The following is a 497083-nucleotide window of genomic DNA, read 5'->3' on the forward strand; positions in this document are numbered from 1 at the left end:
GGTTTGCTCTCTTGTTAAATGGTCTAAATGACTTTTCATGAAGATCATATCCCAGTAGAGGCAGGCTGCATATCAATAAAAAGACTTATACTCTCAGGATGCTTCTCCCCTTGATTCCAGTATAAATACTTAGCTATGAGTTCCTATCAATTGCAGCCAAATTAGCAGTATTAATTGTATGATTTCCAATGTCTTAATAATGTCAATTTTCATAATTTTGGTTTCAGTATTGAAGATCTGATGTGTATCACTACAAATAAAAATGAAATGTCCATTGTTGGTTTTCAGAGACATTTTCTAAGTAATGGTAGTTAAAATATTAAGTGAAAATAATATCTTATACATGAAAAGTACCAAAAAGTGTTACATAGAGATATTGATACTAACATATATTCAGTACTCCAGTAACTCATGGGATTCATATGATCTAAAGATTATTATGAAACTGCATTCTCGTTATGGCTTTTAATGAATGTTTTACATACTTTTACAAATTAAGTAGAGCACAAAGATTATTGAGAATTTTGACAATTTATGTAAAGGATATCATTTTACTACATAGGTTGTTATAAAATAATATCAACCTTAAGATAGATAGTAATGAAATAGATAGATTATGATAGATAGATGACAGTACAGACATAATAGATGTATTGGTCTTATGACCATATAAAATGGTCTTTTACTTCAAAAGCCTCCTTTTCTCTTCATTTCCTGTGTGACATTAGCAATTTTCTCAACTTTCCTGAGCCTTAGTATAGTCTTCTGTAAAACTAACATAATAATTTCTTACTGTTTTTATACATGTACTATCAAAATCTTGTTCATATCACCAGGTATTTGGTAAGATGCACAAAACTAACAACTGATTAGTTATTGTCAATGTATTTTTTCATAATATCATAATATCATATATCAAAACTAGTCAACAACAGCAACATGCCTATGCCAGCCTATGCCCAGATGAAATGATGAGATCTAACAATGAAAAGATAAACTGGCTACTTTAAAGAAGTTTGTGCTAACCTTGCATTATAAACTTACCTTACAGCAGATGGCAATTTGAGACAGTGTTACTCCTGGGAGTCACACCATGTATCTGTATGATTGATGGGGAAAGCCACAGTAACACTGAACAAACAGTGACCAACATCTACAGAATTACAGTCCTTGGGAAAGAAAATAATGAACAAGGTTGTTTTCATAGCTTGCTGTATCCTTTCTATGACACAAAAGAAATTTGAATAACAGACATTATTCTCTCCAGGAAATAGTAGCTATACTCTTCTATGTCCTCCCTAACTGAGGAATTCTAAAAATTTAATACTTTATTGTATGAGAATTTCATACATGCATGTAAAAACTTGTAATCAAATATATTTCCAATTCCTCTCTTATGCCCCCACCACTTTTCTCTCCCAAATTTGTACAGTTTTTGTAAAAGTCCACTGAGTCCCACTAATTCTACTACCTATATTGACATACCCATACAGGAATATCCATGCTCAGATTGTGGCTAGCTTGATCTTGTCCAGGTCTTGTGCATGCACTCATAGATGCTTTCAGCTCATGTATGCAAGGGTGTTGTCATATCTAAAGAAGTACAGATACCTACTACCTCTGGCTCTTATAATATCTCTCTTCTATGATGATCCAATCCTTTCTGGGAAGGGGTATAATATAACCATCCCATTTAGAAATAAGCACTCTATTGTCTTTTATTCTGGTAGTAGTATTCCATGTTGTGTCTTCAAAGGTCATTAGTGCTAGGTACACTCCCATACTCATAATGTAGCTCATATCATGGGCTTTAAGTACACTCTGAGCTCCCATGAGAGGGAATGTCTGGAGAGGCCTAAGTAGCTGAAAGTGCTGGAGAATTAAAAAGCCTATTCCAGATACATTAAAAACTCATACTTCTGTTTCTCTAGAAGTACATATGGTATCAAAATCTGTATTAGTCAATGTTCTCTAGAGTCACAGAACTTACAAAATTAATCTCTCCATGAATTATGCCTATATAAGATCCAGGTCAGCTATAGGGCATTTTCTTGTTAGTGACTGATAGGAGAGGGCCCAGCCCATTGTAAGTGGTGCTTTCCCTAGGTTGATGGTCCTAGACTCTATAAGAAAGCAGGCTGAGCAAGCAATGATGAGGCAGCCAGTAAAGAGCACTTTGCCGTCTTTGTTGAAGAACAGGTGGCAATAGAACAATATGGGTGTGGAATGTTATCTGGGTCCTCAATTCTTTTCTAACAATCAAAATAGCTGTCTTTATGCCAATATTGTGTTGTTTTTACAACTATAGCTATAACTTGAAGTCAAGAATGGTGATACATATAGTGGTATTTTCTCTTGTTCAGGACTGTTTTGACGATCCTAGGTATCTCATATTTTCATATAAATCTTGATATTATGATTTTGATTCCTGTCAATGTTTATACTGGGATTTTAGAGGATATGGAATTTGAACTGCAAATTGCTTTTGGTAGGATAAACACTTTTACAATATTAATCCTACCAATCCATGAGCAGGAAGGTTTTTCATCTTCTAGTATATTCTTCAATTTCTTTCTTCTGTCTCTTAAACTTTTTATTGGACAAACCTTTCACATCCTTGGTTAGATTTGTCACAAGATAAATCATTCATGCTGTGGTGAATGAGATTGTTTTTCCTAATTTCCTTTTCATTACAATTATTTGTTTGTAAATAAGAAAGCTACTGAAAGCTTCCGAACTTGGTGCTAATTTTGTATTCTGGTACTTGGTTGAATGTATTTTTTCCCCCAGCAACAGGAGTTTTCTAATGGAGTCTTTTAGAGTCATCTACAAATAAAGATAGTTTAACTACTTCTTTTCCTATATGTATCCTTTTTATTTTCTTATCTTCTTTTATTACTCTAGTTATGACTTCAAATGCTATACTGAATAGGAGTGGAGAGAGTGGACACCCTTGTCATGTTTCATTTTAGCGAAAATACTTCAAGTTTTTCTCTGTTTAGGATTATGTTGTCAATGAGCTTACTGTATACTGCCTTTGTTGCTTTCGTAGTGAAACACTGTTAGATTTTGTCAAAAGACTACATATTTTTTATTTTTTTATTCATTAATGGACAGCCTTTTTATTTTTTAGTTAATTTTTATTTAAATTTAAAACAATCTCATTTTACATACCAATCCCAGTTCTCTCTCCCTCCCTAACTCCCATTTTCCCCACCAATCACTCCCCCCATGCATCCACTCCTCAAGGAGGGTGAGGCCTCCCATGGGGGGGTCATCAAAGTCTGTTACATCATTTGGGGCAGAACCTAGTTGCCCCCCCTCCTCTACCATGTATCTAGGCTGAGCCCATTCCCTCCAAGCCCATTCGTGTACTAGGGGTAAATACTGGTTTCACTGCCAGAGACCCCATAGACTGTCCAGTGCCCCCAGCTGACACCCATGTTCAGGAGGCCTAGTTTGGTCTTATGCAGGTTCCCCAGCTGTCAGTCTGGAGTCTGTGAGCTCCCACTTGCTCAGGCCAGCTGTTTCTATGGGTTTCCCCAACATGGTCTTGACCCCTTATCACTCCTCCTTGTCTATAACTAGACTACAGGCCCAGTGCTTAGTTGTGAGTCTCTGTTTCAGCTTCCATCAGCTACTGGGTAAAGGCCCTATGATGGCATTTAAGACAGTAATCAATCTCATTATAGAGGAAGGGCCTTTAAGGCAGCCTCTCCACTATTGCTTAGATTCTTAGTTGAGGTCAACCTTATGGATCTCTGGACATTTCCCTAGTGCCAGATTTCTCTGTAAACCTATAATGGCTCTCCCTATTAAGGTATCTCTTTTCTTGCTCTCCTTCTCTATTCTTCCCACAACTCCATCTTCCTGATCCTACATGTTCTCCTCCGCCCTCCCCTTCTTCCCTCCTCTTTCTTCTACCTCCCTTCCCCTTCCCCATGTGCTCCCAATTTACTCAGGAGAACTTGTCCCTTTCCCCTTCTCAGAGGTCCATATATGTCTCTCTTAGGTTTTTCCTTGTTTCCTAGCTTTTCTGAGGTTGTGAATTGTAGGCTTCTTATCCTTTGACTACATCTATAGAGATGATGTTCTTGAGTCTATTTATGTAGTACATTACATTCAATGATTTGTATATGTGGAATCCTCCCTTCATTTCTGTGATGATGCAAGCTTGATCTAGGTGGATGATTGTTTTGTTGTGCTCTTGAATTCATTTTCCAAGCATTTTATTGAGAATTTTTGTGTCTATGGAGAGAGATGTGCCTATAATTGTTTTTTTTTTCCCTTGAGTCTTTATCTGTGTTGGTATCAGGGTAATGCTGCCTTTACAAAAAAGAATTAGAAAATATTTCTTCCATGATCATTAGATTTGTCAACTAGACAGCAGACATAGGGATATCTTAACTGAAAAAAGGTTCCCCAGCTGTTGGCTCATAGTCCCTGAGATTGCACAAGCTCAGGTTACCTGGCTCTGTGGGTTTCCCTGTCTTGATCCTGACTGCCCCCTTTCATATGTTAATCCCTCTTTTCACTGGAAGTCAGCCAGGTGCTTTGCTGTGGATCTCTGCATCTGCTTCCTTATCGAGGTTCTATGATGACAACTAGGGTAGTCACCAATCTGATTAGAGGACAAGGCCAGTTCAGGCACCCTCTCCATTATTGCTTGGAATCTCAGCTGGGGTCATCTTTGTGGATTTCTGGGAATTTCCCTAGCACCATGTTTCTCCCTAACCTCATAATAGCACCCTCTATCAAGAGATCACTTCCATTACTCTCCTTCTCTGTCCCTCCACCAACTTGCACCTCCTATTCCCTCATGTTCTCATCCTCCATCCCCTCTCCTCTACACTCTCCTCTAACCCCCTGCCCACAGTTTACCCAAGAGATCTCATCTATTTCCCCCTCCTAGGGAAGTTCATGAGTCTCTCTTAGGGTCTTTCTTGTTACCTAGCTTCTCTGGAGCTGTTGATTGTAGCCTGGTTATCCTGTTGCTTTACATCTAATATCCACTCATGAGTGAGTATATACCATGTCTGTCTTTCTGAGTGTGGGTTATGTCACCCAGGATGATTATTTTCTTGTTCTATCCATTGTCTGTAAATTTCATGATGTCATTGTTTTTTACAGGTGAATAGTACTCCATTGTGTAAATGTACCGCATTTTCTTTATCCATTATTCTTTTGAGGGACATCTAGATTGTGTCTAGGTTCTGGCTATTATGAATAATGCTGCTATGAACAAAGCTGAGCAAGTGTCCTGGTGGTATGGTTGAGCATCCTTTGAGTATATGCCCAAGAGTAGTATTGCTGGGTCTTGAGATAAATTGAGTCCTAGTTTTCTGGGAAACCATGGGGGCCTTTTTCATGGGCCATTTTCATTCAAACCACAACAGAGTCCCAATTCACTGTGAGTGGTGTCATCCTGGGCAGGTGGTTTTGAGCTGTATAAGAAATAAGGTTGAGCAAGTCATGGAGAGGAAGACAGTAAGCAGCATCCTTCACATCCTCTACATCATCTCCTGCCTCCAGGTTCCCACCTTGAATTTCTTCTCTAATGTCCGCTGATGATAGACTGAATTTGGAATTGTAAATTGAAATAAATCCTTTGCTCAGAGCTGCTTTTGTTCATAGTGTTTTATCACAGCAATAGAAACTCTAACTAAGACATCTTCTTTTCCAGATTACAGAATAATTTGAGCAATATTGGTATTCACTCTTCCTTGAGAGTCAGGTGTTTTATTTCACTTGTTGTGGTCAACTAGCCTGGTATTTTTTTTCCTGTAACCTCATGACTGTGTTTATCCTTCTCTTCAGGTTGAAGTATTCTTTATAGTATCTTTTGTAGCTCTGGCTTAGTGGCCATAAATTCCTTTAGTATGTTTTTATCATGGAAACTTCTCGTTTCTCTTTCAGTTTGAATTAACCTTTTTGCTGAACATAAAAGTCTTGGTTAACAGTTGTGGTTCTGAGAGGAATACACCTTTCCAGGTCCTTTTGGCTTTCGATTTCTCAGTGGGCCTGCCTGTAAATGATTTGACATTTGTCTTCCTTACAGATCTCAGCACCTTTTCTGATTTTTTTTATTGTTTTGTTTTGTTCTGTTTTACTTTACCTTATGTGTGTGAGTACTTTGCCTGCATGTGTGCCTGTGCACAATATTTATTCCTGGTGCCATGTGGGAGTCAGAAGAGGTTGACTAATCCTCTAGGACTGGAGTTAGCAAGGTTTGTGAGCTACCATGTGGTTGATAGGAATTGAACCAAAGTCTTACAGAAAACCAGCCAGTGTTCTCAACTGTGAGTCATCCCTTCAGACCCTCAATAACCTTATTTATTCTTTTTTTAATGTTTTATCTATAATATGTCATGGTGGATTCTTTTCTGGTCCTGTCTAATTGTTTTGGTGTGGGCCTCGAGTACCATGATAAGCATCTTTTTTTCTAGGTTTAGAATTTTTCTGTGATTTCTTAAAGACCTTTGGCATTCTTTTGCTTTGATGCCCACAACTTAAAGGTTAGATCTTTCTGTGTGTCTCAAAACTCTCCCATGTATTGATCATATATCTACTTTTAAGTATCTCCTTTACTGAGTTAGTTTCTATATCTTGATTTAGTTCCTATACCTTGTCTTTTATCCCTGAGTCTCTGTTTTTGAATGATTCCCCTTGCAAGGCTTTCCACGGAGGTTTTTGTACTTACTGTTTTGTTTTGTTTTGATTTTGATTTTGATTCTAGCATTGTTTCAGTTTAATATTTCCTGGACAACTCCATCTATTGGGTTGTCTTCTTGATCTCATTCATCCCTTTGGTTTTGGTCTTCTTTGAGCTATTGGGACATAATTGTAATCATTCTTTTGAATACTTTCTCTTGAAGATCTTCTGGGTAATTACAATCTGTCTTCATTAGTATATGGAGTTATCAATTGAGGGTTAATCATATTGATAAATGTTCCATAGGCCTAGTCTAATCACAGTCCAAAAGCTTTGTTCCTAATATCACCACCTTGTGTAACTGATTTCTACTTAGGGAAACACACATAACAAATACATAAAAAATGCTAAGATGATATATCCCACACATAACACATACATTAAAAATGCTGAGATGATATATTCAAAATTAAACAGAGCAGTTATCCATAGAGTTGAGTAATGATAACCTATCAAAGAAGAGGAAATGTGCACATGAGATGATTTGCTGCATATTACTGCCCATTTTTATATTATTTCTAAATTTCAAAAAGACAGTCACTAATCCAAAAAATTAAATGACCAGCCAAAATGTAGAAAACTGGTACAAAAGAAAGACAATACCAGTACTGTATTCCTAAAATGTGCTTAATTTTATTTAAGCTTCTTCATTGACTAGCTTATACATAAGCAGCATGAAACCAGAGTACCCCTTTCCTGGGCTCTATAGCCTGAACTGGCTGTCTCCTGTAACCAGGCAAGGCTTCCAGTGGAGGATTGGGACACCAAACCAGCCACAAAACCTTTGACCTGCAATTTTACCTGCCTACAAGATGTGCTGAGGTAAAGGCAGCATAATATTTGTGGGAGTGGACAACCAGTGATTGGTCCAGCTTCAGACCCATATAACGAGTGTGAGGCCATCCTTGACACCACCTGAAGCACCAGGACACAGAGGCTGGATAGCCCAAAACCTAAAATAGAACCAAACATGACTGGGAAAAAAAAGAAAGTCAATGAAATGATTCCAAAGATTCCTAATGATATTCTGCTATATTCATGAAATGATTGCTAGCCCAACTGTCATTAGAGAGGCTTTACCCAGAAACAGGTGGAAGAGATGCGGAGACCCACAGTCAAACATTAGGCCAAACTAAGGGAATCCTGCAGAAGCAGAGCAGGAAGGATTGTAGGAGTCAGACGGGTCAAGGACCACACAATGAAACTCACAGAATCACCAAACCTGAACTAATAGGGGCCACAGAATCTGAACAGACAACCACAGAGCCTGCAAGGGACTGGCCTAGGCACTCTGCTTATATGTTACAGTCGTGTTGCTTGGTCTTCTTGTGGGACTCTTAACAGTGGGAGCAGAGGCTATCCCTGACACTTTTGCTGGCTTTTGGAACACTATTCTTCATACTGCATTGCCTTGTTTAGCCTTAATATTAGGAAGGGTTGCACAGTCTTACTGCAACTTGATATGCCACATTCTTCTTTTACTCATGGGAGACCTACCCTTTCCTAAACAGAAACATGTCATGTTTTGTTGATATTCATGGGACACCTGTCCTTTTTTTGAATAGAAATGGAAGAGGAATGGATGGTGGTGTAGAGAAGATTTGGAGAAGAGGGGCTGGGAGGAGAGGAAAGAGGGGAAACTGTGGTCCTGCAGAAAGAAAGAATGAAAGAAAGAGAGAGAGAAAGAGAGAGAGAGGAAGGAAGGAAGAAAGAAGGAAGGAAGGAAAGAAAGAAACAAAGAAAGAAAGAAACAAAGGAAGAAAGAAACAAAGAAAGAAAGAAACAAAGAAAGAAAGAAACAAAGAAAGAAAGGAGAGGGACAGAGGGATGGAGGGAGGGAAAGACATTTTTAAGAAATGCAAAACCAGAAGAAAAATGAGATTATTTTCCCCCATTTTTATCCAGAGAATATTTGCTAAAAGAGGGATGGGAACTGTTGAAAATGTATTACCTTCATTTATTGGTTACCAATAGCCAGCAAAACTGAGGATTTCAAAGAAAGGAAGGCAAACAGCACTATTAGCATCAAAAACAACGACTGAGAGTAAGCGATGTCACTTGCAGAATGAGTAAACAGATGTACAGCCACTTTAACCATAATTTCCACATAATAGGAAAAAAGAGATATGTGAAAGGGAAGTCTTCCTGCTGAGACCAAAAGCAAAGGACCACAGAGCAGAAACACAGACTATTGTTGAAGTAACAATCAAGATGGTGGGTGACAGAAACAGAAAGAAGATGGGAACAGCCAAGAAAACCTACTTGCATTTAGTGTCTGAAGATTTCTTTCAAACAACAGTTCAAGGCCAGCACCTCCTGTGTTCCCACCTTTAAAATATAGTGAATAGGGACAGCATTTAGAAACATTCACAATGGTCCAGCATTTGACATTCCATCTTAAGCTTTTCTACAATACAATCTCTAACAAAGCTAGGCTGTTCTTAACCTCCAGTAACAGAGTTGTATGCCTGTATATCTATGTGCCAACATTTGTATGTGGTATGTACTCAAGCTGACTTCAAGTGAGACCGAAAGTCCTTATGAGATTATCTAAAATGAAAAACCATGACATTGGGGCCTGTGGTGTTTCCACAAGCTCCAGAGTGTGTCCATGATGAGATCCAATGTGATTTCCTTACTGAAAAGCAGAAAATCACTGTGAAAGTATTGAAGGCACAAGCCCAGAGTCAGAAAGCAAAACAAAATGTGAAGAATGTTTTTAAGTTGCTATGAATTGATGTACTGTGTCTCTTCAACAGATACTTGCCTAAATTTAAAATCAAGAAAAAGCAAATTAATAAGGTAGAAAGAGAAGGATATAAGAATAAATGAACTCAGGGATGGTTTAACTAAAAGAGGCTGGTGAGAAAAAATAATGGCTTTAATGAGAACCAACAAGAGCAAATATCATTTGGTTATCAACCTGTCCAGGCTTAAGAAAACAGAACACAAACTATACCTTTGTGGAGCTTGGGAAATAGGACACATACATTACAATAAAGGTTGTGATCTGGTCCAATTGCCTTGAGGTGTGCCAGACCAAAGAAAATGTGTTACGATATACCACACTGTGTCAATATTAAGGCTATTGGGCAAGCCTGCACATTCAGCTTAACTTTACAAAATAGGACAGGAAGGATTGCAGAGAGGCACCTATGCTCATGTATCAATGAGATGATTTTACAATGCAGAAGAAAGTGAGAAGAACTGATGCATGTTTTGTGGTCTAAGTTAGGAGTAAGATGAAGCATTGTTTCCAGATGACTGAGTCCTCCCATGACACAGAATGATAGTGATTCTCTCTCTCTCTCTCTCTCTCTCTCTCTCTCTCTCTCTCTCTCTCTCTCTCTCTCTCTCTCTCTCTCTCTATCTCTCTGTCTTCTTCCCTCCCCCCTTCACTCCCTCCCTCTTTCACTCCCTCCCTTTCTCCCTTCCTCCCTCTCCTTCCTCTCTGTCCCTCCACCCCTCCATCTTTCCCTTTTTCTCTCTCATTTTTCTTACACAGATCCTAATTCAACCATGAAAACTGCACTTTCGTGGCACTGCCTCTCTCTAATGAGTTCCCTATCACACTGGGGTTCAGGACTGCATCATATAAATCTGAAGAAAACACATGCATTCCCTCTATAACAAGCAGCTTTGTTAAACTGCTTGCTGGGTCACAGATTTACATATTAATGAAAGTCTTGTTGGAAGAGACATGTGTTTTATTTTTCAGTTATTTCATACTGCTCTTTTAAATTTTGAATTCAGTATAGTTAATAACCTTTTGGCCGCTCATTCCTAACCCTCAGCTTTACAAATATTAATGTTCCTCCAGATTTCTTGCTTTTTACCCTGTCTTATCTTATTCATTGCTTAAAAAATTATATCTATATACATATATATGTATATGGTCTGTTGTTAACTAGTTGCATATAAAAAGCTAGGAAGTCTATTTCACAATCTACATAAGAAAATTGGACATGGTAATTTATACCTAGTTTTCATAGAAAGTAATATTTTAGAAAGTACAGATTTAGAACTGGCTAATAATAAAATTAGATAACTTAGTGTACTTGGATACCTTTTATATTAAGGCTAGTCACCTTTCTTGATAGGGTGGAAGCATGTTACCTATTTTGCAGAACAGCTGTCAAATACTTAAGTTTTAAAAAATGTGCTGCTGAAAGTCTGCTTTGCCCACAAAAGTCACCATATTTATATCTTTTATTATTCTCTATTCTAGTACCTTAATTTGAAAGCAGGTGGCTCATGTTTTAAAATTAAAAAAATACCAAAAATAGATCAAAATGCAAATGTTGGAGGATCCTAAAAGGGGGAATTTTTATCAGCCAATTCAGCTAGAGCCTGCAAGTCCTGCTCTGCAGACCATGCTGCAGGAATCAAGATATATGGAAAGGTATCCTTTTGTTGCCACTCATTACAGAAATTGCCAAGGTTAGTTTCCTATCAGCACTGGCTGTAACAAATGCAGAGAAACAGGAAAATCATTTTTCATGGCAACATCATCCCCATAGACCTCAGACCTTATTTGAGACAACCTACAGATTCTAAAGCTAGAATTCAAGGACTTCAGCTCTTGGGTCACTGAACATATTTGAAATTCATTCATCTGGAAGGTAGTACAATGATAATAGTATCTGTAGTCTGGAATCATTATGAATTAAGCTTTTGCACAATTGCACCGCTCCTGGGTCAAAGAAGAAATAAAAAAGAAATTAAATACTTCCTAGAATTTAATGAGAATAAAGACACAACATACTCAAACTTATGGGACACGTTAAAAGCAGCGCTAAGAGGAAAGTTCATAGCACTAAGTGCACACATGAAGAAAATGGAGAATAGTCACACTAGAGAAGTAAAAGCACAACTGAAGGCTCTAGAACAAAAGGAAGCAAACTCACCCAAGAGGAGCAGACACCAGGAAATAATTAAATTGAGGGCTGAAATCAATAAAGTACAAACTAGGAAAATGATACAAAGAATCAATGTAACAAAGAGTTGGTTCTTTGAGAAAAATCAACAAGATAGACAAATCTATATCCAAACTTACCAAACGGCAGAGTGTGAACATGCAAATTAACAAAATGAGAAATGAAAAGGGAGACATAACAGCAGACAGTGAGGAAATCCAGAGAATCATTGGATCATATTTTGAAAAGCTATACTCCACAAAATTTGAAATTTTAAAGGAAATGGACAATTTTCTGAATAGATATCACTTACCAAAATTGAATCAAGGACAGATAAGCAATTGAAATAGACCTATAACACCTAAGGAAATAGAAGCAGTCATCAAAAGTCTCCCAACCAAAAAAAGCCCAAGGCCAGATGGCTTCAGTGCAGAATTTTACTGGAAATTCAAAGAACAGGTTATATCAATTATCCTCAAAGTATTCCATGTAATAGAAGCAGAAGGGTCTTTGCCAAACTCTTTTTACGAGGCTTCAATAACATTGATACTCAAGCCACACAAAGACTCAACTAAGAAAGAGAACTTCAGGCCAATATCCCTCATGAACATTGATGCAAAAATACTCAATAAAATACTAGCAAAACAGCCAGGCGGTGGTGGCGCACGCCTTTAATTCCAGCACTTGGGAGGCAGAGGCAGGCGGATCTCTGTGAGTCCAAGGCCTGGCTGGACCGACAGCCTCCAAAACAATACAGAGAAACCCTGTCTTATAAAAACCAAAAAAAAAAAAAAAATACTAGCAAAACAAATCCAAGAACACATTAGAAAACTCATCCACCATAATCAAGTAGGCTTCATTCCAGGGATGCAGGTATGGTTCAACATATGAAAATCCATCAATGTAATCCACCATATAAACAAGATGAGAAACAAAAATCACATGATCATCTCACTAGATGCTGAAAGAGCCTTTGACAAAATCCAACACCCATTCATAACAAAGCCTTGGAGAGATCTGGGATAACAGGAACATACCTAAACATAATAAAAGCTATATACAGCAAACCAACAGCCAACATCAAACTGAATGGAGAGAAACTCAAGTCAATTCCTCTAAAATCTGGAACAAGGCAAGGCTTCCCCCTCTCCCCATACCTCTTCAATATTGTACTTGAAGTTCTAGCTAGAGCAATAAAACAACAAAAGGAGATCAAGGGGATACAACTTGGAAAGGAAAAGGTAAAACTTTCATTATTTGCAGATGATATGATAGTTTACATAAGTGACCCAAAAAACTCTACCAGGGAACTCTTACAACTGATAAACACCTTCAGCAAAGTGGCAGGATACAAGAACAACTCAAGAAAATCAGTAGCCCTATTATATACAGACGATAGAAGGGCTTTTGACACGGTGTCTTACTGCAGTGTATACTTGAGTACATGTAAAATAGCTGACTCAATACAAGCTTTCATTTCCTCTCCTTGCAACTATTCCAGGTAGGGGTTATTTTTATTTGATTTGATTCATCTTTTATATCAAGGCACAAAGTCATAAAAACAAAGGGAACAGAAGAATAGAGAGAAACAAGTTCCATTTGCAAACCAGAAGGCAAATGCCAAATGGTAACTGCCACATGAAGACAATAGGCAAATCTGGTATTGTGGCAACCAATAAGCAACCCTACTTGAGTATATAACTGCTCTCCTCCCAATGTATGGATGGCAACAAAGCCAGTGTGGGAAAATGTGGAGAAATGTTGAAGAATGGTTAGTCCTACCATAGCGCCAACAGATGAGTTGGGTGATTCTCCCCATTAAACATTTAGTTCTTACCTTCTTAGACTGTACACTCAACAGAGGTTGCAAATTCAGCCTATATCCCTCAGACAAGAGATCAGGAAATTCTTTAGTCTAATGTATACCTTGAAATGTGGAGAGTAAGATAAAACAACAAAAGCTCCTTAAAATAAATAGAAACTATGCAAATAGAAAAGATCTTTAAAATCATACTGTATTTGCTTTGAAAACACAATAGCAGATGTTTGATGGGTGTGGTGGCCTGCCTGTAATGCCAGTCTCAGAAGGCAGAGATGATTGATCCCAGAGCTCCTGTGTGTACAGGGCTTCATTGAGAGAACCTGCCCCAGTGAATCAAGTTGAATGTCAGGGCCCACAGAAATGGCTCCCTTCCATTTTGACTTTAGGTCAGAGAGTCCAAACCTATCCATGCTCTTTCAAGGTTAAAGGCCTAGGACCTAAAGGTCTAAGGTGTGGCTACTGAAGGATGTTTGGCCTAGGCTGTTGTCACAGGATTTCTTACATAGATAACAGAATACTTGATCTAAGGTTTAGTTACTAGATATCTTAATCCTCAAAACCAGATAACAGAAGGTTTGATCTAAGGTGTGGTTACTGGATGCTTTGAGAATTACGGAAGTAATTCCTTCTGTTTGTGTATCGTGGTAAAGAAGTCTTTTGCCTTTTCCCTCCTTTTGGTTGGGGTGTATAAGAATTTTGAAGAATAAACTTAAGGTGGCTTCTAGTATTCACTAGATATCCTCCAGACTCTATCTTCTGTATCTAGTTTCTTTCCTCAATCCACACTCCTCCTCTCAGGTACAGACAGGATAGATTGAGTAGACCTGTTGAAGAGCCATGAAAGGTGGTTCCCCAACAGGACCTCTCTCTCTCTCTCTCTCTCTCTCTCTCTCTCTCTCTCTCTCTCTCTCTCTCTCTCTCTCTCTCTCTCTCTCTCTCTCTCGCTCTCTCTCTCTCTGTGTGTGTGTGTGTATGTGTACAGATGTGCATAAACAACCACACATATACAATGCACACATACATAAACACATGCCTCTCTGTCTCTCTGTCTCTCACACATACACATAAAAGAAATTACAATAAATGGCAATGCAGCCTGGTCTACAGAGTGAGTTCCAGGACAGCCTCCAAAACAATACAGAGAAACCCTGACTCGAAAAATCAAATAAATAAATAAATAAATAAATAAATAAATGGCAATGAATTTCTGGGCATATGTGACTCTATGTGCGTGTGTGAGAAAGAGACTGATATTGAGAGAAAGAGAGAAATAGAGAGAGAGAAAAGGGGAGAGAAGGAGAGAGGGAGAGAGAGAACATTTTCCTATGGGTTTATGCACACATGTGTGCTAATGATTTCCCACTTTGGCAGTGGCAACATGTATATTCTGTTTGTTTCATTCCTGTTTGTTACATTCACTTTTCCTGACTCAGTGTTAATATTTGGATGTTTTTATCTATGTGATACACATACACAGTGTACTATTTTCGTGTGTTTGTCTGTATCATGAATTAATGGGTAAAGTGACTCAGAAAATGGGCTGTCTGTTATCAATACATAACATAGTGCCTGGCTTAACAACAGGCACTCAAAAACTGAGGAAGGATTGAATTGGATGCTAATGTGAAATGCTGGCATACTAATTTGATTTGCTCCCAGAACAGGTAACCCTGAAGCCCACTATCAGCTTTCTGAACCCCCTGCTAACACAACTTCACCAGAGAGGAAAAACACAGAAAAAAAAATGTTTTGGTAGAGCAGAAATAAAAGGATAAAATTAGCCTTCATTAAATAATTCCATTGAACAATAAAATGTACTTACTTAAAAGAAAAACAAGTTTTCAAAGTAACTATGAAATTGTGTCAAATTTGCTAAGTTGAATAACATATGACTATGGCTAAGCTTTAATTTAATATTTTTAAATGAATAGTGGTTATATCTGAACTCATTTCCTTTTCACTTCTATGGTTTTGTGATTTCTATTATGAAGCATTATGTTATTTAGAAAATTTTAAAAAACAATATTTGTATAAAATAGTATGACTTAAAATTAATATTGAAACAAACTTAATTTTTGAAGCAGATGACCCAACCTATATATGAAATGCATTTTGAATTGTCAATGGTGTAGAGTTCTCAACTTTATTTATTCATCATAATTACTGGCTAGTGTGACTCGTCCGATATCTATAGATCCAAAGTTAGTAGAAGAGAAGCCCAGGCTTGCAATCAAGCTTCTTGTCTTTCAAGCTCCTTGCTTAAGTATCCAGTAAAGCCTGGTAGTCACTATTTATGTAACACATGAAGTCTCACTCATGAGCTGTGTCTTAGTTCACAAGCTAGGGCTCTGCTTAATGCTTCCATTTAGTGACTTTGTTAACATGTGATAGGTAGGGAAGTAATCAATCATAAGCCTTGTGAGAAGGAGGGTGAAGAAAACAAAATAAAGATTAAAACATCTCAGGGTGACTGCTGAACATGCTTTTATCCAGATCTGAGGTATGTATTAAACTGAAGACAATGAATAAAATAGGATTTATTGGGCTTACTTCAAATTTATCTTGCTTTTCTGCATTTTTAACTGCTAAGGAGTTATTTCTTAAAGGATTACCTCCATTAAAAACTACCCTCTTATCCCTCTCACCAGAAATTCTTTCCAAAGCCTTTAAGAGCTAATTTTACATCTTAAAGCTAGTTAATCAAATAGATATTCAAGTTTATCTGCCTTTGCTAAGAGTTGACACTGAAATAAGGGCTTATAGGACATGCTTTTCGCTATTAACCATGCCTTCTAGCCATTTATCGTCTTTTTTCTTGACTTAAAGGCTAAAGTTCTGTTAGTGTGCCATGTTACTTTTGTTCACTACATAGCACTTAAACAGTACATTTATGTTAATATAGTGGACCATTTCTGTAAATGGTATGAAGACTATCAATTTGCACTCTTCACAGTTATTAATTTCAGGGTGTCCATTGTATCCTTTTCTTTTCTTTTTCACATTGTTTCCAATTTTTTATTTTTATTTTAAATTAGAAACAAGGTTGTTTTACATGTCAATCCCAGTTCCCTCTCCTTCCTCTCCTCCCCTGCCACCCACCAGCCCCCTATTCCATCTCCTTTCTGCTCCCAGGGAGGGTGAGGCCTTCCATGGGGGATCTTCAAAGTCTGTCATATCATTTAGATCAGGGCCTAGACCCTCACCGGTGTGTGTAGGCTGAGAGAGTATCTTTCTATGTGGAGTGGGCTCCCAAAGTCCATTTGTATACTAGGGATAAATACTGATCCACTAGTAGAGGCCCCATAGATTGCCCAAACCTCCTAAATGACACACACATTCAGGGGGTCTGGAACAGTCCTATGCTGGTTTCCCAACTATCAGTCTGGGGTCCATGAGCAACCCCTTATTCAGGTCAACTGTTTCTGTGGGTCACTGCAGCCTGGTCTTGACCCCTTTGCTCATCACTCCTCCTTCTCTGCAACTGGATTCCAGGAGTTTTACTCAGTGTTTAGCTGTGGGTATCTGCCTCTGCTTCTGTCAGCTGCTGGATGAGGGCTCAAGGATGGCATAAAAGGTAGTCATCAATCTCATTATTGGAGAAGGGACTTAAGGTAGCCTCTCCACTATTGCTTAGATTGTTAGTTGGGGTCATCCTTGTAGATCTCTGTACATTTCCCTAGTGCCACATTTCTCTTCAAACCTATAATGGCTCCCTCTATTATGGTATCTCTTTTCTTGCTTCCTCTAATCTTCTCCTGACTCAATCTTCCTGCTCCCTCATGTTCTTCTCTTTCCTCCTCTTCTCCCCTTGTCTTTCTCCTAACTCCCTCCCCCCTCCCCATATGTTCCCAATTTTCTCAGTAGATCTTGTCCCTTTCCCCTTCTCTGGAAAACCATGTATTGTAAAGAGAGGTCGATATACTCGTTGCGCGGACCATGCCCATTTGTGTGTATTCACAGGTACTTAGAGCATACAAGGGATAAAAAGAGCCAGAGTGAGGAGATTCTCTCTCTTTGGGTTCCAGTTTTGGCCTGGAGAGCAGCATGTGGACCTTTGGTTCTCAGCTTTCTTGTAAATGATTTTTTTCTCAATAAAGTATCATAGAACATCCCTATTTTATGTATCTTAATATTTCCGCATTATCTGGTATCAGCAAGTAAGTTTACACAGCTTCCTGGTCCTCTGCTTCCATCCCTGGTCAGGTGCCGACCACCAGCCTACATGCATGGCCTATGGCCAGGTGTGTCTCGGCACCCACAGAGGCCCTTCTAAGTAACCAAGGTTTCCCAACTCAGTCCCATTCTCCTGCTAGGCGTGGTTTTCTTCTGCCAAACCAGGTTCCATTCCTTTTGCTCATCCAGCCACGCCAAAGACAGTGCATCTCCACAGCCCTCCTGTCTACCCAGAAATTAACACTTCCACTGCACTAGCCCAGCGGGCCCTGGTCCCCAGGGAGCATGCAGAACAGGCACCTGAGTAGCTGCTAAATCCCTTGGCTTTCCCTAGCAGCAAGTTGTGACTATATCAGCTGTTGCCAGCTGAAACAAGCTTCCCAAAAGTCATGCAGCCTTCACATTCTGTCCCTCCCATAAAGTTTGCAGCACTCCATACTTGCAGATTCACACGGGGCTCTTTCCCTTCCTGGTAATAAAAATCCTACTAGCTAAATTTCTGTAAAACCTACTTAGGATTTTTCAGATTCCACTGAGAAAGTACAGAGCACCTACAGAGGAGCTGTGTTTAGCAGCACACCTGTGCTACCTGCTGGCCAACCATAGTTATTGCAGGTAAAAATCCTTTCCCCAACCGAAGATCATTGGAGCTGAGTTTTGCCTTCTGGTAGTTCAAGCTACTGACAAGATTACCTACTTTATACTATGGCAGATAATCTAATGATGCAGAATGTAGGGACCTCTGCATCATGAATGACATTGTGGGAGAGGAGTATAACATTGCCCCAAATATATTTATGTCAAATGCTAACAATTAGCTTCGTAATTCACATAATGTCCTGGAAAGAAGGGCTTGATCATAGGGCAGAAAGCAGGGAAGTTGTGCAAACTATTGGTAAATTAGAGACAAAAATCCAAAATCTTCATGTCAATGGGGAAATGTCTAACAAAGTAGATACCTTGGAACTTATAAATATAACAACTTTCAAGAGAGAATTGATGCCATGCCCACTGCCCTTATGGCCAAAATGGAATCAATTCAGTAGGACATTATCAAGTTGTCAGAAACAACTCGTTCCATGTATGATGACTCAACTAATAAATCTCAAAAACTGGAAAACCAGATTGTCAAACTTACTGAAACAATTCATTCAGTATATGAGGATAATGACCAATTAGCAGATAGAACACTCTTCTTAGAAGGCAACTTACATGCCATTCAGATAATATCTAAGGATGAGAATATTAAATGCTTGGAATCACATATAAATGATGATTCCAAGAAACAGACTGTGGGGACACCAGACCTTGAACAGAGACCAACTTCCCCATCAGCCTGGGAGTAGGCAGCTGTAAGACAATGTTTACTAAAAACATGATTACTAAAAACAATACAATGCCTGGGGCAATAAGTTCCTGAAAAGGGCTGGCCCATGGGAACTGCCCTGACCTTGACCTTTTCCAAAGATGAACCACCTCTTCTGACACACCCAAGTCAGTTTTCTGGTGTCAGAGGAGAACCAGCCAGGGGTAAGGAGACAGCAGAAGCTTTTCTGGAGGGACGCCTTTCTTGGGAAGTTTTCTTGAGCCTATTTGGGGCCTGCTTAAAGTTTTCTTTACATCGTTGAACAAGTCTCTGTGTTGTCAATCCCAGACACCCTCCGCACATTCTTGGACACAGGCTTTGCAGCAGGCGAGGCAATTGGAGGTTCCACCAAGATCTTGAAAGCGAGGTAAGTGGACGGGGTTAAGAACAGACATTACCTGAGAGTTAAAGGTTGGGAAAAAATTTTTCAATCAAATGGACCCAAAAAACAAGCAGGGGTACCAATGCTAATATCTAACAAACTAGACTTTAAAATAAAATCAATCAAAAGAGATGAAGGAGCTCATTACATACTCATCACAGGTGAAACCCACCAAGATGAAGTGTCTATCCTGAACATCTATGCCCCAAATACAAAGGCATCCACATTCGTTAAAGAAACATTATTAGAACTTAAGTCTCATCTAAAGCCCCACACAGTTATAGTGGGAGATTTCAAAACACCACTCTCACCACTAGACAGGAATACCAGACAGAAGCTCAACAAAGAAGCAAAGGGTCTAATAGAAGTAATGACCCAACTGGGATTAACAGATACCTATAGAACATTTCATCCACATAAAAAAGAATATACCTTCTTCTCACCACCATATGGAACCTTCTCAAAAATCGACCACATACTTGGCAACATATCAAACCTCAGCAGCTACAAAAAAATTGGAATAACTCCATGCATCTTATCAGACCACCATAGTTTAAAATTAGAATTCAACAACAACACAAATTTCAGAAAACCTACAAACTCATGGAAATTGAATAATGCTCAACTGCACCATCCCTGGGTCAAAGAGGAAATAAAAAAAGAAATTAAAGACTTCCTCGAATTCAATGAGAATGAAGACACAACATACCCAAACCTATGGGACACTTTGAAGGCAGTGCTACGGGGGAAGTTCATAGCACTAAGTGCTCACATGAAGAAACAGGAGAACAGTTATACCAGAGAATTAACATCACAGCTGAAAGCTCTAGAACACAAAGAAGCAAACTCCCCCAGGAGGAGTAGATGCCAGGAAATAATCAAATTGAGGGCTGAAATCAATAAAGTAGAAACCAGGAAAACAATACAAAGAATCAATGCAACGAAGAGTTGGTTCTTTGAGAAAATCAACAAGATAGACAAACCTTTGTCCAAACTTACCAAACAGCAGAGAGTGAACACGCAAATTAACAAAATCAGTAATGAAAAGGGGGACATAACAACAGACTCTGAGGAAATCCAGAGAATCATTAGGTCATACTTTGAAAACCTGTACTCCACAAAATTCGAAAATTTAAAGGAAATGGATGACTTCCTGGACAGCTATCATTTGCCAAAACTAAATCAAGAACAGATAAGCAATTTAAATAGACCTATAAAACCTATGGAAATAGAAGCAGTCATCAAAAGTCTCAGTGCAGAATTCTACCAGAAATTCAAAGAACAGCTTATACCAATTCTTCTCAAAGTGTTCCACACAATAGAAGCAGAAGGGTCTTTGCCAAACTCTTTCTATGAGGCTTCAATAACCTTGATCCCCAAGCCACACAAAGATACAACTAAGAAAGAGAACTTCAGACCAATATCCCTCATGAACATTGATGCAAAAATACTCAATAAAATACTGGCAAATCGGATCCAAGAACACATCAAAACAATCATTCACCATGATCAAGTAGGTTTCATCCCAGGGATACAGGGATGGTTCAACATACGAAAATCCATCAACGTAATCCACCATATAAACAAGCTGAAAAACAAAAATTATATGATCATCTCACTAGATGCTGAAAAAGCCTTTGACAAAATCCAACACCCCTTCATGATAAAGGTCTTGGAGAGATCTGGGATAACAGGGACATACTTAAACATAATAAAAGCTATATACAGTAAACCAACAGCCAACATCAAACTAAATGGACAGAAACTCAACGCAATTCCTCTAAAATCAGGAACAAAACAAGGCTGCCCACTCTCTCCATACCTTTTCAACATGGTAATTGAAGTTCTAGCCATTGCGATATGACAACAAAGGGGGATCAAGGGGATACAAATTGGGAAGGAAGTGGTCAAACTTTCACTGTTTGCAGATGATATGATAGTTTACATCAATGACCCAAAGAACTCTACCAGGGAACTCTTACAGCTGATTAACACCTTTAGCAAAGTGGCAGGCTACAAGATCAACTCAAGAAAATCAGTAGCCCTACTATATACAGATGATAAAAGGGCTGAAAAAGAAATCAGAGAAACATCACCCTTTACAATTGCCACAAACAACATTAAATACCTTGGGGTAATGCTAACCAAACAAGTGAAAGACCTGTATCGTAAGAACTTTGAATCTTTAAAGAAACAAATTAAAGAAGCCCTCAGAAAATGGAAAGATCCCCCATGCTCTTGGATAGGTAGGATCAATGTAGTAAAAATGGCAATCCTGCCAAAAGCAATCTACAGATTCAATGCAATCCCCATTAAAATCCCAGCACAATTCTTCACAGACCTTGAAAGAACAATAATCAATTTTGTATGGAAAAACAAAAGACCCAGGATAGCCAAAACAACCCTGTTCAACAAGGCAACGTCTGGAGGCATCATCATCCCTGACCTCAAGCTCTATTATAGAGCTATAGTCCTGAAAACAGCTTGGTATTGGCACAAAAATAGACAGGTAGGCCAATGGAATCGAATTGAAAACCTGGGTATTAACCCACACACGTACGAACATCTGATCTTTGACAAAGAAGGTAAAAATAAACAATGGAATAAAGAAAGCATCTTCAACAAATGGTGCTGGCATAACTGGAGACTGGCATGTAGAAGAATGTGGATCGATCCATGTTTATCGCCATGCACAAAACTTAAGTCCAAATGGATCAAAGACCTCAACATAAATCCAGCCACACTGAACCTCTTAGAAGAGAAAGTGGGTGGTACCCTTGAACGAATTGGTACAGGAGACAGCTTCCTGAACATAACACCAGTAGCACAGACAGTGAGATCAACAATTAATAAATGGGACCTACTGAAACTGAGAAGCTTCTGTAAGGCAAAGGACACAGTCAGCAAGACAAAAAGGCAGGCCACAGAATGGGGAAAAATATTCACTAATCCCATGTCTGACAGAGGGTTGATCTCCAAAATTTACAAAGAACTCAAGAAGCAAGTCTCCAAAACATCAAAGGACCCAATTAAAAAGTCGGCTGCAGAACTAAATAGAGAGTTTTCAATAGAGGAGTCTAAAATGGCTGAGAGGCACTTGAGAAAGTGCTCAACATCCTTAGCCATCCGGGAAATGCAAATCAAAACAACTCTGAGATACCATCTCACTCCTGTCAGAATGGCTAAAATCAAAAACACCAATGACAATTTATGCAGGAGAGGATGTGGTGAAAGGGGGACACTCCTCCATTGCTGGTGGGAGTGCCAACTGGTTCAGCCACTTTGGAAATCAGTATGGAGATTCCTCAGAAAAATGGGAATAAATCTACCACAAGACCCAGCAACTCCACTCTTAGGCATATATCCAAAAGATGCCCATTCATACAACAAAGATGTTTGTTCCACTATGTTCATAGCAGCTTTATTTGTAATAGCCAGAACTTGGAAGCAACCTAGATGTCCCTCAACCAAAGAGTGAATAGAGAAAATGTGGTACATTTACACAATGAAGTACTATTCAGCAGAAAAAAACAATGGAATCATGAGATTCGCAGGCAAATGGATGACACTAGAAGAAACCATCCTGAGTGAGGTAACCCAGTCACAAAAAGAGAAACATGGCATGTACTCTCTCATATATGGATTTTAGACATAGATCTGAGGAGTGCCAGCCTACAATCCTATGGCCAGAGAGTCTGGGAAACAGAAACTTCATTTAGTGGCTGATCAAAGAAGAGGCAGACTCCCTAGGTTAAGTACTGAGCTGAACTCAAGAAAGCCAGTAACAGAGAGGGAGGACTGATGATCAAAGGGATTAAGACTGGGCTGGTTTAACCCCCAGAAACAGCTGACCAGACAAAGGTTAACTCTTGAACCCCAGGCATCAGCCTGGGAATCCAGCATGGGACTGATCAAGACCCCCTGAATCTGGGTGTCAGTGAGGAGGCCTAGGTAATCTATTGAGCCTTGGGCAGCAGATCAGTACCCATCCCAAGTATACACACCGACTTTGGACTCCCATAGAACAATGTGAGGTGCACTCTCACCCTGATCTCTCGGGGAAGGGTCTAGGCCCTGCCCTATATGAAATGACAGACTATGGACAACCCCAACGGAGGGCCTCACCCTCCCTGGGGGAATGAGGGGGATAACGGGGGGGGGTTGGGAGGAGGTCACGGGAGGAGGGGAGGGAAAGGGAGAGGGACCTGGAACTGACTTGTGAAGCAACCTTGTTTCTTATCTAAATCTAACCTGGAAAATAAAAAAAAAAAAGAAATGATGGGGAATAGTTCCGGGAAGCTTCAATCATTACAGTATCAATTAAAAATGTTACTTAAAGTGAAAGACCCCTACCCAGGACCCCCTAGGAAAAGAAAAGCAAGGCCAGGCTTTGAATGATTTTCAGAAGTTTTTGGCAAATACTTAATGGATATGTCCTTTTTAAAGGGCATCTACAAATAATCTAGGTAGTGATCCCAATTCACCTAGACAGTTAACCAAGGAGGGTAGACAAATCCTTCTACTGTTATGGTCCAGCTTCAACAGTTAAAATAAATTTTTGAAAATAAAAAAGGGGGAGTAATGTCCCCAGTCGCCACATGACTCATCAAATAATATACTCCTCATTTAAAAATTTTAAAATTTGAATGCCAGTGAGCAATCTGCTTCAGACAGATTCTGGCATGATGGAACTTGAGCAACTATTGCTCAGGTCAAATGGAGACATCTATGCACTAGACAGTGGAGAAGACCCTAATTTGGGGTCGAGGGCATGTTTGTGTTTTCTTGCAGGAAAAGAATAAAGCTTCAGCAGCTGTCAGACCATTTAGTGAGATGCATGGAGCAGAGAAAAACTGGACCTGAGACCATGGGAGCCTACCTAAGCCAGTTTGAGTGAGATCTTCTAAATCAGTGTTCCTGACCCTTGATGTCATCGAATCTACAACCCGAGAAAGAAGGAAAACAGTCGGTTCGAGATTTCCAGTTTCTCAACAGGCCTGCTGAATTAACCTCCTGGACCCGTGAGTTTTCATCCGGAAGCCAACAGAGAACTGGAAAGACTAACTGTCTGCCCTTGACACACCTTGAAACAACAGAATTCATTTTGCCAGTTTTTCCCTTTGGGGGAAAAAAGGACCCATTTAAAACATTTGGACATTGGTATGGACTGTGATGAGTGGCAAAAGCCTCTTTTCAGTATTTGAACAGGACATGGTCACTTGAAATATCAGACTTGGTGGTTCCTGTTTCTGGAATCGTGCCTATGCCAATGTATTTTTCTGGAGAAATGCAACTTGTCCTAATTCGACAAAAAGGAGACTTTGACCCAAGTCTCATATTCAGCTGAGGCTACTGACATTAAATCAACAAACTGCATCACCACAGGAACAAGTTGGTGCTCTGTGGATAGTGCAACAAGCCTCTTGTTCATATTTTTTATAATGCTACATGTGTAACATCAATGATTGTACCTAATGTATCTGTGCAAGTGCACTTTCTAAGTGCTTTCCTGAGTAGATCTTGGAACCATTGTAAACTTTATTATTATTTTGACCATCAAATTGTAACATGAGGGTTACCCTTGTAACAGAGGAAGGCTCTACACAACTTCAGACCAATTAACTGATATGGTGCACCTTATACACTCTGGTCAGAGCCTCAGACAAGAGCTTCAATCAATATTAGAACTTCAGTCAAGAACTTCAATCAAGCATCTCCTGCCAAACAAAGACTAGGTGGAAATGCTGTAGCCCGTTGACGCGTGACTTTCACTATGCTAACGTTTTCTTGCTATAGGATCCCATGAGGTTATTATTGTCCCATTTCAGCAGGAAGTAATTCTAAGAATTCTATGTCCATTTTCCCGACTGTTGACATTACACCTGTTAGAGTTAGTTTTCCATTATTAAAGGTTGGGACTGGAAGGAGGTGTTCAGACTTGGACATGTCTTTCAGTTAAGTTTAGGGTTCAGATGGGATAGATATGCTTAGGATAGGATTCAGGTAGATTATAATTTGTTTATCATCTCTTATGTAGATATGCTTTATATATGTTTGAGTCATTTTGTAAAATGACATGATTTAGTTTTGTTTTAAGTCTAAATATTTTCTTTAGACTAGAAGGGGAACTATAGGGAGAGGTCTATGTACCCGTAGCACTGATCATGCCCCTTTGGGTGTGTTCACAGGTGTGTAGAACGTATGGGGAATAAAAACAGCTAGGTGGAGGGAACTCTCTCTCTCTCTTTGGGTTTTGGTTTGAGCCTGGAGAGCAGTGTGTGGACCTTTGGTTCTCGGCTTTCTTGGCATATCAAGTAAGTGATTTCTCTCTCAATAAAATATCATAGGACATCCCTATTTTGTGTATCTGAATATTTCCGCATTAATGTATGTCTGTCCTAGGGTCCTCCTTGTTTCCTAGCTTTTCTAGTGGTATGTAACATAGGCTGGTAATCCTTTGTTCTACGTCTAAAATCCATAAATGAGTGAGTATATACCATGTTCATCTTTTTGTAACTGGGTTACCTCACTCAGGATGGTTTCTTCTAGGTCCATCCATTTGCCTGTAAATTTCAAGATTCCATTGTTTTTTTTCCACTAAGTAGTACTCCATTGTGTAAATGGACCACATTTTCTTCATCCATTCTTCAGTTGAGTCTAGGTTGTTTTCAGGTTCTGGCTATTACAAAAAATACTGCTATGAACATAGTTGAACAGATGTCCTTTTTATATTAATGTGCATCCTTTGGGTATATGCCTAAGAGAGGAATTGCTGGGTCTTGTGGCAGACTAATTACCATTTTCCTGAGGAACTTCCATACTGATTTCCAAAGTGTCTGTATGAGTTTGTACTCCCACCAGCAGTGGAGTAGTGTTCCCCATCCTCTACATCCTCTCCAGCATAAACTATCATTGGTGTTTTTGATTTTAGCCATTCTGACTGGAAGAAGATGGTATCTCAGAGTTGTTTTGATTTACATTTCCCTGATGACTAAGGATGTTGAACTCTTTCTTACATGTCTTTCAATCATAACAGATTCCTCTATTGAGAATTCTCTATTTGGTTCTGTGCCCCACTTTCTAATTGGTCTTTTACTTTTGCTGCTCTTGATATTCTTTATTCTGTATGTTTGGGGTTTTGATTATTATGTGGCAAGGGGACTTTTTTGTAGTCCACTCTATTTGGTGTTCTGTAAGCTTCTTGTACTTTCATTGCATATCTTTAAGTTGGGAAAGCTTTTTGTATGATTATGTTGAATTTGTTTTCTGCACCTTTGAGTTGGGTTTCTTCACCTTCTTCTATACCTATTATTCTTAGGTTTGGTCTTTTGATGTCCCATATTTCCTGGATATTTTGTGTTAGGTATTTGTTGGATTTTCTTCGGTTGATGAATATATTCCTCCTTGTCTATCTTCAACACCTGAGATTCTCTCTTCCATCCCTTGTATTCTGTTGGTTATGCTTGTATCTGTAGTCCCTCATCCTTTACCCAGCTTTTCTATTTCCAGCATTCTCTCAGTTTGTATTTTCTTTATTGTCTCTTCTTCAGTTTTCATGTTTCCTTGATCTGTTTGATTGTTTTTTCTTGGTTTTTCTTTAAGAGATATGTTAATTTCTTGTGTTTTTTGGTTTGTTCTTTTTTTACATTTCTTTAAGAGATTTTCTCATATCCTCTTTGAGGACCTCTATCATTTTCATTTCATCTGCATTGGGATGTTCAGGTCTTGCAGGTGTAGAGTCCCTAGACTCTGGTGGTGTCATCTTGGTTATTCTGTTGTTGAATGTGTTTTTATATTGTCTTCTTTCCATCCTTCTTCCAGTGGGTACAGGTGGAGTTTCTTCCTCTCCTGGTGGGTACAGGTCCAAGGTTCACTTCCAATGGGTACAAGCAGGTGTAATACTCTGATGGGTCTCCTCTTCCCATGGGTGTAGGCAGGACTAGTACCAGGTCGCTGGCAGTCTTTGGGTGGGCTGGACAGCCAGAATGGGTTCCCCTCCCCATTGTGCAGTCTCCAGACCTCAGGAGTCTCCAAACAGGGCACCAGAAGGCAGGTCAGAAACAGGCCCAAGTTAACTTCCTCCTGTGGGTGGAGGCAGGACAAGGACGCTGACAGTCATTGAGTGGGCTGTACCGCCAGGCACAGAAAGGCTTCCATTGTATCTTTTAGATGTTGTTAAACAGTACATAATGTACAACAAAATCTTTAACCCAATTCCAAAGCCTATGACATGAATATTAAGTCAGTGGTATATTCCCTTTAAAAATACATCAATCTTATCATGTAAAAAGATAATTCTGTCAGTAAAAACACCCACACTGCAGGCTGTAAACCACGGTTTAGAATATAAGAATACAGGTATCAAATCTGCTTCCCATACTTGGAGAAAACCCTCAACTCTCTGAACCTGAGAGAGAAGAACAGTGCAGGGGAATCAGTCATCTAGGTATCTCCTCATGTTGCATGTACTGACAAAACAGAAACCCCAAATAACAATAATAATTGCACTGTCATTTCACAGCACTTTTCAATGGGTTTATATCCATAAAACTAAAAAATAATTGAATTCTTAACTATGGTCATTACAGAATCCAATAAAACCCTAAGGCCTATCATCAGAAAACTAAACAGAAAACATTAGAAGACTAACAGAGTATTTCTTCAAAGCAACCACAAAATTCATTATAATTAAATATTGGTAGTACTGGATATCCAGAATAATCCTCAATGCTATGAGAAATGCACTCACTACTTCCTTGTTTGCTCAGCTTCATTTCTCCATTCATATACAGTTCAGGATTTCCTACCTAGGGAATGACCTTGCCCACACTGGATTGGGTCTTCCCACAGCAATTAACTTAATTAGGACAATTCCTCACTAATATGCGCACAGACCAAGTCAATGTAGATAGTCCCTCATTGAAATTCTCTTCACAGGCAGGAATGTTGCTATCAGGAAAAACAATAATGATTCCACTGAACCAGAAGTTAGAACTGCTATCTCACCATGCTGCCTCTGAGTCAACAGGGGAAAAGAGCATGACAATGTTGGGTGTCAGGACCATAGCAAATAATGATGGGAGAAATGGACTACTATGTCAAAAGAATTGTAGATTTAGAAAGACATCTCTCAAGATTAGCATACTCCATATTTGGATCCAGTCTGTGAAATTATAACAATTCAATTCAGGCAGGATTATGAATGGCTCAGACCCTGTAGGAACAAAACCTGGGGATCATTGCACAAAATAAGATCTTAGAATAACTGAGGTGCTTGCAGAAGGCAAGTGAAATACAAAATGGGTACTCAGAAAAGCTTTGTGATGGGATTTAGGTGTCAACGTAGCTGCATTCAGATAAACCTAGAGAGCTAGAAATGCGTTATTTATGGTTGTGTCCCTGAGAATGTTTCCCAGGTGGATTGGCTTGTGAGTTAGTAGACATGGTGAGATAGATCACCCACAGCATGGGCAGATGTCATCCAATCATCTGGGGACACAGAGAAAATAAAAGAGAGAAATGATTTATTTTCTCTCTCCTGGAGCTGGGCCCCATTATTCCTCTTGTCTTTGGGCAATAGATCCTAAATTCTCTGACCTCAGGATTCCGGATCTTATGTTATCAGTCCCCTCAAATTTCAGCCTTTTTGTTTCAAACTGAGAATAAAACTATCAACTTCCCTGGGCCTATATCTTATAAACTGATGGTTTCTGGCTTGGGACTAGCTTGTGGTAGGACTGATCAGCTTCCATAATCCTGTGAGTCAAATGCCCTATTAAATTCCCTTGCATCTATCCATCCATCCAGATTCTCTTTTGACTTAAAATAGGGTTATATCCTGAGAAAACAAATAAGTTTGAAGCATCATAATTCAAACACACTTTTAATATACTTACTGTACTGATGAGCACAGCTTAGGAACACTGTACAACAGATGGCTGTTGTTTACTTTCGTGGTCATGTGGTCCACTAAGATCTAGAGATAGCTGCCATGACCTGCATATCAGGAGAGTATTGTACTGTATATTACAGTTCAGAAAATATATTAAAAAATCTAAATTTTTAGTACTGTTTCTACTGAAGAGTTATTTATTATGTCATCACCCTCATGAAGTTGAAAATCATCAATCAAACCACAGCAAGTTGAGTCTGTGTGTATACCCAACTAATTCTATATTTTAAAATGACTCTGATTAGATCAAGATTATTCCTGTAGTGATTTAAATGACAAATTTCTTGTGTATTTGAACACTTGAGTCCCAGTGGTTGTGCTGTCTGAGGTTTTGGAACCTTTAAGTAGTACAGCCTTGCTGGAGGAAGTATATCACTTGGATAGGGTTTTAAGAGTTTATAGTCTCAGGCCACATCTTTCTCACATTCTGCCAACTTCCAGCTCTTACTACCTGTTGCCACGCCCTTCCCCCAATGTGAACTCTCCTCTAGAACTGTAACCCAAAATAAACTCTTCTATCAGTTGCCTTGCTCAGGGCATTTCATCACAGCATCAGGTAACTGATAAAATTCTCAAAAACAATCAGTACCATACAGGCAGGGATTTTTATCCATTGTGTCTACTCCAGTTCTTTTGGCGGCTACGTGGTATCAGGTATTCAGCAAATATTGAGTGAATTTTGTACATAAAAAATTGCATGTTTCACACAGAATACTCAACATATAGTATGGTGACAAATTTATGTTTTATATAAATACGTTAGCAAATTTTAAAAATTAAAGGAACTACAGAAAACAATAGATCAAAAAGAAAAGGAATTCCTGGCAGGAACAATTACTCCCATGTAAGTGTTTGTGTGCAGCAGAAACATTGTTAATTAAACTGGCATTTTCACAGTATAGAAGTAAACAAAGCATTATAAGTGAAAGTTATTACTTTACATATGGTAAGTCACACAACTGTAATAGTGAGGAGGAAAAAATGAGATTCAGAGGAACACACTATATGACTCTGTGTATGTAAAGTTTCATAAACCAGTTCACTGATTCTTTTATGCTATTCTTGAGATGTTTACCTCTGAAAAAGGTGAAAAGTTTAGGGATTGGAAGGACAAAAACACTAATGCTGGCAATGTTTTGTGTGGCCCCGGTCGTGGTTCTCTAATAATTCATTGTGCATGTAGCCTTGCATTAATCAACTTTGTTTTCACTATGGTAACCACCTCAACATATCAGTGCTCAAACAATGACTGCTTTTCTGTTCCTTGCTTCTATTACATGAGAGGTTTGTTCTCCTGAGTTAATTTGGCCTCAGCTCGGTCATTCTTCATTCCAGAAATCTTCTCTTCTGGGACTCAAGCTAGAAAAATAGTAACTGTTGGAGACATGCTTTCCACTTTAGCAGGGTTCAGAAATTCAAAGATGACAAAGCAAAGTGAGCAGCTAGCTGCACAATTTTCTGGTCCAAGCTACTGCATAGCTTGTCCAAAACCTAGTTTGATTTTCGTGTTATTTGATCTAGTCATTTCACATGCCTCAAGTGACACTCAAACTTCTCCAACACATACGTTGTGCAACACATTTTGTGCTTGTCACCTTCAACGGGAGCAAACCCTCAGTCATTTTAACCTTCACCATTTTCTCCAGATGAGCATGTATTTTACAGATACAATTAAGGTCCTAAATCAATCGCTTTTGAATTCTAAAGGGATGTTGACTTGCCCGAGAACTTTCCTGAGATCAGAAAGACTCTCTAGGATAACCTTGAAGATAAATACTAGTCATTCTGAGAAAGCATGGCAATGTCACATGATGAGAAAGTCGCAGCAGAACACTGATTATGAAAGATATCCCTGTCTAACAATAAAAATGATAGGGGAACCTCAGATACACAACTTCAAGGAACTTAATTCTGCCAGCAATCTCATGAGATTAGGAATCTGCTCCAGAAATCAACTGATTTCAGTCTTGCAGAGAAGTAAAACTATTCTGTGTTTCAACACCTAGCCCCTGTATATTGTCCTTGCTGGAGGTGTTGGCAGTGGTAGCTGCTAAATTGGTAATAACATGCCACCTAACGTGCCACTTCTGGTCCTTTTCAAATTGCCTAGGTATTGGATCTTGAAGTTCAGTTTGTATTACCCGACCTGACATGCCTATTGACTGACAAATGCCATTCCTGAGACTCTAAGTATAAGCAAGAGTGTGATACCACTGCTGTTCATCTGGAGACCATAGACTATACACTGAGTCACTGTTTTATCACTGTCATAGTTCCCATTTCTTTCCCCTCCAGGGCTGTAAATAGAACCCTGTCTTGTTTTTCATAAACAAGCACTCTACCACTGTATCCCATCCCAACTATTACTCCTAGGTTCTTTAAATGCCCCCAGCAACAAACTATAATATGGCAAGAGCGTATACATCTGATAGAAGCCAAGGCTTATTTTCTTTCATAGTAAGGGTTTTCACAAGAGAGGGAGAGATCTCATTAAGTGATATTTATTAGTCTTAATACCTGATTTTCATTAAGCTGCCTCATCCTTATTATGCCTAGGGCTCTTGAGCATGTTGCTCATTTCATGCAGGCACAGGCACATTGCTTCTTCCCAGGTTGTAAAGTGCATCCCCATTTGTGGGAACACCAGACCTTGTTCAGAGACCCATTTCCCCATCAGCCTGGGAGTAGGCAACTGTAAGACAATGTTTACTAAAAATATGTTTACTAAAAACAATACAATGCCCGGGGCAATAAGTTCCTGAAAAGGGCTGGCCCACGGGAACCACCCTGACCTCGAACTTTTCCAAAGACTATCTGCCTCTACAGACCCACTCATCTCCACCTCTGGTGTCAGGGTATATAATAACCAGCCAGAATAGGAATAAAGAAGAGCCTTCTTGAGGAGCCTTCGGGTCTATGTGTTGTCAATCCCCGACACCCTCCACAAGTTCTTGGACACAGGCTGCACAGCAGATGTGGCAATTGGAGGTTCCACCGAGATATGAAAGTGAGGTAAGTGGACAGGGTCTTCCCTTTTGCCAGCCAGGGACAGATGGGGGAAAATAGGAAAAAGCGATGGGAAATAGTCCCTGGAAGTTTAAATTACAGTATCACGTAAAAAAGTTAACTTGAAGAACAGGGGACTACAACCATGGAAGGCTTTTTAAAATGGATTGAATGAGCGAGTCCATGGTTCATTACTGGGGAAGGCTTAAATGTCCCAGATTGGGAGGATGTTTGCTATGATATTCAGAGAGCCCGGTGTTGGTGGCACACACCTTTAATCCAAACATTCGGGAGGCAGAGGTAGGAAGGAATGAGGCCATCCTGGTCTATAGATCCAGTTCCAGGACAGCCTCCAAAAGGATAGAGAGAAACCCAGTCTCAAAAAAAAAAAAAACAAAAAACAAAAACAAAAAACAAAAAAAAAGATAAAATAAGAAATAAAATAAAAAATCTCCAATCTTTCGCCTGATCCACTGAGGTCAGGAAAGTAAAGGGGAACTGAGAGATCTAAAAGGCTAGCCAGTAAGTAAGGCTATGCAGATGTATTAAAAAGGGGTACCAAGCTAGGGGTATCGGATTAAACCTCCAGGCCTTTCACTGACAAAGGTCAGGAAAGTAAGGGGACCCTGAGAGATTGCCCTCAGTTGGGGGGCGGATTGAATTAAATCTCCAGGCCTTTGCCTGACAAAGGTCGGGAAAGTAAGAGGACCCTGAGAGATGGCCCTCAGTTGGAGGGTGGATTGGATTAAATCTCTAGTAAGAAAGAAAAATTGAGAGGTTGCCCTCAGTTGGAGGGTGGATTACATTAAATCTCCAGGCCTTCGCCTGACAAATGTCAGGAAAGTAAGGGGACCCTGAGAGATTGCCCTCAGTTGGAGGGGGGATTGGATTAAATCTCTAGGCCTTAACATGAAACTAAGGTCGGGAAAGAGGGGAATCCAGAGATTGCCCTCAGTTGGAGGGTGGGTTGTGTAAATCTTAAGGCTTTTTGCCTGAGGGAACATCCTGGGTTGAAAGGTGGATTGAAAATGGGTGAATAGCCAGGCATTGGCGGCACACGCCTTTAATACCAGTGGCATACGACTTTAATCCCAACAAACCTTTATGAGGGAACATCCTGGGTTGAAGGATGGAGTGAAAATGGGTGAATAGCCGGGCATTGGCAGCACACGCCTTTAATCCCAGTACTCGGAGACACAGGGAGGCAGATCTCTTGAGTTCAATGCCAGCCTGGTCTACAGGGTGAGTTCCAGGACAGCCTCCAAATAATACAGAGAAACCCTGTCTCGAAAAAAAAAAAATTGGTAACAGTAAAGAGGTACTGGTATTAAGTAAAGAAAAAGCAAAGGTATATAGAATGGAAAATTTTGTTTGCATTTAAGGTCAATTTTGTGAGTCATCTCTAAAAACTTTTGGCCAAAAGCCTGGCCTCTCCACCTTGCATCTACAGAGTTACAAGGAGTAGGTACGGCTGTACCCTATGACTGTAGCTCAAATGGAGGAATGATGAGGGGCATATAGGGCTTTTTAACCTTTTTAGTTCAAGGATTGGCTGGAGTTGCTCTTTTACATAGATTTTAATTAAGGAAGCCTCAATTCAATAGACTAATCTTGACCTAGGGAAAAAGGATGACTGAAAGATGCATGTATGTTCTGAATGTATGGTGTGGCCACACCGGTATATATGAAATGTGATTGTGAATGCATGAGTGTAAACTGCTCATATGATGAAAAGGATACTTAAATCCCTTCAAAAATAGTTAAAAAGCTACCTAGATTGCTTTAAATATAGCCAAAAGGAGCATCCAGCCAGTCTGTTAATGTTTTAACAGAAAAGTTAAGATACAAATGAGGCCTTGTCAGTTAGTGAGAGCTCTACAGGTTAGATTGGGAAAGACTGCTCACAGACTTCAAATAATTTTCAAAAATTATTTGGACACAGTATAGTTTACAATCTTTGAGTGATTTTCAGAAGTTTTTTGGGAAATATTTAATGGATATGTACTTTTTAAAGAGCATCTACTAATAATCTAGATAGTGACCCCAATTCAACTAGATAGTTAACCAAGGAGGGTAGACAAATCCTTCTACTGTTATGGTCCAGCTTCAACAGTTCAAACAAAATTTAGAAAATAAAAAAGGGGGGAGTAATGTCCCCAGCCCCCACATGACTCATCAAATAATACACTCCTCATTTAAAAATTTTTAAAATGTGAATGCCAGTGAGCAATCTGCTTCAGACAGATTCTGGCATGATGGAACTTGAGCAACTATTGCTCAGGTCAAATGGAGACATCCATATACTAGAAAGTGGAGAAGACCCTAATTTGGGGTCGAGGGCATGTTTGTGTTTTCTTGCAGGAAAAGAATAAAGCTTCGGCAGCTGTCAGACCATTTGGTGAGATGCATGGAGCAGAGAAAAACTGGACCTGAGACCATGGGAGCCTACCTAAGCCAGTTTGAGTGAGATCTTCTAAATCAGTGTTCCTGACCCTTGATGTCATGGAATCTACAGCCCGAGAAAGAAGGAAAACAGTCGGTTCAGAGATTTCCAGTTTCTCAACAGGCCTGCTGCATCAACTTCCCGGACCCATGAGTTTTCATCCGGAAGCCAACAGAGAACTGGAAAGACTAACTGTCTGCCTTGACACACCTTGAAACAACAGAATTCATTTTGCCAGCTTTTCTCTTTGGGGGAAAAAAGGACCCATTTAAAACATTTGGACATTGGTATGGACTGTGATGAGTGGCAAAAGCCTCTTTTCAGTATTTGAACAGGACATGGTCACTTGAAATATCAGACTTGGTGGTTTCTGTTTTTGGAATCGAGCCTATGCCAGTATATTTTTCTGGAGAAATGCAACTTGTCCTAATGTGACAAAAAACAGACTTTGACCCAAGTCACCTATTCAGCTGAGGCTACTGACATTAAATCAAAAGACTGCATCACCACAGAAACAAATTCTTGCTCTGTGAATAGTGCAACAAGCCTCTTGTTCATATTTTTTATAATGCTACATGTGTAACATCAATGATTGTACCTAATGTATCTGTGCAAGTGCACTTTCTAAACGCTTTCCTGAGCAGATCTTGGAACGATTGTATACTTTATCAAATTGTAAATGTAAATCACATGCGGGATACCCTTGTAACAGAATTCAAATCACGTGCAGGTTACGCTTGTAACAGATGAAGGCTGGTAGAATGTTATGGCCGAGATCTGGTGATGGGTATGGTGATTGAGAGGCACTATGTCAATGGGGGTCCTGGAATTGGTGGCAGTGGCGGTAGGCATTCTGGCTTTATGCCGAGCTCAAATGTGCCTTGTGCCAGAGGCAAGAGATCTGTAACCAAGTACTGCTTAGCTTAGCCCATGGCAATCCGATATTCATGAAGTTTGGTTACAGTTGATTTAAGGATGAGGTTCTTCCGTTGACAGGCAACCTGTGGGGAAGACCCCTCCCACCTAAGACAGGGGTTCAAAGTCCCCCGAAGACGGGCAAGGGAGTGCCTCATTAGAAAATAAAAAAGGGGAATTATGGGAACATCAGAACTTGTTCAGAGACCCACTTCCCCATCAGCCTGGGAGTAGGCAGCTGTAAGACAATGTTTACTAAAAACATGCTTACTAAAAACAATACAATGCCCGGGGCAATAAGTTCCTGAAAAGGGCTGGCCCACGGGAACCACCCTGACCTCGAACTTTTCCAAAGACTATCTGCCTCTTCAGACCCACTCATCTCCACCTCTGGTGTCAGGGTATATAATAACCAGCCAGAATAGGAATAAAGAAGAGCCTTCTTGAGGAGCCTTCGGGTCTATGTGTTGTCAATCCCCGCACATTCTCGGATACAGGCTGTGCAGTGGATGCGACACCCATTTTCCTACTGTGTCCATTTTGGTGGCATGATTTAGAAGCAATAAGAATGTCCTCTCCATCATGGATACTTGAAATTGTTAAAATGCTGTATCCCATACTCAAAGAGGTCAATCTATATGTCCTAAATTGATAGTAAGGGTTAAGTCCATAATACCCTTGTTGCTGCTACCTAAATAAAATTCATTCATTTTTAAAGAAAAAAATTACATCCACTCATAATAACATCATGTCATTCATTTGTTTAGTATTGAGTTTAATAGCTGCACCAATACACCATGGTTCTAAAAGACACTATATACACCAAGAACACATACTTAGGTTTTTATGTTTGACATTCCTATTCAAACACAAAAAATAATCACCTTGTATTGTTACTTCTACAAAGGACTTTCTTTTTCTTGACAGAAGTGCCTCTTTTGATGCTGGCAGCTGTGTAGCAACCACGGAGTGGCAAGAACTATGTTACTTAATGAATATTCATATCAAAGTGATGTTTATAACATTTTTCATGTCAGTGCTCTTTAACCCTTCTTCAGCACACACTTTGAGAAGTACAAAGAACTCTTGAAATACTGGAGGAAATCTCTCCAATCTCTATAGTAAGTTTTAAAATACATTTTATACTGTAGATCCTTATATCAGAGACAAATAAGAAGTAGGTATTTGTGGGGGTAGAAAAATCCACATCAGGAAATTCAAGATTAAAATAGTACAGGAGAGAGGGCTGACATGCAAGAGGCATACCAATTTGCAGAGGAACATTCACAACAGACTACAAGCTCCTCCAGCAGCGGAAAGGGTTTTTATCCTTCTGTTTATTGGGATATTTCCTGATTTTTGAATATTTAATGCAGTATAGACACCTGGGATACTCATTGAATAAATAGATAACTGAACAAACCCATTAATTGTGTGATGCCAAAGATTGATTCGAGACTTTCCCAGTCATATAAAACAAACACAGCAATGACTCTATGATCCTGGAATCAACAATCTGCAGTGTGGAATTGCTTGGGACTCCCAAACAGTGTATCAAGTTCTCAACATAAAAGTGAAAATACAAAATCTTGATAGTCAGATGGCTACAAAATGCTCCACACACACACACACACACACACACACACACACACACACACACACGTTTGCATTCATGCCTGCACACAAATTTTATTAAGAGTGGCCCAGAGGCTCTGGTCTGGCTAATCCAAGAATGGTTGTCTCCCTGAATTGCCTAGAATCCAGTTGTTCAGGCCACAAGACTGGATGCTTCAGTTGGTCTTTGGTCTATGTAGAAGTCCTAAAGTAGATTCTAATGTCAGTGAAGGAGTGCTTTAGCAACAGGATAGATGAACTTGCTATCCAGATTGAGAACAAGCAGGCAAAAAGCAAAACATTCTAATTTCCATGTTTTATGTGGGCTGCCACCAGGTGTGGCCAGGACTTTAGGGTGGGTCTCTCAACATTAAATGATACAGATTTTGGACAGGCCTTCTCAATGATCCAATTTATAAATATCCCTCATGGGTGTGCTCAACTGCTTGGGTTTTAGTTGATTCCAGATGTAGTCAAGTTAACAAACAAGATTGACCATCACACAATGCCAAAGTGAAGATGGAGACTACTAAAGTTCAAAAGTCACAGATAATAGTAAGCTGTGGATGTTGAAGTCTTTAACATAAAGCAAGAAACACATATAGTATACTCAAGTAAAATAAGTTTTATGAAACAATAGCTAGTCTTTATAATTTCATAGTTTTAGTATTTCCAATCTAATTGCTAGTTAAAATGTAATGTTTCAAGGTCCGTTTGTTTGAAAACCATTGGGTTTCCTCACTAGATGGATGTGAGTGTATTCCACTACAAGGGAACAGAATGAATATTCTGCCAGCACAGCCACAACTCTCTTCCTGTCTAAAGGACTCAGTAGTGTAAGAGTTCCTATTGACCTTCAGTGCTGAGACAGTTATGATCTGGATCCCTTTCCCACTCCAGAATATTCCATGTGGTAGAATAAGCAATGAATTCCCTCTCTATGGCAAGCCAAGATATAGAAGAGGGACGTGTCATAGACCTCTTCTTCTCTATACTTTGTGTTTGTGACTTTATCATCATTCTACCTACAAAGAGAAGGTAAAATGAAACTATTTCTGAGAATATCTTGAATTCAATCTATACTTGAATTTTTCTGAGTTTTCCAGCATATTATCGAGACACGGACATACTTAACAAACCTTGGGTTCTTCGTTTACATGAAAACATGATGGTTTATTCAGAACAGTCCAGTCAAGATCACTCACTGTGTCATTCCCAGGTGCCCTTGTACTCTTGCTAGGGACTGTGACATAAGTAGTTCAAGTCTCATGAAATTTACCTTGCTTAGAAAAACTTAAGTAATTAAATATAAACAGTCAATAACAAAAGCTATGAAGGAAAAACACCAGCATCTTGGATGGGAAAACATTAGACAAGGAAGGCATTCTCAGTCATGCCATCGATGTAAAGTGATACAGAGGGACTTCTTTTCTGGGCTTTGGCCACACATTGCTGTGCCCAGGTCATGAGGATCCCCAAAGAGACCAGGGAGACAGACCCACTGATACAAATGAATGAGGTATATTGATTATTCTATCCTACCCAGGGAGGGACCCCAGCTAGCAAGCTGACACAGTAGCCTCCAGAAGGAGTGAAGTTCCCTGTCTACTGCTAGGTAAAGAAAAGTTACAGGATTACATCAGTAGGTACAGGTTGGCTTCTGATTGGTTGACACTTGGGGAACAATCCAGAAATTTTTCAAAGTCATGTTTTTCATGTGTAAAACCTGTGTACCCATTTTTCTCATAGGTTGATGTGAGAAGGAAACATTCTGTGGTTTCTATGGCTTACAGGTGGCCTATTGTACCAATATTTTTCAGAATTGAATTTCCGGGAGACTACAGGGGAGATTTTTTTGTGGTCAAACAGTACACAGGACCCAAGTATCTAAGAGACTGGGGGTAGGGGGGGTTGGAGTTCCTTTGTGTTCAGTTTCGCTTCTAGGTCTGTTGCATACAACATAGTCTCTAGGAGCTAAGGCTGGGGGAAGGGTTGATCTGGAGTTTCAACTCTTCAATGTAAGTGGATATGTGACCCAGAAAAGAAGTATTGGTATCAGAAGACAAGTGGGTGTGTCTTGATACCACTGATGAATCTGGAATGTGCTGCTATGAGGTAAGATGGAAATCATCTGAAGTTACTTGATTCTCTCAATTAGAGAACAGGAAATTGCTCAAGTGATATGATCTTAATGTATTGTTGTTTGTTTGTTTGTTTTTAGTTTTTTCAAGACAGGGTATTCCTTTGGAACTCACTCTGTAGACCAGGCTGGCCTAGAACTCACAGAGATCCAAATACCTCTACCTCCCAAGTGCTGGGATTAAAGGCGCGTGCCACCAACACCCAGCAAGATTAATGTATTTTTGAAATGGTCTTGTGTGCAAGCTATATGAAGAATGGATGAGTTAGGTACATTGCTAGTTGCAAGGAGATTCCTTCAGAGACTGATTGGTTGCCAGGTTAAATAGATACTTTCATCTTCAATAGAGTTGGATTTTTTCTCAGAAAAAAAAATGAAGAAAAACAAATGAACCAACAAAATTTGTTTAGACTATTTTCACAAGAAACCACAAAGAAGTGAACTGAAAATTGTGTTGATACCAAATACACTCGGAGGGTGGTGGTGGTGCACGCCTTTAACCCCAGCACTCTGGAAGCAGGGGAAGGCGGATGTCAGTGAGTCCAAGGCTAGCCTGATCTACAAAGCTACACAGAGAAACCCTGTCTTGAAAAACAAAAACAAAACAAAGCAAACACGTTCTGAGTCAGGGAGATTGTACACTAGGAAAAGACACTTACAGCCACCCCTGGAGACTGTTGTTGAGTCCCAAGTACCACATGAGGAGGGAAGTGGCAGCTTCCTCAGTGGTCCTTGACCTCCACAAGCATACCATGGCATTTATGTGCATGCGCACATTTAACCCTTGAGACACCCTTACAACTGGCATGTCCCACTCATCCCCAGGCACCAGTCTCTCTAGTGTTCAGGATGGGTGTAGGTCCACCCAGGGCCCAGGTGTGATAACCAGCTGACATCTAAAAGACAATAGGAGATTTGAGCTCCTGGAATTGAGCTGAGGCCTGTATTGGAAACACCATATTTGGGCCCCGACAACATATCCAAAGGAGAAAATTACACTTTAAGGACAGAGTGGGAGAAGTATAAGCTAAGTGAAAGCCTAATGTGGGTTACAAAACTCTCACATTTATAATTAATGCCATGTCCTATTCCGGGCATCATTTGTTAAAATAAGATATTCAAACAAGGTAACACCTTAGAATACCTGCTTTAGGGTTTTTCAGTTGCAGGTTGCTGAGCCCTGGCTATTGAAAATAATGATATAAGACTCAACTAAGGAAATTAAATCAGAAACAGCAATAATTACCTGGTTTCACACTAGGATTCCCTGGGGATCTTTAAAAGCTAGATGCCTAAGTTCCCCGGAGTGATTCTCATTTAACTGGGTTGAGGTAGACCCTTCCATAGGTATTTCGATAAAGTTCCTTGGAGGATTCTAATGAGTCACCAGTACCGAGAGTCCTAAGTTTGGAAGTACAGCTGAGGAATTCACATCAATAAGCCTATTTCATTAGTGACATTAATAGAGAGAAGGGGTTAAGAAACTCTATCACTAAGAAGTTTAACATGGATAAATAAGTAATTTAACACAAGAAAACAAAGGCCCATTTTCTTTTGTGGGATCAGTTTTATAATGTTATTCTTGTTAAAGAATCATTTAGTCATTTAAAAAATTTTGTTTACTTTCATCCAATGGCTGATAGAAGCACAGGCAGACTCCCACAGCTAAGCACTAGGCTGAACTCAAGGAACCCAGTGACAGAGAGGGAGGACGGATGAGCAAAGGGGTTAAGACTGGGCTGGTTTGCCGGGTGGTGGTGGCACACGCCTTTAATCCCAGAACTCGGGAGGCAGAGGCAGGCAGATCTTTGTGAGTTCAAGGCCGGGCTGGACTGACAGCCTCCAAAACAATACAGAGAAACCCTGTCTCATAAAAACAAAAAAAAAAACAAAAAAAAAAAAAAAAGACTGGGCTGGTTTAACCCCCAGAAACAGCTGACCTGACAAGGGTTAGCTCTTGAATCCCAGACTGATGGCTGGGAATCCAGCATGGGACTGATCAAGACTCCCTGAATCTGGGTGTCAGTGAGGAGGCCTAGGCAATCTTTGGGGCCTTGGGTAATAGATCAGTATTTATCCCTGGCATACAAATGGATTTTGGGTGCCCATCCAACAATGAGAGATGCACTCTCACCCTGGATGAAATGACAGACTATGGACACACCCATGGAGGGCCTCACCCTCCCTGGGGAAATGAGGGGATAATGGGGGGGGGGGCTGGAGGGAGGGTATGGGAGGAGGGGAGGGAAAGGGAGAGGGACCTGGGATTGACATGTGAAGCAAACTTGTTTCTAATTTAAATTGAAATTTAAAAATAAAAATTTAAAAAAACCCTTTGTTTACATGTATGGGTGTTTTGTCTGCATGTTTGTCTGTGAATGAGATAAAGTCAGCACATCTCCTGGGATGGATTGGAGTTTAAACTCCTTGTGGGTCTTTATGCAGATCTGGTAGTCTACCCTGTGTTCTTCAGGAAGAGCAGCCAGTGCTGCAAACTCCTGAGCCATCTCTCCAGCTCCATACAGCAACCATTTAAAGATTATTGTACTTCTGTTGTGGACAACGAAAAGGGATTAGCAGCTCCTGCTTGAATGACAGAAAAAAAAAAAAAAAACTGAGGATGTGGGTATCAGTTCTGCCTTTACAAAGGAGACATATGATGGTTTACAAAGCAAACTGCATTGCAAAAGTAGTCAGAAGATAACAATCCCGTCATTTCGCCAAGAAAATATTTATGTATGGACATATAGATTTATGTATATTTGTATGTGATTATATATAAACTGGTTACTAGATACTCACCAGTAATGGGTTTGGGAGTATCACACGACAGAAGTTAATTGTTCTTTAGTTTGAACCATAAGATTTTCAGAACAGGACTTAAGTCGAAGTAAACTTTTCTCCAGAAACACAATGGTGGGTGAAAAGGCATTTGTTGGCCTGGATTTTTCAGTCCATTGGGGATCATTTTGGACTCAGAACCAAGATCTTGTGTTGTTAGGTTTTCACTTTGTCCCACTTACACATTCTTTGTAACCTATCTACAGTTAGAACAGAGAGCTTGATGAGTTTCAAGTGTCAGGAAAGGGAACTGAACCCCTGAACCACGCCACCATAATTCAGTCGAGGGGGTGGACATCCAATAGAGGAGCAGAGACACAGTTGTAAGTGGGTGTGTCTGCTTCAAGAGTAGGTGAAACTAAAAAAGGCGGATCGGCAAAAGGAAAGAGCAAGAACTGAAAGAATCACGGGATTAACAGTGTGGTCTTAGGGAAAAGGTGTGTAAAGGGGTTAGAGAAGCGGAACAGAAGTGCCCTGCCCTAGTCCAATGAGATTCTCAGAGCGCCTCCACCCGAAAGGGGTGGGATAACCAGCCTGGACTACAAAACCCAGCAGCCTCCGGGACTCGGAGCCAGATCGCCCGCACCGCGCAACGCCTGCTGGGGGCCTGCCGCCTCGGCCAAGATGTCGCTGATCGAGAAAAGAAAGCTTGAGTCGGGGCACGGCGGCGCAGGAGGGGAGGGAGCCGAGAAGGAAGATGGCGGGGAGCAGGAGGCAGCCCAGCCGGGACCCCGGAGGACTAAGTGCGAGCGAGACCAGCTGTACTACGCGTGCTACTCCGACGTGTCGATCCACGAGGAGATGATCGCCGACCGCGTCCGCACCGACGCCTACCGCCTGGGCATCCTGCGGAACTGGGCCGCGCTGCGAGGTAAGACGGTGCTGGACGTGGGAGCGGGCACCGGCATTCTGAGCATCTTCTGCGCCCAGGCCGGTGCCCGGCGCGTGTACGCCGTGGAGGCCAGCGCCATCTGGCAACAGGCCCGGGAGGTAGTGCGGCTCAACGGGTTGGAAGACCGCGTGCACGTCCTGCCAGGCCCGGTGGAGACGGTGGAGCTGCCGGAGAAGGTGGACGCCATCGTGAGCGAATGGATGGGCTACGGACTTCTGCACGAGTCCATGCTGAGCTCCGTGCTCCACGCGCGGACCAAATGGCTGAAGGAGGGCGGTCTCCTCCTGCCGGCTTCCGCGGAGCTCTTCGTGGCCCCGATTAGCGACCAGATGCTGGAATGGCGTCTGGGTTTCTGGAGCCAGGTGAAGCAGCAGTACGGCGTTGACATGAGCTGCCTGGAAAGCTTCGCCACGCGCTGCCTCATGAGCCACTCGGAGATCGTGGTGCATGGTCTGTCCGGCGAGGACGTGCTGGCCCGGCCGCAGCGCTTTGCCCATCTCGAGTTGGCCCGCGCCGGCCTGGAGCAGGAGCTGGAGACCGGTGTAGGCGGGCGCTTCCGCTGCAGCTGCTATGGCTCGGCTCCTCTGCATGGTTTTGCCATCTGGTTCCAGGTGACCTTCCCTGGAGGGGACTCGGAGAAACCTCTGGTGCTGTCCACCTCGCCTTTTCACCCGAGCACCCACTGGAAGCAGGCGCTCCTCTACCTGAATGAGCCGGTGCCTGTGGAACAAGATACGGACATTTCCGGAGAGATCACTCTGCTGCCCTCCCGGGACAACCCCAGACATCTGCGTGTCCTCTTGCGCTACAAAGTGGGGGACCAGGAGGAAAAGACCAAAGACTTTGCCATGGAGGACTGAGCTGAGCGTTGTCTTTTCTCCCACCCACCTTCTTCGGAAGGTCCGAAGAGGAAGGGAGAGTGACTTCAGTCTTCAGTTGAGGACATTCTTCTGGCAATGTTTATTTAAAATGTGAGCCTCCCTGACCAAGGACCGGTGCAGTGTGCTTATTATTGGGCGTTTAAGTCTGGAAAGCATGTAGTAGCAAACTTGTATTTCTGTTTTTGGTTTCACTGCGGGGGTGGGTGGGGGCATTAAAATGTGAGTTTACCAAAGATCCGTGCACTAATCTGACACCTCATCTCTATTGTCAATATGAAACTGGGAAGAAGGGCAAAATAATTCGTTTAGACTTCAGACATTTCAAATGAATTTTAGAGTATTTTATTTTGGGTTTCTGAATTCTCTCAAGTCCTAGGTGACTGTAGGATGTGGTACCTAGGCTTCCTTATGTTCCAGAGAAAACTCGTCCCGTTAGTGGGGAACTGGAGCACTCGAGAAGGACTTTATTCTCATTACTCTTAGTCCACGGGGTGCTAAATTTGTACACACAATAATCTTAGTGAAATGACTAATTGTACAGCCCATCTAGGCAACTCTAAAGTAATAGAAGAAGTTTGGAAGCAACATAGTATGGATTTGAATATCCTTATTTTTACTTTTAAGACTGAGCCAAGAAAATTTCATATATGTTTTATAAGATATTTTATGATTCTTGTAAAACCGGCTGACAGAGAAGATTGCTGAACACAACCAACAGTGTATTTACCTCATGTGGGTATTTAAACTCATTTGGGAGTAACATAAGTGGCCTACTTACAAGCTCCTTTCTTCAGTTCGTTTTAGTTCAGCCAAACGGAAACATTGTGAATTTGGGGAAATCACTTATAATGAAGTGTGAGTCATGTTATCACATTTATTTCACTGACGTTTCTTCCCTCATTTCTGTGGCAAATAAAATGGCATTCTCACTTTTTATAGTTGAGGTCTTAAGACGTTTTGTGTACCATCTATGAGTTTATTATAATGCTGTTCCCATCTTAATAGTGTCAGTTTTTTTTATTTTTTTATTTTGGTTTTTACGAGACAGGGTTTCTCTCACAGAGATCCGCCTGCCTCTGCCTCCCGAGTTCTGGGATTAAAGGCGTGCACCACCAACGCCCGGCTTAATGTCAGTTCTTAAATGTTATAGCTCTTGCAGAGCACAGCTGGAAGACAATTTGGGAGGTTTAACAGAAAGCAGTTCTGAAAACTGATCTTGAGTACTCTTGAATTTTAGTTTTTGTAACCTTGCCTTTGTTTTTTGGCTTTTTCGTTCATTGTATATTAAATTGCTAAAATATTAAAGCTAATTTCCTGAGCTCTATTTTGAAGAGAAATATACAACTATAAAACCAGTTTTTCAAAACAGTCAAGCACTCCAGTAAAATCTCAAAACTTTTGAGGTCAGATACTTAACATCTTTTATAAATGCTTGGTCTGGAGATTTAAGAAGTGGTTCCTTTGGGATCATCTATGTTTTTAATCAAGCTTTCACCTGGAGTGATTACTGGTGATTTTGACCTTTCTATAACAATCCCCTTAGTATTCAAAAGTGTTCTGTGGACTCCCTTTTCTTTACATATTTTGTAATACAAGTGCTATATTGGCGGGGGAGGGAGAAAAAAAGGACAAAAAGGAAAATCCAGTTAAAAATTGGGAGGGTGTGCCGGGCGGTGGTGGTGCACGCCTTTAATCCCAGCACTCGGGAGGCAGAGGCAGGCGGATCTCTGTGAGTTCGAGGCCGGGCTGGACCTATAGCCTCCAAAACAATACAGAGAAACCCTGTCTCGTAAAAACCAAAAAAAAAAAAAAAAAAAAGGGAGGGTGTGAAAAGAGACTAGATTTTCCTGATTGGGCAAAGTAAGTTTCAAACTTCTAGTTACATTTTCTCAAAGATGAATTAGACAAATGGGGGAGCTGAATCAGGCACTAAAGTTGGGAACCATGGTGTAGTGCTTAAGGCCTGGTCCCTGGAGCCAGAAAACCCAAACACTTTCGTGTCTTCAAGCATACCAGCACCCCCCCCCCCCACACACACACACTCGTTTTCCTTTCAAAACCCTCATGCAAACTGGAGATAATAATAGTACCTACTTCACAGACAAGTGGGGATATGAGTAATTAACATAGGTAACCTAGAAGTAAGCTTTCAGTGCCATGGTCCTGGATTTGCGTAAAAGGCACAGCTAGAGCAGTCTGAGGCTGCATACAAAATGTGTTACCGAATAAATACTGATTTTTGTTTTCTTTTTCTTTTGCAGGCACCTTTTGACAGTAGCATCATGGCTACACATGAAGAGCATTGTATGCTCCTGAGTACCAAAGGATCCAAAGAGTGCCACAGCCTTTAGGATGAGCACACTTGGGAGGGATGAAAGTCTGAGGAGTGTGGACACCCAGGCACTGTCTGATGTGTTATGTGGATTGGGACTGGTAATGTGGAGCTCCAGGCTCCAGGCCTAGATTGCCAGACCCAAGAGAGAGCATTATGGTAAAGTTCACCTCCCTCACAACTTACATTCATTTAAAGCTATAGAAACTTCCATTTTTTCCCCCATTAAATTACTGAGCCAATGAACAGAGTTGTTAAAAATACAGTCTAATAGTCATTGTGATAGGTATTTGGGGTTGTAAATGTGAACTCTGCCCTCCAATAGATCACTACCACTAGAGAAAGCCATGATTTAGGTGGTTTTAGTGTCAGAAAGGATAAATTATTTTACATGTTAAGCAAAAAGATTCTATAGAAATTGATTTGCCTAAATATATATATATATATAATTATTTTTGTTTTGTTTTGTGAGATGGAATCACTAGAGGAACACTGTCCTGGAACTCACAATGTAGCTGAGAATGACCATGGACTCTTGATGTTCCTGCCTCCACCTTCCAGATACTGGAGTTAACAGCCCTGTACCACTGTGCCCAACACACACCTAATTCTTGGCAGTTAGATCTTGAGCACAGCTCTTTTACTTCTTAACTCTAAAGAAAAAATCACTGTCATTGATCTTGTGTATTTCAGTAGAGAACAGACCACAACAGACCACCATAATGGTAACAAAGGTTTAATTATTTGATGATAAAGGAAAAATTTAGTTCTAGGAAGTCTCACAGGTGACTCCAGACCTTCCTGGAAGAACCATCTGCAGTCCTTGAGTTTGACACAGTAGTCACTCATTGGGACAACCCCTGTTTTTATTTCTCTAACAGTTAATCAAAGGTGACACTCTGGGATCCCCAGCAAAGACAAGTGAACTCCTTGTCACGTTGGCTGAGGGGCATCTGCCAGCTCTGAAGGAGATAGAGAAAATGGCATAAGGAGTTGGAGAAGGTAGATAAGAAAGTTGCCTGCTGCTAACAGCTGCCAGCCCTGCCATTATCCCCACAGTTTACACTACCCAGTACCTGGGATAGATGGCACCCAGGGAGCATTTGCAAACACAGGCCCCACTCCCCCTATATACTCATCTTTGTATGTTTCTCCTGTAATTTTATTATCAGCAACTACATAGTGTTTAAGCACTATAATGAGTATATCCCCCTCTCAAAATCTAGGATACAATGGGGACAATAAAATGACATAAGTTGTTTGTGTTCATCCATAAGCCTGGAAATCCTTTCCAGTTCTTAGTTCTGCTGATCCAACTTGGAAAAGCAGAGCTCATCCTTTAAGCCTCTCCAAGACTTGAAAAATCCTCTTCCTATCAACAGGTAGATTGTGAACACCTAGAAGACGTTACCATCTGATGTTCTCAATTTAGACAGTGCTCTCCAAAATACTGGTCTGTTGCATAACAGAGAGATGTTAAATAGTCGATCTTCCTTGGCTACTAAAACAAAAAAAAATTCTAAGACAAATTTATATTCAGCTCTGTGTGTGTGTGTATGTGTGACTGTTTTGTGTGCGTGTATGTCTGTTGGTGTGTGCATATGGGTTTGTGTGTGCGTGTGTCTTCCACAGCTTTGTACATGATTTCATTTCCATGCTCCAGTTTGTGATTTATCCTTTCACTTATAATAAATATTACATGTTTTGTTGGAATTTATGTAACCTGCTCTATTCTTTGGGGTTTTTAAATACTTTAAATTTGGAGGACTGCAGTCACTGGTTGGATACTTGACTAAATAGCCCAGGCAAGCCCCTGAATTTGATACCCAGCACGGCAGAAAACATTCTGCAGTAACTGGAGAAGTACTGAAGATGAAAAGGTTTCAGATAAAGGACCAGCAGAGTAAGCATGACACCTTTGTTTCCAATAAAATGTGAAATTGCCCGAGGTTTTCCATTTGGATCAGTAGCTGCTTTGGTACCATCCTTCTAGCCAGTTTTACAGATGTTGACACTTTAAAGAATCACATTTTCTAAAGATGTGAAAAATGTTCAGCTGGTTTTCCTAAGCCTAGACCAGACCTGATAAATCTTATACATCAGACTAACGAAGATACAGATTTCTAAGCACTTTGCAAAATGCACCAAAATAGTTCCATGAGAAGAAAGGAGGTGGTACAATTAGACTACATCTCAAAATACATGTATTTGTGGGAAAAGCTATTGGGAGGATTTAATTTAATTCAACACTAAAAGGATTTTATATCAGATATGACCAGTAACATAATTGTAAACTTTTGCAACATTTTATAATTAAATTCCTCATCATAGACACTGTAAGGGACCCAGAATCTGCTTTGCAGAAGACCCAGAATCAGTTCCTTTTACCCATTTTGTTTCACAGCTGTCTGTTCCAATTCCAGGAGATCTACAACTATGAAACGAGATATTAAAACCTATTGAACTTGGTCACTGAGTATATTAACAAAACCACAAATCCAAATGCCCAAAGATGGGGGAAGGTTTAATATGCATTTCTAAGACGAGAATGTGGCCAAAGAGACCCACTGGAAAGAATCTGTGAATCTAGCGTGTGGGGACTTCCTATAAGGCTTGATACATTCAGCTGCAAGGGTGCCTTTGTTCAGTGGCTGTCACCTCTGAACATCAAATTATTAAAGATGGTAATTGTGGTTTGAAAAAAAGTGGCCACAAAGGGAGTAGCACTATTAGTAGTGTTGTTGGGGTAGGTGTAGTATTGTTGGAGGAAGTGTGTCACTGTGGAGGGAGGCTTTGAGGTCTCATATGTGCTTAAGCCACACCCAGTGAGACAGTTCACTTCCTGTTGTCTTTCAATCAAGATGGAGAGTTCTCAAGCACCTTGTCTACCTGCACACTGCCATACTCCCAGCCTCCATGCTTCCCATTGTGATGATAATGAAGTAAACCTCTGAAAGTGAAAGCTACCACCTCAATCATATTTTCCTTTATAAGAGTTGCCATGGTCATGGTGTCTCTTCACAGCAATAGAAGCCCTAAGACAGATGATCATACTTGAATCAAAGAGTTTCCACTTTATCTGCTGATGCTTCTAATGATTGACCAATGAATTTTAATGTATTTATTTTTAAATAAACATACATTGTACCAAAATATTCTGAATTTTTATCCATTTTCAGAAATTAAAGTAGCTTGAAATTACATTTGGTTTCTGGAGCTTTTCAAGGCCAACTTTCTTCTTGAAGGGAAGTAGAGTGGAAAGCCAGATACAGGTGTCTATAATTTCATACACTTCTGTGTGAATTCATACACTTCATTGTTTTCCAAAAAAGTGAGCAAGGAAGGAGGAGTACAAGTTCTGAGTGATATATCATGGAAGAAAATAGTTCAGTATAGATACCTGAATTCCAGAGGTAGTTACATAGATGGGGTCAGTGACAATAACAATTTTCCAGTGACATAAAATCATCTTGGGGCCAGAGAAACTTAAAGTTAAGATTAGTATCCTCGCTACACACCTTCCCCTCAGTCACTGTTACCTTAGGGTTGTTCTGAAAATATCTGCCAAGGTGTTATCTTTATTTTTCCTTTGAGATAAGATTTCATTGCACTATGTAGTCCAAGCTGGCCTACAAGTTGTAAGCCCTCATTTTAAGCTTATTTTCTAGGACTGTTTGAGGACCCCTGTATATCAGAAGTACTCAATTTTCTCTTGTCAATGAAATCTTTCAAGTTCCATGTGCAAATTGATAATGGGGTATGCAGACTAGTGTAATGACTAAAACATTCATGGTGACTATAATATTGGCATAGTAATTATATAACTATAAGAACAAGTTATAGATATTTCTACTTCAAGTTATACATGTTGATGGAGAAAGGTTTAAGATCAACAAATGGTTTAAAACTTTATATATGCACTAACATTAAATTTTCCATTAAAATTTTTTATAAAAGTACCAAGCTGACTATTTAAATGGGAACTTTTTAGTCTACCATAAAGTCTATCTTTTAGTGAAAGAGAGAATTTTAAAATGAGGATTTAGGAAATCCTAAGATTAAATACACAGTCCATGATTAATTGAGAATTTTCTCTCATCAGAATAATTAGAGAAAAACAAGGAGAGAATGACAGCAATTAGAACAAAGGGATTTGAATACAAGATGGAATTAGAAATCACCAGGATACGTGCTGTTTATAATAGAATTAAATTATCAGCTGTCTTTCCTTGGATCTTCAGTCAAGGTGATTTCATAGTTCGGGCAGTTTGGTAAGTTAAGGTCGAATATAAATTCATTCCATGATACTGGGTCCAAGAAAAACACAGCACAGCTGTCAACTGGTAAATCCTTTTACAGATAAAATGACTAAATTCTGCTAAACAAAGTAAAATTGGCCACATAAATATATGATAACTCATCCATCCCTGTAAACAGTACTTTCAAGATGGTAAAGTGACATTATCCAGAGATGATATATGTGCTATCATTGTTAGTTGGGCACCACTTTTTAAGCTTTGGTTTTCACTATTTTATACCACATCTTGGCTGTGTTAAATATTATTGTGTGTTTAATTTTTAATATGTTTTGGATGTATGTATAGCGTGTATGTGTGCATGTATGCATGTTCACATTTCTGTTCATGTGTTTGTGGAGGCCCAAAACTGATGTTAAGCGTCTTCTTCAGTAACACTCCATTTTATTTTATTTAGGCAGAGCTTTCTCCCTGAACCCTAAACTAGCAGCTCAAACTGTTTCAGCTAGCCAGCTTGCTCCAAGGATCCCTCATCTCCCTTATAGACAGTTGTCATACATTCCCAGCTTTTACATGGGCTCTGAGCATACAAACACAGGTCCTCACACTTGTACAACATTATCCACTGAACAATTTTATTCACTGAACCATCTCCCAGAACCTCATAGGATTTTTAAAACTGCAGTAATAAAGTAAAAAATATTTAAAAGTTACAATAAAAAATGAATAAGCCTACATTCTGTACAATTCAGAATTTGTCTTCTAATGTATATGTGCGTTTGTGTGTGTGTGTGTGTGTGTATTGTTTACTACTATATGTATATATGTTTCAGGTAAAGGTATTTATACTAAATATTGCAAGACATAAATACATATACATATAGATTATCCTTCCTGAAAGCAATATGGCGACTGATAATATGCATATTCAATTAAGTTTCTGTCCGTAGATAATATTATACTTACCTTCCTCTTTCAATCTTTTCCTAGAGGATTTTATGGAATCCTATAATTAATTTTTTGTTTTTTGTTTTGTTTTGAGCCTAGCTCTCACTATGTAGCTAGCCTAGAAATACATACAGCAAGCTAGTACTGAACTCATAGCTATCCACCTGCCTCTGCCTCCACAAGTGCTGAGATTGACTTCATGCATCACTGAAACCAATTTTGTCTATAATGTTATTAGTGTACCACTTAGAGGGCTGATGACTCCCAAGTTTGTATTATAATCTTGACATTCATACTATGATAATAAGATGTCAATTGTCATCATCATTTGATTATACTAGGGATTTCAGCCTTGACATAAAGAAGCCACGTATATAGAGTATAGTTGTATATATCATATCATTATAAATCTGTATATGTAATTATAGATAAAATGTTACAATATACATAATATCTCTAAATGGCTTATTTTTGAATTTTATAAAACCATGTGCTACCATATTCTCCAACTCTAGATTTACTTACCACTTCACTGTTTCTTTTTTTCAAGTAGCAACAACTTTTATCTCTTGAAATGTGTTCATTTCTTTACTTTGCCCTTGACTCACTTCAAGCACAGAGAACACAGTCCTCTTTTGCATTCAAGAAATTAGTGAACACATGTTGCTGTTAACTCATTCATTAGATAGGGTTACTAATGCTGTGAAGAAACACCATGACCAAGTCCACTCATAAAAAAGCATTTATCTGGGGGCTTGTTTAAAGAATAAGAGGATTAGTTCATTATCATTATGGCAGGAAGCATGGCAGCAGACAGACAGAGAGAGAGAGAGAGAGAGAGAGAGAGAGAGAGAGAGAGAGAGAGAGAGAGAGAGAATAGAATAGGCTTTTGAAACCTCAAAACCTACCCCCAGTGGTGTACCCTTCAACAAACATACCTTTTCCAAAAAAGCCACATCTCATCACCCTTGCCATCAGTCCACCAACCAGGAACCACACATTTACATATATAAGACTATAGGAGTCATTCTTATTGAAACCAGCACACCTCACACACTGCTGTTACCCTATCATTAAGCTAGCTTTTGCTAAGGATTTGCTCACATTCAGCTTCCAAGAATTTGGGCATTTGGCTTTCTAAAAAGATCAGTATTTATCCCCAGCATACAAATGGACTTTGGGTGCCCATCCAACAATGAGAGATGCACTCTCACCCTGGACTCTTGGGGGGTGGGAGGGTCTAGGCCCAGCCCTAGATGAAATAACAGACTATGGACACCCCCATGGAGGGCCTTACCATCCCTTGGGAAATCCGGGGGTATTGGGAGGGGTTGGTGGGAGGGCATGGAGGAGGGGAGGGAAAGGGAGAGGGACCTGGGATTGACATGTGAAGCAGCCTTGTTTCCAATTTAAATTTAAACTTAAAAACAAACAAACTAAAAAAGAGTGAAGGATATGAGTAGCATAGACACTGAGATCAACAATTAACAAATGGGACCTCCTGAAACTAAGAAGCTTCTGTAAGGCAAAGGGCACAGTCAACAAGACAAAAAGGCAGGCCACAGAATGGGAAAAGATATTCACTAACCCCACATCTGACAGAGGGCTAATCTCCAAAATTTACAAAGAACTCAAGACGCAAGTCTCCAAAACACCAAAGGATCCAATTAAAAGGTGGGGTACAGAACTAAATAGAGAATTCTCAATAGAGGAGACTAAAATGGCCAAGAGACACTTAAGAAAGTGCTCAAAATCCTTAGCCATCAGGGAAATGCAAATCAAAACAACTCTGAGATTCCATCTTACTCCTGTCAGAATGGCTAAAATCAAAAACACCGAAGACAATTTATGCTGGAGAGGATGTGGGGAGAGGGGAACACTCCTCCACTGCTGGTGGGAGTGCCAACTCATACAGCCACCTTGGAAATCAGTATGGAGATTCCTCAGGAAAATGGGAATCAACCTACCACAAGACCCAGCAATTCCACTCTTAGGCATGTATCCAAAAGAAGCAAATTCATACAACAAGGACATCTGCTCTCCTATGTCCATAGCAGCATTATTTGTAATAGCCAGAACCTGGAAGCAACCTAGATGCTCCTCAAATGAAGAGTAGATAGAGAAAATGTGGTACATTTACACAATGGAGTACTATTCATCAGGAAAAAAAAACCAAAAAACATTGAAATTTGCAGGCAAATGGACGGAACAGCACTAGAAGAAACCATCATGAGTGAGGTAACCCAGCCACAAAAAGACAAACATTGTATGTACTCACTCATATGGATTTTTGACATGGATCATGGGAGTGTCAGCCTACAATCCCACTGCCAGAGAGTCTGGGAAACAGAATCTTCATCCAGTGACTGATGGAAGCAGAGGCAGACACCCACAGCTAAACACTTAACTGAACCCCTGGAATCCAGTGTCAGAAAGGGAGGACTGATGAGCAAAGAGGTTAAGACTGGGCTGGTTTAACCCACAAAAACTGCTGACCTAAACAAGGGGGAGCTCTTGAACCCCAGAGTGATGACTGGGAGGCCAGCATGGGACTGATCCAGACCCCCCTGAATGTGTGTGTGTCAGTGAGGAGGCCTAGGCAATCTATGGGGCCTTGGGTAGTAGATCAGTATTTATCCCTGGAATGCAAATGGGTCTTGGGTGCCCATCCCTCAATGAGGGATGCTCTCTCAGCCTGGACTCTTGGGGGAGGGCCTAGGCCCTGACCTGAAAGAAATGACAGACTCTGGAGATCCACCATGTAGGACCCCACCCTCCCTGGGGAACAGAGTGGGGGACTGGGAAGCCTGGTGGGGAGGTGGGGGAGGAGGGGAGAGAGAGGGAGCAGGGATTGACATGTGAAGCAAGCTTGTTTCTAATTTAAATTTAAAAAAAAGAATGAAGGGTTAAAAAAAAAAGCTCCAGGATGTCATATTTCCTTTGAGGACACACAAGAGAGTTTGTTTCCCAGTGTCATTGCTGTGGTTTGAAGGAGAATGACATCCATAGGCTCATATGTTTGAACACATCTTCCCCAGCTGGTGGAACTGTTTGGGAAGGGATAGAAGTTGTGAATTTGTTCGAGGAGGTATGTCACTGTGGGTGGGCTTTGAGGTTTCAGAAGAAACATTTCCAATGTGTGTTTTGCTTCTGTCTGTCGATCAGGATATAAACTCTAGCCTATACTACTCTAGCTCCATGCCTGCCTCCCTGCTGCATACTCCCACTATAATTATGATAGATTCTTACTCCTCTGGAAGTCTAAGTCCCAACTGCATGCTCCTTCAATAAGCTACTGTGAACTAGAAAAGTAGCGGAGATGGTCCTTTACCTGTATTTTATCAAGCAGCTTTTTTTGTAGTTAGGATCACTACACAGGTATCTTACTTCTTACGATGAGTCAGGAAAAAGCTAAACCAATGACATCTTACTATATTTCTGAGCCTCTTATGTTTTTACTATTGTACATCCTAGGACATTGAACATCTTTTCTTATATTCACTGATCATTCATGTTCCTTTTCTACAGATATATATTCCCATTGCATTTTTACCTAGAAGGGGCCCTTTGTTTTACTAGTGCTATACGATCTTCATTTAATTTTAATATTTTACTACGATGTTTTTGGCCATTCAGAAATAACGCATTTTTATTATTCACAATGCATTTATATGCTTATTTTTAAAAACTTCTTTTCGGATTAGAAAACCATTTCCCATAAACCCCTATCCCTAACTGAGAACCTATTGACAGTTGATGGCTTCTGTGAGGGGGAGGTCAAGGACCCCTGGGAAGTCAATCATGTTCCAGTAGATGGCCCAACACCCAGGGATATGAGGGTAACTCAAACTGGATTCACTGGGATACTAAAAGGAGAGTGTGGTTGGGTATAAGGTTTGAATTGCATATCAGTTAGGGCTGGGCACCCCACTTCCTCTTGGCACATTGACCAGCTGTGACCTTCTACAATTATCTCCATCTATTGCCAAAAAGGCTTCGTTTGGAGGTAGGAGTTATTTGTGATTATAAGGTTAAATATTAAGAATACAGTGAGAGATTATACCTGTCACATGCTGCATATGACAAAGTCAGGGAGAGGGCAATGAGACAGCTCAGCAGGTACAAGCATTGACTTTGCAAAACTGACTATCAGAATTTGATCCCTGAAACCACAGAGGAAAGAGAAAACAATTCCCAAAAGCTGACCTTGGACCTCCGTATACACTTGGCATTCTTGGCATTTATCCTCTTACCCCAAGGCTCACCCCAGTCTCCCCCTGACATACCACATACACACACACAGACACCACACATACATGTACCATGCACCCACATACCACACTCATATACCACACACACACACAACACAAACACATACAACAATAATTTTTACAAAGAATTTTCAAAGGAATTATGTATGCTGGGCTGCGGGAATGGCTCAGTAGGTGAAGTGCTCACTGCTCCAGCATAAGGAGGAGTGCTTATTCCTGGAACCTTGTATAAAACTGGACATGGTCTTAAAGACTACTTCTGGCCATAGATGTATATGGAAGTTTCCTTCAATCTGATTATAATCAAGAATGAATTATCCAAATAAAAGGAGAGAGGCAATTATATAAAAAGTCACTTAGCTTATATTTTATTTTTAATGATATTATTTATATATAATTATTATTTATCTATATTTAATAATTTATATTACATTTTTATTACCAGTTGCTTTGTTTATGATACTAGACTGAAATGTTTTCATCAGTGCAGAGAAGCACTTATGAGCAAATCCAGTAGGAAAGTTGCATCCTTGAGTTCAATTCACATAATGAGCCAATCAGAAGAGTTTACATAACAACTGACCAATTTAACCCTATTAGTCAAATATGCAACATGCATAAAAAGTGCTCATATACACACTTCTAAGAAACGCTTGAGAAAGGCCCTGACAATGTCATCTGTAGAGCAACTGTGACTCAATTCCTAAAAATTATGATGATATCATCTCAATAAATGTCATGCAATTCTCTGTTTCTTTTTTGTGTATGTGCTGCTTCCCCTTGCTGCATGTTACCTTGCGTGCTAAGTTTTTCCTTGCCTTTTATGGAAGTCCTTCACAGTCTCGAACTCCCCTTTATTCCCTCTAGTCCCAGGCCTTGTGTGTTCCTATCTCCTTTGGTCTTATCATCTGTTCAAGGAACAGCACATTTCTTTTTAAATTTTTTTCATTTATTTTACATAAGGACCACAGTTTCCCTTCCCTCTTCTCACCCGGTTCCCTTCCCTCCCCTTCTCTCCCTCCTCTTCTGTCTCCATTCAGAAAAGGGCAGGCTTCCCACTGGAGTCAACACAGCATTCCACATCAGAACCCCTTCCCATGTATTAAGGTTGATCACGGCAACCCAGCCTTGGTTTTCAAAAGCCGGCCCAAGGGCCAGGGCCAGGTCCTGAACCCACTGTTAGGAGCCCCACAAAAAGACCAAGCTGTACAACTGTCACAAGGATGCAAAAGGCCTAGGTGGGTCCCATGCAGTCTCCCTAGCTGTTGGTCCAGATGAGCTAGGGTTCCTCTGTCGTGACCTTGACCCCCTGGTTCATACAGTCTCTTTCCCTCAGGCTTGGCTGTGGATCTCTGCATCTGCTTCTGTCAGTTACTGGACAAAGGGAAGAACACATTTCTTATTCATCAGTGCCTCCCCCATTTTCGCTGGCATGAAATATTCGATTGTTTTTATTCCGAAGCATTTTCCGTGTTTCTTCGTGTTCCTCACAAGGGAAGAGAGTGTTTTTGTAACTTTAGTCAGATTTCCTGGCTGAGTTAGTCACCTTCTGTTCACAGGAGAAAAACTGAGATAATCAACTTACCAAGAGGAAGGATTTATTTTGACTCAAGGTGGAGAATTTGGTCAGTGGCTATTTGGGCCTCTTGCTTTGGGTGCATTGCTATATCATGGTTGCAGCTCATGGCAAAGCAAATCTGCTCACCTCGTGACTGGGATGTGAAAAAAAGAAAAAGGAAGGGTCTGATGTTCCACCTTCCCTATCAAGAGCATGCTCCCAGTGACCTAAACGCCTCCCTGTAGGTCTTGCTGCTTAAGAGCTCTACAGTGGGGCTGGAGAAATGGTTCAGCAATTAATAGCACTTGCTACTCTGGCAGAGGACTCTGGTTCAACTCCCAGAACCTACAAGGCAGCTCACAACTGTCTATAACCCCACTCCCAGGAGATCTGACACCCTCTTCTGGCCTCAGCAGACTCACAGTGCACAGATTTACATGCAGGCAAGAGTCCCACACACATAAATAAATTTAAAAGAAAACAATTTCTACAGTCTCCTAACAGCTGAGGAGCAGCACTGTATCATATAGATCTTTAGGACAAATCTAAGGGACAAGCTATAGCACTATCTAACCTGATGTTATTGAAGACCTTAGGTGAATTTGGCACTCACTTATTGACCAATTAATTCTATTAGCAAAAGGAAACACGGTGTTGCAAGTCTGTCATTTCAGTACTTGGTAGGTACAGGCAGAAAGATTAGAAGATCACCATCATGTTCAGATACATAGGGAGTTAAAGGCCAGCCTGGGCTACATGAGACTCTGTCTCAAAGGAAATCAAAATACTGTATCCCACGCTAAAGGTGGTTTATTGATAATTTAACAACAACAATGTTGAAGTAGAATTCTGTCTGGTAAAGTAATAAAATACCTATCTGTAAAGTGAAATTGAACATGTTATTGTTTCTCAGAAATATCACAACCAATTTACAGAAGGTTTTATAGGAAAGAAATTCATCTAAAACAACAATGCATATTTCAAGTTTTATGAAATTTTAACACTTCAGCACAGCATTTGTGATAGCACACATCTAATCTGCATGTGAATTGGGACATTGCTATCAGTGTAATTGTTTTCAGAAACTTTAAAATAAAGTATTTTTAATTAAACATTTGTGTCATAATATATTACCTAAAAGGCACTTTATCTCAGAAAAATTAGGCAATATTTTAACTAGATCTTGACAAAATGCATTAAATCTATTTTTAAAAAATGTTTTATTGCCTGCAAGTTTCAGCATGAAGTAATTTTAAAATAGCCAAGTTATAACCCCTGAAAATTGGAGCTTATAATGGGAATAGTGACAGACCTTTAACTTTGAAAAGGGTGACTATGCTGCTGTATAATTTTTGCTGGTTCCTCTGCAGTCACTGAGCAGCTCCACTACGGTGCTACACATGGGATTTCAGAAATAATACTGACAGAGACATGCTGAAACATCTTCCTATGTTTCTACATTTCCAGAAAATTCATTTTGTGCTGTGCAAACTCTTTTTCTCTCTCAAACAGTGTGGTGGAGAGCATGCATGGAGGTCCTTCCTTCCCTCTTTCCCTCCTTCCTACCTGCTTTTCCTCTATCCCGTCCTCCTTCCTTTCTTTCTCCTTCTGTTGCTGCACTCCCACTTGTCCTATGCGCTCCCTTAACTGTTTTTTCCACAGTGCTTTCCTGTCTGAACAGATCCCTGTTTTGCCCCTTTGCTCAAGCCAGAAAACCAAATGTCAGTCTTAATTCCCAGCATTACTTCTTCCTTCACAGAGGCTCCACTGTAAATACTGAGAGCTTTTCTGCCAAAATGTATTTTGGAATCACCGAGCTTCTTCATCATCTTTGCTATCACTTTAGTCCACACCGCCATGACCTCTGGTCAAGCCCATCACAAAAGCTTCCTAGATTGAAGCAAAAACTCTGCCTTCATTTCCTCATACATGAGGTCTTACTCTTTCTATTTGTGTCCCCATCAGTCCTCATCAACTCAGCACTTCCTAGAACACTGAAGCCATGATGGTCTTCCAGAGTCGCCTAGAATACAGCTTTCTCTTTGGGTGCCCTGTGTTTTCACTTAATACACTCCAACTCTTTCATTAGGACCAAGTTTCAGTGTTAGTTTTGCAAAGATTGCTCTATCCACCCAAGAGCACACACCTCCTCCATGTCTGTACATTCTAAGAACACTGTTCTGTTAATTCATATGCTTTAATAGCAAATATTTCACTTGCTTTTTTTCCCCTCTTACAAAACTCTGGGTGTGATTCACAAGGAGAGAAACCATGTTTATTTTCTTCACAATGTATTTCTTTTTGTCTAGCAAGGTGATGAACCCTTACTTATTACAAGCATGATTACATGAGACAATGATTAATAATTGCCATATTTGCTGAGTATTTGGTGTGTGCCAACTACCATTGTATCTGCTTCTGGTCTAAATCCTTTAATCTTTAATCTTTACTCTCTGGGGACAGGTGATTTCATTCATATGTTTTTTCAGGGAGAAACCTTAACTGGAGAGTGTCTCTAAGCTTAGATGCCTGACCTGACTTAGAGGATGGCCTTGCACAGAGCTCCCTCTCCCTGCAGACACTGTTTGACTGGGCACAGAGGTCCCACCCTTCCCTCCCATCCACATGCTAATTAGGTGCTGTGTTAGGATCAATCAGCCCTTCCTGCCCATAGCCCTAAGGACCCTTAGGTAACCTACTCCTGGAACCATAATATGAGCGTCTCCCTGAAACTGACTTATGGAAGTTCTTTCCAACATGCTCAGGGTCCTCCAAACCCTGCTCCCTGCTTCTTTTCCCTTTGCCTGCATGGGCCGGTGAGCAATGACCCACAAGGAAAAGGAGACCACATTTTGTTTGAGTCCAAGAGACTCCTACAAGAAAAGACCAACAGTCATATATGTAATAAGCAAGAATGTTTTTAATCCAACACATTGGGGTGGCAAATGGTGACCCTTCAAAGAAGGTCACAAACTCCTTTTAAGTGGAGTTTGGGGAATTCCAGGGAGGAGCGATTAATCTGGGTCTGAATGGTGGAGGAAAGATTTGTCTGGGTGCTGATTGATGAGAGGCCCTAGTCCTTAGGACTTTTCCAGCACCAGGGAAAGGAAATGTACTCTTAGCTAGCAGAAGGCTGGAGGCGGGGGTGTGCCTGCTGAGCCAGCACAGGAGCTATGGGGTGCCTGCTGAGCTAGCAGAAGGTGGGGGGTACCTGGTGATTGGTGACCCCCAAGTGTGGTTTCCTGAGAACTGCTTGCTCAGTTGTCCCTTTCTACCAAACGGAAACTCAGGCCTGGTCTCTCTCAGCACTGCTAGGGAAGGCTGTCTGATCCGCTCCCCTCATGCCCTCTCATTCCCCCCTTGAATAGTGGGCCATCTCAAATTCTGGAATGTATTGCCCGAATCTACAGGCTTGTATTGTTGTCTCAGAACCATCAGCTGGACCATGGAGAACCACTCCTTTACTAACCTGATTAGGGCGTGTATACAGGGTTAAAGCATTCTCATACCAACGTATACATCAGGAAACCAGGTCCCCAGAGGGGCTGCACGGGAAGTCTGCTTTAGAATCTTTTCTGAGTTAGCACTGATGACCTTTGATGTGAGATTAAAGAGTAGGTGGGGGTAGGTCCATAGTGACCTGACTGGAAAGCTCCAGTAGGCATGTGCTAAGGAAGCAGGGGGACCGGCTCATCACTTAGCTGGATCCGTGACCTTTGGATTTTCAGTTTTAGAGGGTCCTGTGGTTGCGCAGTGGTATGGGAACTCATCTTTGGGGGCCTCAGTTAGATCCAGCAGACTTGCCCAGTTTGTACCTGAGATGAGGAGTGCAGATTGAAAGACTGCAGGTAAAGATGCTAAGAAAAGACAGAGACACAGAATGCAGTCAGGAGGGCAGTGAATACTAGACACCTCAAGTTTATTCTTTTTCTTTCTCTTCCTTTTTTTAAAATTTAAGTTAGAAACAACTTTGTTTCACATGTCAATCCCAGCACCCTCTCCCTCCTCTCTTCCCCATGCCTCCCTACCAGGACCCACAGTTCTCCATCCAATCCTCACTCTGTTCCCCAGGGAGGGTGAGGCCCTCTATGGTGGATCTCCAGAGTCTGTCATTTCATCCAGGGCAGGGCCTAGGCCCTCCCACAAGAGTCCAGGCTGAGAGGGCATCCCTTATTGTGGGATGGGCACTCAAAGTCTTTTTTTATGCCAGGGATAAATACTATCCAAGGCCCCATAGATTACCTAGGTTACCTCATTGACACCCACATTCAGGGGGTCTGGGTCAGTCCTATGCTTTCCACACAGCCATCAATCTGGGGTTCAAGAGTTCCCCTTGTTAAGGTCAACTGTTTCTGTGGGTTAAACCAGCAGGGTCTTAGCTCCATTGCCCATCAGTTCTCCCTTTCTGACACAATGGCTCTTTAAAATCCAAGGTCGACTCCCTTTGGGGCATAGTCCATGGGCTTCATGTGTGGGAACGGTCAATCCAAGTGAGGACCCTGTCCACTTTGATAGCCATGGGCATTGTCAGGATGACAATGTAAGGTTCCTTCCAACAGGCTCCAAGGTCTTGTGTGTGTGTGTGTGTGTGTGTGTGTGTGTGTGTGTGTGTGTGTGTGTCTTGATGATCATTAGATCTCCTGGCAGGAACCCATGGGGCATTGGAGGCAGTCCTCTCTTATAGACTGTACATGGGCGAGGCTAAAGTTGTTTCCGCACATGAGAAGAACTTGTAGAAAGGAGGGAAATCTTTGGTTATCAAATTCAGTTAGTAGTTCTGCCCTCAGGTTAGGCAGAATGGGTGGTGGCCTGACATACATGATCTCAAATGGGGTCAAGCCTAGGATATAGAGAGCTTTCCCTTGACTCAGCGTTTCAGCCTATAAAGGCCAGGGTATAGGGGACAACATATTCTCTCTGTACTGCAACCACTTCAAGGTGACACTGTGGTATTGTTGTCAGGACCCAGGAAGGCTGAAAAACCAGTTAAAGACTGGACAATGGGGCATTCATCAGAAGCATATGATTTTCTGACCCAGCTCTAGAGACAAGGAGCAATCACATTGGCTGGACATCAGCTCTCAGCAAGTCCAAGACCCGTAGACATTTAGAATAGGTTGTAGCCATCAGCCGATGTTTGAATGTGTCTGTCAGCCAAGTGAAAATCTGTTGAGACAGACATAGACTAGAGAAAGAAGTCAAGATTTAACTTTTTGATCCACAGTCTTAGTAATCGAGGGAGAGGAGGAGTCCCAAGACCAGGAGAGAGATATACAATTCTCAGGAATAGACAGGTAAGGAAACTAAAGCTGTACTTACCTGGAGTCCCTTTGACTTGTGAGAAGTGGATTCAAGTTGTATGACTCTCAATTCTCTGAAGCCTATATGAATCTTTGAATATTGGCAAAAGCTATAGTTTTGAATTAGAAGCATATATATTTTTCTGTTGTTCAGAGAGTCAGGTATATTTAGAGGACAACCAAAAGAAAACTAAAATCTTGAGCTTGTGATTGAAACAATAGTCATTATTAGCTTATCAGAACTATAGTAATATTAAACTTTGAACTTTGAAACCTTAATATACAACATCATAGTAGGAGAAAGAAATCTGAAACACTTTTTATATTTTAAATATTCTATTTTTACCTTTGTAACTTGCATTTATATATTTTTTCTCTTCTTTTTTTTAATTTAAGTTAGAAACGAGTTTGTTTCACATGTCAATCATATTTATATCTTAAATCATTTTCTGAGACCCTCAGAATTTATTTAAAGTTTTATATCCTGATTGTTATACACACACACACACACACACACACACACACACACACACACACACATATATATATAATCTTAGACCTTTTTATATCTTAGTCACAGACTATTGTATCCTCAGACCTTACATAAATGCTACATTACGTTTTAAATTACTTTCTCGGACCCATAAATCATTTACTCAAACGTATATGACTTATTTAAACTTTTGTATCTTAAAAGTTTTTATGTATTTTTTCATCTAATAATTTATCAGAGACATAAGCAGTTATTACTGAGAACAATCATTTTAAATTATGTCCCTTTAGTAGGAGGTTGCATCTGAAATCTGGTATTGAAATAAACTCTTTTCAGACCCAGTAGTAGCTTTAGGGAAGTGAGGCCTGTTCGCCACTTAAAAAAAGAACTGAGAACCTGGCACTAGGAAAATTCCTAGGAATCCACAAGGATGACCTCAACTAAGAATCTAAGCAATAGCAGAGCAGGTACCTTAAATGCCCTTACCCTATAATGAGACTGATTACTACCTTAAATACCATCATAGAGCCTTCATCCCATAGCTGATGGAAGTAGAAGCAGAGATTCCCAGCTAAGCACTAGGCCAAACTACTAGATTCCAGTGGTAAAGGGGCAGGAGTGATGAGCAAAGGGGTCAAGACCATGTTCGGGAAATCCATAGTAACAGCTGACCTGAGCAAGTGGGAGCTCATGGACTCCAGACTGACAATTGGGGGACCTGCATAATACCAAACTAAGGCCCCTGAATGTGGGTGTCAGTTGTATAGTTTGGACAGTCTATGGGACCTCTGACAGTGGAACCAGTATTTATCCCTAGTGCATGATCTGGCTTTTTAGAGCCCATTCCCTATGGATGGATACCTTGCTCAGCCTAAATACAGTGAGGAGAGCCTTGGTCATGCCCCAAATGATGTGACAAACTTTGATGATTCCCCCCATGGGAGGTCTCATCTCTCTGGAGTGGATGGGGGTGGGGTAGGATAGGGAGATGGTGAGGAGAATGGGAAGACAGGAGGGAGAGGGAACTGTTTTAAAGCTAAAACTGTTTTTAAAATTAAGAAAAATTAACAAAAGAAAGAACTGCAAATGCAACTGAAGCTTCCCAAAAGGAATTGGCTTCCTGCTTCTCTCAAAGCCGAAGTCCGTTTCCTCAAAGATCCAAGAATGCAGAGCAAGCAGCTTTCACATCTTCTAAGAATGACAGATGAGTTCAAACCCACACAGCAGACAACCATTCCAGTCTCCCAATGTCTCCATAGCATTGGATACATCAGGACAGTATCAGTCTTTAGCTGCCAGGCCCATAGGTGAAAGATTCTCCTGTGAAGGAGGAACACAGGGAAGACTGATCTTACTTTGTCTAGGCAAAGGGGACAATCAATTTTCTAGTGTCCTGCTTGTCCATAGTCTGGGCCGGCTCCTGGTAGCAGGTGTTACATTGGGGTACCTTTGCCCAATGTTCAGTGCGTGTAGAGTCATTGCATTGTTTCATATCTTCTTTGGAAACCTTGGGAGTCATTGCTAGGAGCTGGGAGCCTCCTTCTGTTATGGTAAACTTTTTATTAGGCATTTTAAATGGAATATTCTGTGGATCTCTGGAGCATTTGAGGACTGTCTTTAGGTATGTCTGAACAGACAAATTTATTGTTTATTTTAAGCCTAACTTTAAAAAAATATACAGAGGACTAAATAAGGCTTATACCTGTAAATAGTATATTAGTACATTAGCATGACTACAATTAAAGAACTTGATCAACTATCACTAGCCATTAACTTGTGTTCCTTAATAGCCTACAATAAATTAGCAGCTTTTATAAGACTAGGACTTTACATTCTATTTTTGTCAGGTTTAGCCTTAAAAATAATGATTTTGAATTGAAGCTCTTCTAGTAATAAAATACTTTTTAATCGTAGATAATGAACTCAGTAAAGAAACTAAAATAGCCATTTTGTGGGTGAAAATGGAATGTTTGTTCCAACCTAAGTCTGTCTCCCAAGAATGTAAGGAATAGTGACATGAGAAAGATCCCCCATGGCCCAGTGGGAAAGGAGGAAAGGGGGTTGTGAATTGGGGTGTGGCTCATGAGTGGGGATCAAGAGAGTCCAGAGGCCACACTGCCCCTGACAAGCCATGAGGGGCACCTGCCCAAATGCCCAACCCTGGTAAAGGGACCCGAAACTTGAATACAGAATATATATCTTACTTATCAAACATATGTTTTTATTTATCTAAATTCTCAAGAAACTTAGTGTTGAAGACTTAGTAAAGACAAAAATGTCTAGGTGTAAATCTGAGTCAGCTTTTGTTAATCTGAAAAGACCTTTATAACCTTAAGTTTTTATCACCATATGGAGTCTATTCTACACCAGAGTTTAATCACATACACACATGATATCAGAAATTTAACCTTACATTTTTATCATCATACAACAGTCCATTCAGTGCTGCTGTTGAAGGCTGGGGATGCCTGCTGAGCCAGCAAAGGGGCTATGGGGTGCCTGCTGATTGGTTGCCCGTGAGTTGTGGCTTCCTGAGAACTGCTTGTTTTGCTGTCCCATTCTAGTAAACATAGACTCAGGCCTAGTCTCTGTCAGGGCTATTAGGGGAGCCTGTCTGGTCTGCTCCCCACCCCACCCAGCCCTCTCAATTTCACTTGTGATGAGATGTGTCTGAGTAACTAATGAACGGTATCTGAAATAAGTTTTCAAGCAATGATTAAATGAAAGTGGATCAGTGAGCTGATCACTGAGGAAGCAAATGTACCCTTGGCTGAAATTCACCATGCAGTCCAATTTAAACATTGTTTGTTTATTGAGATGGAGTCTACCCTTGAACTCATGATGCTCCTGCTTTTATGTCACATAAATACTCATTTGTAAATGAGTTGTTAAGTAGGCTTAAAAGTACATAAAAACTACAACAGAAGTGCTGTATTCCTGCATTGGACTTTTGACTCTAAACATTAGCACCCCTGTGATGCTCCAAATGACGCTGTAACGATAAACGGCACACTTACTGAAAGTAAAACTAAGTATTTATTGTAGAAATTACTCACAAGATACCAAAAAAGTAACCCAGATGAGCCCAGTAGTTTCCCGCTGCAGAACTGGAAGCCGAAATCCGGGAAAAGAGACCAAGACTTCCTTTGTGCAGTCTTTTATGCCTCCCCCCCCCCCCCCCCGTAACGCCCCCTAGCCATGCCCAAAAGTGGGCCTGGCTAGTGACGTAGTTCACCACCTACTTACGTATACGTCTTTACGTCCATCCGTATACATCTTTAGTCATGCTTAAAGTGGGTGTGATTAGCGGTGTGGTAAACCGCTCTTTTATTACCTCATCTGTATGCGCCTCTAGTAAGTCACATGGTTAATGGCGGCATACAGGCTTCCTCCTACACCCCTGCCTTGTAAGACAGCTGTCCCTCATGAAAACAGCATTTATCTTCACAACCTTGATTCCCACACAAGGCAGCACTTTGCCCTTCTCTCAGAAGCTGAATCCCAGGTTCTGAAAGCACAGGACTGAAGATGGTAATATTCTCCTCTGCCTCTCTGAGCATCAGCAAGGAGAAAGTTGTGTTGGTTTGGAGCTAAAATTCTTCACTGATATCTTGAGAATCACGAGTGTTGGTATTTCAGGTATCCACAACGAAGAGTCAGGAATATAAACCTCTGGGATTATCTCTTAATGTGCAATCCAAGGGACAGAAATATATTTCCTCCTAGAAGGAGGAAGTGATTTTATTTGGCAGCAAGAGGTATGGATAGATATTTTCTAAAACAAAACAAAACTGAATTCACTGAGAAAGCACAGCACAATTGTCTAGTAAAGTGTGAAAAATCAGGTCATAGGTTTCTCTTGGAACATGTTTGATTACATTCCCAGATATAATGTGGGCTCTGATCTTAATCCAGGAAATAATTTGATCCAAGAGGGTTAGTCAAGTGCCCTAACCATATTGAGGATTTTATCAAGAAGTAATTACTATCATCACCTGCACGTTGATTTTTACTAATTTTGTTTTAACTGGATAATACCTGATTGTATCTCTGCATTCTTAATATTGTCTATTGTGAGTATCTGTATACCACAAGTAATAACACTAAATATTTCACTTCTGAATAGTGCAAAGCTCTTTTTAAAGAAATTATTATTATAACCTCTGTTAGAAGAAATTAATAATTTCAATAAAAAATAAGCTAAAGCACGGGAATAAAGAAATACTATGGAGTTGGGATGGACATGCATACCTTTAATCCCAGAACTTGAAAAGCAGAGATCAGAGGATCTTTGTGCCTTTTTTGAGGCCACCCTGGTCTGCCTAGCAAACTTCAGGTCAGCCAGGGCTGCACAGAGGGACCCTGTTCAAGAAAAGGATCCCTGGAACTAGATTAACAAGCAGTGACCAGACACCGGGTATGGATACTGGGAAGTGAACCCTGATCCCCTGCTGGAGCAATAAGCACTTTTAACTGCTGAGCCATTCCTCTAGCCTGCCCTATGGGTGATTTTGGAAATATGAAGTGACTATTTTTGAAGACTACTGTTGGTCACAGCAGTTAATGAAGTACTGATTAAGTACTGGAGTGTGTTTCTAAAGCACAAGGATTGCTGGGACCTGGATGATATCATATAAGCGAGTGTTACTCTGTTCTTATAAATGTGAATCATGAATGTCCATTTGGGCTTATAGTTGCATGGTGTTTTGGTTTTCCTTTTAATTTATCACTTACATTTCATTTACATTACAGTGTGTGTGTGTGTGTGTGTGTGTGTGTGTGTGTGTGTGTGTGTGTATTGCCCTGTGTGTGTTGGGGGGTACCACTGTGGAAGCCAGAACAGAATAATGAGATCCCCTTGAGCTGGAGTTATAAGCTTTTGTGATCCTTCCCCTGTGGATGCAATACTGTGGAGCCATTAAACAATGAAAATTCTTCCAGGTTTAGTAGGAAGGTACCTGGGATAGGTTTGGAACAACTAGGAAAAAGGGCATTCTTTTATGTTATAGACTTTAAAGGTAGGGGCATCAGAGCATAGAGAGAGAAGTCTATGAGCTTAACTGCTTAGAGACTATACTGGATAAAATATTAGACTGAACTTAAGGGAGTCAGTCCTATTATCTCTCCCTACCTTGGGGCTGTTCCCCAAATGTAGGAGTTTAGGGAATGTACTGGGTATGCTATTAGGTCTGGCTGCTGCCCTCGGCTGTGAGCAGAGCACCAGGGACCATAGAGGCTTTCATAGCATTGGTGTGCTTCCAGTTTCGATGACTCCCACCCTGGCCCTGGTACTTAAGACTCTCTCTGAACCTCTTTCCTCTTCAGATTTCCCAGTCTTGGATCCCAGATTTTCCAGAGCTTCAGGATACAGTGAAATGGTAAGAGTAAATACTAATATTTTTCCTGCCATTATCTAAGGTATTTTGACCCAAAATAATAGTGATAATAATAATATGCTTGTATCTATCAATTAATTTCTTATACTATATTTTTGAAATCTATTTGTAATACTACCAAATTTATATTATAAATAGGAAACTACAAAACAAGTAAAGTATTTTGGAGGTCACAGAAATGCAATTCTATTTCTCATTGCTTTGTCTCTTAATTTACTTCCATAGACGGAATTGAGCACAGTCATCATAGATTAAAAATCTGCTGTGTAGTATGTATGTATAAAGTATCTAGAATTTTCTTAGGATGAGAAAAAATCACTCAATGGCCCTTTGAATCAATGATCCAAAATTTGGTTTCACTCATTGGGCCAATTTTTTCTAGAATTGAAAATGTCAGGGCATGCTTTCCTAAACAGTTTTGTTTTGTTTTGCTGGTCCTTTCGTAGTTTTGCTAATGCAATTAAGACTGACTTATAGTTTACTAATTTTCCATGTAACACGTGGAATTGTTTATATTTCCTTTCTAATTCAAGCAAACCCAGCAACACAAAAAATTAGCAATTTAAACTGCATGCTTTACTCTTCACCATGAAAAGGAAAATTATCACCTGTCTTTCCTGTGGGAAGCATCGTTCCTATACCATTTGATAAGTAGTTTTGTTTGCATTTCTGAACAAAACCTCCTGGAAAGAGGCTGTGTCTGCAAAGACCTTTTATCTATTAGAATTTCAGCACCATGGAGAGATTGGAATGCTGTACATCCAAAGGTTGGTTAGCTTATCTTGGGCTAGGTGTAGTTATCTAGAACTGCTGTTCTTTGCTCATTTCTATGTCAAAACATCCCATGCCTAATAGATTAAAAACCTTTTGGAATCTATTAACTTATCAACTTACTTGCTTACACCAAAGCAAAGACTCAGACAGCATCTTGGAGCTATAGAAAAGCTTACCCCACCTCTATGTACTTGCCTCTCTGGTATACCTGCCAATATATTTTAAACTTGCCTGGATCTTTTACTTTCTTTGTTCTCAAAAACTATAAAAACTTCATGAGACTTCTTCCATGTAGGAAAATGGAATTTGGGGTGACCTAAGTCTGTATTTCCAGGCCATGGTCACTCAGAATGGCTCCAGGATAAGCTATCTCTTATTCCTTTTATGAGGGAAGCTGTATTCTTTTTCTCAATGACACATGTACAATTAATAGTGGGAAATTGCAGATTGATGAATATTCTTTCATTTCTGTACTTCCCTCATTATTGCAACTTCGTAGATGTAGTAAGTGCTCGATAAATATCAATTAATTAGAAGTTATTTAATTCTAACATTTCTAAATTACATAAGAATTATATAAGAGGCAAGAATTTGGATGAATGAGTGGGCAATCAAACCACTTAATGAGCCAACAGAGAACTGGAGAGCTGGTTAAGTGGGCAAATGCCTGTCTGCCAAGCTTGGGAACTTGACTCTGATGCTCAGCATTCACAAAATTGCTAGGTGTAGCTGGTAAGGAGCAGGAGCCAAATCAATGACACCATATTCAGCAAAAGACCTGGTCTCAAAAATTAAAGTGGAAGACACCCCACTCATTCAAGTGATTTTAAGGGCAAGATTATTAAAGAAAAATCAAACCAACTGGTTCATTTTAGAGACAGCAGACTTGCAATATCAGAAAGGGCTGTTCGTTTGAGTTGATCAATAATACAAACTTTACTACCCAAAGCTAACGCTTCTCAGGAGTCCAAAATATCAAAATAATTGACTGAATAACCAGTTAGATAGTGATACTGAAGACAAAGGATGACAACCTAAGGACAGCCTAGAGAGATGTTCTCCAAATCATTCCAGTGATGCCATACATTGAATCCAGTAAAGATCTAAAATTGAGATCAAAACTCAAGACAAAGAAAAAATGATACAGCACCAATTATTTATTTTGAATATCTGTGCTACCCCAAAGTGCTGTTTATGTAAAACTGAGGTAATCATATTTAAGTCTTGAGAAATCTTTGTTTTCATGTGCTAAGTACACATTTGTACACACACAATTTTAATATAAAGGTTGTTGGTAAGGTTACTCAGTGGTTTTTTAATGGAAATTATGTTTTCACTGAGTGCTAAATGTACTTTGAATGATATAATGATATAATATTGAATATAGCAGTCATACTTTCATTGTTTTCTCCAGTTTCACAACATGACCATCAGGACAGCAGAGGCATCTGGCTTACTAATGATAACTACACATGCTATTCCCTAACTAAATGAATGCATGAATGAATAAAAAAAGGGAACTATTTTGTTATTCGGGATTATGGTATTCAACTTTATAAATAAAGTCCTTATTTAATTCCATTTATCTAATGTCTTAATATAATTTGTTACAAAAACTATTAGGTGTACATAGTTTTAATAACTGTTGATAGAATACCAAGTTTTCATTCTAAATGGAAACACAAACTTACATTCTTCATAGGAAATGTAAGTTTCCCTATTTTCATATATTTCCCATAAGAGTCAGAAATACTGATATTTTTATTAATTTATGGGAGGAAGAATATTTGCAGTGTCTTATTATGAATTTCATAATTATAGTAAATCAAATAGCATTACTCTGTTTTCATAGTGTTGGCATTTATCTTGTCAATTGTCAGTAAAATTTAGCTTATCCTGATATGTTTTGAGAAACATGGAAGCATTCACTGAGACTAAATTGGGGTCTTCTGTTCCTTCTCATTCTGCTACAGTACTTAGATGATCACCCTCATGCTTTATTTGAGTCTACCATATGTCATTCTCCAAATATTTTCTTTTACAATTTAGATAGATTTAAATTCAAATAGTTAAGAATCAACAGATTTCACTGAAAATGTAGCATTTTAATTTATCTTAAAACATGACTGACCTAGCAGAACTGGCCTAGATTTCTTCATGACAGCAGTCAAGTGGAAATAAACAGAAGGCATCTCCATCTGTAGGCCAGACCTCCTTTATAAGGTATATATCACATTCCCAACAGTTAACTGACATTAGAAACTGCTTATCCAGTCATCTTCTATTGCAAACAAAAAGTTACTTTCCCCTGAATGGGAAAGTTTTCTTTCTAGGACATAAACATTAAACACTAAATCCCACAAGCTGCAAGTCTAATGAAAGACTGCTTTAGCCATTCTTTAACTTGCTCCTTGACACCATCCTAAAATGGGAAACATTACTGAAGATTTTGCAAACTGCTTCAGTAAATTCGTAAACCACTGAATGACTGCCCTTAGAATAATAATTCACTGAAAACTGTAGAATTTAATTTCAATTTTGCTCAGTTTGTACCGTTCCTAAAGATATTGTATAAAGTTTGTGGTAGATATTTGAAATTGTCCCCTAGTATCAAATGTCTTCCCTATATTGGAATTTTGGTGAGGAATGAATTATAAAGTCTCATTTATTCCTGCATCATTCATGAAAACACTGTCACTTAATTATTGATATGCATATTATACAATGGTTCACTAATATCTTTTTTTGTTTTGTTTTTTTCGAAACAGAGTTTCTCTGTGACTTTAGAGGCTGTCCTGGAACTAGCTCTTGTAGACCAGGCTGGTGGTTCACTAATATCTTAATATAACATTGTGATAACAGAGATACTTTTTAACCTTAAGATAGGTTCATTTCAAGGATAAAATACATGCATAACATGTTGATATTCAATGAAATGAACAAAATAAGGGAATTAGGTCAAGCCAGACAAAATCCGAATATAGAAGGGGGAGATAGGCAGAAAGTCCCATCCCTTGCTGAGGAATATTGGTAATTGAGAGCTAGCAGGAGAAGTAGTTATTTTTTTTCATGGAGTAACCACTGATAGCTTGACCATACACTTAGGTGTTTAGAGGCACTGATCCAATAGGCACGTACCAAAAGTTCATAGGTAGCACAACTAGACTCAATGGACTTAAGAAAAAAAAGCTCAAAGTCGTTAAATAGGGTGGTTATGGGAATGGAGAGTGTATCTAGCAGGAGATGGAGAAAGGGTAATACAATAAAACTAAAATGTATGAAATTCTCAAAGAATTAATAAAAATATAAAAATACAATTTGTAGATGTGATTGTTGTATGAATGCTTGACTGGTGTTCATCATTACTAAGCTTAGCTACATTCTCCCTTTTCTTGCCCCTGAGCTTACAAATCATCAAGTCACACACTTTTAAAATTGTTTTAGCAAGGCATAATAGTGCATGCCTTTAATTCCAGCACTCTAAGAGATAGAGACAGTGAATACTCTGTGATTTTGAGATGAGCCTAGTCTACACAGAGATTTTTTTAGGCCAGCCAGGGCTACAAACTGCAACTCTGTTTCAGAAATAAAAATAAAAGAAAGCATGAAGTTGAATTCATTTTGAACATTTTGGTAATTCTCACATTATTTTCAAATAGATTGACACTTGTTAGATAATAAGATTTTTTTAACTGTCCTGGTTAGTTTTAACTGTTTACTAGATACAACCTAAGGATTTTCATGAAGACAATCTCAATTTAGAAATTTCTAGATCAGATTGACCTCTGCGTATGGCTACATGTGTGTTAATGTGTATGACTAGATTGTTAATTGATGTAGGAGGACCCATGCCAACGTTAACAGACCATTCATTAGCTGTGTAAGACAACTAGCTAAACATAAGCCTGTCTGCCAGCCAATCCTCTGTGGATCCTGCTACATTTCTTTGACTATGAAGTGAGTTCCATACTTAGAGGTAATGCTTGTAGAAGTTCCTGCCTTGGTTTCCCTCAGTGATGGACTGTAACTTGTAACTGTAAGCCAAATAAACCCTTTCTCCCCAACGTTGCTTTTGATCAGTGTATTTGTCACAGCAACGGAAATGAAAATAGAATTCACATGATCACATTTATAAAGGGACATGGGTGGCATATTAGTCTGGGCCTTCTAAAGAAAGAGAATTGATTTAATAAATACACACACACCATTATTAAAGGGGATTTACTAGAATGGCTTATAGATTCTGGGGTCTGAGCAATCTAACAATGCTGTCTCCCAACAGAAAAGATCAGTGGTAGCTGTTCAGTCCACTGAACTGGACGACCCAACAGTTCAAATTTGATGGTAAGGTCCCAAAGGATTCCTAAAAACTACTGGTCCTCAGTCTGTGTTGGAATCCCGAGGAAGTTTGTTCAGAGATCAGCAAGGGAAAGTCTCAGAAGCAGAATAATAGTAACTGAATAAATGAGCTTTCCAGTGAGAGTGAGGGAAGGCAGGCAAAAAACAAAAGCTTCCTTCTCCCATGGTCTTCATGGTCTGCTACAAGAAGATGTGGCCCAGTGTTAGGGTAGGTCTCGCCACCTCAAATGATCTAGTCAAGAAACCCCTCACATGTGAGCCCAGCTGCTCCGTGTTCCAGTGGGTTCCAGATGTAGTCAAATCAAGAACTGAGTTTGACCATCATAGAAGTGATGATGTTAATGTGATATGTGATGCTCTGAATGTGAATTCAGTACATTGTTGAATTAATTTTATTTGTATTTTGTTGTAAATTCTTACATCCTTGTCAATAAGGAATATTGATACTTGGCTTTCTTTTCATTTTTTATTCCTTTTTTAAAAATTTTTGGCTTAGGGGATATGATCCTTTGTTGTGGTGTCCATACCTGTGAGACGGGGTAAGTAGATTTAAAGTTGACTAGTTTCAATACTTTCAGGGATTCTGAGGATAAGGATTGTCCTTGATTGTCTGATATTTGTCCCTCCTGTTATAAGGTCCCATAAAGTTTGGTCAAGAATGTAAGAATCCAATGAAATAATTGCTGGTGTGTTGCCTCTGGATCTGTTGATCTGGTGCATTCAATGCACTCCATTTACTGTCTATAGGAATTGATTAGTCCTGGGCCAGCAAGATATTCAATGTTGAAGCAACAGAAACTCAGAACGTGGAGCATAATTACTAAGTTTTGGATACCAATTCTTCCCAATAGCCATCTAAACGGAGGGCAGATTCTCCAGCACCTTGATTGGGCTTTTGTGAGATGCAGAGCAGAGAATGCAGCAGGCAATTTCAAGACAGAGGTTCAATGCAATAGCGAGAGGATAACAGGCATTTTTCAAGCTGTGGCAAAAGGAAAGTACACATGCCAGACACCCCTTGGTTATACGTACATAGGCTTTTTATTATGTCTTCCACATGGTTTCAGGGAAATACTGGTTTTACAGAATTAACTGCAAATGGTATTTTCCTTTGTAATACTGAAGGAAATTTGCAAATAATTTTTATTGCTTCTACAAATGTTGGTAGTACAAATGGTACTTTCCTTTTTAATTTTGAAGGGACGTTTGAGAATGATTTGTATTGCTTCTACAAATGTTGGTAAAACTTACCATTGTAGTTATCAAAGTACAGACTTTTCTAAAATGTATTTTTATTTTGCCCCTTAAATAAGTTATTTTGACAAGTGATTAAATATTCTAGGTCTATTTAGATTTTCCTTTGTCATTTGGTCTCAGTAGACTGCTTCTAGACATTTGTCCATTTTTCATGGGTTATAAAATATTTTGAGGTACAACTATGCAAATTTTCATTTTCCTCTCTTAGTTACTTTTTTCATTTAGAATTGATGTTTGAAGCTTCATTACCAACTTCAGAATTTTAGTATTCTCTCTTTTTTCTTAGCCCATCTAGTTAAAAGTCTATATTTCATTGCTATTTTGTTTCGATTGATTTTATTTTTTTCTAAACTTTATTTCTTTCTTCTCTGCTCTAAACTATTATTTTCTGCCTTGTATTAGCTTTGGTGTAATTTGAAAGTTTTCATGTGAGAACTTTCTTGTTCTTTGAATGTATTCCTATTTATGAAAATTTCTACTGTGTCTACATTTTTAGTATGTAATATTTTCATTTTTACTCATCTGTGAGCATTTTCTCAATGATCTTTTGTTTTCTTCTCACTATGTCTAGTTTCCACGGAATTGTGACTGTTTTAGCTTTGTTTCTGTTTCCAGAGTGTCAGTTAGATGTCAGAGTGTAGATTCCCAATATTTGATAGCCAGGTCCATTTTCTCAACCTGAGGTCTTGCAGCCCCTAATCAAGCTGCTAAGAAAATAAATGCATGCTCAACTGCCTAACACAGAGATGAGTGGCTGTGACTACTGTACAGACCTAAATCAATGACTTAACAGTTTCAACATTTGTTAAGTTCTGCTCTCTAATGATGAAGTAGAATAAGGTAGAAAAGACCAGTTATGAGATACTGATTTATTGATTTTTTTGGTGATTTACTTAAAGCACTGTTGTACTATCCTGTTTGTCAAGCATGGCTTCACTTGCTACCTGGAACAGAATGACTTGGAGAAACAGCTGAAACAGTTGATCATTGCCCTTAACAACCTGCTGACTGCCACCTGCTTATGTAAAATCTTGCTAGCTTGCCCACCCCACCTTGTGGTTTTAAAGTATAAAATGAGAATGCAAACTAGTAGCAATATTAAAGCCTTTCAGGAACTGTCCTCGGGTGACATCTCTTCTCTCCTACTCTCATTGGTGTCAGAGTACTTACTCTAGAAGGATTACAACAGAAGATTCCAAGAACAATGCCAAGACGGCACCATGTTGTTACATTCTCTCCAGATGATAGAACAATCTGTGTCTTCCCGTGGAAAAGGACAGATGAGAAAACAGCCACATTTTGTGTGAAACTTCCTTTACAACAGCTCTGATACCATCCACAAGAAGAAGCTCTCATAATCATATCACTTTACAAAGGCCTTATCTCAAATCTCATCACATTGGCTGCTATTTCAACACATGAATTACAGAGGAACATCTTTCAACGATGACACCCTGTATACCTGTTCTTTCTCTTTTATCTCCTAATCCCACTTTTGGATATCACCAAGTTCACTTAAGTAGATTTTATTGGTAATTTACTGTCTGCCCATTTGCTCTATGCTGCAACTTTTGAGAGTTAAGCTTTTCCTCTCAGAGGGTTGAACCTTAATTGTGCCCAGAACTCTAGGCTATTCTCCCTACCCTAGTTCTAGTGCTATTGTGTCTAAAATAAAACTCCAGTTTCTGCATCACACGTGGAAATCCACATTCTAGTTCATTCTTTACTCCTTCTCCAGACTTTTCACTCTTGAAATTCCGTTTATGTGTTAAACTTTCAGTTTCCTTTTAGTAGAATACAAATTCCTCAACTTCATGAGTTTTTATTTTACTTTGACTTGTTAATATTGGATGTTGATCGTACAGCCACTTTGGAAAGCACTATGGAGATTCCTCAGGAAAATGGGAATCAATCTACCACAAGACCCAGCAATTCCACTCTTAGGCATATATCCAAAGGAGGCAAATTCATACAACAAGGGCATCTGCTCCACTATGTTCATAGCAGCATTATTTGTAATAGCCAGAACCTGGAAGCAACCTAGATGCCCCTCAACTGAAGAGTGGATAGAGAAAATGTGGTACATTTACACAATGGAGTATTACTCAGCAGAAAAAAAAACAATGGAATCTTGAAATTCGCAGATAAATGGATAGCACTGGAAGAAACCATCCTGAGTGAGGTAAGCCAGTCACAAAAAGACAAACATGGTATGTACTCACTCATATATGGATTTTAAACATGGATCAGGAGAGTGCCAGTCTGCACTTCCACTGACAGAGAGTCTGGGAAACAGGAAAGAACCTAAAAGCTATACATAGTACCCAAGAGAAGAGAAATGAGGCAAGATCCTCTGAACAGATGGGGAACACGGCGAGGGGTGGGGGGGAGGGGGACCTGGGAAATAGAGAGGGGGAGAAGTGGAAGAGAGAGTAGGACGTGGAGGAACAGGAAGGTCGACTGGGGGGTAGTATAGGGGGGAAGAGGGAATCATAGGTTAGAAGACAGATCAGGCACCATTGTGACCTCTAGTGATCTAAATGGACGACACCAATTGGCAAGCCAGGCAATAGTGTAGAGACCACCTCAAATGCCTATTCCTGATAGTGAACTTGATGTCTATAACCATCCTGGAGCCTTCATCCAGTGACTGATGGAAGCAGAGGCAAACACCCACAGTTAAATACTGAACAGAACCCAAGGAACCCAGCGACACAGAGAGAGGAGCGAAGAGCAAATTGGCAAAGAATGGGCTGGCAAAACCAGCAGAGACAGCTGATCCGAACAGGGGAGAGCTCTTGGACCCCAGACAGACAGCTGGGAGGCCAGCATGGGACCGATCCAGACCCCCTGAATGTGAGAGTCAATGAGGAGGCCTGGGCTACCTATGGGGTCCTGAGCAGCAGATCAGTGTTTATCCCTCGAATACTAACAGACATCGTGTGTCCATAACACAAAGAGGGTTGCTCTCTCTTCCTGGACTCTTAGGGAAGTGCCTGGAACCTAACCTGAATGAAATGATAGACTCTAGATATCCCCTATGCGGAAGGAATTGGCAGTAGGGTAGGAGGATGCAGGGGATGGATGGGGGGGTTGCGGGAGGAGGGAAGGGAGAGGGAACTGGGATTGACATGTAAAACAAGCTATTTAAAATTTAAAAAGTAAATAAAAAAAGAAAAAAAAGATTGGATGTTGAATAAACTTTCACTAGATAAATACTCACTAGTTTGTACAGACGCCTAAACTCTCTCTCTCTCTCTCTCTCTCTCTCTCTCTCTCTCTCTCTCTCTCTCTCTCTCTTTCTCTCCCCCACTCTCTCACTCCTCTGTGTCCGACATATTTATTGATCAAATTTTAAGTTGACAATCTTTTGGAAATTCTACAATATCCAAGAGAAACAGAAACCTATTTTCAAAATTTCTTCTAACCAAGAACTATTCTACAAGTATTTACTAACCAAATAAAAAACAATAATATGTGTGGGGTTTGTTATTATTATTTAATTTAGGACAGGCCTACTCAACATTGGCACTATTTGGCATGCATTATTCTAGGTATTCTCTTTTGCTTAACAAAAATGAAAATGGGCTCTCATCATAGAGCAGGCTGGCCACAGACTCCAGAGATTTACCTGCCTCTGCCTCCTGAGTGTTGGAATTATAAGTGTGGCTGCCATACTTGGCTTAGTCTAGATATTTCTGTACTGCAGAGAACTGTGTGAGTATATCACAGGCTACTCAGCAAAGTTTCTCATTTCTACACACTTAATCCAAGCTGCAGTTCATCAATTCAGTTTACAATCATCAGTGTCTCTAGACATTGCCAGATGTCAGGAGTGGTGTAGAGAAAATGAAATGCACCCAGTTTGAGAGAATGAGTGCACACAAAGGTCTCAATTACTTATAAATTAGTAGGAAAATATATTCCAACAAAATTAAAAAAGAGTACACAGTAAGGAAAATTAAGTAAACTAGTCTCCAAAATATTCATATTGTCAAATGAGATATTCGCTGTGTAGAACAAAGCCAACAAAATATATGATGTTCCAAAAAACATACCACAGTTCATACCAATTTGTTTCATATTACTGTTACACCATATAGTTCATATTAACGGTGACACTGCCTTCCTTAAGTTCATAGAAGAAGCTTATATATCCCCTTAATAAAATTAAAATAAATCTGTAAAAATATATTTGAGGTGGTTCATTTTGTTACTGGAAAACTATTTTCTCTGGTTATTGGTAATCTGGTATTTTTATTCCTTAGTCAAACATTTATTTATTGTCACACAACAACTGTTTGTGTGTATAGGTGGCTGATCTTTTCCAGAAGGTTAATTCCAAAATGATTTCAGCAATCTAAGTTTGCACAGGAATTGTCACCATATTGTCTAATTTCTCTTCCTATTTTGAGTAAGTCTTTTAAATTGCAGAGGTATTATACTCTAGGAAATGACTTGAGTTTTGTGCAATAACAGCTTTTCATTTGTATTATGAGTCTTAACATCCATTTAGAGTATCAACTCTCATAGTTCCAAATATGCTATTATGAGCCATTTGGAATTGTAAAAGCATTCATAAGTGAATGCATCCTAGAATAGTTCAAATTGGTTGGCTCTATGAGACTCATTGAAAAATTAAAACAAATAATATTAAAATGCATATGCACTTTGGTTAAATGGAATGAGTATATTTTGGGTCATTCAAATATATTTTTCATTATATCATGTGAGCCTTAAAAATTTGTTTTTGCATTTCATTACAAGCAGAAAAATACTTCTTTGGAAACACACAGTGCCAGGAACTGTGGAAACATTCTCCAATGAATAGAGAATGTCACTTTTCTACATCCATGATGAGTGAAGAATCTGATACTTATAGCCATTTGAGTTTCATGAATCTTATTTACTACATTAAAACAAACTATACAAATTAATAAGATTTGTAACTCTCTATTCAACATATATTGAGTTTGTAATCAACTCACAATACATCCATTGAAAATTGAATAATAAACATCATATGTTTCAGCTCCTTATATTTTAGACCTTAAAACAGAAAAAAATGCCAAAAACTCTTGCACTGTAAAATAAAAAATTTTCTATCCATCTCTACTTCCATAATTCCATCCAGCTCACACTGGAGTCCAAATGTGTAGACATTACTCTACTTCTTTGCCACATCTAGATCTTGTGGGGTTATCAGGTCATTCACAAATTTTACTGCTGAGCATAGGAATCTTTGCCAAGAATATTAGCTTCCAAAGTAGATACATGAGCAGCTATCACTATTTGAGTTCACACCAGACCTTAGCATGCTAGTACAAATGGAAAATACAACTCTTCTGGATCCAGTGTGTACACTAATTATCCTCAAAATGATAAAAATTCATCTATAACTGTTGATCTCTCCAATGTGAGCAAAGTGTAATGGGATTTGTTTTAAATATGCACTCAGAAGATGAAACTTTCAAGGATCATGCCTATGGTTTGTTGATTTCACACTTGGAGTTATGCTTATAATTACAGAAGTCCCTGGCACACAGTACATTCTTAGTTTCTGAATTCACTCTCAAAGGAGAATTAGTACATTAATCAATGAGCCTTTATATGTTTAAGGCAAACTCAAGACTTCTGAAGAACTTACAAAAGAACGATAAGACTAAAAGAAGTTTGGAGAGCTTTATTTCTTTATTTTATTTTTGTTTGTAGATCAAACATGTACCAACTAGTCTTCAGAAATGATAAGATGAATAACAGACAAGCTATCTATATTTGACTGATTGTAGGAGAGACTAGAGATTGAATACATACATCAGGTGATTCTGAGAGAATGTTAATGACATGTAAGTGGAAACATGACCTTCTCCTACTTAACACAGCTAAAACACCTACTAAGCAAATATCTTCTTGAATTCTTTAGAATCCTTACTGAAGCTCTATACCTACCTCAATACATACAAGAACTCAGGAATGTTAGACTACCTCTCAGTCAGGTAGTACTTCTATCTATTTATAATATTTTCATACATTTTATTCAGGGATTACTTATATTCATTTATATTTAAACAACCAGATACAATCAATAAGAAAATTGTGTATGTGTGCTATTGACAATATTAAGTGATAAAAAAATACGAATTACACTGTAAACAAGCAACTAAACAAATCACAACACTGAAGTTTGTTCAGTGGAAATGACTTTCTTTACCTTGTATCTGCTTGAATGGACACTACAGAGTGTCATTCCCTGTTCTTTTCCTAGTTTTGAACATATCATAGAAGCTAATTGGAACAATAAAATTCAATGTATATTCTTCCTCTCTGTCCATCCCTTAAGCACTGTTGGACTGTAATAAATGTGAATCTCCAATTTAGTGGAGAAAGGAAAACCTTGAATTTATAGTTATGCCTTCTCCACTGTTCAGAAAGGCATTCCAGAATCTAAAGAAGATGTTAATATCCAATGTATGCCAATAAAGAAACCATCGTGTTTTCAATGAGTATAGGGCACAACAGTCAATTGACAAAATGATCTTTTTTGTCTTGTTAGTTCGTTACTTATGGATATCATTCTTGGTTGTGCAAAGCATGCCTTAAGCCTGGAAGTAATGGGATGGAACAAAGAGTCCAAGAAGGAAATTCAGAAAGACTTGTGTGGGACATATCATCCAATGCTAAAGCTTTTATGCAATTTTTTCTATAGATGATGAGAAATCATTGCAGAAATTTTTATTAGGGAAATAGCAAGAAAGCTTGCATTTTTACAATACAATTTTACTTTCAGTGTGGAAGATGAATTGGAATGAACCTAGAAATAGGTACATAAATACATATTTCATACGAAAGAATAAATGGATTAATTTAAATTGTAATTTCATTTCTCATTCTCTTCCTCTACTGCCTTAGGTAATTTGCCTTATCATTTATTGCAAAACAGTGTATTCTAGAATATACAAAATAGTCTACATAGTTAGGAATAATGACAACATTTATTAAGTCTACTGTGTGTTCCTGTCATCTAATCTTCACAACAGACTACATTGTGAGAATCACTCCCATCCCCCTTTTATATAACAGAGATCACTACAAATTATACAGTCATTTGGTGACCTATCTAGAATTCCAGCTGTCCTAGGCCAGTTGGAGTCAGTGCTGTGACTTCTGGCAGACTCCAGCAGTGGTAGACCCTGAAGACATTTTTATCCCACTCTATAAATTCAATATAGAAAAATGGGAGAGTGTCTGGATTATGAAGAGAAGAAAGGCTAGGTCAAAACAGAAAGCTGGTGAAGGCTTTCTTGAGATTATAATTAATGAATCTCAAAGGATGAATTCATTTTTTGAAGCATTCATTCATTCACCCAATATTTTTCTAATTCCTAAGGAATAAGGCACAGTGTCAAGAGAATGAACGCTGTTTTGTTCTGTTTGAAACACATCTTGCACCATGTAGAATTGATAAGTAAAACAGTTATGAGATTAAATAACATTAGGAAAAGTAAAATGCATGGCTCCATATGTCTTCAAAATGAGTCTAGGAAGGTAAAGTTTAAACCATAGCTAATGGCTAACTAAAAGTTATCCAAGTAAGTGAGGCTATGTGGTATAAGTCAGATCCTGGCAGAGAGACAGATGGGCACAAAAACTGAAACTCACTGAGTCTGACCAAGACAAGAGGTAGGAAGCAGAATTAACCATGTGATGGACAGGAATAACCAATGAGAAGTTTAAAGTCATTGCCTGGGCTGTTGGAACCAGTTGAAGATATTCAAAGTCTTAGTTAGGATTTTAAAAGTTCACTATGGCTGTTGGGCCAGAATAGAAGTGGTTAAACAGTTGGATAATGAATAGAATTTTAAATATATTTCGGAAATATAACTATTACGATTTGATAATTAATTGCATATCAGTATTGATAAAGTAAAAGGCAACTAATGTCAGTTTATCTCTTCCTAGGTTGTGTGAATGAGTAAATGGTTATATCAAATCAAACTAGGAATTTTTGGTTAGGGAGGGCCTAGAGACCTTATAAATACTATGGCTATTGACCTTGGTTGCTCACCAACTACATGCTAAAGATACCACTAACTTCTGTTGCAGAACACTCTCTACTGACTTAGGAGTTTTCCTCTGTGTTGACTATCTTTCATTGTGGTAGAAGGTGCTATGCAGGCTGCTTGTGGAGAAAAGGAAACAACAGTTTTACATAGCAGTGGACCCTGCTTATTACAACACTGAATGTCTAGGCAGGATGTACCCATTAGTACTGAGGCAGTCAGTTGTTACTGGTCAGATTTGAGGCCTGCTCCATAGGAGTTCATGACTGGAGAGGTCTTGGGACCTAGAGGTTAGTCTACTATCATTTCTGTTAAATGCCTTATAAATATACATGTTTATCACCATAGATTAGTGCAGTTCTCAGGGTTTTTTGAGTTTCTTGTGTGTGTGTGTGTGTATGTGTGTGTGTGTGTGTGTGTGTGTGATGGGCCCTGATAAATTCAAGAGTAATAACTGGCCAAAGTAATGAATATAAATGCCTACTCAGCCCTAAATTTGACATCTGTATCACACCCTCTAAGGCCCAGAGAACATGGTAAAAGAGGAAGCAGGAAAAAAATGTGACAACTAATGGATAAGAAGTGCAACAAAACAGTGTCTTCCGGACATGATGTGACCATGACACTCACGAATGCACACAGGCATGGCTACCTACACAAGACCAGCTTCAAATTTGGTCTATCAGCATTATCCCATTCTATAAATTCAATATATAAAAATGGGAGAGTGTCTGGATTATGAAAGGGGTTCATAAAACCCAAATCCTCAGGAACATTTTTCAGTTAATGATTAGTAGGGAAAAGGATGTTGTTTTCATCAGCGATATAGTCATGGATTAGTCATCGATGCTCCAGTAATTAATGTCCTATCCATGTTCATAGAGCAAGCTTATTAAATTCTGTGGGTACCACAAACACACAAACAAGCACAAACCAACCCAAACTAGCAAACAAACAAAAAAGCCAAGAAAGTAAAAGGGAGACATGTTTGGAAGAAGGGTTTCAGAGGGAAACGGAAGAATGGAGAAAGGAAAATGGTGGTGGCGAAAATGGTCAAAATCCATTAAATAGATACTGTGGAATAATGCTTTTGTACTCTGTGAAGATTTGTCACTAGGATTGGTTTAATAAAGAAGCTGACTAGCCAATAGCTGAACAGGATAAGATTAGTTGGAGAGCCAAAATGAGACTGATGAGAAGAAGAAGAGATGGACATGCCTATGAGAAAAGGTACCAAGCCACGTGGCAAAGCATAGGTAAGAAATATGGGTTAATTTTAATGTAATAGTTATCTAGTAAAAAGCCTGAACTATCAGCTGGCCATTTTCAATTAATATTAACTTTCTGAGTGATTATTTGAGAGCTGCTGCCAGCACAGGGAAACTCCACCTACACATATATACATGGAATTGTCAAAATATAAGATAAATAAATAAAAAGGAAACAAACCAAACAAAATAGAAGTAGGGAGATGGAGATGGTCCAAGTGGGAGTGAAAGTTTGGAGAACCACAGCACATCTGGAACACATGTCATCTGAGGTATTCACAGGAAACCTAAAGTGTTCAAGATGGGGATTATGATGGAGTTACAAAAGACATCTGTAATAAAGGTGTAGATTAGATAGTCTATGAGAAATGAGATAAAAGAAGTCATGCAATTGCTTAGCAAAGGAGTGCAAGAGGACGAGGAAAGAGAAAGAGAGAGAGAGAGAGAGAGAGAGAGAGAGAGAGAGACAGACAGACAGACAGACAGACAGACAGACAGACAGACAGAGGGAGGGAGCACTTTTAATAGAGCTAAAGGACACTTCAGAGTTGCCACAGTATGAAGAAAGGAAACAAGGAAACAAAAGCGTTTCCTAGAGAGGTACAAATTAAAACCAAGCAAGACATTTGTACAGATGTTTGAGGTGGAACAGGTTGTTTACACTTGATCTTAGCCAAAAGGCTAAGCTGTGATGGAAGGGGTTGTTTACATGTCATTTGCTGACAGGAGAAAACGTAGAGCAAAAAATAAAACATGTTGAGTTTAGCCCCCAGGACAATATTAGCTCCAGTACAATGTTAAGGGTGGGTTGTACCAGGAAGGCAAAACCTCTTTGCAAAAATCTTGTTGAGAAGAATGTAAGATATTAACTGAGATGAGATAGTGGGTCAAGGGAAGTTGTTTATTCTATACAGGTTTTGTTTGTATGTTTTTATTCTTGTTGTACAGTGGAAGGTTCTGAGTCATGTTTCAATGGTCTGGGATGGTTCAACAAGCAGAGAAGGATGAGCTTGTATGTCAAATCCTGCTCACTACACCAAGAGAAAGGCGAGTATTTTAAGGAATGAGATCAAAGAGAAAAAAAAAGAAATCACAAAGATCAAACTTGGTTTGGAAGGTGAGAACATGACCAGAAAACATAAGGCTGCAGTAATGTGGATAAATCTTTCCCCCAGAGTAATTTTTTCCTCAGAATTTCAAATAAATCTTTGGTCATTTGTAGAGCCATTAATTCTTTCCTGTGAGGTTTGTGTCTCTTAATGTGGCTAATAGCCCAAATATTTATTTAGCATGGATAGCAGTTCAGCATTACATATGTTAAATGTGCCCAGTGAAAGTGTGATCTCATGCTTGCATTTCCCAGATGTCCAACATCATCTTCACACAGAAGCAAGAGTGTATCTCTAAAAATAGCTCTAGATTCTCAGCTCTTGAAAATGAAATTAACACAGGTTGCTACATGTCTTTACTGAAATCCAATGCTTGATATGCCATAGGAGTGAAATAAAATTCCTCACTGGAAAATTAATGATCAAAAGATACTGCTGGAGAGATCTTGGTTTCCCATCCCCCTTTTTTATACTGTGAAATAGGTGCAGGGTAGTAGAGCTGAAATAGGAACATTCAAAAGCATATGCTACGAAGAACACAACAATACATGCAGACAGGCAGTTTAGTACCTAAAACATTCTTAATGCTGTTTTCTCTTACTTCTGCCCAAGCAAACTGAAGAGTTATGGTACCCACACATGGCTGCATGGATGAAAGAACAGATAATTAATAATGGTAACCATTCTCTGAAACAATTAGGAGGAGTACATCTGATGTGTATCTAAGTTACTTTTATATTGCAGTGCAGAGACACCATGATCAAGGCACTTATAAAAGAAAGCATTTAACTGGAGGCTTGCTAACACTTTCAAAGGGTTAGTCCTTAACCATCACGGTAGGGACAATGGCAGTGGGCAGGTAAGCATTGCACTGGAGAAGTAACCAAGAGATTATACTTGTTGCCAATTTACAAGTTGGAGCCAAAGAAATAGAGATACTAGGCCTGATGTGGGCCTTTGAAACCTCAAAGCCAATCCATAGTGACACAGCTCCCCCAACAAGGCCATAATTCCTAATCCTTCCCCAAACAGGCCATCAACTAGGGACCAACTTTTGAATACGTGAGCCTACAAAGGGCATTCTCATTCAAAGCACCACAGCATTCATGACCTAGATGGAGGTTAATGTATTTCCCAAATCTAAAATTGTGTGGATGGTTCTATACCCATGCATTTATGAACAGCACTTTCTGATCTCAGTAGGTTATGAAATAAGAGCATGATGCTGATAAGGGGACATGATCAGGATGGTCTGTGAGGAGTTGCAGAGAAGTGAGGGGGGTGGTATAATCACCTTACATACATCGTTTACATGAATGAAATTCTTTAAGAGTGAATTTGAAAATTATAAATATACAAAGAAAAAAAGTAGTCTGACACATAATAAAAGACAAGCACACACATTTTAAAGAACAACCAAAATAATAATTTGTAAGATTAGAATATACAAATGAGTGCATTTCAATATTAAAATATCTTGGCAAGATGAGAGGGGAAGCAAAGTCTGTACAAGTAGCTGCTGATAAAGGAACAGTTGAATGAAGTACAGTGAGGACTGGCATATGACGATGCAGCATGAATTCAAACCTGTGGCTGAAACAGTCCCAGGTACTATTATGCAAATGAGATTAAGAGAATTATAGATAATTATTAAGAAATTATTTAGTCATACAACACGCTATCTCAAACAGCAAGCTAGACAGTATCTGAGAAGCAGTACTTGAACTTCACCTCTAACTTTCTTAAATATGTGCACCCACATGCTCCTACAGATGCACCCATGTGCTCCCACACATGTACACACACATGTTCGTGAACACACATCTGAGATAAGTAAATAGGTTATGGAAACTATGATTGTGAAAGACTGAATGCCATGCACATGTAAATTTAAGATGGAGCAGGCTCTCAGCTCCTAATCCTGTGCAGCTGAATAAAGCATGCAACAGTCTTTCCTCCAGGCTGCTATCGATTGACCAGCCTCTCCACAGTAGTTCCAAAGGTCACATAGTCAAAAAGGTCACAAAGGGTACAAAATAAGAATTTGAATAAAGTCACCCTTTGGAAAAAGAACAGGAAAATTGGGAGAAGGGTTAAAATAAAAAAATCTCAGTAGGCTATAAAATCCTCAAGAGATGGATCGATTTTGTTGAGCTCATTTTGAGACTTCATTCATATATTGTAAAATATTTTTAAGAGACAAAGACATTGCCAATTAATAAAAACAGACCATTTTCACACTGATTTTTTTACTAAATTAATATTTTATACTTGTATTGAATGTCAATCTTGACCTGATGATGCTTTGACTTTGAACAGAACAAAAGAAGGTCAAAACCACCCTTCACATGAAAGTTTTATATTCTGACAGCACAAAGGAGTGAAATACTTTCTCATCTGAAATAGCAGTTGTCTGGGAGGTTCTTTTATTCTTTCATCAGCACATAGTAAATTGAGTCTTTTCAACAGTAATGCAATTGGGAACGTTAAAGATAATTAAGAAACATAAAATATGTCAGTCTTCTCAAACATAGTTGGAATATGAGTTTTAATCTCCTTCATGAACATTAGCATAAGTTTAGGTCTATACTTTCATAACTTAAAAATGCCTATCATCTGATTTTATATATATTTATATCAAGAAAATATCTAATAACTATGTATAGAAAAATAGAATGCTTGGGCTTTTATAAGTATTTTATAAATATTTAATAAGAGCTGTACTAGGAATATATTGCTGATACATGAGCAGAAATATTTTAATGGCTGAACTAACATAGCAAAACATTCAAAAAAGAGACAAAGGAAATTCTATAATAAATCTTAGACTTGAGTAGTTGTGGTAGAAATGTAAGAATTTAGCTTTCTCCTGAATGCCTTAGAGGCCACAAACACCACAGAGGGACATGTGTGTCTGTCAGTGCCCACAGGGTGTCTGGCAGCTAAATTGATTGTAGCACAGCATGATTTGTACCAGAACCTGCAACATCTCCTGGGGCAACCTTAGAATCCATGAGATTTTTTTTAAAAAAGAAAGAAAAGTAAAAACTCACCCCAGTTTAGATACCCTTGATAGAGCTTTATGGTAGCTATGATGCTTGTGTCAAATCCAGTTCAAAAGGAAATGTTTGCATGAAAGGTGGTGCAGGCTAAAGCTCTCTGCACATTGCCACCTTATTTCTAATTCACACTCATATTATACTTTTCTCATCTACCCTGCACTCAAACCCACATTTCATAACAATCTAGTCTGTTCTTGAGAGACTTTCCCACTTTAGAGGTGTTGAACATTAGAAACACATTTAATTCCTCTTAAAGGCACTGGGTAGCTTCAAGATATAGAGTAGCAAGCAGGGAATACTGGTCCATCTTCATTAGGGTCCCACACAGTGGACTTCGTTATCAGAATGCTTACTTAGCCCCAAAACTCTCCTAAGTATCCAGCATCATTTCACATATGAGAACTCTAAGATCTCAGGGATCCTATATAACACACAAAACAGGATCCCTGCTGCCACTCCCCTTAACTGTAAATACACACAGTGCTCTAAAATAAAAGGAAATGTAAAGCTAACTCTCACCAGGAAAGCTGATCAAAATTAAAGTGCATTAGAAATATCTAAAACTAACCCAACATTGTCCTTTAAATATATAGTTAAGCATCTCCAACATAAAAGGATTTCATGTACATTAATATAAATAGCTAAAATATGCAACAGAATATTTTTTGATGATACATGCAGAGAATGAAGTTCAGCTACCAAGGTTAAAAGAACAAAGCAGTTTTCCTCCAAGTCAGACGAGAAGAAAACATGACTCTTCTTTGTGGTACTCCATACAAGACGGGCAGGGACATTCTCTGGTTCATGAGAACTCTGCTCTCTCAGAAGGGGATATCTTTTTTTAAGAAGACATGAAATTAGGAGGGCATATGCTGTAGATATTACAGGAGAGTTTGGGGGAAGTGGAAGGTAGATAATATTTCATTGTATACATGTATGAAACTCCCAATAATATGTGGATTTGAATTGCAAGGGTCTGGGAGATGGCTTAGTTGATGAAGTGCTTGTCACACAAGCATGAGAATCCTAGTCCAGTCACTAGAACGCACACCAAAAGCCAGCTGAGAACATGAACTCGATCCCCAGAACTCATCTTTAAAACCAAAACCAGTCAACTGACCAAAAACAAAGCAAGACAAAGAAAATCTGACTGTGGTAACCTCTGCTTATAATGCCAGCACTGAAGAGTTAGAGGCAGCCAGATTTTCGAGTCCCAGTGTTCAGCTAGCCTAGTTTAGTTCATTAGTTCCAGGTGAATGAGAGACTCTGTTTTATAATATGTTAGAAAGAGCTTGAATAATAACACTAGACCTCCAAATCCCCAAACACCTGTGTGTGCACATAAACACACACACACACACACACACAATTTAACTTGAGAAAACATCTTAGCATTTGCTACCCTCTAAACTTGATTAGACATCCAAGATTTAAGTCCAACTTTGCTCATAACTAGGTATGAGACTTTGGGAGAAGACGGGTGCTTCTTCAATGTCCAGAGACTCAGCTTAAAATTTTATAACCTAAGAAATTCATATTAGACAATGTTAAAGGTTCTTTGTCCATTTTAACTTTATCTGTTCCCTTTCTTAAACTAAATGTAATTGCTATTTAATTAGGTTGACAAATGCATTTTAAGTATATATGAAATGTTAAATCTAAATGCTAACTCTTGAACTGTAAAGACAAAAGCTACAAAGTGCATTTTATACATCTATCCAAATACCTGTTTAATAAGCACTATATTAATAATACAAAAAAGTGTTAAGGTGAGAATGAGAAGTAATTAATTGTAGAACATAGAGAAAATTATTTCACTGGAAGCATTTTTGTGTTATACCTTGAAGGATGGAGTGTTTCCTGTGGATTGAGGTAGAGAAAAATGTTCTTCTGTCACTTCAAATTCTTTGACTTCATAAAATGGTAACAGAATTCTTGACCATTAAATACTAACTGAAGAAACACTGCTACTACCAGAAACAAGGAAACTCTTGAAACATACCTTAGTGTTAAAAGCTGAAATTCTGAAGTCCTGAAGTCCTTGGCTCACTGTTGTCAGTTACTATCGTCAAAAAGGAGGGCGTTTAACATCTTAGCATCTTTTATTTTCCATTTGTATTTCATGAGGACTTTGAACAACAAGAAGTGCGTGCTGGTGTTTTTTTCTTGTCAGCTTGACTGAACCTAGTGTCATCTGGAAAGAGGGTATCTCAGTTCAGGAATTATCTGTTAGACTGGCATGTGGTCATTCTGTAAGAGACTGTCTTCATTGATCATCTGTGTTGTAAGGTCCTGCACACTCAGGTGGCACTATCCCTAGGTAGGTAGGTCTGGATATAAGAAAGTTAGCTAAGCATGAGCCAAATAGAAAGCCAGTGGGCAGCCTTCCCCCATGGCTTCTGTTATGGTTTTTATCCTGAGTTCCTGCTGTTACTTCCTTCAGTGATGGACTGATACCTGAAAGTGTAAGCTGAAATAAATCCTTTCCTTGTCCAAGTTGCTCTTGGTCAGAGTATTTTGTCAAAGTAACAGAAAACAATCTAAGACAGGATATAAAGCTAACTCGAACTGTATAGTATAAATTAGGAATGCTATTGAGCTGCTCCTGAACAGGAAGAAATCTGGGTTGGAAGGACAGAATCTGACTGCATTCTGTAAATTGTTCATCATGGCTCCATTCTTTCAATCTAAGTCTTTGTATTTGGTGGAAATTTCAGCTAACTCTCAGGTAACAGCTTCTGTCCTTTTTCCTCCTATTGCACTTCAGAATCTTCTTCCCAGTTCCATTTAAAAAATGACAAGCTGGTGACTTCAGCCATCTGCTCTCCATTAGAACAGTCACCTGAGAGCTGGAAGAAAAGAAATATCACCATACCTGTTTTCCTTATGACCGCTGTAGACCAGGAGAGAACATGGCATGAGAACCTATGTCTGCAACCTATGTCTCTCTTATCTGTTAGAAAGACTTTCTAGTTCCCAATCTGCAGAAATTTTGCTAATAGCGGATTATTGGACATAATAGGATCACTACATAATCAGATTACATATTTAAATCCTCAATTAAATATTCAAAAACTTATCAGATACATTTTTGTTGCTGTGACAAAATATGTGATAAGTGATTTGAGGAAGGAAAGATTTATTTGGCTCATGACTTGAGTGTACAGTTCATTATGGCAAAGACGTTACAGCATCAGGAACAAGAGGCAGTCGGTTCTATTGCATCTGCAGTCAGGAAGCAGAGAGATCTATGCCGGTATTCATGTCACTGTCTCCCTTGGATTCAATCAGAACTCCAGCCCAAAGAGTGGGACCAGCTACATCCATGCTGCATCTTCTGATCTTTGCTAACCAAACACCAAAATTCCCTTACAGAAATACCCAGAAGCTTGTCTTGTAGGTGACTTCACATCTTGTCAAGTTGAGAACATTAACTTCACCAATAGTATTTTGATTTATGATTATCATCTTTATTGGAATGACATCAGCAGAAGTCATGGAGGTTATGATTCTCAGAAGAATAGAAGAAATTAATGGATGAACAAAATAATATTTGTTGTTTAGACCTGCTCTTAGAACATCTCATTTTCAAAATTATTTTGGAACAAGAACAGAAAATGTAGTCAAATTTAAAAATGCTAACTGGAAAGAAAGCAATGACAATTAAAACAAACTCACAAAACATGTGAACAATCACCCATTTATATCTATTTTATAATGTGGCAGTTAAAAGAAATGTATCCCTTTATTTTTTTCTTTGGTGCTGTAAATGCAGGAGTCATTGGTTTAATCAGGTAAAATTCAGAAGTCTTTCACTAGGCTGATCCTCACTGATGGGAAAGATGAAAAACAACAAATACACTTTATTTTATTACATTACTAATTATGGAGTTTGTATTTGCTACATTTTTTCTCACCATTGTTAACAAAAACCTGACAGACAACTAAGAAAGGGAAGGTTTACTTGGACAAGTGTTGTCAAAGGACCTTTGTCCACGTTGGTGTTGAAGGTGAGGCAGTGGGAGCTGGTTAGGCCAGGGAGAACATGACTTAGAACATGACTTAGACACTCTTCACACCTTGGAGACCAGGAAGTTGAGAAAACACCTCAGAACCAGACATAGGTGTCATCCATACTCACCCCCAGTGACCTACTTCTGCTAGTTAGGCCAGAAGCTCAAAGGTTCCAGAACCCCCCCCCAATGGCATTACTACCTGGGAAATATGTCAAAGACTAATAAGAGACATTTGATATTCAAATAATAATGCCCAGATACAATTTACAAAATTTGACATGGGATAACTTTTATGGGGTGCAGATTTTCTTAGATAAAGGTATTTGTTGATTTAGATTCATTTTTTTGCTTCTTCCTCCTAGAGTACTCTGGTCAAGTGATTGCACTCAGAGGAAGAAGAGGACTTACAGAGCTTACTGTGGACTAGGAAGGGTACAATGGGCTGCAAGTGAAATACTAGCTCAGCTTACACCTTGACTCACATTCCTGGCCACATATCTGTGATTTACTATGTAGCTTGGTTGTGGATGGTACTCTCCTTGAGTATCTCAGTAACACTACAGTGTAAGCCCTGTGGCAGGAGGAGTCTTTGCTTAGAGTATAGCTTTGCACAATATACGTAGTAAACATTTTGAACAGTGAATGGATAATCAGAAAAGAGAACGCTCCTGAATTTTAGTTCGTTTTCTCTGCCTATTTGTTACTTTGTGAACAAACTATTTAATTCTCTTAGCATGTGAAGTTTGCCCTCCATATGCCCCTTAGTTTTTGGCATGGCCTAAATGACCTTTGATATATTTCCATTTGTTTGCATTCTTCAGAAATTAACTTATGGATTCTTTATTACTTTAATCATGACTGTAACAAAATATCTGACATAAAGTAATTTAAGACAGTACAGGTTTATTTTAGAATTGGAAGAAATAGCCCATCATGGAATGAAAAATATGGTGACAAGAGAATGAGTCAGCTGCTTGTATCACATGCCCAATCACATGGCAAAAAGAGATGCGTACTGGTTCTTAGCTTGTTCTATCTTTTTATTCAGTCCTGCATCTCAGCCCAAGGAATGGTGCTCCCATACCCAGGGTGGGTCTTTAACTTCAAGCAGAACTCCATAGAAATATCATCACAGATACACTCAAAGGTCTGTCTCTTGGGTGATTCTAATTACTATCAAGTTGACAATTAAGACTAGCCATCAGAATTCTTGTAGACCCTAATTTAGTATTCATGTAGCGCAACATAGTATTCTTCCTCATAATGCCCTTGTAGATTTGGTATATTTATTTTATGTGTCTCAATTTCAATCTCTCAAACTCCTTGCTTGCACTTAAGAGGAATTTCTGCTTAGCTATATATCTTCTGTCCCCACCTAGCTTGAGACTGTCAGCAGATCTACCTTGCTGCGTAATTCTGGAAGTCCCATTCTGTCTCATTTGACCCTGTCTAAAATTCCTTCGCATAGTCAGAGTGTACCTTTGTGGATCTTTGTTCTACCTAAAAACCAACCTATTATAGATTTAAATCTGATAAGCTCACTATGAATGTTGCAAGGTCGTAAAAGCTTGCAATCCTAAAAATAGCAAACATTTATTGAGCTTTTATTATGTGCCAGACACTGTGCTAAGCATTCCATGTATTGCATCACTTAACTTTTGTGAAATGTTGTACATAGGTTTGGTTGCTTTAGTCTTATAATTCAGACAAAGAAGGTAAGAACAGAGGGACCAAAACATTTGCCCAGGATTGTCTAACCAACATGTAGCACAGTGAAGACTGATGGTTGAGTTTTTCATCAAGGCCTGTGTTCTGAAGGAGCACACCAAACTCCATTAACTACTCTTGTCCACAAAAGATTTTTAGCAGTTTCACAATTCATTTATTAAATACTTGAACTGGGAAAATTCAGAGGCAAGCAATCTTTTAAATTACAATATAGAACAGAAAAGAGGATGTTTGCCACTCAGAAATGTCTTTGATTTGGTGAATTCCCGGGAGATCACTGTGATTCCAAACAGATAAATGGGTTCCAATGATGCAGAAATATTTTTTGTTCCCTTCACAGCAAAATCATCTTGTCTTTACTCATTTTTCATGCTATATTGCATTCATATTCCAGTGGTGAGAAAAGACAACTCAAAAGTATTCCTTTAAATTCCCCTCTCAGAAATTAAGCTGTCATGTGATGTGTATTTTTTCTGGCAGTAGTTGCACTTGCAATTAGTAGCTTAAATGAACACAATAGCATCTCACTGCTCAGTAATGTACCAGACCACAGTGAAACTAGCAATTCCCCCTTCAAGTCATTCACTAGCCTCATGATATTCTAATTACCAATATAGTCCAGGGGTAGGGAATCATTTTGTTATATTTTCTCTCCATTGCAATCTTAAAAACAAAGCAAAATAAAACATTGTTCAGCATTGATAAGCTATGAAATATATTAGAAAACAATAATTTCTATGATTTTATTTCAAAATGTGTTTTAGATACTTCATGCTGAACAAGTCACCCTCTGAGTCCTTAAAAATGCAGAGGTGGGGCTGGAGAAAGGGCTCAGCTCTTAAGAGCACTAGTTTTAGGGGACCTGTTTTCAATTTCCAGCACCCACAGAACAGCTCCCAAACCATCTATAACTCCTGTCTTATCATGGGTGTTGCCCACTTACAGTACACAGACATACATGTAGACAAAACACTCACGCACTTTAAAAACATAAATAAGTAATTAAAAATGCAGATAGAAGCCCAGCTTGGAGTTTGCCTGTAGCAGGTTCATAAATCTCCAAACTGAGAAAGGCTTCAAAATCTACACAGATTTGTGACCCTGTCTGCATTTGTGTGTATGCAGCACTTAATGTCTCTGGCTTCATAAGTGGCTTCTCATTCTTAAGTCAGGAAAAAGGAGAGAAGATGGTCAGTAGAAAGCAGACGGTATAAGAACAGATTATGGCTGCCTCAGGAACTACAGCTCCTGCAATTTACAGCTAAATTTCCTTCATATCAAATCACTCAAGCATTGTTGCTAAGTCTATACACACTCTCGCTGTCTCTCTCAGCAAATAGGGCTTTCACGCTTCTTTCAGAGTAGCAACTACTTTTGTCAACAACCAAAGCAGCTCACTGCTGTGAAAATAACTTGGAGTAAAAACCAACCAACCAAATAAAAAAAAAACATATTTGCTCCTCAGAATTGAAGTGGAAAGCAAAATACCTGGGGATATAGTATTCAAAGACAGATGGTAAGGAGGTTTGCAAAAAATATTAATAATAATGCTGTAACTCTTATTGGAAATAGAGTCCCAGAGTTGAAATTCCTTCAGATTGGAGGCCATTCTGGCATCTTTTGACAATGAATACCTGTTGACTGCATCTTCTGGGTGCTATTGAGCCTTGACAGTTTTTCATTGATTCAAGAAACCCATGAAAAGAAGGGGGCTCAATATAACTTTTATTTTGTGATCAAACGTGCTAATGTTTCTGAAGCCTCCTGTTTCTTAGTTCCTATACACAATTTGTGATTTACCATATGATGCAAATCACAGACTTGGATGGTTGATTGAAAGGTCCTCTTGCTGAAGAGAGAGGCTGAATGTAACATACCACTCTGCTCCTATTTTGAGCAGAAATGCCCTAGAAACCCATAAAACTAGGTGTCTGAAAATTGAACATTAATGTGTTAAATGGCAAAAATAAGTTGTTTTCATGAATTTTCAGTTAAAATAACTAGATCTGTAAAGTGACTGTGAAGCTGAGATGAAATTAGATGTCCTTGGTTATTTATTATAATTAAGAGGATCTTAAATTGAGGGCTGTGAGGCTATTAAGATATCCCTTATGTACTGTTTGAATGGTCACATGACTTGCTACAATAACTGCATGCATCTCAGTAGTCACTAGCTCTACAAAATGTAGATTTAAACTCCTTACAAAGGACTATGGAATCGGTCTGTTAGTAAGTGTTTTCCGTGCAAACACAAGGACCGGAGGCTGATCCTCAGAACCCATATAAACTTACAGGGTTTGTAATTCCAGAGCTGGGAAAGTAGAGACAGGAGAGGCTTTCTGGCAGAAAGTCTAGCCTGGTTGGTCAGCTCAAAGCCAAGAAAAGCTCTTATGGTAAAAGAGATGGACAGTATTCTTGAGAATGACACTTGAGCTTGTCTTCTAGCCTTCTCATGTTGGTATGCACTGTGCTCACATATGGGGAAGGGCAACAAAGGTCTTTACATTGGTAGGATTTTGAGTTCTAGTTTATCAAGTTGACTACACCCTTATCATTTATGGACCTAAAAATCTAATATACACAAACAGCCTCACTTAGTGCAAAGTATAGTAACTTATAGATTAGCAGGAAAAAATTTCCTCAAAAATTCATTTTAATTTCATCTATTCTATTAAATAATCGCATTGTTGGTTCCAAAAATGACTTCAGAAAAGCAATCGTGAAATGAAACATATTAGAGGTACTACAGTAGGTATATTTTAATACTCAGAACACATTTTCCTAAGAATTAGTACCATCAAACTAATTAGAGTTACTTACACTGCAGTATCTGTTTAAGAAATAAAGTTGCAGGGGTGTTAAGTTAATGCACAGTGTTTCACTGGGAAACATGTTCTGGTTGCTCCTGGGGAAACATCTGTTCTTTCTGATAATCTGACCTTAGCAGTAATTTAACCCAAAGTTTCCTTCCAAAGCATTTCTCACTTTGCATAAGGGTTCAATCCCTGTAAGAAAGGTAATTTATTTGAACTTATTTACATTTATAAATTCCATCAGTTAAGATTCAATAAGAGAAACTGGCATACATATTGTAAAAGCAGTAATAGACAGATAAAACTAGATAACTAGATACATGAATAGATAATGACAGATAGATATTAGATAGGGATAGATAGATAGACAGTTTTATTTCAGGGATGTAATCTTAAACAATATGCATGCTTAAGTTAGTTAAGAAGATTCTCTAAAGCTCTTATCCCTGTATCTAATGATGTATTTTCATGTAAAGCAATAATTTTTTTCTTTGCATTGGTGAAAACAACTCTGCATCTAGAGTGAGTGGTTATTTTAGTAAGAAATAAATGATACCCCTATTATAATGGGAATGGGTGTATGTAAATAATATGACATGATACTCTGTGGGAACAGTGCCCTATCAAGAATCCTATAGCTCTGTGTTGGCCATGGAATCTGTTCTTCGCTTTACTCAGTGACACATAGCAAGACCAGCCTTGAAAAGAAGTCCACAAAGCCAAGTTCATATAGTACCTACATTTTTACCACCCAGGTCACTTGCTTGCAAGTGCTCTAGGTAACAACAGGAATGGCTGGAGAATGAGTTAATTCTGCCATCAGGATAGTTTCTTGTTTGTCCTGTGATGATGAAAACCATTCCCCACTGAGATCATCCTTTGTTGAGCATTCACAAAGGACACCAAGTTTCAACTTCTCCTTGTCTATAAAATTCAGCCATTTACAAAGTTCCCAGGTCTCCTGACAACTCCGTTAACTAATATATCCCTCTGACAACACTAACCTTCCAACCAAAGTAGAAGCCCCAGTTCATAAATTGCTGTAGACTCGCATATGTTAGCTTTTCATGAAGGGAAAATGAACAACCATTGGTAATGCTGCAGTTCCAACTGCTGGGAGGACTCCCTATCACCTGCAGTCCTCCAAGATCCTTCAAGTGGGATGGCGATAATGCAGTTAGGAAACCATATGTGAAACAAGTGCAAGATCTTTTCTTCTTCCATCAGATGGTGACTCAGAACTCCCTCCGAGACTACAGATACACACAGTAAAAAAAGATAAGGAGTGCTGAAAGGAGGAAAAGTGAATATCTTCCCTAGGGAAGAGCACACCAGCTGGTTACCCAAAATCAAATGGTCAGCCCTGAAAATACACATATAAATAGTATTACATAGACTGAGTAGGAATTTTATTTATGCATCCAGGAAGGGGGTGGCCAAGAATTTAAAAGAGTGCAAGGAGGTAAAGTTTGGGGAGAAGAAAGGGAAAGAGGAAATGATGTAATTATATTATAATCTCAAAGCATAAAATGAGTTTAAAGACAAAGGAAGATTATAGGATGGAGAATGAAAAATAGTGTTTTGGTCATTTCCTCATATATTTTACTTTGTTTTCAGTACCTAAATATTATCATATATATATATATATGTATTGTTTTCACTTGATAATGGCCTAATGTTATGTACATCCAACTTTGTACTTGGTGGCTGAGGGTCTTAAGTAGTTCATGATAGGCAATTCAGAAGTTCAGTGTATATGATAATCTGATGGTCAGTAATCAAGGGTTATCATAGATTACACACCTGAGAAAGCCAGAAATTTTTCATTCTTCTGGGTTTTATTTTTGTTTGCTTGCTTTGTTTTCATCTTTAAAGAGTTATTAGGCTGTTGCATTCACGAACTCACATGCATGAAGTCTATACAAGATCAACCTACTCAAAATTTCAGCAAGGGTGCAAGAGGGGTTCACGAGGATCCCCACCTAACTGAAAAGCTTTTGGCAGTTGGGTGGATGCTCCGTAGCCATGTACAAGTGGACAGGCAGCACTGATTAAACTAATGGAATATGAAAAAAACAATAAAGATGTACTGAGAGAATGGGAAACTTGGAGAATGGAAGTGGGAATAGATATGATCATATTTCATTTCATGCACTTATTAAATTCTCAATAAATTCAAAGTAATATTAGTAAATTAAAAATGAAAATAGGCGATTACCATAAAAATTAGTCACAGATACAGGATAATATGGGCTTATTCTAGCATCCTAGAGATAAATACTGTGGGAGGGTTTGAATAGCATCCCTACTTCCCACTGACATTTCTACTGTATCACTTAGGGTGTGTGATCTAAGCAACAGAGAGCTGCCATAGCAGGCTGAACCTGTAACAGAGTGTTCTCCTGTTATGAAAAAGACTTGAAATTGGCAGGTTTTTTTTCAGATCATCCAAGAGTCATAGAGATGCACTCAAATCAAGTATATGTCTTTCCTAATCCAAATGGTTTCACTAAGTGTTGTGCAACTTTCTTAGTGGCCTTACACAATTGTGTTTCCTTCACTTTTAATGGGCAGCTGGCTCCTCTATCTCAAGCCACCACACTGAGCTCCCATGAATTTTTGTGGAATTTGTTCCCTGGCCTCTGACATGAAAATATTTTACCAACCTATTTAGATAATGGCTATTTTTTACTTATTATGCCAAATAAATATTTATGAGGCACCAATGTCTTCTTTTTTATTTTTTATTTTAATTTTAAATAGCTTGTTTTACATGTCAATCCCAGTTCCCTCTCCCTCCCCTCCTCCCACACTCCCCCATTCCCCCAGCCTCCCACCCTATTGCCAATTCCTTCCACATAGGGGATATCTAGCATCTGTCATTTCACTCAGGGTAGGGTCCAGGCACTCCCCTAAGAGTCCAGGCTGAGAGAGCATCCCTTTTTGTGCTACAGGCACACGATGACTGTTTGTATTCCAGGGATAGACACTGATCCACTGCTCAGGGCCCCATAGGTTGCCCAGGCCTTCTCACTGACACTCACATTCAGGGGGGTCCAGATTAGTCCCATGCTGGCCTCCCCACTGTCAGTCTGGGGTCCAAGAGCTCTCCCTTGTTCAGATCAGCTTTCTGAGCCTTCATCCAGTGACTGATGGAAGCAGAGGCAAACACCCACAATTAAGCACTGAACTGAACCCAAGGAACCCAGTGACAGAGAGAGAGGAGTGATGATCAATGTCTTCTTAAGGGGGACTAGATTTCCTTTTACTTGAAGTGGGTGGGATTACTTGGTATGTAAACTAGTTTGAAGCCAGGCATTGGAGAAGATTTGTGATCTGCCTGAGGAATCCTGCTAGCTACACCTAGAACTTATCTGATTGTAATGATTAACTATTTTAGTTGAATATCCCTTTATTTAGTTTGAGAGACACTGAAGTAAAGTGTACCACAGCAAAGATCTCTAATTTGATCAGTGCAACTGTTCCTGAATCTGCTTCTGTGTCCCTGTTATGACCATCCTTTTTTTTTTTTTTTTTTTTTTTTTTTGAGATTGAGTGCTCCTTGTTCTCTGGGATTCCCACTGCCTTTCAGGATACAATTGTAAGTAATGGTTGCTGTCATATATTTTTTAACATATAGAGAAGTCCACAAATCCATTCATAATTTATTTCTTACAAGTTGGTAGAGCATCCTCTATGTACCTCTGTGGTACACAGGATACATTAAATGAGAAAACTGCCAGTCAGCCTAACACATTGGGTGTCCTTTTAGAGATTTCTAACAACTTCTAGCACTTTTGGCTTTGTAATATTTTGAATCTATTTATCAACCAGCCCTACAAAACCAATTAGAGCCATTTCTAGCTATTGTGCTTAAAATATTAAATTTGCAGTCTTTAATTAGTTGGCCTCTGGAAGTATATGTGGTCTAATATAAGTATTCCTTCCACTCCATTCTCATATCCATAAGATGCTTTTCACAGTCTCCAAGTTTCTTCAAAATAAATAGGTCAATCATATGTCTTCATGAATACTCTATCTATTGCAAGTCAAAATTTATATCTTTCCTTTTGTACTTGCTACGTCTTGAGTCTGGTTACAGATCTAGGTAGACTACTATAAGAGCCAACTGTGGAGTCTGGAGACTCAGAGCAATGCTTTGAAAGGTAGCTGTATATCATCACTATTTCTTTGGAAAAAGATAAGTGACATAACCAAAATGGAGTGGAGAGCTTACTTTAATTGACAAAGAAAGTCAGGAAGTTTTTTTTATATTGACTCATCATGATTCATCACATACCTCATGGCAATTTTCATGACTTCTTTCCTTCTCAAGAATGTTAGAATCATGGAAAGAAACTATAGTGTTAGGGAATTTAATTCATAGAGTATCTGACTTATCTGTAGCATTTTCTTTATGTTTGTTCTTTGGGAAATCATGGCCCAACAGTGACAGGTAAATGAATTTCTCTCCGAACAGTCATGAAGTTTTCAAATTTTTTATGCAGACCTTAAGGTGAGAATTTAAGTCACTAAGCTTGTTTTCTTGATTCATATATTTTAGTATAGTTAGAAGCAGCCAAAAAAACCCTATTGTTTCCACTAACCTATTTTGAGATTTTGGATACTTACTCATGCCTTGCCTTCTAAATACACTTGATTGCATATGTCATATATTGAGCAACTAAGCTTTTCATGAATGCCATGGATTGCCAGTGTCCCGTTTGACATGGAATACATTATCACCAATACCTTTAAGCTTTATCACAGAAGAAAACCAATTTCAATAGCCCAGAACCAATAAAAATAACTCATTCTTGAGATTTTCCACCTCAGAATTTACCCCCATTTCATTATCAAAATGTGGTTATTCATCAGAATTTAATAGGAGAAATAAAACCACCAGGAGATACACAGATACTGTATTCTTTGATGAGGTGAATATTTGATTGGCAATTTAAAATAGGAAAGATTTATCTTGGCTAATAGCTTCAAAGATTTCTGTCCAAGAATGACTGGATTCATTGCTTTGATCCTACAGTGAGTCAGGGAGTGGAACATGTATCTCATGACAACAAAGAAGCAAAGAAAGGGACACATGAGGGTCTAGGCCAACATCCCCATGGGAGACACAATGACCAAAATCATCTGAACAATCTGGTTTCCTTTCACAGTTTCACCACTCCCAAACAGCATATTTCAATTTGAAGCCATCTATAGGTAACATTGTTAATTACATCAGAGTCAATCAAGTTTTAGCATAGTAGATAGTTAACAGATAACTTACACATAGATAAGTGTATAGATAGATGATAGATGCATGGATAGATAGATTATAAGGATTTGATCCCATTCAATTGTGAGAGTTGCAGTTGTTTAAGTAGACTCTATGAGACTTCATTCTTCATATTTGAGGATTGGTCCTAAGGTCTACAGGGAAAACAGTATCACAGAGAATATGGATTCAAAGTGTGGAAGGATAAGAAGTTGAAACTCATAAAATAAATTGAAATATAAAAAAGTGAGCCAGAGTTCATGGTATCAGAACTGCCTGAATTTCTCGTTGCTTCTGACTGACTGAAGAACACCCTGTAGAAGTCAGAACCCTCTTCAAGGAGTCAGGCCTCAGTCCACCCAGGATTCCGGGAAGCTTCAGAAAGATCCAGGAAGAGACGCATCCGTGGCAAGCCCTCTCTCTTGCACATGTCAGAACCATCCATTTGCAGATGAGTGATGGGCATGTACCCAAGCATGGTTGTATTTTCACTTCTGTCCTCTAGTTCTCAAAGAAGCAGCCATCCTTCTTTTGGTTAACTAACAATCAAAAACAAAGGGAAAAAAAGGATTCAGTGAAATGTAATTAACCTGATTATTTTTTGTCATCTTTAAAAAACCCCATATACCTGAGTACTAGGGTAGAAATTTTTGGAAGGTGTCTGGCTATGTTATCCAGGCTGGCCCTTAACTTGCCATGTTTGTGACTGGTCTAGCCTCTAACTAGCTGTTAAAAAGACTTTTGACAATTGAGAGAAAGTTTTTTGAGGCTAAAAGGACTGGAGAGCAAATGACAAATGTCTTTACTAGTGAGCATAGGCTAAATAAAGGGTGTCTGTGAACCAAAACACAAATTAATTCACCATGTTACACTACATTGACTTTTAATTCCCCCTATTGATATCTCAACTAAAATGATACTACATGTTTATTTCCCACAGATTCTTTTAAAGATTTTCCCTCATAGAAAGCAGTTGTAGGTGAGCTTTGTGAATTCTCTAGTTAAAAAGTCAGACTTCATTCTTTTTTATTATTATATTTGATTGCATTTTTTTAGAAAAAAGCTTGCTTCACATGTCAATCCCAGCTCCATCTCCTCCCCTTCTCCTGCACCCCCATACCATCACCCCAGCCCCCCACCCTATCCCACTTCCTTCCATATAGGGGATATCCAGAGTCTGTCATTTCGTTCAGGGCAGGGTCCAGGCCCTTCCCCAAGTGTCCAGGTGGAGAGAGCATCCCTCTTTGTGGTATGGACACACAAAGTCCATTTGTATGCCAGGGATAGATACTGATCTACTGCCCAGGGCCCCATAGACTGTCCAGGCGTCTTCACTGACACCCACATTCAGAGGGACTGGATCAGTATGATGCTGGCATCCCAGCTGTCGGTCTGGAGTCCAAGAGCTCCCTCTTGTTCAGGTCAGCTGTTTCTGCTGGTTTCACCAGCCCATTCTTTACCCTTTTGCTCATCACTCCTTCCTCTCTGTCACTGAGTTCCAGGGGCTCGGTTCAGTGTTTAGCTGTGGGTGTTTGTCTCTGCTTCCATCAGTCACTGGATGAAGGTTCTAGAATGGCATATAAGGTAGTCATCAAACTCATCAGGGATGGACATTTAAGGTAGTCTCTATACCATTGATTAGTTTGCCAGTTGGTATCATCCTTGTAGATCACTAGAGATCTCACTGGTGCCAGATCTCTCTTCAAACCTATAATGACTCCCTCTATTATGGTATTTTTCATCTTGCTCTCCCCTATTCTTCCCCCAAGTCAACCTTCTTGCTCCCCCATGACCTCCTATCTCCTCCTCTTCTCCCCCCTCTCTTTTTCACAGCTCCCACTCCCCTTCTCCCCTGCTCCCAATCTGCTCAGAAGATCTTGCCTCATTCCCTTCTCTTAGCTCCCACTCCCATATCTCTCTTAGGTTCTTTCCTGTTCCACAGACTTTCTGTCAGTGGTTTATAGGTTGGCACTCCCATGATCCATGTCTAAAATCCATAAATGAGTGAGTACATACCATGTTTGTCTTTTTCTGTCTGGGTTACCTCACTCAGGATGGTTTTTTCTAGTGCTGTCCATTTGCCTGCAAATTTCAAGATTCCATTGTTTTTTCCTCACTGACTAGTACTCCATTGTGTAAATGAACCATATTTTCTCTATCCACTCTTCAGTTGAGGGGCATCTAGGTTGCTTCCAGGTTCTGGCTATTACAAATAATGCTGCCATGAACATAGTGGAACAGATGTTCTTGTTGTATGAATTTGCATCTTTTGGATATATGCCTAAGAGTGGAACAAACTGCTGGGTCTTGTGGTAGACTGATTCCCATTTTCCTGAGGAATCTCCATACTGATTTCCAAAGTGGCTGTATAAGTCAGCACTCCCACCAGCAGTGGAGAATGTTCCCCTCTCTCCACATCCTCTTCAGCATAAATTGTCCTTGGTGTTTTTGATTTTAGCCATTCTGACAGAAGTAAGATGGCATCTCAAGAGTTGTTTTGATTTGCATTTCCCTGATGGCTAAGGATGTTGAGCACTTTCTCAAGTGTCTCTCAGCCATTTTAGACTCCTCTATTGAGAATTCTGTATTTAGTTCTGTACCCCACCTTTTAATTGGATTCTTTGGTGTCTTGGAGACTTGCTTCTTGAATTCTTTGTAAATTTTGGAGATCAGCCCTCCGTCAGATGTGGGTTTAGAGAATATCTTTTCCCATTCTGTGGGCTATTTGCAGATGTTATGATAGTTTACATAAGTGACACGAAAAACTCTGCAAGGAAACTCCTATAACTGATAAACACCTTCAGCATAGTGGTAGGATACAAAGTTAACTCAAAAAAGTCAGTTGCCCGATTATATACATATGATAAATGGGCTGAGAAAGAAATCAGAGAAACATCACCCTTTACAATAGCCACAAGCAGCATTAAATATCTGGAGATAATACTAACCAAACAAGTGAAAGACCTGTATAGCAAGAATGTTGAGCCTCTAAAGAAAGAAATTAAAGAACATACCAGAAAATGGAAAGATCTCCTGTGCTCTTGGATTGGTAGGATCAACATAATAAAAGTGGCAATCTTGCCAAAAGCAATCTACAGATTCAATGCAATCCCCATCAAAATAATGGCACAATTCTTCACAGACCTTGAAAGAACAATAATCAACTTTAGATGGAAAAACAAAAGACCCAAGATAGCCAAAACAACCCTGTACAATGAAGGAACTTCTGGAGTCATCACCATCCCTTACTTCAAGCTCTGTAATAGAGCTGTAGTCCTGAAAACAGCTTGGTATTGGCACAAAAATAGACAGGTAGACAAATGGAATCTAATTGAAAACCCTTATTTTAATCCACACAGCTATGAACAATAGATTTTTGACAAAGAAGCTAAAATTATACAATGGAAAAAAGAAAGCATCTTCTTTTTTTGGTGCTGGTATAATTGGTTATTGGCTTGTAGAAGAATGCAGATAGATCCATGTCTGTCACCATGCACAAAACTTAAGTCCTAATGGATCAAAGACCTCAACATAAATCCAGCCACACTGAAACTCTTAGAAGAGAAAGTGGAAGGTACTCTTGAATGAATTAGTACAGAAGACCACTTCCTGAACATAACAGCAGTATCACAACACTGACATTGACAATTTACAAATGAGACCTCCTGAAACTAAGAAGCTTCTCGTAATTCAAATGATACACTCCTTTGTTCTTATGAGATATTCCTAAATAAATACTTCTTCACTTAAAAGACAGTGATAGTCTTAAGTACACATCATTTCTGGAACTTTTCTAAATATACCATTTTGTAAAACATTATATCAATACTTAAAAGATATTAATCATGCAATATAGTACCTTTACAGAACTTGGTGGTACAGCCTATGTGTGGAACATCAAGGCCTTGGGTTCAATTCTCAGAACTACAATAAGAGAGAGAGAGAGAGGATAGAGGAAAGAAGAAAGTTATTTTTCTTTAATTATTATTTATTTTCATTTCTAATATAAATTAAATAAATTAGGTGTATGCTGCTAATATGTTTAAAAACAACATTAATGAAAAAGAGGCTATTAGAAAATGTTAAAAATCTTAAGTCATTTTAATATTTGGTAGGCAAGCATGATTGACACTGTCTCACTTATTAATTTTTCACTTAAGAGTGACATATGCTCAGATTGAGAGTCAGTGGCTTCAAGTAGTAACAACTGCCTTGACCACAGTCATACTTCTTCATCTTTTCATCCAAACCAGACCTGAAAGGACTCAGTTTGAGCATTGTTTATGGGCCAGTCAAGGCATTTTTGAAGACTGTATGATAGACTAACTTCTCAGTTGTGCCTTCTTTCCTTTTTATAGATATCTGCCCCCAAGAACTAATCTCTGTCTCAGATGTTTGCCTGAGTTGACATTTACATTGATAAGTTAACAAACCAGACCAGTAGTAGGTTTGCTGCTAACGTGGCAGGAGTCAGGGTTGAGAGTGAAGCTGCAGAGTTAAGTTGTGAGGTACAAGGCTGAGCTAGGACAAGAGTAAGAAAGAAGTGGATAGAAAAGGCAGATAATATAGGGCGTTGGAAGTTGGTCACCCATCAATCTCCTGGCAATGACAGCCCATCACTAGACTCACATGGACCCCTGGTAAAGGCAGGAGTGAAATTGTTCCACTCACTGGTAATAAGCGGAACTGATGTAACCATGAAGAGAGATGTACGAGAGGGTATAACACAGCAGATGTTTTAGAAATAAGGGATAACTTCAAGGAAAATGGAATTACTTGGTAATTGATGGTGAAAGCTGATACTTTGAGAAAAGTAATAAAAGGCTAGGAGTAGTTAATCAGCAACTTTATAGTAAATATCAAAGTATAATGTCCACTTTGGCAATATAAACAGATTCATATACCTCAGAACCTGATGTCAAAAAAATGCTAAAAGCAACACACCAAATTTAACACGCTTAGTGCCAGGACTTCAAAGTAAGTTGAATTCTTTTTAAGATTTACTTGTGTGTGTGTGTGTGTGTGTGTGTGTGTGTGTTTGATGAACACACTATGCAAGGAATAACAATGATTATGCTTGTATCTTTTCACAATTTTAGAATTTTTAGATAACAATTTATTAACTATATTTAGTACATTTAACAACAGCATTTTTAAAATATAAAACCCGCCTACTTTGGTTGAGGTGAATGCAAGGTCTTTTAGTCCCATCTTAATTGCTGCCAGAAACTGTTATATCTTATGTCACACAGCCAACATATGCATATATCCCACATATATGGGTTACATAATGAATGCAAATTAGGGCAGCTGCAGCAGAATTCAAGAGGTTTCAGAAGCAGGATGAGAAAGAGTCGGCATCAATAAGAGTAACCAGACCAGTGCTGAGAAGGAGCTGCTGCTGGAGCTTCTGATGTCGGGTTTGAGAGAGAAGCTACTGAGCTCAGCTGTGAGGTAAACTGAACTAGGTCTAACGCAGGAAACAGAATGCCAGGCTCATATACAGAGGCACAAACAGGCAGACACATTTGTGGTGAACTAGGCTTGTCAACAGCAGAGGAACAAGAACAGTTGAGTCCTCCTCAGTCCTTGATGTGCACACCGGTTTTCAGATAATAGATTGGGGTGGGGATTTTTAGGTGTTCAAGCTTTGTGGGACCCAGGAAGGGGTGTTACATCCTGTCCTTGGTCTGGTGTGTTGGTCTGTTCCTGATGTTAGTGTCAAGAATTAAACTCTGGAAGAATAGCTCTCTTAAACACTAAGGCATCAATCCAGTTTCAAAAGTTGAATTCTTGACCCAATAAAATCTGCTCAGGTGGGGCTGACAAGATTGATAGGCTAGGATCAAAGCAGATCCCTGATAGGCAGATGAACAGGGAAGAGATACTGGGCAGATTAATGTGCTTCTCATTTAAAACCGTAAAATGGGTAAATTTCTGGTTCTTCCTCTCTAAGATAAAGTCTTGGAAGGCTCTTCAAGTAACTGTTTTGGGGAGACTTTCAAGTTTCCCATTGCAAGCCTCCTATGGTAGTATAGAACCAGCTTCCTCATCTTTGTCTTGGTTAGCCAATCTTGTGCAATAGCCCAGGACAAATAATACTGAAGGTGAAAGGGAATTCAACCCATTTCAAGACATATACAAAATCTGGTCATTTATGCTGCCTTGGACACCAGCATTGGGTCTTCTCACCTGGGAAGTCTCTTCTCTCTCTCTCTCTCTCTCTCTCTCTCTCTCTCTCTCTCTCTCTCTCTCTCTCTCTCTCTCTCTTCCTCTGTGTGTGTGTGTGTGTGTGTGTGTTTTCTGTTGTATGTCCTTTAACTTACACAAACTTGTTGCTGAGTGTTAAGATCTTTGCATTGCCTGAGGAGAATCTGTGCCTACAATCCTAGATGACATCATCCTGATGCTATCAACAACCAAGGCACCATTGTGTTCACTTTTTCTTTTAAGACACAAATGAATATTCAGCCAACCCAGAGGGGCATCAGTGACAGACCAGAGTATGATTTCAACAAAGTCCAATTCTCAGGATGACCACCTTGTGGAAGCTGTAACATGGAGTCCTGCTTTTAAGCAATATTTTATTGCTTATATACTCTAGATTATCTGCAGCTAAGGAGGAAGCAGTATCTGGAATCCCAGGGGAGAGTTTCCTCAACTGACCATCATAAATCGTTCTCTGACCTCCACACACTTTCTATATCTTTGGTGCACAAACCACACACACACACACACACACACACACACACACACAATATAATTAAACAAAAAGATAGAAAATATGAAACACACGGTATCCATGGAATCTTCTGAATCTGCATAAATTGTTCTCTCCTCTCTATCCAAAGCAACATGAGACATCATTCTATCTATAGATACGTTCAGGCATCCAGAGTAAGCATTGGAGCTAAAATCACAACACGACCCTGGCTAGGAAAGGGTTAAACCAGAAAATGAAATATCGGATACCATTAACACCCGAAGCAAGGATACTGTGATGTTACCGGGTCAAGAGGGACAGAAGACAGGGCTACATAAGGAAGTATATGCTGATTTTTGTTGGACATGGAATGTAAATTCTGCTATGACAAAACAAGGGAGGCAGCAGCCAGCCAGGCACAGAAGCAGACACAGTTCTGTTCAATGAAGGTTGCTATAATGGAAGAACCTCAAGGCAATGATTGAGCCTCTAGGAGGATTGGAGAGCATTTGGAAGAAATAGCAGGGTATGTGGAGATCGAAACATGATGAAGCCTTAAAGGGAAGAAGCTTTATGAAGAGAGGTAGGGGGAAAGGGAAGGAGGGAGCCGCCTTGAGAGGGATGGTAGGAAAGGCCAGAGGAGCCCATTCAGAGCAAGCTCCTCAACAGTCCCTCTGAAGAGTTTCAGGTAAAGCCCAAGAAGAAAGGAAAGGCCTGACATACTGCGACCTTTCAGGGATGGTGGGAAGTTCCATATTACAGAATTTAGTTCAGCAAAGAATATGTAACAAAGAGCATGGAGGAATTGGCGCCAGTTAGGATCATAGTCAAGGCCACAGGACAGACAGCTTTGTAACTCACTGTGACAGCATGTACTGCCATGAGGTATTGTCTGATGTACATCATGAGATATGGCCTAAAGGTACAAGCTTGTGGGAAAAGTGAACACATTTAGGAGTGGTCCATACTACATCAGAACAAGGTTAGAACCGTTATGGCAGAAAGCAGAAGGAAGCGAAGTACTCAATGAGGGAGCAAACAGGAGGAAATGCATCACATAAAGCCTAGTCTGCCCGCCATCCGAGACATTCCATTTACTCAGGCAACAAGGACAGATCTGGTGGTGGTAAGGCCACTGGCATCATATGTAGCTCACTGGATGTGTTCTCTGCAAGTCAGGGCTGAAAGAAATGTCACAGAAGGCTGACCTCAATAGCAATACAAAGAAAGAATCTTAAAATGATAAATTTGAAGTATTTGGGTTTCCTAGGCTGAATGCTGACAGCAGCTCTCACTCTGATAATTGCCATTATACACTAGATAGACATTTGGCTGATTAAATTATTCGAAAATTTATTTACATGCTATCAAGTGTATGCAACCTGTGGTCTGCCATATGCAACAAGGACAGCCCAACACAAAACTGTAAACGTAAGATATTGTAACTTTTTTTGTAAGTTCTTGGTTCGTCTTTTTTGTTTTGTTTTGTTTTGTTTGTTGGCTGATTTTGGAATTCAGTTGCATGGTTCTTGAGTATGAGCTTTGTAGATAATGATGTCATGTTGTTCTGTCTGAAGTTTGGACATACCTAATTAATGAACATCTGCACGTTCAATTGCTAATGTCCCATTTTCCCACAGCTAATGGCAGAGAATCAGTCAGAAGCTTGCCAAGGTGGTTTTGATCCGTAAAGTTAGACTGTACTATCAGCTTAACATTTTGAGTTGTTGAAAACTCTTAATCTATTAAATTAACTGAGAAACATGTAAAGATTAGGCCATGTATGATGGTGCATGTTTTTAATCCCACCACTCAGGAGTAAAGACAGACAGAACTCACAGGAGTTCCAGATCAGCCAGGGCTATATAGTGAAACTATTTCTCAAAAATAATATAAATAAATAAATACATAATATAAAAAGCAAAATTACACTGAATTATTGACTTGATACATTACAATACTGATATGTATTAGCTTTAAGTACACACAACTAACATTTCTTTTGCAATGTGGTACTTTACATGTTTTATAATATTTCTTTGAAGGACATTGTTTGTATATAAACAATACGCACCTTGCTTATATTAATTCATAGCCCAAAACTTCTGCATATTTAAAAGGCTTTCCATTTATATTTGAAAATCCATTTGAATCTAAAATAATTTATATTTTCAATAAAACATGGTATTTAAATCCCTTCATTTGCTGACCTAATAGTGAAACTCATTGTAGACAATAAAAACACTTCTTAATAATTCTTCCAATTCAAAATAGACCCCATCCAAATATTCCCCAAAGTATGAAACAACAAAGGCAATAGATAAAAATTACTCAATAATGATGTCTGAAATTTTAGCTTAAAACTTTTTTGCAGTTGCTCAAATATTAATAACCCAAGTTCTGATCTTTTTAAACTTGTCTATCTACTTAAGCCTTTAAAAACAAAAGAAGGCTGAACAGAGATTTAGCCACACATTATAAGGCATAATCCCAGCGAGGCAGGAGAAAAAACAAGGCTGTCACATGATGTACAACTGTTACCTCTATGCACTTTGAGAAACTATATCCTAGCTGATCATGGTGCGCAAGGATGCTACATTTTGTGATACATGCTTTTTTAATTTTTTTATCAGTTATTCAAACAGTAACAGACATTAACAGAAAGTATTTAACAAGTAGATCAGAGCAGTGGCTCCCAGAGATTTGACAACACACTGCAAAATATAAGTGAGTAAAAAGCTGGGACTATTATATTATCATGGGACCGTTTTCAAAGGCTGACAACAAACATCAGATATTTAATTAGAAAGTGATTTTTTGGTTGTTTTTTTCAAAGTATGATAGGGAGCAAGAAATGGCTCAAACTCCTCAATGTTATTGAAACTTGGATGAGTATCCTACTCTTGTTAAAGAAAATGTACAATCATGAGAACATCATTTTCCTTACAGATGCTAGGATAGTACTTACATCAACTGGAATTATTTTTCATTACTGTAATCAACATGTGACTCATATTTTAATTTCCACAATGTGTATTTTAAAAGTAATTATCTAATAAATCTGGCAAGAAATAGGACACACCAAGTTTTGATTTTTATGCTTAGTGTTTAGTAAGTAAACACCCATTATTATTATTTTATCAAATATTGTTGTTACATATTTATGTTTTCTCAAATGAGCAGGTATAGTGCTCCTACAGAAATGCTTTACTCATTTGTAGGCAAAATAGGCTTTTGTAGACTTGGAATTTAACTGACTTTTGTAATACAAAGGCTCTGGAAAACCACATTTCCTATTTCAAGCCACCAATTTATACCATCTGGGGCAAACGTATACATTTGGAATTGTCTATATTAGGCTTCTGTTTGGAAAGTGACTCAGGTTACATTATGTTCTCATTTCTTTCCTTTCTTTACTTATTAGATAAACCAAGAGACCAAGTGTTAAGGGGTCAACCAGACTGTGTAGGCAGGTACTAGGGTATTCCTTTCCTGATAGAACATACTAAATGATTCCGTTTTCATATACAGAGCAAGATGGAGCCCCAAGGGTTGTTAAATAAAACCTAACCTACAGTTAGACATATTCCTAAGTCTACCCTGTCTGTCATAAGGGGAGGAGCTTGGGCCAAAGATCATGCAAGGAAGAACATTGATGGCTATTTCAGTGGTTTGGTGAAAGCTATAATTAATTGTGGCTGTGGTGGCAGAAATGGGGAACTGGAGGGAAATCTTGGGATTTTCTTTCAGAAGACAATTCAAATTTAGGCTGTCATTGTAGCATCTCTGACTTCATTTTCACAGTTGTAAGAGGAACACATTGCAATTGCCACTTGTAGTAACTATTAGGTAAGTGGACCCTTGCACACAGTATAGCAATAAGGCCACACTCAAGCTGTCTCCAACAAGGCCAAACCTACTTCAACAATCACATCTCCTTGCCACTCCTTTGGGGGACCATTTTCTTTCAAGCCAGCACATCCCACTCTCCGGCTGCTAAAGGTTAGTAGTCATATCATAATGCAAAAATGCATTCAGTTCAACCTCAGAAGTCCTCATAGTCCATAACAGTCTCAAACTTATTTAAAAGTCTAAAGTTCAAAGTCTCTTCTGAGATTCCTGTTATCTTCTAACTGTAATCTTGTAAAATAAAAATCAAAAGGCAGATCAGATGCTTCTAACATATAGTGGCACAGGATACACATTACCATTTCAAAACATAGGGAAGGGAGCACAGTGAGGAAATACTGGACCAAAGCGAGACGGAAAACTAGCTGGGCAAACTCCCAACCCTGCATCTCCATGTCTGACGTCACACACTCTCCAAATCTCCAACTCCTTTCAGTTTTGCTGATTGCAGCACACTTCTTCATTTTCGGCTGGTTCCACTGCCTGTTAGCAGCTTTCCTCAGCAGGTATCTCACAACTCTGGCATCTCTAACATCCTGGGGTCTCCAGGCTTCAACTTCACAGCTTCACACAATGGCCTCTTTAGACCTCCATGCAGAGTCACCCCTGACATATGCCTAGCCTCAGCATGTTTCCTTAGTCATAATTTCATAACCCCTTTCTTTTATCCTTAACCCTAAAGTCAGAACAACACGGCTGAAGCTACTGAGCTCTGCTGCTTGCTTTGGCTGAAACATGGCCCCCTCATTGAATTAAATCTTCACCAGCTTTCTGTTTTCAGTGGATTCCTTCACTGCCTAAGCTTGGCTGTCCTGAAACTGGGTGTGTAGACCAGGCTGACTCAAACTCAGAGATCCATCAATCTCTGGAGTGTTGGGATTAAAGGTATGCACCACAACAACCTGACTCTAAGCTTTTCTTTAATTCCTTTTGATAAGTTGGAAACTTAGGTAGGTGGGATCTTGCCCCCAAGGTCACCGCTCCCTTTATTACATTGTTCAAATACATACAAAAAGAGCAAATGAAAATAAGATACCCCAACCAAGTGCAACATTTCTTGGTGACCTAAAAGGAGGCTTTCCGATTATGACTAAGGTATGGTGTGTGCTCACTAGAAAACAGAGTTTGGCACTTGAAGGTTGTGTCTGCACAATCGCATAAAGTCTGACTGAACTGACATTTCTCAAGAGAGAAAAGAAGTGGAAATCTGTGATATCAACTACAGCAAGAAAATCTCTATCTATCTATCTATTGATCTATCTATCATCTCTCTTTCCTGTCTCTCTGTCTCTGTCTATATCTCTGTCTCTCTCTGTCTCTGTTTCTCTCTCCATCTGTCTGTCTTCTCTGTCTCTCTGTCTCTCTCTCTCTCTCTCTCTCTCTCTGTCTGTCTGTCTGTCTGTCTCTCTCTCTGTCTGTCTCTGTCTCTGTCTCCCCAAGACTCATGTCTTTGAACTTAAAGTGTGAGTCACAAATGAAGGACAATAAGGGTTAGATATTGCTGTGTTGATTGTCTAGTCAGCCCAGGAAGATTAAAATGGAGTTAAAAATGTTTTGTACTCAAGGCTCCTTCACTGCTAGCATGTCTGTAACTGCGTCTCCTGTGGGGCTCAATTGTGCTTGTTGAATCTCTTTCTTCTTTCAACACAGCATGCATTCTGAATTGTTTTATTAGTGTCCTGTTGTATAATCAGAATTCAGAAAATAATAAACTGATGAGTATTTAGATTTTAAGAAGCCATTTACTGATAAAAAACACTGCTTATAGAAAATGGTAAGTACCTAATTCCTCACTTCTTAGCCCAAATTATATACATAATTACTTTTTGTGTATCTTCCACTTTTCAAAGGACCTACAATGATGAGTCAAACACAGTGTGAACATTGTTTTGAAAATTACTTGTATGCCTTTAAAAAGCTTAGTGAGTTTTATATCCACACACTTAAAGAATTATAGGATTTGAAAGTATGAGTAGTCTTAGAGAACAACCATCCCAGAGCATTTTTCAGAAGGAATAGAGAGGCTCCTTCAGCTAAAAATGGTAGCATTCAATGAACCATAAACTCAGAGATTTGCAGATGGTCATGGACAGATTGAGTGAGGTGTAACTTCATAATTCAATGCAGGACAGGACAAGGCAGGGCAGGGCAAAACAGGGCAGGTGACTAAGTGCAGGAGAGCCTTGTTGTATCAAATATGAAGGTATAAAAATGGTATTGCATAATGCTACCACTCTCTGATGTTGACAATGTATACAGTGATCTCTCAGTGTAGACCATTTGGCCACTTCTCCTTGTCTATACCTCTAATCAGAAACGGAAAGGACATTAGAGGCTTTTGATCCTCATTTAGTGTCTAAATGGGATGAGCTGCAGCTTTTCTCTGCATATTTTTCTAATTGTTGTTGTTTTAAGAGGGTTTTATTATGTATCCCTAGCTAATCTGAAACTCACTGTGTAGACCAACCTGGTGAGGAACTTGTAGCAATCCTCTTGCCTCTGACTCTCATGGTTCAGGATTGCAAACTTGGGCTACCACATCCATCTAACTCAAAGACATTCTTGTCACAGGAGCCTAAACAGCCAAGGGGCTTCTGGATGACTCAGAAGAGAGAAGGAACAGAGAACAGAAGACAGCCCTCTGCTAGAACTGCAGTCTTTGAGTGTGAAAGGCTATTGCCTTGTTCCCCAGGAAATCCATTGTTCAGTAGACCTTGAGTATTTGTGCGAAAGGGTTGTAGACAGCCCTATAGATACCAAAGATTCAGATGCTGAAGTTCCTTATATAACATGATATGGTACTTACTTAAGGCCCTGTGAACACCCTTGCATATATTTTATATAATCTCTCAATTCCTGATAATTGTTAATACAATGTAAATCGCATATTGTGCTGTTCAGTTGACAATAATATTAAAACAGCCCACATACTCAATGTAAATATATTTTTTCTAAGTATTTCTTGCAATATAATTGGTTGGCTCTATGGACAGCCAACTAAGCATAACTCTAAAGGAGTGAATGCTTTAACTTCTGTTAGCAAGGCCAGCAACATCCTCAGTTTTGACAATAGCTAACCACTCACTAGCAGGAGTCAAAATCATCATGTACATGTGTTTTTACATCAAGATCACAATATGCTTACATATTCTAGAACCAACTAGTAGTCAACATTTATTTGGTGCCTACAAGGAGTAAAGCACAAGGACTGTAGCTTGTGAAATGCATGTTGTTACCCCAATTCACAGATAAAGGCAGAGGAGAACCAAAGACATAACCCAGAAGAATTAGGGTCCTGTCAGTGGCAGGATTTAAAGATGGGCATATCTGTCTTCAGTGCTTGTGCTTTAGCTGTCTTCTCTGCACTCACAGCCTCCCAGAATTTTGCCCTTAACATAAGCTGGATAAATCTGCTCAAATGCAGCCCATATTATGAGAAAGAAGGGTAATAGAAATCTGGTCAATGACCACAGCCACTATGGTTAATAACATATTGTACAATTCTACAATCCACCACATAGGTATAATTCCAATGAGTTGTCTATAGGCAATGGTGAAATAAACAATGAACAAGGCTACAGAAGTGACTCATTATTATGTTTCATAGGCGAATACTTTCTGAATAGTGTTTTGGATGCACATGTGTATGTGTGCATGCATATCTGCATATTTATATGTACACCAGTACATGTGTGTGCAGGCGATCATGCACTATACATATGGAAGTCAGAGGTCAACATTGACTATTGTGCCTTAGGCATGACCCATCTTATTCCTTTATTTTGTCATGGTGATTGGAAAGGAGTCTGGGCTGGCTGGACAGCAAACCCAAAGAAATCTGTCTCTGTCCCTCCAGTATTTGGATTAAAAAGTCTATGTCACCATATCTGGCTTTTTGAGTTCTAGGGGATCGATTTGTGAACTTGAGACCTCATTCTTGCATCACAAGTACTGTACTAACTAAACTACCCCTTTAATTCATTTTTTAAATTCAGAATTTAGAATCTAGAATTAAATCACTACAAAAAGCTATTATTAGTTTTTCCTTTCATTACCATATGACTTTACTAAAGAGTAAGAGCTAGACAGAAATTAATTTAAGAGAATTTGGAGAGTAAGAAGAATGCATTGTACTGCAATGTGTATAAGAAAATCTAACCACTCAAATCAATCCCTAATTCTGAGTGTAATTATCTCTATCATTTTCTTCATGGGTGTGGTATTTGTATACACATGCTCACATGACTGAGCATACGTTTCTGTGCAGCTTTGCTTCTATTAGTATGAACATGGGAATGAAGGCCCAAGGTTGACGCTGGAACCAGCTTGCTCCGAACTAAATGAAGTGGCACTTCTCTGTTCAAATCAGGGCTCACTGTTCCAACTAATCTGGCCAGTCGGCTTGCTCCAGGAAGCCGTGTCTCTGTCTTCTGAGCACTCGGTCAGTTACAGGTAAGTCTTCTTCCAGCATTTATGTATTTCAGTCTGCACATTCACCATTAAATCACCTCTCAGCTCCCAAAATATCATCATTTTTACTATCAGTCGTGAAGACACGACATGGCATAACTCAGGTGGGAGATGATTGATCTGGTTGACTGTGATTTTATTCAAATTGGGGAATGACGTCTGAGAAGCTGTATATTTCAAGCTACATTTATCCAACTAAAAGTTCTCAAATAACCTAGTGTAACTATGTGAGCGCAGCAGCTCAGGGCTGATATGGTGACCTTTTGCACCAGGAAGGCAGGGTTGTTTGTTGCTTACTTCGTAGCCTTCCATCTTTGGGTCCCAAATTCAAGATGGTTGCTCCAGCTCCTGATTTCATGCCTGCATTAACGGGAAGAGCAGGGATGGGGAAAGAAGATTCCTTCCCTAGAGAACATTTCCTGGGAGGTTTATAGGCATTTTTAACAGCCTGGGAAACATGCTCAGTGAGATTCTGTTGGGAGGACAGAGAAGAACATGTGATGGGGGCACCTATGACAGAGGCGGAGTGCACTTAGGGATCTGGATCTTAATGGCACAAGTTGAAAATCACTCTGTCAGAAGCTATTTCAAGTTGTAAAAAATATTACCAGTTTTATGAGGCATACTCATTTGCTACTGAGCAGGACACATTCCTGGCATGCACCCCAAATGAAAAATGTTACAATACAAGGCAGGACCAGAGCAGCTAGACGACTCTCATGCATCTTTGCAAAACAGCTATGGCATCAGCCTCCACCTGTCAGGAAGCAGTTACAACTGAAAATCTGTTAAGATCAATCGCCTCAAATAAGATTTCTATAAGAAAAAGATTTGTTTATGTTTTATTTTTGTGTGGGGGTGTTTTGTCTGCATGTATGTCTGAGCACCATGGAGGCCAGAAGAAGGCGTTGGATCCTCTGGGACAGGAGCTGCAGTCCATTCTTAGCCACAAAGTGGGTACTGGGAGCTGACCTCTGGTATTCTGAAAGAATGTTGGTGCTCTTAATTATAAAGACATTTCTTCAGCTTCAAGATTGCCAAAAAATTCAGTATGCTCCTTTTTAAAAAAGAAAAATTGTAGCAAATGTAATTCTAGTATTATAATTAAATGTAATGCTTGCTGACTAGATATTTAATGCATTTATAGAGTCATACATGCACCACGTGGTTTTTAACGATACAAAGTGATGTGTCATGGAAGTAAGTAGACTGTTATTGGTTTGCCTGATATGAAATAACGTTTTTACACTCATTTACCATTTAAAAAATAAATTTAAAAAATAAACTTTGAACCTTATTCTGACAATATAATTTGGAAATCCGGAAATCCGTGTGTGTTTGTTTGTGTGTGTGTGTGTGTGTGTGTGTGTGTGTGATATGTATTTGTGTGTGTGCCAAGAAAAGCTACCCAAGGATGATTCTCAAGAAGCTTACATTTATGTCTTGAAATTGTGTACTGTCAGGGCCCATAGAAATGGCTCCTTCCATATTGAGTTAAGGTAAGAAAGTTCAAAATTACCCTTGCTCTTTCAGTGTTAAAGGACTGAGACCCAAAGGTCTAAGGGGTGGCTACTGAATGATATTTGGCCTAAGGTGTGGATGTCTTACCTAGATAACAGAATTCTTGGTCTAAGGTTACTAGATGGCTTGATCCTCAAGGTCAGATACCAGGAAGTTTGACCTCAGGTGTGGTTACTAAATGTATCATGGTAAGGAAATCTTTTGCCTTTCCTCCCCTCTAGATTGTGTTATATAAGAATTTTGAGCAATAAACTTAAAGAGAATCCCGGTATTCACTAGGATGCCTTCCGGACTCTATTCTGTGCCTCTGTCTTTTCTTCAGTATCTATAATCTTCTGCCTACCATTTCTTAATTCACACGCTTCTCTCCAAGCACCTACCAGACAAATAAGCTGGGTGGGACCCGGAGGTTGTTGTCTCCCTGACTCGGAATACTTCAGTGTACTGTTCTTTTCTATATAATTCTATCTAAATACTTAATAAACTCAGTGATTTTTCTTCCTCTGTCTTATCCTGAAAACCATTTCAGTAGCATATTCCAGGATCCAGCTTTATTTGAGTGGCGGTCCCTAAGGAGAAAGGGGAGTCCTCAAGCTTTCGGTGGCTGCCTTAGATTGTGTCTACTCATACCTTCTATGGGAACTTCTCCAGGATTTCTCTGCAGCAATGTGGAAAGGTTTCACTGGACTACCACTTTACTGCTTAGCCTTACTCTACTGGCTGTGTTTCTTTCATCTCTCTATTCCTTTGTTTTCTGGCCAGAGACCCATGAGCTATTTAATGAACATCTCACTGTTAACTAGGGGGAAACCTATAGAGATTTCTATAAACCATTTCTGGACTGAATGGAATAAGAAAGGGTTTACTCAGGAGGAATCAAGTGGAGAGTTGATGCTGTGAACGTCCTAAGCCATTCTCTTGCCTGGGACAAAAGCCTAAGAGTTACCAGAGACCCTGTTGAGAACTGCCTCTGCCACCAAGGCATTACATTTAACCCATCTAGTAAATGTATGAGTTTCGCATTATCAAAATTGTGAATTATCTACTCAACTTTGGTGGGATTGAAGTCAGATATCATGGATATTAAGTGAGAAACTTGGAGGTCATGATAAGGCTGTCTGCCTCTGGAGAATTATGTTTCCTATAGGAAGTCTCAAGAGCAGTTCTAGAATATTTTAAGGCCATTATAGTCCTTACACTATGCACGTGCTCTGTGAAAGGAAGATAAGGTAAGGTGTGGTTCCAAGCCTGAAACTGTCACACCCACCTCTAAACTATTTTAATCACTTGTGATAAATATCTTCATTCCCGCACCTTTAAGCATATTGTGATGTCTAATTAATTTAATCTAAAACTCTAGCAAAGGGTGAAAATTACTTTGATTTTCTTCTTTGCAGTAGTAATCTATGGCAGAAGAAGAACTCACACCACTAATGGAAATAATTCCAGAAATGAGACTTTACTGAGTTTAGAATAATACCTATTGATATTCTGTTAAATTAGAGTATACTTTTGTTTTCAATTTCAGTGACACATTTTCAATATTTATTTTCATTATTTTAAAATGTTTGTGTGTAGGTATGTGCACATGAGTGCAGGTGCCCATAGAGGCAACAACATTAGGTTTTAGATTCCCCTGGCACTAGAGCTACAGGTGAGAGCCACCCAATTTGGATACTGATGTTTTGGTGTCTATCTGCTATTTCTACCTGTTCTTTTACTTTTCCTTGATATATACTCAATGAACTCACTCATTCAAAATTTAAAGTGAGGTAATTGTTGCTTGTTCCCCAGTACACACTAAACAGAAGACAGGAACCTCGGTTTTTCCTGGGTTTAAAACCCTAGACTCATTCCCAGGTAACCCTGTAAAGACTAATAATAAAGCAAGAAATCACACCCAAGTTCCCTTGGTTTGAACTTGTACCTAATTGCGGAACAAGGAATAGAGTTGTAATTTGCTGAATTTTCAAACATATCCTTCTATGATACTGTCGAAAAAAGAGGGGGGGTTCTTTTTGCTCAGACAGACACGTCATGTGCATACCACACCTCTCCCACAGGAGCCAAGGCATGAGAGATAACTTATAAATCGAATCGTTTTCCCCATGAAACAGTTTTTCTTTATATTCATGTCTATTGTAAGAATGTTGTAAAAATGTTGCTTCATCATGCCTTATTCACTTTTGAAGTGTTCCAGGAAGTTTGTGTATATTCATATCACAATGAAAATTAAACTTTGTTGTTTTAGACAGGACCTCAACAGAACACCAGGCTACCTTGGACTCTCAATCTTGCTACCTCAGTTTCCTAAGTGCTGAGATTTTAGAGATGAGCCTCTGTGCTTAACTATATTATCCTCACAGACCTGTTTTTTTTTTTCAGCCTAAGTGATGTTATCAATTATCTATCTCACATGATCTTTTTTTAATTCACCAGCAAACCAGAGGAAAGCTGGTGGTGTATGAACATGATGATGCATATTTTAAAATTTATTCCCAATTCAACCGCACTCCTGCTCCTTTTTTGGTAGTAATCATATTTATATGTATTTTATAACTGGCTTAAAAATCCATTGTAGCTGATGATGGTGGGACAAATTAAAAACTAAAAAGAGAAAAATAACAAAATGAGATCTCCACAAAAAAGGCATCTTTTAAAAAACATCTTATATTTTTTAATGATTTATTTATTTATGTTTTGTGTTCATTGGTATTTTACCTACATGTATGTTTTGTGAGAGCATCAGATTGTCTGGAACAGGAGTTACAGATAGCTGTGAGCTGCCATGTAGATGCTGGAAATTGAATCTAGGTCCTCAAGAAGAGCCAGCTCTCCACCCCACCCCAAGATATTAATAAACTCAGTAATATAAGCCAACATCACAATTTAAAAAAAACACACTATTCTCCATTCTTTGTAATTTACCTATACGTGTGTGTGTGTGTGTGTGTGTGTGTACATCTTCTTGAACCTTTCAGAAATACATACTTTTCCCTAAAGCCTAAATCCTGCCCTCTGGATGGCTATATGACATAAACACAAGGCTCAAAGTTGATTATGCCTTAAAAAACCATATGAATGAAAAGTGATTTTTCTCTAAATTTCCGACAATTTTTTTTCTCAATATATGTTTTTATTTAAATTAGAAACATGAATGCTTTACATGTCAATCCCAGCTCTCTCTCCAACCCTTCCTCCCTTGTCCCTCCACCATTCCTCCCCCCCCCCAGCCCACACCCAATCCCTACATCATTCCCCAGGGAGGGTGAGGTCTTCCTTGGGGGGGATCTCCAGAATCTGTCATTTCATCCAGGGCAGGACCTAGGCCCTTCCCCATGTGTCCAGGTTGAGAGAGCATCCCTTCATGTGGAATGAGCTCCTAAAGTTCATTCATACGCCATGGTAAACACTGATCTACTACCCAAGGCCCCAGAGATTTCTGAGGCCTCCTCACTGACACTACATGCATGAGGTCTGGATCAGTCCCCTGTTGGCCTCTCAGCCATCAACTGTGGGTTCAAGGGCTCCCCCTTATCCGGTCAGCTGTCTTTGTGGGCTTTACCAGCACTGTCTTGACCCCTTTGCTCGTCATTCCTCCATCTCTGTCACTGGGTTCCAGGAATTTAGTTCAGTGTTTAGCTGTGGGTATCTGTATCTGCTTCCATCAGTCTCTGGATGCAGGTTCTAGGATGGCATATAAGGTAATCATCAACCTTATCATCAGATAGGTGCTATTAATGTAGTCTCTCCACTGTTGCTTAGTTTGCCAGTTGGCGTTATCCTTGAAGGTTTCTGGAAATCTCACTAGTGTCAGCTCTCTTCTCAAACCTGTAATGACTCCATCTATTATGGTATCTCTCATCCTGCTCTCCTCTATTCTTCCCTCAAGTCAACCTCCTATTCCCCCATGCCTTCTTCTCCCCTCCTCTTATCCCCCTCTCCTTTTCTTGGTTGCCTCTCCCCTCCCCCGATGTTCCCAATCTGCTCAAGACATCTTGCCTCATTCCACTTCCGACAATTTTAACACAAGTTCCTTAGTGTCTATCCTCACTGGCTTCTTTGCCCATGCCAGTGAGCACAAGTTAGGCTTCTGTGCTCTTGGTATCCTCAGTCCGCATCCATCCTTTCTCCCTCCATGGCTCCAGCTCTCTTTCTGCCTTCAGGCTTTGCCCAGTGCCTCCCTCCCTCCCTCCCTCTTGTGACATATACACTGAACCCTCATTTCATTTTTCAGCCAACCCTAAATACATCACTGCAAATCCCTCATATCCTGTCCTGCTTTTTCTCACATATATATTTCTTTTGGAAATGTAATAGATCATCTGCTTATTATGTTTGTGGTTTCATCCTTTGCTTCCCAGCCTGAGTATGAGCTGCCTTAATGGAATCCATTTTACTCATCAGTAGGCTTCAAGTTCCTAAAATAGCTCATATATGATGCGTTCAATTCAGATTTGATTAAATTAGTGACAGCTTTGTATACTTTGAGCAGCTGAATGAAAGTGAAAATATTAGGGCTTTCATAAGACTATTTTTATTGTCATGTAATTTTAAAAGAATATTTGGCTTAAAACAGTTTTTCTGTAAACAAATTTTGTGAGAAATCTCAGCATCATCTCACTTTCCTTACATCTAATGTCTCTTTACTTTGATTCTTTAGGAATATTAATTTGGGTAAATTTGTAAAATGTGCTATGTGACTCATGATAATTAATTTTATATGCACATTTATAAACATATTTCCATGTGTTTAATTCATAGCTATTACGAAATGTTATCTAATGTACTGGAAGGTGTCAAAAACCAGAATTCAAGTTGTTGGTCCAAGGTTTTATAGAGGTACAGCTGTAATTCACTGGTTTAGCTTTCTCAGTCCCTTGTCCTCAGCTGTAACAGGAATAATGAGAATTTCACTTGGAGCTTTATTTGACCTAAATTATCTTCTTGATACGTTTCAAACTCTTCCCTCAGAAATTCATGGAGCATGGATGTATAGGTTTATTTAATTTTCAAATGTATGCCAAACATGCTCTAACATAATCTTTAATTACAACCACTCTAAAGTTTGCCTATATTTTCCTGAGAATGGCTAGCCATCGCCAGCTCCTCTGAATTTTCCGTTTCCCTCTGAACTTCTTCCATGACTTATCTTCCAAACCTAGAACAGCTAACTCCTTGTCCCACCTGCTTCAGTGAAGCCACTCCCATCTTAGAGCATGAATGGTATTCGTGTTTGGTGAGTTTTACCCTTACATTGTGTGATGCTCTTATAGAGCCACCCTCAAGGAAAATGTGAGTTCTTTAGTATAGAAATTATATCAGATTCTTCTGAATCTATTTTCCAGATACAGTGTTTGCATAGTAGATGACCTAAAATGTTTGTTAAGAAAATTAATAAATGTCAGGATTAATGGAAGGTTTGGTAGCATAATGTGTCAAGTAAACCATAGCAAATAATTGCTAAGCATCTTTTTTAAAATACCAAATAGCACATTTAATCCTCACAACGGTCCCACAGGATTCTCCATTTTGTTCCCATTATTTCTGGTTCACAGCTGAGAAAATATGGCTGAAGAAGGTTAATCCTGCTGTACCTTTGCAAAGTCTTATGCCAAGTGCTTGAACTCTGCACTTTTACATTTGTCTGTGTATTATACATTTTACAATACCTTTAATATCAAATATGAAAGTATATCTATAAACATACTCATAGCATATTAAATATGTACATATATCACTTCCTGACTTTTTATTCTGAAATACTTCTGAGGCTCTGACCTGCATAGAAGTCTGCCAGTGTCAATTTACAAGGGCATTTTGCATACATATTTTATTTAATGCTGATAAAGTCTAATAATTACTGAGTGATTTCAAAAAACTCAGCCAGAATGAGATGTTCAAAAAGCTTTTAGCATCTCCTCACTGGATCTTAGGGTAGTTTTCAGGGAGCTGGTATTTACTAGTCTAGGAATAAATTCCTAGGAGAGGTTATGGCAGCTTTTAGTTAATGCATATATTCTAGAAACTGGGCCTCAGTGAGCATGGTTACAAATTAACTGTATTATGAGGCAAATGCCTTCTTTATTTCTGTGTTAAAAAATATGATCTCAAAGTCCTTGGCCTTCATTCTAACTAATCTTTTAGGGAATAAAACTTATATGCCACCTAATTCTAACATATAGAAATTTATGTATAACTTAAAAATCAGAGAGTCTGTCCATTATCCAAGAATATGAAGGCTAGATTTCCTCCTATCTTAACTTTCATTTAAATTAATCTCAACCTCAAAGATAGGCTAAAAATATAAAAATATGAAGCATAGTTTAAGCTTTCATTGCCCCAATTTTATTGTGATTAAGTAGGAGTCATTCAGATGGATGCTGACTCAGGCAGTGTGGGACGGGCCCAGCAACCTGCTTTGTAACAGACCATCAAGGTCCTTCTGATGCAGGAAGCTTATGGCTGCTTTTGATTCATCAAACTCAACTCCCAATTTTACCATTAAGAAAGGAAAGGTAAATTCACACAGTGAGAAAGTTTCTAACACAGGCTGGGGTTCATATTTCCTTGTTCAATTCTACTTTTACAGCATCAAGTTGGAATTTCTGGGGAAAAAAATCCTCAAAATATGTCTATCTCTTTTTCTGTCTGTCTTATAAATTTTAAGCTAAATGTGTTCTTATGTTATTCTGTTATTTTTCTATTGGAAGTAAAATGTTATACTTCTAAATATTTTTTTATTATTTACTTTTTCACAGTAAGGTTTCTCTGTGTAGCCCTGGTTGCTCTGAAACTCACTATACAGGCAAGGCTGGCCTCAAATTCACAGAGATCTGCTTACCTCTGTACCTGGAGTTCTGGGATTAAAGTCCTGTGCCACGGCCACACAGCTTACTTTGAAGTATCTTAAGGAGTCTTGAACATTTGCCTACCAGTTCTTAAAATAAGGGTTATTGTGAGATCCTAGCAGCAATACAGGTAGGTCTCTGTGTGTGTGTGTGTGTGTGTGTGTGTGTGTGTGTGTGTGTGTGAGAGAGAGAGAGAGAGAGAGAGAGAGAGAGAGACAGAGACAGAGACAGAGACAGAGAAAGACAGAGAGAGGGGGGAGGGAGAGAGAGAGGTGATATCATAATTGAATGCCTAGCATTCTTTCTGTATTGCAGACTCAGCCTTCATGATAATAGGAGCAGATATAATTTCAGGATAATGAACTGGATTATTCCAAAGTCTCATTTTCAGTAGCTATCAAGAAAACTGAAGTTTGTAAATGCAGAAGGCAGTGGGAGTATGTGAGGAGGACAGGTAAAAAATATAAAAGATGATTCAGTTTTTATCCACATTGCCAATATGTATAGCTCCCAATCTTCTGGTCAGAAACTGTGTAAGAGCCTAATTAACTTTCTGCCACAAAGGACAAAAATAATTTTCAATTCAGTTTTCATTTAAAGAAACATTGGTTACTGTTATTATCAACAAATTGCCACTTCTTTCCACTACAAATGACTTCTAATTTTATTTTGTTTTCATCATTATTTCCTATATTTTAATATTTTCTTCTTTTGTCTCAACAAAAGGTTTTTAAATTTTAAGAAGATATAATTTCTTATTTCTTGTTGTTGTTTTGATTCTTTTGTTTTGTTTTTTGCTTTATTTGAGACAGGGTCTCACTATGCATCCATGGCTAATCTGGAATTTTCTATGTAGGTCAGACTGGACTCAAAAATCTCAGTGATCTTCCCTTTTCTGCCTCCTGAGTGCTGGGAATTAAAGTATGCCCCACCATAACCAGTCAATATTGTTTTTGTAAAGATGGAATTGAAATGAAGCACAACGAATTAAGATGGCAAATATGGAAAGCATGAGAGAGTGAGCAGGGCCTGCCCGTTTTGTCTGTGGCTTAACTGGTGACGGGAAGTATGAGTTATCCAATCCTCCATATCTACTGTGCTTATGCTTAGACCTTAGTTTTCTAGTCCCCAGTCTGTTCTTCTGCCACATTGTTTTGCTGCCGGTACTTTCCCAGGAAAATCCAACTAGTTTTAATACTAATCTAAGTGTAAAACTTTATTAAGAAGCCATATTGCCTGCTTTTAAAAGTGAAAAAGCACATGATGTACTCTAAGAGCAGATACAGGGCAAATAGGGTTATTTATGGCTTTAAGTCATTCTGTCCTCAATACAAATCACTAAGAACTGAGTGGGAAGTGTTCAATCATGCTAGAGTGAGACATATTAATGTGACAATTTTAGGTCATTAACGGAAAATTATATCCATATCCCCAGACCTTGATTTAAGTGGTCTAAGATAATTTGTCTCTTTGCTATCTGCTTCTTTTGCCTTCAGTTCTTGTTACAGGTTTTTGTTGTTAAGATGCTTACAAGTGTTCATTACAAGAGCCATGGTTATGTGTTATGAGCCACAGCCATAAAAAACTATTTAGATAACCCAAAATACGTCCTCTCAGTTACATTCCTGACTTTCCTCTCCTTAGATCTTGGCTAGAATGAAGCCTTATATTCTTTTGTGTGTTTCATAGGTAACTATTTATTCTTGGAGATATGCTGCTTGAATCACCCAGTCTATTCAGCATTGTCCAAGATCCCCAAGAAGGATCATGTATCTTTCCCCTTGGAGCTGCTTTGTTTCTTGTGGGCTTCTTATTAAGCTCCTGTGGCAATATGCCATTGTCTATTCCTAAGTTTGTTTTCCTAAACGTACTGTAAGCCAAGCAAGAGACTGTCACAGAAATCTTACTTCCACTACAGTCTCTAATACTGAGTAGACATGAAATTCACGTCTGGGGAAGAAGAATAACAACAGGGGAAGCAAACAGGAAATAAATTCTGTGAGATCATAGGAATCTAACCATTATGTTATTTTCTGTGGGATTTCAGAGTTCAGAGAACTGACAATTGGGTGTCATGCTGGCTTATTGAAGTAAGAAGGCTTCATAATGCCTCTGCTTTCCTTCCTCTTTGCCCTACAAATGGAGGCAGGATTTAAGAGACTTAGTCATTTTCCCAGCAGTGGGAACCTTATTGCAAAAGGAGAAGGCGGCCCACTAGGAAGTAAAGGCCACTTGGCATGAATCGGCCTTACTCACCAGCAGCCAGCAGCCAGCTCCCACCCACTGCTTCCATTCAGGTTGAAGGATGGAGCCCTGGAGATGCACCAAAAGCAATGAGAGTGGTGACTGGAGAATGGTGAACCCCAAACTCAACTCAGAAGCAAGAAGTCAAGAAAGGAATGAACAGATATCTAGATAAAGTACACCTCAAACCAAATGGTACCCCACAATCCCAGATTTCTCCTCTGCACCTGTTTTATCCCTATCTGGGAAAGTTTATGTCATGGATACTCCCTCTGCAGTGGTTTACTGAAGTGGAGCTGGTCCATAGTTGCATTCTGCTCTATATTTACATGACATCTCATAAAGACATGATGATGCTTCCCATTCTCGTCTGGATCACCAGCCAGGTAGAGTTATTTGTGTACTTTTACCCCATTTTGGTTATGAAATGAGTCTGTAGGCTTCACTGTTGTAATGTTTCTTCCTTAAAAGTAACTTCTAATCACAGTGATATTGCACATCACTGGTGATTGCCTAACTCTCTTTCCAAGGTGCTTTGTGAGCACTGTGCTTGAGTTTGGTGTTTACTTCAGTACCCAGGAATGTCCCAAAAATGACTGTGAGATCCACCAATGTTCACTGAATAGAATTGCTATTAGGATGAGATTGATGGGAGGATCTCCTAAGTAGATGATGAAAGTTTCTCGGCCATCATTGTCTTCTCAATTTTATAAAGTTGCTTTTTTTGTTGCTGTTGTCGTAGAGTAACTAAAAATATGAGAATTTCATTTGAAGAAACATTTCTTCACAGCTGCTGAGTTTTGATAATGAATGTTTTCACCCAATATACCAAATGAATGATGTGATCTCATCTTTTAAAGAAATAGGTTAATGGCCTTAGGCAGGCCATCGAGACATAATGAAGCAATTCCCACAGCCTTACCTGTTTTGTACAGATCATAGCATAATCCAAATCTGCTGGTGGTATGCTTGTCTTACATACTCAGGAAAAAAAACTGTTGAAAAAATGAGTACAACAAAGAAAGAATTTAAGGAGGGAGCAAAGTGGGCAGTGGAATCTCAGTGTATCCTGTTTTCAACAAATTAACTGGCTGAATTAAAATGCCTAGTGTCATATATTAATTAAGAGATGATTGCTACTACCTTGTTATGCATGAGAAAGGCTAAACAAAAATAAGAACACTGTAAAAACACATATGGTGTTTAGAGTAGAAGTGACTGATGAAATACTTGACTAAAACCCATCTTTTTAAGTTAGTGTGCTTTCTCTTAAAAGAAACCCAAAGCTGTATTTTGTGAAATCACAAATTTTATTATTTCTGAAATTTTATATACAGTGCCATATATTAAAAAGCACATGCTTGCTGGGGTTCAGGTTCCTTGCATCAACCACCAAATGGCTTATGCCATTAGCTTAGTCTTCGTGTTCCAGCATCAGGACCCTATAAGTATGTGAAGTTTGTTTTATACATATACTACTTATGTCGTCAGCCCCCAAGAGAAACTAAATGAAACTTTTTTCTAAACTTATAGCATTAAAACAGAGCTTTCTGGGCACATCTACAATCTAGCAAGGAGATGATGGCACACCCTAATGATGGAGCCAGATCAAGAGTTTAGAGCTTGTTTGAGGTTTAAATGTCAAAATATTTAAGCATTTAAATCTCCAGGTAAAGGAACATCAAAATCTGCCAAAATGAGACTGCTAATGGCTCTGTAATAAACATGACCTTGAGCATTTGGGGTAAGGTGGGCAAGAGCAAAAAGCTTGATAACTGCAAGTGGGTATTCTTATTGGACACAAGCAGCAACTGTAGGAAGACTTTATGGCATAGTCTGTAATTATTCAAATGGATCTTGCCCCTAGTCACCCTCTACATTTTTCTGTCCACTCCCACATGATATGTTTAAATTCTTATCCCCACCTTGATGGTTTAATGCTATTTGGAGGTGGAGAATTAAGGAGGTAACTAGGTCACAAGAGTGGAGCCCTTATTAATGAGACTAGTTCATTTATTAAAGGAACTAAATCACTAGTCCTCCTTTTACCATGTGATGATTCAAAGAGTCAGGTGTCTAAACAACCAGGTGGTCTCTAACTAGAACCCAGTTAATCTGGCACTCCGTCTTCTTTGTCCTCCAGACCAGTGAAAAGCATTTTTATTATTATTATAAACCATTAACTCTGTGGAATTTCTTTTGCAGCCACCAGAAATCCCGGACATCCCTGATTTGAATGTTTCTAAGTCCAAGTCTTCATTTAATAGGTGGGAGTTAGTTCCCATTACCTGCAAGGCTTCAGAAGAATCCAAGAATGTCAAAAACTTATTCATACCAGGAATGAACATTTATCTTAATCCCACCTCATATTCGGTACTATATAGTAGTTATAAAAAGACTTGTGTCTTCTTGGATCAGGTAAGTTGCAAATCTGCCACCACTAGCACTTTGATGCACTGGAGTTACAAGTATTCACACAACCCTGCCAACTCTCTAAAAGTGATTTTCGGAAGCTACCAACCTAGAAAAATGAGATCTAACAGGATTACAAATAAATGGATATTTCAATTGAAGAAGAATGAGGGGTGCATGGAAACCATCCAGAAAGCTGAAACTAGACAGCTAAAATATCAAACTGTTCACCTATAAAAGAAGAAAGAAAAGTAAAGTTGAAAGGTTAAATAAAAACAGAAAATCATTCTGTCCAAAGAAAGCTAAATATATAGATGCATGTGTACTTGCTAAAGGCCAAAAGTAAAGTGCGTCCTATATTATTTTCCACAGTATCAATGAAATACCTGAAGTAAGTTTCTCATTGTCTCTTTTACATACAAAATATATTCAGAAAAGCAAGTTTAATACATTCATGCATTAGTTCATTGGCGCTCATTTTGGATTTGTCACATCCATGTGAAGTTCTGCTTAGGAGAGACACAACAAAATACCACTGCTGACAGCCAGATCTCTTCCACCTCTACCCCCATTGAAGGCCAGGAGGAAACAAGACTGAAAGAGAACTGAATTAGGTGCTGGAAGTTCTCTGAGGAATCAGATGTGCTCCCCAGAGTCCAGACCTACAAGTATGCTAAGTCTGTGCAAAGGTCAGGCACGTGGTGGAGAGAAAACAGCTTTGGAAAACCAGTTTCCATGACATGAAACCATCCCATCTCCCCAGCAGATCTATGTGGGGCTGTTGTAGGCTTCATGAAGTGGTGAAATGTCTATAACTCACAAGAGACTTCTCAACAGAACCCAGAATCCTGGGAATGGTGCATGAATCCAAACGGAGAGAGGGGTTAGCCGTGGAAGCTAACATTTCAAAGATCCCAACGCATCTCTGGAGGGAGTTCTCTTATTTCTGTATAAATGTTTTCTTTTTGCTGGAGAGACATCCCAAAGCATCAGCTGATGGTGAGACTGAGATCTCACAAGGGACTGCTTTGGCCTGATTGAAAAGGGCAGTGGGCAGTGATAGCTGTCAGCAGTCGAGGGTCCAGGCAGTTGCCAATAAGAAGTGAGAAGACCACTGTGGATGTTTTATCAGTCCTGCTGAAGACAGGCACTTTAAGAAAAGACAGGACTCTGGGGCCAGAGAGGGAAGGTTGGTTGGTGGGTTGGTGGGTGGGTGGGTAGTACTTCTACAACATCAATGTTTTTTGAACCTGGAGGAGACAGGTTAGAGGCAGAGCTAGCATTGGCTGCAGGCTCGCCAGCAGCTTTATCCCCCAAGGGTGAGATTCCTTTTTTTTTTTTTTTTTGAAATTTCAGGGTCAAAGAACAAAGAGAAAGACACAGAAAGTAAAAAGTCCAGACCCCAGCTCTGAGAAGAACAGAGTGGGGATTCCCTGTCTTCTCTGGTGTCTCGGTGTTTGGAATTCCAGCCTCCTTCCTGTCCAGGCCTCAACTTAGTGGCCTTCTTGCTGCATAACCTCTCTACCAATCCCAAGTCCCAACTATGGCTGAAAAAACTGAAAAAACAATTTTAGTTCCCTGCCTTCATTAAGGAGCATGCATCTAGTGACCTGATGCTCACTGGTACCCATTTCTAACCTGCTGTTTTACACTGAGCAGACATCTGCAGCGCCTTCTCCTCCTAGCCCCAGGAGCTTGAGCAAGCGCCTACTTGTCAGTTCCTTGAACAACAGACAGGTTGCTTACCAAATCTAATCACATGTGACTCAAGACACCAGTTCACCGGCCCGGCCCTTGCGTGCCCATTTTTGTTTGTTTGTTTGTTTGTTGGGGTTTTTGTTTTTTGTTGTTGTTGTTTTTTTTTTGAGACAGGGTTTCTCTGTATTGTTTTGGTGACTGTCCTGCAGCTCGCTCTGTAATTCAGGCTGGCCTAGAACTCACAGAGATCAGCCTGCCTCCACCTCCCGAGTGCTGGGATTAAAGGTGCACCACCAATGCCCCACATGCTGCTTTCTCGTGTGGCTTATTTCCTTTACAGTACAGGAAGAGCCCAGCTTTACGGGCTGTCGTTGAGATGGTTGTGAATTTGTGAGTGTTTCCCCTATTGCAATGCCCTCTTCTAATTAAATCTCTCTCTATTTCTTCCTGTAAATTGGATTGGTTTGCAAGTAACATTAGCAAGTAGCTGGGGGGGGGATTCCTAGGGAGTGTCTGAGACCCCTTAGCAGGACCAAAGCTTTGCGGCCAGGTGACTTTTTTCTGTCATCAGGGAAAACCAAGGCCATCTGTGATGCAGAGCTCCTACTTGAACTCCACCTTTCGAAAGTGGGATGAATTTCACAGCAAGGGGGTCGGGAGCTCTGGCTAGGCAAACTAATTGCAAGTTAAGAAATACTGTGCTCTCAGTTAGCTAGAAGGGGGGTGTGCTTGGGAACCCCGTAGGGAAGTAACGAAGGAGCAAGGGGAGGGGACAGTAGTAGGGGTTAGAGAGGGAGCCAGTAGAAACCGCGCTTCTGTGGATCAACAAAGGTGGGAAATAAGGATGTGGGTGGTCTCCTTGTTCAAGTACCCCAGGGTCCCTACACAGCAGCAGCGGTGGCCAGAGCAGCAGCAGCAGAATCAGCGAGCGGGACGGAGTTAGGACCGCTCGGAGCGCCCAGGTCTCGAGGTAGTATAAGGTTTTTGCAATCCTTCCACTCGCTGGCAGTTGCAGAAGATCTGCTTTTTAAGTGAGAAGAACACACCACCCCTCCGAGGGCTGCAGCTTCCCGGGGCTGTTTCGTCGCTCGTCGCTTTGCCGGTCCCTGGCGCTCACTCTCTAATTCGTCCGCGTCCTAAGTTTGCCCAGAGCTGGCTGTGGGCTGGGAGCAGGGTCCCGGCCGGGCGCCGCGGGCGGGGGCTGGGAAGCCGGGAACCGCAATCCAGAAGCATCTTGGGGCCATGTATATTTCATCAAACGGACTTTGGGTGCGTCGCGTCTCGCAGTCATCAACGCTATGTGCAGTGACATTTCTGACTTGAGTGGAGGAATGCGCGAAGGAAACCGGGGCGAAATTGCTTCGAGAGGATCTTCTTGGCGCCAAGGCTAATTGTCCTGATTTATGTCGCTTCTGACAAAAAAGAGGAAAAAAAAAGACCCAACATCTTCATCTGAAATAAAATGAAAGCGGTGCCAAGCGGGATAGAACCGCCCGGCCGCTGGTTCTGATCCCCCGGGATCGGGGAAAAAAAATCGTTCTGCGGCTTAAAAGAAAAGAAAGAAGAAAGGAATAGAAATAGAGAAGAGAGAGAGAAAACCCACAGTAAAAGTTTAAGGCGAGAAGTGGCGACGGCGGTGGTGGCGCGAGGAGGCTGCGAGAGGAGACGGCTGATGAGACCTCAGAAGGCGGCTATTTGGTTCCTAACCCCACTGTATTTTTGGAGGGAGAGGCACCTTTCTCATCCTCCCTTCCTCTCCGCCCACCCTTCTCCCTCCCCCTCATCTACCTGTCAAAGTCACTGATCTTTTGCATTTTGGAAGAGGACGTCAACGGGAAGGAATTCCCCCTGTCCAGGTCCGGGCACCGAGAGGGGGCGACGCGCGACGAGGCTGCCCCAGGGGCGCCAAGCCAAGGTAACTGGGACGGGAGGCGCCGGGCGCCGTGGGGTCTGGGGCTGCGGACTCCGCCTCCCCGTGGCCCGCAGGGTGCTTGTAGGGAGGGATTAGGACCCCGGGGCTGCGGTGGTGGTCACTCGGGTTCACACCCGATGCGTTCCCATTCCACCCGCGCCCCGTGCGCCGCCAGCGAGTCCCCGCAGCCGCGGTCGCCGCCCCACGCGGGACCAAGCTGGGCAGGGCCGCCGCCCCGCGCCGACGGCTCAGCTCCCGCCCGGCACAGGGCCAGCGGGGGGGCCCGGGTAAGTGCGGCTGACTCCCTTCTCCTCCAGCGACCCGTGCCTCTCTGGGTGGCCCCTCTCCATCAGTTCTCTCCCTCCTGCCATCCCTCCCTCTGCCAACCCCCGGTGCCCGCCGAGGGCGGGAGGGGAGATCCGGGTGGGCGAGGAACTTTGGAAAGCGCCTTAAGGAGGCAGCGCGGAGCCTGTGCGCACTCCGGAGCCCGCACCGCTCACACCCACACTAGATCCCTGGCGTGCGCCCCGTACCGGGTCGCTGGCTGTTGCATCCGGAGCCCGCATCCACCCACCCGCAACGCGCTGCGCTCTCAGTCTCCCACACACACACACCTGACCACACGCATCGCACAGGCTTTTTTAAAAAAAAAAATAATTTAATTTTCCTTTTCTCAGTTTTCTCATCAGGGAAAATAAATAAATAAAAACTTGCCTTGTTGCTCGCCCTATGGAGAGCTTTTGAAGTCCCCTCTTTTAATCTCCTTTATTGGTGCGAGATTAAAGCGTTACTACCACACATTGTACAGCTGGGGAAAGAGCGTGGAACGAGGGAAAGACAGCTTTGGAAAGCTGGTGGGAGCCTTTCCTCCCCTACTGGTTTTGCATTATCAGTTGATGGATTCAGCTGGGGACATGGAGTTTCTCTCAGCTATGGATCTGTGGATATCTATATATAATACAAATAATACCGAATATTATTGGGCCCAAAATAACCAATTAAGTGATTCATAGGAGAGAAAACTTGGATTAAAAAAAAGAAACTGCGCCCTCTGCTGTTTATTTTTGTAACCTCATCCTGGGACTCTCTCCCCCCCACCCCCCACCCCCCACCCCCATCTCCTAAAGAGTAGCCGTCATTTTGCAGGGCCTGGAAGGAAAATCCTTGGTGGGGAGAAGGATTTTAAAGCAACTTTATTTGAAAAAGCGGCAGGCAGAGTTCCTCCAGTTGTAGGTTTGTACACCACAGGTCCTCTCTTTAGTGCCCCTTTCTTTACAAAGGAATAAGCAAGCAACTTTCCAGCACAACACTTTGTCACCCTTCGCAGTGGAAAATTCTGAGCAAGACTCAGAACTCCACTAAACATATGGTAATTCTGGCAGCAGCTTTGCTCTGGAAATCAGGATTCGTTTTATGACTGAAAATACTAAAAGTTTTCCTGTCTTAACAGGAGAAAAAAAAAGAAAGCAAAGATGTTTCCCTCAAAATCATTTGTTCAAATATGCATAGTGATTAAGCTTGCTAGAAAGTTTTGCATTGATGTTTGATGAGGACAAGGATTTCCTGATTTCTGTGGCTTTGGAGAGTAAAGTACCCCTAACCTGCAAGGAGGTCTCCAAGTGTTTTGTACTTTCTCTCTGAATGCCTTCCCCATTAGCTTTTCTCTTTGGCAGAGGGAAGTCAGCTCAATAATTGTCCAAGAATATTTTTAAGCATAGGAAATTTTCAATCTTTCATTAAAACCTGGATCCTTGAAAGGGGAACCAGGGTGCAAAGAAGAAACACATCAGACATTTCACATGCCGCGCTGTCCCGCTTGCACATATAAGGGAGATGTTTTCCCTGCTAGACACTATGACGTATGCTTCATCACTAAATACCAACATGAAGACATTTGGCTTTTAGTTTGTTGGCATTTCCTATAGTTATATTTAAGAGTAAACTCCATCGTTATTTTAAAAGGAACTGTTTATTTGGACATAAAACTATGTACCCTTTAAGATTTTTGTCAGTTGGACATGTGGGTTCAAATGGTTCAGACTAGCTTTGGTTTGTATTTTGTTTTGTTTTTAGAAGGCAGCTAATGCATGTTGAAGTTTCTTTCATGTGTTTACCACGGGAAGCCAATATCTGCTTTTGCTTCTGTCTTTTTGTTGTTGTTGCAAAACATTAGACAGTATCTTTAAACAATTAAACCACTGTGCATTTAGCTGGTAGATAGTGTGAATAAGCATTTGAACAGAGTTTGTGAATAACAAAAGTACCAAGTGACTGGTGAGAAAATAAAATTTCCTACAACTTAGGAAAACAAGTATATGTTAGTATTTAAATGTGTACTTGTGTGTGTGTGTGTGTGAATTATGTTGTGTTATAAGGAAGTAAGTGATTTAACATACTTTCAGAAAGTAATTTTAATTTTAGACTCTGGAGTTCTGTTTCAAACTTCAAGTGGGTGTAGAATTTTTCAGCTGTGTGTGGAACTTTGTATTTCTGAGCTTCCATATATTAGAAGGAAGGCTCTATCGTTCATATGACAGTTGAATGCCAGGTTTCTTATAGCCTTTCATATTACCCCTATACAAACATCCTGGAAAATATGTACTGACTCCCATCATTTTTATCCCTTGATATAAATAGAAATATTTAAAATACCAATATGTGATGATTTGGTTTTATTAAGACTCCCATGATTGTTCTTTATAATACTCAAAGTCACTTGTGAGTAAGACATGCCAAAATTTTCGCATTACAATTAGATTACAGTTAGATTCTTTATGTTTTCAAGATTGTTAACAAAAAGATAGTAACCTCTGTTCCTCATGAAGAAACCAAAAGATTCTCTTTTCACAATACATGGACATGGGCAAAGACAATTGAATATGCGTGAACTAGTGATCTCACTGTGACTGTGTTCACAGCTGCTAATCTTGACAGGTTATGGAACTTCTATATTGTTCCCCCTTTATTTTCTTTGGTCAATGAAATGTGATTATCTTCAATTTTCCTTCCATTCATATCCATTCAGAAACACGTAGCTTTATAAAAGTCTTAATGTCTACACAGAATGAGTCAATAGCTGTCTATTTCAGGTGCCCTGATGAGATGTGCATTTATGGAATATTTAGCCTATTACCACACCCCCACTTCCTAGTGGGATTATATAATGAAAAGAATGCTAAAATTCAGAGAGAATTGGTAGATTTACCGACAATATTTTCCTCTCAGTTGATACATGGGTAATTCTTTGAGACTAAAATGGCTTATCCTTTTAATCATTATTAGTTTTGCATAATATTTTGGAGCCATTTTTTCTCTTTTTCTAATGAGGGAAAGGGTTTTTAAAATCTCTCCTGCAAAGTTAATCCAAGGTGGAAGGTAATTAACTATTGAATGCTGGAAAATGTATGTTCCTTGGATACAAAGCCATTTTGTAGCCTATATTAGCCCTCATCAATAATACCTATCAACCTGAAATCATGTAATTTTGTGTTTTTTTTCATTGACTATGCTCATTCTTATGCCAAAGAACCATGGGCTTGTAACATATTAATAGGGGAAATTTTAAACAGAAAGGATTTCTTCCTGCTTCAGCTCCTAGGTAGAGATGGTACCAATCCTCAACTGAATTCCCAGGAGGGGAAAATGCAGCCTTAGAGCTGGAGCTGCCCAGAGCTCTTCTGAAGTTGCCCTCATCTGGGTGATCCAGACGCTTGAGACAAATTCACAGTAGGTAGTTCAGTTTTGTGCTGAGAGGAAGGGATGCACTTAGGATACTAAGTCCCCAAATATGTCATTGGCTGCCCATCCCCTAATCAGTTTGTCTAGCCATTTGTAGTCACCCGGCCTAGCTTTTAAGAAGATACTGATATTTTTAGCCTGGTTCAGAGGTGAGCCAGCTAGAAACCAGCAGCATTAAGTGTTGGAGGTGGTGGTATAAATAATATTCTCTTTGTACAATATTTATTTTCTTTGAAAATCCCATAATTATACCTTTACCACAAATCCTTGGTTCTTATAAGGCCTCTTTGTTACTGAAGTTCATAGATTTAATTTCCTCTGATATGAAGTAGAAATTTATTTGATAGCCTGTATGATAGTAGGAAGTAAGGAAACGTTGATATGAAGGGTCCAAAGATGGGGTGCTACAGACTTCCAAGTTAGAGGAAAAATATAATTATGTTCACGAGTGGCTTACAACTGTACTCTGATTTGCATTACACTATGGTCAATACCTTTTTCCATGTCAATAGGAGCTCATTAAATGTAAATTCTGCAGACCAACTGAGCCACACCATATTAGTGCTTGCCAAAGCTTGATATTTTTAATACATTAATAATATGTCTGTAATGTAATGGAAAACTATTAATCACAACTGGTTAGGTGCCAGAAATTTAAGCTGTAATTGGCTGCTTCTTGTCAAGAGTGTCTGTCGCACAGTCCTGCAACTGCCTCATATTCAAATATCTTGCACCCCTCTGCATTTTCTCCTGTCAACTATCTAACTTCGATCAATGATGTAGTCCATAATTCTGTGTAATGGCCATTATTACAGTCTAGTAGACTTTAATGAGAAGCTGCTGCATTGGAAGTGCTGTCGTCAGGACACGGTGACAGTTACATGCCTTTCTTTCCTTAGTGCCCACAGCTTCATGTAGAAATACACAGATGAGGTCATTGCAATAACATAGGCCTGAGGACAGAGTGATAAAGAATAGATGGTTGAGGGAATAGTATTGGCTAAAAGAGGTGAAGAGTGATCTAAAGGGTCATTAAAGCCTATATACTTGAAATGTTCTTGTAAAAACTAACCAAATATTCACTCAATTCAAACTCATAGTCATTGGTTCCCAGTCTTTAAGGTTATCTTGCTCCTGACTTAGGAACTTCTGGGTTTTGAAACTAAAAAAGTGATGTTAATAATTTTGGAACTAGTAAATGTTTATACTACCTTACTTCTAATTGTCTTTTTCTTCACTTTCCAAAGTGTCTCTTTCATCTATAAGGATGTAGTAACCATAGGTGAAAAATGAGTTAGGAAATACACATTTCTTTCTTAACATCTTTTCAGATTATTAATCATCAGCTTGTTGGGTGTTTCTGAATATGAAACCTTAATGAATCTAAAAACAGAAAAAAAAGTAGAAAAACTTGATTAGCCACAACACATGCTTCTGCAATGTTTAATTTTTTTCTTTTTAGCTTAGGATTTCCAAATGCATGCCACTGAACAGTGTCAAAGTCACAAAGAAGCAAATTTAAGTCTGTAGTTTACATATGTTTAGACATATTGCTAATTACTACTTCATGGGAACTCAAATATTCAACACTATTCCTAATAGAAAATATCACAAATTGCAGCTGTATGATAACATTTCATGAATTGAATATAATGAAAATTGCACTTGCATCCATAAAGCAATTATTATACATTACTTTGCTATGGAAACACAATTCAACCATCTGTTGGCATTTCATAGTCTCTGTGACTTAGTTCATTTTAAGATGGTGCATTATTTAAATATAGTGCATTCCCTTTATAAGATTGCTTGAAGATAGCGAACTTCCTTATTTAAACTGTTTAATATGAATCGAAGAGTCTATAATGGAATTTTCAAAGCTGTAGGTTTTTTTATTTTGTTCTTTTAAAACTAGGAAAATAGTATCACCTGGTTTCAAATGTTTACATTTACTAAGATTTCGAAAGTTGAAAAGTTGCTAGTGGAACTCATCAGTGACTTTCATTTGTGAATTATATTACCAGTTTACCCAAAGTACATTGAAATGAAAATTTTTATTTTCTCTTAGAATTAGAGCCGTTACTCTGCTTCATGGCTTGTGAGCTCACCCTCAGCTATTTTTATATGTGCATTTTAAACTGTGTGTTTTACTGTGGAGCTTTCACTTTAAAAGCAGCATATAATATCCACCTTTGGGACAAATTCTCTCCTGTTACAGAAAGTAACTGGAAATGCAGATGTGATGGCTATAAAAAAGATGTAAGAAAATAGAAGATTCTTAGGAAAGGAATATTTGCCCCTTTGGTTTTATTTTTTGAGTGTTTTCTGAGAGCCTAATTATCTTTTTCAGTAAATGCAACTAACAAAAGATGTTAAATTCTTCTAGTATAATTCAGAGACAGGCTTGTACCAAATAATACCAGTTTTCATTCACCTGCCCCTAACAAAAGCTAACACATGTACAAGGAATTTGGAGAATTTTAGGGTCTCTTTGCTAAAAGAAGAAAGGCACACAAGTAATTGTCATTGTTATAAAGGCTCTCTTTATTCTCATTGTTCTCTTGGAGATTTTTAAGCTAGCTGTAAGAGCTGTTTAAATCCAGAAGCTTGCTCTCAGTAGTTAAGATGGAAATAAAATTTTTGAAGCAAAAAAAAAAAACACCTTGTTAACTCTCCTAGAACATATTCATCTACCTTTGCTATGGAAGAGTCAAATTCTTCATACCAAAACCCTCCCCAATATGGATGGGTACCCTCATCATCCTAGCAAGGCATCTAGCTGAAGCTTATCTATATCACACCAGTTTACTTTATATCACACTGAGCCTTCGAAATGTCAACGCACCGTACATTTCCTAATGCATTGATTCCAGGGCAATAACTCTTACTCTTATTGTTTCCACAAAGGTGTTGGTGCCAGAAGAAAAAAGAAAATGATTGCTGGGAAACAGACACAGGACTGTAGACACTCATTCTTGTGCTCCAGATACTGATCCCTCATCGCATCTGAGCAGCCCCAGTGACCCTGAACACTGAGGATCACTCAGGATTATCGGATGTACAATGGGAGAGTCATCACTTTTCTAAATTATTATCGGCTCTTGGACATCGTTCATAAAAGTCTAATAGAAATGGTCTATGAGGAGGAAAGGCTGCAAGCTATTGATGCCTAACACAGAAGCACATTAGGCTTCCACCAAAGTCCTCAACATACCTGACCGCACAGTATTTCAATCTATCACATTCAGTTTGGGAATCGGCTTTGAGACCTCAGCATATTTTTGAAAATATACAGACCTACCTACATAAAGACACACACACACACACACACACACACACACACACACACACACAATACTCATGTATATGTAAAGGAGACAGTGACTGCAAATAAGACACGAAGATTGCCAAGATTTTAGAGATGTATTTGTCAAGATTCCTGTCGATTCATGCCCTGTGGGTTACAGTGTCCTCTGTGATGCAGCCCTACCCTTTAGTGTGGGGACATTACGATGTATGTAAAACTCAGATTTACACAGAAGAAGGGAAAGTTTGGGATTATATGGCCTGCCAGCCGGAATCCACGGACATGACAAAATATCTGAAAGTGAAACTGGACCCTCCGGATATTACCTGTGGAGACCCTCCAGAGTCGTTCTGTGCAATGGTGAGGCAGTGCTTTCGAGTAGAGTACTTCACATAAATGCCATTAAATCTCATTGACAAACCAATGTGGTGAGTGGGAAGGCTCAGTGTGGCAGAGCCACATCTGCAGGTGTCAGAGGCTGCCTTCATTCTCAGTGGAGGCTTGTGCTTTCTGGGGTTACAACATATATGGCGTGATTGATGTATGGGAGCTTCCTGCTTGCCAACAAGCCAAAAGTTTCAGTGAGACAGGTGGAGTGTGTATATATTGCAAATCAAAAAGCCAAACTGATGGTTCAATTTTAGAATAGAAACTGAAACGTTGGGGTCAGCCGGGTTATGTTTATGATGAAAATCCGTTAGTAAACCAATGTTATGAATGCAAAGGTTTGCCAGGAGGTGGTGGCACACGCCTTTAACCCCCGCACTCAGGAGGCAGAGGCAGGCGGATCTCTGTGAGTTCGAGGCCAGCCTGGTCTACAAAGGTACACAGAGAAAACCTGTCTCAAAAAATAAAATATAAAAAGAATGCAAAGGTTTATTCTTACACATAGATGAAGGCAGGCCCAAATCCCATAGTTCAAGATTAGATGAGGTCACCTGTTTCCTTTACCAGACAACATTTCTGGTAGGGGTTCCTCAGGTAAGGGGCCAGCAAGAAGAAAAGAAGAAGGAAGGACAGTAGACTTTCTTGGGTATTTTTCCAGTGGTCTTATTTACCAACTCATGCATACCCTTACTACCAAGGGTTACATTTCTGTGGGAATTTTGAAAATGGGTGTTGAAATGCTCTAAACACATTTGCTGAAATCAATGACCTGGGGGCATGTAAGTTTAGACAATAATAAGAGGAGTTGTAGCATTTGTTATTCTTGGAGTGTATTTATGGGCTTTTCCAGGTGGAACACACTCTAGAAGAAAGGCAGTATTGGAGGAACATGTTGCATTTCTAACGAAAATCATAGCAGAAAATATACCTGTAAAGTGTTATTAAAGAGATGGGCGCTTAATATGGCGTCAGTTAATGGGGTAAGGAATTGAGACAGTGTGTCCATTTGCTTTATGTTGTTGGTTTTTATTGGAGGCAGTCTTTCTTTGATATAAGAACCATGACCCCATTTTAATCCACATAACAGATATAACCATGTGGCAGATTTTAATAGTATCTTACCTGACTTTATTATCTTGAACTTGGCCTGGCATTTTCAGGCTCGTGAAACTATTAATCAAAGTAGCATCTGCTCACGGTCCCCAGTGAGTTAAATTAACATAAGATTGTCTCAGATGGAGCACTATAGGAAAGGTTTTGTAGCAGGAAACAATTTTGAGCAATAAAAAGTGTTTTCACCTAAAAGCTAAGGGCTTGCCATTTTTCAGAAGTGCCTTTGGGGACTGCTTTGAATTATAGTCTAAACCTGATTTTGTGGAGAGTGAGAAAAAGATCTTGGCTATTAGGTGTCACTATGACTAAAGTGCCCTAAATGACTAAATATTTCAAAGAGAGGGCCCCGTCTCTCTGGGTAACAGGTATGTGCTTCAGAAAGAAGTTGCATTTTGGAAACCACAGACTTCCAGTGGAGTTTATTCAAACGTATCAGTAAAACTCCAATAAATCTGTAAAAGAGCAGGGACATTTGTCGGCTTTATATGAAGTCTTTGGTAATTTCTTATGAAAGGTCAAATTTAAAATTTCATTGCAAATGTGGTGTGAAATTACTGTTTGGTTATAGGTTATACAAGCTCCCAGAGCCTGAATTCTGCACCAGATCTCCTCATCGAGAGACACTAGCCCTATCTATTGGGATCTGTAATATGCTGAACAATATACCTCTTCTGGAATTGCTTAATAATTTGCAGATCTAAGTGAAATATTTAATTTCCTTTGCCAGGGTGCAGTTTCTACTCACATAGGTCCTGTAGGATATGTTCAAGGCATGATTCATGTGTGCTGCTTCCTTGAACTCTCCTTTGGCCAGAGAACACTTGCCCTGCCCAACATGTAAAGAATGCTCATGTTCAGCATACCTATTTCTCCCAATAGAAGTAGGAAAGGGCACATTTACAGAACTTTCTAGGCTAGCTTTTCACAGGGACATGGTCTCAGGTCCTTAAGTAACTTAATTCCTATCAAGCCAGTGGCTAAATGATGGTAAACGTGCCAAGAGAAAAGAGAATTAACAGAGTTGGCCCGAAGTATAACTGCGCTGCACATATGTGTTCCCAGGAACCCCACCCAGGCTGCACTGCAGTGCAGTGCAGGTACTCAGAAGCAGTTTAAGTCAGACCAGGTAGACTCAAACATGTCACTGCGCAGTGTGTAAGATTTCTGATTTACCTATCAGTCATTAATTTGTATTCCTTAATGTGCATATGATTGGCATAGCAGATTTAATAATCTCCTTTAAATGTGAACTTTGGGACTATTAGTATGCATATTATATGCCAACTCAATGATAATGGTTCAAATACAGAAGAACTTCCCTTCTGTGGTTGTGGATTTTTTGTAAAGTGCCTTAGTGTAAGAGTTCTTAACACGGGCTGAAAAAGCATCTCAGGATGCTGTCATATCAGGTCTGTTGAGGAGCTTCTTAGCCCAAAGTCTAATGGGAATCCATAAAGTCACTTATGCTAGGACTTATGGGACCTACACTCCCTGACACTCGCTTCCATTTCAGCTCCTCCAGAGTCATTATGGCCTATTACATCACTGGAGCTGCCAAATAGACACAACCACTACTTAGCCCCTATATGTAAATGTTTTCTGTGAAGTGGCCGTGCCTCCTCAGCTAGTAACACTCTTATTAGTAATGGCTCCAGGGTTTCCGAACACAAGAAATAAATTCAGTCACAGAAATATTCAGTAGTTCCCGGGGTTAATGTTGTTAATATAAAGTGGGAGGTTCATTGGTATTGCTCTGAAAATCCGTGGTGCTGCCTTCTGTATTTTCTCTGTCAGTATATGCCCGTGACCACCCATGAATATTGCATTGATTTTAATGCTAAGTGAATTCGGAGGGGAAAAACAGCTTATGATTCCACTTAATAATAGATCTCTGTTTACTAAGCTGGATGTCCTATCTGTCGAATTTTCTAGGTCAAATAATTTTAAATGGTTAGATATTAATTGTATAAACACAAACAATCGTTAACTAGAAAAAACATGTCTATGATAGTGCAATAGAAACTACATATGAATATAGAGCATATATGTGTGTGAATAGCATGTATGAATTGTGTGAATTATATATTTTGAAAATTATTTATTTTGTTTTTAATTTAATACATTTCTTTTTGAATTGACAGTGTGTAAGACTGAGCATTGTTTTAGTCAATGGGGGAGAAACCTGCAAGGCACAAGGTTGACTGCTTTTGCTCTTACAGCGGAGGCAACACATGTGTGTCGATCCTGTCCTTTCCGACATAATGCAAGCTTCAGTTAGCATGCCTCTGTCACATGACACAGGTCATCTAGTGACAATGATTTGATTTGTGTAAGGAGCAGATAGGATGATCTGATCCCTGTGTAAGGCTTCAGTGACATCACAGAGCTGTGACTCGGTCTTTGTGTTTAGATAAACATAGCCGTCATGTCCCCCAGGCAACACCCCAGTGGCTTAAAAATGGAAAAATTATCTGCAATTATCTCCAGCATGCAGCCAATTTTCTGTATAACTTAGACAGAAGCATTGAAAAGAAGCCTCCAGATGAAAGATGTCATGTACGTTTGTACAATTTATGGGACAGAAGTGCTGATGGCTGTGGAAATGGGAGCCCTCGAGTGCTGCCATGGATTTCAGAGCCAATCAAAACTAAATGAGAAAACAAAGATTATTAAAAAGTCTTTTGTGCATATAATTTTGGCACAGCATTATGAGGTGGACATTAAATGTTTGCCATGGAGACTTTCAGCATCATTAATGCAGCATGCCTGTAATTACAAATACACTCGTATGACTAAGAAACGGAGAAAATAAAGTCCTCTGAGGTGTATTTAGCAAAACCCTCATTATGTTTACTGGAATAATTAAAAGAAAGGGCATAATTTTTCTAAATAAAATGTCAGACCTTGAGATGGAAATGGATTTTCTAGAGAAAATTTACTAATGTGTGCCTGTGCTCTCAATAGGCATTCATTCAAGGACCTTACCAGGTTTGCTAATGATCATTCTGTAGTGTGTGCTTCCTATTAAGAAGAAAATAGTTACTGTAAGCATTGTGGATAGAACATATTTCATTAGAGTCAAATGAAATTTATAAAAGTAATACGAAACTTTTATACTCTGATTTCAAAGGAACCTGTGGGGCAAGCAGTTGCTAATGTACAGGGCTGCACTTAGCTTATATTTCTGATTTGAAAGAATCTTGGGTTCCCATCTGGTGATATCAGGTGGCCTTTGGGGAATTAATTTGATAAACTCAATTACATTTTTTTCAGTCACAGGGATTAATATCAATTTTCCAAGAACTAGAAGTGACATTGACTTAGATAATAATTGAATGGTTTAAAAAATGTACTCTGTTCATATGAATCATAATTTGATAAGCATATGAAGTTTTTATAACAGTGACATCTTTCCTTTGAACTGATTTACCTCTAAAATTATAGCAGAATGAAGTTTTAAGAAAACTATTTTTATAAACACTTCTTCATTATTAATTCATTATTTATACTTATTTCTCAGAGACTAATTTACATTGCCATGATTAAGTTGCACAAAGACCAGCCTTTCCGATTTACCACTTCATCAAGGAACCTCTTGTTGAGAAGCTCACAGCAGCTTTTTATCTAGGGTATCAAGTCTAAAAAAAATCTACCCTCTTCATAACTCTGGCTAAGTATAGTCTATCAGTACCTCCCCTCAGGTCCTTACTGCATCTCTGACAGGTCCTAAGCTTAACAATCTGATGGGAAAAGAACTTCTACACTGAGTTGAAGATGCATTGGTTTGGTATAGCTGGCATTGGTTTATAGATATGGAGGAGGTCATGAGAAGGAGATGGCAACAATTATGACCAGGGTAGCAAAATCGATCTAATCCCACGTTATTTATTGTTACCCGATTGCATTTCCTTTTCAGAAGAATTAAGTACACTTATTTATTTATTTATTTATTTATTATTAATGTTATTAGTAGGGTACACATGGATACACAATGGAGGTCTGAGGTCAACATTTGAAGGTTGTTTTACATTCATGGGTTCCTGAGATTAAACAAAGGTCTTCAGGCTTACTTAGCAAATGGTTTTACCCATTGAACCACTGAACCTTCTGACCAGAACTATGTTAGTATTTTATAGGTGCATAAGTGCTCATGTCTTTGTTGTGTTAATGCTTCACCCATATTATTCCAGGTCACCTAGTGCAGAGTGAAGTACAAATAGAGCATGCAAACCCTAGCGGTAGTGGTGAGAATTACACCAAAAGGAAGTAGTCTAACCCAAAGCAGTATGGAGTCAGGGAAAGAGAAGACAGAGAAAAAGAGCAGTCAGGATTGAAAACCAGAATATAATTTTACGGCATGTCAAAGAACCACGTAGAAAAATGATTGGGTAGCTAAATGCCTAATGTTTATCTCTATCAGAAAAGCAATAGAAGTAAGACTGACTGGAACAGTTAGGTACCTGTAGCATTTCAGTTATGGTCTGGTGATGGGGTATATGACAAGAGGATTTCTCATATCCTCCAGGACACATGGGGAATGAAAAGTCATTCTGTACCACTCCACATGTGTGCAGAGGGCTAAGGGTGTAGCTCAGTGATAGAGTACTTTCCTAGAGTTTACCACCAGCACCACTTAAAACTAAAATAAATAATTATTAGTTATCATAGGTAATTTGGAGAAATACTAATAATGTATCAAACAACACTGAAAATGCTTTTGCTCATCAGAACAGTATGATTTAACTTAAAAGACATATCTCTCACATCTCAAGACTTAAGGGTTTAAAAAAAAGTGTCTGTACGTTATTGAGTTGAAATCAAATGGAAGAGTCATTTTCTTATGTCCTCAGGGATGGGACGGTCACTCACTAGAACCAATCTGCATATCAGTCATGAGAAGGAAGGAGTCCTGGGGATCAGACAAGTCCTTGACTCTGAACTTGTCTCTCTTTTGTTGGACTTCATGATTCCACAGAAGTAGAAGTAATGACCTTGTATACATGGTCAAGAAAGAAGTCAGGAGGCCTCTTTCCAAACAAAATGCTGGAGACAAATAAACTACATGATGTATAATGTGGTTCTGCAGCTTTAAACTGACCCACAATGATAACTACATTTTATTTTAGAATTCAGTGAATATACATTATCCATATCACAGCCAGAACACAAATTTTACAGTATAGGATTTACCCTTTCTGTGCTATACTATCTCTTATCCTGAATCTGAACTTCATGTTACGTGTGGTATTGGTCTTTGATTAGGGATTTAAACAGTTATAAAAATATTTTATATATATATTTATATATATCATTGCATAACTTCTTATTTTTAACTCACTATATTTTACATATACAATTGTGTGATACTTTTACTCTGGATTTTTTTACTTATTCTTCCATATATGGGAATTTAGGTGGTTTGGTTCTTGTACCTGAAGACACTTGACAGATGTTGCTAAATTGTCCACCAGAAAGTTATTTAAGGACAATATTCAATATCATCAGCATATACAGATCCTTATAAATATTTGAAAATGTTCTTAAATTCTCTTATATGAGACCTTAGCAGATAAAAGAGAGACAATTAGCCAAGAAATAAGAGTCAAATTACCCACATTCTTTCCATTCTTTCAACTAGAATTAAAATGTTTAAAATTTCACATGAGATAAGGACATATTTCGAAGTGCAAGTGGCATTTTATTAAGCATGCATTTATTGCATTTATTTTCTTATTGTGAAAGTTGGTGCTTGAGTTTCATTTGCATGGCATTATTTCTAACGACAGTATTTTGTTGCTTGTTATTCTGCCTTTTTTCCCTATAGAAGCCACCAGGTTAAAAAGACATATACATATACGTGAATGTGATCCTCTCCACACAATCTTCCGTTTTGTTAATCAGTTCCAAGTACAAGTATCCTTCTTGCCTGAAGGCAGGATCTTGCTTTAGGGTTTTTCCCATGCCTTTCAGTCTGGAAGCATGCTGAATTTCTGCCCTGATTTTTTTAAATTTAAAATTGTTTATTTATTTTAAATCAACCACAGTTTCCTCTCCCTCCTCTCCTTTAGTTCCCTCTCTCCGTCTCCTTTCCACCTGTCCCCCCCACTCTACTCCTCAGAAAGGGTAGGGCCTCCTGTAGGGAGTCAAAAAAACCTCTGCCCTGGATTTTGATGACAGGTTTCCACAGTCCTGGGCTAGCAAAGATCCATCTGAGGGTCCACATATGTGTTTTCCATGTTCATATGTAAAAACTTCACAAAGTTGATATTTTCCTTAAGCACAGAGTTTATTTTCTCTTAGAATCTGTATTGTTGAAAACAGCTACAAACAACAACATATTCTTTGTATAAAACTGCTGTTGTGAAATTTGCTTAGGTTTTAATTTGACAGACCAATGGGAATACAGATTTTTTCTCAAGTGACATTTTTTTAAATTTATAGAACTTGTTTCACAAGCATCATATTTGAAAACCAGTTACTGAGATTGGCAGGTGGTCGGTTTCTTGTTGTGCCGGGAATAGACAGATTCACATAGTGTCTCTTGCATGGAAGTTAAAGGTGTGAGCTGAGAAAGGAACTAGAATTGGTTTTTGCTCTTTGACCTACTTTGAAGCTGACTTCTAAAATATTAAATGAAGAGCTGAGCTGGGTATTGCTCCAGCACAAAGAAAAAGCCCTTTTGTTCCAGAAGGTCGATGTCCGTGGAGCAGTCCAGGGGCTGACATTATCATCAGGTCATGTCTGCCAATGATTTTCCACCATCATGTGTAACTTTTTGTTCCTTTGCTGTTGATCTTGTTCCTTCCTGGAAATGATAAAATAAAGAAATCAAACTCACTTCCAAGCATGTTCTAGAAACTAATCTTCTGTTTCAGCTTTCTTGTGGTTCCTCTGTGTTGGTTTGTATGAGGCAGGAATTAATACATAAGTAGAAAAATTTAATAAGTGTGAGAAGTATGAAGACAGCTAAGAAGACAGGAGACCAGCCTAGAGAAAGAATTCTGTATTGTGAAGACAGATATTTCAGTGTGTGTATATGTGCCAGATAACATGGATGTGGAATGTGCCAAGCTAAAAGTTGTCTGGCAGACATGGAGAGTTGAGGTCTGTAGGTCACATGAAATTTACAATAGTGTTCCTCATTCTTTTTGTAAGTGAATTCAAGAGTTGCAAACTCCTTGGTGTGCCAGGTAGATTAAGGCCGTTAAAACTGTGAACAATGTGAAGTCTCTTTTGAATAGAAAAGAACACAGTGAAGTCTATTCATGTTACAGAAAAAGATACATACATAATATAGAGAAAATGAACTGATGGCCAATATGTTAATCCAAGGTTATTTACATATGTTTAGACTATGTCAGATAGATTATTATTGTAAAGTTCTTGCAGATTCTTTTATATGAGGTGTTAGGGACTGTTTCCATTAATATGAATATTATTTGGATCACAATAATGCTGGGTGTAGCCATCATAGGGGTTGGTGCTATTTGAATGGCATATGCAGTGTGATATGTACAGTAGAGCTGATTGTATGCTTATGGAACTGAGTTTGTGCTACATATTACAAAATTGACCTGTAGCTGATATTGATGTGATAAAGAACTTATTGGTGCCCTGCTTTGTATTAAACACTTGACATGGTTTGTTCCTATAATGTTCAATCTTATCATTATCCTTGTGTACCAGGTAAAGTAATTGAAGCATGAAGCTAAGAATTTTTCCATCTGGGCAGTAGGAATGCAATAAATGCAGGCACACTGGCACCTATGCCCCCCTCTTAAACAATTCTATTCCCTCTTAATTTTATTTGTAGTGTATTCGAGAAAACAATGGCGAACACCATTTTAAAAATTATATTTGTAATGTGAACTGTGAGTTACAATGCTATGATTTTGTTATTTAGAAAACCTTTTATCTGAAATAAACTCATAAAATTGGACTCTATAAGCAGTGCACAGAATATTGGAAATGCATATAATGTGATAAGAGTCTTCATTCCGGGATAAGGGAGCCAATCAACAGTGTTTGTTTCTGCTCTTTCTTTCCTTACCATGAAAAGGTTAAAAGGTTAAAAGGTTAAAAAATTGGAAATACGCTGTTAGAAAACACAGACCTGAATACATATTGTATTCACACTGTCTCACTCCAGAATAATAAGTAAGCAATTGTTGACTTGTTAGCATCATCATATCATTGTGGGTGAGGTGTTGAGGAAAGTAGTTGGCCTGATGCTTCTGTTTGTTTTACAGTCTCGATAAAAACTGATGTCCTAGAGCAGACTGCCTACATGGTTTGGATGTCTACTAGGCATTTAAAATCTAACAGATTTATTATAGCAGTCTTGGTTTTTTATTCTCCCCAAATCGATTTTGCTCTCATTTGTTCCATGTCTGTAAATGGTAGCTTATATTCATCTATCTATTGCTCAGAGTAAAGTCTCAAAATTCCCTTCAGTTCCTCTGTAATAACACATACCTGTGAAAGCTTCAAGCTATGTTGTAAATCTGACCATTTTTTCACCATCCCTAGGGTCAGGAACTAGTCTCAATCAGCTCTCTATCTAAGATATACCCTATAGTGTCTCTTAATTGGCCTCCCTGTTTTCAACTCTTGTTCTATTAACAAAATTACATGCATTTTGTAATATACCATGCTATGTAATATAATATACAAATGCTTATTTTTATTTATATTTGACTTTTCATATCTGAAGGTTGTATATATAAATAATCAACCACATTGGGATAAAAAACATTTCAAAGGTCTTATTTGTCTTAAATACATACAGATATTTTTCATATCATTATTCCCCAAATACTAATGTGGAACAACTGTCTACATAGTATTCACATGGTGGCTAGTCTAAAATGATTTAAATATACAAAGGACTGTGAATAGTTACATCCAACACTACACCTTTTCATATATTCTGGTATACACAAGGAATCCTGGAACTAGTTCCCATGGATTTAGAAGGATGGCTGCAACTTTAAAATGCTATCTCTTTGATCGCTTCCTTATTCAACTTTATCCTATAACATTGTGCTCATTCAAAATGAAATCCAAACTCTTCCCACTGCCTGGAAGACACGATGTAACCATGTAGGACTTTGACCTCTACAGTGCTATTCCTTCCTCACTAGATTTTTTTGGCACCAACCTCTCAGGTTCCTCTTAACAGTTTATCCCTGCCTCTCTGACGGGGATGGAAGCTGGGAACACCCTACACCGCAGACTACACCTTGAGATCTTACTCAGCATAAATGGTTTAAGAACATAGGGTCTCCAAAGATGATATTCTCCCATCTTAGAATTAATCAGGTTGCCACCTGCTCAGTTTTCAAGATCCTCGGAGATACTATGTGTCCATGGATTCTTCATTCTAAGCAGCTTCTCATAGCTGGTTCTCTCCGTCAATTCCGGTCACTTCTTTTAAAATCCACACCTAACATTATTCTCACCCCTTGCCAGTTCCCAAGCATGCTTGTTTTTTGCATCATATTCCTTGCAGGGTGAAGTTAAAAACATTTGCTAGTCAGGACAGTAAAGTCAGTCAGAAAGGTCATTAGAGGCTATACTGTATTTTTTACCTTCCGATTGATGTCAATTTTCTACTGCTTATTATGCCATGTATTGACCACTTTGTTCCTGTGTTTTTCCTTTCCAGTGTGTTCATTTCCAAGGGCAGAAATTGTGTTTCATAGATATCTATGGTGGCTTTTTTATAATTTGGGGGGGGTGTTTTGAGACAGGGTTTCTCTGTGGCTTTTGAGGCTGTCCTGAACTAGCTCTTGTAGACCAAGCTGGTCTCGAACTCAGGGAGATCTGCCTGCCTCTGCCTCCTGAGTGCTGGGACTAAAGGCATGTGCCACCACCACCTGGAATGTTTCATATATATCTATGGTGGCTTTAATAAATATTTCTTGAGGGAATGAAGCAACTTAAAACATAGGTTTGGTAATTTAACCATATCTAAGATTATTATCCCATACGCACCTACTCATTCAAACATAATTAGCTGTGCTGCAAGTCGTTAAAATTTGAAGGAACTTAGTACAAAAAATCATGAACATTTTATTTTTAAATTAAAAATACCAAACAATAGAACCAGTATGTGTCTAAACACTACTTAGAATTAGCAACGATAACGTGTTCTGGTTTTTTTCTGTATTAAAAATATAGAAATGTTAGAGTTAGAATCTTTACCCCTAACCCTGATGCATTCCTTACCTCCTTCATCCAGAGAAAACCCCTGTCTCGATTTGGTAGTTCTTCCTCATCTATGATTTTATACCTTTTGTCTTCATTTTTGTATTTTGTTTGTTTTGTTTTTTGAAACAGGGTTTCTTTGTGTAGTCTTAGCTGTCCTAGGACTCACTCTGTAGATCAGGCTTTCCTCAAACTCTGATATTCACTTGCCTCTGCCAAAGTGCTGGAAATAAGGCAAGTGCCACCACTGCCCAACTGATTTTCTGGTTTTTGTACACAGTTTGTATATTTACAAATACATAATTTATATTTAAAAACAATATTTAGTTTTAATATTAGATCTGGAAAATCTATTTAGTGATTTTGTTTTTGTCATTCAACATTATGTTTTAAATTATACATGGTATCTATATAATCTAGTTTGTTCATATAAACATCTATTATTACCATATTAATGTGGCAATATTCATTATTAACATTAACACTTACGTAGAAGAGTATGTGTGCATATACATGTGTGTACACATACTACAAATTAATAACATGCGTATACATATTTTTTACAAATATACTTCTCACTAGGAGTTAAAGAAATTTACTCTTTAAATTCTTAGTTCCCTCTATCTGTTACAAGCTGCTCCATATTCACAAACAGGCCCTCACCAGTCTTTTGGTGCCTGATGGAAATACTTTAGTTTTGTTTGCCTTTCCTAGAGTACATACCCTGCCCAGTGTGTTGGGTTGGAGAATATGTGTGTTTTATCACATGTGGTACCCTGTCGTGTATTCCTTAACAAAATATCCTAAGCTTTGTTCTGCACTATTTACTTATACTCTTCTTACCATTCAATATATTAGAAAATTATTTCTCTTATTTCCTTGACTGTGAGGGCACTCATAGCCAGGGTTTATGAACTGTCATGGAAAGTACAATCGACCCAGAATTCTTGATAAAATTATATGGACCATGGCTATTGATTTTTATGTGTTTAAATTATTTAACAGTAAATCACAGTATGAGCATCACTGCTAAATATTCATCAGGGTATTCCAACAGGCAAGAAGGGTGATATCTGGGCTAAAAATCTAGACTAACCACATGCAGACTTGAACTGAATCTTCATATAGGAAAACAAAAGAGTGCCCCCTTGTATCTGGCCATCCAACTAGAAAGGGGTGTCCTGACCTATATATGCTTCTTAGATTTAAAATTCAAAATTAATTGACAATTTAAATTTAAAAGTATGGCTTCAAATAACGTTTAGTGGTTAGCCATACATAATTATTTTTCCACATTCACTGTCTTCGTTACTGGAGTCTAACAATAGCTTTAGAGTGCTTTTAACTGGAAGTCCCACTGCTTACTTTGCAAGATGATATATAAACATTGCCTCATCCATCACTGGAACGACTTGTCTCCTAGATGAAAATCTGAGGGTGATGTGTAACTGTAATAAATTTAGACAGCTAGGGAAAGGTTCCATTTTCAATTAAAACCACAGCCAGGAAGTTTCTGTTTAGCCTGACAGGGAGGTAGACCAGCATGCATTTTTTATATTTTCTGGTTTGTTTTGGGAAAGAAGGATTGGAAATATGATGAAAGCATTGCTTTTTTTTAAATCTTTCTCTGTGCTCACTTAAAAATGTCAATTTCTTTTCTGTACATGTTGAGTTTTGACTCTTTGGAAATAAGTTTCATGAATAGGGGAGAACATGAGAGCATGCATCCACACCTTCAAGGATATTTTATTTGAATTCAAATTGCCATGAAGGTTTAAATTAAAGTTTAATGAAGTCATTCCTTCCTTCCTTCCTTCCTTTCTTCCCTTTGTTCTGAGGAGTAAGTGTATGCTTAGGAGGTGTGTCTGGGAATCTAGTGCATAATAATTGCCTTTATCATTGTGATGACCACTACTTTTGTTCAAAGGTTTGGGTTATTCGAAGTCTCCATCTCTGCTTTGGAGGTGTCTTCTGTGTGTTTTCCTGTAGCTCCCCTTTTTATAAACTGCCTGGCTTTCCCTGATGTTGCTAATGGCATTTAATAACTAACTGCTTATGAGGTTCAGGCTCCAAGCCAGGATTTTAAAATCAGAATAATTTCAGAACTGTGGTTTTAAAGTAAATGAAATGTATTCTAAATAATACAGTATTAAAATAATCATTCATGGACGCAGTGGCATTTGCACTGAGATTATAATGGTTTCATGTGTTAGCAACTGCACTAGGCATGCCTACAAATATCACTATTTCTAAATACAAGAATGCTATCAAAATAAACTACTGTGCAAATAAATAAAAGCTCATTTTTGTTAATGGCAGTTTGGGATGAACTCAGAAGCTTAGCAAGTCTGAGAAATTCCAGATGGTAAATGGAAATTCTTGGTCTCAAATTGCTTATTTTTGGAGACCATATTATTCATCTTCTCTCTTTTGTCCAAAGCATCCACAGATCTCTACCAACATCCCCGTCAAACACTGTTGATTGAAATCTTGGCTCTGTAAATTCTAATTAGCACAATTTTATTTGTTTTTATTGTTCTTATTTAAACAGAATGCATTCAATTGGAGATACTACCACATTGTACTACCAAAATGAAAAGAGGTGCTGTTTCCTTAAAAACTACACCTTGTACAATGGCTTAAAAAGGGAAATAGTGTAAACCCCAGATCCCACCTGCAGCTCAGATGGGTAGCCTTGGGTTGGACACAACGTATCCAACTGTGCCTAACTGTCCTTTGCATTATGATGACTTCTCTGTTAAGACTACATCTTTGTCAGGACTTACACTGCCTTTTGGAATGATTATCACAGAAGAAGAAAATTCTCTGACAGGCTATACAGAAATTTTACTGTTACAACATTGGGTGACAAGTAATAATTGTTCATAATTTTCCTCACTGAACACCTGCTATATGCAATGTATTGAGCTAGAGCAATAACAGAGGAGAAATGTAAATACCTAGGAGAGTATATAAACACAATATCGAGGGACATGGGGAAGGATAGGTTATTCTATTCACCTTGAGGGAAGTCTGCATGTTGTCAAATACCAAATTTGCTCAGAAGTGCTTTTGATTTTTCACTTTTATTCTTAAATCTATTAGCATGTACAATTCTATAATTGAAATTTCCACAATAAAATAGCTTTGCCCTGGAATAGATATATATATCCACTATCTCCTGTTGCTTCGTGAACTATACTCTCCCAGCAATTTAATAGCAAGTTTCTTATGAAACTTCCTTGTTGTAGTAGGTAATTTTCCTCAGCAATGTATCCACTACCACCTCATGTTGTAATTCTCTGTTTCTAGTCTGCCTCCCAGAGCAGATTATAATGTCCATGAGGACAATAACAATGGAGTATTTCCCTGTTGTGTTCCTAGACACTAGTACAGTGACTGGGATATAGGGGAACCTTGATACGTGATGAATTCTACCAGCTTGCTTCCCAAAACTAATGCGTTACCAAGTTGTATTCTTTCATTTTTAGCCGTTGAATCTTTTCCTGTTATCTTGTTATTTTTTGATATAAAAGACTTAAAAAGACTCTCACGGAAGGGGATTCAGGAAGTGTGTGTGTGTGTGTGTGTGTGTGTGTGTGTGTGTGTGTGTGTTATGTCCTACTTTGAACAACATGATGTGAATGTTCCCAATCATACCTATGTTGGACATTTGTTCCATATTGTGACAATATTTAAAGATGGTAAGTACTTTTTTATTACTTTTATAAATAAACCTTTATTGAGACAAAACCATACACATTTACTTAGATATTGTCTATGGTTATTTTCACGCAATAATGGCAGTGGTGAGTAGTGAGAGAGACACATGGATTTTGGTTAACATTATCTACTATGTGAATTTTTTTACTTTTTTCTTTCATTTAAATTAGAAACAAGCTTGCTTGACATGTCAATCACAGCCCTCGCTCTCCCCTCCTCCCTCACTCCTCACCAACCCCACCAACCTCCCACCTCATTTCCCCTCCGCTCCCCAGGGAGGGTGAGGCCCTCCATGGGGAATCTTCAAAGTTTGTCATATTATCCTGGGCAGGGCCTAGGCCCTCCCCCGTGTGTCTAGGCGAGACAACATTCCTCCATATGGAATGGGCTCCCAAAGTCCATTTGTACACCAGGGCTAAATACTGGTCTACTATCCAAGGCCCCCAAAATTGCCAAGGCCTCCTCACTGACACCCACGTTCAGGGTGTCTGGGTCAGTCCCATGCTGGCCTCTCAGTCACCAGTCTGGGGTCAAAGGGCTCCCCCTTGTTCAGGTCAGCTGCCTCTGTGGGTTTCACCAGCCAGGTCTTGACTTCTTTGGTCATCACTCTCTGCAACTGGTTTTCAGGAGTTCAGTTCAGTTTTAGCTGTGGGTGTCTGCCTCTGCTTCCATCAGCCTGGATGAAGGCTCTAGGATGGCCTACAGGTAGTCATCAATCTCATTATTGGGGAAGGGCATTTAAGGTAGCCTCTCCACTATTGGTTAGTTGGTGTCATCCTTGTAGATATCTGAAAATCTCCCTAATGCCAGATCTCTTCTCAAACCTATAGTGGCTCCTTGACTCAAACTTCCTGCTCCCCCATGTCTTCTCTCCCTCTCTTTCTCCACTGTTCCTCTCCCCTCCTCTAACCCCATGCTCCCAATCCCCTCAGGAGATCTCATCCCATTCCCTTCTTCTGGGGTACCATGCATATCTCTCTTATGGTCCTCCCTGTTTCCCAGCTTCTCTGGCAGTGGGATTATAGGTTGGCAATCCCCTGCTCCATGTCTAAAACCCATATATGAGTGAGTACATACCATGCTTGTCTTTTTGTGTCTGAGTTACCTCACTCAAGATGGTTTCTTCTAGTGTCATCCATTGCCTGTGAATTTCAAGATTCAATTGTTTTCTTTTTTCCACTGAGTAGTACTCCGTTGTGTAAATGCACCACATTTTCTCTATCTACTCTTCAATTGAGGGGCATCTAGGTTGCTTCCAGGTTCTGGTTATTACAAATAATGCTACTATGAACATAGTTGAACAGATGTCTGTATTGTATGAATGTGCATCTTTTGGGTATATGCATGAGAGTGGGATTGCTGGATCTTGTGGTAGACTGAATTCCATTTTCCTGAGGAATCTCCATACTGATCTCCAAAGTGGCTGTATGAGTTGGCACTCCCACCAACAGTGGAGGAGTGTTCCCCTTTCTCCACATTCTCTCCAGCATAAACTGTCATTGGTGTTTTTGATTTTAGCCATTCTGACAGGAGTGAGATGGTATCTCAAATTTGTTTTGATTTGCATTTCCCTGATGGCTAAGGATGTTGAGCACTTTCTTAAGTGTCTCTCGGCCATTTTAGAATCCTCTGTTGAGAATTCTCTATTTAGTTCTGTACCCCAGTTTTTAATTGGTTCCTTTGGTGTTTTGGAGACTTGCTTCTTGAGTTCTTTGTCAGTTTTGGAAATCAGCCCTCTGTCAGTTGTGGGGTTGGTGAATATCTTTTCCCATTCTGTGGGCTGCCTTTTTGTCTTGCTGACTGTGTCCTTTGCCTTATAGAAGCTTCTCAGTCTCAGGAGGTCCCATTTATTAATTGTCGATCTTAGTGCCTGTGCTACTGGTGTTATGTTTAGGAAGCAGTATCCTGTACCAATTTGTTCAAGGGGACTTCCCACTTTCTCTTCTAAGAGGTTTAGTGTGGCTGGATTTATGTTAAGGTCTTTGATCCATTTGAACTTAAGGGTTGTGCATGGTGATAGATATGGATCTATCTGCAGTCTTCTACATGCCAGCATCCAGTTATGCCAGCACTATTTGTTGAAGATGCTCTCTTTTTTCCATTGTATAGTTTTAGCTTCTTTGTCAAAGATCAGGTGTTTATAAGTATGTGGGTTAATATCAGGGTCTTCAATTAGATTCCATTGGTTTAACTGTCTATTTTTGTTCCAATACCAAGCTGGTTTCATTGCTATAGCTCTATAGTGGAGCTTGAAGTTAGGGATGGTAATGCCTCTGGAAGTTCCTTTATTGTATCCTGGGTCTTTTGTTTTTCATATAAAGTTGAGAGTTGTCTTTTAAAGGTCAGTGAAGAATTGTGCTGGGATTTTGATAGGAATTGCATTGAATCTGTAGATTGCTTTTGGTAAGACTGCCATTTTTACTATGTTGATCCTACCTATCCAAGAGCATGGGAGATCTTTCCATTTTTTGGTATCTTCTTTAATTTCTTTCTTTAAAGATTCAAAGTTTTTGGCATACAGGTCTTGCACCTGTGTACTTTTTTCTCTTTGTACTTCTTTTTATTATTATTATTACTATTATTTATTTTTTTATTTAGGTTAGAAGCAATCTTGTTTCACATGTCAATCCCAGCTCCCTCTCCCTCCCCCACCTTCACGGGGTCTGAGTCAGTCCCATGTACCTGTGTACTTTTAAGAGGCAGGGAATGGAGGGGAGTCTTCAGACCATTATGACCTTGCCCTTGAAAGTAGTGAAGTATTTTCTCATGGAATTTTGATTGATGTAATTAAATAAAACTAAGCCCTGAGGTATATCATGATGCTAACAGAATGATGGTGGATATACTTACACTCCTCCATTAATTGCATCTTCTCTAATTTAATGATGCTCCCATCACAGGTTAGTCCTGATCTGCTTGTATTTATGAAGTCCTTTGTTTTTTTGGACCTCTATCCTGGGCATGGTAGGAAATAGTGATGACAGATCAGGCTCTGCCTTCAAGATCTTCAGTAAAGGAAGCCTTTATAAAGATGAGGAAAGAAGCCGTAAAGCTATAGGAAGACAGAAAGTTGCATTTGTTGCAGGCTTTAGGGGACTAATGGCAGATTCATGAAGATCTTTGAGCTGGACCTTGAGGAAAAGTTAGTGCTCTCAAACATGGAAGACACCACAGAACATTCCAGTTCAAGGAAGCTGCAAAGACTATTTCTCTTTCTGCATATGTTCAACAAGAACAATGTTATGACCTTGTCATCCATAAATTAATCTAAATCCTAATCTATCACCCTCAGGCTTTCCAGTATATAAATGTGGTAGCATTATTTCTCAGGCTTGGCATATTCTCCCACTTTAATATCTATCAACTCTTACCCACAACAATGTAAATGAAGATACTATCTAAACTGCAAAGCTCTATATAAGTATGGGAAATGCTGTATAAAGTTAGATTGCTGTAACTTTTATGTTCCTTTAATTTTATTTTATTTAATTTCATGTGTGCATGTTTGTTTGGGTCATATCTGCTACTTATATGCCACTTATTTTATCCTGTCCAATTATTTTCCTATGCCCCCTACTTCTCCCATCCAACACCATCCTCTTCACACTCTAAGTCCATTTAGCATTGTCCATAGGTGTATGGGTGTGGAGAGCATGAGTAGCTCCTTAGGACCTGTATCCCTAAAGAAAGTTAACTCTCCTTTCCCCAGCAGTCATTGATTGGCTATAGATAGGAGTGAGACTTCATGAAACTCTCCCCCTGCTCATGCTCATTTTTAGGTTGTTTTGATCTTGTGCAAGTCTAGTATATGCTGTCCCAGTCACTATGAGTTCATGTATGTAGCTGTGTCATAATATCTGGACAGCATTGTTTTGATACAAATATCTACCCCTTTTGGCTTTTACAATCTTTCTGACTCCTTTTCTATAATGATTACTGAGCTTTATGGGGAGGGTTTGTAATATAGACATACCATTTAAATTGAACACCCCAGCCTCTTGTTTCCTGCATGGTGACCCACATTATGTCTCTGTATTAATTACTATCTACTGCAAAAGTAAGTTTCTACAATGAAGGTCGAAAGATACACAAATCTATGAATATATATGCCAATTTAGCAGAATAATAATAATAGGTTCTATTCTAAGGCCTATTATTACCAAGCCATTAGTTTTGACTTGGTTAATGGAACCAAACATGGTTTATGTCTTGTAATGTAAGTTTTAAATGTTATTACAAAGTGGTTGCCTACTTCTGTAACATCCATGCCATTATTGCACCAGTAGTGATATCTTGCCAGACTAGTCATTATTATAGATTATAGAGTTCCCAGCTAGATAATATTGTTGATGAGTTTACTCTACATAACTTACATAGAACCTTCTAGCTCTATGAATTCTAGCCAGCAGGGATGAAAGTTTTTGGTTAGTACAAGTTTGATATTTTCTTTTATGACCTATGACTCAGGTGTGGAATGTGTTCAGCAATAGGGCTTTACTATCAAGTTCTGGAAGAAGGTAACACAGAGCAATAACAATAGCCTATCATGTTTGAGGGGGTAGTCTTTGGTACCTCATCATCATCAAGGGAAGCCAAGGAATCTTGAAGAAAAAAAAACAAAGACAAAATACTGCTTGCTGGTTTGCTGCCTGGCTCACAATCAGCTACCTACCTTATACAACTGAGGTCCACCTGCTTAAGGATGGCACTGCCTACAGTGGCATGGGCCAACTTACAACAATTAATATCCAAGGAAATGCTCCACAGATATGTCCATTAGCCAGTCTGACTTAGTTCCTCAGCCGAGATTTCCTTAGATAATTCAGTAGAGTTGACAGTTGATTAACTATATTATGTTGTTATTTGTGGACTCAGGAATCACAAACCACAGGTTTATTACAGGAAACAGAAAGATTCTATTCAGTACACAGTTATTGAAGTGGAGCCTCTAGCTTTGGGCAAAGTAACTATACACTTTATGTTTCTTTTGCTTGATTGTTTTGTGGTAATTGTCTGATAATTAATGTTTAAATGCAAAATTCCTTCAGATAACCATACATAATAAATTATTGGTTTGACCAAGCCTTTGTCTACCAAAAGTTTTACTACAGAAATGAGACTTATGAGACTTACATAATTATGATTATATAACAATGCACAAATAACTGAGCAAATAAAGTCATTAGCAATGTCATTAAATATGGTGAGTATAAGTATCAAGTACTTAGAAATAGGAACAGTTTACATGCTCAAAACAAGCAACAGAATTAAGATATAAACAAACTGACCTCACCTAGAACCACAACCTTGGCAGAGTGTCCTCTATAACCCTAGCCTCATTTCCCTCTTTCTCCAAGAATATTGATACATAATGAAATGACACAAGATTATTGGTTTTTCTATTGTTTTCTAATAAGAAGCAGTTATAATATTACTTAAAAGCCTTTTTACTTGGTTTGACCCATTGTGTTTGTACTGATTAGTTTTGGTCAACTTGGTACAATTGTGCCTAGATATATCTAGGAAAAGAGAATCTTAATTGAGGAATTGCCTTCACCAGATAACCTGTGGGCATGTCTTTGGAGACATTTTCTTCATTGCTGATTGATATAAGAGGGAACATTCCACTGTGGATAGTGCCATCCCAGGGCAAGCAGCCCTGAGCTGTATAAGAAAGATAGCTGAGCAACCCAGAGGAAGCAAGCCAGTAAGTCACTTTCTTTTGTGGTCTCCTCTTCACTTCCTCCAGGTTCCTGCCTTGAGTTCCTGACTTTGCTTCCCTTGATTATAGACTGTAACCTATAAGCTAAAATAAACCCTGTGCTTCCCAGCTTGATTTTGGTGAATGTCTGTCATAGCAAGATAAAAGTAACTAGGACTCTATTCAAAACCAAAACTTCATAACTTTAAGTCTGCCTTCAGTAATGGACTATAACTAAGAACTTTACTCTAGAAGAATCTAACCATTACTTATAGGACATAAGTATCATTTGTGCCTAGTCTATTAAATAGCTTGGAAAATACACAATTCATTGTTGTCATCCTTAGCATTATTAAATTCTAAAACTAAAAGTGATATGTTTAAACTAATAATTTGTATTTGAATAAACACAATTTTGAAATGCTTTCATTCACCTTGACTCATTAATCCTAGCATATAGAAGTGGAAAATACCCTATTTTTTTAAAAAATAGAAAAACCAAGAGTTAAGAAGATAAATGGTTTATTCTAAGTTGAAATAACTGCTAAAGGGTGTTGTTGGATTGCCACATGTACTTTAGCTTATACTTAACCTTTATTGAGTATATTGTACCAGGCACTAAATGCCTGCCCACCATGATTAACTAAATCTTTGGATGAAAGCTTGTGTAGATTTCAGGAGGATGTAAATATATTACCACTGAGTTTGCAATTTCCTTCAAAGCCATTCTTTGTTCTTTTCATGCGCACATTGTTTGTTAGCTAAGAAAGCACTTGGCAAAAGAACATTGCAGTCATTATCGATGCTTCTTACCTTGGGTTGTCATAAAGCTTATGAAAGGCTTCCACAGAAATAATGCTAGAACAGACTCCTCGGGGTACCACAGGGTCAGAAGCATTGGGCTATTGACAAATGGATACCCGAAAAGAACTTTGAGATCTCTAGAGGTAAAGTGCTATGTAATTTTACAGTGTAACTAATGGGAACTTTACTGTGCAACCAGGAGATGATTCATGCAGCCATACTTGAAATGAACAAGGCAGTTCTCAAATGTGACTCTACTGTACATCCTCTCATCCTTACTCTTTTTATTATGCAATAGGATGTCATTGGCAATGTCCTCAATTCATTTTACAATAACCCAGGAAAGAAAAGACCTTAGCCCAAGATTCAAATAAAAATGTCAGGAATCTGTAAATTCATGTTTATAATTAAATAGTTATTAACCTATATAATAAGATACTACATCCATAAGATTATTTTTCTGATAGCTAAATCCAATTTCTTTCTAATATGTTAGGCAGTAATATTTCTCTCTAAGTAGGAATTTCCAGTAACTTGTGACTGGTGATATGTTTCTATCTCATGAGCTTCTCCACTCGTCCCCTCAAAAAAAATTCACCTACTTTGAGGAAACATTTAATAACAACAAAATAAACCAAGTGGTGAATCAGTTGGTTTTTATGCTCAAGTCATATATTAGTTGATTATTCCCACCAGTTTTGTTCCACCATTGCCCTACTACATCTTGCAGGCAGAACCAGTTCTTAAGTAATGATAATTTGAGGAGCCTTCTGGATGAAGAGGAGGGCAGGATCATTTTATAGTGTTTTCGCAAGCCTGCTTATCTTGTCCTTTTCTGCTCAGAATGTATTTATCTGCTTCTCAGCCACAGAAGGCTGATTTACAGAAACAATAAAGCAACAGAATCTAGAAAAACATCTGGAATTACTGATTTATTTGGAGATCTCCTGAGAGTCTGAAAATTTGGTTGAATTGGTAACCAAATTACATTATATACCATGATTGCTTTTGATAGGCTAAAATGTGTAAAAATCAACTCCATATATAAACTAGCCTTTTACTCATTTCTTTTTCATAAGCTGCATTTGTACATACATTTATTGGAATGGTAAAAATAAAACCAGTCATTTCATCCAAATTCTGTTTGTTTGAGTTTGTAGACTTTACAAAGCATGGAAGGTCACTGTAGAGCCTCTTGAGATGTGATGTAAGCTGTCCTTTTCATAATGGAATCCTATGAGGTGCACATTCTGGTCAAGTCTTGACTCTTGAGAGAAGGCAAGATTATAATGAGCATGACTCTAATGACATACTGGTTCTGACTGAGCTGGTGTTTGTTCTAGAGAAAATGAAAAGAGCCTAACAGAGTTTAATACAAAAAATGAAGCTTTGTTTGCTACTTCCTCTTCTCCTAGTCTAGAGAAGTGAGTTCCACTCTCCTCATTCCTTATACAGGAGTAGAGAAAACCTTAATAATGAAGGTCTTCCCAGGATTATTTAATGCTATTGCTCTATCTAAAAAGTCTCCATCTTATAGGTACTCATAAGAAAGTGAGTGAGCAGTCAATAATGAAATTTAAAATGCTATGGTGTATATTTTAATCCGAGAAACATGTTTCTGCTTTCTATATTCTCTGATGACCCCTCACCCATCCAACCAATTATGCAACTGGAGAAGCAGAACTAGTAATAAATAGACATATATTAAGGGTTTCATTGCAAGTAATCTGCTTATAATATTGTGGGACTGACAAGACTCATCCAAATTTGATGACAGGCCATCAGAAAGTGTACATATGATGATTCAAAGTTGTTCATGGCTAGAATTTCCCCCTATCCATGGAAGCCTCAGTTATGCTCTTAAAGTCTTCAAGCTAACAGAACCAAACATTGCAAAACCTGAAATAATGTCAGTTACTTAAAGTCAACTGACAAAGGACTTGAATCATCTCTACAAGATGCTGTCATAGACAAACGTAGATTAGTGTTGACAGCTGCTTTGTAGGAATACTATAATAACTATTTTCAAAGTAGATTACTTATGCTACTTTTTCTTCAGTGTGTGTGTGTGTGTGTGTGTGTGTGTGTGTGTGTGTGTGTTCATGGATGTGTTTTGCTGTGTGTTGTCCAGAAAACAACATGGGGCATCTTCTTCAATCTCTCCACTTCATCCCTGGACATAGGATCTCTTACCAAGCAAGCCCTGAGAGCACCAACACAGCTAGATTAACTGACCAGCAAGCTCAGGGGTCCTCTTGTCTCTATATCACTAGTGTTAGAATTACAGGCATATGCCAACATCCCCTGGTTTTCACATGAGTCCTTGGCTTTGAAAGAAAGAACTTTGCTGAATGAGCCATTTTCCCCATTCAGTTAACTATTTAGGATTCTTACTTAAAACACCCTTTGGACCTTAAGGAAATGAAGTTAGATCAAAAGTTTATTCAAGTTTAAGAAAGATAACTGAAATACCTCTTTTTTCCCCCTTGGGTCACATCCTTGTCCTGTAATTCAAGCAAGAGAGAAACTGTAGTACCCATTCGATATTTATTTAACAATTTAATTTCTTTAATCAGGTTATGATAATTTACTAAGTTTGAGGAACAAGATTCAGAATTGATTAACTGTCATTGTAAATTATAAATCAACTAATAACAAGGAAAAATATTATTGGTGACACTAATAAAAATTATTATATAAGTGGCAGATTCATTATTAGTAAGTTTAATAGGTAGAGGCAAATAGCATAATTATTGATGCTTATTGTTTAAAACATTTGAAAATTAAACAATTAAATGGATTATTTGGTTTTATTTAAATGTTTATGGTCAAGTTCTGAAAACACATTATAATTTATATTTATCACTGCTGACCTCATACTCAAATACAGTCAGCCATTTTTCATATTACAGAATATTTTCCAACTTCAGTTTCCTGCATTGAAGCCTTTTAATCAGAATGGGAGACCATGGCAATACATTCTCTGTGTCTTAATATGGAGATCATCTTTACTCATAGCTTGCACAGATACTTAGTGCTTCAAACCATGTTAATAAGACAAAATGCCCCTGTATTGAACCTGGACCTTAGTGTGATGTGAAACTCACTCAGCTAGTTTATTATATTTAGTTGATATGATATAAATATTTTAAATGGTATTTTCTATATTTTGAACCAATGCAACACTGTGCCTCTTTATTGCTCTAATATACAAATGCCCCAGTTCTCAATCTTTGCAAAGGCACAATATTTTTCCTCCTGTCATGTGTATTTGCATATATATACACATAATAGTTTGGAGTCTGCACCTCCTAGCAAATAGCTTTTGGTCTTCTCTCTACCCTTGCTGCAGCTTTGGAAGCCAGTGGCAGAAGGTACTAAGAAAGAGAGGCTTCAGACTGGGGAATCAGGATAAAAACACTGGGTTCCTTTTTTGGTCCCCTAGGTGGCAATGGTCTGCCATTGTGTGTCCCATCAGGGACTTAACAGGCTTCCTGGCTGCCCTGTGCCAAGTGAACTGCAGGGATTCTTCCAACGTCGCCATTCTCAAGGCAGGCAGGCGCTGTGCACCCGCTGGGTTTATTGCTGGAAACTCCAATTTCCTGCCCTTTGTAGGCAGAACTGCTCATCCACTCACTAAGAATTCACAGTATGCCTTGAACTGAAGTGACAGTTGTTAATCATGGACCAGTCATTGTCATCACCAATTTTCTAATCTCAGATCTACATTGACACACAGAAATAGTTTTAACCACAGTCTGCAGCTTTGCTTTTGCTTTTGTTTGGTTGTGGCTTTTAGTTGGTGGGGGAGGGGGGAGTGACAATTGATAGATCTGTCTTTCTTTTGAATGAAATATTAACCTACCCATTTTCCTGTTTGAGTTAGAGGACATTGGTGTCCACTAGACTGCACATGCCAACCATTCTACTCTTTGCTTGTTTTTATCAGGAGTAAGATATTGGCATTTTTGTTCTCCTTTTGCATTTAAGAACACTGAAGCTCAGAGAGATAGAATGGTTCAAATGTACAGTGTTTAAAAAGATACTGAAGTATCCATGTGAAAATCCAAAACTTACCATCCTGAGGGAACTCTTGGAAACTCTACAGTAACACTTCGATAGCTTGTTTCCATCGAACACAGGGTGTCAGGAGATACTGTAAAACCTTCATGTGATTATTCATAATGACCTCAAATTGGGTACAGTTATTGCATTCTACTATCTAGATGAGGAGATTGAAGCAAACACATACACACACAAATACAAACAAACGTACACACACACATACACACACACAAACACATGCTTAAAAAAAGTTATGGAATCTGTCCAAAGTCATATAATTAAAAGCATTCTTGGCAATGTGTTTCAGAATCTTCACATTTAACCTGTATGCCATAATGTGTGAAGTCAAGTTTCAAAACTTAAGATTTTAAAATTGTCTTCACACTGTCACTAGTAACAAAAAGCAAGTGTGGTTTGGTTAAAGCATTCTTAGAAGGCAGCAGACATTGCCTGTGCCTTTAAAAGCTGTCTGAAAAGGAAGTGAAAATTTGGGGAAATCAAGCTGCTTGAGAGTTTGCCTTAATTATAGATTGCTTGCTCAGGTGTCATGGTTTTCCAGCTTTCATCTCCTCTCCCCTCAATCTTGTAGCCTCTAGGGGCAGAGGGCACAGACAGACCTTTCAGACTTAAGATTCACCTTCAGGTGTCTGGGTGATGATGTCACTGGGTTCTTTTGGCAGGGGGGTCCAAAGTGGAATTCCAGTGAACATAAATTCATTGAGTTTTACCAAAAAAGAAAGCAACCTGGTGTTTTAAAACACTCGATGCTTAATACCATCTTCGATATAAGAAAATAGTTTTCCTAGTAAACTCAAGAATGGAGGATTTGGGAGTGTCCTTCTGCCCTGAACTTGACTCAGAAGAGTAGCTACCATTTCTAGAGAAATCACACCACTCAGGACAGATGGCTTTTCTGTTTTAAATTGGTATGAGATTGGTACAGGAGAGGCCAGTAATGAATTAACCAGCCCACAAGAACAGCATAATGGCTCTCGAGTAGGGACTGGAATTACAGTTCACTCCCAAGTCATTATGTGATGTGAGTCTAAGAATCATATAGCATTATTTCAGGGACTAATTGAGATACACACAGGCAAGGTATTGCCCTTTTTTTCTCTTTTCTTTGCTCAGTACACCTTAATATGTTCTCCCAGTTCATTGTTTCAGTGCTCTTTTCCATTTTGAGTTCTTTCTTCTCTTTGTGCTCTATTTTTGCCCACTCACAGTTAGATGCTCTTTAACCTAGAAAGCAGAAAGCCTGGCGCATCTTTAAAAATACCATTTTAAGGTCCATGTTGAAACGGGTGGTTTTTTTTCTCATTTTCAGTGATAGGTAAATTGAACAAATCCATGTATTTCTTTCCACTTGAAGCAGAGCAGGGACAAAGGGTTGTGTTAAAGTTCCTCTAAAAACAAGTTTTAAGCCTGAGAAGAATCTCTGGGACTTCCCTGACAATCTGAATTCTAAAACCAGCTTGCTTCAACAAGGTCCTTCATACTGGACATCGTGCAAGAGAAGTTTTACAGCTCTCTGTTCTTACAAAAGACAAAACTCAGCTGGAGAAGAGTGAGATGTCTTTAGAAGCTTAGATGGAGCAATAAAATGAGGTGAGGACAAAAAAGAATGTCACTTTTTGTTTTCTTAGCCATAATGTAGAGACAGATAAGCAAAACTTTAAGCATCACAAGGTTTCATGAAGAAAGGACCATGTGAGAATGTCTTCTCTCTCCTGGAAGAGAGATTTGAATTTCATTTTCTAAATGAATTTAAATTCCATCTGGATCTCCTGGTATTGATGAATGAGTACACTGTACTAGTCAAAATCACTACTGGGAGTGGGTTAATATGGCACACAAAGGATTGTAAGCTCTATCCCACAGCAGTCAGTACTGCTGGCATTAAGCTTCAGCTATCAACATCATCCAACCACTACTTCCGAGTTTTATTTCAATCATTTGTGGGGTAGAAGCAAACAGCCTGAATGATGACTATGAATGGTATAGCTCACAAAACATTTTCTTTCTGTTCTTTATAAACACTCTATGAGGTATTTATTATCACCAATGTGTAAGTGGAAGCAAGAGTCAAGGAAGGTCAGTAGCCTTCCCAGGGATACACTACAGATGCCTGAACCCAGTTCTATATTCTTTCTACTGTGAAATGCAGCATTTTGGTAGATGCTCACCAAATACTTCAAGGTGCTCAAACAGCAACATATGCTTGCTCACCTGAATATTATATTCTTTTCTTCCTCCTTCTTCCCTGCTCCCCCTTTACTTTTGTACCCTTAGGGAGTCTGTAGAGTTGTTTTTATTGATAACACTTTTCCTAGCCAATTTCCTGCAAAGATTGAGTTTTATGTCCTTCCAAAACTGTGTAAATTACATCTATTCAAATACAGTGGCATTTGTACACAACTTTTGTGTTTTCTGATTTGGTTATGCAGTTTACCGGTTAGAGCAAGGGCTTATATTTCTAGATCTACATAAGAACCTTCTAGAGTGTTTTAATAATTGTCAATATTTGGGACCTCCCTTTAGGGGTGATGTTCTCATGACTTTTTGTAATCACCCAAGTAATTTCAAAGTGCTCAAAATCAACAAATTAGTTCATTAATTCACGAGGGACAAGAATAATTCAGCCATATTTTCAGAACTTTGATTAACCTATAAAATGTAATAAGTGATTAATAAATCATTGGTAATTGAATTAATGATTTTTAAAAATACCAATTTTAACATTGAAGTAAAGTTATACTGGAGAGATTGCTCAGCCATTAAAGGCTAGGCTTACAACCAAAGCAATAAAATACCAATTTTGCCATATATATTTGCAACCAAATATTTTACTCATTTATCTGATCAATATGTAGTCAGTGAATGTATAAATGGCATTAGTTATAATACTAATTTAATTCTTGATTTACACAACCAACCTTTGTTTGCCTACTAGACCTTGACATAGCTGTCTTTCTGTAACAATTTATAAGAAGACACCAAATTCAAGAAAAAAACATTTTATTGAGAGGAAACATGTTTAATTTACATGTACAATAAGAAAGAGATATCTTTGCGTGTTTATCTGGGATGTGAAGGACTTTTGCTTCCTGGTATATTATATCATGTTCAAATTCAGTATCAGAAAACGAGAGGCATTATAGACTACAACACCCTGTGAAGACATCCTGGTGCCAGCACACAACAGTCTATGGCCTTGGGCAACTTCACAGGAGAGATCGATTCTTTCTCTAGGTAGCTGCCAAGGTATTACTGGATTTCTCAGCTCCCTAAGAATAGTGAGCTGGGTTTTTAGGACTGTCAAATATCCAGGTGGATTTTTTTTGGTGCCAACTTAAATAGTTTTATTTAGACATTCCATTTTCCACCTTATTAGACATTGCATTTTCCATTTAGGATACAATGCTCATAAAGTGCAATGTTTTTATTCTCTGTGCACATGTTCCAGGTGGATTTTTAATGGCATTCAATTCTCAGGGTCATCCTTTCAAAATACTGGGAGACACTTTGGTATAATTAATGCCACCAAGACATTGTTTTCCCTTTGCTTTCTGTTTTTTGTTTGTTTGTTTGTTTTTGTTTCTCCTAACAAAGTTACACAAGCTTTAAGACAGGTGTCAGGAAAGGCTGTTACAAATTTGCAACAAAAGGTCAGTCTCTCATAATGTTGGAATGTTGAGGGCAAGAGGAAAACGTTTACATAAGACTGGTGATGGAAATTCTACAGGGCAACATATTTCATGTAGCATAGGCACAGCAGGAAATACAGTGATTTTTAAGGTTTGTATGGTAACAACTTATTCATTGGCAGGTTGAATATATCTCTGCATGAGATCCTAAGAGATTTTAGTGTTCACCAGTACAGGTTCTTGCTGGGGGCTCTCTGAAATTAAATCCAGTCACTTCGTACAAGTCAATAGCTACTTACTTGTCGGGGGCCTCTTATTTTATAGTGGAAGAAAGTTGAACAAGACAAGGTTCCTACCTTCAAGTAACTTACTGTTCTGTAAAAGTCCTGCAGCCTGTGACTAGAGTAGAAAATATTGGGGAGAAAGTTAAGTGTTCTAATTTCTTTGAATATTCTTTCTCCCCTCCATTAATTGCAGTCAAAAGCCCATTTGATAAAGAAAGTTTGGGAAAATATGTGTACATTATTTGTCCCTGGAATTAGTAAAAATTACTGTCTATTTTCATAGACATGAAGAAAAAATTCCGATTTTTTGAATAAGAGATGCTTAGGTGAGATTCATTGCATTAACCCTTATGAATAAGTCAGCTGTATCGATTACCAGCTAAGGAATTCAAGGATAGCCAAGGCCCATTTGTTTAGTAAAGCACAAATATTAACATCAGTGTTAAGTGCATGCTTTGGCAAGAATGAATTGCAGATGCACTCACGATGGGCTTCAGGATGCTGTGTTGCTTTTCTGAAATGGAGTGCCTTGAAAACTGACAAGTTAAACGCATTGTTGTACCACATTAGGGAATTCACTGGTCCAGGTAAACAGAATATAATTCTTCATAAGCCATAGTTTCAAAGATCTTCTTAAAATTCCTTTAATTTACCTTATCTCTTTTGCCCCTAGAATTTTTCCCAATCATCTTTTGCTATTTCATTCACTCCTTCTAATCTTTCATTCCATCCTTTCTGACAGCTGCCAGTGTGTTTCCTTTCATCTCTCATTAACAGCATAAGGCAAGAATTCTGAACCTCGGCACAATGGATGGTCCAGGCTGAATAACCCTTGTAGAGAGTTGTCTTTTACATCACAGGCTGTGGAACAGGGGCCTTAACCTCTCCCAGTAAGAAGCCAGTAGCCCAGATATCCAGTTTTGGCAAAGAAACAATGTCTGCAGATACTGCCAAATATCTCCTGTTGAGAAAACCTGACTCAGTTGAGACATTCATCTCAGTCAGCTTCCTCAATACTGTTCATCAAGCTTCCCTCTCTTCACAGGTTCCATGGAAACCATTTTAAAACATCACTTCAGTGAAATCCGTATGTCACTCTTATGCCCACAGATGTTCAGTGACTACTTCACCTTAATATTCCAAACCCCTTACTGACTTCACCTTGTCTTTTCTGTGTTTTTTTTTCCTTTTTTTTAAAAGTCAGAACTAACACTCATAAGCTAACAAAACAGTGCAGAAGAGGCTTTGAAAACAATTTGTTCCACTTTTCTACTCTCATCTAATAGAATGCTTTTAGTTTATCTCTAGCGGTTTCTCTATGAATCTAGTACATTCATCATTTATTTGGCCAACTAAAGCACAGAAATGTTTATACTTATTTATTTGACCTACCAACACGAGGTAATATCTAGACAGTATTGATCCTTGTTCTGTGATATTATAACACAATTTTATATTTTGCCTTTCTGCCTCTTACTCTTCCAGTTTTTTGTGTCTAGGTGATCCTTAGTCCCTTGAGGAAATATTTCAAAAATATGTTATCGTTGGTCAATTGTCTTTCCAGATGACAGTTCTGCACCCTGAAGTATGGGACTAGAGACTTAAGAGATAATCTTTAAGCCTTCCTCCCTAGTAAGTTAAAAACTTTCCCTTTTACCCTTTCCTCTATATCCATTTCCTCTCAATCTTGTGTTTTATGTGTAGTATGTTGAGGTTTTCATTCTGCTTTACAAATACAACCAAGTCCTATGAGCTCCATATTGTTAGTTAAAGCATATTACACCAGATCTTTATTATTACAACTCTGTAAACTTTTTTCAGTGCCAGGTCTAGGAGAGAGCTGTAATTCTGTTCCCAGGTCCAAGGCCATTATCCTTGTAGGAGCTGAAGGAGAGTCATCAAGGTCAGTGTCAGAGAAAGTCTTCTGTCTTCAATAACTGTTATTGGCTGTGAAACATCGTATGGTATTTGACACCGATTCACACATAGTCTGCAACTTCCTGGGAGCATCTGTCTTGCTCTACTTGACTATGTTTCTTCTTTATAAGTTCACATGCATCCTGTCAATATCTTTCCTAAAATTTCACCTCTCCCTCAACACAGTACTTCTCTTCATTGTTCTGGATAGGACCCACAGTTTTCTGGATACTCTATCTTTGTAATTCTGGTTTCATCTTCATTTTCCTGAGGCACAGATTCAAGTAGCTAACAAAGTATAATGGAAATGAACTTTTCACAGGTCCTTTTATAATAAAACCTGTCTCTATTACACCCCCACCTTGATTGACAGTTTGTCCTAGAATTCTGTTAAAAAATGTTTTTTATCACATTTCAAAAGGCGCAATTAGACTTGATACTGCTGAGAAAAATGTATGCCTTTTTTTCTTTTCTAGGTGATAATTTTTAGTCTTTTGTATTAGGTTTTACTAAGTCAGGTCATGATGACATACAACCCCTTAATCTTAGTGGTTTGCAATGTATTAGTTCTAGGCTGACCATATCTTGGTCAAGTTGTGTCTTTTGAAGCCTTTGTCTAGACTAACAGGGTAGCTTGTCCTGGGAATGTTTAAGTCTTAAAAAGAGAAAGGAATATGGGGAACCAGTACACAACAACACTTAAAGCTCCTAGGATATTGAATATACCAGTCACATGTTCTGACTTAACACAAATGAATTAGGAAATAGTCCCTTCTAGTCTCTTCTTCAAGTTCTATCATCTATACCTTCCTCCCCTCCCACAAAAACCCAAGCAGGGCCTCTGAGAGACCAGCCTTGTGGAGAGGAACATTGAATCACCAGAATCAACAATACAGTACATTATATTCTTTTTTGTTTGTTTGTTTTTGTTTTTCAAGACAGGGTTTCTCTGTGGCTTTGGAGGCTGTCCTGGAACTAGCTCTTGTAAACCAGGCTGGTCTCAAGCTCACTGAGATCTGCCTGATTCTGCCTCCTAAGTGCTGGGATTAAAGGCTTGTGTCACCACCACCCAGAACAGCACACCACAGTCTATATATACTTAAGGACTTTTTCCCCTTACTCTTGGTATTTTGAACATTTCTGATGTTGTATACAGACAGTTCTTTAATCCATTCAGTATTCTGGATACTCCCAAAATCTTCTTATAGGAAAGATTTTCCTTATTAGCTTTCAAGTAACTTCTTCCTGTTCTTCATTCTTTCTAAAAGGCAAAACATCTGAATTGTTTTTATATGTCTGCTCTATGCTTTATTTTTAATATACTTAATTGTTTCATTGTATATTTTTACAGGCATATATACTTGAATAGAATTGTAAAGTTTAACAATATACTTTTTCTCAAAATATTTTGCTTATTTTTAAGAATATAAAATGACTTTAAGCTTCTCTGAGTAGAGCAATTGTCTTATTTTCTTCTGTGCTTATGCCTGAGCTCAGAGCTTTACACATATCAGGCAAATGATAACTTTTTATACTGGAGACTGGACCCAGGACTCATACAAGCTCTTAACCACAGAGACACACACCCAGCCTAAGAAGTTGGACTTACTTGAAAGCTATTTTCTGCTTTTCAGTTATCTCTGTTTCCCTCAAGATGAACTTTTCTGTCTGTTTATCCTGGTTCTCCTCACAAGAGTTTCTGACTAGAATGAGGGTGTGGTATGGTAGTATTGTGGGTATTCAGTTTGTATCTAATTAGTGGATTCAATTCTTAGCACTGCTTTAAAAGATCCTGCCTCTTGGACTGAGTCTGAAGATCACTGGTAGAGCACAGGTTTAGCATACAAAAGGCCTTGATTCAGTCCTCAGTCAGAAAGAAAGGAAAAGGGGGGAAGGAAGAAAATAAAATATGTGTGTGTGCCCGAGTGTGTTTATAGGTACTACATATGTACAGGAGCTAGTGGGAGCCTGAAGAGGGAGGGTATTGATGCCCCAGAGATGGAGTTAAAGTTGGTGATGAACTGCCATGTTCATGCCAAAATCCAAACTCTGGTCCTCTATAAGAGCAGTAAACACTCTCACCTCATGACCCATCTCTCCAGTCCCCAGAAGCTACTAAGAGGTACTCTGAGGGGACAGTTGAGCTTTGCTTTAGAAAGTAACATGTCATGTGATGGCTGTCTGAACTTCATGAACACAAAGGCTACACTCTGAAACTCTTGTTATATTCACGAGAGTCTCAGTTTTGCAAAGTACCAGCTACATGATAGAGAGTGCTTTATGTTTTCCTGTCTGAAGACATACTTGTGGATTGATACCCACCTGTGGCAACAACCTAGGAACTGCAATAAAATCTATGCCTCTCTTCCTAGATCCCATTAGGAAATGAAAATGTATTTGCATTTCTATAAGGTTGTAAATTTCACATAGCTTGTGTTTCCTATTGGAAGAGAAGTCCCATACAACCCTTTATTTAGTAAGCATAATAATCAAGTTGGTCTAGCTTCTCTATGCTCCTTTAAAATGCTATTGTGAATGTTAAATCACTTGATGAAAGACCCTAGAGCTCAGATTTCTAAACCTTTTTAATTGAAAATTAAAGGTAGTTTGAAGGTTCAGTAAACATACATAAACAGAAATACATTTTTAACTGGAGTACAACTCACAAAAGTACCTTACCCTAGGATTTTATATGTATCTCTATATTCCCATTTCAGATTTTAAATTCTGTTCAAGTCTTACTCCATTGATCTTGTGATTTAGTGATAATTTTATAGTATAAAAGGTGTTGCAGCGCCTGGTCTTGAGAAGGGAATAAGAATGTGCTCTGGGTTTTCAAATAAATGTCACCAACCCCTTTTGCCAAAGGCATTAACTTTACTTTTTACCATTACTTTTTAAAACTAAGAGCCTATGTATGGGTATTTAGCATAAATCTTAGCAGAATTTGTTGTCTCCAAAAAGGAAACACCACAAAAACCACAAAAACTAAACTGCAGAATTGATCCAGTAATTGTTTATTGTAATAATAAGTCTGTGTTGTCTGTTGTTCTCATTTAGATATTGCATGGTCAGTATCATCTGCTTTTTATGGCATTAAATTTAAGACATATTTCAAAGACCCTTCATCAAATAATTTAACCTTAAAAACTCAACCTCATTGACCCTGTATTCAGAGATCTCTCTAAAGATGGCTGTAGACATCATGACAAAAATCCAATGAGACAGCTGATGGTCAGCTGTGCCAAAAGTCTCCCCATGGAAACAAGCCACTGGGTATCTGTGTGAAGAACTTTATAGATTAGGCTAATTGATCCAATAAGATTGACCCTATATGTGGGTGGCACAGTTCCGCGGGTTCAGGTCCTGGACTGGATAAATAGGAGAAAGTGAACTGGGTATTAGTATTCATTTTTCCTTGTTTCCTGACTAAAGGCTTTGACTGCCATGCTATCCCCATCATGATGAGCTGTACCTTAAACTGGGAGATGAGTTTTCTCCTTCAGGCTGTTCTATTAAGTAGTTTTTCATAGCTCCAAGGGAAGCATCAAATATGCTAAATACTTGATGGAAAATAGAGTCTGCCTCACTTTCATAAAGATAGTTGGGCACTCATTCCATTGAGCCTAGAAGAGAAAAACATTTAAAATCAACAATGACTAAAAACACAAATAAACAAACAAACAAAAACCCAAGGCATACACAATTTTTAAGTACAAGAAAAAGAATTCTGTATTCAAAACTGCTTTTTTGTTTCAGAACTAGACACAATGGCAATGACTTCTAAATAAAAAATACATTTCGTGAAATAACCTGTGACTGAAAAGTAACTCTGAGCACACCCGTGGTTAATATCAATTGATTATGTGTTGCATAAACAAGATTTGTTTACAACTATTGTCTGAAGGATTGAGTACCTTTCATGGAGCTAGAAAGTTGCATAAAGTGCAGTTTTAAATGGATTCTGTCATGCTAACTGAAAAATGTCTTAAGTGTTAGGGTATGTGAAAGAGAAAGTAAAATACTCTCAGTAACATTATTTTTTCATGCATTAGGGATGGGGAAAAAGATGGGTTTTCATAGTTAGTCTTAGTCCTTGCAAAAAGATATTGTTGAATCCCTTTCATAGCCACATAAATAACTACAGATTATGCTTCCATATAACTCCATTAACTAAGCAAAGGAAAAATAGCAATATTTTTGTTTTAAATGTCAGTTTCCTCCTTGCTGCTCTCTGTACTCTCTTTATTGTCTACACTAACTTTGGGCTCCATTACTTGGTAACCCCTTCCTCTAATTTTTTGTGACACACAGTGCTTAAACCCCCAAGAAATGTGAGGTGAGGCAGAGAGAATTCCTGCAGACTGACTTGCTATATGCAGAACACTCATTTACATTATTCATTAGATAAGAGCACTGATTTGCATCTCATTCTGGTTTTCCTCTCTAGGTGAAAAAGTGCCAGAGAATTCTCCACATTCCTCCAATGCTTTATGCTAGTAATAATTATTAAGGGAGTTAGATTGACTGTTGTCTTAGATTTCGTCCAGTACATTTTCAGTTTCTCCAAATATAAACAAGCAAATAAACAAAAAATCCAAAAGTCTAGACATTGTAAATTCCTAAACCAATGTATATTTCCTTCTTTGTGTTTAAGATATTTGAAGCTTTAACATTTGATGATAGATCTGAATGCATAAATATATTTTATTGAAATGCAAAATGAGACATTTATGATCTATATCTAACATTAGGAACTGGAAGGGGGAGGAAGTGGGAAAAACAAGTATAGTCCCAAGTACAGCATTTACAAGTCCCTAAATCTCATTTGAGAGCGATTCCTAGCAGCAGAAGTTTGCTGCAGTTTAGAAGGTACCACCGTAATAAACCCTTGTTGATGGCCATATTCAAGTGTTGATAGATTACTCTGCATCTTTATTAATTGCCTTGCAGATTAAGATTATTTCTTGTGATCTGTAGCCTATAAAAATACAATTGTTTGTGGTCTACTGTATGGGGAACTTTGCACTGCCCCCTAGAGTTCCCGTGATGAGTATGAAATAACAATTAAATACTTAGTTTATTTTATGCTCTATAGTTTCAATTTTCCACGATCCTATCAGCATCTAAGCATTTAGCATTTCCAGGTCCACAGGGATTTATTAAATGTCTTCTATCAGGTGTCTGGGTTTTTGAGAAGTAAGCTACACACAAGAATCTGATCCATAAGTACACATTCAGTTGGAACCATTGCCTGTTCACAAAAGCAAGCAGGTAGCAGTGTAGATGGTGCCCTTCTTTATCTTTGTCAGGAGAGATGGGGGCAGAGAAATCAGAGATTGCTCACTTTTGGGTGCTACCCATTTACTTTTTAAATACGTAACGGCATTCTGTTGAAGCCACCATTCCAAACTGAAAGGATTCCAATGACACAGAGGGCATTTCACCCAGAATCGTACTTTCTGGTATGCTGGGATGGTTTGTTCTTAAGAAAGATTTCCTTTAACTTCCGCACTGCTTTCATCATCCCAGTTCACAGAGGAGTGAACTGGTTCTTTTCCTCTACTTTGTCCTGAAGCCCCAAGCCTTTAATTTGGTGGTGGAGAGACCCATAGTAGAGATTTATTACATGTCATCTTTCACCCAAATGCTGCTTGCAGTTACTGTTTCCTGTAACTAACAGTTTTGCAAAATGACTGTTTCTTTCTTTTCCTGGCTGAATCTGGCACACTGAGGTGTTTAAGGTCTCTTGGCATTCCCACGGGAACACCATTTTGAAATAGTCCTCATTTGCATTGGACTGCAATTGGAATCTCTACCAAGATTTCACTGTTGGCAAGTGATCAGATCAAATTCAAACTCTGTTTTTTCCTGCAAGGGTTATGTGTCTGCAAGGGTAATCTTTTTTTTTCCTTTACTTTAAACACTCATACATTTTCACTGAATAAAGTTGTCTTTTACTTACCTCAATGAGGTCAAGCAGTGTTCTTTCAAAGTAACACATATGAGCAATAAAAATTTTGGTCAGTTTATGCTTATTGTGCTAGTATTGGATAATTATGTCATTGGAAGACCATCAATCTGCTTTTGTTAATGTCACAGTGGTTTCTAGAACCATGCTTCATAAAAATACAACTGATGGAAGACATATTGTGACTTTAGGATCCTAAATAAATTGAGGCGATTGCATTTAAAATTCTTATATATATATATATATGTCACAGTTAACTCGATCAAAGACAACTAGGATATCTACTCATACTTTTTACACTCCCCTCTCTCTCCCAAAACTATTACTGATCATCCTAGCAAATGCTATCACTATTCAGTATCACAATTCAATAAACAAGTCAGTTACAAGTCCAGTAGCCTATCCCTTTCTTTCATACCCATGACCATATTATTATTGTTGCATAAAAAGACTGTAACTGTCATAAAGTCAAAAGGATATACAGAATGGTAGGAATCAGCATAGCCTCCATTAGCAAATACAGTCACCCACTGCTTGTCTTCTGTGGGCAACTCTTACCATCCTTTCCACATGATGGAGTTCAGGATACCCAAAACATTGTCTTCTCTCTTAAAGTCTTGTGTGTTCCCATCCAAATAAGACCAGGTACTGCTGGGACCATTTGCATCCAGACCTTCAGCATGATTCTTCTTAATCTTTCAAGAGTTGTGAAAAAAATCTAATTATCTGTCTCTCAATACCCAACATGCAATGGAGGGAAGTACAGAACAACTACATTCTCATTCAAAAAGTGAGGGTCATGGTTAAACCACACTTTTGAAATCCAGTTGTTGACCGTTCTTTATTAAATGCTCACGACTACTCCCTAGAGCATGCTTTTCCTCACCAGTGAACTCCCCTTCCTTTCCTGGTCTTCATACTTCCTGGCTTCTTTTCCACAAGTGCCACAGGTTTGCAGTTGGGTAGTTTTTTCATTCTGCTTCATGTCCAAAGTAGTTCATGTAATCAGAGGCCTCACAGTCTTCATTGCATGATTTACCTTTCAGCACAAGTTCATGAAATTCCTTTAGAAAGATTGGGACTTCCTATGTTTCTATTTATAAGTCTACTCTAATAGACAAAAGACACCCCATAGATATTTTTAGTGTGAGCCTTCTCTCTATCATAGGCTTCCTGTGTGCTGCTGTGGGCATCAACCCTTAAGAAGCTTAGTTGCTTATTGATTTAAAAGGCAGGCTCTTAAATCCTGACGGCTCTGTGTGTGTCTGAAGGGTTTATGAGGTGCCACCTTAAATCTTTCTGATGCTTTAGTGGTGGGTTTTACAGTCACACTCTTGTCTTCATCCTAACATTGAGACAGTTTCCTAACAAGTCCCGCATTTGAATTTTGCATTGTGGCTCCTTCTGCCTTTGAGGCTTTTCTGTTTCAGCACACTGAACATGTAATGAATGCTGGTTTTATTCTTTGTTTTGTTTTTCCAAATCCATCAAGAACTTTTAAAGTTCCTTTACAGTTTGACTAAAAACTGAACAACTCTAATTTTTCCATCTATCTTTCTGTGACGTGTGTTAAGGGAAACGGTTGGCCCTTTTGGTATTCTGCTTGAGAACAGTACTTTCACAAAATTTACTAGTTTGAGGCTAGGGAAATGATGGCTCAGCTGGTAAGAGCATATACTTCTTTTGCTGAAGATATTAACTCTGTGCTCTTAACACTCAAGGATGTCCCCTTTTGGCATCCATGGACACCAGCATGCACATGCATGTAACACCCCTGCCCCAATAAACACAACTGAAAATATCTCCACCAGCATATGTTAAGTTTTTCACATCAGTGTCACCAGGGAAATTCTTAAATATTTTGTCTCTATATAGCAATGTCAAGTTCAAGACTGTAATCCTTCTAAAGGCTCCAGAGATGAATCCTTTCTTGAAGTTCCTAGCATCTGCTGGTTTCCTGGTAATCCTCAGAATTCTTTGATTTGCAGCTTTGTCCCTTCAATGTCAGACTTTCTTATCACATGGGCTTTTTCCCTCTGAGTGTCTCTGTTTCTTTGTGTCCTTTCCTCTTCTTGTAATCACACAGACAGATTATAATTACAATTTGCCCTAATCCAGTCCATTTTATTAACTAATTACATCAACAGAAAATTTATTTTTAAAAGGGGTTTCATTATGAGATTTGGGCAGATGTGAATTTTTGTGTGCCATTATTCATGTCAGTCCAAGGTCAGGTGCCCATAACTGAACCCTGAAGATTTGCACACCATAGCTTGTGTACAGCTAGTACTGTCTCAATCACACCAACTGTTAAAGGGAAGAGAATTTGACTGAAATTACAGATAGGACATTTCCAGCATCTTATTTAGGGAACATGGAGCATTGCGGTCATCTTTGAAAAATGCAGCTTACCCATATCTTTATCTAGTTCATGATCAAAATTAAATTGACTTAACTTTGAAAATATATCTGAAATCTGTTCACTTTCCTTGTCACCTAGACATGCAAAATGACACCATTTTTCATGTGAACAATTGCACTTGATATTTCTACATCTGCCTTTGAGTTAAAAGATATTTATATTTTATGTATATGAGTGTCTTTTCCTACATGATGTAAGTGCATTATATGTATTTCCAGTAACTATGGAGGCTATAAAGGGTGTCAGAGCCCCTGGAACTGGAGTTATCCACAGCTGTGAGTCATCATAGGGGAACTAGCATTTGAATCTAGGTCTTCTGGAAGAGTAGACAGTGTTATTTTATTTTTTAAAGTTTTTATTCATTTTACATACCAGCCACAGTTCCCCCTCCCTCCCTTCCTCCCATTCTCCCTCCTCCCCCCCAACACCCTCACCTACTCCTCAAAGTGATTAAGGCCTCCCATGGGGAGTCAACTAATTCTGGAATATCAAGTTGAGTCAGGTACAATTCCCTCCCATCTGCATCAAGACTGAGCAAGGTATTCCACTATAGGGAATGGGTTCTAAAAAGGCAGTTCATGCACCAGGGATAAATCCTGGTTCCACTGCCAGGGGCCTCACATACAGACCAAGTCACACAACTGTCACTCACATTCAGAGGGCCTAGTTAGGTCCCATGCAGGATCCCCAGCTGTCAGTCAGTCCAGACTCCATGAGTTCCCACTAGCTTGGGTCAGCTGTCTCTATGGATTTCCCCATCATGATATTGACCCATAGTCAGTATTCTGAATCTTTCCAACCCCTTTTGTTTGACTATTCTAACACATTCATCACCACACTGAAAGGAGAAAACAGTTAAAACTATGAATTGAATTGGTTATTACCATTCCTCTGGTTGAATCTCTTTGGGGATTTCCAGTTGCTTATAAAATGAAATACAGATATGTTCCAATGTCCTTAATGGCAACTGCATTATCTCTCTCTAGCTCTTTCCTTTTGTCTTATTTTAAGAAAGTCTATCCTTCCTTACACTTGACTTCTTTGGCCATTCAAATCTCCTAATAGTTCCTGAACCAAGAACATTTGTTACTTAAAGACATTGTCTTTTGCCTAGAAAATTATTTTCTTGCTTCTCCATGAATTCTACACTTGGTATACTCCAGGCTTCATCTTAAATATTACTTCTGTATTTAATAATAATAATAATAATGACTCTTTTGAATTAGTTAAAAATAAACACAAGATCCTGGTTTACCTCCAGCTAATGTTAAGCTAGATTCAGCTGAACAAGATTACAGGATTCCTGAATCAAATATTAACATGTCTCCGAAAGAACGAACGAATGAATGAATGGATGGATGGATGGATGGATGGATGGATGCAGCTCATCTTCAATAACTGGTTTCCATGAAGGAGTGCTACTTCCCTTTGTCGGCCGGTCCTTGTAATTTTACCTCTAAACAAGCCACATGCACCGATGAGAGAGAGGGGGCAGAGCATAGCTTCCACCAGGGCTGCACAAGGACAAGGAAGAGTTAACACCGTGTCTGAGTTACTAAATATCTCCAGCAATGTAGTGAGAGTCAGGGAGACCAGATACTGTCATTTCTTCATCTTTTTTTCACTGCCTCAGGTGTTGGCGAGGACACACGATTCAGAAGCAAGGGCAGACTGACTTTGTTTTACCCTTTAAAGAGAAAAGATGGACAGGATTGGAGCAGAAAAGAATGAAAAGAGAGTAAGGGAAAGAAAAGCCATTAATATTTCATATTACGCCTAAAATGCTTGATTATAGCTCTGGCTAGGAGGAAAAATTTCCTGGAGAATATTAGATTTTTATTGCATGTCCAGACAAAGGGCTGATTTATAAATGCTCTGATTGTTTACCTCTGTGCATAATAGGGACTGGTAGAAGCATTTTTTCAAAAGCACTTGCCACTTAGCATTCATGACAATATCTTATGTGATAATTCCTACTTACAAAAGTATAGGTTCATTTTCTTTTTCAACAGACCTGTAGTCCGGATTGGTGTGAGTCTGGCATTAGATATGAATGAACTTCAGTGACTTAGTGTGTTAGTTACTTTTCTCATCTCTGTGATCAAATACACAGCAAAAGCAATTTTGGCTCACAGTTTAGAGGTAGACCGTCCACCACAGTGGTGAGGGCAGGGAGGCAGGAGTGGCTTGGTTCACCAACCAAAACACAAAGAAAAGAAATCCCAATGCCCAGTTCACTTTCTCTCTGTTTTTTCCTTATTCAATCTGGGACTCCTGCCCATGGGACAGTACTGCTGACATTCAGGATGACTTTCTTTCTCAGAAACATGCTCATAGACATACCTAAAAGTATGCCCTCTGACGTTTCTTAATTCATTCTTGCTGGAAATTGACATTAACCATCAGAAGAATAAGATCAGTGAAAGAGTATCTGCTTAGCACTTGCAGAGTCATGAGTTCAATCCCCAGTACTACTAAAACATAAATTTAAAAAACCATTTAGGGCCTGGGATACTGTTCAATTAATAAAGTGCTTGTATTAAAGCATGAAGACCCGAGTTCATTTCCTAGGACCCCTACAAAAACGTCAGGTGTGGTGGTAAGCTCTTATAATTTCAGTACGGGGGAGGATTCCTGGAGCTCACTGACCAGTTGGTCTTAAATAATTATAATGTTATAGTCCAGTGAGAGATTTTGCTTCAAAGGAGGTTCCTGCGGATCAAACCCAAGATTGTGCTTTTGCCTCCACAAGTATCTGAACACACTTGCAAACCCACAACCCACGTGTAACTACATACACACATGTACCTACATGCACATGAACACAAACATGCACAGTACATAAATAAGAAATGGAGCATTATAAGTAGGATTGTCTTTATTAGACTGGTTATGAAAGTCAGGCAACTGTTAGCTGGCAACAGCATCAGGATGATAGATCCAAGGTTGATAATTTGATGCCTTATCCCAGTCATGACCAGGGTGTAGCATATCTTTCTTGTCACTGACATGTTTATTCCGTTTATTCCTTGGCCCCAGATGCTGCAGCCTTCATACTATACATAAGTTGCATTATGGTCACTCACTTGGGAGCGTGAATAAATAAATTTTAAAATGTCCTCATTGCTAGCTTTGAAATCCAGAGTTTTAAAAGTGCATGTGCAATTAATTTTGCTGTAGAATTTTAAATTAACAACAAGAGAATGCCTTGCTGTTTATAAATGTTCAGGTGTGAGCCTAAAGAAAACAGAAACCATTTTTGTTGAAATCGCATGAATAATATTGGAGTAAGACTGTCTCAGTGGGAGACAAAAACATTACATTTGTGTCTCTGGGTAATCTATCTTTTGGTTAATGGACCGAGAACCCTCCAGACAGTTCACAAATCCACATAACAGAGCAGATTTTTGCATTAGGATTCCTGACGTTGCTGAAAAACGCAAAAAATCAGATTCAGCCAGAGTTCCCTATTGATTACAAACGTGAGGATCAAGAGGAAAATATTCCACCCAAGGCAGCCTTCATTTAAATTTAAAATTGTCCTTCCTGGTGATCTCATTTTGAATAGTGGCATAGAAATCAATTGAATTTGCAAGAGTATTAACTTTATCTCATTTGAGGGGTTTCCTGTCAATATATGAAAGAGTGGGTGTTGGTTTCTGGTCATATTTGGGAGCATTGAAAGGGGGAAGTTTAAAAAAAAACATTTTTAGAGGAGCATAATCAACCGGTATTCTTTTAAAACCATGAATCAAAATATCCAGCCCTGTCAAATTATTCTTTACTCTTCACTCACTTTTGTTCTCTAGCCTTTGAGCATAGTAGATTATAGTATAAGTGGGCTAATAATGTTTCGCTTTGTTTTGTTTTTTAAAATAATCTACACTCAGAAGTATTCTAAGTACACAGTTAGTTAGTTGGTCAATGTCTAGGGCATCAGAAGTTTTTAGCTTAAATCATATGGTTTTAGCTTAAATACACCTAACAATAAGGTGTTCTACATGTTCTGAGAAAGAAGGAATAAACATGTACACCCAGCAAGTCAAAGGTTAAAAATGACTTTGGCTTGTTTCAGCATGGCTTCCACAAACAGGTACCAATGCTTACAACAGCATTATTCAAAAAAAGTTAAATGTTGGGACAGTCAAAAAAAGTTCACCTAAAGATGAGTGAACAAATGTGATGTGTACTTGGAATGTGCCATGATTTATCCTTAAATGGAATGAAATTCAGATACAGATTTACAACATATCCAAGTCTTTTTTATGTGTAAATATTTTAATATGGGTTTAAATATAGGATGTAACAAAGAAGAGGAAATCTTTAAATTCTAGAATACACTGATAGCAAAATGGCAAAGCCAGTAAAGAAAATTTCGGCCAATGCTACCAGTGTGAGTTTGATCCCTCACATTTATATGTGGAAGAAACTGCAGATTGATACAGTCAATTCTTTGACTTTTACATGTGTTCTATGCAACAAGCATGTACTCTTGTGTGCATATATTCATGCACATACACACACACACATAGTCATACTCTCTCTCACACACATACTAAATATTATAGGAGATATAAAATGCTAAAATTAATATCTGAAATTATATATTTTGAATAATCCTTAAAAATCATGAAATATTTCTCAAAAAACTGTGCACTACTCCCTCACATCAAAGGAATATATAAAATAGAGCACAGAATAAAGGAGGAGAAATGAGAATACTGACTGGTGTCATCATTCAGATATGTAATAAACATTCTAGAAAAAAATCAATGAATATGGAGAAAAGATCAGAATATTAAATCACAAGGAATGTTGCAGAATTCAATTCATCTGAAGTGAATAAAAATAGAAAACTTGAAAGTAATTGCAATTATTCCATGAAGTACCAGGGATCTCATCTTGATAGCCTATATCCTTGAAGGTGCTATTAAAATTGGTGTTAGTATCACACAGAACAATCACTGCTCCTAGGCTATGGTGACCATGAGTTCTGTGTCCACCAGAGAAAGATAGAGAGCAGCGCTCAAAAGATGTGGTCAGTATTCAGTGAGTTTTGGATGTGAGGTACTCAGGGATTCTCAGCATGTTACTGTGTGTTTGAGAATAGTTTTACTTGAAAGTCGTTTTATGTGGTATAGTTTATATGTATTTAGGGCACTATCAGAGTGGAAAATGCAAGTAAAAGTTAATAGTGCTTTTTGACTGCAGCTCAATATGTTGCATGTGAATGGTGTTGCTGACATGACTGTCACTGAGTAAAGCATGCTACACAAACTAAAAAGGCACAGACCTCAAATCAACAGTTGTTTCCAAATCAGTACTATGAAGTCAAAAATCCTCATTATTCATTTATATTCTACAAATTATAAAAAATCATCCTGTTATACCTAAAGGAATATTCAAAATTCAAAGACACATAACTCTTTCTAAAATGATATGTAGCATTCCTTAGTATTTTAGTTGCTCTTCCACACAAGTTGAAGCCATACTTGTGTTTGTAGATGATTATATTGTACAGACATTTGCAGAAGTAGTAAAACAAAATCAGAGTCCGTATTAAAGAATTAATCTCAGTGTGTCAAAAATGTTACAGCAATGCTTGCCATGCTGGATTTATAGAGTAATAAGAACTATTTTATAGTTCTTGATTTAGAAGGTTTATTTATTTATTATTTATTTTTAAGTTTAAATTTAGATTAGAAACACGGTTGTTTCACAAGTCAGTTCCAGGTCCCTCTCCCTTTCCCTCCCCTTCTCCCATGTCCTCCCCCCAACCCCATCCCATTATCCCCTCATTTCCCCAGAGAGGGTGAGGCCCTCCATGGGGGTGTCTATATCTGTCATTTCATCCAGGGCACGGCCTAGACCCTCCCCCAAGAGTTCAGGGTGAGAGTGCATCTCACATTGTTGGATGGGAGTCCAAAGTCCATGTGTATACTTGGACATATCCAAGTCTTAAAAGGTATCATGCTATGCCAATTTTGCTGGCCACTAAATAGCTAATGTGTGACGCCACTTGTGTGAACTCTACAGTTATCAAATGCGTAAGGTTGGAAAGACAAGTGGTAGCTTTCAGTTGTAGAAAGGGTAGATTAAGGTGGTATTTTTAATTTTTACATTTATTTATGTAGTGTGTGTGTGGAAGGTGTACATGTGTGTGTGTTTGCACATGTGAGGTCAGAGAATGAATTGCAGGAGTTGCTTCTTTACTTCCCCCACATGGTTTCCATCCAGGTATTGAACTCAGGTCATCTAATTTGGTAGCAAACATCTTTATCATCACTAAGCCATCACTCTTGCACAGAGAGTTATTGTTAAGTCAGTATAGAGTTCAGTTTAGAAAAGTAAAAGCTTTAAAATGAAATTTAGAGAGAGGTTTTTTTGGTAATGACTATGTGATTGCACCATGTACTTAACTCCACTAAGCTATATACTTAAAACTTTTGTGTTATATACAATTTACCACAAAGACAAGCAATACAAAATAAGAGCAACAAAAGCAAAATGTCTTGGAAGAAGCCATGAATCCTGGAGCATTTTTGTGAATTATGTTGTACTTTGTACATCTGATTTCTCCTGTGTGCTAGTGGCTTCCCCTGAATATAACCATCTAGGATGGACACACATGCCCAGCGCTCTTCTTATGAGAAACTGAGTAGACTCTTTTCATAATCTTTATCTCAACAGCTGACAAGAGTGTTCTCATAACCTGATGGCCCCAGAAGCCCAATTGTTGATCTGAACTGTCAGAGTTTGAACATTTTTGCTATTGTTTTGTTACCAATATAGTTCCTACTTTCCTCTTTCCAAGTCACCAAACCCTAGAGACACATGTATTATATATTTTCTTGGGATCTTCTTCTCTTTTCATATATTTTCTAAGTTTTGAACCTATCCTTCTCCATCTTGTTAAAAACTGTAAGATACAATGCTTTCCCTGTGCAGGTGCAGTAGATTTTGCTACAATTACCATTCCATATGTGTGCATACCTTGGGCATGCTTGGAAATCATCAGCCATGCCATGGGATTTGATTCTAATGTTCATTTTAATTCAATTGTCTCACATTATACAATAAAACCTGACTGATTCTGAGTAATGATAGAAGTCAGACAACTACTTTTCTGGAAAAAAATGAGAATCATTGGCTAATGTTGGAAATAATTAAATTTTCTTTCTTTGAAATTCTATGTATTTTATAAACAATGTAAACAGAGACAAATAGGTAAAATGAGACAAGCTACAGAAGAAATATAATTCAAAATACACTAGTATGAAAATGAACTAAATGCCTTTGTAGACATACCTTTTGAGTATTGGGTAAATTCTGAGAGCAAAAATGCCTTGATGGGAAACTTATAGCCTCTCCTTGAAATGATAGAACTTTCTCCCAATATGCTTTTCTGTCTTCTTACCCCCCTTGAAAGACTATCACAATGTATTCATTCTTGACTCTGCAATCTTTCTCACTGCTCTCATTTGTGGTAGTCTTCCTAACATGATTTTCTGTTTCATCTAACTGCTGTCTGTTCTTTAACTTCAACCTTTTTATGGTCATCAAACCTGGACTCCTAGCTGCCACCTGAGCATTTCCACATCATAAATTTATATGTTAGTGATTTCATCAGAGCCTGACCCTTTCACCATGTTGCCTACTCTTCAGATGACTTACAAGCTCTCCTCCGGAGCTCCTCTTACCGCACTAGTAGCAATATAGTAACTAATATTATTGAATTTGATACCTTCCCTCTCTCTCTTTTTTCTCTTCTCTCTCTCTTTTCTTTTTTCCATACTCATTCGTCTTCATTTTGAATAATTATAAAAACAAATTCAATTGTTTCACTTTCCAAAAATTCTAAAGCCTCAATCTTGTTTTTCTAATCAAAACAGCAATCTGCAACCCTTTATGTTCAGTGTCTGAAATTCTAGCTCAGGATTGTGCCTCCCCATGGACCTGTTGGTTTCCTTACTGGTCACTCCGTGTATGCCAAGTGGCTTCAGGTTTTTAATTGACCTTGCAAGATGGTATCTGTGTCCTCAAATATACTTTCTCCTCTGCCCAGAACTTCTCTTCTCCTGATCAGTCCCCATCACTCTGCATAACTCAGCCTCTATGTTGCTTGTTCCCCACTTTCCAGGCCACAGTATTGCAGTGACAGCCTAGGCTTGGGACCTTGACCTTACTATGGGACAGTCAACGATGCTTTTGGATGGCTATGTCAGGTGATGACAATTACAAATAATGCTCCATATTGAAATATCATCATTTCTTCTACTTGTAGCAGTACTTTTCTTTGTCTTTACTGGATTTTTCTTTATCATTACTGCATTACATCTTTAATTAGTATCTCCTCACAGAAATAAAAAAATACATTGTTTCCCCTTTCCTTTTAAAACCATTTCCAATTGAATCGACCACCTGAATGCATACTTTTTTCTTTCTTTTCATTCTTTGTTTCCATTGAAACTTTCTTGAAGACAATTCAAGTTAAGGTCTGCATAGGTAAATTGACAGCACTCCCTGTGGGGTAAAACAAACAAACAAATGTTATAAGAAGCAGGAGCACAGTAGACCAGTAGCACACCTTTTCAGTATCTTTAAACTTTCTAGAAGAATGTGTCGATTTTCTGCTAACTTTGACCTCTCTTGATATCATTACTTTTATTTCCCATAACCCCAAGAAAAAATAGATAAGTATACTTCCTGATCTATTTTGGGTTGGTTGATCATCAATACGACAACATGCTTGGTTTCTACTATAATTTATTTAAATCTCTCTTCAAGGTTCAGCTAGAATATGGCTACACAAGCAATTATAGATTGACTGGGAAAATAAACTATTTTAAGCATGGTTTGTGGGAGGGAGAAATTTGGTATCCAAAATTGAAATAGCTGTCTTATCTTGAGACATAACCCTTCTGTGGACTTCTAACATTCAAATTTTTGAAGCTTTGTTGTATATTTAAGAAAATTTAAATGGGTTACCCAAATGGGTTTAGGGGATAATGAGAATGAAATGAAAAATAAAATGTAAGCATTTTACTTAGGGCTTTCTGGATTTGGATTCCCCTGACACTGTGTGTGTGTGTGTGTGTGTGTGTGTGTGTGTGTGTGTGTGTGTGTGTACATGCTGAAGCCAGAAGATTAGGATTGCCTTAAAGGATGTCTAGTTAATTTTGCATTTTACATAAATAATAAGTATTGCCATTTAAAAATTTTAAGTACAAAATTACCCATTATTTGAACCTCAAATTTAAACATGCTAAATCTGACCAACAGACAGGGAGCACTAGCATATCTCACATGATACAGGAAATGATGTGGTGTTAGGCAGCCTGCTAGCCCTCTGCTTATGCTTACCCCTAGATGTTGCCCTCTGCAGTACAATCTGCACAGTCACAGAGACTCACCATCACACCAAATCTACAGAAAATATGTGGTAGATGGGACATCAATGCTTAATAGCACAATGAAAGGATGCCTTTGAATTCAATCAATGTTTATAACCACTGACTATTAAATATAGAAAGGACTTCAGACATCATCTTGGCCATGCTGTGTCTGAAGCCATGAGGTCCCTGAAACTCAGAGTCGAGCAGGTTTGTTTAGATTGCGGTCAGAGGCAACATTGGACTTTGAGCCCCTGACTCCAGTCCACCTGACCGTTCCCCAGAGATTCTCTGTCTCTGCTTCCTATTGAATCTCCATGTGGCCATGCATCTAAGATCATGTGGATGTGTGGATGTAAATGACAATTTGGTCATCTCTATTAAAGCACTCATTGAAACTGGGTCACTTGATGTGATTATCCCATAGTAATGACTATATTTCCAGGTCTTCATCATGCTCAGATTTCTCACCATTTATATATATAGTAAATATATGTATATTTTATTATAAATAAATATTTATAAATAAGTATTTATAAATAAATATTTAACTTTTTACGCTTGTCACTTTCAGTTCCCTCTCCTTCCCCTCCTCCCCCACCCCCAATCCTCCCAACCCCTCACCCTCACTCCATCCCCCCTTTGCTCCCCAAGTGGGGCAAGGGCCTCCATGAGGGATTTTCAGAGTCTGTCACATCATCCTGGGAAGGGCCCAGGTTCTTCCCCATGTGTCCAGGCTAAGACAGTATCCCTCCACGTGGTATGGGTTCCCAGAGTCCTTCTGTATGCCAAGAATAAATACTGCTCCATTCTCCAAGGACCCACAGATTGCCAAGGCCTCCTCTCTGTCACCCAGGTTCGTTTCTTACCATTTTTATAAGACAATATCCATAGTAGATTCTAATATGACTGTCATGATTCAAATTATTTTCCTGTATTTTCAATAATGTAGTTGAATTTAAATTGTTTTTCTTCTTTAAAAGTCTGAAGGTTGTGATGTTCATTGAACAAGTGGGAATTTGAACATTGACTTTGACAGCAACATTGAAGGATAATTAATTCTTTAGGTGTGTTAAAGGCATGTGATTACACTTATGGACACATGCTAATATACTTATGAATGAAATTCTTGAATTTGATTCAAAATTATATATCGTAGATACATGATATTTATATTATCATATCTGCTTTTGTTTATACTTAAACATTTCTAGAACAAACAGTTAAAGCTGAATTCTAATCTCCAAACGTGAGTCTGTTTATACAAAGCTTTAAAAAAGTTATTTTATAAGACATAAAAGATTTTAATATTCATATTTAAAGGATAAAAGCTGGTTTTGGCCGGGCGGTGGTGGCGCATGCCTTTAATCCCAGCACTCGGGAGGCAGAGGCAGGCGGATTTCTGTGAGCTCGAGGCCGGGTTGGACCGACAGCCTCCAAAACAATACAGAGAAACCCTGTCTCGTAATCCCCCCCCCCAAAAAAGCTGGTTTTGCCACATCTTTTCCTCATCTATGTGAGAGTCGGTGTGCAACAGGAGGAACTTCAAAGCTGTGATACAGTGTCTGGTAGAAGCAGTTTTCTGTTCCTTGTTGACTATGCAAATCTTGGCTAGATAATATCTTTGGGCCTTAGTTTTCTCATTACATAAAATGAGAACATCACATTATGTGGCTGCATAGAGATTCTGCTCTAAAATTACTTAATTTGCCATCACACTTGGGTGTTAAAGCTCCACTGTAAAATTGTCTCTGTATGTATTTGGTCTTGTATGTTGTCCCATTATAGGAGCAATGAGCTGCAGTCTGGGAACAGCTGTTTTGACTTAAAGATACTGCAAATAAAACTCCGCAATACTGTTTGCTTCCTGTAGAGTTCACACACATGAATTTATTATTTAATCGCCTCAAATTGGTTGATATAATTTACTGATATTGTCTACTAAGCAATGGACTACAGAAATTATCCCTTTGAAACATTAGCATTGTTTGATGTGATGCCAGAAATAAATTATTTTCATATTCAGAGAGTATTTTGGTACTTATTTTTCTAAACTTATTTTTATAGTAGTATATCTAGCTTTACCATTTTATATGTCACTAGCCTTTTAAATTAATTATTGCACATTTCTCATCTAATGGAAAAATTGTCTTCATTCACACTTCTGTAGTTTGGCACATATAATGTAGGTTGTAGTTATGTTATTTTGAAAATTAAATGGAACTTTGGAATATGTGAAACACTATCCCAACTCACAACAGGCCTGTGTGTTTGTAACTTCTACCTGAGGATTAGATTTCTTTGCAGCTCTGTAATCATTGCAAAACATTTCCTTATGAAAACTAAGCAAATGGGCACTACTTCATAGTAATACTAAACTGACAGAATTATCTCAATGTCAAATCAAAATTCATCCATTCAACAAATGTTTAATGAATGTCTCCTAGGTGTATTAATTTTGAAAGGGGATTTTATAGTAACAAAGTCTTAGAAGAAATTTCCAGAGGACACGGATTTACAATTTTAAGTTGATTTATTCATCAGAAAATATTACTAAGTGTCACTTACTTATTCAGACACATAGGCCTCCTTTTGCATAAATACTTCAGAATTACCATAATTAATTCAGAGTCCCCACTCTGGCCCTCATAATGGGAAGTGACTATTTTAGTGGAAGCCATAATGGAATAGTGTCTTTAAGAAAATTTTTATTAACTGTGTCTCAAAACCGATCTCTGTATACTCAGGATCATTGTAATTCTTCTTTCTTTTAATCAATAACCTTCTGGGCATGAATTTGTTTCTTCTCTATGTAATGATTATCATGGTTTAGATATGGAATGTCTATCACAGGCTCATGTATTTGAACTAGTGAGTTGCAATATTTTTAAATGTTGTGTGTATTTTCAGAGGTGAGATCTAGCTTCACAAAGCAGTTTGCTGGCATTACACATTACAACCTGACCATGGTACAGGTCTAGGTTTTTTGGCTGTTTTTGTTTTGTTTTGTTTTGTTTTGTTTTTTTGCTTTTTGGCTTTCCAGGATGTGAGTAAGCCATGCTGCAAACTTCTGCCACCACAGATGGTACTACCTGCCATCCTGCCTTCCCTACCATGATATTGAATTGCCACCTCTCAAAACACGAGCCCAAATAAATATTTTGTCCCTTAAGTTGTTTCTGTTAGCTATTACATCACCATAATAAGAAGAGTAAAAATGCAGAAAAAATTGTACTTGGCGTGGCTTTGCAACTGTGATAAAACTGACCATGTGGTATACAGCCAGCTCTAGGGAATCTGTTGCTCTCCTCTGGCTTGTGTGGGCGCTTACACTCATGTACACTCATCCCCACTCCTGCCTCACACATATACACATAATTTTAAAAGTAAAATAAAAATCAAAGAAATAATTAAAAGACCGTGTTAAGAATGGTTTAGAGGGGTCTTATCAGAAACTGGGCCAAAGGCCATTTCTGTTGGATTTCTGCAAAGACTGCCTACATTCTGCCATCCATGGTCCTGAAATTTTAAGTGAGGATGAATTAAAAGCTAATGACCTTATTTGCTGCGTAGAGGAAATTTCAAGAGAGCATAGCAGTTAACCTGTGGTGTGATTAGTGCTCAATGCTTTTAGCTAGGATGACAGTGACAGAAATCAGGAATTGGGACAGAAGAATATGAAAAATGTGTAGTTTCCTGAGGATAGGAGCACTGACTGATAAGGCAGACAAACAAGACTGATGAGGACCAAACAGCACCTTCAATTGTTGAAGAGAAGCTAGAAATTTGCATCACAACAATAGGAAAAGTGCTTTGTGGGCAGGTCCTCCCCATTGACAATTACAGGGACTAAAACAGAAAAATGATGTGAAAATATTCATTTGAAAGAAGCATACCTGATAAGATAGAGCCTCCAGAGTGCCCAGCAGGAAAACTACCATCTACATAAGTGTTTTCCAGTTCAGCACAAATGCATACAAAGGATGCTATAGATGTGCTCCAAGTTGTTCAAGTGACATTAGGAGACTGTATTTTGAAAGATTAAAGAGTTATTGAGTCATACAGGATGCACCAAGACTCCAGAAATCCCCTTAGTCCAAACAATGGGTAGCAGGCTCAGATTCTCAGCATGGAGCTACTAAGTGCATGAAATTGCAAAGATGAAGATTAAGATGTAGTGGAGATACCATGATGTTGGAGATTCCAAGAAGGTGGGATTTCCACCAGAGTCGGGAGTGGAGGTGGAAACTGTAGACATTCATTGGAGCTGACCTGAGAGAGGGGGGGGAGGGAAGGAGAGAGAGAGAGAGAATCCACATATGCTGCTGGCAACTGAGATTTGGGAATGGGGTTACTCAAGTATGTTGGAGGTCCTATAATGTTAGCAAAAACTCCAGGTGCTGGATACAAAGCTACATGAATTGATGTTTGTCCTTCTGAGCCCCAGTCTTTCTTTGGTAAAGTCTTTCCCTATTCTTTTCTTTCAGAATGGGAAGATTTAGTCTGTGCCATATAACTGGAAATAAGTACTTTGCCTTTTTAAAATATTACAAGAGATCATCAATCTTAGAAGAGACTTTAGGCTTTTGACTTTTGAAACTACTGGGACGGTCAAAGACACTATTGAAGTTGGATGGGCACATTTTAGTTTATGAAATGGCCATAGACTTGTGGAGGCTCGAGTAGAATATTATTATTTAAATGTGAACCGCTGCCCACAGGTTCATGTGTTTGAACATTTTCTGCCCAGCTGTTGTTGCTATTTTGCATGGTAATAGAAATTCAGGAGATGGAACTGATTGGTGGAAGTAGATAGTTAGCGATTGGCTTTATGGACTATAGCCTGGCCCCAGTTCCCACATGAACTCCATTCCTGGTCCATCTAGATGTGAACAAGCCATGCTGCTGCTGCAAGATCTCATGACTCCTTACTCAAGTTGCTTTTGTCAAGTAACAGAAGTTTTCTTCTCTCTCTTTCTCTCTCTCTCTCTCTCCCTTCCTCCCTCCCTCCCTCTCTCCCTCTCTCTCCCTTCCTCCCTCCCTCCTTCTCTCTCTCCTCTCTCTCCCTTCCTTCCTTCCTCCCTCTCTCTCTCTCTCTCTCTCTCTCTCTCTATTTCTACCAAAGTCTTTCAAAATTAAATTCTGTTTGATTTCATAAAGACAAAGAACTTTCTGCCAGCTATTTATAGGTAATGGACCTAGCATGCAATATATCCTATGTCTTCTTTAGCCAATCTTTAGCCATGTTTCAATAACCTTGTCACATTCTTAACTATGTAATTTTTGCCTCTTTTTATCATGTAACTTCTGAATGATGTACCCCCATTCACCCATTCCTCTGTTGAATATTATTTTTTGAAAACATCCATTCTGTGTTAGGTAAATAAGGAAATGTGATGAAAATGCTCCAGCAGCCCCCACCACACAACACATCATGCTTCTATTTAATATGGTTTGATGTATTATTAACTAATTATATGCATTATGGTTGGGTCAGACAACCCTACTTTAGTATCTTACTTTCTTGTTGAGTCTCTGAGTTTATTGATCAGGATTCCCATCAAGTTATAGGAGGACATCAGGTTGCAGAAACAGTTTTGATCAAGTTATTGCCTCTTCCTGGTCAGTACTTTGGTGATTTTTAATACTCTGCAGTGAAAAATACTTCAGTAAAACATACTTAAAAGCACTGGTTTCTTTGTTGGCATACCTCTCTAATTCTTCATATAACCTGCCCATGAGAAGAGGACTTCATACTTCATTTCCAATTTCAACAACCAACTACCTTTCTTCCATGGGTCTTCCTGGCTATAATTTTTTGTTGTTATTGTTGTTGTTGTTGTTTTTGAGACAGGGTTTCTCTGTGGCTCTGGAGAATGTTCTGGAACTAGCTCTTGTAGACCAGGCTGGTCTTGAACTCTCAGCTGTTATCTTTCTCCTGCCTCTGCTTCCCGAGTGCTGGGATTAAAGGTGTGCGCCACCACCACCCGGCTTCTGGATATCATCTAATTTTTTTTTTAGTTTTTCAAGAGAGGGTTTCTTGTGTAGCCCTGGAATTAGCTCTGCATACCAGGCTGACCTCAAACTCACAAAGATCCTCCTGCCTCTGCCTCTTGAATATTGGAATTAAAGGAGTGTGCCACCACAGCCTGTCTCTAAACTGACTCTTGTTCACCCACTAACAAATGTCCATCAAATGCTCGTGGGTGACAGCACTGACAACATATAAGATGAGTCAGATTATTTTTCTTAAGAAGTCTCACTCATTTGCTTCTGACAAGTAGCTCTTTTTTGTTGTCATCTTTCTCTTGACTCACATACGTATACTAAACACAATAATTCTATTTGTCTCTTTTAAGGGAAAGAGGTTAATTTGGGGCAGTACAAATCATTCTACTATTATTTTGTTTTCTATAATAAAACCAGTGATTCATGTGTTCATTATATTGTTATGATGAATATGTGCGTTTGCTCATTCTTTTAAAAGCATTATTTAGCTTTCTTTACTCTTCACTCATTTCTTCAGATGCTGATGGGCTAGGCTTTCCTCTGAGAGTACCCATCACTTTTCTTCATGGACACATGGAGCTTCACCTTTCTTCTACATGTAACCAGGTTTCTTTCTAGGACATTCCTTCTAGACTCTACAAATATATCTCTGGACTGCATTCTGAATTGTTCTTCAACTTTCTGTCAGCTCAGTCTTCTAATCTAAATTCCACCCTTGTGTGGACTCATCTAGAAGTCCTCCTTTTCTCAGCAGTCTTCCTCAGGTCCTTCTTGTCCAGCATTAAGGGAAGAGGCAGTTTCCTCTTGGACAAAGGCAGACAAGGACTGCCTGGCCTTGGATTTTCATTTTCCTTAATCTTGTTTTTGTGCAATTGCAGGTTGATTTTCTTAATTCATATTTTGTAATCAATAGTTTGTTATTTCTGTGTTCTGTTTTCTTTGTTCTGCCTTTCCATGCAAATTTTTCTTAATCTCTCTCTCTCTCTCTCTCTCTCTCTCTCTCTCTCTCTCTCTCTCTCTCTCTCTGTGAAGTCCATCCTCAGAGAGAGGTATTTAATCAATTTTAGTTCTTTTATTACTCTAGTTAGCCGTTATCACCCCTCCCCCCTTTCAAATCTCATTTCTGATCTTTACAGACCATGTAATTTGGTCTTGGTGCTTGGCCCACATATACCTTGCTTTGTTATCTGGAAAATATCTATAACAACAACAACGATAATACCATCCTTTTGTGAAATTGACATTGGTCTGAACATATAAAATGCATAAGCAGTGCATAGTAAGTACCTAAGGAACATTGTTACTACCAACAATGCTACTACTACTGTGTCTTCTATCTCATTAGATCCCTTAACTTTAGTATTATTTAATTTCAATTTTTTGATCATGTGTTTGATCATGTTACCCTCCTCCCCAACTCCTCCCAGATCAATATCCTGCTTGCCTATCCACATAACTTTGTGTACTTCTCCCTGCTTCCTCCTCCTCCTCCGTCCTTTTCTCCTTCTCTTCCTCTCCCTGCTACTTCTACACATCAAGCCCAATTTGTTCTGTCCATGTACTTTTGAATGTGTGGTCTTCCACTAGAGTGTGGTCAATTTATGGGCCATACCCTTAAAGAATCTTTCTCTGTCTGTCTGTCTGTCTGTCTCTGTCTCAGTCTCTCTGTGTGTCTCTGTCTCTGTCTCACTCCGAATTGAGTACTTTTCAGAATAACTACACTCTTTAAAAAAAATAACAGTTCAGGTGTTAATATAGTACTTTCATCTTCTTACTGCTTTTGTTCCTATTACCTATATTTTAATTCTACTTTTTAAAAACATAATATTAAATGTGGGATGGAATTAAATTTAATAAGAATGTTTTCCAATCATTTTTCCAGCTCCTATTCTTGGATCTCCTACACTTCCATATTTATTTACTTATTTACATTTAAAAATTATTTGATTAAATTTGGTCTTAGACATTTTTGCACGTGTGCACAATGCATACTGAATATTGCCCCTACCCCGCCCCCCACAATCCATGCCTACTTTTCTCCTTCCCACAAATCTCTATCTCCAATGCCTGTCTATTCATGTTGTTTTATGATCCATCAGGATGAACCAGGGACATCTGTGTGACAGTGGGTTTGCAGCTATGCATTGGGGCCTGGAGGACTCAGTAGTGGGGGCACAGTTAAAGACAGAGATTTTTCCTGTCCCAGGACCTCTTGGTAGCCAATAGTACAGAGATTAAGGGTGGCCTGAAGCCCTTCCTGCTTCATTGTATGTTTGTTGGTAGAAGTCCTATGTGGGTTCAATGCAGCTAACCAGAGTAGTTATGTGTTAATTATTGTGATGGTTGTTTTTAGCCTAAAGAATGGTGTTCACAGCTTTTTTTCTAATTTCCTCTGCCACACTGTACCCTAGGCCTTGGAGGGGCTGGCATAAGTTTTTAGATATGACTGGGCTCACTAAATTCCCCTGACTGATCTCAGATTTCTGGCCGCAAATGAGCATCCTGACTCAGCTCCTAAAAATCTGGAGTTATAGGCATGTGTCACCTCCATTGTCAGTTTCTAGTTTCCCCTATATATTTAATCTATAATTCCCACAGACAGAATTTCAGTAAAATGTAAGTGAAATTTTACTAGGTGTTTCCTATGATATCTGAACTTACTGTTGTTAAGAACAGTGTACTACAATGTTTTTTATTTCACTTTTTATTTCATGTTAATTTACATGCACCCACATATGTACGTGTACTCATTCTTTCTTCCACTCTCACTAAACTCCACTCTCACTAAACTCATTTAGTGTTTTTTTTTTAACTTCTATGTTTAGTTTTTGGTTTTGCAGTTTGACTTTGCTTTATACTTTGTACCTGTTAATACATATTTTTATTTAGTTATAGAAATTTTTTCTCTTTTTTGTTATTGTTATACACACATGTGCACGAACATACATATATGTGTATATATACATACATACACACAAACACACACACACACACACACACATATATATATATATATACACACAAACACATACATATAAAACTTGCTCAATCCATTTAGTGGTATTACTTGTATGTATATGGCTTCAGGGCTGACCAGTTGTGAGACTCCTTCTCCTAGAAGTGACAAGGAAGCTTCATCAATGATACCTCAACTATATGGCTTCCTTAACAAGACCTATACAAATGTGACACCAATACATATGCTAACATGGTTTTAAAAAATTTCATCCATTCTATTTGCTCTATGCTTTGGATTCTTTTTTTAATATACTTGAGAGTTTCAACTGACGTATCTGAATTGCTTTGTGTATATTTTAAAAATGTATGTCTTCATTGTATTTTAGGTGTGACTTCAGTGTCACATGTCAATGTATTAATTGATGTCATTGAGTATAACTAATTGAAAGTTCATTCCAATAATTATGCTGTAGTCTCTTTATTTTTTAATTAGTGAATATTAGTTGATCTGCAGGTTGTAGTTTACTGTTGTTTAATAGTGTATATTAATTGTACAAATTAATGGGCTTCATAAAATTTTAGACTCTATTTTTTTTTCTGTAAACTGTGTGTCACACTAATGCTTTTTATTTTGCATGGTGATTCTCCCCAGAGAAATTTCTTTTTTTTTTTAATTTTATTTTCCAGTTTAAATTTAGATAAGAAACAAGGTTGCTTCACAAGTCAGTTCCAGGTCCCTCTCCCATTCCCTCCCTTCCTCCCGTGCCCTCCCCCCCCCGTTATCCCCTCATTTCTCCAGGGAGGGTGAGGCCCTCCATGGGGGTGTGCATAGTGTGTTTAGACTCTATTTTAATATCTGTAATTTATAATATAGTCTTCTCAGTTACTTGTTTGTATTTTACAATTTGTTATAAACCCTTTTATTATTGTTCCCTATGTATCTTTCAACATTCTCAGCATTTTTATGTTGAAATTGTAACATTTCATTTTATCTGGAATGCATTTATTGCCCAATCATAAGTCTGGAGAAGGGGTAGAATTTTCAGCATAAATTTTTATCACTATTTTTGGGGTTTTGGTTTTAAGACTATTATAGAGTAAATGTTATCACAAATTATTTGCCCATACTTCCACTGAGTGTGGATAGGTGTCTCCTCTTGAGAGAAAGACTTCAGTGGAAATGATGCTTCCTTATCTCCTAATTCAGTCGCCTAAGAGCCCTAAACCATCCTGTGATTGGTCTGATTGTCACACTTATGGCATATGACATATGACATATGACAAGGCCAGATACTCCATGAAGACAGAGTAGGGATCTAACTGATCCCAGATTTGCACCATTCCTCTAAGCCTCAGTGGTTCTCAACCTGTGGGTTATGACCCCCTTTAGGGTCACATTTCAGATGTTTACATTATGATTCATAACATTAGCAAAATTACAGTTAGGGAGTAGCAACTAAATAATTTTGTGGCTGGGGTCACCACAAGAGGAACTGTATTAAAGGATGACAGCATTAGGAAGGTCTAAGGAATCGGGTAAGTGGGTGACACTCTCTGACCCTTTGTATACAGCCCAGCCACCATCTGAATATCATTCATTGACAGCAATTGAAGCAAAAGAACCACCCAGCTCTTATTTGCTCAAGTACTTTACTCAAAGACACAATGATCTAATCATTGCTTTAAGTGACTGTCATTGTAGAGTGCTTTACTATACAGCAACAGAAAATCCTGAATATTTTCCTGCACCCACAATCATAACATACACCCTTCCTAGCTGCTGGTTTTGAGATCCTCCAAATCATAAATCTGTCTTCAGGTGATACTACAAACAGTGTAGCCTAGAGTCCCTGAGTGAAAAATAGCACAACCCAGTCGTGGCTTCTATGTAGCACTGACACTATTATCCTTTGCCCTGCCAAAGGCAATAAGAATCACTCTAGTGAGAACCTGTGGGATTCCTGGAGGTAAATTCCACGAAGTTTGGAGCTCCACTAAGATTTGGTCTCCCACGAGTGTCTCCATTTCAAACTAGTCAATACTGAGTGCCCAGCCATTCACCAAGAACCATATTTACATCCTCAGACTGATTTGGGCCTTCAGAAGCTTCTCTTTTAGTAAGTAAAGTCCAGCCATTCTCTTTGGATGTGTCTGCTTCTCTAAATTTAAGGAAGGTTATTTACCCTGGGTGCTAGGTGGCTTTTCATTGGAGCAACCAAAGGGGATAGACTGATTCCAGCTCACAGTCTCAGAGGCTTGTTTTGTCATAATGATAAAAAGAGCTTTTCTGAATTGACCTACCTGTTTTCCCTTACTCCCTGAACTTCCTCATTCCATTGCCCCACAACACCACTGAGAGCATATCAGAGTTTTAAGTATTCCACATCTTTTTCAACATTTAACATTGTTCATTTTTCTCCTTTGCTGTTCTAGGGTTTATATTTGTCTTTAATTTTCTTTTCCCTGGCATATAGTGAAGTCAAGCATCTTTTCAGGCTTACTGTCTATTTGAACATACCACTTTTTTATGATAAATTTTTAATCAAGCCCATCTTCCTAGGACATCTGAGAATTCTCTATAGACCATACTGATAGCATTCATCTTTGAATATCTCCAAATATGCCATAGCATCCTTCTCCTAATGTAGCTTTCAGCTCCTTCTGCCTAGGTGCTTGTTTAATGGAAGAAGCATATATAACAGGTAAGGTGTTCAACTTTGGTATCATAAGCTGCAAAGGCTATTCCTAGAGAATCAAGTATGCACATCTTAATTTTTAAGAACTAAAATGGTAATAAATATTTATTGATAGTTGTATGAGCTACATGCAAAGAGGGGTTTTAGGTGAATCAGAAACTGCATTTTCTCAGGAAACGTCTAGATTCTGTGACAGCCTAGATTGAGTGCTGTTTTTTAATGACCCTCCTTTAATGTAGAAATTCAGTGTCTATTCTTTCAGCTTCTTGTGCAATTGAATAGGCTAAAACTGATATATGGTACTCTAAGGATATGAACATGGAGACTACTTTGAAATTTGGTCTTGAGAAATGTCTGCCTAGTAATTTTCCAGGAGAATAAAAAGATTCTTCAGTGACATTTTTTAAAGTAGTATGAAACATGTTTAGGTAATGAAAACACTCAATTTACTTTGTTCCTAAGTCCTCACATAACTATCCAGTCTCAAGTGCCACTGAGTGCTTCGTTTAGAATTTCTTTCCTTGTCCATTGTGACACCCTGAGATGCCACTTGGCTTCAGACGCTTCCCCGGTCTTTCTGTATCTGTGAAAGTTCCTCTTTGGAATCATGTACTTTATCCAGTAGGTATTCAGGTTGGAAAACAATGACTTCCAGATGTCACACAACCTCCTCCCCAAGGAAGAAAGCGGACTTAAATGCTGACAGCCCAAAGCTGCAAGTGTTTGGGCTAGTGAGAAGGCTCAGTGGGTAAAGATACGGACTGCCAAGCCTGAAGTGGGTAAAGATGCGGACTGCCAAGCCTGAAGTGGGTAAAGATGCGGACTGCCAAGCCTGAAGACCTGAGTTTCAACCCCAGGATCCACAGCCTTGTCTTGAGATAGGACCTCCCTTTGTAACCTAGGCTAGTCTCAAACTCACATTCCTCTTTCCTCATTCCCTCAGGTGTGGGAGTACAGATATGTACTGCGAAGCCTGCCTATCATTAAAGGCCTAATGGGGAAACTTGCATTCTCATCTCTTTTCTCTATCTTTAGATCGTTGATTTGAGATGCATACAGGTGATCAGTGTCATGTTATACTCATCTCTTTTTGAAATAAAGAGTCATTTCTGTCTATCAGAGCCTTTGCCCTCAAATTCATCTGACAAATCTTATGTTAACCATGTTCACAGATTCTCAGGCTTTTGCTGTACCCACCCAAACTACTACTACCTAGCCTGCCCATATGGCATAACATTTACTTCTTGATTTCCATCACTTGAAGGAAATATATTTATTTAAAAAATAGAGGCTGTCCCCTCTTCTTAGTGTCCTCGAAAAATAAAGTTCATGTTTTATACACATAATACTCATTGTTTTATAAGATTCCAAACACCTTTGATACTTTCTCATCTTTTTGGTTGTTTTCATCCTTTGCTTCATTTGTTCTTTATGCACTAACTGTGGAGACCCTCAGGACATTGGTCCTGAATCCTTGCTCTGGTAGTCTGCCTTATTTATCCCCATTTGAAAATCTACCCACTGTTTTGATTACACCTTTGGTAATTGCCCTATCCACTTTTGGACAGTCATAAATTACGACTTTGGTGGGTTTGCTCACTGAGTGTTTTCACAATATCACCGTCTCTGCCAAGCGCCTTAAGTATGGTGACATGCTTCAGAGTGTATCCTTGAGGAAGACAGAAGACAAGGAGAGGATGATGTGGCTCTTCTGTCAGACAGCAATGTAATAAGTCCCTGTGCAGCAGCATCCTTGAGGGGTGATAATGTTCACAGGTTAGAAAACTCATCTTCAGTCAGCTACTGTTTTGGGACACTTGGCTGAATGACACTCGTTCATTCCCTGCCTTATCCCAGACACAGCTCTTGTCATGTGACAATGATTATGTCCTGCTTTTCATAATGATAGAGCCACACAAACACCTTTGATTTCAGGTTGGCCAGCTAAAACCATCCTTTAGGAATATTCCTATGAATGCCCTTTCCTGCGTAATAAAGTCAATTGTCTGCATACAAAGAGAGGCTGCCTTTAGGGGGAGGAAATCAAGGCATTTAAGTGTGGGATGGGAAGTAGAGGATACGGAAAGAGAGACCCCAAAACAGGTGGTGTCACTAGATCAGGCAATTAATGTCTGAGGCCAACTCCATCACTGTTCTTCCCATCAACAAGACCCTCCCCTTTGATTAAGTTGGTTCAAGGTCAGTGGTTCTGATTTCAATCAACTTCAATTGAGGGATATAATTTAAATATACCCCCAAGGAGTTATTACAAGAGTTGAGTGCTGGACAAGAAGAGCACTACAGAAATGAACACCACGTCGAACAAAGTCTGTGGTGACATGCAAATAATATGCAAATCTTATAAATGATGTGGAAATGCAAATGGTGAGGGCATCTGTGGAGTGGGAAAGGAGACTGAACTTTGTAAGGATGCAGTAAAACCTTTGTAAGGTAAGATCATGCAGAGGGCATTGAGGATTGTCACTGAGACAAAAATAAAATACTGTTATTTTAGCAAGATGACCTTCACACTATAATCTTTTTCCTTCTTTCTTTCTTTTCTTTTTCTTTCTTTCTCTTTTTTGATTGGGTTACTTTGAAAATTGACCTGGAAGGGATAAAAGTGAAGAAAAAAAACTAAAGAATGCCTTCATTTGTCCACTAAGAAATGACAAAATCCCAAGTTAAAGTCATGGTCCTGGAGATAGAAGACCGAGGGAGGCAGCTTTAGGAGAGAATGCAATAGCAAAATAGGCAGGGGAGCTCCAGTCACCCTTGGATGAGGGATATCATTTCCCTGAGATGGAATGTAGATGGAGGGTGTATCTGAAGGAAAGTGGCATACTTTTCAAGAGTGTCACTTTCTTAAGCTATCTTGATGTCATTGCTAGATGGATCTTAATAAGATACCATTTTTAATGTGGTTCTTCATCTATGAAAAGATTAGTAGGGAAGATGGGTTTAGATTAGTGTTTCTTTAAGAATTCAAGTGATTTCTTCTTTTTTAAAAAAAGAATTGATTATATGTCACTGCCAAGGAATCTGCCCACAGGTTCAAATTCCAACCTTTCTTGCTGATTTTTAAGCCTCTTTCCATTTTGATTTGGCCTCCCTGTACCTCTCTAATCTTGTTTACAGATGATTCCCACGCTACACCCTCGGCTCTAGACAAGGCAGTTCCTCCAATGATCCTGTAGAGGCTGAGTTCATTAACTCACCTGACATTCCTTTCTCCTTTCCCTCTCTTCATCCTCCAGGGAACCTCCCTTCCTTTGGCATCACCTCTTTATGTATAGCTTGCTGTGAACTGTAGACTTCATTCATCCTCTCTGAGTATCCACCAGCACTAAACTTCTACAGAATGCAATCTATTTTCCATAGCTCTATAATGTAGGGCTCTGATAATCTCTAATGTTAGTTTACTTTTCTGTTGAAGTTATTGCCCCATAGATGTCTTTGGTGAGTGGAATAGTGGTGGTTGAACTCTGGAAGCATCATATAGGCCAGTTACATGTAGTCTTCCTCTCTACTTGGATCCTCCCCAAAGTCCTGCTTTATCCAGGGTAAATTTCATTGATGCATCCTTTAAAAAGGAGTTTGAATTTTATCTGGTCTGTGAATCTTAGCTCCAGAATGAATTAGTTCCTCTTCCTCTCTTCTTCCTGCTCTCTGTTGCCTTTCTATCCTCTTCTTTGTTCATACATATGTATGTGTGTGTGTGTGTGTTTACATTTATCATGCATTTGCATATTTGGGCATACCAAGTCATGACATTTCTTAAAGTATAAAAATATGCACCTCCGGTGATACTTATAAGGAGGTGAACAGGTCATTTTAATATTCCTAAGTTCCCACCATACCCCGTGTAATTATTAGTCAGTTCTTGAAAAGATTTTGTGGAGAAGAGGCGCTCACATCTGCATCCGTAGAGTTCCATTAGCAGGAGGAGCAGGGCAAGCTCATAAGGGAATATGCCCGTCACCTGACAGAAGCAGGTGATGAGATCTCTCACCAGATTAAAAGGTAAGGGCAGCAACTCATTAGGAAACACAGAGATGTCTGCTTAATTACTTGAAAAATGTCTGAGCCAGTACATTTTATGACACCTGGAGGGTATAAACATGCCCATAAATTTAATTAATTTTCTTTCTTCATTCATTGCACCTGTATGGCCTAAAGGAAAAGAAGTCTAATGAAAGTACAATCAGCACTTTATGCTGGACTTCCACAATTCATTGGTGGCAATATTCAGAAAATGAAATACCAAATTTCTCACCAGTTTGTGGGAAGAAATGTGTTTGGAGCGGTGTAGCCCAGAAGTGGAATTATTCCCATGTCAAACTCTGATCAATGATCCTTCAGCTTTATTTCCAGAAAGAGCTTAAATCTCTTTATAGATATATTAAAATATATTTAATACTCATAAATCTCCAAGGAGAACTCAGAACTAGATATTATTGTTTTCCTGGAGGAGAGCACTATATGGGAACTCAAAGGCCTATGGGAACCAGTCAAATCCATGGAGCAAGAAACTTATTTGCAGCAACACAACCACAGATTTTTGCCACAAATCTTTCCACCAACAATATTACGGTTTTTTAAAATAAACTATAATCACAATGATCACATGTGCTTGCATATCCATTGAAACACTGCTATATCATTTAGTGAGGGCTTGCTATTTTCCAGGGACTGTGCCTATGCTTTATTCATTTTACCTTGAATCCCAATTACAGCACTCTTAAGCAAGTAATGTTTCGTTTGCAATGATTCCTAGTGAGATTAAAGGTTTTACTCAAGGTCACATAGCCAGGTCATTGGCTCTAATAACTCTGCTCATTTAATTTTGTTACATGCACAAAAATGTCAGTCTGCTTTTCTACTTGCTAGATTAGTGTTGCCAAACATATGAAAACCACAAGACAAAACTTGTTTTCTTAGAGGAATCTTGACATTATTGAGTTTTATATAGTGAATTATTCATGGAGGCTTCTCCAGAACCCAAATTATACTCCAGCTGTGCACAAGACCATTTCACCTAAAGTATTTCTGTTTGGTCCACTTGATTCGACGGTAATCCAGGCACAACATTCTTATGCTTTGTGACTTAAGAAATAAAAGGAAAGAGAGCATCACACAATAAATACCTACAGTATGCCCTTGGTGTCCAGCCTTGGGACAAGCTTTATAGTAATAGAAGTGATCATTTAGAAGTCAGACATGTTATGGGACAATGCCTACTGGGAACACCTCTGGACAACAATGCCCATTCTCTTGGAATTTCCCTTTAAAGAAGCAGGGGTGGCTGCCATGATTCCTGCTGAACATATTCCAAGGAGAATCGAAAATGAAATGAAATATTTTCACTTTCACTGTTAAATTCCTCGTTCTGATAGCCAACACAAAAGGAGTTCAGCAGCATTTCTGGGGGTTCTTTTTCTCCTAATGTTGAATCAGGACACCATTTTTCCTTAATGTTACAGGTCTTCTGTGTATATATTATGATTTCTGGTTTTGTGCTTATAAGGGATTCCTGTGTATGAAAACACTTGTCTCTGTGTCTATGTATATTTCTTGTACTTTTTCTTTGGCTATTTTTCTGCTTTCTATTTTGTGATTTGTTTGGTTTTGTTTTATCTAATTTTTAATTAATATTCCTTAGATGCGTATTTGTTTTCTAGGGAAGAGACAGAAAGGGGGTACATTGGGATTGGAATGGAGATGGGGAAGCACTGAGAGAAATCCAGGACAGGAAACCATAATCAGGATATATTGTTTGAAAAAAATCTATTTTCAATAAAAAAATCCTCATTCTGTCATGAGATATGGTAGTTAGTGCTGTTTTCAATTTTAATCTCTTGTAAACTCATTGAATTCTAACGTTTAGTGAGCTCGTAAACTAATCTGAATCGATCTGATTTTGTACTGTCAAGCCCAGCATACTTGTTTCAATTTTTGCATCATGGCTTCAGCATCTGGAAGCCATGAAAAGCGAAGCCCATCTAAAGAGACTGTCACAAGAAATACTGTATAAGGACACATTATTAAGGCTTGATTAACCATTGGCTTTACAGATCCTGTCATGCTACCTCTGCTTCTGCATTCTCCGTATGTGGGGGCAGCCACCGGGGCAGAAGGCAGCTCCTTAACACTACTCGGGGGGTAGCTTTTCCCAAAATACATTTTTTCTCTTGGTACCTATGTCTTTACGCCTTGCTGCTCCCCCACCCCCACCCCGACTGTTTTTTTCTGAGGCTAGATACAGAATTAACTGCGAGTAGTTCCTCAGTGATATTTTGAAACTAATTAGATCTAACTAACAATTCGTGTGATAGACTCAAGATACCTTTCTTCCTCTGAAGCATCATACGTGTATCTGTAGGGCTCTAAGGCGGTGCTGTCCTCGTCATTATTCTTTGAGCAAGCTTGTAAACAACTGCCTTTGAAAACGCAACATTTTTTAAAAAAGCCAGCCTGTGATTTTTTTTTTTATGGCAGTCAGAACAAGTGGGAATTGAGGTACCAAATTCATTCACATTTTTTGCATGTGTTCTTAACTTTGATTTAGATTAACATATGCGTGTATTTCTCACCATTTAAAATACATCCTTTATATGTAGTAGCAGCTCTTGTGAATATAGATGACATGAAAGTGGAGAGAAGGGTCTGTAGTGAACCTGCTTGCTGAGTTCTGGCTCTGGTACTTGGTTCAGGGCTGTACACTCATAGGCAATGCTTTTCAATTCCCTTTGCCTCCATTTCATCACTTTCCAGAGACATATTTCCTAAACAGTTGTGAGCATTAAATAATCTGAAGGAATTAGAACAATGCTGGACAAACGGTAACTCCCTGATAAGTCTTTATTCTTAATATACTATGCATTTAGTGATTTTTAATAGCATTTTTAAAATTCACAACTTGGTATGGCACATGCATTGTTTTTTTGTTTGTTTGTTTTTTTGTTTTTTGTTTTGGTTTTACGAGACAGGGTTTCTCTGTATTGTTTTGGAGGCTGTCGGTCCAGCCTGGCCTCGAACTCACAGAGATCCGCCTGCCTCTGCCTCCCGAGTGCTGGGATTAAAGCGTGCACCACCACCGCCCGGCGGCACATGCATTGTTAAAAATAGAAAAATATGGGAAACTAGTTCAAATGGTTTCCTTAATTTCACCACTAAGAGGCAATTTATATTACATTTTGAGGTATTTCACTTCGATCATTGTTAAAACTCAAATACCTCCACTCTTGGTCAAAGGAGCCTTGAACAAATTGCTTAACTTCTTCAAGCTTTAGTCAGTGTGTCTATAACATGGACTTAATTACAGCACTTACGTCACAGGACTGTTGCAAAGACTGAGATATCCCTTTTAACTTCCTAGCCCAGCAGTTGGCATATATATTTAGGTTAGGCCACGTGAAAGTACCAATGCTCCGTATATTTCAGGAAAAGATGATGCAAGATTCGATGGTATAGAGGGAGCTGGCTTGGGTCCTCAGTCCTAAAAAGCCTAAAAGACGAAACTGACATTCCCTAACAATAGCAAAAGTAAAGTGTCAGCATATTCCAAGGAAGGTAGGTTATCACTATCAGGAAGCAGAGGAATAGGAATGCCTCTTAGAGAGTGTCATTTGGACCTGGCTCTGAGACACACCTTGCAAAAGGGCTGCCTAGGTTCAGGCAATATTTAAAGAAATGAAAATGCAATAGACAAACAGAGAATGTATTTGGTTATAACATAGGGTACATGGAGACAGGAGTGAAGTCAAAGTCCGTATAGGTTACTATTGCTGGAGTTTCTGTGTTCTTGTCTTCTTGCAGAAAAGGAGTCAGTTGAGGAACACAGGCAGTGTAAGCAGAAGTTTATTTAACACAGCAGAGTAAGCACTCCCAAAGTAACTGAAATGCACTGTCCCAAAGAGGACTGGTGTGGGAAAAGCCATAGCATAGTGAGTTTTATATTGTGGATTTGATAGGGACTTTTATGAATTGTGGGCCATATTTATGGGGTAACATGACCTATTTTTCTTCTGAAATCATGAAGTGGATATCTTTTTAAGGTACTCCCTCCCATAATTCTCTAGAAAGGAGGGTCAAAACCACAATGTAAATGATATAGCAAAGCTGAGGTCTTTGGCTGATGCAGAACCTTTGTTAGTGCATATGTGGGAAAATGTCTTATTATCTACAGCTTAAAGTATATAATGTCATACAGGAGTATCCTGACCACCAGGAGATATAGCTGCCAAGTTAATCTGCATTTTTGTTGGTTACATCATATTTACTGTCTTTAAGAGACAGCTGTAGGTCTAGGGACTAATATCCTATCTGTCTGTGAATTAAGATGTTCTGCTGCTCAAGGAAGAGGTTCCTGTAGCTTATTGGTCTATACAAAAAGCCCTGTCTTTTCAGGGCTTTCTTTGCTCGAATCCAGTACTCATATCTACCTTTGAACTAAATGACACCACTCAGCACAGTACGGGTCTTTGGTGATTCTCAACCCAGTGCATACTAAGAGATATGGGATCTGCTCAGTAAGCAAAGAGTCTGGGGCATCTGTCACTAAGTGAGAGAAATTATTAGTGCTATTCTTTGAGAAGCTGAGTTGAGTGAGTACCAATGCCTCAGTAGAAGCTATCAGTGAAACTCCTAATAATAGTCCCCTTCAATACAGCCTCATCTCCAATCCTCCAGCCCCTCCCTTACAGACTCCTCCTTGATCTAATGTTTAACTTCTCTTATTTCCTTGAATGTGTTAATCTTTTAAAATTGAAAATAAGTTGTTTTTCATACAATATATTTTTGTCAAGGTTTCCTCTTCCAGTCTCTCCCCAGATCCTCCCCATATTCCCACCCATCCAATTGCAGACCTTCTTTCTCTCTTTAAAAAGTAAACAGACAACAAACAGACAAAACAGAATAGAACAAAACAAACAAATGGGGGAGAGGGTGCAGAACAAAAAAGCAGGAAACACACACAGAACCTATAGAGACACAAAAGAGGAAATCATAACATATAAGAAAAGACCAGTAAAGAAAAAATTCACAGACAAAGCAATATCACACACACACTCACACACACACACACACACACACACACACACAATACAAAACCATTATTGCATTCACTGTGTGTTGGCTGTCTGCTGCTGGGTGCAGAGCAGTAGCCCTTAAGAGTGATTTATGCACCTAAACAGTCTCTGCTGGAGAAAACTAATGTTTCCTTGCCAAGTGGTTGTCAGTTGCAAACCGCTTCTTAGTTGTCCATGGGAGACCATATCCACTTCTCTCAGTGATGGGATCCCATTTGGCTGGTACCTATGCAGGCCCTGTGCATGTCGCCACCATCTCCATGAGTTCATATGTGCTTCGATGCTGTCGTGTATACAAAGCCTTGTTTCCTTGGTGTCTTTCATCCCTACTGGCTCTTAAATCTTTCTGCCTTCTCTTCTGAAAAGTTCCCTGAACCCAGGGGAGAAAGGTTTGATGGAGACATCTCATTTAGGACTGAAAATTCCAAAATCTTTCACCCTCTGTGCATTGTCCAGTTGTGGGTCCTCATATCTGTTCCCATCTACTCTGGTGGAAGCTTATCTGATGTCTGAGCAAGACACTGATTTATGAGGATAGCAGTATAGCAGAATGTCATTAGAAGTTATTCTGTTGCTACATCTCTTTGGCAGAGCAATGCTATTTGGTTTTCCCTGGGTCCATGCCCTATCTAGTCCCAGGTTCTTGGCACCCAGATCTGAGTTCCATCTCATGGAATGAGCTTTAAATGCTATTTGTTACTCCTACAACTTTTGTGCTATTATTGTACCAGTTTATCATGTACATAGATCAGAGGGTTTATAGCTGGGTTGGTGCACAGTGTTCAGTAGAGGTGAAGTCTCTAATTATGCATCAGCTTGACTTCTCCAGTTCAATGAGATATTTAGGTGTCTTCAGCAACAGAGTCTCACCTTCAGTTTGTGAAAAGCAACCAATAGCCTTGGCAATAACTTAGATGTTTGAAGTTTCCTTGGTGCCTCTTTGGCCAACAACTAAATTAGATGTAAGCCATTTGTGGCACTGGAAGTTTCATGGGGTGGCAAGAGATGATTAGTTGTGGCTTTGTTTCCCTGTTACTTGGTGAATCTATTTATATTTCTTCATATATATAAAGAAGCTTCTACCATAGTAGGGTTCCTGATGATCCTTCAGATGACCCTGTCCTTCCCAACACTCACTTTCTTCATCTTATCTGTTAAATATTCCTGTTCCAGTCTCTCTGCTTTGTCTCTCTGTAACTAATATTCTACTCACCTTTCCTAAAAAAATCCTTCCTTTCCCTACTGGTCCTTTACTTTATAACCTCTCTGGTTGTGCAGATTATTCTTCCAAATTTGTTAATGTAAACCTTCATAGATACTGTTGCATCTGACCCCAAATCTCCTATTTGTGTACCTCCTCTCACTGATTTGATCACATTTTACTGGAGACCCGTGACTTACTTTTATTTGACAATTTTTAAATTGCGTCATTCTTGGAACTTCTATTGTACCATATAATTCCACATGCTTAATTTTGCACATGTAACCCAAATTTATGTTACCCTATACCTAACTCTTGAGTACTACATACTATAAGCTTTGTCATAGTGAGTACTACATACCTTGTTTATAGTAAGAATTGAGGCCTAGGGATTTTGATTTACATGAGGACCTAAATTTGATCCTGAGTACTAACGTAGAAGCAGAAGCAGAAGCAGCAGCGGCAGCGGCGGCAGAAGAAGAAGAAGAAGAAGAAGAAGAAGAAGAAGAAGAAGAAGAAGAAGAAGAAGAAGAAGAAGAAGAAGAAGAAGAGGAAGAGGAAGAGGAAGAGGAAGAGGAAGAGGAAGAGGAAGAGGAAGAGGAAGAGGAAGAGGAAGAAGAAATGCATACTGAGGCACTGGAGAGACAGAGACAGGCAGATTCCTTGGGATTCACTATGCAGTCGCAGCCATTCTAGCCTACTTGATAACTTCATGTCCAGTGAGGGATTCTGTCTCAAAAGAAAAGTTCAATGTCTCACAAATATATGTAACAGGATCCAGTTCTCTCTTCTGGCCTCCATACATGCATAGACACATGCACTCATATATGTATGTGTGCACAAATCCTCAAACACATAAGCACAATTAAATCATCCCCTCCACCTAAGGTGGACAACATTTGAGAAATGACAGCAAAAGTTGTCCTTCCAATTCCGTATGTACACACACATACACACACACACACACACACACACACACACACACACACACACACACTGAAAGAGAACGAGTGCGTTTATACATGTAAATATTCATTTATACATATACTCATACACAAAATAAAACAGTGAAAGCAAGATTTGGGCAATATTGATAGCAGAAACCTGTGCATGTAGCTTGATTCTTCCATCAGGTACTAGAAAGGCTTAGTGTAGATAATGCTTATAGGGTATCAACAGGACCTAACTTCTAAGGGCCATGCTTGAATTAAATGTGACAGACAGATAAATTCCTAGGACAGTATTTGGAATATAGCTAAAACATTATAAATACTCATTAAAATATTGTTGTCAATTGTCACATAATAGTATTCCAGTTGGTTGTAAAGTTATGAACCACTTATTAGGCTTGGAACTTGTGCCAGGTATTGACAGATGCATAAAAAACCGCCTGTGGAATGAAGATGTTGGTGTGAAAAAAACGCTTTAGCAATGAGAGCCCATGAAACTCAAATACTTACTTAAAGAGTGGGCAAAGAAGATGGGGCAGTCTCAGGATATTGACCGAATCCATGAAAAAGAAGGGTGAGTGGTAGCTTTTAGATTAGGGACAGATGTGGTGAAGATATAGGATTAATTCAGTGTCACCTAGGAGCATCCAAAGTTGCAGGTCTAATAGAAACATCATCATTCTGTTTCAGGGCTTAATAAAATAATATTAGCTTGCATTTTATTTAAGTTTTTCATTTTATTTGTTTATTGTATATGTATGTGTGTCAGCACGTTTGTGTGGAGGGTGAGTTGAGTGAGTTAAGAATGTCTGGGAGAAAGCATGGTCATCACATACTATTCCATGGGGCGTAATGCTCATAAAAGAAAGAGAAAAGAAAGATGATAAAGAGTATGATAAGGAGAATTACAGAGGAGTAAGTTGTGTCCATGGAAAAGATTTTAGGGCACATGAAGGCTGGGGCCCGGAAACGCCCTAGTATTTCAAGAAAAAGAGAAGGATATATATATATATATATGTATATACATATACATATATATATTTAATAATATTTTAAATTAAAGTAAAATATTATAATGACCCCATTTTTGTTGCATCAGAGATGACTTTTTATTTCATTAATTTGGAAAAATCAATCTAAAATTATGTCAGATTGAGGTATGGACCTTAGACTGGGTAAGAAGAGATTTTATAAAGTTCTGTACAAAGATTTGTGACAGTAACTATCAACAGTTTGGGGAATAAATGATATTATCTCCTTATTAGGAATTTTTGAAACTGTTAGTCTGCAATGCTATTATAAGAAGTTTTCATTAGAGAAAGAGGTCATATATTTGATTTGCTAACCCCTCTGGGTCAAATGACTTGTCATATTTGGAGGCAATATAACTTACCCTAAGAAACTATAACGTGTATCAGTCTCTTTTCTGTCACTATGAGGAAATACCTCAGCAAATTAACTTAATTCAGAAGCTCTGGTCTTCGTCACCTGGCGCTGCCACTGTGGGCTTGTGCTAACGCAGCCCCTCATGGTGGGGAGCACGTAGTGACCGCTCTCCTCATGACAGAAAAGAAACAGATCAAGAGAGAAGGGACCTTAGACAAGATAGATTCACATTTGGCAGGTCTCCAGTGACCAACTTCTGCCAGCTACTGTCTCTAGTGCTTGCTTTACCTTACTTGCCACTGATGCCATCAGCTGATGAATTCATCAATGCATTAACCCACTGGTTAATTAAGATCCCTAATCACGCAATGATTTCCTTAGAGCCTTTAAGCTTGCAACTAAACCTTTTAACACATGAACCTCTGGTGGATATTTCAGATTAAATAATAATACACCTGTTTTGCAAGAAAATGTTAAGGGTCATAAAGAACACCTGAATGAATGAGTGAATGAATGAATCAGTATGTCACTTCAATCTTATTGGCATTGTGCAAGGAAACAATCATGTATATACCCTGATAGGAAGGATGATAGGTTTATCTGAAAATCTGAGTTTGAGGATACAAAATCATAAGCCAAAGTGCACATTCTGGGAGTTTCCTTTACTGAAAGGGATTGCAGTAAAAATATTTGCCCATGGAGATCTAAGAAACACATTTAAAGAAAATGGATGCTTCTCTGACATTTGAGTGCACTGATCACTGCACTGTAAGACTGATGATTTATGACATAATCTGACTTGTAGTGAACCCCAGTTTTTCTGTACATTCTGTCTATTTTCCCTTGTCTATATCCCCAATACACAAGTCCCCAAGAGGATTGTAGAGTATGCACCCCCTTGAAGAAGCTATTTGGAAAGACTCTGTGCTTAGATTTTTCTTGGTCTCCAAAGATTTTGCTAAATGGATTTGATTCAGTATTCCTACATGGGATGCTGCTGTTCAAAGTGGTCCCTCCTGGATTACTGTCTGCTTTTATTCTGAGCCATTGCATGGTATTTAACAGAAGCGGTAGGACTTCAGTGTATTCATTTATTTGTGTAAGGCAAATAAAAAAATTAGATTACATCTGAATTCTTATTTTATTACCGAGGCCAAATCTATAGTGCTTAAAGATATGAACTTTGGTGGACTGGGGCTTGTGGCTCCTTCTGTACAGTGCTTGCCTTAATAAGCACACAGATCTAATTTTGAGCCCCAGAACCCACAAAGCAGTGCCAGATATGGTACATTTGAGATCTCAATGCTTCAGAGATGTAGATGGGAGGACCTGTGGGATTCTGGCCAGCCAGTCTATCCTAAGTGATGATCTGTAACCAAATAAAGACCCTGCCTCAAAAAAGTAGTGCATATTTCTAAGAATGACACCAGTGGCTGTCTTCTGGATTCTACATGTACACATGTGCAAGCATAAATACAAAATGAACAAACATATGAACATACACATATACATACATACACACACATTCTCTCTCTCTCTCTCTCTCTCTCTCTCTCTCACACACACACACACACACACACACACACACACATATAAGGTATGGATACTTATATAAGAGAACCTAGTTTGAAATCTACCCTGCAGACAGTTGGCATCCCCACTATTTCCTTTATAAGGCTAGAGTGAATAGCAAATGACACAAAGCACATTTGTTACTTAATCTGATAGGTAGCATATAAAACTTAATAAATGTCAGTGATTTCTAATCATTGCTGCTGTTCTTAGTAAACACACAGATAACACAGCTCCAAGGAAATAAAAGTTAGTCTTAAGGGAAAGCATGAATGTACCACTCCATCAGAACATAAGAATTAGGTGGGCTGGATGGTGGTGGCACATGCCTTTAATTCCAGTACTTGGGAGGGAGAGGCAGAGGAAGGTCGACTTCAGTGAGTTTGAGGCCAGGCTGATCTACAAAGTGAGTTGCAGGACAGCCAGGTTTGTCTCACAGAGTAGCCCTGTCTCAAAAATCAAATCAAAACAAAACAAAAACAAAAACAAAAAAAGAAATAGGTGGAATGGGAGTGGAAGAATCAGCAATTTCCTTCTGGTGCTCAGAGACCAAGGATTAAAAACTTGACTTTTGAAAGATGCTTTCTGGGACTGACAGATATCACAATTCAGATGTCCCTTTAATAGGTCAAGGTGGGCAGGAAGCACCTATTCATAGAACAAAGGAAACTGGGGTGCACTTTAAAACCAGTCTTGCCTATCTTCAGTGATGGATGCTATTTGAAAATACATAAAACATCTCTGCAAATTTTCTGTGTAGTTAAGACAACATGAATTGGCAGTTCAAATGTTGCTTTGGGATTAGACAGATTTTGTTTTGAATCCCAGATAGGTCACTTCACAGCTATGAGCACATAAGCAAGATATAAAACCTTTTGCAAACCATATCTTCTTCCTTTTGTGGGAATTAATTTAGAGGCTGAAAGCCAATTAACAGAGAGCATGGCACGAGCTACCTAATCGATACACGTTATATTTGCTATATATGAGAACATGACCTTGGAGTGTATCCAGGCAAATGAAAACTTTATAACAAGAAAATTCTCATGTGAGTGAAGATGAAGTAGAGAACTTGGTTTTCAACCCTCAATTACACTATTAGTATAGAAACTGTTTAAAAATATTTTCTGTAGACTTTTTGCAAATAACTAGCATCTTAATTGTTGAAATGACCACTAAAAACTAAAGTCCAGAAACTCAAGAAATGGGTGGATCAGAACTCTGGAAGCACAAGGTCTGTGCATCCAGCAGGCATCCAGAAATTAATTTGCTGTGGAAACCTTGTTTTAGTGTTCTGAATAGGCAGCTGTCAATCATCTGTACTGATAGACAAATACAACAGGACTCAGAAAGCTTAAAGCATTTTGCCAAAACTTTCCCAGCTCATGAGAGGAGACAGGATCTGGATTCTGATCTACTCTCTTTAAAGAAACTTGGCCTCCAATGTCATTTGTGTAGTATACAGAAATGCCACATCATTTTGACTGTTGTACAAAAACAACAGCGGAACTCCCACCATGCACTGGTGCAGTCTTGTGCATCTTAATTTGACTGAATTTATCCCAGATGTTAGAAGCTAAATGTGAAACACTGCTTCGCGTCTTTGTGTCCCTCCCTGCCATTCACACTCAGCCATTCACACAGTCAGAAAGAAAATGCTGCTACATCTGAGATAAATGCTGTGTTCCTGTTACTTTCCCACTGTGTAAGAGAAGAATTTGGGGATTAATGTGACAGAAGTTTTATTTCTCAGGAATAAAACATGTGTAGATTCACACGCCTCCAGGGCAACTGTGTGCAGGTGCAAAGCTTAGCACCCAGCAGGTACCTTCGTGGCAGTTTCCTATCCAACTTCAATTTGCGATAGTCTACTTTCCTTAGAACCTCAGGAGGTTTCCTCAAGCTACATCAGCCTGGGGTGACAGACTGATAGGATGGTAGTAACAAGCAATAACTCTTTGATTGCCCACCCCTTACTTAGTGAGCTCAACCCATCCTTATGGAAAGATTTCCTCCGCTATTCCAGGGGGATTTCTTCACAAACAGAATCTTCCCAGATTCAACAACTATTCTTTCTGGCACATACTAATTTCCACACTGTGGACTTAGGAGACTTTTGATTTGTTCTCTACTCTAGGTGCCTCCAAACAAATAAATAAGTAAACATATAAACAAACAAACAGATAAATAAGCAAATAAATGAATAAATGAAAGTCCCCAGGAAACTACATGATCCACCAATATCTTTCAGTGTTTTTCGGAATTTTTGCAACATTAACTCCTTTTCCATATGCTTCAGATTGTGATAGAAGATCAATTTCCCTACCTGAACACAGTTGTGGGTCGGTATAGTAGTTTGACGGTGGAAGGCAACCTTGGCGGGTTGGAGTCAAGGGGCATCACAAAGTCAAACCATGCAACAGAACTAGTATGGGAGGTTTACTGGGGGGAGGTGCAGAGGTGGCCTCTGAGGGAGAGTGGAAGGAAAAGGGAATCCGGTTATATCCCCCTTTATAAGAGGATATGACACATGTACATAGGGAGAGAGCTCTACTTAGTGGTTACAGTGTCACATATTGGCTTCTGCTCATGATGACATGACATGTCTTTCTAGATCCCTGAGAGCAGGCCAGTGTAAATGCGTGAAAGCTAACAGTCAGTGTAAGGGTATAGATAGAGTCAGGCCCCCTCATCCAAGGTCTGTGTCTCAATCTTTCTGGTTGAAGTGTAACCTCGGACAACTCTTAATCTCTTTTTCCTCATTGATGAGTTTCTGACCTGTAAACTGGGATTAATAAAAGTATTGCCTTTATGGAGTTGAACCTAGTTAAGAATGAGGCTTGATGGTACACACTTTAATTCCAGCACTCAAGAGGCAGAAGTTTGCAGATCTGTCTTGTGTGAGTTGGAGGCCAACCTAGTCTGTGAAGTGAGCCAGGGATACACTATAAAGAGAAACCTCCATCTCGAAAAACCCAAAAGAAAAAAAAGTGAGGCTTGGCCATTGTTGGTACTATACGGAAATCCAGAACACTCCAACTTAGGTCTTCAGGAGAACATAGAGAGGTTACTCTTCTACTCTTTGGATTTGGATTTGCAGTTACTGTCCCTGGCACTCACCATGAGCTAGATGTGTGGTGTGGTGTGGTGTGTGTGTGTGTGTGTGTGTGTGTGTGTGTGTGTGTGTGTGTGTTACTAGAACTATTTGGGTATTTAACGACATAGCCAGCTCCTCAGCCCTACCCTTAAATCACATTTGTTGCCTTAATGATTCCTTTCTTGGAATTCACTCTTGCCACTCATTCCTATTGTAACTGGCTTACCATTATCCCAGAGCATCCAAAACACCAAGCTGTCTAATGTTGGAATTCCTGGTTAAGTTGAATTTTGGCTCTAGCTGGAAAAAAGCATTCAGACCCCTGCTCCACCTCTCTTCCTCTCTCTCCTCCTCCTTCCTTCTCTCCCTCTTTCTTTCCTACACACACATTCCAAATTCATATTTCATTACCTGAAACACCATTACCATTGCCAATACAATTACTGTTATATCAACTTAGACATTTTTTATTTCTTATTAACTCTTATTCCAAGGTATTTTTGCTACTGAAGCTTCAACAAAGCCTTACTGTAAGTTGTGGGTATTTTACAGGAAACTTCCCAATCTTTCCATAACATTCCTTGTTTCTTTTTTGGTTAGTGAAACTGGAATTTCAGGAGTGTTTCCTAGTGAAAATACTCATGTTGTCTGTTTATTAAAGAATATCTACTTCTGTCAGCTCCTCACAGTGAATTGTCTGTGCTCTTTCTACACTCACTCAGCCACTACAAAAGCACCAGCAAATCCTCATGAACCTGCTCTTTTATCATCTTGAAGAGATTTACTTTATTTTCCTAGATGTACAATAAATCACTAGGATTCTTTTAGAAAGGGAAAAATTGAAAGAATGCCCCCAAGATAGAAACAAATGCATTATCTTTTAACTCATAACTCATGTAGACTGAAATATCTATTTGTTACTCTTCTCTGTTTCTTGATTTCTCTCAATATTGAAAAGGTTCTCCCAATTCCCTTGTTACATGGCAGGGAGTTTTGAACTTAGAATGTCGGACCCAACTAAAATGTTGAGCAATCTAAAATCCACACATATATTCAGTTTTGGTCTAATTCATGGGGAGATTCCCAGTCTAGGTTAAAGGAAGCACCTCTCATGTTTATAACAGTCAAAGGTTCCCTCCTGGTTATGCATGGCAGTCAGTCACTTCCATGTTATGTTATCTCAGAGACTTGAGGTCAGCACATCTTTTAAGAAGCTGAGAAATGATGCTATCAGTCAGTAATACTGACTGGATGTTGTCTGCGTGGCAACCTCTGGACTATGTAATGTAGAATAACTTTACAAATACAAGTTGTTATTTCATTCTTACAAATAAGAACACTGAGATTGGGGAAATTAAATATAGCACCAATGTGGATTCATGTCTAGAATTAATAGTATTTTGCCACTCTGATAAGACTATAAAACCTAGATCAATAACACACACACACACACACACACACACACACACACCAGTGTCAGCCTTTCAGGAACCTTAGCCTGCATCTTGCAAAAACCAGTATTGTGGTTGTAAATATCAAGGCAAGATTGTAATGAATGAAGCTGTATCCAGTGGTTCTCCTACTGAGGGTGGTATCACTGCTCCTCCTACCTCTGTTGCTCTGGTTATGATTAAGGACATTGGCATAGCTCAAACAGGCAATGGGTAAGAATGTCTTGAGTATGCATGAAGTAGAACTCCAGAGTGACTTCACTATAGATACCTGTCAAGGAAGCATAACCAGAGGTTCAGCCTAGCATATAAATGAACAGGTTGGAACTGCTCATATCAAACATATACTTGAGCTACTAAAAATATTGGCAATTCAGACTGTCATAAGGGAAGAGACTCTGTGGATGGTAACCTTACGAACTGATGGACTGAAGGACTTTTATTTCTTTGTTTACTACATACATGTCCTTAGTTGACCTGGCATTAGCCTTTAAACACTACATTACATACATTTGCTGTCATTTTCACATTGAGAATGGTTTCACTGAAACAGACAAAATACAATGCAAAGCCCCATGAGAAAACTTTGTCGCTGTCCTTTCAGGCTCTCATTTACATCACAAGAATTTATGATGTGTTTAGTGTTTCTTCACGTTGTTTTTACACATTTTAACTGAAAATTTCTAAGGGAAATTTGCCATGGAAAAGATACAATTTGGAAAGAGACTTAGGGGCAGCGGTACTGATGTGTCACACTGCCCTATGGGAACTTACTAAGTCGAACTCAGGAATATCTTATTCTCCCTTTCCACATCTAAAAAGTTTGCTATGTCATGACAGTTTGCAGAAACTTTGGGGAATGTTTGTTTGGCTTAAAATATTCTTCCCGGAGTCCCAAGTGATTCCTTTACTCAAGTCACATTGTTGAGTTTTTCTACATTTACTGTGAGTTCTATTGGTAATGATGATGATCCTGTGGGAGGGAACAGAAAAAAATATATGGTGGTTTCTCTCCTGAAAAAAAAATGAAAAAACAAGAAACAAATGCATCTGCCCCCACAGTTGCTCTGCTCTGTAGACCCATGGGTATATACTAATGACTCTAAAAATAGATTTTATTCCCCTAGGTACAATATTCGATGCTCTCTAGTATTTCTTTTACTTTTAAGGATGGAGAAGAATGATCCTAGAATCCATCACTGAGAAAAAGAACCAAATCTAAATTAAGGACACTAAGTGTGACGTCAGTAAGTGAAAGGCTGGCGCTCTCCCTAAACTTGGGAGTGCTTCATTGTTTGCTGCACTATTTTTGTGCTTATTGTATTAATTTTACAAGTACTAAAAATAACCTTGAAATCATATCTCTAAGACAAGGGACATCACAAGATATTTTTGGTCCCGGAATTCTTGAATATAACTATGACGGGTTGAAGGAAAAGGCACCTGTAGATTCTTGTCGGTCTTGCAGCTGAATGGCATCATTAGACCGTTTGTATTCCTAGAAGAACTTGTTCTCAAAGGGCTCTAGAGAAGAGCCAGAAGTGATTGTACTGGCCATCTAGAAAGTGAACCCAAGAAAGAGTCTTTAGAATTAATCCTGGTTGATCAATAAAGTACAGTTAGATTATTTATTATCAATGTATTATTTAACCAAATATCTTAAAATTCAGAGTCCTCATGGTCTCCTTTTTACTGTTAGCCTTAGGTCTTTCTTCTTTTTGCTTTTATCATTACTGTTATTTAAATTATGTTTGTGGTAGAAAGGGTAGTCCTTTTTTACCATCATGAATAATGACAGGCTATGGGAGACTAGGCTAAAAGGATAGAATGAAATTATAATATGAATGTGATGGGAAAACTGTCTTTATCTATATCTTCATTAAACTAATTAGTAAGTCTCAAAACTAGACTGCAAACCCATCAAGTATTTCTATTGTATCTTTGGAGAATACATACTTTGAAGATTTTATTTCATATTTGTGTCTCTCTTGTGTTTGTGTGTGTGTGTGTGTGTGTGTGTGTGTGTGTGATATGAGTGGGTGTATGCAGATACCAGAAGAGGGTATCAGGTTCCTGACTATTGGAGTTACAGGCAGTTGTAAGTAGTCACACCATAGGAATTCATACTTTGAATAGTAGTTGGTATTGTTTTGTTTCCCAGAGGACAAGGATTGTGAAGGCTTGTGTATCAGAAACTCTAAATAGTAGTCTAGTGTTATGTGACCTCAATTTAAGTAAAAATTCCAGCATTAATGCCATTTTGTCTTTTTTGCCTTAAGTCAAGATGAATGCAATAAAGAATTCAATGTGTAACCTTCCTTTCTTAGCAACTAAAATGTTTCAAGAACAGGTCTATATTTACTATAATAGTATTTATTCAAGCAAAGGTGAATACAAATCTAGAATAATAAGTCATAAAGGACACTTAACAGAGGATAGAGTTCTTTGTAGGTGAAAATAGCTAAAAAAATATTGACTCTCCCTTATGCTTAGAGAAAGCAGAGAATGACAGTTGCTGTAGCAGGTACTCTTCTGGTTTATATAGAAGTAGAAAACAGAAGTTCTCCATATTGTGCCTTCTATATTTTCTTCATTTTCTTTTAATAAATATTCCTTGTGTATATTTACCCATTGATTAGTACCACCATGTACTTACATTGCTAACAGCATAAGTAGAGGAGTTGCTCTGAAAATACAATCTCCTTTTAAATGCATCATCATTCTGAAGTGACCTCGTAAATTTTGTTGCTGATTTCAGATCATAAATGGTATATTTATTTATATTAAACTCTGCCTGCTATTAATCTTGAGGTTATTACATTTATATAGTTAAGAGAGTGATGAGCCGAATTTAATTTTCATTCTGCTCTAGAATTCTTGTATCCTGCAATCACCATTGATTGCCTAGTTACTGGTTAGAATCAATAAAAGGAGTAGATGTAAAATTGTCTGATCTCATGTTCTATAATACGAGTCTAGTCAAAATGGAGGATTCAGCTCCATAAACATTATCTGGTAATGATAATGTGGATAGTTCATACTACAATGAGAAAAATAAAGCTGGAAACTTAAATTTTAGACTGTATGTAAGATAGGTTTTATTTCCAAATATGATAGAATGATTTTACTTTTTCATGGATAATCATATAATTTTATTAATGTTTGTCATATTAATTGCCCTTCCTTTCAGAGCCCATGAATATTGGTTTACATTTGTTTCAAGCTTGTCTCTGATATGACTAATGTATTGCCTGAAGTGTATCAATAAGAGAGCATAGACCTGTGCTGAGAGTAACAGTTTACAGCTTCAGCTCTACATAAGTTAGAAAAGCCTTGGAGATGAAAAAATAAAAAATATTACCAGCTAAAACTAAGCATAGTGGTAAAGATCTGTAACCACAGCACTCAGGAAGCTAACTCATAAAGATCTAGAGCTGAAGGCAAGCCTTGGCTACACAGACACACACACACACACACACACACACACACACACAGATACACACATAGAGATATATTACTAGACAATTAGAAACTAAGTCAACTATATTTAAGCATTTGTACTACTTGTAAAATAATTTTATTGAACTTAAATATTTCCAAAATGATGGTGCTTCCTAGGGAGTTCTGGTAAGCATTAGCATCTCACTGGAGTACATTTCAGATATTTTGGATCATTCAAGGATGCTCACACTTTTTTAGGTCCTTAACTAAGGACCCTTGATTGTGACTCTAATAAGGAAATGCAATGTGTACAGTTTCAAAACCTATCCAGAAGTGGCTTGATTAGAAAAATCCATCTTAACAATTGACAAATTGTATCCTCTACTGAGAAAGAAATGTGCTCAGGGCATTTTAGAAAACATTCATGATAGTGTCAAGTTCTTTTAATAAATTCCCTGACAACCATGGTCTTTTAGCATCACTTATATCTGGTAGCCATATTTCCTTTGTAGATACAGAAATTAGCAGTGTGCTTAGGAATGGAATCTCATCTGTAGATTTCAACTATAGGATATTTGTCTGTTGACTTTTACACATATTTATCAGTCACTGGTTTTTAATATTTTACCTTATAATGTTTTCTCCTACATCTTAGATTTGTCTCACGGAAATCCACATGGATTCCTCCTCTCACATGGCTGTCCCCTCTAGTTCCTGCTTTAAAGCAATGACAGGGCAGGATATTTGCTTCTAAGCATGAAGTATATTAAAAGGAAGGGAGGACAGAGAGTGACAAGCACTCATTTTGCCTGTGTTGTTCTGTGACTTCATACTTTTGGGGCAGACACTTTGTCCACTGGATATTTTGTGTTACAGAAAGAATAACTTGTATATCTAAAAGTACGGTGAAATAAGAACTTCCCATTGTTGAAATGGTCAAGGAAACTTTTACACCTGTTTCCACATCCCTGTGATCAATGGTTCAATAACTTATGTCTAATGCTGAATGAGTGCTTCTGTACTAATCACTGTCAACAATTATGAATGTGGCCCCCCGTTTGACCTGCACAGCTATTTCATGAGGTGGGAAACATTCCAGAGTTCTTGTGCAGATAAGAAAACTGTTACACAGACAGGAAAATTAATGTACCTGAGAAATGAAAGAAACTTAAGAGTTCTCTTCCACCATGTCTTAATGGACTCTAACTCTCATACAAGTGCAAGTTTAGCTGATGCCATGAGCAAAACTGACACTCCAAAATTCCTATCATGCATTGGAGAAAGGACAGTTATTAAATGGACAGGTGCCATTACACCTATGGTTTCCCACTTCTCAGTATTAGAACTTCTCATGCAGTACCAAGCTCACATATGGGACAAACAGAGCACAAAGGAAGACATGGAGTTCTGGGCAAGCCTCCAGCTGAGGACCAGGCATAAGCAGAAATGAAAACGACCTTTGGGAAATAACATCAGCTAACTTTTGTGGAGCACTTTGTGTGTGCTAGATTCGATGCAAGGCAATGCCTTGTTTAATTTAAGCTTCTTATAATTATTGTAAGTTTGCCAGTGAGCAGCTGGGGTTTAAAAGGTTAGGTAATTTTCCCAGGGTTGCATAGCTGCAAATGGCAACAGCAGAATTCAAACTCTGCTGAATTCTCAGGGCTTGCTTTAGGCCTTCTGGTTTCAGTTCTAATCTGGGAGGAGCTTTGAAATCATTGTTCCTGTCATTAGAAGAACAATCTGGACAAAATGAACATCAGTGGCTTTCACTGAGCCTTTCAGGGAGGAGATTAGAGGGCAAAACCCCAAGCCAACTTCTGCAGAGACAGAAACACAGAGAAGCAGTCAATATCTATATACATGGAGACCATGCTGCTGGGTGTGGACCTGGTAGAAACACATCAGGACAGATTTTTGATGATTTATTGGTCATCAAGTATTGAACATGTGAGAAAAATTCTGAGGAACAACAGCTTCAAAGGACACACACACACACACACACACACACACAGACACACCGGACTCAAGGCACACTGCATCCAAAGCTTAAAAAACCATTAACAGGCATAATATTGGAAACACCCAGAAGAGGATAGATCTTACTCACAGAGAAACATATAAATTAGAGTGTGCTTTTGATTAGGATCAAACATGAAAAAATCATAGAATGGAATATTCAAAGTGTTGAGTAAAAATACAACCAGACTAGAATTCAACATTCATCAATACTATGCTTTAAAATATGCAATTTCTCTAGGTAGAAGGAAAATGATGAGAGTAGAAATGTGGATATGCATACAGGAATGACATCAAAGCAAAAAAGTAAAAGAAGGTATACTGGCTAGTTTTATGTCAGCTTGACAGAAGCTAGAGTTATCAGAGAGGAAGGGACCTTAGTTGACAAAATGCTTCCACAAATTCCAGCTGTAAGGCATTTTCTTAATTAGTGATCCATGGAGAAGGGTCCAGCCCATTGTGGTTAGTGACATCCCTGGGATGGTGGTCTTTGAGATTTATAAGAAAGCAGGATCAGCAAGCCATGGAGAATAAGACAGTAAGCAGCACCCCTCCATGGTCTTTGCATCAGCTTCTGCCTCCAGGTTCCTGTCCTGTATGAGCTTCTACCCTCACTGCTTTTGAACTACCCTTTCCTCCCCAAGTTGCTTTTGGTTATGGTGTTTCATCACAGCAAAAGTAACCCTAACTAAGATAGAAGGTAAATATTTAAAAAAAATATTTTTCTTATCCCTGTCTTCTACGGGACACAGTTTAAGGCCACAGTGGTAGCTGTATACAAGGTGACTGTAGGACATGGATCAGTGAAGTAACTGACAGCGGTGTCAACAGGGACAGAAGTGAGCGAAGAGGAACACTGCGATAAGACTCCCAGATGGTGTATGAAGCTGGGAAGTCTTTTTAAAAGATAGACTCAGGTCACTTTAACATGTGCATCCTAAAGTCCATAATCATTAAGTTCATTTAAATTATGCATAATCAATATGCTGAAAGGATAGAACATACGATCATACAAAAATTTTTCATTAATGACAGAAAGCAGAAAAGATTGGGCAAAAGGAAGGAGGGTCAGGCAGGAGCAGAGGTCATCACAGAAGTACTTGCTCTAAACTTTATTTTCACAGAAACTCAGGATTAAAACAAATCAAACACAACATGTAGGGGGAAACTTAGGACTTTGCCATTAGCCACGAGACACTCTAGAGGTGCATATGGATGTGGTAACGAAAGGGTGGAACCGGGCCGCTAACCACACCCACTTTGGAAATGACTAGAGACAGGGCGGTGAACTATGCCACTAGCCAGGCCCACTTTTTGGCGTGGCTAGAGCCGTGTACCGAGGTAGGAATAAAAGCATGGGACTGATCAAGACCCCCTGAATGTGTGTGTCAGTGAGGAAGCCTAGGCAATCTATGGAGCCTTGAGTAGTATTTATCCCTGGCATACAAATGGACTTTGGGTGCCCATCCTACAATGAGGGATGCTCTCTCAGCCTGGACTCTTGAAGGGCCTACGTCCTGCCCTAGATGAAATGACAGACTATGACACCCCCTATGGAGGGTCTTACCCTTCATGGGGAAAGGAGTGGGATTGGGGGAGGGAAGGATGAGGGCTTTGGTGGGAGGGTGTGGAAGGAGGGGAGAGAGGGAGAGGGAGCTGGGATTAACATGTGAAGCAACCTTGTTTCTAATTTAAATTTAAAAATAAAAAAGAGACAAAAACAAAAAGAGTTTGGCCTTACTGGATGTGAGGGTACCCTGAAGTTGTTAGATGTTTTTGTGATACTGCTTCAGCCCAAACATGTATGTCTTCTGCTTCTGCTTCTTTTGTACTTGGGATTGAACTCAGGGCCTTGCTTGTCTTAGGCAATGACTCTTTCAATAAGCAAATAGCCCCAACTTTTATGACTCTCTTTTGAGGTGAATTCTCATTGAGTTTCTCAGGAAGGCTTCAGTTCTATAATTTGCTAGTTTTGTGCACCAAGCGTTTTGGCAAAAGATCCTGTGCTTTCAGTGCTTTTCATTAATAATCAGACAATGTATTTGCTTTTCATTGGTCCACTTGATATCTTCTAATCAGTTAGTGAAAATAGATGAGTAAATTTTACAAAATAGAAACATGCTACATAATGGAAACTGATGATTTTAAGCAATTACAAAATTTATTGTAACATCTCTAACTTTCCCAATGATTTTGAGATGACTTAATGGGCCATCATCCCTATCGTATGTGTCCTGACTTTCTCCTTTTGGCAGATGACAAATTAAAAAAACGTTCCTTTAAAGTCACTTAGGATTTGATTTTCTTTTAGTGTTTAGTGTTAAGTTAATTGAATCAGATGATTTTTCTTACAGCTTTCCTATCTTGCTCATAATTTACTTAAACGTTTTTTTTAGGAATAATTACTGAAATTTCTGCATTTAAAAATTTTCCTTATTTTGTGACAAAACAGACATTTTCCAAGTGAATGAGTGAATATTTTGAGGTAAGAGCATCTCAGGGAAATTTTCAGGCAATGAGAGGGACCTTCTATTGTCATGAGCTCAAATATCTTGGGAAACCTTGAATCATTTGTGATTGACAGTTCAAAAGTACAATGATCTGTTGTGTCTAGCCATGTCATGCCAGAGAATACTAAATCAATAGTAATGCTATCAGAACCAGAAATCAAATGCAAAATAGTTCCCTTGGCTTCCTGCATAATGACATTTGCTCTTTTGATAAATTACTAATGGGTTCTTGGACAAGAGGCCTCCTGGAAAAGATGAATCTGGGTATAAATGGAAAGGAGGAAGCCATGATGTTTACAGAACATAATAACAAAGTCTCCAATTAATGTTAGATGCAAACTATGTCAAAATGTAACTGAATCTCACTTGTAAAAGGACATTATTAGAGGACAGAAACAAACTTTCATCCATGTCCCTGGAATCATGAAAATTTGTTTGGTCCACTCAACATCAACTCTGATATTTCCTAAGTAAGTCAACTCAGACAAAGCCCAGGATGCAATGGTCCAAGCCAAATGAACTGGTAAATACTGTATTGTACCTAATGTCCCTTGAACATCCACACTATTTGCTCAAGAAATGTTGAAAGACATAACTACTGTACCACATCAAAATAAATGGCACTGCTCACTTGATTTGGGGGTTAGGATGATGCCATGAATGTATCTTCATGGAGAGAAAACATGGTGGTAGTCCTTGTAATGATGCCCATTGGCTTGTAAGTAAAATTTTGATTATGTCTATATATCTATGAACACATTTTTCATTATCTTAGTTACTGTGAAAAGACATCATTACCAAGGCAACTGATAAAAAAGAGCATTTATTGGGGGTTTGCTTACAGTTTTAGGTGCTGAAACCTTGACCATCATGGTGGGAAGTAGGGCAGGAGGCAGGTAGACATGGTAAACAGAGTAACAGAGCTTATGTGTATCTGATCTACAAGCAAGAGATAGAGAGAGACTGGTTTGGGGTGGGTTTTTGAAACTTCAAAGTCTACCCCCCAGTAACACACCTTCTCCAACAAGGCCACCCCTCCTAATCCTTCCTAAACAGTTTTACCAACTGGGAGCCATACATATTATATGAGCCTATGGGGGCCAGCCTCATTCAAAGGACCACAGAGATTGATATGCATATGCATGTATGTCAAAAGAAACCTTCTTTGAAGAATTTGCAAATGCTAAGATTTAAAGATACTACAAATTAGTGGTGAGAAGAGTACTCTGACATGGTTGGAGTAAATAGAACAACAAATTCTAATTAGACCCTGTAGAGTTATTTACCTATTACCAGAATGCCAGATAAAATCATGTGAGCTACAGTGAATAAAACAGCAAGTCAGCCCATGTACCTCTGTTTGTAGGCTACAATGTGAATGCACCTAAAGTTCAAGTTTCTTTCTGATTCTAAAACCCCTCTATACCAGTGGTCCCCAAACTTCCTAATGCTGTGACACTTTAATACAGTTCCTCATGTCGTGGTGACCCCCAACCATAAAATTATATCATTGATACTTCATAACTGCAATTTTGCTACTGTTGTGAATTGTGAATATTTGATATGCAGAATATCTGATGTACAAACCCTGTGGTGGGTGTGATGCACAGGTAGAGAACCACTGCTCTATACCCAAAAAGTAGTTGTACTTTCTATTAAAGGTGAACAGAAAAGGGATATATTGATTTCTTCCTTTTTTTTTTTTTTGCCTTTTGCCTTTTACTTTTTCCTCAGTCCTGACAGGGGAACCCACAGAGACAGTTGACCTAAGGTCCTGAGTGTTCAAGGACTCTGAACTGACAGTTAGGGAGCCAGCATGGGACCCATCTAGGCCCTCTGCATGTGTGTGACAGTTGTGTAGCTTGGTCTGTTTGTGGAGCTCCTAGCAGTGGGATCAGGACTTGTCCCTGGCAGTTGAGCTATCTTTTGGGAATCTATTTCCCATGCTAGGCTGCCTCACTCAGGCTTGGTACACAGGAGTGGGGGGGTGGCTTGGTCCTGCCTCAACTTGGTGTGTCATGCTTTGTTGACACCCATGGGAGGTCTGCCCCTCTCTGAATGGAGAGGAGAAGGAGTAGATGAGAGTGTTAGAAGGGATGCAAGGAGATTGGGGACTAGAGGAGAGAAGGGAGGAGAAACTGGGGTCAGGCTGTAAAATAAATGAAAAATTTCAATTAATTAAAAAAAGAAGTTCAGTAAAAAAGAAGTGAACAGAAAAAATGGTTAGTTTGCTGCAAATTCCAAAAGACCATTTCGCTATGCTCCTTGCCTGCTTCTCCTCCTCAGAGATGGCCTCAGAGTTGCTACAGTGAGAATATTTTGCTTCAAATCACCTTTGTTTTCCCGAGTTCCAAATGAAAAGAGGGGGTGGATTTTATATTGAAGGATTAAATGCAGCCAGGGAATGAAATAATGAAAAACCTTATTTGAGAAGAAATAACTCTTTGGAATAGGAGGCTACTATGTGTCAATATGTCATAGACAGAGAAAGTGAGCCTTTGATTACTTGAGGTAAGGTTGCCAGAGGGCCTTTGATTTAAATTTCTAAGGCTTGATCACTGCATCAAGGGATATCTACTTTTATTCTTTTGAAAAATTATACAAAATATTTTTTGCCCACATTTATAGTCGATATGCCACTTCCCTACATGTAGCCTTTGTAGCTATTACTGTGCAGGTTTGATTTGTGTAATGTCAGTAGCTGAATTGAATTTTGGCATTCCTGAAAAACAGAACTAAATTTTGGGAAAGAGACCTTGAAAGTTGGCTTTAGAAATGTTTAAAGCTTGAAAATGAGTATGAATAAGCTAAACAAGCAAGAATAAGGACTTTTTGACTGAAGAATGGCATAACCATAAAATGGAATCCTAGTTACCTGGTTATAAGATCACAATCAAGATGGATTGGGTGAAAACTACTTAAAACAAAGAGTTCTCAGAATTAAGTACATCAGTACATTATTTCCATGTCCCCACACAAAGAAGATGTTTGGAAGAATTGTATACCAAAGGAGGGTAATGATCAGTTTGCCTCATTGGCCTCACTGGATTTGGAAGCCCAAAGAGATACACTACTGAGGATGTCTTTAAGGCAATCCAAAAAGATTTAGCAGAGGAGAAAAGACATCCTGACAGGAAGGGAGGGACTGACATGTCAAGCAAGCTTGTTTCTAATTTAAATAAATAAAAAGAGTGGATGGATGTCCCAATGGCTGAGACCCCAGACAGGATAAACCATGGAGCGGTTACCTGAGAGCCAGCACTGCCTGCAAATCCTCACATCTGCTTCCCAGTCTTCTCAGACCTGAGCCTAATGCTCCTGGAACCATGGACTCTCAAGTGGCTTTCTAGCTATAATTGTCTCTTACCTTTTCAAACTACAAAACAAAGTAAACCTCTTTACTTCGGTTGGTTTTGTCAGGTGTGTTGTCATAGCACCTGACAGTAATGAGTGAGGCAGTAATGAACACAGTTGGTGATAATGCTTTTGGAGAAGGGAAATGTTATGAAGGGATTGAGGAGAGATTTGTTTTTCTCTATATGACCTTTTCTACTCAAATCATTGCAACACAAGGCTAGATAAGAGACCACATGAAAGAGCCATTGAAGTCCTTTGAATGTGTTACATACATCTTATTTTCTACCTAAACCATACATTTTGATCAGTGAAGTATAAGGAGGATACATAACTAGTTATTAAGTTTTGGCTTTATTTTGATATAAAATCATTTATATTTGCTAACAAGCTTAGAGAGATAAACCAATCATTTATCAACTGGTCATCTTTGAACTTATGTATATAATGACTAAAAGATTAAAAACAGTTTGGCACAAAAGTAAATTTGCAAATTAACTTTCTATTGCAACTTCAGCTCAGGTAATTAACCTCATGTATGAGTTACTTACTGTCTATAAAGGCAGAAACCAACAATGAAAAACTTGAACACTCTCTCCATTTGTTTATCCTGTGGAGACAAAGTCTAATCCAGATAGAGCAAACTTAAAAGTTTGGGCGATTCTCTCATCCTTGTGTTGCTGGAACTTCAAAGCCCATGATTTAGGAATATGTGAAAGCTTGACAATTTGGTTTCCCAAGTGAACACCCACCCAGCAGTGGGTCACATGATGTGTCTTGTATTGTATTCCCACATCTGCTGCTCTATACAAACCAGTGCTGCCGTCTTGGAAATAATAGGGTCCCTTTCAGTCTTTAATGCAGACTGCCATTGTGTAAGCTTGAGTTGGAACGTGGAGTTTCTCCACTCTCTTTTCAGTTTCTCACACGGAATAAGCAATCCATTATTTTGGTGGTTCTGGATTTTGTGATATTTCTGAGACTTCTTACTTTGTCCCTTCTCCTTTGAGTCAAGGTGCTCTCTTTCTGTCTCTCTGTCCCACTCTCTGTCTTGAGCTTTCTTACATGTCCCTCAGCTTTCCTGAGTCAGGTAAAGAGCTAGGGGACGGCACAAAGGCCTTAGTTAAACAGCACATGCTGGGCAGCGCACCACCTCACCCTGGAAAATGCAGCTGTCACTTGGAGTCAGAAAGAAATAGCGTGCAATTCATGTCTCCCAAGTCCTGAAAAGGGAATTGCATGTGGTGTCAGCTCAGTTCACTGATAAGATTTTATCCTTTTTTCCTGCTGATCCTGATAGAGCTGCAGCCAGGTGGGCAGTAAATAAAGAAGATTTATTATGGGCTGGATTTGTTAGCTAACAGTGCTTTCTCAGAACTGTATCAAAAAAGACCCAGAAGTGTTCGTCTTTCAAATCCGGGGAGCTCAGTAATGAATAGTATGTTAGGGGGAGGGGAAGCAGAGGAATTCACCTCCGCAATTCCTTTTAAACAGTGAACATTTGCTACACAATCAGCCTGATCTGAACAGACACCTAAAAATCCAGGGGTTGATAAACTATCATCATAGTACCTGCATCTTATGCCTCAGGAACTTTAAGCAAACCCAAGGCTGTACTTGTGGATTAATTGAGCATGCATAATTTACCACTGCAGTTTACATGAGTGTAAGTATTTTTCTCATTCTGGTAAATAGGCATTTTCAGCTCTAGGAGGAAAGTCAGAATATTGCTGCACAGTGAAATGAGCCATCAGCCTATTTGGTTATTATGAGAGAGAGAAAGGGAGAGAAAAAATCCCCATATTTACCACCACTGCTCAATTTTTAAATTGAAATGATTTTTCAAATTTAATTTGCTTTTTGCCATCTGTATGCATTTATTTTCATTAACACTTATTGTGTTGATTTTTACAATTGTGTGTAGTCAACACTGTTTTTGTTCTAATTTAAATGATTAGTGGAATATTAATCTAGGCAAATACTTTCATTGTGGTTGTTTTATGTAGAAAGAGCTGAGGAGCACATGGGAATAACTGTTATAGAAGATGCCATGTTTCAAATACTTGTCACATGTTAACACCAATGTGCTTTGGATAAATTAGATATTAGTATGAAGTCCCTATTTTCCCATCTATAAACAGGGAATCATAATTCTATCCCATAACAGTTCTACTTTACATCTCATACACTTTAGAAGTATAAGAAAATAAAATCTAATTTAGAGGTGGGCAATACTAAGTGAACAATAAACGATTTGCATTTTGTAACTTTTATTAGGACAAAATTTATTTTATATGTCTTAGCAACAAATTCTAAGCATTTAAGTTAATAGTTCAGCATATTTATTGTTATATGCAAAGGCACTCAGTTGGCCTCTGAGCCCAGAGCATCTGGAAATACTATTTCCATCTGTTTTTCCTGTGACTCTTTGGCATGTACACATTCGTGTGTAGGGAGGTAACCTATGAGTGCTATTAGATTTGTCAACTCTCTCATCTTGTAATCTATCACAGTTCTATTCTCTTTGTTTAAGGAAAAACTAAAGCCCTTCTGGGAAATGAAAGCATAAAATGTAATTGTTTATAAGAAGCATAGTATTTCAAATTTATTAATCCCTGTTTCACAAATGGGGAAACATATATAAACTTCTATTAATACAGTAAATATAATATTAAGAGGCTAAGTTAAAATTTGATTTTCTTATCTATTCCATTTCCTATATTACAATTTAAAAGTATTTTTATTTTTGCTGGAATTTGATTGCAGTAAATTCTGATATCTCAGGTTCCTATTTCCAAAACATTGTGTAATATTATAAATACATTTAAATATAGTGAATTGGTTACTCTCCGGTGTTTGGTAAATTTTATCAGATCACTTATCTCTTTGTAACAGAGGTAAACGTATCTCTACAGTGAGTTTAATGTCTTCATATCACACAGCACCCAGGGGTAAACTGTAAAATCCATCCAGTGCTTCTTTTGGTGAGAATTATAGCTTTCAACCAGGCACAGGGTGGGCCCCAGAAAGGCATGTCACATTCCTTGTCACTTCTCTCTGGCTTTATTGATGTGCTTGTCACCCTAGAAACCTAGTGAATTCAGAAACGAGGCTGGCTTCCTGCTCACCTATTTATTCACTGAGGTCCATTTCAGAGGAGTATGGAGTGGCATTGGTAAAGAAAGCCAAACGGTGATTCTTCATAAGAGCAAGCCTGTGACTGAGGCTTCCCATCTGCACATGAGTTAGCTCATTTCCTGAATACCAAGTAGGAGATTCCGAGCCATTACTCATGCCTCGGTAGCATTCCGAATCCTGAGAGAGAAACAATTACCACTTCATTTGCTGATCTCTTGTTCTCTCCCCATCATTTTCAGTCAAAAGTGATGTCACAAAGCCACCCACCAGTGATACAGAAGCAAGTAAAGTGGATCATTAGATGACCCACACAGAATTTTGAGTCAGAGAGGCCAGAATCCTTCACAGCTCGAAAACTCCCAGAAATCCCAAATACTCGTTCTTCTTCTGTGGAGTGGGATAAGTGCTACTCCCCTCTGATTGCCTGAAAGGTTGTATGAGACACTTCGTGATCTTCTATACTAGTTAGTGCCCTTCTAAATTGCTCTACACTAGAAACATGAACTGTATCTTCTCATTTCTGCCTAGAAATTGTGAGTTTGAATTCATAATCAGCAGTTCTTCCCGAAGTTATGGAGTGTCAAGGTTACAATGGAAGCCTTTGCCATGAGAGGATCTTCCTACTGACAAACAACTCTTCTCACAAGAGAAGCAAGTGAGTGAGGGTCACCCCTGGGGCTCCACTGGGCCTCCAGATCTCAAGAAGCATTTCTGTTCTCTGCTCAGTGTCAATGTGTCTAACACAACTGTCTCAAGTATGGCACAAACAAGGAGATCACAGATATTCATCAGGGGAGGTCATGAGTGAAAACGTGGCACTATCTAGATATTTCCTTATTTCATTCAGTTTTATAATATCCACCAAATGAGGGTTGCCAATCATAGTTGTCTCTTGTAACTAATGTGGACTATTTTCTTCTTCAGGTATACTATTATCTCCACCCTCCCATCTCAGAGACAGGGCTCTCATGTCTTCAAACTCACTATGTAGCCTATTCTGGCTTTGAACTTTTGATTCTCTTGCCTTTACCTCCCGAGTACTGTGACCACATTACTTTGCTACAGTGTGACTTTCCAAGTAAAGAGAAACATTGTATTGTGTAATGTGAAGATAGTACCTTGTCTTTGTGTATTAAGAAGTTAAGGGCAATAAGAGTTTCCAAGTCCTCTTGGAACTCACAGACTTTGTCTGTGATTTGACTTTGTTAATAATAGTTGTTGAGTATTGACTATAGAGTCAGAAAGTTGAGTATTCATTCATGATTACTTCAGTCATGGTTAATGACTGTGTATTATGCTAAGTGAGGACTGACTTTAGAATACCGTGCTTTCTTTCATTGTCAAGTTTCAGAACAGATGGAGAAGCCGGTTTTTGTTTTTGAAAGTCTGGGATTCTCATCTGTGGCTATAGGTTTGTCAGTGTAACATATATGGAAAGTAAAAGAGTTAATCTCCCCCATGGAACCGGGGATTGTATAATCATATGTAATCCTTCACTATGGATACCCTCGCTACTTGTCCTCAAGCCCAGGACTTAAAGCAAATGTTGTCAAACTTTTGACCATGAAGTTGAGTTCATTAAACGTATTACAATTACTACATCAGCAATTTTATCAACATGTTATTATTCAGTTATCTAATTCTTATTACATCCTGTATCTAAGAGTAGTTTATTATTTTAATGGGGCCACCTTGAAAAAGCTCCTGTATTCAAGAGGAAATCCATGCTGTATGTCAGCACATGAAAGACTTTGTATAACACAGAGAAATTGGACTTACTTTACATTGTTTGACCTAGAATTTTACAAATTTATCTAGAGCTACGTGATAAAAATCATGACCCTCCCTCACTGGGAACTAATAGTTCATGAGATACACTTTGAGAAATGTTTCTTCCTATGACATATATTCCTATGGAATTTTCTTCATATATCCAATTTTCAATCATAAGTGCCCTGTGTTTCTATAGAAGAACAAGCCCAAGAGATATTCTTTCATGGGTCAATTCATTCCAATAGACTTTTCTTACTGTGATAAGCTCTGGTGATGGTGAGATATGAGAAGTGCTTTTTTAAAATTGTATATGAATTCAAGAAATCCACTTCTCCATAGTCTTTGAGTAAATGTTCATTGGCTCAGTTTAAACTTTGAGATCTATGCTCAGATTGTTGCTTGCTCCATAGGCTTAATTAGCAATTATTTTTAACATAGGGAATTTTCAAATCAATAGCATGTTGAGTATGTTGGCTTTGAAAGTAATATAGAAAACAGAAACTTCTTCTGATTAAAAACACCTGGATTGTATGGGCGCTTTAAGTACCAAATTGAGAATGGTTATTAGTGCTAGCAGGGATGGAGGTGGTAGTGACCAGAGCAGGATACACAAATGAGATGTGGAATCTTCTCAAGAATGTACCCTCTGAAGGGCAGGGTGACTTCTATTCACAATCCCAGGATTTAGAAGACTGAAACAGTCAATTTGCCATAAGTTTGTGAGCACCTTGGGCTAAATAGTGAGTTCTAGTTTAGCCTATGCTTCAGAGTAAGATCTTGTCTCCATAAACAAATAAAAGTAAGTAAAAACTGAAAAATGAAAGGAAAGGAGGAAAGATCAAAAGAAAGAGGGAAAAAGAAGAAGCAAGCAAGGAAAAAGGCAAATAGACACTGGAAAGTAGAAAGAAAAAAGAGAATTGGAACTGTCAAGTTACAGTAACTTTGTAAGACTTATTTGAATCTAACATCCTGGGTCCTCTAGATATGTGAGACTCCAAGCAAGAGGCCAGCAGGTGTTAAGATTCTTGAATCAACCTTTAGGTGGATGAGTGCTGCTCTGAAAGGTAGAGACACTGATCACATTACCAAGACAACTTCCAGGAAGTTGGTGAAATGCACATCTTAGTCCTGAATAGGAGATCTAGGTAACATCACCTTACAACCTTCTACTCCAACTGGTAGTTTTTTATTAATTAAAATGAAAATGAAGTGCTCATGTTAAGAAACATACCTACATAAGTGGTTATATTTATGTGGATCTTCATATTTTAATGTGTGCAGTCATTCAAGATATACATGAGTGTGTGTGTGTGTGTGTGTGTGTGTGTTTTAAAACAATACAAAGAAGAGATTTTACACAATCTTGCTTAAAATCACATAAAATCACCAGGAAAAGAATGTGTTCAACATGATAGATCTTTGTAGTAGATGGTTTTATCTTGGGAAGTGCAAAACTTATAAACAATTATTTTAATGGGAGTGTTACTAAAATATTTCTCAAAAATCTGCATTCTAATGAAAAATGAAATTGTGCAGAATAGAACATTCCATTGGTAGACAAATGTTCCCATTGGTTTGAATCCTCAAATAAAATGTGGAAACGCATTTCATCATGACCCCTCCTACAACCTCTTCTTTCTCCATGTGTATTCCACACAATGTAAGTCTTCTCTTCAGATTTTAGTCTTTCTATCAGACTCTCCATGTGCAAACCTCCTCAGGCTTTAATCAGAGAAAGAATTTTAGATTCCCTGCAGGCAGACACCTTCACCTACCTCTGAGTTTTTATCCTATGTGCTGTATATAGATGCATTTTTCTATACTCAGATTTACTATTTACCTATATTATTCTTCTAAATGAGAAATGAACTTGACTTGTCTGGCTGTGATTCCTGCATTAATTATATTTGGCTTTGCATTAGTAGCCCCTAACTTGCAAACCACAATCTTAGTAACTGATTTCTAGACTTGCACAAAAGACTCTTTAAGCTCCTGGCTCATGGATCCACTCCAATTTTGACCAGCCATCATTAATGATATATTTATATTTGGCTATCAATATGACCACCTAGAAAAGCCTTTCTTTGAAGCTGGTGTGTGTGGAAGGACACATAGGTAGCTCAAGTGCAAACAAAACAGCCATGCATACTGTCACAGTAACTATAGTGGAAAGATTTATCAGATATACCTTAATCTTTTTTTCTAGAGCATGTATGTTTTGCTTATAAACTTTTCCCAATCAAGAAAGAAAATGTTTTATGACAAAGCATTTTGAAACATATTGTTTCAGTTTCAAGCAAAATTACCAAACAAAAGATGGTCTCATTCAGTTTCTGTCCATTAAAAACATAGTCTGAATAGTATGAGAAAGTAATTGTTTTACTATTAAACGAGGATGATGCTGAATATCACTATCTGTGATACTCATGAACCATACTTCAGACTTAAGAGCAATCCAGTCCTTTTGTTTATAGTCACCAATATAAAGGTCTGGCCTCTGTGATGTGAAGTTTATTGATGAGATGTAACAGATAGCATCTGGAATTATTGAACTCAGGAGCCCAAAGCAGAAATAGCTGAGAGGGATGATTGGAAATGATCAGAATTAACTTCCTTGCAATGCACTTTAACCAGAGTCTGCAGGCTCTCCTCAACTTGCACAGCATCTCAGGGAAGCATTGCCCTTTGACTCCTCATTTTAGTTTCATTAATGGGAGTATTTGTGACTAATGCCACCTGCCCTTCCTCAGAAGTCCAGCACTGATCTAGATCATATACTTTTCTCAGGCTTGTAATGTCATGTCTGATGCTCTCTAAGTGTTCCTTTCTTATTCTACTGCATTGTCCTTTCTGTTTCACACTGACATTGATCTGTGTTGTTCCTCTCTGCAAACAAAGGAACAAACACCCCACACTGCATAAACATTTATGTCACACTTCCCTCTTGAAATTAGTATTCTTTTAAGCCGGTTAACACATTTGTACCTTCTCTGACACCCTTAACTATGACAACTATGAGACAAAATAGTATACAGTGAACAAACACATCACTTGGAACAGATTAGATTAATTACTTTTCAGGACAGTGCTTCGATTAATTATTTTGTTTGTGTGGTATGTTTGTTAAGTGGTTGCCTGATTGCTGCCTGGAAGACTGATTACTTGTTACATTTACCTTGTGGTTTCTGTGGGGAAAACATCTTTTTAAGGATTCATCACTTCTGAAAGCCCAGGGGGTTTGGTTGACATGAGAATGCTGTGGGTAGAGCTGTAAAATGGAGAACTGGCTGTGGGAAATGAGTACTTTAAATAAACACCTACAGTGGTGGCTAGAGTAGCCATCGCATCTGTTTAACATCAGGAGGAACAATCGATGATAAAACTGAGTTAATGTGAACTGAACAATTTGAGCACCCAGCATAGCATTCAGGTTGTAAGGCCGAGGTGAACAAGTACCTGGATTGCCTCAGTATACAACAAGGTAAAAATAAACAAGCCTGTAGTGATTTTTTTGTTTTTAACCTTTTTGCTGCTTGGTACTCACTTCCGGGTGGCAGTCAGCCAAGGAAGAACTGAGGCGGTTTCTGCTCTCCCAGCATGCTCTGTGAAGGGGCGTTAAGAGTTGCAGGGTCCTTCCGATGTTCTCACAGGACAGCCTGTTAAGGGTTGCGTCACACATGAAGACATACAATATATCTGTTGTGTCCAAGAGCTCACTGTCAGTGGTGGGGAAAGGCTTATGCTGTTAGGAATCTTGTAAATTTAAATGAAAAACACTTTCAAAGGAAGTAAATGAGTTATGGGTTAAAAATAGAAATGCCTTTTGTGTAAGGCTACACCAAAGTACTCAAGGATAGGCCACAAAATCTGACTGCTTAAGCCAAATTGTGTGCTAATGTTTACCAAGGACTCTGAATGCATGTGGTTATATTGGAGGAATAATGTGGGGACTCAAGGAAGCATCATAGATCACCAGAGAAAAATATTATACCTCTGCCTGGAAGAGAAAGACCAAAGATTATTTCTGTGTCCCCAGACATTTGACCCATTGTGATTTAGGCCCATTAATCATAGTCATAAATGACAACTGTTACAGCAGATATTTAGAAATAGGCCAGCGGAGACAGTGGGCCTTTTAATATAATGGATTAAGCTAACAGCATTTTAACTAATATTCTTCCCAACCAACACAAGAAAATAACCCAAAAGATAAAACACTGAAACTCAAATAAATTGCCTTTTTTTAGTTGGTCTTCTCTGTCTAGACAGAGACGTCAGAAAGAAAAACCATTTACAAATACGGAATCACAAAATACTCTTCAGTATTTAAAATAACTTTGAATTTATATTATTAAATATGAACGACCACCTTGCTATCACAATAGGTGTATTGCCCAGGAGAAAACAGCCCAGATCATTGGCACTGGAACCGTGAAAAATGAGAGAATGACAGAGATGTGACATTTGTTTCTGAGATAGCTTCTTTTCTATGGTTGTGCAAAGAGCAGAAATAGAAGAAAATGCATTAGCCTAGCTGAAAAAATATTTAGGGCCTTTTTGATTAAATTCTTTTCCTGTGTGACTGGAAAGCTAGAACTAGACTGGAGAGAATTCTCTAAGTGGCTTCCTTTCTCATTAACAGTGCTTTTGTCTTGTTGAGGCCACTGATCTGAGTTGAACACCAATGTGAAGTTCTAGTAACTCAAGTTTTTAAGCAGTTACCCCAGACACCCCTCCTTCAGGGGAGCTGAGTTAAAAGTAGTGTGACAATAAAGTTGCATATGAAACAAGTTTTCTGTGGTTTGAAAGTTCAAGGTCAGCATATTTAGAATCAACATAGAACCTGTTTAAATTAACTCAGTTTATCAAATATCCCTTGTTCTTTCCATATATGATTGCATCATTTTGGAGTAAAACCAAGTCTATAAAAATGGGCAGTTTTTGATGAAGATAAATAGGCCATAACTCTGCTCCTAAAATATAACTAATTTTAGAGAAAATAAAAGTATATGTCTGAGAAGTCATTGGCTTATTCATAAGCTCTTATTGTCTCACTTTTAAAAGCAGCATAACTAAATGTCTCTGTGACATGTGACTTAAAGTTAATGAAACTGGTTTTCATGTGTTGTTAATTAAGATCTTTTCATTACCTTATTATCACACCTCAAACATCTAAAGGTCCTGTATTTCATAACACAATGCAGCTGTCCCTCATAAATGAAAAGGCACTGTTGATCTATTGTCACTCCCAAACCAAACATAGATTAAGTACCTTTTCTTTTCTATTTGCCTATCATCAGTCTCATCAGGTAAACAAAGATGTGACTTGGGTGAGTGGTTCTGGGAATATTCTAGAGCCACAAGTTGCTAAGTAATCTCATTTGTTGTAATTCAAAGAATAAATGTATTTTCTCTGTGTGTTGACTCTTACTAGACTCTACATCCAAGCTTTTATTTTTATTTATTTGTGTAAAGGAAAGGCATAGTGCCTCCAAAACCTCCAAAGACATTAGGATTTTGTGAGAGAATCTGTAAAGGGACAAATAATAACACTAAGAACACCTGAAACTAGGGGAGGTCAACCATTCATCTAATACTTGCAAGACTTAGAGTTCAATACCTAGAAATCCTCACACACACATCCACACCCACCCACACAACCACACATACCCACCATACACTAATCACACACCACACACTTACACATACTGCACTACATACACACATAGACATACACACCACACAACCACACATACACACCATACACTAATCACACACTTACATATACACACACATACACTTACCACTACCACCATCCTCACACCAAACACACATACAAATACTAAATAATAAACAAACAAGCAAACAATAAATTAGAAAAGATAAATTAGAAAATTAGAAACTAAGGTGTCTGAGGTAGGTTAGAACCCTGTATCAGGGCCACTGAGCCAGAAGTCAGAAAGGCTGAGGGAATATCCAGGCTGGAAATAGCTGCATTGGCTGACATCAACAGAGAGGCTCCTGTTCAAGTATTTCCTTAAGCATAGAGAGGGAGGAGAGAATGAATAGAGGTGAGAGAGGAAGGCTGTCCAGAGTGGCCCTTGGACAGGCTGTGCAAACCATCCTTGTGGCTTTTCCTTGCAAAAAACCTGGAGGATAAATGAAGGGTTTAATCAAGAGAATGGCTTCTGTCTAATTAGTGTCATGTTCTAACAGAAGTAATCAGACACACTTTATGCCTTCTCCATACCTGTCAACATGTCTAAACTGTTATTTTCTTCATTGTCTACTCTGAGCTAGCTTCCATCTCTGACAGATTTGACTTTGAAATGTTTCGGCTCATCTGAAAGACCCAGATATTTGCCTCTTTGGTTTAACTTCTATTTTCCTTTTGGAATTACCTGTTAGACATGTATTTTCCTCGCTGAATTAGAAAGGTAAATCTGACTTGAGATGAAATTGTACATTAGTTAAAGTGAGGTAAAACACTATCCAGGTAGCACCTGCTGCTTGGATCAAAGAGGTAGGATAGAAGCAAGTTTAGGTTATAGTTCACCACATCAAAACTAGAATGGATTTTGTAAATTCACTTTGAGAACACGACTGAAGTCCACTGTATTAGTTAGCTTCCCATCACCGTGATAAAACACCAAAGCAATTTGCGGAGGAAACAATTTGTTTGCTTTAAGATTTCAGATCATAGAGATGGAGGAGTGATGAGCAAAGGGGTCAAGACCATGATGGTGAAACCCACGAAGACAGCTGACTGGATAAGAGGGAGCTCTTGAATCCCAGACTGATGCCTGAGAGGCCAACAGGGGACTGATCCAGACTCCATGAATATAGTCTCAGTGAGGAGGCCACAGAAACCACTGGGGCCTTGGGTAGTAGATCAGTGTTTATCATGGTTTATGAATGATCTTTGGGAGCCCATTCCAAATAGAGGGATGCTCTCTCAGCCTGTGTCACGACCACCTCGACCAGCAAGGAAGATGCGACTCAGGAATCCTTCTCACAAGCAGTTTATTCAGGACCTTGAACAAATCTTCTGACCCCAGGGAGTGCCCGCCCACAGCTTAAAAAGGCCCTTGGGCGGCCAACCCCGGTAAGCCATGTGGCGACAGGAGATAGGTCCACATACGAGGAAGCAAGCCTGATATCCAGCCTTGACCAAATAAGGAGTTGTTTATCACAGAGAGCACTTGCTGTCAGGCTAGCAAAAGGTGGAAGCCAACGCCATCTTAAGGGTTTGGCACTTCGCAGCTCTCTACAGTTCCCCCTTTTTTGTTTAAAATGCAACAGGCAAGAGTAGAGGTCTGATCTCTGACAATGACGGACATTGTACTGATTTTTGTTTGGCATCATCCACCCAACAAACATCAGATCCGTCCGATACCCTTTTTTCCAGAGGCGGGACTCTTGGGTGCCAACCCGCATGCAATCAGACATGCTCTTCTCTGGGTCACTATTAGCTGACTCAGAGTGCAGTGCTCTGCCTCGCATCCTGAGCGTATTTAATTAGTTCTTAAGGTGGCTAACCATGCCTGTGGGGGACTGTCCTGCTTCAATATCGGTAAAGGCCTGAATGACCATGGCTGCATTGCCTCTTTGTGTGACTCTAATCTTACATAGAAACCACAAGCAAAACAGGGAGACCAACACCAAGAGACCTGTTAATGCTCCTATACCCGCCCACTCCTTAAGATGGTTCATTGCAGTAGTCAGCCAGGACGATAATCCCGATGCAAAGTAAAGGTCCACTCTGGTGGAATTCACATGGACCACTGCCAGCCTCAACTCCTTCAAAGTATCTTCAAATTTAAGTGACCAATTCTGTAAAAGAAAACTGGACAAATACTTGGACAAATTTGTAGCTTTTGTAAAATTGGCATACTGAACAGGAACACATATAATCCTTGCATTTTCCACTCGCAGCCTCCAGGTGCCAAGATTGCCACTCACTTCTCCTTAATTTGGCAGTGATTTTCCAAGCCTTAATGGCTATCTGATCCACCTGTTCAAACACCTGTCCTGGATATCCTGTCTGCATGTTTGCAAATCTACCTTTTCATTGCTGGAAGGGGGCACTGTTCATACCATGGGGATCATGACAATAGTTTGGAGTTCCTCCTCATTCTCCTCGGAGTCCGTAGACTCTGAGTCTTCTAGAGCTGAGTACATCTTTCTTTTCTGTTTTCCTCCCTTTTCACCCTTTGCCTGCTCTGATCTCTCCTCTTGTAATTGTTCTAAAGCATTTCTCCCCTTTTTAACTGCCTCAGTACACTTCTGATCCTCAAGGGAACTTTTTCAAGTGTACTTTAGCAGTTGTTCCTTCCTGAGCAATCAAAAATACTGAAAAACACAATAGTATACAGTATCCAGACCTTTTGTGTATTTTCCATATTGTTTCTCAGTCCCATGTAAAATCAAGATCTCTCCCTAACTTCCAAAAATCTTAGATTCTTAGAACGAAGCAGCTCATTCAGAGCCAAAAAATTGGGTGCAACTGAGAAGCGCCCATAGCCAAACTAACAATGTTTTTACTTTCTGTTTGCTGCTAGCCAAACTAACAATGTTTCTTTTAAGCTTCTAATGTTTCTTTTTAGCTTTTACTTTGGGTTCCCTGCTAGCCAAGCTAACAATGTTTTTACTTTTGGTTCGCTGCTCCACGAACCATTTGTCCTGCTCTCTCTTTACCTTCAGAGAGGAGCAAACCACCTGCTCTTGTCCCAGTCCTTTTTTTGCCCCGTTCTTGTCGTGGTCCCTGTTTTAGTCTAAGATTTTTGATGGCAGCAACTCGTTGGGTGCCAGAAAAATTGGGCGGGATGTGGAATTACCCATGTTTTAATAACAAACAGTGAAAAGAAAACCCAAAAAATACCCTTTGTTTCACTTTTACTCCGTCCGCTTTGACGCGGCTCTACTACTTTCCTTTTTGTCCCGTCCGCTTTGACGCGGCCCTGCTGCTTTGCTTTCCCGTCCGCTTTGACGCGGCTCTGCTGAACGTTCTCCCCTTCTCTATGGGTGAGAACAATAATCCCGCTCTTTTCGCGGATCCCCGCCTTACCTGGGGACTTACCGGTGCGCCCCCTGACCGCTGTGAGTTCTGAATTCCTTTCTTCGTACGAGCGTCCCCGTACGGGCCACCAATTGTCACGACCACCTCGACCAGCAAGGAAGACGCGACTCAGGAATCCTTCTCACAAGCAGTTTATTCAGGACCTTGAACAAATCTTCTGACCCCAGGGAGTGCCCGCCCACAGCTTAAAAAGGCCCTTGGGCGGCCAACCCCGGTAAGCCATGTGGCGACAGGAGATAGGTCCACATACGAGGAAGCAAGCCTGATATCCAGCCTTGACCAAATAAGGAGTTGTTTATCACAGAGAGCACTTGCTGTCAGGTTAGCAAAAGGTGGAAGCCAGCGCCATCTTAAGGGTGCGGCACTTCGCAGCTCTCTACAAGCCTGGACACATGGGGAAGGCCCTAGGTCCTCCCCTATATGAAATGACAGACTTTAGAGATCCCCCCAAGGAGGGCCTCACCCTCTCTGGGGAATGATGTGGTGATTGGGTGGGGGTTTGGGGGGGCTGGGAGAGGGACAAGGGAGGAGGGGTGTGAGAGGGAGCTGGGATTTACATGTGAAGCATTCATATTTCTAATTTAAATAAAAATAAAAAAAAAGATTTCAGGTCATAGTCCATCACTGAGGCAAGCCAGGCCAGGAACTTCAAGCAAAGCCACAGAGGAACATTGTGTGTTCACCAGCTCTCAGGTTCACACTCAACTAACTGTCCAATACATCACAGGATTACCTGCCTAGGGATGGTACTGCTCACAGTGTACTGGGCCAATCTGCATTAATTAGTAATCAAGATAATAAGAATTTCCATAAAATATTGAAAGACCCCAAGCGGGGGACTTTCACGGGAGGGAGACCCGAACCCAAGGAACAACAAGACCACGAGCTTGGATGCAACAGCAAGAGGCTTTATTTACATACGGGTACCCGGGCGTCTCAGTCTTGGGGGGGGCTGAGCGCGCCGAGCTGGGGACTCAGGGGTTCTTTTATAGCAAAAAGCGCAGTACAGAAGCAAGAAGCCTAGTTACAGGTCCCTGATTGGGCAATTTAAATGAGGCTGGGGCTCAGAATCGAGGGCAATTGAGGTTTTGCTTGGAACTCAAGTCTCGGCCTTGGCCCTATCTGAGGAACAATAGGTTTCTGTGTGGCTATGCAGACAGTAGACACCTGTGTCCCTGCCTGGACAGAGTTCCCTTCTGATAGTAGTGGCTATTCAGCCATGAAGACCTTGAGCTGAGCTCCCTTCTGATAAAAAATGACTATTCAGCTGAGCTGTGGGGGAAACGGAATTTTCCATAAGCCTCAGCTGCCTCCGTGTAGGCTGGGCCGGGGTCTTTCAATATGCCCAGAAGCCAATCCTCGTCTGAGACCCCCTCCTTACTGAGCTCTAGGCTGTGTCAAATGGACAGTTAAAGCTAGCTGAGACAGTGCCTGTGTCAAATATTCCCTTCGTATTTAAATATGACAAATAAATGGGCAATCTATCTTAACCATATAATGTTTATTTAAATCTACCTCTCAAGGTTTCAGAGGTTGAGAATGTGTTTCAGCTTTTAGAAGTACATATATGATGTATTGTATAAGTATTTGTTAGTGTCAGTGTGTGTAAGAGGTACATGAATATGCATGTGTATGGAGGTGAGAGCTAGACATCAGGTATGTTTCTTTTTATCCTTCTCTATGGTTAATTATTCATTTTATTGTTGACAGGGTCTCTTGTTGAAACTGAGGCTCAACAGTTAGGATAGGAAGACTAAACAGAAAGCTTCAGTGATCTGCCTATGTCCCTCACCCCCTCCACATCCTGCCATTGCTGGAGTTATAGAGACCAGCCACCATTCCTAGATTATTACGTGGATTTGGGGGATTGAATCTCAGGCCCTCATGCTTGCCCGATAGACATTTTCATGGCATTCATCTCACCGGCCCTTGCCTCATTTTAATTTAAGACAATCAAAGGATCAAAAGCTGATAATGTAATCACGTTTCATGATTATTGAATGACTTGAATTGTCGCATAGCTTTCCTAGTCACTTGGCTTGGAATCCATTGAGAATGTATCCAAAACTACCAGCTTACCTTTGCCCAAGCAATTTGATCCCTGTGGGTCAACCTGACCAAAGGCTGGGTCCAATGGAAGGAGGTTTCGAGCCCTCTTTGCACGGACCTGGATTGGAAAAGGCTTTGCATGGGTTAGCTGTGTATGCAAGACAGGCAGGGGACCAAAGTTTCTTTTGCCCGTGATTGTAGCAGTGAGCAAGTATCTTAGATACCCACCTCAATCAGTGCACTGCCTTTCCACGCTTTCTCTCTTTTTCAATAGCCTCGGGCCTAGAGTGACCCAGGAAACCTTCATTCAGTATCATTTTACTACTTAGAACATTGTCAGTGATAGCACTACCCTTGCCTCACTTAATTTTTTTGAACAAATGAGATTAACATTACGGAAACTAGACTCTTAGGTTAATCCCTTACTCTACCGCGACCCTGGCAGTATCAGCCCATGCAGATAGGATCATCTACATTGAGCTTATAGGATGAATTCCATTAAGTGGAATGCTCTTGCTGGGATTATATGTTCTTTTACTTAATGTTTTGCCCAGGGTTATTCTTAATAAGCATTTTAATGGTTCTAAAAAGTTCTTGTTTCACTTTAATAGAGGTTGAGGGGGAGAAAAAATCACATGGTATTGCTGAGGAAACTGTCATTACATTTATACAATGCAGGGTATCTCTCTGAATTAACAAGATGTACTATGAGCCAGACAAAAACTGAAAGAAAAAATATTAAAAGAAAACCTTGCTGCATAACAGGCTGAGTATAATGCATTTTGTTGAAAAGAAAAGAAACAAATGGAAAACCATTATAGATATTCCAAGGCTTGTTCATGTTTTATGTTTAAGTGTGTTTGAGTGTATATGCACAACATCAGAGCAGGTACAGAGAGACTGGAAAACAGTGTTGGGTTCCGTTAAGTTGAAGTTATGGGCAGTTCTGAGCTATGCAATGTGCTTATTGGAAACCAGATTTAGGTCCTCTGGAAGAGCCAAGCAGACTCAAACACTAAGCATCTCTCCTGCACCAACTTAGACCTTTTCCAGGGTCCTGCACATTCATCCAGGCGTGGCTTATACGTATGACAAACACTCTGAAAGGAACTTTAGTGTGACAAACACTTGTCTGTGTATGTGTTTTCTCTTTAAGGATACTACTGTCTTAACTAAGAAAATGAAGTATGGAAATAGAATAACCACTTGATTTTCTAATTATAAAAATAGCCACACAATCTGTTGCATGTCTCCATAGGATCTGAGTGATCACCATGCAGAAAATCTTTTTAAAAGGAGGGTTTGAGCATCCTCTCAGTGGGTGCACTTTGACAGCCCAGGCTCAGAAGGAATAGACTTTGGTATTGAAGTATGCCTAGAATATAGCATATTTTTGTAATTTATTTTAACTCTTGGAAGAAGGAAAATTAGGACTAAAGATAATACAACATATTTCATGTGTAAAGTCCATAAGGAAAACAGAAAGCAAACCAAGTAATATAATACTTGAAAGGCAGCCTAATTTGATGGATTTGAAAGCACTTAAAGGAAAGATTGATCTAAAACAAATGGACCTTTGAAATGGCTGAGTGGAAATCAGAAAACCATTAAGATTGCAAGCACTGGTTTCTATACATTTCAATAATTTCATTTATTTATTTTATTTAAAAAGCATACTTTTGTCTTATGTAGCAATATATTTGCACTAAATTTGATGTTCTGAATTTTGTGTGTGTGTGCATTACTAAGTATACTATGATTTAATAGTGTCTTGAGCACAAAAAAAGAGAAAATTTCAAGTCATATATGTAAAATCATATAACAAAATAGATAAAATAAAAATCCTCCCCAAAGTTCAAAACTGTAAATCATTTCTCTAAAGTGAACCAATGCAGCATATGATTAATCATACCTAGTTCCAATTGTGTGGAGCAATATTACATCAATTTCATTGTTTCAACATCCTCCTTCCTCTTTTTTCCATGTTATTTTCTTAGTAGTTGTTTTATTCATCCAACGTTCTAAGACATTCTGAAACTTACATCTTTAAGTTCTTCCCATCTGCTTTCCTAACCATTACACCCTGTGTAGCAAGCTGGTCACTGGAAAAAGTCCAGTGCTGTAAATAATATGAATACATTACCAAGACTTGCTGAATGGATCATTAGTAGTAGGAAACAGGCTATGGAAGGAATTAAATGTGGATAGGTTAGAGTTAATAGCCCCCATAACAGCCAGAATCAGACTCAGAAAATACCGTAGAAGTTAGTTAGTTCAACTCTGAACTTGCTTTGGATAGCTTTCAAAACCTAGTGGAACTCATTTCTAGATTGTTTCCCTCAAGCTATACTCTGTTTTTACTCTCCAAAATATTATTCTACTTGCCATGAATAATTTGCACTTTGTACTTTTGTTTTACCATCATCATATGTTTTTTCCATGAGATAGGAATCTAAATTTGCCTATTTACTTCATTCACACATTAACTAATTCTCTCTAGAGTGTGAGAGGTGTGTGTTATGGCCATCAAAGGTCTAGGCTACAGAGATTTTTTTTTAATTAGGTATCTATTTTCATCTTTCACTGAGCTTCTAGATATTTATAGTTTTCTTTATATCTGGAGTCATAAATGCAAGTAAGCATCTTATCACTTTAGTATCATCTTGTTGATTCAAACTACAGAATAATGCAAATTTGCTATTTAGTTCAGAAACTCGCTATAAATATGGAGCTAGGTGAAAGGGACACCACAGAACTATGATTGTTCAGCCATTTCATTCTCTCCTTTTAAATGCAAATTATAGGTTATGTATAAAAGGACTCTGGGATGAACAAGGAGATGTGCACTGTAGATTAGCATGTTGTCTCTGCCTCCAATATAGTAAACAATCATTGAAAAGTGAAAATACTCAATTTGTCCCCTTAAATTGTAGTTTTCTATGGTCACATCATATAAAAACCAGTTGGCTCCCTGGTCTTCTCAGATTTGCAGACACTCTATTTGAACTGACCCTGGTAAGTGATTTCTGCTAATACGGACCATAAAGAGGCCAGTTCCCTTTTTTGGTGCCTATTTTCTGAGGCTTCTTTGTATTTTTGCTTCATACTTATCTCAGAAGCTAAATGAGACAATAGCCTGCCTGCCTTCTTCACCAGGGAAAAGGCCCATCCTCCCTCCAATGCCAGGTGTAACAGGAACAATGGCTATTACAATTTGAAGTTCCCTTTCAACATCGATGATGAGGCAGTAGCAAATTCAGCTGGAACCATGATGTGTGGCAGGGTTGGCCTGTGGCTTTTGACCAAGGTCTTTTACCAGAACATATTCCTTCTAATAAGTTTAGGACTGCAAGTCCTTGTTTGACACCCCTACCTATGAGCAGCTTCACCACGAAATATCATTATTACAATACTGATATTAAGTACCACAAAGAATCAATTATTCCCTACACACACACACACACACACACACACACACTGGTTTTACCTGTAACCATTTCTGCTTTCCCTGTTGACAAAACTGACAAGTGGAAGCCACTTATTCAAAGATAATCCTTTGCACAGAGAAAGAAGATCCTAAATAGTAATAAATACAGTGCTTGATTCTTGAGTTAAGGAAAATCAAGGAAGAGTACTAGGGAACTCATTGGTGACTTAGAACCTCAAGCCAGACAATTATATTTAAAGGGTCGCACAGTTAAGATGGGTCAGAGACCAAAGAAGTAGAAGTGATCTTAGTTATTTCTAATTCATTTATTTATGTTATTAATCCTTTAATTCATTGATCCAACAAATATTTTCTAGACTCCTGCCATGTGACAGACACTTATTTAGTCCATGAAATTAAGAAGATGAGCAATACAGATTAAGTCTCTGCCCTCAGTAAACTGACAATCTAACAGGAAACACAGCCATAAGATAGATATAAAATGATTATTTAATCATACATGTGATAAATGTTACATATGCATTTAAGGTTTTCTTTTTTCCGTTTCTTTTCTTTCTCATTTAAGATTTTCTTAAAGTAATCGGATGACTCTCAGGAGTCTGCATGATAGCAAGAAGTGAAGATGGTAATATCAGAAGGAAAAGGCTGGCAGTTAAAATTAGTCTGAACAGAAGCTCAAATAAATACTAAAATTAGTAAAATATTCCGTTGTTGATTTTAGATGTCATACTTATTATCACTCATCTAAGTCATGTAATAACAACTGGATAACAATGTATCACTTATAATCCAACATTCAAAAATGTTAGGTAAGCACAAGCTTTTACTTAGTCTGCTGCCAGAACAGAGTGAACTGCATACAAATTTCATCCTAGGCATTTAACTACGTGGAGGAGAAATGGGCATACAGTAAAAATGCTGCCAAACAAGAATATAAGGTGAAGCTAACGGAAGTCAGTGTATCCAAGTGCTATTTACACATTTAAAGTTAAAGATTATAAGCCGGGCAGTGGTGGCACACACCTTTAATCCCAACACTCGGGAGGCAGAGGCAGGCAGATCTCTGTGAGTTCGAGTCCAGGCTGGACAGACAGGCTCCAAAACAATACAGAGAAACCCTGTCTTGTAAAAAAAAAAAAAAAGGTTAAAGATTATAATTAATGGATTGACTTATTCTGAAGAATGTATTTCCAGAAGGGATCTAAAACTCTATTTTCTTTTTACTATTTATTTTTAAATTTAAATTAGAAACAAGGTTGCTTCACAAGTCAGTACCAGGTCCCTCTCCATTTCCCTCCCCTCCTCCCGTGCCCTCCCCCCCAACCCCCGCAATATTCCCTCATTTCCCCAGGGAGGGTGAGGCCCTCCATGGGGGTGTTCATAGTCTGTCATTTAATCCAGGGCAGGGCCTAGACCCTCCCACAAGAGTTCAGGGTGAGAGTGCATCTCACATTGTTGGATGGGAGTCCAAAGTCCATTTGTATACACGGGATAAATACTGATCTACTGCCCAAGGCTCAACAGATTGCCTAGGCCTCCTCACTGACACCCACATTCAGGGTGTCTTGACCAGTCCCATGCTGGATTCCCAGGCATCAGCCTGGGATTCAAGAGCTAACCCTTGTCAGGTCAGCTGTTTCTGAGGGATAAACCGGCCCAGTCTTAATCCCTTTGGTCATCAGTCCTCCCTCTCTATTACTGGCTTTCTTGAGTTCTGCTCAGTGCTTAGCCGTGGAGTCTGCCTCTCCTTCCATCAGCCACTGAATGAAGGTTCTGTTTCCCAGACTCTCTGGCCATGGGGTTGTAGGCCGGGATTCCCCAGATCTATGTCTAAAATCCATATATGAGAGAGTACATGCCATGTTTCTCTTTTTGTGACTGGGTTACCTTGCTCAGGATGGTTTCTTCTAGTGCCGTCCATTTGCCTGCAAATCTCAGGATTCCATTGGTTTTTCTGCTGAATAGTACTTCATTGTGTAAATATACCATATTTTCTCCATCCACTCTTCTGTTGGGGGGCATCTAGGTTGCTTCCAAGTTCTGGCTATTACAAATAATGCTGCTATGAACATAGTGGAACAGACATCCTCGTTGTATGAATGGGCATCTTTTGGATATATGCCTAAGAGTGTAGTTGCTGGGTCTTGTGGTAGGTTTATTCCCATTTTTCTGAGGAATCTCCATACTGATTTCCAAAGTGGCTGTACAAGTTGGCACTCCCACCAGCAATGGAGGAGTGTACCCCTTTTACCACATCCTCTCCAGCATAAATTGTCATTGGTGTTTTTGATTTTAGCCATTCTGACAAGAGTGAGATGGTATCTCAGAGTTGTTTTGACTTGCATTTCCCAAATGGCTAAGGATGTTGAGAACTTTCTCAAGTGCCTCTCAGCCATTTTAGACTCCTCTATTGAAAATTCTCTATTTAGTTCTGCAGCCCACTTTTTAACTGGATCCTTCGGTGTTTTGGAGACTTGCTTCTTGAGTTCTTTGTAAATTTTGGAGATCAACCCTCTGTCAGATTTGGGGTAAGTGAATATTTTCCCATTCTGTGGGTTGCCTTCTTGTCTTGCTGACTGTGTCCTTTGCCTTACAGAAGCTTCTCAGTTTCAGGAGGTCCCATTTATTAATTGTGGATCTCACTGTCTGTGCTACAGGTGTTATGTTCAGGAAGCTATCTCCTGTACCAAGTCATTCAAGGGTACCACCCACTTTCTCTTCTAAGAGGTTCAGTGTGGCTGGATTTATGTTGAGGTCTTTGATCCATTTGGACTTAAGTTTTGTGCATGGTGATAAACATGGATTGATCCGCATTCTTCTACATGCCAGTCTCCAATTATGCCAGCACCATTTGTTGAAGATGCTTTCTTTTTCCATTGTATATTTTTAGCCTTTTTGTCAAAGATCAGATGTTCATACATGTGTAGGTTAATATCAGGGTTTTCAATTCGATTCCATTGGTCTACCTGTCTATTTTTGTGCCAATACCAAGCTGTTTTCAGGACTATAGCTCTATAATAGAGCTTGAAGTCAGGGATGGTGATGCCTCCGGACATTGCCTTGTTGAACAGGGTTGTTTTGGCTATCCTGGTCTTTTGTTTTTCCATACAAAATTGATTATTGTTCTTTCAAGGTCTGTGAAGAATTTTTCTGGGATTTTAATGGGGATTGCATTGAATCTGTAGATTGCTTTTGGCAGGTTTGCCATTTTTACTACATTGATCCTACCTATCCAAGAGCATGGGAGATCTTTCCATTTTCTGAGGGCTTCTTCAATTTCTTTCTTTAAAGACTCAAATTTCTTGAGATACAGGTCTTTCACTTGTTTGGTTAGCGTTACCCCAAGGTATTTTATGTTGTTTGTGGCAATTGTAAAGGGTGATGTTTCCCTGATTTCTTTCACAGCCCTTTTATCATCGGTATATAGTAGGGCTACTGATTTTCTTGAGTTGATCTTGTAGCGTGCCACTTTGCTGAAGGTGTAATCAGCTGCAAGAGTTCCCTGGTCTGGTAGAGATCTTTGGGTCATTTTTGTAAACTATCATATCATCTGCAAATAGTGAAAGGCTGACCTCTTCCTTCCCAATTTGTATCCCCTTGATCCCCTTTTGTTGTCCTATGGCTCTGGCTAGAACTTCAAGTACAATGTTGAAAAGGTATGGAGAGAGTGGATAGCCATGTCTTGTTCCTGATTTTCGAGGATTTGCGTTGAGTTTCTGTCCATTTAGCTTGATGTTGGCTGTTCTAAAACTCTATTTTCAAAAGCTTCTATACATGTTTTAATATATTTAGTAAGTCAACTGAAATCTGAATGTTTTTGAAATATTCACAGCAAATGAAATCAGGGTGGGAGGGAGACAGGGCAGACCACTGGAAGGCCAGAATGGAACATCATGGTAGGTTTGACATGACATGGCTGTTTCAGAGAGGAAAAGCCACCAAGGCAGGTATTTGAAATACAAAAGAACAAGGTGTATGTGGAGAACAAATAGAGGTCATTTGGTTAAAATGGATATTTCATTTATTGTAAAGAAAAGGCATTAAGAGCAGTGTGGGTTTTGAATGCCCAACTATGGGGTTTAGATTTTGTTAGTGACAGTGAAAGCGTGGAGGCAAGTGAGTACTAGGTCAAAGTAGAAGCCAGTCTGGTCACACAATGGTGACAGTAAGTTACTGAAAGTAGCTGCTAGTAATTGAGAAAACAAATACATGTAGTTGACAATTGCAGTCACTTATGTTGTTGAATTGTGACAATGGTGTTTCGCTCCTATTGAATAAAATGAAAGTTATGCCTTCTTTTAACCACCAAATGCAGGAAAGGGAGTTGGACAAAGAGTGTCATTTGTGGTCTATTGATTGCTGTGTGTGTGTGGTCAACCACTTTAAAACATTGTTTTGTTTACTGGTGCACAACTTTAATTATAACAATGAATGCTTATCATTAGAACCACTGCCATAGTAAGAACTGAAGTGAGAAACTTGAAGGATCAAGTGGCAAAGGAATGAATTCATTCTGTACCATAAATATGGGGCAGTGTTGGATGCTTATACATGTATGGGTCACAGTGCAAATAATACTGCTGAAAGATGAGGAGAGCCATAGACTCAATATTGTCTTTGTTGTGAGGGGAAACGGGAGTGCATAGAATCCCAAGACTGTCAAACATGTCAAATTCCCATGTGCTCACCTAGAATGTGGACTGCACTGTAGCAGCTCTTTAGAGAAAGGATGCGTGAATAGGAATGGATGTGGAGGGGCACACCCTCCCCTCAGCCTTCTCTCCCTCTCTCCTTTTCCCCTCCCCTCCCCCTTTCTCCCACTCCTTCCCTTCTTCCTCTCTTCCATGACTTCTAAAGTCTTAAGCTAGGCAAGCTGAAATCCTAAGGCTTGTGCTAATTTTCAGGATACATTTTGTACTCTTTCCATTTAGGCATTAATCAGGAAGTTGGTCTTTTAGAAGTGTGAATCATGAATAGTGAATATGAAGCATTTTAAGAATGTAACAGGAAAGATATTAGCACTTTGGGGACAGCTGCTTAGTGGAGGGAAAGAGCTAATGAATACTCTAAGTTATCCAGCTCCTTTCATCCATGGTAATTAGCCTTAACAAGGCAAGTTTAGAAAAAAATCTTTCCAAGTCTTGTACAGTGTAACTTCCCACTTAGCATTTCTTGTCTCTTTACAAGCCATATAACCTGAGGCAATCCAAGATACTCCCCGTGGGAAAGATGTATTTGAAAGCTATGCTTACGGCACTTGCCTTTATTAATTTTATGAAAAAAAAGCCCCACAACTTTAATATTCATTTTTATGTTTTGATAGCCAAGAAGTTGGTGTTTGGATTTAAATTTTGTTATACTTTATGAATATAAAGTATAAGATCACAAAATAGTGACCCATATGTATTTTAATTAAGTTCAATTAAGTGTTCTCAAGTAAATTTAAAAAATACGTAATTTATGTTAGAGGAAAAAACATCATAATTCATTGCAACATCCAAAAGTATTACAGACTGCCTTGAAATTGATAGCTGTCAGTAGGTGACAAAAAGAGCCTCTGAGATCTCTTAGAATTTGGTTAAACATATTCATGTTACTGTCTTTCATTACTGCCTGTAGAGCTCTCTCTGTCTGTCTCTCTGTCTCTCTCTGTCTGTCTGTCTTGCACACACACAGTCTTCCCTTTTTCAGAATTTTTAACCACTTCCTCCTCCACCAATACAGCTTTTCACTCTGTTGCACATTTCTAAGTGGTCACTCCTTAAGATGACAGTGAGGGAGAGTTTTTATTGATCATTTTATCTCCCATGTAATTTATTGGAGGTTGACACACTCCCTGCCATTTTCCCCCTTTGGAAATTTAAAGCAAAGAAAGCATTTCTTAAAATATGCTTAACTGATATCAACATTTTATGTGTTTCCATCGGGTTGACATGCATTTGAACCACTTTCTTTCTCTTTGCTTTTCTCTTTGGACTGGATGTTGGACTCCACCTGTGATTAGCCAGGGTTAACTCAGAAGCTGACCCCAGTGAGTTTTAATCAAACATGCACCATGCAGACAGGATGTTTGCTAGGACTTGGGTACAGTAAGGAATTTTGCCCGTTTGTCTTCAACACCTGATGCTGAACCACTTGTTTACATCTTTAGTCCCTGTTCTATCTTCTAGTGCTTTTTGTGGCAGACAACATCACATATTGACCAGTAAGAACCTGGTGTGGTGATCCTGTCCTGTTTTCCTCATGGCCCCAATATTCTAACGCAGTAGGTTCTCTTGACTTCCCTCAAGAATTCTACAACAGTGAAAATAGAAAAATTCACAATAAATATATGGTAGAGTAAGGAAGGAAATCCAGAAACTATCACACACCAAGTACTTTGGCACACTTTTATAATAAATTAAACCCTCTTGGTACTTTTTCAAGAAAGAAAGGATTTCCATTTATAAAATTTGACCATGACACCACTTCATCTCTGATTCTGTGAGTCAGGCAATGGATACAATGGTGGAAGTGGGAATACTCATCAAAAGGAAATAAAAAATAGTCAACTATGATTAGTAGGATTATTGTAGGTACTAAAAAATTTCCATCCAGAATTAAGATTTGCAAGTTCACAAAGCCTAGACGAGGAGGTCAATGTTACCTTGAGATTTCTGAAAAGCAATGAGTGCTTTCTTTTGGCTAATTTTTTAAAATTATGTGTTTACTTACTCTAAGTCAGATAGTGTTCTGATACATATTAAATATATGAACTAAGAATTATGGGTCCAAACACATGCCAATATAACACTTGAATTACATTCCTTTTTGGTTAGAAGTGTATGAAATGGTTTATTTAAGAAATGTAAGGAATTAAGCAGATCTCTAAGAGCATAGCAAGGATGTGGGCAGAGCACCCTACTGGCACTGTGATTGGGTGTTGCTACTTAGTTTAGCATCTAGTGCTGACTAACATATTTGAGAAGCATAATTTTGAATTTAAGAATTGAAGTCTTTTTAAATTCTCTGTTCTCACCTTACTTAAAATTCATCATTCCACAGCATTGTCCTCACAGTTCCAATCTCACATGGATCCCATCCCTGGGCATCATCTGCATTGCCTTCTTCCTTTTATGAGACTCTGGAACCACCTGCCTCATTCATCTTCTTTTTCCTAAACAACTCCTAAAACTTCTGGATTGTGTGAGCAGAAATAGAGACAGGGAGAAACACTTTCTTTAATAGCAATATGAACAGAACAGGCTAGACTTTCTTTATTCTCCTTATTTTAGAGCCACTGTTCCAAGTGGGTGACTTTGATGAAGTCATTTAGCCTTCTGACATGGTTTCTTATTCATAAGATGATGAGAAAAATCACAAAGAAAAATCAAATGGAGATGGTGTGTGGGTTGCCTGCCATCTGTCAAGGGCTGTTTCACTACTTTTACTTACTATGTTGGCATTTTAGCCCATGGGAGGACTTTTTGGTCTCCCTCCTCCTCTCCCTGAGTAAGTCTAGTGAAAACCATTGTTTTACCTTGTTTCAAATTATGGGTCTAATTTACAGCTTTCTTTCACTTTATGTTAAACATTAATCGTCTTTCTTCTTGTGTTTAAAACATCAAAAGATTAACGAGTTAAAAGGCTATTGATTCTACCATTAGAAATTACAGTGTCACTAGATCACAGAACATGATTGCAGTAGAGAAAAGCTCAGAAACTCTCCCTCGGTTGTATTAACAAGTAAGCATAGACATGTAAAATGTCTACACTGAGCCTCCATTTTCTCCTTTAAAAAAGAGGTGAGACCCTACCTATTTTGAATACTGTTTTGGATTTTAGTAAGATGACACATTTTAAACATCATGGATACATCACCTGGTTGTCACAAGACTTTCAACAAATTTAATCATTACTATAGGAAGAAAGAGATACGTGTGGGCTGTGTCAGTAACAGGGAGTGACTCAGGGAGAGGGAATGGATCACATGTGCCTGCTCACATTGTGTTTGTCCACTGTAGAGATGGCTGCACAGTTAAAGCACTTGCCCACAAGCAAGAGAACAGGAATTCAAGTCTCCAGACGCCATATAAAGACCTGGGGTGTGACAAGTGCCTAGTAATTACAGCTTGAAAAGGAGAAAATAGAATACCCTGAGCAAATGGCTGCCAGCCCACCCATATTGGAGAGCCAGGCCTTCACTGAGACTAAGGTTAGTGAGGCTTTGAAGAAAACTCATGGCATCAACTATGGGCCTTCTCATTGCACATGCTTACACATGGGAACATTCATAAGCAGCCCCTCACACACACATACACACCATACATGTATACACATGAAAAAGAAGAGTCTAAGAAGTCAAATTATCAATAATGAATAAAGACTCCATGCAAACACATAAATCCATTCACACCAGAAGCTGATATCAACTCTAGGTTGTTCATTAGTCTCCTATTTACTCTTCACTTTCATTTTACTGCTCAAGTCTTCCAACTGTGACTTCCAAATGTCTTTCAAACCTACATAAATTGTTCAATTCCCACTACACTTCTCCATTCCCAGCGCTTCTCTCCAGCCACAATCCCTCCAGCAATTCTCTTTCCCTAGAGACATTTACTGTCTTGCCCTGAGGTGTTTGAACACATTGTACACTTAGCATAGAGCACTGTCCCACTGACTGGCTTTCCTTCGCTCTCGGAGTCCATGCCAAGCACATGTGTGTTAAGCCTCAGCCTCTTTTCCTGGCCTTGCATCATCTGTCTTAATCTTACATTACCCATTTCTCTCTGTCCAGAGAGACCCCCAGTTTTCATCAATTCCTGCATCACCTGGAGTCTTCCTGCATCCAGCCTGCACACTTGGTACTTCTGTCCTCTTTCTAAAACCAACCTCCGCCCTGTTTTTTTTTTCTTGTATTGAATGTCATCCCTCATCAAAGTGAGTTTTGTTATTGCAGACATCTTCCTTCTTTTCTCATATCATCACTTCTCTCCTTAAATATATCATTTATGCAAGAGGCAAAATATATAAGCCCTCAAAAGGAAGTAAAAATCCCAAACTTCCCTTCCCTTCACATCTCCCCAGCACTCTGTTTCTCAGTAGCCATAATAAAATCCTGGAGGGAATTGACTATGCCTACTTTCTCTGCTACTTTTGTTTCAAACCTCTTTCTCACAAATTTTATTTTGACTTTCTTCCCAATCTTTAAGAAAACAATTCTTGCCAAACCCAAATGCAACGGTGAAAATTAAGACTTCATCTTTTTGTTGATAGACACACTGCACAATGTTGTATTATTTTTCATTGCTGGAATTCTCTTCACATATGCTTTTGTTGCCTCCTGCCTTCTTTCCAGTGACTCATTTTCTGCTGTCTTTTACTGACAACACTGTATTGTTTTCTCTATATATGTCTAGCAATCCAGTCTCCTGGCTTTAACTGAACTATTTGTTGCTAATTCTGTCTGGCTTCTTACTACTGAATGCTAGAGTCACTGCCTACTTCGTATTGCTCAGTATGTATAAATCATCTCAAGACTAAGTTAACTAAAAGTGAAAGAATTCTCATCTCCTACCCTGTCATTGCATTCACTGACATTCTCATGTCAATCTTATTTTGGAGTCTGTGTGTGCGTGTGTGTGTGTGTGTGTGTGTGTGTGTGTGTGTGTGTGTGCGTGCGTGCGTGCGTGCATGCATGTGTGTGTGTGTGTGTGTGTGTGTGTGTGTGTGTGTGTGTGTAGGCTAGGCAAATGTTCTGTTGTTGAACTACGGCCCTCACCCTGATCTTTATTATATTCAAAATAGTGGCTTGTCATCTCCTATTTATCTCATCCAACATATTATAAAAACCCAGGCCTTCCCATGCTTTGTAGATTCCCATGGGAGGCCTTACTCCATCAGAGTGGAGACTGAAGAAGAGGGGATGGCGGGGAGGGGTACAGGAGGGAAGTGAAGGAAGGGACCGGAGTAGGAGGAGAGGAGGGAGGGGAAACTGGGGTTGATATCTAAAATTTAAAAAATAATGGAAAACAAGCAAACAAAAATCCAGGCACCCAAGATACTGTAATCTCCCATTTGAGTGTGTTCAAAAAGAACAAGTTTCATTTCTTCTCTTGTTTCCTATAGACTTTCCTCGATTCTCTGCTGTTTCCCACCATTTCCATGAAACTTTGCTTTAGCAAACTTTTAGAGTACCTACATCTCACCCGTGGCATTTCCATTTCTACTTGCTTTGCTATATTTTCCCCCATTGTAGCATTTACTGCTCTTTGATACAGTAAATGTCCATTTGTTTGTTTATTGGACACAATTACCTGCACGACAGGACAGGTGGCTCTAGACTAGCACAGGCACCACAGGCCTCTCTGCCAGCACTTATCTTTACATGGAACATGCTTAAGAAAATGTGTGCTGTGTTAACGAATGAATGAGTGAGCCCCCTAGTTGGCCATGGACAGCTTAGACAGGGTCGTCACTCACAGCACGGCAGCTCAAGTGTAGTAACTTAGAGGAAGATATGCTTGTGCCCGATGTGTATTTTACTTATGTTTGTTTTTAGAATACATTTTTTCAGACTTACTTCTTGGCCTTTCTTTCACATTCAAGCCTTGCCTTTAGGAATCACACACTTAATCAAACACATGGCCTTTGCAGCTCTGACATGGCTGCATCCTGATGGTCTCACAATGGTGGCCTTAGCAGTTGTTTTGCTTTTCATATAGCTGGCTCAGGCATTTCTATTGATGCTCCAAATGCCATTGAAAAGCCACTGAATATTACACAAAGTATGCCAGTGTGAGAAATACCATCAACTGCCATTTCATTTCAAACTGGGCTTCTGCACAGCAGACTGTTCCAAATTTATGAAAAGTGAATCCAAGTCACCTTAAGCAGAAAGACAGATGCAAAGCACTGACTGACGTTTTAAAAACAGAAAGCAATGTGTTCAGCATTGGGAACCCCATGTCATCCTAGTGTCTTCTGGGCATTTTCTGAGTTATCACTTGGGTTGAGATTCTGATAGTATTGTCAAAATTGTGTTGCAATTTCTGAAAAAATAAAAAGCATTGAAAATTCATTTTAGTCATGGTTGATCTAGGGTGCTTCCTCTCCTCTCCTCTTCTTTCCTCCTCTCCACTCCCCTCTCCTCTCCTCCCCTCTCTCTCATTGGCTGATGATTGAACCCAGGGCCTTACCATAAAGCTGTATCCCCAGGCTTATTTATTCATTAATTACTGTGATTTCAGAATTTAAGCTTTGGGAAATAGGAATAATAATGTTTTATGGTGGTTGAAACAAGCAATCACATTTACCATTCACTATGCACTTACTAGCATTTCTGTTGTTATTAATGGTTCTATTATACTGCAATTAGAGCTATTCTTTGTTGGCCCTTAATTGGGGGGCTGGATTCATCTGTAGGACATAAGCATCCTATTCACTTTGTAAATGTGATTCTATGTACTATGATGCTGTGTGTGTGAATTACTTCCCAAAACTCAAATGCTTTCTACTTTCTCCTAGTGGAAGCCTGGCATATTTCTTTGTACTAAAATTTGATTTTTGTTAGTGATAGTACATTACAGAAAGAAGAACACAAGTTATCATGGTGCAGTGTTTAACACATACTATTATTAAGTTTACAGTACTGGGATTGAATATAGAGTCTTGAGCATGGCAGGCAAGAGTTCTACCACTGAGTTAACTCCCAGGCCTTAACATTATATGGATTTTAGGAAACAACATTTATATTTCTCAAACACCATTTGTCCACAATAATGTCTCTTTATGCAATATTCCTGATCTTAAGGAAATTAGATTACATACATCAGCAATAAAGGAATTGGTAAACTTTCAGCAGCAAATACAAATGTGCCCAACACAGATATGGGAAAAACAGGTCACTTGTCCCAAAAAGTAGGCAAAAATATTTAGACACAAACTGCAAGGCTAAGTAAATTTAATTTCAACAGCTATGTCAAAAAATCTGTTGAAATTTTGAGCTTCCTAGTATGAAAAGTCAATCTAAAATTCTATTAGAGACTATGATTTTTAGATTCCAGGTAATATAACCAGTTCCAAATACATCTTAATGTGGGTCAATAAATGCAGCCTCAGCAAATATATATTCTTCAAGCACTTATTTGTTTGTTTGTTTATGACTTCTATGTTTTTATTTCTCACTTGGTTCCAGATCCAGCTAATGAATAATTAACATTCTATATTCAGAGGTTGTACATTAACCAACAAAAGCATGTTGCTAAGTGGCAGACATGGAACACTTCAAATAAATCCAACGAGCATATGGATAAGCAGTCTAAACAACTGAACGCCAAAGTGATGCACTGTTTCAGAAGTTGTTTTTCTTTTTCTGTCATTGCTACTTAAATAAAAGGAGAGGATAGAGACAGTCTTGTATGTAAGTTACCACACAGAGAAGGGTTGCTGGTGTTCAGGTTTTGTTAGATAGATATATCCTCATCTTTAGACCCAAACCCATGCTAATCTATGACAAGAATAAGACAAGGCATAGAGCACTGCACATAACAGTCCCAATCGTGTTTATCTCATGAATATATATTAGTGACTGTAGAATCTAGGGCATGCACTGTCTTTTAAGTACATTGAAAACACTGACATTAATGAAAAGAGGGAATTATGAGGAGGCAAGACCTTGTTCTGTCAAGTTTAGTACCTCTTCTAAAAAACAATGATTTAGAATTTTAAGATAAAAGAGTCTCTTCCAGTTAAATTTTTCTTCTATCCAAACAGCAATGTAAGGAACATTTAAAAGTCAAATGGAAGTCAGCTTTGCCAAAGTATTTTTGGGCTTTCTCAGGACTATGTAACAAATACTTACTGAGCACTGTCTCAAATCAGTGTCCTGCTTTCCAAATGACTCAGTTACAACAGTACTGAGTAGTTTTGAATAACGTCATTAACAATATAACTATAATAACATTGTTGAATGAATTACAGGGGGCTCACTCAGTCCTTTTAGCTAGTATTTCTTTCTCTTTGTGTCAAAGTGTTTAAGAACACAGAATAATAAGCAGCATTTCTCCTCTGAGTTTATCTTATAAATTAGGGATTCTTTGCATGTAAGCAATGACTTTTCAGCTCTCTACTGGGCTGATTCAAGCCTCAGAATCTTTCGCAGTTAACAAATGAGCATTTTAGGAAAAAAATCCACTAAGAAAACGATACTCAAATTATACCTCCAGGGCATTTTGTTCCAGTGCGTTCCCTCAGGTATGTAGAGATGGATCATGAAAGAGTTCCCTTGGGACTCTCCCTTGGGAAGGTTATTATTTATGTGCTTCAGCCTAGCTGGAGAGAATTGTTGAAAACCCTCAGATACAGCTACCAACCTTCAATGAATGAACCCAGGCTCGTATACACATGTATACACAGCTGAGTAACTATAATGTAATATGAATCTGAGGGAAAGTAATTGAGGGACAGTTCTGAGGTCTGATAGTGTTCAGTAAGTCATCTGGTGGGGGCTTTAAAATCATGTGTAGTTTATAAATTTGGTTTCCAGGGCTGATGTGTTAAGAAAGCAGGCTTTTATCATGGTGTAACAGTCAAGTACAAAAGCTTAGGTAGTTTAAAGCAATAAAGCCAGAAGCACTTAGAAGCCCTATTAATGTTGTCCATCCCACAAACTAATCTGAAGCATCATAAATACTCAACAATTACTTGGTATATTCTTCCTAGCATTGTTCTCAAATACTTCTCTTTTACATGAATAATCATTTCTGCACAGATCAATGGCTTTCCTATTTATTGGTGAAGAAAATAAAATGTGAATGTATTTTCCTCCTTTGTGAGGGCTATTGGGTTTGCTAATGGTATGCACTTATTTACTGAACAGTGTGAAGCCTTGCTACATGCTACAGGTAACTCAGAAGCCCGTGTCAAGGTAAAGAATTTCTGACAGCCATAGCAAGGTGTGGCACAGCGGGAGAGAAGCAGGGGAAGAAAACAGCTGAGCTGTGTGGCAGAGAGTGAACAGAACTGTAAGTGATAAAGAATCAGGTTGTTTAAGTTCTGGTGGATGAATTTGTTGGCTTATGAATCAAAGTGTTTTTTTAAATAAGTAACCTTTATGAATCGTCAAAATTTCAGCCTCTCAGAATAAGGAGATAGTTGAATCTGTAAAGTGCTTGCTTGACACACAAGCATGAGAACATATTCCAGTCTCCAGAACCCACATAAAAATCACAATGTGGTGGCATGTGCTTGTAATAGCCCTGGTGAGGGAGAGACAGATGGATCTTGGTGACCACTGGCTGCCCAGCTCAGCCTACACAGGGAGCTCCTGGCTAGTGAGTGATCCTATATCAAAAGCTAGGATGATGTCTACTTAAGAACACTACCTCCAAACACACATGCGTACACGTTCCTCCATACATACATGAGTGTACACACACACATACAACACACAAACACTTCAGTCCTTGAGAACTGTTGGATAAGATCCCTCAGAAAGCATAAAAATGTAAAGCAACAACTATTTGTTGTTGCTGCTTCATGCAGAAGTGTTGTCTTTCTGGTCCCTATATAGCTTTCTTCCAGAGATTGCACAAAACACCTTAACTCACTGTTTTATGTCAAGAAGGTATGGAATATGTATTTGAAGAATGAATGGAAAATGTCCTCCTACCTCTAGATCCAGCACTATGAATTCCACACTTGTTTATAACTAGGCTGTGCTACATCTGTCATTGCCCCTGTTTGTGACCTTCTCAGTAACTGTATGTCAGTTCTAGTCTTGTAGATTATAGTATCAACTTACTTCTCCATGGGTGGGTGTCCAGCAAAATGATCGCAGGCAGTGTAAGGAGGCAGTGTAAGGCTCCCGAGCTTTGAAGATTTACTTTGCGGTAATACTTTATTTCTTGGCATTTTCTTCTTTTACAAATTTCTGCAGTGATTTGTCATTAAGGTCTGGTAACTGGATTGCGTGCTATGAATATGAGAATTTGATTAAAGCTCTGTCTGTGCTCTAGAAGCTTAAAAGTTAGCAACATCAAACATTTTATAAGCCCTTGCTAAGTGGGGTTGTAGAGGAACCCACAAAGATAGTTATTATTTAATCATAATTTATTGAACAAGGGGGTTAGAATTTGGGGATCGGGTTTTTCCAAGTCCACAGGTGAGCTTTCTTCAGGAGCCATTCTGGGACAACAGCTGGGAGAATGGCTAGTGGTTCTGTGCTAAGGACCTAGGGAAAATTTAAAGTGGGAACCTGAAAGACTTCTCCAAGGGTGCTATTTGGGAGAAGTAGCAGGGTGGATAGAACTTGAGTTTGAATAAGAGCAGGGAAATGGTGATAAATACTTGATAAGCGCTTAAGCCTGAGCTGTGTTCACAGCTTTGTTATGTATGTCATAAAACACGCACATGAGGGTTGATCATCCTTTCATTTTGTAGATGAGTACTCCAAGGTAGAGTGGTCAGATTACCTGCCTGGGCTGTCTGTTCTGCTAATGAATGTTAGCGGGAGCACAGAGTGGGCACAGGATGTCGAGATGCAGAGAGAGATGTGTTAGGAACTCTAAGAAGAACCAAGAACATTGTGCTTGCTGTATGGCCTTCATTCTGAGCTGTGGGCAGGAAAGCATTGGAAACAAGTTGTATTCTATGGCCATCAGACTGTTGAGGGCTCACAAGTGCCAGCTAAGGTATCAACACTTGGCTCTAAGTGGGCATGGTAGGATGGTGAAGACTCAACTGCTTAGCATCCTGTCAGTTTAGAGACTTCATCTGGAAGCTTCCCGACCACCCCTCTGGTACCTGAAGTACCTGGCTTGTGACAATCTCTGTAGCAAGAGATCTGAGAGTCCACATTGTCACAGGGCCACAATAACTTGAACATCTCAAGACAGGCGTGGCCCTTTTTTAACATCTACAAAGGACCAGCAAAACATTTTGCAAATATATGAGACAACTTTAAGTGGTGTGGATGGGGGTACTAAATCCACTTGAGGGTACCTGGAGTTCTAGGTAAGCTTTGGCTATTAGTCAATTCTGACAGTTTAGAAAAGAAATACAACATTGAATAAAATTAAAATACTGCAGCATGATAACTGTCAGAGAAAAGTCAAGGGCATCTGTTTTAGCATTAACTTCCTTGTGAGTAGAACTTGGCTGAGGTCATGTATTTTTGGATCTTAGAGGTGAAATTCAAATGACTTCTTCAAAGGAGCACATCTAACAAACTGTAGATGCTGCATGTCTTGTGATAAAGGACATGTAGAAGTTTGTTGCGTGGGGCAGAGCATATCTAATTTATAGGGGGTTTAAATGACAAGCCTTCTCTAAATTCCAGAAGGCTTTTTGAATTTGCATCCTTATAAATAAACCAGTCTCTCTTAGAAGCAACCTTAAGTCTAATAAATGAATAAAACCCAACAGTTATTTCATATAGTGACTTTCAAGCCAGAAAGAAATGATTCAAGATAATACATAGTATAACTTCGAGAAGGTAGCTGGGCAAAAAGCTATGTAGCGTGGTTTCTCTGCTCACGAAGCCCGCCATTCCCTACAATTAACCACAGTTTGCCCCTTCAGATATTTTCTTGTCAGTTTCCCCTTGTTGACAAAACCTTTCCATTTCTTTCCCCCTCCTCTGTGAATCCATTATTTCCTTGAGGATCTGTTGAGCTGGCAAAGGCTACCCTGTGTCTTAATAAACTATTTTCCAATTTTCTCTTAGTAGTTACAGAAACAGGATGAGATAGTGCTGTCTCCAACGCCCCCACCCCCATTCCCCAGGTCCCTTACAGGAGTCTTGAGTACACTGTGCTCAGTCCATGTTCTCTTGTTACTTTTCCCAGAGTAGAAGAGGAAATATTTTGGGGAAAATTGATTACTTTTTCCCTCCACTTCATTCACATGCAGGCAGTGATTCACAGCAAGAGCCTCGCCTCTCTGCTTGTTTTATTACCTCTGTAAAAATCCGAATAAGTGCTTAAGAAAAGAAAACACAAGGTTGGGGGACTTTTTATTTATTCATTCTCGCTGCCCAAAGCCAAACTCTTAATCATTTCAGGGCTTTGTTTTTTATGGCATTTCCATTCTAATGTGCGTTTACCTTGCTTTCTTCATTAGAAATTTTACATAATATCGGCTGGCTTTCCACTATGAAATATGAGTAAAAAATAAGAACATGCTATTATTTTGACTAATTCGCTTTCCCCCACTATATGATCACTACTGATAGTAAATGCTCTACTAATGGTTTCTGTAGCATCAAAAGAAATTCTCCCCCTTTTTGTGCTGTGCAAACTTCAGTGAATGTGATCTCTGTACAGAAAAAAATTTTCTGCCCATACATTTTCTTTTCCCCTTCTTCATTCCACTGACCAGCTTCTCAGCTACTCTTATGTTGAGAAGACCAGCTGTATTTACAGTATCTGCTTTAACTACAATTCAGGCATCGATGCATTACCCTTTGCTCTACACAGATAGCAATCATGGGTTAGGTATGGAAAAGCCCTCCTGCTGCTGTTTTTGGCAGCTTTTTATAACCTCTGGTGATTGACAGCAGCAAGTTTGCAGGGTCAGCTGCTGGTAGATCCCTTTAGTGTTACAGTTCTCTTTCAGGCCTCTGGCAGTGAAATCCTTAATTCTACATGTTACAGCATTGATGAGGACCCGGCGTGACAGGATTCCTTAGCCCTTGACAGCAGTTGGTATTGCAGCTTTCTCTGGGAAGGCCTAACTAATCAGGATCCTCAGCCCTGGGTAGTGGAGAGTGTCACAGGTTTCAGACCTGGGGTGCCTGCCCCCCAGGATGTTTGGCTACTCTCTGAAACTGCTGGGACTGAGTCCTCTAGTTCTTCCTTCCCAGGCTCTTTGTTGCTGTCTCTGCTTTATAGGCCTCAGGTCTTTGTCTTCTGTCTCCTCCTGCTCATCTCCCCTCGCCCTTGCTCTAACCTCTTTAACCGTTCAACTGCCTTGTTGCAGCGGAGTCTGTCACCGTTGCTGCCAGTGAGAAGCAGCTACTGCCATTTTCTTCTTTTATTGTTTCTGTACCTTCTTTTAGCTTGACCTCTTTTCCAGCTGTCTATGTAGTTAGCCACTCTGATACTTCCGCAGCGTGGCCTGCCATCTGTTCAGCTTCACCTCGTCTTCAGCTTCCAAACAGCCAGCCTGCCCACAGCGTCCTCGTCTTGGCATACTGTCACCACTGCCTGCTGCTACTTGCCCCGCCGCCACTTTGCTGTTTCTGCAGCTTCTTCCTTCAGCTTGGGAGGCACAGCTAGAAACAGGCAGCAAAAGCCAACTCCAGAGAAGCCTTTAATTGGGCCTAATGTTCCAATACAAGGGTGGAAAAACATAGGAAAGGGTCTCCCAGCTTTCTGGCCAAGTGAGGAAGCAGCCTGTTTATATAACCAGTGAAGAGACATTTGTAGCAACCACGGGGACTCTCGCATGCAAAACGGAAGGTTTGTGTTTCCACCAACCACATTGTTGTCCCGTTAGCACCAGTCACAGCAGTCCCTCTGCTATGCCACCAGGGGCAGTGTTCTACCTCTGACTGAGGCAGAGATGGTTGCAGGGTTATCTAGACTTGAGTGAGGTGTGGCAACAAAAATCTCAGAAAAAAAATCTTTAGACCATTTCTAATTGAAAGTATGCCTTAGGAGGAGGGATACTTAGCTGGGATCTTTGAATAGTTTTCTGATTGTGTCCTGGGAAGTATTTGTAGTGGTGATTGTTGGTAGTCAATCAGCTAGAGACCTACAGCTGTCAATCAGGGAGTCAAATCCCAGTACTTTGGCTTGTTTACAAGAAGGAACTTCCACAAACAATAAGTGACTTAAAAGGATTTTGTACATTTTTAGTAACAATATTTAATGCTTCCATATGCCCCAGGAAGTGATAATTCACCCTCATCTGTTTCACACTAACAATGTCAACTTTGGTGTTATGGTATAATTTAACATTAATATTACATCTTATTATTTATAATGCCAATGTCATGACTCTTCAATCACTCAGAATCACCAAGATAAAATTAGTTGTCATAATATAACCTCTAACTGATTAAGTCATGTAATTTTTTGTCCATATCTACTTCATATAAAATTTCTACCTTTTAAAATACAGCTTTCTTTCCTTGTTTTTTTTCTCTTATTGATAATGGAATGTGTTTTCACCATAATCTGAAGTTTTGTCTACTCAGTTATAAAGTCTATTGAGCATTCTTATTCTTCTCACTTTATGTTGACTGCTCTCTTGCATTCAACTGAAGTAAAATTATAAACATCATTGCTTACCATTTAAGGCAGAGTTCACTTGCCAATCAGGAATGCCAACAAAGGCATCCTAAGTATAAGACCAATAGTCTTCTTCCCCCTTCATGTGCTAACTAGAGGTAAGCATAACCCTGGCATTCTCCCTTCCTGTTCATATGGGTTGATTTAATAATTTCCTGAATCTCTTGTGCTGTTTCTCCTTTATTTTTCTGGAAATCCTCTTCAGCTTCCTTGAAAGGCAAAATGGAATGAAAAGTCATCATCTCCCTTCTAGATGATAATTGGCTGGAAATAGAATTCTGGTTTGAAAACAGTATTAGTTTAGTATTTTAAAGCATCGTTCCATTAACATGATTTCTAGGATGCTGATACACAGTCTGCTTTCTGAATCCCTGTTCCTCAACAGACATGTGTTGTGTCTTGTGTCTGTCTCTGTGTTTTTTTACTAACCATTTTCTCCCTGTAAACCCTCTTAACTATCCTTGCTCTACTTAAACTTGTGGCTTTTTTCATTAGTTGTTGCTACATGCATAAATAAAACCTGCTCGATCTTTTTAATGTTACTTCTATGTGTGTTTTCAGGGCTGAGCTTGTAGTGCTAGACAGCCAGTCCCTGGGGAAGACTATTTCTCTCACTCTCAGCATTCCTTGGTTGCCTATATGAGGTTGAGGTACCATACTCTTTTCCCCATCTATTTCAGTATGTCTGTTGTTGTCACCCTGGGCCAGCTTGTGTTTTTTCAGACATGTTGATGATGCTTTATGGATGCAGCTCCTCATATCACTAGGAGACACAATCTCACAGCAAACTCTGTCATCTTTGGGCTCTTAAAGTCTTTCCATCGCCTTCTACAATGTTTCCTTTGACTCTCTAAAGATGAAAAGTAGCTTGGACACTCAAAACACACACACACACACACACAATAAGGTCTTTCAAACTAAAGATTAGTTTCATTCTTTTTTAGTTGCTACATTTTTGCTTTTTAAAAATTTTTTATTTTAAAACCATCTTTCTCATATTACATACCAATCCCAGTTCTCACTCCCTCTCCTCCTCCTGCTCTCCCCACCTCCCCCCCCACTCCATCCAATCCACTCCTCAGTTAGGGTAAAGTTCCTATGGGGAGTCAACAAAGTCTGGCACATCACTTTGAGGCAGGACCAAGCCCACCCTGCCCCATGTCTAGGCTGAGCAAGGTATTCCTCCAAAGAGAATGGGCTCTACTCACTCATAACTGGATATTAGGCATAAAGCAAAGGATAACCAGCTTATAGTCCACAACCCCTGAGAATCTAGTTTCGTTCTTTATATGTAAACAAATTTTTTAAATATTCTGAATGTTTCTTATTCTACATTCTATGCTCTTTTCCTCGGAAATTCATTATATTTAATCTGGATGTCCTAGGTCTGATCTCTGTATTACTGCCTCATGTACATGTGTGTGTATGTGTGTGTGTGTGTGTGTGTGTGTGTGTGTGTGTGTGTGTGGGGTTGTTGCTGTTGTTGTTTTACTCTGTGGGTACATTAATTACAATTTTTATCCTGTTCTCTGCTTCCTTATTTTTTCTGTTTCCTTAAAGGTCAGTTTTCATGTGTTTGTCTTGAATTCTCTAATATTTTTCTTTTACGTCTCCTGATTTTTGGTTGTTCATTCTTACATAAGAACCAAGATTTGGGAAGTTGTCATCACTTCCTTTGACTATTTGATGAGGATAATACCCTATATATTTCTTAGTAAATCTAATTTGGAGCACTCTCTATTATTGGACAGGAATTCCCAACTGATAGTGTTTTGTTTAGGCTGATAAAAAAAAAAACAAGACTAATGACTGCAAACCTTGGGACCATAAATGCCAACACAAGAAAGGATTGACACTTGAGTGTTAACATTCACAATATTAAGATATCCCTAGATGGTTGATTTAATTAAAAAGGAGTTTTCTTATTTTATTTGTTATACTATTTTTAAAATGTGATTAGGTACCAATGCCAGTCTGCCCATCATGCTGTATGATAGAGTCCAGTTGTTCTTTATGAAACCTTTATTTTCTTGCCCATTTTCAAGTCCCATTTCTTAATCTTACTTTCATGTAATTCTCCAATCCTGAGGCTGGTGCCATTGTACTTCTAACATTGTCACCTCCTCAACCCTTTTGAATGATTACTTTCCTGTCTTTCTCTTATCTCCTATACTCTTCTTTGATTGTCTTCCTTAATGGTGCTGAAATCCTGCGCCTGTGTTGTTATGTATCCCACTTTTATAGTTCCATTCTACTGATATATATATATATATATGTATATATACATACACACACACACATATATATACATATATAAAACTACTGGGTTAGGAATGAGGCATAGTGGTAGACAATTTTCTTTCTAAATGGTAAATGAATAAAACACTATTGGTTTAGGTTCCCCAGTGGAACTTAGAGATGAGTGACTGTTCTCAGCCTGCCTTCATGTCTCTGAGTCCATTTGGTAGCTTTGAAATTTATATTAAGTAAAGATAAAAGCAAAATGAAATACACATGCATATATTTACATATAGATGCATATATTTGGACATATATACACTAAATACTCTATACTTGTGCGTGAATGACTAAAGTTTTCTCAAACAAAAGAAAAATGCATTTATTTATTCTGTATATCTTCCATAGGCCTTGATAGCTTTGCTCAAGAATTTTCAAGGCAAGAATTTTGAGAAATTTCAAAAACATTTGAGAGTTGAGCCATGTTCAGGTTGCTAATATAGGATTGCTGGTAATGAGCCAATCTTCAATTAAATAGCTGCTTTCCCCTATTTTCTTCAGCTACGTGTCAGTTTTGACTTCTGTACCTATTCTGGGAGTGTGTAAAACTCTCTTTTGCCTAAAATGTGATGTGTACATTCTGTTAATGGAGCTGCTCCATTTACAAGATAAGAAACTCACAAATCATGTTAAGTTACTAAGCATACTCTTTTGTTGGCAGACATTTTTTTCCTAGTGAACCCTCACAATAAAAGAAATAGTGAATTAACATTTTGACAAAAGTTACATACCATACTGTAGATAGGTACTAGTGTGCAGATCAGTACAGTCTTTAAAGAACACTTTGAGAAAACTGGAAGATATGACTTGCATTGATAAATGCCAGAGAAAACACTAGATAAGACGTTAGTTGAATCAAACACGTGTTATTCTGGAATTGAGTTGGAATGACCATTAAAAAACACAGGATGTTTTCTTGTAGGTCTTTTTACTGAAATAATATAAGAAATTTGGCTAATTTCCCATGGTTGAATATTTGTTTCTTAGTTTTTCTGTTTTTTTTTAATGTGGTAAATAGAAATCCCAGAAACTCTCTTGGTTTGTTCAATAGAAAACAATCTCAGTTGCCAAGGAAACAACAGCCAAAACTGTTTCAAATGCCTTTTCCTTGCCAGCCCTCGCCTGTCTATTCTAGCTTCCTTCTTGAGAGTCGTCATCTCAGACTTCATGCCAGCTGATTCCAATTAAGTTCCTGGAGTCTGTAAACTGGTGAATTTTTGCTATAAAGATGGGTAATAAATAAGCATATCAACATTTGATTCCCATGATATCTCCCACTCCCAAGATTGGAAATGATGTTTTCACCCATCATCTAGTGAGAAGCACCGTGTTTATGTAATGCATCTGAAATGCTATCTCCTGGCCCTGCACTGTAGCCTATGCAGCCATTGGTCAACACCCTTTCTAGATAATCTGGGTTCTTCAGTTTCATTCCTTAGTATTCTGCCTCATGATGAGGTCCTAACCCTCGCTCAGTGTCTGGTGCTAACTCAACATTGGTTCCAACCAGCTACAGATTCCATAGTTCATGTTATAGATTTCTTCTTCAGTCTCATTTAGAACAACTAGAACAACTTCCTTGCATAATAGATGAGTTTCTGGAAAAAGTTTGCATTAGTCTATTTAGGCTACTATAAACAAAACCCCTCAAAAATCCCAAACAAACAAACAAACAAAATAAAAACTGAGTATCTTGAAACAACGGAAACATATTTTATACTTCTGGAGGTCGAAAAGTCCCAAATCTACCTGTCAATATTGGGTATCCGGTGAGGGGCCACTTTTTGGTTATTACTTGATGTTCTTTCACTGTACCTCTCTGAGGTGGGTAGTCAAGACAACTCTTTCCAGGTCTTCTTTTTAAGTGTTTAGATCCTGTTACTGAGGCCTTGTCCCTCATTTTCCAAAGTGCCCACATCAAAAAACATCAGAGAGGAAGTTGTTTGGACATTATAATTTTGGAGAACACAAACATATAGATCATAGCAAGGCTACGATCCCCTTTGTTTCACCCTCCAAAGACAGCACGCAATCGTCCTCTGTCGGGATAAACTTCCTACTAGAGAGGATATTTGAGTAACAGCTTAGCCAGAATTTCCATAGCTGTCCACACCAAGCACAGTTTTGTTCTCTCTTAGGAACTACTTGCTCTTCCTGATGTGGAGAGTCTGGTGTTAGGATTTCTTAGGAGGCTGTTACTGCTCTGCTGGGCTTTACCTGCAAGTATCACTCCGCCTAAGTCCTGAGACAATGTCTACCAATCATCCTGGTTCATGTTAGTTAGGTAATCCCAATGAATCAGTATTATTTTTACATATGCAATGATGCCTTGGAATGAACATGTCAAATTGATTGTTATTTGCCATTTTCAATGAGTTATCCTTTTCTGGGCTAGACTGTTGCACTATCTCTGACCCAGATATCTTGTTACTCATTCCCAATCAATTCAAATTTTAAAATGTTATAATTTGGTTCTTTAATTTTCTTCATAAATTCTCATACTTCTATTGAATTATCTATAATGACTTCTTACAGCAAAAGCAGATACAATCTACGAACTACCTCCTAGTGATTAGGTCATATCATTAAGACATTGACTTTTAGCTGTCTTTCAATTATCCAGTCATATATCTTCATTACTATCTTTGATTTTGTTCTGATTGTTAGATATGTCTTATTGCTTTCTGCTGTTTCCATTTTTATCTTCTAAGACTCAGAAAAAAATGTTCTTTCTTTGAGGCACCTTAATAATTTTGGCCAAATGTTACCTTCATTCTTTTGAGATTCTATTTGATTTACTATTGCTTGATCATTATTCCTATTTCAACTTCCTGATATTTGTTAACTAAAAATAAATGCTGCTCCTTTACTAATTGATGTGCTATCATATATTCTAAAACACGATTTTCATACGGCAGATAGTAAACAATAAATAAATCATTATATATTAAGGAAGGGCTAAGAAAGCATATAGTGGTTCTTTCAACATTTTGATTTATGAAAGTGTTGGAAGGACTGTGGCAAGGAAAAAATGAAACCACTTTTAATGAATTAAACTTAGCCTCAAAAAACAAGCTTGTACATCTCTCCAGTATTGTATCTTACAATATTGATTGAGTAATAGATACCTGTAGAAATTCTCTTTGCAATATGCAAATAACAGTATTTGGATGAGACGTGGGAACTTTCCCCTTCCATTTACCTTCAGAAAAGATCAGGTCTCCAAGAGAAAGGAACCAAACACAACAAACAAGACACAATAAGATAGGGCAAAGCCCTCATATAAAGGTTGGACAAGGCAACCCTAAAGGAAGAAAAGAGTCAGAGACACACCCACTCCCACTGTTAGGAATACCACAAAAACACCAAGCTAACAACTATAACATATAAACAGAAGATCTAGTGCAGACCCATGCAGGCCTGTGCTTTCTGCTTCAATCTCTGTGAACCCATGTGAGCTTTGCTTAGCTGATTTAGTGGGCCAAGCTCTCCTGGTATCTTCCATCCCTTCTGACTCCTACAAGCTTTTCTCATCTCTTTTATGGGACTCCCTGAGCTCTTAGGGGAGGGCTCCAAAGACCTCCAATTTAGACTCCCGCTCTCTGCATGTCTGGCTGTGGGTCTCTGCACCTGCTCCCATCTGCTGTAGAAGTATGATGACTGGGCAAGGCACTGATCTAAGAGTGTGGCAGAATATCATTAGGAGTCATTTCTATTGGATTTTTTTCTCCACTCATGTTTGGTTCTACCCTAGATCTCTGGGTTATCAAGTCTCTTGCTCCTGGACACTCAGACAACGTAAGACATGGGCTTCCTCTTTTGTTTTGGGCCTCAAGTTAAATCAGGTATTGGTTGGTCATTCACAAGTTCTGTACAACCATTGCCCCACCACCATCTTGCAGGTAGGAAGGCATAGGTTGAGGGGTTTGTTGTTGGGTTGATGACCAGGTTTCTCTTTTAGTAGCCCACAGTTTAAAAAATAATATATAAATGATAGGAATTGAGTGACTAATTGGATCAACTGTAGAATGGTAGAGGACCATAGTTACTCTGCTATAACTATGGGAGCCAGTTTTTCTGTAACTCTATTTTACACATTCTGAATTTTATTTGATGAATAAAATAGACCTGGATGCAAAAGGATGAATTTAAAATGGAAAGAAAAATACCCACTAAAGTGAAATCTAACTCATTAGTAATTCTTGATGGTTCATTGGCCTTTTGGCTTGGAATGGAGAATAGAGAATAGAGAATCGTGTACTTCTAGGAGTAGCAGAGGATATTAATTGGGTTAGTCATAGATATATCTCAATGAGTCGTTTGTGTCTTGTTGATTGCTACATATATATATATATATATATATATATATATTGACACATCTTACATTTTTGTGGGCTATTTGGGAAGTACTGACTTTCCTAAATATTAGTTAAGGCTACTTGATCCTGTAGAGATCACAAACTAAATTCAGGCATGATTCTTCATAAATATTCAGCATAATACAAAGAAGAGCAGATAATAAGAGTGTCTTCCTGAGGATTTTGCTTCGTAATTTGAGAACACAAGAAAACCTGACATCAACTCTGGCTTGGGAGGTGCTTTTTACTCCTCTTTGTCTAGACTTTTAAGTTCTTCTGTCAGAAGTTTGGGATCCTGTAATTGTTGCTTATGTTCCGCTGCAAAAAACGAACAGTTGAATGCATCACTTACAAAAGCCAGAAGTTAGGCCCCACTTAAAAAAGTTAACCTTTTGTCTTTCAAAAGTTCTTGTTCACAATGACTGAAGGCTAAAAGGTGCACAGACGAATGATCAAATACAAGAGAAGCAAGGGTGGAATTTTATGGTATGAATACGGCATCTTTGCATACAATCAGAAATTCTAATTGTGGTGCTTGACTTTCAGTTAATCCGCTAACTCTCAAGCTTATTAAAAATGGCAGCAGACACATTGGCAGCATAGAAGCCAGTCACAAGCTGTCAAACACAATGAAAGCGTTACGACCAGCCTTGAAATTGTGGTTGTTGTAGAAATCTTGTGTTTTGCATGGAACCCACAGGTATCTAATCAATAGCTGGTGAATAATGCTCACAATTGGGGGCACTCCCTGCAGTACTTTCCGGATATCCCAAATGGGAAAGGAAGCTTCATTTGTTGTTTTTGCCTTTGTTCTCTCTCTTTCTCTTTTTTATCTGGATGTGTGGCTCCTCATCTCACCCTGTGGAATTAGCAATAGAATTAAAAATAAAGAATAAATGTCAGCCTTCCCTCTGCAAAGAAGGAAACACATCAAAGAGGCTCTGAAGCAGCTGCAGGAGACCTGCAGTCACTTTGTCATTTATGAAGGTGTTTGCTGCAAATTCCCTTAAGCAGGTGTATAAGGTTGAGAGAGCTATTTATACTTTAGCTCCCATATCTAAATTCATCTAGAAGCCACCCCTAAACACTTAATTCCTTAATTATCCAGATGCCATGGGAAAACGACAAACCCTCAATGGTATAGAAGTGGTTGAAGGTGTAAAGGGGGTGGGTCATCTAATTCGGTGTGGTAATTTTCATGTCCTCACTAAATGATTAAACCTGAGGGCCTCATTTGTATTTTCCAGCCACAACCCTCTGCTTTGCAGCATGTCTGACAAGCAAATCGCTTCACTGTTGATTCCAGTGGTGAGATCTCCTTGTGATCCCTAAGCCTTCTGCAGAGAAAACTGGAGCCATTCAAGGAAAAATTAGTAAACTGAAGCTGACAGTATCTTGTCACAAGCAGCAATTAATGAATAGCATGGAGGAGCCCAGGCTCCCTGGTCATTGTGTATCTGTAATTTATCCCTGGTTTTAAAATATTATACACAGGCATTATATGAATACTTATAGTAGCTCTATCTCTAGGGAAGCAAATAGGGTTAACAAATAGGTGGAAGGAAGAAATGAATTGAAACTCATCTCTTTAGAACACTCCAGCAAAGGTTGCACCTTTGAAAACAAACTAGCACTTGTCTACTAAGAGAATTTCTTTGGGAAGAGAAACTTACAAATAATCATTCTTTCAATGTAACTGATGTGCTTTGTTGTGATGTCTATAATCTCCTTTACTCCATCTCCAAAGATTTTCTTCAGAGAGTGTTAATCTCATCATGTAAACTGGTGAAATATGTTGCTACTACTTCTCAGACCATCAGCAATTTTAAATATTCAAATAACAGGAAACACTGAATTCATTACGTAGCACAAGGGTTTTATGCATTTAAAAATTTGAAACAATTTACAGAGCCTTGTAGACATTCATTCATAGTTGTATTTGCCTTTCTGTGTAATTGTGAAGACCTCTTTCTTCTGAACTTCTCTAATACCTATAATGTACAGAGTTCAAAGGAATCACAAAGCTATTTATAAATAGAAAAATAAGTTGTGCTAATTGTGAAGTCAAAACCCTCAACAAGTTATAAGTACTGAACATATGGCTTTACATTAAGTATATCAATAAGTTACTCACTACGTCTTTTAAAATATTTTTTCACCTCTCTCCCCAGATAGATTAGACATAGTTTCCTAAAAAGGATGACCAAAGCACATAATCTTAGGGTGGAAAAATGACTCAGCAGTTAAGAGTACTGGTTATTCTTACAGAAAACACAGGTTTGAGTCTCAGCACTTAAATGGCAGTTCACAACCATGTGCAAGTTTGAGGGGATATGATGCCCTGTTCAGGATTCTACAGGAAAAATACCCAAATATACACAATATTTTTTAGTTACTAAGCACTTTGTTGCCATTGCTATTTAGTTAATCAGATGCTTCATCCACTGTAAAAGTTACAGTATCCCTAGGAAACTAAGGTCATGTTCTTTAGAGTATTGGCACCTCCAAGACTTTCTGCTGCTTATCAAAGTGGTAACTCTCAGTCTAACTTTGAATAGTGGCGGTAGGGCAACATGGTATGTATGGATACTTGGGATACATCTTGAAGACTCTTGGTATGAAGTGGGGCGGGGGAATCTGACCTTGCCTGTTTAGCTGGGAAGGCAATGGTGAGGAATACAGGCACGGTCTGGTTACACTAACCAGATACTCTGTTCAAGTCCTGGCTCCCCCAGTAGTTGATCTCTGAAACCTGAAGCACTAAGTTGTAAAATGAAGACAAAGGGACAATGCTCCTGTCTTAGATTATGGTAATGAGAGAAGGATGCATGGTATAAGGATATAGAATACTTGCAATCGACCAGGCACTTATGAAGAACTTAATGATAGACAGCTCTTCCACATGGAAGAATCTTAAGCTTGAGAAAGCAATCATACCTATATCCAAGGAAGATCGCCCTGACGATAACATAGAGGGTAGACTGGAAAAAGTTTGGGGGAAGAAAAAAAACAGAAGTATAAATGATGCCACAATTATTCAATCAATTGTAGACACAGTGTAGAGACAAATAGATGTGCTGTAAAAAGCAAGGATCAGTTGAGGTTTGATCATAGAAATGCCTGAGAGGGAAAAGATAAAACATAAAGACGTAGAAGAATGTTGACACAAATGAACAAAGTCAAATTAAAAGAAATAGGGCTTGGAAATTTCATAGGCACAGCCCCAGCAGGCTTTCCAGGAGGGCCATTAAGAAACAGAGACCTGAGGGCCATTGACAATCTTACTTTTTGAGTTGTATATTTAGGAGGGAACTACAATAAGATACATAAAGCATACCATGCATATTTGAAATTGTATGAGGGAAAAATTTCCAAATCACAACACTGAAATATGTCAGTGTTTGTGGTGGAGCAAGAAGAGAATTCAGAGAAGGCAGTTGCCCCAAGAGTCAATGAAAGAATCTCAGGAGGAATGGCCTTTAAAGATGTCACATTCAGAGCAAAGGTGAAATAAGAGGAATCCAAGGAGTTGGCAATGAAATCTTAATTCTCAGAAACCTCAGTTTCCTTTGCTAGGAACTGAAGAATAAGTTGATGGTTGGCAGGAAACTAGTGTGAAACTAAGAAATTTAGTGCTGAATAGACATCAGGAAGGCTTTTTTTTTCTGAGAGGGCTTAATTAGTTTCTTGCATTGAAAGGTTAAATATTCAATCTTATTGAACTAATTAGTTTAATTGAAGTCTTATTTGAATCGAGCTTCAATGATTTTCTTTGTCCCACCTTCCCTCCTCTATAATTTGTCAAGTGACTTCATGTACAAAAGTTAAGATGAGGTTTACATGCATACATGAGAGGCTTGGTTTTATTAATAAAGTGTCAGTTGCTTCTTCCACTGTCTTCAATGACAACATCAAAATATCAATTTCCTCCTAAGAACTCTCTGAAATCTTCATTGCCATCAATCTACTCGGCAAGAAAACACAAGCCACCAGAAGTGATGAATGTTCCATCTTTGTATCTGTGGTCTGGACATCCAGTGTTTCCCACATTATTTCATAATGGAGGAGGTCAACCTCTTTGCCTACCTAGTAGTGTCGGCTTTTCGTTCTCTCTCTTTCCACTGTCCTATCACTCCTCTCCTCATTTTCATTCTTCTGTTTTATTTGACTTCTTATATCAAGAATCAAGTAGGTTTCATCCCCTGCCAAACTTCTGGAATTCCCCTTTTTAGGATCTCTCTATTCCTACCTCATTTCATAAAGAAAATGTTCATTCCAAAGCTTCATAGAGTTTGGCCAATTTTTGACACACCAACCTCTCCTTCTGTATTTGAAAGTCCCTATATGTTGACTGTTCTTTTTCACATGCCCCTTCCCCCTTAAGCCTCTCCCATCTTTTTAGCCTCAGTTAGGTAGCACTTCTGTAGAATACCTTTCTTCATTGGGCTCTTTTTTGCATTCTGTCTGGCATACTGGATTACATTTTTGTATTTCTTAACTAAAAGCCAGCCTTAGAGGAGAACTGATTTCTCTTCCTATTTCTTTTTTCTTTATAAGATATTTTTTCTCTGATATTTTCATATTACATATAAATGTGTGTGTAGGTGCATACTCAGATAGATAGATAGATAGATAGATAGATAGATAGATAGATAGATAGAGTGTATTATGAATAATGTTTAATGTATCTAAACTTCTCCTGGAACTCTTTTTTCTTCCCAACATTTCCTTCTCCTATTTTCTTATCTTAAAAAAATCCACTGAGTTAAATTAAACTTGTTTGCACATGCATCAATATGGTGTATTTTGCTGGGTCAAGAGTAACCTATAAATTGATATATGCCTGAAAAAGAAGAATGGTATTCCCTCTAATATCAGTTAGTAATGCTCAGTTAGGGGTGAGACTTCATATCCTCCTCCCACACTCATGCTGAAATATTGAAAGGCTTGCTTTTATGTAAGTTTTGTGCAGGTTTTCTCAGCTACTATGAGGACACCAGCCATATCATATCCAGAAAGCAGCATTTTGCAGCACTTTTCACATCCTTTGGTTCTTGAGTTCTTTCTGTCCCCATCCATGATGTTCATTGAGCCCTGGTGGTGGGGAAAGGGAGAAATACAGTTGTTCAATTTAGTGTTGAGTACTCAACAGTCACTTATTTCCAACACTTTGATTGTTATGAGTCTCTGCCCGATGCAAATGTAAAGCTTCCCTTACCAAGACTTATAGCAGCACTATTCTATGGTTACAAGCATAAATATTTAGATGACAGTTTGACAGCATATCAATTTGATAAAGCAATAGTAGTAAGTTCCCCCTAGAATGTATGACCATCCCAGCAACTGGCTTTGGACTAGGTTTTACATAGCCAGAAATGAATTCCTTCATGTAGAGTGGGCCTCAAATACAATCAGAAATTGATTGGTTATTCATTGCTCTACCAGTGGGAACATCTTGTCTGGAAGGTTAATGTTGTAGCATGCAGGGTCTATCACAGAGTAAGACAGCTGATGACTTTTTTCACCTTTTATTACTATGGAAAGTAGCAAGGAAGAAGTTTCTCTATATCCAGGAAGCAAAGAATATTGTATCTTTAGCAATAGCAGTCTTACCATCTAGTTATGGTGGGTAACCAAGAGCAATGGCAATACCTAGCATTGTTTTAGGAGGGGGGATTATTGGTGCCTTTATGGCCAACACTCATAGAGGATACTCCATGCCTGACACTATGACTTTTATTTAATAACCCATTAGAGCTTTGAGGAGTCACATTATCCACCCATGGATGATATTTACATTCAACTCTCTCTCTCTCTCTCTCTCTCTCTCTCTCTCTCTCTCTCTCTCTCTCTCTCTCTCTCTCTGTGTGTGTGTGTGTGTGTGTGTGTGTGTCTCTCTCTCTCTCATGTGTGTGCATGTGTGTGTGCATGTGTGTGTGTGTGTGTGTTTAAAAGTAGTAGATTTTCTTAAGACTTTTCAAACATTGTCATTTTCCCCCAACATAATATTTTTCCATTGACTCTTTGGGAACTTCACATCATGCACCTCATTCCTACTCATTTTTGAGTCCTTCTATGTCTGCCCCTCCCCCACAGAAAAAAATGACAACAAGAAGACAAAAAAAAATCACATTGACCCCTCTGGGCAATGAACTGTTCCCTTATCAATCACAGCCTTCTCTCACACACATCACAGCTGTCTCATCTCCAGTTCTTCCCTGCAGGTACCACTCTACTCTTCTGTCTGTCTCCACTCTCCATCACATATTTGTTTGTCTTAGTGGTATTGGAAACCAGAGTGTGTCACATAGTATACCCTTTTACCCAAACAACTTTACTTGCAAAATGTTCATTTCTATGAGTCTTTGGTCTGACTCAAGGCCTCTGGCTTCTTTTACACCATCAATACAGGACCTTCACTGAGATTCATATCGGATGTCCTGCTATTGCCCAGAGTCATGGAGATTATGCTTCTGTGGTTCTGCAGGACTGGTCTCTTCATGAGCTCTAGAAACTTATAAATGGAGTAAACATTGGGGTGGGCATACTCAAAGCCCTAGATCTGGGCTTGGGTTGTGACTAAGTTAGTCAACATGGACTGTAGCCTGGCAAGGGGCTGGACCAGCTCTCCAGATCACAGGACGTTGTCAATTTTGATTAACCCTTTTCCAGTCTTCTCCCTATTTCCTGCCCTAGTTTTGCTTAAACTTTCCCACCATTATCATTAGTGTTCCACTTCACTTTCATATCACGTGTGTTCTGTTATACCCTTTCCTGCTTAAAGCCTGTCTCTAATTCCTGTGGGATTAGTGGTACATACAGCCTGGCAGAGAATAACTTCCTAAAAAGGTTTTGCTGAATGTTCATTGCATAATTTCATTGGTAGATAGGTTCTCTAGCTCATATATTATAATGTAATTTGCCTAAAATAGATTTATATTCAATTGATTTTTATATTGAGTTTTATACATTGATTTAACAATAAAGCAAGGAATATTTTTATATGAAATCACAACCCCATGGAAAACGATTACAACTGCAAATATGTTTCCACTGTAAAAGTGTTGACCTCAACATTTGGTAAACCTATCCTTAACATTTGTGTGTTTGATTCAGTGAACGTTATCTCTTTGCCATATGTGTTTGGTTTCTCATTTTTGGTATTTAATCCTCTTGTACCATTAATTATTCATTCAGCCAGACATATAATGTTTAAGTAAATGTATAGAGAAATGTTTCTCAAACTGAGGTTATCTTTGATTTCCAAGTTTACTAAACTTTAGCTCAAGTGCCCTAAGTACTCACCTTAGTATCAAGATGCATGTTAGAACAGAGTTGCTGGCAAATTCAAGTGAAAACATGAAGGAAAAAAATTGTGGTGATAGTAAGAGTCTTGAAATGATGATGGGATATCTTGAATAAAATCCTAATATAGTCACTGATTTGTTGTATGACTTGGACACATACTACTTAAGTATTGTGAAAGGTATTGCTAAAACAGGCACAATCCTTACACATCAACGGTTTATATTCTTTATATGAACATAAGCAAAATATCCCTAAAGTTACATAAAAGCCTGCTGTTGTACATGGGATGATTAGGTGCCTAACAAAGAGGAGAGTCCATCCATGCTCTGGAGATGAAAACAAAGCAGAATTTGACATTAAATGGTGGGATTTCTTGCTTATATACACAATATTAAAATTGAGAAAAATCCAATTATGTGCCTCATCTGTTAAATTGCTCATGAATATGCATAAACTGCATGAATGAGACCAGATGGATCAATCAGTAAATTAGATTGTTTATTGATTGCACTTGAAATCATATTTTAAAATCTTTCCAAGGTGCACACATACGTGTATTCAAGGGCATCCTTTCACAGAGTAAAAAACTGAATTATTCAAGAAATATTGCTGACTTGGTTGATTGTGTGAAATAGAGTAGAAATATAAAGTGCATTTTTATTACTGTCTACCCCAAGTTATGCTGCAAATGTACCAAAAATAGTGATGCTAAATATATAAGTGATATTGAAAAGAAAATATATATGAATATTTATATTTAACAGAATGAGAATAAATTTTCTAAATTCTATCTAAAACTAAAGTTAGAAACCAAAAGGAAAGTATTTGTAGACATAACTGTATTAAAATTTGAACCTAATTAACTCAAAATCATCCATAGGCAAATAGATGATAAACTAGAGACATTTAACAACATCTCAGTTAATGATCTTAATCTAAATAACTCATTTGAGTTAATGACAAAAATATCTAAAACAATTTTAAATAATGGTAAAATATCACAAGAAATTTGAAAAATGAAAATAAAAAGCAATGGTTCAACAAACATGAAAGGCTGGTGAGCACTTAAATGTATAGATGGAGCAAGATGTTTCTTGTTGACAAGGGTATGAGAAGCAATCATTCACAGCTTCTGCTGGTAGGAGTAGAAAGGCCACCTTTCGAACATACAGTATAGAAGTATTCCTAAATAGTAACACTTTTGAAAATGTGTATACCCATAGATCCAGCAGTCCATTTACCACAGATTCTCGAATAGATCTGGTCATGTATTGTTTGTTAGAAAAAATGAAGTTTGACTACCTAAACATTTTGGTCAGAATAGATTTAAGAAGTGAAGCAATATCTACAATCTTTTTAAAATGTACTTTGGCACTGTACATCAAGAATTACATTAAAAATAAAAATTTGCATTTTAAATACATTTATATTCTTTGGCTCTTTGATTTATTTTCTAGGACTTTCTCCCAATTGGGAATACATATAAATCTAATTCATATAGCTATTCATCCAAGTGTTGGAACAATTTGTAATCCATCGTTGGATTATGAACATTTGGTAAACAAATGATAGAGCCTTACATGTGTTACCTGTGACAGTTTTTGATGTTTTGGAAATATGCATATGTTGAGCATCAGAGTAATAGAAAAATTGATAAGATGGCATTCCTGTGACAAAACCAGCACTCAGTTATTATCTCTATGACTCTGCTACGTTCCAGCATCATAAGCTACAACATAAGTACCTAATTATTTATTCCATGCAAGAATTTTATAAGGATTACATGAGATCATTAGTTATTCCATAGGCACATATTCAATAAGAATTGAGTATTATCTTTATAGGGTACATGAGTCTACAATGGGTTGTTATAACTATTTAAAAATGCAATACAAATAATATACTACAAAACTAACTCACCCTCCCTGGAGAAAGGAGGGGATATTGGGTGAGTGGTGGGAGGGGGGTGGGAGGAAGGGAGGGAAAGGGAGAGGGACGTGAGATTGACATGTGAAGAAACCTTGTTTCTAATTTGAATTTAAATTTAAAAATAAAAATTTTTAATAAAAAAAAACTAACAGTGGTTGCCGTGGACTGGTGCAGTAATCAGTGATTTCTTGCATATATTTCCAGATTTTTCTACATCTATGCTTTTCAAAGTATGTAGGTTTGACTTTAGTTTTGCTTTGCTTCCAAGTGGAATAGACAAAGGATTTGGGGAGGGAAGAGTAAATGAAACAAGCAGCAGTCAACTGCCAGCACCTGGGCTACCAGGCCAGAGCTGCCATCATCAGCACCATCTGCCACACAACAAATGATTACAGTCCTGGCTAGGGGGGCTGGTCTGATGGCCAGAGCAGTGGTTCTGAAGTTGTGCTTGGTACCAGGACCAAGACTAGAGCTGAGGGTAGTAGGCATGCCAGGGGCACACGTTCAGAGCTTTTCAGATGGTGGACTAAAGTGAAACCCAAGAGCTTTAATTTTTAATAACACCTCCACCTGTGATTTTAATTCATACCAAAATTTGAAACCCCCAGGCTATATAGTACAGTGTGAATGCAGCCAAAGTCCCATGTTGCATCCCTAAGGGACCTCCACAGGGAGCATGTTTGAGTGCCTGTAGGCTGCAGGCCTGTTTACTGTCATAGGTCTCACCATGCCAGAGCCAGGTTAGAGTATGAATGGGAAGAGGATTATCCTCATTTCCAAATCTTTCTTCACTCTACTAAATCAATAACTCAAAAAGCAAGCGTTGTTGTCAGTGATTCAGTAACAGTGTCTTTGCCAGGCCATAGAAGACATGGCTTGAAAGCAGATGATCTGAAAAGCTGTTCAGTGTAGTGGGATTGATGTTTGAGAGGGCAGATTAGTTTTGATTTTTAGAGGTATCGGCATTGGTGAGAGTCCACAGACACTTAGTGTTGCCCATGACCTCCCTCAGCATTTCCTCTAGGTTCGTTCCATCTAGCTGTGTATTAATGTATATAATATTGCCTTAAATGTATTGTGTTTTGAATTCTGAATTCATCTGAAGTCCAGAGCATCCCAACACATAAGATTAAACAGATGTAAGTTGCCAACTTAAGATCACCCATGATGCAATCTTTGTAACATTCATACACCTAATTTTCACTGGTCCTTCTGTAAATTCCATTCGTGTTTGCTTTTGAAAATACTTTTTTAATTAAAATCATCCCCAGGATGTTACCCTGTGTTCAGTTCTCAGTGTCAGAAAATGTCTGTGTCATTACACTAGGGTTGGTTGGGAAGTGTGGGGAGCATTGTTTGTATTTTTGTTTTGTCAATTTGAACCCAGTTACACCCCTGACTTGCCTACAGATCCCTGCTCTCTCTTTGTATTCATGGTGTTAGAAGAAAGTGAATGAATGGAACTTTTGTGTCTTCCAGATTTAGCCCCAGATCCATATTTAGTGAACTAATACTACACAAACTATAGAAATACCTTTTTTCCACTTTTAAAATAAAAATGGTCATGTGGATTTTACATGTTTGCAGATGGATGGTTTATGTATACAATATATGTAAAACAGGGTTGTTGTTTATAATTACTTCTATAAAAGCAAAATAAATACATGTATATAAAGTATGCAGATGACACAAGCAGGAAATGATAGCTAATGTAAGACTCAGAATCAAGCTGGCCTGTGATCCCAGCTTTTCAGGAGGCTAAGAAAGAAGGAACACAAGGATAGTTGGGCTACAGAGTTAGTATGAGGCCACTTTGAGTAGCTTGGTTAGATCCTGTTTCAAATTACAAAGCAAAAAGTAGGCTGAGGGTGGAACATGCTGTAAAGTTACTGCATAACATGGGGAAGGGCCTGGATTGAATTCTCAGACCCATACAAACTGATGCAGAAAAGATTCATAACTTTCAAAAACTGTAACCTTTAACAAACATTCAGTTTAGGCTCCAGAAATGGGTGACTAGTCGCCAATTTCAGCAGATATTTTACCTGACATCTTTGTTTCACTGGGCTGTACTATATATTGGTCCTTGTCGACTATTGTAGCTTCATATACTCTTCATTTGCCTCTCACTTTTTTTGGCCCATCTATCTCTATGTCTTTTTTTTTACCTATATTTACCCTTTTAGTGGTGCTATTATTCAGGATCCAACCACAACCATCTGATCTGCCTTTTTCTATTATCTTTCATGGGTCTCGGTATGAATTCACGGATAAAGACAGGAATCAGATAGTACATTATCCCAACTGTATCCCAATATTCCCAAAGAGAAATAACTGAGTTTTATAAAATTTCAGTTGTCTCTATTGCTGTTGCCTCACCATTTAATCTTATGCATAAGCCAAACATCTATATTACTGAAATCTTTTTATGTGCTTTTATCATTCATTAAGTCAAGTCCTGGGATTTAGTAATTTCTTATGACATGGCATGTCGATTTCTTTCTTGGTTGTCACCTGTGACTTCTGTACCTTTCATAGTTTCTTTATGTGTTTCCATAGTCCTTTCTTTCAGCTCTGTGCCTGTGCTAAACTGTTCTCAATATTGCTGTCGCAGAAAAGTATAGCAAGAATTAAAACTAGATCTACCCATATCTTATGGCCAAGCTACTTAACTCCTCCTAGATTACTGTAAAATGCAGATAACACTTACGAATGCCACATTGTTGGAAACATTTGATTTGAAAATATATGTACTAAAAGGAACTTCAAATAAATCGCATGTTATCACTTCTACAAAACATTTCTATAAAACTGTGCTTCCCAAGCAGCGCTCTCATGAGTCTATTTGAATTCATCTGTCAACATTGTCTCTCTTATGGTCTTTGTTTTGGAATAACCTATTTCTAAACTTTTTACTGTATCCATATATTCTCAGGGCTTTGACACCTCCCTGGCCTTATCTAGATTTTCCTCTCTTTGAAAACATGTTCTTTCCTGACAAACGCAGCCTTTTGCTGTAGAATTCATGTCACCTGAGCCAGAGAGATATTCCTTGGCATTACCTCGCTGCACATACATCCTAGTTTGCCTTGCATACCTCACACCCACTGCCTTTCTCTAAGTGTTAGGAATAGCCTCTTTCATTCTCATGGATTAGATAATGTTTCACAGTCCTCTCACTTGTTCCCAGGCAAAATGAAAAGTTCCCTATTTTATGTGTCTATAGTTCTAGAACTCTATCCCCCATCTACTTTATATTTCATATTTTTTAAAGATTTATTTATTTATTATGAATACAACATCCTGCCTCCATGTCTGTCTGCATTCCAGAAGAGAATACCAGATTTCATTATAGATGGCTGTGAGTCACCATGTAGTTGCTGGGAATTGAACTCAGGGCCTCTGGAAGAGCAGTCAGTAATCTTAACCTCTGAGCCATCTCTTCAGCCCCATATTTCATATTTTTTAATGTTTGCTATTTCACAAACTCTCACTCTTCAAAGTCTCTCACTAGACTATTGCAGCTTAGAAAACATGAATTTCACCTATTTTTTCTTCCCACAATTTATTTCTAACACAGCGCCTAGAGAGTATGAAGTTCTTTGTATTAATTACATTATTCTATTTTCCCTATTGTAGTTTATCTATGTAAGGTAAATAAGATGTGAGAGAAAAAATGAAAAATTAAATGGGAGCAAAGTTTTAACTCCTCTATGTTTGCAACACATCTACACCAGCTATGATCACCATAGAGAATGGATGGCATTGTGCATACTCTTCCACCCAGCCCATCAGTGGTTTTTTTTTCTTACTGTATTGTCCATCTTTTATTTATCCATTTACCTCTGTCTTTTGCATTTCTCCATTGTTCTCTGCCACAAAACTATGTACTGTGTTACAAAACATGTATGAATTCTAGTTGCTTTTGTTTTTTCTACTCTGAATCATTGACAACGTTCTCAAATAAGACTCTATATGAGCAAGCAATTATAACAATGTCTTGCATTTAATGGCAAGCTACCTCATGTCAGCTTTCTTTAGGCACTAATATACTTCACATTTAATTATATGAGTGTTATACAGACTGTATCTTTGGTGTTACAGACCAAAGCTGGACTGTGGATTTCTTTGTAGTTCTAGATTATATTTTCTGGCTCATATTTTGTAGATAATCCATATCCATCTCCATCAGTGCTAGAAGAGAAGAACTATTTCTCTCTTCTGTGGCTAAGACAGCTTCATCTGTAAAGGATCAGAAGCCCAAATCTAATCTAGAACCAAGAGAACAAGTCTTTAAAATGCTGCCCTGGCAGAAGCAACAAAACTGTATACAACTGGACAACATAATTGTATCCAGCCATACACATGGACACTGCATAGAACTGAGTCTGCAGTCAAACTGCAGAACTCTTGGACTACTAGAAGATGGTGGAAAGAGATTGGTCCTTGTGATATAGTGAGAATCACTTTTGAGGTTATAGTCTAAAGCAAAACTTCTCATCAGATGGCAAACATTTTTCAGATTTAAGGGTGAATTATATAGCATGTGAGATATATTTTACAATAGTACCTCAAAATATTTTTATTAAAAATAATAAAACAAGGCCTATGATGAAGGAAGACTCCAGATGAGCAAAATGTGGATGTTTTCTGAAACAGTGATAGAGGCATAATGGCTCTCAATAGTATTGTTTTAATTTTGTGTATGCCTGAAATTTTCATATTAAACCCATAACAAATGATGATTCTGGACACATGGTTAGTATTACACTGAGTTATGAACAGAGGGGAATAGGTCCTAGCGTTCACATTCTTAAAAATATATTTCCCTGGGTGATTCTTATCTGTTCTGAAGTTTGAGTACTACCAGTTGAGGTTTAAGGTGGCACTATCAATTCTCTAATGAATCCCTCTTTCCCCCAATTAACAGCTGCTACTTTTAAGGTGTCCAAGAAAAACTTCACACCAAGGGCAAAAATATCAAGACATCAGTTTCAGATATTAAAAAAATCACAGCAGTTCTGTATCACAACAGAATCAGCTTGCAAGTACTTAGAAATATTTCTGTCTATTCCGTGAGATAGAAGGGATGCTTTCAGAAATCATCTATGCTTTACTCCTAATGAAATAAGGGAGATCAGTGCCTTCATTGAGAAAAGGCAGACCTGGAAAAGAAGAACATGCTACATAATAAAAACTGCAATACTAAGATAAAAATCTTATTTGAAAACAGTAAAAAACAGACCCGACATTGCAGCTAATCAAATCACCCATACCCAGGATACGAAGACAATGAAATCAGGGATTAAAAATTATTCCACAAGTAATGAGCCAAGAGGTTAGTCATGAAGTTCAAAACAATACACACAATAAATATTTCTAACTGATCAGTAAAGATACAATAAAATAAAATTTACATTTGGGAGAATAAAAAAGAGCACAGACAGTAATTTGTTTATCATGCTCAGGTAACATTATTTACCAGTCTGTGTCACATAATGCACTTTGTGATTATTTCTAAATTATAGAATACAGGAATGATGAAAGAGGAGGAGGAGGCTTCAAGAGGAGAAAAATCTGATCTCTTCAATAGTACCATGTCTCTCCTGGTTAACTTTGTTCTTAATTGTCACTTGCATTGCTCTAAGCTCAAAGACAATGGAAGTATTTGAGGTGGTATGGGGGACCATAGCTTGTTATTGATATGAGAAGGCCTCCTGGTATAATACATAGCAGAGTATTTGTAATTTAAGAGTTTATTTTGAGCCGGGCATTGGTGGTACGTGCCTTTCATCCCAGCACTCAGGAGGCTGAGGCAGGAGGATCTCTGTGAGTTCGAGGCAGCCTGGTCTACAGAGCGAGTTCCAGTATAGGCTCCAAAGCAATACAGAGAAACCCTGACTCAAAAAAATAACATAAAAAACAAAACAATAGCCACAGAGAAACCCTGTCTCGAAAAAGGAAAAAAAAAAAAAAAACAATAAGAAGGAGTTCATTTTGGCTAAGTCATACATAATAAAGTTAAAACACTGAAAGAAAAATAAAGAAGGTCTTAAATCACCTGTGTTGTTTTATGATATTTTTCTATTATACCAAATTGAAGGCACAGCAGTGCCCCTCATTTCAACATTACTAAGGCAATTTGCCCCTTCCCATCCCTGGTGTCCTATGGTTGCTGCTTGACAGTGTAGGAGTGGCACTTTGTCATTATCTACACCTGCACAAGCTTGGCTGGAATGCCTATTGACAAAACTGAACAAGGACAGCTTCTTGATGTTTGAAAACCAAATCATATCAGGGTGATTGGAAAATTCAGATTATTGTGTGAAAACATTCCTTTGAAGGTTTTGTACTAAGATAAAGAAATGTAAGCATCGAAATCTACAAAATGATGTTAACAGCTTGGGAGAAAAATACTGCAGATGGCAAAGAAACCCTTTTTGAAGATTGCTGCCCTAGATTTTGTATATTCATGGAAAGGGTCATGTTGGGTTTTAGGAATATTGTTTTACTCTCTGTATTAATATGTGTCTTGTAAAAATTTGAAATTACATGTTATTTTTGAACTGAAAGAGGGAAGGGAAGAGGAATAAAAGAAGAAAGTATCACAATGGATTTCCAACTGTCCTGATTGGCTCATGTTGGATAGAAGTGGTGGTATAGATAGCTCAAAGTTGCAAAAGATTCAGCAAAAATAGAATAATCAATTAAAGATACATTGTCCCACATATATATGTACACATGCACACACCAATGGTTTTTATGAAATTAAATACATAGGCCTAGAGACTTTTTGTTATTCATAAAAATAAACTTTCTACAAACAATGCATTATAATTTGAAGTATTTTTCCTTCCTGGAATGAACATGCAATGGCAATTCCTATAATAAACTTATCAGAACTCAGGATACAGAAATTAGCTGTCATTTAATATGCAGTTGCCATATGCATAGCTTTAAGGGTTTTATGTCATTTATTTATTGTTAGAACACCTTAACTTCAGTAAGATGTTATGTATCCCATGTCTCCTGAGAGCCTCAGTCAGTTTTCCAACACAGTCTGCTCCACTGCCCTCAACTCTAAGCACTCAGTGGGTTCCTCAGAATGACTTTAGGAACCTGGACTGGAGAAGATAACAATTGTCAGAAGAAGCATGCAGAAAGTCAGTAGCAGTATGTAGCCTTTTCCTATCCCATTTTTTTCCCATCTTATGACTGTCACAAAATGTCAGCAAAAGCCCTCTATAAGGACATGCAAAGCCTAGAGACAAGGCCCCCAACTTCACAGAATTCCTTTTATTTCCATCATTGGCAACAAAAGCGAAGAAAACATGCAGTATTGTTTAGAGGGACACCTGGCTATTTATGTCATTTAACCATCACAGTAATGCTCCAAAGCTGTTGTCACTGTCATCTGTGTAACAGCTAAAGAAAAGGAAATGAAGCAATTTGTCCCAAGTTCTCGCTTTCTTTGAAGACAAAACAAGAGTCAAAAACAAAGGTAGATTTTCCTGGGAAGCCTAGACTCTGCTTTTTCCAAAGCCAACTGGAAGGAAGCTTGTTGCCACAGCACAAGTTCAACTGTCAATTGCAGCTTAACTTCACCCTTAGATATGGTTAGTTAACCACACATAGTTGCTTCTCAAAAAATTGTGTCACTTTTCAAGAACTGAGAGATCTCCCAAACTTAGGGCTTTATGCTTTTTTTCTTAAAAAAATACAATCAGAATTTATCAGAACTAGATGGAAACTTGTACTGGGTACCTCTTGCTTCCTTATCTGGTATCTGAATTCAAGGATTTCTTTTAGATGCCCCTGTCCATCCCTATAATACAAAGAACACTTCTGCCTTCCTGGGCAATATCATTAAGATAACCACTCAAGAATAGTTAGTGTGGTCATTATGGACAACTCTGGTAATTTTACAGTTAGGAGGAACTATTTGATCTGTTCTGTCACCAGAATTAAATTGTACTGCCTGTGAAAAGAGAATCTATGTCAAGAATGTACCTCCTTATTTCCTAGGTTTGGGAGTGATTCTCCCGTGCCTCAAAATTTACACTATACATTTTACTTTCGTATTTGTACATACGTGTGTATGTGCTTACCTATGAAGGATGTGAAGGAACAAAGTTGACGCTGGAATGTCCTACTCAATAGTGTGTGTCTTCAACTTGATTTTTGAGACTTGATCTTTTCACGAACCTGTATTTCATTACTTTAGCTAGACTGGCAGAGCCAGCAAGGCCCAGGGATCCTTCTGTATGTCTCCCCACCATTAGGATCGCGACACAAGACACCATGCATGGCTTTGGATCTGAGTGCCAGGCATGTGAACTCAGCTCCTGATGCTTGCGCAGCAGGCATTTTCCGAACCAAGCAGTCTCCCAGTCCTTCACAGCATATTAAAAACCAACACGATTAAAATTGTTAGACTTAGGAACTTAAGATGATTGGATATTTCATGGTTAATATTATTTTGACAAATCCAGATTGTATTTTTAAATGTACGTCAGCAAACTTATTTAGAGAGAATTTTAAGGGCTTTGGGGGAAAGGGATTTTATAAATCCAAATAACTACAGTGACTGAATGGATTTTCTCCTCTTTTCGTTTTTCATTTTTTTCTACCTAAAAGCTGAGAGCTTTTTGAGATCAGTCCTTTTGGGGATGGTAGCTGTGGGGCTTATAAAAATCCTCTATTGGTCACCAAGTAGATATCAATATCAGAAAGACTTACACATCAAAGACCTATTTGAATTGTTGTATATGTTTTTGAAATTTTTGGTAGCAATAAACATATCCTATAATGCCTAGACTTGTTTTCCTGTTTACTCTAAAATGGAAAGCACTTAAATTAACTTTGAAAATCTTATATACCATAGTTCCAACTGTTGCGAGTACTTACAACGAACAGCTCTTGGTGGCTGCTAGCACTATACTACAGGAGCTAAAATTAATCTTGGAAAAACATCAAAAGAAACTATAGTAGAGGAGAACTAAGAAATAGCCTCCAGGTTTGTAGAGCTCAGGGCTGCATTCTGTCTGGGAATGTCTACCCCCGAATGGTCACCTTTCTGCCTTGATTCTTTCCAAATGTGTTTGATGTGCACTTTATCAGTACATGCACATCCACTTACAGAAGGAAATGTTATTGTGCACTGATACATTCTTGTAAAAGTATTGAAACAATGCATCTTAAAGGATAAGTTAACAAAAGCAGAAATAGATGTTTTAATATTGTCTTCACTTCCCCCAGTGGGCTTCTTGTGGTTCTATTTCATTGTTTATTTCCCAGAGTTTATTCTGGGCAATGGCTGTCAGATCAATGCCATTTAAATAACCATTGCTCGACAAAGGGTTTAATTTGTCAAGTGAGTTTGAGAAATACGAGGTTATAATGAGGCAAGTCTCCGCACCATGTGACTTCTCGTTTTTAATACAGAATCCTGTTGTGAATCCCTTTGAGGACGAAGACCTTTGTGATTGATATTTCTCTTAGATCAATTTGGCAACTCCTGCCCCACCCACGTTCTCTGAAGGTCATCCTTTCTTGATTATCATTCTTTTCAGGGAGTGTCCACGTAATCCCAGGGAAGACCTGGCCCAGCAGTCCTCGCCCTTGCTGTATTACAGCTTGTAGCTCACTGGCGTGTCTTTTCTTTCTTAGGACCCGTGTTCATTCCTCTGCAGTCTTGATGTATAAGTTCCATCTAAGCCTTTCTTCTTTCACGCTCACGTAACCAGGGCATCTTGAAATTAAATAAAACTTGTCCAACTGCTTTTGCTACGGTTTTTAGAATAAATACCGGTCTTACATTAAACTGACTCAGGTAGTTCCTAATGTTGAATGAGACAGAAAATACACTCCTCCTGTTTCATTTTGATCATGTATTAAAGCCCTAATTCCTATAATCTTCCCATTCCTAGAAAACAGTCTGCAGTCCATATTCTGTTGTTGGTGGCCAGGTGGCCAGGTTATTAATCACCTACCTGACATCTGACCTCCCCAAGACATTTTAAGCTTCTGTTCTTCAGAGAATATGAATATTAAGCGTCAGCTAGCTCCTTTGTCAGTCTGATATAGTGAACCAGTCAGATCTGAAACTTCGTGTCCTGCAGCTTATAAACATTGAGGTACTGGCAGTCACTTAAATCCAGCTTTCCTCACATGCAAACCTAGGAAAAAACACAATATATCCCTCATTATGTTTTTGTTTGTTATGAAGACTTAAATCATCTAATACAGGAAAAAGTACTTAGGGCCAAAGACTTAGAATGGCCTCAATACATAGAAGGTAAAAAAAAACATTGTTTTACTGTTCCTAGAGTTATTAATGTTACTGCCTTAAATAAATGCACTAGGTCTTTTTTAAAAGAAAATTTGACCTGTTTTACAAATCAATGAAATTAAATGTCTGTTTTTTCCCTTTATAATTAATTAATTATTTTTAACTTTTCTGCCCAATTAGTCCTGGTTATAAGCACATGAGTATGGTGACATTCACTGAGAATAGGGAATGAACCATTAGCCATATTCATAAATAGTGACTCTTTCTCTCAGTAGCCACCAACTGCTAATAGCTTCTCAGCTTGGGGTGGGGCTGGGAGCCCCTCCCCTAGGTATTTTGAAAATGTTAGCTGACTTGATATTCTGCATATCTCGTTTTGTAGCCACAGTTGTTCTGGGTTCTTGTGTCTTATCCACAGGGCAGTATTTCAGGGCACTTTTTCTCATCCTCCAACTGTTTCATACTTTTGGTCCCTGCTTCCACAATTTACCAAGAGTCTTTGGAGTGGTGGTCGTGATGGCGGTGGTGGTAATGATGGTGGTGATGGTGGTGGATATTTAGAAGACAGTTTGAAAAGAAAGACCTTTTAGAGAAAACAAATAGATTCTCCCCTGGGACCTATGATTTACCTAGTTGTGGCTTTTGACCACCTTTACAGTATATGGCATACATTTCCTTCCTTCAAATGCTTTGAACATAGTTAGTCATTCCTGTAATCCATCTCGTTACTATTGGACCAGTTGGCTTGTATTGCCTGACAAGAGCCAGTGAGTATGAGCTCTCATAATCCTCCTTGGCATTTGCTTTTGTTTCACACTGACTTTGTTGTGACATTGGCACAGCACACTGCCCATAGTAACCCTCCTTGGAGGACCATTTCTTTTGAAGGTAGGATTGTAGATGACTCCCAAATAGAATTCCTTACTTCACTTTGGGTGAGCTTAGTGTTTATCTACATGATTATAGTAGGCAAGGTCCAGGTCTGGATAGAAACACTGATAGGATTTTCTATCTCCTATCTTCCAGCACCATGAAAGCTAACAGGTAGCTGGTTAGTTTAAGATAAATTTTTCTGTGTTTTAAAACAAAATTGTGTTTTGTCTTCAGCAACAGGATCTTATTATCTAGTTATAGGGTACAATAAAGAGCGATGGCAACAATCAATGATGTTTGGGGGGATGGATCTTCTGGGTCCTCTTTTTCCAATGATTTTTACAGAGGTAACCTGTGCCCAGAAGTGAGATATTCACATAACATCCCACATCTCCTAGAAGTGACTTTTTTTTCACTAATGTGCAGTATTTCTGTTCAAACATTTTTTAAAAAGTTACATTATTTAATTAGTTTATAACCTAGTGGAGTTTCCTAAGGTTTCTTTATAATATGTAGTTTTTACTTTGATGCCTTTTTTCCCCTACCTCCAACCCATCTTATACACTGGGGAAAAAGCAACAACTTCAACAAATAATGCTAGGAAGTTGGATTTCAACATTCAGGAAAGTGAAACTAGATCCTTACCTCTTAACTTAAATAAAACTCCACTGTAACTAAATTAAGAACCTCAACCTAAAACCTGATAACCTAAAACTGTAGATAAAGTATGGAATACACTTCAGTGTATAAACACATGTAAGCTTTGCTAAATAGAACTCTGGGATTTCAGGGAATAAGACCAACAAGCAAACAGTTGGATCTCATGAAATTAAAAAGTGTCTGTACAGAAAAGGAAACTGTCAATAAAGAGAAGAAACAGTCACATAATGGAAGAAAAATTGTTGCTAGTTATACATCTGCCCTGATTAGGTTTATGTCAACTTGACTCAAGCTAGTGTCTTCAGAGAGGAGGGAGCCTCAATTGAAAACATACCTCTGTAATACTGGGCTGTAGACAAGCTTGTGGGGCATTTTCTTAATTAGTGATTGATTTATGAGTATTCAGCCCATTGTTGGTGGGCCCGCCCTGGATTCTGTAAAAAAGCAGGCTGTGCAAGACATTAAGAACAATAAGCAGAATGCCTCCATGGCCTCTGCATCAGCTCCTGCCTCCAGATTCCTGCCCTGTTTGAGTTTCCTTCCCGACTTCCTTCAGTGATAGACTATGATGGGGAACTATAAAGCCAAATAAACCCTTTCCTCCCCAACTTGCTTTTGGTCATGGTGTTTTGTCATAGCAATAATATCCCTAACTAACACAGCATCTAACAGAGAGGATTAGTGTCTAGAATAGTTAAAGAACTCAGAAAACTAAGTTAGCAAGAAAATCCATTTTTAATGGGATATGAAACTGAACACAGTACTCTCAAAAGAACAAACACAAATGGTCAGTAAATACTTTTAAGATATTCATTTTCTGGTGAAATGCATATTGAAACTGTATTAATAATCCATAACACCACTACCAGAATAACTATCATCAGGAATACAAAAAGACATCTGAATAAATGTCTGGGTGTTTGGAAGGGGGAGAAACACTTCTTTACTATTGATGACAGTATAAAGTAGTGAAGTCACTCTGGAAGTCAGTCTGAAATTTTCTGAAAAATCTAGAAATAGATGTAACATATGATGTATTTCTGGGCATACACCCAAAGAAATCTATCTTAGTACGGAGATACTTACATAGCCATTCATTGCTGCTTTATGCACAGTGCCTAGTAAATGAATCAACCTAGATGTCCATCAGCTGTTTAGTAGGTAATGAAAATGTGCCATACATAACAAATGGAGTACTACTCAGGGGTTAACAAAAATGAAATCATGAAATTGTCGGGAAAATGGATGGAACTGGAAAACAGCATATTTAGTAAGGTCACATAGACCCCCCCTCCCCCAAAGACAGATGCCACATGTTGTTTCTCACATGAGAGTCTCAGCTTTAAATCTTGTGTTTTATGTGTTTAGCATGAAATATATATATATATATATATATATATATATATATATATACATACATACATAAGCTTGGAAACTAGAAACAGACCATCAGTGCACAGGATACACTTGGGGGGGGGATAGAGAAGGGTCTAGGCCCTGCCCTATATGAAATGACAGACTATGGACACCCCCATGGAGGGCCTCACCCTCCCTGGGGAAATGAGGTGATAACGGGGGGGTTGGGGGGAGGGCACGGGAGGAGGGGAGGGAAAGGGAGAGGGACCTGGAACTGACTTGTGAAGCAACCTTGTTTCTTATCTAAATTTAAACTGGAAAATAAAATTAAAAAAAAGAAAATATAAGATCTGAAAATAATGACCATCAAAAACAAAAAGAAGGTATACTGGCCACAGAAGGGTTCAAACCAGTAGTGGAATGACAGGGATCAGGAAATGAAGGAACAGGAGAAAGCGTCAACAAAGGGAAGTATATGTAGAGAAGCTACGTGAGAACAAGTCATCTTGCCATTCAAATTTAACAAAAATATGAGTGGATGATAAAACATATGTCATATGAAGTAACACAGAGGGATACAATGGCAAATGAGTGTTTTATTGAAGGGCACAACGGCATATATGTCGTTTCTGATTTTAAAGAGTTTTCAAAGTATTACTTAAATAAAGTAACAGGTAAAAGTAGTATAGTTAAAAATAGTGATCAGCCAATGGATATTTGTCCCCATAGTTTCCTCTTTGCTTGCTTTGTTTCATGTTGCTTTTGTTGTGGTGTCAGCCCACCCCTCTGTACAGAGGTGCCCTTCTTGGAGGACTCTTTCTTTTGAAGACAGGATTGCAGACAACACACAAACAGAATTCCTTCTTTGTAGATGAGCTTTGGATTTCACTTCATTTTATTTTGCTTTATATTTCTTTTGCTACCATAGTAAACTATGATTTTGCCACCACATGCTAATAAATGACAGCATTTAAAGTCCGGCAACATTTGTTTTAAGGCTCAGGCTGTCCACCATTCAATAAATAGTGCAAATATTTTCCCTTGTGCTGTAGGCTTATGAGCCATCAAATACTGTACTAAAACAATACTGATCCTGCTGCAAGATAAAGAAGAAGGCTAGCAATAAGGGCAATGTGATTTTACACTTTAATATCTAATATTAGATCCAAAGTCCAATATAAAATAATCTAATATTTAAAATTCAATATCTTCTGATTTCCCACTTTTGAAATCACTTGAGTAGCCTCGTGCAATCCATTCAGGACAAGTGGATTTTCTCCTGGTATGGACCTGAACTAATATTGAGGAAGATTTAAAATTGCCTAAAATCAATCCTTATATTGGTTCCTGTTAGTGAGAGTTAACCAGAGCAGATTAATGGGATTAGAAGGTGAGGAGACAGGGGACATTTACCCAATAATTTTAGCCATAGAGCATTCTGGCTCCTAACTAAAATGATTTAGCAGTAAATAGGAAGAGGGTTTTGTATTAGAAATGCATCCTGCGTTTCCAGTTACAATGTAGATCCCAGCAAGTTAACCGCACACTTAACCCTTCTGTCATGAGCACATTTCTCTTTTCCTTCCTCTTGGCATTACTTTGCACTGCCATCAGACATTGATTAGTCTGATAAGTGCATCTCTTCCTTTAGTCCCCAACTGAAAATACCATCCTGTTTTCTCCCCTGCCTTCATTTTTAGGATTCTCTAATGAATGTTTTGAACTCCTGCTTCCCTTTAAGAAAGAGATCATTACACCATTCTCCAGCTTCTGCCTCAGCACTCTATTATAACACACACTTCCAGGACGTTGACACTCACTTTCAAGACAAATAGAGAGATTTTTTTTACTTCTTATCTTCTCTCAAATATCTAGCACTATTGATCACACATACTTTTTTCCCTTCTGACATTTCAAAAGAATTTTTCCCTCTATTCTCTAGGATATGAATTGCCTTTTCAATTCTTTTAGAGGTCAGATTAAATTTTTATTTTTCTGTGTGTACAGACGTTCGACTATCTAGAGTGCCCTAAATTATATACAGTAGCTCAAATATTGGCTGTTAGCTGCCAATAAAGTCAGCTATAACCAAGTTTGGCATTTTCTTATTTATGACCACGTGCATGGACTTCTTCTTCTAGGGGAACTGACCATGACCAACTCTATGTAAATGGATCTAAGAGAGGTACATATAGGATGGCCCTTTTCTACTCTATTTCATTGATATCATGCTTGAGGAATTTCTAAGTAATTTTTTTGAACAGAGATAAGATAGCTCCCCATACTAGCTTGATTCTTGTCCATTCTGTTGATATTATCTGAAAGTTTTGTTCTTGAGTTCAATTATTTTTTAACCATTTCCAGCCATAAAAATCAAGGCATCTTGAGAGACTTCTGCTCTTTCTGTTTTTCATACTGGCCTTTATTTTCTTCAGCTCTTGTGACACATTGAGTTCACTTCTCCAATCCGAAGAACGGTGTTCTAAGCTATTAAGTGGTACACTGGTCTCCAAAAGGGAGACTATCATAAGATGACAAGTTGTAAAAGCCATAGATTCACAAATATAAGTGACAACAGTTACACTGATAGTAGTAATCAACAGGCATTTATTGGGATTTTACCAGGTTTGAGGCATCATGTGAAGCTCTTTTTGCTGGTTAATTCATTCAGTTCCCTCAAACCTTCTATGAAATCTGAGCCTTTACTGGTCCTATTACACAGATGAGAAAACTGAGGAGTGATACAGAGCAGGAATGGAAATCTTGAGAAAAGTACTCTATATGTTAAGTAATGGTGAGAATTATAAACCTTAATAGAGTCATAATTTCTTCCAGTTGACCTGGCTCAGATACAAGAGTTCCATCTTTGCCCAGAGCTAATAATGTCCATGCACCAGCATTACTGCTTTCTTCCTAATGAAGCTCATGCTTAGCTTCATTTTAGCCTTCTCCTGTATTTAATGGTTTCTCTTTGCCTTTTACCCCTTAGCCCTGCTCACGCATGCTCCCACTCAAGCTCTTCATAACTTGATATTTGTTCTTCACCTTCTACCCTCTTACACTTCTTCAGGGAAGTACACATAACTTGTCACTTCCTTGGATTTCAGTGTCTAGCTCCAGCCTCACCTCCAAAACATTACTGCCCCCACTTAAATCCTTAAAATATTTACAGCTGCTTGCTCTAATTTCTGGATGCTTTGATTTGCCTCTTAGGCTCCTGAGTCATATTTTAATAAACTAGAGTAATGCGTACCCAGACTATAAGAAGAAACAGAGGGGGACGATTCAGATTTATAATAAAATAGGTGAACAGACTAAGAGGAGATAAAAAGAGGAAGACGAAGAAAGCAAGAGACAGAAGTGAGTCTGTGCAAGCTAAGCCTGGGACCGAGCTAATGGGAGCTTTGAGTGAGGAAGGGAAGATTTACAGGTCAGTAATTATACATGTGGGATATTTACAGAGAAAAAGAGGATGGAGAATTTTAAACTGCTTTGTTGTGCATTATAAATTGAATCTCTGTGGCATTTTCTTGATTTTCAATTACACTGGATGTCAAACTAATGTTTCTCAAATGGAACTGCTGGGATGGAGCAATGAGTCCCAGTTTTACACTAGGCTCAAATAGAAGCTTCATTACCACTATTTTTGATGCTTTTCAGGCATTGCATCTTCTAGGCATCATCGATTCTTGCTTTTACTTTGTTCTACTTTCAATTAATCTGTTTTCTGCTGAATGTCTATCATCTTGTTAATCAGCATAGCTCAGTCACATGTTCTGATACCTAGTTAGTTAAAACTAATTCCTAGTTAGTCTTCCTACCTTCAGTGTACCTCTTCAATGTGAAGCAGTTGTCATGACACTCTGCTGTTATAAAGATGCCCTAGTCACTGTCTTAGACTTTGGAAGTACTAGTTACCATCTCTAGGCCGATTTTCACTCATTCTCAGCCCACATCAATATCTCTTGATATGTAATTGATATATGCATGGTTTGAACTTGGTAAACTGACATTTGAAGACTAACAAAGAAGACATCAAGACTCATGCTTCTTATTTGTGTAACATTACAGAATCAATTAACACATCAGATAGATAATTAAATGTCAAAGATATTTAATTGCTTCTCCAATATCATTGAATATTTGGAGTATTAAAAGGAAAAATTAGTCTTCAAGTAGTTTGCATTCATTCATTTGTTCATCATTTGTTGTATATTTGTATGGTGGGAATTAGGATAGATACAAAGATGACATCTTGAATTATTTACATGTCCACAACCAAAATTCTATTAGAATCTCATTTCCAATAATTCTCCATGACTTGGTTTAGGTGACTCCTAAAATTCAGTTTGAGTGATTTTTTTTCTCTTTCTCAAGAAAACCTCGGAAACTAATCTTTAAAAAGGCTACCCATGTGTGATGTGTCTGCTACTAAAAGCACTAATGATCTTATTTTCTGTAGTTCATTGAATAAAAAAAATTTCTACCTAGCTTGCTACGCTAAAACCAGCTTCTATTGTGTATTTAAACTGATTCCCCATTTCATCATGGCTCAATATGAACCTCCCAAATAAAATATGCCTGATTCTGTAGTTTACCTTGACTAGATTTCATAACAATGTGAACTTCAGCATTTTTCCCCAGTAAAATTAAGATAATAATTGAGTTTTAAGGAATCATATTAAACTGACAAGCATAGCACCCTTCTCAAATTCATCAGATTATATGGTGTTGAGTGATCTCAGATCCCTTCTCTTTTCCCAGTAGAGAATGCACTTTCTTCACCTAACAAAACACAGACATTTCACAAAACTCATGCTCTACCTCATCTAAACATTCACATGGCTGTCTAACTTTTAAATTTCTCTTTAACAATAGACATTTGAACATATGGTCTGCTAACAAAAATTGTATTCTTTTATTTCCACATAACCCAGTGTCCTCTTATGCCTGTTTCAAGATGATACATTTTCTCCTTCTTGGCATGCTACTACACTATAACTGTAAAAGATGAATTAAACTGATCTTTAGTAAATCCATAATGGTGAACATATCTGGCACATGTCAGTTGCTTAATACTGCTAAGTCTTTAATTTAAAACTTGTTTATGATGGTGGCCCTGGTAGAATAACAACCACTTGCCTTTACAAATAAGTAGATGTGGTACTTATTGCTGTTAATGCACCAGGAAAACTATATGTCCAGTGAGCTATATAAAATATTGTCTTATTTTAAAGACATTAATATTATATTATAAATTATGAATAAAATTGGGAAAGTAAAAATTTGAAAAGTGGAATAAGAGAAAATATTGGATTTGGGGACTGTATCTCACTGTTGGAAAATCTAAGAATGGGGTATTTGGGGTGGAAGAGTAATGGCTACAAAAGAAAGAATGAATAGGTTTAGATTGGGGTTTATACATGTAATTGCATCACTCAGGAGGCTAAGGCACGAAGACTGCTGTGAGACTGAAGTGAAACTGGGTTACATAGTAGGGCTTTGTCTCAAAAAATGAACAAACAAAAAAGAAGTCAAAAGAAGAGGAGGAAATGAGGGACTGTAATGAAGGAACAGTTTTTAAACTTGGGGATCTCTGTAATATGATATCTATGTCCTAAGTCGTGGAAAGACCAAGATTTATGTCTTGATCCTATACAGTTCTCAGGACCTTCTTTAAATAAAAAAGAACAGAAATGTAAAAACATATGTAGAGTCCCACATACAAGCGTGGGAAGTTGCTCATGTTCTTTAGTAGTCCTGATATTTAAATTTAATTGACTCATGAAGAACCAAATTTTGGACATAGGTAGAACTTTTAAGATCCCTCTAATTTGCCATAGGAACAAAGGTCATCTTCCTCTTACACAACAAGGAAATCCTGGTTTTTCCCAATATACCCATTCACACTGTATTTCCCTACTGAGTCACTTCATAATTGGGCATTAGAAAGCTACAATCACTCTATTCCATTGCTGTTTAATTACAGTTTACTCTACAGCCACCAAGAAGAAATCGAGTTCTTGGTGTTCAACTCCTTCTATAAATCTGGAAGACAGCAGCAAATGGGATAAGTACAGGGAGATGGGATTAGCAGAAGAGACATTCTATTCTAAGAGCAATAGGAGAAACACTACTTTACTTTGACTGATGAAGAAGAATGATGAAAGGAACACCAGGAAAGGACTGGGACATAGCTGCAGCTTATATAATATGTCATTGTCCTCCAGCTCACAAGGAATCCGAGACTGTGTCAGTCACACGTGGAGCAGGAATCCTTTTCTATTTACAATGTATATTCAATCATATAAATTCCCTATGAAACTTAGGGAGGTCAATTTGTTCTTCAAACTTGATTATTTATGTAGTTCTTAACAACTGTTACCTTCATCCCCATCTATCTATTTTATTCTATTTTCATTCTGCTTTCCTGTTTGTCTTTCTTCATTTTTAAATGAGTAAATATTTTGCTGTGCATACATGTGTTAATTGTTCTTCTATGTTAGAGGAGACACAAAAGCTAATTTCAATTTTGTATAATCTGTGTTTTCGTATATATGGTTCATCCTTTGGTCCATAGTGCATGTTCCCAGTTTGGCATGACTCACAGCATGGAATATGAACAAGAGTAGGCAAGATGAAAGGGCTTTCACTGGCTTTCAGAGGCCACACATGGAAAGCTTTTACATGAGCTGCCCCTTTGAAAGTAATGAGAAATCTACTAAATAGCTTTAGGAGGGAACATGATACAAGCAGGTTTGTGGGTTTTTTATTTTATTTAAATTAGAAACAAGGTTACTTCACATATCAATTCCAGCTCCCTCTCCTTCTCTCTCTCCCTCTTCTCCTCCCATGCCCTCCCACCAGGCCCTTCCCCCTCTCCCCCAACTAAAAGATCTGTCTAGCATTTCTGTGGATAACAGATTATAAAATGCCAAACCTCTACAGAGGGAGATAATTCAACGCTATTATCATTAATTTGGGAGAAATATTTTTCAAAACTGAAGGAAGTGGTGGAGACATAAACAGAGCTGTGATCTTGGACTGTGTCTTTGGAACCTGTTCAGTGAACAGTTGTTATTCTGTGAGTCAAGAGAAACAGGTAGAACACATTAATGTTGAGTACTATTTATTGAGCATAGCTGTATGCCAGGGAGATGTTAAGCTTTTAACACATGTTATGTATTGTTGTGTCAGGTTGGTATCATAAAGTGCATATTGTGTCATTGACTTCAGAAAGGACAAGTTACGGTTTGAAATCTAGCCTGTAAAACACTACATAGCAGAAAAGTGCTAGAGCTGAATTTAAGCAGAAGCCAACCAGACACAGAACCTTAGTTATCAATAAGTAGTATGTCAGTGTCAACCGGTCCGGAGGCCACCTGAATCCACACAATTCATGAAACGCAGGGACTGAACACATCAAGTATTTCCTTCTTACGCATTTTGAAACTTATATTTCTGGGATGTGGGAAAAATCTTCTTAATACTGATACTTATTGTTAAAATTAAGAATTTGCTTCCCTTGTTTGATATATAATAGCTGTCATTGTGTTTAAGCCTCAAACTTACAAAAGTTGTGCACATGATATAAACAGCTACTTTTAAATTTTTTTCTGATTGATTCTTTGTGGATTTCACATTATTTATCCAGATTTCACTCATCTCCCCACCCCTCCGGCTTCTGCCTTCTGTCCTTGCAGTCTCCCCCCAAACAAAACAAAATTTAAAAGTAACCCCCCCAAAAAACCAAACACAAATAAAAATGAGAAACAAATTCTTGTCTTTGAAGCTATAGTGTGGCCCTTTAGCTCATACATTTCTACTTCTAAGTGTCCAATGCAACAAGTCATTGGCCTGGTTTGAGGACTTCTGCTACACAATCAATAGTGGGCCCTCACTGGGACTCCTCTTGGATATCCTGTTGTTCCATGGGGATCCTGTAGCTTTGGATCTACAGGTTCAGCCCCTTCACATGCTCCAGTAGTTCATAGATGAGGTGAATGTTGGGGTGGGCCACCACATAGTCTCGGCCTGGGTGGTAACTGGATTGGTCAGCTTTCTCTCATCATCATCACCCAGACAACTTTATGCAAAGCAAATAAATAAATGACCAAGGGACTGATACTGGGCTTAAAACTTCAAGCTGATTATCACAAAAGCAAAATAACTAACCACTATCTGAATGGGCTGGGCTGATCCCGTCTACACAAGATGTTACCAGACCACAGACTGTAACCTCTCCTCAGCATGGCTAGAGAATGAATGCCTCTCCGAGACCTTGTTTCTGTCTTATATTCCTCTCTAAAGTTGGGATTAAAGGTGTGAGCTGTAATTCTCTTTTAAACTGATTCACTTTTATTTAGATCTTGGTGGCCTTGGACTCACAGAGACTCATCTATCTCTTAATCCTGAGTCCTAGGATTAAAGGTATACCACAACCTCCTAGTGTATGGATGCTGGGATTAAAGTGTGTGCCTGGATTCTCTGGTCTGTGGCTGACTTTGCTTCTGAATCTTCAGGCAAGTTTTAATAGATCATAAATAATATCTCACCAGAGGTTCCCCAGCACTGTCGCAGCTAGGTCACCGAATGTAAGAGGCAGCAAGGAGTGGGGCCAGTTCTGCTGCTCTCAAGCCCTTGGTCCTGTTCACCCAAGCTCACACTACCAGGGCCAGCACTACTATTTTGCCCAGGTGAGGGGCAGGGCTCTCCTGATTGCTACACTTGGTGAGGGGCAGGTCCAGCTCTTCTGTTCTCTTGCCCTAAGGCTGGCTTTCCCTCCTACTGCAGGTGAGAAGGGGTAGGGAGTGGGGAGAGGATATTTCCCTCACCCTTGTCACCACATGACATATGAAGTAAGGAGAGGGGGCAGATGTCCTGCTCTCTCAACCACAGGACAACCTCAACGGCGCTCCCACCAATGGGATTAGATCTACTGTGATGGTCAGGAGAATAAAGAGCTATTTTTATCAGAATCATTTGACCAAAAGTTGTCAACCTAATGCCTTATAACCTTACACAAATGGAGACACTCTCCTACGTAATTACAATTATACCATCAAAATTGAGAAATTAATATGGAACCTCTAGTCATATAATGTTCAACCAGTATTCTAGTTTTGTCAGTTGTCTAATGGTTGTAATAGCAGAATAGTTTGTTTTGGGTGGCATTATCAGTGAGACCTAGTCTCTGTAAATCTGGCATCTGGCAGCATTCCTCTGTTTTTCACGGGAACTTATTTTTCACAAGAGCAGTTCATATGTAGAATACCTCCTCAGTTTCAGTTTGTCTGATAATTTCCCATTGTTGAATTCAAATTACATATCTTTAGCAGGAATACTGTAGAAGTCATACCACCCTTGCTCAGAACAACTGTATTAGTCATCTTCATCACTCGTTGTGATCAAATACCTGACCAGAAGCAACTTAGTGAAGAAAAGGTTTGCTTTGGCTTACAATTTAATGGAAGGAATCCGTCATGCTAAGAATGGTGAAGTGACTGGTCATACTACATGTATAGTCAAGAAACTAAGGGTGCACAAAAACAAGAAGCACATTATAAAAAATTGATGCCTATGTCTCCAGCTAATTGTTTCACAACCTCCCAAAGCATCATCAAGTTCACACACAGGAGCCTTTTGTGAATATTTCTCATGCAAGCCACAACACCCACCGAATATGTCTAGGAGTGATTTTCTAGGAATAAGAAAGAAAGGAAAGAGGAAATTTAACTTTTCAATGTGTTATGTTAGGGATTCCTATGAATCATCATTTAGATAATATTCAAATAGGTAATTGAATAGATGAGTCAAAAATTCATCTGGGAAATAAGAAATAGAGACAGACTCTCTGTGTCATCAAAATATAAGTGATAGTTGAAGCTGTGCATGAGTTATCTAAGATACTTCATGAGATGCAAGTAAAAACACCAAAAGGTAAGGCCACAGGTACATCTTAATTTTAAGGACCTGAAGAAGGAAGATCATGTTAAAGGAAGCAAAGAGGGAAAGATGCTGGGAGTCTAAAAGCAGTAGGACATGATTAGGAAAACAAATCAGTTTGAAAGTGTCATCCCCAGTGGAATTCCCACTGACGTTTCTCAGAACTACCCTTCCATCTTATTCCCGTTCTGTGATTCCACTTTAAATGATAATAGAGATTCTTTTGGATTTTTTTGAGAAAAGTTTGCTTCTTTTCTCATTGTTTTAAATAGCCTAATAAAAAACAGTACATTTGTAGACAGTTTACCATTGAATAATTTTTCTTTCCCCATAGCAGGCACTGTACTATCATTTTTTCAATATAGTATTTTTATTGATTATTTGGGAATTTCACACAATACACCCTGATCACACTTTCTTCTCAGTCCTGCCAGGTCTACCTCCCACCTCTGTTCCTCCCCCACAAAAGAATAATTAAGAAAGAAAAAATACACCAGGTCCAATTTGTGTTGCCCAGATACACATTGGCGCATGGTCAAACTCCCAGTCACCAGCCATTTTAAAGAAAACCGAGTCTTTATCTACCCCTATCCCCACCATAAGCCAGCAACTGTGAAGAGCTACCCTATCCCTATCAATTTATTGATAGGGATCAGCATCCCTATCAATAAATTTAAAGGCTCTGTTCAATGGCTTCCTATCTAGACATTATTTTGGGAGGGTTGGAGGGAGAGGTTGTCACAGAAGCCTTCAATATCTCTCATTCTCAACTGTGAGCCTGCAGTTATCAATACCCACTGCAAAGACAGCTTCCTTGCTCATAATAGCCAGTGAGAATCTGGATCATTAGTGATCTGATAGAGAGGTTATCTTCTCCCAATATCAGAGAAAACCCAATTGTTTTAAAAGTAAAATTTACCCTTTTCATTTTTTAACATTGAATATAGTCTAGGATCATTCCACTCAAATCTACTTAAGAATTAAAGACTGAGCCATACACATTTGTTTAGTAGGTGTCTTTTTTTCAGGAAGAGGTAAATCATATCCTTGAGCCTAACAAACAGGCATTGGTTGTTTGTCTAACACAGTCATCATCCCAAACCTCCATCCTCAGCTTTAAATATCTTCATGAGCTAATGTCTCATGCACTGGCTATCTTTGCCCTGAGGGTCCAGACATACTGACACAAGATCATGAAGACAGAGAGAAAGGGAAAGGAGAGACAGAAAGAGGCGAAGAAAGACAGAGACATCACACAACACAGAAGCTGAGCATGTTTAACTCTATTGACTGATTAGGATATAAAATGATTTTGAGGTTTAGCAGTTGTGTGATTTTGAACAAACTATTAAAATGATTTGTGCTTCAGTTTTAGTATCTACAAACAAGGTAAACAAAGTATCCACCTCAGATTACTGCTATGAAGATCCAAGTGTGTTAATGTAAACACTTAAAATAGTGTTGAACACACTGTAAGCAAAGTGTAAGCTTAACTCTATCATTTGTCCAATGAGACTATCAAATTCAGCATTTCTGAATTTAGATCTCATGATCACCTTACATCTTCAAAGCTATTATTTCTCAGCTCAGTGAAAATTACACCAAATATCCAGTTACAACAATCATCAGGGTGGTTGCTACAGATCCCATATTTTAACCAAGCTCAAGTTATCTCTAGCATTTGCTATATCGTGTTTATAAAGTTCTCTCTCTCAAGTTTGTTCTTTTGAGTTTTTGGCTAAGTGTTATCCTCTAAAATAGTGGTTCTCAACTTGTGAGTCTCGAGCCCCACAACGGTCAAATATCAGATATCCTATATATCAAATATCTACTTTATGATTCACAACAGTAGCGAAAATAATTTTATGTTTGGGGTCACCACAACATGGGGAACTGTATTAAAGGGTTGAAATCACAGCATTAGGAAAGTTGAGAACCACTGCTCTAGAAGAACTATTTCCATCCCACCTTGTTCAAATGACCTTGCATCTATTTCCTTCCAAAAAAAACTGTATTGTCCCCTTCTAAAGTGATTAGTTTCATTTATAATTGTATAGATTTTTGTTTGTTTGTTTGAGGCTGCCTTTCTAACTAAACCGGAAGCCTAATTAAAATAGGGACTGTGTTTCCTTACATCACAGTGTTTGACACATACAAACATATAACTAGCAAATGAATGAGTGAATGGGTAAAAGATATATAAATGAGCAACTGCTTTGGGATTTTTAAAGATTTCTTGGAAGCTGAAGATCAAAAAGAAATACTCTCTTTTTAAGAAGGTCACTGAAATAAAGATGTTTGTAATAAACAGTTTTCTCTAATATCTGTCTTTAAAAGGTCAAGGCCTATCCTCAGAGACCAAAAACAAAACAGAACAAAAAACATTCAGAGGTCCTGGAGCTAGGATATAGGAATTCATATTATCATTGTGACATCAAGTCCTATTACCATGAGGATGACTATTGGAGAGAGAAAGAAGAATCGAATGCAAGTCTAGCCAGTCTGGGCCCCGGGTCCATTCCTAGACATGGCTGGGCTCCTGGTCTATTCCTAGTCATGGCTGGGTTCCGGGTCCATACCTTCTGTGGAGAACTAGTAGGATTGTCAAGGGGTTAAGTGCAGCAGGTTTTTTGTTCTTGTTTTTGTTTCTGTTTCTGTTTTTGTTTTGCTGACTGGTGATTTGATGCTGGAACAGGTAAAGTAGCAATACTGAAGGCAACCGGGTAAAATAACAGAAACATGATGAAAAGCAGCAGGTTGTTATGGCACCTCAGAGCCTTTCTCCCCATTGTCAGGTGGATTTTAGCACAAACCTTCAAACTGCCCCAAGCATGAAATAGCTCTGTGTTTCTTCCTGAGATTATTTTTGTGTGTTATTGAATAGAATATCCTTTGCTATGTACAACTATACTTAATTGTCTACTGGGAGGCGAAACAGACACTCCTGGGAGCTGCACTGATGTGTCCATACCTCTGTTTACCTGCGGGGATACACAGTGCTGTTTCTGAGAGTATGAATAATGCATGATGCTTGTGAACTCTATTTTCCTCACCCTCTTGCCATGTTTCTATCCCCATGTTCTTCACAATCCCCGTTTAAAAGAAGTTATCCTTGTTTTACCCAGTACCCAGTAAGCAAGGGATGAGTTTGGAAGAGATTGAAATAAATAAGGAATGTGGAGATTTCAAACTCCAGAAGCCAATCTTTTTGGAAGTCCCGAATCTCTTCCCTCTTCTTATGCTCCAGTGAGACCTTCAGCAAAGAATAGTTCCGGTACTCCCCAGTTCTCTCATACCTGGTAGCCTCCAGAAAATGGGTTTCAGGTGGGCTTGAACCTTTTCCCTCACATGAGAAAAGAAGCAACATGGTTTTGAGCATCACCTCAGAGCCTTCAGCTCAAGCTGTCCCTTCCAGTTCCTTCAGTACGGTAGCCCCCACTTTGTGATGTCTTACTTCTGGTTTCCCTCAAACAGTTTTAACTTAAATGTTCGATGCCCTCTTCAGTTTTGAGATATTGCTATTTTGCGTCTGTGCTCTGGTTATGTATAAAGTGAAGCATTTCATTCAATATTTGTGCATTTTTAAGACAATGACTTAAAAAATCCATTTCCCGACCCTGTACGTGATGTTGCCTTAGTTCAATGTTTTATCTATAGATATTCCCTTTCCATTTGGCTTGGTTCTCTTAATTAATACTCATCTTCTCCCCAAACATGGGAAGCTGTTGGTGTAGATTGCCATAGAGGAATCCATTGATGTGGCTTGTGACTAGAGAGCACATTGGATTCCTTTTTAGAAAAGTGTCTTCTTGACCTATGTGGCCCTCACCCGTTTGAAAGTCCTGAACATAATCTTCTGTGGGGATTTGTGCAGTTGTCTATTATGGTCCACACTCTGTGATATGGCTTCCGGTATTCTCACTGTGGAAAGGTTAAGCTCTCCTGACTTTATTTTTTGAGTGAAAATGTCCACAAGGTGTTAGTACTGTCAGAGAACAGATTGAAACAAGCTGTAACTTCAATCAGACATTAAGCCTGGGTCTGCCCTGGAGAGGAAACTCCACGGTGAACAGAGGGTTTCCTTAGAAAATGGAGCATTCACTTTTTAACTCCAAAGTTATAAAAGCAAGGATTTGGGAGGTTGAGGCAGCAGTATCTTTAGTTTGAGGCCAGCCTAAGCTACATTGAGATTTCTAGGATAGCCTGTGCTACATAGTAAGGCCCTTTCTCAACAAATAAAGTTATTAAACAATGCATTTTTCTCCTACTATTCTTGGAGTGCTATATTTTCCAAACTAAAGTTTGAGATTCATGCACTTACAAATATATAGGTAATCTTGTTCCAGGGGTTTTGCATATCTACTGTTGGGAAGTCTCATAGTGTAACAGACTATACCGCCACCATAAAAATACCCTACATTAAGACCCAGTATACTAACTCTGCAATCTTACTAGTTGAAGCTGTATTGTTGTTTGTAGTAACCATAGCACTTCATTTCTTAAAAGTCTTGGAGCAAAAGGAACATGCTGCCTTGTGGGCCTTTCCTCTCTGAGGACAGTGTCTGTTTATTTCTGGACTCACCAGGGCTTGGAAGTGTGTTTATCCTGGTGGTACTATTATGTATTCTTCAGACTACTTGAAAAGACACCTTTTCTTTTAGATGTTACTACTCTGATTCCAACTTCCTTCTGCTTCTTTCCAGTGACTGTAGCAGAACTGCTGGACCAAAAGAGGAAAAGTCAGAGCAGTCTCTGAGTCCATCTCCCATTCCAGGGAGTCTTAGTATCTTCAGAAAAGCCATAAAGCCTGGGTCCTCCATGTATGAGTCCTGAAAGAATTTGAGGTAGAAGGATGTTGAGACAGAGAAGTTTTACAACAGGGTTGAGACAGATTGAAATTACAATTACCACCACAATGAGCAGCCTCTGTGGAACAGTAAGCTTGGGGAAGATGAGGGAAAGTAGAAAAGAGTCATTGGCCCAAGATGGAACCATAGTCTTGCAATTCCTCCCTGGAGCTGCCAGTTCTGGAATCCTTTTAAAGGCCTTGAATTGGCAAATCACTAGTGATGTCTATTTCTGAAACACAGCAGCAACCGGGTGGGAGTCTATCCCACTGTGCTCCTTCTTGCCTCTCTGTGTGGTCGACTTTCACTGATTAATACAAGCAAAGATTAGCCAGACACAAATGTCAGTAGTTTTCTGTTTCCCAGGGTGGGTGTGAGTGTGAACGCCAATGTTTCTCCCAGCCTCCTGCTAGCATGGGCTGTGTAACTTACTGTAGCACAAACCAACAAATCTGCCCTGAGTACTCTTTCCATTTCCAACTGTAACCCAGTCTTTTGATGACAGGTATATCTCTGAAAGTTTTTTGTATGATAGTAGGTAAAGTGATGGAACTTCAAGTTTGAGAGCAGTACTGGTGCTAGGATTTCTCTCTCTCTCTCTCTCTCTCTCTCTCTCTCTCTCTCTCTCTCTCTCTCTCTCTCTCTATTTTATTTAAATTATAAACAAGCTTGTTTTACATTTCAGTCCCAGTTCCCTCTCCCTCCCCTTCTCCTCTGGCCCCCACTGACCCCCTATCCCATCTCCTTTCTACTCCCCTGGGACCCCTTTACCCATTACTCCTCCCTCCCTGCAACTGGATTCCAAGAGTTCAGCTCAGTGTTTAGCTGTGGGTGTCTGCTTCTGCTTCCAACAGCTACTGGATGAAGGCTCTAGAGGCCTCAAAGAGGTTAGGTGAAAGGATGTCCTCTCACAGTACCAATCCGCAGACTGCACTGGAACAGGGAACAATGCCATCAACTGTTCTTATCCTTCGAATTCTGAAAGCACATTAAGAAAGAATAACAGCAGTGCGCTGTGCCAAAACATTGTTAATTAATAAGCAATTTCCATTCTCCCAGAGGTAAAATATTAATATTTTTAAATGAAAGCCACCATCTCATGCGATGTTCTAATTGTTATAAAATATTTAATTGTGATATTGGTTTAATTATGTAGGCATCTCATGGTGGTGTAAATACCATCTACATAGTCATACACATTTTCTGCTTTCCCATAGACAAAGGATCTTAAATTAAGAACTATTTAAGGCTGCCTGCCGGGCCATGGAGTAACTACTTCCAGTGCTGATGCCTGCATCTGTGAGATTTAATAGCAAGAAAATGCTCTTTGTTTTCATAAGCAGGGAAAAGTTGCATTTTCTTATATAAATTTCCTTCTTGATGTTATTAGGAGGGATTAGGGTGGAGTTGAAGTAGTCAAAATTTTAATTAACCTAATCCCTTTAACAAGAGTTGTTTTCATACTGATAATTCTCTGTAACAACAGTATTACAGATCATGCCCACGTGAAATATTTACACTAAATATTTTAGCATATAATCTCTCCTTCAGTTCTATTGGGAGTAGTAAGACTTTTGATTCCTTAGCTCTCCTTGTTTTCTTTCTCTCTCACCAATATATAGGACAGGAATGAAATACCCTTCTACCTCCCTTCTATTTCATTCTCTGCTAATTTTCTCCCAGTGTCACTGTCTCTTGGTAAATTATGTTAATGGTTATCAAATCACCAATGTCCTAAAAGAGTATGACTGCCATGAAATAAGGGAAACAGTGGATTGATTTTTTTCTTTCTTTTTTTTTATTTTGGTATCAGCAGTCATTTGGTGTAGATTCTCATTTCAAATGATTTGTTTACCCATCGATTGCAATAAATTGCTGTGCTGCTGAAAATACCCCTAAGAGTAGAGTGAGATGAAGGACAAACCTGTCATTCTGGTCACCTCCTCTGATGATCCCCTGTGTAAATTACAAATAGTTCTTAATCTGCTCAAATGTCATGTTATCATTGAGACCTTCTCTGACCTCCCAGTATAAAATTACAATCAGCATCCCTCTTCCAATGCCGCTCTCTTTCGGTCGGCTTTATTTTTCCCACAGCACCTATCATCACACAGCATTATACAGCATTGTGTATTTATTTGCTTAGTGAATCTCCTCCACCTGGAAAGGAAGCACCACAGAAAGCAAGGGCTAGAATTTGTTCAACACTTTATCCTAAGAGTTGAGACAAGCCCCTTCAATGCAGTCATATAGTGGGTGATCAATATGAACTGTGAATGCATAAAACTTTTATCTTTCAGGTCTGTGTGAAGCTGTGAGAAAATGCATGTTTTGTCAACCTTTACACAGAGTTGCCTGTCCAGCTGAGGGCAAGGAGAAGGGTGCCTTTCTCCAAAAGACAAATGAGAAACCCAGCTTTCCCGTGGTCCTTTATGAATAGAGAGGTATGAGGCGCCCTCCAAAGCAGACAGGCTTACAATTCTAAGAATAACAAAGTAGAGGATCTCAGAGAATGCTGTCCATGGTGCTGCTTCTGTTGGATAAAAACAGGGGCTACAAAATGTAAGAGGGGCTTGAGTGAGTGAGAGTAGCTATATCTAGTGAAGCTAAACAAGGCTTCCTATTTCAAGGTTTCTCGGATGCTCATGAGGATTCAAACAAAACCTCAAGCTGTTTTTCAAAATAAAAAATGAAACACAACTCATTGGATCTTGGGCATTTTCTCTTGATCAGGCAGTACTGCCTCTAAGACAAGGCTGTGATAGGCACACCACCTCTGGCTTGGCTGTAGAACATACCATGGTATCTTTCTGGCTCTACTTCTTATGCACTTTAAGTGACTTTGTAAGTTTCTTAGCACTTCTCTAGGCTTGATTCCCCTTCTCTGAAGGAGGAATGACAGGGATCACCCAAGATGTGTAAAATGACTAAGTTCAAACTGAGTCGTGTGTGGGGGGGGGTAATTAACATCCCCTTCATCCCATGAAGGGGTAAATGCCTTTTAAACAGATTTCTTCAGCAACGGTTTTGGGAAGAGTTTCTTATGTCCCCAGAATCAGCCTGATGTGCTTCCTCTTCCTTAGGTTCTAATACCTTTTCCCCATCTGAGAATCTTTGCACACCTAGGCTGAAGGTGAACAAACATCATCTCCCATCAAGGGTTAATATAAGTATATGACAGCTCCCTTTTACAGTATACAAGACCAAGTTCCTTTGTCCCCACACTCCTGGTCATAGATGAAGATGCTTCTGTCAGGACAGAGGTGGTAGCATCCAAGTTCATGGTTATGCAGATGACTGCATGCTGACAGGCTTCAAAGTGACCATATTTTAAAAGTAAATCTCAAATAAAGGTATGATCTGTGTAAATCTGACCCCTTCCGGTAAAATGTGCATTTACATATATTTGGAATTTATAAATCCTGACAGATTCCACAATATTTATAGCCCTCCATAAAAAGCCTTTGCCAGTTTGCAGAGCTTTGCATTTGGCTCTCTGGTATGCTTAAGAGAGTTTAAATAATAATAAATTTGGTGATTTATTCCACCTGGAACAGAAAGTTATCCGCCTCCCCCACCCCCACCCCCGCCCCAGCTCATTTTGAAGGGGATGCCTATAAATAGTGCCACAGACGCTGGGATCAGGAATAGGGAATTGAAATTTGAGAGAGAAGTACAGCAACATTTCCATTATCACTGATTTCTTGAGTATATTTTTAAAACAGTTCTGTTCCTCACATAATATCCCTTCTCTCCTTTCTCCTGCCTCATCTCAATTTTACCTGAGTCTCCCAAACCTGTTGCCAATGTTCAGATTCAATTGCTTTAATGGGAAAGGGGAAAAGAGAGTATTAGCTGACTAGGTAGGAGCAAGCCACCCCTAGGGAGGACGGGGCAATTCTTCAGTGCCCATCTTGTATTTCATAGGAGTCAGCAGGTAACTGAGTGTCTATATCTACAGTGTAAATTAATTACTTGAGATCCATCTCACACATCCAACAGATGATGTGATCAAAAACTCACAGTTCATAAAAAGAATAAGAAGAGAATTCTCAATGTAATTCTAAATGAAAGACTGAGGACAGTATAAGAAAATAATTTCTTCCAAGCAATCATGTTCACAAATGTCTAGAATAGGGGAGGGAATATGGTAATCCCTCTTATCCATACTTTCATTTTGCACAGTACCAGCTTCTGGTGGTCAACTGGGATCTAAAATATTAGATGGAAAAACCTGGAAATAAACAATTTGCTTAAGTTTTACTTTGTGCACTGTTGTAAGCAACGTGGTACGATCTCTTACTCTTTGTTTCCATCCCATCATCTGTGGGTAGGAATAACCCTTTTTGTATTCACACTGTAGATACTACCCACTCATTACTCACTGAACAGAAGCTCCAATCCTCAGAGCAGCAATCCCCAGCATTACAGTATTCATATTCCACTAGCACTACATCAAGAACATCTATCTGTATCACCCGTTTACATCATTTCATCACATAGGCATTATATAGCCTATATTGGTCCCCGAAGGAAGAGTGTACAAAGATATTTTGAGATTGACCTCATTTACATAGTTTTATTATAACACATTGTTCGATTAGGAGTCATTGTTAAGTCCTTACTGTCCAAAACTAAGTATTTTCATAGGTTAAGTAGGTTTAGGGGGGGGGGAATAAGCATATACTGGGTTTATTGTGACCAAAGGCTTTAAGTATTCCCTGAGAGTCTTGTAATATATCCCCCCACAATAAGGAGAACTATAACAATTTACTGTACCTGAATAGTGACTTTGGATATTATTATTTGCTTTTCTTTTTAAAGAAAAATTTAAGCAATACCAAGTCATTCTCTCCACATTCTACCAGGGGAGCTAGAGAAGAGGCACTTAGTGTAGAAGAAGCACTGTTACAACTTGTGACATGACAGGGAGGTTTATTTCCAGCTTCTTGTTTGAGTGGGTTGTAAAGGAAGTAGCATTTGTAAGGAGAATAATAATTAACATCCACGAAGAGCTGCCCATGGGCAGATGCAAAGTCATAAACACTCAAGTGTCTGGTTGGGTGTACAGCACCGTCTCCAGTGCCTGGAGCTGGTCCTCCACAATCTGAAGACTCCACATCTGCAGTCAGCCAACCATGGAATGAAGATATGGGAGGGGGTGCAGAAAGTTGCCAATGGCAAAACATGACTCTGCCCCATGTAGAGTTCTGTGTTCATTAGAATAAGTGGCATGCTGGCAGGCACACTGATGCAGCCTCCTGCCATCCTCAGGTTCTCATTCTGCTGTCAGTGCTTCTCATTGGATGCCATTCGTGTGCTGTACAGTCAAGCCCAGGATGGCTGCCTCTGCACTGCAAACATACAGATCATTCCGTGTCAATGTTCCCTAAAGAATGCGGTGTAGTAACTATTTACATAACATTTCCATTTAAATCATTTCCAAATGATTTGAAGTATGTGGAGGGTATATGCAAATGTTATGCCATTTAAAATTAGGCAGATTTGGGTATCCATGGGGGACCTGGAACCAACACCTCAAGGATACTGAGGAATAGCTATAGTGGGCTTCTGTGTTCTATTACTTGGAACACATCCTCAGCCCAAGACATTCCTGAGCACTCATCTCATATCTAGCTATTAGGATGCCAGATGTTTGGACCAACCCCCAGAGCCTTCTGTGTACCACATTTTAATGATTTGTGGTGAATAAAGTAAATGTTTTAAAACCAGATTTTATGAAGCAGGGACCCAGTTAAGTATGATGGATTGGAGGCAAAGCAAAGAGAAAGCTGAATGTTAATGAGGGTATCCTTGGCAATATAGGACAAGGGTTAGCATCTATCATTCATGGATAATTCTAAAGCCCTGCTTGAAAAATGAATTGTTAAAGAAACATCCCTACATAAGACCTGAATTGAATGGCATCAGTAGTAGACATGCTAAATGGAAGGTAGAATCTCAGGAAACCTCAACCTTAGACAAAGAACTATAGGCAACTAAAGAATCTTGAGAGTAGGAGAAATAGTCTTCATAGGGAAGAGAACACTGATTATCTAGTACTGAATGATCATCTCTGAAAACATGCATACAAATAACATTATATGGATTTAGGAATGAGCACACACACACAAACACACACACACACACATACACACAGAGAGAGAGAGAGAGAGAGAGAGAGAGAGAGAGAGAGAGAGAGAGAGAGAGAGAGAGAGAGAGAAACTTGGCTTTTTAAAGCTGTAATTTGGGAGAGCAAGATTTATTTTTTATATGTTATGTGTATAAATGTTTTGTATGTCAGTGTACCACATGCATGCCTGATACCTATGGAGGTCAGAAGAAGGCACCTGATGCTCTAGAACCAGAATTACAGACAGTTGTGAGCTGCCATGTAGGTATGAGGAATCAAGCCTGGGTCTTCTGGAAGAGCAGTCATGTTCATAATTTCTAAGTCATCTTTCTAACTCCCCATAGTACTTTTAAAAAAGGCTACTATAGAGGAGAATCCAGTTGGGAAAAGTAAGATGTTTGGTGGTTTTGTTATTGTTGTTGTTTTCTGTCTTTGCTTGTTAGCAGTCAGCAATAAGGCAAGACTGTTGAGCTAACATTTTAATGAACCCTCCTTTATTCTTCTTCCACAGGGCAACCCTTACATGTGCAATAATGAGTGTGATGCAAGTACCCCTGAACTGGCACACCCTCCTGAGCTGATGTTTGATTTTGAAGGAAGACATCCCTCCACATTTTGGCAGTCTGCTACTTGGAAGGAGTACCCCAAACCTCTGCAGGTTAACATCACTCTGTCTTGGAGCAAAACCATTGAGCTCACAGACAACATAGTTATTACCTTTGAATCGGGGCGTCCAGACCAAATGATCCTGGAGAAATCTCTCGATTATGGGCGAACATGGCAGCCCTACCAGTATTATGCCACAGACTGCCTAGACGCTTTTCACATGGACCCGAAATCCGTGAAGGATTTATCCCAGCACTCCGTCTTAGAGATCATTTGCACTGAAGAGTACTCCACCGGGTACTCCACGAATAGCAAAATAATTCACTTCGAGATCAAAGACAGGTTTGCATTTTTTGCTGGACCTCGGCTACGAAATATGGCTTCCCTGTATGGACAGCTGGATACAACCAAGAAACTCAGAGATTTCTTCACAGTCACGGATCTGAGGATCAGGCTGTTGAGACCGGCCGTTGGGGAAATATTTGTAGATGAGCTACATTTGGCACGTTACTTTTATGCTATCTCAGACATAAAAGTGCGAGGAAGGTAAGAGAATCTCTGTTCGTCTTGAATGGAAACAACTGTGTCCAAAAAATGTATGTTCACGGTTGGTGACTTTGGTCAATTTTTATTTTATTGTTTTCTGAGCATCATCACTATGCAAGGAGATTTTAAAGGCGTTTGAGACCTTTTGGCTCAACAATGATTTATAAACCCACATTGCCTATAAGTCTTCAGGCATCTTTAGAATTTAAACAAAAGAAAACATAAGATTCTTACCTGAATCACAGGAACTTCCTAGGTGAGGTGGGGCTAATATCATCCATACAGTGAAACTGGTCGTTCTGTTAGAGGGGCAGAGTGAAACAGGCTATGCCTTGCATTTCCCAATGCAAGTAAGAGTCACCACGCATTTGAGAAAATTCATTTATTTAAAGGGGGCAAGCTTCCCTTTTTTAAAGGTCTTGGACACTTTTTATATTAAAACAGTATTTTATATGTAAAACATGGGCTGGGGACGCTTCACTTTGTAGGTCAAGTACAGATGAACAGGACTACAATTGAGTTATAAAGAATTTTGAAGATATTTGAATGAGAAACTCCAATAATGAGAAGAAAAATTACCAACACAGAGATTTTAATTCAGCAAGGCTTGATGGGAGTGGAAGCATGAGATAGTGGGCAGAAAAAAGAGATAATCATCCTGGGCAGAAAAAAAGGAAAATATAAACAAAGAGATAATCATCCTTAAAATGTGAAAATATATTAAGATAACTGTGTAAATGGTACATCTGGCATATTGCTCCAAGTAAACATAAATTTAAACAGATAAATCAGGGTTCATTCAATTGGTTGACTTTCTGGTTCTTTTGGGTCTACCCAGTCCTCAGAAACGGGAGGTGCTGGAATTCTGGTCCTTCTGAGAGTTGCCTGCCACATGTGAGTAAACACGTGTTTGCTACTGTTAAGATTAGGGCAATAGTGAGAACAAAGAAAAGGTGGTAAGCTTTCCTGCTTAGAGTGGCGTCTAAAGTTTCAGGATGCTAACAATGGAAAGATAGCATGAATTTGGGGCTATCTGCTGTGCTTAGTCTGTGTTCCTTGTGACCAGTGAAAAATCTTTAGCTAGCTCCTGGAATCTGGTTGTAGCAAGGGAGGAGTGATGAGCAAAGAGGTCAAGACCACGATGCGGAAACCCACATTAACAACTGACCTTAGCAAGTTGGAGCTCACTGACTCTAGACTCTAGACTGGGGAACCTGCACAAGACCAAACTAGGCCCCCTGAATGTGGGAGTCATAGGCTTGGGCAGTCTATGCCGCCACTGGCAGTGGAATCAGTATTTATTCCAAGGGCATGAACTGGCTTTTGGAACCCATTCACTGTGGAGGGATATCTCTCAGTCTTGATATGGGGGAGGGGGAGTTCAGTCCTGTCCCAAATGATGTAACAGACTTTGATAATCCCCCATGGGAGGCCTCAACTTCTCTGAGGAGTGGATGGGGGGATGGTGTGGAGAGTGGGAAGACAGAAGAGAGAGGGAACTAGGATTAATATGTAAAATAAGATGTTTTTTATTTAAATAAATTAATTAAATAAAAAAGAATCTTTAGCTACAGATATTATTGTCACCTTTTAACCAAAGTCTTAGTGACAGATGATGACTACATCTTGAAAGCAAATTAGTGTTTTTGAGAAATTTGTGCCCTAGTGTTTCAATACCCACAGTGAACTTGAGACCCCTACTATTTAGAGAAGAGTGAATTGTTTAGCAGGAGACTATGAATGGGCAAAGGGAAGTTGTCTTTTGTTTGTTTGTTTGTTTTTTGTTTTTATGAGTCAGGGTTTCTCTGTATTGTTTTGGAGGCTGTCGGTCCAGCCCAGCCTCGAACTCACAGAGAACTTCCTGCCTCTGCCTTCTGAGTGCTGGGATTAAAGGCATGCGCCACCACCGCCCAGCTGGGAAGTTGTCTTATCAGATCTTAGTATGTGCTGTACCAAAATGTCCCATTATATTCAGGAACATTTTAATAAAAAAACTAGCAGTTTAAGACGTCACCTCATTCACTCTTGAAAGCAAATATTATACACAAATATTTGATATTTTTAACAACAGCATAACAACATCAAATGCCAACTATTCAACATGGCTGAAAGAAGAAGGCTCTAAACTAATAGGCTGAGATTTGTGTGGGTTTATAATATTAAATTCAGATAGGTCATTTTCTGGCAGTTTGAGAACTCCTAAACTGAGATTAAGTTTCTGTAGACCACTGCACCCAAATGCTATGATTTGGCTCTGTCAGAAAAGCAACCTTTCAGAGGTTTTCAGGTATGAAATAACCACTACACGAGCTTATATTTTTGCTCTTGGAAATTCATTTCTGTTTTCTCTGATTCTTTGAATGAAATTATAAAACAGTTTTGAGCTAAGGACGGCTTTCTGCATGCTCCATTGGAGTTAGCTGGGCCATCTCTTGAAGATGGCCCTCCAAGAACATTGAATCCCTCTGGACTTCTCACCTTTCTCTTAAGCCTCACCTTGGCAATGACTTCCAGCTGCTTTTCACTGGCTCTGAGGAGTTAGCAGGACCCAGATTCCAGCAAGCTGCCTTCCCTGAGTCTCACCTCCACTGTCATTCCTGCTCACCAGTTAGCTGCCAGCTGGTGAGAAGCAGCTGAGCAAAAGAGAACGGGCCAGTGGAGGTGAGGCACGTCCAGACAGCTCTGCTCTGTCACCTCCACAGTCTGTCCAAATTCTTCAGGGCAAACTGATGCTGGCATGTACTGCACTAGGCACCAGATGGCTGGAGTATTTTTAGTCCTGGGGGAGGGACTAAAGAAGCAAGGCCTGATGGCTCCGGCATGTCTCCAGCTTTCAAGTTATGTAAGGAATGTTTGCTCATGATGGAGCCACTAAATGGCAAGCTGAGTAAAGGTAGTTCATTAGTCCTTCCAACCTATACAGTGATTGTTACCATTGACAATTTCAGGATTCATGTCCGCGGTTGTTTTTCCCTTAAGCTACAAATCATCTATATAAAGACTATTAGTTGATGACCCCTATGTAAGCAAGGATATTGTTTCCTGCACCTTGCTTTTCCATTCTATGGCCACATAATCACAGAACTGTGTATGTCTATACATGTCTTTTTCAAGGAATAATAATGACATTTTTTTTCTGGTGGTCATTTATAATATCATCCAAGCAAAATGTGGAAATGTATATGAATTGTTATATAAACTTTGTATGGAGACCAGATATAAATATTTGCAACACTGTCAACAGAAAATATATTTTTCCATCTTAAAAAAATTAAACTATGAAATGGAAATAGCTGAAGATATAATGGGAACTTACATATGTAGATTTTATAACAACTACTTTATTTAAGCTAAAAGCAATGTTTTGACTGTCATTAGATTAATGGTTCATTCAGGCCAGTGATTCTCAACCTGTGGATTGAAATCCCCACAGGGTTTCACATATCAGATATTTACATTATGATTCATTGCAGTATCAAAATTACAGTTATGAAGTAGCAATGAAATGATTTTATAATTGGGGGTCATCACATCATGAGGAACTGTTGTAAAGGATCACAGCATTAGCAAGGTTGGGAACCACTGGTTTAGGCTCTTTTTAACACGGGTTATATACAGTATCTATTGAACGGATGACAAAAACTATAATATCATAAAATGTATTTCTCTTTTGCTACATGCTTATTTTGCTTTCATTTACCTCTTGAGTATTTATCAAGATAAAGAGGAAGCAATGCTATTGGCAATCTCAGTAACTCCATAGCACTTACATTGTTCAATAAACCTAATAATCTTCGTGGACTAATTCTGACTTATGGCTGTCCTGCTTCAGTAAATCAGGGTGATTTTCTCTAGTGAATAATAGAGAAGTGCAGTGTGCCAGTACCTTAATTAAAGAGCCACTCTCTTAGTCTTGATCTCATTTTAATTTACAGGGTAATACTACAATAATATCACTAATGGAAGGTACATTAAAGGGCATCAAGTAGCATTAACTGTATTAAATTATGGTACTTGTGTTAATTAACTGCTGAAGCAAGATGGTTCTAATGGCCAAAAGTTCGTCTAGTGCATAAATAAAATGTACCCAGATGAAAGGTGAGAGGAGAAATGAAGACTACATGTTTGTTCTGAACATTTTTTTTCATACAGACAGAGGGTTAAATTCAAAAGTCAATAAATATATAATGTCCAAAAGGTTTCTTAGTTACACAGTGGGAGGTTTGGATTTTTAAGTACAACATTTCCTTCCAAGCTTTCTTTCCACAAATAAGTTAATTAAAACCTGAATACTTGTCAGATGCATAGGTTTTATCAGAATATAAACTCAACACTCCTTTTTGTTTCTCTGAGGTAAGACTGAGGAAGTAGTGTGATTTATTATAATAGTTTTTTTAACTCTGAAAGATAAATGAGCATGTGGTAATAAGCCCATTTGTTTTTGAGATGTATTATCAGCAATGTATCAAAGTACTGGCTTTGGACATTGGATAATAGAATTTCTCCTCTAAAATGTAAACAGGAAGGTAGAATTGAAAGAAATGTTCAGATCTGATCAACATCTCAATTGCTTGTCTACTACAGTACATTCTTAAATGTAATTCATACCTTTTTCAATAATATTTATTCATTTCTTATCCCATGAATAGCCTACTCTACTTCCTTTACAGTAGGCTGTCAAAGTAACAAATAGTCTACAGTTTAGCTTATCCAGAGCTTAGCTTTCTGATGTTTTCATTGAGTCAAGTGCAAAAATGTTAGATAGAAAATTCCAGAAATAAGCAATTAATACGTTTAAGTGGATTTTGTTACAGAATATGGTTACAATCATATTTACTATGAATTACAATTGCTAGACACTCACTGTGACATATTTTTAACTTAAACTTTATAGGTATGTACACATAAGAGACAAATATAGTATGTATGGCACTCCATGCTCCCTTTCATTTTAGATGCTCCTTGGGTGTTTTGAAATAAAGCTATGCCCCAATTACAGAAATCAACTGAAATTTATTTATTGCTTATTTACTCATGCTCTATTACAACAAATTTGAAATTGGTTAATTTTTAAAGAAAACAGACCAGCTTATATTTCAGTTATGGGAGTTCAGGGATCTAAATAAGAAGACTTTCCAAGGCAGTCAAGGACATTATATGGCATGAAGTATGGGGAATGAATTTCTTCTGGTTTTGCAATTCTGAAAAGCCACCAGTATTCAGTTTAGGGCCTTATTTAATCCTAACCACTTCCAAAGCCTCATCTTTAAAAGCCATCATTAAGTTATTTTTATTCTCTTAATACTGCACAGAGGGTTAAAGTTCAGTACATGGTGTCCCAGGAGATACATTCAAACCATATCTAATCCATAGCACTGCATGCATTCTTATGAGATGAAAGAACTACTAATTTATTGAGAAAAGTCAAGTAAAAAGTTTGATAAGATCTGACATTTGTATGGTATCTTGAAATGTGGCGTGTAGTGTGCCAGGCAGTCAGAGTTAAACGAAATTCTGGGCAAACAAATCATGTACAAAACAGCACAGCTTGTTAAGGAATTCCCGATAAGAAATAAAGTGTAGAATCCTGAAAGTTTTCTTCCAATCTTCTCCCAATGGGCCGTCATCATCTTTAAGAAGTGCTAAAGGATTTTTGCCTCTTCCTTTTGCAGTTGCTCATGCATTAGTATATATAAATTTACAAATTTTCACATGTGAGTTGAATAAAGAGGACATTTTAAGATCATAGTAGAAAAAATATTCTATTGTGTGACTACTGAAAGCTATAACATTTCTTAACTTAGGAGCAATTATGACTCCCAGAGCTGGCACTTAAGTTGAGACTCAAGAAAACCTCTTCAAATCCTTGGAAGCCAGTGCAGGGTGATGGTTTGAGATTCTCTTGCAGAGGCAACTGGGCCTGAGGACCAATTACAATCTAAGCAAGGATGGTAGGAGAGACTGCTTAGTCAGTTGAAGGGATAAATGGCAGGGCTGGAGGATGTTGTCTTTAATATGAGGAATAAATACTGAATCAGGGTATTGGGCAATTAGTAGTTTATGTAGGTATTTGTGTTGTACCATTCCATGTGTGATAGCAAGAATCCAAGATGCGATTCCAGTTGAGACTCTTAAGAGGGCACTCTACTGTTTCAAAGGGGTTTGAGTATGGAGTGGGTAAATTTCGATCACACACACATACACACACACACACACACACACACACACACACATTTTAAAGAGGGTTATTAATAAATCATTCCTGAACCCATAGAATACTGATGTTTAAAAAGTGTTTTCCCTAGGAAACATATATAATTTGAGAAAATGAAGCTAGAGGCAATTGTGCTAGTCCTCATTAATATGTGAGTAACAACTTTAGCATTTGGGTAACCTTCAGCTTCTAAAACTCTGGGTGATTGTTTTACTTCCATTGATCCTCACAAGAGGCTTGCTAGAGGTGAATTTAAATGGTTTCACAGGTGAGAAAACCGAGGACCAGAGATGGTCCATGACTTCTTTTATCTGACATCACTCACATCAACAAGGGTCAAAGTCAACCGCCTGACTGCAGTGGTCTGTAGTCCAAGCTTTTGCAGCCACAGTAGGCTAAGTGGAGTTTGATATACACAGAAGACCCAAAAAATCCCTAAAAGGCTTCCCCATAGACAACAAAACAACCTCTCACATCTCTGCCATTCATGGTGTGCTCAGGAGTCATAGGCTCCAAGATTTTTTCTGCTTGTTCTTTCACACCAGCGTGTTCTCTGCTTATTTGCTCTCTAACTTAATTTTACTTTTATCAACTTTAAAGTTGTGATTGAGCTAAATTACTTACTATATTAGATACAGGGACTTTACTGCTAAAGCCAGATTATGGTGATACTGTGCTATTTTCCTGAGAGAAGAAATGAATTGAATTTTCCGAATATTTTCTCTGAAAATTTAAATACTTGCCCCTGCATTTCATTAAGGTAAAACAAACAAAAAAACAACAGGTAACAGATAATAATGGATAAACATGGAAATGAAATGATGAGTCATACTAGCCTTTTCAAACGAAGCCCATCCTTCAATTGAGGACCTCTGGTTTTCCTTGTGACATCATCTATCAGTACCCATTCTGTCTACTAGAAGATCACTGACCAAATGCGTTGCCTATTTTGTAAAATGCAATTTCATAAATTTATATTGAGCGATCCTATCACACAAGTCTTTTTTTCAAGCTAAATTGATTTTTAACCATTCTGTTATCAAAAATTTCATTTACTCTTGCTTTAAAAGGAGAATGACATCCCATAGCTAAGAATGTTCAAAGGAAAGATTTGATGACCAAAAATTAATAATTAAAAGCAGAGCTGAACCTGACTATTACTTAAGTAGTGGAAACACTGGGGATAAAAGTTGGTATGCACACTCATTTTGGGAAACCATATTTTTAAAATCTTTGAAATTTTTGAATCATAAAGAGGATCTATATCTCATTTTCCTTGGAGATTCTGCCATTAAAAGCAGAGGCTGCATCTAATAATGTCTTCATTTAAACTATAAATCTGGTTAGAATGCATGAGCACAACTACGTATAAGAAGGTGTCCCTTTACTCTTAATTTCTATGTGCTTTGATTTTCTATTTTGTTTGTTTTTTCTGTTAAAGCTAGTGGATCATTAAAGATAACTTTAAAAAAAAACAAAGATATTTGAAGAAAATATTACATAATGAAGAAAGTAAAAGAATTTCCCACTTCACTTAACTTAGCATTCGTATAGAAGATACGGCCACATGGTCAAGGCTAAACAACAGAACTGGGGATGGACTTAGAACTCCCATCTAATATGTGGAGCCCTGTTTTATATCCTAATTCCTAATTTAGTGGTTGTCATTTCTCACCAACAGTCTTGTGGAGAGAGAGAGAGAGAGAGAGAGAGAGAGAGAGAGAGAGAGTTTTGAAGCATTTCCAGATGTATTTCAGAAATGTTGATCATGATACAATATTTACTACATTGCCTCAATATACAATGCCTCAATAAAAAGACTTCCCATTAGCCCCCAAATACAAGAATACAAATTTATTGTTGCAATTTAATTCTGGGAGTTGATATGTTGATTCCACTGCAGCAGAGGTCTATATATGTCAACTTACCAAGTCATTCTCAAAACCAAGTATGTTAGCTTACTCAGTGCTTACAAACTAGTGGGTGTTGGTTTCTGCTTCTATTTTATAGATAGCGAAACTTCATCCAAAAGAAGTTAGCAGTAAGTGGCTAAGGGGGGATGAATTAGAAATTGTTTTTGTTGTCTTATGAATTTGCTTATCACTTGAAAAGTAGTTGTTATATAGAGAGATAGACTTAAAATATGTGGTATGACAACTTCAAAAAAATCATACTGATCCAGAGATCCTGAACCAAAGCATTAAAATTGAGATAGGTACTCTGATGGTCCTTTATCATGCTGTGATTGTATCTAGGATAATAGACATTGTGCTGGAAACACAGTGAGAGTAAATACTAGAAATTATTATGTTTTCAAAATAATTACTTATCTTAATGAGGCACTGGTTAGGAGTCAAGAGGAGTAGAAGTGGGTCCTATACTTATAACTCCTGGAGAACTTAGAGCCAGTCAAAAGAAACAGAAGCAATGTCTCCATTCTATAACATGAGTGTATTCTTTTATAGTACTCAGTATTAATCCACAAATACCCTAATTCTCAATATATTTGAAAAATCTTTATACTCATTTCCTGCAATGAAAATCACAATACTGAGTATATTAATCAACACAGTAAACATTACCGTTTTATTTAAACATAAACCTTCAAAATATAAGTAGCTGTTTTCTCTCTCTGTATCTCTCTCTCTGTCTCTCTGTCTCTGTGTGTGTGTGTGTGTGTGTGTGTGTGTGTTCACACATATGTGTGTACTGATACACTCAAAAAACTAGTATTCACAGAAATCATGTTTGGTAGTAAAGTTCCTTAAAAAACTATATCATTGAACTTTGAACTTCTATTGTGATAAAAGAAAATAAATGAAGACATCTATAGACTGTGTGTGCATGTATGTCATGTATGTATGCATATGTGTGTGCATGTGTGTATGCATGTATGCACAAGTGTGTGAATCTGTGTATGTATATGTGTGTATGCATGTGTATGTTCATGTTTGTGTATGCTTATGTATGTGGGCATGTGCACTTGCCTATGTATTGAAATAGGGCTAAGAACAGATTGACTTTTTTCGAGCAGATTAATTTTAGCTATCACCCTCTCTGCGTTGTTATTACATTAGGTGAAAGACTAGCTTTGATATGAACTTCCATCAATTTTTGCTGCATTTTATTTTTACCTTGCAAATACTAGATATCTTTTTTTAAGTTTTTTTTATTTTATTGTTTTAATTTTAAATAGCTTGCTTCACATGTTAATTCCGGTTCCCTCTCCCTCCCCTCCTCCTGCATCCCCCACTATCCCCCCAACCTCCCACCCTATTTCCACTTCCTTCCACATAGGGGATATCTAGAATCTGTCATTTCATTCAGGGAAGGGTCCAGGCACTACCGTAAGAGTCCAGGCTGAGAGAGCATCCCTCTTTGTGTTATGAACATACAAAGTCCGTTTGCATGCCAGGGATAAACACTGATCCACTGCCCAGGGCCCCATAGGTTGCCCAGGCCTCTTCACTGACTCTCACACTCAGGGCGTCTGGATCAGTCCCATGCTGGCCTCCCAACTGTCGGTCTGGGGTCTAAAAGCTCTCTCTTGTTCACATCAGCTGTCTCTGCTGGTTTTGCCAGCCCATTCTTTGCCAATTTGCTCATCGCTCCTCTCTCTGTGTCACTGGGCTCCATGGGTTACGTTCAGTGTTTAACTGTGGGTGTTTGCCTCTGCTTCCATAAGTCACTGGATGAAGGGTCTAGGATGGTTATAGACATCAAGTTCATTATCAGGAATGGGCACTTAATGTGGTCTCTCCACTATTGCTTAGCTTGCCAGTTGGTGTTGGTGTCATCCCTTTAGATCACTAGAGAGCTCACTGGTGCCAGATCTGTCTTCTAACCTATGATTCCCTCTTCCCCCTATTCTACCTCCCACTCAACCTTCCTGTTCCCCCATGACCTACTCTCTTCTTCCCAGCTCCCACTCCCCCCACCCCTAGCCGTGTTCCCAATCTGTTCAGAAGATCTTGCCTCATTCCTCTTCTCTGGGGTACCATGCATATCTCTCTTAGGTTCTTTCCTGTTTCCCCGACTCTCTGTCAGTGGAAGTGCAGACTGGCACTATCCTGATCCATGTCTAAAATCCATATATGAGTGAGTACATACCATGTTTGTCTTTTTGTGACTGGGTTACCTCACTTAGGCTAAAATGGCCAAGAGACACTTGAAAGTGCTCAACACCATAGCCATCAGGGAAATGCAAATCAAAACAACTTTGAGATACCATCTTACTCCTGTCAGAATGGCTAAAATCAAAAACACCGAAGACAATTTATGCTGGAAAAGATGTGGAGAAAGGGGAACACTTCACTGCTGGTGGGAATGCCAACTCCTACACCCACTTTGGAAATCAGTATGGAGATTCCTCAGGAAAATGGGAATCAATCTACCACAAGACCCAGCAATTTCACTCTTAGGCATATATCCATAAGATGTGAATTCATACAACAAGGACATCTGTTCCACTATGTTCATAGCAGCATTATTTGTAATAGCCAGAACCTGGAAGCAACCTAGATGCCCCTTAACTGAAGAGTGGATAGAGAAAATGTGGCACATTTACACAGTGGAGTATTACTAAGCAGAAAAAAAAACAATGGAATCTTGAAATTCGCAAGTAAATGGATGGCACTAGATATCTTCTAAAAATCATAAGAAATTAAGTACCAAATTGCAATATATAAGGATGGTTTTTGTTTTGTTTTATTTTTGCTCTTTTAGTTTAGGCTAGAGAAATTATGATAGGAGCTTCAGCATAGATTTAAAATATGAAGTACCAGTGGTGCAATCTGGTGCATTCTGAGATAAATAGAGATGCTAATGGCATTTGTCTCTCTGGGTGTGAGCCCCATCACACTCTATAGCAGTGTGTATGTAAAGGAAATTGAAATCAACTAGTAATTAATATATATTTCCATTTTCTTAGGGTGATATTCTTAAACTCACAAGCTTATTTTAGTTAAACCCACAAATTTGAGCTCAGGAAGGCAAAGCTAAGGGGTATCACCTTGTCTAGGAAACATGTTGCTGTCCTGTTTGCTTTTACTCATTTGAGGCTACAAGAATACTAGGGGTGCAACACTGTTATAACATATTGGTGCCATTCATGTATAATTATAGATCCTTCAGGGCTGCTGGGAACAGGGAACAGATGGGGGGAGGGTGGGCCAAGAAAGGACGGGAGGGGGTGTCTAAGAGGTCAGAGATTTGGCAGGTTATAGAGCGACAGCATGATGAACTCCTGTACTGGATTTATATAGGCAGTGTGTGTGCCAAATAGGGAGTCATAACATCCCCAAAACCATTTATTTTAGAACTGAAAAACATCACAGAAATAATTTCATCTAACTCCCTTTTCAGACTGAAGCAGAATATAGTTAACTGAATTGGCCTAGAATAATATTGTTGTGTAACTAGAATCTAGACCCAAAATGGTCTTGGGTTCTAATAGTTGATCTGTACCTAGAGCTATTAGATATGCACCCACACATTTTAGAACTTGCTGGATGAGTATTAGAGGCTTTAGTGAACTTTTATAACATTCTTCTGTATAACACATAAATAATCTTTTGGCATGTCTTTGGTCATCTTGTGGCCACTTTTCCATAGTGCACACATAAGACCAAGTGAATAGGAGAAAAACTTACTTTTGCAATGCTATTTCACCCAACTCCACCAGATGTACAAAGCTTCAGATTTGAATCAACTGCCCAAATTTAAGGAATATGATTTAATTATTTCAGGTATCAATGTAAATGTCAAAACCACCATAACACAACAAAACATCTTTCTTTCTAGTCCTTTCCAGACTATTCAGTGAGGATGGGACAGTCTTCAACAAATGGTGTTTGAAAAACAAGACATTAACGAATAAGAATATGAAGAAGAGAAGGAGGAAGGGAGAGGGAGAAGAGACGAGAAGGGAGAGGGAAGAGGGGAGAAAAAGAGGGAGAATGGTGTGGTACCTTAGCTTACAACACACACCAAAATTAACGTGGATCAAAGATTTATAAGTAAGCAAGAACTAAAACTATCAAGCAATTAGAGGAAAACACAAAGCAAATTTTATGACACTGAATTTGGAAAAATGTCTTGGATAGGAGACTAGACAGTCAACAAAAGAAAAAATCAGTTTGAATTTTGTGAAATAAAAAATCTATGTGAATTAAAGACATCACGAACAGAGTAGAAAATAAGCCCAGGGAATAAGTTTAAAAGTTGGAAGTCGCACCAATAGTATGACATGAAGAGTAGGACTTGGAGTAGAGAATATACTACAAAAAAGTTGGTGATGTTTTAATCTTCTGAAAAGGTGTTTTGGAATGAAGAAAAGAATAAGGGAGGTAAGCAAAGGGAAATGGAAGAGGGAGGGGTTGGGGAGATGTTTCCGTAGAAAATGATAAAGCTGCAGGAGGAATGCAAAACCATGTACTTCAGTCTTCAGAGGGGATGAGTTGGAAAGTCTTGCTGCAGAATGTGTCTCCAGCTCTGCCAGGGCTCCTCATCTACTCCCTGGTTGTCTGAGTTACTCCCATTTCTTCAGGTACTGGAGATTTGCAGGGTAATCAGGTCAAAGACTTTGAGATGGGGCTTTTCTGTGCCCCAGGAAGACTCACGGTCAAACCTGCTAAATTGTGTGTAGAGCTGGTATCAAAGAATAGGATGAGCAGATTCTTCACCTCATCACTAAAATGATGTAAAATATGTAAAATCTTGAAATGTGTAATAGAATCTCTCTCTGTCTCTCTCTCTCTTTGTCTCTCTCTCTCTCTCTGTCTCACACACACACACACACAAATAGGATGGGAAGTCTCAAATATCCTGTAATTATAAAAAGAATGGGGTCTATTTTGGATGTTGCAATAACCACTTGATTAAAGCTATTATAGACATACAAACATGTTTTTCTATCTTAATAACTTTTGGGGGGAGGGGAGAGATGACTCAGAGGGTAAAGCTCTTATACCACAACCTGGAAGTCTAGTGTGGATCCTCAGAACCTACACAACAGGCACATATGTGTGGTAGCCTGCCTGAAATCCAGTTTTCTAGTGGAGGAGAAAGCTAGTTCCAGCATCAACCTGGTTATGTAGAATAACCAAAGGTTCAGTGAGAGGTCTTCCGTCAGTGTATCATGTGGAGATGAAATGAAGAAAACACTTGAAGTCAACTTTGGGCCTTTCACATGCATATGCACCGACTCACATGAACTCATAAGCATTCAAACACACCTACATACATGTATGAACAATATATATATATATATATAAACATACAAAAGGGAATACCTTGGATTTGTATTAAGAAGTAAAAAAGCAATCCATTACATTTACTTGAAATATTATAAGTTATTTGTGAACACAACAATTGGTGGTTTACAAAGGAGTCAAGTGCCCTTTAGCTCAGACTCAGACAGACTCTGTGACATCTAATCCCAAAACTGTTATATGGAAAATAAAATCTTCCCTAAGTGCCTTTGATAAATTTTCTTTAAATGTAAATGTAAAAACAAAGAACCGAGATATATGCACTTGCATATTTTGTGCTTTCGAGTTTGCCATTCTCTACAAAGAAAGATGAATGACCACAATTCCTATCTTCAAGATTTTACCATCTGCATGGACTGACATATATACCTCAACACAAAAATTATAAAGCAACATGGCATGGGCCATAATAAGATTCCTGTGGCAACAGTGAACAGGATGAACGATGCCAGTCCTCAGCTCTGTGATGAGAGACACAGGTCAAAAGACAAGCTGGTACTCTTATCCCCATCAAGGCTATCACTGTAAACTACCAAGATAGTGACTTGAAGTTATATGAAATTGTCATGATTAAGAAGTAAAAATAATTAATGTTACATAGTACTTAAAAATAACTGTTGTCCTGTTTTAGTGCCAGATAAATAAAAATCTTAGACATAATTTTGTTCCCATTTGCCTAATGTAAACATATTCAAAACTTAGTTCATGGTATGATTATCTCAGACATAGGTAAGTATTGAGTAAAGTGTGGATTGGCAAGACTACATGCTGTTTAATCACACTGAATGGCAGGCTCAATTTTCAATACAAAGTTAATCCTGTTTTCATTAAATATAAATGTTCTTTATGGAAAACAAGCATCCTACAGAAGCAGAGGGATCTCTCTCAGGGTTACATGTTGTATCTTTGTTTAGAATCAATGAGTTTAAAACAAGAAGCTTCTTTTCAATTTGGTTGCTTTCTCCTGTCCTTCATATGACTATTCTATTCTATTTTTCTACAAACAACAGCATAGGCAAATATTCCTATAATGTTTTACTTTCAAAATAAGATGCCAAGGGAAATTACATGCTGCAGGAGAGTTTTTGACACATGGTAAAATAAGAAAATATCACAGACTGTCCCTTATTTGTTAACCAGATGTGGTTCTAATGGAAGGGATGAGGTGGGTGACTTTTTGCTAAACAGACCCTCCGCTTGCTGCCAGACAGAATGCAGAAAATCACAGAACTTAAGTTTCATCTTAGTGTCTTAGTCCCTTCAGCATAAAATGGACAAAGGCTTTCCAAATTGATGTGATAAAGCTTATTAATATAAGTGAAATGGAAGTTTATGAATACACATTTTGTATTACCATTACACTCATGAATATAGACAGAATGCACTATCATCACTTTGAAAGAAGCTATGATTTGTTTTTAAATATTATTTCTTCCATTTGTCTCACAACACATTATCTTTATCTCAACCTGATAATTACTTTTTCCTCACCACTCTTTCTGCCTTTCTATCATTATGAACTGAGCTCAAACCTATGCTAATCTATAATAATTCATATTATATTGAATCTTCATTAACACTATCTTATATACCTTTAGGTTAATAACTACTAACTTTGTAGATTAGTCCATTTGTAATAATTCCTGTGAAATTAAAATTTGCAAAGAGAGAACAGCAGTCAATTTTGTAAGATGGGTCTTGGAGTCCTGAGCAAATGCAGTTAAGTCATATCCCATTTCCTCTGGGCCACAGACATGCATTTATCCTCACCGATGATGGATGGGCTTCTTTGACATTTTGCATGGATGACTCTTGAGAATGAAAATCATACTTATAAAAGATTCATTGGTTCATTCTACAGTCTTTACATTGTCACCTTGACTCACAGTGACAGTATCATGATATGAATTGACCCTGATGGTCATTTCAAAGGAGGGGGACATGTCTCTGTGTCCCTCTAAGAAAGAAAACGAGTTTGGAACTGCTTTTTCATAGGATGCAACAGCTAAGGCAGGTTTGAGTTCTGTTTCTCCCTTGGCTTTAGCAAAGATGCTTGAAAAAGGAGGCAAAACCTAAGTATATAAAGGAGACTCAGAGGTTACTCGCTTGAGAAACACATCCAGGGTAAAGGGGAACCCACGGGGTACGAGAGAACTGCAGCAGCAGTTTAGCAGGGGACAAGGTAAAATTGCATGAGTCCATTAAAGTATACAACTGATGAGATTAAAGAGGAATAATGCTGTTGACAGATGTGACAATCAAACCCAATTAAAATGAGCCATTCTTTTAAATCATTTTTTTCCTCAGCAGTCTTATATCATATCCATTTCGTGTAGAGGATAGCCCATTTAGACTGCTGATAAACAAGAATTTGGGAGAGCTTGCTGATATCTTACAAGCAATCTGGCCATTGAAACCTAGCCGTGACTGACCTATCAGTGTCTGGGAAATGCTAACATGCCAGTGCTTGCTTCCTGGATGAATGAAAGAACAAGGTTGACTGAAGCATTAATAGAACCATAATTGCAGAGGCATTACCATAATCATAAGAGGAATGTCACAGTTCAGATTTAACTACTTTGCACAAATAAAATGCTAAACTATAAAAACTGTAAAACATAGTTAGAAGAGGGCTCTGCACATTGAGATATGTGTCTTTACACTCAACTAATTAGTTGCTACTGAATGTTTTTGCTTTGCTCAGTGGCATGTGGTACATAAATCATTGCAATATGTTAAATGCAAATGGCTGTTAATAGAGGAACCATCTGCTCTGTGCCGGAGAGTTTGTTCAAAAGAATGTGGCGAGCCTACTTTGGATAATGTTGAAAAACTCAAATATCAAATTTCTAAAATGAGCTGCCTCTGTTAACCCCAACATTACTAATACTCCCCTGGCCTTTCAAGTTCTACAAATGCATCCCAAAACAACTCTTCACAGCCTGTGATGTTTAAAGCAACCCCGCAGGCTACTTCCAACAGCAGAATACCTCACCAATGTATCACATTGCACAGACACTTGCAATGTCTTAAAATTGGGCTCAGAAATTTAGAACAACCAATAAATAATCGAATTGTCATCTCCAAAGCATCTCTGCTACCATGAATAACACAGGCTCTCCATCCCGTCCCTCCTGGAAGCTACTCATTTAAAGCTGTAGATCACTGGCATGCTGCTGGCTGATGATGAATTACCATGGGTATCATCAGTGTTCACAACCTCCACCTCCTGTAATCTACAATACTGTATTTCTCCAAAAGATCATCAGTGCAAAGGGGAGCAATGAATTCTCTCCCAACATGCTTTATTAGATGCTGTCACAGAGTATCCTAATAATGTCCATCGGACTCACCAGTGACACTGTAAAACATGGGGAATATTAGTGATAGGACAGGAATCAAAGCCTTTGGGTTCCCAATGCCATGCTCTGCTTTGCTGCAAAAGGAAACAAACCTCAATCCTGCCCTTTCTAATCAGCTCCTGGTCAAGGTTGCTATCCAGATATTTGAGAGCAAGATGCCACGATGATCTATTATATTAGTCCCCATTGGAAGTGTACTCAAATGATACAATCATGAAACAGAATCTTGGCCATGAAGGAACAAGCATAGAAATTAACTATGTGGGTGAAAATGTTCACCCACATAACTTCTCCGAAGCCAGACACAGGTATGATTCTTGGCACACTGCTAACTTGGCTTTCTTGACCTTACTTTTTCTCTTTCATCCCCCTCCCTTTTTTGTTCTTTTGCTTTTATAGTATCTGATTTAAGGCTGTGCTTTTGGGGATTCGCCTGCGGGAGAAGAGGCTGCAGGAGAGCTCATTAGCCCAGCAGATGCTTTATCCCTGGACGAATTATAAAATGAATAGCTGCTTCTGAGGGCCACCGAAAAGGAGCCAGGGCTTTGTGGAGGTGGGCAGCCCCGCAGTGCAACACAAGCTCTGTATTTGTTAAAAAGGGGGTTTTGTACTAAAAACATTTCCCTTTGTTTGTTCTCATGAAAAGATGAGCCTCCTGAAGGCTGCTAGCATTTGATGACTCCATTTCAAAATGAACACTTGTCTGTTTCCAAACGGGCCTGCTTCACATGAAAGTTACACAAAACCTTTCAGAGATGAGGAGACTGGCAGCATAATCAGACAAGCAATACCTAAAAGGCAGAGCGTGCTAGCTGGGAATTTGAGAAGCTCCAATATTGAACTGGCTTCTAACAGTGATCCTGAGCAGGGATTGAGCCCATGTTTTAGATTGCAGCCTGGAAGAAGAAATCTTACATTGTCTAATTACATTCGTTTATTGAGCTGCATTACCACTTTGGTTCCCATAACACCATTTTAATTTAATTTGTATTTTGTTACTTCTTCCCCTCCAAAAGCAAAACTTTACCATAGAGGCATATTTATTGTTTTTAATGTTTATGTTTGGAAACATTCACTAATTCATTTTCCCACTTAATTACAAGAAAGAGGAGAATTGATTCCTAGAACCTACAGATGATATTTATCAAAGTATTTATAGAAATATAAATAGACAATTCCTTCTAGGACAGACCACCTAGAAAGTTATGAAGGGCCAACAGAAGTCAGCTGCACTCATCAACCTTTAGTCCTCTGTGGAGGGAGTTGTACTGGGGTCACCTGCTGTCATGGATCTTACAGACCCTCTTTGGTGCACTCTCCTGATATTTAGTGATACACACATCCCAGCAGGGGGAGACTTTAAGCATAACCCGCCTGTTGGTGTTCTAGTTTTTCTTCCGAATCCATTTGATAAGTTCCTTGTCACAAAACTGTCAGTGTGATGCATTATTGAGATTGGACCATTGTCTTAGGCCCAATGATTATACAGTGTTACAAAGAAATAGTTGAAACCTCCCCCTTAATACTCCTACTTTTTGTTTTGTTTTATTTTGTTTTGTTTGCTTTTGTGTTTTGTCTAACAAGGCAGAGTTTCTCTGTGTAGCCCTGGCTGTCCCGGGGAACTCACTCTGTAGACCAGGCTGACCTTGAAAGCTGAGATCTACCTGCTTCTGCTTCCAGAGTGCTGGGATTAATCGCTGTCCTTAATTCCAAAGCACTTTCTCATCTTTGTTCTGAAACTCCTTTGTCTTGTAGCATTCCTGTTGTGTCATTGAACAAGGACAGGCATTTATTTATTGACAGATATAAGAATAATTTGAGGGAGTTGCTGAGGAGATAGCTTAGTTGGTTAAGCGCTCACAGCATAAGCAACAAGAGCAGAATCCAATTCCCTAGAAGTCATTTTGTTCATCTAGGTGAGGTAGTGTGTGCCTGTGATACCAGTGCTGGAGGGGCAAAGGCTGGAGTCTAGCTAAACTGGCAAGCTCCAGATCAAGTGAGAGACCTTGTTTCAAAACCTAAGGTGGAGACCAGTTGAGAAAGATGCTACACACAATATGTACATATATATACACCCATAAATACACAAAAACAGGGTTTCTCACTGCTGGGTATTGATAAAATACTAAATTACTGAGCTTAAAGATAAAGACAATTTATTTAGATTTTGACTTCTTCTATGAAACACTTTAAAGCATAAGAAAAAGCCTGACCTGTGAATAAAATGTCATTTTTTAACATGAATGAAAAAGGATGCATTTTATTTACTATCAGGGAAAACTGCCCCACATAGCCAAGCATTGATGCTGTTGGATTGGTTTCAAAATACCATTTATATTTAATGGGCCTGTCTTTCTAATAAGGAAAAGACTCAATAATTCCAAGAGCGAATAGGGATGCCGTTGTGTTGTGGGTCTCACTAGGAAAATCCCATCACATGTGTAGAGTTAGCCTTATGTATTTACCTGAGACCCGAAACCTAATGTTCGAGAGTTATAGGGAAAACTGGGGTAGTATGGGATATCTTAACGCCGTCAAAGATGGGTGCCACACTACACTATTAAGTGGAAGGGAGTTAATATTTTGAAGCAGGCTGTATGCTGGAACGACTCACTAGCAAATGCTCAGAATAACAAGCCTGTATTTATTGTTCTTTGTCGACTCTAAGGAACCTAGAGGATGACTTTCAAAGTCTTTAGAAAGTGCTGGAAGGCAGAGCCCATAGACAGCTGTGAGCTGCTGTGGCCCAGAAGTTTCTGCATCTCAGGAAAGCATGCTTGTTCAGCTTTCTTCTTGGAAAAAGCCTTGCTTTCCCTAGGGCAGGAAATCAGGTGGTATTTCATATTATTCATGAGGGCAGCCCATCAGTCCGGAGCTATTGTTCTAGAAAATTCTCCTGCCGACTGATAAGGGTTCTTATCCTGAATGTCATCCACTCTGTTTTATATGCAGCCTTCAGAGTGCCTTAGCTGGGTCCTTTGTCCCCAGTGAAACGCCACATGAAAAGTGGGCTGCCTGCTTTGGGTTTTTGCTGTTCTTTTTTTTATTCTAAAACATCCAGGAAACATTTCATTCCTCACTATGTGTTTATTATTAAGACTGAGGGGAGATTCTTCACCAGTTACCTAATTTGTGGATCTGTTTTGTGAAAACGGGCCTCACCGGTCTCCATAATGCACCTGATACCTATGAAAGTGCAGTTGTGACATCAGTGACAAGTCGCAGAGCCTTGACTGGGCCTGCAGTCTGAAGCACCTCTGCTGGTGTGACCCACACAGGTGGAACACTACCCTGCTTTTGGTCCTAAAAAAAAAGTATGAGACTGCGCAGTAGGGACCTAGAGCCAACGAGAAATGAATGAAGACTTTTTCTCCATGGAGAACGTGGCTTTGGAGGAAGATTGTTCCCCGGACACTTCAGTTCTCTAGAGAAACTCTCCTTTTACCTGGAGCAAAAGTTTGACAGAATGGGCTAGCCAGGGCATGAAGGTGACTCTGTAAATACTTAGGTGTCATGTAGGCTGGAGGAAAAGACCGCTCATTTGAGAGCAAGCCTGAGGCCCAGTGAGAGTTTTCCCAGGACAAACATCCAGGGCAGGGGCCCAGACATGACCTGTGGCTCTTTCCCTGATTGACATCTTGATGCGTGGCTGTGGAGTCTAATCTGGATCTCAGACACGTTTCTTTCAAGGTAGTCTCCCAAATGTGATATATATTTAGGGTTTCCCCCTTTTGGTGAGTTTTAAAAAAAGGCTCTTCAGTGATGTCAAAACAAGTGAAATATTTATATCCAAGATAAATGTTCAGTAGCGGGTTTAAAAAGCAGCTGATCTGGCTCATGGAACTAGAATAGCATTTGGGGGTTGACTGCAAAGCACCCCTTACTTTTACACATTCCTTCAAAACTGCTTAAAGATCATTTGAACTTTGCCTATGACAGCTAGCAGTTTATACTGTATGTTCACTTCTAAAGAACCAAAACAAGGTCAGAATATTTTTAAAGAAGTTTTTAAAGGCAATTTCACTTTGGTTCCCTGTTGCCCCAGACGTGATCTCTTTCTTATCCTGGAAAAATGAGTTTTGGTTTTCAGAGGGGCACCGAGCCTGGAACCGGAAGGCAGAAAGAGCAGTTGTTGCTGCTGTGTGGCTGGAAGGGGGAGGGTCAATGAAGAGCAGGAAAAGAGATCAGGGAACGCAGAACAGCAGCGAGAGCAGACTGGTTACACCTTGGCATCTGTACATCTGCCAGGAGCCTTGGTGATCAGACAGAGTGCCCTTAATCTGTCACCCCATCATTTGCTATCTGTATACCCTGGGGAGATGTCATTATCCCTCACATGGAAGAGCTAATATGTAGCTTAGAGGACTTCAGGGGGTGCCAGGCACATCCATGGCATGGAGCTGAAATCTGTTACTTTTCATCTGTGGCTGTGTCATGCTGTCCCTCTGATTCTCCAACACCTTCTATCCCTTAACTGGGAACCTTATTAAATATCTTATTAATATCTCAATTTCCCCAGGTTTTATGTAGGACCATGTTGTTATTACTGAGGGCTGTGTACTGTTATGCCTTCCCTCTGCCGGATATGCCATCGCTGCCTCCTCCTATCCAAATGGCCTCTTTCCTTCCACCTCTATTCACTGTCTCATATGACTCTGCTCCTGCTCATGGCAACAGGTGATAACAATCTAATGACTTAATTCAACCACATCAGTTTCTGTCACGGGGACCAGGATAAACTTTGTTTCACTCTAAGAAATTTGGAGAAGTGTGATATGTCCAGCGCATAGAGAGCTTACAACAAAACCCGGATGCTGTTTTCATTGTCACTAGGGCTTAGATCTTACTAAAAGAAGTTTTCTACTATGAAGCCAGAGTTCTTTTTCAGAAGGTTAAATCATACCATGTTCATGCTCAACACCACCCAGCGGTGTCCCAATGTCTGAGATGACATGCGTTGACATCTGGCGTCTAGCACTGAGCCTCTGCCTCTCACTTCCGGCCTCTTCTAATGGTGTTTTCCCTCTGCTTTCTTAGCTGGAGTCACAGAAACTTATCTCTGTTCCTCAATCGCCATGCTTGCTCTTCAGGATCTCTTCTCAAACCTCTAGGTTGCTAACACTCACAGAGTCCTCCAATTGATCAGATACAACCACAGCAGAGACCCGCCCCCAGCAGCAACCCCATGCTCAGGCTGCTACTTCATAATGCTTAGCTCTCCGTAGCCAAGGATTTTCATTATTTTTTTTTAATTTTAGTTAATATTTTGACCCAGCGTGAAAATGTGATTTAACTAGATGCATAAAACTGCATTTTTATCAAAAATACTAAGCCTTAAAAAATACTGAGATCCAAATTGTCGCTAATATTGATCAGCCATATATGCCAATATGTAATTACACTATTTTCGGTCAGTAAAGAAATATACTAAGCATTTCTTGTGGTTTTCTCTATGCAATACTCATTACCATTTTTCTATATCACATTGTATGTGGGGTGTCTGTGTTTGGTCTGAGGACAAATTTGGGGCCTCACACTTGCTTGATAAATACTCTACCTTTGAACTCCCCCTAACCCTCCCTCTTTTTCCTTTTTTTTTTGTGACAGAGTCTCATTAAGTTGTTCAGAAAAACTTTGAGCTTGAGGTGCTGCTGTCCCAGCCACCCAAGTTGCTGCAATTACAGATGTGAACGACCCTGCCTGACAGACATGTGATTTTAAACTATTGTACAGGCACATGCATTCTCTGTGTAGAGAACCCAATAATACAGTTACAAATGGCAAGTGAAATTGTATTCTCTTATCTGCTGTGCTTTAGGGAACTGTCTATCCACTGACTGACAGAGTCACAATGAAGTCTATTCAGGAAGTTGTACATTTAATACATAGAAAATGCTTGAAAATGACCACATCCAGAGAATATATGCAAAATGCAACTAAACTGGGGGATGAATAAGAGATTTAGTCACCTGTGAAGCTTCCACAGAATATGGGAGACCAAACATTAGCAATATTATTTGCATTCTGCATCTCTGCCTTCCAACAGCAACAAGAGAGTGCTTGTGCACTTGATTATTTAAAGCTCCTACACTCAAGTCTGGAGCAATAGTTATCTTGAAATATTATTTTCTCATTCTCCTCTTTTGGACTGTATTTTGGAACATAAATGTATCCCAAACAATGTCCAGTTACATTGGTTTCAAGGGAGATAGTGAATACATACTTCCAAGATACATTTTTCACTCAGTATTTGCCCCAAGGATTTATAGACAATGAAATCATACTCCACCGTGTGAAGCCACCACTACTATTCTATCTACTCTCCTGTCAATGGACACTGGATTATTTTCAATTACTTCTTTTACTGATGCCCCTTCTAGGAACATTCTGGTACATGGATACAAGAATCTAGGACCTTCCTTGGAAGGGAATGATTTACCATAGGGTACATAGCCCAGAGTCAATAAAATAAGACAACCTCTCTTTTGCCCTGAATAGTTACAATAATTTATATTTCCCATAGCAGGCTAAAGGTTTTACAGCCTCATAAACACATGCTATTTTTAAACCTACTGATTTTTTTCAGTCTCTTGAATGCAAAACAGTAATTTGTGCTTTTAACTCAGTTTCTTTACTAATGAAGATAGGCATCACCCCAAAAGCTCATCACTCACATGTATTTGGGTAATGCTTCTTGCTGTGCTTTGTCCATTTTTCTGTGAAGTAATTTTCTTTCATTTTTAATTGACTCATGGGAACATATAATCATGATTTTAATCTTCCCCCAGTTTTGTCTTTCCTGACCCAATTTATGGCTTGAAACTCATTCCTTTTATGGTGACTTTTAATGATCACATGTTCATAAATTCTAATGGATCAAATACATCAAATAATTTCCTTTATGAGTGGCACACTTTTGTATTTTACTTAAGAAATAAAATCTTTGTTTAACTATCATATGACCAAGCAATATCACTTATAAAGATAAAGTCCAAATAAATGAAATCAATATTTCAATAAACAACCCTTTACTGTTTGTTGAGGCATTATACATTTTTAAAATATTGAACTGGGCAGTGGTGGTACACGCCTTTAATCCCAGTACTTAGGAGATAGAAGCAAGCAGATCTTTGAGTTGAAGGCCAACCTGGTCTACAGAGCAAGTACCAGGACAGCCAGTTCTATCCAGAGAAACCCTGTCTCAAAGAACCAATATCTATCTGTCTGTATTAAGACAGACATAAGACTGGGCTGGTTTAACCCCCAGAAACAGCTGACCAGACAAAGGTTAACTCTTGAATCCCAGGCATCAGCCTGGGAATCCAGCATGGGACTGATCGAGACCCCCTGAATCTGGGTGTCAATGAGGAGGCCTAGGGAATCTATTGAGCCTTGGGCAGCAGATCAGTACCCATCCCAAGTATACACACGGACTTTGGACTCCCATAGAACAATGTGAGGTGCACTCTCACCCTGAACTCTTGGGGAAGGGTCTAGGCCCTGCCCTATATGAAATGACAGACTATGGACACCCCCATGGAGGGCCTCACTCTCCCTGGGGGAATGAGGGGATAACTGGGGGGGGGCTTGGAGGGAGGGCACGGGAGGAGGGGAGGGAATGGGAGAGGGACCTGGAACTGACTTGTGAAGCTACCTCGTTTCTTATCTAAATTTAAACTGGAAAATAAAAAAAAGACAGACAGAGAGACAGACAGGTAGACAGACAGTCAGACAGATAGATAAAATCAATAATGATGTTCAACAGTAAATTAATGAGTACAGAAAAAAAATATACATATATACATAAGCACACATATATATATATCATACTACATGCAATTGAATATTGTTTTGCTTTAAAAATACAAAATTCTATCATCTACAACAACACAGAAGAGCCTGTAAAACATTTTTTTAGTAAAAATAAGTCATGGGGAGATGAATAAATGTTCACTTATTCCAGATAAGATGTCAATAACAAAGCAAATAAATTACTCTAGCTAAGTCAGTCTTGGTAAACTAACAGGTCTATTGTACTTAAAGGACATTGGGGAGATGTTACCTGTAAGAAAGTTGTTTATCTCTAGAATAGTTTTATCACCAAAATTTCAGGTGGGGTTGGATGACAGCCTCTGAAAAGCTATAGAGATGATGTTTCTCTATCAACTATCAGTGCCTGGACAACAGGGGCAGAATTACATACAGCTAAAAGAGGGAGTGGGTGGCTGGAGCCACGGGAGCATCTCTCGTTCTCCACACGCTGCTCCTTCTGTGAGGAAATGCCATCAGGCCTAACCTTGTTGGGACTTACCAGTTGTGTAACACTGTCCCCCGAACACAACACAACCTTTTACCATGTTAACCAGCCCTGCTCTTATATGTACTACATAACCTCGTAGAAGCAGAGGGTGAAACGGTGGTTGCTAGAAAGAGGGGGAGTGAGAAAAGGGCACTCGAAGGATACAGGCTCAGTTACTCAGAATTAATAAGGATCTGATGTACAACCAGCAAGAATACTGTACTATAAACATTAAATTATGAGGAGAGTAGCTGTGACTCCTTACCATTCACACATGCATACAGGTCCACAAAGACACTCTTTCTGAAATGTTGTTCAGGGGATCCCAAGCTTCTTCCAAAACAATATAGGGCATTGTTGGTGTTCTTGGTTACCTTCCGGAATTTGAAGGCAAGCTTCTATTGCTGAAGACACCACACGCTTTTTACAAGGACTTACTATGTTTTCAGTTTTCTCTTCATTTCTTAAGGGTGTCAATATATGTACCTTCACATTGCATTTTATTTACTTATTTTGAGTACACACATGCTCCGTGGTGCTTGTGTGGGATTTGGTTCTCTTCTCCTATAATGTGAGTCCCAAGCATGGAACTCAGGTCATCAGGCTTGGCAGCGAGCATCTCTGCCCACTATGATGCCACCTCATCAGCCTTCAGTGTGTGTATTTTATTCTTGTCCTGATTATTTCTGTTTCTGAAATCTTTGCAGTTCTGACCCCTTTTATTTTGTTTGTTTAATTAGCAACTTATTTACTTCAATTCACAACATTCTTTTTATCCTTTTCCTGGATTTTCAAATGTGGCTTATTATTTGGTTGGTGAGATTTTTAAGAAATTTTGTCTGAAATGATAGTACTTTCTTTGTACCAACCTTTTAAATAATAGTGTGCATTTAACTTTTCTTCTTTCTGCTTTCTAAGGGCAACATAAATTGATTCTGCAACATAAAACTAACAGGTATATTATTAGACTTTGGAGCCCATGGGAGCTAAGCAGTAACCACATACAATAAAAAATTGTTTATTCTGACCACTACTCAGAACTAAGCCTCCTTAGCGCACTTATAGGAAGTGGGATGTAGTGATGACCGTGTGTATGTGTGCACACACACATAAGGTTGCCTTTGTTTCTAACCCTTTCTGAAATGCTCTCCTTCGTCCAATGCCACTGTAGCCACCTCTACTGCAATCTGTGAGTCACAGACCTCAGTGTCCTCCCTATTCACCTCCCTCTCTGGCTTCATAACTTCTTCCTGACCTCGGTGAATGTTCTGCGCTTTTGTAGTTTTAAAAATGTTCATTAGCTGGAGAGATGGCTTAGAGGTTAAGCGCACTGGCTCTTCTCCCAGAGGTCCTGAGTTCAATTCCCAGCAACCACATGTAATGAAATCCTGTGCCCTCTTCTGATGTGCAGGCATTGCGTGTATACATAATAAATAAATCTTTAAAAAATGTTCATTAGATAATGTGCTGTAAGAAGGTTCTGTGTGTTCTAGACTGCTGTAAAAGCAGAAACAAAAGCTTACATGTTTAAGTTGTTCCTTTTACCAAAATGCAAGCACCATAGGGTCAAACATCTCCACTGCCTGTGAAGAGCCTTCCTCTCCCACGCGTACCAGGAGCATGTTCAACAGCTGTGCAGCTGGTATGCAGTACAAGCTAGGCATATTTTAAAAGCTCTTTAGGAAACTTTAATGAATAGCTGAGGTTGAAAAACATTGACCTACAACATCCAGGATGGACAAAATATGTTCAACAAATATTATTGAATGATGTAATGGCCTTTTAAAAAATAAGATTATTTTAAGGATGAATGGGCTATTTCTTGAAGGGAGTCATGTCACTGGAAAAGATGTGTTTTTCCTCTGGGTATAGTTAGAAAAGGCCAGTATGAGGTAGGAAGATTCTATGAAGCTCTCTCCATTGGGGTATAATCAGCAGTTCTTAAAGAGACAACACTCTGAATTGTTAAGTATGATATGTGGATATATTCTCTGCAATACACCCTTAGATAAAACAATTATGTACAAGGTATGTGTTCCTCTGGTTACAGCAGAATACATATATAAATGTTATCTGAAAGAACTTTTATTTTCTACATGCCAGATCCATTGCTTGTAGTTGTTTCTGTTCAGTAATGATATCGACTGAAACAAGCACCTAAATTCATGATTCAATAAGCTGGAAAAAAGAAGCAGCATGCAACAGGGATGAGGAGAGAAAGAGAGCCTAAACAGTGGTTAACTCAAGGGTGAGGAACCACCTTTTCTGGATTCCTTTATCCTAAAACCTCTGTTAAAAGTGTAGGCCCCGACTCCCTCACAGATATGTAAAGCCCCTGTTTCATTTTTAACTAGTTCATGTCTCTCAAAGACAGCTCATAATTCCTCTTAAAGTGGGCATAATGTCATCCTTGGCTGATCGGGAAATTATGGATTATAAAATTAGCAAAGAAAGAATATGAAATGAATTATAAGACTAAGAAAGTAGGAAAGAAGCTAGAATAAAACGAATTTTAAACATAAAAACACGAACACTATTTGTCAGTAATATTTAACAATTTTTCAATGAGAGTTCTATATTATTTATGAGTGCTATGGTGTTTTCCTTTTCAGTTATAGTTGGTTCCAATGGCTGGTTACTAAGTGAAGAAGGATACTAAATAGAAACATTTAAAATTTGGATGGTGTTGCACTTTGTTTTGGACATTCAAGGATCACTTAGAAACTTTAACAGGATTTACAGCAGTTCATCCTGTTACTTCCTTAAAATTCTAAGTTTAGCATATTGAAATACATTAAGTTTCATAACACTTTTATTATACCACCATTTTGGGTCTCACTCTATAAGCTAGGCTTGCCTTCTAGCTGAAGATGGCTCTGAATTCAAGTATTCCTCCTACTTTAGCCTCTTAAATGCTAATATTACAGGCATGTGTCTTCTGCTTGGGTTTATAATTTAATTTAAAATAATGAGAAAGTGATTGTATGTCCAATGAATGGAATGGGGAGATGTTTTATATAAGAACAATATTGAAAATCTGGAAGTAAATATCACAGTCATAGTTTTTGTTTTTGTCTTTTCATTAAAAATGTGATTGGAAGGAAATCTCCTCCTCCTCTCTGAGAACTGTCTGATGCCATTGCATTAGGGTCATTTCTAAGGTTTTGTTTCTCAAGTCTTGATACCCATGACACTGAGAAGCTGAGCCCAGGAAATAGACCTGTGTGGGGAGATGGCCTACAGTTCTTTTGCCATGCACACTCAGGATTCTCCATTTAAAGACCATAGAATTGCGTGCGTGCATGACTACTTACACATAAATTTGGCCACAAGTGGCTGCCCCTGAATCTACTGCTGCCTCAGCTACTGGCTGTGGCTCCAGAGTCTATGCCTTGCTCTGTTCAGGCTGAAACCCAGCCCACTACTAGCGCCTCTGCTATTGCCAACAGATGTAGTTGTTTTAAGGACCACCAAACTCAAAGTCCCTCCCTACTACTTCCTGTGAGTCTATCTATATCTATCTTCCTGACTTCTTTGTACTCTCTATGTTTTTTGTTTTTTTCCTGTCAACTGGTTGTTTGCCTGGAGTCTGGATCTGTGGTTGATTTTATTTAATCTTTTAAACGGGTGTGATGGGGTTGAACCATGCCACAGCTAGAAACAGGTTTTTCCAGTAAATAGCACAATGTTGGGGCTCACAGTGTGATCAAATATCCTGCCACAGAGGTATTTTGTTTTTGCTTTGTTTTTCTGGATGAGTCTCAGCTCACATTTTTCAGTCCTGAATTTGTTGGCTGCATTCCAGCCATGGTCTAGCCCCACTGACTATTTGGGCCATTTTTCTTAAGCTGGTATTTTATTTTTCTGAGCCTAAATTATGATATCTGTTTTGAAAGTAATCAATTCCATGAACACCTTAAGGCACTAGTCAAATCATCCCAGCATGGGGTGGAGGGGAGGCAGAGAATTCAACAGCCTCTACAAGCTGCTATTGCTTAAGAACACACTATTTGAACTGCAATTTGAGCATATTTCTAGCCTTTAGACATTACAAACATGCCACAGCACCCTGCTGTGAGGACAGCTTTGTTGCCCCAGAAGTAAAAGAGTTTAGCTGTGATTAAAGGATTCAAGTCTTTGCCTTGAACTGACAGATCATGTTTGGCTAGGTTTTTCTCTGTTAATTCCCGGCTTGACAGCTCTACCACAAATTAATCTAAATTACGGCAAAATTCTTCTTCAAGGATGATCATTGTCTCATAGAGTTCTGTTGAAAATGCTCACATGTCTGTCACAAAATGTTCCTGTGATTTAGCAGAAATCTTACTAAGGTAACTAAGACAATAAAAAACCTGCATCCTGAGAGGTTAAAACACACAGAGAGTCACTGGGGAAAATGTTCGAGACTTCTGTGGTCACTGATGTGTGAGGCTCAGTGTTTGTTTCCTAGTAACTCATGACAATGTAATTACATCCTGCCTGCCCAATTTTTCTCATAACTGAAATTGATAAATATAAACTACAGTTTATGACTGAGAATCACAGCCTGGGGCAACATAGCATGGACATTGATTGCATAGAAATATAAATAGTGGGTGGTGATATATTGACTGAATCTGAATCCTGTCACAGACATTAGGACACTAGGGTCAGAGAATTGCATGGGATCAGCCTCAGCTTCCCAAGAAGAAAGCACAGAGTGGATATGTACAAATAGTAGCAAAGGTTTTGTGTCCTTATTCACCTTGTTCAGTCATAGGATGAACACCTCTGCAATTCACCCCTCTGCAAGTCACCCCTCTGCAGACTTCAGTGAGCATCAGCAGGAAGACGGCTTTCCCATTTACTATTCCCATCCTTAGGGAGCTAAAGGGTTAGAATTGAATATATGTTAGTTATTTCACTTTTGGATGTTAGAGAGAAGTTTTGCAGATATAAGGACAGAAGAAAGGGATGGAAAGAAACAGGAATAATGTTTGGAAACAGTGTTTCCTCCAAAATTCTCAGAAGACCATTACCATTGAGACCATTCATTCAACTGAAAAGTAACTGAATGTGCTTTGGCTCTTAGATGCATTTTAATTGATCAACATGATATTTTAATTATAGTTTTATGTAAATACTACTTTCTTATGGAGCCTGAAGTGTTCACACAGATATGGGTACCACTGACACTGAAGGTGTCTTACTTGTAACTTCTTGGTCTGCCCTGCCCAGAACACTGATAAGAAAGCATTGATTCTCTGTGTGATTTCTCAAATGCTATGTATATGACATGCCAGATACTGAATTTGACACAATTAAAACAATAAATACACTTTTTACTAGTGATGCCATAAATAAAAGCAAATTAGGATTACAGAAAAAGATCGAGAATGTAGCCACTTTATAAAGGGTAGTTAGAAAAGGCTCTTCCAAGGGTAGAATATCAGGGCACATAGATGACATATATGAATTAAGTGTGCAATTGTGTAGAGGGAAATGTTTCCAAAGGAGAAGTAGCAAAAGTCATGACCCTGAAGAAAGGCAAGAAGTACAGTTTGAGAGCATCTCAAAATGGGCTGAGTAGAAATTGAAGTGGGGAGTTGGATAAATGCCATACTATTTACATCTTACAGGCTAATTTGAGGGATTGAGAATCTACTGGAGGATTTGGGGCAGGGAAATCAAGTAATCTAATTGATATGATAATAGACAGCTAATTTCTCATTCATAAGCAATGCATAAATATTTTAATTTTTAAAGTATTTGCAAAAAATAATGTTCCTGAAGCTTAATTTGCATTCTTAATCTTCCCAGATCATCAGTATAAGCTAGATAACATTTATTGTGTATGTGCTATATTGTGCTAATTTTTTGAGGGTCAGGGAATTTTAGACATTTTCTTTCAGGATCTGGTCACTAGCAAATGGTACTTTTTCTTGCCATGTTTGCCAAAAAAGGCCTAAGAACATTAGCTATGTGAGCAATTAATATACATTGTGCATTTGTCTATTTTTAGCAAAAGTTCTAGTTCACTTCTTTAGCTCTTTTATTCATTACACCATTTTTAAAGATAATTTAATTCTTATGCTGCATTATAAGAGTACACAGCTTCAGGAAGGAAAAGGGGAAAGACCTGGGAAATGAGTATGAAAAAGCAAATATTTTAGTGCCTACCAATATCTCATTACTCTATTGAAAGCCAATGTAATTTTTTACACTCAGGAAACAATGTTTATATGGGAGGAATAAAACAGACACCATCTGGCTATAATGTCCCCATGAAAGATTGTTTGCTGTTTTAATAATTGTGGAGTCATATCAGGTTAGCATCTTGCCTTCTGAGAAAGTGATCTTGTATTATCTTAGAGTGTGACTGGTGGATCTATAGAACATTTGACAAGATCAGGCTGATTTGATTATGATAGTGACATGGACAGAGAGAGGGAGGATCCTAAGCACTGTTACAGGAAGATGAAACCTCATCTGACCTCCACCCCTCAGTCACTCGGAACTCTTGCATGATCACCACAGATTCCTTAGACAGCCCACAAAGCCCACTCATTGGGCTTAGAGTGACTTCTCTCCATGTTCCTCAGAGTACTCCTCACTCCTTTACCTCTCTTTTTCCTGTCTCTTTCTTCTTTTCTGTCCATTTCTCTCTTGTTCTCTCCTGTTTTACCAAGTCTATGTGCCATGATATGTCCACATCAGTAATGTGATTGCCTTTACAAAACAAAAAGAAGCTAATATCTTATAAAAGGAGTAACTGGAATGGTAGAGAGTCTAGATGTGCTGTCAGGCAAATCTGGAGAGTTTTAGAGAAGAGACCCTGAAGATGATAATAACACTATCTGAAAAAGAGGTCTAATATTTTTATTCAATATACTTACAAGATGAACAGGGATAGAAGCTCTGGGAACGTGGCTCTCTTCCAAAAGTGAGCAAGGTTTTCCTTTTTCTTTCCTTAAATATCTCACCTGTGCCCATCCCCAAAGGGGCGTGGACAATATTGTAGGCTCACCCCTACAATTCCCCTTTTAGTCTAAATAAAAGATTTAAACGATACAAAACTCAAACATATACAACATAGATACATAGAAGGTGATAAGCAAGTTATAATCTACTTATGTCCTAAACTAGACATATCTATCCCATCTAAATCCTAAACTTATCTGAAAGGGGTGCCCAGGTCTGAACACCTCCTTCCAATCCCAACCCTAAAATAATTGAAAACTAACATAAACAGGTATAAGATATCCTGTAACATCAACAGTAGAGAAAGGGGGCGTAGTATTCTCAAAAGCACAGGCTGTGAATTTCAGTCCTGCTGTCAACTGGAGGTAGGTATGTGCACCGCATTCCACGGACTGGCATTCTAGGCAGGCTGCAGTAGGATTGCCTGGGGCTCATCTCACCAATCCTGAGTTTTGGGGGCTGGGTAAATGCTTCTGACACCAAAAGAAGATGATAATAATGCTATCTAAAAAACAGGTCTAATATTTTTATTCTATATATTACAAGATGAACAGGTATAGAAGCTCTGGGAATGTGGCTTGCTTCCAAGAGAGAACTGAGGTTTTCCTTTTCCTTTCCTTAAATAGCTCACCTGTGCCCATCCTAAAGGGGCGTGGACAATATTGGAGACTCACCCCTACAAGAACCATATTTCCTTTGGAAAAACAGCACCCAATGGCTGAACTGAGGCTGACCAAACATACAGTTGTGGGGCACACATTGTTGCCTGAAGCCCTGACTGACTGTAGAATTGTCTTAATGGCTTCATGAAAAGAAGGCTGTATGCTTACCAGTTACTCCTCATCGGCCACCACTACCTCACTGCTGAATCTAAATAGTAAAATAAGACTTAGGGTTATCTTTAGGCACTTACGGTGGAAAGAGCAGGAATTGTTTTGGCTAAGCTTTTGTTGTTTGTTTGGTTGGTAAGTTGGCCTTTTTATTTATTTATTTATTTATTTATTTATTTATTATTTATTTATGTATTTGTCAACTTGAGACATGTTGGAGCCATCTGGGAAGAGGAAACCTCAAAATTGAGAAAATGCTGTTATCAGTTTGGCCTGTAGGCAAGTATGTGGAACATTTTCTTGATTAATAATTGCTGTGGGAGGATCCAACCACCATTGGCACTGCTGCCCCTGGGCAGGTCGCCCTGGGCTGTATAAGGGAGCAGGCTGAGCCACCCAGAAAGCTAAAAAGTGGTTCATTTCCAAGGTCTTGCCTCTGTTCCTGCTTGAGTCTCTGTGATGTCTTCCCTCCATGATGGATGGTGGTCAGAATGCATAGGCTGAAACAAACTCTTTCCAGGTGACATCATGGTGTGTTTTCCAGCAACAGATGGTAAACTAGCAAGAGATTTGAGCCTGGAGACCTCAGTCACCTTCTCTACTACTTGGGGTGAAATATATGAGCACATCCCTCTGAGAGTCTTACATAATTTATAAAATAAACAAAATGCACAGTTTGAAATTCTCAAAGAATTAACTAAAATATGTTTTTAAAAATCTCAGAATTGTTGTGAAGCTTAAATGTGGGGGTTATGTTAAAGCACCTTGTAAACTGTAAAATCACAAGGCAAATGATGTTATTTTCATTTTGACAAAAATAGAATAAGGACAGATGAAATTTCGAGGCCTTTTAGATTTGTTTGCTTTGTATCTTTTTAAAAGCCATCTATTTTGATTTGGATTGGATTCCTGAAGATGAACTCATAACTTTCTGGGTCTGGGTCTGCTCTTAGAGAGTCTTCTACTCTCTGTTCTGTCACTGAGGTCTCTGATGCTTTCTCTTGTCACACAAAAGATTGGTTTCCTGGAGGGACATAAATAAAATCTATGGCGAGAATTCCACGCTGCTGCTTCTGCTGCTGCTTCTTTAGAATTGTCCAAACAATTCGGGTAACACTTCCTATCTACTTTGTAAATGTAAATTAATATAACGAAGCTTTTCAAGATGACATTTAATGAATTTAAATGTCAATAAAATGGGATAAAGGGAAGGTTTAAGGTTTGTGTCATTTTCTAAAGGAAAGGAAACTCCCACTGCAAGTAAAGACACACAGAATTGCACCTCGGTGTGGGAAGGGAATAGAGTTTTGCTGAGTGTTAAGGTGAGAAGGCTGTGAGAGGCAGAGGGTAGGAAGGATCAGCATCCAGTCCACTCCAGGACTCATTGAAGACATGGGAGATTTGACTTGCCACAGAAGCTCCTTGTCACATCATGCTGTATTTCATCTCCTCACTCAACTGCAGTTAGCACTTAATAAGTGGTAATTAAGCACAATGAATAATTATCCCACTATCGTTTCCCTCCAAAAAGGAAATTTGCCAATGATCCCAGTCTCATTCATGATTTATTCCATTCACCCCACACTTTCATTCACTCTTCCACTTTCTGAAATATAGACCTTCTCTTGCCATTTATACAAAGTTGCCTGTCCTTCAAAGTGAAAAGCTAATCTCCATCATGAGGCGTCATTCCATAGTGATCATCATTTTCCTTCTTGCCTCTTAACTGAGCCCAATTCTGCATGGCATTCAATCATTGTGTACAGTTTCACATACATATTTCCTCAGACATCACATGCCTTTTATTATTAAATAAGATACAGCAATAATAACTACCACTTTGGCTCACCAATATTTTCTCTTGTTAGCAATATTTTGGGGAAAGAAAAGTATAGCCGTGTCCTTGTTTGTACCTCAGAGCAGTGTCCAGTGAAGAAAATAACAAAAAATAGATCATCAACAAACATTTGATTTACTGAACAAGAGGAATCCATGCATGATTGTGGAACAAACTGCTTCCACTTACTCTATTTAATATATGATGTAACAACATTAAAGCATGATTTAACTCACCTTACTATAATGCTATTTTTTTGCAAATTGCCTTCCACAACTTCACCACATCAATACATATGTTACAATAATGTTATTATAGCACACTTAGTGTTTTGTATTCTGAATTTTCGTTTACTGCATTTACTTTATCTATTCACTCATCATTAGATTTCTGGTCATTTCCCACTTCCTTCATAGGTGGCGTTTCTGTGAAAACCTTCAATAACAAGGTCTTTCTTTCACTTGAAATGTTTCACTCAAGTGTGTTGAAAAAGTAAGTTAATAAGAGACCCAAACAAACGCCATGACAGGTGCCTAAAAACCCAGTTAAAAACTAGGCCTCAGTTCCAGCTTCCTGAAGCTATATACCAGCAGTTTCTAAGGAAAGCAGGAACAAAACCAATCAGAATTCCCCCTGACAGCAGGGATGAGGATGACTGCATGTACTAAGACTGAATCAGTCCCTTACAATATCTCAAGGCAATGACCAAATAGGGACAGACCCTACTAATTGTGCAAACATGCCCAAAGGTGGAAGAATTGTAGCCCTAGCGAAGCCAAGTTAGCCAGAAATGTACTAATTTAACTGCCACTTTCTTAGCCAATCATAGATAGGACAACCTAACTGTCTCTAAAACACCCCTTGTCTGTGCTTGAAAAGAGCCTGAATGCTTCACTCATGGTCATTGCCATTTTGTACAGGTGAATGACCTTGAATGTGATGGTATAGTAAATAAATGCTATTGCTGATTGCATACATAAATGGTGTTCTTTTGTAGGACTTCTCATGGACCCTAACAGTTAGTATGTTGATACTACATTTCACTACTAAGTTTCAGCTACACTTTGGTAAGGGAAGTCAAGGGCCTTTTGCAATGTCTCCAGCAGGGTGTAGATCAACTCTCAAGTGAGCTTAGAGACCTGGGTAAAACTTAACCTTGCTGCCTTCCCAAGAACCTCCAGCATCCCTTCTTCCTCCTAACATTGATTGAGTCATTGTACCACACCAGACAATGTACTAAATTGCTTTGCATGCTTATTGAATTTGGCAGGTACCATTAACTTGCCTTTAAAGAACAGAGTGACTTAGAGTGGTAAGCCATCTTTAGAAAGGTAGTTTCCCAAATTTAGCAACTATGACTTCAATGGTATTTGCACTACCTTTATGCCATGTATAGCTGTAGCTACTTATTAAGAAGCATTAGAACAAATATTGAAATGACATTTGTTTTAGATATTAGATTTAATGAATTGTTAAAATTGATTTTACCTACTGATTTTTAATGGAGATAAGTAGTACATTTCAGCTCATCTACATGGTGTGGGTTGGATCTGTGGCATGAACTGCATTTTTACTACAAAGTGCTGACATGAAAGACCACTGAGACTACATGTACTGGACTTCTTCTATAAAATTATTTAGAATGGTCTAAGCCAATCCTAGGATCTTGTCTTTACTCACCCTATGACTCTATAATGCTAGCTTGAAGTAGAAACTATGCTTCCCACAACAAAGAAAATTAATGGTGCCTTGCAATGAAATCTAGTCAAAGAATTACTAAACATGAAATGGAGTATTGATAGTGTTCATTAATTATTTTTTTGCATAGGTCCCATGAGAAACAGCTAGATTCTGGAATTTTCAAGAAGTTAAATGATAATTTTAAAATGCACATAGAATATGTCTATTCATTTGTATATAGGTAAACCAACATAATTTTTACATATGCATCTTTTACAGTCAATTACCATGTGTGCTATAATGATGCCTTAAATATAGAAAGTCAAATTTAGTCATAATACAGGAGAGACAGAATCTTCAATGAACTATCATCTTTTTGCATATTTTTGTATTTGTCACTTGGCATGGGATATAATTTGTAACAACTACTTAACATAATCCGTCAGGATCTGAATTCATAAGAATTTAAAATCTATTTTAAAGGTCTAAAACTACATTCAGTTTATTTTGCCGAGGGGAGGCTTTTTTTTTTAGTATATCACCATTATGTTCAAATATTATTTTATTTTGCATCTTTCCAAGGAATTAACCAATATGAAATTAACCTCACTTGTTTCTCCAGCAACCCTAAACATTTCAACAGAAACTCAAATTTCTTTCAGTTCACAAATGTATTGTGTTCCTCACTCTGTCAAAGTACCTTCTAGTTTCTCTCTCCAGTAATCTGATGACAGATAAAAATTCTACTATCTTTGTCAGTTCTGTGTAACAAAAGCATTTGACACAAGATCTTTTGTAACTCACCTGAATAATTCTATTAGCATGGGGGGCAGGAATAGAAATGTAGCAGGGAGTTAAGTAATATTTTTGAATGGTATTGAAAATACGTCCATTCAGATGGCAATTTAATCCCCAGTATTTTAGACCTCCTACAGGACAAATCGTTCCCTTTTAAAGGCACAGTAGGGAGGACTGTGCAGGGTACCAGCTGGCAGCTGTTGCTATGGAACACAGCCTACAGAAATGGACCTGGAGTTGCAGGTCATCACTCATATCTCAGAAGACAGTTTGCAGGATAGCATCCTAACAGATGCAAGGGCACTTTTAATTAAACATAGACCTAAAACTCTATTACAAAGTTTGCTGTGACATGTTCTCTCTAGAGACCTGGGAATTCAGAGCTAAAATTAACAAGAACAAAGAGGTGTAGAGTCAAGGATGATGTTGCAAAGGATCAAACGCTAACATGAGAGGGTCATAGGTCTGTAAACACAGCTTCTTTTTGTAAAAATTCTCTCTCTCTCTCTCTCTCTGTGTGTCTCTGTGTCTCTGTCTCTCTGTCTCTATGTGTGTGTGTCTGTGTGTGTGTGTCTGTGTGTCTGTCGCCCTCTCTCCTCTCTCTCTGTGTCTCTGTCTCTCTGTCTCTATGTGTGTGTGTCTCTGTGTGTGTGTGTGTCTGTCGCCCTCTCTCCTCTCTCTCTCTCTCTGTGTCTCTGTCTCTCTGTCTCTGTCTCTGTCTCTCTCTCTGTGTCTCTGTCTCTGTCTCTGTCTCTGTCTCTGTCTCTGTCTCTGCTCTCTCTCTCTCTCTCTCTCTCTCTCTCTCTCTCTCCCACCCTGTGTGTGGGTATGTGTCTGTGTGAAGGAGAAATGTTAGATATAAAAACACTTAAAATAAAAGGATAAATTCATACTTCAAATCCTTCCCAAAATATTGATACAAAAGCTACTAGGATAAAAATGAAACCCTTCCACACTTTATATAGAGCTTAAAATGATAAAAAGTTAACCCATCATCTCTTAGGAACACTTTCTGATTTTTAAACCCTTATTCTGAGAACTAATATAGCATAAGAGTGAAGAACCAATTTCAAGACCCTTCACTTCATTTTGCCCATGAAAGTTGTGAACCTATAATTTTCAGTCATTTAGAATCCAAATTTAGTATTCCAAGAAGTCTGTTTCCCTGTCAGTTACTGTACAAAATCTTGATTAAATATTTATAAATTTCTTAAAATGTATGTTGTTCTCTTGATCTATTGAATACATATATATTCATTAGTCTTCTTTTACAAAGGGCTGCTAAGCAGAAATCATGCTTTTTATCTGTTTTTTCCATGTCTAGCACACTATATGTGCTTAATAAATTTTAATAACATCAAGTCCCAATGATAGATCAGCCCTGTCATGAAGACATAATGGGCAAAGGAGCTGCACACTGAATGGAGACTTGGCTATTCTAGACTGGTTCCTGTCCCAAGTAGGAAGCATCCATCTTAGCTGCCTCACATTGATTTTATTTAAAGAGACTTAAGAAATGGAAGTGGAGAGCAGGAGAAGTGGCTCACTAACTCAAAGTGCTTGATGCTCTGGCAGAGGACCAGAGTCAGTTCCTAGCACTCGTGTCAAGTGGTCATGTGACTCACAACTGCCTGTAAACTCAAACTCTGGGCATCAAAAGTTCTCTACTGGCCTACACACACACACACACACACACACACACAACACACACACACACATGTCAAAGTAAAAGTAGCAATAATAGATAAATGGAGGTACAAATGAAACGTGTAGACTGGTGAATTCTTGGCTTAGAGTAAAATTTGCTGTATCTGTATTGAATATGCACGTTAGTATCTGATAATGGGCTACCTAACAGGTTCTGCATGGATACAGAACTGACTGTGTAATGGTGAAATTCATTGAGTGTTTAGATCAATAGATTGATATTCTTCTGTTCTGTATTTGCTTTGTTCCCCAATATTCATGAGACTTGTATGATTATCATCTCAGCCCGATGAATGAGAAAATTGTGATCCAAAAGGTTAAGCAAATTGCCCACAGTTAAACAGCTGTTGTACAGTTGTGTCAGGATTCAGTTCCAGGCAGTCTGGGAACATGCAACAACAGTTTATTGAGAAGCAACTGACAGGAAGAAAACTGCATGTTTGCATTTTACAATTGAAGTTTTTGGTTTATGTACACTTCAGTGAAATCATCATTTGAGTATCTTTGTATTTCTGATCAAGTCTCCAGGTTTCTTTAAAAATTCTACAGATTTATATCAGTTGTTTATCTTTTTGTTCCTTTTTAAGAAAAAAATCTCATTGAATCCTTGAAAATTTCATACAGTGTGTTTTGATCACATTCCCACTCCTCAGTTTAGCTCCTCCCAGATGTTCCTCCTCCTCCCTACTCCTTCCGGTTTCATGTCCTCCCTTTTTATCCTTTCAAAATTAATATGCAGAGTCAAATTTGTGCTGCTCACTTACTTCTGAGTGTGGGGTATCTATTGAATCGTGACCGGCCCACCAGGGGTTCACTCTGTTAAAAAAACAAAAACAAACAACAACAAAAACCCTATTTCTCCCTGTCCAGCATGCAGGAGTTCCCATCAGCTACTTAGTGGAGTTTGGTGACGAACTTCTCCCTCCATTCTGGGACTTTGTGCAGCTTGACCTTGTGTATGTTGTCACAACAGCTGTGAACTCATGTGTGCAACTGTACTGTTGTGTCTGAAAAACACTCTTTCCTTGTGGTCATTCTTCTACCCTCGCTCTTATAGTCTTTCTCCCCCATCTTCTGCACTGATCCCAGAGCTTTGATGGAGGTGTGATTTAGATGTCGCTTTTAAGGCTGAGTATTCCAGAGTCAATTATTCCTATACCTTAACCAGTTATGGGTCTCCATGTTAATCACTATTTGCTACAAAAATTAGCTTCTCTAGTAAGGATCGAAAGATTTACTGCTTAATCTATGCATGTAGTGGTAAGTCATTATGAGATGGTTTAATACTATGTCCACTTACTAGAATAATAGTAGTAGATTCTACCCATAGGACCTAGTTACATATTATTTGCCCAATAATGGTGCCAGGAATGAGCTCCATTTTGTGGAGAGAGTCCTAAGTATAATCAAAAAGTGGTTGTTACTCCTATAACATTCATGACACTACTGTACCAGGGGGATTAATCCTGGCAGGCTGGTCCTTGTTAAAGCTCACAGATAGGAAAATATGAAGCCAGTAACATTGGGCAAGATTTATTATTGCTTTTGTCTGGTAGCTCCCACTGTATCTCCAAGTACTATGAAAGACAGAATGAAGTTTCAAGTCAGTACTAGCTTGATTTCTCTGTGTTCTAAAACTCTGACATACTGTATCTTCAGCTTCAGCAATAGGGTCTTATTATTAAGTTCTGGAGACCAACCAAAATTATTAACTGAATTAACTATAATAAATTATAATTCCACAAACATGTATGTTTAAATATATATCACTATGGTTATAAAAATTACATTTTTATTTTTGTGCTTGGTCATGTGAGTACATGCATAGGCACACATGTTGCATGTATATGCTGTAGCATGAATGTGAAGATGAGAAGATAATTTCCCAAAGTTAGTTCTCGTATTCCACCATGTGAATCTCAGGGACTGAACTCAACTCATCAGGCTCAGCAGTGTCTTTTCCTACTTTGCCATCTTGTTGGCCCCACACTGTGGTTTTGATTAGTATTTTAAAAATGATGGATGGCATTGAGACTCTTGCGTTTACTGAGTTTCCATGTAATTTCTTAGTTAAGTATTACTTAAAATCTTTAACAATTTTTAAAAATCAGATTGTCCCTTTAATTTTAAGTAAATTAGGTAAGTTAAGGTTAGGGAGACGGCTCAGTGACTAAAGCACTTGCAATGCAAGTGTGAAGACTAGAGTTGATGTCTCTAGAACCCACTTAATTGCTGAGTGGGTGGGAGACTTGCCTGTATTTCCAGCACACTGGAAAAATCTGGTTATAGAGACATCTAGGCAAACTCTGGATTCAACTGAGAGACCCCTCTCAATAGAAGGGGTAAGCAATTGAGGAAAATTCCTGATGTCAACCTCAGGCCTCCTCATTCACATACACACACATGACTCCCTATAAATACATGCACTCATATATATGAACATGCATATACATGTATAACACATATACAAAGAAGAAAAATATTATGTAACTTAGATTGTCTTCTTTACATTTTGTCAGCTGTATATCTTACACATGTTTTCTTTCAGATTGTAATTTATCATTTCTGAATGTTAACATTGTCCTTTTTCCATTTGTGAGGGTGTGTGTGTGTGTGTGTGTGTGTGTGTGTGTCTGTGTGTGTGCGTGTGTGTGTTTGGAAGTGTTTGGCACATATGTGAAACATTATCTTCTTTCGGAGAAAAGGTTATTTTAATTTATCAATTTGTTCATTATGGATTGATTACATTATTGATGTTATATTTGAAAAATATATATTTCAAATATATAACTCAATGTCATCTAGATTTTCTCCTATGCTTTCTTCTGGTAAGTTAATGCTTTTGGGTTTTCATATTTAATTGTATGATCAACTTTTAGTTCAATTTTCAGATGGCATAGATAGAAGTCCATTTTTATGTTACCAACTGTTCTAGACCCAGTTAGTGTTGGGGAAAAAAAAACGTATCCTTTATCTGCTGAAATGCCTTTGCATTTTTGTGAAAAAAAATCAGTTGTCCATATATATGTCTATTTCTGGACACTTCTGTTCTCTCATCTATCTTTATGCCAATATCACACTGTTTTAACTAATTCAGCTTTCTGAGTCATAGAACGACAGAGTTTTAGTCTCCAATCTTTGCTCTTTTTGCAGAGTTGCTTTGACCATTTTAGCCTCATATATCTGTGTGGATGTTAGAGTTCTAGGATGATTGTCAATTTCTAAAGATAAAAGAAACCAAATCTTTAAGAAATATGTTAAAGCTCCATTTTTAATGGCATAAATGATGATAATTATTTTGTTCCCTTGATCCATTAAATCCTTTATCACTGTTAAATTATCCACTTTCCCCCAATTATCTTTTTTGAACTGAAATCTGCTGTCTGACTCACCATCCTCTTTCAGCTTCCTTTTTACTGTTAACATGATCTAACTCTTTAGACAATATACATACATCAGTCTTCTTTTTTGATATGTGTCTTAACTAGTGTATTCAAATCATTTGCATTTAGTATCATTATTAATACAAGCAGGTTTATATCTAAGATCTTCTATTAGTTCCACTCTTGCTCTCTATTCCCCTTCTTCATTCTTTAGATTAATGAAAATTTTAGAACTCCTTTCTATGTTCTTGGCCTATTTTCTTTTTGTTTTGTTATTTAAAGTGTGTCACAAAACCTGTCGCATCCTAGTCTGAATTGTGATGCTGCCATACCTCTTCAGGTTTAGACTAGCAAGATATCCACCATATAAATTCTCTCATTTTTACAGCACATGTTACTCAGTATGGTTGACACATACAGTTGTCTTCCTTGTGTGTGCCCATCTCTCTTTCCATCTGCTCCTCTCTTTCTTGTACCTCAGAACTTAGAGAACATCCATTAACCTTTCCTAGTGTGGAATGAAATTTTGAAGCTTTTGAGTCTTTGAACATGTGTTTATGTTGACTTATTTTTTAAAGATAACTTATTGAGTAAAGAGCTCCAAGTTGATATGTTTGCTTTCTTTACTTGCTTAATTTTTCTTTGCTCTGCTGCCTTCTCAGCGATAATATTTCCAAGGATATATCTGAATGCAATGTGCCTTTTCTTCTCTTCTTGTGTTTAGACAGTTCACTATCACAGCTCTGGGGCAGTTTGTTTATGAAATTGTGGTACAGTTTCCTTTATATTTGGAGCTTATCACATTTGGCACTTCTTGACCTTGATAAAAATTAGAATATTTTGGGTAATTTTTCCCAGATGTTCTCTACAGGCTTTTATAGATAAGTGCCATGGGTTACTCAATGCTGCCTTACACTTCAACCATGCCTTTTTTCAGAGAATTCCTATTGCAATGCACATGAATTCAATATTATTTTTTGTTCTTTCTAGTGAATTATTCATTTGTCTTGAATTCCTTTTTCCCCTTAAGTCTTTATTATGATTTTCAGTTTATGTAACATGGGGCTTTTCTGTTTTAGACAGGGTCTCTCTGTGTATCCCTGGATGGCCTAGAACTCAATATGTAGACCAAACCGTCTGAATTTACAGATGTCTGCTTTCCTCTGTCTCCCACATACCAGAAGTAAAGGCATGTTTACTACCTCTGTCCCTACATGGGAAAAGTTTTATGATTATAGGTATAATACCTGGAATGAAATATGCTAAATAATTTCCGTGTTTTTTTTCCTGAATGCCTCCCTTCCTCTCTTGCTATTCCTCAGATTCCACCATGAGCACATATGAAGAATGTTGTCTACTCTTTCATCATGATTACATTTCTGTCCATCCCAAACTATCTGAGAAATTCCCCTCCTTAAATTATTACAGCCTCTGACCATTTACTCACGTTTAGCAGATCCTCAATCAGAATACCATACAGAACTGTAGAACTCAGTCTTCAGTTCTGTCAGGGGATCCTGAAGGGCCTGAGCTGGAGATATATGATATCTGTTCCCTCAGCTCATTCTGCTGTCTTACCGGGAACTAATCAAATTTCTAGTTTGTTCTCCCAATCATGAACACATACTTTCCTAAAAATAAGTGATTAAATTTAGTAACACTTGATATAAAATATGAGGGACATTGAAGAACTACACAGAGAATAAGTGATGAGCATTACTATGTAAAGAGAATTTCCCAGAAGGCTTTATCTAGTATCAATATGGTGGTGCTTTTCCATCAACACCTGGGGAGCTTCATGCAGTCACTGCCACTCCACACAAAATGGCTTCCTTATTCTTTAGCTGTAGATATAATAAAACCCCTATGATATCTAGAAATTGCATCTAATGTCCAGCATCAAGATTATTGTTTAGGAAAATGGTGTTTCTGCAAAAGATATTCTCCCTCCCATATGGAATACGACCAGACATTCTCGTGAAAAAATTGCCCTATCCAATAGAATGTTTCCTCAACTCTTTCCCTTACTCTATTACACCATCTTTATAGTTCCAAAATCTAGGGCAGGTTAGGCATGAAACATAGCCTAACAACTCTTTTAAACATTTTCTTCAATAAGAGGAAGAGGCAAAGAGGCCACACTCTTCCTTTGTCACAGACTCTTCTAATTTCCTATGAGCAAGCGTTTTAGAGAAACAATATGTTTATTTCCCATATCTGGGTGGGAATGTTAGGACTCTACAGAAATCCACATCTGCAAACCACACACATATACACACACACAGTTTACATGAACTCTGGAAAAGTCATCAACTCAAACGAAGACCTCATCTGCTTTTGGGTTACTCCATAAGCAGGGCTTTTTGGAGAAGAAGGAATTGTGTGTATTATCGCGCAAATGAGAAGCTTGCCAAAAAATCATTTCTAGAATGGAAGTCAATTCTATCCCACAAAGCAGACCCACTGTTGGTATTTCTGACAGAGGCACCAAGTGAATTTTATAGCACTAATTAATATTAAAATGACTTCTTAATGAATATCCTCATTGAATGTCAATGCTTATTTTGAAAAGAATATAAACAGAAAGTGAATGATTTTGCAGACTTATAATGTAGGAGACAAAGGCAGGTGCAGCTGAAGAAAATGGAACACTATGCCTTAAGTGCCATGGCATATGATGCAGTGGCCAAGAAATTCACAATATTTCTCCAGGTAAAATAACATGAGTTCAGAGCAGAAACACATCTCCATTAAAGACCAGCACACTGCCTGTGACCCTGGGGAAGGTTTCTGATGAGGTCAAAACAAAACAAAACAAAACAGGAAGGAGCTATATCCAGAGATTTAGCCAGGTGATCACTTTAAGAGAAAAAGCCCTTCCTACAGGGGTGATCAGAATGAAAAACCTAATAATCCAAATATGATTATCCACATTTGCAGAAACCAGGAAGGATACACATTAATACTGTTTGGAGGGAAGATTCAATTCGGAGTAGGAAGAGTGGAGGAACAACCTTGAAATGGAGTTACAACAGGGGTAGGGGGTAAACAAGATCTTTAAGCTTTATTCAGCCATATAGGGGAGCAGAGCTGGGCCTCAGCCAGTGTCAGAGACGCAGGAAGAGTGTCAGAAGAGGAGTAAAGCCTAAGTGACAAGGATTAGGCTTGATACCCATAGGTTAGATTACCCAGAGAAAGAGAAATGACAAGGGAACTGTAGAGAGTGTCCTGATAGCATTAATCTACCAGTGCCCCCCCCAGTAGCACCTGCTCCTTAGACTCTGTCTTACATCTATGGGACCAGTCTGTCTGCTTCTCTGCAGGGCCCTGACACCAATCAATGGTGGCCACACCAACCCATACATCTAGCGCGAGGGCACTCTGTCAGGCATGTTCCCTGTCAACCACGCATCTCCCTCTTTGTCATAAAGCTCTTGTGTTTACCAGGGCATTAAATATAACCTGGCAATAGAAAAATCCTCATTTTCATGCTTGAAATACATTATCTAACAGCCGTATCTATTTGACTTTTACTACATGCCTTTCATTTCTCTAAGTGAGGTAATTGACCTTTACTTTGCTACCCTGTGGATTAAAAGGCTACACCACGCTCTGCATTTGATATTTCCAGTCCCGCAGGAGAAGCAATTTCCATTTGCTTTTGTTGTAGGCTGCTCTTCTGGAGGGTCCTCAAGTGAAGGCAAACCTCAAGGCCCAGGACTGCATTGTGAAAATTATTGCCACCACCATACAGCTTTTATTAGGAAAAGCACAGGTCCTTTCTATGGAATGTCAGGAGGCCTCTAAGGACTGTGGATCTTTTGGACTTCCAGAACCTTCTGCCTTAGTTGCAGATGACTTATTTCCACTTCCAGGAATCTAAGATTAACCAGGTCCTTCAGATTTGGCTCAAGCACCTGAAATTTTAATATCATGTCTGACCTACAGTTTGTGGGCAACAAAAGTATAAGTATTGTTGGTTTTAAGTTCTTGTATCAGGAAACTCTCCCTTTGAAATCAGTGTTACACAAAACTCTGCACACTTAGATTTAGAAGCCTCAATGTTTTCCAGTGCTTCATTCGCTGTTCATCTCATAACCAAAATACTAACAAGAACAAGGAAGATAAAGTTAATGGTAGGGATGCTACGGATGGCAGACCCTATTTGTAAACAGTTCAAAGAGAACAGTTGTTCTGCATTGTAAGCTCATGAAACAGCTTCTGTTATTGCCCAGTTTTGCAGACAAGGAAACAAAAGTTCAAGTGGTATAACAACTTTGAAAGGAAAACCATGATTCTGCAGAACACTGTTTTTTTCAAGCAATATGTGTGTGTGTGAGTGTATGTGTTACATATACATATGTATGTAAATCACCTTATCTCCTTCTCTTCCACTAAATTGTTTTAATAACCTTTTAAATTCAGAATGAAAATGTTTGGCAACTAAAAGCAGAATCAAAATAAACTCAGCTTTTATGTGCTTAGAGGAAAAAAATGTTGTCTTCCTTTAATGTATTTAATGGAAGAGAAAGGCAGCGGATGGGGGTGGATCTGAGATGCATGCTTCTATGGGAAACAGAATCTGGCTATGTATTACACAACATGCAGCCTCTTTAGGACTGAAGTTTGAGGTTTGGGGCTATTCCATTGTTGCTTTCCTGTTTGCTTATAAAATGGAGGTAGTGATTCCTGCCTGTCTACCTTTAACAAAATTGCTGTGGTTGTGAAATAGAGTATCATTAGGAATCTGATCTTATAAATGGGTATTCAAAATATACTAAAATAACAGAGCTGGATAGTTTCAGGTACTTATTTCTCTAGTCCTATATTTTCATATTTCTACAGTAAAGGAGTAGATTTAGATAATTCTTCCTATAAATATTTAAGAGTATTTCACACCAGCCATATTACTAAAACCCCTGTCTAGGAAATGCAGTTTTAGCCCGGCAACAGAATTCTTATCCCTTTTCTCTAAGATATGGTGTTAGATGTGCACTGAGGGTTTTTTCCTCATTCTAATAAATGTAAAGCAAAAGTGTGACACTGAAGAGTAACTGTATTGAAACAGTTAGTCCCTCCTTTTGTGAGCATCATACAATCACTGTCTCATATATGATAAATGTCTAGCGGAAGTTTATAACAACTGCTGGTGATATCAGATGGATACTAAAAGTAATTGGACACCTGCTTCTGGTGGTGTTTGACACCTTAACTCATTCAAAAGCCATAAGCCACATGAGCAGCTCATCTTTGTCTTTGTCTTCTGGTGAGGAGCTAGCTGCTGAAAAGCACAACCACTGACCTAAGGATAAATTCTTTAAGAGTAATTAAGATTAAGGGTGAACTCCAATATAGGGGTTTCCCTACTCCAAAACACAGCATTTCAAACTTTACCTCCAAAAGTTGTTTCATTTCACAAATTCTAAAGAAGGTTAAAAAAAAAGGGAAAGACAAAATAAAAAGAATCTAAGTGTTACCTAACATGAGAACAACAGGCTAAGGAAGGCTTTGAAATTGTCTAGCTCATCTAACGGCTGCCTCCTACTGATACCATTTCTCCATTCACTAATGCTAAATCATTTACAGAATGAACTGGTTGACCAGCACATCTTTCCTTAGGTTCCTATCACTGTCCACCTTTGAGGTGATGTAACCAACCTAGCTGGACCTGGTAGGAACATAGACAAATGACATGAAGTGTTCTTACTTTTGTTTGTCAGAATAGTTTGGTTGCTGGAAAAAAACAATTCAGAGTAGTTTAAACAAAATAGATAGATGACATTTTGGTTCACAGAAGCAAGAATCCAGGACAGAGCTATAATTAGGGCAGCCTGGAAAGCAAAGATTCAGAGGCAAATGTTTGCAGCCTGTGACCCTGCCTCTTGTGCTCTCTCCTCTAACTTAACTTTCTGCTAGGATATCTCAATGCCTTTGAGAACTTCCATGTTTACCTTCTACAAATGTAACAGTTTAAGAAAAAAATTCTGTTCAAAGACATCAGCAAGGACCCCCAGGTCAATTTCAACAGCATTTGGGTCATGTTCTCATGCTTGAACCAATCATTTTGCAGAGGGAGATGAAACAGGCCAATTGGATAAACCAGACTTTTCTGCTGAACTCTGGATCCTAAAGTTGGAATTTTCCATCTAAATTTGCCATGATAATAAGGATTGGACAAAACCTTTTGTTACAAAGAAGGAATTGGAGACCTACATATAGTTTGTATATTCATGTGGTTAAGATATTTCCAGAAGGTGAGGTCAGTGAACCAGTCAATGCAGAACATTTGTCAAATTTGGAATAAATCCTTCACACCCCAGATAAATTATTCCCAGAAAGTCTGTGAAGCCTACTCTTTTAATCAACTTTCCACAGTTATAACAAAGTTCTTGTTAAAGTTAAATTTAGAAGAGAAACTCTTTCTTTCTGTTTCTTTACTTTGTGGGGGGAGCGTGGTTCAAGACAGAATTTCTCTGTGTAGCTCTGGTGTCCTGGAACTCAATCTGTAGACCAGGCTGGCCTTGAGCTCAGAGATATGCCTGCTTCTGCCTCCTGAGTTCTTGGATTAAAGGAATGTACCACTGTTGCCCAGCTTTATTTTAATCCTTAGTTTTAGACTTTGCTGTCCTAGATCAATTGACTCTATTGTATCTGGCCTATGATGAGGTAGTTTATCATGGATGAACATAAATAGAAACAGACTCTTTACCTCTTGTCTATAACAAACAAATGAATGGAAGGAATGAAGGAGTGAGGGAGGGAAAGAGGGAGGGAACAGAAATAAAGACAGGAAGGAAGAAAGGAGCCAATGTCCTTCTATTTCTTTTGAAGGTATGTTGTTGATGGTCTCTTCCTCAAGAATGCACCCCTTCCCAATACCCATATTCTAGAGAGAAGTGTTACATGAACCTGTAGGCAGCACTCAACTAGACTTACCCAAACAGAATTAGCCAGTGTTACTAATTAAACCCATATTTCTTGGTCATATTTCATATGAATCTAAAGTCTGATTTTGATTCATGTTAAATTAGTTACAATTTTCATTTACATTGAAGCTTTCTCATTCTTCTAGTTTTGACCCCTCTTCTGAATGTTTAACACTAAAAAGAAGCAATGCACAGACTGATTAAAGGGGTATTGATAAACCCAGTGGACATAGGCTAGTTGCTTTTTCTCAGTGATGACCATTCTCTTGGACTATTTCATAGCTCATTGTTGTGGTTAATTCTTTCAGAAGAACTTTTGTTTCTTTGTTTTACTATCTTTAACTCTAAATTTGGCATAGTTTAGGTCATGAAACAAGACGAAGGTCTTATTGTAGCTGCATCTTGGGTCATTAGTCACAAAGTAGGGTCAGGTTCTTATTGGTGCATGGTTTTCCCCCATCTCTTTGTCTTTATCTTTTGTTTGTTCTTATCTTTTGCTCAGTTATTTATTTTTGCTTTAAAACTTCATCTTCTCTAGAGGTTAATGAAACTAGGCCACCAAATACAGGGAACAAAAACAGGTTCTGTCAAGTCCACACTTTTCAAGTGGATATTATCTTATTTCTTAGCAGAGAGAATTAGAAGAAACCTATTTCCCCCAATTTTCCATACCACCCATGAGAATCTAATTCAATTTCCTCTCAGAATTTTAGTGAAGCCTAAAGTATGGAATAAGGCTGATGAAGAGGATGCTATTCTTTCACACAGGGCTTGCTTTTCAGACTTCTTTCCACAGATCTATTCTTCTAGTCTGCTACATATAATGTAACTCTCATATAACCACTTGGATAAGACCTGTTTTAAGAGAACAAGTATGGACATTCAACAGCTGCCCAAACCTAGGTAAAAGAAAGCATTATCTTGTGTGATTATTTGAAAAGAAATAGAGATGTAGGAGTTGATTAGTTTGAGTCACAGAATGGATAAGTATGTGTATAAACATCCTGAATACATTAAAGATCCTTCTAACTGGTAAGCCTATTGAGTATACTCTTCATAGCAAACCTGTGTTACAGGCTGTAAGTAGTCCCAGAGGCAGCCAACAGGTTCACAACAGAACAAAAATGTGAGCTCATACCCCTTTCTCCAGAGTCCAAGCACCTAGCCCTACACTGTCGTATCTTTTACAAAGCCTAGAGATGCATGCTTCAATAATGGAATCTATGGCTCTGAGACTGGAAAGCCCAATATTAGGTACCATCTCTGTGAATAGAGCAAGCATTAGGAGTCATCTATTAATTACAATTGGCCTTGGGTTGCGTTAGTTATGATTTAACAAGCTCTTTACTTGACAGTCTTCAGAACAGAGAAGAGTGGCAACCTGAACAGCAGGACTCATTTTGTATTGTCTTTTTTTCCTTTGAGATAACATTTAGCTAGATGCTTGTAGGTTTAATAACAGGTCACATGGCACCATCATTTCTGTGCACTGATCTCAGACAGTGCATTATCTGAAATATATAAGCTGCTATTTTTATTTTACAGTCATAGCACTTTACCCTTGGTAGCTAGCTTAGAAATAGAAAAAGAAAAGAACTATTTTTAATATCGCTTAAAATAACCAGAAGCTTAGTAAATCATGTAATCAGATAATTCACTATAAGCAAGTTTGGGGTCTCAAGAATAGTTGAAATGAAACTTATAAAAGATCTTTAAAATTCCAGGTATCTAAGTCATTTTACTTAATAAATGTAGAAAAGACTTCCTGATCCTTGTTCTGGCACTCTGGAGGCAATCAATGTTTTTCAAGGCAGGGTTTCTATGTGTAGCTTGGAACCTATCCTGGAACTAGCTCTTGTAGACCAGGCTGGTCTCAACTCATAGAGTTTCACAGGCCTCTGCCTCCCAAGTGCTGGGATTAAAGGCATGTGCCACCACCACCCAGCTAACCTTATACATTTTTAAAGGATTAAAAGATCATGGTATCAGTGAAGAAATGATCAAGATCTTGATCTTTATTTTACATCCCCAAAGAAAACCACAGCTGTCATTACTTGTGCTCCTAAAGCAAGTCTTTGAGAATCATTTTGCAAAACTTATTCTTTAAAGAGCAGAGCTCATAAGAAGAGACTGCCCAACAGCCAGGGTCCTGGTTAGGACTCCAAACACTTGTGACAGAAGAACAGTTAGAATCGGATAGAAAGCACCCCTTGTGACTTGTAGAGGTAATTCCTACATTCTTGGTGCCTTGTTACACTTTGCATAAATCCAAGCACAAACCCTTTGTCCCTGTCTCCTTTGCTGCTCCTCCCACATACAGCTGACTTCAGAAAGCCCATTATTGACAATATTCTACTTCAACTTGCACTGTACATATTATATATTGGAAAAAGTAAATTCAGTGATATGCTACCATCAAATCACTAAGTAGCTTTTATTTTTCTCATTACTTTAATAGTAGGGTTTATCCCTCTGATAGGTGAAGGTGAATTCATCATCTATAACATATAAACAGTATGGTGCCATTAGCCTAAGTCCCTATTCCATCATAATTAAAAAACCAACTATTACCATTTTATGGTCTATGTTCTATTTATGTCTCTTTTTCCCTACTCAATAGATTATACCATTATTTTGAATACTTGCAAGTCTTTTCAGGTTGCTACATACATGTCATAATACAGAATGAATTGATAATAGACACAGAAATTAGAGAAATATTAGTGTTTAAAAGATACTTATTATGGCTTTGTAGTAGGTAGTAACAGCTGGCATGAATTATTTTGTTCAGTCTCACATCCATTTGTCATCTGTGATTTACTGATGAAATAACTGAGCCTCGATGAAATTTAGGAAGAGAGAAGCCTTAGAATTAAGAAGGAATTATGGCACTGGAGGTAAGCTGTTCATGTTCAGAATTACTGTTTCATCTTGGTCTCGGGTTTTTAAGACCCCTTAGTATTCATTTGCATCATCTGTAGTTAATGGTGCTGACCTCTTGGGAATATTATGAGATCTGTAACTTTGTACAATGCCAGGTGCTTGGAGGTATTCAGTCCATATTAACTCCGTGTCATTATGTAATTTGTTAAGCTAGACATCTGTGTTAGTTATTTTCTTCTTGCTGTGACACAGTATCAAATGAAAGCAACTTAAGGAAAGAGTGTTTATTTTGGGTCACAGTTTGAAAGTGCAGTCCATCCTGTTGAGAAAGGCATGGCAGCAGGGGTGTGAGGCAACTAGTCACATTACAACCACAGTCAGAAGGCAGAGACTGGGAAATGCTGTTACTCAGTTCCATTCCTCCTTTATAGACAGCCCAAGACCTCAGTCCTTGGAATGTTTCCGTCCGCACGTAGGGTGGAGCATCTGGTCTAGAAACTCCATCACTGAAAAACCTCAAAGTCTTATTTTCATGGTGATTTTAACTCCCATCAAGTTAATAATCAAGATTTTTCCATCAATTCATTTATGGCTTCATACAAGTAAGTGGCAAAGTCAGCATTTGGATTCACATTTTCAAATGCTTAAACCAGAATATGGAATCTGGAAGTTCCTTTATTACAATTCCCATTTCAAATATCATCATATTGAAATGAGAGCCTGGAATTCCTAAGTCAATGGGAAAGCAGATAAGGGGCTACAGAGGCAGAAAAGCAAGATATAGTCATTGTATATAAATGTTCACCTATTTTCAAAGAGATTTATAATGCTCCAATCTCAAAACTGACACATTTTCTAAAAACCACTTACATAACACATAACCACGGGTAATCTAAAGTGCAAATGCTAATAAAGGATAGGTCCAGGTCAGGTCTGGTCATCGCTGAACCTTAGTATAGCTATTCACGAGAGGAGTTAGACTCCGTTCATTAAGTAAAAGCTGATTTACACATAAATAATGTCTTACATGTGGAAATTATACAAAAACATATGACCATGTAGCTTCATTGCTAAGGTTCTACTCTGTGTCTGTAATATCTGTGAAACGTAAAGTTCTTTTACTTAATAATGAATCATTCCAGGAGACAAATTAGATAAACCCAGGACCTGCAAGACAAAACCTGACCCTGCTTTACTTTTTAGATAGAAAGTTTCCCCTAGTCCCAGTGTCCTTATTGGAAACATTTCTAATAGACTATACAGACCTCTGGCTGGCAGGAAATTCTGGCCCAGAATAGATATATTAAGTTATAAAGAAAAAAACGGGCAGACAGCATGGGTTTTTCATACCTACTGGCAGGTGGCACAGAACTAAACATTGGAGCGATTTTATAAGCAAGATTAAATTGACTCATGACAGCTGGTCACTAAAATACAGGAAGTACAGACCTGGTTGAAAGTGAGAACACACTGGTGTTCATTAAGTTTGGAACACAGAATAGAGGTTATTTTTGTTTAAAAGTCTGAAAAAGTAACTCTTATTTGACAGTGTCTGGTATTTGTCACTTGCACACAAATAGACCTTCAAGGTACATGCAAGTCAATTAGTTCTATCTGCAGCATCTTTATATGCATTCTCTGCATGTAAACAGCATCAGAGAATAGCACATATCAGAGCATCAGATATGTGGCTATTACCAAAGACTTAGACCTCCACCTGTACAGTTCCTCTCCTGACTGTGACAGCAGGCATGGGAACTGGATGACCATGAAAATAAACAATGAATCTATCAGAGACAAGTGGAATGTCTACCCCTCGTAAGGCCAGAGGTCATGACACCAAGAATTGAGAGCAATCTCTCAACACTGAATGCCTCTTTATTTATTTATTTATTTACCATTAGAAGAAAAGTCAGACTGGTTGGCAAGGGCTCTAAATAAAGAATTTCAGCTTCTGTTTGGAGAGGGAGTGATGAGAATAATGTGAACTGTGGAAAGGGAAAGGGAGCTATTTCCAAATACAGGGAAAAGTCATGGTGCCACAGCACTCATGTTCAACACTTGCCCCTTGCACATCACTGTCACAAGGACTGGGGAGGAAAGCTGGAAATCCACCCAGAGTCCACATATTTAATTCTGGGGACATACAAATGTTATCTAGTGCCAAAGTAAGGCTCCACCAAACTCCAACTAAACGGAGTTTGCCATCCCATCATGAAGACTTGAAGAAAAATACACAGGCTTACCAGTGAGTATGCTACATACCATGCTTTGTTTTTTCCTCTCCCTTGAGCTGTGTCCTTTTGCTAGATCTTTTGAGATCATCATAGAAGAGATTTCAGGTTCAATTTCAGTCATCTGGCAGATCCTCAAGAGTTTAAATTAAACTAAATTGAGTTTATAAGACCTCATCAATTTGATAGAATTTTCTTTGCCAAATAGGAAGTGAGTTTTGTGAAAACTAATAGCAAGATTTTAGCATATCTCATAGAGTGCTAGACCAGGTCCAATGCCTACTAACTCTACTATTAATCCATTGCCATGTTGTACACAGTATGGCATCCACGTGAAGTTCCTACCCTCAGGGAGTTTGCTTATTTTCTAGCCACTTGTTTAATCATCTATAATGTGTCAAACAACTTGCTATATGCTGAGTTTGTTACAATAAATAGGCAGACTTGACTTGTGCTTCTCAGTGGGGGCAACAACAGAAAAGCAACTGAAAGACAACCTTTATCTATTGCAGAGAGATCATGAGTTTCATATAGACACACAGAAGATAAGCATTCTACAGGGTGGAAAAGGCATGTAGTTAGTTGATTGACAAATGGTATTTGAATATCAACTTAGAACCAGGCACTGAGCTTTTAAAGTTCACATCTGAAGGGAAGAAATATCCAGATGAAAAAGATGTGCGATAGAGAATAAAATGTTGAAGGAAGAAGAAATAACGTGTAAGAATACCTGAATGTAAGTTCAAAAACAAATGAGTTAGGAGTTTTAACAGTGAAGCTAGGAAGGAGAAAAGAGGTGAATTGCAGAGAGATTTCAGGGCATACCATAGAGCTTAGACTCCAATCTGATAGTAATAAAAACCTTACAATAGTTCTAAGCCAGGAATAACCTAAAGGTATTTGAGTAAGAAAGTGATTGAAACTTACTTAGTATCAGGGTTGGGCAGAGAGAAGTGTAACTGTGGAATTCACTTCTGTTTAGAAGTTTTTGCAAAAGTCTAAGTAACATACAGTGACAGTCATTATCAAGGACAAAATCTCTGCTAAAGTATTTGTGGAGAGATACTGAAGGCACAAAAATCTGAGGTCTTGGTGGAATATGGAATGATCACCAGTTAAGTGGAGCATGAAAATGATAGAGAGGAACCATTCTTGGTTAATTGAGATGAAGGAGGCCAAGTTGACCAAGATAATACTTCCTGAGACAAAATACTCAGGGGTGTGAGTGGGAAAGGAAAGCTCAGAAGTTTGATTTGGAACTTTTCAAACTTATATCCACAAGACATTTTGATAAATATATCTGAGGCCAGAGGGAGAGACCTGTGATCAGGATACAGATACAGGGCTTCTCAACACATTCATCACATATTCTTACCTGTTGATAATAGGAGGAGAGGCTTCTGCGTGTCACCCCCCATATGACATAGGGAATCCAAATCTCCTAAAATGATTTCATATTTTCAAGGTAATTATTATATTTGAGGATTGATAAGGACAATAATGTAAATTGATCATAAGAAGCCTGTAACTCAAGAAAATTCAGGACCACAGAAGAAAATGAAGGAGAAATCTAGACACGGATATCCAAGGCTGATAATGTTAAGTTGGAACCCAAAGTAGCAGCCTGTACAGAGCCAGGAGAGTCCTGAAAAGTGAGCCTAGCATAGAGACAGGCAGCGAGTAAAACAAGTAGTTCACAGTCAATACATTTGAAGAAGTCAAGGCAAGTGAGAATAGCCATTGGATTTTTGTAAGGGAGACCTGGGTGAGTCTAACAAGAGAACCTAACTCCTTGGAAGGAGTGAGCAAGAAGTGAGCTAATAAAGATACAAGTAAATGAAAGTAAAAAAGAGTGAAGGAGTGTCCTGGCTAGGTATTTTGTTTTTGTCAACTTGAAACAGACTAGAATTAGTGGGAAAGAGGGAATCTCAACTGAGAAAATGCTTACATGAAACTGACTGGTGGGCAAGTCTGTGGGCATTTTCTTGAGTAATGATTGATATGGGAGGATCTAGCTCATGGTCAGAAATGCCACTCCTGAGCATGTGGTCCTGGAGTATATAAAAAAGCAAGCTGAAGAAGTTAGGAGGAGCAAAACCAGTAGACAGAGACCCTCCGTGGCTTCTGCTTCAATCCTTGAATCCATGTTTCTTCCCTGTTTAAATTCCTGCTTTGGGTTCCCTGGATAATAGACTATAAGCTGTAAAATGAATTAAGCCATTGCTTCCCCAAGTTGTGTTCAGTTATGGTGTTATATTGCAGTACCAGAAACTCAGAATTAAGACAAGGAAGTAGTTGGAAAAGGCCAGATACAAGATAGCCTCTGCTCTATCCAGAGGAAAAGAAGGATCATATATTCAGTTAATTTAAAAAAAATACAAAACCTTAAGCAATAATTACCAAACCAATGCATGGAAGTAACTCAATTAACCAGAAAAGTAATACTAGAGATGTATATGAGTTTTGGTTAAGGGTTATATACTGCGTTGAACCCTCAATAACAAGCAAGCTTTTAGACAGCTGAGAATTAAGTCTTTTACTGCCAGAAATCTAAGAAAAAATAGTAGTAACAATTCGTCTATTCTCCTTTAACCTCCTTTGTTATTCAAAGAATATCTTTCTCAGCTAATATAATGTCTTTAGAATGGAAATTGCCCAGACCTCAAAGAATAGCTGTGAGTATGCACATATTGAAAGTTGCAAGATATATAATCCAGTTCACACGGAGTATTTGCCTTCTCAGTCTTCAAACACGAAATAAGCATATTCTTTGGGGGTCACATTGTTCATTTCCTCATTTGAAATTTTTAACACCAGATAGGATGTTAAATCAGTAGGAGCTGGTGCTTCTCCCACTTGGGTTTCAAACATCCTCCATATGTATAAACACATCCATAAATAAAGGCGCTAATGTCAGGAAAGAAGATCTTTTAATAAAATACACCAGCACACGTAAATGCCTGCATATCGAAGATTGTTCTAGGACTTACTTCACAATTAAACAATGTTTAAATGAATTACTTTTCTCCTTCTTTTTAAGAAGGTGGTGAAATCACAAATCTCTAGAGATGCTATTTATATATTTGTTTTATTTCTATTGTTTTAATGTGACGATGCCATCTTATCATAAATACTAAGTACACAGGGAGAAAAGACTAGCTAGAAGCATTGTTCATTATAGGAGAGTCAGTAGGAAGCTGAGGCCTGGGTTTCTCAGAGATACTTGACTGAATGGCCATTGCTTCAGGAACTCCACCTTCTTAGCAGAGAGCCAAGGATCTCTAGGTCACAGTCATACCCATTCATTTTCTTCCTTGTCATAAATATGACCCCATTTGCATCAAAAGAGAATAGCCATTACCACGCAGATATTGTAAAAATAACAATAGTTAAACAGTTACATTTCCAAGCTCTGAATAGTATTCTGTTATTTGTCATTATGAAACTTGGGTTTGGTTATTCTTACCTAGTTCACAGAAGATTCTCATTTTAACACACCTACACACAGGTGACATTTCAGATTCTGAAGCCTGACGTGTGTTGGTATTTTATCCCTGGTCCTTTCTGTGTGGGCATGTATCTCTATTCATGGTCATTCTGCTCTGTGTGGGTACAATCATATTCATGGTCATTCTGTCTCTAGGTTTTACCTTTCCAGAGGATATGACCTGAAAGGGATGTGAGACACTTTATTACCTACTACCTTGACAAATAGCAAGTTAGTCTACTTGAGTTCATTCAAAGACTTTGAATATAGGAATAGGTTAGGGAAATCATGTGTTCTGCTGTTGCCTCTAATAAGTCACAGCTCTAATGTCACAGTTAGTGACCTCAAATCACTGTCACATACATACACGCTTGTTTGTATTGCATTTTCTAGGGTTCTAAGTACCTCTTGCTAGAGTCAGTTGGCCTGTTTCTGAGAGAGCTTGTGATTGACATATATTGAGAATGGAAAGTATAAAAATTGCTGTTGGGGTGGAGGGGTGGTATACTTGATGCAAAAATTTCCTTTGGTTATTTAGTCCCTAATGAAAAAGTCTGATCGTAAGCTACTGAGTCCTTAGTAAAATACTGAGTTGCAAATTGTTTTAATCATTGTCATGTTTTTTCAATAACTGAGAATTGTCACAATGATATGGAAAAGACAACATCTTTCTTTAAAGCCAGAGAAACTGACAAAGTTGCCAGACTGTTGATATCACAGATAAGACATCTACTGGAGACAATGTTTTGGATGGCTTTGGAAGAAAGTTTTTAGGAACACAGCTCTCCAAGGAGAGATTTAGGCCCCCATAGAACAGACTAGTATTAGACTTCCTCAGAATGTAGAGTGAAAATGACTACTTCTCAACAACCCCTTCTCCAAAAGTCCTTTGTTGAAGACATCCTTAGGGTCAAGTCCTAAGTTCTCCATGTGTTTCACCATTTGTCTGTGTAGAGCACAAAAATGCTGCATGGCTTGGGAGCTGCACATGACCCCTAGTAGCTAGCATGCTAAGACCAACTTGACTGACAGAGAACTCTTTGTCTCCCCTCTGCCTAGGTGCAAATGCAACCTGCATGCCACTGTGTGTGTCTATGACAACAGCAAACTGACATGTGAATGTGAGCACAACACAACAGGTCCAGACTGTGGGAAATGCAAGAAGAATTATCAGGGCCGACCTTGGAGTCCAGGCTCTTACCTCCCTATCCCCAAAGGCACGGCAAACACCTGTGAGTAACTTTGCTCCATTTCAACATGTTCTGTGCATGATGAATTGTTTCTTTCTTGGTGCCACTTACAATTGTGACTTTCCTTCTTTTCTCTTTAAAATGCAGTGGAAGATTTATTCCTGATTTTATCATTTGTAAGCATGTGTTAGCACTATAATCACCTGTTAGAGTCAGTCCTCTAACCTTCCCATTAAATGTGTTGCAAAATAGTTCTTAAAAAAATCACAGAGGTAATTTTGTTCTAAGTAGGTGAAACAGGGGGTGTTTTTCCCTCTCCCAAATTAATAGCCTATGCATACAGCACAGGCCATGAAAATTCTCAATTCTGATGGGCCATAAATAAGTTTCAGAGACCTTTGGGTATTGACAGTTGCATTTCTGTTTCTCACAGTGAGTAAGCCAAAAGATTCTTTGTCCAGTGAAGGTTGGCCAATCCAATGCTAGGCAGTCCAAAATGTTGCCTAACAATATAGGTGGCTTTTCCCAAATGCCAGCCTTTGAGACATGACTGCTTTGGATTCTTAGAGCAGACGATTCCTTTGGATAAAAATCAGGACTGTAAACCTCGGTGCCACATGAAAAAAGAGGCCTTTGTCTGTGAAAGAGCATAGGCAATAACTGTGCTCACAGGGGCCACATGATATGCACCATTAAGATTCATGTCATAACCCAGTGACATCCCTAAATATGTAAAGACCAAACTTGACATGCTTAAGGAGAAAAGGTACTATTTCCTGAATAAACTGCAGCATTCTGTGGATGGAAAGATTAGCCATCTGGAAAAGCCTAAGGTTTGCCCTCTTTAAAAAGCATAGAAAGGGGGAAGATTAGCATAGAGCCACACAGCAAGAAGTCAGAAGAGCCACAGGACCATGAGAAGTCGAACAGCAAGCCACTGGCTCCTTGCAAGGCAAAGAATGTTATCTGGGACTTCAAAGCAGCATCTGGGAGAATCCAGAGCAATATCACAAGAACCCAAGCTTTATCAAGTTTCATTCCGGAGTAACGGACCAGCTAACAAGCTATGAAGTGTGGGGAACATAAAATTAGGACAAATCTCTATGAAGCAACAAAAAGAGCCCTCCCAGAGGTTAAAAAAGAATCCCTTTGTAAAAATGTTCAGTTTCTTTCTGTGTTAAAGGAGAAGCTGACTTCTCGCTACTAAAATTAATGTATTAAAGCTCTGTTAAGCAGATATGTTGAGGTTTTTTTTCTAGGTGATTTTATTAATGGGAACTGAGCTTTCTGTGGTCATGGAAAGCCATGGACTTATGACTTTGGAAGGGATCTCCTGGGATTATCTGTTGCAATCTCATATGTCTGGCTATCTGAGAACTCCTATCATCACAGTTGTCAAACTTAGTTAAGGCTTTCCCTAAGTGAAAATGGCTCAGATTTCACCTTCAGGTCCTGATGTTAAAGACATTGCTAACACCACCCTGTTCTACCTGTTCCACTCACAGTGCCTCAAATAATTGGTGTTTAGTATTTTCTCTAGGAAGACATTGATTCTGAGAATCTCCCTCCCTGAAATGAGTTTCTCATTATATTCTCCAGGGCATGATTTTTTTCATCCCTCAACTATTTGCATATTAAAGTTAGTCTTGGCCAAGAGACCATAACCTCCTTTGATTTTCCCTATTTGTTCAACTATTCCCTCTCCTGTTTTCAGCTGGCCTTCTATGGACTTCTGGGATTCTTTCACATCTGTGTTCAAGCAGGAAAATAGCATATGGGCCCCATGACTAACAGTGGCTAAGGGGTCAATTCAATTTTCCAGTCATAAATAGAGAAAACCTTGGTGAGAGACTTTACAAATTATATGGAAAAATCTTGAAATCAACACATTTCAGGCTTTAATTAAAACACCCAACAATGGCAATAAACAGTTTCACAATTTGGCAGCATGTTACAAGACCAAACCCACATACCTCTATTTGCTATTAATCTGTCCTCCCTAACACCCTGTTTCCCATTCTTCGTGTGAGAATAATGGTTCTTCCTTCACAGCAATTTTAAGAAAATTAAGAAGTGTACAAAACAATTTTATTTAAGATTCTTTTATGTAAGACAGTCTTGTCCTCTCTTGGATAGCTTCGTTAATGTAATTTATTTCTTAACTTCAACGTTGTATCTTGACCCTTTATATCTTTCCACATGGTATAAAAACCCTATTTGTCCTTTGTAGAGTGTAGTCTTCCTTGCCAGCTGCCTAGGCCCTGTCACAGTTGTACTCCCCAAATAACACACAAGACACTGTATTAATTATGAAGCTGCTGGCTATTTGCTTGGTTTCTTACTGACTATCTCTCACGTAAGTATTTAACCCATAATTGATAATCTAAGTATTTCTCTTACCAGAGAAAGGGGTCCGGACCTCTTACTCCTCTGGAGGCTACATGGTGTCCCTCTGTGTCTCTCTCTTGCCCAGAATCCTCCTCGACCCCTAACCCACCTATCTTGCTTCCTTATTGGCCAACAGTGCTTTATTCAACAACCAACATGAGACAGATTTACACAATGACATCTCCCATCAGTCCTAGTTATTCCAGGTTGACAATCTTCTGACACATATCTCATCCTAATATGAAAAATTTGCATGCCACTCTAATTCATTACTATGGCCCTTCTACCCAAGTTACCAAGCTATTCTCTTTTATAAAACTTATAGACAAGGCATCTTTCTTGTGTCTCTAGGGACCACTATTTTCTTTTATATAAAATGTTATTTTAAAAAAGGTTCTTTGAATTTCATTTTGTTTCCAGAACCTCCTGCTCTAAATGCTTTTCCTTCCATATTGTTTGTTCTCACATGCACGAATATGTTAACACATGAAAGTACACTTATATATACACCCTCACATGACTTTATTCTGTTCATTGTGAGTAAACTAAGAGACACTCTTAGGATATCACATATCCATAACAAACTTCAAGTTATTAGAATGAAAAGAAGAGATTGAAACCTTCAACATCTACCTTAGTGACCTGGAGATGCTACCAGTTACAAGTGATCACTACACTTAGATTCACAAGTAGGCAGGAGAACATCAGACTCTGTATACCTGCACAGGTTTGAGCTAGAAAGCGGGGAGATTTTCAATATAAGATCCCCTTCAAGGACACTTACTTTACCATTTAGGAACAACTCAAACTGGGATCTTGCTTCAAGTTCCTGAGCTTTGAAGTTATTGCACTTTAGAGCAACTCAAAGTCTCTTTCTCATGACACATATAGCCTCAAGGAAGAATTGTATGGAATACCAATACTCAAAAATAAAATCACCCGAGTCTGCTGGATATATCACACTATTCTACTCTTTTACTATGATAAAGTTGGCCAGTGTCAAATAAGAACTTCTCTAATGACATATGCATGTTCATAAATATCTTTGTCTTTACTCTTAAAAAACTTATGTTTTTATAGAAAAGTTATTTTTGTCTCCCTAATGACCTTTATTATATTTTCTAATAAAATGCATTCTTAAATTCCTTTGAATTCTACTTTCCAAGTAGAGAGAAGTTCTGTCCAACATTATGCCTAATCATGATAATCTTGATTCCTATTGTCCAGATCACAAATAAAGGTATTCAGTAGCAATCCCCAAACTCTTATTCCTATGGCATATGCAAGTGTGTTATATGCAACAAAAGCATGATGTTTTTCTACGTGCAACTTAATGATCTCCCCGTAAAAGCCATATCTCCAACAAAATGTAATGTCTCAATATCTGTTTCTCAAGCTGTGTTCATTTTTCTACCCTTAGAAAAACTCTATGACAGTCCTGGAAGACAGCTCAGTGGGCAAAGAAATTTATATGAAAGTATGAGGACCTGAATTCAGATGTACAGCTAAATATGGTAGTGCATATCTGAAATCTCAGCATTCTTACATGGAGATGAGAGGTGAGGAAGGCGGCAGAATGGGAGTTCTCAAACTGTGGTTTTTCAACCCCTTTTAGAATCAAAGGGCCAGTTCACAATGGTCACCTAAGATCATTGGATAAGGCATTACTATTCATAACATTAACAAAATTACTGTTACGAAAAGCAATGATTGGGAGTCACCACAATATGAAGAACTGTAGTAAAGGGCCAGAGCATTAAGAAGGTTGAGAACAAGTGCTGTAGAAACTCATGAGCCAGCTATCCAAGGTTGTGAAGCAGTAAACTACAAGAAATCCACTCTCAAGGTGGAAGGCAACTACTGGCACCTAAGGCTATCTTCTGACCTCTACACATGCAACATGCAAATATATTCCAGATATCTACATGAGAACACCTGCCTACATACACTATACACCAAAACACACACAATCTTTTTAAATTCTATGGCAAAAAATTTAGAAAATTCTAGTATACTTACTTTTACATATACACATCACATTATTAGAAATAGCTAAGAAGTTCTGCTTTAATGTAACCTGTTTGACAGTATTTCCCAAACTTATTTCATTGAACCCTCAGTAGCTACAAAACACTCTTGTAGGGCATGCTAATCTAAACAATTTCTTGCAGTGTGCCCTTAATAACACCATGGAATCAGACAAAAGATCAGTCAATTCAGTTGTGTTCTGTATTTTTACCTTTTCCTAAAAGATCTTCAAGTAAGGAAAATTAAATTGATCTGACACTGACATTATTTGTCTGTTTGGAATCCAACTTGAATTGTTGTACTATATCTCCTACTCCTCTGAGTAATGGAAAGTAATTTGATGACTATTCTATTATTTTCCCTGATATTAAATTTACATTGACCAGTTTCTATAGTCCCAGATGTACACATTGATGCATCATTATCCAGTCAATTTCCTAAGCACTTTAACTGCATTAGTCCCTTCTAGACTCACACTGATCTTATACGGTGGAGGCTATGATTTTTTATTGTTTTCAAGTATGAAAGCATATGATTGTGATTCTTTTTTTTTTTTTTTTTTTTTTGGTTTTTCGAGACAGGGTTTCTCTGTGGCTTTTGGAGGCTGTCCTGGAACTCGCTTGGTAGTCCAGGCTGGTCTAGAACTCACAGAGATCCGCCTGCCTCTGCCTCCCGAGTGCTGGAATTAAAGGCGTGCGCCACCAATGCCCGGCTATGGTTGTGATTCTTGTGATTCAGGTTTGCACAGGTAGTAGAGATTGGATGAAAACTTAGACTAAGGTTCATCTTTTCTCTAATGACTGTACACTTCCTACATTTGCTTCTCGGGTTATTTAAGTAGCTATCTGTATCCCCATTGGGACTTGAGCTCCACTTTGACATCTGTTCAAACAAAAGACTATTCTTTAAGACTCGTGGCTCCTCAGAACTCTGTTATTCCCTGCTCTTGAAATCGTCCCTCCTGCACCAGTTAATCATTTCCCACCCCTGTCTATTATCACTCTGCAGCCTGCCCCCCTTCAGCATCCCAGTCTATCCTCTTGTTTTAGTAATCATCAATCAATTCCAGTTCCAATCTTTTTAGTGAGTACAGAAACTCTGCCAGTAGTCTTAGAAAATTCATTTCTTTCTCCAAAAGTAACTTCTCTTCTCTCTTTATTGAAATTCTGTTCATTCCTTGATGACTCTGGCTCAATGCTAACTCATCAGTGAAGCCTGCCTAAACTCTCTTGTGCAAAACTAGCTGTTCCTTTCTTTCTCCCTCACTCTAATTTTTGATAGTATGTATACATTTAATGGCACTGCTTGAATTTCTCTAGTAAAAATTGTTAAAATGAGAGATACTGTTGCTTACTTATGCTTTTGCACTTTTTAAAAACTTTACACACATTACAGACTTAAATCCCTACAATGTCTCCATTTGGTGTGAGTTACTATTATCCTGTTCAAAATATGGGGAAAATCAGGCACAGAAAATGGTCAAGATTTTCTTTGATATCACAGCTAATACATGGAAAAGTTGGAATTAACTTCAACTCTGTCTAGCTACGGGAGCTGAAACCTTAGTTATTCAATAGCATGGCTATTCTTTACTCTTGGTTCTGTTAAATGTTTTTGGAACAGTTATTTTGGTAAATGATTGAATAATCCTAAATAAACCTTTAATGCATGCATGACTAGATTGGTTTTGCATCCATCTTCTTATGTCTTCTGAAATACATGGCCTTCACAGTCCATCAGCCCTAGTACAAAGAGAGACCACCAGAGATCTTGGAGAAAATCCAATAGTAAAACAGGCTCGTTGATTCTCATTACCTATACAGCCATCTAGAAACAGCATGCTGTCAGAAAAGCGGCCTCCCTGAGCAAAATTCCAGGTCTGGGTTACTAGACAACTTACAGCCTCTGACATCCAACACTTGAAGCTGAGAATTATAGATGGCAGTTTTTCCATCCCAACCACCCAGTCCCAAATAACTGACTCAGGGGCTGAATATGAATTTTAAATACTCGGCCGAAAGCTTAGACTTATTACTAGCTAGCTCTTATATTTAAATTAGCCCATTTCTATTAATCTATGTATTGCCTCATGGCTTGTGACTTGTTACACCATTTCTTCATGTCCTGCTTTCTCAGTGCTGGCTGGTATCTCTCTCTACTCTACTCTTCTTCATGCCAGCCCTCAGTTTGATTGGCCTAGCTAGCTCCATCAGTTTTTTTCATTAGCCAATGATAGTAATACATATTCATAGTGTACAGAAAGATTATCCCATAGCAGGGAACCCTATTCAATCACAATGGTACAATATTTTTAAAGCCAACTATGCATACAACAAGCTTCTAAACTCAAATATACAAACAGAATTCCAAGCTGCTCAGAAGTCCCAGCCTGTATACAATTATCTGAAGCTTATGGGATGTTTATGATTTCGATTGCAACACTTTCTGGAATTTTGAATGATGAGACAGTAAATATATTATTTTGTTATAGTATCCAAGAAATAATATAAACAGCCTTACTCAATCAAGCATTTTATATAATTATTCTTACCAAGGGAATAAAAAGAGACAATAGAAATAATATTTACAAGTTTTCTCTCCAAATTATTTTATATCACATTATATCGTGTTTGAGGAGTACTTTGTGAAAAGCTTTCTTTTTTCACATTTTCTGTTTAAATCTGAGAATGCTAGATAAGAGATTTCTGTGTATAATAAATAGAATAACTTTAAAGTGATGGTTATGGTTTGCAGTTACAACGCTAGTTCTGAGTTCAAAATTCAGTTTTCTTCTCAATTGGGTTGATACTGGGCAACTGACACATCATTCATTTCCTTTAATTTTTGAGTTTTGTGGAGTAAGGTTTTCAAAGTATGACCTGAATATTCTCTGGATTTCCTCAGTGTCCGTTGTTACGTCCCCTTTTTCATTTCTGGTTTTGTTAATTTGCATGTTCTTTCTCTGCCTTTTGATTAGTTGGATAAAGGTTTGTCTATCTTGTTGATTTTCTCGAAGAACTCTTTGTTACACTGACTCTTTGTATTTGAGATTTAGTAATGTTTCTTTTACAAATGTGGGTGTCTTTGGATATGAGGCATAGATGTTCAAAATTAAGACTTCTTCCTGGTGGATTTTTTTCTTGTGATGAATATGAAATGACCATATTCATCTCTTCTGATTGATTTTATTTTGAAGTCTAATTTGTTCGATACTAGCATAGGTACACCAGCTTGTTTGTTGGGGCCATTTGATTGGGAAATCTTATCCCAACTCTTTACTCTGAGGTAATGTCCATCTTTGTAGTTGAGGTGTGTTTCTTGTATGCAGCAGAAGGATGTCTTTGTATTCATTCTGTTAGCCTGTGCTTTTATAGGCAACTTAAGACCATTGATATTGAGAGAAATTAGGGACCATTGAGGGTTAATTCTTGTTTGTTTTTTATTTTTCTTTTGGCTGTTGGTAATGTGGAATTATCTCTTGCCTATGTTTTTGTAAGTGTGGTTAATTTCCTTAGGTTGGAGTTTTCATTTCATTATTTTCTGTAGGGCTGGATTAGTGTATATGTATTGTTTAAATCTGGTTTTGTCATGGAATATCTTCTTGTCTCCATCTATGGTGATTTAAAGATTTACTGGGTATAGCAGTCTGGGCAGGCACCATGGCCTGTTAGTGTTTGCAGAACATCTACACAGGACCTTCTGGCTTTCAGAGTTTCCATGGAGAAGTCAGTTGTAATTCTGATAGGTTTGCCTTTATATGTTACTTGGCCTTTTTCCTTTGGTGCTCTTAATATTCTTTCTTTATTCTGTATGTTTGGTGTTTTAATTATTATATGACAAGGGAATTTTTTTGGTTTACTCTATTTGGTGTTCTGTAGGCTTCTACTTTCATTGGCATATTTTTCTTTAGGTTGGGAAAGTTTTCTTGTATGATTTTGTTGAAAATGTTTTCTGCACCTTTGAGTTGGGTTTCTTAACCTTTTTCCATACCCAGTATTCTTAGATTTGGCCTTTTCACAGTGTCTCATATTTCCTGGATATTTTGTGTTAGATATTTGGTGACCTTAAGATTTTCTTTGGTTAATGAATCTATTTCTTGTAGTGTATCTTCCACCTCTGAGATTCTCTCTTCCATCTCTTGTATTCTATTTATTATGTTTACATCTGTAGTTCCTGATTGCTTACCAATCTTTTCTAATTCCATCATTCTCTCAGACTTTTTTATTATCTCTATTTCAGCTTTCAAATCTTGTACTTTTTGAATTATTTCTCGCAATTTTTGGTTTGTGTTTTCTTCCATTTCTTTACAGGAGTTTCTCATTTCCTCTTTCAGGGTCTCTGTAATCTTCATGAAGTTGTTTTTAAGGTCATTCTCTTCTGCTTCATCTTTGTTGGGATGATCATGTTTTGCTGGCATAGAGTCTGTAGGCTCTGGTGGTCTCATGTTTATTTTTCTGTTGTTGAATGTGTAATCTTCCCATCCCTTCTTCCATTGGGTACAGGTGGGGTCTCTTCCTTTCCTGGTGAGTACGGGTCTAAGGGTCTCTTCCGGTGGGTCCCAGCAGGTCCAATACTCTGATGGGTCTCATGATGGGTGCAAGTGGGTCTGAGGCACTACCTCTCCCAGTGGGTGGGAGCTGGACTATCATAGTGCTGTCAGCAGACTCACAATTGCTTGGTGTGCTGGGGGTGAGTCAATATGCCTGTATTCACCAGGCCAGGAGTTCTCAGAGTTGGTAAGCAGAAGTTGGGCCAGAGGCAATGGCCCAAGCTCACCTCTGCCCTGAGTGGGGGGCAAGAGCAGACCAGCGATCTCAGCACACTCGTAGTTGTTTGGTCCATTGGGGGCAAGTTGATCTGCCTGCAGTCCCCAAGCCAGGAGATCCCAGAGAGATGAACTAAACCTTAACTAATATATGTAATATAGTTCTGGGAACATACCACATTGAATCTAGTTGCTACAATTATTATATCCCACTGGTAGATAACACAGGATCAGAAAAGTCTCCCCTTGGAGGTAACTATATGGAAAGATAAACTGTGGTCAGATACCATGTTATCCATAATACCAAATAACTGCTATGACATTAAAAATATCCAAAGCCTTATGACCAGTGTATCCTCTTTCCTGTAATTAAGACTGCATGCAGAGTCAGATAATATTCCAAAGTCTGCTTATTAAGCTCAGGAACAGGAAAGTTAAATGGTTTCCATGCTAATAACATCAGGCTGAGTTATCCTGACATCCACATCCCACCAGAATCAGTCTTCCTTCAAAGAGGAAGGGGAGTCTGAGGGTAGCCTCGTTACTAGCCCTCTTTCTGAGGCAGCAATGACACCGTAATGCCACCCTGCTTCTCAGGTGATCCCTTTTCCTAGGCTTCTCAACCTTGATGAGTTTATTCTCCCATTTGTCAGATACATTAATACAGGAAGTCAGGTTAATATCACTTCTGTCATGCTTGACACGTAACTTCATTCCCAGAGGCCTCCTATCACAGGAAGGTGACATTTAGTCTCTCAATTTGGGCAATTCGCATGAGAATTCTATAGTATCATTTTGTGAACGAAACCTTATTTCCCTTACTTTCAAGTCCCTGGGAGACAACACACCACACTTCCTAGCAAACAACAGTTTGGACTAGCAACCCAGACTGGAAGACTCTGAAGCAGTTCCTCTGGAATATGAATGAGTCTGCAGAATACTTTCACACCATTTCTGATCTCCTGTTTATGGCACTTTAGAATTAAGCGCTCCCAATGGCTGCAGTCTGACTGGGGTATGATCTACTCACCTATTCGATGGGTTTTTCAAACCATCTATCACAATGGTGGTAATTTTTCCTTGCATTCTGAATCATACGAAATCCTTATCATGTTGCTTCCCTCATGATGGAAAGCAGCCAGCCTGTCATTGGCTCTCAAAGGAGTTATAGCTTTAGCACTGCCTTAATCTGCTTCTGCAGATTGGGTATTTATTTTCTTGAGACCTCCCCCATTTTGACTTCTTTAAGCTTAATTACACACCCCTTAGCTTTTTGCTTGATGGAGAAAGAGCTAACAAAAAATTCACTTTATACCATTATGAAATTCTATTACATTCTTGTCCCTGTTTTCAGCAGAATTCCATTATAATAAATAGCAACATGCATGTAGGAATAGCAAGGGGTGAACAACTGCCAGAACCTTCCTGCCTTCTTTCTCTTGTAGCACATGGTGGAATAATACCCCTCTGGTTTGCTTGTATGCATTTCTATAGGTAGTGACATCTTAATTCTAGAAGTACCGGTACTAAAATTGTTCTCTGCATACTGCAGAGCCTCTCATTAGAGGTCACCCACACCTGTGTTCTCTTTTCCCAAGACGTGTCTACACTGCTTAGACAGGGACTGAGAGTCACATGCTCTAGTGCTGCATATAAATGGGTGAGCTTGGGTGCCACTTCTATGAAATGAGGTTTGAACTGATGATTTCTTAACTCTCCTTAAGATCTCAAACCTTCAGTACCCATCCCAAGTATACACACGGACTTTGGACTCCCATAGAACAATGTGAGGTGCACTCTCACCCTGAACTCTCGGGAAGGGTATAGGCCCTGCCCTATATGAAATGACAGACTATGGACACCCCCATGGAGGGCCTCACCCTCCCTGGGGGAATGAGGGGATAACGGGGGGCGGGGGATTGGGGGTAGGGCACGGGAGGAGGGGAGGGAAAGGGAGAGGGACCTGGAACTGACTTGTGAAGCAACCTTGTTTCTTATCTAAATTTAAACTGGAAAATAAAATAAAAAAATCAAAAAAAGATCTCAAACCTTTACCAAACTTTGAGAATTTCTTTGTGTTGGTTTCCCCCTTCCTTGTTTGCTAGTGTATTTTTATTATGTACTACATCTCTTTATCCTTCAGTACGATTTAGGTTGTTCAAAGAATGATTAAGTTAGTGGAATCTGGCACTTTGGTTCTTCCCTGCACTCCTTTAAATAAAGAATTTAAATTTCATATCTAACTTCAGCATTGAGGTTATATGCTTCGTATTAGAGGGAATTCTTAAATTTCCTGTGTGTCCCACAAAACCTGCATTTTCCCATAAGCTATTTAGGGAAAATATAAATAAAAGCATCAAAATGGTAATTAAAAGAAAATAGATTAACAAAAACCTACAAAGAAAATAGGTCAGACATCCAATGCCAGGCAAATCCCACAATTGAGCACCATGTTGGGCTTGACCCAGTGATTTTCATGAAAGCTAAGAGGAATCTGTACATTTAATACTTCTTCCCATCAGACTTTTAATACCAGCAACTTAGAAGACTGAGGCAAGAGTATCACAGCATAAAGGTCTTCATGGAGCACTGAGATAATCACACTTAATGAGACCTTATTACAACACAAGTAGACAGAAGGGTCAAATACCTCTGTAGTAAACACCAAGTGTTATGTAACCTCATGTCCAATCCCCAAATCCAATACACTGATACCTTGTGAAACTCTTCTGGATTATATTTTGTCCCAAAAGGTATCAGAGGCTCAAAAAAAGAAAAGGGTGTGGTCTTTCATCAGTGCTCTCAGAAACACAGCTGAATTGGAGAAAAGTAGATAAATCCATCATGGAAACCTGGACAGACAGAGAGAACAACCAACATGAGGATATGGAGAAAGACTGGAAGAAAACATTTATGAGTTCAGTTTCAAAGACAAAAATATTATTTACACAAAAGTTACCACCTTAGAGGGAGCATGACAAAGAAAAAGAAAGCTGCATCTGCCAACATGTGCCTAGACAATTTCTCCAAGCACAAATTGAACCATACCATCACTTATGATTGCAGTGGCCATAGTGAAATGGGACCAGATCCCAGGGTTTTACTTTTATGGAGCCTGAAGACACCTATCTTTCCACTTTTAGGCCTCCCTGCATTATTTTCTTGAGTTCTTAAATCATTTATGACAGTATACATGCTACCTTTCTAGTGGATGCACTGGGTTTACTAAGTACTTCAGTTGTCCTCAGACAACCAAAACAGTAATGTGCTTGTGGCATTAACATAGGAACCATTAGGAGAAAATAACATTTGGAAATAAATTAATAGATATCCCTTGGTGTTTAGATATATTCAATTCCAGAACTGTTTATTCAAATGAGCAGTTTAAAAATCTTTTCTGAGCCATTACCATTTTTACAGACATGGAATAAAGAGTGACTCATCTGGCAATACCTCAAAAACCAACAACGCATGGATTCAAGAAGAGTCTGAATTCTAAGCACCCGATGTTAGGTAATAGCACCTTCATGAGGAAAATAGAATCTCAGAATAGTCATGGTTGGCACTGTGTGGATACCTGGGATGAACAGGGTTCTCCTACACTTGTGGCCCCAGAGGAACAGAAACACTTCTGCATCTTCTGAAGCATTCTACAGAAGCAAGCACTGCAGTAAGCCGTCTTGCAACCTTGTTTATTATTGTGTCTGGTGGAACTCCCTGAGCAGTTCGCCTTGCATTTATGCATGGCCCTCTGCCTCCGTGAAAGTCTGAAAACACATGAAAAGTCCCTGCCTGCTATCTCAACTTCCATTCTCTTTGATGGATTGCAAGAGGCAAGCAGTGCCTTGCATGAGAGAAGAGTTTTCAATCATGAAATTCTGAGCTTCTGCAATTGATACTAAAATTATGATGCTGCCATCACACCTCACTCAGTGGGGAATTTGCAAAAATGGGGAAAAAAGGTTCAGTACCAAGTCAATGTCACATTGCAGTAAAGATCGTTGACTAAAGTGCTGGGCTCAGAGTCTAGCTGTCCTTTGCAGAAACCACATTTAGCTAAAAATTCAGTTCACGGGAGAAAGATGGAATATGGACATTCCATTTTCCAATTTTGATTGAACAGAGATAAGTAATTAAGCTGAAGTATTATCAACTCCAAATATTTAGGGGCAGAGGACATGACTCAGCAGGTAAAGTACTTCCTGCACAAGCCTGGTATTCTGAATTCAGAACCCCAGTACCCAGATAAAAGACTAGCCCATTGGCACACATTTATAAACCCAGCACTTTGGGCAGGGGCAAGATAGACACATCACAGGGGCCCACTGGCAAGTCTGTCCAGCCAAAACTGTGAGATTCAAGCTGAGTGAGAAACCCTGTGTTAAAAAATGCGATGGGAAGAAATAGAGGAAGACACCTAACATTGAACTCAGCCTTCTACATGTGCAGGCTGAAGTGAGTGCCGCCCCTACACACACACACACACACAGACACACACACACACAGGTACAAACACGTGCAATAATCACAATAACAACTAAACACCAATTGTCTAAAATAAAGAGATCTTCCATGTACCGAATAACTGAAAATAAGATGATCCTGTCCTCTTTCCAGGGGTTTATATACATCATAATAACCTTTCTATAGTCTCCCATTTCTCACATGACTACATAAAAATAAACCTTTTATTTTAAAGGCTATGAATCTAGAAGTCTCAGAAAAAGGTAAGGTGTTATGCAGTTCAGTTATGCAGAGGGCAGTTGTTAGAAAATAAATGCTAAAATAGAAGCTTGACGATTCTTACAGTTCCCACCTGCGAGGACACTTCAGCGACGTGAAGAACACCACTGACCAACTCATTAACAGCTATTACCTATTGGTTACATACCTTGTGTCAGACGTGCTTCAGGTTTTTCTTGTTCAACCCGCACAGCAGCCCAATGCAATAGATAATGATGGGCTGCTTTGTAGATGAAGAAACAGGCTTGAAGCAGCTAAAAATCAGTAGCAGCATTGCAGGACACTCACTCAGCACTGCCTGATCCACATCTCATTGTCATCCATACAGAAACCATAGACTCGGTGTCAAGAGGTAAATCCCTGATATTTAATCAGCAACACTTCATGAGCAAACTAAGACAGTAAGAGTGACTATTACAAGAATACTACTTACCAAATAATGGTCTACATGCTTTCCATCTACCAATTTATATAATCTCCACAACAAATAGAGAGATAGGAAACCAAGTGAGCATTGAGATTATATGGAACTTGTCCAAGATTGCAAGGTTAGTAAGGGTTTAGTAGTTGGAGCCACCCTTTGGATTGAGATGTCCTATGTCCTGACTTGAGATTCTGCACTTGGTCAAAGTACTATAATGCTTGGTAGGAGTTGTAATGTGGATGCACATTACTAACACATTTCTAAGACATCAAGCCAAACTGAAGTAGTTTCACCAGCTTAGCATGATTTGTGAATCAAAGAGAAGCTGAATAATCAGTGAAGCCCATGATCAATATGAACGATGTAATGTATTCTTGAATTATTCTGCTCAATTAAGTTTCTATTACAGAGTTTAATCCACATATCTGACAAGTAAAAGAGGAATAAAAAGGGTGACTATGTGAAATTAATCAAATAAACTGTCAAATGATTTTTCAGGAGCTTATGCATGTACCTTGTAACAGATTTAAAGGGACCCACTGCACATTACAGATATATTTGTGCAGGTACACATGGTGTATATTCAGTAGTGTGGTCAGATCAAAAGCCTAGCTTAATATATCTACTTTTGAACCACATAGAATTGATCTGTTAATCTGATAAATAAGCACAAAATGTTTCATGTCATTAGGCACCATTGCACTACTGATTGAAGGTGGGCATGAACTTTTCAAATCTGATGAGTTGGAGGAGTTCTTGAATCAATGTCAGTATATATACTTATGCACATGTATTTTGTGTAAATTTTCTATACTAATTTCTAATAATCTGAGTCACCAAGTGTTGTATTTCTAAGACTTTTATAATAAGTTAAAGATGTCACATAGTAAATAGCTAACAGTTCCATATTGTTTTGTTTTGTTCCTTCTCTGCAGGTATCCCCAGCATTTCCAGTATCGGTAGTAAGTAAAACAACCACCATCCTAAACCTAGGCTAGCTTTGCTTTGTTGTTCAGTTCCTCAGAGCTCTTTTCTCATGTCCATTTCTGATGCAAAAAAGCACTATCTATGGGAATTCAAGTGTCCTCCTGGTTTTAGGAACAGGTGAACTGGGAATACAGATAAAATAGTGACTTGCATACAGCTCTTGTCTAGAGGTGCAATGCCAACTAATGATTTTGGATTCATGAAGGCCACCCAAACACAGACATGAACAGAGAAGCAATTACTTAGATAAATACATCTCATTTTATATACAGTCCTATTTCATACTTAGCAACCAACAACAGATTGTACTCTCTCTGTGGGACCGAGTTGGGATTTCTAATGTAACTGCAAAAAACAGAGAGTAAGTGTCCATGAATGTCCTAAGTGCGTTCATTAAAATTCAAGGAAAACACCATGAAGCCAGAGAGGAAATCTTTGAATGCATTATAACGTAGGTTTTGTGAAGGCCTGACAGAGGTGGGTTTCTGATCATTAATCATCATGAGGAATTAAAGATACTGCCCACTCCTCTCTCCTGATTACAGTGTTCTGTTCATTCTGGAGCCCTTTGTTTTCTCTTTGGTAGGAAAGGTAGATAGGACCAACACTTCCTAAAGAAATCTAGTAGTAGAAATACAAGCATTTGGAGAGAAATCTTCCCTCCATTCTGGACAACCCTGTCTAATATCACTGTTTGAGCATCTCCAGCTACAAGAGGTTCAGGCTGCTGAGTGCATCCTCACTCAATGCTGGAAATGTGTATTGTGAACATGCATGATACTATTTCATAGAATAATTTCACACCCTTTATGTCCAATGGCAAAGTTCTTAGAGTCACTACTGAAATAATGATTTAGAAAAAAAAATACTGAGGAAGCTCCAGTTATGAACTGTAAATGGAAAAAAGACTGGTCCCCAGTGATGGTCACTCATCAAAGGCTTGTGCCAGGGAGAATTTTCACAATGTAAATAACAGCAGTTGAAGCATTGCCAAACCCAACACCCTTCTAAAAGCAATGCTCTGACAATTGGGTAAAGAAGATGGCCACTTCTTATACATGCAAGGCCAGTTCTAATTTATAGATCAGCCCAGTTTACTTAAACTTGTGTGAATAGGCCCAGGCACTTATTTGTCAACCATTAGACATGTTGATTGCCATGAAAATCAGCTGCTCTGTTATCAGAAGCAGCATTTACATCCATTTTGACACAAACCTGTGATTGCAGTACTGTCTTTGTGATCTTGGGCCTACCTTGCCAATGAGGACATTTAGTTCTAGTATTTCTGCTTTAGTGCTTGGCATTTGCCTATGTATATACCACAAAGTGCTCCTTTCAGGCCTTGACAACTGTTCTTGAGCAATTTTAAAGCAGAGGGACCCAGAAGGCCTCTCATGATCTGGCATGCCCAGAATGTCAGAAATGGATGAGTGGAAAAGTAGTTCTTTGGTGCTGGGGTGTGTTTCTGTTCTGAGAGCCAGTTGTGTGTTGCATGGACCCCTGACTGTACCTGCTCACTCCACATCTCATTCGGCCGCCTCCACCCATCCCCCACCTTTGAGCATCAGCAGATGTTGACCTTTTACACATTGGATCAGGAAATTCTAGTTTCGTTTTGCACAGTTACCTTTGGAAATCAGATGTGACCTGAAAGGATGCTGGGTTGTTCTTTTGGAAAATGTACTAATCTTTATGATCAGGAACCTGAGAAAATTTGACTGCTACTAGATGTGACAAAACCCTATGACTCAAAACGATAGTGGGCAGGCTGAACACCACTGGCTACTCTTCTTAGAGCACAATGGGTGCTTTTTTGGTTTGGTTTTGTTTTAATTTCTAATAAGCAAGATAGAAGAGCATTCAAGGATCACCCAGTATCACACATGACTAGCTTCCTGTTGTCTGGCTTTTAAGGTAAAGAGATTTATGATGACACCATAAAACACGATGTTATCTTCCAGGTATCTTTAATGGAATTAACTAGTTCCTTCTTTGTGGCCTTAGAGGGTGCTTATTGTGTGCACTGGGGGATTCCTTTTTTTCTCCATGGAGAAAGAATTCACATGTGGGTAACTCATTGCCCGACTTAAAAGGTGTAGAGGGTATGGGCAGATGGTTTCAAGGTACTAGATAGAAAAGAGGAAGCTGCTTGGATATTTAGCTAAGTCTGGGAATTTTCCAGGGCTTCTCTCTTCATGCCAAAGAAGGAATCAATGAACACAATCCCAATCACTATCTAGGAAGATCCCATTTTAACAAACAAAACACCCATGAGGCTCTAATCATCAAAGTATTTTTATGGAAAATAATAATGTATATTACCAATGTAAACTATTGATGTAGATGTACATGACCATAAATTTACATGCATATTCTATATCTTACAATGGCTGGAGGATTTAGCTCTAATAGACTTCAGTATAGATTTCATATTGTCAACATCAGCGTTAAGATTCAACTACATGGACAAAGTGGCTATCCTTTCTGATCATCTGCTAAAAATATTTTAAACAAATCTCCCATTAAGGTAATCGTTACCTGCTTCTGTCTATCAACCAAGAAATAGGCTCCTCAAACATCCCAAGATCGCATCAGTCATTTTGATGTGCTTTGACCCATGTCTAAAAAATTACTAATCATATTGTCAGCAATTAATGAATCCCAAAATAGATCTGTAGCCATTTAAGCTTTGTGACCATTGCTTATATTTAACCTCATATGGTAGCAATTCATACACATTTAATTCACAATTTTATTCAAGTGAACATTTTTGATGCTGATGATCCAAATTAATAGATGGTTTATTGTGGGTGTTTTTTGTTTATACTGAGAACTTAATCATTATGTTCTAACATATATTACCTAATTCTCAGTCCAGCAATGCAAAGAGTCACACTAATCATATTAAACAATACATCATAAAGAGTATAATTAGGCTAGCAAGAACTGTCCTAATGTTTAATAACTCTGTGGGGTGATTATTATTTTTTACAAAGGCAGATGATAGATACGCCAAATGTAAAAGGTAATTCCTCCAGAGAATGAATATGACATCAAGAAGTCCATTTCAAAAGTACTTGGAATTTTAAATAAACACAAAAGAAAATACAAGAAAAATAGAAATACACACACACACACACACACACACACACACACACACACATATATATATATATATATGTATATATATATATATATAGTTTAGTTTGCAACCCTGACTACAGGTTATCCTCCTAAACAACTTTTATTTAACTGATGTGATGGCATACAAAGCATACAGCAGTGATGGAGCAGTTTGACATTCCCTTCCTTCAGAGCCCATTTATTACATTTGAAACAACAGTTCACTTTAGGGAACTATCTCATCCTCCTGTTTTCTCTTATAATGAGCATTGCCTTCATCACAGAGTTAAAGATTTGTCTCTAATTTGATTTAATTGGCAGGACTATTAAACAGGGGAAATGCTACCTGCGGGGATCCATCAGCCTGTTGAGAAAGCCCAGAGATGTTTTCATACTTGAGAACATTTGATGCCAGTAGGAGACCTTGTAAAAGTTGTTTTCCATACAACATCCAAATATTTTTGTGCAGTGCTGATTTGTTGTAGAAATTTGAATGGTGAGAAGGAAAAATAACAAGGTTAATCACTTATCCACCCAAGGGTTATTAATAATCATGTTCACTCTACTCAGAGAGCTGCAGTGTCTGTTTGATTTCCCCCCTTGTTTTAATATTTCTAAATCCCCCAAATAAAAGTTCCGTTGAATTGCCCTTTAACTAATTAGATTTTCTATAATGAGGGAAAAAAATCATCAGGCTAGTGTAGCAACATGGCAAATTGCATGGTGTGCTACATTAATTTTGAACTGTTTGCTGATGTTCTAGAAAGAAAGCTAAGGTCTCAGGTGTAATGCCTTTTGGGACTGTTTTATCATGTACCCAGTATCCTCATCACAGATCCATTTCATATTTGTGTAACTAGCATTTCATATTCATGAAACCTTTGTTGTTATCCTAAAATTGAATGAACATTAGGACATAGCTGCCTTTTTAATTCTGAAAAACATCAAATATTCCAGTGACAGGGTAAGAGTCTCTCTCTTATGCACAGAATGTGAAAGGTTTTCCAATCTTAATTGGCAATAATTACCCATCTTGAACACATTGACTTTTTAACCTTTACCTAGTCAATTTTAGAATGTCAATCCACTTTTTAAGTGTGAGCTAAAATCTCTACCTTTGCTAGTTGTCTTTGTAGGATAGGATTTTTTTTAGATGAAAGATATATTAAGGTTCTTAAAATGAACCCGCAAACAGATTACTATGAATCCCTACTCTGCACTAGCCCCTTCCAGAGTATTCCAATTGAAGTCTCCTTGGATTACAAGTATTCTTGGAGTGCCAATGGGACCAACTGACCATTCCACCTCTTGGGAAAAGTTATACAGAGATATGTGATTTGAATTATAAAGTCATGTCCCCCAAGTTTCTACAAAGTTCTGTTTTACAAATGGTAAATCTGAGGCTCAGAGTGACCAAGTAGCTTTCTCAATGTACTATGAACAGAAATGCCTAACTTCATAGCATTAAATGAAGCGTAAGATATTACATAAAGAAAAAAACTGGATTTATTGACTCCTGCCAAGACTCTTTCGATGTAGTTAAGAAACCCCCTGATTCCTGAATTGACCCAGTTCTGTATAAAAACCCACAGATTTTGAAGAAAACTGGAAGTTACTTTGCTGGTACTTCACTGTGTTGTCAACAGAACAAACATATAAGCATGGTGAATGAGGAAAAGTGACCACAAAACCTTACTCCATGAGAGCATGTGCTTCCTTTACATCGTACAACTTCCCAGTATACTTAGTATAGTGCAAGTATATAAATGTTGGGCTATTATAGAGTACAAAGCAGCATGTGAGCTGTGTGAATTATGTAAAGTGCTTACACATACTCTGTGAGAGTAAACTAATCTTTATATCTGTTGAAATAGTTGCTTACAAGTTCAGGCAACTATGTCATCCCAAGGATAGACCTCTTACTATGACATTAAACTCATCTCTCCCATCAACTTAATGATGATTCATTTCTCAGAAGTAGTCTGGTATTTGTGGAGATGGTAAGATTGCATCCAAGGGAATTTCTTCTGAAGAACTTTGGATCTTCTAGAGACACTTTCAAGGAACAGCAATAGTACTAATAGCACTATTTCAAGACTTCCCAAGGAACACTAGAAATGATTATATAAATACAAAAAGGTCCTGTGATATTATTCTCACAAAATCCCTCTCCCCACCACCACCCCACCCCCATAGTCCCTTGGATGTGTATTTAGAGCAAGTTCACCACCAGCATCTTTCAAATGCCAGCTTATATCATGGTGGTGTTTCAGAACCAAAATATTAGCATCAACTCATTAGAACAACTCATCTAACCTCGTCTTACACATGAATCAAATAATGTCTAGTTTCCATCTCCTGCCTTAAATCTTCTACCATGGCCTTAGAAATAGATTCCTAGTTATTTAAAACACCATAGTACAAGACAGTATGTGATGAATATTCTAGAAAAAATCAGTAAATTTCCTCCTTGATTGGAAAGAATAGTCCGTTTATCTGGTCCTTAAAGATTCTCCACAAGTGAATTGAAACTCACTTTCCATTTCTGCTTAGTGAATGTCATGTGATATAACATTCTAAGGCAATCTTACCTTCAAAATGTGATTATATAAATCAGAAGTCTTTAGTTTCTGCTTCAAGATTGCTTTCAGCTTGATTCACTATGGCGTAGGGACTAGACGGTCAGTTTTAGCAATTCTAACATGGTTCTTTTCCATTTACAGTGCCGAAACCTATCCCTGGGGCGCAAAGGAGAGAAAAAAAATGTTCTTCTAGATTCTCATTTTTATAATGTGAATCTCAGTTTTCTAATTCATGAAAATGGATTTCAAGTGTTAGAACTAAATGATTTTATAATTTCCCTCAAGGATTGTGTTAACGAAAGAATCCAGAAAAACGACATATCTGAATCATATGCTAAGCTAACGAGTTTCCAAACAAATGTGGAGATTACCATCCTTATATTGTGAAAAGTTGAAATCTAATATTTATCATAGTTTGGGAGGCAATTTGCTTCATTCTGAACAGTAGAGTTCAGCGACACAGACTAGAACCAGGTTATTCTCCAGATCAAGTTGTATTTTAATGAGCTTTATGCAGGTCACATTAGTTTGCTTTGGGGAAAATGAAAACAAAACAAAACAAAAGAATAGGGGAGCATATTCTTCTCTAAACTTTGAATCTAGAAGACCATTTATACTATATTATTGATCTCCATTGCCACAATAAGCACAAATGGGAAAAAGCTAATAGCTACTGGATTCTCACTGTGATGCAGTTTCCATAACACACAATGCCATTTTCTCCATTTTAACAATGGGAAAATTTAGGCTTAGAGAGGTTAAGAATTTGTAAGGTCATAGAATTTGAATTCTAGTCTGAGCTCTGTTTATGTGTACCATATTTCATATAATTTCCCCCAAAATAGTAATTTTCCAGGCTCTTAATAGATATAGTTTGGCATCTAAAGTAACAATAAAATATTTGTAACCTATGGATATTGCAGATATTAACATATTGCTTATCACTAAAAATGCCTTTTGTGGTATATATGCATGTTCTCCTTATCATATACATAGGCAGTCTATGAAGTCCAGTTAAGCAGATAGCATAACAAGACATCAGTCTATTGTCCCACATGGCCCAGTGTCATGGAGTTTATTCCTGAGTGTTTGACCATCTGCAGATGGTGATCTCTCCCAAGCAGTGCTTTTTAAGCTCCAATGAAGGAGTTACTGTGATAATAAAAAGACCCACAACCAAAGCATGCAACGGTAATTTCCTCTCATTCCTCCAAAGGGCAAATGTGTCATCCCTATAGGCTCCATGATTCCATAAACTTCAGTATGATCTTGTTAAGCCATGAGAGAACCTCTGGATGACATAACTTGTCAGCTAAAAGAAATCTTGGAGACCACTTCTTCAGCATCTTTGTCTTAAGTATAAGGAAAATGGAATTCAAGTAAATTAACAGCCTGATAGCTCCTAAGGGGTACAGCTGTGACCGAATTCCTCATCTTATGACTCTCAGGGCTATTTGCCTCATAATGAAGCACCACTCTGAGACTTGGAGATTCTCCTAGATGACTGAGGAATAAAATGAAACCAATGAATTTGCAGCACTTTCCCCAATACAATACAAGTTCTTTTTGTGTAGTATAAGACTGTGCTATCTGCACTGTTTATCTATTTGTAACAAGTAGCCAATGGCTAAGAATTCTCAGAGGCTTCATTACATTTGGATTTGATAAGATGGGACAATTCTCAATAATAATAGCCATATACTTTCCAATGAGCCTAATTTACTTCAGGGAATTGAATATTTGTTAGTGTTTATTGAATACTTAACTTAATGCCAGGATCTTAGGAGAAGCAAAAGAATGAGAGAGTAATAGGATCATTTTTATTGAGTCCTGTGAATCCCACATGTATTTGGCATACATGTTGCCAAGTATTTGTTTATTTAACAATGCCCAGATTGAAATGCAGAAAAATATATTCTTTTTCTAGCCATAAATTTTGATAGGTATAGTAATACCAATATTAAGATTTTCTGTGCTTGTATCCACATGCGTAAAAGCAGAGAAGAATGGAGCAGTGGCACCAATGGGTCTGTGAGATTAGCTTTTCCACAAAGTTATTCAGAGTAATATGAAGGTTCCATGTCTTGCAAGAGCATCATTTGCTATAATCAAATGATGGAGGAAACAATCTGATAATACCTGTTTACAGCAGCCCAGCCACTTGATATCAATTTCTCAATTATCAGGTACTTACTGAAGGTCTCTCAAAGGCTTTGTCCTTCTTTGGATAGATCCAATCTAATCAGGGAGACAAAAAGTAGATCTATGAAATTTTAACTAGCAATATTAAAAGTCATTCCAGTTCACATTACCAATGAGAAGTTAGGATCACCCACCATAATGTGCTAAGGCAGGACAGAGTCATAGCTGCCCTGAGAACTGGGTGATCCCAAAGGAAGATACATGAGAGATGTATCTCTGAGCTGGCTTTAATAAATGAGATTCAATCATGAAATAGTCACTTTAATAGCCATGATCTTTGTACTGAAGAAAACTGCCAGATTCAGAACATTAAATCTTAAACGTGGAAGGTTTCTTCCCTTCTGAAGTATTTAGAGTTTTGTAACTGACCTAAAATGGAATTGATATATTAAATAAAATCATGTCCTTCATTACTTCTGGTTTAAAACAAGTGACTTCAGAAATGTATTTCAAGGAAAAACATCATGAAAATATACCCATACAATCAAGGCTTAGATGTGATCGGAAAACCCTTGTGTTGTTCTTTAGCAAGAACCATTAGTAATGCCTTCTCTACTTCTCTTAGAAATTTCATGCATTAAAACAGGAGCTAGATCCACTTCCTGTCAGAGATAATGGCTCACACTTAAAACATACTACAGAGAATCTCTCATGAAAGACTAATGCAACCAGTTCATATCTGTAAATATAAATCGAGTAGAATGGAAACTTCAAGTGAGAAATGATTTCCTTGGTGTTATCTTCTAGCTTCAGGCTCCAACTTTACATATCAGTTTGAATTGCTGAAGTCCCTCTTTGGTTAGTTGTGTAAAAACAGTCTACTTGTTTCCAAAGTAAATGCAAAGCTTTGCTAAAGAAGTAGCTATATAAACAATGTCCATTCAATGTTTTGGGAGTTGTCAATTGCTTGCTCTTGTTTGGTGTGGAAGTCATGTTTTGTTTAAGTGCATCACTGCCAAGATAAACAACAGGTGTGTGGTCGGTGTCTTTGTCCATATAGATATATTTTTTTTGTTTAGACCAAATGACATCATAGTTGAAAATAACATTCCCTGATTTTTCCTGATGCATGCAGCTCCTCCAAAGTTTAATAGGATATGGCCGAATATTTCTTCCCTTGAGGTTTCTAACCCCAAACAAGGTAGGAGTGTCTAAAATGCCTACTGATATAAAAATCCCGTATTTGGGGGGAAAATCCTACATTCCATCTTAACACTAAATAGGGCATCACCATTGATGCCTTGTCTGTGAACCAATCAAAATTTTAATCTTTTTTTCTAATATGAAGATTGACCAGGAAATATTGGAGTAAAGGGGAACTGGGGGTGGGGATGACACAGAATTTGTAAGTTTTGAACAAATTTGTATTGATATAATCCCAAGAAAAGCCTAGAGTTTAGTTGTTATCACAGCATGGATGTAAATCTTAAAAATTTATGGGCACCTCAAAGTGGTGCTTCCACTGTTTTGAAGTTTAGGGTAAACAGATTAAGGTAGCACTCCCAGCAGACCTGCTTTCTTTTACTATTGCTCTATATTAACTTGCAAAACCTTTGGTACTCTCTCTCTCTCTCTCTCTCTCTCTCTCTCTCTCTCCTCCCTCCCTCCTTCCCTCCTCTGCCTGTCTTCTCCCTCTTTCTCACATATCTACTATGATGCATACATACAAATTCCAATAAATTTTCTTGTTGGAATTATCCCTCCATCCTCTTTACCAATGAACATTCTTATTTTTTAAACAGTTTTTTAAAAATGGGGTTTTGTCTGTTCTAAGAAAAGTATGTATTTTATGGCTGTTGATATCAGAAGGAAGGAAGGAAGGAAGGAAGGAAGGAAGGAGGAAGGAAGAAAGGGGGAAGGAGAGGGGGAGAGTGAAGCAGGAAAGTGGGAGAGAGGAAACTGACAGTGGGATTATGTGGGAAGAAATAGAACTTTATAAATGGATGATGAACTCCTTAAGCTGCAAGGTAATGTTAGATTCACACTGACATCTCACCTATATGTGCATGTGTTTGTATATAAATAGGCACTTATCTCAATAGAAAGCAGTGTTCCTTTGCCTTCTTTCTCCAAAAATAAAACATTCATCACTGATTTCTGCCTTCCTTAGTTATAGACAGGATGTTCCTTTTGAACTCTAATGAATACAGATGGAGGAGGAAATGAGCAAAAGGAGGAACCAGGAAATAGCTACTAAACAAAACAAAATATATTAGCAATTTGTTGAGGAGTCAAATTGGAAGGGCTGCATTTTCAGTCCACTATCAGTGATGAAACTGAGACTGTCCTAGATACATATATTACTAGCAAATAGAATTACTTTAATCATCTGCTCTAAATGAATTTCTTCAGGTTTCTGGGTAGATATGTGGAAGAAGAAATACAGATCAAGCTCATCCCTGTTAATATAATTCTCTGAGGACTGGGGGAAAGTCTAGTGGCTTTATTCCTAGGCTTGTTCTCTGAGAGTGTCTTTGAAATGGCACACAGTATTTTACACTGAATTCAGAAGTGCAACAAATATGCAGGAAAGGACCTAAGGCTTAGTACTTCTCCACAGTGAGTTTTGAACTCAATGTGATTATGTATTGTTCAAATGCTGAAATGGGCCCATTTGATTATTTTGCTATGTTTTTGGTATCTTGGGACAAAACTTTCAGAAATGTCATTAGTGAAGGCCAATTGTATTTTTGGGGGATTCTGATAAGGAGCTCAAATGAATCTGCTTAAAACTGTAACACTGCTAGACTAAGAGCTTAAACTTGAAATACTCGCAAAAGGTATGCTGTCTAGCAGAGGTCAATTCTGTGGAAATGTAATTTTTCTTGCCAACATTCTGTGTTTTGTTATTTATATAAGCAACTCATCATAAATAATTAGGAAGAAATAGCAGGCTTCCTTAGAAAGACAACCATGTCATTAACAAAGTACACAACACAAATGCAATACACACTGGGGAAAAAAACAAAATTTTTAGAGGGATCCATGTTCGAGGTGACTCCAAGATCAAATAGTGCTGAATGGTTGACCGTGTGACTTTGTTCAACAACAACAAATGGCCTAACCGGTTCATGTGTAGACAGAGTGACATGATAAGCTGAAGCATTGCTATTGTTCATTACCCCAACAACACAACAGCTGTTTGTGAAGTAGGACACTCGGGTTTCCCTAATATCAATAGTATGATGCGAAGGAGCTTTGTTCACTGGACCCTTCATTTAAAGGCTATTTCTCCTTCCCCCTAAAAGTAAACTTTATTACTAATGACAATGTTGAACCATCTTCAGTCATATAGAAACCTTCCTTGTAATTGCAACAGATTCCCAGGAAAAAAATGTGAATAGTCTCTTCACTTAGGGTTCCACAGATTGGGTTGGTTATAAGGTATTATTTACTGTTTGAACATTTCACTGTTTCTAATTTGCTGTTCATTTTTTTAAACCTATGCAGTTGCTCCCAAATTAGCTTTGTCAACAGTTTCTTCTGTTCAAGTTGCAAACCACAAGCGAGGTAGGAATTCTTGGATTCATACAGTGATCTCATGGTGTTATGTGTTGTGAAACATTGCACTGTATGAATCTGGAATATCTGTGAAGTGTACCCATCAGCTTATTGGTAAGGCATGTTGACAGCTCCCAGCCAATGCATCCATGAGGACCGAGAATGTTATGTATATGAAAAAGGGCTTCAGTCAGAAATTCAACTGCAATTAAATATGCTGCAAAATTTGTTTTCTGAAAAACTGATGTATGAGTAGGAATTGTGAAAGTCTAGGTTCTCAGGTAGATCAGGAATTTGAGAGCATCCACAGTTATGCTCCTTTGTGCTGAGAATAAGAAAAGCCTCTGGCAGTGGCTCTCGATGATACTTATTATAAAGCCAAAAGGGCAGGCTCTTTATATGCTACCCATTTCACTTTGTGACAAAGGAAATGCCTAAGAGTTTATGATTCCAAACATGGTTTTTAATGAGTGTGAAAAATATCCATGAAGATCTGTTCTTGATTAAGTATTGATCGTTTCTAAAGTAATAGTTCTGTCACTTTCTTTAAATTAAAATGGGCAAAAGCTCATCTGTAAGTCATGAATGGCCTACTCCAGCTACCAGCTGTCATTCACAAAATTAAGATTTTTCAGGAAACATGAAGACCCTGTTTTTTATTTCTTCACCAATTTCCTTTAAATGTCCTCTGTAGTAGGTGTGTCTTGTTTTCCAGTCTTCACTGTTGGGCATATGTCTTCTTTCTTGTTTCTTATTTTATTTTCCTCAAAACAGCCCTTGACCAAATCTGAACTTGCTTTAATCTTCTTGGTAAAATACCAGGAGAGCTTTCTTTTTACTTAATGAATTAAGCTATTTTCAAGATTGCAGTCAGTTCTGAATTTATATTTGAAGTGTACAGGAAAAAGGAGAAAGTTGGTCACCAGATGGGAAAAGGGAAAATGATAGTGTCTCAACTATGTCTTTGTGCCTCGAGATGTATTTTGGATTGGGGATATTGAGAATACTCCCTTGGAATATTGGGAATATTCCCTTTGAAGGGAAATCCATCCAGGCTATGAATTTGAGAAAATAAATAGGAACCAACCTGTTTTAGGTTTAGAGAATTAGAAGTCGATCTGGGTTTATTGATTTAAATGATAGCAATCATTATAGGTATGGTAGAAAACTTCCACATCCAAAATATGCAGTTCTATGGAATGGAACCCAAGAGATGAAGGAGAAAGGAGACAGACAGAACTGATGTCCTTTTGTTCACTTTTATACTCAATATATAGAAGGCCTCTTGACATTAGCTTGACCCTGTGTCCTCCAGTTTCTTGAGGAGCACTAATTAATGGCAAACACATTCCAGAAGTGAGAAGAACTCAACTAATAAAGGGGACTTATCTTATCCTAAAAATGTACAGAAGATGCTCAGTAGCTATATAAAGATGCAAGACTGAGTGGAGTGAAGAAAACGCAAGAGAATTCTAGAGTTTCTTCATTGGCACCTTGGGAAAAGATCTCAGGGGAAATGTCACACTATTAATTCAATGAGGACAAAAAGAATTCCTGCAATTGTTATCCCTTTGCATTTTTTTCTAAAGTGACTTTCCCAACTCCTTTCCATGTGAATGCCTGAAATGAATTCCAATAGCTTCGGATTTGAATAGGCTTTCCCTGGTTGAAAGAATACACCTAGATTGTATTTAGTTGTCATCTTTATAGTTGCTTGAGTGGTGTAATATTATAATTACAAAGTAATAAGAAAAAAGGCATAGAAGGGAAATGCAATCTACTCTTCTTCCTGACATTATTTTTCTTCAGTTGACTTTGACTCCAACTATTTGCTTTCTTGAGATTCTTGTCTGCTGAGGTCTTCCACAGGGAGTTTCAATCAGATGAAACCTTGTGGAAAACTTCAGAGGGGCGTGGGCCTCGGATGCCATGGAAAGCCAACATGTAGTCTTTTCTCTCAAGCATCTCTAGCCTGTTCTAGAGGTCCTAATTGACTACTAATTAGTACCTCATTATCATAAGCATCTTGCATGATGAAAAATATGTCATGTATATTATAGATCAAGACATAATTGTAGGTGTAAATATCTTCCAAGTAGATCACTAGCTCATGGCTGAAGACATCCTTGATTGTTGCACATTGGGGTTCTCTACTGTTTCTAAGGCTGGTGGTGCTTCTGAATTTCCTATAGTTCAAGGAGAGCTCAACCCAGTTAAGTATTTGGCTCTAAGTGTCAATCACACTCACGCATGACTCAATTTCTCTCACTTTACCTCCTCACATGAGGTGCTTGGTACAGAAGAATCTTGATGAATGTGTTGCTTGTGCTTGCCCTGTAACACCATGTACTCATGTATGTGTGCTTTAAAGACTCAGCTGTGTACAGAAGTAATAGCACATGCCTTTTATATTATACATTACATTGTGATTTGAGATTTAAAAACATAAAGGCACAGCAATTTGCAGAAACCTGCCTTTTTTCTTCTTAAACTGGTCTGTACATAGATGTATTCTCTCAGCTAATATAATCACTAACTTGGTTATATCCTATTGTGTGGTGCTGTTTTTCTAAACTGCTCAATGTGCCGGATATAGTCAGACTCTCTTGGGATTTGAATAGTAAAAGAATAAATTTAACCATAACTTTCCATCATGTCTTCTCTGCCTCCCAAGGGAGGGTACTTTGGGAACATCATTCACTCATTTATTTTCTCATTCAATAGAATTTCTGAGTGATTAACATATTTCAGGCAATGCTTTAAGTTCTGTGCTTAAAGCTGGGAACAAAGTAGGTGTGGTCTACATACATGCTGTTTATACTGAATATATAGTAAGACCTTTTAAAATTCAATTTTCAGATAATATAAGTGCTTAGAAAAACATCAAAAGGACTAAGGAATTGGAAGATGGGGGTGCTTAAGTAGAGGGGCTGTTATTTTAAATAAAGTACTCAGAGAATTTTCTTTGGCCTGGGACTTGACTCAGAAAGTGGGAAAACAAGTACTAAATAATGTTTGAGAAGATGTCTGGAGAGGAATACATCCAACCTAGCTGACAGTGCAGTCACTGAGATGTGCTTAGTGTGTTTTAAAAGCAATAAGAAGGGATACTGCAGCAAGTGAGGAAGAAAAGAAGAAAGTCCAGGAGAAGTGAAGGGCTAGTAAGCTTAAGAATCAAGGAACTTTCTTTTTTTTAATCATTTTTTATTTTAATTTAAATAGCTTGTTTTACATGTCAATCCCAGTTCCCTCTCCCTCCCCTCCTCCCACACTCCCCTTCCTCCCCACCCTCCCACCCTATTGCCAAATCCTTCCACATAGGGGATATCTAGAGTCTGTCATTTCACTCTGGGTAGGGTCCAGGCACTCCCCTAAGAGTCCAGGCTGAGAGAGCATCCCTCTTTGTGCTATAGGCATACGAAGACTGTTTGTATTCCAGGGATAGACACTGATCCACAGTTCAGGGCCCCATAGGTTGCCCAGGCCTTCTCGCTGACACTCACATTTGGGGGATCCAGATCAGTCCCATGCTGGCCTCCCCACTGTCGGTCTGGGGTCCAAGAGCTCTCCCCTGTTCAGATCAGCTGTCTCTGCTGGTTTTGCCAGCCCATTCTTTGCCAATTTGCTCATCACTCCTCTCTCTCTGTCACTGGGTTCCTTGGGTTCAGTTCAGTGATTGTGTGTTTGCCTCTGCTTCCATCAGTCACAGGATGAAGGCTCCCAGATGGTTATAGACATCAAGTTCATTATCAGGAATGAGCATTCGAGGTGGTCTCTCCACTATTGCTTAGCTTGCCAATTGGTGTTATCCCTTTAGATCACTCGAGGTCGCTCTGGTGCCTGATCTGTATTCGATCCTATGATTCCCTCTTTCCCCTATTCTACCCCCACCCCCTCAACTTCCTGTTCCCCCATGACCAACTCTCTTCCTCTTCACCCCCTCTCTTCTTCCCAGGTCCCACTCCCCCCCACCCCTCGCCGTGTTCCCCATCCATTCAGGGGATCTTGTCTCCATCCTCTTCTCTTGGGTACTATGCATACTTTCTTATGTGAGTGAGATGAGAAGCCATTGGGACTATGAGAAGTGAAGTAGCCTGGTCTAATCTGAGTTTCATTAGGTCATTCTCACTGCCTGAAAGAGCAGCTTAGAGATGATGAAAATGAGGGTGACGTCATCTGAGCCAAGGATGAGATGGCAGAGATGGTGAGAAGACGTCAGTTTTGTTACAAATATAAAATCATAGCCAGGTGGATCAACTCCTCGGGTGGTTGTAGGGAGAGGGAGGGAAGGAGGGATGGAGGGAGGAGAGAGAGAGAGAGAGAGAGAGAGAGAGAGAGAGAGAGAGAGAGAGAGAGAGAGAGAGAGAGAGCAAAGACAACACTGGGATTTCAACCAAGCAGTGGATTTAGTAGGAAGGATGGTGGTGTTACTTCTTAAGATGGAGCCATCTTCTGGGCAGCAAGGTTAGGAAGGAACCCCAGCAGCTCAGTTTCAAACATCTTAAAGTTAAGATGTTAGTTAAGTATCCTAGTGGGGATGGTGAGAAGGCTGCTGCGTGCAAGATGTGCATCTGAATGGAGTCTGACTAACTGGAGAGTTGATCAGGATGGAAAATAGTATTTTGGAGTGTTCTACATATAGATGGTTTTAAAGTCTCCTTACAGATAGAGTTTTAACTTAAAAAATATCAAGGGTGCATCTAATGACATTAAAGTTTCAAGGACTTAAACTCTGAGACATTAAAAAAGCAAATATATAAAATAACAAAAACAATGAGTAAGGAAGGAGGAGGTTCAACATAACAGGATAAATCCAGGGACCCTTTTGGAAAGGACTGTCAGCTAACCTAGAGGACTCAACTGCAGTTCACGAAACCTACTTCAAAATAGTTGGAAAATATATTCCCATCCATGTGTGGCTGCTAACATTTCAGCATGGTGACGTAGAGAATTTAATTTAATCATTAAGATGTTTTCCCAGGAGACTAAGTGGAAGTAAGAGGGTAGTGAACTTTTTAGAAGAAAGTGAGGTTATACAAAGGTACAATAGATTCTATGACTCATAAGAAAAGGAAGATATGGTAGGTCACTGAATTGAAGAACTAAGGAACTGTCAAACAGTTAATATCATATCAAATTGTTTCGCTAGGGATTACTCATGGATTCTGCCTGAGTAGGAAACTAGATAGTAAAGAATGGTAAATTAAATAGACCCCTGAAAATCATATGTGAATTATCCTTTTTGTATAATTTTATGACCTTTATTATAAAAATACTTACAAATAAATTAAAATATCATACAGCAAAATGAATAAGACCCAGATTCTATACAATTTAATGAATTTATATACAGTTACAATTTATATATATACAAAGTATTTTATCTATATATTACTCTATTGTCTTCCAAATCACTTTCAAATTCTCTTTGAATTTTTTATTTCCAAATATATCATTGTCAGAGAAGGCAACTTTATCAAGATCTCAGAAACAGTCTAGACGTCTTTAAAATATCAAGTTATCATTAGCCTACTTCCTAGAATATCTTTGATTTTTTAATGTCTGCTTACCTTTGGAAACATATTTATAATAGTACAAGTAGCAATTTATGGTTTCTTAAATAATTATTATCAATTCTATCAAATTATTAATTTGGTTTTCAAACAGGATCCACAAATAGTTAGTGCCATCGCAGAAGTGAGGGTATTGTGGGTTGTGTAACTTGCTTTCAAAATAATTCACTTCAAGATCTATAGCTTGATTGTTATCCTTTTGTTGTTGATATGGCTTTTTCTTACCTATTCAGTGGATTTCTATCCTTTCATTGTCACACTGAAGCAGCCAAGCCTCTTTCTCTCAGTCCTTTTCTTCTCCCTGGTCCTTCCCTGTTTTCATCCACAGCCCTGTTCTCTACACAGCAATATAACTAATCTTCAGTAAAGGAAGCCACATGGCTTCTAGAACCCTGCCTTGTTCTTGCTTCTCTTTTAAGCAACTAGATTCAACAAGCTACTGATATTGCCATGGCTCTCTTCTACTTTTCATTATCTTCCACGCTGTGTCCTCCTCTGCTACTAGCCAAATTAGATTTCTTTCCATCAGGACCTTGACCTTGATATCAGTATCTACGGGAGTTACCAGATCTCTAATCAATAAATCTACACTGTTCTGACACGTGGAAGCCTGGCAAATACAGTATATAATGGTATGTGTATACGTATATGTCACCTTTCCTCTTTCTATCTTAATTTATGTACTCAATTTTACTCTGATCACTAAAGTGTTATATTTCTGAAAAAAATTTATTTAAATTAGAAAGTAAATTAATACCTATAAGAGTTCTGAGGCTGTTTCAATAAAATACTGCATGAATGAAAGAATGAATGGATGATTTCAAATAGTGACTTTGTTTGACTTCCTAATTGGGTAAAATAAAAGATAAGATATTAATGAAATGAGTATTTATAGACAGAGTTTGCAGAATCATAGTTTACTTTTCTTATAAATATCAACTGGTCAAATTCCCCCATATTTTGATTCCCACAGAACTGTTCCTCCAAATTTTGTGAGTTATTAAATAGTTATTTATATCAATGAAGGAATTATCTTTACCATTTCTTCCTAAAGCAAAAGAGAAAATCTAATGACTCTCCACACCCCACCAGTTCCCATCCTCTTTCTATCTCTATAGTTCATACTGTAATCACTCTTGTAGCCCCATGGGCATCTCTGACATTTTATAGAGAAAACAGAAGTAAATTTGGAGTACAGTAGGGTGTCTGACCGCTCTTTGATACTAGGGATAGTAAGAAACTTGAGAGAAGGAAATTTTAAGTGTTTTACCATAAGAATAATCTCCCTGTATTTTGTGTTTTCTATAACATACGATCATGTGTATTTTACCTGAAGGAGACAAGAAAGACATATTCTCTTAGCAGTGAAGAAAAACAAAATTAAGAAATTGTGTACTTGACTCAATCTTTATGAACTTGGCATGATGTCTATAAGACACCATGTAAGTCTTAAACAAACAAAAGAAGAGGAAAAGTAAGGAAGAAAGAAAATAGAGAGAAAAAGAGCCATGGGAGTCATCAGATCCACACACCTGCTGCCCATGTGCTTCCTTCCCTCTCTTTAGGATTGCAAAGATGGAAGGAAAATGGGAAAAATGATGCAAAGTCAGTAAAGTTTTTCATGTGCAAAATTAGATTTGTGCATCAGGTGAAACTGAGCCTTCCCAAATTTTAAAAGGTGTACACCTGCAAATGCTTCTGTTCATCTTGTCTGCCAAGAATTAACAATCTTTAGTGGCGTTTGTCTGACCTTTCTATCCTGCTTGAAACAACTAGTGCTCTCATGCTGGTCACACCACCTGTTGTCACCATGTGTTACGCTCGTTCCCATCTATGTAATGCCATTCCACCATCTCTTCTCCATCCCTCATTTCACTCAAGCATGTAGCGTGCTGTTTCTCTGCTGCTGTATACATTCTGTATACATTTCTGTTCTTCCTTGCAAGACTGTGAATGCTTCGGCCACTCCAATCGGTGCAGTTATATCGATCTGCTAAACACAGTCATTTGCGTGAGCTGTAAACACAACACTAGAGGGCAGCACTGTGAGTTATGCAGGCTGGGCTACTTCAGAAATGCTTCTGCACAGCTGGACGATGAGAATGTGTGCATAGGTCAGTCCCCTTACGATTTCAGCTTTTGTTCTGTGCTTTTGGAGCTACGGGGATCTGGTTAGGGTGGAGAGGCTGGTGGTCTGCAAACAGCTGAGCCAGAATGAATATCATCAATGGAGCACATATCCTTGTAGTAGACTGAGAATTCACTTGCATTTGGAAAAAGTCATAATCGGTGGGTGGGGGGAGGGTTGAATTTGAATCCTAATATTGTTACCTTAAAGATGATTGTCATGAGAAATCATATTTGGAAAATGAAGAATATTTGAATTTTCTTTCTCCATTCTTTACTCTTTTCTTTCTTCCTTTTGTCTTTTTATTTTTTGCATGAAATCTCAAGATACATTTTTACCCGATTTCATCCCCTCAGATTGTACATTCAACCTTTAAAATGATAACTAGCTATATTAGATATGAAACTTTTGGGTAGAGACTACAAGTGTTGTTGTATAAGAATTGAAAGCTGCTACCAAGTTCTAATGTGGCAGGTTTGCCAGCCTACAGCATGAAATTCCATTTATTTAATTTTCCTATTGTTCCCCAATGCAAGAGTAATGTCTCCAAACCTCCCCAGGTTATAGATTGTTAGATTATGAAATACATACTAGCCTTAGAAGATAGGATCCAGTGAGAGCAGATCCTCCCTCAAGACAATTCTTACCTGTAGGATCAAGTGTCCCTTTCTTTTGGAAAAGCTTCTCCTACCTCCTATATAGAGGGTCCTGACTCCAAGGAAGGGAGTCTGGAATCAGTAATGATGGGGCAGACTTGTAATCTGTACAAATGACAAGTGACTGCAAAAAATGTTAGGATTCTTAAGGCAGCCCTTAGCTACATAGTGAATGGAGAACAGTCGGCACTGCATGAGACCCTATCTCAAAAACAGTGAGAAAGTCTGATAGAAAAACAACAAATGGAATTTCATTCTATAATTTCCTCTAAAAACTGCCTATGTTTGAAGTGTGATGTCTGTCACCACAGCAGAAATTATACAGGCCACAGTTCTTAAAGACCAAGTTTTCCAAAGAGGTCAAGCTCAGTAGAGTTTATAAGTTGAAAAATTAGAGCATGCAAGATGGAAACTGACAAGTGATCTTTTCATCAAAAAGGAAAAAGAAACAGCTTTTCATTTCAACTGTGTGTCTTGGATCCCTGTTTTCTTCCTGGGGTGTGACAGTCATGAAGATCTCTGCCAAATATCATTAATTAGCTGTGGTTATTGTGAATTTATTTGGACCAAGTATGAACAATACTGTTTATCTCTGCAGTACTTTCTATTTTTCAAAGTGCTTCCTTATTTATGATCTGTGAATTAGTGGAGAAAGCACTGGCGTTAGATGCTGGAGAGCTGGGTTCAAGTCCCAACTTCCTATTCCCTAGCTGTGTGCCCTAGGTAAGTCATTTAAACCTTCTGGCTTGTTTGCAAGCTAGTGGACAGGGAACATTTGATAAAGTATGCACTGAACTGCAACGTAAAAAAATTAACTCTCATTACAAAACAATAGGGTAAGTATTATAACAATTTTTCCTCTTTTATACTTGACAAAAAATAAGACAGGCTAACCCAACATTCACACATTTATCAAAGAGCATCTTGATTCCATAGATTGAACTCTCCCTACTAACCACTCTGGCATGACTATCAGAGCTAAAGATGCCTGGACTTTACTTCTAGTGTGTTTCCTGCGTGACAACAGCATCCCACTGCTAACTTTTAGCAGGAGTCCAAATACCTTCCTAACACTGTGGTTACAAAGAATCGAGGATATTAATAAGAACCAAAAGATGCACACCTGCCTGGCTTTGGAATACAGAGTATACTCTTCTGAATTCCAATTGTAAAAATACATAACACTATAAATACAGAAAGAACAGAAAAGGTAAAATTAATAGGAACACTACAATAAACCCTAACCTGTTTTTGTAAAATAAAAATCCATGAAATGAAAGTGTTTCACATTTAAATATTTTAAAGCAAAGCAAAAAGACCTTACAGGGAAAGATTGAATATTTAATTTGTGAAGCCCTACTACAGCAACTGAGAGCTATTTTTAATGATATTAGTTCAGAAAGAACTGATGAAATAAAATAGATATTTTCTTAACTCATTCAGTACTAATCTCAGATACTTTGAACTCTGTCTGCATCATCTCTAAATAAAAAAAACACTTTTCAAAAGGTGCCTTGCAAATTCTTTAACAATTGGCAATTAGAGTCACTGTCCCAGCTTTGTAGGCACAGCTCACATCTCTGATCTATCTAGGGACTATCAAGATATTTTAAAGTCAATTTGCACTTTGACAAATTTGCAATGCAGCTGGCTAGTGCATGTTGCCATGGTGGTTTCTGCATTGTGGTTACTGTTGAATTCACCCAATTTCAATACAAATTCCAAACACAGTCATGTCTTCAGAGATACATGACATTTCCTCCATGATAATGCAACAATTACATGAAAATGGCATCCTTGCATGTTTCTGCTTCCTATAAACTTGAGCATTAAGTGGGAAGCTAGAGGACGCAGGGTTTCTGACCTTGGGTAATCACTGTTAATAATTCCCTTAACAAGCTTTGCATCAGAAAGAAACACGGGACTCAGCAGTTGCTACTAAACATATCTCAAAGTTATGATGTATTATTTTTAATTCTCCTTGAAACCCAGGATCAGGTAATCAGAAGTACCTTACACAGAACAAGGGAATCTCAAGATGATTTTAATGCCCATAAATAAATTGTAGTATGACGTTTTAACTGAGCTGTGCAAAGTATTTCATGCTGTTTTGCAATTTGACAGCCCTGTATTTTCCTCATCATTTCATGTTATAAAATAATATCTCCATGGCCATCCTCATCACTCCTTCTACCACCATCAAGCAGAGCTTCATGAGTCTGAAAAACTGAATTATTTGTATACAAGACAAAGGAGGGAAAACCTTGCCATTTATTTTCATAACTAGGATTACATTTGCTATCTTTCTTATATAAAACACTGGGATATACTATGGGTTAGGTACCAGAACTGTAGTTTTGAATTTTGTTTAAAAACCTATCTCATCGATCAATGTGAACTAATTGGAGAAGCATGTTAATCCATGCTGCCCAAATGTAACTCTACTAACTAACTTACAAAGTATTGCTACTTCATCATCAATATAGACACTTTATTAAGTGAGAAGCAGTCCAATGTTACCTAGGCACAAAACCATAATTTAAAAAACATATTCCTGGATACACATTGGAATAGAAGATGCCACTTTAAAAGTCTGGTTATTAAATACAAACCAAGCCAAGAAAGGAAGAAATATTTTCGAATTTTGTTTTAGTTACACACATACACCATTAACTTTGTAAACATTTGTTTCATGAGAATATTGAGCTCAAAAACCTGACACAAAATAAATCACAATTCTAAGGTACTTACTCCACAATAGTTGAAGAAATTTTCACTCAATGACAAAATTTGAGCAAAATCTGTAGGTCTATTCATAATGATAACCTGGAATCCTCATCTTTGACAAAGACATAAATTCAGCTATAATTAAACTAAACTCACAAGGGCTTCAGTCGATTTGTTGGCTATATGATTTTATTTGAATTTTTAGCAGGAGAATCTCGTAATGGTTCAATTTTCAACAAGAAAATCGAGAAACATAAAGTGACAGTAACCTGGCCAAGATCTTACAGCATGGGAGCAGGGAAAAGAAGTGTAGGTCTGAAATCCCTTGCCACAAAACCATCTGGGTGCCTCCAGTCAGGGGAAAACATTTTGACCATTGTAGAATTCAGACATTAAAGTGTCCTGTCTAAGAGTGTGTGAGGACTCAAGGAAGCATTCCATTGGGTTTTTACTACTCGCAAAACAAAAAAAATGTTACCTTCTCCTGCTAAAACAAATTGCAATGAAAAAATATACATCTCAAAGTTTATTATTGCTGAGATTTATTTGGGAGTGTGAAATTTATTTTTCTTTCATGGTTGTTCTCCTATGGTACATAAAAGCTGGGTGATCATGCCCAGCAAATACCAACTCTAAGGGCTCATCTCAAAGCAGGATATACATAAATAAGTTAAAGCACCACTCCGAATCATAAAGCAAAACTACCTTTAAACGAGGAAAGTGCATCCATATTGCACTGTAAGATGGCCAGCCATTCTCAGATATTGAGTGTAGCAGATAAACCCATTTGAATAATTTAAAACAGATTTTACACTGATGGAATATTGATTTATCCCTGATATATGCCTTCTCATGGCATTCATTAAACCATCTAAAAAATGCCCTCACAAATGGAATCTCCATTATGATCTGTTACTGGTGAAAGCATGATGTCTTATTTCCTTGGAAGGGTTCAGCTGTTTTCCTCCCATATCATAAAAACGAGGCCATGGAAGGCTGAGCAAGTAAATAAATGGCCCTGAAAAAGGCATATTTGCCAAAGCATTTCATTAATGGACATCTTCTGCTAAGTAAGTGAATGCATCTAAGTAAGTGAAGACCCTGTGTTGATAACCTCTAAACCGTGAGAAGTGTCTCCAGCCTGTGTGTTGTCTTGTTTCTACAGAGTGTTATTGTAACCCTTTGGGCTCAATCCATGATCGTTGTAATGGCTCAGGATTTTGTGAGTGTAAGACTGGAACAACAGGGCCTAAATGTGATGAGTGTCTGCCAGGAAATTCCTGGCACTACGGCTGTCAACGTAAGTAACTGTGGGAGCTGCCCTCTGCCTGTTGCAGCATGGCTGATTCTGCTTGTCAAGGCTGGTGTGTGCAGCATCTCAGAGCAGAAAAAGACTCAACCGGCTGACAAGCTCCAAAGGCTACTTAGTGCCCCAGCCTGCATGCAGGAGAGTGATCCATCAGCTGTCCAGCTGGCTTCCCTGAAGCTTGCCTTCATCTCCTCTGTTGGCTAGCGCAAATTACATTGAAATATTGTATGGCAATGCATATACCTGGTCAGCCCATAAATTAAGTAGCACAATAGGGAACCCAGACTGGAAATCCTCACCACAAAATTAAGTGTGATGTGTATGTGGTTAATATATTTCCTGAACTGAAAGCTACTCTGGAACTGCAGAGTTCATAAATTCAACAATATCTACATAACTTATAACCATCCTTGCTATCATGCCCATCACTGAATCTTGACCTGGATCCTGAAAGTAATAAACCTAAGGCATACTGAAATGCTATGGTAAAAGAAATGACAAAAATCAATATTAACGTTAAGGCAAACCTTCATTCAGTGGCTGATGGAAGCAGAGGCAGACTCCCATGGCTAAGCACTGAGCTGAACTCAAGAAATCCAGTGACAGAGAGGGAGGACTGATGACCAAAGTGGTTAAGACTGGGCTGGTTTAACCCCCAGAAACAGCTGACCTGACAAGGGTTAGCTCTTGAATCAGAGACTGATGCCTGGGAATCCAGCATGGGACTGATCAAGACCCCCTGAATATGGGTGTCAGTGAGGAGGCCTACGTAATATATTGAGCCTTGGGTAGTAGATCTGTATTTGGACTTTGGACTCCCATCCAACAATGAGAGATGTACTCTCACCTTGAACTCTTGGGGGATGGTCTAGACCCTGCCCTGGATGAAATGACAGACTATGGACACCCCCATGGAGGGCCTCACCCTCCCTGGAGAAATTAGGGAATATTGGGGGGAGGTGAGAGGGCATGGGAGGAGGGGAGGGAAACGGAAAAAATAAAATAACTTAGGTGAAGTTTTAATTTATAGCAACAAAAGAAGATAGAAAAAATGAAAGAAGCAAATAATGCAGTTTTTCCTCTTTTCAACATTGTTTCAGCTCAATTTAATATGTTTTATGCACTAAAAATGAATCCAATTATCAAAAAAAAAAGAGGCATTGGGGTTAGGTGCCACGTAGTGAGCCTTAGACAGTTGCCATTTGGTTCAGCTTCATTCCTCTGGGGAAGCTATCAAGAAGCTCATCAAGCAGGTGGCATGTAGGTGTGTGCATGGAATCAAAACATTTAAATCTAAGCAGAAGCTTCCTGCCCTCCTTGTAACTTTTTCTGTCTTATAATTCTTCACTCACTTTCATTTCCATGTTTATAAACTTACGAACATGAAATATTCTCAAGCCATGTCCTCTGAAACAGAGATGCCTGATTAAAAAACAAAACAAAACAACAACAGCAAAAACAACAGAACAAGCCACAGAGGTCATTTCAGTTGTATTGCTGTCATATCAAATAAATAAATAAATAAATAAATAAATGATAAAGAAATATGCAAAAGATTTCAACAGCATTATCATTTGAACATATATTTAATATCAAAATTACTAAGGAGGTGTATACTAGTTTTTATGGTCTTTGGAAGTAGCTGAAATATTCTTTAGTCACAGAACATCTCCATCCACATGGTCCTTCTAACAGCCCAGAGTCTACCCTACTAGACAGCACAGCTATAATTCTGCATGCTTATTTCTCATTTGAATGGCATGGCGCCATGAAGGAATTGTCTAGAGACAATTTCTGCATGAAGTTACAATATCTCTACAATACAATCATTTTTTATGTAAAATTAAAGCTGGCAAATAATATCACAATAACTAATAGCATTAGATTTTACTTGAACTGTGTTCAGAAATTGATCTAATTTTCTATATGTCACTCATGAAAGTTCTAGGTTTCTGGCAGCTGTACTTGTATGTAACATAAAATGACATGCTATGAAAAATGGACTGTGGCAAAAAGCAGAGACATATAGTGTTGGGCAGGTCAATATTAGAATGGGAATTAAGAGCTGGACACTAAGGAACACTGAAGGGCACTCAAATAGACAGAAGTCAAAAAACACACTTGCACAGTAGCTGAAGGTAAGGCTAAAGATGGAAAGTCCTGTCTGCTGTAAATTTCCAGAAAGCACTTATCCTTAAGAATGATTCCTAAAACCGCATGAAGAAACAGCACTCAGAAGGTAGGTCATCCATCCTAAAACAGATGGACATGAGTCCCAGAGTTGGCCATCAGTCAAAAGCAGCAAAGAAGGGACAGGTGTCAAGAGAAACAAGTCCCAATTTAACATAAAAAGAATAGACAGATTATAATTGAGATAAACTCCTCAGAGACAAAGTTTAATGGGAAATGCTTCTGTTTATGTTTGTTTGAGACAGGATATCACTTTGTATCCCAGACTGATCTTGAGCTCATGATATTCCTGCCTCAGCTTCCTGGATGCAAGTATTAGAAACCTGTGCCACTATGCCTGGTACCTAATGAGCCAAAAATAAAGAATCCTTGAATGTAATAAGGGTAAAAGTTGGATGAGTATACAAAATAATCTTAACATAAGGCAATATAACCCCTAACTCAGCTACTCTACACTAGTGATTGGAATACCATAAGAAGTCTAGTGATTGGTATACCATAAGAAGTCCTGTTACCTGAGACTTCCTTCTGAAAACAGAGACTAGATTTGAGTCTCTGATATACAATTAACAAAATTCTCCCTGCCTCAGCACCCATCAACTGTAATTCTTCTCTGTGGATCACTTGAGTAGGTATTAAATACCCCTGAAGTATGGGCATTGGGCTAATACTAGAAGCTTCAAAGATATAAACATAAGGTCATTGGGTTGAGTGACGATTATGATAGAATGAAATCAGAACTAAAGGAGATGCCCAATGAGGAGTGAGACCCATGAGTTAACTACAGAGGTATTAGTAGGAGCTTTCCAAAGTAGCAAGAGAACTGAGGTGCATGAGCCAGTGTATTGTCTGAGATTTCAAATTTTCATGTGACTTGGGAAGTGTGTGCGTGTGTGTGTGTGTGTGTGTGTGTGTGTGTGTGTGTCCTGGTATCTCTCTCTCTCTCTCTGTCTCTCTCTCTCTTTCATATGTGTGTTCACATGAATGTCTGTATATTAAAGAATGAAAACAACAGGAAGTAGATTATATGATTTCTTGAATGCTAGCCAAGAATTTTCATGTCATCATAGAAAAGAAGTAGAAGGACCACATAGGAGAGATATGGGACCCAACATATCCTTTTAAGGAAAGGTTTGTAAGGATAAGATCTCCTTCTGGAAACATTGGAAACATTATTCTTGCACTTCATTAAAGAAAATATTGGAATTTTTAAGACTGGATTTGACATATGCATTTAATGTATTTCAAATTTACCTTTGTTTTGTTTTGTTTTTGCTTGTTTGAACTTACTCTTGAAAGTGTTTTACCAAATTCAGTGTTAGACATAGTATTAGTGGCACAGAAGTTAACCTGACAACAAGAAACCAATACCAAGAAGAAAATAGAGTAGGGCTGTCTATGAAAGTTTATGATCTGAGAATGTATATTGTATATTACCAGCTCTCAGTAATGATCTGAGAATATATATTGTACACACTAGAGTTTGAGAGGTTCAGGCACATGGCTGTAGTTCTCTTAACCCCCAGAAAACTTGTAAAAGGTTCAGCATGGAGCTGAAGTCCAAAGGGAATTGAACTTTAGAACAGAAATAAACAGGGAAAAAAACAAAAAAGGAATGAAATCCTGACACTGTCACTTATATCCTGTGAATGAAACAAAATGTACTCCTTGAGTGATTTCTCAAATCCTACAGACTTCTTTGAATTCACTAGAAACCACTTAGAGTTTTTTAAGTCTTGATCTGCATGTAACAATGGAGATAGTAATTGGACTGTACATGTACGGCAATTTTGATAATTCAAGGGAAATGATGACTGTGGCCCTTATGATACATAACAGGAATTAAATGGTTATTATTTAATTCCCTTCACATGTTGATCAACAAAGAATTAGATAAAACTTTATATTCAAAAGCACAGTGTGCAATTTTAGTGTACATCTTACAGCCAGACTGACCACTACTAATGGATTACAATAAGGGTGTAAGGGCTTCTAAAAGACTCTTAGTTAAGATGTGGGGCTGATACAACAGGTTGAAGCAAAATTTATTCCAGAATTCATTGTTTGTCTTCATATGTGGAAGTGAAATAACCACAAGTTCATCTGTAAACTTTCTGCCAAAGAACTGTCCACCAGTTCTGTGCCCCATAGAGTATGCCTATTCTCTGTTGGAAAATGTGAAGAAATTGGAAACCACAAGACTTAACTGTCTTTAGAGAATATGAATATATATATGTATATATATATTCAGCCAAGTATGATGGAACACACCTGTGATCCCACTACTTGGGAAGGAGATGCAGGAGTATAAAGAATTCATTGTCATCCAAGGTTTATAGAGAGTTCAAGGATGTTCTTGGCTTGAACTCATTTCTCAAAAAGAAGGAGGAAGAGGAAGGGGAGGAGAAAAGAAAACAGGTTTGGGGTTTGATAAGATAAAGATTAGTTTAGTGTGAATGTTTGTGGAGGAAGGAAGGAAGGAAGAAAGAAAGAAAGAAAGAAAGAAAGAAAGAAAGAAAGAAAGAAAGAAAGAAAGAAAGAAAGGAAAGAAGGAAGTTTGAGAATAAGCAATTTCAAATAATAATGGTTTGACCTGGAAGTCTTAGTCAAGTGTCAGAAAACAAGGTTGAAAGGGAGAAGCAGAATAATGCTTCCTGTAATAAATTCAGTCCTGGCACTGACAAGACTGTGTCTAAGTTTGCAATGTTTTTCAGCTAAGTAGAATGTAAATCTCTGCATTAGAATAAATAGCTCTATTGAGAGATATGTCACTTTCCAGGAGAACACATAGAAAACACATTAAAACCCCACATTGTTTATTTAAGTCACCAATACTCATTTTCACATAGCTTATGTTATGTGAAACCATATGCCACATAAGAAAATAGGAGGGTATGAACATTTGGGGGAGATTCATTTTGTAGAACCTGATTTAACAACCATCAAGACCATTAGCTTTCAATGCAAATAATGAATAGGAGGGTAACCTGGATATGGAATCTGTCTTTTGCTTGGAATACACAAAGATAAGACCTACTTCAAGGAAATGCTTGGATTAGAAAGAAGAGGTGTATTGCAAGAAGATGTAGACTTGGAGTACAAATTAGGACGACCAGACAGAAGATTGTATGGAAAAGGCATTGTGAAATGAGAGTGCATTGTCAATGAAAGATCATTTAAGAGGGTGTATGTCTTATGTAAATTTAGAACTTTTAAATGCTCTTTTACTTTCCAATGCAAGTGAATGAAAATGTCAAGCTAGCTGATTAAAAAAAGTATCCTGTCAAAATTGTTCACATATATTGATGCAATTTTTTTACCAAAAAAAGTGAAAGAAGTTATGTGGATTTTGTTGCAATTGTTTCACGGCTTTTTTTTTCTTTATTTTGCTAGTTTTACTTTGAGATAGGGAATCTTATGTTGTAGCCCAGACTAGCCTAGAAATCATTATGACTGGCCTCAAAATCAGAATAACACCTCATTGTCCAAGTACTGACATTATATAGGTTATCATGTCCCTGTTACTAGTTCTTTGTTTATGTTATTGGTTAGTTGGTTGCAGAGTTAGTTAGTTGGTTTTGTTTGATTGTTTGCTTTGGTTTGTCCTTAAGCTGAGCTCTCCATCCAGAACTGTACAGCTAGTATTCACAATAAGCCCAGTTAAGCAGTAAATGCCATGAGGGATTCTTTTTCATGGCCAAGAATATGCAAAAGTAAGAGACAAACATGCAGGTTAACTTCTTGACATTGTGGGTCTATCATGTTATCCAAATAGAGTAAAATAATGAGGGAGCAAAAGGCCAATAAAAGGAAGGGATGTTCGTATTTTGCTTAAGATTAGAAATTAGAAATTAGGAGGCAAAAAGGTGAAACAGGAGTGCGAGCACGGAACCGGAACCCGCGCGATACAACATAAGCCATGGAGAGTACATTAACTGTAGTTTATTGTAACAGAGGGAGACTGAATAGGGGGAGACAGACATGTCAGAGAAGAGTGAGGTAGGCGAGAGAGAAGTAAGAAATAAGAGAGAGGGTAAGTGGGCAGGATGTGTCTCTTAAAGGGGTCCTTTGCTTGCAGAATGGTTGTCATGGAACTCTGGGCTGGCCAGAGAACTGCGTGAGTGAATCCTGCCAGGTAACAGGGGCAGGACAGAGTAATGCCTGAATCTTTCAAGGGATATGCATTTTTTTCAGAGAATGGGTTGAGGTTTTCCAGGAATTCAGATATTGCCTCTTTTCTGCTTCTTGCTTGGTTCTTTCCAGTTGTCACCTTGACAATTGTCAAGACAGTGTCATTTAGGGTTCAAAATTGAATTATAGGGAAGAAAAAGGTTGTCTGGAATTCTGGCAGCCATGTTGGATCCAATGTATCTGAAGCGGAACTTCTGACCTACAGGAACCCTGTCCCCAAAAGCAGACTAGATTATAATGGGTTAGAAGTTCCTTTAGGTCATCAAGTCAGCACTCTACAACGTTAAGGGTGAGAGTAGGGAGATGCCAGTGTCACACAAAGAAGTAAAACTTTCTAAAAACCCCATGAATTGATGCCCACCACATTGAAAAACATTTATAGTATTTTTGGCAAAATGATGAGACCTTTTCAAATGAGCATGTATGAAAAAAGGAAGCTTCTTTAAAAACCGAACTTGATAATCACATGTCTCGCTCACTCACATGCTTCCAGTGAGTGTTCATTTAGTCCTTAACTATATGTTGATACTCTGCTGCACACTTAGGCTAGAAAATAGAATGTAAAAACCAGGGTGGTAGAGAACTGTTTGAACAACCATTAAGTGGCAAAGATGTAAGCTCCCAGCGACAGTTATCTCTGGCTGTCTGAGATGACAAGTAAGATACAAAGAGAAATAACAGATTCCCCAGTCTATGGGAAAGTTAAAACAGATGATGAATGTGCCCTTCCTGGTGATGGTTCTGGACAGTCTTGTGTCAATAGAGATTCTAATGGGGTTGCCTCAAATCTTCCAGTTTCTACTTCAGACCAAGCATGTGAAGCAGAAGGCAGGTTTGCCAAGAATATCAGTCCAGTTTTCTCTAAACACCATGTTGAACCACTCAGTCATCCTCCATACTCTAAATAGTCCTCACTTTTGTATCCTAGAATTTTCTCTCACAATACTCATGTTGTTTCCTGTTAATTTTTTACACAATATGTTTTGATCATATTACTTTCCCTCTCCAGCTCCTCCCAGATCATCCATATCTCCCTACACACCCAACTTCATGTTCTTTCACTTTTTCTCAAAAACAAAAATACAAACAAACAGAAATGTCATCTTCCGGACTACTAGTGTTAATCCTCTGCAAGTCAATAACTAATGATTTATGTAACTTTATTATTATCTATTATTTTCTGAGAGTTTCTAATCACAATTCTTCTGCTATTATAATTCAGGAGTTTTTCTTCTTTTTCTTTCATTCTTTTTTATTTCATGGATATTAACTTCTGCAGGCCTGACAACTTGTGATCACAGAGATATTAAGACGATGTTTCCAATGGCTTCTGTGAGATGAAGATTATACCTCCCAAGACAAATACCTTGAACCTAACTTGTAATTTTTCAATTGCCTCTTTCTATTTGCTGTGTTACATTAAATTGTCCAGTTCGCATTTCAACAGATGACCTCGCACACTGAAGCTGTTGACAGGCAGCATGTCACCTAAACAAGAAGGTGTCTGTCATGCTTGAGAGCATTTACAGTCCTAGACACGAAATTCTACTCTTTTTTTATCTCTATCACCAAGTTTCATTTTACCAATAAAGTGAATGGTTCCTTGGATCCAAACTTTTAATTTCCTTCCCACTAACTTGAACAGCAGCATCATTTCCAGTGCTGAGGCCCCCACATATAAGAACAATGAACAGTAAATACCCCCAGAGAGCTCTTGGTACTCCTGTTGTCCAGCTTCTCTGGGTGCAAAAAATACACTTTTTAAACAGCCATTCAGAGCCTCTCAGAGGTAATTGAAAAGAGAAAATATTAGGAAAACAGAAGATAGAAAGTGGCAACATACACGCATTAGAAATATGCTGGGTCGTCCTCCTGGGGACCAGGGCTCATTTTATCAGCTAGAAGAGAAAATGCAGGGCTGCCCCCAATTGGGAAATTTCTCCTGATTCAGCAGTCATGCTAAGAGCCGTTGCTTTCTAGCTGCAGTTCTTGTTTCCCCTGATACTTAATTTTGATTTGGAGTTGTTAGACAAAGCCCACCTACCTCTCCCATATCAGAGACCTGGTGCCACCCTTGAGTAATGGGCTAGGGTGTCCAGAATTATGCAGCAGAGAGTGCTGGAACTCTCCATATACTAATGGCTCTATTTGGAGGAGCCATAAGAGGCAAATACTGACACAGATAGCTTGGTGCGAGCAAGTGGTTCAGAATGTTCTGAGTATAGGATTCTATACTAAATGGACTCCAAACCTGCAATTCTGGAATTACTAAAGCTCCACATGTGACAAATACAGATGGTGCATACTCAAGAGAGCAATTTCAAACATTTCAGTATTGTAAAACAGGCTTACTAGCCAGTACCTGTGCTAGCTTGTTCTCAAATCCAAAAGAATCTTCAGTTCTCATCTGCAGGGCAGACCTCAGAATACTGACTTGGAAAACCATACTGGCTTGCACCTTTGTTAGAAGAGAATATTGAGAAAGCAAATTATGCCCAAATATAACCATTCCATATTGCCAAACTATCCACATTTAACAATGAAAGTGCTGCGAGCTTCCAGTGTTCCTTACCAAATGTAGGCTCAGTTTTATGGGAAGAAATACAACAGCCAGGTCCTGTCTGACAGATGATGAGAAGACCAAGCACAAATGAAGAATGTTGCACTGCCTTTACTGTAGTTAGAATAAATAAAGGGTTTCACCTTTGTCCATTCTTTATACAATAGTGAGTGCATGTTTGAATGTGTGTATGAATGATGAGAGAGACAGGAAGCATTAGAGTCTTACAAGGCTGTATATATAAAGATAAGGTCTAAGACATATAAAAAAAAAAGCCCAACAGTAACAGGGTACCCAATTTGACACCTGAAGAAGAAAATTGTCATTGAGGTCTGGACTGTGTACCCACATACTGATTTCTGATAAGAACATTAATTCTTTTAAGATAATAAAACTGTATAAAGCCATTTTGGTGTGTAGAGAACACTTATAAATTATCCCCTTCTACAAGGGAGGTAAGTATTTCCCTCATTTTGTATATGGCAAAGCTGAGACTTAAAGGGGTCATTTACTAACAGAAACACTTAAGGATCACAGCAGCTACTAATGACTGTTGGCAGTTATGTTTCTTTTGGCTTTTTATAAGGTTTTGTCATTTTTACTTTACAGATTGAAAGAGAACCCTTCATGAGTTCTTCCATGGATCAGAAAAATTTTTTCCTAAAGACCTAGATAATCTCCATGCTAAACTCTATGGGTCATATAGCTGGGTCATAACTACTAACCTTGCTGTCAGCATACATTTCAACAATGCTCATTTAGAAGGTGATGGTGTCCCAAATAAAAGTTACTCATTGCACTGAAAGTTGACTCATATGGATTACACATGTCAAAAATACTATTTCTTTTCATTTTATTTCATTATTTAAAAAATGCAAACACAATTTTCTGCTCATCCAGTCAAAAGAAGGTAGGTGCTAGCAAATAAAATGGGAGAATGTGAAGCAAGAGTCGGTAGATTTCTTAAAAAGAATGACTTTTCATTAAAATATTGACATGGATATCACGGCAGGGGAGGGGAGGTGACCTAATAGGTTCGTATTTACAAAGCCCTAATTGACCTTAAGAAAAAAAATGTTAGCATTCCCAGAAACATGAAAGCTTTAACCATTTAATTTCCAGGGTGAGATCACAGACGTGGTCGATACCAAATGTTTAAAGGCCTTAAGAACCAGGCAAGCCAATTTAGCATCAATTTAGTACAATCAGCAACTAATGAAAGAGAAGTCAGGGTGGCCATACTATAATAAGCACTGCTCATGTCAGAGGGAAGGATTATTCTGCTGCGTACTGAAGGGAGAGCCATCACCTTGAATATCAGCAGAAAGCACTACTAAGAATTGCACTAATAGCACAAGGCTCCAATGCCAATACATTTACACCATGTAGAGGACACAGGGATTTTTTTTAACCACCGCCTTTAATATTGCCAGTAATTATCCTTAATACAGTGCGTGTCAGTGCTGTGAACCCATACTCTTTCTGCCCAGATTACTCTTTGAGTGTGACTGAGCCTATTAAACCCAAGATCCTCCGAATTGCCCACAGGAATGGTGTCATGATCCATCCATATTCAAGTGCACAGATGATTATCACCCCATATTTTTCACATTTTCCATTTTTTTTGCATTTAGATTTTTTTACCATTTTTATTTTAATTTTAAATAGCTTGTTTTACATGTCAATCCCAGTTCCCTCTCCCTCCCCTCTTCCCGCACTCCCCTTCTCCCCCTCCCTCCCACCCTATTGCCAAATCCTTCCACATAGGAAAATCACATTTTCCATTTTTAAAAAGTATGGCAAATATTTTATCCTTTACTGAGCAGGGAAGAGTCCTGTATAAATACACAATGAATTACAGCAGTAGGTATCATTCAGATAGCCAAAAGATCACTTATGTTTTCATAGTAAACTGGAACTAGTTTCTAAGATCTATTTTAATTTTCCCCTGTTCTATAGCATTATAAGGTTAACATTGAACAATGCACTTACTTAAAAATAAGTAATGAGGCATGAAACACCACAAAATGATGAAATGTTGATGTAATTATTTTTAAGGATTACAATTTAATCTTTAAAAATAGTACTGTTAACTTCTTGGACTTAGTTCACGTGTTTGTGTTATCGTGAAATGATAACATGGACAGTTATCTTGTCTACATGGAGTTTATTCAAAAACACAAAGTTTTGTTGAGTATCTGTTCCAAAGTAACCCAGTGATTGAGGCCACTGTCACTCCATGCTCCATGTTGTTGCTGGCTCAGCTCATTGGGGGACCATATGGAAATCTTTATTAAAATATCAATCTTATGTACTTTCTAACTAAAATAAAAATAAAGACTACTAAAAGGTACTCAACTATGTATATATAATAAAATTATATCTAATTACATGAAACTTTGAAAAATTTTAATATATTCTGAATTCAATCTTTGAAGACTTCACATATGTACATACATGTATGCAAATATATATATTAATCATATTTACCTCCTCCCATATCTCCCATGTCCTCTTCCCAAATTCATATCTTCTTTTTTCTTCTTTAAAGATGATTGCTCTATTAGTTCTTCCCATATGACATGGCTGAGAAGGGTCATCCATTGGAGCACTGTCAATCTATCAGAGACCACACCCCAAAAGGAAACCAGCTCCCTCTTTACCAGCAGTCATCAACTGTCAATTGATCCTCATCCAGGAGTGAGAACTCATATGCCTCTACCCCATTTGTGCCAGAATGCTAATTGTTAATATAGTGTGGGAACCCACAGCTGCTGTGGGTCCATGAGTACAATGGTTCTGTCATGATCAGAACTCTGTTTCACCCCAGTTCTCTCCAATCTCTGTTCTGACAGTCTTTCCATCTGGCTTTCTGGTCATAGATAGCTCTGACCTACATGCTTAGAAGTTCACCTGAACTGGAACCTTACAGAGTTCCTTTAAGCCACTCTTTTGAAGTCATACATTAATTTTTATTAGTATGTAATTACATTGATTATGGCCATTACTTTTTCATTGTTTTCCATGTTAGACATTTATAATCTTGTGTAAGGTATGTAAAACACTATTAGTAGTCACCCTCATTTTATAGGCTGAGGATAAGTGTCTCAATGAAGCTGCATAACTTTCTGACTTGAGTGAGATCCCCCGTGGTATTTCACATGATTCTTGGCTTGGAAAGACGGCTCCGAATTTAAGAACACTGACTGCTCTTACAGAGGACCCAGGTTTTGTTCCGAGTTCCCAGATCTGACTGCTCAGAACCACCTGTAATTAGAGTTTCAAGAGGCCTGGCAGTGTCTTCTGGCTTCCATTATCACCTCCATACACATGTGTATATACATATATTCAGGTGTGCACACATACACAATAAGTAATAAAAAGAAAAGAACAATTCTTCAATGAGTAACATATTTAGAAACACAGAATCTCATCCTTAACCACAAAAAAAAATCTGTGGGTGATTCTTAATCATATTAGTGTTTGAGAAGTGGAAGACAAGTAGGTATTTTAACCCTAGTAGAATTGGATTTTTTATCTCTCATAGCCATTGTTATGTATATTTTTATCACCTGGTGTTCACAGAATAATGAGAGTTTAAAAATTGAGAGGGTATACGTGCTTAGAAAGCTTTAGATAAAGGTCAATGGCTCATCTACTCCTCTCCCCATCAGCTTTTATCAGAATGTGTTTTACAAATCCAAGCCATATTAAAATAAGAAAAATCATGAAAACTTAAACAAGTAGCCTATTTGTTTTCTTTCATCCATATAATTTAAGACTGTTTAATATTTGATAGGTTAATAATAAATATTTTAATATAGTATATTGCATTTGGTTATGAGTAGATCAAAAGGAAATACAGAGTGAGCTACCAAAGATATACTTTTATTAGGAACATGAAACAGAACATAAAATTTGATGGCAATTATCACTTAATCTATTCATGTTTAGAAACATATTGAAAGAGAAACACATAACTCAGTTAATTGTTATGAATTATTAATTGCTCATTTGAAAAGCGATAAGCAGGACTGTACTTGTTGAAAATCTTTCTTTCTTGGTTGCTTTAACCTTTATGTCATTGGTTTTATGGGAACAAAGGGGGAAAGAATGACAGCACGATTCTCATCTTCCCAAACTAGAAAGTGACACAACACTGAACATCTCAGTAACAAGACAAAGGTTAATCAAGACTGAAATGAAATAGTTACTGCTGGTCCCACTCCAGCATACTTAATATTATTCTCTGGGGGCAAGCCCCAGGCATCTGAATTTTACTAAACTCCCCAGTTGGTTGTAATATGAAGTCGGGATGGAAGACTGCATATTTAATGTTTTTACATTCTCAGAAAGACTTCCTCCAGTCATGAATCAACTCATGACAGACAGAACCCAAAGTGAAATGCAAGCTTGGCTCCAACTTGCCAACCCAGTTAGAGTTCAACACGAGAAGATCCACAGCACAACGGATGCCAATGGCATCTTACATGCTGGCTCCACGAAGTGTATTCCCCGGATGCCAAACAGAACATGCTTAGATTTAAAGATATGTAGTTTAAATACCCTCCTCATTCTCAAAACTCAGTGTTACATATTTTTTCTGTGGTATAAACAAAATAAAACAAACCAAAAAATTAAAAACCCTTCAAAACTAGAAGGTGTTTTCATTAACTAAATCTGGAGATTTATTACTTAGTATCAACACGATAACTGATGTAAACTGTTTTATAATTGATTTTTCCCCGAAGGGAACTGAAAACTCAAGCTACCAAATTTCCTTTATCTTAGCATGCATGATGCCTATTATCCTAAAATATATGTTACCAGGCCCTCATTTATCATTGAATGAATCAAGGTCTTTGTTACTTACTTATTTTGGTAACTCTCTCATCCTTGCTAACAGCTATCTTCGGTTCTTCACAAATTTCATTTTATTCTCAATTTGTTCTCTAAATAAATGGAGTTATTAAAATGCATTCACACTTTTTTAAGAATAAAGAAGTAAGGACTTTGTGTAGGCTATGGCAGAATTTTAAAGATGATAATCAAAATACAGTATTTGCAACTTTGGTTAATAAGCTTCAATTCTTATATCATCTAGCAACGTCATAATCAATTATTGCTGAAGACTTGAATTCTTCATGATGAAAAAAACTGTGGCCTGATTTACCCTCAATTTGCTCATGCAAAATGAAAATGAGAATGGAATCTACTACATGTCTGTGACAGCTAACCAATACAATTCATTCAAATATTGAGCCTAGATTCTGACACACATTAAAAACATTTAGTGAGACAATCTAACTGTATGAAATGATCTCTACATTTGCAGATTTATCCACAATGGTTTGGATTACACTTAAAGACCCAATCAAGTTATAAAATAAATGAAAAAATATGAAATATACAGTAGCAATATCTATTTCTGAGAAATGAAAGTCTAAGCAATGTGTGAGAGTAACAACCACTATGCCTATTTTTGTGGTTATTTTAAGCTGTCATTGCCACATATAAATGCAGCATCTTATCTAATATTTTGTCTAAAACAAGTGTACCTCAGTTTTTTCAGTATCAAATAAGTAAATAAAACCCTTCACTGTAAATTTTTATCCACTAAAATATACCCTGACCTTAGCAGCAATTCTTTATCAATTTTAGTATCATCCTGAATCCTAGAAATTATGCTGTAATGCTAAAATGGCTTCATGCCAGACATGTCTTGAATTATAAGATCGCTAAACATACCAAAACTAAACTCAGCTCTCCTCTGGGACATAAACCAATTTCTCAGGAGTGATTGTGGGACTGTGCAATTCTTTGAGTGCCATCAGACCTATTGAATACATGCTATTTTCAGCTTGGTGACTATTGACACCCTTCAGGGTTTGTATGTCACAAATGCATTCAGTCTCTCTTTTTTTTCAGAACTCCTAGGGATACTTTCCGAAGGGTTGTTTGGCTATTCTTAGTAAGTTCACTCTATGTGCTATTTTTCAGCAGAGTTAAGGTTTCTCATCTTACACTAGAAATATCCCCAAATTGAGACTCTTACTTTGAAGAGAATAAGATTGTTTATTCTTATAGTTCTTTAAAAACAGTATGAGTAAATTTAACTACATGTCATGCTGTCCTTGAAGTGAAGTTGAATTTTCAAAGTGAATCAAAACCCTTAGTGACAGAGTTTAAGTTAATAATTACTCTAGTTTTATTAGTGCCACTCTCACCACTGAATATAAGAGTGAAGTGGAAGCATAATTCTAAAAAGGAGGTAGAATGGCAGTGTGGTTGTGTTGTTGTTACCTGCAGCATACCTATGCTGGTCACACTGTCAGGAATCAGCCAACTGTGTTGACATCTAAAATGTTCTCTTCCTGTATTCTCCACTGATGTCATATCAGTTTATGCTTTGACATAGTCTTAGTTATTTCTTTCTATTACTATGATTAAAAACACCATGCAAAAGGAAGCAATTAATTTGGGGGTTACAGTTTCAGAAGGTTAGCATTCATGACCAGCATTGAGAGGAGCATGGCAGAAGACAGGCAGGCATAGCACTGAAGCATGATGGTGTGAGACTTTTGAAACCTTAAAACGTATGCCCATTTACAGACCCCCTTCAGCAAGGTCACACCTGTTTATTCTTCTCAAACAGTTCTATCAACTGGGGCCTAGGTATAAAAACATATGAGTCTGTGAGAGGCATTTTCACCTGGATCACAACAGAATAAATGTACTAGTCACTGGAAATACACATTGAGTGAAGAATCATCAAAGGAGAGAGAAGTAATATTAAGTGCACCACTCTGTAAGAGCAAAGTAGGAGGGACATGCCAATCAAGACAGAAGTTTTTTGTTGACCCTTTGAACTTTGCACTACCATAAATTCTACAAAAGAAGAAAAGTCAGTTTAACACAGAGCTCCCTCAAAGGGATTCATAAACCTGAAGAGATTGGAGTAACACACATAAGCCATAGAGTGAAGCATAAATCCTCTGCCTCCAGTGCACAGGGTATCATAATGGCCTTATAATAGAACAGGGAATCTAGGCACTATTCTATGTATACTCCAGCTGTACAGCTTTCTCACATAGTTATTGGGATCCTGCCCATCCCCCCTCTTCTTTTCTTTCCCCTTCTTCTTGCTCCATTTCCCTTTTTACTGTATACAGTAGAAAAAAAATGACTCATCCATCCTAAGAACTCACTTCTCTAAAATGATAACTATACCTCACAACACTGTTATCAAATTTATATTAGGTGCCTAAACACTACTGAGAACAGTTCCTGATATGTTTTGTTTGTTGGCTGGTTTTGTATTGTATTGGTTTTTCAAGACAGGGTTTCTTTTTTTATTAAAAAATTTTATTTTTAAATTTAAATTCAAATTAGAAACAAGGTTTCTTCACATGTAAATCTCACATCCCTCTCCCTTTCCCTCCCCTCCTCCCATGCCCTCTGAAAACCCACCCAATACACTCTCCTTTCCCCAGGGAGGGTGAGTTCTTCCATGGGGGTGTCCATAGTCTGTCATTTCATCCAGGGCAGGGCCTTGACCCTCCCCCAAGAGTCCAGGGTGAGAGTGCATCTCTCATTGTGGGATGGGCACCCAATGTCCATTTGTATGCCAGGAATAAATACTGGTCAACTACCAAAGGCCCCATAGATTGTCTAGGCCTCCTCCCTGGCACTCCCATTCAGGGGGTCTTGATCAGCCCCATGCTGGATTCCCAGGCATCAGCCTGGGATTCAAGAGTTAACCCTTGTCAGGTCAGCTGTTTCTGGGGGTTAAACCAGCCCAGTCTTAATCCCTTTGGTCATCAGTTCTCCCTCTCTGTTACTGGCTTTCTTGAGTTCAGCTCAGTGCTTAGCTGTGGGAATCTGCCTCTTCTTCCATCAGCCACTGAATGAAGGTTCTGTTTCCCAGACTCTCTGGCCATGGGATTGTAGGCTGGCACTCCCCAGATCTGTGTCTAAAATCCATATATGAGGGAATACATGACATGTTTCTCTTTTTGTGACTGTGTTACCTCACTCAGGATGGTTTCTTCTAGTGTCATCCATTTGCCTGCAAATCTCAGGATTCCATTGTTTTTTGTTCTGCTGAATAGTACTCCATTGTATAGATGTACCACATTTTCTCTATCCACTCTTTGGTTGAGCGGCATCTAGGTTACTTCCCAGTTCTGGCTATTACAAATAATGCTGCTATGAACATAGTGGAACAGACATCTTTGTTGTATGAATGGGAATATTTTGGATATATGCCTAAGAGTGGAGTTGCTGGGTCTTGTGGTAGGTTTATTCCCATTTTTCTGACGAATCTCCATACTGATTTCCAAAGTGGCTGAACAAGTTGGCACTCCCACCAGCAATGGAGGAGTGTTCCCCTTTTACCACATCCTCTCCAGCATAAATTGTCTTTGGTGTTTTTGATTTTAGTGACATGGTATCTCAGAGTTGTTTTGATTTGCATTTCCCGGATAGCTAAGGATGTTGAGCACTTTCTCAAGTGTCTCTCAGCCATTTTAGACTCCTCTATTGAAAAATATCTACTTAGTTCTGCAGCTAACTTTTTAATTGGATCCTTTGGTGTTTTGAAGACTTACTTCTTGAGTTCTTTGTAAATTTTGGAGATCAACCCTCTGTCAGATGTGGGGTTAGTGAATATTTTTCACCATTCTGTGGGATGCCTTTTTGTCTTGCTGACTGTGTCCTTTGCCTTACAGAAGCTTCTCAGTTTCAGGAGGTCCCATTTATTAATTGTGGATCTCACTGTCTGTGCTACTGGTGTTATGTTCAGGAAGCTGTCTCCTGTACCAATTCATTCAAGGGTACCACTCACTTTCTCTTCTAAGAGGTTCAGTGTGGCTGGATTTATGTTGAGGTCTTTGATCCATTTGGACTTAAGTTTTGTGCATGGCGATAAACATGGATCGATCCGCATTCTTCTACATGCCAGCCTCCAGTTATGCCAGCACCATTTGTTGAAGATGCTTTCTTTATTCCATTGTATATTTTAGCTTCTTTGTCAAAGATCAGATGTCCATATGTGTGTGGATTAATATCAGGGTTTTCAATTCAATTCCATTGGTCTACCTGTCTATTTTTGTACCAATATCAAGCTGTTTTCAGGACTTTAGCTCTATAATAGAGCTTGAAGTCATGGATGGTGATGCCTCCGGACATTGCCTTGTTGAACAGGGTTGTTTTGGCTATACTGGGTCTTTTGTTTTTCCATACAAAATTGATTATTGTTCTTTCAAGGTCTGTGAAGAATTGTGCTGGGATTTTAATGGGGATTGCATTGAATCTGTAGATTGCTTTTGGCAGGATTGCCATTTTTACTAAATTGATCCTACCTATCAAAGAGCATGGGAGATCTTTCCATTTTCTGAGGGCTTCTTTAATTTCTTTCTTTAAAGATTCAAAGTTCTAGCGATACAGGTCTTTCACTTGTTTGGTTAGGGTTACCCTAAGGTATTTTATGTTGTTTGTGGCAATTGTAAAGGGTGATGTTTCTCTGATTTCTTTCTCACCCCTTTTATTATCTGTATATAGTGGGGCTACTGATTTTCTTGAGTTGATCTTGTAGCCTGCCACTTTGCTGAAGTTGTTAATCAGCTGCACGAGTTCCCTGGTAGAGTTCTTTGGGCCATTTATGTAAACTATCATATCATCTGCAAACAGTGAAAGTTTGACCTCTTCCTTCCCAATTTGTATCCCCTTGATCCCATTTTGTTGTCATATGGCTCTGGCTAGAACTTCAAGTACAATGTTGACATGGTATGGAGAGAGTGGACAGCCTTGTCTTGTTCCTGATTTTAGAGGAATTACGTTGAGTTTCTGTCAAGACAGGGTTTCTTTGTGTAGCCTTAACTGTCCTGGAACTTGCTCTGTAGACCAGGCTGATGTAAATGGAAGTTTCTATACCACCAGGGTTCGAAACTGTTAGTCCCAAATAAACACACAGAGACATATTAATTATAAACTGTTTGACTTATGCTCAGGCTGCTATTGGTCTGCCTGGTGACTCACTGTGTTCCTCTTCCCAAAATTCTCCTAGTCTGGTAGCCCCACTTAACCTTCCTGCCTGGCTACATCCTGCCTGTTTTTTGGCTGAAACAGCTTTATTCATCAGCCAATAATAGAAACATATATTCACAGCATACAGAAGGACATCCTCCATTATGCCAGCCTCAAACTCAAAGGAAATCCTCCTCCTTCTGCCTCGTGAATGCTGAGATTAAAGGTGTGTGCCACCACTGCCTAGCTAATATTTGGTATGTAATGAACTACAAAAATAAACATTATCAGTAACATCTGTTATAAGCAGATGCCAGTACATAAGCTTAACAGAGAGCTAGGATTTGCAATTGTCAATGAGCACTGTTAGACCTGTAAATGCAAATACCAATCATAAGTATTTGCATTTAAACCAGATTTTCAAGACTGTTAACTGTGAGTGTCCATTGTGGGAATGTGGGAGGTTGCTGCTCATAGACAGTGTCCTTGGCAGGCCTTCCTTAAACTGGAAGTGTCATAGATATAAGGACTTCATTGCTTTGCCTTCCCCCATGAGGTAGCAGGCAGCACTGATCTGAAATTCTCTCCCCAGGAAGTTTAAGGAAGTTCTGCATAATACTTGAACACTGAGCCCCACTCTGGATTGATGAGTCCTTCCTCTGGCTCCTTGAAGTGAAAGAGTTAAGCTTCCACTCATATGACTCATTTCTCTAAGTGTAATTGAATATCCTAAAACAACAGTTTGCATTAACCATCTACACAGTAAAAGAAGGAGTTTGCATCTGTGTCCCATTTTAGATTCAAATTTTATTTTGTGAAACACTACAGTCAACTGTGTTTGTTAATATAATGGAAGTTAAAAGTAGTCTGCTGTTTCCCTGTCATCAGGAAGACAGGCACCACCTGGTCTTAGCTCCAAATTTAACACCAGTACAAAAAAAATGTTCCTTTAGAGCATGGATTTCTGTCTAAAATTTCAGCCAGAAACCGACAGTCAAAAAGGACACTACAAATATGTTTGCTTTCATGAGAAGACAGGAGTTCACTGGGGATCTTTTCTGTCCCTCAGCATGGTCCTAGTTTCCAGTCATAGAATATCATTACTCACTGAAGAGTGTATTTGAAAACATCAGCAGAGATCATGACCAAAGCTCCCACAGGGAGAAGTCAGTACAGAAAAGTCCTCTTTTCCCCTTCAATGTACTTAAGATTTTCCTGCTGACTGTGTCAGTTCTTTTCAAACATCCATGCCTCTAATAAATAGCAAAGAAATATGCCATGTTACTCTTTAAAAATCACCCATGCTATAAACATCTTATTAATTAAATTACACTAACAATATTCCAGTAACAAGTGTACCATGAGTTCTTGGTTGGATTGCGCATGTCACATATATTTCATTTATTCTTCAAATATCTATTCCAAGATACCTAGCACATTTTTATAGATGAGAAATATGAAGTTTAGAGAGTTTATTTTGTTCAAACTAGTAGGTGATAGTGACATTGTAAAGTCAAGCTACAGATCTAACTCTTTGCCTCATATACTAAGAAAATTCAATACAGTAGTTACAAACTAGACCCATGTCAAACAACTGTCCTTTACTTCTGAGAGGGGAACAAAAAAAAAACAATGTTCTGATCACAGTCCAGCTGTACAATTGGTTTACTTTCAATGAAGTATAAACAACCTTCAGTGTTTATTCATGTTAGTGTCCATGACCATGAGAAGCACCACATAAGAGAGAAAAAAACTCTCTGGCTTAAAACAAGTATTAATGACAAGGAGTGACAAAAGGTTCTCTCTCTCTCTCTCTCTCTCTCTCTCTCTCTCTCTCTCTCTCTCTCTCTCTCTCCTTTCCTTCTCCTCCCTCCCTCTCTCCCTCCATCTCCTTTCTTTTCCCAGCATGTGTGTCTTTCTCATCATTTTATCTTCTTCCAGTAACAATAAACGTTTATATACTGCCTTATGTGCAATGAGGTGACTATAATCAAATAATGCAATGTGCACTTGCACACTTAGGACACAAAGGGAATGCTCAGGTGTGTACAAAGAAGAGATAATGCAATGATGTATACTACTGAGAAGCAGTCAACAATTTCATGTAAGCCTATCTGTTAAAACAATGAAGTATCACATCATTGAAGATTGGTCAGTTCAAGCCCCACACATGTTTTCTCATGAAAAATCACTTGAATTTTCTGATCAATTATTCACATTAAACAGTAGCCCATTTGGCAGACCCTACAATAGTGACCTTCAGAAATCAGCACCCCAAAGGAAAAAGAAAAGAACATATGTAAGTAGTTAACATATATTTAATCACAGATTCAGATGTAAGGAATAATAATACCCTGATCTATTACCATCATCTTGGCAGACATTTTTATCATCTTATTTCATTTTCACTATGTCCCTAAAATAGATTATTATGTTCGGTATTTTATATAGATTAAAAAAAACCAAGGCTTGGCATGGTATAAAAACTTGTATAAAGTCATAAGATATCAAGAGCAAGGAATGTGCCTCGGAAATCAGTTCTATCCCTTTCTACTCCACACCAATTACATTCATCCTTCAAGTCCTGTGAACAGAGGACTGTGCTATGGTTACTATGGTAAACTCTGTAGGGGAGAGGAGGAAGATAGTTGAGCATCAGACACTCCAATGGTAATTTTCAGAAGGAATGAATTGTCAGTATACACAGTTGCCTTACAGTCTGGTGTGGAGATTTTCAGGACTAGGGACCTGAATACTTAATGCTGAACAGAAAAATTCCCTTCTCTTCCAAAACAATGGACTTGTTCTTTATCAACAGCTGAGGTAGAGCTTGTGGAAAGTAATAAATTCCTGATTCACTTTGAGGGTCCAATATTCTCAGACAGCCAAGGCAGCTGCAAAGTGACTCTAGGATGCAGCTCTGTGGTGACATGGAAATTAACTGCTGTTGCACCGCAGCCATTTCTGTGAAATGAGGTGACAGCCCTGAAAAGCATGGCAGGAACAATATGTGGGAGAGCCTTTACTGTAGTAGCAGCTTCCACAGTGCCATGTCCATCTTACATGGCCAGGCTCCCTCTGTTGCCCTGGAGACAAGGAAAGGCAAGAATTCTCTTCATCATCAAATCATTAGTTGCTGGCCACAGGCACACTGTCTCAGCTCTCCGTCCTATGCTTGTCATCCATTCTAGAAGGGTGTGTGAAGAGAAGTAGAGATGGTTTGATATGCTGGTTGCAAATACTGAAAACTGGATTTGTGTAAACACAGACTAGCCCTCAATCAGGATTAGAAAGATGTGCCCACTTTGAGAAGGGATAGGAGTTTCCTTAGACTAAGATACAATGACTCATCTGATGGGAGACTGGTCTTTTCATCTTCATGTAAGGTGCATGACTAATGAGAGACAGGGCTATGAAATGGGACAGTGGAAGGCATCCTGCAACTATGCATGACTTTAATTTGGGTCAGTGGCTCTGCTTAAGATAAAAGACTAAGAGGACAGGGTGACTCACAGGAATTTCTGACACACTCCATGGCTGCCAGGTTACATGCCTGAACACTACTTGGTTAAACAAAATTAAAACTCCTTAAATACTAATCAGGTTTCTCTGTCCCTGATATGATATGAAACTTTGGGATGAAGAATGAAATTTGGACATGTCGGGTGTCAGGCTTGTTGTAAGTTACACATGTAATTCTGGGGATTCTGAATATATAGGGATCATTCTTTCTCAGGCAAATGAGTCAAACTTCTTTGTTTTCAAGAAAAAAAAGTGGACACAGCAAAGGTTTCAGTCAGTTATTTTAAAACTGGGAATACTGGCTGGAATTGAGAATACCTTTAAATACTGGACAGCATCTCATCTAGTCTGTCAATGAGAGTTGAAAATAAAGGGAACCCTCTAAACCCAGGTTTAGTGACTCCATTAGGGTTCATGTCAGTCTGCAAATGGCATGGTTTGCAGTATATTGTTGCTGAATTAACATCATACAAGACACCACACCCCAGCCTGGATAGCATTCATGTTTTAATGGGCTATTGACTCTAAGAGGTCCACTATAAAAAGTGTCTCTACAAGGTTATTCTATAATGGTAAGTGTTAAGTGTGCGGCATTCCACACTTGGAATTGTACCTTAAAAATCAATGTAAAAATTAATACATGATTCTTGTATATAATAGCTACATATACCTGTATGAGTCTATGCCTGACAGTCTTACGCTTGATGCTCCAATGAACTCAATACATACAGAATCTGGGAACATTTTTCAATATCATGATCAACTATAAGATACATACATACATGCATATAATGGGTATTCATGTAACAATCCATAAAAATAGATTTTTCTTGAATTTGTTTCCTTGTTTTGAGTGATCCAGAAAATGCTATTCATTTTCCCTCTTGTAATAATTTATTTTTCTTGAAATTTTTGTAACAAGAAACATCACAACATTATTTCAAAATTATTACAGCTTGAATCTTACATAAGCTGCCAGAATAAATTATTTACATTGGAAGATTTATGTATAAGGATATGTTTGCCTCTTACAATATTAGAAAATTATGAATCTCATACTTTGCCATAATATCTCAAAAAGCAGGACATTAATTTCCAGCCAGTTGTGTATTACAAGTACTGTGAAGAAATTTCTCTCAAGACATTTCTTTCTTATTTTGCATCAGAAAATCCTATCTACTGAAAAGGTTGCATTCGTGGTGTGGTATGTTTTATCCCATTAGCTGTAGATAACATTTGCTCAAATATCCCAAGTGCAGATATACACAATTGCAACATACTCTCATCTACAAGTTTGGAAAACTTATTCACCATATGTTACTGTCAATAAGTGAGGCACATAGAACAATCAAGAGCTGTTTCAGAATCCCCTTACTTTCAATATGGTATTCAGGTTAATGGGGATGACACATAGGCTCTCCTGTTAAATCACTGCAGTGGCAATCTTCTAAAATTAGGGACTGCCAGTCTAGGGGGAGAAGAAGAACTTTATATCATTTTAAATTTAACTTCAGCCTACTCGGGAGCTGTTAGAGGTGATTAAAGGAGATTTCTAGCCATTGTATTCAGCCCAGTAGTCTTGAAGTTCAAAAGGTAAAAAGCACTTTTCACCATAAATAAACTGAGAGACAAAATTATTTTCAATGAAGTTTCAATTTCAGTGAAAATAAAGTAGGTAATTATGTTGGCTATTATTGAGGTCACTGCCTTCGTTGACCATCTGGTTTAAGACTAAAAAATAGGTATCATTTGCGATATGGACAGAAATGAGCAGAGTCCATTGCTTCCTTTTGAAAGTCCTGTAAATTCAGTTAATTCCCATATTAGCAATCTTCATGAAGCAATTACTGGGAGAAAAAATGACCTGGTGGTCTTTTAGAAGCTGAAAAACTCAGGGGAATGGAGGGGAAGGGAAAGAAATATGTCCTGTCTTACCATTAATTATCATTGCCACATTTCCATAGTTACTGTTTTTCATATGATGGCTCATTGCATAACACTGTTGCATGCCAAAAAAAAAGGTGTCAGACCTGATTCATCATTCCAATTTCTGTGGTCTTTGTATGTGGAATCTTAAACTTTATTTTCAAGTCAGAACCATTATTCCCTAGTAAGGAATAGGATTTAATTTTTGCCTAATTTTGTTCTATTGTCTGTCATCTTAGAAGGGATCAAAACGACACAGGAAATTGGACGGAAACTCTTTTAAAGTCCTTCCCAATGCATAATGCCTATACTGTTTTCATTATTTTCTTCTACATCCAAAAAATGTCATTACTGGATTTTTGTATACATGTTGCTGCTACCTCTTGTTGCTGGAGCATATCAAAGGAGACAAAGCTACATTTCTTTGCTTTGTCTTCCTTTGCAACTTTTCAAAGACATAAGCATATTGTTCAAAGAGAGCTACAGATGCATTTAATTTGATTTGAGTCTTTTACTTTAGGATGGCTTTTATTCACATATCCTTTGTAAAAACCCAGATTCTGTTGTGTTGTGTTTTGCTTTCCTAACACAGAGGCCACTCGCTTCAGGTTATGCTATTCATTCAGCCTCAAAATAGAACACACACTTTTATGAAGGTCTCCTGTTCTGAGTCCATAGTTGTCGGCCAGGCTTTCAAAATACCCTTGCTGCTGAACAGAGATGTCAGTCTCAAAACAAGAGGGTGGAAACTGGAGTTGGAGCAGAGCAGGGTAGAAAACAAGTTGCCAAGAGAAAAACAGAACCCTGTATTTTCAGCTTGAGGTCATTTCTATTCAGTCAAGTGGTTAGGAATTAGTCACAGTCAAGATTAATGATTCTGTACAGGTGGAGGGAGGGGTTCAGCAACATCCCCAGCAATTGCTCCTGACAAAATCCATTATGCAGTGACTCTCCCAGGGAAGTGGGTGTTAAAACATCACAGGAATAGAGGCTACAACCACCAACATGTCACAGAGGAGCTGTTCCAGGGCAGGGGTTGGAGAGGTGGCATTTTAAGACAGAGCTGAAGAGCTGGGTACTACTTGCAGAGTAAATGACTTACTTATGGATTTTCTCCTGGAGGTGGTAAAAAAAATCACAAATCAGACACCTGACCCACCTCCAACTACCCAGATGGACACCTGGGAAGTACAAAATGAAGTCAGTGCTGGGAAGAACAAGTGTGACTCCCTAACAATCACCCACACTTTCACATATACCCATACTCACCAATGCATGGATTTTACTCTGATCCTTCTTCCTATTTCTTTAGAACACCGAGAGCAGAAAACACTTGCCTAGGCCAACAGATAAAACCCTTTAAAAGCAATACTCAGTGCAAAGAGCATGCAGGCAGGTGCAGGCAGGTATAGGGAGAGGCTACTTCCGGTACAAGCAGTTGCAAGGTCACAGGTGGCCAGTTTTGGTCCTTATCACAAGCTTCATGACTGAAGGAGTGGTCTGGTACCTAGGGACTGAGTCATCCTTGCTCCTAACACCTCACTCTTATTCCCCTAGCTTTCTCGGGCCATTAGTGGCTCTGTTTACCATGACATGGGTACTCTGCTCTCATCTCAGGAAAAGCAAGCTGACTTCACACCCTCTTTCCAAGAGATAATATTTCATGAGGCAAGACCAATTTTGTATTTTGAAATAAGCTTGGCAATTAGATGGGCACAAAGAATTCCAACAGTTTCATATTTGGACTATGAAATGATTTCCTCCATTGCTAGTGGTATAATATTGACTTCTTACAAATATTTATAATGCTGGCATCTTAGCTGTGTGGCCTAAGAGAAAAGACTCAGGCCCTGAAGCAAGAATAGCTATGATTATTGGACAGCACCTACCCCCCCACTCCCTAGCACAACACCCTTTAGCCCAAATTTAATGCCAAACTAGAAATTAGGAGGTATCCCAGCTGTGGAAACAAATGCTAAAAACTGTCCACCTATCAACAAGGAATGATTCCTTCACTGAGGAGAATTTTCTGATGGATTGCCAAGTGCATAATATGCCCCTGGAGCAAGACTGCACACAGCAACACTGCTATGACACATTCTATGAGGTTTAACTCCAAAGGGCCCAGCAGCCCCATGCACCAGTGGAAATTGTATCAGACAGTTACTATCAGGACTTAAAGCCAGAAAGGAAGAAGAGTTTAATGTAGTTTAGTGTGAGGTAGAAGTACAATTAAAACCCGTCAGAAAAGCCTCAACAAAGTCCATTATCTCTGTGCTATTTTAGGCACTTACAGGATGTGTGCTGCATTGGACAACATTCAGTTTGTTCAATAAATATGTATGCAGCACCAACTGTGTCAGCACTCTTCTGAGTATTGGGGTTAGCATGATGAGAAGAACAGAAACAGACCTTGAGCTCATCCAGATATGTTTTCATATCTGCTCATATGACGGTGTTAGGAGATGGGGAATCAGTCAATGTCCTCACCAAAGACCTTTCTAAAGGCTATTACTTCAACTGAGAGTCCAAAAGAGTTACAAAAAGAGACAGACTAGAATGTTCTGGAAGATGTGTATTCCGGAAAGAGTATTCACCTCCTGCTGAAGCCTGAAGTCAAGATTAGCCATCTCATAGAACAGAAGGCAGAAAACATGGGTGAAGAGTGGTGAAAGGGAAGTGGAGATGAGGCGGAGGGAGACAGGCATCCTGTAATTCACTGTCTGGGAAGCCAGGATAAATAAGAGGTATGGATTTTATTCTGAGCCCAATGGGCATAGCAGGAGAGTGGCATGTTATGGATGTTTTCATCTCAAAAAGAGTAACTCTGAGTATTATCACATCATGGACAGTGGATTTCATGCAGCAATGGGGAGGCCAGATAAGAGGAAGTGTGACCACAGTTTTCTAGGTGAGAGGTAGGAGCAGCTTGTGCTGTGCTGAGTACAGCAGATAATGAAAGAAGACAGAGCTAGGAACTGCTGGAGTCTTGTGCCTGCCTTTAAACTTGGTTCTAAATCTGAATTTCTAGATTGGTCAGGACCAAGATATGCCTCTGCTTCTTTGTATTGACCCTGCCATGTCCATATCTTGTTCTGACAGTTCCTACCTGATTTTTCTTAGTGGAGAGAGAAATGAGAACACAAGTAGTGAATGCTCATTGATGCCCAGTATGATAGTCAGTCAGATAAAAGAGCCTAGTGGTTACAGCCACGGAGTGGGTTGTTCTTCTTAACCATTGCCATCCAGTACCTATGTGAGACTGGGTAACTCAGATGCCTTCCTTGAATCTTGAATTTTCATACCTCAGTGTGAAGGCACCTACCTTGTAAGATGAACAGTTAATTAAGTCAAAGCATGAAAAGTGCTTAGGATAAAGTTTACTACAGAACAAGTGCTCCAAAAACAAATGGCAGATTTCACATTCTTTTGTACCATTTGACAGAACTGTGCTGCTTGTAAGGATATATCAACATGATTCCTTTTCATTACTAAGCCTAGGAAGTACTATATAAAGAAAGCATTTTTAAATATCTCTTCTAAATAAAAGGAGAACTAAAATTTGTTATTTGCTAGATTCATCATAGTCAATTCCATCTCTTTTAAACCTCGCAATAGTCAAAATAATTGCCATCTGTGGGAAATCTTTTTATAGATAGGTATCTGGTTTCATCTCCAAATCTATCACACTAAGTAAGAACCTGCTGTACCCATTTCACAACCAGGGGTTCAAGGCTCAAAATGGTCAGTTATCATCTCAAGATCCAAAGCTAGTGAGCTTGTGATCTAGGATGCAACTCTTGGTCTGAATGATTCACACCATCCTTCCTAATTTTCTTAACTCATAGGTAACAGACAGATTGCACCAGGCTACCTCCAACTAGCAAATCCATCATTAAAGCAACCAGGAAATTAGACTTCTTCCTTCTCCTTGCCCCCTGCCAGCTCAGGTTTTCATTGTGCTGGACTAGTTTCCAATTAAGAATGTTCTGAGCTAAATTCCTAGCCTAGTTAGCATGTATTGATCCCGCATTTTGATGTCATTAGTCAAGCCACCTACATCAATATGAATTCATTATGGTCTTCTCAAGAAACAAAATGAAAAGGGTTGGAAATATCTGAAAACCTTTTTTGTTTCATATGGTCATTCAATCTTTTCCCATTATTCTCACTTTGTTGCTCTTGGCAATGTAGTTTAGGCTCTATTGATGTTAGCATTGTAAGCTAAATCTATATTATATGCTTTATCACTTGGCCATAAAAATTCATTTATCTTGAAATTTGGACATGATTCTTTTTTACTGACTGAATTCTTTGTCATAAAGTTTTGTTGTGTGAGTTATGGAGTTCTAGAAAGAACAAGATACAATGTCAATTTATGATTCCTTTTTTTTCTTGTTCCTCCAAACAAGATGATGAATTTAAAATAGTGAGTGAATAACCATAATATTAATTACAGTGTTTTAGTGTGCAAGCATTACAGCTAACAAATTCCAAGGGTGCACAGCAGAAAATCATCAAAAAATATATTTGTGTTTTGTAAGACTTTATTTTCAACTCTTTACTACCTGGTCCATGTCAGGCAAGGGTCCTGGTGATAATGTTGTGAGTCAATGCCATGTGTTTATCAGGTTGGTGTCCTTATTCATTATTCATATTGTCAGTGACTAAAACTCAATAATACCTATAGTACATGAGGAATGAAATGTTTGGGGTAAGTTTGGAAGATTTGGGGTAGTTATAACAAACTTTCTTGTTAGACCAACTGTTCTCAACCTTCCTAATTCTGTGACCCTTTAATACAGTTCTTCATGTTGTGGTGACCCCCCAGCCATAAAATTACTTTCATTGCTGCTTCATAACTGTAGTATTGCTAGTGTTATAAATCATAATGTAAATATATCTGTTTTACAACGGTTTTGGGCAACCCTTGTGAAAGGGTCATTCTAACAGCCCCGCAAAGGGGATGCAACTCACAGGTTGAGAAACACTATGTTAGACTCTAAAGCATGGGGCTTCTAAAACGTGTTTTCCACAAACCAAAATGAGCAACAACAGAGTGAAGCTCCCATGTTTGTCTACATAGTAGCCTTGCTTTCAGCTTAGTACCTTTTGAGGGTTGTTTTTCTGTCTCCCCTTTTAACACAAGTAGAAACATACGCTTTTTGTTCAGGAAAAACTTTTGAATACCACGAGCCCTTTCCCTTCCCTCCATAAGGGAATGTTCCAATCCCAAGTAAAATAGTTTTTCAACAGCCTCTGTCTTTGCAAAATAGGTGTTCCATGTTCTTATCTAGTCTAGCAATTTTAAGGCTCATGTGAATCTTTTCTTTCTTTGCAAGTGAATAAACTCTCCACTCAAGCCAGCCATAGCTTAGATTCCTGTCTAGAGCATTTAACTTTGTAGGTAGACTTGACAAGCATAAAGAATTATAACCTGCAACCTCATTAGCCTGATTAAACCTTGGTTTGCATCCGAATCAGATACTAAACAGAATGCAAAAGTGCTCAAAAACTGTGGTTAGGAGCTCCTGGTGTAAAAGGCACCACTGTTACAAAAGGTGTGACTTGGATTCATAGGAATAGTCAGGCACAGCCATTGCACCAGACACCCTGAGAATGTAGAATGAGTGGCAGCAGAGGACTTTAGATTAACTAAGAGGCCTCTGGTCCTGTGCAGATACAACCAGAACCATAGAAGGTAAAATCAGATAAGTCAACCTGAGTGGGATCTCTAATTATGAAACACCACAACCGGTGGCAAGAAAAGTGCCTGGTGCTGTGCTGAGCAGGGCTTTGACTCTTCTGCCAAAATAATCCAGAGTTTGCCTCTCTTTCCCCTGTACCTGTGCATGGGAATCATGTGACCATCAACCTTGGTTTTAATCCCTTGAGCAAAGTAGCCTAGCTAGGAGCTAAATCCAAGATACTATTCAGTGTAAGACCTTAAAATCTGTAAACACATAAGCAGGATCCCTATCTACAGACAAACAGAGCAGGGACACACTCCAAATAAGACAGGCACCACATTCTGGGCAGATTCATGCGGGTAATTCCCTGTCATTCAGCCCAAACCCATTGTCCCAGTCATTCTCTGTTTTCTTTACACCTCACTCCAGGCTACTCTCCTTCTTCCCACAAGTCAAGAATGTCACTAAGGTGAGGGGCTTACCTGAAACCACCACTTAAAGGCAGGAATGAAAACTCAGATTACTTTCAATTATGCTTCAGGAATGATGTCCATAGCTCTGGAAATGTAGCAGTTGTCTGACAAACCATGATTTGAAAAGCAAAAGGTTACTGAGAATTTCCTACTACGTACCAGACAAAAACACAAATGCTTAAAATTCAAAGATTAAAGAAATGCCTGGGGTTATAAAAAAAAGATATCTACCTCACTGAAAAATGCCAACAATTGTCTCTCTGGTGACAAGCACCTGATCAGTGTAGACAATGAAACTTGCAAAGCAAGTTTCTCCTGTAGTAGAGAAGACAAGAAATGCACATGGATAAGGAACATTTGTCATAGTTTAGTAGAACCCATTAATACATGGTACTTATGGACATACTCTCTGTATTTCAGGAATTGTTCTATTTTAATTATACATATTAACTCATTTAATTTACATAAGTCTTTGGGGTAAACATCAGGTATGAAACCAACCATTTTATTGGTTAAATGATGATGGGTTGAATGACATACACAATCAGCTCTTGCTTGGTGGAATCAAAGTTTACATTCAGGCTGTTTAACCTCTGTCTTCACTCATACCTATGTCTGTCTCACTATGTAGACCTCCAGCCATGTGACTTCAAAGGTAGGATGATATCTTTGGATACAGACAAACAGGGAAGTCTTCTTGTTGGGACTTGTCTACAAAGTGGACCTTGAAGAAGGGTGAAGAGTTTAAAAAAGGACATACACATAGCAGAGTCACTGAGTCAGGGTGGACTGGGGATACTAAAGGGTCAGGAGAGTAGCATGGATGGTGCTTCAGTGTCAAAGAGGTGTCACTCCTTGTCTTATACCTTCTGCCCTACCACCAGGGCCCTTGAGTAAGATACATAAGTTGCCATAACGTGGAAATAATACTAATAATGTCTATTCTGACAGGTTACTGGAATATTCAGTATGATGATATATGCAAATTATCTGGCATTTTCATTTTAATTACATGAATACCAGTGTGAGCCTGTGTACATGTGTGTTTGCTAGCAGAAGAAAGTCTGTTTTATAGAACCAAAGCAGATTATAGAAAGATTCTAATCACGTCCTGAGGGACCCTGGCTACACTGTTATCCAATTAGCAGTGGGGGGCCACTGAAGGTTGCAAGTGAGAGAATGAGTGGAGAGTACTGTGAAAACACTTTCTGGAGAAACGCAATCTGGCTGTAGCGCTTCTGTGCAATTTAATTTAGGGGCGAAAGAACAGACACAGTTGGGAAGCTATTTTAGAAGCGAAAAGGAAGCGATGGATATGGAATATGTGATTTTTTTCTTTATATTTCATTTATTCATTCACTCAAAAATACTCAGATATTCATTGAGCACAGTCTGTTACAAAGTGCTGTTCTGGGCATTGCATACTGAAAACCAAAACAAGCAGATTCCTTATCTTCATGCAGTTTACATTTTGGAAACTTTCATTAGTTTATTAGGGGAATAAATTCAAACCATAAGAAAAATAAGTGTGAAAGAAAGCAAAAAAAAAAAAGGTGTAGAACAAGTATTTTAAACTTGTCCTGTAATGGCTCTTCTCCAACTCCACCCAAGTTGTGTTCATTTGTGTGTAACCTAACCTTGATAAGGATTCCTTTGCTTTAGACAGAAACTCCAACAACTTTTCTCTGCGTTTTTAAAAATGAGCACAGCCTCCCAATTGTATCCAAACCAATCCATGATCTTTCTCTTTCCATATCTGAATCTGATGTCCCCAAAGGCACAGCTTTCACACACATCCTGCCAGTCACATTTTACTCATTGAAATGTCTCTCCCACCTCCTGGGCCCCACAGCTTTGCTCTTCCTAGGAAGAGCTTTCACAAATGTCACTCTGGATCCTTTAGAGATGCCCCTCTTGGGTCATACTTCACACACCTTTTGCTTAGCCAGCTGGGAAACAGCTCCTGTAGCTATCAGGACAGGATTCTGCAGATTCTTTAACCTCCTGTTTGAAGTTCACTTTTTGTAAAAGTTTTATTGCATAAAGTGAGGAGGTTTTAGCCTGACTCACTAGCTTGCTTAGCATCCCATGAAACTTTTTTTCTTAAGTGAGGACTTTTGTCCAGTTTTCTCCCACTTAAAGGAAAATGAACAATCTTTGGTGAGTAAACAGTTCTTCTATCACTGAAGGAATTGTAGAGGTGAACCTGGATTTTCTTTTCTTTCTGTTTTCAAATTGGCAAGAGCTTATCAGACATCAAGGAAGCTAGGATTTATTAATAATAAAAGTGAATTGTAAGACACCAAGTCTGCATTCCATGAAGTTGCTTTACCTACCTAGACAGAAGGACCCTCACTGATCATACCACACACTGTTTCCATGGCTCTCAGGGTCTCCCTTTTGATTATAGGACTTAGAATGATGCCTGACAGTTACAAAGCAATTTTCGATAATCACAATTTAAGTGATTCTTTCTGTTCACAATAGCCATACAAAATGACTTGAGAAGGGGAAGCATCACGAATCCCAAATGGAGAGTCTGAAGTAATGATGTCCACATTCAAACCTGTATCTTTGGATGCTACCATCATAAGCAATTAAATATTAAGCTTTACATTTCAAATTTTGAATGTCTCTGGAATTTATAGATTTGAAAGGACAATATGAGCTACTGAGATCAACACTAACATTACTGCAAAAGATTTGCTTAGGACGCATCCATAATTGTCACCTCTTTGTCCTTCTTTAACCTCAGTAATGGAGTTTAGAAAAATTAAATGTTTGGGCTCCAGTGCAGTAGCAAATGCATTTTTTGAAATTAGCAATCATTTTCACTCAGAGTCAGGCATCCCTAAATTAATCCTGTCATCATTTCACACATCCTCTTGATTCCATAATGCTGTTTTCCTCACCTTGAATTTATTGACACCAATTCATTTTGCTTTGACATTGGCATTAACAAGGAAATGGCTTTGTTTCATCCTGACATTATAAAATCACCTCTCAAGACTTAGTTTGACATTGTTAGGAGGTGGTTATGGTGACAGCCAGGCCGCAGCAGACAAGAGTGAATTTAGTGATTCCCAGAGGAAAAAAATCATTAAGAAAAGTTACTACTGTGTGAATTCTGTAATTATTTTCCATACTTAAATATCCCTGCTGTTTAGAAATCCTAAGAGGGATTATACCATATTTAGAACTCCCTTGCCAAGTATACATCAGAAAAATTGAGTCTCTAAGGGGACATTTGGAAGTAGCTTGACAAAAAAGAACCTTAAATTATAATTTAACTTTCTGAAATACTCAAAGGCAATGAAATTCCTTCTTTAAAATACAACAAACACAACAACAACAACACACACACACACAGGCACTAGTGACACAATTATCTATTTTCAGCCCTAGACACTTATGTTTATTAATGCTGGAATTCAAGGCACATGGCAGGTTCTCTGCCTCCTTTTCAGGGCACACAATAACTTGCAAATCTGTATTCAGTACAGCATGGGTTTACATAGATTATCTTTTATAATTTCTGCTCTGTTTAAGTACAAACTCTTGCTAGCGCTTGCCATGTCCCCATAACAGGTCCACACCTCTCTCCTACCCTAACATAAAGCAGCTTTATCCAGACTGTGCTCCAAATTTAGCTAGTCACCTTCCCAACTGGAAAACAAACAAAAAAAGTTACCAAGTTCCTTCAAGGCCTCAGAGACCCCTCTTCTCTCCCATCGCATTATTCACAATGCTCTGAGCGTTCTAAGCACTAAGAACTAATGTGAGTTGCTTAATGGAAAGTGAAAGGGATGCTACTGGTCCCTCATCTTCAAACATTAGCCATCCTTTCTCTTTTTCCTCACTTCCACCCTTTTCCCAAGTATATTTTGAATCCTTAAAGGAAGTTAATACACATCCCTCTCCTCCTATAGTTAATGTTTTCTCCTTAAAAATAGATGTTAACCATTAACACATCATGGTATCCAGCCTGAATTGCAGTGATAGACACCTCCCAGTGATTTTCCAGTGTGTTCCCATTTTTTGCTTCACCCATGCTCCATCTATCTTTCACATGCTCCTCCCTTCAAAGTACCACCCTGTGACTGCCTTCTCACACTTGCTTTAGCAAATATGCATAGCTCCTACTTCAGGTGAATAAAATGAAGTCGTTGTCATCAAGGAAATCTTCCTTCCATTTCTTGCCTTCTGACCTTTAATCTTTCCATATCCAGGAATCTGTGCCTGCCCACTTCCTTGCTTATCTGTCCTAATAGTTAGCTAACATGCTGTCTGCGTGCTAAAAATAGAGAGGCATGCACCATTCATAAAATGGCAGGGGGAAAGCTGTGCAAATTTTATGTATTTACCAAATAAATATCTATTGAGCATCAAATTAGTGCCTGAGACCATTCTGCATCATGATATAACCAGTGAACAGGGAACAGGTAGCAAGAAGATATCAAGCTTTGTGAAAGAGGTTCATTTCCTTGAAGTTGGTTCAACTCTGACTCCGACCTGGAAGAGTGGGTAGGGTATTCCATATCAGTAATGACTGTGGCTTCATCTTCAAAGATAACAATGTTTAACCATTTGTTTCTGTCTTCACTAGACCCCCCACACACACACACAAATGGACATCTGTCTTCAGATGCCATTAGCTTCAGGAAGTTCTGCTGGTGCCCTTCTTTCCAGGGACTATGGGATTCTGGGTAAAAGAAGAAGCCAGTGTCTGGGACACTCATTATGAGTATAGGATCATGTAGGGACTCATTCATTTTATGAGATATTTGGGGATGTTTAATGTGGTGATATATTACTTATGGTTTTTTCAAGCTTGCCTGAGGATTCAAAAAGCAAAGTCTGCCTCCAGTTATAGAGATCAGGAAGTGGTGATGCACACCTTTAATCCCAGAAGCTAGGAGGTGGTGGTACACAGCTTTAATCCTAGGACACAGGACTAAGAGGTAGATGGATCTCTGTGAGAGCAAGGCCACCCAAGATTGATCTAGTCCTAAAGGGAAACAACTCACACAAAGATGATCTCAGCACCTGGGATCACACACCTTTAATGCCAGCACTACAGCGGTATAAAAGACAGAAGCAGGCTTTTCAATAGTCAGTATCAGGTATTCATTCTCCAGCCACATTGAGGATAGAAGACATTGAAATCTCAGGATTCTCCATCCACATTGAAGACAGGTTACAGTCTGTGGTTTGGTGGAGCCAGGATCACCTTTCAGTCTGAGGCAGAGTAAGAGTTAGTGACCAGCTGCTTTGCTTTTCTGATCTTCAGCATGAAGCTTGAACCCCAATATCAGTTTCTGGGTCTTTTATTTGTTGGCAGAATTAGTAGAAGTATATATTAATAACACAAATTCTAAATTTTGTAGAATGTGATGGCAGGATTCATTTTTTAAATGAGTTGCTTTTATCATTTCAGTAAAATATACCTTTCTCAAAAATACAATAAATTCTTTTGTATGTGTAAACAGGTTAAAAAACACATCTGTATGTTCAAGATACTGTATATTTCTTCTGAGCAATTTAGGATAAATAAAATAGTATAAAAATAGAATTTAAAGTACTGAAAATCAATCCCACTCTCAACAGCCAGAGATAAACATGGGTCATATTTGGTTATAAGTTATCACAAATTCTTTGCTAGGGCTTTCCTTATATAAGAAGGTACAGATCTGCATTTATGGAGCAGACCGCGAATGAACATCTCATCATGAATAAACAGTCTGCATCTGCTTTTCTCCTGACATAATGACTGGTATTTGGGACGGATGATCTATTCCTGGATGTGTGCTGCCCTTGTGTGTGAATATGCCTCCCATAACAGCCATCTTTCACCTTGAGCCCAAAGTAGAGGTTGCACCTTTTCATTAAATGAGAAAAGTGTCTTTTCTGATACTATAGGAGAAAACCTGTGATTTCTCAGTACTGTCTTTACGAGCACCTTACCTATATCTGTGTCTGAAGGTGTTGACCTAAATAGGATTTCAATACAGCATTAATGATCACTTTGGGAAAGGTACCCAGCCTTAAGCTTGTAGGATTTGCAGTGAATTAATTCTTTTTCAACATCAGTTGAGGCTTTTGCATGCTGTAAAGCCAAAGCCTTTAAGGTATTTAGCTGGTACTTTTTCCTCCCACATTGGAGTTACCTGTCATCTCTTTCACACCTACCGGGATACTACAGCCTGTAGATGTGTCTTCTTTAAAATAAATGGGACTTTTTTATGATGTTGTAAGCAGTGTTTTCCTTGGATGAACAAGAGAAAACATCCCTCCCATAACAAGTGCTCTGATAATAGATGAACAACAATAGGATGGCTACTCCCTCGGGTCAGAACCTGCTGTCCCTGATTAAGAAGATGAGGCATGTCTGACCACTGAGCTGACAGCCTCCACATTGTTCCTGACAGGCCCTTTGGCCCTGTTCCTTGGATTTATTCTTCTGAAATCAAGCAGACTGGATGCTGTCATATAAGGGGCCATGCTTGCACCACCTATGTTCCTAAAGGGGACAGAGCACAGGTTGAAAACAAGCAATACGGAGTCTTTCCACATGATGACTTCCAGATTTTGGCCTGCTAATTGTGTCTGTGCCTGATTCTCGCTAACCTTCAACATTAAAGAGGCAAAAACGAGTTGGGGAGTGGGAGAAGCAGGCTGGTGGTTCTCCACCCACCCCCGCCCCCCCTCCCACAAACACAACCTTACTCCTCTGGGAAAAGACCGCATCTCTGTATAATGACTGATACAGATGAACACACATTAAATGAGTATACATTTCACCTCTGAGAGAATGGGCACTGCCATTCCAAAGTGACCTTGCAAGTCTGTGAAGTACACAGCAATTGAATACAAATGTTCACCAACCACATGCTTTGACAGCAGGCTCTCTCAAAATCCATACCCACAGAACATATTCAGATGCTGCCTTCGAGGGAGGACATTCGCTATCTTCACTTCAGGTTTTTTTCTTCTTTTGATTGGAGATGTAAAGAATTCATTACCCTGAAGACTTAGCACTTGGCTCATCCACCCTGAATTTCTCATCTTAGGGAGTCTGACGAGGGAACAGAACACTTAACAAATCCTACTTGGGTTGTATTTTGTCCTATGTTGAACATTTCTATATCATCCATTTCCAACCTCCCAACAACATGAGATGGGGAAATGGCACAGGTGCTGTTATCTCCGCTTTAAAATCGAGAAAAGAACACCAAGAGGTTAAGTGATTTCCACAAGTTCACCCACCACATTAACCACAGAGATGAGACTTGAATCCAGCATTTAATTTTCCTCACCCTTCCTTATGCTTTTAGTACATGTGAGAGACAAACACTGTCTTGTTCCTATGGGACACCAACTTAGACTGATAAGCAAAACAAACCAGATGAAAGTAGTCACCAGCTCTATCATCAAAACACACAAAATTACACAAGTCTAGCAGTCCTTAGATATCTTATCAAATGAGGAAGAAATTCCTAGTTATCTTCTTTTGCAATGATAGACTTCTTAATAATAGTCCTACATGGCTGGGGAGACAGATATGTTAACAAAGCACAGAACCCCCTTGCCAAACAACAACAACAAAAACCAAACCAAACCAAACACCAGGCATGGTGATACATGCTTGTTAATCCTCTGCTGGGGAGGAAGGGCAAGCAGATCTCTGAGCTACCTGACCAGTTAGCAGTGCATATTGGAAAGTCCCAGGAGAGTGAGAAATCCTCTCTCTCTCTCTCTCTCTCTCTCTCTCTCTCTCTCTCTCTCTCTCTCTCTCTCTCTCTCTCTCTCTCTCTCTCTCTCTCTTTCTCTCAAAAAAAGTGGATGATGCCTGAGTAACAACACCCAAGATTGTCCTCCAGCCTCTGCACACACACACACATACACATACCCCTAAAAAATTAATCATGAAAATAAAACCCAAGGGGGGCTAGAAAAGCTAAGTTTCCCTAATGTTATAGCTGTCAGATGGCAAGCTGCATGCATATATTCATATCAGCATGGTGGTCTGACCCACTATATGTGCAAAATCTGAAAAGTATCTGGTTAAAAGGTAGATGGACAGATGTCATTATCCAGTTTCTATTCAAAACCAGAATTCAGGATTAATGGCTCCACAATTTCCCTGTCATAATATACCATCTCTCATGGACACATGGGAGTAAAGGATGAAGAGTACAGTTGGTGTGCCTAGAACTTGTCCCCAAACTCCTCTACACTCCGTACAGTTTCTCCCATACCTCAGGATATAACCTACATGGTCTATTTTCTGTCTTGCTCACAATTTAGTAAAACGGCCACAAAGGCTGTGTAAATGGGTCATAATCATGGCTCTTCAGCTCCCTGCTGCCTGAATGAGTCCTCAGTGCAGTACGCATGCCTTTGTTATTACCCCGTTTGCTGGAGGTTATTTGCTCTTTGACGTTTCTTTGCAAAGGATGGGAACAATTCAGAACATCTTTCCCTCCGCGATCCTGGGCTCGGTTCAGGTGGTGAAGGTAGAGGTCACTTTATTAATACAGCCATCAAGGAAAGCTGTCATGGCAACGCATTGCATCGATTCCTTGAAGTACAAGAGGCAAAGCCAAAAAGAGACACTTTCAAGTCTATAAATACAGACCCAGCATTGCTCAAGCATAGCAGCAGCTCAGGGACAGGGCCAGCCTAAATGTATAGCTTTGAACCAAACAAACAGAGAAGGAGATCGTCTCTTTGGTAATGCAATAGATCATTGTGACCATAAGGGAATAAGTGACCCTTTCTGTTTCTAAAGAAAAAAATGAATAGGACAAGGAATGACACTAAGTCCTGCCTGCTGCCCTCTTTCAACAGCATATGGGAGCAATTTCTAGGTCTACTTTTTGACATGTTCCAGAAAGACTAATAGAAGGGAAAGAAATCAAGATTTTATAAGACATATTTTGAAAATAGTTTGCTGTTTAGGAAGAGCTGTTGTATATAATGTTCAAGAACCTTTACATACTTATACACATAAATGCTTACATAGACACACACATGCACATCTTTATATATACATGTATGTGCACACATAGATACATATCACACACACTTATACACACATATGCTCTTACACACAGATATATAGATATAGATATAGGTATATGTACCTACATGCCCCCAATACACACACACACACACACACACACACACACACACACACACACACACACACACACACACACCAAACCTTCCCCACAAAAATAAAATAGAAAACCTTGAAGCCCTGAATAACCTAGTGACATCCTTCTGGTTTTCCTCATCCAAGGTACTGGAAAACAGGAGTAGCAGAGGAAGTAGTGCTTGCTCCTACTGTCTCCCAGTGAAATTCAGAGAGAGTGGATTTCTAAATCGTTGTAGTCCTGAGAGCTTGTTTATCTGCTTTTGTGGCTCACTTACCAATACTATGATCAGTGCTAACCTAATACCTTGCCAACTGCTGCCTTTCCACAAAGACTCCACCCTTCAACTTCTGGTCACACAACTCTGTTTCAGTATCACATTAATATAATCTTACCTGTCAATGTCCTCTGATTGTCTTGGGCAGACTTGTTAAAAGCATTTCAAATGCTGGCGTACCAGAAGTTTAACAGGTCATGTGGCATCATATTGGCATGTCATAAATTATTCTTATCAACAGTAAAAGGAAAATATAGTAAAGGGAACTCTACAAAAAAAAAAGCTATTACCAAAGGAGTATCAGTTTTTTTCTGTATCTGAGTCAGATTTTGCCTTAACAAAAGGAATTGTATGCATCAAATAACTATTCATATCAATCCTGGGTCAAAGGTTACATGAGGATTTAAATACGAAGCCTCCTGTTTACTGAGATAAGACACCCCTTTATAGTTAATAACAATAAAAAATGTCTAGATAAGCTTAAAATAAATGTCACCAACTAAATTCAGTTTGAAGCTGAATCATATAGAAAAACACCAAATAGAGATATAACTGAAAGTTACATGTTAGGTGAAATTTTCCTGTTATCTCTTTAAACTACAACTTCACACAGTATAGAACAGAGAGCACATGGGCATTGTACTAGGGTGTTCATTCTCAAGCCAGCTTAGGACTTTGTGATGAAAGGGATTCTAGAGTTCACTGCAAAAGAGTGCTGCAATTAAAAGCAACACTTCATTTTGTGTTACCATACAGAATGTCACAGATTAATTTACAATGATAGCTATTTAAGAGCTAAAGTTCTGTTTTTTATCATAAAGTTCTAGTGTTTTATTATAAAATGCTGGAAGGCACTAAATGGTAGGAAGAAAAACGCCCCTTATTCCATCTTGTGGGCTTTAGTTCGTTCCCAATAATATTTCTGAAAGGTCCCACCTCCTAAGTATGCTACAATGTCAACTAAACTTCAACATGAGCTTTAAAGGAGCCAAACTTTGAAACCAGAGCAGTCTCCTTTGCCTGGAAAGACAGAAATGACACTATAGATGTCAATATGTTCTTCACTCTGAGCCTAGACCTTTGACATTTCTACTTTCATTTTTGTGTGATATGATTTGAATTTGGACTTCCATTATGTCAGTAGAACTCTAAATTTGGAGTAATTCAGAAATGCTGTTAACACATACCTCTGCTCTATGAGCGTGGTTGGAAGCCATATTAATTAGGAGATATAATGTGAAATGTGCTATCTAAGGAGTGATTCCATAACTCCTGAACCTGGAGTCAGCCAGTGTGCTGACTGATACTGCTCACTCTGTTTCTCCTGACTCCTCCCTTCCATATGCCAGACAGTTTGCAAGGATTTCCATTCAAGCTCTACCCTAAACTGATAGGAGTTTCCTCATCTAGATCCTGTCTAGATGCTTTGCCAAGGGGCCATGAGTGCTGGTATAACTGTTTCAATGGGAATAAAGAACAAATCACATGACAAGGATACTTGTGGATGCTCTTAAGGCAATCTGCACTAGTGTTTTTGACCCACCTACTTGCAGTTTCTTTAATTCCAATGGCTGTGCATCTGAAAACTTGAAGTTATTTTGATTTAGAATGGAGAATCCCACTTCCTGCACCTTTTTCCAGTGAACATCAAGGACAGCAGTCTACTTTCATCAAACTGACAGTACTCTAACCCAGAACATCATTATTTTACCCTTTACGTTAATTGAAGAATAATTACTTATTGGTGGAAGAGGTAAACTATCCCAGCCATTATAGGATATTGAGCACCATCCAAGGCCTCTATACATCCATGGCATGCTATTCCTACTCAGTTGTGACAATCAAAGATAAATAAATAAACTCTAGCCACTACATAATATCCTCTGGGAGTCATAATCTCAAAAATATTGGGACCTACTCCTATCAATTGATGCTCAAGGACTTCCATAAACAATTATTTCCTCCATTTTTCCCAGTGCTTTTTATCATCATCCCAAAACACTTTCTGACTGATTCAGTCAGTCCAGACTTAGGTTATTCATTTGCTCTGTCAAATCCAAGGTGTCCTACTCTTCCACTTCATGTCAAATACTATCCATAACAAGATAGTATTTTCATGTTTATTTTTCCAGTTATGTGACCACTGCATTTTATTGACAGTTTTCATCCAACCATTCTTCATGGCATTGCATTTTCTGCATATGGCTGAGACTCTGACATTCCTCATTTTGACAGGTTGATATTCTCCCACCATGAGAGTGTGTTCTTTGTGTTTGACGACAATGAGATTTCCACACCTACATCTCCATAATAAACTGCCCCCTAAACCTTGAAGTAGTTTTCCCAACTAATCACAAAATATTCTAGAAGAATTACAGACTCCTCAAAGTCAATAAGTCAAAAAATATTCATTGACTTATCTAACCTTTCTTAGTACTGTTCTTAACTCTCTTTGTAACTTATTCACATACTCAAGTGTGACCTTAAAATCACTCATACTTGTTATACAAACTGACTTCAGATTTCCCCTTTCTTCTCCTCCTCATTGCTCCAAACTAGCCCTAGCCCATTGAGGGTCTGATATCCTTTTCGCCCGTCTATCTTTGTCTAGCATTATCTTTCTTTTTCCTTGAAAACTACAGATGACTCGTTTACCTTTGTCAGCTTCCCATTGCCCATTCCCCAAACTCTGCAGTGTATATATAAAACAAACACAGTCAGAATTTTCTAGCATTCTAGTCTCCTTTCTCCTATATGCATCCAGCCTTCAAAGCACAGCCTACTCATCATTCACTGAGATAAACTTTGTGTCTCTTCGTCAATTTCCTGTCAAAAAGCAAACTATTTCAGGTATTTCAACAGAGAAACATTATTAAAGGAAATGGAATAAGAAGTATTGCAAGATTAAAAATAGGAACATGGCACCAAAGTAACTCTTGGACAGTAACTACTCATGCAGGTAGTAGCTATCACTCAGGGGTTGAGAAATTACAACAAAGAAAATGGGCTTTCCAGAAGCTAATAGTGTGGATAAGAGACTTCATATACCTCAGAACTACATCTCTGGAAAGGGATGATGCTTGACTACACCTGTAGTAGTCCCTTGGAGATATGCTACCAGGATGGTGCAGGAATCTCCAAGGCTCATTGGGGAGCTAGTTCTGAGAAAGACGAGCAAGGGAAAACTGAGATAAGACCCATTGCTGGGCAGTACTGTTAAGGCAAGCCATTAAGTAGGAAGAGGGAAATAGCTTCACACACCCCTCCTTCCTTCTCTGTTCCCTCTGAGGTCCATAGTTGGTGGAAGACAGCAGACAATTTGTAATGTTTTTACTACAAAACCAGAGAGATGAATCAGTGTCCAGAGATAACTTCTTAATAACCCTCACGGTCCCGTTACATTTCTTTGTTTTAACTCACACATCTACAGGGCTCTTTCACCAGTATCTGCCTTGTGGGCACCTTTGTTCAAATACAACTCTTTTTCTATATTTTTTTCAAATCACCAAAATATGGACACCATCATTTGTGTTCATCTAACACTTTGCAAATACTTACTTTGTGGTCTTTTCATACTTTGTCTGAATATCTCTGATTGTGTTCATTGATTTTCCACCAAATTGTGAACTCCTTTATGGCAGTTAGAGTGATAACCACAAAACATAGCAGGATGCCAGGCATGGGGCAAATGACTGAGGCGGATGAAACTAATAAGGATGTCTTAATGAAATCAACTCTAGATCACTTCTAGAATGGATTTTGTCTCCCTAAGTAAATTAGAACTCTATGAGAACAGAGACCACACTTTATTTTTGTTTATATTGTCTCCATGGTGTTTAGTACAAGGTTTTACATGCTGAAGAAGAGCTCATTGATACTTAACCTTCTAGTTTGTTCATTAACCAACAGAATTTTGGTACTAAATGACATGAAGATGGAGCATGAGGTTATAAGCATCAGGTAAGAACTGCAGTTAGATTTAAATATATTTCTAGCATGTGATTTCAGCCTACTGTATGCACGGTAAAATCCTGTTCTTGTTGAATTTTAATAGGATGAGCACCATCAAGACCCCAAATGTAACGTGCTTTATAGTGAATTCTAAAATAATGAAATGTATGCTAGGTTTCATTTTTTCCTGTTTATATATTACCCAAGATATATGCTCCAAGTCCATGAGATGATTAATCCCAGGCTACATCTGTTCCTTGTGTATTTATTAAATTTCTCACAACCATCCAAATCAACTAGCAGGTTATTTACATGTGGGGGAGGTATTGAATTTTAACTTAATCACTGGCTTCTCAGAAAAAAGAAACCTCTGCTCAACAGCTGCTTTACATTCAAGTCCAAGAGGAAGAAAAATAGCTTCGCAAAAAAGGGGGGAGTGATATTTAATTAACTATTGATTTCTTCTCAATTATTCAAGGCAAGCAATTATTGATATTGATGGAACAGATATTTCCCTATGTCTAGCGCCCAAATTGAAGGAAATATCCCATTCTGCAATCTGCTACCTACAACAAGAAATGATCAGAATCTTTAACTTTAAATGGAAATGGTTACTTGGATCTGTTTATTCCATGTTGCCCCAATTAGACAGATATTTCTTGAACTGTAAGCGAAATGAAACCCCAAATACTTTCCAAATGGACTTTAAAAAAAAAAAGACTTTTATCTGCTTTACCCAAGAAGCTAATCACCCTGTGCTTGGGAACCTTGCTTCATAGGTACAGATCTTGACACATCAAAAAAAAAATGACTGGCAAAACAGCATAATTTGGGTTTGGTCTAAGCCACCCGCTGAAAGGTAGCTTGTATGTTTGGTGCTTATAACCCATGTGACACTGCCCTGTGTATAGGCATTTCAAACATGAATGACTCACTAGTGCTAATTGTACCAATGTACCATGTGCCCATGTTCTATGTCTCCCTGGAATAGTGAGGAGTGCAGTTGCACCGGACCCTGTTTGGGCACTTTATTATTAGCTCTGTAGATGCCCAGTGCCACATTTCCTCAACCCATTCATACATAAGAGCGTTCATATGTTCATATATGTGGACAAAGCCCCTTCTGAAGACTACTTGAGTACTGAGTATGATTAATGAACAAAGCAAATGCTAGCTGGAAGGTGGGAATTATTTGGTAAAACTGTTTCATATTTAATAGCACCATTGGTGTGTGTGTGTGTGTGTGTGTGTGTGTGTGTGTGTGTGTGTGTGATGTGTGTGTGGTGTGAATCCACATGACATCTTTGGAGAAATTGGGCCATGACATATTATTTGAATGAAATCTGTTATAATTTATAAAAAGCTCCTTTTTCTGCTCTGTGCCCCGCCCTCTGTCCAGAGTGGTCTATGTGTTAAGTGCTTAAGTAGCATACTTTGCTGGAAAGCATTCGTTCTTGGCTCTCTCTTATTCTTTGTTGCTGTGTTAATTTCCCTGGGTTCTATTTAACATTCTGCTAAATCAGTGAAACCTTGATTATCTAAGAGAATACAAGACACTGAATTAATGAGGATAACAGAATTTTGAAGATATGAGAAATTATTAGAGGTGAAAGTTCTGTGACAAAGGCTGTGAATGAATTTTAGCCATGAGCTGCTGCCTGATTTTCCAGCCTGCTTCTATTCCTTGATGGATGTAATGAAATTTTGGTAATCAGGGTTTCACCGTTGCATTTATTACTGTTCCCAAATCAAGGTAACCTTGGGCTCTACTTCCCATATTTACAAAGCAATAAAACCCTAATGGGCTGTCAGGGACAAATGTGACTGCTCTTCCTCACATGCCTCCCGTGGAACAAGCTCTCCCTCTTCCCATCTGGCTGTCGCCTGCCTGGAGCATGCTACTCTTCACATCCCAAGCCTGCATTCCCCTGCTTCCCTGTGGCCTCTCTGCATGCACGAAAAGGCTGGAATTGGTTCAGGGACGATGAATGTCCTAACCTTAGAGGTTGTGGGTCATTTCAGCAACACTGCTTTGCATTTTAAAGACCACTCATCTGACTTCAAGGTTCTGCATCTTGTATCATGCACTTATCCTTTAAAAACTAGGAGGTCACAACAGGTCCCAGGTACATAAGAATTTCCAAATCAGGAGCAGTGCAGTACTTAGGATTCGATAGCTTGAGCTGGATAATAACCAAAATTGTAAGGGAGAAAAAAAGGAAAAGAAAGAAAGAAAGAAAGAAAGAAGGAAGGAAGGAAGGAAGGAAGGAAGGAAGGAAGGAAGGAAAGAAAGAAAGAAAGAAAGAGAAAAAGCCTAATATAATCAAAACAAAGGCAGCCAACTACATTTGTTTGGAAATTGAAGTCACATGCTTAGTTTCTGGAGGGAAGGGGGGAACACAAGATCGATAGAGAATTTCTTTTTTAAAGCTGAAAACATGATGTTCCAGATGAACTTAAATTGATTCTGCTTCTTCTCCCCTCCCCACCCCTCCCCTCGTTCTGCAGCTAATGTCTGCGACAATGAGCTCCTGCACTGCCAGAATGGAGGGACCTGCCACAACAATGTACGCTGCCTGTGCCCGGCTGCCTATACTGGCATCCTCTGTGAGAAGCTGCGGTGCGAAGAGGCTGGCAGCTGTGGCTCCGACTCCGGTCAGGGAGCACCCCCGCGGGGCTCCCCCGCACTGCTGCTGCTGACCATGCTGCTGGGGACTGCCAGTCCCCTGGTGTTCTAGGGGTCACAGAAGCCCTCCTACAGGCCTGTGCTGTGGGGAAGCAAACACAACCAAGCGATTGCTACTAACAGAGAAAACACACACACCCACTCCAATACAGCGTACAAAAGAAGAGGGCCTAACTGAACTAAGCCATATCTCTCAGACCGAGAAAGCACATCGGAGTCAAGACTGTTCATCACTGACTCCAGAGGAATTGGCAGCTGTTACTAATATCATTGCAAATCTCATTGCCAGCTGCAGAGCCGATTGCCGATTGGAAAGGTTGTGAGAGCGCCCCCAAAAGGAAAGAAAAAAAAACAAACTGAGAAAACAACCTTAAAAATCAAACAAACAAAAAACAAAAAACAAAAAAACATTCGCTACTCTACCGTGGTGCACCCTAGTACCGCTCTGCCCAGTGTGTGGACCAACCAAATAGAAGCATTCTTTGCTGTCAGGTGCATTGTGGATATAAGGAAATCTGTTACAAGCTGCCATATTGGCCTGCTTCAGCTCCCCTCCTCCCCCAGTCCCTTCCAACCTGTGCTTTAGTGAAAGTTGCTCTGTAACCCTTGTTGGTTGAAAGATTTCTTTGTCTGATGTTAGTGATGCACACGTGTAACAGACCCCCTCCAAAAGCGCAAGCCAGTCATACCCCTGTATATTTAGCAGCACTGGGACTCCAGTGCCGGTTCACACCCACTTCACAAGAGTGGTTAGAGGAAAGAGAAAGTGTATCTATCCTTTTGTATTCAAATGAAGTTATTTTTCTTGAAATACTGTAATATGTAGATTTTTTGTATTATTGCCAATTTTATGTTACCAGACAATCTGTTAATGTATCTAATTCGAATCAGCAAAGACTGACATTTGAGTTTTGTCCTCTTTGGTTTTTGTTTTGTTTCATTGTGCAGAGATTTCTCTGTATGGGCAACGAGCGTGCTGGCATCAAAGAATATCAGTTTACATATATAGCAAGTGTAATAAGATTCCACCAAAGGACATTCTAAATGTTTTCTTGTTGCTTTAACACTGGAAAATTTAGAGAATAAAAATTCCTGCATAAATGGTATCAGGAATTTGTATTGCCGTTTCTTAAGATGAGAGGAGCAACGATCCAACAGTTTTGCACTCCCTTCACTGATTTCGTGTGGACCGAACACAGTCAGCTCATGACTTTAGTAGCCCAGGAAGATGGATTGATGGTCACTAGCTTGGACAACGTCTGCAAAACATGAGACTATTTTCCACCTGGGAAAAAAATTATAACTGCAAGAACAGAAAGAAATATCTAAGCAATTGCCAAGATTATGCCAAAGCCTGTTGGCAGAGTACTAAGAGACTTTTATTTTTAAGTCATGCTATTTTCACAGATTTATGGTGATCATGTGACTCTAGGGATGCTGATCTATGTATCCTTCCAAATACAGTGTTTACATGGAGTGTCATAAGAGGCCACCTGGGGAACCAGGACAGCAGCAGGGAAATTGAGTGATTAGCAATTTGACTTTGAATATATTCTAAGTATTTAAATGAAATATCAAAATATACAGCAGCAAGTAGACATAACTGCTGTTCCTAAGAATAAAGTCTGTTTCAAGTACTGCCCAAGGTGTAATAAATTCTTGTTTCTGCCTTTTATTAGGCCAATTACTGCATAAGACAGCAAAGGGAGCTGGGCCGGGGAGAAACACTGCAAGGTTTTGGAAGGGCTGGAACCGTGTATATTCTATCCCAGCATACTGCCACCCCACAGGTGACAAGTGTGACAGCAGCAGCATCTCTTAGAATCAGAAACAATTATGAGGCCAAGCCAGCAGCTTAAGGACAATGAAGTCCTACGTGACTCGGTGGGACAATAACCTATGACAGTATCAGGTCAGAAGTCTCGTTCCAGGCTGAATTCTTCACCCTACTGCCAGTCTGCTGAACCAAGGGGGAGGAAATGTCTTCTGATAAATAACCCGAGTCAAAACTAGATGAAGGAACAGCATGTCTTATTGGTTTTGTTCCCAGAAAAGCCAATTCAAAGAAGGCAATAAAAGGTAAGCAGGTAATACCTGTTCTGCCTGCCATCCCACGTCCAAGTCGATTGAATGTTTGTTATTCAAACCAACAACCTCTTTTGATATAAGAAATAGGGAAAGATGGAAATAAATTAGCGCTTTGGCTTCGAGCCAGAGTGGCCAACCAGAAATGGCAGATTTACATTAGAAGCATAAATAGAAAATTATATTTCCAGCTCACCAAAGAATACACATGAAAATTCTGGTAGCATACAGAGTGTGAGATTACTTCTAATGAGGTGGATTTCTTATATTAAGATGGAGTTTAAGTTGTCTTATAGTTTATTAGCACAAACCAAAGTCAGGCTGTGTTATTTCCGGCAACGAGCACTTTATCATTATGCACTCACAGCATTGTCACAATGATCAGGAGTCAGACGCTGCACAATTCAATTCAAGGGATTCCAAAAGCTAATTCTGAAATTTAATGAAGGCCTGATTTCAATCAATTCATCTGCATTTTATCTTTATGAGGCTATAAGAATCTAAATCGATGAGGAATATCTCGCATTCAGTGTGTTTAGATATAGTTCTCTGAATTTCTTGGAGTGATGTGATCTACTTTTAATAAAACTTCACTTTTAGGTATATAACAAATATAAATGAAATGTTCTTTTTAATCTGGATTCTCGAGTTCTTTAAGAAGTCGATTCTTTTGAAGAAATGTCAGCCTACGGGATTTTTTCTGCTGCTTTCTAGAATTCTTCCAAGTTGGAGTATTCTGTCCTGAGACAGGGCTGAGGCAAATGGGGTGTACTAAATCATTCCCACATTTGAGGTTTAAGCTTTTGCTTTCATTCCTAGAATGTTCTTTAAGGTGGGCTAGCCAACTATGACATTAGTTCATCTCTCAACTGTCCTACAAAGGAGGAACATCATTCCTTCCACTGCTGATGTATATAAAACTCAAAAGGGGTGGGGGAGGCAAACTGACAGCTACATAGAAAAGGTTGATGTTCACAGCAAGTTAAGTATTATATCTTACCTACCACCAAGAGAGAATGACTTGCCACCCAGCCTGAGGGCCACTTTCACCCTCCTCTACATTTGGCCTAGTTACCCAGTCTGATTAGATATCCCTAGAGGACAGTGAGGCTCCTGAAGCCAGGAAGCACAAAGGCAATACACACCCCTGAGCACAGGGTTGGAAGAAGACATAGAGTAATTCCTGGTGTGTCCCATTTGCCCTTTCCTGAACCTATGACTTTACTGGAGTCTAAAACCTTTAGACATAAACCCCCAAACCAAGTATTTATTTTCATCTCCCTCACCCCCCACCACGAATAATCCAGTAATAAGGGAATATAAAAAACCTATACTCTGAAGTGGGATGTTAAGTTCAAATGATGTTGTACTTCACCTGTTGTTTATTTCTAGGGAAAATATCTATCTAAGAGTTTGTATGCTCATAGGATTGAACAGGGTACTGGGGAGCTTACAGTTACATGGTATTTTCATAACAGATGAAACAATGTGTCTTTAACATCCACTATGATTTAAAATTTCAGCTTCAGAAATCTGAAAGTGAGTTTTTTCCTTACCACTTTGACTCCCATCCTTTATTGAGAAAGAGGGTATCCACTTAGTCATGAGTTGGAACAGCATGAGTAACCAGGTTAATAAAGGAAGACTTTTCAAAAGAAACCCAATGGGAGCCTTTATTATATATAAAAATAAAAAGCAAATAAGAAAAACTCCAAGGATTTTGACACAAAACTGTAACTATGAACAGTTCTTTGTCTCAGGAAATCAACACTGGATTATAATTAATGTTATTTGTTTGTTTCTTGTATATGAATGCTTTGCTCTCATATGTCTGTGCTCACACAAACTGGTGTCCCAGAGGTCAAGAGAAAGAGTAGAAGGAGTAGCATACCCTAGAACTAGAGTTAGAGATAGTTGTGAGTTGCCATGTGGATGCTGGGAATTGAACCCAGGTCCTTTGCACAAGCATGAAGTGCTCCTAACCACTGAGTCTCCTCTCCAGACTCTCACTGTTGATTATAAAAAACATCAAACACTCATTTTACACAAATGTTCTGAAGGTTCTGAGTATTTCCATATAGAGTGCTTTTATTTAAACTATATTTTTACTTTCTTACATTATAAGTAGCTTTTTTTCCCTTTCAGTTACCTAAAATGGATGCCAACAAACTCCTTGCATAAACTGCACGCAAACATAAGATGATGTCAGAAAAAAATAAGCATGCCAATTTCCATATTTTGAATTGTCCCCAGTCTCCGGAACACAGAGAACTTCTGCTCTTCTCAACACCTGGTGTGGTGTGACTCACAAGCGACCATCTTCATTATGTTTCTTCTGAGCCCTTGCATAAGTCACACTATTGCACTGAACTAGAAATGGGAAAATAATATCTGTGAAAGACAAGTTAATAACGACTAATACTCAGCTACTTGAGGTCTATTACAGAAGAAAAACAGTGCCCTTACTAAATTTTTAGAGGGAGTTCTGAAATCATTCCACAAGAAGACTTAAATAATTTTAAGGGTTGTTTTAAAGCACTTGAACCTTTAGTAACTCCTGGAATCCTACTTCCATCAGCCTGCTTCCATTACCCAAAAGCTGCCTTTAATTGATTGATGAATTAAAATGAAGCAGTAACATTTAAAATTAGATAATGTTTTTATTAACTCAAAATGATACCTGGTAAAATGGGTCATTATTCTACAAAACCCAATTATATTAGCACTAAAGATTTAGCGAGGCTGGCTGAGGCAAACTGCAGAGGCTCATAAGTAAAAATAACCCCCATTTTCTTAACATAGCCCCATTTCTTTCCAGGGGTGTAATTTTAACTATTATTTAATTAGAATTATAAATTCCATGTTGAAAAAAAGAACCTCACTGGAAAGAGTAAAAAATAATTACTACATTTCTTACCTCTGCTTGAACAGAAATGGAAATTCACGTATGACAAGAGTGTGTCAAGTCCCTTAAAGACATCACATAACAAAGATGTACTCTGATACCTTGCTGATGGTATCATGGTAGAGCTTGTCTGTTACACAAGGCAGCCATCCTAATCGAATAAAAGAAAGTAACAGAAAAGCACACACCTGAAGTTCTGTTAAGAATAGGTGATTTATTCTTTTTTTGTCCCCAGGCAGGCAACATAATGTCATTTTTGTTTGTTTGCATTTGCACTCCTAAGGAGGGCTGCTCCTGTTGAGAAACTGTCTTCCTTCTGCCTATGAGAAACACTGAAAGAAAGCATCCTCCAAGGAAATAGCATTCTGCTATTTACCCCATGAAGCCCTGAGTAATTGTTTTGGCTTTCTTGGTGTGATAAACACCTAGAGGCAAAGAGATTAGTGTCATCACTTTCCATCTCTTTTTGTCTCCCTTTAGAAAGGTGTTGGGGGTGTGGGGGTTGTTTCCAATCTAATGTGGCAAGGTTTGTGAAAAACGTTTCTGTCCACTGATGCATAATTATGAAGACCCCGCTAAATATTCAGTTTATTAAATTAATAGTGTAACAAATATTGGAGCAGTTTTACAACCACTTAAACTTGTGTTTACATCCTGTGTAATTACAATTCATAATTGGGAAAGCAGTCAAATCTAAACACATTCTGATCAATGGTTCTCAGACTGCCAGGCAGCCTCAGCACACCACCGCACAGTAAGTGGTTTTTAAAACACAGAATTCACATCAATTCAAGAGGGGCGAGAGAGGCAGTTTAATGGTGAAATGTTTTAAATTGTGAATTAGATTGCAAATATGGTGATTTTTTTCTGGGTATGAAAAACAGTATACTTCTTTAAACAAATGTACATTGTTGTCACAGGAGGAACGGTAGAGCCACATAGACATGAAAAACTATTGTTGAGCAAACATTCCACTTCGAATTACATCATCCAACTCTATTTCATATGTATTTATATTTATATCATGACTCTAGACACCAGGTATAAATTAAAAAGAAAAGTGGCCCAGGTAAGGACTATAATATGAAGGCAACTAACCAAATTATCTAAATAGCTTGATAGCTTTGTTATACTTTCCATAGGAACATAAAGGGGCCATGGAGATTGCAAACCTCTGGACCCCTTTAACAACCTCCTTCCTGTGTTTGAATGACATACATTCCAGCCAAAGGTTCTCAAATAAAGCTCTGAGGAGATGCTCTATCTCCTTAACATTTTGGTCATAAATTCCTCACTTGTCTTAGTTACTTTTCCCATTACTGTGATAAAATACTCTGAAGAAAGCAACTTAAGAGAGAAAAATCATTTTGGATCACAGTTCAGTGATAGAGGCCATCACAGCAGGGGTTCCTGGTGGCAGAGCCTGAGCAACCATGAATGCCCAGGTTTTTCCTTACATGCAGTCCAGGATCTAGGCCCAGGGAATAAGGCCACCCTCCCTCAAGGTAGGTGTTCACTCATCAGTTGTACTATTTAAAATAACCCCTTATAGGTATGACGAAGCTAATTTAATCTAAGCAATCCATCACAAGTGTTTCTAGAGTTGTGTCTCCTAGGTGACTCTAGAGTCAGTGAGAGTGGCAATCACTCTAACCCTCACATCTCTTGCTATAATGAAATAATAACAATCAGATTCTTGAGCCAATCCAAATAGAAGTATATTTTCATGTTATATTCTCACACTAATGCATATGGCATATCACATTTACAAGCTTGTGTGTTAAGGGTTACCTCTAATTAAAGGCACACAATGCTCAGTTTATCTGAGACTCATTCTTAATGAATGCTAATATGCTATCAAGATTTAACAGCCTCTCTCTAGGACATATTCTGTCACTGGAAATGTGGCCATGCTCAAAAAAGTTCTGAAATAACAAATGTTCCAATTCAACTCTCGGGGCTCTGAGAATCACAGCCTGTTCTGGTTTCTCCATGGCAGACATTTTACTAGAAAGATCTTCAACAATCTCTTTCCCACCCTAGATACAAAATATATGAAAGATAAAATAAAATGTATAGGCAGCTGACACACACTTGGATTGACTGGCACAAAACGCCACTTTCTTTTCGACCACTTTGTTACATTTGTATTATTATTCTAGCTCATAAGTACAAGGTTAGGAGCAAAGGTCTTCCTAATTGTCTTCACGCTTTCATGACAGTGGCAGTGCTCTGAGGAGACAGGGCTCTTAAATCACACCAGATTCTCTCTAATCCTGCCTGCACTAACAATCAGCAATAGCTACCTAGCTACAGTTATTGAACACCTATATGTGGTTAGTCCAAGTTGGCTAGTCAGTGAGTAAGAACATCAGAGTCTTAGTTTAAAACATACAAAGAACTTTGTGAATCATTTTAAAAATAATGCTTATATTGATCTCACTTTAGAGTCATAATATTTTGGATACACTGGATTTTAATTGTTCCTATCTCCTTCTCTAATGTGGATTCTAGGGGCTTTTAAATTATGCAGGTGGCTAACACTATATTTCTACTGAGCAGCATTGCTCTGAACATCAAATTTTCCCACCTGTAAAATGAGATTAATAGTATTCATTCTCCACAGTTAATATGAAAACAATGAGGTAACAAACCGGAAATACTTGGTGAGTTGCAAAGTGGGGGAACACTTGACATAATACATATTCCAAGACTTAAGATAACATTAGTTGTGTCTTTGCTTTTTCTCTTATTATTTTTTGCATCATTACCATTAGAATTTCTTTGTTGATTCCATCACTGATACGCATGAGTTTCATGTCCAATACACCCGTCACATTCAAAACATTGAATGTATTGCTTTCCTTCGGACACTATAGTGAGAACTCAGGTTGAAAACTTGGTAGACTATGAAAATGTAGACTATAACCCTGAAATAAAAGCTAATTAAAATCTCACTGCAATTTAATGCAAAGTCGCCTGGAGCTCAGTTGCCTGGTATAAAAATGGTTATCATGATTCTTACCCCATAGGAAAATTGTCATTAAATGGTATAATTTACATGAAACTCTCCAATCCAAGTTTCACACTCAGAAAATGCCAGTTGCAATCAGACAATGTCCAGTCAGTCCTAAACTATGCCGGCACAAGTCATTTCATTCAGGCAGTTCTAGCTCCCTGTTGGGAATTCTGGTCTCTAAATTTTTAACTATTTTCAGTGACAAAGCAGTGAAGTAGGATGATACACTTGGCCAAAGCCTTAGAGAGTCAGAAGTTTAAAGTTTTGGAACAGGTAAATAGTCAAGTCTTTTGCTTACATTTTGATTTAATAAAGCAATCAGAAAAATTGAACAGGTTTCATGTATTATTCCTAAATGAATATTTGAATTTTCCTAAATTTAAATATTTGACCCAAACAAACTATATGTGGGGGGAAGAAAAAAATTAAATTCTCATTTTTCTTGCCATCTCATGGTTGCAGCTTTGGCATGGCTTCTCTGAGGCCCTGTGAAATCCCACTTAATTAAAGCCTGGTCCATTCTAATTCCAGCTTACCCACTGACTCATTCTGTGGCCTCACCCTGTGAAGTTCCTCTGCCCACTAGAAAGGCTCAGGGGGCTGTTAATGCAAGGAATCAATGATCAAAAATTAATTTTCAAGTCTGTGGTAAGAGCACTTTAACATGAACGGAACATCCTGCCTTGTGGGGAGGCTCTTCCAGAGGATCTCAGGGCAGAATTCTGCAGCTAGAACCTATCTTGAGAAGAGTGAGGCATGTCATTAATAACCCAATGCTAAGTTACAAGCCCACATTGGAGATTTTGCAGAGAAATACACAGCCGCTCTAATAATACAGAAATGGCTTTTGGTGCTGGCACTGGATCAGCCCAAGTGAGCTGGAATTGGTAGCTGCCTGTGATCGCAGGGGCAGGAGAGAGTGATCAGGTCTCTGTCTCTGCTGCCTTATCTAGGGCTCTCCAGACTTGACAAATTTAGGAAGTAAGCTTTTAAGTGTATTGTGAAAACATACTACAATATCCTGTGGCACAGAGCATGGCAGTTGTAATAGAACTTGGAACTGGAGCCCCCTTTTCCAGGGAGGGAAAGGGCTTTTGTTCTTGTAAAAAGTAAGGGAAAATGGTAAATTTAGGAAGACTAGGACAATAACTCAGTCAGGAAAGGGCTTGCCTTGAAAGCCCCAAGGCCCAAGTCAGACCTCTCCCAGGCTCATGGTTATGTGAGCTTGTAATCTCAGGTCTGAGGACACAGAAACTGGCAGATCCTTGATGCTTGGCTGGTCAGACAGCCTAGATTACTTAGTGAGCTCCAGACCAGTGAAAGACTATATCCCAACAAAAGTACATAAATAGCACATGAGGAATGACTGTTAAGGTTGTCTTCTGGAGTCCACAAGCCCATGTGCACTCACACACACACACACACACACACACACACACACACACACACACACACACACACACATCTGTCCTTTGCACAGCCACAGCAAGGCAATACCTCTCTTTCTTTGGGGGAACAAATGTATTATAGATGGGTAGACTATCTGTTTATTTTCCTGATTGCAATGCACTGATGTTGGATGTCTGTGGTCAGTGACACAGAAACCAAAGAGCCCACATAGTTTTCATAATATATACAGTGTCTTGAACATTGCCCAACAATCATTTCACTCAGAAGTCATCAGAGCATGGAAAAGTCATCAGGAAGTATGGGGACAGTAGCTGCTTTGGATCAGCATACATTGAACTATATAAGCTTGGTGAAGGCCATTGCAAGGAAGGAAAGACTCCCTCATCTGCTAGCACTGTGCATGATTTTACCCAAAGCCCTTTCCAACTATCTGAGGACTTGTGTATTCAGTATTATCTCAACTCTAGTGCCAAGACACAGAAGAAAATGTGTCTTTTCTGGAGTTCATATTCCAAGGACATTTGTGGGTGACAAACGTGGACGTAGCACTGATACAATATGTGGAAAGTGACACATAATCCAGGGACAGGGAGTGATGATGCCACCTGAGATGGAGTTGAGATTATTTCGTGACAAAATGACATTCCAGAGGGCACACAAATTAAAAGAAGAAATTGGTGTTTCCAGCACCTGAGGGGAACTCTCACAGTTGGAAGGTAAGGCAAAGACAGGACTCAGAAGACAAGAATGTGTTTTAGGAAGAGCATGAAGGAAGTGAAGCCAAAGGAGCTGAACGAAGGAAATACTGGAAAATGGGGGTGCAGGAGGGGGGCACAGTAGGGGTCCACATCATCCTTCACAGTGGTATAGAAATTTATGCAAATATTGCAGTGAAGGTCTCTGGGAAAAATGAGGCAAGTAACCCCCTTACAAGAGTCTGTCATCTGTATTCTTCTGTATTCTTATTTCTGTTGCACTGAAAGTAGTAAAAAGAAGTGTTTAATAAATGCTTCTAGATGAATGAAGTCATAAATGTATGGATAAGCCAACTGCACAACTGTGTGTCCAGATATTCTGAACCATCTCATTTGCAATGAATACACATCTATCAGCCTATACCAAGTTTTGATTGAGAAAGCATGGCCAACAAATATGATAGGCTAACCTACATTCCCAAATCAAAGGAAAAGCTGCAAATCATGGAAATGTCTGAGCAAATGTGCACATGTTCATGAGAGAGTCACTGGCAGAGTCCGAGGATCTCCTCTTGCCACATTTGACCTTTCCCTAGATCATAGTCTCCTTTGTGTGAGACACTCACCTAGAGGCCAATAAAAGTAACAAGCACATTTAACACACCAAAACCATGTGCCCGCTCTCCCAACCTTCCTATTCCCATCCCAGGCCATAGTGCCTGCCCTGTTTCCTTGTTTGCACAGCCCAGGCTTTGAAATTCGATGTCATATATCTAGTCTTAGAAGTTACATCTCCCACAAGATCTGCTGTAGCAGTTGCCCTACGGACTTCCTTTCTTCCAGCCTCTTCCTCACTCACTCACTCTTCCTTTAAGTATGAAAGTCTCATGTCCTTCTCTCTAATGTGCCAGTGGCTTCTCCTCGCAGCCAGAGTCCCATGGGCCCTTGCCTAGCTCTCCACTATATCCCACCATATCTTCCTACTGAGCCAGTCTGCACTCACTGGCTCCAGACACACTCGCTGTCTTTTCCTCCAAAGTGCTCTGCATTTGGGCTTTGCATTTGTTTCCTGGAATCTTCGCCTCCAGACAATTCTTTAATTCATTTAGGAATTTGTTCAAATGTCACTTCATCAGACAGGCCTGCCTGCTCCCACACCAGTCACCTTCTACTTCTTTGTCTTGCCCTGTTTTTTGTTTTGTTTTGCTTTTCCGCCACCCTCTCCCCACTGACATTATAGTGTTTGCTTGGTTATTGCCTGTCTTTTCCACTAGAAGGGCTCCAAGCACCTGGGATGGCATCTGACATTATAGAAGACACAAAATAAATATTTGTGGAATTAGGGAATGAACTGATCCTCAGGAGACACTGATGCCAGTACAGTTGCCTATAGAAACTGAAAGAGGTCTTGAGACCCTTTTGAGCTGTGCTGCAGTGACCATGGCCAATCTCAAAGTATTGCAACCTAGAAAATAACAGCAGCATGCCATCTTTGTACAAAACTATGGAAGCTTTCGTTTTCGTGGTTTTATAGTGGAGAACATTTTTTAGTGCCCTTAACTGAAAGACCTAATGAAGTCTGGAACAAACAGGTACATGACAAGTCTTTGGTCAACCTGCTTTCAGTAGAAAGGTTTAAGTAGAGAAAAAGGTTGTGAGACTTATGGTGTGTGAAGTTTAGCCAGCAGTTTAGTAGCTCAATTCGATTCTGAAAGCATTTCCAGCCAGTACATGCCCTGTTCTCTCCTCTCCCTCTGGTGACTTCTTTGCAGCTTTGGGAGGAAAAGGAAGAATGTCTCACCACTAACCAGCTACAAAAGAGGAGCCTCCACTCCAACCTTCTCCAGCAGGATGGCCTAACGTGATATGGCTGTTCACTCTGGCCTGGCATCTCTCCCTGCTTACAGGGAGAGAGGAGATGTCATCCTGCATTTACACAGTACTCTTGGAGGAAGTAGTGCTCTTGCTTGTGTTTATGGCAAAAGCCCTTAATTGACAAATGACATTTTCTGTCTTCTAACATTAACACTCAGTCACTCAGGTGATATGATGGTCTGACAGGTCCCAAGAGCTTCCTGCACTTCCCAGTGCTCCGATGGCACTTCTGGGATACACGCGAAATAGAGACCAGGGGAGACAGGGACCCAGCTCTGTGTTTGCAAAACCTCTTTTAGCCAAGGCTCTCAGAGACCCACATAAGCATTAGGAGGAATTATTATCCTCACTTTACATAAAGAGGAGAAATATTTGATTTCTTTAGTAATGGCCTCTTACAACAGTTTCTAAATGTAATTACACCGGTTAGAAATACCAACTTATGCAATAAAATTACCAGCGCATTATATGAGAGGAATAAAAGGTAACAATATATCATAGAGCATACCAAGCACAAGAAGTTTCCTTCAGGTTCTGATTTCTACTCTCAGAGGGGCCAGTCATGAACACCATCACTGTGAGGAAGTACAAGATAATGGTTGAATGTTCCAGCCTTATCCTAGGAATACAGGATGGATTACAAGGCTGGCACAGTGTGGGGTACATTTGCATGCCTCATTTCCTTCTGTCCCCAGCCCACCTCACTTAGCAGGGAACTGTGACTTAAGGGAGCAAGGAGCTAGGTGTTAAATTTCAGGACTGGTGTTAATTCTATGGCCCACAGCACAATGGCAAGACCAGGACAGAACTCATCTCCATCTTTAACATTTCCAACACTTTTTCTATCCAGATATACACAGGGTGGACCTGAGCCATCACAGTGATGAGCTCAGAGGAAAAGCAAGCTGAGGAAGGACAAAATGGGCTACCCCCTGCCTGTAGGCCTCCACTATCCATCAAGATTCCAAACCTCTCTCCTTATCTGAAGAAGTAATTGGACATGTATGTTATAAGGTCCACCTGCCTTTGTAGCCCAGTTTCCCTACTTGGTATTAGCTTACGTGATCTTGGTATTAACTTATCTTTAGTGTGGCTCAGTTTCTTAACAGTGAAATGAATTCAGCAATATCTAACTCACATTGTTTAACAGAATTGAATATGTTAATGAAGAAGCACTTATTAAATATTGGACATCCTAATTATGGTTGACTTCCTTTGGTGGCTTCATATACTCGTAATGCCATCTTTTAATTTTTGTTTCATTTGTATGGGTATCTTTGCATTCCTGGTAACTAAAAAAGCCCAAAGAAAGCACTGGACCCTCTGGAATGAGAGTGGAAGACAATTATGAACCAGCAAGTAGGTTATGGAAACTGAACACAGGTCCTCTACAAAAGGAGTGAATGTTCTTAACCTCTGGGCCAACTTTCCAGTCTCTACATCTACTGTTTTAACCTGTAATTCTCTAGCAAACTTTGCCATCTCTCGAGAGGTGCCAGGAATGGTAGACTTGAGTAGGAGCCAGAGACCACCGCTCTACAGGAGTCACGTCAAGCAGATTAATTCTGATAGAATCTGGAGCACAAATAGACAATAGTTGGTACACATTTTTTATCATACTGTGTTTTAAATAATTAAGTTGTCCTAAAAATGTCCCTTTAGAGTTTAAATATAAGACAATACCAAATACAATTCAAAAGGCAAGAAATTCAGGAGCTAAGTGAATGTGAAATAACAGGGAATCATGAAAGGGGAAGGGAGGCAGAGGGAGTGACACAATGGATTTGGTTCATTCTTGGGCACAGGCGTTCTAAGACCAGTAGTACCTTTAGCTAACCCGCTCGGGCACTTTCAATCAGCATATTCTAATGGTTTGATTACCACTGTGTATTTTTGTCTAGACCTCCTTTCCTTTATTCTTACTGCTCCCATTTCACTCATGTCAAGCCTTTTTTTTTTTCATACCACCTGAACTACTACAAATACTTGCCTCTACATTTTCCTGCTGCCTGCTGCCTGCTGCCAGGGAAGCCACACAATATATACTCTGAGAATGCCAATTCTGCCCTTTCAGGAAGACCTTTGGAAATGACCATTTCAATATTTAATGAAATCCATTTTCTTACCTTACTATTTTCTGAGATCCACTAGCTAGTCTGAGTATTGGTTAAATAAACTTATATTTAGCAGCCTTTCTGTTTCAGTACTGTGCAGATACTGAACATTAAGTTTTGGTCACAGCATAGTGGAGACAAAAGGAGTTGTGTGTCAGGAACAGGTGAAAAAACCCCATTCAAACACATCAGGAAGGAATGCCTGCTTAAAGAGGGCTTCTCATTAAAATGACACAGTTGTTGGATAATTTCTTTAATAAATAGCTGACTTTAATTATATGGATATATGGGAAAGAGGGCTCAGATGCTGCCAAAGGGCAGAACAAGAGTCCTTTATCCATGTTCCCTCCACTTCTGTGTACCTGTTGGAGTCTCTGTTAGACCATCAATCTAATTGCTCTGAGATAGTTCCCACCTGAAAGTAATAGAGAAGAAGCCAGTTGGGTGTAAGAAGATAGACAAATAGATTGGAAATATGAGAGGGGCCACCACTCAAATGCCTGTGGGGACCACACAGTTGCAATACCATAATGATGCAACTTGCAAGATATTGCCTAAGAGCACCCACACTCCATTTTCTTTCAAAACTCTGTGGAAAGCCAAGCAGCTCAGCAGGGCCAGATTGCCACAAGGGAATCCCTGTGCTAACTTGCCCATTTGATCAATGAACCTAGGCTGGTGTTATACCACCCCAAAGGAGATTTTGTCTTTAGGAAAGTTCTAATTCTTTGAGTATTGGTCTTCTGCCATGAAAGCTGATATGAAATCCATATGCCACCTTCTAGGGTCCACAGGAATGTTTGTGTGTGTGTGTGTGTGTGTGTGTGTGTGTGTGTGTGTGTGTGTGTACCTGAATGTGTGTAATTGGTACTTGAACCCAGGACCTGGTCCATGCTAGGCAAGCACTCTACTACCTCTACCACTTAACTAAGCCTCAGCCCCACAGGAGTCCTATGACACCAGGGAAAACAAGAGCTTCAAAATGATCACAGGAAAGTTTCTGATGCTGCTTTCATTTCCAGTTGCAGACAAAGTTCAATTTTCTAAATTGCACTGAATCATCAACAATGACACACATGCTCTTTGGTTTCCAACCCTTCCACTCCTTTATGAAGATCTCTTTCTCCTTGACCCAGCTGTCTGTGGATTACACAATATCGCACATAACACATCTCTGGGTGGTTCCAGTCCTGGCCCACCCCTTTCACAAAGAAATTGTCCTCTGAAGAAAAGAATGGATTTAAACACATGAGTTATTTTTAATCTCATCCACTTGGACAATAAAGCTGTAAGAAAAACAATGTGTGTTTTGAGACATGACCATAAACTATCTGGTAGAACCTTATAATCTCAAGGCTAGGAATCAGAGGAAAAAGAAAATTGTGCAGAAAGGAAAATTCAACCAATATCACAGAAAAATATCTGTAAAAGAAAACAACAACAAAAAATATGTTTCCTGAACATAATAGCTAAGCCATGTGAACTCTGCTGCCTTGTGAAGAAGAGAAATTCTCTAAATGAAGTAAGTCAGAATGGCAAACCCAAGAGGAGACTCTTGACTTAGACCTGGGCCTCGGGTCAGAGGGTGAGTCTGGGAAATCAAGTAGAATTGAAGTTCCTCTGAGAGCGCAGTTAAGATGGAATGAGGAGGTGTTCACAAGTCATCCCAAGTCCTCCCTTGCTGACAGGCTGTGGCTACTCAATTGAATACTCTACTTCTGCTTTATGTTTCTGCCTCTGCACACAGTGCTTGTAAATGTGACAATATGATAATGTGATTACAGTTTGCTTCGGTCTCTGAACCTATGCCTGGAAGGTACCTGCCAGCTATGCACTGTGTCAGGAGGGAAGATAAAGTGGGTTCACTGCTGCATGGTGCTCAAATACATTGATTTTGAAATAGAACATCAGGACTAAATGGCATCTGGTCCTTGTATGTTCCCAGGAGAAAAGTAGACCCTCCTCCCTGGCTCCCTTTGTATCTCTTGGAATTGGAATATAAACCAACCCATGGCATCAAAGTACCCAGAGCTCAGACACCACCAAAGAGAGCAAGAATGCATTCTTTTCCATCCTTGTTTATTCACAATCACTGTATCTATTTGAGTGTCTGACTTATGAAAACACCAACATTGGTGCTCACACCAAAGACCAAATTATAAGGAAGCTTATAAAGAAGAATAAGAGAAAAAGTAACTTTGGAGTTACTTCTACAACCCAAGTCACAAGGGAGAGTTTTGAATGTAAACAGTCATACTTTTGGCAAGGGCTGGTAGGATTTGCTGCAGAGGCAGAGCCAGGCAGATTTCCAAAGAGAAACCCTGTCTCAAAGAAATAAATAAAGAAATAAAAGTAAAATAAATAAAATAATAATATATAAATAAATATGCTATGTAAAGATGGAAAATACACAAAAAGTCTGGATACTGTATGCTATTGTGTTTTTCAGTTTTTTGATTGCTAAGGAAGGAACAACTACTAAAGTACACTTGATTATAAATGCTGCTGAATTAATTCAACTTGTATCTTTTGAAAATGCCTTGACTTCAAAATTTAAGTATAAGGATATGTTACTTTGGAAAAGAGTTTTTGTTTATGTTTCTACAGAAAATAAAAAGCTGAGGATTCCTTCCAGGCTTCTGTGGTTTGATGAACCAAGACCCCCCGGAAGCGATGGTCCAAGTGATTCAACATCTAAAACAGCTAAGATGATACTGCTTTACAGACCACGAAAATAAGGACTTATACAGGTTTCTGAGTTTTGTCATGATCCCCATGGTATAAACTGCACCCCCCCTCCAGCACAAAGCCCCATATTGTTTATAAATCTTTGTTTTCATTTGAATGGGGTTGCTTATAATTGGTTAATGATCACAACCAGTCTCTTTTTAAAGGAAAAAGAGGACTGTGGTAGGGAAATGAGTACTTTGTATTGGTATGGTTTTTCATTTATTGATACAAATTCAAGGTCAATTTTGTGATGTGTATATTTCTCCTCTTGATTAAATATTGTGCTTATACTGTTCTTTTAAAATGTAATGCATAATTAAATACAGACTATAGATAGTTACTTATAATAGTCAGACCTTATAGTTAGGTAAGTTAGGTTTTCTAGATATATAGAAATATATTTGAGATAGATAGACAGTCTTCAAACCTTTCAGAAAATGACATTTAAAATGGTTTAGGGTTTTTCTTGATAATGAGAAATATCTGCTCCTGGCACATCAATTACGTCTGAGAGGAAGATGGGCATTAAAGAAACTCGTTATGGAGTTTGCTTTTAACATGTCAAGTTAGCCCTTTGTGAAAGAAATGCTCTTGCCCTGACTGTTTGACTGTTGCTGTATAAACTGGACATGCAGGACCCACAGGTAAGTGACTGCTGAACTGAAATAGTCAGGGTTCCTGCTCCATGGATGAGTCTACGAGACTTTCTGCAGGACACAGGAAAATAACTGACAGACTGCCAATGCAGGTGGACAGCTTGAAATTTCCTGCTTTGCTGGGAAGTCTTCCAGACACACTGTGGCCTATGGGCTGAAGATGGATGCCACAACATTACAGAGAAACTTCAGGTGACTGCCCAGGCAGAAAGATGTCTCTGTCAATCCTAGTGTTTATATATTATCCTTCTGTAGTCTTTGATAGAGTTGAAGGCAGATAGTTATAATTATAGTTTTCCTTAGTTATGATAAAAGATAAGCTACATATAGAACTTTGGATTCACAAGGATGGGATGGATGATATTTTCTTTAAGTTTTGCTAAATGTTGATAAACAAATTAGTTTAACTGTGTTCTTACTTGATAACTGTTCTGTTATATATAATTTGACTACGTTAAAGTTAAGATCTTTCTTTTTGTTTAGACAGAAAAGAAGAGAAGTCTTGTGTATATGTCAATAAATCACTGTTGGCCAATAGGGAAGCAAGATAGGTGGGACTAGGAGTTCAGGAGGACTCTGGGTAGGAGAAACACAGGGCGTCAATATGTAGCCCGCCAGAAAAGTCAGATGTCTGGAACTTTTCTCCGGTAAGAGAAATACTTAGATTAACAATTATGGGATAAATACTTAAATCAGAGCTATCCAGTAAGAAACAAGCAAGGCCAACAGCTTCATAATTAATACAGCATCTTGTGTGTTATTTGAGGACTACAATGCAGCAGAGCCCAGGCAACTGGTGGGGGAAAAACCAAAGCAGTTAGCAAGGAAAAGGCTTCTCTCTATAGGTGTACGAGTTGGCACTCCCACCAGCAGTGGAAGAATATTCCCCTCTCTCCAGGCTGTCATTGGTGCTTTTGATTTTAGCCATTCTGACAAGAAAAAGATGGTATCTGAGAGTTGTTTTGATTTGCATTTCCCTGATGGCTAGGGATGTTGACACTTTCTCAAGTGTCTCTCAGCCATCTTAGACTCCCCCATTGAGAATTCTCTATTTAGTTCTATACTCCAATTTTAATTGGATCCTTTGTTGTTTTGGAGACTTGCTTCTTGTGTTCTTTGTAAATTTTGGAGATCAGCCCTCTGTCACATGTGGGCTTAGCAAATATCTTTTCCCATTTTGTGGGCTGCCTTTTTGTCTTGTTGACTGTGTCCTTTGCCTTACAGAAGCTTCTTAGTTTCAGGAGGTCCCATTTGTTAATTATCGATCTCATTGTCTGTGCTACTAGTGTTATGTTCAGGAAGTGGTCTGCAGTACCAATTCGTTGAAGAGTATCTCCCACTTTCTCTTCTAAGAGTTTCAGTGTGGTTTGATTTATGTTGAGGTCTTTGATCCATTTGGACTTAAGTTTTGTGCAAGTCAATAGACATAGATCTATCTGCAGTCTTCTGCATGCCAATATCAAGTTATGCCAGCACGATTTGTTGAAGATGCTTTCTTTTTTCCATTGTATAATTTTAGCTTCTTTGTCAAAAATCAAGTGTTCATAGGTGTGTGGGTTAAAATCAGGGTTTTCAATTTGATTCCATTGGTCTACCTATATCTTTTTGTGCCAATACCAAGCTGTTTTCAAGACTATAGCTCTGTAACAGAGCTTGAAGTCAGGTATTGTGATGCCCATGAAGTTCCTTTATTGTATATGGTTGTTTTGGCTATCCTGGGTCTTTTGTTTTTCCATATAAAGTTGATTATTGTTCTTTCAAGGTCTGTGGATAATTGTGCCAGAATTTTGAAAGGGATTGCATTGAATCTGTAGACCTCTTTTGGCAAGATTGCCATTTTTATTATATTGATGCTACCAATCCAAGAGCATGGGAGATCTTTCCATTTTCTTGTATCCTCTTTGCTTTCTTTCTTTAATGACTCAAAGTTCTTGATATACAGGCCTTTCACTTCCTTGGTTAACATTATCCCCAGATATTTGATGCTGTTTATGGCTGTTGTAAAGGGTGATGTTTCTCTGATTTCTTTCTCAACCAATTAATCATTTGTATATAATAGGGCCACTCATTTTTTGAGTTAAACTTGTATCGTGCCACTTTGCTGAAGGTGTTTATCAGCTCTAGGTGTTCCCTCGCGGAGTTTTTCGGGTCACTTATGTAAACTATCATATTATCTGCAAATAGGGAAAGCTTGACTTCTTCTTTTCCTATTTGTATCCTCTTGATCTCCTTTTGTTGTCTTATTGCTCTAGTTAGAACTTCAAGTAAAATATTAAAGAGATATGGAGAGAGTGGACAGCCTTGTCTTGTTCCTGATTCTAGATGAATTGTTTTGAGTTTCTCTCCATTTAGTTTGATGTTAGCTGCTGTTTTGCTGTATATTGCTTTTATTATGTTCATGTATGTTTCTGTTACCCCTGATCTCTCTAGGACCTTTATCATGAAGGGGTGCTGGATTTTGTCAAAGGCTTTTTCAGCATCTAGTGAGATGATCATGTGGTTTTTCTTTTGCAGTTTGTTTATATGGTGGATTACATGGACAGATTTTCTAATGTTGAACCATCCCTGCATTCCCGGGATAAAGCCTACTGGATCATGGTGGATGATTTTTCTCATGTGTTCTTGAATCCGATATGCTAGTATTTTATTGAGTATTTTTGCATCGATGTTCATGAGGGTAATTGGTCTATAATTCTCTTTCTCAGTTGTGTCTTTGTGTGGGTTGGGTACCAAGGTAATTGTAGCCCTGTAAAAAGAGTTTGGCAGTGAGCCTCCTACTTCTATTGTGTGGAATACTTTAAGGAGTATTGGAATTAGCTCTTTGAATGCTGGTAGAATTCTGCACTGAAGCCATCTGGGCCTGAGCTTTTTTTGGTTGGGAGACTTTGGATACCTGCTTCTATTTCATTAAGGGTTATAGGTCTGTTTAGATTGTTTATCTGTTCTTGTTTGCATTTTGGCGAGTGATATCTATCCAGGAAATTGTCCATTTCCTTTCAATTTTCAAATTTTGTGGAGTACAGATTTTCAATGTATGCCCTGATGATTCTCTGGATTTCCTCAGTGTCTGTTGATATGTCCCCCTTTTCATTTCTGATTTTGTTAATTAGAATGCTCTCTCTCTGTCTTTTGGTTAGTTTGGACAAAGGTTTGTCTATTTGACTGATTTTCTCAACCAGATCTTTGTTTCGTTGATTCTTTGCAATGTTTTCCTGGTTTCTACTTGATTGATTTCAGCCCTCAATTTGATTATTTCCTGGCGTCTGCTCCTCCTGGGTGAGTTTTATTCTAGAGCATTCAGCTGTGCTATTAATTCTTAGTGTGACTGTTCTCCAGTTTCTTCATGTGGGCACTTAGTGCTATGAACTTTCCTCTCAGCACTGCTTTTAGAGTGTCTTCATTCTCATTGGATTCCAGGAAGTCTCTAATTTCTTTTTTTTATTTTTTCCTTTACCCAGGGATGGTGCAATTATGCATAGTTCAATTTCCATGAGTTTGTTGGGTTTCTGCGATTTGTGTTATTGTTGAATTCTAATTTTAATACATGGTGGTCTGATAAGATACAGGAGGTTATTCCAATTTTTTGTATTTGTGGAGGTTTGCTATGTTCCCTATTATGTGGTCAATTATAGAGAAGGTTCCATGTGGCGCCGATAAGAAGGTATATCCCTTTGTGTTTGGGTGGAATGTTCTATAGATTTCTGTTAAACCCAGTTGGGTCATAACTTCTATTAGTTCTTTTGCTTCTTTGTTAAGTTTCTGTCTGGAGGTCCTGTCTAGCAGTGAGAGTGGAGTTTTGAAGTCTCCTACTACTAGCATGTGAGATTTTATGTGCGATTTGAGCTTTAGTAACGTTTCTTTCACAATTGTGGGTGCCTTTGTATTTGGGGCATAAATGTTCAAAACTGAGACTTCATCTTGATGGACTTTTCCTTTGATGAATATGAAACATCCTTCTTCATCTCTTTTGATTGATTTTAATTTGAAGTCTAATTTGTTAGATATTAGGATTGTTACACCCACTAGTTTCTTGGGTCTGTTTGATTGGAAAATCTTTTTCCAACCCTTTACTCTGAGGTAATATCTGTCTTTGATGTTGAGATGTGTTTCTTGTATGCAGCAGAAGGACGGGTTCTGTCTTCATATCCATTCTGCTAGTCTGTGTCTTTTTATAGGCAAGTTGAGACTGTTGACATTGAGGGTCATTAATGACCATTGACTGATGATACTTGTTTGTGCTTGATTTATTGGTAGTGGAGTTATTGTGTGTAGGTTCTCCTCCCTTTTTCTTTTGGTGTTTGGTAAAGTGGGATTATCTATTGCCTATGTCTTTGTGAGTGTAGTTATCTTCGTTGGGTCTAGGTTTTCCTTCCAACACTTTCTGTAGAGCTGGATTCATGGATACGTATTGTTTAAATCTGGCTTTGTCATGGAATATTTTGTTTTCTCCATCTATGGTAATTGAAAGCTTTGCTGGATATAGTAGTCTTGGCTGACATCCTTGTTCCCTTAGCATTTGAAGGACATCTGTCCAGGATCTTCTGGCTTTCATAGTTTCCATTGAAAAGTCAGGTGTAATTCGGATAGGTCTGCCTTTATATGTTACTTGGCCTTTTTCTTTAGTTGTTCTTAATATTTTCTCTTTATTCTGTAGGTTTAATGCTTTGATTATTATGTGGCAAGGTGAATTCTTTTTCTGGTCCAGACTATTTGGTGTTCTGTATGATTCTTGTATTTTCATTGGCATATCCTTCTTTAGGTTAGGGAAGTTTTCTTCCATGATTTTGTTGAATATGTTTTCTGTACCTTTGAACTGTATTTCCTCGCCTTCTTCTATACCTATTATTCTCAGGTTTGGCTTCTTCATGGCGTCCCATATTTTCTGGATATTTTGTGTTAGGGATTTGTCGGTTTTGAGATTTTCTTTGGTTGATGGCTGTATATCCTCTAATGAGTCTTCAACACCTGAGATTCCCTCTTCTATCTCTTATATTCTTTTGGTGATACTTGCATGTGTAGTTTCTGATCATTTACTCAGCTTTTGTATTTCTAGCACTCCCTCATTCTGTGTTTTCTTTATTGTTTCTATTTCAGCTTTCAATCCTTCAACTGTTTGAGTTTTTCCTTTATTTGTTTGGTTGGTTTTTTCTTGGTACTCTTTAGATTCTTTGAGAGATTTGTTTATTTCTTGAATTTTTTGGTTCTCCTTTTCCTCCATTTCAAATATTTTTGTTAGTTTTTACTTCTATTTCTTTAAGAGGTTTCCTCGTTTCCTCTTTGAGGGTCTCTACCATCTTCATAAAATAATTTTTAAGGTCTGTCTCTTCTGCTTCATCTATGTAATGCTTTTCAGGTCTTGCTGGCATTGGGTCTCTAGATTCTGATGGAGTCATGTTGGTCTTTCTATTGCTGAGTGAGCTTTTATTCTGTCTTCTTCCCATCTCTTCTTCCAGTGGGGTCTTTCTGTCTCCACTGGTCTTCTTCTTTCCTGAAGCTGGGGACACTGGAGGGTGGGGTCTGGAAGGACTGATGCCTTTCCTGTGTGGGCACATCCTCTGGATGCCAGGAATATTCCCCCAGAAGATTGAGGGCATGGGGAATGTGCGAGGGATGGGAGGTGGCCCCAGAGGCACCCAAGATCACCTGAAGCTGGGGTCGCCACAGTTTGGGGTCTGGAAGGACTGATCGGCAAGGGAGTTCTTAATGAAATAAGACTAGAGCTAGCTGGACTCCAGCAAGAAATGACAGGTCACTCAAAGGGAGATGCTGCCCTTGTTGACTTGAAGGGACTATGTTCAAAGACATGGGCAAAAAAATATTAAACTCTTTAGCTGGAGAAGCAGCTCTCATCCTTTTGGCCTGGAGCATCAGGAGAACCAGCCATCACAATAAAACAAAAGAGCCTGGCAACAGAAGGAAGCAATTGAGCATGCATAAGGGAACAGCCTCTGCCAGGCTTTATGTTGGCACAAAGGGATCTTAGGGAGTAACCCACCCTTCTCCTCTGCTCTTCCAGCTCTGATCTATGCCTCTATGCCTATCCCAGAAAGTATCCAGGAAGCAAAGGAACACATGCTTATGATCCATGAAGTATCGGCAAGAAGTAAACAAAGGCAGGGGCAGGTAAACACAAGTTTGGGGTAGGTCACAGGGACAAATGGAGAATGTGTGGCATCACATTAGATACATGACTGCTCCCAGATACTGGGTGAATAGGTTAGAGAGCTCTCACCATAGTCAACCCAAATGGCTTGATTGGAGTATATATGAGAGGTTGTCTAGTGTTATTCCATCTCGGCTAACAGCACCCTGATATGTTAGCAAGCCTCTGCTTCCACAAATGAGGAAAGAAATGGTTCATTGCTACATAGTCTTCAAAGTAGGCAGTGATTGTTAGGGCCTCAAGACCCCCAAAGCCATCTGGAGTGATGGTCCTTGTCTTAAATTTCTAGTGCTGTAATAAAACATCATGACCACAGTAACTTAAAAAAGAAATTGCTTAATTAGCTTATGGTTTAAGTGGCTTGGAGTCCACAATGGATGAGTGAAAGGAACAACTAATTCACAAGCACAAGGTGGAAAGAGAGAGTGTCACAGGTAATCACATGAATCTTGAAACCTCAAAGCCCATGCCTGAAAACTCACCTCCTCCAAAAAGGCCACATCTCCTATCTTTCCCAAATAATCCTACCAACTAAGAACAAAATATCCAAATATGTGAACCTCTGAGGGCATTTTTATTAAAACCATCCCAGTCCTGTTGTAATGGCCTTATAGTTGGAAGCCGTTGGTGTGTTGTATGAAAACATAACCTCAAAGGAGGCCCACATAATTCCTGTTCCTCAACAAGACGATCCTCTCAGTCAAGATCAGAACTGATATATTAGACCTATAGGGAAATCCCACAAATACAGAAGACCTAGAAATAAGGCTCACAAAAACAACTTCTGTTAAGAGTCACATAGTCAATATTTTTAGGCTTCATGGGTTCTGGTGTCCTCTGTTGTAGCTACTTGATTCTATCACTGCTACACAAAAGTAGCCAGAGGTCAAAGAAACAAATGGGTGTGGCCTGTTCCCAATAAAATCTCCCAAACACAACTGACAGACTGGCAGTTGTTTGTAGGGCTCTGACTTAGAGTATTGGATGTAGTATACTCATATAATCCTGCCCACATTTCTATCTACAAGATGATAGGTGGGAGTGTCATTGTTTCATATTTTACATTTACATCCGATTCCTGCTTTCTGCTGAATTGTAAGCTTCATGGAAACAGGAACATGTCTATTTGTCTGCCCATGACTGATACTTACAATCATGTGAATGAATAAAAGAATCCATCAATCAAAATATAAATAGCACTAAGAGATAATAATATAATTCCACTGTTTATGGTAACCTATGTTGAGTTTTATCTTTTGTATCTGGTCTTATTTTTTAAATATTTGATGATCAAAAATATACAGAGAAATACAAAACTTATATGGGTGCTAAATTTCTCGCAAAACTAAAGTGTAGGTTCATGCACTGACTACTGCTGCTTTTCTTTAAGAAAGACAGAATAGGTTAACTCAAACAAACAACTGTTGACAGTAGAAAGTAAGCAGGCTTCTAATTAATGTGTTCGCTAATGAGACTCCCCCGATGGGTGTTTAACCACAATGCATGAATTAGGTGTTTATTCCTAACATATGTTCAAGTTATCAAATTGGATAGTTGGAGCTTTGCTTTATCATTCATTGCCTTCAAAAACTCTAAAATAAAAATACTGGTAACTCCAGCTTTTATGGTCTGCACACATTCCCTGTCTTTCATGCCTGGTATCCCCAGAGCCTATGTGACACATCTGTTATCCTTAGTGCTTCATAAAAGATAACTTTGGAACCACCTGTGAGCTACTATTCTTAGCACCCAACCATTAAATCAGACCCAAAGACACAGAAACATGTAAACCCACTGGAAGTGAGATGGAGAGAAAGCCAGAGAAGAAAGTGCCAAGCAGTTTAGAAGGTTGATCATCCCTTGGTACTAAAAAGTGTCTCTATGTTCCCATTAAGTAAACAGTTGGAATCATTTGATCATAAAATCTTGAAGTAGGGGAGTTCGTGACTTTCCCATAGTACAAACATAACAAAACAAAACAAAAAATTTCTTCTTTAGTAGAGTTTAGGGGATATAAATACTCTAAGAAATGTTTTTCAGCATGAGTGGTTGGAAATATCTATGATCAAACATCAAGGAAAAGATCTTTCCTCCATTTCTAGGCCTCCAGGTTCATGTGATAAATATTTATTGCACATTCACCAACTATTCAGCAGAGAAGGAAGCAAGCATATCTGAATGCTGTTAGTTCATCCAGCCCTATGTTGGGCCTCCTATAAACTGCTAAGTGTTTTGTAGCAATGCAGGAGATAGGTGTGTGTTTGACACTTGCTTTACAGGTTTCACAGAGTCATAAACAAGTCTCTGCACACTGATGAAGTTGGTTCATGCTGTCTTTTACTATGCTCCACCTGGAATCACCTAGTTAGAAGAATGAAGGAAAAGAAGAGGCAGTAGAAAAAATACCATTCTTCATTTTTTGTGAAAACAAATGACCTGTTATTTTTATTCCAATCTAAGTAAAGGAGGAATTTCATCTTTGTTGTTCTTCTTCACAAAATGTAATCCTGGTGTTTCTGTTTTGCCAAATGTCAAAAATGTCTTTCTACTACTGAGCTAAAGCTTTTCCCACATTTCCCCTGGGACAAACATCCATTAGTCACTCAGAGCACTGGGCAAAGGATGGTGTCTAAGTTTGGGTTTCTTTTTATTTATTTATTTATTTTTAAGTTTAAATTTAGATTAGAGACAAGGTTGCTTCACAAGTCAGTTCCAGGTCCCTCTCCCTTTCCCTCCCCTCTTCCCGTGCCCTCCCGCCAACCCCCCCATTATCCCCTCATTTCCCCAGGGAGGGTAAGGCCCTCCATGGGGGTGTCCATAGTCTGTCATTTCATCCAGGGCAGGGCCTAGACCCTCCCCCAAGAGTTCAGGATGAGAGTGCATCTCAAATTGTTGGATGGGAGCCAAAGTCCATGTGTATATTTGGGATGAATACTGATCTACTGCCCAAGGCTCAATAGATTAACTAGGCCTCCTCACTGACACCCTCATTCAGGGGGGTCTTGATGAGTCCCATGCTGGATTCCCAGGCACCAGCCTGGGATTCAAGAGTTAACCATTGTCAGGTCAACTGTTTCTGGGGTTGAACCAGCCCAGTCTTAATCCCTTTGGTCATTAGTCTGTTACTGGCTTTTTTGAGTTCAGCTCAGCCCTGGGAGTCTTCCTCTTCTTCCATCAGCCACTGAATGAAGGTTCTGTTTCCCAGACTCTCTGGCCATGGGATTGTACGCTGGCACTCTCCAGATATATGTCTAAAATCCATATATGAGAAAGTACATGCCATGTTTCTCTTTTTGTGACTGAGTTACCTCACTCAGGATGGTTTCTTCTAGTGTCATCCATTTGCCTGCAAATCTCAGGATTCCATTGTTTTTTTTTTTCTGCTGAATAGTACTCCATTGTGTAAATGTACCACATTTTCTCTATCCACTCTTCAGTTGAGGGGCATATAGGTTACTTCCAAGTTCTGGCTATTACAAATAATGCTGCTATGAACATAGTGGAACAGACATCCTTGTTGTATGAATGGGCATCTTTTGGATATATGCCTAAAAGTGTAGTTGCTGGGTCTTGTGGTAGGTTTATTCCCATTTTTCTGAGGAATCTCCATACTGATTTCCAAAGTGGCTAGACAAGTTGGCACTCCCATCAGCAATGGAGGAGTGTTCCCCTTTTACCACATCCTCTCCAGCATAAATTGTCTTTGGTGTTTTTGATTTTAGCCATTCTGACAGGAGTGACATGGTATCTCAGAGTTGTTTTGATTTGCATTTCCCGGATGGCTAAGGATGTTGAGCACTTTCTCAAGTGCCTCTCAGCCATTTTAGACTCCTCTATTGTAAATTCTCTATTTAGTTCTGCAGCCCACTTTTTAATTGGATCCTTTGGTGTTTTGGAGACTTGCTTCTTGAGTTCTTTGTAAATTTTGGAGATCAACCCTCTGTCAGATGTGGGGTTAGTGAATATTTTCCCATTCTGTGGGCTGCCTTTTTGTCTTGCTGACTGTGTCCTTTGCCTTAGAGAAGCTTCTCAATTTCAGGAGGTCCCATTTATTAATTGTGGATCTCACTGTCTGTGCTACTGGTGTTATGTTCAGGAAGCTGTCTCCTGTACCAATTCATTCAAGGGTACGACTCACTTTCTCTTCTAAGAGGTTCAGTGTGGCTGGATTTATGTTGAGGTCTTTGATCCATTTGGACTTAAGTTTTGTGCATGGTGATAAACATGGATCAATCTGCATTCTTCTACATGCCAGCCTCCAGTTATGCCAGAACCATTTGTTGAAGATGCTTTCTTTATTCCATTGTATATTTTTAGCTTCTTTGTCAAAGATCAGATGTTCATACGTGTGTGGGTTAATATCAGGGTTTTAAATTCAATTCCATTGGTCTACCTGTCTATTTTTGTGCCAATACCAAGCTGTTTTCAGGACTATAGCTCTATAATAGAGCTTGAAGTCAGGATGATGATGCCTCCGGACGTTGCCTTGTTGAACAGGGTTGTTTTGGGTACCCTGGGTCTTTTGTTTTTCCATACAAAGTTGATTATTGTTCTTTCAAGGTCTGTGAAGAATTGTGCTGGAATTTTAATGGGGATTGCATTGAATCTGTAGATTGCTTTCGGCAGGATTGCCATTTTTACTACATTGATCCTACCTATCCAAGAGCATGGGAGATCTTTCCATTTTCTGAGGGCTTCTTTAATTTTTTTCTTTAAAGATTCAAAGTTCTAGCGATACAGGTCTTTCACTTGTTTGGTTATTGTTACCCCAAGCTACTTTATGTTGTTTGTGGCAATTGTAAAGGGTGATGTTTCTCTGATTCCTTTCTCAGCCCTTTTATCATCTGTATATAGTAGGGCTACTGATTTCCTTGAGTTGATCTTGTAGCCTGCCACTTTGTTGAAGGTGTTAATCAGCTGTACGAGTTCCCTGGTAGAGTTCTTTGGGTCATTGATGTAAACTATCATATCATCTGCAAACAGTGAAAGTTTGACCTCTTCCTTCCCAATTTGTATCCCCTTGGTCCCCTTTTATTGTCATATGGCAATGGCTAGAACTTCAAGTACAATGTTGAATAGATATGGAGAGAGTGGACAGCCTTGTTTTGTTCCTGATTTTAGAGGTATTGCATTGAGTTTCTGTCCATTTAGTTTGATGTTGGCTGTTGGTTTACTGTATATAGCTTTTATTAGGTATAAGTATGTTCCTGTTATCCCAGATCTCTCCAAGACCTTTATCATGAAGGGGTGTTGGATTTTGTCAAAGGCTTTTTCAGTATCTAGTGAGATGATCATGTGATTTTTGTTTTCAGCTTGTTTATATGGTGGATTACGTTGATGGATTTCTGTATGTTGAACCATACTTGATCGTGGTGAATGATTGTTTTGATGTGTTCTTGGATCCAATTTGCCAGTATTTTATTGAGTATTTTTGCATCAATGTTCATGAGGGATATTGGTCTGAAGTTCTCTTTCTTAGTTGTGTCTTTATGTGATTTGGTGATCAAGGTTATTGAAGCCTCATAGAAAGAGTTTGGCAAAGACCCTTCTGCTTCTATTGCGTGGAATACTTTGAGAAGAATTGGTATAAGCTGTTCTTTGAATTTCTGGTACTGAGGCCATCAGGACCTGGGCTTTTTTTGGTTGGGAGGCTTTTGATGACTACTTCTATTTCCATAGGTGTTATAGGTCTATTTAAATTGATTATCTGTTCTTGATTTAATTTTGGCAAGTGATAGCTATCCAGGAAGTCATCCATTTCCTTTAAATTTTCAAATTTTGTGGAGTACAGATTTTCAAAGTATGACCTGATGATTCTCTGAATTTCCTCAGAGTCCGTTGTTATTTCCCCCTTTTCACTTCTGATTTTGTTAATTTGCATGTTCACTCTCTGCTGTTTGGTAAGTTTGGTAAGTTGGGACAACGGTTTGTCTATCTTGTTGAGTTTCTCAAAGAACCAACTCTTCGTTGCATTGATTCTTTGTATTGTTTTCCTAGTTTCTACTTTATTGATTTCAGCCCTCAATTTGATTATTTCATGGCGTCTACTCCTCCTGGGGGAGTTTGCTTCTTTGTGTTCTAGAGCTTTCAGCTATGCTGTTAATTCTCTAGTATAACTATTCTCCAGTTTCTTCATGTGGGCACTTAGTGCTATGAACTTCCCCCGTAGCATTGCTTTCAAAGTGTCCCATAGGTTTGGGTATGTTATGT

The 497083-nt window shown here is 38.6% G+C and overlaps 2 protein-coding genes and 2 long non-coding RNA genes across 11 annotated transcripts; 3 read left to right on the plus strand and 1 right to left on the minus strand.

The window, feature by feature from the left end:
* The first annotated feature begins 42835 nt into the window (after window positions 1-42835).
* Window positions 42836-48100, plus strand: Prmt6 (protein arginine methyltransferase 6). The gene is made up of 2 exons (XM_021230992.2): window positions 42836-44145; window positions 46317-48100. Exon 1 carries the CDS (start codon window positions 42907-42909, stop codon window positions 44032-44034), a length of 1128 nt encoding a protein of 375 aa, XP_021086651.1. The 5' UTR covers window positions 42836-42906; the 3' UTR covers window positions 44035-44145; window positions 46317-48100.
* Window positions 48101-66581: 18481 nt separating this feature from the next.
* On the plus strand, window positions 66582-76109 carry LOC121142206. Its single transcript, XR_005879184.1, has 4 exons — window positions 66582-66744; window positions 68539-68591; window positions 74239-74281; window positions 75899-76109. It is a non-coding gene; the product is annotated as an uncharacterized LOC121142206 (long non-coding RNA).
* A 56836-nt stretch (window positions 76110-132945) lies between these two features.
* Ntng1 (netrin G1) lies at window positions 132946-468858 on the plus strand. Of its 8 annotated transcripts, none has more exons than XM_040752011.1 (10): window positions 132946-134053; window positions 140696-141455; window positions 321734-322374; window positions 381305-381477; window positions 396719-396745; window positions 405753-405818; window positions 408128-408187; window positions 415698-415865; window positions 420428-420562; window positions 467044-468858. In XM_040752011.1, the coding sequence occupies exons 2-10, from the start codon at window positions 141210-141212 to the stop codon at window positions 467271-467273; spliced, it is 1746 nt and encodes a 581-aa protein (XP_040607945.1). In that variant the 5' UTR covers window positions 132946-134053; window positions 140696-141209; the 3' UTR covers window positions 467274-468858. The 8 variants fall into 8 exon arrangements, with proteins under 8 accessions (XP_040607945.1, XP_040607947.1, XP_040607946.1 ...); XM_040752014.1 differs by lacking the exon at window positions 132946-134053 and adding an exon at window positions 265809-265953 and having other exon boundaries at window positions 141356-141455; XM_040752013.1 differs by lacking the exon at window positions 415698-415865 and having other exon boundaries at window positions 132947-134053.
* On the minus strand, window positions 221538-235813 carry LOC121142350. The gene is made up of 3 exons (XR_005879348.1): window positions 235592-235813; window positions 222583-222697; window positions 221538-222112 (listed from the first exon to the last, which is right to left on the minus strand). It is a non-coding gene; the product is annotated as an uncharacterized LOC121142350 (long non-coding RNA).
* Window positions 468859-497083: the final 28225 nt, after the last annotated feature.

The sequence above is a fragment of the Mesocricetus auratus genome, unplaced genomic scaffold, assembly GCF_017639785.1.
Source record: "Mesocricetus auratus isolate SY011 unplaced genomic scaffold, BCM_Maur_2.0 Super-Scaffold_100009, whole genome shotgun sequence".
NCBI lineage: Eukaryota > Metazoa > Chordata > Mammalia > Rodentia > Cricetidae > Mesocricetus > Mesocricetus auratus.

What these genes read in the sequence shown, in the direction of transcription:
- Prmt6 (XM_021230992.2), top strand. Translation starts at nt 42,907, where the DNA reads ATGTCGCTGATCGAGAAAAGAAAGCTTGAGTCGGGGCACGGCGGCGCA.
- Ntng1 (XM_040752011.1), top strand. Translation starts at nt 141,210, where the DNA reads ATGTATTTGTCAAGATTCCTGTCGATTCATGCCCTGTGGGTTACAGTG. An exon ending in CAGCATTTCCAGTATCGGTA is followed by an intron (nt 396,746 to 405,752) that starts GTAAGTAAAACA and finishes TGATGCATGCAG; the next exon opens with CTCCTCCAAAGTTTAATAGG. An exon ending in AGTTGCAAACCACAAGCGAG is followed by an intron (nt 408,188 to 415,697) that starts GTAGGAATTCTT and finishes CTTCCTTGCAAG; the next exon opens with ACTGTGAATGCTTCGGCCAC.